A 508,252-nucleotide genomic window follows, 5' to 3' on the forward strand; every position below is an offset into this window, starting at 1 on the left:
ATATGGGTTTATTTCTGGACCTCAGTTCCCATTCATTGGTCTATATGTCTAGCCCTATTCCATAACCACACTGTTTTGACTACTAGAACTGTTAGTAAATTTTGGAATTGACAGATTCAAGTGGTCCAACTTTGTTCTTTTTCTTCTAATAGAGACATCAGTTCTACGGGATCGGTGTTCCAACCATAGGACTTATCTCTAGCACTATCACAAGGGGAATTAGGACTTCCATACATGAATTTCACAAGGACAGAATTCAGTCCATACTAGTGATTATGAGAATAACACATACTTTCCATCCCCCAAAATATTATTAGTTAATAAAATACAGGAAATAGCAGAGGATTGTGTGGATGATTTCAGCACACCAGAAGATGACATTTCCTTGAACTAACCATAAATGCTGATTAAAGACCTCATTAAACCATTCCCATAAAAATAACCTAAGCCAAACTTGTCCCCTCTTAGGACAAAACCTAAACTGTGACTCAAAAGTTAAATGCTAATAAGACAAAGTACACAATAATTTAATGGAATATTCTCCCAAGCCTTCTGGGATAAATAGAAGCAGCCTTTTAAAATATCACAGATCATAATTATTTAGAAAGGATTGTACTCGGTTCCATATTGATCAACAAAATTACAATAAATCCTCTAGAAGAGAAAGGTTCTGCATTTGGGAACCACTGATCCATGCATTTGTCAGTGGGATTTATATAAAATACTTTTATTGGTTGGAGGAATTTTGTATTACTTGGGTATAGAGAAAATATGTTTCTTTTGATTATTTTTATAAAATAAGATCTTAGAGCACAAAATGTTATTCAATATACATATAAATACATTTTCATTCAATTTTGGTCCAGAGAAGGGAAGAGGACAGGTAGGAAAGAAAAGGAATAAAAATAGGAGAGCTAAAGATAATCAAGAGAAGAAATGGGGGCAAAGGAGAAAGAGGAAGAGGGTGGAAGACAGAATACTTGCAGAGAAATACATCCCATGAGGAGGAACTGAACACACAGGAAGTAGGAAATCATAAAGCAAAAGTTCAGAGAAAGTAAACACAAGGTTGTGAAAATTCATAAAATTAGCAGTATTATGTACAAATAAGTATGAATGAGTTCTCTAAGTCATTTTAGTGGATCTATTTTCCTTCTATAACAGAGTTATTGAATTGGGAAAGAGAATGATTCTATAGACTTAGGATATATCTGTCAAAATGCCTGTTAATAGCTTTTTGAATAAAAAACAGGAAAGTGGATTTTGGTCAAGTGAGAGCAGCACATGTCTGGTGGATAACCACACTCAGCCTCTTCATTCTTAGGTCTATACCAATTCATTCATTCTTCAAGCACCAAATATTTGTCAGGAACTTTGTTATATCTTAGCAATGCTAAGACCAAACTACAGCCTCACGATCTATCAGGGAGGAGTTTTATCACAAATAACTGTGAAATGGTTCAGTAATTATGAGAGTAATAAGCTAGATTCAAGGAGCATCTTTAGTGAGAAAAGAAGACACAAGGTTCTTCCCTAACCTTATCATATTCAACATTTTTACTATAATGTGGGCTAATGCCAGAAAGAGTTTTCTTACTTCTTTTTCAGATGTCATAAAACTTGTAGAAGTAGGTATACATTGGCAGATAAAAATAAAAGCCAAAAGAAAACTCTCAAAAGATTGGAATGATAGTATAAAGCCAACAAGATGTATTGAATATAATAAATTCAGTGATCTGCACAACTCCATGAACATAGGATGAAGACATGGCTTAACAGCAACTAATGTGAAAAGGACCTGACTTAGTCAAACACAAACTTGACATAGCTTCACAGAGAAATGTAATGAATAGAAACACTCATGTAGCAAGGTTGATTAGAGCAGCATATGGGGGGCCAAATACACTGACACAACTGTGTTCTGTGCTGGTCAGAACATCCTACAGTATAGGGTCCAGCTGTGGACACATCACAGGGCAGTGTTTGACATACTGGAAACCATCCATAGGCAGCAACCAGGAGAATTTTATATGAAACCTTACCTAAAAAACTGAAAGGAAAGGAAATATTTAGCCTAAAGATAAGATGATGTAATGAAGTATGTCATTATTTTCTTTAACAATGAGTAGAATTATTCTATGAAGTCCAAAGAGTGAAATCAGAAGAGCTAGTTTTTTTATTAAGACTTGTCCTAGCTGGGTGTGGTGGGGCACACCTATAATCCCAGCAGTTTGGGAGGCTGAGAAAGGAGGATCACAGGTTCTAAGCCAGGCTCAGCAACTTAGAGAGACCCTAAACAACTTAATGAGACCCAGTCTCAAAATAAAAAAGAAAAAGGCTAGAGATGTGACTCAGGAGTGGGAAAGTTGGGGTCTAAATTCCAATTTTCTGAGCCTGGATCTATGGTTTTCCTACAACACCATGCCATCCTTCTACTTAGAAGCATATTTTTTTCCTCCACTGTAAGAAAAAGCTTTTTAAATTTTTTGAGACAGGGTCTTATTATGTTGCCCAGGCTGAACTTGGACTCATGATTCTCCTGCCTCAGACCCCCAAAATGGCTGGGATTACAGATATGTGCCATGGTGCCTGGCTGAGGAAAACCTTTCTAGTAATAAGTAACACTCAGGAAAGAAGCAGACTGCCTCATAAGTAAGTTAATGACCTTCCTTTCCTGGGAAAAGGAAAACAAGGGCTAGGGGGCTTTGTATCAGTGACACTTTATAGGTGACTCCTACTTAAGGAGGCGATTGGATCAGGTGACCCTTAAATCTATTGAAAAAAAATATTTACCGTGGGGGAAAGACAGACACTAAAAAGAAAGAAAAGCTTGAGAGATTCAAGTTGGTATTCCTGAGTCATCTATGGAGTTCATTCATTCATTTAGCAAAATTTCACTGATCATTTACTATACATACCAGGTCCTGTAATAATGATAAGCATACCAGATCTAAAAATAGAAACCCTGGTATTAAGTACCAGTTCACTTAGTCATCATCTGTGTACTTTTTGAATCTAAATTTTCCCATATGTCAATTGAGGTTTATGAAATCTATCTCAAAAAAATAAAATAAAATCTATTTCAAGAATTTTAAGGATTGGATGAGATAATATTTTTTTAAGTACTAAGCACATAGCAGGAGCTTAATAAATGTCAGTTCCTTTCTTCCCTTTAGATATGGGAGGGGCCAGTTTGCATAAATTGAATGTGATAATAAGACAGAATCTGAATATAAAGAAAGTTGGAGATGTAGGCAGCACATCTCCTAGTGTTCACATCATTTAGCTGGTCTGAGGTGACCACTTGGGCCTAACTTCCTGAGAACAGTGTGTTAATTTACAGGGCACAGCATGTTCTGGAACTTTATTTAAGCTTGAATACTCAAGCAAAGATTGTCTTCTTTTCACTGATCTTTGTACACTGTTGAGCAAATTGTACTGGTTTCTTATTTTCAGACAGAATTGGAGAAAAGGAGATATTGTCTGTTATATTCTTTTATAGATGAAAAGGACACAAGGCTCATGTTTAATAGTGATTTGTATACCCAGAGAAATAGCCCCCTACACATGATTTTTAATAAGAGAAAATAATAACTATTTTCCTAAAAACTAGGAATTTTTTACACGGTAGATTTACCAGCTATACAGTTACAGTTAGAAAATTCAGCTTCTTAGTTATAACTAAAGTGATTTGGAATGTGATGTTTTGGAAAATTTTGCCAACTTCATGTTCTGGCTAGAAATATGAAAACATCAGGAGACAATGGCTCAGCTGGTTATGAAAGACTGTTGGTTGCTCATTAAGCTATGGAAGCCAGGTTTGTAAACAAAATCTTGCTCAGCATTGCTGAGCCATTCTTCCAGAAATAAAGTTGGGTGAAGGTCTGTTTTATTTTTTTTTCCCTGTTTTGCTATAATATATAAATTATTTGCTCAGCTTTCATCTCAAATCATTAACTGTAAATTGCTATTGAATGCAGATTGGTTTACTTATATTCATCTCCTACTGTGAACCCAAAATGATAAAAAATGGCAAAGAAACATGATATTATTCAATGCTTTTTTCCTCATTGTTGAGAATACACATTTAATACACATGAAACAGTTAAATAACAACATCAAATTCAGTGATCATAACAGCAACTGCTATATACCTATTTTTTGCAATGTGCACCTATCCTTGAGAAACACAGTCTCATGGAAGTAGAAGGTGTCAGATATAGGAAAACTTGTAAAGGCAGTATAATATGAGTTTTGTTAGTGCTTAGGACCATGTGACCCTCAGCAGGTTATGACAAGAGGATTGCTTATCTGTGTGTGTGTGTGAGAGAGAGAGAGAGATATCTAACTCTAAAAAGAATATGTGTATCAAATTACAACACTGTACACCATATATAAATACAAATACTATTTGTTAATTAAAAATAAAATTAATTTAAGATGAATTAAGAGCTTAAAATGCATAATGCAAAATTCAACAAAGAATGTGAAACAGGAATTCTCTTCCTAGCATATTAAAAACTTAGACAAAAATTCTCAACTCACAAATATTCAAGACTTATTTAGGAGCATGCTAAAATGCAAGATTTTTAGCTTTACACCAAGACATTCTGTTTCAGTAAGTCTGAAATGAAGTACTGAACTATTCAATTTAAATAAAAATCCCAGATGATCCTGATGCAGATGGCATTCAGATCTCATTTTGAATACAACTTTTTCAATCACAGACTCCGAAGACTTAAAACTCCTTGAATAAAACATATCAATCCCTTATGAAAAGAGCTCTATAAAAATCAGTTCTAAAAGCCAAAGTAATTAATCATGATCATTACCACATTTCTTCTTTCATCTCATCCAGATGGTAAGATTAACTGCAAAAGAAATGATTAAGGATCATTTGGATAATAGAGTAAATATTACTGGAGAATAGATAACTTTTTCTCCTGGTATATTTATATTGAAAACCCCATGATACCAAGCAAGCATTTGAATGAGATAGGGTGATTCAACTTATCGAGTGTTTCTTAAGGACAATCTATTTTGTGTATAACATTATGGTGGATACTCCATGGCCTGGCTCAGAGAGGGAAAGAGATTGTCATCCCAATGAGTTCTAATCCCTTGAGGAATCTAAAATATCCTTAAGAGAAAATACAAAAACATATGAAATACAATCCATTGTATACAGGAAATAATAAATGGATGATATAGGCAGTAACCATTGAACAAGTTCTACAAATAGCAGTGTGCTCAGGACTAATCCAGGAAAAGAGCCAGGATGAAGGCCTGGAGAATAAGCAGAGTTTGGATTGTTGGAAGAGGAAGACAGTCTTAGCAAAAACAGAATGCTGTTTTGTCTCCCAGACTGCTAAACAAATGGGTAGGTTGAATTGAACAAGTTGAATTGTTTGGGGTCATCAAACCATAGCCTTAGGTTTTCAATGATAAAAACTGGTAAAGAGAGACAGGAATTGTAACTCAGTGGGAGAGTACATGTTAGGAATGCACTAAGCTCTGGGTTCAATCCCCAACAGAAATACAAGCCCCACCCACCCACCCACCCCCCCAAAAAAACAAGGAAAAAAACAAAGAAAGGCAAGGAGAGCAAGGAGAATTAGATGCAGGAAAAAAGGGGGATGGGGCAGGTAGTACATCTCTTCACAGTATCCCCCAGGATTTATTTCAGCAGAAATCAGAAGAAAATAATAAACATTTATTGGACACCTCCTGATTATTGAATGATTCTAAGAATTTCTATGTATCAATAACTTTAATCTTCCAAGAAAACTGTGAGGTAGAAACTCTTTCATTATATTATCAAGATTACTAAAGCCCATGACCTACTAAAGCAAAGATTAATTAGCTTGATGTAATTTATCTACAATGTAATCTTACCTACAATGATGTAATCTTATCTACAATGTAGACACAGATCCAAACATCATGTCATACTTCCAAAATATACACAATTATTATTTATCAATTAATAGTAATTTTGAAATGAATTAATTTATTTGATCTTTTTAATATAAATTCATTCAGAGTTTATTACATAACAGTCTTGAAGAGATAGACTTCTGGCATGATGTTCTTCCCAAGTTTGCTCTTGGTTGTTCCAGGTTCATGTGATTCTTTTGAGTAACTGCTAAGTATTCATTAGGTTGCCTCCTATTATGGTTTGGATATGAAATATTCCTGTGAATGCAGGAATATTTGGAGGTCAAATAATTGGATTATAAGAATAGTAACCTAATCAATCCATCGTACTTGAATGAACTAACTGGGTAGTAAATATAGGCAGGTGGAACGTGGCTGGAGGTGAGTCACTGGGAGCATGCCCTGGAAGGGTGCATCTTCCCTGTAGCCCCTTCCCTATCTACTTTTTCACTCTACCATGGACGGAGTGGTTTTTCTCCACTGCACTCTTCCCCCACAATGTCCTGCCTCACCTTTGGCCCTCAGCAATGGAAGTGGTCGTCCATGGACTGAGGCCTCTTAAACCACAAGCCTCAAATAGACTTTTACTTCTGTAAGTAGAACATGGCAGGTACTTTGGTTACAGCAATGCAAAAGCTAACTAAATACCTCCTTTCCTTGTACCTCTGCAAGAAATAATAGCCTGGGCTTTGAACAATGCCCTGATTCTTCCTTAGACTCCAACAAATCATATTTGAATCTGCTCTTTTAATTACTCTTTGTGGCCTCCTGAGGGGTGTGGCTGGTCTGTTGCTTGCCATATAGCTTTCTATTTTCTCTGGTCACAACCTCAGGTGCAGGGAATTCAAGAGCTCTAAAGCAAAGGCTGAATCTCACCAATTTCCTATCCAGTCTGTAGGCCTGGTGCTGTTTCCTCTGTTTTTTTCTCTATAGAAACCCAGATTTTCTCACTCTTGGAATCTGAGCAGAATTTCTTAGGATTCCAAACTCTATGAAATTACCCTATATTTTAGGAGTTTCTTCTTGGCTGCCACTCTAGGGTACTTTTCTCTGGCAAAGATGCAGGTACCAGAAAAATATTGCTGTGACTGAGAAATGAGTGTGTCATTTGGTTATTTTCACTATTTCCTGTTTTTAAGTACCTGAGAAGTTTGCTTTAGGAAAATATCCTTTATTTTCCATGAATGAATATTCAATCAGTTATAATGTGAATTTTAAAAGTTATAATCAGTAAATTCTCATTGAAGTTCAATACAAACTTGACATTATATTTTCCTTATATAATCATTTTTAAATTATTAGCATTAATATCAAAGTATATAGATATACCTCAATATAAGAGAATGAGAATTCAATTAATGTGGAGCAGAGAAATGTGGAAGGCAATAACACAAGAAAGCCACTTAAGAATTTCGTGGCTATGGCTCAGTGACAGAGCACTTGCCTAGCACATGTGAGGTATTGGGTTCAACCTTAAAAGAAAGGCAAGCTGTCCATCTACAACTACAAAAAAAAAAAAAAAAAAAATTCTTAATTTAATAAGCTAAAACAGATTAAACTAATCTGGCCTAATGGGAAAATACATCCATTGTGATCTTGTAATATAGCCCAGTTCTATCAGTTACAAGTCAAGTGGATTTAAGAATCATAGATTCTGTTATCTAAATTTCCTAGAAATTCAGAAAAATCAAGACATCTTTTTTTGAAACTAGATGTTTAGGGTGACTCTGGATATTTATAATTCTAAACTCTGAACTTCCAGATATTGAGCAAAAATTAATGACCTAAATGCAAATTCCTTTATTAATTACAAGTTTCCCTGTAACATCAGCTAAAATGTCTTTTTTGGAAATTAGTCTAAGTACATCAAAAAAAGTTGTCTCTGTATTGACAAAATAGATGTTAGACTACCACGTCTTTAAATATTAAGTGGTCAGTAATATATTAATCAATCACAGAAAATTTCAAGGTAATTCACTCTGGACTATTTTCTAATCATGCCTAATAATAATTGTGTAACACTATGAATTCATAATTAGCTACATGTATTTAACATACTTAATTATTGTAGCGTAGATGTTGTTAGGGCCATTTGAAATTATTGAATATCACTTTAGATTCCATAAAGTGGTTTCCTGTGCTTCTATTATTAGAGACTTTTGACAACACTGCACGTCATCCACACAAATCATCTGGCTTCTAATCCAGAGTTCTTATGACTGCTAATAAGTGTGGGTTATGAAAATGAAAAGAGCACAGTGAACTCTCACAACAGGCAAATTTTCTAGCTTCTAGTGAGTCAGACTTCTCAGTTTGATTTTTGGAATAGTTAGACCAACCTCACAAAGTAGTGCACAAATTTCCCTATTATATTTTTTTTCTCATAAAAATAGGGCACAGGCCATTCTCTCAGCAATAAGTGGAGTTGTATATTTAAAAGTAGTAACTGATTATGTTATTAATTCTGCTGATCTCTCATTTAAAGATTTTGTTGACATTTTTCTTGACCATTTCTATTTTTTTAAGCAATCAAGTAATTTTCTAAATTTACATGGTAAGCAGTAGAAGGCCATTCTGTGGTTTCCTCTTCCTAGTTGTCATCCTTTCCACTTGGCTTGTGGAGAATACACAATTTTCTGGTAAAGTAACACAATGAGTGTTTGTTTATTCTTCTGAAGTATTTCCTGTTTTGTTGTTTTTCCAGTCTGTCTACATACAGATATAAGGAGGCTGAACTATTTGCTTATTCTCCTTTAACTCTGCTGAATTCTCTTCATGACTTTTTCCAATGAAACAAACAGGCTAGGCAACTAGTAGCTCTTAATAGAAATAGTAGGTGTCACTTCCCTTTGCTTTCTCCATCACTCCCAACACAAATCCATACTCTGCATTTCTGTTTCACCTGGATCTTGATTTATTCAATAACCATCACCTGTATCTACAAACGCTTGCTAAGAGAGATGAGATGATAGGGAAGGTATGGTCATTAAATTGGAATTGTGGGCAGTCTATGTAATTTATGCAACTGCATTTAATCTATACTGAGAACTACTTTAAAACTTAATTTTTATTTTTAAGGAAACTTGTATCACTTTAAACCATAACAGTGAGTTTCCAAATGATTACTTTTCTTCAAGTTTTAGAGATAATTAACTTTTTTTTTTTTTGGCAGTGCTGGGGATTGAACCCAGGGCCCTGTGTGAGGCAAGCACTCTACCAACTGAGCTATATCTCCAGCCCAATAACTTACTTCTTTATGTTAAGAAAATATGTTTCACAAGTTTTAGCAGGATCTTGAAATGAAGTGACCATGCTACAAGTGTGGTAACTTAAAGACAAAAGAGGGAAGCATATTTTAAGTAGACAAGTATAAAAGACAGCAGGAAGCACAAAACTAAAAGACAAAAACAAGCATTCCTCAGCAAGCTTAGTTCCAGAAAGCACAGAATTAACTCTAGAATATGGAAAAAGTTGAGGTAAGAGTGTGGAGAAGGCACAGATCCACTGCTAGGGAGTTTCACGATGAGTGCAGAAAGAAAGTAGAATTACTCAGGCCCTATTTTAGTTTCTATTTTGTCTGTTAATGTGAACGTGAATCTGAAATTAAAGAAGCTAACTTCAAGAAATTGTTAAGACTGCTATACCTGCCCAGATTATATCACATCTGTAGTTTTATGTTTGGTTCAAAATTTTTAAGAGGAAGGATTCAAAGGAGCCTGACATATCTTAAAACAGTACTTCATTCATTTTGTGCATTCATGAATTCACTTATTCTTCATTAAATCCAGCTCCATATCACAAATTAGAAAACAGACTCATTCATTTATTCATTCACTGACACATACTTTTTGTGTTCTAGACACCGTGAACAAGTCAGTTAAGGTCCTTGCTATTATGGAGCACACAGGTATGAGAAAATATTATTCAGTACAAAAACCATTAGAACAAAACGTGTGTAAATCATAGGGAAGCATTTCTGAAACAAAAGGATAAAACAATTCATTTGAATGGAAGAAGAAATGGTTCAAATTAGGCCTTGACAAATGAATGATTCAGTATGTAGATACAGACTTCAAGAGTTTTGCCAGCAGAGGAATGGCATGTGCAAAGTCCCTTAGAGGCAAAAATACACAGAGACTTCATCAGGAATAAAGGAAAACTTGATCATATGAGAAACCGTAAAAGAAACTAGAATTTTTAACCCAAAGAGTAAGAGACTTATGGCTATTGTATTATTGCTATCTTCAAATATCTTGAAATCTGTTATGCAGAAAAAAGGAATTCCATACCAAGGGCAAAACCAGAATCAATCCATGGAAGTTACACACAAATGAATATGGGGTCAGTGTCAAGAAAAACTTGGAATGAGGGTTGTTTTTGTGGCAGCATCAACCTACAAAAAATATTTTGGCAGAGCCTCGGCAAATCAGAGGGTAAGATAGGCAACTTCTACGTTGAATGCCAACAGTTAAAGAAATCCAGTTTTTTAGTTCTTTGAAAGCTAAGATCAGGTCACAGTATTCTAAGACAGCACACTAAAATTTGAGAGAATTCTGGAAAGAGACCTTGGGTATTACTGAACCTAAAGCTTTCACTTTACAGATGAGAAATTGAAACCTTGGAAAAGATAAGTGCCTGCAGGTCACCCAGAAAATCAGTGTCTCTGTCTAGACTAGAATTGTCTTTTCAGTTCCCCATGTGGTTATCATTCTACCATATCATGAAGCTGCTCTGAAATGAATCCAAATATCTAAACCCAGAACTCACAAAGCACAATCTGCAATGTTAAAAAACAAATGCCCAGCTGCTAGAGAACTGGAGATGAGGGCACATTTTCCATGACTTTTCAAAAATACAGAAGATGGCTTCTCCAAACTGTAGCCTGCTGATTTTCATATCCAAGAGAATATACAGTTCAAATTAATGAATAATAATAAACAGAAGAGGTGATCACAAGGAACCAATATATAAGAACAAATAATTCTTAACCTTTATTTTTTAACATCAGAAGGAAATTGTTATTTCATCACTCACTTCTTTATCCTATCAAGACAGAAATATTTAAGTGTCTTTTATGTGTCCCACAGTGAGCTAAGCACATTGGGAAGATGAACGATGACACTTCTGGTTTCAAGGAGTTCAGTATAATATAATACGACAATGCTATAGGAGGTTACGAGATGGGGAGTGGGTGTGTGTGAGGAGAGCCTTCCCAGAAGAGGCAATATCTAAATTGGGATTAGGAGTTTTGAAAGATTAGTGAGAGTTAGCCAGGTTAGGACTTTCAATATATAGGTGGCAGCAAAAAGGAATAGCTCATTTGATAACTGAAGGTAGTATAATGCTATGCTGTAATTATACTGTATTTCCATTTTGGTAGTTAACCAAATCTAAATAATATGCTTTATACTTACATAGTCAGATGGACTACTGACTAGCTGAATGGCTCTGCCCAAAGAGTAAAGAGCAACTGATTGATGTTAATGGGGGTAAGGACTTTAAGTGACTTTTTCAATTTTGTTCAGCTGGTTAAAAACCAGGTGAGTATGGTGGTGCATACCTATAATTCCAGCGGCTCAGGAGGCTGACACAGGAGGATCACAGGTTCTAAGCCAGCCTCAGCAATTTAGTGAGACTGTAAGCAACATAGTGAAATTCTGACTCAAAATAAAAAAAGAAAAAGGGCTGGGAATGTGGCTCAGTGGTTAAGCACCCCTGAGTTCAATCCCTGGTACCAAAAAAAAAAAAAAAAAAAAAAAAAGGCAAACCCATACTTACAAGTAGTTTAATAATAATAAATATAGAAAATTTATGGATGTAAAGCTATGGTTAACTAAATGTTCTATGAGACAAAGTGAAGGAAATTAAGGCTACTAATTAAAGATATTAACTTTGAGGACAACCTGTCTTCTAAATCTACAGTTGATGAGAATTTCACAAAATGAAGTCCAAGTAATCAAAAATAACACTAGACTAGTAACGAAATTTCTGAATTTAAGTCTAGAATATGCCACTTATCACCCATTCAGTCTTAGGCAAATCTGTTTGGGATATATTTTCCCTGTTGCCAAAGAGAGAAAGCTGGAGTAGATACTTTCTTAAATTTCCAGTTTCAAAATAAATTTCAGAATGCATTTAACCCTCTAGAATTTGACACTTAATATCCCAAGTTCCTAGACCACAAGTCTCAATAAATATTTCCTGAATAAATGAACAAATCAAAGTTACTTACTCTGTAATAGGCTTCTGCTGTATATTATGACTAGGATAAGTAATAATGGCAGAAAAGGCAAGTAAAAAGGGCAGCAATATTGAGTTCAGGTGAAAATTCCTATTTTATAATTGGTTCCAATTCTTTCACTAGAGGATATGTATAATCAGCAAAGGAGAAAGTATATATTCCTTATACAACCTTTATTTTTTATATTACAAAACTAATACATACTCATTGTATTACAGAAAATACAGATTGTGAAGCAAAATAAAAACTCCTGGTAATTCTATCACCAAGAAGTTAACCATTTATCTTTTTTTTTGGTGTATAGCCTTTCAGCCTTCTCCCAATACATACAGTTTTGAAATATAGTATTGCATTGTACATACTGCTTTAAAATGCTTCCACCTTTTATAGCATGAATGTTTAAAGATACCATAATACTCCATTATATGAGTGTGCTATTATTTAACAAATTTTCCTATGCTTAAGCATTTAGGTAATTTCTTTTTTTCTTATAAATTATATTATGGTAAAAATGACAAATTTTATTCTTTAGGATATATTTGTAGGCATAGGATGGCTGGGTAAGAAGATATGAAACTTATTAAGGCTTTTGAATATATCTTCCTACTTTCCAGGAAAGGCTATGCCAAATCATAGTCCCTCCAGTAAAGCATAAAAATTTCTGTCCCCATATGCCATCAACCATAGGTATTATCAATTTTAAAATCTATGCTAATTTGGGTGGCAAAATATAATTGTTTTAATATGCATTTGATTTGCATTAATTTACTTCAATAAATCAACATTAAAAATAAGATTATACTAGAATGTCTGCCATACAGTAAACAAAAAATACAAATATATTAGATATCTAACACAAGCAAAAACATTCATCTGTTCATTCTCATGTATTCATTTGTTCCATTTATGAATGCTTTTCCTATACTGTAGATAGTTCTGGGCATTGGAGGATAAAGCTAAAACATACAGTCCCTGCTCTCTAGGAGCTCACAGCTTAGTTAAGAAAACATATGTGAATATGCTGTTACAATACAGTGTTATGGACACTCAAAAAAGTATATACAAGATCAGTAGTGACTCAAAGAATGCAGAAAGGAAAGGATGTTTCTTTAAGGATAACCAAGCCCAGAATTGGGAGGAGAGCCCTCAATTAAACAGAGACAGTATACGCAGAATATGCAAGAGACATAGAAAGGTGCTGCAATCTGGACTAAAGGAGAAGCTCCAATAAATCAAATCTTACATCAGAGAGTTAAAGACTATACTGATTATCTTCAATTCATACATCCTAAGTGTAAGAAGGGTCAGATTTTCCCTTACTCAACTAGTGGTCTGTCAATTTTTTTCATTTATTTTGTAAGATCAGACTAGTCAATGTAACCATCTTATGACCATATTTATAACAAACTGGTTATGGGGGAAAAATGACTTACTTGTTAAGCAAAGTGGAAGACAGTAAAGCAAATGAAGCATCATTCCTTCAGGAAGCTATTTTTTAAAAAAGATTTTCTGCATGTTTTATCTTGTGGTTTGCCTCTTTCAACAAAGCAGCAACCTTAGAAAGAAATAATGTCAGTATGAAAAGCTATGACTTATTCACTTCTGACATAACTTTAGAGTCTCAAGAGTTTCCAACTGATCTAAAAAGTCTTTCTTGGGATCATGAGATTCAGTGACTTCACATACTTGTTTTTCTTCTCATAAGAACTAACCAGTTTACTGGCTGATTAAGAGCTGACATTCCACTGGCTCCATTCTTTCCATTATAGTCAAATATCACTTATCCTTTAACATTCAAAAAAAAATATTTGGAACCCACTGTCTTCAAAGTACAGTATTAGGTTTTACTGAGCATTAGACAAACAATGCAATTTTAAGTAGATTATCAATATGCACTCTAATCTTACTCTACCTCACAGAAGAGGAAGAAAACTAAGAAGTGATTCTTTTGTCAAGTTCAAGTGGTCACTATCAAGGACTTTGAATATAAATCTTCGAATTCCAAGTCCTGGGCTTCTTTCATGTTATGTCTTCCTTATCGATCTTTCCAGATGACTTTTTCTCCAGTTGTCTAAATAATGACTTTAAAATACCACCTTCACCATTTCATCTGGTCTGAGAAGCAATCTTGCCTATTTGGGTCTATAAGAATTCACTCTCCCCTGAACTCTTATAGCTTGTTGCTCATGTTGTTCAAATGGCAGACTCTAGAAAATGCCCAGTGGATCTCGATCTTCAATCATGAAATAATTTTTGAGTCTATTAGGAAGACACCATGCAAAGTTATGAAACTACTCTGGTACTTCAAACTTAAGTTCTATTTAGTTTGCTAATATTTTTGACAAGCTACTATGAGTCATACTTAACTTCACTAAGCTGAGGACATGGTTTCCATTCTTAAAAATTTTAGTCTAAGGGAAATGTAGATATAGAAACATTTTATGTATATAAATGTGCATTTGCTCATTCAATTTATTCAATAAACAAACTTAATTTGCTGGTGGATCTGTACATAAAAAGATAAATGGAAAATGGTCTACTTTGCACTTGCACTTTAAGTGGAGAGATAAGTATACAAATTTTTTCATTTATTCAATAGACACATTATGAGGGGGACCTACAAGTAAGGAACACCTATAAACATCACAGTCCCTGCTTATAGTTGTTTCCTTTTTGAGAATCACAATCCTCAAAAGAAAGGAGTAGGAATTATACTTATTTATTCTATGTAATAAGGAGATATGGTGAAGCCTTAAACCATGGACATTCATTTATTCTTAAGTCTATCCCAAATCTGTTGGTAGTTCTTATATTACTGTTTCAGAATAGCTCCAGATAATAAGTCATCATAAACGCTATCATTCTAGAATAAAATAATTCCTCTGATACTTGAAACTTTTTTTATCTTATTCTACACTAAAACAATGCCAGCTACTTTTTGGCTTTTTAGAGAATGAAATAGAAATTCCTAAATCCAGTTTTCCCACTATTACTTTGCTCACATTTGACACGTCAAAGTACAAATGTGCAAACAGTGGTTTTCAAAATATGCTGTTGGAGCCGAGTGTGGGTGGAGCCAGCTGCTGGGGAGGCTGAGACAGGAGGAAGGTGAATGCAAAGCCAGCCTCTGCAAAAGTGAGGCGCTCAGCAATTGAGACTCTGTCTCTAATTAAAATACAAAATAGGGCTGGGGATGTGGCTCAGTGGTAGAATGATCCCGAGTTCAAATCCTGGTACCACCACTACCTAAAAAATGGAGAGCCAGTAGTTCCTTTAAGTGGGGAGGATGTAGAGATTCTTACTTTAACTGTTTTAAATATTTTACTTCTAGGTAAAACTTCTTTTGGGAAAAGGTCTTGCTACTATACAATCAATCAAAGTAATAAGGGAATCAAACAAAGTAATAAGACCATATAGTATTTTTGTTTTATAAACTTATTTATTTTGTTAAAAAACAGCCCTCCAGGGGGCTGGGATTGTGGCTTGCCTACCATGTGCAAGGCACTGGGTTTGATTCTCAGCACCACATATAAATAAATAAATAAAATTAAAAATTTAATCAACAATAAAAATATTTTTTAAAAAGAGCCCTCTCTATGAAATCAAATTGATCCACTTTTTTTTTTGATCCACTTTTTAAAATAGCTATAGCAGTTCATTTTACTGAATGCTTGTTACTTGGTACCAAGCACTGTAAATTTATCATCTCATTTAGTCATATTTAATATTCTTTAGAACAATCACTTCATTACAGTGCCCAAGTTAACAAATATATAATACAGATTAGTTCACATCAATAACAGTTTTGTATTTCTAAGTGTATATTAGTGGATTAACTGTTTTCCACTTAGTTGCTCTACTATATAATATTTGAACACAAATTCAATTTACAAAGACCAATGATTTAGTTTTGTTTTTTCAAAGAACAATGTAGTTATTAATATTTACTGCAGGTATTGTTTCATTTCATCCTCAAAACAATACAATTAGGTAATGACTATTATTCTCATTTTATAGGCAAGAAAATTAAAGTAGGGAAACTAAAAAGACCAGAAAAACTTTAAGGCCCATGTGTGGGAGAATTTTCAGGGTAGAATGTAGGTAAGAGAGTACCTTCATTCTGGAAGGTTCCATCTCAATCTCTAACGTCTCAATCTGATACAAGCCAGACAGAAGGAACTGCCCACCTTCCACACCTATCATTTCTCTTCACTCTGGTGACTATAAAAAGACTGACTTTCTATTCTCTATGGCTACAAACTGTTCTTGTAGCTAAACTATCAGAAAAAGGCATGGGAGTAAAGATAGAGTGGAATCATCTACATCTTAATAAGAAAGCCTGTCTGTGAAAATGTGAAAAGGTGGTGGTAGGGGATAAGACAAACAGCTCAGTGGCAGAGTGCTTACATAGCATGTGCAATGCCCTGGGCTTGATCCTCAGCCATGAGGGGGGAAAAAAAACAAATAAAATCGGACTTTGTAAAGGCTCCCAATTCCTGAACCCACTTTTTAAAATTATTTTTTTTTATTTATTCAAACACTATGAACTAACCTAAAAACTAGGCACAGTGATGAGTACTTCAAAGTACCAATAATAACTGGGTCCAGATTTCCATTATTGAAGGGGGAAACTACCTTGAATTTCCTTGGACTTCATATGCAAATGTGTTACTATCAATCACAGTCCTAGACAGACTAAAAGTCAAGCTTACCTTTACTTTCTACTTTCCCAGCAACAGAAATAAAACACAGTAGATGGTAAATATGTCACTTGAGAAGCAAGTGCATTCACTGCATTCACTGAGAATGAATGTAGGGATTACGTTTGGACAAATTCACTCTTCACAATCTAGAAGCAATCCTGCCCTCTAGTGCTAAAACTATCAAACTGAATCACGACAGCAACTTCTGACCACCATAGAAATATATTCTTAAAATATAAGACTGTACCATTCACAACAAAAAGCCTCATTTTAAGAATTAAGGAATGAGATATTCCCCCTTCATTTTGCCATTTGTTTATACATAAATATATGTTATCAATCTTGGTTTTAAAATGTTTCTATATTATAGGAAGTAATGGTTGGTGTATGTGGTAGAAAATGTTATAACATTTCTACTTTTAAAATCACAAAAGGTGGTCCTAAAAGTTCATTAATTTTCAATTCAGTTCTATAGCTACATTTATTCTCTATGTGATTTCATCCATGTCCTGATATATATATATATATATATATATATATATATATATATATATATATAGACTGTTGACTTCCAATCTCCAGCCCAGACTTTATCTTTGAACTCCAAATTCAAATATCCAACTACCCACTATTCTATATTTCCCTCTGGACATCTTACAGGCACATCTACTATTACAAATCCCAAACTAAATCCTCAGTCTTCCTACCTCAAACATGATCCTGAATCTTTTACTCTTAAATGGCCACTTTCAATATTCCAATGTATTATTCTCCAAATTTTATTCACCCCCATATCCTTGCTTTGATCAGAACCCTAATTGTTTCCTACTTCACTCAGTAAGTCTTATTCCCTATGTCTGTAACGTCACTTTCTATTGCTAATTCTCTTTTAGCTTATTACATTTACTCTGATCTTGTAGCTTCCCAAAGACACCTAGCAAACTGTTACCTGCTCATGGCCTTAGCACGATTCCTCTGCCCAGAACACTGTGCTCCCAGATAACCAACCATATTGTTCAATTGCTCCTGTATCCCAGGTCAAATGTCTCATAAATTAGAATACAGTTTATTTAAAATAGCAACCTTATACTCACACTCTGTAATGCCTTCCTTGACTTATTTTCCCCCAAATAATTTTGTCACCATTTGATAAACAATATAAACCAATTCAAATGAAAATCACATAAATGCCAGAGACCTCTCTATTCTATGCCCTATGATATACTAGAGCTAGAATACTTCTTGGTGTAGTTAGAATTTGCTGAATTAAAGATTTGGTCTGAAACATAAATAAATGTGTTTGATTATTTTTTTTTTAAATGGTAGAATAAAATAGTAAACTCCAGCTATTTTTCCATGTAGGATGGTATAATCTGTTGGGGGCAGAGTGAACTATTTTAACTAATCACTTTTTGTTCAAACACCAAAGTGAACTCTTTTAATATTTAGGGGCTCCATTTGTACTTCCTGACAATAATAGAATTATTGCTGTTTTACAGAAAAAAAACTAAAGAAGACAAGAGTCAAGTGACTATCTAAAAGTAACAGAGATGTGGCAAAGAAGAAACCAAACTCAGGTTCTCAGATTTCACTTTTATAAACTCTCAAAATTCCAAGTAATTTCAAAGAATACAAATCCAAAATAGATAAGTAGTCAAAATTAACTGTGCCTAAACCTGCTTTAAGTCATTTCATTTGCATGATAGTACAGGTAAAATATGTAAACCTCATTTAAACTAAAAAAAATTGATTTGCTAAATTTGATAAAGTCAAAATAAAATCTCTAGTGACAAGTGTTCAAATAAAGTATTGTCTTTTTTCTTTCACAAATTCAAATAATAGTCATATAAAAGCAAAATTTTTAACCTTCATGGCTTTTAACTATGATTTATTTCTACAGGAAAAATAAACTATAACTACTAATTCTACACACACATACAACCCTATAGAGTTTTGGGGAAATCTTGCTTTATAAACATATGCATTTTATATATTTTCAAGCTTTTAAAAGTCCACAATTTTAATTTAAACCAACCATGAAGTATGAAAAATCATCAATACTGTAGACCTGAAAAGCCAAATAGCAGGACAATATCTCCTCAAATGATATAATTTTGAGGAAGGCTAAGACAATTTTAATAAAATTGTTTTGCTGTAACTTGTAAGAACTGATATAAAAACAAGGTGTATTATAAAGGATTCTAAATGAAGTATCCATCTTAAAAAGAAAAGGGTCACATTAAGTAACAACTGATCAGGGAAAGGAATTAAGGAAACACTATCTGTACTCATAGAATACAGAAGATTGTGAGGTGGATACAGTAAATGCCTAATCAGTTTTATTAAAATTGGTGTTTAAGAAAAGGCAAATAAATTAAACATCAAAAGATTTACTCCAGGGGCTGGGGTGGTGGCTCAGTGGTAGAATGCTCGCCTAGCACTGGGTTCGATCCTCAGCACCACATAAAAACAAACTAATGTATCCACCTAAAAAACTAAAGATACATAAATAAATATTTTTTTAAATTTATTCCAGTGAAGTAAAAATTCACTAGAAAAATATCTACAATATCAGTACAATTTATCCAAGGTTTGTGGCAGCAATTCAGTTCCACAATCTATAAAGTTTATCATAAAAGTTATAATGTTTTCTGGGCTTTAACAGTATAATCATAGGTATAAGTAGGTCTATTAACAAAAAAGACTGAATTGTAATATTTTTGTCTCGTTATTGCTAAATATTCATGAAAGTGATAAAATTAAAGTCATTAAAAATTATATGATCCAGAATATTTAATAATTCACATTAGTCTTTCCTACTGAGGAAATTTACAGTTTTCCTATTTTTCATTTCTCTTGAAGAGAAAATGCTTCCTTCTTTGAAATGTTTCCTTGTGATGTTTTCCAGTATCACTCAAGAAGTGATATACTTCCTTAAGGAAGAATTTCTCTCTAGGAAAAAGAAAAAAATTCTTTAGCTTTCTAACTTTTCTCTTTTTAACAAAAAAAATGTATTTAAATTACATGCATTAAATGCCCTCAAATTATTTGCTGCATTAGACATTTGGGAAGCATGTGAGAGATGTGATTAAAAACTTCAGGCTTAAAAGCCAGAACAAAGTATTATCCCTTTATGAATTGTCATAATAGTATCAAGAATACTTCATCAAGAAGGCAGTAAAACAAATGACGTCAGCATTCTTACTAACAGCTCCTCAAAAACTAAGCACATAATACATTTCAGTAAGTCCTTTCATAATTTCCCATTAGTGACTAGGCAGAAAAGACATTTTGCTTAAGATACAATTCAAAATTTGTTTTATTAGCAATGTATTTCATTTGTCTAGAATCTGACCACTCCACATAATTGTGCATGCCTTAAAAACTCTAGTTATGTCAAAATTCTACTCTCACCTTCATCCCCTTCACACTGAAAAGTGATGGCATTCAATATTGTTAAGATACACTTTTGGTTTGCTAGATAAAAAGGCATTTGTACTTAAGGGATATATAATCCTGAGGGTCAATTTAATAATCCCATGGGAGGTCTCACATTACACATAAAAATATAACCATTAAAAATGTATTGTCGAGAATTTTATCATTTTAAAAACAAGAAATCATTAGATAATAAGAGAAAAATAGGGTAACAGATCCAGATCAGCATGTAATACACATTTTTATCATACTATGTTACCCGAATCCCTGGTCAATTTTCTTCTAAATGACTATACCTTATTAAAAATTACTGACCCCATGGATTTGTGGAAGGCAACTACTCCAACCTCCCACAAAGAATCAATACCTGGCTCTACTTTCTTCCAGTAGTATTACATTTGTAAATTATTTTATAAGCAGCAAGTCAACTCCATGTTATAAAGCACCATCGAGTATTTCATTCCATACGAAGAAAATAAATTAAAAGATTTTACAACAGGATTCCTGGGAAGGCACTTTAGTTTAAAAAAAAAAAAAAGAGCCACAACACTTAGGAGACTTCTTCATACTGCAAGTTCCTTAATACTGTCCTCTTTGCTAAACATCTTGACCAGTTAATATCTTAACCACTTAGCATCTTGACTGTAAGTTTCCCAATAAACTGAAAGTTGTTCAAATATAAATTAAGAAAGGAGAGAAGGGACACAGCCCATGCCCTGATGAATAAGGCCAAGCAAATTTGCCGTCAAAGTAAGTAAACAGGGTGGGGGGTAGTGGAGATCAAACTCTGGAGCACTTAACCACCAAGCTTCTTCATTCCCAGGCCCCTGTCCACCCCCCCTCTTAAATTTTGAGACAGGGTCTAGATAAGTTGCTGAGGCTGACCTTGAACTTTTGATCCTTCTGTCTCAGTCTCCCAAGATACTGGGGTTATTCAGGCATATGCCACTGAATTAGGTGAGTGTTATATGGCTTTAGAAAGGTAAGAGAAACAGATGGAGCAAGAAAGTAAAACAGGCACATGACCAGTATCGAATTGGACCACTAACTTTAGGCAGAAAAAAAGTGAATTTAATTTTCATATTCAGAACCAACCCCTGCCAAAATATTAAAGGAACCCTTGGATAGTTAATCTAAGCAAAAATTTTTTTAAAGTCACCCTATAAGTTTTGAGTGTTACTCACTTTACTCAAATAATAAAGATTACAAAGATTTTTACAATTAGTTCAAGTTATAAAGTGACAACTTGTAAGAGTTCACTTAAATTCTTTTGAATTAAACAAAAGTGGACAATATTCTTCAATTGTTTTAACTTGTACCTTAGAAGAGTCAATTATATTAGAAATTCTACAATGTAAATCCTTTTCTTATATTATTAATTTGATGTTAAAACATCATTCATGATACTAAATCACAAATGTTCACGTGCTCCTTTCTAATAATTTGCTAATTCTAACCCTTAAGAGGAATATTCCAAGAAAATAATCTTTATCAGTGTTTTACAAAACTGTACAAAATAATCTTGTTAAGAAGGCAAGTAAAACATTGGCAATCACTTTATGTTCATTAACCAAGAAGCAAACAATAAGTTTCAAAATGCTATTTTTCCCTTAGGTAATTAATACTGAAAATCACTCATTAAACAAATTCACTATCAAAACAACCAACCTTTACTTTAAATCAACAGAAATTTCCTTATTATGGAAAAATAACCTCTTTAGTTCTCTTCATTTATACAATGAGACTATGAATATTACTGAGGTTGTGAATGAACTGTGAATGTGAACCAAGTTTTCTTATCGCTGGAATACTGGATGGTTTGAAAAGGAATGTATAAAACATGCCTGCTGCTAACCAAAAGGTGACTTTTATGTGAATAAGGCTGTCATTTCTTCAAGATACTGTATTGCCAACAGTCAGAGAATTGTGACAAACAGCAAAACTGTAATACTACCAATGTTAAATGACATCACCAAGTTTGCACTTACAGCCAGAGTTCTCTCATGATCCATTATTCTATTTTCTTTTCTTTTACATATCTTAACAAAGTCCACAAAAATCAAAGCTAAAGTTTTCTTAAGGAAAATAACAGTGCTCTCAACAAAACTCTCTATATTATAAAATAATAGTTAAAAATATCATAAATATGCCATTTGTATTAATGATAAAAATACAACTTCAATATTGATCCTAATGCTCTTAAAAGAATGTCTGATTTTGAGACCATTAATATATCAACCTTGCTACTTCAAATGTAAATGAAATTCTTTGACAGAAATACACAAAACTTAAAATTCATGTTAAATATACACATGGCAGGGCTCATTTATGCTTATTAAAAATATCTCATGGTCAAAAAACAAAATAACATAATCTTTCCAAACTTTTCAAGTAAGATACGTACATAAGACCTTGACAGCTTTTACAGATACCCACAGCTGAAAGTTGGAGCACTTCCAATATCTAGAAATGTTTTTTACTAGCTGCATCAGAAAATCATTATAAGTCAAGGCCAATAATTATTCTTCCTAATTGTGCAAAGATAAATAATATGAGCTATACCATCAGCAGACTACATTGCCGGATATTAAGATTGCTTAAAATCTTTAAAATTTCACCAATTCATGGTAATTCTGAACCTCAAAAATCAAGAATTCAAACTTACAAAAATAAATACCACTCTGACACTCAAGGGACATCTTCACTTTAAGGCCTTTGTCACAAATCTGAATCTTTATTGTTCTGAAATAAATGTTAAAAACATAACTTGAAACAAAAATGTCAATATTCAGTCTCAGAAGAGGTGTGGCTCAATGCCGCTCACATGTAACAAGGAAACTTCCTTTAAAAAAAAAGGAAAAAAAAAAAAAAAAAGTACTATGAGAAGTCTTTCATATGAATGAAAATGCACCCTTTGGATTTTTCCCCCTCGTTTCATTAGTTTGTATACATGTGGGAAACAAAAAGTTTGCATTTTCTTCACAATAGTTCTTGCTATGATGTTTGACGAACTTTTTGCCACTCAACAAATTCATCAAGAAGAACGGGCCCTAAAAATAATGAAACAAGTCTCATTAGAATTCAATAAACTCATCTCTCCAACTATATAACAAATTCTCCATATGTTTAGTAATGATAGTCTGACCTATCCTGTTTTGTTTCCAGTCTCCCTCTTCTACATATTGGTATTTTCTTAGCCTTTTCCATTTTGCCCGAGAAAAAAAAAAAAAGGTGGGACTTTCTACAATGGGTATTCATAGCAATTTTCTTTGCAAGGTGTTTCATGAACCTTCTAATAACTGAGTCACTATTAACCTCTTCCATAGCATTCTGGCATTTAATCATAATGTAAAAAGTGATTAAGGTAGTAGTTCTGTTACATTCCCAAGTATTGTAAGATTGTTAAGGGGAGATAGGCCATATAAAAGACTTTATTCTAAAAAGGGGACATGGTATAAAGATAAACACAAAGTAAATATTTAAATGCATCATTTTAATTCCTTTTCCAGGTTAACTGCTCTGAACATTAAAACAACGTGTGAAACCAAAATAATAGTAAAAACTAAAAATATATAATTCTAGAGAGTAATTTGGCCCATCTAAATAATCGTTACTCCAAATCTGTTTTATCCACTTAAGAGTTGTTTTTGCCCCTAGTCCTGACAGTTGTGACCCTGGCCACATCAGGGATGGCCCAATCCTGTGTCTGCATCTGACACACCACCTCAATGATTCCATCCCACAAAAACCTGCCAACTGAAGCCTGTCCTTGCATCCAGGATGGAACCAGCTCCCTTTCCTCTTCTCCCACCCCCACAGGTGCCTTAAAGGGCCCTCATCCACCAGAGGTAGAGGGCAGGGGGCCTCACTCTCCAGCCCTGATATAGGGGAGAGAGTTGGGGGGATTGAAAATTGGGAGGGGCACTCTGAGATTAAAAAGTTTTACCTCTTAAAAAAAAAAAAGAGTACAAATATTTTAATTGGAAGGTTGAAATTGTAGTGAGTTATTGATATTATCTGCCATATCATTAATAGGTACCATCATTAATTTTAAAGCTTTTTCTAGTATAGTTCTTGTTTTTAAAATCATGATTTTTTTTTTTCTACAGGAAAGACAAAGCAGAATTTTGGCTTCTAAATGCAGAAATTATCATTTAAGTTTAGCTATTATGTATGGTTACTAAGGAATGGAAACATTTACCAGAATTAATTTTATAATATTACTGAATCTAAGCTCTTGACCTTCCTCATAACCTGGCTAAACAGTAAAAGTTACTGTTATGATGTTTAAAACTGTTATGTTAATGCTCCACAAATGCATAATATTTTTAGGAATTTTATTTTCATAGAAATACACCATACTTACAAGCACCGTCTTCATCGTAGTTACTAAGATCGGCATGAACTGTTCTGCTGAATTCTAATACATTGTACCACTGATCTTTGTTCATAACACGATACTTTGATTGCTGTGGAAATCAAAACAAATTGCTGTGAACTTCAGAACAAACATTACTTAACAGGATTTAACTTCAGTCAATATATTATAATTTTTTGTGTGCTTTGGCATTTCCTAAAACATTTATTTCTCTATTAACTATTTGTGTTCTTAGGGAATCCTCAAGAGCATTTACATATTGACGACTACTAGTTTTTTTCCTCCAATTTTTGAATAATATTAGTAAGTACAAGTATACTAATAATTAAAAGTCACAACAACAAGATAAAGATATAGAACATTTCCCATTTCTAGAAAGTTCCCTTGTGTTCCTTCCAAGTATATTTCTTGCATGAACTACATTTTGAGGTTGGTGTCTAATGGAAATAGTGGGTTCAAATTCCACTTCTGTCGCTTAATTGAAGGACCTGAGAAAGTTACTTAAGAATAGAACTCATAGCCAGGTATGGTATAATCCCTGAGGCTTGGGAGACTGAGGCAGGAGGACTGCAAATTCAAATACAACCTCAAAAACTTAGTGAGGTCCTAAGCAACTTAGAAAGACCCTACCTCAAAAATTTTAAAAAGTGGGAGGCGGAGTAAGAATGAGGCTCAGTGGTTAAGTGCCCCTGGGTTCATCCCTGGTACCAAAAAAAAAAAAAAAAGAATACATTTCCTGGAGAGAAAACTTAAAAATGGTGTTATAATGATTTAAAAAGAAAACATATGTCAAATAGTTTGCATATTAACAAGTGTGTGAAAATATTTAGTTTTCAACTTAGCTTCTCAGAGGTGAATGTCTTTACATTCAGTTAAATTTAATTTTGCCTAAAAATAGAAACAGGAGAAAGGTAAGCACTATTCGTGAAAAATATTCACTTTATTGGGCTTAAAAATTTATTGTGCAAAAAATTCTTTCATATAAGTGCCACTGTCCTTTATTATAAGTTTTAAGTAAAACTACTCTGGACAACTTGCTGTGATATCAGCTTTATGAGAAATTATTTCCAAAGGAAAACTTATTTATTCAAAAAATAGCAAGAACTATACCAAGAAAAAATTAAAAGGCATAAGCTGGATGTGGTGGTACATCCTTGTAATCCCAGCTACTCAGAAGGCTGAAGCAGGAGGATCAAAATTTAAGGTCAACTTAGGTAATTTAGTGAGAACATTTCTCAAATAAAGAAAGAAAGAAAGAAAGGGCTAAGGATGACGATCAGTGGCAGAGCACCTGCCTAGCACATGTAAGGTTCTATATTCAATCCCAATGCAAAAAAAGAGAAAAGAAGTCAATGAAAACAGATATGAAACTAGATAAAACAATGTAAAAAATAGTATCGTTTTAGAACCACTGTGCTAGTAAGAACAATGATACCCCTCTCCAAGAATATTTGCTTCATAAATTCAGTATACTTTTTTCTTTTTTTAGTAATCAGTAAAGTCAAGCATGCTATTAAAGTCATTCTCATACTTGTGGACATAAAATATTAGTTTTATTTCTTCACAGTCAATCTAAATGCAAAAGGGAAGCTTTATTATAAGAACTGGTACTTAAATATATTTCAGTATGAGACAAGTTGCTTGAGATTTGTTTACTAGCATTGATTCTTTCTAAGACACAAGAAACTAATTTTGCACGAAAAATATCTGAACCCAGGGTCTAATGCACACTAAACAGGCATTATGCCACAAAATTATACCCCTAATTATACCATTATACCACAAAATTATACCCCTAATTCCCCAAATTCTTATGTAAAGGATATATCAAATCACATGAACTTGGGTCTAAAACTGACAATAGAAATTTACACATTTTAACAGAATCTTTTCAATACTCATGAATAATGTTTAAAAGTACAGGACTTAAAAGTGACTTGTTCCTCAATATTTTAAAATCAGATTGTTTTTTAAATATTTAATCAAAATTTTTTTAAAAATGCATACCTCCAGGTACTGGTAAAATACTGAAAACAGTGGCCATGTCCTACCAAGCAGAAGAGCTAACATAGATTTAGCAGTATCAATATCAAGGCTTCTCTGATCTTTATCCTAAAATAAGTGAAAAAATTTTCTTAAGTATGGTCTTAAGATGAAAAACAATTACAATGACTTAAGGAAGAAAAACTGCACACCTACCCTTGCAAAATCAAAGGCATATCTGTATATATTCTTAAATGATGAAATGTCATTCAGCTGTGAGCGCAAAAAATCAAATTTGTTCTGTAACTTTTCTGTGCAATCACACCTTGAGTAAAAAATATATAATGAAGAAAATTAAAACATTTTTAGGGAGTTAGAAGGAATGTATTAAGAACGAATACATTTATAAAGTTAATTTAAGTTCAAAATTCTCTCACAAATTTAGAGTAATATGCCTTCTATCTACCAATACAATAATAAAAGGAAAAATAAAAAGAAGCCCTGGCAATTACAATTAATGTCAAGAGCTACGTAATGTTTTGAACAATTAAAAAAAAAAATTAATGAAAGCTTATTCCAAAGACTTTTCTTTGGGGGGGCAGGGGATGGAACTCAACCATAAAATTCAAATAAAATCATAAGTATCTCTTTAAAAGACATGTATTAAAATATGCCTTTATTATATATAATTGCAAAAGAGAAAGTAAAAAAGAAAAAAGTATGGGATATAAATAATATAATTAATGAGGCCTCTATCACATACTTCATTGGAAAGTTCTTAGGCAACAGCTTGGTGAAAGATATCAGCCATAAGTGGTTTTAAAAATTAGGGACACAACACAGAAGAAATTAACAATTATATTAAGTGGTAATATAATATTATATATTATATAATTAACAATTATATTAAGTGGCCCAATAATAAATCCTGATTCCCACATAGCAAACAAAAAATTAAGTTATCAGTAGAAGCATTTAACTTCAAGTAAGATAAATACACAAAAGCATGCAAAAGAGTTATACATGTTATTTCTAAAGACAATACATTAAATATAAACAATTAAAAACAGGTACAATGCTCAAAAATTTTGACTGGTTTTCTAACTCTCACAGGGTTGGCAAGTTCCAACTTGAACAAGAAGCAAGGCAAAGTCTCCATAAGTGGCACAAATCTCCAGTCTCATCTTCTTGCCATTTCAGAACATCCTTACTGTACTCTATTTTTATTTCAATTAACCGCTCCCATATGCCACAGCTATGGTTTAGCATACCTTACTTTCTCTACTTAACACATTGGCTTCAACTTTCTGACAAAATATTACCCATCAAGACCTAACTCACATTTTGCCACCTCTGAGACCATCTGACACACACTGATCATATTTAGTTGTGTCATGAACTATGACCCACAGTATTCTACTCAAAATTGAATTTTAATGCTCATGATATAATACATAATACCTAGCATTTTCAAATTTGACTAAGACTTTCACTATCCTAAATGTATAGTAAGTTAAAATTCTATTAAGGTGTAAGCATTTTGTATACTTCTTTTTTTGGTCCTGGGGATTGAACCCAGGGGACACTTAACCACTGAGCCACATCCCCAGCCCTTTTTATTCAGAGACAGTGTGGCCAAGTTGCTCAGAGATTCCCTAAATTTCTGTGGGTTTTGAAACCAGGTTCCTCCTGCCTCACATGTCCAGCCATTTGGATACATTTCTAATGTTAATTAAATCTTGCATATCTAAAATAAGCCAAACTTAAGTCATGTTACCTGTTTTACATGCTGCTAGATTTTTTCCCCCCGCTGTTTCTAAGGGAAACTAAAGCCAAAAAAAATTTCATTTTTTGGTACACTCTCCTTACTAGTTTTTGTAATATTCTTTACATAAGCCTCAGAAAACAAAATAAGGATCATTTCACTTTTTTTCTGTTTCATGAAAAAATTTACGTAACCTTGGGTTTAGTGTTTGTCCAAACACAAATTAAGCATTTGGGCCTTTTTATTGAGGGAAAAGAAAGGCTTTAAAAACTACTAAATTAATAAATCAGCATTAAACTACTTAACTGTACTAGAAAAAAAATTACAAAATTAATATTTTTTTAAATTGTAGATGGACACAATACCTTCATTTTATTTATTTATTTTCATGTGGTGCTGAGGATTGAACCCAGTTCCTCATATGTATGAGACAAGTCCTCTGCCACTGAGACACAATCCCAGCCCACTGAATTAATATTTTTAATGGCTATGTGACTATTCAAATTTTCTTGACCAATCTAAACAGAATTCAATTTAATACAGCTTTCAAGCCTACAGAGTAAAACTTTAGGTGTAACCATAAATTGTGGTATTATTGCTTTTATTATTCACTTATAAATGACACACTGAAAAACTGTTTTCAGAGAAGTGATAGGGATAAAAATTCTACTGGAATAGGTTTAAGAAAGAATGAGAAGAACTAGAGAAAATAAGTATAAACAAACACTTTTGAAGAACTTGGTTCTACCTACAAAATGGGGGAAATCTTTTCTACCTACTCTTCTGATAGAAAAATATCTAGAATATATAAAGAATTAAAAAAACTCAGCACCAAAAAACCAAATAACCCAATTAATAAATGAGCAAATGAATTAAAGAGACACTTCTCAAAAAAGAAATACAAACAGCCAACAAAGCCGGGTGGCGCACACCTGTGGTCCTAGGGACTCAGCAGGTTGAGGCAGGAACATCACAAGTTCAAGGACAAACTCAGCAACTAAGACCCTCAACAATTTAGCAAGAACCTGTCTCAAAATAAAAAATAAAAAGAGCTAGGGATGTGGCTCAGTGGTTTAGCATGTCTGGGTTCAATCCCCAGTACCAAAAAGCAAACAAATGGCCAACAAATACATGAAAAAATGTTCAACTTCAACAGGGAAATGCAAACCAAAATCATACTGAGATTTCATCCCACAACAGTCAGAATGGCAGTCATTGGGAATACAAAAAATAATTATTGCTGGAAAGAATGTGCAGAGAAAGAAACATTTTTACACTGTTGGTGGGATTGTAAATTAGTACAATCACTATGGAAATCACTACCAAGGTTCTCAAAAGACTGTGCAAGGAATCACCATATGACCCAGCTATACCACTCCTCAATATTTATGGTTTAGATGTAGTATACCCCAAAGCTCACATGTGAGACAATGCAAGAAGGTTGGAGGAGGAATGATTAGGTTATAGCCTCAACATAACTGAGTGGTAACTGGAGGCAGGTACAGTATGGCTGGAGGAAGCCATTCATTGGGGCTGTCGCTATGGGTAATATATTTTGTATCTGAAGAGTGGAGTGTCTCTCTCTCTCTACTTTCTGATCACCATATGAGCTGATTCCCTCTGCCATACTCTTCTGCCATGTTGTTCCTGTCTCACCTGGATCCCTGAGGAATGGAGCCAGCTGTCTATTGAGAATGAGATCTGTGAAACTATGAGCCCTTAAATAAACTTTTCATCCTCTAAAATTGTTTGTTAGATTCTTTAGTCACAGCAACAAAAAAAGCTGATTAAAACAATACTATAGAGATACATGTATACCCATGTTTATAGCAACACAATTCACAATAGCTAAACTATGGAGCAGCCTAGGTATCCATCAATAGACGAATGGATAAAGAAAATGTAGCATATATACACAATGAGTTTTTATTCAGCCATCAAGAAAAATGATACTACGTCATTTGCAGGAAAAGGGATGGGAACCTAAGACAATATGTTAAATGAAATAAGTCAAACTCAGAAGGTCAAGGGTCATATGTTTTCTCTCACCAAAGAGGAGGGAAAAAATAAAAATGTAGGGGGAGCAGGGATCTCATGAAAGTCAAACGGACATCAGAAGAGGGAAGAAAACAAGGAGTGGGAGGTGGGGAGTGCTGGGGAATGATATCAGCCAAATTATAGTCTTATATTATGTGCACATATAAATATGTAACAACAAATACTATAATTATATGCAACTATAATGAACCAAAAAAATGTGGCAAGAAAAAACTTGGTTTTAAAATGGCATACAAGAGGCACTAGCATGAGTGGGATTAAAAAAAAAAAAAAATAGTTAAAAGGAATAACTTTCTCCCAGCTACTAGGGAGGCTAAAACAGGAGGAAAGCAAGTCTGAGGCAGCCTCAACAACTCAGCAAGACTGGCTCAAAAGGGGATAGAGGGGAGGGGCTGGGGATATAGCTCAGTGGTAAGGCATCCCTGGGATCAAAACAGAAATAACTTTCAATTTCATCAAGATGGAATAAATATATCTCTTTCACCATCCTTCCCTCTGTCCTTTATATATGATGTTCCACAGATATCATATATAAAACAAATGTAATAGAATTCCAAAAGTGAAGACTTGAATAACAAGAGTGGCAAGTTCCTTGAGTTTATTCTTGCTTTACATACTCAGCCTTGGGGCTGAAGAAGCCAGCAAACCAGAAACAATGAGAGAAGATAAGAGAGCTCCAACAAAAACCTCAACTTTTTCTAGCCAAGACTAGGAAAGGAACAGCAAAGGAGGACAAAATTTTAAAAACTAAACATTCTATTTTAGTCACACACTATCAAAAAACCTGTGATCCAACTCCCACCTATGCCAGTGAAGACTTTAGGGACCTAAAATATCCACCCTCACCAGGATATATGACCTCTCTCTCAACTCTTATAGTGTTTGGTACAAAGCACATAGAGAACATGAACTTCTACTCAGGAATAATGAGCAGCAAATTCTCCTCTGCCTTGCGGTGGTATAGAGCTGACATGGTAAAAAGTCTGGGCTTTCCCCATCACCCACTGGTAAAAGGCCACCACCCTAATGGGGTCTATGGGGAATAGCTAAGAAGGCACTCTTACCCCTTTCAGACAAGACAGTTATCAGTGAAGGCCTAAAGGGGACCCAGAACTCTCACCCTTGCCTATTAGTAACAAGAAGCATCCTTTCTTGGATGTCAATGGGTGCAGTTTCCACTCCTCAAAGAGTGGTGCTACAGGAAGCTATTAAAAATGAAATCCGAAGTTTCATATTGTATTAAAAATGTCCAGGTTTCAATAAAAAAAAATTACTTAAACAAGAACCAAGATCTCACAGAGAAGGCAAAAACATAATAAATTCAAACACCAAAATGACAGAAATGCTCATAATTATCTGACATAACTTCAAAGAACCATCATAAAAATGCTTCAACAAGCAACTAACCACACAATAAAACAAACAAAACAATAGAAAAGTCTTATGGCCTATCTTATCAATAATCACACATAATATAAAAGGTCTTTAAATACACCGATGAGAAGATAAATTTGCAAAGCAGAGTTTAAAAAATGACCCAAATATATGCTGTTTAGAAGACACTAATCTCAAAAATAACAATACAGGCAGGTTAATAGCAACAGAATGGAATGATATACATCATAAAAACAATCAAAAGAAAGCAGGAGTGGCTATACTAATATGCACTTTACAACAAAGAAAATGATTCAAACAAGTGCTTAATGATAAAAGGGTCAATCCACCAAGAAGACACTGCAGTCCTAAATAACCTTAAGCAAACCAAGATGTACCAAATAACAAAGCTACAAACATGTGAAGAAAAAATTGACAGAATTGAAGGAGAAATAAACAAATTCATAATTGTAGTTGGAGATTTAAACACCTCCTCTCCTCAACTGATAGAAATATTAGAATGTCAGTAAACAAAGAATTTAACAATACCATCAACCAATAGAATCTAGATGACAAAGGAATACTTCACTCATTTACAGTGGAATATATATTCTTTTCAAATGCCTATGGAACATAAATCAAGATAACACCATACCCTGAGCCATAAAACAAACCCCCAGATAAAAAATAAATAACTGAAGTGATGGAAACTGTGTTCTCTGGCCACAATGGACCCAAACTAGAAAATAATAGCAGGAAGATAACAGCGCAATCTCTGATGAACACTTGGAAACTACACAGGAAACTCCTAAATAATCCCTGGATCAAAGTGCCAATGTCCACTGAAAATGCATTAAGTTGAAGGAGATGAAAATATATTTGTACCTTTAGATTCTAGAATAAGAGCAGCAAAATAAATACATGAACTAAATAATTAAGAGCCAAAATCTATAAAACTGAAACGAACAGCAATAACAAACAAACAACAACAACAACAACAAAAAAAAAACAGAACAAAAAAACTTACCTCCACCAAATCAATTAAACAAAAACTGGTTCTTTGGGGAAAAAAAAAATCAATAATTTGACAAGGTTCTAGTAAGACTGCTCAAAAACAACAAAAAAGGGAAAGATATCATTGAAGACTCAAAGAAGTGGCTGGGGTTATAGCTCAATGGTAGAACACTTGCCTAGCATTTGTGAGGCACTGGGTTTGATTCTCGGCACCACATATAAATAAATGAATAAAATAAAGGTCCATCAACATCTAAAAACAACAACAAAAAAGACTCAAAGGGACTATCCTATGAATAACTATACACAAAAATTTTCAATCTACCCTAGATAAACTGATTCAATCCTTTAAAAAGCAGAAATACCAAGACTAAATAAACACCATGGAAATCAATATGTAAATTCCTCAAAAGACTAGTATGATTGAAACTACCTTATAACCAAGCTATAACACCCCTCAGTACTGATCCAAAAGAATACCCATGTTTATGGCAGTGCTATTCACAATAAAGAATGCTTTCTCTCCTAAGTGGTAGAAAGAAACAGGGGGGGGAGATTTTCATGAAAGTAGAAGGGAGACCAGTAAGATAGAAGGAAGAGGAGGCAATTGGGAATGAAACTGATCAAATTATGAGTACATAAAAATGTGCCACAATGAATTCCACTATTTATGTATAATCATTACCCAGGAATAAAAAATTTTTTAAAAAGCACAAATACCAGACCACAATATGCAGTAATGAGTAGTCCTAAATTATTTATATTTATTATTATTATTTATATTTATATAATATAAATAATGTTTATAATACATTGTTATATTTAATAATTATAATAATTATTATTAAATAAATTGAATTCAAATTTAAAAGTTCTCAGAAAAAAATCTCTAGGCTTAGATGGTTTCACTGGAGAAACAAACCTTTTAAGAACTATTCTACATAATCCATTTCAAATAATAAAAGGAAAAACTTTCCAATTTATTTTAAAAAGCCAGAGTTACCTTCTAACAAAAGCAGACAAAAATACACAAAAAAAGGAAAAACCACATAATCATTTAGTGGAGGGAACTAAACAAATTAACATCTGTTTGTAATAAAACAAGGCCACAGGAGACAAGATAAACTTACAAAAATTAACTGTATTTCTATAATAGTAATGAGCATGTAGACTTTAAAATTTAAAAAAACACAACACCATTCATAATAGGTCAAAATAAAAATGTAATACATGTAATTCTAACACCGTATGTACATGACTTGCACTTTCAAAAACTATACAAGACTGGTGGGAAAAAATCAAATATCTAAGAAAATGGGGAGGGCGGGCAGTGTGGCTCAGTGTTGAATGCTGTGTAGTATGTGCAAGGCCCTGGTTTCAATCTCCAGTGCTGCAAAAAACAATAACATTTAAAAATGAACAGATATATATGGGGCTGGGGATTTGGCTCAAGCGGTAGCGCGCTCGCCTGGCATGCGTGCGGCCTGGGTTCGATCCTCAGCACCACCTACAAAAACAAAGATGTTGTGTCCGCCGAAAATTTAAAAAAAAAAAAAAATATTAAAAAATAATAATAAAATAAAAATAAAAATGAACAGATATATATCAAAACACTGAAAATGGTAAAAATGTCAATTCATAGTTTAATCAAAATCTCAGAAAAATGTTTTTTATATATTATGTAAATTTATATGCAAAAGCAAAGGAACTAGATTAGCTAAAGCATTTTTGTGGGGGAAAAAAATGACCCAGTCCATCTAATTTCAAGACATTATATAGCCATAGTAATTTAGACTGTGGTACTGGCAGAAGATTAAGACACATCAATGGAACAGAATGAAGAACTCAGAAATAGACCCACAAAATACATCCAACTGATTTTTGACAAAAGTGCAAAAGCAATTTAATGGATGAAAGATAGCTTTTCAACAAACGGTACTGGAATATGTGGACAACCAAGGCAAAGAATTCAACTAAGACCCCTAAGTCTCACATCTTTTATAGAAATTAATTTACAATACACCAATGACTTAAATGTAAAACTTCAAAACTATTCTAGAAAAAAATATAAGAGAAAATTCTCAGGATAAAGCTAGGCAAAGAATTTTTCCATAAAAGGAAAAACAATATACTGGACTTAAACAAAGCAAAGTAGCAGCATACAAATTCAACATAGAAAAATCAACACTTTTCTACATACCAATAATGAACCCAGTAGAAAAATAATTGAGAAAAACAATTCCCATTAACCAAACTAGGAATAAATCTAACCAAGGGGGTTTTACAATGAAAACTATAGAAATCACTGAAGAAAACATTAGAAGATGGAAAGACCTTCCTTGTTCTTCTACAGGCAGAAATAATATTGTCAAAATGATCATACTACCAGAAATGTTCCACAAATTCAATGAAATCTTTATTAAAACTCCAATGAATTTTTGCACAGAACTAGAAGAAAAAAAGAGTGCTAAAATTCATAAGGAAGAATAAGAGACTGTGAATAGTCAAGCAATTCTGAGCAATAACAAGGCTAGAGGCATTACCCAACCTCAAACTACAGAACTACAGGTAACAAACAGGATGATGTTGGCATCAAAACAGACTGAAAACCAATGGACTAGAAGACACAGAGAAGACACAGAGACAAACTCACATAGACATAGTCATCTAATCCTTATCAAAGTTGCTAACAACATAAGATGGAGAAAAGACAGTCTTTAAGGTACTGGGAAAACTGGATCACCATATGTAGAAGAATGAAACTGAACCTCTATCTCCCTCCCTCAACTCAAAGTGGATCAAAGACCTAAAAATTAGACCAGAAACTCTGCAAATGCTAGAAAATTATAGGGTCAATACTCCATCATATGTGTGTAGGCACTAACTTCCTCAATTAAGATTCCTAAAGCTCAAGAAATAAAACCAAGAATAAATTAATGGGATGACATCAAATCAAATTTAAAAAGGTTCTGAACAATATAGGAAACAAGAGCTCAAAATGATTATAAAATGGGAGAAAATCTTTGCTAGCTACTCCTCTGATAAAGGGCGAATATTCATAATACACAAAGAACTCAAAGACTTATCAAAAAAACAAATAACCCAATCAATAAATGGGCAAATGAACAAAATAAAGAGTCATTTCTCAAAAGAAGGGCAAATGGCCAAAAATAAGTGAAAAAATGTTCAATTTCCTTAGCAATCAAATGCAAATCAAAACTACATTGAGGTTTCATCTCACCTCATTTAGAGTGACAATAATCAAGATTATAAATAATAGCCAGGTGGTAGCACACGCCCATAATATCAGCAACTCAGGAGGTTGAGGCAGGAAGATCACAAGTTTGATGCCAGGCTCAGCAACTCAGCAAGACCCCCAGCAAATTAGTGAGACTCTGTCTCGAAATTAAAAAAAATAAAAAGGGTTGGGGATGTACCTCAGTGGTAAAGTACCCCTGGGTCCAATCCCCAGTACAGACAAAACAAAACCAGAAAATAAATAATAATAAATGCTGGAGATGATGTGGGGAGAAAGGAATAATTATACACTGTTAGTGCGACTGCAAATTAGTAGGAACACTTTGGAAAGCAACATGGACAGTCCTTAAAAGATAAGGAATGGAACCACAATATGATCCAGTTAATTCACTCCTTGTGAAGAGCTGAAATCAGCATACTATAGTGATACCTGCATTTCAATGTTCATGGTAGTGCAGTTCACAATTACCAAATTATGAAGCCAACATAGGTGTCTTCAACAAATGGATGAATAAAGAAAATGTGGTATATATATATATATATATATATATATATATATATATATACACACATATATATACACACATATATATACACACACACACACACACACACACACAGGTATATGTATATATATACACACACACACAATGGAGTTCTACTCTGCTATAAAGAATAAAATGAAGCATTTGCTGGCAAATGGATGAACTGGAAAACAACATACTAAGTGAAATAAGCCAAACTCAAAGTTAAGGCCAACTGTTTTCTATCAAATGTAAAAACCAGGAAGAAATAAGGAATAAAAACAAAGGGAAGATCTTATGAAAATAATAGAGGAAAGGAATGGAGGGGAGAAAAGAAGGGTTGGAAGGGGAGGAAGTAATGAAGTGAAATCAATCAACTTATGCATATATGAATTCCACTTATGTATGATTATAATGCACAATTAAGATAACAAATAAATAGAAGAAAGACCAGTAGAATAGAGGAGGGGGATGAGGGAAAAGGAGGACAGGGAAAGTGGAAGTACCACAGATTGAAATGGAATATATTATATCATATTCATTTATGAATATGTTAAAATGAACCCCACTATTATGTATAACCACGGTATACTAATAAAATCATACAATTTTAAAAATTAAAACTTTTATTTCCCAAAAAGCCTTATTAAGAAAAGGATGAAAACAAATGGGAAAAAAATATTACAAGCCACATATCCAATGAAGGACTCCTGTCTGGAATACAGATATTCTGTATATGCAAATCTAGAATATGAAAACTCTCAAAACTCAATAGTAACAAAATTATCCTTATATCTTTTAGCCTCTTTATAATTTTCTTCCCTGAGTTCAATCCCTGGTACCACCACCACCCCAAAAAGTGGTCTGAGATTACCACTACATTTTAGGTATAAAGCTCTATGTAGCTCAGTGGTAGAGCGCTTGCCTAACAAGTATGACACCCTGGGTTCAATCCCTAGCACTGCCATGGGAGGAAGGGGGGAGTTACATGTATTCTTTCCCCTTCATGGATTATTTTAGGTAGAGGCCTGTTTTCTGTATCTTTACAACTTAAAGCAATGTTTTCACATTTTGTTTTAGTAATTTAAGCTCACTGTTATAGTTTGGATATGAGGTGTCCACCAAAAGCTCACATGTGAGACAATACAAGAACATTCAGAGGTGAAATAATTGGGTTAAGAGAGTTTTAACTCAATTAGTGAATTAGTCCCCTACAAGGATTAACTGAGTGGTAACTGAAGGCAAGTAGGGTGTGGTTAGAGGAGGTGGGTCATTGGGAGACATGCCTTTGGTGTATGTTTTCTATTTGGTGAGTGGAATCTCTAGGCTGTCTGATCATCTTGTGAGCCTTCCACCACACTCTTCTGCCATGATGTTCAGTCTCACCTCAAGTCCTGAGGAATGGAGTCAGCTGTCTATGGACCAAGATCTCTGAAACCATGAGCCCCCAATTAAACTCTTCCTCCTCTACAGTTGTGCTGGTTGGATCTTTTAGTCACAGCAGCAAAAAGCTTACTAAAAATATAATGCAAAACTTTAACAAACTTGAAATACAAAAGGGAGAAAAAGACAAAGTATGCCTCCTGACAATCTAAGTTATTCCTTTTTCTACCTCCATAGTTTGAAAATTATTTTAACAGTGTAACACACAAGGTCTGGTATATAGAAGCACTCCAAAAATATTTGTTAAAAAAAAAATATGAACACCAAAAATAAGCTCCAAGGTTGATGGACGAGATTTTTTAATTAAGTTTCACAATTGCTATTGGGGGAAAAATCAGTGGAAAAGTACAGATCAAAACAAAATCATAAAGCACATAGTGACTAAGTTCTAAAGAGATAAGAACCCAAGAAATTATATATAATCTTTTCCAAATATTTTACATCCCATGGGTTCACACAGCAACAATATTACTTAAGTGATCTCAATGAGCTTTAAGACAGAGATAGTGAAAAAAAGAACAAAGATTCATGTCAGTGACTTCAGTTAAAATCCTAACTTCTCTATTTTCAGCCATGGGGCCTTTAGGAAAGTTACTAATTTAATCCTTTCCAGCTTGTTTCCTCTTTTCTAAAATAACAATAATAATTTCATAGGATAGCCATAAAGATTAAATGGGAATACATGTGTTAAATGATTAAGATAGCTCTTGGCTTAATGTGTTTCTTTTGAGACAAATGGATTAAAAAAATCACCTACCCTACATTCTGTTACCCAAACTACATCCTACCACACCTAATGGTCTGCATCTTGAGCAGAGAAAGAATCTAATGGCATTGAAAATTGATGTTTTCTCCTTGGGGAAGAGTGATAAAAAAGAAAAGCCCAAATCTCCACATTACCAGCATCGGAAAGACTGTCAATGAACCAAATAAACATACCTACTCACTAATACCAACTCAATTCTTAATCTAGTCCCTAGATAAACTCCAAATAGTAAAAAAGTCAATATCACAGAAATTAGGAATTTAGGAAGAATAGGTCCTTCTTTAAAAAAAAAAAGCATTCTTAACTAGTAATGTCATGGGAAGCAAGTAGTTTATAAATAGAACCAAAAAAAAAAGAAAGAAACAAAGAGATACACCAGATTTGGGGGAATATTGGCATAATATAATACCACTCTCCAAGGCCATTATGGTTAATGGAAGAACAAAATGGTATAAATTTCAATACTGAGACTTGGAAATTAATTTCCTGGGTATTGTTAAACATCTGATCATCAAGGGAGGCCTTCAAAATTCTGCTTCACCTTTAAAATGAGAATTCTCATTTATGTATCAGATCTAAATGAGGTTCTCTTCCTGAAGGGTAAATTCCAATAAAAGAATTTCATCAAAAAATTTTAGATTAAGAACCTTTTCTAAATCAGGTTTATCACCTACAATAATTCTACCTCTAGGCGTATATGGAAATGTGAAAAGCATATTTTGAAACTCATGAGAGATTGAAGAGGAAAGATGCAAACAGCAATTAGCAGTTGGACCCAAAATGCCAAATGAATAATAGTCACAAACCACACTCACCATAGGATCCCATCTACCCACTCCTCTGCCTCCACCATAAAGTAAATATTCTTCATTCCTTTCTTTTTTAAAGAAAGTCAAGCCAGAACATTCCCTATAATTTTCAAAATAAGGACTCGAAAGACCAGAATGCGCAATCTGTACCCCACTGGCAGGTAACTTAGTTCCTACCACTGTTATCAGATGCTATCCTCTTACCACTTTATTTATAACATCATATCAAGTACAATTCTCTTCAAAGGTCTATGTTGTTTTCTCTACCAACATATTTTACCCTTGTTCCAACACGAAACTTTCATCTAGCTAATATGTGAAAAATGCTCCATTCCAGTAGAGTATGTCAGAACCAAACCTTCCAACCACCCCTAGAACTTTGTATCTGTAGATGGGGAATAAGAAAGATCCATAACCTCCTAAGAACACAAGCATGATTTTGTGTGTAGCAGTATATGTGAATCTTAACAGGGAGATGGTCCATAGTTTTGCTAAAATTCTCAAGTATCTAACCTTAAAATAACCAGCAGCTGGATATAATGGTACATACTTGTGTTATCAGCTACCTGGTAAGTTGAGGCAGGAAGATGACAAGTTTAAAACCAGCCTGAGCAACTTAGTGAGAACCAGTCTCAAAATAAAATAAGGGATGGAGATATAGCTCAATGGCATAGAGTGCATGCCTAGCACATGCAAGGCCTGCTTCAGTCCAAAGAATCTGAAAACATAAAAACAAAAACAACTGCTCATTAAAAACTGCACTGAAAAATCTTTGATGATTCCTATGCTCAAAAATCTGGTTGTTGGGGCTGGAGTTGCAGCTCAGTGGTACAGCACTTGCTTGCCTGGCATGTGTGAGGCCCTGGGTTCAATCCTCAGCACTGCATATAAATAAATAAAAGATCCACTGACAACTAAAAAATATATACATACATTATATATCTGGTTGTTTCCCAGTATCTAAAACATTGTTTAAACATGTTACCTAAGCTCTTCACAATGGAGTCATTATCCCAAATATCTAGAATTTTAAACACATTCTGGCAACTTTATCTATCCTATAAATCTAACAACCAGATTACGTCCTTTAAACATAATTTCCTTCCTCAAGGCTCTCCTCCCAATTTCTCTCTTCTGAAACATTTTCCCATATCCTCAACCAACAACATCTTGATCATTTTTCAAGTTCCAGTTCAAATGCCAAGTCTATAAAGATTTCAGAATCTACTCAGCTGAAATTAGCCTTATTAGTTTCTTTCCTTTCCCAGTATTTTGTACTTTTACTCTATCACATATCAGGTTCTGCCTGGGTTTCAGTTATAGTATTGAACTGTCTTCCCTGACCTATTATAATATAACCAAAGGGCAAGAGCTGTGCCTGATGTATCACAGTGATCACCAGTAAGAGGCACAGTACTTAATGTAAGATAGGGTTTTAATGTAAATATCTATAAAATTAAATACAATTTGGGGAAACTTGACTTACTAAAGATGAAAACTTTATGAAGCAAAATATCTAGAAAAGCTATGGCAATTTCATCCTCTGAAACTTACAAAATATCCATCTACTCCCAATTATATATAAATTCAAATGAACAAATTTCTTCACACAAAATAGAAAGCCAATTCACTTATAGAAAGCCTGTATGATAGCCTTAAAGCAAATGTGTAAAGTTTTCTAAAAACTGTAAAGCATTATACAATACAGATTAAAATTAATCATGACTATTATAGTTCACTATATTTGACTAAAGTATATATTTTAACTATCAGACTATTTCTACTCTTTAGCACAGTTCAACTAAAGTTTCTACACATTAAAATTAATTGAAACAACTGATAACTATCTTAAGATGATTTAAAGACCATCAGCTTCCTTGGCTAAATTAAATTCTAAAAGCACAAATGAAAACTATACACAGGGAATAGAGCCTATAAAGTTTTATATTTTAAGATTATATTATAGAAAGTCAAGTATATTAAACAACTATAAATTTTAATAAGACATACAGGTTATTTAGTCTATGTTGCTTAAAATTTGAACTATTTTATTCCTAGCAAGATTTTGAAAGATTCAGGGAATAATAAGAATTGGTTGACTGAGAGGGAAGAAAACTTTATACTTCACATAACAATTTATATAATGAAGAAAAAAATCATTTTCCTAGCTGAGAAAACTTATTTATATAGCTTCAAAGCTCTACAGAATATTGTTAATATTGTTCTAGGTACATGACAATGATAAACTTCTGGGACAATTTGAAATAAGTACTTGCTTTTATTTTGAATAGCTTTTGAACTTCCTACAGAAAACATATGTCAAAGGTGCACTGGCACGTGCCTGTGCCTGTAATCCCAGTAACTCAAGAGGCTGAGGTAGGAGTCCAAGTTCAAGGACAGTCTGGGCAACTTAGTGAGGCCCTGTCTCAAATGAAAACAAAAAGGGCTAGCAATATATCTCAGTGATAGAGTGCCCCTTGGATCAATCCCCAGTAACAACCCTCCCCTCAAAAAAAAGATGCTAATAAAAACCATGTTCATGGGCTACTTAATTTCTGGTTTTTGGTACTCATATCTAATGATTCAGGAGTATTAGAAATGTTTTGTTAACCACTTTATTATACAAAGGCTCTTCATATCAACTCATGCAAAAACAATTTGCATCTTCTTGGTTTATAAATACAAAACTACTTATTAGCTGGAATAATCCAAAAAACAGCTCACAAAATGTAGTAACCTAAAAAGCCCTTAAAATGTCAAATTAGCAACTAACAATTTTAATAGAACAGGCTAAGTTGCATAAAAACTGTGGTTTATGTTCCTTGTGTATCCTTTTGTATGCACTTGCCTAGCACGTGTGAGACACTGGGTTCGATTCCCAGCACCACATAAAACAAATAATAAAGGTCCATCAATAACTAATAAAAAATTTTTTAAGTTAATTAAATATTTGGTAGGATATAGCCCCCCAAAATTTCAGAACCAATGTATTTAACTGGGCATATTACAACATCTAAATGTAATACAGAACTAGTAATCGGTAAATTTAAACTCTAGATCCTAAATCTGCCACTAAGGAATTGTGTAAACATTGCCAAATATTTTCTTAACTTGTTTTCGTCTTAAATTCCTTATTTATAAATAATGGAAGTAGGAGAATTGATTTTATGTTCTATTCTAGAAATTATGATTTGGTTCCCAAGAAAAGGTTTTTACCCCTCCAAATATAAACTATCTATATGTTAATGTTGGTTTAAATTAGACACTGAAAACTCAAATACAAAAGCATAGGTGCCATAAAAACAAATATACTTCCTTTTAAAAAAACTGAAGAACAGGCAAAGGAGGACTAAAAATAGTTAGGTGTGTTAATAAAAGCATATCACAACAGGAAACCACCAGGCTAATAAAACCCTAGTTTCTGCCTTTAAAATATAAATTAATGCTTCCTCACTTGAAAATTTTAACCAGTAATATCCTGAAGAAACATTAGGAACATGATATAAAATTAACACATAATTCCTTATTAATTCTGAAATTAAATAAACTTCACTCTGGAAAGCCAAAATCAAATTATTTTTATAAAGTTAATTCTATAACTTATAATTTAGATATTCAAAGACACCATCTTAAACTGAAAGTATCCAACTATAAAATGGCTGAAGATTGCATGGGAACTGACATTTTCTTTTGTTCTGTTTGAGTTCATTTAGTAAAAAAGAAAAACAATCTAAAAATATCATGTAATTGTATCTTCAAACTGACTTAAGAAAGGAGTGAGGAGGCCCTGGAACTTAGGACTGCTCATAAACAAACTCCTTACATTGTGGAGTTCTCTATTCAGAATGTAAAGCCCTTATAATACTCAAGCAACCTGTGAATACAAACTCTTTAATCACAGATTTCTAATTCACTTAACAAGAGAATCAACGAGTTTTTGATACAATTATACTGAAGTTCTAAAACAATATGAAAAATGGGGTATTTATCTGCCAAGATCACAATATAATTTTGTCAATCCCCAAACTGATTGTGATAGATCAAACCAATTTGATTTTTTTAAAGGTGAAATCTTACTCCTGAAAATTATGAAGCACAAAGTATCAATTAAGATCTTCAAATAGGCCATCAAATTTGTTTTTTAAAAAAATTTCTTACTGTAATGAAGTCATTCCCTTTAACCATTCTTCCTTGGTAAAAAATCCCATGCTTTCAGCCTCCAATTTCCACGCTAAAACTAACATAATAATCTGGAAAGAACAGAACATAAAGGATACGGGAAAAGTCAGCATAGAGATAATCATTTCTATATTTATCATGGAGAGCATTTTTATAAAAACTATATCCATCCTTCAACCATTAAAGAGTACAACCTCTGGAATTATTAACTATAAAGAAACTAAGATGGGCCAATTTCTTAGAAGTAAAAGTTTATGAGGTAGAATCTCACTTTACCACAAAAACATTTATAACAAGAGAATACGTGCCCAACTTAAACTGATTAATAACACTCTAAATGCAAATTTACAATACTAAAGGTAAAAAAAACAAAATCTTCATAAGTATAAAATCAATTTTCAGAAATTTATCAATTTGTTATACCCATCTTATATTGCATTCTACTTAGAAATAAAACATACATTTTCAGGTTCAACACCAATGTCTTCACAAAATTTTTCCATTCCTTCTGGCCCTACAACTTCATCAGGACCTTCAAAGACAAAAATAATTTATATATTTGATTATGATTCAATATCAACATAGAACAAGGCATCTATGAATACAACATAACATTTGACAAATAACTAGAATAGCTTCAAAAGAAGTATAAATATTTGCTAGAGGATTTAGAATTTAAAACTTTTAAAAGTAGTCTTTAACAAGTCACTATGAAATTAAGGAAATTTTAAAAAGAATCGATAAAGAAATACTTCATTAGTATTAATCATTAATTTATTTAAAAAATTTACTAAGCCTACTCCTAATAAAATTTTTGGCAATGCAGGAATCAATTTTTTCTTTTTGGTACTGAGGATTGAACCTAGGATACTGCACATGCTAGGCAAGTGCTACACCACTGAGCTACATCCCCAGCCCACAAAGCAAGAATTTTAAAAAGCCTAAGAAGACTGAAGCTAGCATGTGTAAGAAACAATGCCCATTTTCATTTTTTCCTACTAAGGATTTAACCCTAAGGTAAGCAACCTACAGTACCAGTCCCTTCAAATTTTTTATTTTGAGACAGGGTCTTGTCAAGTTGCTTAGGGCCTCACAAAGTTGCAGAGGCTGGCCTTGAATTTGCAATCCTGTCTCAACCTCTGGAATTGCTAGGATTACAGGCATGCGCCACTAGGCCTAGCTCAATGCATAGTTTAATACAGTAATAAGAAGAATATTCATTTACTTACTACAGATTATCATTATCTCTTTTAAATAAATTTAATTATTCTTGAAAATTTATATTGTAAAAATGACTTATTTAAACTACTATATTATACTTTAAGAAATATTTTCCTTATCATATTGGTTCTAAATCACAAGGCATCAGTTATGTCACCTTAATGTAGAAACAAAAATTTAATCTCAATTAGCTTGTGTCTATCATGTGACCAAAAATTGTTATTTATCTTATTCCTTACTTGACTCCCTATCACTAAATTTAAATTAATATATCAATTCTCATGCTTTTTTTTTTTTTAAATCAGACTCCCAACACATAGATATTGAATCCGCTAGGTTTCTTTTGTGACTGGATAACTAAAATAAATCTTGATATATAATGTTAAATTAGTCAAGAGGAGCCTCCATTCTCCTTTCTTAAGAACTAAAAATACTCCAGCTTTATAAGTCATAAACTAGACCAACGCTGCTCAGGTGGATTTGACGGCATCATTGTTAGCTTATCTTAATTTTATTAAGAATGTAGCCATCCATTATGTAGTCAATACATTTTGCTGCTTGAGATGATATCCAGGATGTCAAGATGACTTTAATATATAATCAGAAACCAAAACCCATTTTAAATTTTATGTAAAATGATCAATGTCCTTAAGTTTAAATAAGCAGTAAAAGTGCACTGAAGTGTTGAAAGGGGAAGATGGTGGTAGTCATTTTTACTTCCTAATATGAACATCTAGAGAATTGTTTTAATTAAACATGTTATATTCATAATTCAACATAGGAAAGAATGTACATAAGAGCTGGGGGTGTAGTTCAGTGGTAGAATGTGTGCTTAGCAGGCACAAGGCCCTGAGTTAAATCTCCAACACCATTAAAAAAAAAAAAAAGCATATACAATAAAGGTATTAAAAAATACATAACTAAGGCTGTGTTTGGCAGCACATGTCTGTAATCCCAGTCTCTTAGGGAGGCTGAGGCAAGAGGATCACAAGTTTGAAGTTAGCCTGGGCAAATTAGTGAGATCTTGTCTCAAAATAAAATAAAATGGACTGAGGATATAGGTTAGCAGTAGAGTACTTGCCTAGCATATGCAAGGCCCTAGGTTCAATCCTAGTACCAAAAAAAAAAAAAAACCAAACCCATAACTGAGTATGCATCCTCATTATATGGCTGGAAGAAAAAAAAAAAACATTAAAAATTTAATGGAAGAAAACAAAAGTGCTTTTTAAAGCCATGACAGAAATACATTCTAATTTTTTCTGATGCAACAAGTACACACGCCCTCAAAATTGCCATCAATGCTTAGAAGGGAAAGCTGAAGAGTTTTGTCAAGAAATATCAGCTACTGTCACAAAATACAGGCTTCTAGAAATGGGGATTAGTGATTAAAACTGATTAGAATCAGGTTAAAATTTGTTTTATATGTATAAAGTATGCATATATACACCATATACACACACACACACACACACACACACATACATACATACACACATATATCTCATCTTATAGAGCTAAGATCTATAAATGTTAAATAACTTTCCCAAAGAAATGCAAACAGTAATATATTTAAGTCTAAAGCAAAGTCTGTACCAATGTCCTTTCCTTGAGTCATAATTTTAATTAAACTTTTTAACCATACCCTCCAATGACACTATTCCTGGGTAAAATTTCTAAAGCCGAATTTAATTTACTCTTTCATGCAAATTGGTTTGCACTCAATTTAAAAAGCCTGGGAAATGATTAGTTCACTGTACTAGTTCACTTTACCAGCTGGCTACTATATTAGTATTATACACTTCTAACATTTTTAAATTTTTGCTTACGACTTTTTAAAAATTCCCTTTCACTTTGTATGTTTTTATTTACCACAGGCCCAGTATACAACTAGCCTTCTATATCTTGGGTTCTGCACTAATAAATTTCAACCAATTGCTCATCAAAAATATTCAAGAGTGAAAAACCTCCACCTGTACTGAATGTACACACTTTTTCTCATTATTTTTAAACTATTTACATAGCATTTACATTATATTAAACAGTATAACTAATCTAGAGATGGCTAAAAGTCTACTGGTGAATATGTGAGGGTAATAGGCAAATAATAATACTCCATTTTATAAAGGAATTTGAGCATCTTTGGATTTTGTTATCTGTGGTGAAGATGAGGTTGTCCTACCAATCCCCTGTGGATAAACAGGGACAAACATATTACTAAATTCTTGTTAATTTAAATATCACTCAAGCCAGGCAAAGTGGTACACACCTACAATGCCAGGGACTTAGGAGGCTAAAGCAGAATTGCAAGTTCAAGGCCAGCCTTTGCAACTTAGGGAGACCCTGTTTCGATACAAAAAGTCTGGGGATGTGGCTCAGTGGCAAAGTGCCCCTGGGTTCAATCCCCAACACTGCAAGCAATAAATAAATAAATAAATATCATTCAAGAGTAAAAAGGTTTTGCTTACAGGCAAAACCACCAAGTTAATCACACGTGACCTATAATTCTATAGTAACACATTGTGGGATATTTTTAAAACTAGGAGAAAAACATCATTAACTCTGATTTTTTTTTTTTTTTTTTTAAATAATGAAAAAATGTTTCCAGGTGTATGTGCAGCGCTTAATACCATACCCATAATAGACTCTCGGGACAAAATAATGTGCTCAGTGACACAGCACTTTCATCATGAGCTACATAGATTAATTTTGGAACAACATTATTAAAAAGCTACAACCAATAAATCTAATGCTGTAATGCTATCACTGTTTTAACAGTAATAGCAAAAATATACTGAGTTCTGACTATATACCAGGTACTATGCTAAGGGCTTTATAAGATATTATACTAATAGGCACAACCACTGTCTCCACTTAATGAGGGACAGATGCATTTAAACACAAAACAATGACTGTTTGGCAATTGGTTCTTTCCTATCAAGCAATTTTCTGCCCAAAGTATCCACAGAGAGCCCTCCCCTAATCTGTGTCTCTGAAAGTCCATCCAATCCTTCTTTACTCTATTTATGAAGCTCCCTATATTTATTATTTGCATAATATTCCAAAATCTATAATTATCTTGCCTATATGCTTGTTTACTATCTTCTTCACTAGAAGCCAAGTCCCATGAAGACACGGATCATGTCTGACTTCTTCACTCCTATATCCCCAGCACTTTGCACAGTGCCTGACTCACCAACAAGTGCTGGATAAATACTGAATGAATGATAGAAAATAAATTAACCAAGTGTACTCATATTTTTTATAAAAGTGAAAATTAGTTACCATGTACACAGTCATGTACATATTTAAATAAAAATATTAGCCCTGTACAATGGCACACACCTAATCCTAGCAGCCCAGGAAGCTGAGACAGGAGGATAGCAAGTTCAAAGCAAGCCTCAGCAATTTATTGAGCCCCTAAGCAACTCAGTGAGACCCTGATTCTAAATAAAATACAAAAAGGGCCAAGGATGTCACTCAGTGGTTAAGCGCCCCTGGGTTCAATCTCTGGTACCCCGCCCCCGCCAAAATTTATATATATAGGAATAGTAGTTAAAACCATTGTCTCTAGTGTCACAACAACCATGGTTTGACTCCTTGCTCTTGTTACTATAGTATCTAGGGCAAATTACTTAATCTAAGTCTGTTTTCTCAATAATAAAATGAATATTACACCATCTACTTAACAGAATGGTTATATGAAAAAATAATTATAGCACAATTCCTGTAATAATGACAGCAATTATTTTGTTGGCAATTAAAAAATGCTAATACAGGGAATACATGTTTAATTAGAATTTTATGATACCCAGGAAAGTCCTAAAAAGAGGTAAACTCAAGCAAACATTAAAGAAAAAAAGTGCTAATTATTTTTATAATAAGAAGAGTGACCTTTTGATTCTATATCCTGCATACCAATAAAACTGGCATTTTGAATAATGGGTCAACATCTTAAATGGAGGTCAGTAAGAAAATGAATTCCCTTCATTTAAACTGGGTTAGTGGTTGCCTTGGGATGCCAGTAATAGCTTTTTTTCTGGTCTAGAATGATTCTGTTCTGCTACTAAACAATTTTAAATTATACTTTTGGGATCACCTCACTGATCGCAACAGTTATGTTGCTGTCCCCTTTTTAAAATAGTCTCACTTTCCATACAGTTAACCTAAACTTTATTTCAAGTTCAAAGCACATTTTAGAACTTAACATGGATTAGCACTAAATAAACTACATACACACTTTTAAACAAAGATTGTGAGAATGTCATTGATAAAACAGAGGGGAAAAAAAATAAGAAAGCAGGTAAGAAAAAGAAGGAAAAGGAAAACCAAAACCAAGTTTTTAGAGTTAATAACTCCAAAAGAGCAAAACTACTTTAAGGGGCTTACAAAAACGTTAGTAACAAATGGGAAATAATTATTCTTTTTCATTTACTTGCTTAATTCTTCAGCCTCATCTATGGCTGGTTTTGACTTTCACCTATATCCTAGGCTTAGAATTTTTCAGCTGTTAATAGGATTTAGCTGAGGTTAGTTAGCTCTTCCAAGAAAACTACCCTGACACTTCCAAAGCTGGGTTATACATTGCTCCTATGAATTCTCACAATGTGTCTTCCTAATACAATATTTATCACAATGTAATAACATGAATCTATTTACTTTCCTATTCTATCTCTAATAGAAGTATATGACCAAATAACAATCATTAAAGGGTAAATGTTTTGTGTAATCATAGTTCAAATCTTTTCCTGTCTCCCCTAAAGTCTCAGAAAATGTTAAATTCACAAAAATTTCCAAAAAAGAAAAAAATTTACTACGTATTTGTTTCCCATAATACTACTATAGCCAAAGGATGTAAATAAGTGAATCTCTGTTTACACATTAACAGTAAATGAGTTTCTCCTCTCCTGATGCATACTGAATACATATTTAAAGAAATACCAGCTGAAAGTGGCTCCATATTCTTTTTTTTTTTTTTTTATAATTTTTTAACATTTATTTTTTAGTTTTCGGTGGACACAACATCTTTGTTTGTATGTGGTGTTGAGGATCGAACCCAGGCCGCACGCATGCCAGGCGAGCGCACTACCGCTTAAGCCACATCCCCAGCCCTCCAAATTCTTAACTAATCCACAATCCTTGGTTTTGACCCTGATCCTATCACACAGCACTAAAACATGGCAGGCCTGAAAAAATAATTTGTTAAATGAATAAACCAAAAGGAAATAAATTTTTTTAATGCATATGACTGATATCTTCTTACATTAATTTCATTACCTGCATACTCATAAAACCAAGCCAGGCACTTCTTGCTTGAAAAATGTTCCTCTCCACTTATTAGTCTAGCAGGGGGTTGGGATCTGCAATAGCTTAGAAAACACACAAATGCCTAAGATTTTTATCAAGTCTCAACTCTTAATGAAAAACTAAGTTCAATAAGAACTACTTCAGTTCAAACAAAGTTTTGTTTTTTAAGTTGACATTATAGGGAAAAAATGGAGTTAAGTATTTGCAATTTGAAACAGTAGTCTATACATTAGATTTCTGTCTAACAAAACCCAATTGCTTCTTTGTTTACTATCAAATTCCAAAAATACCAACTAAAATTATTTCCCAGATTTCAAGACTAAGCAGAAGTTCAAACTGTGTCAATGTAAGACTGAGAAAGTAAAATCTTTATTGTAATTCCACTGATTTCCATTGAAACTGTGCATAACACATACATTTCAAAATCTTACAAAGTATATATTTCAAAATCTTACAAAGTATATATTTCAAAATAAATGATACATTAAAAATTTTCATGTATCACCTTTCAAACTTAAGATTTTTAAAAGATGATTTAGAACCCAAAAGTGTATTAAATTCCAGATTAAAAAAACACACACACACAACAAAACTTTTACAAATTAATAATCAAAAATAGTCCAAATAATTGGGCAAAAGCTACTTAATCATATTTTTTTCCTCACAAAATCATTAAAAGTTGGGAAGTTAAAAAATGGCCTCTAGGATTTAACCAACCAAGGAATTCAAATAATTACACTACCACAATGATATGGAAACACTGGAATTTCTGCAATTGAATAATGTAATGTAAAATAGGAATACCATATTTTAAAATTTTAATTGATAAAGTATCACTTGATTTCTATTTCTGTCTGCCTAGCTACTTTAATGTTTAAATAATTTTGATATATTACACACTTAAGATGGCCACAAGTTACAGTGATAAAAACTAATTTGCCTATGTTTCATAAAAATATGCTAGTAACCACTTCAAATCCTAATGTTAGCTACCAAAGGATATAAGAAAACTGTATCATAAATTAACAGCCAAAAGAAAAAATACAGAGTTCCTTAGGCTTCTTTGCCAAAGCACAGTAATGAAGGAAAAAAGTGAATTATAAAAAGGAAGATGTAGACTATACAAGTCACCTCCCTTACATTTTAAGCAGTAGATCTCTCATTAAAGAGCACTCTATTTTTTTCCTTACAACCCTAGCTAGTCTTGTTTTAATGGTAACATCTGAAGTTGATGTTGAAAAGCATCAATCATTGAGACAAGTATACCATATGAGATGGGGGGAGGACAAAAACCCACTTTCTCACACCTAAACTGCAATGATCTTTTGCAGCATAGAAGGTTTCTGTGATGACTGAATGGTATGAAAGGGGCCAAAAAGCTATTATTATAGTTCTGCTTTGTCTTTTTTTTTTTTCTCAAAGAAAATACTGAGTATAATCGCTCCAAAATTATTAGTATACATTCTGAGAATTAACAACGTGCTGAATGCTCTAGAAAACAAAAAGCATGCAGGGCTTTCCCAACGCTGCACACAGGGAATTGGCTTCCCAACTATAATTCCCAAAACTGGGGCTCCTTCAATTAAAAAAGGCCTCCAGCTGGGATGGTTCAGATTAGTCCACTCCAAATACTAAAAATTTGGAGGCCAATTACAGAAGTTTTTCCTTTTTTACATTTCCAAAGCAGTTCTCAAGATTCCTTATGCTCTCTCTCCTTTCTTCAGGCTCTACAAAGAAATTCTAGGTTTGACCTTTTAGGTTTGGGGGGGAAAGACGAGAGAAGAATTAAGGGAGTAGAAAGTCGAAAAGAGTGCACTTTATCTATGCAAGTGTTTCCCCACCCATTCTGCTGGGCACGTAGACTAATGAAGGGCGACTCTCTGGTCCCTCCTTAAACGCCAGAGCACACGCACACTAGCGACCACGAGGTCGGGCTCGGAGACTGGGTGTTCTAGACCTACCGCCTAATTTGATTAGAGGGGTCTCACCTCTCTCCACTTGAGGCCTGGAGGCTGGGCCCAACTCCTTCTCCTCCAGCTGTCCTGCAAAGGAGGAAGGAGGAAAGACTGAAAGGTGGGGGGAGGTGGTACCTGGAGATTTTACACTTTTTGAGGCCTCCGTCTTCCGCTACTGCCGTTGCCACCGCAGAGGATTTTCTCTTCTTCTTCACTGGCATCTTCCGCCCTCCCCGGCAGGGTGGGCTGGGGGGCCGGGGAAGGGGGTCGCTGTCCGCTGGAGGCCCCTCAGCGCTGGCACCCAGTTCCCAAAGACAGCAGCAAGCGGAGGGACACAGTCGCCAGCCCGCACCGGCGCGGCCCAGCCGCTGCCCGTTCGCACGTCTCCTCCTCGTCTTTCTTAGCTTAGGACAGAGATAGCTCCTCGCCTGTGAACACTGCGGCTCGGTCTCACCAGGAGGAGAAAACGCGAACAGCGCGGCACCTACAGTAGTCACGGACAGCAAGCAGCTCAATCTGACCCGGATGAGAATTGCCCGGGACCGGAAGTGACGCAAGTGCAGAGCCGGGCGACGCGATGGGCGTGGCTTCTGTTGGTCCAGACTTGCCTTACACCAAGCCGAGAGGGACTTGGGCTGGGCGGGTGGAGAAATGTAGTCAAAATTCCGTGTTTTGTCCAAGGTACCCTGACTGTTCTAATGAAGATTACACCCTGCGCCAGAGCTGATAGTCACCACCAATAAATGTTTCATGAAACCACTAATATTCTGCAGTCGACGTTCAAAATAACTTGGTAGACTAATCTGAGCTCTAAACGGTAACCTCAATTAAATGTTCCCACCCCTTAAATGTGCTAGTGCCCTGCATGCTTTCTTTATGGGCCTAAGATGAGCTTCCTTCTCCGCCATCCCCACTTTACCACTTCTGCTTATTACTTTCTCCTGTATTAAAACAGCTCTGCCATTTTTATTTCTACTAATAATGCACCTCTCAGGTAAGAGTCAGTAGGTACCCATTGACAATAAAAATTGGGGGAACAGTTCTAAGGGCCTCTCCCTAAACCTTGTTACCCCAAACAAACTAATCACTCGCACTCCAGTGGAAATATTTGTAATTAAAATTGTAAATGTTGTGTGTAGAAATTATCTAGTCAAAAAATCATTAGTCAATATTTTTTGTAAAATCCCCTCTAAAACAACTGTAATGACAGGAATAAAAATTTCTTTATATTCAATAACAGTCGTTATGGTTCATTAGCACCATAATCTGGCTAATCAGAATATCATATTTCTTTAGTTCTATTAATCCATTCAGGATAGATGCTTAGCTCAAGTCAGGGTAATAAGTGCTAAGGACATGACACTGAGCTATTTCTTTCCTGTGAACTGGAACCTGAGAAACTGTTGGGAATGAAACCAAAATTCAGAAAAGACCAAAATCAAGCAGAAGACAGAAAAACCAAGATACGATTATGTGATATCAGTCCCAAGTCCATGATATGCCCTGGAATTGTCAGTTATGTGAGTCAATAAATTTCACCAATTTGCATATGTAGTTACCGAAATGATGTTTAAAGCCTTTAATCCTTCAACTCAGTTGAAATGCACGAGACTAACAAATATCAATCAGATCAAGTCTCTAAATAGAACTACTTTCTTCAGAAAGTAGAGGACAGGAGCATCAGCAAAATCTAGAGTACAAGTGACCCAGATTCTTCAGCAAATTATTAGGAAGAGAGGAAAGAGAAGGAATTTAGAAGTGATTTCTAAAAAAGAGTTGTTGTTTTGACAGAGCTAGGGTTTGAACCCAGGGCGTTATACATGGTAGGCAAGTACTGGACTTCTGTATACTTCTAATCTAGATCATTTCAGTGTGGTTCTTATTTGACTTGTGATTCAAGCAATTTAAACAATACTGTAACAATTATGGGAAAATCAGAAATTTTAAAACTACCAGATATATGAGAAAATGTAGAACTTGGAAAACTTATCTATAGCATATCAGTAATTCCTGGGACCTGAAATAATGTGGAGTTGTGGGGGAGAAGACTGACTGCAAAAGAATGCAAGGGAACTTTTTAGATAATAGACACATTCTATGTGTTGACTTAATTGGTAGCAAATATACTTCTCAAAATTCGTTGACTCATACACTTAAAAACAGATGTTCTTGCTGGGCATGGTGGCACATGTGTGTAATCCCAGCTGCTCTCAGGAGGCTGAGTTAGGAGGATCACAAGTTCAAAGTCAGCCTCAGCAACTTGGCGAAGCCCTAAGCAATTTAGCAAGACTCTGTCTCAAAATAAAAAATTTTTTAAAAGAGCTGGGAATGTGGCTCAGTTAAGTGCCTCTGGGCTCAATCCCCGGTACCAAAAACAAAACAACAACAGCAAATATGTATGTATATTTTATAATTTTATATATATATTTTATATATATATACACACATACACATATATATACATATATGTCCTTAATTGTAAGAATATTATTTTTCAATAAATTTTATATCAAATGAACAAATTCAAACAACACAAAATAAAACAAATAATAATTACAAAATGCTATTAGAAAAAGCAAAGTTATTTCTTCAAGAAATTAGCTGCAAAAGCTAAAGAACCCTTTTCCCCCAATAAGGACAAAGGAAATGGAATAAAACCCCAAAGATGAAGACAAATAATTTAAGAGGACCAGAGGATAAAGTTCAAAGAATCTCATTCCAGATAATGAGTCATGGCCTAAGGAACTTCATAATGCATATGGAGCAGGATACAAGCATTGTTAGAGACCAGGACTATTATACATCTTTTATTATTTTCTAAATTGGATTTTTTACTGTTGTTACCATGTACTTTTCCATCATTATATATTGAGTAAGAGTGGAGAGAAGATCATATTCTCTTAAGTTCATCATATTCTCTTAAGTTTGTAAGTTGTTAAACCGTATAGAAACACTTTTAGACCTAAGAAGATCCTGACCTATCTGGAGATTCTGGTCATTGAGCTAAATTCAGTAACTCGATAGGAGATTACTTGCATCCATAGAATTCTTTGGAAAAAAAAGAAAAAATGCTGGATTTATATGGTATACATTCAGTAGATCTATAATTCAAATAACATTTAATGACAACTTAAACCAGAAACTTCTGGAGCAAAGAATATAAGGCTGACATGACTCCTGCATTCACAGAGTTGGACAGTCTGGAAGGGAAAATGTATACAACCTATCTAAGATATTTTATGAATAAATAATAAGATCAGCTGGGTAGGGTGGCACATGCCTGTAATCCCAGCAACTCAGGAGACTGAGGCAGGAGGATTGAAAGTTTGAGGTTAGCCTCAGCAACTTTATGAGACCCTCAGCAACTTCATGTGTCTCAAAAACAAACTCAGGATGATGATATAGTTCAGTAGTAAAGTGCCCCTGGGTTCAATCCCCAGTACCAAGAAAAAATAAATAGGATGTTTGTCAGTAATATCATGGGGATGGCAATTTCCAGGGTTCATATAGAACATTCATACCCACACACTTCTTCATTGCCTTCTCTGGTCAGTACCTACAACCACAATAATACCTCCATTTCTTTTTTGGAGGGGGCGGGGCAAGTACCAGGAATTAAATTCATGGGCACTCAGCCACATCCCCAGCCCTATTTTGTATTTTATGTAGAGATAGGATCTCACTGAATTGCTTAGCGCCTCGCTTTTGCTGAGTCTGGCTTTGAACTTCTGATCCTCCTGCCCCAGCCTCCGGAGCTGCTGCGATTACAGGCATGCTCCACCACCTCAGCTCATACCTCCATTCTTAAAAGTTTGGTCTATATCATCTCAATTACTCTTATAAAAAATGGGTATATTGATACCTCTCTACCTGTGAGGAATGTAGAAATGCCTATTTATGTGGTCTTACTTTTTTCTGATGCTTACCAACACATGGATATCCCATGATTTTTTACCAAAAGTACTACAATAGAAAAAAAACTATGAAAGAATACTTTGGTTGTTATGCAGGAAATTTTTAAGTGAAAGTACTGAGGAGAGGAAATAATGAAATATTTACCTTAAGCAGAAACATGTGTTCTGGTTTCAGATCCAAAGAAGATCAGTAACTTTAGGAAAGTTATATGACTTTATTCTTCATCTTATTCTATATAAAAAGATGTAAATAAAAAAAACAGGCTGTGGTTGTGGCTCAGTGGTGCTCTCACTTAACAGGTGAGAGGCAGTGGGTTTGATTCTCAGCACCACATTAAAAAAACAAATAAAATAAAGGTGTTGTGTCTGTCTACAACTAAATTTTTTTTTTTAAAAAAAGCCATAATACCCATCTGTAATGACAGTGGACATAATACTTAGCTGAACAGGAAAATAGGCAAAAGGGCTGATACATAGTTCCATTATCCATTTAGCATTTGGTGTTTATAGAACAAAGCCATGAAAAAGATCTTTAAAAATAGTCATATCTGTATCAAGGTAGCCAAAAATAGGACCTAAGATGTGTTAATTTATATGTTCTGTACATAGTTTATTTTTTTCTTAACACCTCTTTAGTAGGATTTTTCCACTTGCCAAAAAAGCAAGCAATGCAGACATTAAGTGATTTATGGGATGCCAAGTGTTATTGTGGTCCTGGAACTATATTAGCCTTTGCATACATTAACGATGATTTTCAAAACAACTTTGTAAGTCAAAATTTTATGAAACATTTCCATACACATAAACCCATAGGATGTTGACTCTGGGAACTATGGGGACATTCTGTAATATCATTTCAGTGTTTTAAAAAATCTAAAATTAAAAAATTATTTAAAAAATATTTTGAACATAATAAAATTGCAAAAATAGTGAAGTACAGGAAGAGTGATAACTCAGGGGATCCTCTTAGATTGGATGCCCTTGGAAAGATCAGAATTCACAAAATTTCGTACTGGGTAATACAGGCAGAAAGCAATGTCTTAGGTATCAGATGGACAAGAATGGAACAATTTGGACTTAAAACCCAGCCAGGAAGACTAAGAACAAGTGCTCAAGAGGGAAATAATATTAACCAGAACACCTGATTTGCTTTCTAGTATGTAAATATGTACCTTAAATAAAGAAAATTAGTTCACGGACTAATGTTACTGTCAGAAGTATATTGTTTTCATGGCTTACTGCATAGAACTCTCTCTCTCTTTTTGGTTGGTTCAAGTGTTAGAGAAGACCAAAGGTAAATGCAGGCAGTTTGTGTTTGGTGTGTGCTTATAGAATTTTATAACTTGGCCTTTGCTAGATGGATGTGTTTTTTTCACACCATATATTTCTCAAACTTACTGTTGGAAAGGTAGCATAATAGGATTTCTTAAGATGAGAACAACCATTACCTTTTTAACTCTGCTACATTTATAAAACATTTAACCATTTTATGACTCAATTTTGCTGTATATAAGGTAAAATAACAATATCTGCCTCATCTGGATAGCAAAGATTGTGTTATTGAAAAAAGAAAAAAAATATGACAGTATTATCAAAACGGCACTACGGTACACAATTATGTATTGGGGCTTTTAGAGTATACCCAACAAAATGAATTCTAACTTAGCAAGTTGTCTTATTTATTTAATCTACAGAATCAAAGGAAGAAGTTGTAAGGAGGCATATAAAAGAAGTGACTTATCTTAGGTTCCGTCTCCACCCAAATTCTAGTAATGAGGGAAAATTCATATCCCCACCACCCTTTTGAACGTAACCAACTCCATCATTAGTTTTGGGAATCTTAACTTTTTTTCCTAGCCGCTGAAAATAGAGCAGTTTCAATGGAACTCAACAAATTCTTGAGCCATGGTTCTACATCACTTCTTCGGAAAATTCACAGGTGACATGTGGGCCATTAACTGAGCACCATTGGTGAAACCTGTCAGCACAGAGAAGATCAGTTTATATGACTCTTCAGCAAAGGAAGAGAAGCAATGATCCGTAAATAATCTGCCACTTAGTTGGCACCTGCTTTCCTCTAATCACTGGCACTGATAGTGGGTTAGGTATCTCTTGATGCTGATTCTGTTCCTAATCACATGTTCTTCAGAGAACTCTTTCCAAGTTCCATCCTTATGCAACTCTTAAATCCTTAGCTAAGATTATCTTTAAATGTTATAGCATTCATTCTGTCCTCTGTTTCTTTCAGGGACTGGGCCTTTAATTTCCAAGAAACTTCTTGTCTCTCAAGATAACATGGCTCATAAGAATCAAAGGTTTTGAGCTGGGTGTGGTGGCATAGGCCTGTAATCCTAGTGACTCGGGGCTCTGAGGCAGAAGGATCATGAGTTCAAAGCCAGCCTAAGCAACTTAGTGAGGCACTTAGCAACTCAGCAAGATACAGTCTCTAAATAAAATGCAAAAAATGGCTGGGGACCCAGTGTCTCAGTGGTTAAAGGTCCCTGGGTTCAATCCACAGTACCAAAAAAAAAAAAAAAAGATTCTGGCTTTTAATAGCATGTTTTTATGTAACAAAGTTAAATCAACTTTATTTCTTTCCATTTTTGATCATATAATTATAATTCTTCTTGGAACAATAAGAATGACACTACTACAGTCATGAGCAAGAAATTGCAGGGAAAAAAACCACAAAAAAATTCTTTCAAGATATTATTTCCTACAGGCTGAAAAACCAGAGAATTCTTAGACAACCTGCACTGAACTCTTCCACATTCTATATGTGACTAAGACTTCCATCTGCACATTCTCCGGTTATAACCTACACTTAGAACCAATTGCATAATTTGAGAGACCCAGAGTCAAATGAAATTGTAGACCCTTTAGTAAAACCTTAATGCTCTATGAGACAGAAAAGCATTAAAACAGGTGAAGGGGGGCTTTCTATGCATGTGGCCCTATGAGACTTGTTTTAGTCAGCTTTTTCACTGCTGCGACCAAAATACCTGATAATAACAATTTTAGAGGAGGAAAAGATCATTTGGGGCTCATAATTTCAGAGGTCTCATTCACAGACTGAGTCTAAGGTAAGGCAGAACATCATGGTGGAAGGTCATGGCAGAGGAAAGCAGCTCAGGACAACACACCAGGAAGCAGAGACTCCCTCACCAGGACAAAGTATATATGCAAAGGTGTTCCCCAATGACATAACTTCTCCAGACACACTCTACCTGCCTACAGTTACCACCCAGTTCATCCCTAACAGCAGATGAATGAATTGATTAGGTTAAGAGTCTCATAATCTAATCATTTCACTCTCAGTTTTCTTGCATTGTCTCACACATCAGCTTTTGGGGAACACCTAATATCTAAACCGTAACAAGACAGCACAGGTTGCATGTGCATGAGGCCTGCTCTGCATATACTTTAAAAACAAATCAAGGCCTGATTGTTCATTTCATGGAGCACCAGTTTTGTTTTTGTTTTTAAAGGACAGCCAGGCTTTTTATTTATTTATTTATTTTTATGTGGTGCTGAGGATTGAACCTAGAACCTCAGGATCGAACTTAGGACCCCGTACATGCTAGGCAACCTCTCTACCACTGAGCCACAACCCCAGCCCCTGGAGCACCAGATTTGTAAAGTACACTCTATCAGAGAGTACTGTGTGTTGACTAATGTCATTATTTCTCATTCTAGTGTATACAATTAGATTACATTTCTTCTTTGTAGTCAGAAATTACCTCGTGAGGTTCTAACTTTCTTGCATAAGACTTCACACTTTATCTGTCAATGAACCAAATTCAAATAATTCATAGTCCAAGGAGATAATGGAGCCACAATATAGAAGAGGAAGATTCCTGAATCATCACATGGAAGACTCGTTGCCAAATACCACTTTATTGAACTCTGAAATAAAATTCTTCAGTTAAGCTGCTGAAATCTTGTAGTGGTTTATTGTAACATTTGCTATACCTTGTTTGTATCTGTCAGGGCTAGGATATGCTATAATAACAAACCACACCAAAATCTTAAATATCTCATGTTTTAGATCATTAATGCTGCTATAACAGAATACAAGAGACCTAGTAATTTATAAAGAAACTTTTTCTTTATGTTTTTGGAAGTTAGGTGGTTTAAAATTAAGAGTCTCACATCTGGCAAGACTGCACCATGCCATGGTGGATGGTGGACACACAAGAGCAAGAGAGCAAGAGGAGTGCTAAATTTGCTTTTTAAAACTCACTGTAGTGATAACATTAATCTATTCATTAGGGCAAAGCCCTAATAACCTAATCATCTCTTAGTAGGCTCAACCTCCTGATACTTGCTTTGGAGATTAAATTTCCAGCACATGAACTTTGGGAAAACATTCAAACCATAGCACCTATCATAACAAAAATTTATTCCTTACTTACAGTAGTTTATCAAGAAGACTACTCATATAGATAGCCTGGTAAAAACTTCATCTTGACTTATACTTTCATGATTATCATGGCAGTGGAAAAGAGCTGTAGTTAATCATACATTGACTTATAAGGTTCCTGTGTGAGGGGTCAAAATAGCCCACCTCTAAACTATACTTCTTTTTTTTTAATATTTATTTTTTTAGTTTTCGGCGGACACAACATCTCTGTTTGTATGTGGTGCTGAGGATCGAACCCGGGCCGCACACATGCCAGGCGAGCGTGCTACCGCTTGAGCCACATCCCTAGCCCTAAACTATACTTCTTTAGCATAATTTGAGACAGCTACTCAAAGGGGCTATAGACAAAAGAAATAGTTCTGAAAGCTGTCCTTTTATGGGGCAGATTTGTATCTGTTATTGAAGTACAAGATGACATAAACAGACTTTCTATGAGGCTTACTTTTTTCTGCCTTTTCTGGATCCACCTAGAGATTTCCACATGATGTCACATTATTCTGAAAGTCATTATCTGCAAGACTATCTGCAAAATATAACAACCATTAATTGGTGCATTTTTATCCCTTCACACCTTCCTAACTTACATTACCGCTTTCTTCCCAGCATCCTAAAGCCCCTATTTTTTCCTGTATCTCAAAATGCTATTTAGATTTCAACTATCTGGTGTTTTAAGTCTCATACTTATATATGGCTCCCAGGCTTCCATAAATTAATACATTTTTATGCTTTTTCCCTGTTAATCTGTCTGCTGTGCATTTATTTCATGGACTAAAATTATCAAAACTTCAGAGAGAAAATTCCAACTTCCTTATGTGATATATCATGTAGATGATATATCAATCACTTCTATATACATTTTGATGATCAAAGCAAGTCATATAGCCTTACCTATTTTTAAAATAGCTGAGAAGTGCAATCCTATTATGTGCCAGGAAAGAGGAAAGCCAGAAATGTTTGTTAAATGGCAGTAATAAAAAGCACATGAATACACATGTCGGTGCTTAGAAGGAAGATGCTGCTGTACAGAAATTTAAAATATGTTGTATGAAATTGGGAATCATCCAGCAGGCAGCAGGGAAACAGAATAGCAGGTTGTTTAGCTGGACATTTCATGTGTGCTTTGGTAAAATATTTATAATACTGTTCTCAGTGAAAAGTAGAAGTTAGACCATGAACCTCATGAGGTTCCAACTATGGAAAGTTGTTGAAGGCAGAGTGATAGTGTGTGTTGGTTATAGTCGTCTGCCCTTTGCAAGGTATTAGAAGTCATATATAAGCTCAGAGAAGAACTGGTTGATATTCTAGAAAGGACAGGAGGGTACTAATTCTAGAGATCAAAGGCTTTTCTGAGTTCCAGACACGGAGGCCCAAAGTAATAGGAGATAAGACTAAGAAAGAAGTTAGACATGAAAATATATCTGTTTAAAAAGTGACACAATCCTTAGACAAAGATCAGTCTATGGATTTTGATCTTTCCATCCAAATCTGTTGTTTGAGATAATCCCAAGATAACCATCAAGTTGAGAAAGAGAGACCTATATCAGAATGCAGACAAATTCCTGAGAACTATATGTAGGAAAGAACTAAAATATCAAATTTAGCATATAGAAAAAGCAAATACATATGAAAGCCTTAGTTTTTAAGAGAATTATATTGTTATTGAAACCATGAGCCTAGACTAAAAAAGACCAATTTGGGCCTTTAAAAAAATCATCCACCTTCCAGCATTTCCCCAACAAGAAATGCAGATAATTTACCTTTTTAGCTTATGGGTTGCTATACTTTGAGGAGCCACATTTGAACCTAGTGGAAAAAAACTGTACACCACTTGTAGGTCTTGGATTTCTCTCTTTCTCTAATAAAGAATTCCCCCAAATGTGTCTTCAATATCTTCACAGCTTCATTACTGACAAGAACACATGATAGGAGTAACTTCTAGTAGATTCAGCAAATTTGTTTTTTAATGATTTAAAGTCTCAAATTTCATATTTGGTTAGCTGTCATTAGGGATTAAAGGTAACAAACCGATGCTTAAAAAATTAGAACTGCAACTGGGCTTCTTTTCCTTTAAATTTATATTGAGCCTTCCTGCTGGGTAATTTGACACTGACAATTTTTTGATGTTCTATTTTCATAGAAACAGGCTGTGATGTCAGAGAGTTATTTTATCACAGAATTTATCTAAAAAAAGATGTTAGGCTGTGAAACAGAAAACTGATTTAATTGCATGTTATTCAACAATCATTTTATATAAATAAAAATGGGAATAGAAATACTCAAAATAACCATTTATGTGAATATTTTTGTTAATAGTTGCCATGGTGTTGAAAGCTTCATCATTTTACATCGATGGGTATATATTTTTAAAATGACACTAAAGGGCATTCAGTTATAAGTCAAAGCAAGACTGTTCCTGCAAATAAAGAAAGTAGCAACTGAAAGTACACATCATCACAGAAGAAAAGAAGACTTTTGATATGTTTTGAAACTTATACTAAAGGCCTTAACATGGTAGTTTTGCTAGCATACTTCATTATTCTAAAAGGCAAATTTAAAAGCAATGCCCTCTTTATCAGACAATGGAATTTGATGGAGGTGCAACAAATTTTGTTAAGACAGCATCATGTAAGGCAGCTTTGCAAACTCCCAAGTCCACAGGGTCTGGTAGGTTATGTAAATCAGTAAAATGGCCTGGGGGTAAGAAAATCAGGTGTATGAGCACAGAACTGTATGTTTTAGCAGTTTAAGTGGGATAGATTAGCCAGAGTAACAAAGCAGCCAGTAACTCAAGAAGACAAAATTTTCTTACCTGCTCACCCTACCAATCAAGGGTCAGTTGGGAGCTCTCTTTTTTGCTATGAGAATAGCTACTATCAGCAACATTACCGGTTACTCTGGCAGAGGAAAAAGAAAGAACATAGCTTTTTTTTTTTTTTTTTTTTTTTCTTGGAGTCTGCTTTGCTGCATGGTTTCTTTCCCCTCAAAACCAGTAAGATGTATTGTCAAAAAAAGTGTGACTTTTCAAGAGAACTCTTACATAAGGTTATTATAACTAAAACTCGATAAACAGAAAAACTTTTTACCAAGGAATATACAACATCATAAAACTATAGTGGGTTTTCTTTTTGTATATTTCTCCCAAGCCTGGTGTTCCTTTTATTTTAAAAAGAATATTTTTAGAATATAGTCTTTACTGTACCTCCTGCACTGCTTGCCATTAGATGTACTTAAAATAATTTTTTTCTTTAAGTAGTGCATTGCAATTATACATAATAGTTGGTTTATTTCAACAAAATCATACATGCATGGAATTAATTTACTCCATTTCAGTCCTTGGTGCCCCTCCATTTTGATATTCAATTTTAAAAATATTATGAGGCACTAGCATTCAAATAGATAATAGTTAAAGTCTGATAGAATGATCACATATTTAAATTATGTAACCATACTGTCTATATTTTCTCATAATGAATCAGAAATTATATCTGCAAGAACTCTACATGTTGATTTTGTATTTTTCTAATGTCTGTTTCTGTTTCTTTTTGCTAATAGAGACAGGGAAAGAAATCATTCCCATATTATCTCATTTATGGCCTATTCTTCCACCTCTTCAGTCTTTTCCAGGATAAGTTGGGGAAGGTGGGTAACAGGAATGCAGATGTAGGAATTATCTTCAGCTATATGTTACAAACAAATAAACACTAACTCACTTGCTTACATACCTCCTATCTCTCTTCTCCTGTATTTTCAGTGCAACTGACTAGGAAGAATTGGCTTTCCACTGGACCTAGAAGTATTGTTAACAACTAGTTATTCAGTGACTTAGGAAAAAAGTCAGAAGAAATATGACTGCTTTGATTCTTCAGGGAGACATAAAAAAGACTATAACTGTGAGTAATCAGTTTTTATTATTTATAAATTATCCAGTCTAAAGTATTTTGTTATAGCAGCCCAAACAGACTAAACAATGCTTTACAATGAAACTTAATGTTCAACTCAAATTTAAATATATTTATCTCCACAGAATTTTTTTAATGATTAAAGAGTCCTTGATAAAGATGCTAGGAGATCCCATTTCTGTAAGGGTTTAGTCCTCATAGATGATACTTTCTATGTGTTCATACATATCATAAGGGATGATCAAGCTTCATTGGGACTCTTTTATAAAGACATTAATCTTCTTAATGAGGGCAGAATCCTCATGACCTAATCACTTCTCAAAATCTCACTTCTTAACACCTTCACACTGGGTAATTAGGTTGCAACATATCAATTTGAGGGGACAATTATTCAGGCTACCAGAAGTATACATTTTATTATACTGGTGTCTGAAATCTGTAAAAACCATTTCCTTGAGTGAGTTCCTGCTTCTACAAGTCTGAAGAAAATATTCTCAAATGACATTCTTTCATGTGCAACTACCCAGCACTGTTTAAGAGAATTGTTTAAGAGTTGATTATTGCTTTGCTATGAAAATTTATATGTATAGGTCAGGATCCTCTAGAGAAATAGAACCAATAGAATGTATATAATCATAGAAGAGGCCTCCCTTAACCCCACCAATGGAATTGGCTCACAGAATTATGAAGGTCAAGAAATCCCATGATATGTACCATCTGCAGGTTGGAGAAACAGAAAAGCCAATGGTATAATTTAGCCTGAGTCTGAAGCCCTGAGAACCAGGAGAACCAATGGTGCAATTCTCAGCTCAAGGCCAAAAGCCTAAGAATGTTGAGAATGGCTAGTGTGATATGTTGGAATTTGAAGGCCCAATAGTCTGGAAGAGCAGAAAATGTTTTTTTTTCAGTTTCAGAAGAGAGAGCAAATTTGTCCTTTCTCATTTTTTTGTTCTATCTAAAATCTCAATGGATTTAATAATATTCACCCATTTCAGTGAGAACTATTTTATTATTTAGTCTACTGATTCAAATGCTGGTCTCTTCTAGAAACCACCTCACAGAAACATTAAGAAATAATATTTTACCAGCTATATGGATATATGTTAATCTAATCAAAACTTATAGTTTACTTAATATGTGAGGCAATATTTTACAATGAACTTCAATATAGTTTGCTCAATATTTATCAAATATTAGTAAAATTAAACATCAAAAATTAGTAAAATTAAAACAAATGTCCCTGTAGTCACTTGGATAGAATAGATGCAGGTGCTTTGGAGATAATCTATAACAGTTGCTCCCTGGAGGAACTAGGGACATTTTCAGGAGATCTACCAAGTCGGAATGATTTTCACAATAATAGTGAGATATTATGTCTTTTTCACTGTACTTGCCACTTGCATTGATGGTGCTAAAGCAATGGCTGGTGTGGCAGGCAGAATTTTAAGATGACCCCAAGTTCCTTTTCCCTGATATACATACCTTGAAAAAATCCTCTAACCTCGAGTGTGACAGAAACCTATGATTATGATGGGATCTCATTCTCTTACTTAGTGTACTAGTTAGTCAACTTTGAGTTAATTAAAAAGGAGATTATCAATTGAGCCTGATCTAATCAGACAAACCTTTCAAAGGAACTGGGTCCCATAAGAGATTTGAAGCACAGGGAGATTTGATGTGTGAGAAAGATCTCTACAGTTGGTTCTGAAGATAGAGGCAAAGAATGTGGCTGGCCTCTAGTTGCTCAGTGGCCCCAACTGACAGTTAGCAAGGAAATGGAGATCTCAATCTCACGAATGCAAAGAATTTATTCATGCTCTCTACAAGAGCATGGGAAAGGTCCTCAAACACCAGATGAGATTCAGGGTGGCTACCACCTTGATTTAAGCCTTGTGAGACCTTTGGCAGAGAACCCAGCCACATAGCACCTGGTCCCTCTGAACTATAAGACTGTTAGCTAACAAGGGAATGTGGTTTAAGCCAATAAGTTTGTAGTAATTTGTTATGCAGCAATGGAAAATTAATATAGCAGCTAAAATTGTTAGCACCTTAGCACAAATCAAAGATGGGGCACCAGACTGTTGTAGTTTTCTATTCTTCACTTTCATGCATTCCCTGGCTAAGAATGTCCTCCATGATAGAGTAAAATTTATTAATTTTCTTAACTATCAAACCTTGAGTAAAAGTCATTTCAATATTTTGATTGATAAAATACCATAAAGCATATCTGCTTCTTTTGAAGTAAAGTGGTTGCCTCAAGGAAAAGAACTAAAGAACTTAAGTGACTGAGATATGATCTGAACTAGCTACAGGGTTTCATAGATTTCTTTTTTTTTTTTTTTGGCATGAAAGAATGACTGTGGTTAATCGAGTTTGGGCATTTGGCAGATATTTTTCTTGAAAATGAGCAAATGAGCCTTACTTCCAGGAAAACAAATTATTTGTTGCCAATGATAAATTTCAAACTTTGTGTAAAAATCAGAATTTTAGAAAACCTAGTTGTCTATAGTAAGTGAAAGATGCCAACCACTCTATGAAAGTGAGGGGGCACACCAGGTCGTCCAGAGATCAGTTTATTCAGTGCAGGTTACAGTAGAAGTGGAAGTGTCTACAGCGGTGGTGTGGTTCTGGAGACTTATATAACCCCTAAGGGAAATATGTGTGGTTATGATTGGCCAGATGGTTGTAAGTGCCTGTTGTTAGTTCCCTATTGGACTCCTGGGCCGGTAACTGGTCTTTAGGTGGGCTCTTCCTCCAAGCAACCCAGAAGCCTAGAGCCTAGGGTGGCCGCCATTGTAGGTCAGTGGCGGCCCTGTCCTGACTTCGTGCCCCACTGCAAGCTTGATGATCTCATACATACAGACTTTGTCTTTTTTTTTTTTTTTTCTTTTAGCATTGCCAGAGATCAAACCCAGGGCCTCAGGCTGCCATCAAGCTGCATTCTCAGGCCCATAAAGAAATCAATGATAAATTAATGAATGTGATTTTTTTGATACTGTATAATAAAAGAAGATCTTAATAGTTGGTGAACCAATATCTTCAAAATGACTAGTACATGATGCTACAAAATTATGTGTGAGTAAAAGATCAACTCATAGTGTAAGATAATCAATGGATTTTAATGTAACTGAGAATAAAATATTCATTGATGTGTTTCCAGATTCAAATTCACCTATATTTTAAGAACAATCACTTGTGGCTGGGTGCATTGGGGGACACATGCAATCCCAGTGACTGAGGAGGCTGAGGCAGGAGAATTGCAAGTTCCATGCCAACCTCAGTAATTTAGTGAGGCCCTCAACAACTTAGTGAGATTCTGTCTCAAAATAAAAAAAATAAAAAAGGCTGGGGTTATATGTCAGTGGCAAAATGTCTCTGCTGCAATTCCCAGTACAATTTAAAAAAAATTTTTCTAACAGCATATCTATGTGAGGTTTGATATTCTTCCTATTCTTCAACCAAAAGCATTGTATCTAAGAAATGGAATGCAGAAGCCAAAAAAGGATCCAGCTGTCTTCTACTAAACCAGACATGAAAGAGATTTGCAGATATGCAAAACTGTATTATTCTCTTATCAAATTTATTTTCCTTTTTATAGCTATTTTCATAAAAATATTTTTGTGTTAATTAGAGATGGACTCATTATTTTAAAATAATCATTAAATTAACATTATTTAAATAATCATTATTATTAAATTAATCATTATTTCAAAATTTCTTTTTTAAATTTCTAGTAGTAAATATTGATAGACATAATTTACATAAATAAAAATTTTTGGAGTCTTCAATTTTTATTATTTATTTATTTTGAAAATTGAATCAGGGCTTTTTGCATGCTACATGGACACTTTACTACTACATCCCCAGACCATGGAGTCTTCAGTAATTTTTTAAAATACAAAGAGGTACTGACACCAGGTAGTTTGGGAAATGACAGTATGGAACAAAATTAAGAAACTTTGGCTCAGAAAGGTTCTGCATCTTGTTCTCCGGCTCATATTTCCTGTTTTTATGCCACCTGCCAGCTAATAAGCCAATGATCTACATAAAAATAAAATTTAGACTGTACCATGAATATTAATTACATTTTTTTGTTTCAAAAATTACTACAAAAATAAACTCACGTTTAATGTACACAACAAAGGTTATTTCTTCTTATTTAACAATTGCTGATATTACTGCACATTGTGACTTAGGGTCATAGGGTCTTACTAATTTATGGTTTTACCATCTCTTCTTGCTTTGTTTTTATCTGCATCCAGTTGTCAAAAGGCAAAGGTACACTCAGTTCTTTAAACTTTTTGCCTTGAAAGTGCCATACATTACTTTTGCTCACATTTCATTGGTGTGAATGGCCATGCCTGGATAGTAGCCATGTCTTCTCTATAAAAAGAACAAATGGCTTTTTGTGGATCTGCCTGCCTAGCGCTGTGATACTGTATAAAGAGATTAGTTTGAATTGGATTTTGGTATGAATCTTGCCTTTACTACTCACCATCTCTATGGCCTAATTCAAGTTATTAAATCTCTGAGATCTTTTTTTTTTTTTTTTATCTCTGAGATTTCTTCTCCTTCTTCCTTCCGCTCCTCTTCTTCCTTCTACTTGTCTTCCTTTTTTGGTATGGGTTACTCTATCACTAAGTCATAGCTATAGGCTTTTTAAAATTTTGAGATGGGCTCACTAAGCTGCTGAGACTGTCCTCAAACTTGAGATCTTCTGTCTCAGTTTTCCTTCTTTTTTTTGTTGTGAACTTCATAAGTATAGGGTCCTAATGTATCTTGTTTCATACTCTATTCATAGTTTTACATGCACAGCAGTGAACAGGATACACAAAATCTCTCTCCTCAAGGGGTTTACATGTCAAATGGAATTTTCATGTTTCTTGAGGTCTGGGTTAAACTTGGGCCATAATGTTCATTGTAGAGTGAGAAGTTCTGTATCCATATAGCCACTTATGTTTTCTAAAATCCTTTTTTAGCTACCCAGTTACCTTGGGTTCCTATTTTGATTTTTTTTCCCACCTAGTGTTCCCACTTCACTGTTTGGATTTTTCCCATCCAGTGTTAGACTCCCATCTCCCATCTTATGGGTGTTTCCTGAGAATTTAAATTACTTTTATAATTGAGAGAAGTTCAGTTTCCTTTCATTGGGACTCCCAAATCTTAGTCAAGGTATTCAGCAGATAAAAGTCCATCCTTCTACTTCTAGAATAATAGAATTGGAGGAGAAAGTTGTGATTATCGAAGGTAAATAAAAAAATCTGTATATAAATATGTACCCTAGGAAGACAGCTCAGATCCGTGCTAAGATGATGTTTAAAGACTAGACCAAAAACTATGTAAGAGCAGGGATTGTTTCCAGTGCCTGCTTCAGTGCTAGCATATAGTAGCATATACTAAGCATTTTTATAAGAAAAGTGTTTAACTGAGAACATCTTTGATGAATGTACTGACTGAAAAAACTCAACAGTTTAGTAATTTGTAGTGATGCTGTTATGCCATGGAGGCCTTCTGGGAAATACAGGCAGTGTGAAGACCCCCGCTTCAAATCCCAATTCTTGTGATCAAGTTAGAAAGATTTCAGATATGCTTCCCAGAGTAACAGGCATGAGTTTAATGAAGGGGTATGAACTGGGAAAGGACCCTGTCTAGGGAGAGAGTGGGTCCTCTCGGAGAGGGAGAGAGAAAGCCTCTCCTGCACTCCAGTTTTATTAGGGATCCCAGAAAAGTTTCCAGAGAGTCCCACTCAGGTCACCCAAGTCCACCTTTTGACTTTTGACTGTGGGTCAGCAAGGCAAACATCAGACTTTCAAGTTTCCACTGCCTTGACAACTCTGGGTCACTTTGGCTCATGCTAACGGTTCTAATTGGATTCTTAACCATAAATTTTTATAGATTTTTATGGTTGAGAGGAATTATAATTAGCTCCTTGAGTTTTGAGATCTAGTCTGTGAAAAGGCACATAGAAGGCACCTCCTTCAGAGTAAACTATAGACATTATCTCTGGTCTGCATTTCTTCTGTCAATAACAGGTAGTTTGCTGAGGAATGTGAGGTAGCCTGTCCGCTTAAGCCAGGCAGAGCTGCAGGTAAATTACTTCTTGAAAAAGAAAGCATGTGGGGGTCAGCACAGTGGGTCCAGTTTATAGAATTATTCTCTTAACCTAGAGTTCCCACCATTCTCAGGTGGCTGTCCCCTTTCAATGCCATGAGGAGGAAAATGAAGCCTGCCTTCATTTCTGAATTTTTCTTCAGTGTTTGTTTGTACTTGTTATTAAATAAAGCAACAATTATCATTGTATATTTTGGCAATTTTATAAGCAGAGTTGTTTTAGGGTTATTATTGAAATTTTCTGAAATTTAGATAAAAATAAATAAAGCAGGAAATTAACTAGCACAGACATTAACATTGTTTTGACCTTTCATTATCACCCTCTCTAAAAAGTGATTTTTAAATAATGATCTTTTAAAATCCTCACTTGGTTGAAAGATAGTATTTCTTCATTTTACATAGATGGAAATGAGGGGACAGTGGTTTGCTAATGGATGCACATGGAAAGGGAGCACTAGAATCCAGCTCTTAAATCCAGGTTACGCTGCTGCACATTCAGGCTACATGTACCTCTTCTGATTGTGCATTATAAGAAATCGGTAGGAAGAATAAAAGGTATTTTTCAGTCAATACAAACTTGCCGGAATCTTTTATAATCCATTATCACCAGGATCAGCTAAGGAGCTTGGAAATAGTCGATCACCTCTAAGAGCTTTGCGTGCGTGGGACCGACACAAAAACGTCCGCTGCGTGCCGCCGTAGCGCTCCGTCGCCATAGCGACCGCCTCGGCAACCGCGAAGCTCTGAGATCCGCGGGCCCACTCTGAGTTTTGAGCAGAGCTCTGCTCTTCCCTTCCCTTTCCCTCCGGCCTGGTTTCTTGTTCCTTCCCTTTCCCGCCAGCCCTCTTCCCTGTCCCTCTATCCAAAATCATGGCGGCCGGGATTCCGGACGTTCGGAAGCTCTTCATTTTCACTACTACCCAGAATTACTTCGGGCTGGTGTTGGAATCCTGGGACCAGCCATTGCTGTCCAACTGTCTTGAAATCAACAACTTCTTGGATGATGGAAACCAGATGCTCCTCAGGGTGCAGCGGTCCGATGCCGGATTCTCCTTTTCCAACACGGTACGGGCTCCTTGCACCCCTGCCTAACCTCCCTTTACGTACCCGGGCTCCACCAGAGGGATGGATGGTCGACTGCTCGTCAGCCCTACTCACAGATCCTCGTCTGGAGCCCAAGTCTGTCTCCGCCTGCCTAGCCTTGGAATTAGCCACTTTGGCCCGGTACTTAGTACTTCATGCAGGTAGTTTCCAATCCTGCATCCCGCCTGACAGAAGGCGGTTCCCTGTCCACACAGCTGAATAGAAATAATTAGATATATTAAAAAAAATATTTATTTTGTACCAGGGGTTGGACCCAGTGGCCCTTAACCACGGAGCCACATCCGCACCCCTTTTTATTTTCTATTTTTGAGACAGGGTCTCACCAAGTTGCTGAGACTTGCTTTGAACTCAGGATCCTCCTGCTTCAGCCTCGGAGCCTCTAGGATGATAGGCGCGTGCCACTGCGCCAGGCTAGAAAGAATTTTATATATATATATATATATATATATATATATATATATATATATATATATATATAGTGTGTGTGTGTGTGTGTGTTTCCTTCCTTTCTTTCTCTCTCTCTTTTGTTTTTGACATGCCCTTTACCCAGTTGCTGAGGTTTGTCTGGAATTTGCATTCCTCCAGTCTCATCCTTGAAAGTAGCTGGGACTGCAGCCTCTCACTGCCCTCCTGATTCTCTCTTCCTAAATTTCATTTTAAATTATTTATGTTTTGGTAAAGGGATTGAATTCAGGAGCTTTAACCGCTGAGCCACATTCTCATTATTTTTTGAGACGGGATCTGGATAAGTTTCTGAGGCTGGCTTTGAACTTTTCATCCTCCTGCCTCAGCCTTCTGAGCTGTTAGGATTAGAGGCTTCCAGCTTTTTCTATTTTTTTTAAGTATTTTTTTTTTTTTTTTTTTAGTTGTAGTTGGACACAGTACCTATCTTTCTCTCTCTCTCTCTCTCTCTTTTTCTTTCTCTATCTCTTTCTGTCTCTCTCTGGAAGAACAGCACATTATTTATTTTGATTTGTGTTTCTCCTCCCTTTTTTCCGTTTTCCCCTTTGAGGCAAATTCTGTTTTTTTTTTTCTATTTGTGCACTGACCTTAGTTAGCACTGCCTGAGGGAAAAATTAGTTAGGAATTAATCTTTGAAATATGATTTGATATATTCCAAGATAAAGTTTAAATTTGTTTTTTGATGTACACATGGTTTTGATTTACTTTTTGCCCTGCTCCCTCTGCTGGCAGGATTGCTTAAAAATGGTTACATTTGTAATCAGAACTCATAAACCTCCAATAAAAATGTAAGATAATTGCCTGACAAAATGAAAGGGGTTAAGCAAATAGATGAAAATTGACAAAACATAGACATATTTTCAACCCCTTCCTTTTGTGTTCAATCTTATCGTTAGGTCTAACAGAATATTTGACACTCAGCAAATATTGATTGAATCATTCACTATATTCACTATGAATCTTATTCTTGAGTTTAATTCTATTCAATAAACATTTGTTTTGAACTTAAAATATGCAAGGTGTTTTGCCGGGCCTGGTGGATTTACAAAATATATAAAAAGGATAGATAATTGTAACTAATGTTTATTTTCACTTTACTCTTCGTCAGGCATTGTAAGCATTTCATATGTATTATTGCATTTATTCTCCACAAGACAATAAGATTGGAACTATTCTTATATTATGACTGAGGAAAGCAAGGCACAAAGGTTGTATCCCAAGTGTTAACTGTTCTGCTTCTCTAATACTACAATTCAGAATAGGGTCACTGCTTCTGCCTCCCAGAGCCTCGCTCTATTGGTTTAGGATAACATGTATTTAGTAAATTATAAAACCATGGCAACTCTTGTAAATGCCTTTTAAGATTCAGATGGAATGCAGTGGGAAAGATGGGAAGATTTTCAGTTTGTGAAAATGTATCTTGTCTTGGGATTTGAAAGTTGAAGCTATCACTTTTTAAGTTAAAGCTTATACAGGTAGAACTTAGCAGTGTATCTTGCTATTTTTAGTCATATACCATACTACAGTTTTTAGTCATATTTGAGAATATTTTGTTATGTGTGAGAATTAGCATGATGTAATAAGTTAATGTCAACAAATATTTATTGAGTGCCTTCTCAAGGTCTGACACAGCCTTAGGTGTTAGGGATAAAGCCATGAACACAGAGTCATGACTTCAAGGAGTAACACTGGAATGAACCATGGGTTAAATACACAGATATGTGATGTAATGTTATTTTTATTATTAATACATTAATACATTCTGTTAAGATAAAAATGATATTTTAATAGTGATGGGGGAGGGGCAGGGAACTGCATTAAAATAAAGTAGAAGGAAATACCTCTCTGAATAAGTGACTTTTAAAGTGATATTTGATGAGTTGTAGACAGGTGTAAGTTCTGTGGGAAAAGTGTTCTAAGTTAAAAAAACAAAAAACCAAAAAAACCTGTAAATACCAAAGCCTTGAGTTGGGTCTCAGCTTGGTTTCAAGGGGCAGAAAAAAAAAAAAAAAAAGAAAATCCATGGTGATGGCTTAAGTCTCATGTATACATTAGACTTAGGTTGGAATTTGGAAAGTTGAAGTTATCACTTAAAGGGCAGTGTGTGAGATAGGACATGGATGGTAAACTTACTGTATTGGGTTAGATAATATTTTAGGCTTAGTAGGCTATAAGTTCTTTCTTCCAACTATGACTCGACCATTATAGTGTGAAAACAGTCATGTAATAAACTGTGTAGTAAGCAATGTAAATGAATGAGTATGACTATTTTCTAATAAAACTTTATGAACACTGATTGATATTTGAAATTCACATAATTTTCATGTGTCAAGAGAGAAGAGAGTTTGAGAACTATATTAATACAAGTAAAATGTCAGTTCCTTTCCAGTGATTAAAAATTGTAATAATTAAGGTAAAAATGGCATGAAATTAATTTATCTATAAATTAATTTTTATATACAACACTAACCTTGTTTGAAAGCTTTTTAGTGCATAGACTTCTCTTCCTAGAAAAAGAAATGAGAATAACTCTGAAAATATGTATCTAATGCCAAAACTTCTTTTGAGTTGGCAAAACTCTTCCTGGCTAATGAACTAATTACTATAAACTGTCCTATTTTAAATAAGATTGCTTTAGTGAATTTTGATTAAACTCACCTGGTTCCAATTTTAAATAACCTTAACTATATGACAGTTTAATAAAAAAGTGTGATGCTCAAACTCTTTAAGGAAAATATTTTAGTTAAAGCAAAGATGATTTTAGGAGATAAATAAGTTTATTTTGGCAATTTTGAGTACATGTTATATTATATATATTAAATCATATATTAAATATAATTTCAAAAGAAACTTTAAAATTGCTTTTTCCAGGTGACAAGATCATGAACATTTCTGTTACAGACTTTATCGTGATGGTAGAGAAGTACACTACTCATCATTGTGTACCCTGGGCATCCAACTTTGATCTTTAGTATTCTTGAGTCTGGCTGGAGTAGAATAGTTAGTAGTGTAAGTCAACAATATATAGTGTCAACCTATTATAACAGCTTTATAATATAATCACATGTAAGTGGAGATCCATTTTTAAACTCAGGTATTCTTAAGGAGCAGAAATAGATTGGTTTAGTATATTTATTTTTACAGTAACTATTTTTTCATGTGGTAGAATATTTTAGAGCAACATTTCTTTCAAATATTGAATTTTATGATGATAACATTTAACAATTGTTTATCACTTTAGATTGATTTTGGTGACACAAAAGATAAGGTGCTGGTTTTTTTCAAGCTGCGACCTGAAGTAATTACAGATGAGAATCTACATACTAACATTCTTGTTTCATCTATGTTGGAGTCTCCTATTAATTCCCTATACCAAGCAGTACGGCATGTATTTGCACCAGTGTTGTTAAAGGTGAGTAAAGTAGCTATGTAACTATTTATTTATTGTTTTTTACTTATGTATTTGGGTAAATGTGTATGTAAACACAAGCATTTATTTAATTTTCTATTAATGTAGTTAATATTTTAGTTTTAAAATTGAAGTCTTTCTTTTGCTGTGCTGGAGATCAAATTTAGGGCTAAACTATCTTTTCTTAAATTATAATTTTAAAGTAAACTTTGTTGACAAATAAAGACTCTGTTTCAGGAAGCCAATGTGATTGGGAATACTTGATCAATGGTTGCTCTTATATATTTTTCTATAGGATCAGGAATGGAGCAGAAACTTTGATCCCAAACTTCAGAATCTTTTGAGTGAACTAGAAGCTGGGTTGGGTGTAGTTCTACGAAGATCAGACTTATCAAAATTGAAACTTAAGGAAGATGATACAAGAGGTATATAACAATATATAATGTTTTATGTTCATAAATTATTTATCAAAGTAACTATGATATAATCATCTCTGTTTACTCAAAGAAAGGGCAAAATGGTTATTTTGTTAGTACATTGCTAAATGAACATATTTCTTCACAGATTGTTTTTCATGTTTTTGTAATTTCTCTTAGCATAAACTTTATTTAAATAAAAAGATTTATATGGATGTGGAGAAGACAGAAGTATATTTCTTAACAATATGCAATTTATGAAAATAGAAAATATGGTTGATTCTCATTATTTGCAGTAGTTATGTCTTATAAAGTCACAGTGAAGACTGAATTAGTGAATTCTGAGCCATTGCTTCCAGGGAAAATAGAGGATAAAGTTCCTTCAGGCCTTTTGTCACAACAGTTTGTCATCTGAACAATACCTAACCTTGTTCTTGGTTTTGTTTTGTTTTTGGTACTAGGTATTTAACCCACGGATGCTTAACCACTGAGCCACATTCCCAGCCATTTTTTAAATTTTTGTATTGAGACAGGATCTTGCTAAGTTGCTTTAGGGCCTCACTAAGTTGCTGAGGCTGGCTTTGAACTTGCGGTCTTCCTGTGTCAGTCTCCCAAGTTGCTGGGATTACAAGTGTGTGCCTCTGTGTCCAGCAATATTTAACCTTATTTTTTATGTGTTTCTATATGAAGACACTTTCATATATATATATATATATATGACCAACATTATAATAGATGCCTGAAGGAAGCTTACTAACACAAATATTTTTTCTGTAAGGAACCTCACAACTTTCTTGTGGTTGGGAATACTGGACAGAATTTTAGCACTATGCTTGGGGATCATTTTAAGCCATGAAATCAGCAAAATCTTAAAAATCTAAAAAATATGGTGTTAAATAGTCTGCAAAAAGGACATTTGTTTATAGAATGAGATGGGAAGCAAGAAGGTAGACTGTTACATTGTTTGACCTCAGCTGGGAACAGGTATGTCAGGAGGCAAATTTTTGCTTCTGTAATATATAATATGCAAATAATGAGTACCAACTAATTGTATACCTTGCATTATTAGACCTACCTTCAACTTTTATTTTAAAATGTATTTTATCTGAGGGTATCTAATTGTCATTTCATTGTGGCTATAGATAAATTACTATTCATATGAACAATTAATATTAAATTCATAATATACAAATAATTATTTTAAAATATGGGGAGCAGTTTTAAATTTTGCTTGTACAATAAACTATATGCTTTTGAAAACTCAAAGTCTCAGATAGGATAGTGCATTTACTTCCAGCTTCAGGTTAGAAAAGTAAAAATTATTCAGTTCATTGGAAAATTTAAAGTCAAAATTCAAATAACACTATTTTGTTTATATTTTGAAATTAAATTAAAAACAGTTATTAATTAAATTTTAATTATTTTCATTTGGATGGAATTTAAGAGTGTGAATGGTATTGGAATTAGATTTAGGAATATGCATTGGAGAAGCAAGCTCATTGACACAAGATGCAGAATGTTTGTATAGATAGGAATGGTTTACAAAAGTGTGCAGGAATCATTCCGAGCAACAAACTCAACAAATGTTATGTGACATGCAAATTTGGGTTCTAAATGGATTTATCTACTATTATCTGATAGAATTTGTATATTTTCAAGCGTATAGGAAATGTGCATGTATCTAGATATAACCAAAATTAGCAAATGAATCAAATAATTTTCTGGATTTTCATTTTCCATTGAAAATTTCTTTCTTTTTCCTTCTTTACTTTCATAGGTATTCTTACACCAAGTGATGAGTTCCAGTTTTGGATAGAACAAGCTCATCGTGGAAATAAACAAATTAGTAAAGAAAGAGCCAATTATTTTAAAGAATTATTTGAATCAATTGCAAGAGTACGTGATTCATACATAGTTATATATCAGGCTTCTTATAAAAGTATTTTAGGATTGAGTTCTTACTATTTTTCTGTTTTAAAATCTCCTTGATGATTGTGAATAAAATGTATACTTCACACATAACAAAGTTTACTTGAGGTGTATTTAAAATGAGGAAAACTTAGAAATACAAATCATATAAAACAAAAAAAGTTAAATTCTTATCTCTAGAAATATCTTCTCAAACACAAAATTACTTTCCTACAGGTACTTAGCATGAAACAAAAACTTAATATAGTTCAGAGGTTTATGTGCAGAGGTGATATATTCTTTTGAAATAATATTCACTTTACTCAAATTAACATTTCAAAATGACCTGAATTATGATAAATATCTTAGTTTTATGCTTATTTGATTGATTATTCCTTGATGTATCTTCATAGAGATTAAATAAATAATTTTGACTGCAAAAAGTGTATTTTGAAAACAAATTTTTATAGCGATTTTCTACTTGTTCCACTGTTATTTCAATAATATCATCTTGGTGGTCTGTTTGAAATAATTTTAAGCTTTTTTTTTGAAACAATGATAAAATATAGAATGATAAATATTATACCATTTTTGTATTGTTAACCACAATATTATGCAACATAAAAAATAACAGTAAAAATGTGAACTACAATGGGTAGTGTGCATGTGAAAGTAAGGCTATGTGAACTGGGAATATAAGTAAATGAATCTAAATTAAAAAAAAATTAGGTCAAGGGTATAAATAGTGACTAGACTTTATTATTTTATCTTTTGGCTTTCATAAAATTTATGTATATGGAGGGTATTTCCATAAATAAGTAATTATCATGGTAGAAAATGAGAAAACCCTATGGCAAATATCCGAGTTTTAGCAGTTGAAAAAAAGTCTGGGATCATTTGACTGTATTACTCAAGTTACAGATATGATTATGTTAAAAAATTCCCACATTTTTGTTTTAGGAGTTTTATAACTTGGACAATCTATCGTTACTGGAAGTTGTTGACTTGGTGGAGACAACTCGTGATGTTGTAGATGATGTGTGGAGACAAACAGAACACGATCCTTATCCTGAGTCACGAATGTTACATCTTTTAGATATCATAGGTATTAGTAAAGAAATGAACTTTTGGAAGCTTGTCTTATTTTCTTTTTTTCCTTTAAACTCCAACTTAAAAATGTTCCTAATGTAATATAATAATTGCTACTTAAAGTAATTCTTAAAGCAAATCATTTAGAATTACATAGATGTTTGTATATTGCTGGTAACTTAAATCTTTTGTCAAATTCATTGACCATTAATAGAACTAAATTATATAGATCTTCAATATTTATGCATTTATATTCTACATTTTCAACTGAACTGAAAAAATAGTAAAAATATATTGATTTATATGTCAATGTTAAATTTTTGACCTAGAAAAAAATCCTTTTTATTATTATACTAAGGAATAACAGATAAGTACATTAAAGGTGAATGTACAAAAATATTTATTGCAATACTATTTGTAATATGAGTAGGAAAATAGCAATTGGGAGTTATTTATATAATACTGTTTCCATACAGTAAGCTCTGCAGCCTTGCAAAAACTGAATATACATCTCTGCACTTGGAAGGTGTACACAATACATTGAAAGATGCAGAAATGCAAACTGATGTGTGTGTGTTTTAGACAATATGTTATTGACAGTGTTAGTATAAGGGTGTTCTTGTGGTTTTCATAAAGTCTTTGTTAATTTGTGTATTTTTAAAATTTTGTCATAAGCATGCATTTTATTTCCATTAAAATTTTGATTTATGTTTTACTAGGTGGTTCATTTGGAAGGTTTGTTCAGAAAAAGCTGGGAACTTTGAACCTATGGGAAGATCCTTATTATCTTGTGAAAGAAAATCTGAAAGCTGGTATTTCAATTTGTGAACAATGGGTGATAGTCTGTAATCATCTAACAGGTCAGGTTTGGCAGCGCTTTGTTCCTCATCCATGGAAAAATGAAAAATATTTCCCAGAAACACTTGATAAACTTGGCAAACGCCTTGAAGAGGTATCTATTTGATTATATGTTTCTTTGTCTTTAAGAACGAAGTGGGTCTTTACTTGTTTGTGAATGTATTTTATATTTAATAAGTTCTATACCTCTGATAGAAATTATTTATAGTTTTGAGAAAGGATAGGAGTTAAAGTTCATGTGGGATAATTTACGGCATAGTATTAGGTGCACAGTAGGCACTAAGTGCTAGTTTACGTCTTTCTTTTTTTGGGGTGTGTGTGACAAGTGAACATTGCTAGTCGTGAAATTCTATTTTGTTCTTTGTTGTAAAGAAAATAATCCCCTTCTCTTTCTGTGGAAGCTCTCAGACATTGTCTTTGCTATTGCAATTATTTTTATATATGGACCTTTTTAATAGGTGGTACTCTAGTTTGCAACAGCTGCCAATTACATAAGTTATGAGTTTCAGTATAGAATTTACCTATGTACCTTCAAGGGACAGGCAAAATGAAATTATCTGAATATTGTAAGGCTGACTTCACCCCCCTCTTGTTTCGGGAAATCATAGTTCTTTGTTCATTTTTTAAATGTTTTCATTTTGGAATAATTTAAACATACACAAAGGTAAAATAGTGTAATGAATGCTTAGGTGTCAGTTACTCAGAATAATTACTGACATTATTCACTCTTTATCTCATCTTTGTCTTGCTTTCTGTGTGCACCTCCCTTTTTTATGCTGGAATATTTTAAAGCTAAAATATATGTTACTATCATAAGATAAAGCACAATTACCATTATTCCACCCAACAAAGTGACAGTAATTTCTTAATATAATTTCATATTTAGTCATTGTTCATTTATCCTGATTGTTTCAGAATTTTGTTTTATTTTGGATATTGGGGATTGAATGAACTCAGGGGCACTCAACCACTGAGCCACATCCCCAGCCCTATTTTGCATTTTATTTACAGACAGGGTCTCACTAGTTGCTTAAATGGCTTGATTTTGCTGAGGCTGGCTTTGAACTTTCGATCCTCCTATCTTAGCCTCTTGAGCTGCTGGGATTATAGTAGGGTGCCACTGCACTCAGCTCAGAAATTGTTTTTTTTTTTTTAATAATTGGTTTATTTAAATCAGGTTAAAAACAAGCTCCATGTATTGCACACCTGTGCTGAGTTTCTTTTAATTTATTATAGTTTTTCCTATGTGTTTTGTTATGCAATATAGTACTCCCATCTTTAGGATTTGTGTTTTTATATTGTGCTATTTATCATGTTTCTGATTCTCCCATTTTTCTAACTAATAAGTTAGCTATAAAGGCTTGATTAGGTTCACTCCCCAGCACTCCCCCTCCCCACCAAAAAAAGAGCCTTGATTAAAGATTTTTTTTCAAGAGTATTTCAAAGGTAGTTCTGTATAGTTTTTATGAATTCCATCCAGAGGTATGTAGTGTCTGGATTTTCTATTTTTAGTGAGGTTGAGTTTACTCTGTGGGTTCAGGTATGATCTGCCTCATGGATTACAATCCTCTGCATCAACTTCTTAATGTTTTTAGCATCCTTTGGTAATTATGAAGTGTTGTAAAATGGCTGTTTTCTATATCAGTCATTCTTTTTGCCCTTCCTTCCTTCCTTTCTTCCTCTCTCTCCTCCTCCTCCTCCTCCTTTTTCGTCCTTCTTATTTCTTCTTCTTCTTCTTTTTTTTTTTTTTTTTTTGGTACTGGGGATTGAACCCAGGGGTGCTTAACTACTTAGTCACATCCCCAGAACTTTTCTATATTTTATTTAGAGACAGGGTCTCACTGAGTTACTTAGGGCCTTGCTTAGTTGCTGAGTCTGGTTTTGAACTTGTGGTTGTCCTGTCTCAGCCTCTCAAGTCACTGGGATTACAGGCATGTGCCACTTTGCCTGGCTCTTTCTGCAATTTCTAGTGATTATTATTTTTCTGTAAAGTAGAATTTTCCCCATCAACTTTTTAGTTCCCTGAAATATAGTTTGCATAGCAATGGAAGGATAGACATTTGCTTCTTTTTATTTATCATTCTTTCAAACATTGAGTAGTAGGTTAGTGTCATGGTAAGTTTCATAGGAGCAAAGAAATTGTTTTGGTAGTATCATGAACTCATGGATTTTTAATATTTTATTGTTTCAGAACACTAATTATTCCCAAATTATTCCATCTTTGGGCAGTAAGTACCCCTTAATTTGGGCAATGAGTGCCCCTTTCAGGTTGGCTTCTGTGGCTCTGCTATTTCATTCATAACTTCAAGGCCCTGAAAATGTTCCAGCCCAGCCCATTTTGTATATTTTCTGTATTACATCTGCAATTAATTAGCCATTTTTCCAAGAAGACTGGTTCTTTTTACTAGGAAATGATATTTAGCAATGATCCGATTGGGGAAGTGCTGTTACTTAGTTATTATTGCTTTTAGGCTATGTAGACAGAATTGTTGAAGATTTTTTTAAGCAAAAAAAAATACATTTGAGTCTATGCTCATTTCCAACTCAAATGGAATATTTTAGTGTTTTAATTAATCTTTTTGATTGTTAGCAGATATTTTAAACTCAAAATACAACAATATTTGTTTTTCATCTATGTGTTAACTATAAATAGTAAGGTTGGTAACACTGATTTCATAATTAGAAGTGCAGTTTGTTGCAGAATAATGAAAATTAGAAGTTGCTACTATTTTCAGAACAGATTCTTAAAAGTTCACTTAAATGAGCCTTAAACAGAGTTTATAAATATCTAGATCTTATACATTTTCTCCAAACTTGAGCACTTTGATTGATGTTTGTATGATGCTGTAATTATGTCTTTGAGCATCACTTTGATATTGATGAGTTGTAATTCTCAGGATTATGGTTTCAGATTCGTTCATTTCAGAGAACCTATTTTAAAGAAATATTGCCTGATATATTTAGATTTTACACATATTTATACAGTTTTTTTTTGATTTAAGTAAATTTTGTTGTTTTAATATTTTATGTTTTAGGTCTTGGCTGTTAGAACAATTCATGAGAAGCTTCTCTATTTTTTACCTGCCAGTGAAGAGAAAATTGTATGCCTGTCTCGAGTATTTGAACCTTTCACTGGCCTGAATCCTGTGCAATATAATCCATATACTGAGGTTGATTTTATATATATATGTATATGTTTATATGTATATAATTTTCGGTTTTTGTTCTTTTTAAAGGTTGATTTTTAAAATATTAAATTTAACAATATTGTTAATTTGTTTAGCCTTTATGGAAAGCTGCAGTGTCTCAATATGAAAAAATTATTGCACCTGCAGAACAAAAAATAGCAGGAAAATTGAAAAATTATATTTCAGAAATTCAAGATAGCCCACAGCAGGTAAAATGTTGAAATATTTTACTTTTAATGTTTTCCTTAAGCCATTTTAGTAGATATCTGCATTTACTAAGTTGATCAATGGGGATGAACATACACTTACTTTGTTTTGTTAGCTTCTTCAAGCTTTTCTGAAATATAAAGAGTTGGTGAAGCGTCCAACTATAAGCAAAGAATTGATGTTGGAAAGAGAAACTTTATTGGCAAGACTTGTGGACTCGGTTAAAGGTAAAGGTTTTCCATAGATTATAGTGTTTGCTTGAAAACATATTTTTGTAGACTACATTTTTCTTTATTGTATACCATTTAGGATTAACACTATCTATTCTGAACATTTTTATTTATGCTGAAGATTAATTTATTAATTTCTGTTATAAGTAACAGATTTTTTGAATTAACAGGTTATTTTCTTTTTCTGTTGATTACACTTGATTCATGATAGGGTCCTTGAGTGTAAGGACCAACTCTTACTGTTTTCTATACACAATGTTTGACATAGTGCTTGGTACATTGGAAATATTTAGGAAATATTTGTTAAGCTTGTGTAATCATTCATTTGATTTAATTTTTATAGATTTTCGATTAGACTTTGAGAATCGGTGTCGAGGAGTTCCTGGTGATGCATCTGGACCACTTTCAGGCAAAAATCTTTCAGAGGTTGTCAATAATATTGTTTGGGTTCGTCAGTTGGAATTGAAGGTATTTGTCTCAATAAAAGTTGAAGAATGCTAGTTAAGATGAAGTAACTTAAGGCATACATGTAGTAGGCTGTCTAAAACTGTAGCAATAACAATCCCTGTTTTCTATGGTATATCCATCTAATTTTCATGTGAAATGTTTGAAAGTGTGCAGAGATGATTCTAATGGTACTATTCTTTCTTTCTATAGAGAGAACTGTCAAATCATTTATAATTCCAATTGCATTTGCTTCAGACAAGTGTCTTTAAAACATTATTCAAGAGAAGAGCATCCCTTACATAGCATTAAAAAATATGATTGCAAAATTTTGGTAGTCTAACTGCAAATATGTATTTATTACTACATTACTTTAAGTTGAAAGTTAAAGAAAAGGTGATAAGTAATTATAGTGACATCATTTTATAAGTTTAGAGGGTATTTGAATATTATTCAAGTTGTCCTTAGATTATTGTAGACCTACTAATTAGTATGTTGTATGGTGTCTTGCATTTGACTCATATAGTAAATATTAATTGAGTAGTCTATGATTAGGGGTAAAAGGACCTAATGTAATGTTATAAAAGCTAGTATTTTTTTTTTTTTTTTAAGGTGTTTTAATCCTTGCCCCCTGGATTCTTTTTTTTTTTTTTTTTTTTAATAATTATTTATTTTTTTTAGTTTTTGGCAGACACAACATCTTTGTTTGTATGTGGTGCTGAGGATCGAACCCGGGCCGCACGCATGCCAGGCGACTGCGCTACCGCTTGAGCCACATCCCAGCCCCAAAAAAGCTAGTATTTTTTTAATAGAGTGTTTTTTTTTCATTTTTAAGATTTGTTCTAATTAGTTATACATGACAGTAGAATGCATTTTGTCATACATAAATGGAGTGTAACTTCTCATTCTTCTGATTGTATATGATGTAGAATCACACTGGTTGTGTAATCATATATGTACATAGGGTAATAATGTCTGAGTCATTCTACTATCTTTCTTACCTTGATACCCCCTCCCCTCCCTTCATTCCCCTCTACCTAATCCAAAGTTCCTCTGCCTGCCCCCTCCCACCGCGCATTGTGAGTTAGCAACCACATATCAGAGAAAACATTTGGTCTTTGGTTTTTTGGGATTGGCTTATTTCGCTTAGCATGATATTGTCCAGTTCCATCCATTTACCTGCAAATGCCATAATTTCATTTTTCTTTAAGCCTGAGTAGTATTCCATTGTGTATATATACCACATTTTCTTTATCCATTTATCTGTTGAAGGACATCTAGGTTGATTCCATACTTTGGCTATTGTGAATTGAGCTGCTATAAACATTGATGTGGCTGCATTACTATAGTATGCTGATTTTAAGTCCTTTGGGTATAAACTGAGGAGTGGGATAACTGGGTCAAATGGTGATTTCATTCCAAGTTTTCTTTTCTTTTTAAATTGCTTTTATTTTCTAAATACATGACAGTGAAATGCATCACAATTCTTATTACACATATAGAACACAATTTTTCATATCTCTGTTTGTATATAAAGTATGTTCACATCAATTCATGTCTTCATACATGTACTTTGAATAATATTGTCCATCACATTCCACCATCCTTGCTAACTCCCTCCCCGCTCCCTTCCCCTCTCATCCCTCTGCCCTATCTAGAGTTCGTCTATTCCTCCCATGCTCCCTCTCCCTACCCCACTATGATTCAGTCACCTTATGTCAGAGAAAATATTTGCCATTTGTTTTTTTTGGGATTGGCTAACTTCACTTAGCATTATCTTCTCCAACTGCATCCATTTACCTGAAAATGCCATGATTTTACTCTCTTTTATTGCTGAGTAATATTCCATTGTGTATATATGCCATATTTTTTAATCCATTCATCTACTGAAGGGCATTTAGGTTGGTTCCACAGTTTAGCTATTGTGAATTGTGCTGCTATAAACTTTGATGTAGCTGTGTCCCTGTAGTATGTATGCTGTTTTTAAGTCCTTTGGGTATAGACTGAGAAGAGGGATAGCTAGGTCAAATGGTGGTTCCATTCCCAGATTTCCAAGGAAATCTCCATACTGCTTTCCATATTGGTTGCACCAATTTGCAGTCCCACCAGCAATGTATGAGTGTGCCTTTTCCCCCATATCCTCGCTAATACTTATTGTTGTTTGTCTTCATAATAGCTGCCATACTGACTGGAGGGAGATGGTATCGTAGAATAGTTTTGAGTTGCATTTCTCTAATTTCTAGAGATGATGAGCATTTTTTCATATATTTGTTGATTGATTGAATTTCCTCTTCTGAGAAGTGTCTGTTCATGTCCTTGGCCCATTTATTGATTGAGTTATTTGTTTTTTTGGTGCTTAGCTTTTTGAGTTCTTTATATACCCTAGTGATTAGTGCTCTATCTCATGTGTGAGGGGTAAAAACTTGCTTCCAAGATGTAGGCTCTCTATTCATCTCACAGATTGTTTCTTTTGCTGAGAAGAAACTTTTTAGTTTGAGCCTATCCTATTTATTGATTCTTGGTTTTAATTCTTGCGCTATAGGAGTCTTGTTAAGGAAGTTGGGGCATAATCCCATATAATGAAGATTAGGGCCTACTTTTTTTCTATTAGACGGAGAGTCTCTGATTTAATTCCTAGGTCCTTGATCCACTTTGAGTTGAATTTTGTGTATGGTCAGAGATAGGGGCTTAATTTCATTTTGTTGCATATGGATTTCCAGTTTTCCCAGCACCATTTGTTGAAGAGGCTATCTTTTCTCCAATGCATGTTTTTGGGGCCTTTGTCTAATATGACATGATTATAATTTTGTGGGTTAGACTCTGTGTCCTCTATTCTGTACACTGGCCAGAGCAATTAGACAGACGAAAGAAATTAAAGGGATATGTATGGGAAAAGAAGAACTTGAATTAGCACTGTTTGCTGACAATATGATTCTATACCTAAAGACCCAAAAAGCTCCACCAGAAAACTTCTAGAACTAGTAAATGAATTCAGCAAAGTAGCAGGTTATAAAATTAACACCCATAAATCAAAGGCACTTCTGTATATCAGTGACAAATCCTCTGAGAGGGAAATGAGGAAAACTACCCCATTTACAATAGCCTCAAAAAAAAAAAAAAAAAAAAAAAACAAACTTGGGAATCAATGAAAGAGGTGAAAGATCTATACAATGAAAACTACAGAGCCCTAAAGAAAGAAATCAAAGAAGACCTTAGAAGATGGAAAGATCTACCTTGCTCTTGGATAGGCAGAATTAATATTATCAAAATGACCATACTACCAAAAGCACTATCCAGATTTAATGCAATTCCGATCAAAATCCCAGTGGCATTCCTCATAGAAATAGAAAAAGCAATCATGACATTCATCTGGAAAAATAAGAGACCCAGAATAACTAAAGCAATCCTTAGCAGGAAGAGTGAAGCAGGTGGCATCACTATACCAGACCTTAAACTATACTACAGATCAATAGTAACAAAAACAGCATGGTACTGGCAACAAAACAGACTCGTAGACCAATGATACAGAATAGAGGACACAGAGACTAATTATTCCAAGTTTTCTGAGGAATCTTCATACTGCTTTCCATAATGGTTGCACCAGTTTGTTTTCCCACCAGCAATGTATGGGTATACCTTTTCCCCCACATCCTCATTAACATTTATTGTAACTTGTATGCTTGATAATTGCCATTCTGATGGGAGTGAGATGAAATCTCAGTGTAGTTGTAATTTGCATTTTTCTTGTTGCAAGTGATGTTGAACATTTAAAAAAAATACTTTTTAGTTGTTGGGCCTTTATTTTATTTATTTATATGCGGTGATGAGAATTAAACCCAGTATCTCACACATGCTAGATAAGCGCTCTACCACTGAGCTACAACTTCAACCTGATGTTGAACATTTTTTCATAAGTATATTGACCGATTGTATTTCTTCTTCTGTGAAGTGTCTGTTCAGTTCCTTAGCCCATTTATTGATTAGATTATTATTATTATTTTTTTGGTGTTGAGTTTTTTGAGTTCTTTATATATCCTGGAGATTAATGCTCTATCTGAGGTGCATGTGGTAAAGATTTTCTTCCATTCTGTTGGCTGTTTCTTCATGTTATTGATTGTTTCTTTTGATGAGAAAAAGCTTTCTTTGATTTTACCCCTTTTGCATTAGGAATCTTGTTAAGGAAGTCATGGTGATGATTTGGGCCTACTTTTTCTTCTATTAGATACAGGGTCTCTATTCTAGTGCCTGTGAACCCAGGGCCTTGTGCATGGGCCTACCAAATGAGCTATATCCCCAGCCTGTGTTTAAGTCTTTGATCCACTTTGACTTGAATTTTGTGCAGGCTGAACTATAGGATTCAGTGTCAATCTGTTACATATGGATTTCCAGTTTTCCCAGCACCGTTTGTTGAAGAGGCTGTCTTCTCCAATGAATGTTTTTGGCAAGCTAGCATTTTTGATAGTACTACTTATTCAAGTTTATATGTTGATGTTTCATTTTCTGGAATATTCTGCTTGATTCTATCAGTCAGCTTTCCAGAGTGCTACAATGATCTTGTATAGTTATGGAGGAAAGGTAAATGCCATAATTTAAATCCTTTAATAAAAGCTAATAAATAATGCTCTAATAAATAAAAAATACTCTAATAGCATAAAAATATTTTGACTTTCCTTTATTTTACCCTTCAAATTCTGACTTGAATGGGCTATCCTCTTGTGTTTTGGTTATAAGGTTGTATCATTCAGAAGTATGTTAGGATTGATATTCTTATGTTCTCTGACAAATGTTTTGTTTTAGTGTTTACAGATGAAAGGGAAACTGATTTCTGAATCACAGATCAGAGAAGTGAGCTCCTTATTTTATGCTAATTTTGTTAGGATATAAATGATACATATCTCTGTAATTTGACTCTTTAAGGTAGATGATACTATCAAGATTGCAGAGGCTCTTTTGTCTGACCTGTCAGGATTTCGATCTTTCCATCGAAGTGCTGAAGATCTCTTAGACCAGTTTAAACTATATGAACAAGAACAATTTGATGATTGGTCCAGGGAAATTCAGTCAGGTTTGTCTGATTCCAGATCTGGTCTGTGGTAAGTATAAATATACTAAACTGTAAAATCTAAAACCATATATCATTGATTCAAACAGCAAGATGGAGTTAATCCATTAGCCTTTTCCCGTTCTTAATTTTGATGTTCTTTTAATTTCTTTTGTTAGAAGATTGGAAATTTTGATGATATAATTTAGTTTGACCACCTGCTTCCCATTTGCTTCTAATGTCTTTTCTCTAGAATTGCAAATTCCTGTTTGGGAATTAGCTTTCTCTCTCCTTTTTTCCCCATTGTTTCATATATACTTTTCTTCCCTTTTGGCACTAATATTGCACATGCACTGTGTGCATACACACACATTGTCTTTAAACTGTAAATAAAATTTTTATTATTATATTTTTTTGCGGTATTGGGGATTGAACACAGGGATATTTAACCAGTGAGCTACATCCCCAGCCCTTTTTTAAAAAAAAAAATTATTTTTAAGTTTTGAGACACACTGTTGCTAAACTGATGAAGCTGCCTTGGACTTGCAATTCTTTTGTCTCAGTCTCCTAGGTTAACAGGGACCACAGGAACTTGCCCCATGCCTGACCATATCTTTTTTTAAAATATTTTTTCAGTTGTTGATGGACCTTTATTTTATTTATTCTTATGTGGTGCTGAAAATTGAACCCAGTGCCACACACATGCTAGGCAAGTTTTCTACCATTGAGCCACAACCCCAGCCCTGGATCACATCTTTTTTAAAGTAACTCTGTGCTGGGAATGTAGCTCAGTTGTGGAGCACTTGTATAACATGCATGAGGGTTCAATTCCTAGTAGTCCAAAAAAGTTAAAAATAAAAATGAAATAAAAAATAAAAGTAACTTTATCCACAATATAAAATTTTGTTTATTTCATCTATACCGATACAGAGGATAATTAGTGGTGCTTCTTAAATTGAATTAATTTTTTTCTTTTCTAAAAATTCTGACTCTACAGGAATATTGTAGGAACCAAAGGGTTCTAGGGCATAATGGTTATAACTTGGTGGTAATTTAACTTTTTCCCTTCATAATTTGAGCCTAAAACATGAGAATTTCTTTAATCCTCCCCTCTCCCTGCAAAGTGTTTCAGTCAACTAATTTGGGAATATTTGCATAGTTTTATTACTGTAGTTCTAGTGGTGATCCATTCTGTATGGTAACCTACCAAGGATCTGAGATCTGCTGTAGAAAAGCTTGTTCAACTTTTTTCAAACTATTTTTTTTTCCTGTTTTTATTTATTTTTTTATTGGTTGTTCAAAACATTATAAAGCTCTTGACATATCATATTTCATACATTAGATTCAAGTTGGTTATGAACTCCCAATTTTACCCCAAATACAGATTGCAGAATCATATCGCTTACACATCCACATTTTAACATAATGCCCTATTAGTAACTGTTGTATTCTGCTACCTTTCCTATCCTCTACCATCCCCCCTCCCTCCCCTCCCATCTTCTCTCTCTACCCCCTCCACTGTAATTCATATCTCTCCTTGTTCAAACTATTTTTTATTTGGTAATGAAACTCCTCTTCTCCTGCCTTTATTTTGGTGTTAAATCTGTATTGTCCCATGGAATCATCTGCATGTTGTTGAACACATTTTTGAAATGCTGATTTGTACAAACTAATTTTGAAGATCAGTCCTGAATACAGACAGAAAGAATCACTATTATAGTTTTCTGATAGGCTTTCTGTGTGTAAAGCAAAATTTGGTTTAACTCATCATTTTAAAAATAAGTATCTACTTTGTATTATACTTTGTTGCGTCTGCTGTTAATTAGGGGGAATAGATTTCTTCTTTGCTTTTCAAAAGTATGTTACTTTTTTAAGACTTGCAAGTTTTCTTAATTATTTGTGAAAGAATATGCATTATATAAATCTACTTCTAAAAGAAAGATGATGAAAACATAATACCTTATGTTTAATTTAACTCATCATTTTCACAATTCCATGATGACTTGAGTACTCACAAGTAATATTTGCCACAGACAAAAGATAATCCTTAGTGAAATAACGGGTAGAAGAATGAAACATTTAAATGTCTGTACTCTTACTATTTAGATTTATTTTATCATTGATCCTTTAATAAAAGTATTAAAGAAGAAAGTAGACCATTAAAAAAAAATACAAGTTACCCTTAGAGAATAAATAAAAACCTTTCTTTAATTGTAGATATGTCATTTTTGAGTCTTAGTTGACTGTTAAGGGATTGATTTTTCTGACTTTAAACTTTAATATTTGAAATATTAAAGTGATGATATATTTTGGATTTTATACTTTATTTCCAAAATCTGGATTGATAGTGTGTGAAAAACAAACATACAAGCTGTAATTAAAAAGTTTTTTTTTTTAACTTTACTACTAGACTTACAGAGAAGTAAAAACTATTGTGTATTTCATTAGTCAAGAGTGAGAACATGAAACTTAAAAGATTATTCCTTTTTTTTGTAGTATTGAGGCTAATAGTCGAATTATGGAATTGGATCCTAGCGATGGATCATTGAAAGTGCATTATTCCGATCGTTTGGTGATTCTTCTGAGAGAAGTTCGTCAGCTTTCTGCCCTTGGCTTTGTTATTCCTGCCAAAATACAGCAAGTTGCGAACATTGCACAGAAATTCTGCAAGCAAGCAATTATTCTTAAACAAGTATGAAATTATATTTTTGAAAGCATGGCTATTCTCTGAGTTCATTGTATTAAACTAGAATGCAATAAAGTCTTCATTTTCTACTTTTGATTTTTTTAGGTTAATTGAATAGCATTATTAACTTGTGAAATTATGGCTTGCTAAATGATTATTTTACACAATTTGCTTTGTAACCTATATAGGAATTTATTAATTTAATTTGTTCTTCTTTTCATTCTAAAAACATTTAGAAAAATAGAATATTGTTATTTTTCCCTCTTTTTTATGTTATTTGCAAAATTTTTAAAGGACCTTCCAATTAGAGTCCTCTGATTGCCTTTTGGGGGCATATTATTGGAGAATTCTCAGGTTAATAGATTGTTCTTTGTTTCTAGCCATTTGCTTAGCACCATCATGTCATTTACATGTTTAAGATCAATATTATCACCTCATTGTCTATCTCCTCAGCATGGCAGATGAGGCCTTTCTTAATCACATCCCAACTAACTTATTAGTTTGGCACTGCCTATATTCTCCCCTATTGTGTATTCTATGTGTGTTAGTCAACTTCTGTCATTATAACAAATACCTGAGATAATTAATACATAGAGAATAGGTTTGTTTTGGCTCATAGTTTGAAAGTTCCAGTCTATGATTGGTTGGTTCCTTGCTTTTGGGCTTGTGGTGTGGCAGCATATCATGGTGGGAACATGTGGTGGAGCAAAATTACTTACCTCATGACCTTAAAGCAAAAATACAGCGGGGACATATCAAGGGCGTCACATAGTTCCCTTCAATGGCATACTCTTATTTACCTAAAGACCTCCCACTGGTCCTCACCTTTTAAAGAATCTACCATTTCCCAGTAGTACCTTTCTGGGGACCAAACCTTTAAGACATGGAGCTTTGGGGGGCATTTAAATCTAAATGTAGTACTATACTTTGATAATATGAAACTTGGCCTTTCTCTGAGCATGTTTCCATGCACTAAAATCTGTCCTCTCTGATTGAAAAACCCAGTGTCATTGTTCAGTTTCCAACTTAAGTTACTTTCTCTATTGTGTGTTCTTTTAGTTGATTGTTTAATATTCTGTGTTATATTGTTTAATATTCTGATATGAAAATCATTATTATAGTACTTATATTGTATTGGATTTTTTTTCATCTTTTCTTTCACTTGATTAGTAGCTGTTAGAGTGTAGAAAAATTATCTAGAAGGCAGGAGCAATATCTTGGGTTTTGACCTTTCATTTGTTCTTCTATTCAACAAAGATTCACTGAGCACCTGCTCTGCTAGTTATTGTGTAATGAGAAATTAATAGATAGCTATCATAGACTGACACAGGATTTCTCACCTCTGCACTTTTAATGATTTGGAACAATTTTTTTTTTTTTTTCCCTGGGAAATGTTTTCTGCATTGTGGAATGTTTAGCAGTACCCCTGGCCTGTACTCAGTATATTCCAATGTATCTGCTTAGTCCTGATAATAAAAGCTATGTCTAGACATTAGCAAATGTCCTCTAGGGTATAAATCAGCTGCAGTTGAGGTTAACTGGTCTAGAGAGAGAGAATGAATTAAACTTTGAGTGCTCATTAAATATTAGGCTTTGTGATAGATCTGTAGCCATTTCCTATAGTTTTATTTAAAATATTAAGTAGAAATTTCCAGAAATAAGCAATTTTTAAGCTTTAAATTTTATATTATTCTGTGTAGGATGATGAAATCTGCCATCGTACTTCTTCCTGTCCAAGATTGAATCATCCCTTTATCCAGTGTCCATTCTGTAAATGCTACCACCCTGTAGAATTCATCTCTGTTATCAGTTCTGATCACTCATGGTATTCCAGTGCTTGCATTCAGCTAACCTTTATTTTGGTTAGTAATGGGCCCAAAGCAAAAGGATAATGATGCTAGCAATTTGGATGTACCAAAGAGAATCTGTAAAGTGCTAACTTTAAGTGAAAGTTCTCAACCTAATAAGGAAAGAAAAAAAAATTATGTGCTAAGGTTGATAAGATATATAGTAAAGGATTAATCTTTTATGCAGAAATTTTGAAGAAGGAAAAAGAAATTTGTGCTAATTTTGTTGTCACACATCAAGTTGCAGAATTTATGGCCATGATATGTGATAAGTACTTAGTTAATATAGAAAAGTCATTAAATTATTTGAGTTCAGAAGTATCTGCAGTTTCAGATATTCACTGGGGGTCTTGGGACATATCTCTTGTATATAAAGGGGGACCTACTATATTTCAGTTAATTCTCTGATTTATTACTTACATAATTAGAGATCACATGTATAAAAATTACATGTAGCTAGTAAGTTATAAATCTAGAATTTTATACCAAGTCTTTCTGACTCCAAAGCCCATATTTATTTAATTATAGCCCAGTTATGTGAACAAGCAGACACACAATATTCAATGTATTTTAAATACTATATTATATATGTTCAAAGTTCTGTGAATGTATAGAGGGGGAAATATTCAATTCTTTTCCTGGACAGGCATAGAAGTAGTATGAGTTAAGTCTTTGCAGAGGATTGATGGTTGTTGTGAATTTTGAAGAGCATTCACATAATCTCAGTTATGCAAGGGAATGTGTGATGATTTTGTTAAGCAAAAGCAAAGAGGCTTGCTACTTTTGTTTCTTAAGTATTTGGTCTGTCACAGTATGGCTCAACAAATGAGTGAATGGTCATATAGTATTTATATTTACCTTTGGAAGAACAACTCAGGAAATGTATTTCTGTATACCTTTATTTATGAGCAGATATATTTAGCTAGAGTGAGGAGTATGAAGTAGAATGTTGGAGAGAGAGCAGTATGGTCAGATTGTTGAAATATTATATATTCTCTTGCTTCTTGTCTTCTGATTGTGCTTTTTCTGGGCTTAAATTTTTATTTTATTTTTTGGTGCTAGGTGTTGAGCCCAGGACCTTGTGTGTGCTCTGCCACTGAACTATTTTCCTTGCCTGGGCCTACGTTTGTGGTTCCAAATGAGTAGAGTGGGTATTCTTCACCAAATAAAGTGTATTTTTCATTGCATATCAGTGTGAAGAAGAGCATGTTCTAAAATTATTTATTTTTTTAAGCACATACTCTGTGCCAAGAATTTTGTGAGGTGTTGGAATACAAAAATTAAGACAATATCTCCTTAGACTCCTCATACTCACTGCAGGATATCATCTTTATCTTATTCCTTGAACCTTTTCTTTTTCTCTCAACAGTGTTGACAATGTCTTTTGTCCACCACTGTACCTTGTAGGTATCTCAATTTGTTGATTCTTTTTTTAACTCAACAAGTATTTATTGTTTGCAATCAGATTGGCACTGTTCTTAGAGCTGTCATTCCAGTAGGAGACACAGATAGCAAACACATAGCTAAGTAATACAATTCTGGGGAATGATAAGTGCTTTGAAAAAAAATAAAACCTAGTAAAGAGATAGTAACAAACACAGCTATTTTATATAGAGTGCACATGGCCAACCTCAATGAAGAGGTAACATTTGAGAAGAGACATAAAGTGAGCAAAAGAACCCTACAAATGTGTTTAGGAATACTGTTCCAGTCAGAGGGAATGATAGAGGCAAAATTCCTTAGGGAAGCCTTAGTTGGTAGGACAGAATAATAAATAATAAGACCACCTTTGTTGCAGTACAATGAGAGAGAGGTTTGTGGTGGAACTAGGGTCAGTTTATGTGGAATCTTATATGCTGGGTAAAGGTATGGGTTTTGCATTTGATCATTTTTTATTGGGAAATCATTGGAAGGTTTTTAAAAAGAGTTTTGGAATTATGGATTTTATTTTCAACTGTATTGGATGTCATTAAGTTTTGAGTAGGCAAGAAGTGTGATACATGTTTAAGAAAGATTATTCTGGATGCTTTGAGTGAACTATCAGAGGCCGTATTTGGCCAAGGAAACTAATTTGAAGACTGTTTTACCAAGAGATGAGGGTGAATGAATTAGAGGGGGATTGATAGAGGTGGTGTGAGGTGGTTGGATTCAAGATATATTTTGAATGTATAGGTAATAGGATGTTGTTGATGTGGAATGGAAGAGAATAAAAACAATATATGTATAAAAACAATACATGTATAAATAATATATGTATAAATAATTATAAATGTCTAAATAATTATATGTACTGAAAATGGAGGGAGCAGGTTTGGAGAGGTATAGGAGTTAAGAATTCGATTTTTTAGCATTTGACATGCCTCACTGGTCCTTTACTCTATGAGACTGTTAACTGTTTGATTCCTGGGAACTGGTTTTATTTTTGTTTAATCAGCCTCAGGACATAAGTTGGCACATTATAAGAACTTAGCTTATGTTCATTGATTGTGTATATTACTTCATAAATAAATCCTATATTGATATAAAAACTTATTTTTGGTTTAATCCTATGATTGAAAAGCTATAATTTCCATCTTAAAAATGGAGAAAAATTAAAACTAAAAAATTTGTCACTTATTTTCAATTATTGCTAACTAAAGTTTTACTTTGTAGGTGGCACATTTTTATAATTCTATTGATCAACAAATGATTCAGAGTCAAAGGCCAATGATGTTACAATCTGCCTTAGCATTTGAACAGATAATTAAGGTAGGTCTACTTTTTATGTTTTATAATTTAGATTTTACATGTGAAGTGATTCTTATTTCTTGGTTTTCAGTGGAGTCACTGAAATCCTTTCCCAGTGGAGTCATACAGGGAGTGTTAAATTCCCTCAGCAACAAGTTGTAATATATGTGAAATGTTTTTACTAGGGAAAGTCATTAAAGACTCACTCAGGTTTATATTGGGAGCTGGTCACATAGGCATTTTCTGCCCAGTATATACCAAACTACTAGACTCCTAGAAGACAAGCAACTATTTAGCATAAACCATGTTGTTTGGGTATCATTCAATCAGTTAAGGTGGTGGGACTGTTTTAGAAATCTAAGTTCCCAAACCCTGCTAGCTAATGGCCAATCTTTTAAGGAGTCCTTTCAAATGAGTCAAACTTACTATCTTAAGTCAGACTTATGATCTTAACTCTTTTCTGCACATAAGTCTCAGGCTAAAAATTTACTGACAACTGTATAATTCATATTGTAGATGTTTTAAATCTTTTTTAAAAATAAATTTGTTTTGAATAACACGAGTTTAATGGAAAGTTTAAGAATACAGGTAAACAACAAAAAAGCCTAATAGATGGTCATTTTTTAACAGTTTGTATATATCCTTTTAAATTTCTTTTGCTATGTATACCTTTATAAGTATATATTTTGAATAGGGGATCATTTCTTATTATTTTTAACCTTTTTCACTTAATACACAATATTTTAATGTTTCATTTATAATGTGAAATAACATTTCGCTTATTTTGTTGTTGTAACTTTTTCTTCTCTAATAAATATATTCAAAATTAACATCTGTTGATATTTCTGAAAACATATTTTCTGAACTTGCCTTCTGAGAAATGAATATATATTATGTGTATGTTAAATGAGACATAATAGTGGACAAAGCTAAGATATGAGTAGAATGGAAAGAATACTAAGGTTCTTTATAAAGCTTTGGCCACTCATTATATTGTAGAATTTCAGAAGGCAGGGACTTGATATATTTTCATACTCTGTAGCAATAGAACAGTAAGTGGTATGTAGTAATTACTCAATAAATGCTTTTTAAACTGATTCACAGAAGATTCTATTGACTTTATTATAATTATTTAGTTTCATTCATTCATCATTATATTTCAGGGACTTACTCTGCACTACCATTTATCACTTAAAGTATAGAAACCTTACTTTTCTGTAGGTCTGTTTACTCTCTTATTTGTCTTAAGTATTTGCTTTAGTTAACATTATAAGATTTAAGGAACTTACGGGAAGGATAGTGTGTGTGTGTGTGTGTGTGTGTGTGTGTGTGTGTGTGTATTTTTGAATATATGTTTATATTTATTTATTTTTTCTCATCCCAATGTTCTTTTTTCCTTTATGAAGTTCCAAGCTTCTTTGGTTATCTGTTTATTCTTCCTTTAGCCATGCTTTAAGAGTAGATAGGCTAATGACAAATTTTCTTAGTTTTTCTTTGTCTGGGAATGTTTTCGTTTCTCTTCTTTCCTAAAGGATATTTTTACCATATTTAAAATTCATGTTTGACAGTTTTTGTTTTGTTTTAGCACTTTTAAAGTGCTGTTTTTCTTTTTGCTTATCTCCATGATTTCAGAAAAATTCATTATCATTCAGATTTATATTCCTCTCAAATAATACTTTGTTTCTCTGGCTGCTTTCAAGATTTCAATGATTTTTTTTCCTTTAGTTTTCTGAAGTTTTATTATTATTGTGATCTGGCATAGGATTTTTTAAGTTTGATCTTTTAGGGATTCACTCATATTCAGGTTTTTGTCTTTTGCAAAATTTTGGATGTTTTCAGTCATTGTTTCTTTGTATACTTATTTCAGTTTCTCTTCTCCTTTTAGGATGTCAGTATTTGTGTATTAGTTATTTTATCTCAGAGTTCCCTGAGAATCCTGTCTATTTTTTCCCCTATTTTCTTTCTTGTTCCATTGGGTGAATCCTATTGCTTTGTCCTCAAATTCACTGATTCTATTTTCTAACATCTCCACTCTATTATTGGGTCTAATTATAAAGTTTTTTTAAAGAAAATTTTTGTTATTGTATTTTTTAGTTCTATACATTTCAATTTTTTTCTGAAAATTTTCTTTCTTTTTTTTTTTCTAACTAGTTCTGAGAGTTTTTAATTGCTTATTGAAGTATTTTTATTATGAGTGCCTAAAAATTCATGTCAGGTTATTCCAGCATCAAATTCATTTCAGTATTGGCATCTTTTGATTATCTTTTCTCATTCAAGTTGTGCTTTTCCTAGTTTTTGATATCATGAATGATTTCAATTATATCCTGGTCATTTAGACATGGTATTATGATACTTGATAATATTTAATCCTCACCTTTTAGAAAATAGTTCTGGGTGGGTATATGTGTGTGTGTTGTTGTTTTTTTTTCCTGTTGGACCCTGCAGGAACCATTTTAATGAAAGTGGAATACTGATTTGCACTGTTTAATTGCAGATGAGAGGAGTGAAAGTTCAGTGCCTCCTTTTCCCCTCCATCCTGTGAAAGTGAGGCATCAACTTGTGTTAACTCACTGCCTGCAAGCAGGGTGTGCAAGCCCCGTTTCCTCTTTAGCCCCATCAACAATACCTTGGCATAGGAATTAGAACACGGCCTGCTTTTACAAGGAGCGATAGAGAATCAGTTATCCATTTGGTCCCACTGAAACTGCAAAGGGGGTAGTTTTCCTTTGGCTACTGTATGTTGTGCATTCCTCACGATTTTCCTAACCTTTTGTCTCAAGAGAAAATACTTCTTAAAGTTAGTCTTCTGCAAAGACTTAGCCAGAATATATAGAAGACAGTAAGGAAACCGAGGTATGTTGTTACCTAATTCCTGAAATGTTTGGACTACCTGTTCTCTTCATTCTACCATTTAGTCTTTCTATGCTTCTTTGCTGTGTTATATGTAAGGGTTTTTAGTTATAAGAGGGAGACCCTGGAAGAAATCGAGCTACTCAATCTTGCCTGGACCATATAATTTATAGAAATTATTATATACTTAAATTTTTTGGTATTGGGGATTGAATCCAGGGGTACTTAATAACTGAGCAATATCCCCACCCCTTTTTATGTTTTATTTTGAGACAAAGTCCTATTAAATTGCTTAGGGCCTCACTACATTGCTGAGGCTGGCTTTGAACTTGTGATCTTCATACCTCAGCCTTCTGAGCCACTGGGTCTGCAAGCTTGCGCCACCACACTCAGCTATATTTTCTTTATTGCAGGTCGGCGTTGGGGATAATCGAGCTTATGATATAGAATTAAATCTTTCGGAAAAAAGAAATTATCTAAATACTAAATGAAATTTATTGTACCATAGAATTCAAAAGCAGGAAGTGGAGGAAAGTCACAAATTACTTGGGATAATCCTAAAGAATTAGAAGGCTACATTCAAAAGCTCCAAAATGCTGCTGAAAGACTTGCTACTGAAAATAGAAAACTGAGAAAATGGCACACTACATTTTGTGAAAAGGTATATATATATATTGTTTATACAATTGAATAAGCTATGAAATTAATTGGGACACAATTTTTTTTGGGGGGTATAAGGGGCGCTTGAACTCAGGGGCACTAAACCACATCCCTAGCCCTATTTTGTATTTTATTTAGAGACAGGGTCTCATTGAGTTGCTTAGCACTTTGCTTTTGCTGAACCTGGCTTTGAACTCACGATCTCCTGCCTCAGCCTCCTGAGCCACTGGGATTACAGGTGTACACCACTGCACCCAGTTTAGGACACAATTTTAAAAGTCTTATTTTTGAAATAATTTGAGACTTAAAGTTGCAAGAATAGTATATAGTTTACATTTATACTTCACTTAGCTTCCCCTGATGTGAACAACTTACATTAGTATGGTTATCAAAACCAGGAAATAGACTTTTGAATTTTACAAGTATTTCTACTAACTTTTTTTTCTAGAATAAAATTCAGTTTCTTAGTTTGCATTTAGTTATTGAGTCTCTTTACTCTTCTCCTTCTCAGTATTTCCTTGTTTCATGACCTTGATGCTTTTGATAAGTACTGGTCAGTTATTTGTGGAGTCTCTCTCAATTTAGGTTTATATGATATTTTATCATGCAATTTTGACAGGAATATTATGGAAATATTTAGCCCTTCTTGGTACACAAGGCAGGTGTTAATATTTCTTATAGGTTGAGTCATACTTGATCACTTGGTTAGGATAGTGCCTTGTCAGTTTTCTCTATAGAAAAGTTACTGTTTTTCCATCAACACTTTGAGATTATAATGCTCTAATTTAAAAAAAAGAATTAAATTATTTATTTATTTTTGTGTTTCTGGAATTGAACCCAGGGCTTTGTACGTGCTAGGTAAGTACTATACCTCTGAACTACACCTTCAGCATTATGCTTTAATTTTTAATAGGTGGTCGTTCTTATGAATATTGATCTACTCCGGCAGCAGCAACGTTGGAAAGATGGATTACAAGAACTGAGAACGGGCTTAGCAAGTGTAGAAGCACAGGTAGATTATGTTTTACTTTGTGTCAATACTTTGAAATGATCTTTTCAGAATGTGAATATATGAATTGATGAGAGTTCAGAAGGGTATCTGTTAAATCCTTGCTTATAAATTCCTATCAAATTTAGAATTATTTGACTGAATTACATATAAAGTCTATAAATTAACAATGAATTTCTATTGAAAATATAAAAATCAATATCTATTTGTCTTATGGAATGCCTAATCCCTTAATTCAAGAGTTTGTTGTTTTTCTGACTTGGTGCTTAAACATCTATCATTTATCTTTTAGGTGATTTTGACATCTGTAGAACACAGTTTAGATGGAAGCCTAATGATTGAAAGAACTCTTTGTCACAATTTTTTCTTTTTAGGAGGGAGGATAAAACTCAAGTTTTATTCAGATTTTGATATAAGATGATGTATATACAGCAAGTAGCACAGAGCCTGATACACAAGAGCTGATAGTGGGATCTTACTTGAATATGAATTAGCTCTCTTAGATGTTTTCAGTTTTTAGAACTTTAAGAAAAACCCCGGGCTGTATGTGATGGCACCCATATGTCATCCCAGCAGCTTGGGAGCCTGAGGCAGGAGGATCATGAGTTTAAAGCCTGCCTCAGCAACTTAGCTAGGCCCTTAGCAATTCAGTGAGAACCCTGTCTTTCAATAAAAAGTGTAGTGGCTAAGGACCTCTGGGTTCAATTCCTAGTACCCAATATAGAGAAACCTCAAAGTATTTGAATTGATACAATTATGATTATGTAGAAACAAAAATAATATGTAAGCTATCCCTCTAATAAAATAAATTTTTCATATTTTTAAATATCCAGTAGGTTACTTAGGGAGTAGGCAGAGAAAAGATGAGCTATACTTGATGGGAATTTGGAAAAAATTGAAACAAATTTGAAAAAATTTTGAAAAACATGAGGACTAAAGTATTCATAAAATAAGCCTTGTTTGTGTACTGCATTATAAAACAAAGTACAGATATGAAATCCGTTTAATATTAGGTTAATTTTTAATTTTTACTGACCTTTATAAGCATAAGATTAGATATTTTCATATATGATGCTGTGAAAATTCACTAAAAGTGCCAATTAAGGAGTTGCATGTTTTAAAATATTTAAAATGAGTTTTTAAAAAAAATTTTAAGTGTAATTTATGTGACATGAAAGTATTAAATAAAAAATCTATTCTGTCACATAATTTTCAAATAAAAATATGTGAATGTAACATATTAGGGATTCCAAGCAAGTGATATGCACGCATGGAAGCAGCACTGGAACCATCAACTATATAAAGCTCTGGAACATCAGTATCAGATGGGCCTAGAAGCACTTAATGAGAATCTGCCTGAAATTAATATAGACTTAATTTACAAGTAAGATATTTTAAAACTTCACTTTAATTTTCAATTTATAATTTTCTAATATTTTATATTTTAAAATATAAATTATAAATATATGTAATTAAATTTATATTTTATTTTCAGACAGGGACGGTTACAGTTCAGGCCCCCTTTTGAAGAAATTCGGGCTAAATATTACAGAGAAATGAAGAGATTCATTGGCATTCCAAATCAGTTTAAAGGAGTGGGTGATGCAGGAGATGAATCTATTTTTTCTATTATGATTGATAGAAATGCAAGTGGTTTTCTTACTATTTACAGCAAAGCAGAAGATTTGTTTAGAAGATTATCAGCTGTTTTACATCAACATAAGGTACAAAACATATAATTTTTCATCCTTCTATTGTATCTTTCAGTTGATTGAATTAACATTAAAAGTACAGGTTAATAATTTATCTTATGTGGCATTAAATTAAAATATGGCAAACCAGAGTCCCTGATTTGTCATTCTTTATGAGGAGCATGACTGCTTAAGTGAATCATACCAGCTTACTTCACTTTGAAGCCCCAATTTCATGACTCATTTGTATTGATACTGAAGACATTTTACTAAATTTGTTCAGTTCCTTAACTGCCTCTGCAGTGTTTTTAAAAAATATTTTTTAGTTGTCATGGACCTTTATTTTTTATTTATTTATATGTCGTTCTAAGAATTAAACCCAGTGCTCCATACATGCTAGGCAAGCAATCTATGACTGAGCCACAATCCCAGCCCCTCTGCAGTGGTTTTGCATTTTAAATTTCTAGAATCTACTAGGTAAGTCTTGATACTTTCAGATTTGTAACTTTTAGTGAGTTTTGGCTTTACAAAAGTGATTTTATTTTTGTATTTTATGTACATCTAATTTGAGAAGAGAATCTAAAGAAAGGTTATTAACTTCTTTAGAAAGTGTATGATTACTATATTTTCATATTGAATCTTTTTTCCCCCCCCTCTTCATTCTTTAGTCTATGTAGTGATCATTACACTTACTTATTTGAATTGACATTTATTGAATGGCCACATTTTCTTCATTTTATTTGTCTTAATGGTTGGATTTTAATCTTTTAAATATCAACTTATTAGTTCTATTTCTTTAAAATTATGTTTTTATTCTTTAAATAGGAATGGATTGTAATTGGGCAAGTCGATATGGAAGCTCTGGTGGACAAGCATCTTTTTACTGTACATGATTGGGAGAGAAACTTTAAAGCACTGAAAACAAAAGGGAAAGAAGTGGAACGACTTCCAAGGTTAATGTAATACTTATGTATCATAATAGTTTTTTTAAATTTTTTTTTTAGTTGTAGATGGACACAATATACTTATTTATTTTTATGTGGTGCTGAGGATCCAACCCAGTGCCTCACATGTTCTAGGCAAGTGCTCTACCACTGAACTACAGCCCCAGCTCCTCATAAGAGTTTTTGATATGGATAGTAAGGGTACTTTCTCTTCAGTGGGATTGAAATCAAATCAGCTTGTTCTTTCCTATAGAACTCTACTTTGACATTTGAGTATTATTTGGGTGGAGATTTATGTAGAATGAATGAAGTTTCCCTTCTAGATGCTCTGCTGGCTGGCATCTAGTTGGGTAGAAAAGACTGGGGGAAGAGGCTTGTATTCATTTCTGATATTAGGATCTGGTAATTGATATGCATCAGCCCAGAAGCTACTGGAGAGAGCATACTAGAGTATACAAAATTAATGGTATTTAACTCTACTTTTGTATTGTTCTGTTCCCTTTTAAAAGCCTTAGGAAGTATACAACATAGTGCTGCATCTAAGTATTACTTTAAATGTGGATAAAAATCTCTGAAGGGTTTCTCATAACTTAGCTACTTGAGAATGTGTCCCCCTTTCTTATCTGAAATTCCCACCACTTCTTTTGGCAATAAACATTCCATGAAAGGCCTCATGTAATAGTGTATATATTACCTACAAAAGATGACAACACCTTTATTAATTTGTTTATTATTTAATAAAGATTTGGTGAGCATTTATAACATGCAAAACCTTGTGTTCTAGGGATACAAAATAAAGAAGAGTGAATTTCAAATCAAGTTGCTTTACTCTCTGGTAATGCAGTATGACAAGTACATTTAATAAGTCAAGTACAGTGAGGAGTAATTAGATGGCTCTTAATTAGCTGCATGATTTTGACAGTCATTAAAATTGTGAGGCTAAATATCTTCAGCTTTAAAATGCAACAGTAGGGGCTGCGGTTGTGGCTCAAGCGGTAACATGCTGGCCTGGCATGCGCGGGGCGCTGGGTTCGATCCTCAGCACCACATAAAAATAAAATAAAGATGTTGTGTCCACCGAAAACTGAAAAATAAATATTAAAAAATTCTCTTCTCTCTCTCTTGAAAAAAAAAATAAAATGCAACAATAGTATTTATTTATCTTATAGTATTTTGCAAGTTAAATTAGTAATTTGAATATAAATTAGTGGTACAGGATATAAATTCAGTAAATGTTAGTTTTTAATTGTCATTAAAAACAAATTGAATAGTCCATATTCCTTATTAGAGGTTGAACTAAAACTATGAGGATTCAGAGGATGATGACACTCATTCATTTGGGGCAAAATCAGAGAAAGCTTTGTTATAATAGTAACAATTGAATTAGAATTTTGAGACCTAGAAATGATAATGGAAGGTGAGAGAAGGTATGATTTCAGTTATACTGAGAAAAATAGATTGAAGTACAGATTTGGGAGAGTATTACATTCTGAAATAGGGGATTCATTTTATAATCATTAGCTTTTTTTTTCTTTAAAAATTTTGTTTTGTAGTTGTAGATGAACAGAATGCCTTTATTTTGTTTATTTTTATTTGGTGCTGAGGCTTGAACCCAGTGCCTCATGCATGATAGGTAAGTGCTTTGCCACTGAGCTACAGCCTCAGCCCCTAATGCTTAGCTTTTGAAGATTTCTAAACAGGAATGTGTCTATATCAAAGCTGTGCTTTTGGAAGGTCAGTCTGAAAACAATGAATTGTATGGCAGAATAAAGATATTCCAGATGTATCAGTCATTCAAAGACCAGTAGTAATTAATCAAATTAAGTTTTTGGCACTCAAACCGAGAGTAACTACTCAAGAATTTTGCTGCTACCTTTTCTATTTGTTCCTTACTGTAGATAGCTTTTCTCTTTATGCTTCCTTGCCAAAGTTAAAAAAAAAGAATGTGTGTCCCACATTCCATTTTGCTATTTCTTGCTAATAAATTAACGTGTATGCATCGAAGCTAACATGCACATAAATGCACATACAAATACATACACAGGTATTTATTTCAGTGGTATTTTTTGAAGGTATAAGATTAGAAAAGCTACAACTAGTGATGTATTTAAGATGGTATACAGTAAGGATATAATTTTTGGGTAGGTATCTTTGAAATACAATGAGATATCTTCCTGTTCTCTCTTTGGTTGAATGGAATCTCAGTTACATATTATAAATATTTTCAAATGAAAGATGAATATTAGTCTTGTTGAATGTCCATAGAATTCAACAGTCAGTGATTATGACTTCTTTGCTCTAATTATGTCACTTTATGTTAATCCATTAGCAAAAAACCCAATAATACATATAATTTTTTTACTTATACCTTTTGCTGGCTAAAACTGTAGTTTAGGCTTTTCAAACTAGTTGATGATTGAGAAAAAATTAATAAAGCTTTAAAGGAAAATCATATTTAAGTTATAACTGTGAATACTTAACACATATAACTTGATTTCTGAGGTTCTCCCCTGGCTCTGTGGTTTGGAAAGGGAAAATATCTGTCTAAGTAATATTTCTGGCCAAAATTTTTATATCTTTTTTAAAACTGCATAATTTAAGATAAATAGGAGACTTTCCTCAGATGAGTGAGTCTAATTCAACTTTCTTTGTTTAGAACATTACAATCTGCATTAAGGACACTATGAAAAGAATTAGCTTAATTTTTTTTATAATAAAAAGTAGTATATTTTTAAAAATAAATTTAAAAAATATTGAAAAATACAATGGCAGTAGCTATTTGATGGTTTGGATATATTAGTATGTTGTATTAGTCTATTGTCCATTGCTATAACAAACTATCTGAGGTTGGGTAATGTACAAAGAAAAGAGATTTTATTCACCTCACAGTTTTCAAGGTTTGGAAGAATGGTGTTGGCATTGTCTTGGCTTTGGTAAGGACCCCATGGTGGTGAGAATGCATATAGGAGGGAGAGATCATATGGCAAGACATGAAGTCAGAGAGATTAGGGTCAGGCTTGCCCTTTTATAATAATCGACTCTCTGAGGCCAGCGTTACTCTTTTCTGAGGGCAGCATTTGCCAATGACCTAATCACCTCATACTAGGTCAAACCTCTTAAAGGCTCCATTACCTCTCTCATCACCACCACACTGGGGTCTAAACTTCCAGCACATGAAATTTTGGGGGGCAAATTCCATTCAAAACATTGCATACATATACTTAGGAAGTTTGAATCATATTGTAACCTGTTTTTTTTAAAAAATAATTTCTCTAATATTTTACCATATTATTTATTATCCTCAAAAATATTATTTTTAATTATATGGATATATAATAATTTAGCTATTATTGCACTTAGATTTTTTTCTAAGTTTTCACTATTACAGTTAATGCCTTGATGAAGATAATTGTATACAAGTCTTGGAGTCCTTAGGGAAACTTCTAAAGTTGGCATTTAAACAATCAGAGAAATTCCCTATTTTAAAACTATATGATATATAAATTGTTCTTCACAAAGTTTGAATTATTTAATACTTTCAGTAGCACTTCTGAGAGTTTTCGTTTTGCCTACATGTTTGAAAATGCAAATTAACCATTCTCTATTTTTATCATTTTGATAGGTATAATATGGTATCTCAATTATTATTTTAGTGCTATAATAATCTTTATTATTTATATATTTTTTCTTTTCATTATCATTGTTGTTTTTATTTTTGCTGCAGTATAGTGAATTTATTTTATAAATATTTACATATTTACATGCCGTGGCAATTAGAGCTTGAAATATTTGACATGTTCTGTTGAATTTTCTGTGGTTCATAATGTGCTGCTTTTTAAAAAACTGATACATTAGATGATTAAAAGTTAGTGTTGTAATGAAATCTTTCAATGAAAACCTTTGGAATAGTGGTAATAAGGCATTTTTGCTAAATTAAAGCTAAAATCTTAATGTGTTTAAAGATCAGAATAATACTTTTGTCTTACATTTTTAAATGTTTTTACAAAATTATTATAATATTTTAAGGAGGTTGTTTCCTTTAATTAGTCTTTTCATGTCACATATGTTCATTGGCTTTTTTCAGTTCTGTCAAGGTTGATTGTTTAAATATTAATTGCAACCCTGTGAAGACTGTGATTGATGATCTCATCCAGAAGTTATTTGATATGCTTATTCTTTCTTTGAAGAAATCCATCCAGGGTAAAAACAATTTTTAATTTTAATGTTAACTTCATTTTGGATGTAGAGACATATACTGTGATAGTTATAAAATATGAATATTAATGATTAAAAATTAAAACTGAAGTAGAAAATATGAAAAAATTCTCTAAATAATAGTTTAAAGACAGTGGAAGAATTTGACATAACTTTCCTATGTACATATATGAATACAACATACTGAGTCCCACCATTGTGTATATTGACAAGACTGGGGCCCTCATTAAAATACAATATATTCCATGCATGTATAATTTTATCAAAATGGACTCTGCTGTCATGTAAAAGTAAAAAGAACCAAATCTTCATTTTTTTCTTTACTGGTCTAAAGATTGAGGATATCTTTATTATTTAGAATTTAAACTAGAATAAGTTTGTTGCATATATTACTGAGAAAGGTAAGGAATTCTGGCATAATGAATTTTCTCCTTATCTTTTCAAATAACAAATTGAGATATTTTAGCATATTACTTAAAAGACTGAAAATATTTGTAATTGTTAGTGAAATTTATTAATAACTATTTTCAAAAATTTTAAGTGGAATGTGAAACAAAATTTTATTGGAAAAATTGTTTTTCTTATTCCATATTTTGAAATTTTATTGTATGAAAGCAAATAATAATTTAGGATTTAATGCATTTTATGTAGTGATTACTTCTAACACTTCTGGATTTAGAAATGACATAATCAAATATTTTTGTGATAATAATAATGTGACATATTTCAATGTTATCTACTCAGCTCATTTACATAAAATTGATACATTTGTTACTGAGGCTATGGAAATCTTAACAGTTATGCCACAGTCTGTGGAAGAAATAGGCGATGCAAATTTACAGTACAGTAAGCTGCAGGAACAGAAGCCAGAGGTAAGAATCCCAAATTAAAGTTATTATTGTTTATCCTACTGGAGATTTTTTAATTAGTTAGTTTTATGTGCTTATTTAGAAATATGTAATCTTAGCATTATAAAAGGTTTATATAATTTAATCAATCTTGTCTGAAGATGATCAGACTTTTGGTGCTGTTTTTATATAATAAAAAAAAAGGTAATGTTTATATTGTTTTCAGAAGCATTTGCAGTCTGTTTTATGATGGGACATAAGAATATTGTGTTTAAGGATATTATTGTGAATAAGGATATTACGTAAGAATAAATTTAAATAATTCATGCTTTTACCTTCAGAATTGTAATTTTAGGATGCTAAACTATGGAGGTAGGGCTGAATTATGAACACACACACACACACACACACACACACACACACACGATGGAAGAGCTTTTAATTAAAGACATATGAAAAAGGGATAAAGATTCATAAAACCAGTATCCATAAGGCTAGAGCCCAGAATAAGGAAGCCAAAATTTTATGAACATATTATGGCTGATTTCAATTGTTTTTAGACTAGAAGAAGAAATAATTCAAGTCAGTACACAAACTTTTATGTGTCCCTACTATGCAATAGACTTAAAGTCATATAGTGAATTTAATGGTGAATGACAGTAATACACTGCCTGATGTAGGGGCACATATGTGTAATTGCAGCTACTCAAGAGGCTGAGGCAGAAGGATTTCAAGTTTGAGGCCAGCCTTAGCAATTTAGTGAGACCCTGTCTCAAAATTAATAAAATAGAACAAAACCTGGGGATGTAGCTCAATGGTAAAGCACTCCTGGGTTCAATCACTACTTCCCACCTCATCAAATATACGTACCTCTTTGTGGAAGGAATTATAAACTTTTATGTAATAGGTTGAAAGATATAAAAGAAAATTTAAAGGTGAATAAAATAATATATCTGTCTAGTAAAAATAATTAAAGAAGAAATGATTATAAACTATGGCATTTGGAAAAAGCACAGAGTCATTCATTTATTTCTTTGACAGATACTTACAGATCATCTGATACATTCTAGGCATTGTGGTAGGAGTTGGAATGCAGCTGTGGATGTGTTCTATTCTCATGGAACATGTGTGTGTATGTGTATATAAGTGTGTTTGTAAGAGGGAGGTTGTTTAGAGGAGCTACAGAAACGGTATGCTAAACAAGGGGCTGTATATAATAATAATTAAGCATTCCAGTTTATATCTAGGAATTTAACAAATTGTTTAAAAATAAATCTTGATTTTTATCTTCTGATCCGTAGTCAGACGCGTTATCCATTGCGCCACTGGCCCGTGCTAAAATCTTGATTTTTAAAAAAGCAAATCATGAAATAAAATAAATGAAATCTTAAGAGATTTGATGAAATACTTTGTCACATGTTTTTCTTTTAACCTTTAGATTTTGCCCTTATTTCAAGAAGCTGAAGGTAAAAACAGACTTTTACGAACTGTGGCAGGTGGAGGTTTAGAAACAATTAGTAATCTGAAAGCTAAGTGGGATAAATTTGAGTTAATGATGGAAAGTCACCAACTTATGGTTAAAGATCAGGTAAGAACCTATTAATTAGGTTTTAAAAATGGAAACAATTCATTCTCACATTTTTTGCTTATATTTATTCCATTATAGCCCATATTTATAAGAATTTAATGTTGATGTTTAAATTGACCTTTGTCAGTATTTAAAAGTAAAATAATACATATTTTATGTAAATGATGTATCACATGGTTTGTCTTCATTTCTTACCATGCCAAGAAGAAAATAGTCCCTTTGAAACATAATCTTATTTCCAGTCTTGAATGAGTTTAGTGTTTGCCTGATGTATATACCTTAAATTGATTGTTTTTTTTAAATTACTGAATTTATTAAGATATCAGTTTGACTATTCTAATGAAGACTCAAAAAATTACAGCTTAAGTTTCTTTCTCAAGTTAAATTTCAAGCTGAAATGATGCCTCTGTCTATGACTTTGTCTGGGGCCCACTTAATTACCTAGTAAGGTATAAAGAAGAGGGAAAGAGAAATGCGCATCCTCTGTCTTTTTTAAGGGTATAATCTGGAGGTTGTACACATCTGTAGCATTCTTATGCTATATACTAGAATTTAGTCTGATGGCTCTTTGCTGCATGGAAAACTGGAAAAGCCTTCCTTTTAAGCCACTATATACTCAGAACCACCAGTCTTTGAACATTTTTTTTATTACATCATTTTTATTGATAGTTGTAGTCGGTGCTGTTAGTCATAAAAATGATTTAATGATGATAGTTGAATGTTATCTCTTGTTATCATAAATATATTCTAATTTTATATCATTGGAATTATTTTATTACATGTTATCATAAATATATATTCCAATTTTATGTCGTTAGAATTATTTTATTACACTTGAAGTCAATAATTGAGATTAAAACAATGCTTTGGAAAGTTAGTGTTCATATATTATCACTTCAAAACAGAAAATATTAGAAATAAAAATGTGAAAATAGAAATTTTGCTCTGCATTAAATTATTTAAACCTTGTTGGCTTACAGATTGAAGTGATGAAAGGAAATGTGAAATCACGTCTACAGCTCTATTATCAAGAACTGGAAAAATTTAAAGCTCGTTGGGACCAATTGAAACCTGGTGATGATATTATTGAAACCGGCCAACAAAATACCCTTGAAAAAAGTGCAAAGTCAATAAAAGAGAAAAAAATTGAATTTGATGATCTTGAAATCATAAGAAAAAAACTGGTGTATGTGTTTTCTTTATAACCAATTAGTTTGAAAAAGAAATTTTACATTTATATGTTAAGCTAACAGTTTTATTATATCTGCTGTCTTAATGCCTTTCCTGATAGTTCTTTTAACAACTGCAAATAATACATGTTCACATACTGCTTTCTTAGGAGTTATGTTATGTAAGGCTAGTAAAATAAAGCAAATTTCAAGAAATAGAAGATTAAATTTATTTATTAGTTAAATTAAAGCATTGTGATATTTTTCTGATCTCATCCTACTTAAAAATGTAATCATAGGGCTTGGATTATAGCTCAGTGGAAGAGCACTTGCCTAGCATGTTTGAGGCACTGGGTTCGATTCTCAGCACCACATATATCTAAATAAAATAAAGGTCCATCAACAACTAAAGAAAATTTGAAAAAATGGGATCAATGCGGAATGGAGGGAAGGAAGGGGGAATAGAAAAAGAAAGACAGTGAAATATTTTTGAAATATCTGACATTATTTTCCTTGTACATATGTAAACAACACAGTGAAATATATATATGAAATATATGAAAACAACACAGTGAATTCCACCATCATGTACATTCACGAGAATGGGATCCTAACTAGAATAAGTTATATTCCATGCTTGTGTAATTATATAAAAATGGGTTCTACTGTCATGTATATCTAAAAAAACCCAATAATAAAAAAAAATGGAATATATAAAATTGTTGGAAAAATAGTTTGAATTTGAAAAAAATGAATCTAGCAGAATAAATAATAAAAATAAGACTTCAAAGAAAAAGCTGGATTGTTGGTTTACCTTATAATAATGTACAAATAATACAAGGTATTAATTTGAACATTGTTTTATTTAGGTAAAAGTATCCATAAAATAATTGTTTTCTTAGGTGAATGGAATTTTTATACCATTCTTATTAAAAGGCATTATACCTATTAGATGAAGAGTATCTTATAGTCAATTGAAAAGACTGTTTTCGGACTAATTGATAGATTTATAAAATCATGGACATTTATATATATTATATATGATATATATTATATACTAAAAAATCTCCCTAAATATGTTACCAACTCTATGTTGACATTTTTGAAAAAAGTGACCATTATGTAAGTAAAATTCTCATGTACTGTAGGAATCTTACACTGTCTATCTCAACTAAAAGACATACATGTCCCCCCCACCGCCCCGCCACACACACACGTTTTCTTCCTCTTACACACACAGAATTTATTTGAATAATGACATTTTATAAATTTTCTTTTTTTAATTTAATATTTCAATATTTGTTTCTATAGTGATGATTGCCATCATTTTGGACTGGACGAGCCTAACTTCTCTATGGCAAATAGCATAGCTAAAGACATTGAAAGCTATGCACAGATTTGGACCCTTTATGAAGAATTTCAGCAAGGATTTAAGGAAATGGCCGATGAAGATTGGATTACTTTCCGGTTTGATTAAAAAACAATATTTAGATTTCTATAATTTAGTTTGTTTTGGGGATATGAACTCTGATATGTGTTTTTGTTATTTTGTAGGACTAAGACATATCTATTTGAGGAATTTTTGATGAATTGGCATGACAGATTAAGGAAAATTGAAGAACATTCGGTTATGACAGTCAAGTTACAATCAGAAGTTGACAAATATAAAGTAGGATTGTTTTACTTCTGATAATTAAAAATGATATTTGAAACTTTAATTTATCTTTTTACTATTTGGTGACTGAACCAAAATTTTAATTTATATATTTTTCAATTCATTTACTCTATTACATGAACAAATAAGAAATATAGAGTAAACTGTTATAAATATTTCTGCTACCAATTGGAAAGAAGTTTTAATTAGGACATTTATTGTTAAGGTTATAGAGTATTTAATCATCTTACTACAATACATGTCATATCTTCAAATAAAAATAGAAATAATCTATGCTTTAAAATATGTTAAACTACAAAGGAAATTTGCATGTATTTTCAACAATGTTTAATAAAAAGTTTTATATACTTCTGTTTAAAAACATCATTTTAAGATTGTTAAATAAGATAATAGAGTAATTAAAAATTAAAAAAAAATTTTTTCGTTGTAGATGGACACAATACCTTTATTTAATTAATTAATCAATTTTATTTTTATGTGGTGCTGAGGATTGAACTCAGTGCTTCACATGTGTTAGGCGAGCACTCTATCACTGAGCCGTATAGCCCAGTAATTAAAAATTTTGACGGCTAAAAATCATGAAAGTAAATAATTTGTATTTTGCAAATATACGCATATGTGTGTAAATATGCCTTTTTGTTCTCTTTTTTTCCACAGACTTCTATTCCTATCTTGAAATATGTGAGAGGGGAGCATCTTTCTCCAGATCACTGGCTTGACCTTTTTCGTCTACTTGGCCTTCCTAGGGGGACTAGCCTAGAGAAATTACAGTTTGGTGATTTGCTTAGAGTAACTGATACAATTGTAGCCAAAGCTTTAGAACTTAAAGTAAGAGAATTTTCTAAATATCCCATTAATTTGATCTTTTTTAATATACTATTTTGCAAATGAGATTTTTTTATTCCCTTAAAAATAGTAACAATGTACCATTATTCTATTATTCTTTCATTAGCAATACCTGTGAACCCATATATCACTATGTATAGTATTATAGAAACAATAATATAAACCCCTTCTTAGAGAAAACATATGAAATACAAAAAAAAATTTTCCTTATGAAGGAAGTCAGTTTTAATCTATGTAAATTATCTTACATAGAATGAATTTCAAATAATGTACTGTGCTACAAATTGAAAGATAGGATACAAAAATCAAAAACCAGTTTAATAATTAGATTCAGAAAAGGTCTCAGGTGAAAATAAAACTGTGACAATTCTGTCTTAAGTAGCAGAGTTTCTATGTTGTGTTCTGGCCATTCATTGTGAAAATACATAAGACTTAGATGCATTTTGTTTTATTTTCTATCCAAAATGTCAACCTTTATGTTTGTCAATAATTCTGGAGCATGTTTGATAATCACGGAAAGCTATAAAATATGATTGTTTTAGGATATAATTCTAGTTGATTGTTAATTATGTTACATGAATCAGAAATCACAATTAAGATTATAATAACATTTTTGTAGTTCCATTCTTCCAAAACTTGGCTTTTTGGTCTGCAGAACTTTAAATAAGCCAGATTAGTTTTGTTTCTGTTTTTCTTTTTTTTTTTCTTTTTTTAAAATTTTTATCTTTTTTAAATTTTTTATTGTTGGTTGTTCAAAACATTATCTGTTTTTCTTTTATAGAAATGAAAAAACAAACATAGGCTAAAGTTTGTATATACTTTGATCACATAATCATGAATGCTAAATATCTGATATGCTTTGAGGCAACAGCCAGTTATTTTCCTAGATTACTTGTAAAATGTATGCACTTATTTTTTTTGCCTTATTATGAACATGCGGATAAAATATATTTTGCTTAAGGTATGTTCTTACCCAGATTCAGTGGAGCATACCTGTAATCCCAGCTACTTGGGACACTGAGGCAGGAGGATCCTAAGTTTGAGGCCAGCCTTAGCAACTTAGACCCTGTCTTAAAACAAAATTTAATGGAGCTGAATTTAGCTGAGAGGTAGAATGCTCCTGGGTTCAATCCCAGTAGTGCCAAAAGAGTATATTTGTTATAATTTACTTATAAGGGAATTAATTTTGAAATAATAAACATGGATATTTTGTGTTAAATAGGATTTAAATAGTCGGGCACAAGGTGAAGTTACCATCAGAGAAGCTTTACGTGAACTTGATCTTTGGGGAGTTGGAGCAGTGTTTACATTGATTGATTATGAAGACAGCCAAAATCGAACTATCAAGCTAATTAAAGACTGGAAAGATATAGTCAATCAGGTTGGAGATAACAGATGCCTTCTTCAGTCCTTAAAAGATTCTCCATATTATAAAGGATTTGAAGATAAAGTGTCAATTTGGGAAAGAAAACTTGCAGAGTTAGATGAATACCTACAGAATTTAAATCATATTCAAAGAAAATGGATGTACTTGGAACCCATTTTTGGTCGTGGAGCATTGCCAAAAGAACAGACACGCTTCAACAGAGTTGATGAAGATTTTAGGTTGGTATCACTATATAAGACTTGGACATATATGGCAGTATTTTATTCATATTGTACTTAATACAGTACATTATTGGTGTCCTGTGTGTTCAATCTATTTCTCTGGTGGATCATTTTCTCTAGTGGATCATTCTGAAAAGCAGTTTTCATTCTTTCAAGCATTTACTTTTTTAACCTTTTTTGATAAGGTCTTTATTGATCTACTCAATATATGTACTTCCTAAAGTCACCAGTTTCCTTCTTCAACAACAACAGCAGCAGCAACTACCACCACAACCCAGGGCCTCATGCATACTAATCATGTACTCAACTACTGAGCTACCTTCTTGGCCCCTACATAATGGATATCTTGATATGTCCTGTTCCTTCCACTTCCAAATTCATTAAGTTATCAAATTTGATTGATTTTAACCTACTTAGTGTATCTTGAACTGAATACCTTTTATACCTCTACTGGTTCAATTCTGTTCTAAAATACTTTCTTACATAGATTCTGCATTAACCTTCTGACTTGTTCTTGTCTTTTCTACTATGTTTTTCACACAATAGCCAGTCATCATTTAAAAATGCACTTTCATCACTTCTTTTAATCCTGTATGTGAAACTTTCATTTTACTTGTAAAATACATCGACTTAATTTAAAATGACTTTCTATTGCTCTAAGGATAAAACATGATCTGTTCCTTGTCTATGTCTCTAGACATTTTTTTTTGTGCTGCTTTCCTTTTATTTTTGTGAGTCTAGGATATAGTTTCTCAGACACATATAGCTCTTTCCTTGGATCTTTGCCAGAAACTGTTGTCCTCCGACTTCTCTTCTTATTCATTGTTTGTATCACAGTTTAAATTAATTATCAAAGAAGTCATAAGTTATGGATTGTCCTATTAGTTACTTTAATAATACATTGTACCTTTTCTTTTTAGCATTTATTATAAATTTATTTAAATATTTTGAGAAATTATTTAATGTTCTTCTCTGTCCTTGGAACCTTAGATCTGTGAGATGGGACTTAATAAGTGTTTAATGAATTAATTAAATAAAAATTTATAATAGGGAAGGATAAAAATTGTGAAATATTATTAATTTTCAGCATGATTTATCAAAAGCATAATAATATATTGCTGTTAAGTTTACTTACAGTTTACTTGAAGCAGATAAAAATGTTAATCCACATGTGACAGTAATTTTTCTTTTATAGATCAATAATGACTGACATCAAGAAAGACAATAGAGTCACAACATTAACTGCTCATGCGGGAATCAGAAATACTCTACTTACAGTACTTGATCAACTTCAAAGATGTCAGAAATCATTAAATGAATTTTTAGAGGCATGTTTATTTTTTTTAAACAGTCTATATATACTAAACTGTAAAGTCCTTAATATCTTAATTATTTGAAAAGAATGAAAGCTATTTTTCTTTTCCTTTTTACTAGGAAAAACGCTCAGCATTCCCCAGATTTTATTTTATTGGTGATGATGACTTATTAGAAATACTGGGCCAGTCTACTAACCCATCAGTGATTCAGTCTCACCTTAAGAAGCTGTTTGCTGGTAGGTTTCAACATTTATTCTATAAATATTCAGGTATTTGCCAGACTGAGCTATACCCCAACCCTGTCAAATGTACTCTTATATATTTACTTGTATGTGGCTTCTTTTGCTTAGTGTGATGTTTTTGCCATACTTACAGGTATATTTCATTCTTTTTTTTTTAATTGCTGAAAAGTATTCCAATGTCTGACTATATCAGAATTTATCCATTTATCTGTTGAAGAATTTATTCATTCATCTGTTGGATGTATGGGTTATATCCAATTTTTGGCTAACATGAATAAAGTTTTTTTGAACATTCATATAAATATTTTTGTGGACATATGTCTTTCTTTTTATTGGGTACATACTTAGATATAGTGAGTATATGTTTAACTTTATAAGACACTGGCAAGTCTTTTTCCAATGGCATTACATTTCATTTTCCTACTAAGAATGTTTGAGAGTTATGATGGTTCTTATTGATTTACATGCATTAATTGATTAATTTGCTTAAAATTCTTTCTGAAAAATGGTGAGAATTAATAAACAAATATACAGATATATAAATAAATAGTAAGACTATTAGCAAATTATGTCATGTATAGTTAGATATTAATAAGAAATACTTTATGTTGTATTTTTGTAAGTTTTTGGTACCTGGAATTGAACCTAGGAGTGCTTAATCCTGAGCCACATCCCTAGCCAGTTTTTATATTTTATTTTGAGATAGGGTCTTGCTAAGTTGCTTAGGGCCTTGATAAGTGCTGAGGCTAGCTTTGAACTTGTGATCTTCCTGTGTTACTGGGATTATAGGCGTTTGCCACTGTGCTAGCTCTCAAGAAATATTTTAGATTAGTGATAAGACTATCCATCCAGAGAGAGTGATTTTTTTCTTCAATAAGACATTTAAATACTGATACTACTATATACATTATAATTCTATTAGTTATATTATTATAATTATATGAGATATATATGCAATATGCATTATATGAGATATATGTGTATATTTCATATTATATATACACATGTATATCATGTCTAATAATCATTCTTTAATCCTTTCACATTTAAATTGTTGCTTTTATATAACAGGTATTAACAGTGTATGCTTTGATGAGGAATCAAAATATATAACTGCAATGAAATCTTTAGAGGGAGAAATTGTGCCATTTAAAAATAAAGTTCTTCTATCAAATAATGTAGAGGTAAGCAATTCTTTTTTTAATATGAAAATAAAAATGATTAACCATATAAAATTGATTTTAAAAATAATTTTAGTCAATTTGTAGGATATGAGTTGGTTCATTTGTGTCTGTAGAACATTAATCTCATATCTTCAAAAATGTTAGGTTTAGAATGTTTGACATTTAAATATATGGGTCTTTAGTCTTTAAAAGGCAACATGTAATCATGAAAAGAACTTTGATATTGAAGTCAAAAAGACTTGAATATTTGTCTTAGCTCCATAATTTTTTAAATGTGTGACTTAAGAGCATTTTTCTTATCAGTAAAATGATAATCTTAATATCTGTTTGAAGATTTTCCATTGAATATTAAATGAAATAATTGGCTTTAAGTACACTGTATAGTGCTTGGAATGTCAATGAGTCCTAGTTCTCTTTATTCTTTAAAATATGAGCACTATACGGTCATTTAGATGAACAAGTAAACTTGAAACAAGTGCATTTATAGAATTATTGATTAACTAGTTCTCAAAGACTAGAAGTCAACTATCAAAGTCCTGTTTTAGGCATATAGGGGTTGTCTATCATGATGTAAATTCTGTAAGACCTAACAAAATGTCTATTCTTGGTGAGGTGTCAACATTTTATTAGACGTTGAGGATGTAAATCAGGTTTCTGAAAGCACTGAAAATTTTCTAAGTAGCTCCCATGTTTGGATAAGAACTTTCTGGTTCTTTCCTTTCTTAAGTTTTGTTGGCACAACAGAGAGAGGAAGAGCTTAAGCTTTAGTAACTGGGCTAGAACAGTCACACCAGTAAAGGAAGAGCTAAAACTCTGGAAGCCCTGTGATTAACAGAGCAGGTGTTTTCTGTTGCCTTATACTGAGGAACAGGTTCTCACTCTTTAGCTTCAGTGGCTTTTGAGATGGGCAAAGGTTCATGCTGTTTTTAATATTGGTGAATGTTTTTCAGACAATAAAAAAATCTAGAAGTTAGAGGTTAGTTAAGTAAATAATGATGAAAAGTTAAGATTGTTGTTATTGCCTTTATATTTCATCACAAATAATATACTTTTAAATAGTGACTCATAGTCATTGTTATTTTTACCAATTGTCATTATTATTTCAGTTACATTTTATTATTTTATCTATAATCAAGTGAATAGGTACATATATTATTTTGACTTTAAAACAAAATCAGTTTTGTTTAATGAGGCAGCCTAATCTCCTTTAAATATAGTTCATTCTGATGAAGCAATCTCTTCCTGTGGATGCAACTTTGGGAAGATAAGATCATCAGAATAGTGTGAGCCAGGAAACTTAGCTAGTCATTTTGACTATGATTGCTTGGCTCAGGTATCTAGCTTGATTTGTCATAATGATGAAATGAATGGGCTACTTTAAAATGTTCATACTATATTAGTTTTTATAGATATATTAATCATGATAGTCATGGCTAATCAGAAATAAGAATTTTCATACTCACCATCATCTCAAAAGGTCGAAAAATTTTCTTCAAATTACTTAAACCATTTATTAATAAAATACAGAATGTTACACATTTTGGTGGTGTAAAGAATCAAAAAGAAATGAGAATTTCCCCCTTTAAAATAAAAGAATAAGTATAGTCAGTAGACTGAATATTTGTTTTATGGCTTATATATTTTATTTTCAGGCTTGGTTGAGTGATTTAGCCTTGGAAATGAAGCAAACTTTGAAACAGTTGTTGAAGGAATGTGTTACTACTGGGCAAAGTTCACAAGGTGCAATTGATCCATCTCTGTTTCCTTCACAGGTAAGGGGGCTTATATCTGGAACATAGGTAGGCACCTATGTTTTATGGAAAGATCTCTTTAATGGTTAACATGGACAAATTCCTTAACTTCTATGTCTGTGTCTTCATCTGTAAAACATGAAGGATGAATGTTATAATAGTGAAGCTATCTTCTAACTCCCTTAGTTTTCTATAATTTGGATAAATTCAAACAGAAGTCACTCTGATATCTAGATAAGTCAGGCTAGTGGTAAATAGAATGGGGAGGGAGGGAATCAAGTATGTAATAACTTCCTGGTTCCAGATGATTATTCTATTATTGGTGGAGAGGCACAAGATTTATAATACTGCCACTTATACCCTTCTACCCCTCTCATGGGATCATCTAAGGGGTTGGAAGCTGGCAAGAACTTATCAGGGTGTTAATATAGCTTGAAATATAATCACAACACTGAACTGGAGTATTGGCATGGAATCTGAGAGCTAGATTACATGATGGGTTATGGAAATTGCTTCAGATCAGTGTTAATAGGCACCTTATTTCTGAAACTCTTACAAAACTTGTTTCAAGCTTTACCAAATTGTAGCATTAGTAAGACTTGTGTTAAACATCTTGCCTTTTTCAGGATTTGAGCCAGACTAGTGCTATAGGTGTAGGTCATTAGGAACTTCAGTTATTAGACACTATGAAAGGTAGGTAAGCACTGAAATTTCTGTGAGTTCTCACCAGAAATCTATCCAATGACTCAGTTACTAGCTTCTCAGATTAATAGATTTAATAGTCATTGGAGCAGTTTTTTATGTTGGTTCTTTTAAAACTATGAGAAGTTCAATGGGAAACATGGAACATTTTAGATTCTGAATCATTTTTTCATGTCTTTTCTATCATTTTAAGACAAGTGCTTTAAAAATCTTAAGTACCTAGAAAATACTAAAAGTAATTGTCAATGAGCAATTAGTGCCATTGCTTTATTATTTCCGGTAATGCTTTCTCATACTCTGTCAATAGGGCAGGATTTAAATTGACTTAGCATAAAATATAATATATTTTGACTTAGACAAAATATAAAAAATCCTGAAAAACAAGCATTGGGTTAGGGAAATGGTAATTATTTTAGGAGATATATTGGAAGCAGGCTAAAAAATGTTGCAGACTTTTAAGCCTGAAAATTACCTCTAGGCACTTGAGCAGTGAGGTAGAAATGAATTTTTAAAAATGTAAATCATTCATTATCTGTCACAATAAAGAGCTCTATTTTTTTCCCCAAATTTTGTTTATTGGTGCCTTATATTGTATACACTAGATATTCACACATGCACACAATATTACAATATAATTTGGCTACAGTGACTACCCTGCACTTCCCCCCCTCTCTACTTTTCCTACTCCTTGTTCCCTTTCCTCTGTTCTACTGATCTTCCTTTGATTTTTCATGAGATGCCTCTCCTCACCCCACCTTTTTCCTTTGTAGCTTCCACATATGAGAGAAAACATACAACTCTTGACCTTCTGGGTTTGACTTTTTTTGCTTAACATAATGGTCTCATGTTCCATCCATTTTCTTGCAAATGACATAATTTCATTTTTCTTTATGGCTAAATAAAACTCCATTGTGTATATATACCACATTTTCTTTATCCATTCATAATAGGCTTGGCTGCATCACACAATGCTCTGTTAATATCTGAGGTGCCAATGTGACATTCAGGTAGAGCTATATGATATACAGTTGGTAATTTGAAAAATGGTGTCATTCCTAAATTATAAAATTTTTCTAAGTAAATTCAGCTTTTAAAAATATTTTTTTCTTTTTATTCAACAGATATTATGCTTGGCAGAGCAGATTAAATTCACTGAAGATATAGAAAATGCTATCAAAGACCACACTCTTCATCAAATTGAGACACAACTGGTGAATAAATTAGAGCATTATACCAACATTGATACAAGTTCTGAGGATCTAGGGAATACTGGTATGGGAAAAATGTTTCCTTTTCTGCCTGCTTTTGGGCTATCTGGATTTTTTTTAAAAACAGATTTTTAATTTTATCTTTACTCATTGTGTTTTTGATTGTGCATCTATTCATTCATCTATCCATTTTGGTTTCTACGCTATGAAGTATATGTTTATTTAATTTTTTATATTGTACTTAATATCAATAATGTACTACTTTAAATGGAATGTAGAAACTTTACCCTACATGGATTTATCTCCTATTTTATGTTGTAGTTGTCTTAATATTACATCTACATACACTGAAAACTCCACGAGATTGCCTTTGAATTTTAGCTTTTAACACTCAAGCATATTTTAAGATTTAGGAGGAAAAGAGTAACTTACTTTATGTACCTAGATGTTCACCACTTCTGATGCCCTTCCTTCATTCCTGCTATTCAAGGTTTTCTTCAGCATCATTTTCCTTCTGTCTAAACAACTTCTCTTCCTTTAATGTTTCTTTTAGACTGGGTTTTCTGGGTGTGAATTCACATAGATTTCCTTCATCTGAGAATGTCTTTTTTTCACCTTTATTCATAAAGTTTTATTTCACTGGTTATTGTGGATGGATTGTTCTTTATTTTCAGCGTTTTAAACTGTTATTCTGCAGTGAGGTGCTGGTACAGGCCTCTAATCCTAAGGACTGGGGAGTCTGAGGCAGGAGGAGCACAAGTTCAAGGCCAGTCTCAGTAACTTAGCAAGACCTTCAGCAATTTAGTGAGACCTTGTCTCAAAATGAAAAATAAAATAAAATAAAGTAAAAAGGCTGGGAATATACCTCAGTGGTAAAATGCCCTTGGGTTCATTACCCAGCACCAAAAAAATGGAAAAAAGGAAAAAAATGTTCCATTTTCTTCTGACCTTCATGTTTTCTGATGGGGAATCCACAAATATATTTCAATTATTATTCTATAGATAAGGTGTTATTTTTTTTTCCTGGTATCATTCAAGACAATCTTTTTCTTTCTTTCTTTTTTTTTTTTTTTTTGTGGTGCTGGAGATTGAACTGTGCTAGGCAAGCGCTTTTACCACTGAGCCATATCCCCAGTCTTACAGTCTTTTTCTTTAGTTTTCAGTTATTTGATTATGATATGTCTGGACATATTTGTTTTTCGTTTATCCTATCTGGGGTTCTCTGAACTTGAATCTGTAGGTTTATGTTTTTAACAAAAAATTTGAAAAGCCTTCAGCTATTATTACATCAAAAAATATATTTTTTTATCATATACTTTCTTTTATCTTTCTGAATTTATTATGGCATTAATATTAGACCTTATGGTATTGTTCCACAGGTCTTAGAGGCTTTATTCATTTTTACAAAAATGTGATTTTGTTCTTTCTGTTCGGTGTGGGTAATTTCTACTACTCTATCTTTAAGTTCACTGATCTTTTTTCCTTTATTTCCATCAGTGTTGAGACCATCCAATAATTTTTTAAATTCTCTTTGTATTTTGCAGTTCTAAAATTTCCATTTAATTTATATTATATTTTGTAATTTTACAATTTTTGTTGACATTTGTTTTTCATTTGTTTCAAGATGTTTACTTCTTTATTTTTGAATGTTTAGTTATTTACTTCTTAGAGCAATTTTATAATAGTGGTTTAAAAGTCTTTTACAGATTATTCCAATATCTGTGTCATCTCAGTACTGGTGCCTGTTAATTATCTTTTCTTACATAGATTCAGGTTTTCTTGATTTTTTGCATGTTGAATAATTTTGAATTATATCATGGACATTTTGATATATTTTTATGAGAGAACATAAGAGACTTTTTTTGTTTTTTTAGCAACTGACCCTATTGGGTTCAGGTGGCAAGTTCTGTGGGTTATATTTCAAATGTCAGTTTCCGTTTTTATATCTTTGTAATACTATTTGAATACGTACTACATGTGTGCAATATAGTGGCCAGTTCTTTAAGTCTTTGGTTTATTATTATAATGTGTTTTATTCATGAACAATTTGGAACTGATAAACAAGTTTATGGGATAATTTTTTCAATCTTTTCCATGATCTTCCTGGTATTTTCTGATTCTCTTCTGTTTCCCTTATGGTCCTTTGGCCAGAAAGTTGGGGTTTTATGGAGCTTATTGTTTTGCATACTTTTTTTTTTAGTTCTTTTTTTTTAATATTTATTTTTTAGTTGGACACAATATCTTTATTTATTTATTTTTATGTGGTGCTGCGGATCGAACCCAGGGCCTCACACATGCTAGGTGAGCGCTCTACCACTGAGCCACAACCCCAGCCCATCTTGCATACTTTTTGTGACGGTGTTCATATACTGATTCAGTTGATGGGAGAACAGAAAGAAAAAGCAATTAGGATTTGCTTTACTATCTTGGGATCATAGTTCCTCTGATTTCTAAAACTTCTCTCAGAGTTTTAGATATTTCTGGGTTCCAGTTGTCAGGCTGTAGATACCAGGACACCTTTCCTGCTTCTCAAACCTGAGCTAGAGGCCTCCTTCTGGAGCTGTCTTTTATACCAGTCTGAATTTCTGACTACATTGGGTACAGGACTAGGAATAACAAAGGATTAAAAAAAAAAAGAGAGGCAAATTTGCCACTGGTTTGGTGGTATTTCTCATTTTGGTCTGCTTCCTCAGTTTGCCTGCTACTCTTCACCTTTTTGAGTGCTAAATAGGAGTTTAATGCATATTGTACAGGTTTCTTACCTATATTTAGATGAAAAACAAAGTAAAGTATGCTTGCTCCCTTTTGTAGGGAATCAGGACTTCTTATTGAATTTTTATGCGTAAGGCAAATTTATTATTTCTTGGTTTGCAAAAACGGTTTGATTCAAATGTCTTATAAAATTACCATTTAAATTCATTCAGAAATCATCTGTATACATAATCATAAAGTACGTAAGTCACAGGCTAAGATATTTTCCTATTATATTTATTTGTGTTCAGAATCGGGCATTCTGGAACTGAAACTTAAAGCCCTAATTCTTGATATTATTCATAATATTGATGTGGTGAAGCAATTAAACCAAGTACAAGTTCATACAACTGAAGACTGGGCTTGGAAGAAACAAGTTAGATTCTATATGAAAAGTGATCACACATGTTATGTTCAAATGGTGGATTCTGAACTTCAGTATACATATGAGTATCAGGTATGACTTCTGGCAGAAATGTTTTATTTTTCTAGTTAGAAATTAATTAAAGGAAGTTTGCTATTAGAAGAAATTAAGTTTTTTTATTCAATAGTAACTTTTCAGGTTTTTTTTTTTTTTGGTGTTGGGCATCAAACCCTGAACTTCACACATGCTTGGTAAGTGCTCTACCAATGAGCTGCATCTCCAGCCTGATAGTATTTTTGTATTATTTTCTTTCTTTTTCATCAGAATTTTAATAAGTTTTATGTAAAAACCAAATTATTCTATTTGTAATAAAACTGTAATATTGTCAGTGTTTTACTAAATTCTCTAAAATATACCTTTTATTGAGTGACATTTATATAGAATTTGAAATATATCATTAAGGAGCATTGGTAGCTGGGATTGTGGGGCTGGGATTGTGGTTCAGCAGTAGAACGCTCTCCTAGCACATGCAAGGCCCTGGGTTTGATCCTTAGCACCATATAAAAATAAGTAAATAAAATAAAGATATTATGTTCAACTACAACTAAATAAAAAGAGCATTCGATATAGTCAGCGTCAATAGAAGGTATTAGTTTGTGCCCCTTTATACAATGCCAAAATTAGTGCCATTGTAAACATGCCAGAATTTTTACTAAATGTTTTCAGTTTCTAAAGTAACACAATTTTTAAACTAAAAACCTAGTTCACATTTGTTTTAAAAAAATCCAGCTGTATTCCTTCTGCCTTTTTTCTATCGTAATGAATCACTCATCAGAATATATTCAACACATTTTTTAATAAGTATATGCCTCTTTCAAAAAGGAAATGTATGTTGAGACTCAAATGCATGTTGAACAGCTAGCATTATAATCTATTTCTCTACAGTTTAGTAGAAATTTTGGGAATTATTTGATATCTTCATATTATTAGTTTCATAAGCAATTTAAAAAAATTAATAATATACTTTGAAATCTTCCAAGTAGTAAATATTTATAAATGTTGACTAGAACACCAAAATTTCAACATTGTGTTTCTCTTGTATAGGGTAATGCTCCCAAGCTCGTTTATACTCCATTGACAGATAAGTGCTACCTAACACTCACACAAGCCATGAAGATGGGACTTGGAGGAAATCCTTATGGACCAGCTGGAACTGGAAAAACTGAATCAGTAAAGGCTTTAGGTGGACTTCTTGGAAGACAAGTTTTAGTTTTTAATTGTGATGAGGTAGAATAAATAATTATTAAACTATGTAATATGTTAAACATGTTTGGATTAGTTGTCATGTACTTACATATTTAATACTCTATTTTAAATTACATATAGACAGAATGTTTTAATTGAAAAGTAAAATAGAGAGAGGTTGCCCATAGTAGTGTCCCAAAACTTTACCATGGAAAGTTATTGTGAAGAAGTAATTTTTAACACAGAACAAATGTCACATTGTAGAAAATGAATTCTAGTAAGGAGAATACTGAATAGAAGAAAAATCTTAAATTCCTCTTTAGTTACTATGTCCAAAATATTTTTTCTTTTTTTAAATAATCTTTTATTTTTTGATATTTTTATTGAAGCATTTTAGTTGTACATATGGTGGGGTTTGTTGTTGCATGCACACAATATAACAATATCATTTGGCTAATATTCTCCAAAATATTTTATGTGAGATTTATATTTCAACTTAAATAACAAAATATTTTATTTGTTCAGTTTTGTGTATTTTTCAGATCATTTCCATGTGTATTGTTTTGTTTATTCCTTGATCCCACAGAGGAGCTACTTGACCCGTTTTTTAAAAGAACAAATAGGCATAGATATTTGAAATGATCACTTTATCAATATATGACATGAAATATTAAATTACTGTGAGAGATTTTAATTATTTTTAAATGAATATTATTTTTACTTTTTAAGGGCATAGATGTGAAATCAATGGGGCGGATATTTGTTGGTTTGGTGAAATGTGGGGCCTGGGGATGTTTTGATGAATTCAACAGACTGGAAGAATCTGTGCTATCAGCTGTATCTATGCAAATCCAGACAATTCAAGATGCTTTGAAGAATCATAGAACTGTATGTGAACTACTTGGGAAAGAGGTAAAAAACATGAAAGAATTAAAATTTTTTATAAGATTGTCTTTCCTCATACTTAGGCTTTATTCTATCTTTATTTTTAATCCCCTGATACCCTGAGTCTAATCTGTGACCAATGTGATAAGCCTTTTTATCTATGAAATGTCTCTGAGGTTTCTGACCCTTTTTTGGTTCCACTTTTACCATTCATCTTTAAACTTTCAATATGGAATAAGTCAGTTATAATAGTGTTTATATTATTACATTCTATATTATATACTATTATTGGTGTTAGCACTGTGCATAGTTCTTTAATGAATTATCTTATTTAATACTACAACCCTTTGAGGTAATACTAGTATTATTATTATTTTTCCACTCCATGGATGAAGACTTGACAGTAAAAGTAGTGGAACTGGGACTTAAATCTAGGTCTGTCTAATTTGGAGGCACACATTTCAAATCACTATTTCATATAAGTATTAAACTAATAAGCACATAGCTATCCTGCTCCTTATTACTTCCCTTAGGACTTATACATTCATATCATTAGAATGTAGAAAATGTAAACATCTTCTGTATATTATGTAATGCTGAACATACCAAAAGTTATAAGAAATGTGAAATTATGTTATTATCCATAATAACATTTTCATAATACAAATTTGTCTGTAAGACCTGTTTTTCCTATTCCCATTTCCCCTCCCTTCCCTGCATTCTCCTTTGTCTAATCTAATGAACTTCTATTCTTCCCTCCTTCCCGCTTATTGTGTGTTAGCATACACATGTCGGAGACAACATTAGACCTTTGGTTTTTAGGGACTGACATTTCACTTAGCATTCTAGTCTCCAGTTCCATCCATTTATCAGCAAAAGTCATAAAGTTATTCTCCATTGTGAGTATATACCATATTTTCTTTATCCATTCACCTGTTGAAGGGCACCTAGGTTGGTTCCATAGCTTAGCTATTGTGAATTGAGCTGCTATAAACATTGATGTGGCTGCAGTACTCTAGAATGTTAATTTTAAATCCTTTGGGTACATACTGAGGAGTGGGAAATCTGGGTCAAATGGTTTTCTGAGGACTCTCCATACTGCATTCCATAGTGGTTGTACCAATTCAAACTGTCACCAGCAATGTATGAGTGGACCATTTTTCTCACATCCTTGCCAACGTTACTGTTATTTGTATTCTTGATAATTGCCATTCTGACTGGAATGAGATGAAATCTCAGTGTAGTTTTAATTTGTGTTTCTCTACTTGCTAGAGATGTTGAACATTTTTTAATATATGTTTTGACTATTCATACTTCTTCTGTGAAGTGCCTATTCAGTTCCTTTCTGCCTCTTTTGTTTCCTTTATGGCCATATTTCTTAGTTTCACTACTGTAGGTGTTTCTACTTAATAATTGCCCCTTTGTTGTTTATAATTAATAGTTTAGCTTCTCTTCTTAATGCCACGTTGATGATGCTTCCACAAGGTGTTTTTATACTATTTGACTTTTTCCTGTCATGACAGTTATTCCACTGTCACCTCCTTATTAGGGTATATCTATGCTTCAAGGGCATAAAATGTTATAGACTTTAGTTCTGAATTGTCTCGGTGCATTTATTAAACTGCCTAGCACAAAGAAGACATTAATTAAACATATGATGAATGAGTGAACAGACCTTCAAATTATGTACTCCTCTCTTAAACTTTTCAGTCTCAAAATACTTATTATGAAGATCCTCTGTAAAGCAGTATATTCCTATGCAGTTTATTATATGTTGAGTAAGGAGATGGATTAGCACATTGGAGGTTACTTTTTGCTAAGATGTAAGTCTATGTAGAGATTTGTCACATTAAAATTTCCCTTGGCAATATATATAATTTCAAAAGTTTGATTCTGCTATTCTGATATTTCAGGTAGAAATAAATTCTAATTCTGGGATTTTTATCACTATGAATCCTGCTGGAAAAGGTTATGGAGGAAGACAAAAACTGCCTGATAATCTTAAACAGCTTTTTAGGCCAGTGGCTATGTCTCGTCCAGACAATGATCTTATTGCAGAAGTTATTCTGTATTCAGAAGGCTTTAAAGATGCTAAAGTATTGGGCAGAAAATTGGTAGCTATTTTCAACTTATCTAGGTGAGTTTTCTTGTTTTAAATATGTTTATATTTTGCCTTCAAATGATTGGTTATAGTTACTAGTGATCATTTTCACATTTTCCAGTTTAACTTTAGTGATTTTTATATTGATAAATTTATGTATTTGAGGTGTTTATATGAAAGCTTTTATTTGAACAATAAAAACATCTGGTTCAACACTACTTATTTTTTTTAAATACTACTAATTTGATTTTTTCTTCAAAATATTTATATTGTAGTGTTCCAACTAAAAGATTCTTAATGAATTAATTAATTTACTAGCTTACGACTGAAAAATTACTATTCTTTGGAGGAAAACTTTCCCAATTTTCCTTTTATCTTATTTCTAGTAGTGCCCACATCTTGACTTTGTGGGGAGTGGTCAGCCTAAAATTTTGGTTTAAATTATTTAAGAGATTGTGGGGAACAAAGTAGTATCAGACATGGAGAGCAAGATCCATTGATCAAAGACTTTAGGAAAAAAATAAGAGGTAACTGTCAGTATCTTAATTAAGATAATTAACTAGTTCAGTAAAGGTTTATTCTGATCCTTGAGCACCATTTATCTTTATTCAGTAGCTTACTTGAGTGATCATTTTTTGTGATTGACTCCTTACATAAATTAGTGGAACATTAGTATTTATTTCTATTTGTTAGTAGTTATGCTTTGGATTTCTTTGGCTGTGATGAAAAAATAATTTCTTATAGCTATTTGATGCTTCAGGATTTCCATGTCTTTACTTCAGGGAACTTTTGACACCTCAGCAACATTATGATTGGGGGTTGAGAGCTTTGAAGACTGTTCTTCGAGGAAGTGGAAATCTTCTTAGACAATTAAAGAAAAATGGCACTAAACAGGATGGTATGATCAATCGTTCCAATTATAATAATTTATTTTTTAAAATAAGGTTAATTTAGAATAGTTTTCCAATTATAATGATTTATTTTTAAAAATAAGGTTAATTTAGAATAGTTTAATATTTGCAGAAAAGTTATAGATTACTATAGATGATTTCTGTATACCTTACCCCCTGTTTCACCTCTTGTTATAATCTATATTACTTTGTTACATTTGCCACAAGTAATGAACCTATTTTATGATATTGTTTTTTAACTAAAGTTCTGATTTTTTTTTTCTAATTTTTAATCAGATGTCCTATAATAACTTTTGGGGGAGGATGCTTGGGGATTGAACCCAGGGTCTCATGAAAGGCATGCATTCTACCACTGAGCTATATCCCCAACCCCTTATATAATAACTTTTAAAGGTACATCGAATATTAAATACTTGTAATATGTAAAGGAATAGCTTAATTCACTTGGTCTCAAACTTAAATGTTTATTAGAATCACTGGTGGCTTGTTAAAATACAGACTGTTGGACCCCACTCCCAAAGTTCAAAGATGTGGAGTACAGCCTGAGAATTTGTCTAATCTTAACAAGAATGAAAAGTTTAAAACACATGGATGTCTTTTCTTTCAAATATAGTATACCCTGGTTAAATTGGGTTATGAAATTTGGGAAAGAATATGGTGATGGTGAAGTGCTGTATTCATCACATTGTATCCGAGGGTACATGATCACCACGTGACATCACTGGTGAGGTTATCTTTCATCACTTGACTGAGGTAGTGTTTGCCAGGTTTCTCCATAGTGAAGTTATTATTTTCCTTGTTTTCTACTTTATGCTTTGTAAGCATATTTAAAAAACTAGCTCACCCTCAAAATGAAAATGCTCCACTCTATAGAGGAGCATCTATTTATATTATTCGAAATTCTTCTCTAAAGATTTGTCTCATTTTCCTCATTTACATTTTTGTTAAATTATTTATTTTAATTTGTATGGACTCATGTATGCTTATATTATTTTTGTTCATATAAAATAAATGATTTTCCACTCATAAAATAAATGATTTCATCATCCATGGATGTATGCCTTCATGGGAATATTGGACTTTCAGTTTCTTCAGATTGTTTAAAACTAAGACACTGTGAAAATAGCAGAGAGGACTACATAAAATTACTTATTTGGAATTTAAATGATCAAAATATATATCTTACCAAGGGAATTGAATTTAGCTCCTATTGGATTGACATATTCAAGGGTAGATATAGCTATCTTATGAAGTGGTTAAATAAATATTTTCCATTCATCTATCTCTGGTGAGTTTCTTAAAAAATATTTTTAGTATGAATGAACACAATATCTTTATTTTACTTATTCATTTTTTATGTGGTGCTGAGGATCAAACCCAGCGCTTCACACATGCCAGACAAGCACTCACTGCTGAGCCACAACCCCATCCCTCTCTGATGATTTTTAAGAAATATAGTAAATAACGATGTTGGAATGAGATGGACATCATTACCTAAGTACATGTATGAAGACACGCGTGGTGTGAATATACTTTGTATACAACCAGAAATATGAAAAATAGTGCTCTGTATGTGTCTAATATGAATTGTAATGCATTCTGATGTCATATATAACAAATTAGAATAAAAAATAAAGATGGCATATGAATTCTGTTCTTGCCTTTGTTATGTATATATATGTTATCAATCGTATCCTTGAAAATAGAAATATGGCAATGATACTACTTTGCATTTGGTCTAAGAATGGGTTTGTGAGCCATTTTTTAAAATCAGAAATTAGAAATTTTTATTATGTTGAGTCATTTAATTTTCGAATTGTTTGCTATAATAGATGATATTATTTCCTTGGTGGTAAATATAAGAAGAAATCTGAGATTCACATTTAGTGATTTGCTCAAGAGCTATAGCTAGTCCTTAACAAATTTCTTTCTTTCTTCTTTTTTTTTTTTTTTGGTGCTGGAGATTATATCCAGGGCCTTGTGCTGTTAGGCAAGCACTCTACCACTGACCCCCAACCATCCCTATTTTAAGATTTTTTTAAAAAATATTTTTTTAGTTATACATGGACACGATATCTTTATTTTGTTTATTTATTTCTATGTGGTGCTGAGGATTGATCCCAGGGTCTCTCATGTGTGAGGCGAGTGCTCTACCACTGAGCCACAACCCCTATTTTAAAATTCTGAGACAAGTTTTGCCAAGTTACCAGGATGGTTGGTCTTGGACTTGTGATCTTCCTGCCTTGGTCTCCCATGTGAATCAGTTTTGAGCAAGGCTTATCAAAGATTGCTTTTCAATTTGTTATTTTTTTAGTTTTAGGAATAAACTCTGGGAGTCAGTATTGGTATATTTAGAGAGATACTTGAATCTAGAATTACTTTACCTGGATTTGAATCCCACCTGTAGTACTGCTATGCCTTCTCAGGCAAAACATTTAAACTTTTACGTACTTAATGTCTCATATGTATACCTGGAATAATAATAACTTTCATACCTACTTTATAGAGTTATTATAAAGATCATAAAAGTAAAATATACAAGTATAAGTGATAATGATTTTTATTATTAAAGTCTGGAGAATCTATGAAAAGAATTTCATAACTTTGTTTAGTGACACTTATTTTTCATTAGTCAAAAAATGGAAAGTTTAGTTAAGCTTGTCAGTTCACATGATGTAATATATATTTAATGACTAGTAATGTATATCAAGAATATAGAAAAAAATTTTTGTAGTCATTAAATTGATAGCATCTTATTTTAAAATAAAACTTTTTTTTCTAGCTAATGAAAGTCATATTGTGGTACAAGCATTGAGGCTTAATACAATGTCAAAGTTTACGTTTGCTGATTGTATCCGGTTTGATGCACTGATTAAAGATGTCTTTCCTGGAATTGACTTTAAAGAAGTAGAATATGATGAACTAAGTGCTGCATTACAGCAAGTCTTTGAAGAGGCCAATTATGAAATCATACAGAATCAGGTAACTGTCAAGAATATTTTATAATATATTAATAGCTTTTCTTAGTTAGCCTTCCTTATTTACTATTCTTATCATACATCTTCCAACTTATCTTTCATCTTTCAACCTTAACATCACTTGCCTCAGGGAAACCTGATTTTGAAGTCCTGATAAGTCTTTTTACTATGTACTTTCATTATTTTTATTATATATACCTGTTTACTATTTAATTGTGTATTTGATTAATATTGATTATCCCCCATCAGATAGTAAGTAATCTTCATGGAATATAGAATCCATGTATATTTTTGCTTACCATTTTATTCCTGTTGCCCATCCTAGTATCTGGCATATAATCCATCATATGTGTTTTAGGTAATTAATTATATATGATTTAGTTTCACTTTGATAGTTTCCTAGGAGAGCTTCTTTTCAGTGGGTCTCTTTAGTACAAATGAACACTTTTCCCTCACATTTTGTTTTTGGAGAAAGGTAGGATATAAATGAATGAATGACTGAATGAATGAATGAGTGAATAAAATAATGAACATACTGTATTTGAATGAATGAATGAGTAAAGAAAATAATGGCCATATTGTTAAAAAAAAAAAAACCTCAAAGCATCCTGTTTCTTTTAAACAAATATTGAATTTAAAAGTCACATTGTAAATATATTAAGATTTATTTAGATATTGTTTTATTTAAGATTTTGTCTTGTATTAAAGAGATCAAAAGCTTAATTTACATGTTTGGAATAGAACATCTATATAGAATGAAAGCAGAACTGAATATAATTGAATATTATAAATAACATATGAATACATTTCTTTTCTACTAGATCAAGAAAGCTTTAGAATTATATGAACAGTTACGTCAGAGAATGGGAGTCGTTATTGTTGGTCCAAGTGGTGCTGGCAAATCAACCCTTTGGCGAATGTTAAGGGCGGCACTTTGTAAAATTGGCAAAACAGTAAAACAATATACGATGAATCCCAAAGCTATGCCTAGACATCAATTATTAGGCCATATTGACATGGATACAAGAGAATGGTCTGACGGTGTTTTGACAAATAGTGCTCGACAAGTAGTTCGGGAACCACAAGGTTAGTCTCTACTGTGTAATTCATTGCTTTAGTTAGTAAGTTGTAGAAAATGATAGAGTCTGTCTGTAATGCTATCCTTATAATTTAGGCCTTACACATAGCCATGAACTACCTTATAAAATGTGCATTTGATATTTTACTAAAACATTTTGACTTATACTCTGTAACAACTTTTAATAAAATCAAAATTCAGAGTAACTTATATAAATTGTAAACTAATTTACTGAATAAATATAAAAATATTTGATTGATTGATTTCTTTTTTTTTTTTTTTTTTGGTATGGGGGATTGAACTCAGGGACACTCAACCACTAAGCCACATCCCTAGCCCTATTTTGTATTTTATTTAGAGACAGGGTCTCACTGAGTTGCTAAGTACCTTGCTGTTGCTGAGAGTGGCTTTGAACTTTCCATCCTCCTGACTCAGCCTCCCGAGCTGCTGGGATTACAAACCTGTGAAACCGTGCCCAGCAAAATATTTGATTTCTGAATTGATATTATAATACCTCATAATTTAATTGGTTTTATTAACACTATTAATTGTTAGTTTGAATACATTGCTTTGAATCATTTTGAAAATGTAACAGTAGACTTTTCTTATCTGAATTTTTTTTGGGGGTGGTACCAGGGATTTAACTCAGGGGTACTCAACCCCTGAGCCACATCCCCAGCCCTGTTTTATATTTTATTAGAGACAGGATCTTACTGAGTTGCTTAGCGCCTCATTTTTACTGAGGCTGGCTTTGAACTCACAATCCTCTTGCCTCAGCCTCTCCAACTGCTAGGATTACAGGTATGTGCCTCTGCACCTGGCTTCATCTGAAGTATTTTGAGTTGGCTTTATAAAAATATTTTTTGGTAGAATCAGAGGAGACTCCTTAGTTTTTAATCAGGTCATAATTGAATTAATAGTTATTTTTCTAAGGCAGTGATTGGAATGTTCAGAACTCTATGACTTTGGGAGGGATTTTTGATGTAGTCTTTTATCTTGCACACTTTTATTAGTGACATATTTCTCTTTGAATTGTTTTAAACTTGAACTACTCCCATTTTAGGAAGGATGGATTAAAAAAAGTTTGTTCCCAGAAAGCTGTATATATAATCTGCTTTTCCCCTTTGAGGTCATTTTTAAATGTACATTAAAAATTGTACTGACACTGAAAATTGGGTTTGGAATATTTTCTAAAAGAGACATTACATAGCAAGCATACATTTATTCTTATGATATAGTAAAAGACAAAAGTCAGAAGAATATTTTGTAGGTGTCTCATGGGAATAGGACTGTCTAAGTCTTGCATACCAATTTCTTTTAGGGAGATTACCAATCTGTATGGTTATAGACAAACAAAGCATTATCACAAGGTATATAGTTGAGTTTTTTGGCCAGCTAATCAAGGTTTATTCTTGAATTCTCTAGGACATTTGTAGTAAAAATTTACATGAAAATTTTTAGCTTGTTCAACTTTTTCTTCTTTATATTCAACTTCAAAAATAAAGAAATACTTAGGGACATCACTTTTAAACAACAAGAGGTAATAGGGTTTTTCTTATTTTTAACTATTATCACTGCCCTATTATGGTTTTCAATTAGATGTGAGCTCATGGATAATCTGTGATGGTGATATTGACCCTGAATGGATAGAATCTCTGAATTCTGTTCTGGATGACAACCGACTACTCACTATGCCTAGTGGAGAAAGGATTCAGTTTGGCCCAAATGTTAATTTTGTATTTGAAACTCATGATTTAAGTTGCGCCTCACCAGCCACAATATCTAGGATGGGAATGATATTTCTTAGGTAAGCCATAAAATATATTTCAAATAGTATTTTGGCTAAGTCAATCTAGTATGAATAGCATACAGACTTTTTGTTTTGGCCAATTTATGATTAACTTCTTTTGCAGGATTGTTGGGTTTTAACTTATTCAGAGAGTTCTTGTTTTATTGTAATTGAATTATTTTAGCCCTTGAGTTGTATCATAATTACTAAGTAATGTTTTTGTTTATTTAAGTGAAACAGCCAGTTTTTAGTTTGTTTTATTTTTTTCTACTTATTTAAATATTATGATTGAGTTCAGAGCATATACTAATCATGAACTAGGGGTTAATAATTTAAAAGCTCAGCAACAATGTTTTAATTTTAGAATCTTAGATTTATAGGATTTGAGGGCTTCTCCAAGTTTAATAGGTTCTATGGTTCAACCTTTTCATTTGCAAATTGAAAACCATTTTACTTGACATTTTGTCTTCATTGTATTTGGAAGAATATTCAAGAGTAAAAATGAATAATAAACTAATTTTAGATATCATGGACAGTGGTTACATGCCAGCACATGGACATTTGAACCAATTTTATTTCCCCAAATTAACAATAGTTTGGTATACATAAGGAAGTTTTATTTTACTTTTTGAGTTCATGTTTTAGAATTTTTAATTTATCAGTCTATATAAAGTTCTTGACTATTAATAGGGCCATTTGAAGCTATTTTGGGTAGTGTACCATATATGACAGTGTAATTAATTTGGTTCAGATTGTGTTTTAAAAGTATTTAATTTTCTTTCTTCTTTGACAGTATGATAGGAAACATTTCATTAAATTTGTCATGAACTTTAATTAATATTATAAGGTGTTGATTATTAAAAGTAATACAACTTAATTATACTCCATGTATGTATGATATATCAAAATAAATTCTACTCTAAAGTACAACTAAAAATAACAAGTTAAAAATAAAAACATATTCAAAAAGTAATATAATTTCAAATTTATAGTTTCATAGTATTTCTCCTCAATTTATTGTTTCTTCAATGTATTCTTATAATATTGTGAAAAAATTAGGATAAAAAGTAAGTTTCAGTTAAATTTTTAACTTGGATATCTATTATGTATATGTATAGTTAAACACTTCAGAAAAGACAGCAGGAAAGGAGTAAAACATTTATGAGAGTAAGTCATTTTAGAACATACCTTAAAGCCAAAGAGATAAATACAACAATTATAATACAAGATAGAATAGAGATGAAATAAACAGTAGGTAGAGTGGGTGGATATATAGCAGAAAAAAAAATCATACATTGCTAAAGAGGGTTGTAAAATTGTTTGTGAAGTAGGTATTATTTATGAGAGGCATAATGAATTTGTATGATTTCATGAAAATACAAATACATATTAACTTTTTTAGGTTTCTATGTATTTCAATTCTGTCATAGCTTTGGGTTTAATTCATTCTTTAGCAGATATTTGCTGAGTGCTTGCTGTGTAATAGGCCAAATCGGTCTCTTTTTATTTCCCTACATATTTTATTGGTGTATGGTAGTTGTACATAATGGTGATTTTCGTTGTATATATTCATACTTGCATGCAATATAACAGTATAATTTGACGAGTATCATTTCCCAGTATTTCACCTTTACCTCCCCTCTTTATTCCCCCCCGTCACTTTCCTCTATTCTATTGATCTCCTGCAATTTTCATGAAACCCCTTCCCACCACCTTTCTTTTCCTTTTTCTTCTCTAGCTTCCACTTATGAGAGAAAATTTGTGATCCTTGACCTTCTGAAAATGGGGAATTTTTAATAGTGCACTGGGGTGCTATTAATTATTATACATACATATACATATCAACGTCAAATCTTGTGTGCTAGAGGATAAAATACTTGTGTGGAATAATGTTTAATGTAGCAGAAATTTATGTGAAAATAAATTGACAGTTTCTTCCTAAGTAATTTACATGTTTGTGTTAATCTGTTTCAGTGATGAAGAGACAGATGTTGATTCTCTGATAAAATCTTGGTTGAGGAATCAGCCTGCTAAATACAGGAATAATCTTGAAAATTGGATTAGAGATTATTTTGAAAAGGCTTTACAATGGGTTTTAAAGCAGGTAAATTGAACATAATATTTCATAATTAATCATTGAAGTGACACATATAATGATGAAGAGTGATGCTTGCATTTTGCTGCCTTATGGCAAAGCTCTGCTGGAACCTGGGGAGAAGGGGAGAGAAGTATTTGTTGTCTTTGCCATCCCCCTGTATCTTTTGGCATAAATTTTGATTACATTAATTTTAAAAACACTTTAATTTTTCCATTTACAATATCTTGAATGCTTTACCTAAAAATCTTTAATATTGGGATGTCTTTTTATTTTTCATTAGCAAAACCATCTTGCTGTCACATTTTACTATGTCAATCAAATCTACATATATATCATGTTAAACACAATAATAAGCTAGTATTAAAGTAGGAAAATGACGGTGAGTTATTTACAATAATTTAGGGGACATTTATTTATCCAGCAGAAGTGATTTAACTAATATATGGTCAAACATGATACTAGAGAGATTTTGAAAGGTGAAGATTAATAGGGTAGTCCCTTTCCTTGATCAAAGTCTATGTAGTGGAGGAAAATGCTGTATAAACAGATAATCACAGTGCAACAGGATGGGAATATATTACTGTTTTTTTTAGAAGAGTTTTTTTTTTGTTGTTGTTGTTGATGAACCTTTATTTATTTATTTATTTATATGCAATGCTGAGAATTGATCCCAGTGCTTCAAACATGCTAGGCAAGCACTCTACCACTGAGTTACAACCTCAGCCCTTAGAAAAGTTTTAATAAAAGAGATCATATTTGATTTTTAATTGAAGCATGAGTAGAAGTTTAGCATGCAAAGATGATCCTCGAAGGTTTCCAGATATTCTACATGTAATACCTGGAGATCATCTACTTACCTGCTATTAATATTAGAATGTGTAATATAATACTAAATGGAATATATTTATGTATGTGTATCAATTTGACTGTAGATATGAAGACAGGATAAAATTATTTGGATTTTTTTTTGCTTTCATGTCATTACTTTTATGAAAAACAACCTATCTATACAAAACAGAGGAGATAATTAGCAGTGAATATTTTGAAAGTATCTGATTTTTAATCTGAATTTTATTTAGAAGTTAGTATCTTGTGATTAAACCAAATACATACAGAAATGGAGATCTTGCTTTAGTTTTTACAACCTTTTTCTTTTGTTGGTAAGTATGAAATAGGGATTTGATCCTTACAAAGCAATATGGATTTGTGAGGAAATGCTACAAGTGAAATAGGTTTCTTTGGGGGTCTCAAAGAAGATCCACTCTGACCAGTCCCCACTCTTCCTACGTGCTTATTATAGCAACATACAATATCTGCCTACTACCTTACAATTATCTATTTATATTTAACTCTAAGCACCTTTAGGAAAAGAACCATACCTGTCATATTCCTTATCATATCCCTGGAAATTTGATATTAACAGGGTCGTGAGTGAATGATAGTGGTTGTGCTTACTTAATTAAGCTTTGATGCCTATTTGTGGCACTTTTTGGTAGATATGCCATTAATAAAACCTACAAACCTGATAAGACTCTAATGTAATACCCGGAGATCATCTACTTACCTGCTATTAATATTAGAATGTATAATATAATACTAAATGGAATATATTTATGTATGTATATCAATTTGACTGTAGATATGAAGACAGGATAAAATTATTATTATTATTATTATTATTATTATTTTTAAATTTTTTATTGTTGGCTGTTAAAAACATCACATAGTTCTTGATATATCATATTTCACACTTTGATTCAAGTGGGTTATGAGCTCCCATACCCCATATACAGATTGCAGAATCACATCAGTTACACATCCATTGATTTACATATTGCCATACTAGTGTCTGTTGTGTTCTGCTGCCTTTCCTATCCTCTACTATCCCCCCCTCCCCTCCCCTCCCCTCTTCTCTCTCTGCCCCCTCTACTGACATTCATTTGTCCCCCTTGTATTATTTTTCCCTTTCCCCTCACTTCCTCTTGTATGTACTTTTGTATAATTCTGAGGGTCTCCTTCCATTTCCATGCAATTTCCCTTCTCTCTCCCTTTCCCTCCCACCTCTCATCCCTGTTTAATGTTAATCTTCTTCTCATGCTCTTCGACCCTACTCTGTTCTTAGTTACTCTCCTTATATCAAAGAAGACATTTGGCATTTGTTTTTTAGGGATTGGCTAGCTTCACTTAGCATAATCTGCTCTAATGCCATCCATTTCCCTGTAAATTCTATGATTTTGTCATTTTTTAATGCAGAGTAATACTCCATTGTGTATAAATGCCACATTTTTTTTTTATCCATTCGTCTATTGAAGGGCATCTAGGTTGGTTCCACAGTCTTGCTATTGTGAATTGTGCTGCTATGAACATCGATGTAGCAGTGTTCCTGTAGCATGCTCTTTTTAGGTCTTTAGGGAATAGACCGAGAAGGGGAATAGCTGGGTCAAATGGTGGCTCCATTCCCAGCTTTCCAAGAAATCTCCATACTGCTTTCCAAATTGGCTGCACCAATTTGCAGTCCCACGAGCAATGTACAAGTGTACCCTTTTCCCCACATCCTCGCCAGCACTTGTTGTTGTTTGACTTCATAATGGCTGCCAATCTAACTGGAGTGAGATGGTATCTTAGGGTGGTTTTGATTTGCATTTCTCTGACTGCTAGAGATGGTGAGCATTTTTTCATGTACTTGTTGATTGACTGTATGTCCTCCTCTGAGAAGTGTCTGTTCAGGTCCTTGGCCCATTTATTGATTGGGTTGTTTGTTCTCTTATTGTCTAATTTTTTGAGTTCTTTGTATACTCTGGATATTAGGGCTCTATCTGAAGTGTGAGGAGTAAAGATTTGTTCCCAGGATGTAGGCTCTCTATTTACCTCTCTTATTGTTTCTTTTGCTGAGAAAAAACTTTTTAGTTTGAGTAAGTCCCATTTGTTGATTCTAGTTATTAACTTTTGTGCTATGGGTGTCCTATTGAGGAATTTGGAGCCCGACCCCACCGACTGTAGATCGTAGCCAACTTTTTCTTCTATCAGACGGCGTGTCTCTGATTTGATATCAAGCTCCTTGATCCATTTTGAATTAACTTTTGTGCATGGCGAGAGAAAGGGATTCAGTTTCATTTTGTTGCATATGGATTTCCAGTTTTCCCAGCACCATTTGTTGAAGATGCTATCTTTCCTCCATTGCATGCTTTTAGCCCCTTTATCAAATATAAGGTAGTTGTAGTTTTGTGGATTGGTTTCTGTGTCCTCTATTCTGTACCATTGGTCCACCCGCCTGTTTTGGTACCAGTACCATGCTGTTTTTGTTACTATTGCTTTGTAGTATAGTTTGAAGTCTGGTATCGCTATACCGCCTGATTCACACTTCCTGCTTAGCATTGTTTTTGCTATTCTGGGTCTTTTATTTTTCCATATGAATTTCATGATTGCTTTCTCTATTTCTACAAGAAATGCCGTTGGGATTTTGATTGGCATTGCATTAAACCTATAGAGAACTTTTGGTAATATCGCCATTTTGATGATGTTAGTTCTGCCTATCCATGAACAGGGTATATTTTTCCATCTTCTATGATCTTCTTCTATTTCTATCTTTAGGGTTCTGTAGTTTTCATTGTATAAGTCTTTCACCTCTTTTGTTAGGTTGATTCCCAAGTATTTTATTTTTTTTTGACGATATTGTGAATGGAGTGGTTGTCCTCATTTCCATTTCAGAGGATTTGTCGCTGATATACAGGAATGCCTTTGATTTATGCGTGTTGATTTTATATCCTGCCACTTTGCTGAATTCATTTATTAGCTCTAATAGTTTCTTTGTAGACCCTTTTGGGTCTGCTAGGTATAGAATCATGTCATCTGCAAATAGTGATAATTTAAGTTCTTCTTTTCCTATTTTGATGCCTTTAATTTCTTTCGTCTGTCTAATTGCTCTGGCCAGTGTTTCGAGAACTATGTTGAACAGAAGTGGTGAGAGAGGGCATCCCTGTCTTGTTCCAGATTTTAGAGGGAATGCCTTCAATTTTTCTGCATTCAGAATGATGCTAGCCTGAGGCTTAGCATAGATTGCTTTTACAATATTGAGGTATGTTCCTGTTATCCCTAGTTTCTCTAGAGTTTTGAACATAAAGGGATGCTGTACTTTGTCAAATGCTTTCTCTGCATCTATCGAGATGATCATATGGTTCTTATTTTTAAGTCTATTGATGTGGTGAATAACATTTATTGATTTCCGTATATTGAACCAGCCTTGCATCCCAGGGATGAATCCTACTTGATCATGGTGCACAATTTTTTTGATATGTTTTTGTATCGGATTCGCCAGAATTTTATTGAGGATTTTTGCATCTAGGTTCATTAGAGATATTGGTCTGTAGTTTTCTTTCTTTGAAGTGTCTTTGTCTGGTTTAGGTATCAGGGTGATGTTGGCCTCGTAGAATGAATTTGGAAGTTCTCCCTCTTTTTCTATTTCCTGAAGTAGCTTGAAAAGTATTGGTATTAGTTCCTCTTTAAAGGTTTTGTAAAACTCTGCTGTATACCCATCCGGTCCTGTGCTTTTCTTAGTTGGTAGTCTTTTGATGGTTTCTTCTATTTCCTCAATTGATATTGGTCTGTTTAGGTTGTCTATATCCTCCTGACTCAATCTGGGCAGATCATATGACTTCAGAAATTTATCGATGCCTTCACTATCTTCTAATTTATTGGAGTATAAGGATTCAAAATAATTTTTGATTATCTTCTGTATATCTGAAGTGTCTGTTGTGATATTGCCTTTTTCATCCCGTATGCTAGTAATTTGAGTTCTCTCTCTTCTTCTCTTCGCTAGCATGGCTAAGGGTCTGTCGATTTTGTTTATTTTTTCAAAGAACCAACTTTTAGTTTTGTCAATTTTTTCAATTGTTTCTTTTGTTTCGATTTCATTAATTTCAGCTCTGATTTTAATTATTTCTTGCCTTCTACTTCTTTTGCTGTTGTTTTGCTCTTCTTTTTCTAGGATTTTGAGATGAAGTATGAGATCATTTATTTGTTGGTTTTTTCTTTTTTTAAGGAATGAACTCCAAGCAATGAATTTTCCTCTTAGAACTGCTTTCAATGTGTCTCATAGATTCCGATATGTTGTGTCTGTGTTTTCATTTATCTCTAAGAATTTTTTAATTTCCTCCTTGATGTCTTCTATAACCCATTGATCATTCAGTAACCTATTGTTCATTCTCCAAGTGATGTATTCTTTTTCCTTCCTTCTTTTATCGTTGATTTTCAGTTCCATTCCATTATGATCAGATAGGATGCATGGTATTATCTCTACTCCTTTGTATTGTCTAAGAGTTTCCCTGTGACATAATATATGATCTATTTTTGAGAAGGATCCATGTGCTGCTGAGAAAAAGGTGTAACTGCTTGATGTTGGGTGGTATATTCTATATATGTCAATTAAGTCTAGGTTATTAATTGTGTTATTGAGTTCTATAGTTTCCTTATTCAATTTTTGTTTGGAAGATCTGTCCAGTGGCGAGAGAGGTGTGTTGAAGTCTCCCATGATTATTATATGGTGGTCTATTAGACTCTTGAACTTGAGAAGAGTTTGTTTGATGAACATAGCTGCACCATTGTTTGGGGCATATATATTTATGATTGTTATGTCTTGTTGGTGTATGGTTCCCTTAAGCAGTATGTAGTGTCCCTCTTTATCCCTTTTGATTAACTTTGGCTTGAAATCTATTTTATTTGATATGAGTATGGACATTCCTGCTTTTTTCCGAAGTCCATATGAGTGATATGATTTTTCCCAACCTTTCACCTTCAGCCTATGTATGTCTTTTCCTATCAAATGCGTCTCCTGTAGGCAGCATATTGTTGGGACTTGTTTTGTGATCCATTCTACTAGCCTGTGTCTCTTGATTGGTGAGTTTAAGCCATTAACATTTAGGGTTATTATTGAGATATGGGTTGTTGTTCCAGCCATATTTGTTTATTTATGTTACTAAACATGGTTTGTTTTCCTCTTTGATTATTTTTCCCCCCTTTAGTGTCCTACCTCCCACTGTTGGTTTTCATTGTTATTTTCCATTTCCTCTTCCTGTAATGTTTTGCCAAGGATATTTTGAAGAGATGGTTTTCTAGCTGCAAATTCTTTTAACTTTTGTTTATCGTGGAAGGTTTTAATTTCATCTTCCATCCTGAAGCTTAATTTCGCTGGAAACACAATTCTTGGTTGGAACCCATTTTCTTTCAGTGTTTGAAATATGTTATTCCAGGATCTTCTAGCTTTCAGAGTCTGTGTTGAAAGATCAGCTGTTATCCTGATTGGCTTACCCCTAAATGTGATCTGCTTCCTTTCTCTTGTAGCTTTTAAAATTCTCTCCTTATTCTGTATGTTGGGCATCTTCATTATAATGTGTCTAGGTGTGGGTCTCTTATGATTTTGCACATTCAGCATCCTGTAGGCTTCTAGGATTTGGGATTCTGTCTCATTCTTCAAGTCTGGGAAGTTTTCTCGTATTATTTCATTGAATAGATTGCTCATTCCTTTGGTTTGAAACTCTGTCCCTTCCTGTATCCCAATGACTCTTAAATTTGGTCTCTTGATGTTATCCCATATTTCTTGGATGTTCTGCTCATGGTTTCTTAACAGTCTTGCTGAGCTGTCTATGTTCTTTTCAAGTTGAAATACTTTATCTTCATTGTCTGATGTTCTATCTTCTAAGTGTTCTACTCTGCTGGAAGTATTCTCAATTGAATTTTTAAGTTGGTTTATTGCTTCCTGCATTTCTAGGATTTCTGTTTGTTTGTTTTTTATAACCTCTATCTCCCTGTATAGTTGATCTTTTGCTTCTTGGATTTGTTTATGTAATTCATTGTTGAAGTGATCTTTCATTGTCTGATTTTGCTGTCTGATGTCTTCCTTGAGACTCCAGATCATCTGAAGCATGTATATCCTGAATTCTTTATCTGACATTCCATCTGCTGCAGCTATTACCTCTTCTAACATTGAATTGACCTGCATTGCTTGTGGTCCTTTCTTTCCTTGTCGCTTCATACTGTTCGCGTTCCTTTCTACTTGGTGAAACTGTTGTGCTATTGAATTTTCCCCCTATATATTTATATTGGTCTTGTATAGTTGCAAAGTCTCCCTCGCAGGCGCGGGCGGCGGCTCTGCCCCTCTTCCAATTGGGGCAATGTGCCTACCACGCCGGCAGGCCGCTGGGCCTGCTTTGCTGGTCGGTAGCAGGTCCGCCTACCTTGCAGGCGCGGGCGGCGGCTCTGTCCCTCTGCGGGCCGCTAGGCTCATTCTGTCGGTGGTCGCAGATCTGCCTACTTTGCAGGCGCAGGCAGCGGCACTGCCCCTCTGCAGGCCTCTGGGGCTGTTCTGCCAGTGGGTCGCAGGTCCGCCTACCTTGCAGGCGCGGGGGGGTGGGGCGGCTCTACCCTTCCCCAGGCCACTGGGCCTGTTCTGTCTGTCGGTTGCAGGTCTGGCCTGTTCTGATGGTGGTCACAGTTCCGTCTACCTTGCAGGCGCGGGGGGAGGGGGCGGCTCTGCCTCTCAGCAGGCCGCTGCTCCTCTTCTGCAGGTGGGTCGCAGGACCGCCTACCTTGCAGGAGTGATTGGAAGCTCTGTCCCGCAGCGGGCCACTGGGCCTTTTTTGTTGGTGGTCACAGTTCCGCCTACCTGGCAGGCGCGGGGGGTGGGGGGCGGCTCTGCCTCTCAGCAGGCCGCTGCTCCTCTTCCTCCGGTGGGTCGCAGGCCCGCCTACCTTGCAGGAGTGATTGGAAGCTCTGTTCCGCCGCGGGCCACTGGGCCTTTTCTGTCGGTGGTCACAGTTCCTCCTACCTGGCAGGCGCTGGGGGTGGGGGGTGGCTCTGTCCCTCAGCAGGCCGCTGGGCCTGTTCTGTGGGTGGTCACAGTTCCGTCTACCTTGCCGGCGCAGGGGGAGGGGGCGGCTCTGCCTCTCAGCAGGCCGCTGCTCCTCTTCTGCTGGTGGGTCGCAGGCCCGCCTACCTTGCAGGAGTGATTGGAAGCTCTGTCCCGCCGCGGGTCACTGGTCCTTTTCTGTCGGTGGTCACAGTTCCGCCTACCTGGCAGGCGCGGGGGGTGGGTGGCGGCTCTGCCTCTCAGCAGGCCGCTGCTCCTCTTCTTCCGGTGGGTCGCAGGCCCGCCTACCTTGCAGGAGTGATTGGAAGCTCTGTCCTGCCGCGGGCCACTGGGCCTTTTCTGTCGGTGGTCACAGTTCCGCCTACCTGGCAGGCGCGGGGGGTGGGGGGCGGCTCTGCCCCTCAGCAGGCCGCTGGGCCTGCTCTGTGGGTGGTCACAGTTCTGTCTACCTTGCCGGCGCAGGGGAAGGGGGTGGCTCTGCCTCTCAGCAGGCCGCTGCTCTTCTTCTGCCGGTCAGGATAAAATTATTAACCATAGAGTAGATAACCAAAGATGCAGTTAGAAAATAAACTGCTTTTGTTTGAGGTCAAGTCATTGTTTTTGTTTGAGGCTTGTTTTTGGATATGTGTGTGTGTTGAGAGTTTTTTCTTTTGCTTTGTTCACCATTCTCATGGTATGATATATAACATAATAAATGTTCTAGTCAAATACTGAAGTTTTATTTTTGACTAGAACTTTGCTTTCCTGTATTAGTTCAGCCATTAAGATGTTATAGATGAAAGTATGAAAGTTTCCTTTATCTCACATTTAGTTGTAGACCTAACTACCTGGATTTCTACCTATCTTTTCCATTCTTCCCACTCTTCTTCCCATTTTTCTTTTCTTCAAATTATTCATTATATAGGCAGAGTGATCTTTTAAGAATGTAAATTGTTTCATTTTCATCTCTTACTAACACCACTCTAAAGACAGTGAAATTAAGATTTGTATTACTTACCATGGCCTATTTCTGCCCTCTGGCCTTCTCTGACTTAAACCATTGATTCCAGCCAGGTATGGTGGCACATACCTGTAATCCCAGCAACTCAGAAGGCTGAGGCAGGAGGATCGAAAGTTCAAGGCCAGCCTCAACAGCTGTCTAAAAGTAAAAAACAAAAAGGGCTATGTATGTCGGTTAGTGGTAAAGGACTCCTGGGTTTGATCCCTAGACTGCAAAAGAAAATGAAATGAAATACAAATAAAAATAAATAAATCACTGATTCTTTGCTTCCTCCAGGTTAAGCTTTTTTTGACGTATATAAGTTTTCCTTTCAGGTGTTGTGTTTTCTGCATGACCAGATAGAATTTATCCTTCAGATACTGGCTTAAATGACACTTTTTACAAAGAGGACTTGAACCTTTAATTTAAGTTACTGTTTCTCACAACACCCTGTACCTCTTTTTACAACATACTAACCATTTCCTCTTCTGGGCTTCAATTCTGTGAAGACAGGGACTATGTTTAATGCAATTTTTCTTTTTTCAAATCTAACACCACATGCAGATCCTAATGTATGATTGGTTTTAAGTAAGTATTTATATAAAGAATGAGAAATATTTCATCTGAACTCCTCAGCACTTACCAATGACCCAGAGGCTTACACATTAAAACAATATATACCACCTAAATCTAAAAGTTGTATTTTAAAATTCTGCTTATAGAGGAAGTTCCAAACTATTTGCATTTAAGCTGACTTTTCTTAGCCCCCCCCCCTCTTTTTTTTCCTGGAGTCATTATTATTTTTTTTTTTAAATTTTTTATTTTTGGTTGTTCAAAACATTACATATTTCTTGATATATCATATTTCACACTTTGATTCAAGTGGGTTATGAACTCCCATTTTTACCCCATATACAGATTGCAGAATTACATCAGTTACACATCCATTGATTTACATATTGCCATGCTAGTGTCTGTTGTGTTCTGCTGCCTTTCCTATCCTCTACTATCCCCCCCTCCCCTCCCCTCCCCTCCCCTCCCCTCTTCTCTCTCTACCCCCTCTACTGTCATTCATTTCTCCCCCTTGTATTATTTTCCCCTTTCCCCTCACTTCCTCTTGTATGTACTTTTGTATAACCCTGAGGGTCTCCTTCCATTTCCATGCAATTTCCCATCTCTCTCCCTTTCCCTTCCACCTCTCATCCCTGTTTAATGTTAATCTTCTTCTCATGCTCTTCGTCCCTACTCTGTTCTTAGTTACTCTCCTTATATCAAAGAAGAGATTTGGCATTTGTTTTTTAGGGATTGGCTAGCTTCACTTAGCATAATCTGCTCTAATGCCATCCATTTCCCTGCAAATTCTATGATTTTGTCATTTTTTAATGCAGAGTAATACTCCATTGTGTATAAATGCCACATTTTTTTTATCCATTCGTCTATTGAAGGGCATCTAGGTTGGTTCCACAGTCTTGCTATTGTGAATTGTGCTGCTATGAACATCGATGTAGCAGTGTCCCTGTAGCATGCTCTTTTTAGGTCTTTAGGGAATAGACCGAGAAGGGGAATAGCTGGGTCAAATGGTGGCTCCATTCCCAGCTTTCCAAGAAATCTCCATACTGCTTTCCAAATTGGCTGCACCAATTTGCAGTCCCACGAGCAATGTACAAGTGTACCCTTTTCCCCACATCCTCGCCAGCACTTGTTGTTGTTGTTTGACTTCGTAATGGCTGCCAATCTTACTGGAGTGAGATGGTATCTTAGGGTGGTTTTGATTTGCATTTCTCTGACTGCTAGAGATGGTGAGCATTTTTTCATGTACTTGTTGATTGACTGTATGTCCTCCTCTGAGAAGTGTCTGTTCAGGTCCTTGGCCCATTTATTGATTGGGTTGTTTGTTCTCTTATTGTCTAATTTTTTGAGTTCTTTGTATACTCTGGATATTAGGGCTCTATCTGAAGTGTGAGGAGTAAAGATTTGTTCCCAGGATGTAGGCTCTCTATTTACCTCTCTTATTGTTTCTTTTGCTGAGAAAAAACTTTTTAGTTTGAGTAAGTCCCATTTGTTGATTCTAGTTATTAACTTTTGTGCTATGGGTGTCCTATTGAGGAATTTGGAGCCCGACCCCACTGTATGTAGATCGTAGCCAACTTTTTCTTCTATCAGACGGCGTGTCTCTGATTTGATATCAAGCTCCTTGATCCATTTTGAATTAACTTTTGTGCATGGCGAGAGAAAGGGATTCAGTTTCATTTTGTGGCATATGGATTTCCAGTTTTCCCAGCACCATTTGTTGAACTGGAGTCATTATTATAGCTTTTGCTTCTAGTTCTTTTTATCAGCAAGAGGAGATGAACAACAATATTTTTGGACCAATACTCCCTTTATTTTACTCTTATAGATTTCAGGGTTAGAAGTAGACAAATCAAGTATTTATTTGAGGACTCTAGCATTTATAGAATAAAATATATAATTAAGTTTTTATTATTTTTATTTTTAAAATAATAAATAGAATAAAATTCAAACTTCCTACAACTTGATTGGAAGGATGAATTTAAGGGTGTTTTTGAAAAGATATGTGAATGTCAATTTGTGTGATTCTCACTTTATCAATTAATATTTGCCCTTTGTCTGTTTGTACTATGGATTTCAATCAACAGAATGACTATGTGGTAGAAACAAGTTTGGTTGGGACTGTGATGAATGGTTTGTCTCATCTACATGGATGCAAAGAACATGACCAATTTATTATTAATCTCATAAGGGGACTTGGTGGAAATCTGAATATGAAATCACGTCTGGAATTTACCAAAGAGGTAATATATTTAAAGCCTTTATTCAGTCAACATTTTTCTTTAATTTTTCATTGGCTCTTTGCCCAAATAAAATGATTTGTAAATTATAAGGTATAGAACTTTCAAGTTTAGAAATTATGCATTCAGTAGAGTAATAGTACATTTATGTATATGTGTATAGATTTACTATTTTATGATGTTAAAATTTTATAAAATGTTTTAATAGGCTAGTGTGGGACATAAAAATGTGAGACTTTAGGAACCACATGGATAAATATAATTATTTTATTGCTTTTTAATCTCAGAATAATAAAGTATTTTTATCATCTCTTTAAATAGAAAAGTTTAAGCAATTAGCAATAGAAAGATGAATTAATAATTAATAAATATTTTTTAATATGTGCAAAGGTTATATTTTTAGCCAATTTTTTTATAAAGTTAAATTCTACACCATATGGGATTTTCTTTCTGTTGGCCTCCAGCATTATGTTTCAGCTTCTTTTCTCTTTTTGATGCTTATTTAATAGCACCATTTATTGCTTTCTCTATTCTGTTTCCATTACCGTGACTATCCTGTTGATTCTGTTGTCATTGTTACCACTCAGTGCTATTCTGTGAGCTGCTTTGAAGCAGAGACTCTCTTGCCAAAGTTTAAAATAATTTTGAAGAGCAGCATCATATTTGAATTCTGCTTTACATCTGCACAGATAAGAGTTTACAGTATTAAGGAAAAGAATAACACATAGAGCGTAGTAGTGGTAGCACTGAAGTGTGTAGTACTAAGATATGTTGGAAATGAGGAATTTTAGGATGCCTATGCTGTACAATTAATGATTTAGTGTTTATAAGAACTCCATTAAAAGTTGAATATTTTATACCACTAAGTTGGTATCTTCTAGGTACTTTTATTTATTAAATGATCATTTAGAGAAAAATAGTGAAGATGAAGTATCACTTTAATTATTAATTTTGCTTGTGAGTAGGTTTAGTGTATGTAAATTTTTTTTTTTTTTTTTTTGGTACTAAGATGATTTAGTTTGGGGATGTTTACTTGGAAGAATTAGAAAATTTTATGCATTCATCCAGGCACAGTAATGCATGCCTATAATTTCAGCAACTCAAGCAAGAGACTGAGGCAGGAGGATCCCAAGTTCAAAGCTAACCTCAGTAATTTAGTAAGACACTCAGCAACTTAATGAGACTCTGTCTCAAAATAAAAAATAAAAAGGACTGAGGATGTAGTTCACTGATAAAGTACCCCTAGCTTTAATCTTTAGTACCAGGAAAAAAAAAATTATTACACATTCTGTTTGAAGTACATAAAAACTTACCACAACTCTTTCTTTTTAAGGTTTTTAATTGGGCACAAGAATCTCCTCCAGACCCTCACAAACCAATGGACACCTACTATGAATCAAGTAGAGGTCAGTTGGCATCTTATGTGCTGAAGAAGCCAGAAAACTTGACAGCTGACGATTTCAGTAATGGCCAAGCTCTACCAGTTATTCAGACCCCTGATATGCAACGAGGTCTAGATTATTTCAAACCTTGGTTAAGTTCTGGTACCAAACAGCCATTTATTCTCGTAGGACCAGAAGGATGTGGCAAAGGGTAAGAAGATTGTTGATAGAGTGGATATTGTGGATTTATGTCCCTCTTTCCCAATTATTTAATAGTTTTTATATTTTTTTTGTTTAAAATAACATTTAATTTTTTTGGAGGAGTCTTTTGTCACTATTTGTGAAAAACATCATTTTGGAGAAGAATATGTCATTTGCCTGATTATATGATTTCTAATGGAAAAAGAACAATCTGAGAAGTTACTCTTAATTATATGCATACAATCATAAGAAATAAATATCTTAGTTGTAAATTACCATGTGTTTTAATTATAAAATTTAAATGTTGAAGTTAGTTCTCTGTTTAGCTTTTTTATTGTTATTTGCTTTTTTTTTTTGTTTTTGCAGCTCTTGATTTAGCTTTTAATTTAGTAGAATACATCTATTTTTAAGGCTTATAGGGTGTAGTTTTGTAAATAATGAATCTGTGAATTATTAGTTTTATATTTCTGTTAGGAGAGTAGTCATTTAAAAATTCTATAGAATCATATATATATATTTTTTTAATCTAGGAGAACTTAAAATCTTTCCTTCAACTGTAGGGAAACAGAATTAGTATATTCTATATATACTTTATCAAACCAAATTATTGAGAACTTTGACTGTTCTGGCTGAAAAAAATCTCAGTAGTACCTTAAAATATACATTTATTTTCTAATCTAAAATTTAAAAAGTTACAGTGATAATAGTGGATACCATATCCATGTATTCCATTTTCATTTTAAACATCATCATAATAATTTAGAAATTAAAATACTTGTAAAATAAAAGTCCTATATTGAAATAGAAAATATATGTTGGTCATATTTTCAAAGTCAAATGTCATATATCTTTTGCAGGATGCTGCTCAGGTATGCCTTTTCTCAACTCCGGTCCACTCAGATTGCTACAATTCACTGTAGTGCACAAACTACTTCTCGGCATCTCCTGCAGAAATTGAGCCAGACTTGTATGGTAATCAGTACTAATACTGGTCGAGTATATAGACCAAAGGACTGTGAAAGACTTGTTTTGTACTTAAAAGATATCAACCTTCCTAAGCTTGATAAATGGGGGACCAGTACATTGGTAGCTTTCTTACAGCAGGTAAGTCTTGTTACGTGGTATAATTTGGTATAATTGGAAACAGTTTAATTCCAATAATTTTTCTTCTAGATAGAAAATCTGCTTTTATTCTTTAGGGCCAGTTTTATTTAGTGTGTGTCATGGAAATTGAATTCATAGAGTGAACTTGTTCTAGGTTGCTTTCTTTCATTTTCCTTCCTTTAGAAGTTTGTATTACATTGAAATAATATATGACAGGGAAAGTAACAACCTTTATTCCACATTTATCTCCTGTCCTTTTTATTTTTAAAAAAAACAAGGAGGAAAGCAGAAGCTGGGGATGGTATTGGAGTTGGAGAATTTTTTACTTTATTTTTGTATGTATGTATGTATCTGACAGCAGTTATACTTTCTTGATCCATACCCCTTTCTGTCAGCTTTAACCCATTAGTCTCCCTTTTTGCCTCAGAATTCAGAATCACACGTTCTTATACAGTGTGCAGGATTTTTTCGTTTATGTTATTCAAATCTCATTAGAAATGCCAAATTCGTAGAGCTCACTATGTTTATTTAGCTTTACCATGTAACTGCAGAATATGATAAAATATAGGAAAAAGCCAAAATATTTTCCCCCATTCCTGATATTTTGTTTTGGATAATTGCTAATAGATTTATAATATCATCTGGATTTTTATGTTTACTGGCAAGAAAAATGGTTTTAAAATGAAGATAATTCAGCTAACATTAAATTCAGATTGTACTGTATTATTTTTCAGTGTTATAGAATTTTAAATATATTTCAATCTTAAATTCTTGAGGTATTAGAGGATGATAATTACATTTGGAAATCATTGAAATTCAGACAAAATATTCTGATTAGAAAAATCTAAAGTATAAACATTTTAAAATGCATTTATTTTCAAATAGGTTTTGACGTATCAAGGATTTTATGATGAAAATTTGGAATGGGTTGGTTTAGAAAATATTCAAATTGTAGCTTCTATGTCAGCTGGAGGAAGACTGGGAAGACACAAGCTTACTACCAGATTTACTTCTATTGTTCGTCTTTGTGCAGTAGAGTATGTATCTTAGTGTTTTTTTTTTTTAATTTGAAGAGACATTATATATAATTGCATCTTATTTAAAGGTTTCCACTGATGATACTGTTTCAAAATGTAGAAGGTAAAATGGTCAAACTTAAACTCTGATATTTTTTTCTTAGCCTTCCCAAACTAATAATTTAGGATGATAAAGGCTTTAATCAAATCATTTTATGTTTTAGAAATATATAAGGAAATGAGGACTGTTTTGTATAGTCTGTGTTTTAAAGTATCAGTATCAGGAATTAAAGTGGTAGATTTTAATTTTTTAATTCAAAATGTTTTAACAATATGCAATATAAATATAGTATGTATTACTGGGTTACCATATAGGTTTTGATACATGTATACAATATATAATGTTTAAATTAGGTTAAACATATATACTTCCTTAGTCTTATCATTTTTTTAATGGAGAAAATATTAAAAAATCCTTTTTTCTAGCTTTCTGAAATATACAATACATTGTTGTTATCCATCGTCACCTTACTATGCAGAAGCTCACCAGAACTTTTTACACGCATCTAGCTCTAATTTAGTACTCATTGATCAATCTTTTCCCCTTCCTCCCTCTCTCCCTATTCTACTACTTCTGTACTACTATACTCAGCCTCTGAAAACCACCATTCAACTCTCAAATTCTATGAGATCAATATTTTTAGATTCCATATATGAAAGATATTACAGTATCTGTCATTTTGTGCCTTACTTAATTTGCTTAACATAACCAGTTCTACCCATGCTGTTGCAAATGAGGGATTTCATTCATTTTATAGCTGAATAGTATTTCATTGCATTTATATACCACATTTTCTTTATCTATTCATTTGTTGACGGGCACTTAGGTTGCTTCCATTTTTTGGCCCTTGTGAATAGTGATGTAATAAATGTGAGAGTACAGATGTCTCTTTGACATACGGATTTTATTTCTTTTGAATATGTAAAGATGGTAGATTTTAGATTTAAATGTTTTATGTGTTTCACAAAACAAAAAGCACTATTCAATTTTTGAAGATTTTTTGAAATAAAAAGAGATTTAAATCAGAGAATTAGGTTATGTTAATGGTTAATGTCTTCAGCACTAATACATCTATCCATTTCTGCAATCCATATCTGTAGTTGTTACAGTATATCCTGAATTTTTCCAATTATGGCACTGTCTCCTATTTTATTACAGTCTTGCTATACCAAACTCTGTCTTTATGCTTTCAAACTAATTGCACTTCATCTACTAATGTTCCTCTTTCTGAAATTTTACTCTACCAATTAAGCTGTATGGAAATTAATTTTGTTTTGGAGAAAGAGATTAATTCTTTATTTATGTGTTGTTTCTATTTTTATAGTTCTGAGATGGATTCTGCCTTATATATAGATATGACTTATTTCAAAATATTTTTTATAAGTCTGATTTTCCTTTTGCTGCTTTCTAAAGATCAGTGGTTTTTCCAACAATCTGTCTTTAAATAATTTCATTGGAATCCCCAACTAGGACTTAAATTTTTTGACAGTATATACTTAGGGATTTAATTTGATTCAGGTGAAAACAGGAACCATGAGCCTAGCTTTAGCCTTTGGCTATCTGGGACTTAAAACATTTCAAGTTGAAAACCACTATAAATTATCCAGTCAGTTAATGGGCAAATGAACTAAACAGACATTTCTCAAAATAAGAAATACAAAGGGCCAACAAATATATGAAAAATGTTCAACATCTTTAGCAATTGCAGAAATGCAAATCAAAGCTACACTGAGATTCCATCTCATTCCAGTTAAAATGATAGTCATTAAGAATATAGATAAAAATAAACGCTGGAGAGGATGTGGGGAAAAAAGGAACACTCTTATGCTGTTAGTAGGATTGTAAATTAGTAGAGCCACTGTGAAAATCCTCAAGATACTAGAAATGGAATCTCCACATGACCCAGATATACCACTCTTGATATTTAGCCTAAAGAATTAAAGTCAGTGTATAATAGTGATATATGCATACCCATGTTTATAGCAGCACAATTCACCGTAACAGAATCATAGAAATAGCCTCGGTGTCCATCAATGGTATGCATATACAATGGAATTTTACTTAGTTATAAAGAAGAACAAAATTATGTCATTTGCAGGAAAATGGATGAAACTTGAGGCATTAGTTTAAGTGAAATAAGCCAAACTCAGAAAGTCTGTGGTTGTATGTTTTCTCTTATATGTGGAAGCTGGAGAGAAAAAAGAGAAAAAGAAAGAGATGGGGAGGGTCTTATGAAAATAGAAGGAACACCATTAGAAAAGAGGATGGGACCCTGGGTGGAGTGGTAGGGAGGAACTGGGAAACAAAATTGACCAAATTATGTTGTCTAATATATGTATAATAATAGATTCCACTATCATATATAATTATAAAGTGCCAATAAAAATTTGTGGAAACCCCCTACAATTGCTACTGTAACTTAACATTAAAATAGTAATTTAGAGGGACTGTGGTTGTGGCTCAGTGGTAGAGCGTTTGCCTTGTACATGTGAGGCACTGGGTTCGATTCTCAGCACCACATAAAAGTAAATAAATAAAATAAAGATATTGTGTCCATCTACAACTAAAAAAAATTTAAAAACAATAGTAATTTAGAATATTTATTTATTTCATTTTTTTCTCATATGCTCTTTTTTTTAGTTACCCAGAAAGAGAGCAATTACAAACAATTTATGGAGCATATTTGGAAGCAGTTCTACATAAAAATTTGAAGAATCATTCTATTTGGGGTTCTTCATCAAAAATTTATCTCTTAGCAGGCTCTATGGTACAAGTTTATGAACAGGTATATATGCAATTATATTGTAATTTTCATATGTATTGCTATTGTTCCCAGAGATATACCTTTAATTTTCATCTTCATGTCCAGCTTTATCTTCCTGTTTTTTATTTATCTTTTCTATTAGAGATTGAACATTTTGAGGATAGGTGAAATGTGTACCTTATATATTCTATTGTATTTCTGGTGTAGTTTCTAAAAGGAATTCAATACATATTTGTTAGTAGAATGAATTAGTGTTAGATGGTTAAAACATATTTGTTGGTTGAATGAATTAGTATTAGATGGTTACTTTGATTTCAGCTCCAATTTAGCATGTTTAGAATGGTGTTCACTTTCTTTCCAAACTCTGGCCTTTCTCCTGACTTCTCTCAGTTTCCATCAACCATGCTTCAAACCTGACAGTAGCATTTGAGTTCATTTCTTTCCTTCTATCTGTGAGGAAATGTCTAAAGTATATTCCTTTATAAAGTGGAGAAGATTACTTAAGAATAGGCATGGAGAATGCAGAAGACATTTGAGTACTTTTTACTGCCAGTGGTAGTCTTAGGGATACAAAGATGACCAGTTCTCCTTACTATGGAAGTTAATAGTCTAATGAGGGATTGAGTTTTATTGAGTATAAAACTGTTATATATGGTGGTTGTTAAGGAGTAGGTTAATTTTGATCTGAGATTTCAAAAATGAATAGAAATTTACAAAGTGGTTGGAGATAAAAGAAGTTCTTTCTCGGTAAAGGACAGAATGTGCAAGTTAGGAAAAATGTGGAAGATGCTTTTTATAGTATTGGAGTACAAGTGGGGAAAGTAACATTGGAAAGCAAGAAGTTACTTTGTAAAAAAAAATTAATTAAGATGGTGAGTGATCAACAACCAATAAAAAAAAAAATAAAAAAAATAAACAGTACACCTTACATCATCTAAAAAAAATAAAATAAAAAAAAATAAAACTTGAAAAAAAAAAAAAGATCAGATTAAGAGTAATGGTTCTTACTAGAAGGGACAGGCTCTTTTGAGGAAGGGTGCTGGGATTGATTCAATGACTTTTTGAACATAAAATAGCTCTGTGGTTTCCCCCATTAGAAAATGGATCTTGCCTAGATCTTTGAGCCTCTTGGAACTGCAACCATCATTTTATGAAGTTTAGGTTATGAAGTCCTGAACTTCCTTAGCAGGGCTGTTTATGCTTTTTTCTTTTTCTTTTTGCCACAGACAACCATTAGCAGTATGTTGAAACCTATGAAACCCTAGTAGAATAATGTTTTAAAATGTTTATATACTGTAGACTACATATGATAACTAATAAAATCAATTCTGTTAAGTAAGTTTCTACCCACAGGTAGATATTGTCATTCTCTAAGGTCTAAGGTGACTGAAAATTATAGCATGATTATGTTCAAGAAAGTCGACAAATTGTTTACAATATATATATATATATATATTTTTTTTCAGGTGCGGGCTAAATTTACAGTTGATGATTATAGCCACTATTTCTTTACTCCTTGCATTCTTACCCAGTGGGTTCTTGGCTTATTTAGATATGATTTAGAGGGAGGTAAGTTTTGCTCATGTATGTGTATATGTGTATTTGTGTGCATGCTTTTATGATATAGTTATGGTAGAAATAGATGTAATAGTACTATGATAATTAATTGTATTTTAAATTAGAATTGTAGTAATATTCAATTTAAATATCATGGTTACTTTAAAATATTTTTATAAAAGTGATCATATTTCTTCTTTCAAGTGATTTATTGCTGTCACTATTAAAATTTGATTTTGAGCTATGTTTAATGTGCTTTTTGAAATCATGACATTTTTATTGAACAATTAGAGATAATAGTGTTTTAAATGTATATTTAAATCACAAAACATATAGTTTTACTAATAAAATAAATTTTAACTCTTTTTCTTTTTTTTAAAAAATATATCTGATGCCAAAATTATGGTATGTAGTTTCTCACTCTTTCTAATATTTTATTAAACAGACATTTTGAAATAATTTAGTTTTATTACAATTAAAGAAAATTTTGCCTTTTTTTTAGGATCCTCCAACCATCCAATAGATTATGTATTAGAAATTGTAGCATATGAAGCACGGCGCTTATTTCGTGACAAAATTGTTGGTGCAAAGGAGCTTCATTTGTTTGATAATATTTTAACATCAGTGTTTCAAGGAGATTGGGGCTCGGATATATTAGAGAATATGGCAGGTAATATAATAGAGTTTTGTATATATATAATTGCTATGAAAACTTTAAAATTATTTTTCTACCTGTAGCATGATTTCACATGCCTAAACAAATAAAGCTTTGGATAATTCTAATTTTTCCATAAGGAGAACTGCTTTGTTATTTTTTGCTAGATGTCTATAATATGATCTAGATAAAATATAATGACAGTAATTGTTCTTAGGGAGAAGGGGTTCATGCAATACTATCTTACATTTGTGATATAAAAATGTTTTTTTCTGAAACATTTTCACTATTAGAGTTTTTTCAATATAGCTATATGTGTATGAAACTTACAAATCATTGAAAAAAGCCACATTTTATTATGATGACTTTTAATTTTTGTTTTTTAAAGATAGCTTCTTTAATAATGATGGAAATTCAGGTGGTATTGATATAAATTATAATATGTTAAAATCAGAATCTATTTTCAGTATTATGTGCAGAATAAAAAAACATTTCTTTTCTCAGTCAATAGAAACGGCATATAATATTTAAATATTCACAGAATCCCAGGTATACAGTGACTTTTTGATTAATAGTAATGGCCATTATTTTTCTTGCCACTACCCATAATGCATTAGCACAGTACTACCTATATATTCTTGTTACCAGCTTTTTCCATTGTCATGATAAACAAAGTATAACATCATTTGTTCAAAGCAGCTATTTGGAATTATTACCACTTAGTAACCAATTTGCATTTTGAAATCTGCTATGAGACTAATAGAAAATTATCATGGTGAGAAGGCCTTTGAGAAAAGACCACAGTAAGGAAATATTTCCTAGTAAAATTGATTTCAGACAACAAAATGGATTCACTTTTTCAGAATATAAAGCTAGGCTTCAAAAACATTTCATATAATACATTGTATATTCCTAGATGTGATATTGTTCCCAGGGTAATAATTAGAAATCTAGAAATATTGTTTTTTAAAGGTAGGCAGAAAATTAAGGTTGATATAAGGAATTTTCTAGGGTATTGCCCAAGATTTGGAATTAGGAAATAAGTTCAAGAGAACCTAAGGCAAGATGAAGTGTTGAGAGAAGCCTGTATCTTATCCTCAAGAAACTTATAATCTAGTAGCAGAAACAGATATGAAAATCTGCGTATGGTGGTAACTATTGCTAGTTTGTTTAGATGTTATGAAGATCTGTGGAAATAGGTAAAATGGTCATTGCTCTAGAGCATGGCTTATGTAATATTATGTTTGTGAATATGTTTGGGATGGAGCCAACATTTCAGATTTGTAGAAGAGCCAAGTGAATTCTTTCTTGAGAAATTTGCATTGGAATGTTTTAAGTTAAAAGAGAATTGAGGTAATTGTCGATTCACACTCAGTTGTAAGAATTAATACAGGAATAGCACATGTAAGTTTTACTTGAGTTTCCCCAGTGGTAATTTCTGGATAAATTAAAACATCACAATTAGGATATTGACATCAATGCAGTTAAGACAGAAAATTTTGGAGGAGTATCACAAGTTCAAGCCTGGACAACAGTAAAACCCTATTTAAAAAAAAAAAAATAGGACTGGTGTTGTAGTTCAATGGTAGAGTGCTTGCCTACCATGTATGAGCCCCTGGGTTCATCCCCAGATTTAAAAGAGAAACACAAACAAACAAACAACAACAACAATAATAAAAAAACAACCCTCCCCAAATCCAGATACATTTACATTATAACCACAAGCGTTTACTGTGGTTCCCTTTTATAGCTTATTTCTCTTTTATTCCTTGGAAACCATTAATCTGTTTTTCAGTTTTGTCAGTTCAAAAATGTTATTTTCTCTCCACAAAATTCTCTGGAGATATATGCAAGTTGTATATTTCAACAGGTTATTTCCTTTTTATGGATGGATTGATATTCCATTCTATGGATGTTCCACTATTTCTTTACTCTTCATCTATTGAAGGACATCTGGGTGTTTTCAGTTTTTGTGTATTACAAGTAAAATTTCTGTAAGGATGTATGTACAGGTTTTTATGTAAACATATATTTTGGTTTTTCTGTGATAAAAGCTCAGGAAAGCAATTCCCAGGTTGTATATGGTAAATACTTCATTTTTTAGGAAACTACCAAGCTGTTTTCTAGAGCAGCAGTATCATTTTATGTTCCTATCAGCAATGTATGAATGGTCTAGTTGCTCTATATTCTTACTAGCATTTGATGTTGTCACTATTTTTTATTTCAGCCATTCTGGTAACTGTGTGCTTAATTTATATTTGTGAGTGGCTAGTAAAGTTTAACATCTTCTCATGTGCTTATTTACCCTCTGTCTTTCCTGTTTGATGAACTATTCATTTTTTCCTATTGTCTAATTGGATTATTATTATTACTATTTTACTGTTGAGTTTTGAGAATACTTATATATAGATACTAGTCTTTTATTTGTAAATATATTCCCCTACTCTGTAACTTGTCCCTGCATCCTCTCAAAAGGATCTTTCACAGATAAAAAGTTTTTAATTTTGTTAAGTCTAACCTATCAATTTTTCTTTTTAATGATCTTTTGATATCAAGTTTAAGATTTCTTTGTCTAGTCCTAGATCTTAAAGACTGTCTTCTGTGTTTTTTCATAAAAGATTTTATATTTTAAATTGGAATCAGTGATCCATTTTGAGTTAATTTATATATTTAAGGAATGAGACTTAGGTTAATTTTTTTTTTTTTGGTATAGATGTCCATTTGCTCTAGCATCATTTACTGAAAAGGCTTTCTACTTGAATTGCTTTAGCAACTTTGTCAAGAATTAGCAATTTGAGCTGGGCATGGTGTTGTACACCTGTAATCCCAGTGGCTCAGGATGCTGAGGCTGGAGGATCAAACCAGCCTCAGCAAAAGCCCAGTGAGACTGGGGATGTAGCTCAGTGATCAAGTGTCCTAAGTTCAATCCCTAGTACTCCCTCCCCGCAAAATCACCAAATAACCTAACTTTATACCTCAAAACCCTAGAAAAAGAAGAACAAATCAACACTAAAACCAGAAGACAGGACATAACTAAAATGAGAGACAATATATAACTTATACTAAGTAGGATCCTTTTGTGGCTGTACATGATGTAGAATTTCTTTGATTATGTATTCAAATATAAGGATAGGAAAGTTATGCCTGATTATTTTACTACCCTTTCTATTCCCCTTACTTCTCATTTCCCTTCATTCCCTTTTGTCTAATCCAGTGGACTTCTTTTCTTCCCCTTACCCCCTTGTTGTGTGTTAGCATCCACATATCAGAGAGAATTTTCTACCTTTGTTTTTTTTTTTTTCTTTTTTCTTTTTTTGGGGGAATGGATTATTTGGCTTAGCATAACAGTCCCAGATCCATTCATTTTTTTGGGCCAAATGTCATAAAGTTGTTCTTCTTAATGACTGGGTAATATTCCATTTTTTATATGTACTACAATTTCTTTATCCATTTATCTCTTTAAGGACACCTAGGTTTGTTCTGTAGCTTAGCTATTGTGAATTGAACTGCTGTAAACATTGATGTGGCTACATCACTATAGGATGCTGATTTTAAATCCTTTGGGTATAGAACTAGGAGTTGAATAACTGGATCAAATGGTGGTTCCATTCCAAGTTTTATAAGGAATCTCCTTACTGCTTTCCATAGTGGTAGCACCAATTTGCAGTCTCACCAGCAATGTATGAGTGTATCTTTTCCCTCACATCCTTGCCAACATTTATTGTTACTTGTATTCTTGATAATTGCCATTCTGACTGGAGTGAGATGGAATATAACTGTTAGTTTTAATTTACATTTCTCTAATTGCTAGAGATGTTAAACATTTTTTCATATATTTCTTAACCATTTTATTTCTTCCTCTGTGGAGTGCTTGTTCAGTTCCTTTGCTCATTTGTTGATTGGGATATTTGGGGATTTTTTTGGTGTTAAGTTTTTTGAGTTCTTTGTATATCCTGAAGATTAATGCTCTATCTAAATTGCAGGTGGTAAATATTTTCTCCTATTCTGTAGGCTCTCTATTCATGTTCTTGACTGTTTCCTTTGCTGTGAAGAAGCTTTTTAGTTTGAATTCATCCCATTTATTATTCTTGATTTTACTTCTTGTGCGTCAGGAGTCTTATTGAGAAAGTTGGTTCTGAAGTCAACATGATGAGAAGGTGGGCTAACATTTTCTTCTAGTAGGTACAGGGTCCAATGCCCACATCCTTGATCCATTTTGAGTTCAGTTTTATGCAAGGTGAAAGATAAAAGTTAAATTTCATTATGCTACATGTGGACTTCCAGTTTTCCCAGCACCATTTGTTGAAAAGGTTATCTTTTCTCCAGTGTATATTTATGGTGCCTTTGTCTAGTATGAGATAACTGGATTTTTGTGGGTATGTCTCTGTGTCTTCTATTCTGTTCCATTGATCTTCATGTCTGTTTTGGTGCCAATACCATTGTTGTTTTTGTTACTGTTGCTCTATATTATAATTGTGGTTTCATCTGTGATGCCACCTGCTTTCCTTTTCTTGCTAAATATTGGTTTGGCTATTCTGTGTCTCTTATTTTTCCAAATGAATTTCATGACTGTTTTATATTTCTATGAGGAATGACATGATATTGTTAATGCTGCCTATCTAAGAACATGGGATATCTTTCCGCTTTTTGAGTTCTTTTCAATTTCTTTCTTTTGTGTTCTTTAGCTTTCATTGTAGAGGTCTTTTGCCTCTTTTGTTTTGTTAGATTGATTCCCAGGTATTTTATTTTATTTTTTTGAGGCTTTTGTGAATGGAATAGTTTTCCCAATTTCTCTTTCAGCTGATACATCTTGATGTATAGGAATGCAATTGATTTACGGGTGTTGATTTTATATCCTGCTGCTTTGCTGAATATGTTTATGAGTTCTAGAGTTCTGAATTCACTTAGGAGTTGTGGTGAGTTTTTTGGGGTCTTGTAAATATAGAATTATGTTATTAGCTAATACGAATAGTTTGAGCTCTTCTTTTCCTAGTCATATTTCTTGTGTCTGTCTAATTGCTCTGGGTAGAGTTTCAAGGACTGTGTTGAATAGGAGTGGTTAAAGAGGGAATCCTTGTCTTGTTATAGTTTTTCGAGGGGATGCTTTCAGTTTTTCTACTGATGTGGTGAATTACGTTTATTGATTTCCATATGTTTAACCAACCTTGTGTTCCTGGAATGAACCTTCCTTGATAATGGTGAATTATCTTTTAAATATTTTTTTGTATGCAATTTGCCAGTGTTTTATTGAGAATTTTTGCATTAGTGTTCATCAGGGATATTGTTCTGAAGTTTTCTTTCCTTGCTGTGTGTTTGTCTGGTTTTGGTATCAGGATGATACTAGTTTCATAGAATGAGTATGGAAGGGCTCCCTCCTTTTCTGTTTCATGGAATAATTTGAGTATTGGTGTAAATTCTTCTTCAAAGGTCTGGTAGAACCTGGCTGAGAATCCGTCTGGTCCTGGACTTTTCTTTTTTGGTAGGCTTCTGATGGTATCTTCAATTTGATTACTTGAAATTGATATGTTTAAATTTTCTATGTCCACTTGATTTAATTTGCTTAAGTCATATGTCTGTGGAAATTTGTCGATGTCTTCATGATTTTCTATTTTATGTATAGATTTTCAAAGTAGCTTCTGATTATTGTCTGTATGTCAGTGGTATCTGTTTTGTGATATTTCCTTTTTCATCATGAATTTTAGTAATTTGAATATTCTCTTTTTCTTCCTTAACTTGGCTAAGTATTTATTAATTTTGTTTTATTTTTTCAAAAACCCAACTTCTTGTTTCATCAATTTTTTTGAAATTTTTTGTTTCAATTTCATTAATATTGTCTCTCATTTTAGTTATGTCCTGTCTTCTGGTTTTAGTGTTGATTTGTTCTTCTTTTTTCTAGGGCTTTGAGGTATAAAGTTAGGTTATTTGGTGATTTTTCTATTCTTTTAATGAATGAGTTCAATACAATGAACTTTCCTTTTAGAACTGCCTTCTAGTATCCCAGAGATTTTTATACATTGTGTCACTGTTCTTATTTACCTCTAAGTATTTTTTATTTCATCCCTGATTTCGTCACTATCCTTTGATCATTCAATACTGTATTTTGTAGTCTCCAGGTGTTAGAGTAGCTTCTGTTTTTAATTGTATTATTAATATCTAATTTTATTCTATTATCTAATAAAATGCAAGATATCTCTGGTTTTTTTTTTGTATTTGCTAAGAATTGCTTTTTGTGGCCTAAGATATGGTCTATTTAGAAAATGATCCATGTGCTGCTGAGAAGAAAGTGTATTCAGTCATTGATGCATAAAAAGATCTATATGTATTTGTTAAGTCTAAATTATTAATTATTTTTTAGTTTATAGTTTCTTTATTTAGTTTTTGGTTTGAAGATCTATTTGTTGGTGAGAGTGGCGTGTTGAAGTGACCCAGTATTATTTTGTTGTGTCTCTTTGATTCTTGAGAAACTGTTTTGTGAAACTGGATTTTAGAGGATGAATATGATGAGTGAGGAAGAGGAGAAGGACAATCCAGGAGAGGAGAAAAAATGCAAAGAAACCAAGGCTTCAGAGGACTATTGTAGAATGTGGAGGGAGATAGCAGATTTAAGCAGTCAGTGGGAGCTAAATTGCAGAGGGCCTTTATGAAGAGTTTGGAGTTTTTTTCTTCCTTCCTTTCTCCTCATCCTTCTTTTTTTTTTTTTTTAAAGGAGTGGGAAATTGATATTACAGTGGCATGTTACAATCAGTTTTTATTATGTATGTGTTACTCTTGTAGCTGTGAGAATATCCTTGAGGGGCAGAGACTTTCAGCAGGGATGAAGGTTAGGAGGCTATTATAGTAGCTCCTGTGAGCAAAAATGAGATGTGAAGGTAATGTAGTTATATAAATAATTTTGTTGCTGAAAAACATTCATTGTACATTTTAAATATTTATAAGTTTTAATTGAATCTTTTGCAAATAGACAAAGAGTTTATCAAATATGATGATAGAAATCATGTCTGTCTTATTCACTAGTTGTGTCAAGCAGGGAGTACAATGTTTCAACTGGTGCTCAGTAGTTAAATGTTAAGTGAATGAATTTGTGAATTTTAGGTCTACTAATAATTGCAAACATGAGTCTAAACTAGAGCTTTGTAAGTTTGCCTCGAAATAAGTAATGAGTGACTTTTTGGGTATGTAAATAGTTGACAGCTCGATCCACTGAAAAAGGTAAATAATTATACAGAACTCTTTAGAATTGAAAGAATAGAAGGCTGAATTTGGATCTTGGGGCAATATAAATATTAGGGATAAGCAAAAGCCTGAAAAGCAGTAGTGGTTTGTGGCTTGATGCATAGGGTCATGTAGTTGCAAGGAGGAAAGGCCTCAAGGATATTGGGGAAGTTCATGTTGGAATAATGACTGCCAAGTTTTGGATTTGGAGATTAGAGCTTTGTTGTTGTTCCCAAATAAACTAGTTAGTATGATGATCTTTTCAGATAGAAAAATATGTGAGAAATATGATGGTGAAGGCAAGGAGAAGAACATGAAGTAGCTTGGGTGTAGAGAAGGTATGATGGTTATTACTTTAGGATATGGTAGAGTTGGGCATGTGGCAAGGAGGGTACATGATGGAATCATCCCCCAAAGCAGTTGGGGAGGAAAGGTTTCAATAGAATGGTGAGTAGCTTTTCTTTATATGGTAATATGCATAATGTTCTAGATAAATTTAAGGGAAGTTTGGGGATTTTTGTTTTCTAATTAAAATTTGCTTATTTTAAAAAATTTTATCAGTAGGGACCCTTGAAAATAGTAATGAATCTATGTTCTTTCTCAAAGGGATTTTTGAGATTATTTAAAAAAATATTTATTTATTTTTTTAGTTGTAGTTGGACACAATTCCTTTATTTTATTATTTATTTTTATGTGTGCTGAGGATTGAACTCAGGGCCTCACATGTGCTAGGCAAGCACTCTACCACTGAACCACAACCCCAGCCCATATTATTTTATATTATGATGTTTTTAAACCAGGGATTGAACCCAGGGGTGCTTATCCACCAGGCCATATCCACAGACATTTTTTATTTTTTTATTTTTGAGACAGGGTATTGGTAAGCCAGACAGGGTCTGGCTAAGTTATAGCCGTGATAAATTCCTGAGGCTAGCTTTGAACTTGAGATCCCTTTACTTTAGCCTCCCAAGCCACAGGGATTGCAGGTGTGCCCTACCACTCTCTGCCTAATTTACAATTTTTATGTGGTGATTCTGAAGAAGGAGGAAAATGGGATAAACTGAGAATAGACAAGGGATAAGTTAGAAGAAAGCCAGTTCATTTGCGGGGAAGAAGGAGGGGAAGAATATAGAACAAAGGTACAGTCAGCCAGTTCTCAGCGTTTGATGTTAAATTTGAAGTATCTTAACTGATTTTATTGATATTCCAAGTAATTATCTTTGTATATTTAATATAATTTGAATTTATTTCTGGGGATAATCTTATTTGAACTAAACGAAAAATAATTTAATAACCAACATATTTACTGATTCTTCCATTACTAATAATGCATATAAAGCAACATATCTTTTATTTCTACAGATAGTTTCTATGTTACATGGGGAGCCCAACATAATTTAGGATCAACGGCAGCCCTAAGGCAACCATTACCTCCACATGGAAAACCACTTGGAAAACTAAACTCTTCAGATCTCAAGGATGTTATTAAAAAGGTATAATATGAATCATTAATTCGAATTAAGATTTGTTATGATTACTGTTATTTATGGGAAACGTTTGGAGATCATGGGAATATTAAATCATAGACAAAACTATTCTGCTCTTTTTGAATTTAACATAACTAGAAGCAGATGTGCTTTATACAGATCCTTGTAAAATTGCTAAGATATATTTGCAAGAAGGTATTTATTAGAAATATTAATGAAGCTTAACATTAATTGAGAAATCATCATATATCAGTGATTGTTAAACTTTGGTGTGTATCAGAATCACCTGAAGGTGTAAAAAAATTGCAGATTCCTGGGTTCCATCTCGAGAGAGTCAAACATAGTAGGTGAGACCCAGAGAATCGAATTTTTATCAGGCTTACAGATGATAGTTATGCTCATGGTCCATTGAAACTTGGAGTAACACTGTGTACAGGTTTTTTTTTTTTCTTTCTCTCTCTATATCTCTTGCTTGCTATGTTTCTGTTTAGTTATAATAAAGAAGAAACAGTGTTGCATGTTGAGAGTTAGTATGGATTTGATGTCAGGAAAAGTTTTTTGTCATGGTGTGTTTGGTGGACTGATTGATATGCCTGGAATTGATATTGCAATATTTGGGAATATTAAAAGTTGTTAAGTATATTGTGAACATACTCTAATTGTCTTTTCTTTCTTTTTACATTCTTTTGCTTAATCTGTAGCAGGACATGGTACTTACACGGGCTTTTGAGTCATTCCCAAGTAGTACAAAAGAACAAGAGTTCATAAAAGCATTTCTAAGCACGAGGTTTCTAGAGTTCTGAGACTGTTTCATAGTCCATGTTCATTGATTTATTACAACTGATAAATTTTGAGAGTTTTAATTAACCAACTATCTCACATACTTTTTACTAATGTATTAATGCCTAAGGGTGATTCTTGTGAACCCTTGAACTTCTTTGACATCTTACGAGTTTTTTTTTAGTGCCTGTAAAGATGTATTACTAGATAGGTAAAATATTAGTGTGTAACTACTTTATTCTTCTTGAATGTATCAAAATAATATTTTAATCTAGATAAGTAATATTTTTGTTGTGTAGTTAGTATTTTATTAATTAGAAAATATTCTTTTTGTTTTTTTGAAAGGGTCTTATTCATTATGGACGAGATAACCAGAATTTAGATATTTTACTTTTCCAAGAAGTCCTGGAGTACATGTCTAGAATAGATAGAGTACTGAGTTTTCCTGGAGGTTCACTTCTACTAGCAGGACGCAGTGGTGTGGGGCGTAGGACCATCACTTCTTTAGTCAGTCATATGCATGGAGCAGTGCTATTTTCTCCAAAGATTTCCAGAGGATATGAATTGAAGCAGTTCACAAATGATCTCAAACATGTAAGTTGCTCATGATCCTTTGCTTTATTAGATTTTTATTCATATTATTTTTCTAAATGATTTCTAACATCTTTATGACTCTAATATATAACAGTATTTATTTTTAATTTTGATGATTTTTTTCCATAAATATTAGAAAAATAACATTCTTATTTATACAGATTTTAAGAGACTTTTTTTTGAGATTTATAGGTTCTAGGTACTTCAGATTATGGGATATTAGATGGATATGAATAACAACCAAAATGATGAGATTTATAGAGGAAATATGTGGGTACATATAAAATAATCTTAGTTTTTGGTTTAATATTCCAGTTCTAAAATAATTAAGTTTTCTTTCAGCTCACATTTATTTGTGGGTACATTTTACTATTCAAGCTATATGGCTAAAGTTTGATTTAATTTTGAGTATGCAAATATAAATGCATAATAGTGACAACTTTACATAGAATGATAATTTTTAACTGTGTCAAAATACATAAAGAGTACTAATTTTTTTTTTTTTTTTTTTTTTTGGGCAGGTGCTGAATCTTGCAGGAATTGAAGCACAACAGGTAGTTTTACTTCTTGAGGATTATCAGTTTGTACATCCTACATTTTTGGAGATGATCAATAGCCTTTTGTCTTCAGGTAAGTGAATAGTTTCTATTCAAAGAAAATAAATAGTAATGTAAAAATTATTCAAGTACAATTGTCTTATATAAAATTTACTTGTGTTTCAGAGAACTTTATGTAGGATTAAATGTGTTTGTGGCAACAGAATGGAGAAATGCCACTTTTGTAAAACCAATAACTTAGGAATTATATAAAAGTTTTTATTAATATTGAATATTAATGAATTACAGAAAAATTGCCCCCCCCCTTGTTCTTTCAATGGGGCATTATTTGTCTTAACCTTTAGGAAAATTATCTACTAGTCCTTATTTAAAAATGGCTATACCTTTGATACAGCATTCTGTTATCAGTAGGGATTTAACCCATAGAAATAGAACGACTAGTATGTAAAGAAATATGTATTATAATTTGTAATCACAAAAAATTTGATAGAACTTTCATCGGTAGTGGAATGGTTGAATAATTATGGTGTGACCTTAGTATATACATATAAATATAGACTTATTCCAGATATATGAAATACCACAGAATTCTGTGTTAGTATGTACATTTCATATGTGTATGGACTATATCAGTATTCACTAATCTGAAACAATGCACGTTGTTTCTTTAGTTGATTAAAATATATCAGCTACTACTTATTACTTGTAAGTAATCTCACATTTTTAAAGAAGAGATTAAAATTATTTTTAAGAAAAAAGGGAGTATGAATTTACACTATGCATTTATATAATAGAGAAATATTATTTAAGGGTACTCTATTAAGTAAATACTTCCGAGAAATGTAGAACTAAATAGGATTTCTATATTTACAGAATTTTATAAGTTGTAGGAATATTTACTGTATTTTTTAAGATTTTTGTTTGAAAATCATATTTTCTATTTTGTATTTTTGACTTAAAATAATTTTCTCTTGATATAATACAAAGCTGTAGATCCATTTTATTCCCCAATATTTTGTATCCTTAATTGTATAGTAGAATCACCTAGGAAAAAAAAAAGAAGAAAATAAATAAATAAAGAAAACCTAATTCTTTGCTACCATCCTAAAACTATAAAAAAAAAAAGACCCTCTGGGGAGGGATAGCATTTGTTCATTAAGGCCTCCTAGTTGATGCTCTACAACCTGATTTTTGAGTAGCCCTTCTGCCATGGTTTCATGCCTCCAGAGTCACTGAGATTATAAGAATGGGCCTCCGTACCAGGCTTGTCTTTGGATTTTTAAGGAACACATTCCAACAGTATGGTATTGGTACCAAAACAGACATGAAGATAATGGAATAGAAGACAGAGAGAAAACCCTACAGAAATCCAGTTATCTCATACTAGACAAAGGCACCATAAATATACACTGGAGAAAAGATAACCTTTTCAACAAATGGTGCTGGGAAAACTGGAAGTCCACATGTAGCATAATGAAATTTAACTTTTATCTTTCACCTTGCATAAAACTGAACTCAAAATGGATCAAGGATGTGGGCATTGGACCCTGTACCTACTAGAAGAAAATGTTAGCCTACCTTCTCATCATGTTGACTTCAGAACCAACTTTCTCAATAAGACTCCTGAAGCACAAGAAGTAAAATCAAGAATAATAAATGGGATGAATTCAAACTAAAAAGCTTCTTCACAGCAAAGGAAATAGTTAAGAACAACTCCTTGGTCTATACCCAAAGGATTTAAAATCAGCATATTACAGTGAGGCAGCCACATCAAAACAACAAAAAACCCCACATTCCTGCCTATTGTTTAACATCACTAGGTGGAGACCTTGTTCAGTTCATTTTGCTGATATAAATTGATAGCCCAGATACACAGTTTGTGAATGTGTATGTGTGTGTATGTGATAGAGAGAGGGAGAGTAAAGAGGAGAAGGAATAAACATTCAGATAAGCATTATTCCAATTATTACTGTTTTAAGATAAATTGTTCTAATTATTATTTTTTTGTTTGTGGGGGATTGAACCCAGGGACACTTAACTATTGAGTCACATCCCAAGCCCTGTTTATTATTTTTTTTTAATTTAATTTTTTTAACAGAGAGAGAGAGAGAGAGAGAGAGAGAGAGAGAGAGAGAGAGAGAGAATTTTTTTTTAATATTTATTTTTTAGTTTTCGGTGGACACAACATCTTTGTTTGTATGTGGTGCTGAGGATGGAACCCAGGTCGCACACATGCCAGGCGAGCGTGCTACCGCTTGAGCCACATCCCCAGCCCCAAGCCCTGTTTATTTTTTAATTTGAGACAGGACACTCCTGCGTTGCTCAGGCCCTTGCTAAGTTTCTCAGGCAGACTTTAAATTTGTGATCCTCTTGCCTCAGCCTCCCGAGCTGCTGGTATCATTACAGGTATGCACCATCTCACCTGGCTGATAAGTTGATCTTTATTATCAAGATATAACTGCAAGGGTCTGGGGTTGTGGCTCAGTGGTAGAGCACTTGCTTTGCATATGTGAGGCACTGGTTTCAATTCTCAGCACTGTGTATCAATAAATGAAATAAAATAAAAGTCTGTCAATAACTAAAAAAATTAAAAACAAAAAAGATGTAACTGCAAAAACAACAATTAAATTTTGGTAGTTTCTTTTCAGAGAAAGTATTCAATAAATCCATCTCTCTTTTCTTCTATTTCAATTTTTTGTTCCCTAAAGTGTATAGTATGCTAAATTTAACACATCAAAGTATTCTGTCACCAGGCAGTGTGGTTTTTTTTTTTGTTTTTGATGTGGCTGCCTCACTGTAGTGGTGCACGCCTGTAATCCCAGTGGCTCTGGAGGCAGTGGAGGAGGATCGAGAGTTAAAAGCCAGCCTCATCATGTGAGGTGCTATGCAACTCAGTGAGACCCTGTATCTAAATAAAATATAGCTGGGGATGTGGGTGAATGGTCGAGTGCCTCTGAGTTCAATCCCTGGTATCCCCCCCCCCCCCAAAAAAAAATATTCTGCCATAACTGAAGTTTAAAGAATGTCATATAAAACAGACTTATGTGTGCATGTGTGTGAGTATATATGTTTTGTGGGTAGGGGTAGGTCTGGTACCTTTTAGTTGAATTCAAAGAAATGTAGGAATTGGATTGTTATGGGCCCTACATGAATGTAAGGTTTTGGATGTATAGAAAGGAATTTTCACTTAATCTTAGTTTCTTTTGAGTTATTGGCTTAACAGATATTTATTAAGAATGGTCTGGGCCTGCCTATAGTGTTAGCCAACTTTGATTTGCCTTTCATCATTCTATTGCCTAGTAGAAGGCCATGGAATGGGTCCCTTGATGTTTAGTCTAAGTTCATTAATTCATTTAGTAACAAATATTTAAGTTCCTGATATACATTAAGAATTCCCTAGGATTTAATATGGAATGTTTTAAAATATTTGTCCTTTGAGAATTAGAGTAATTAAGGTGGTGAGGAAAGTAATTCATTTTCAAATGATGTGATAAATGCTAAACAGTGGTGTGTTTGGATAGCACATGAGAGAGATAAGAGGGTTTTACTTAGTATTTGGGTAAATAGAAAAGGCTTATGGACATAGCAGTTGATGAAGTGGAGTCTTGAAGCATAAACAATCATTTAGGGATGGATAAAGGGCACAGGACTAGTTATACATTCTAGAAAGGGAAATATTTTGTTGTATTTACAAGCACATTAGAAAACAAGTTCTTATGAGTGAGAAGGAGAAAAAAACCTGAAAAGGCAAATAGATGGGTATATTATGAGATCTATCCCTTGCTTGCCTTCTCTCTCTCTCTCTGTTTGTGGTGCTGGGGGCCAATCCAGGGCCTGGCACATGCTTGGCAAGTTCTCTCCCACTGAACTCAATCCTCAGCCCAGGAACTCTCTTGAATGTCTTTATTAGGAGTTAGAATTCGATCAAATGAAGGTTATAGATGTGGGTATGGAGTCATGTAGATGTGATAGGTTTTATATATTTTTGAAGGGAAGGATCCAATAAAGACTGATTATTTAATACAAAAATTGAAAAGCACTGTATATGTAAAATGTGTTTTGAATTAGTGTGTTGCAACCAAAGTGAAAAAAGACATTTAATATTTTTCTGTAGGTGAAGTTCCTGGACTCTATACTCTTGAAGAATTAGAGCCCTTGCTATTGCCTCTTAAGGATCAAGCTTCACAGGATGGTTTTTTTGGACCAATCTTCAATTACTTCACATATAGTAAGTGACATAGAATTCAGTAATCAACTTAAATTCTGTTTCATATGAAATAAATACCATTTAATTTACACCTTTTTCTTTTTTTCTGGAACTTTTAGAAAGTAGCATATAAATAGTATATAAGCTAGCCCATGATGAAATCACCTTAGATTAATTTTAGCAAAGGGGAATGATGAAAATTTTAGCAAAGAAAAAAATATTTCTTTGGAATATTTTCCTACTTTGTTTTCATGTGGTGAAATTATTATTACTTTAGTATTCCTAATCTTAGAAAGCAGTTGAATATTTAGATTGTGCCAGACTTTATAATTTGTTAAATTTTAATTTTTTCTTTGTTCTTTTTAGATATACATGATAACAGAGTGTATTTTGACATATTGTGTATACATGGAGTATAACTTATTCTAATTAGGATCATATTCTGTGGTTGTACATGATATTGAGTTAGCCTGGTCATATATTCATATACAAGGATAGGAAAGTTATGTTTGGTTAATTCTACTGTCTTTCCTATTCCTTTCATCTCTCCCCCTTTCATTCCTCTTTCTATAATCCAATGGACTTCTATTCTTCCTCTTCCCACCTTCCCTTGTTATGGGTTAGTATCTTTTTATTAATATAGAAGCAGTTTTATGTGTACTACAGAAATCTAAAATTGAAATAAATAAAAAATGAGGGAATAATCACACCATCCAGACATTACTATACCTCTATCCTTTAAGGATATCTTCCTGAATCAATCAATATTTATTCCTTCCTTTCTTTCCTTCCTTCCCTCCCTCCCTTCCTTCCTTTCCTTCCCTCCCTCCCTCCCTCCCTTCCTTCCTTCCTTCCTTTCCTCCTTCCCTCCCTCCCTCCCTCCCTCCCTCCCTTCCTTCCTTCCTTCCTTCCTTTCTTATTTTGGCAGTGCTGGGGATTGAACCCAGGACCTCATATGTTATGTAGTCACTCTGCCACTGAACTACATCCCCAGCCCTCTGCATCTTTTGCCTTAGCATGCACACAGAAATACACACAAAGAATTTTTTAACCAAATTTTGTATCATGGTATTATTTCATAACTATTTGTTTTTTAAGAAAAACAGCTCCTAGCCAGGTGAGGTGGTGCATGCCTATAATCCCAGTGGCTCAGGAGGCTGAGGCAGGAGGATCATGAGTTTAAAACCAGCCTGAGCAAAGGAAGTGCTAAGCAACTCAGTGGGACCCTATCTCTAAATAAAATACAAAAATATTTTGTATTTTTTGTCAAGTTCCCCTGAATTCAATCCCGGACCCTCCCCACCTCAAAAAAAAAAAAATAAATAAAATAAAAAAGAAAAAAGAAAAAGAAAGAAAAACAGCTCCAAAAATAGTATGTTAGAAAATTTGAATATCATGAAACTAGATCACATGTAGAATTCCTGATTCTATTATTATTCTTGTAATTGACAATAATTATAATTTTTTAATATATCTTTCAGGAATTCAACAAAATTTGCATATTGTATTGATAATGGATTCTGCAAATTTAAACTTTATAATAAATTGTGAAAGTAATCCAGCTTTGCATAAGAAATGCCAGGTGTTGTGGATGGAGGGCTGGTCAGATAGCAGTATGAAGAAAGTAAGTTTAACATTTAAACATGAAAATGAAAAAAACTCATATTATGTTTCGAAGTTATTGATTTTACTACTTGTCTTTGGTTTTTGTTTTAACATTATCTTAATTATGGCACTGAACATTTTTCTTATGTTTGAAGATATCTCTGTTTTCTTTTTCTTTTTATATTATAGTTTAGCTGAGAATATAATTTTAGGCTGAGAATTGTATATTCAATTAAGAACCATAAGGATAATTATACTTTAATTTTTTAGCCTATTGTAGGCTAGCCTAGAATTTTAAAAAAATCAAGAATTTTACCAATTAAAAATATAATCCTTTTTTTTAAAAAAAAAAAAAAAAGAAAGAAACGTGTCATGCTGTGCTATACATTTGGAGGGGGAAGAATTTAAAGTGTGAACTCATAGCACTTTCTTTGCTAGAAGACTCTTAATTTGCTTCATTTAAATAAATAATAATTTTTAGCATTGTTCTTTGACTATTTCCAATTATTCATTTCTTTATTTATTATAGTAGATATATAGATTCTAATAGAAATTATATAGACTATAATAGAATACAGACAGAAATACCAGTTGTGATTCAGCAAAGATTGTAATATGAAAAAATAGACAAAGTTTTATAGGTGAGATGGTATTTTTGCTATATTTCCATAAGTACATAAGGAGAGGAAAGGTATTTTAATCTGAGGATACCACATGAGTAGAGGCATTCATTCATTAAGAAGAAGTAATGTAGGGCTGGGATTGTGGCTCAGGGGTAGAGCACTCGCCTAGCACAAGTAGGACCTGGGTTTGATTCTCAGCACCATATACAAATAAAGTCATTGTGTTGTGTCCATCTACACCTAAAAAATAAATGTTTAAAAAAAACAATAAAAATTTATTTACAAAAAAAAGAAGAAATGTTCTGTACACTGAAGATACAGCAGAGGGGAGGATACAAAGATCCCTGCCCTTATGGATTTTTTACCTTCTTGCCACAGAAAACTGTGGAAAGCTTTCTGTGATGAGAGTATTCCTGATGATTTTTAGGATCAGCAAGAAGTCTTTACCTAGAGAGTAGTGATGGAGGGGGAAGGTAATGGGAGATGATGACAGAGAAGTAAGAGGAGACCAGTTAGGTTAAGGTTTTGTAAGTCATAAGGATTTTTAGGATTTCCTGAAAATTTACTATTAGAAGTTTCTGAGAAAAAAATGTTTTGAGTCATGTTTTAATAGAATTACTCTGATTTCTGGGTTGAAAGTAGATTGTAGGAAGGAAAGGAAGCAATTACACACAATTATTATAGTAATCTAGATGAAAGAAAATGGTGGCTTGAGCTATGGGTCTAGTGGGGAGGTATAAGAAGTAGTTGGGATTTTGGATATGTTTTGTGGTAGAAACAATAGGATTTTCTCATAGATTCTAATAAGGTATAAGAAAAATTGAGGAGTCAGGAGTAAAATATTCTCATAGAGGCTTAACTGGTCAGAAATCAGTGAAGATGGTTGAAAAAAACACATAACTCTAGCTTAAGAAAAATAGCACCTTTTAATCTCTGTGTTAAATAGAGGATCTTTTGATTATGTTTTATTCAGTTTAAAAAAATTTAAAAAATGACATTTTTTTTTTTGCTTAATTACCTGGGTTACTTATGTTTCTTTTGCTATCAATGTCCGCCATACCTGTGAAAGAAATTCAAGCTATTTTTCCTGGTATTTCAGAGCCTTTATATTTTTCGCCAGAAAACTATTTTCGTTTATATAGTATAGTCTAAAGTGATATTCTTACTAGGTTATCATATTTTCTTTAATAATAGGGTATTTGTTTATAAAACTTCATTTGCTTAATTGTGATGTTGGCAAAAAACTCAGCCATAGCTAGAAAAAATTTTTAGAATTGTCATTTATGAAATTATTAGTTATTAAACATGAAATTATTTTCATTCACTTTGAGTTATTTCTTATTTATGAATGCTAAGAATCTTCTGTACCCTGTTGTGCTATGACAGCATTTTATTTCTTTGATGCCAAATAAAGTATTTTTATTACTTTTATAATTATAAATGGTATTTTTAAATTCTATCCAAATTTTAATACCTTTTATTTTATACTGCCTAATAATTTTTAAGTGATATGTTGGAGCTTTTCCCTGTGTGCCATTAGTTTGCAACCATTTAATGGTTGATACGTGTTATAATGTCTAGAAAATAATGACTTCTCTTTGTCTATAAGAAAAAAAAAATGCAGTTGATGCTGTCTTTTTGTGTTAAGGTTATTTAACCTTTGATTTTGGACCTACTTAAACTTTTTCATACTGATTTGAGTGCTGGGGATTGCACCCAGGGCCTCTCACATCTAGGCATGCACTCTATCATGAGCCACATCCTGAGCCCTGACTTTTGAGTTTTGAAAAATTGTTGTATGTGTTTTAGATACCTGAAATGTTATTCAGTGAAACAGATGGTGAAGAGAAATATAGTGACAAAAAAGGAAAAGAAGAAAAGAAAAAAAATTCAGGTAGTATTTTTATGAAACCAATTTTATCTGATTTTTATTTATGAAATGCTATTTTTTCTGTTCCATACCCATTCTTTTTTGACTGAGTAGTCTGAAGGTCCCAATTATATTTTTAGAGTTCCTGACTAGTAATCTAAACTTTTGATACTAGCTTATCATTTAGAAATGTCATAGAACTCAATTTAAACTCAGAAAATTTTTTTTTCTTTTGAGTATGGATACAATATTTTATTAACTATAATATTGAAAAGGTTTAGAGAAGTAATATAGGCATTTTTGTGGAACTATGAATAGCCTAAAGGATTGAAACATAGGATGTGTAAATAGTAGAGCACTAGATGAAGAGTAAAATATTGGCAGGATCAGGTAATGAAGAGCCTTCCATATTATGCCAATTTTGTATTATAATTTATGGGTGATATTGAGAGATTTTAATAGGGATATAACCAGAGTCTTGTTTTAGAAACAGGAATCTCTGGGTCCATCCCTTTCTTCAGTTATTAGAAAATAGATTGGTATAGGAGAAAACTGAAGGCAATGAGACAACTTTAGAAGTCCATTGCAATAATCTAAGAGAGACATAATAAAAATTCCGAACAAAGGCAGAGGTAAGAATGGAGGGAAAGAATGGATTTGGGGATATTAGGTGGTTATCTATATTGGACTTGATTGTTAATGATTGTGACATACAAGGAAGAATTAAAGAAGTCAGGGATGTCTGACAAGATTCTGGCTTGGAGAATTCATTGAAAGTTGATTTTTATTAACTCCAGTAGAGAATACAGAGGGAAATTAAGTCAGTGAAAGAGAAGTAATGTGTTTGATCCTGAATGTATTGAATCTAATGTAAACTTATTCTCAACTTTTTGGCTTTTGAAATCTTGTTTCCCTCTGTATCAAATGGGAGTGAATAGATATTTGGTTTGGTGTCTTGATTCTACTCAAGAAATTGTATTTAGCTCCTTTTTCAGTTACATGTGTTATATAGTTCCAATTCTTTTATGTTAAAAGACCATGCAGATTTCTTTTTCTTGCAGCACTAAAAATGTTGAGGGAAAATTTATAACAGCAGAAGATAAAGACCACTTAAAGTAGATAATTCTTAAGGAAGATTGGCACTGGGAATAGATATCTTGGAATGCCTGTGCAAAGATTATATTGCATAATTATAATTTTAAAGTGGAATTATCTAATACAAAATAAATATTATTTTTGTAATTTTTAATGAATCAAACATATAAGTAATTATATTTTCTATCTTTTTTTAGTTGATCCTGACTTTCTAAAGTCATTTTTACTAATCCATGAGTCCTGTAAAGCATATGGAGCTACACCAAGTCGATATATGACCTTTTTACGTGTATATTCTGCCATTAGTAGCAGCAAGAAAAAGGAATTATTAAAAAGACAAAGTCATTTGCAGGTACAAAATTGGTTATATCCAATGCTTTTATCTTTATCGTTATTTGATTTTGATTTTAAATTATTTTATCATTTTTAGGAAGTCAAGTATTACACAAGTTACAATACCATGTTCCCTGTGGCAAATATTTAGTATAAATAAATAATGTACTGTTTTAAAAGCTTTGAAAAAAGAATTCCATCTCCCTGCCTATATTGCCCAGTAGATTATAATATAATTGTTTGAATTTTTTATTATTATGTATTTTTATTATTTCTTACTTTACTGGATAGTATTTATGTACTTTTGACGGTTTTGATATTGTTGTCGTTAAGTCTTTTTCTATGAAATATTTTTAGACATTGAGTAATTCCTTTTCAAAGGTTATTATATATAGCATAATCTTGGAAATTATGAAATTAAAATTATATTTTTGAAGAAAATTGAAAATTACATTTGAGATTGAAATTACATTTTATAAAGGAATGTTTTTATCCATGTCATTTCTCTTATTACATTCTGAACAGTTTCTTTCTATATTTCTTTAAGTTTTAAATTAAATGAATGCCAGCCTCTGCAACTGTCAGAGAGCATCTTCTCTCCCAAGTTTTAGCTTCTCTCTATTAGTATAATAAACTAGGATCCATATAAATTAAAATAATTATCTTTGTCCTTTTTTTTAATGATTCACTTTCATTTATGGTAGGCCACTAAAGTATACATGATTTTGGGAGGGTTAATGTCTCGATTTAGTTCTTGACATTGTTTTTGGTAAATTATTTAAACTTGTTGAATTGCTGTTTAATTAGGTCATAGACAGTTGTATGTGTGCATATTAGTTAAATTAATATGAGAATAACCTAGCAGGATACCTGTCTTTTTTGTTAAGTCATCAGTAAATATTGGTTAAATTTTTTTTCCATGACTTTCTCTCCAAATCTTTTGATTTATTAGATGATAAAAACCTAACTCATATTATAGGAGAAAAGGATATTTTTCCTGTCCTTCCTTGGATTAATGGGCAATGGAGAGATACTATAATGGCTAGGTCTGGGTCAAATGACTACCCAAAGTACAGGTGAATTATAGTCTCCTAGAGCCATATGTGAGGCAAACAGAAACAAGTCAGTTCCACTACAAAAAAGAGTAACCTTTGAGTTCTTTTGCCCAGTGAGACTAAAAATTGGAAAAGGTTTTCTGAATTTTCCCTTGCTTTCTAGTTTTTTTCCCATCTAATACATTGAATGACCAGTGTTTAATCAGTTGTTTAAGCTGTCTAATATATGTTGATATGTTTAACTGTTTTTCCTTAAAACTTGGTGGAGTTTTTTTTTTTTTTTTTTTTACTACAAGTTAATAAGTATGATGTTTAATAAATCATTAAAATTAGCAAAAAGAAAAAATCTAAGGCCATTTGTACTGTTTCTCATGTATCACTTACATGCTTGCTTGATTCTTTCTTTATAAGGATTTATTTGCTGTGTGTGTATAAACTTTTGTTTTTAATATTGCCATCAATATTTTATTAATGTAGGCGGGTGTATCTAAACTAAATGAGGCCAAAGCTCTTGTGGATGAACTGAACAGAAGAGCTGGTGAACAAAGCATATTACTTAAAACTAAGCAAGATGAAGCAGATGCTGCCCTTCAAGAGATCACAGTGTCAATGCAGGTAATGTTTGAGTGCAGAAGTGCAAAATATGGAGTCAGACTGATTGTATTGTATACTTGATCTTCTACAGAAGAGCATACTATTTTTCTTTATTGTTTAGAATCATACCCTTGTCTTCTCATTTATGTTTATTTATCTAAACTCTTTTTTATTTTAAATTGGTATGGAGTTGTCTGTAATTGATTTTTCTTTTTTTTAATGTTCTGACAGCTAAGTTGATCTCTTTTTATTTTCTTAAAATTCTCTCCTTTAGAATTTGAAAGTTTTCCATACTCTCAAAATTTATAAAATGTCTTTATTGTGTGATATTTTATATTTTAATCATATCTTTCTTTTAGCCATCATTTTCTTTTGTCAAATACTTTCAAAGGAGATTTTTCAGTTTTTTCCCCAGGTATTCTTGTTTTTCCATATTTTTTTATTATTTGGTTTCTTTTCAATCATTTTTTATTTGTTCTAATTAGTTATATATGACATTAGAATGCACTATGATACATCACACATAAATGAAATATAATTTCTCATTCTTCTGGTTGTACATGATGTAGAATCCTATCAGTTGTATAGTCATTTATGTACATAGGGTAATAATGTCTAATTCATTCTATTATTCCTCCTACTCCTATATCCCCTTCCCTCCCTTTACTCTTCTCTGTCTAATCCAAAGTACCTCTATTCTTCCCTAGCACCCCCCCACCTATTGTGAGTTAGCATCTGCATATCAGAAAAAACATTTGGCCTTTAGTTTATTGGGATTGGCTTATTTTGCTTAGCATGATATTTTCCAACTCCATTAATTTACCAGCAAATGCCATAATTTCATTCTTCTTTAAGGCTGAGTAATATTCCATTATGTGTATACACTACAATTTTTTTTATCCATTCATCTGTTGAAGGATACCTAGGTTGGTTCCAAAGTTTAACTGTTGTGAGTTGAGCTGCTATAAATATTAATGTGGCTGTGTCACTGTAATATGCTGATTTTAAATTCTTTGGGTATATCTGAGGAGTGGAATAGCTGGGTCAAATGGTGATTCCATTCCAAGTTTTCTGAGGAATCTTCATTACTACTTTCCATAATGGTTGTACCAATTTGCCATCCCATCAGCAATGTATGAGTGCACATTTTTCCACACATCCTTGCCAATATTTATTGTTGTTTGTATTTTTGATAATTGCATTCTGACTGGAGTGAGTTGAAATCTTAGTGTAATTTTGATTTGCATTTCTCTAATTGCTTGAGATATTGAACATTTTTTCATGTATTTGTTGATGGATTGTATTTTTTCTTATGTAAAGTGTCTGTTCAGTTCCTTAGCCCATTTATTGATTGGGTTATTTGTGTTTTTGGTGTTGCGTTTTTTGAATTCTTTGTATATCCAGGAGATTAATACTCTACCTGAGGTGATGTGGTAAAGATTTTCTCCACTCTGTAGGCTCACTCTTTTTGTTCTAGATTTTTTACTTTGCTGAGAAAAAAGCTTTTTAGTTTGATTCTCTCCCATTTATTGATTCTATATTTTACTTCCTTTGCTTTAGGAGCCTTTTTAAGTAAGTCAGATCCTAGGCTGATATAGTGAAGATTTGGGCCTACTTTTTCTTCTATTAGGTGCAGGATCTCTGTTCTAGTGCCTAAGTCTTTGATCCACTTTGAGTTGAGTATTCTTTTTTTTAAATTAATTTTTTAAAATTTATATGTAATAGCAAAATGCATTACAATTCTTATTACACATATAGAGCACATTTTTTCATATCTCTGGTTGTATACAAAGTATATTCACACCAATTCATGTCTTCATACATGTACTTTGGATAATAATGACCATCACATTTCACCATCATTTCTAACCCCATACCCTCTCCCTTCCGCTCCCACCCCTCTGCCCTATCTAGAGTTTATCTATTTCTCCCATGCTCCCTCTCCCTACCCCACTATGAATTAGCCTCCTTATATCAGAGAAAACATTTGGCATTTGGCTTTTTGGGATTGGCTAAATTCACTTAGCATTATCTTCTCTAATCCCGTATTTACCTGCAAATGCCATGATTTTATTCTCTTTTATTGCTGAGTAATATTCCATTGTGTATATACCACATTTTGTTTTTTCATCTATTCACCTATTGAAGGGTATTATGTTGGTTCCACAGTTTATCTATTGTGAATTGTGCTGCCATAAACATTGATGTGGCTGTGTCCCTGTAATATGCTGTTTTTAAGTCCTTTGGGTATAGACCGAGGAGAGGGACAGCTGGGTCAAATGGTGGTTCCATTCCCAATTTTTCCAAGAAATCTCCATACTGTTTTCCATATTGGCTGTACCAATTTGAAGTCCCACCAGCAGTGTATGAGTATAACTTTTCCCACATATCCTCACCAATACTTATTGTTATTTGTCTTCATAATAGCTGCCATTCTGACTGGAGTGAGATGGTATCTTAGAGTAGTTTTGATTTGCATTTCTCATGAAATTATCTGGAAAAATAAGAAACCAAGAATAACTAAAGCAATTTTTAGCAGGAAGACTAAATCAGGTGGCATCACTATACCACACCTTAAAGTATACTACAGAGCAATAGTAACAAAAACAGCATGATATTGGCACCAAAACAGATGGGTAGACAAATGGTACAGAATAGAGGACACAGAGACTAACCCACAAAACTACAATTATATTAGACAAAGATGCCAGAAACATGCATTGGAGAAAAGACAGCCTCTTCAACAAACGGTACTGGAAAAACTGAAAATCCATATGCAGTAAAATGAGATTAAACCCCTATCTCTCACCATGCACAAAACTCAGCCAAAATGGATCAAGGACTTAGGAATACAACCAGAGACCCTGTGTCTATTAGAAGAAAAAGTAGGCCCTAATCTCCATCATGTGGGATTAGGTCCCAACTTCCTTAATAAAACTCCTTTGGCGCAAGAATTAAAATCAAGAATCAATAAATAGGATGAAGTCAAACTAAAAGTTTTTTCTCAGCAAAAGAAATAATCTGTGAGGTGAACAGAGAGCCTACATCTTGGGAGCAAATCTTTACCCCTCACACATCAGATAGATCACTAATCACTATGGTATATAAAGAACTCAAAAAACTAGACACCAAAACAAAAACAAAAACAAAAAAAAAACCCCAAAAAACAAAAAACCCCCAAATAACCCAATCAATAAATGGGCCAAAGACCTGAACAGACACTTCTCAGAAGATGATATAATCAATCAACAAGTATATGAGTTAAGTGTTCTTTTATGTGTACATATTCTCTCAGGATGGTTTTTCCCTTATATTGGTTTGTACTACCAACCACATATGACTATTACCAAATTCATCTTTTCATTCTTTTGGGCAAATATTTCTTAGACCAAATATTTCAGTAATATATTCAAGTATCTGTTAAACATGTCTTTTTGGAAGGCCTATGAACATTGCAAGTTGAAACAGGTTGGAAAAGTTAATTCGCAATTTTCCTTTTTTTTATTTATTTCTTTAGATTATGGCAATATAATATAGCTAATTATTTAAGACAAAACTTATACATCATATTAGACTTTTGTCATTAGTTATATGTAATGTATATCATTAATTTCTGTCTGTTTTATTTCCTTGACTTTTTCCCAAATATGCTTACTCATGTCCATTAGCCACTAGTCTAATGCCTCATATTAAAATGTAATATTTTTCACATTAATGTATGTATCTTAATGAAAAAGGATATGGCACAAAATCTTAAAAATAGCAAAGTTGGAGGACTTAAGATTTCAAAACTCAGTATAGATTTAAAGTATTATTTAAGAAAGTGTAATATTGGTTTAATGTTAGGCATAGAGGTTGATGGAATGGTATGGAAACCGGAAGTAGAGTTATTTGTACAGATTCAATTAATTTTATTCAGAAATGACAAATAAAAAGGGAATGGATAGTCTTTCTTGAAATTAGTGCGATATTTGGATATTCATATATAGAGAAAAAACTTCATATATAGAGAAAAAACTTCATATTTTTATCTTGTAACTTATACAAAAATCACTTGAAATGGATCATAGACCTCAGTCTATAGCACTAAATTATAAAAACTTAGAAGAAAACTTAGGCAAAACTCTTTATGCTTGGGTGAGGCAAGGACTTATTTGTGATGCTAAAATAGAAAAAGAGAAATTGATTTTAGATTTCCTCAAAATTAAAAAAATTCTCTTTTTAAGTAAATTCTGAAATAAAAAGGCAAACCACAGACTTGGAGAAAATATTTCCAAAACACACATATGATAAAGGATTTGTATCCAGAATACATGAAAAGTGTTACAACTTTATAATTCTAAAACAAAAATTTCATTTTAACAAAGAGCAAAAGATTTGAATGGACACTTCCACAAAAGAGGACACAAGATGGAGTAATAACATGAAAACATGCTCAACATCATTAGTCATGAAGGAATTGTAAAATAAAATACCTAGTGAGATGCCACTACACATCCACTAGAACAGATAATATTGAAAGATTGATAAAATGAAGTGATGATAAGGATGTGGAGTGTCTAGAACTCTGATAATTGCAGGAGGAAGTTCAAAACGGTGCAGCCTCTTAAAAAATTTGGCAGTTTTGTGTAATGTTTAATATAAACTTCCCATATAACCCAATAATCCCACTTTTAAGTTGGTAACCAAGAGAAATAGAAATAACATGAGGATGACTCAGAAGCATTATTCTAAGTGAATAAAGCTAGATGCAAATATTGCATACTGTGTGAGTTCTTTTGCATGGAATTATAGAAACAGGAAAATTTGTATGATAGAAAACATGTTAGTGGTTGCTATGTGGTAAATAAGTATATAAGACATATAAATGTAATTTGGATACTATAAAACTTTACCATAATTTTTTATCAAGGCATTTCAGAACCAAATTAACATTTATTAAATGCAGACAGCCATTTTTATTGTTAAAAATCTATTATTTCTTAGAAGAGTTCTTTGAAATATACAAAAATAAAAACTACAAAAAATACAACACTGTTGACAATGGTATGTTTATAAGAGAAAATTAATCACCACTTACGTTCCTTATATTATCTAGTTTATATTAATAATATATATTTGGTGCTATGCCACTCTTTGAATTGTCCTAAGAAGGAATTTTTCTAAATCTGTAGCTGATTATATCTGATTGTTTTACCTTGTAGAGACCCAGAAAAATAACTGCATCTCATGAATTAATAAATTTGCTTAATTAATTATAATTAATTATGATAACAGTTAGCTTTTTTTTGATAAAGTACTGTTCAGAGATATAGGATAAACACCAAACTGCAACTTTTAAAGGTTGCAATTCTAAGTTTGTTTTAAAAGAAGAGTACAGATTAAATGCTATAAAAACTCACAATAGGGATAACTTTCAGATGTGAAGGGTGGCCTTTTAGAAATATTCTGATGCCCAAGAGAATAACTTCCCTTTTTGAGGAATGTACAAAGGTAGAAATGTTTATGGATTTTAGAAAAGTTCCAAAATGGGCTGATGTGTAACATACACGATGGTTAGAATGGGGCAGAGGAATACTGATAGACTCAGGATTCTTAATTTGGTGGTAGATTAATAAATTTCTGTGTCCTGGTTACACTCAGATCAAGTACATCAATATATTTTTCAGTAAGACATCATGTATTAGTAGGTTTTAAGCCAGTGTTGTAAGGATTCTTGGAAGAGTTTTTGAAAAATTTTTCCTTTGGTTTTCAATTAATATAAATAAGCCCAAACATACATTTATAAAATTTAAACATTTTCATTATTGTGGGATCTAACAGCATTGATTTTTTTTTAAATTTAGGAACAAAGAGGTGATATGATATTAATGCATAATTTATTGTTCTTTAAGTTTTCTACGTCTTCCCCCAGATATTTGCCATTATTATTAATATCTTGATTTCAATTAATTTATATCTAAGATAAAAGTACAGAAATAGTCTTTTGTTATACAAGTTACTCGGAAAGAATTATTCATCTCATATTAGAATTAAAGAAGACTTTTATTTAGTTTCCTCATTTATAAAATGAGCATAATACTGACCTTCCTTGATTATTTCAATGCTTATATGTATCTTACTATAATCATTTTTAACATTATGCATTTCTGACTTGTTTGAATTTTGTATTACAAGGATTTATTGCTTTGTTAACTCAAAAAATTAAAACAAAGTGTAAAAATCTTTCTGATAGTAAATACAGAATGTTCTGGAAATTCTCATGACATAGATTTCAAATGAATATTAGAAGAAATTTTAATAGAAAATATATATTTTTAATTAAGTGATATATTGGTATCCTGTTTTTAAATATTTTTTTGGATTAAAATTGATTAGAATGTCACATAAATATTCCTATAGGATGCTAGTGAGCAAAAGACAGAACTTGAAAGGTTGAAGCACAGAATAGCAGAAGAAGTTGTTAAAATTGAAGAAAGAAAAAATAAAATTGATGATGAATTAAAAGAAGTACAGGTAAGTGAAAAACATTTGAAGATCCATTTACATATTTTTTTTAAAAACAAATTTCTTAGTTGTAGATGAATACAATTCCTTTATGTTATTTTTTTTAATTTTTATGTGGTGCTAAGAGTCAATCCCAGCGCCTCATGTGTGCTAGGCAAGCGCCCTACCACTGAGCCACAACCCCAGCCCCTCCATTTACATATTTGACTACTATTTGTAAAGTAGGAATTTAAACATTTTTTATGGCTCAAGTTATTTACTAATAGTATTATCAAATGTAGCCTTCAACCAGAGTGTAAAAGAAAAAGAAAATAAGAAAGCCTGCCAGGGAAAGCAAGTGAATTAACTGGTGGTAATTAAAAATATTTGTTTTCTGTAAATCTTGTTGTTTGATTGTATAGGGAAAAATGTGTTGTAGATAAATAAAACAAATCTTTGAGCCTGTTTTCTCCAGACTTGACTAAATTACCCAACTAGTTCTAAAATTATTTGTAAAGTTATTGTTTTCTTAAAATACTTATTTTGAAAGTAAGGTGACCTTTTTTTTTCTTTTTCTTTTAGCCTTTAGTGAATGAAGCTAAACTAGCAGTTGGAAACATTAAGCCAGAATCTCTTTCAGAAATTCGTTCACTACGCATGCCACCTGATGTAATTCGAGACATTCTTGAAGGAGTTTTAAGGCTAATGGGTATCTTTGATACGTCTTGGGTGAGCATGAAAAGGTAAGTTTTTGAATTTGTGAAAAATGCTATTTCAGCAATGAACTGCACCATCTTTCATAGTTTTTAATATATATATTTTTTAATTTGTCACACTTACCTGTATGTGAATATATGGTTATATCCTTGCCCTGAAATTTTGAGGTGTTCTCTGCAATGCTTCCCATAAGTGATTGTTAAAAATTAATATCTAAGGAGGAGGAAAGAAATGCCTTAGAATCTCTCAGAATATCTCATTAAATTTAATAATTTACTTCATCCCTACATAGTACAGAGCACTGTGATTTTTGTATGATTTAAAGAAAATAGAATCACTATTTTCACAGTCTTGGAGTTTTGGGGCTGAGATGGGGGCAGAAGGGCAGGAGATTGAGAGAGTGAGGGAAAGAGAGAGGAGTGAGCAAACTATAAATAATATGAGAGATATAAACTAGAAAAGGGTGAGTGGTAACTAAACATTGAGTTGTGCACATTCAGTTTTCTTATTATCATACTGGTATTTGATGCCAGTATTATAAGCCTCATTGTTTGATCAGAGAGGGAAAAATGGGTTGTAAATAAGCTTGTTTTCTTTAGAATTGACTAAATTACCCAGCTAGTCCTAATGTGTAAAGAGTCTCTTAAAAAAGGCTAGCTATGGCTTGTGCTGATATTAAGTCTTTTGTTCAATTTAGGTTGATAGTGAAGAGTTCTTTTTATATTTGGTGATAGGAGAAAAGAGTAAGGATGGGAGAATACTTTTAAAATACCTTAGAAAGGAGTCTGAATATTTCTTTGTATATCCTAGAGCATCTGCTCCCCTAGTAGTTCACAAGTAAGGATGTGGGTGGAATAAGATTGTGATTCTGGGTCAAATGGTGGCTCCATTTCCAGTTTTCCAAGAAATCTCCATACTGCTTTCTGTATTGGTTGCACCAATTTGCAGTCCCACAGCAATGTATGAGTGTACCTTTTCCCCCACATCCTTGCCATCACTTATTGTTGTTTGTCTTCATAGTAGCTGCCATTCTGACTGGAAGGAGAAGATATCTTAGAGTAGTTTTGATTTGCATTTCTCTAAATTGCTAGAGATGATGAACATTTTTTTCATGTATTTGTTGATTGATTGTATATTCTCTTCTGAGAAGTGTGTGTGTTCAGGTCCTTGGCCCATTTATTGGGTTATTTGTTTTTTTTTGGTGCTTAACTTTTTGAGTTCTTTATGTACCTAGAGATTAGTGCTATATCTGATGTGTGAGGGGTAAAGATTTGCTCCCAAGATGTAGGCTATCTATTCACTTCACAGATTGTTTCTTTTGCTGAGAAGAAACTTTTTAGTTTGAGTCCCTCTCATTTATTGATTCTTGATTTTAATTCTTATGCCACAGGAGTTTTAAATTAAAAAAAAAAAAGAAAGTTGGGGCCTAATCCCACATGATGGATATTAGGGCCTACTTTTTCTTCTATTAGATGCAGGGTCTGTTGTATTCCTAAGTCCTTGATCCACTTTGAGTTTTGTGCATGGTGAGAGATAGGGGTTTAATTTCATTTTGTTGCATATGGATTTCCAGTTTTCCCAGCACCATTTGTTGAAGAGGCTGTCTTTTCTCCAATGCATCATTTTGGCACCTTTGTCTAATATAAGATAATTGTAGTTTTGTGGGTTAGTCTCTGTGTCCTCTACTCTGTACCATTGGTCTACCCATCTGTTTTGGTGCCAATATCATGCTGTTTTTGTTACTATTGCTCTGTAGTATAATTTAAGGTGTGGTATAGTGATGCCACCTGATTTACTCTTCCTGCTAAGGATTGCTTTAGCTATTCTGGGTCTCTTATTTTTCCAGATGCATTTCATGATTGTTTTTTCTATTTATAAGGTGACTGACTCATAGTAAGGTAGGGAGGGGAAGCATGGGAGGAATAGAGGAACTCTAAATAGGGCAGAGGGGTGGGAGGGGAAGAGAGGGGGCAGGGAGTTAGCAATGATGGTGGAATGTGATGGACATCATTATCCAAAGTACATGTATGAAGTCATGAATTGGTGTGAACATACTTTATATACAGAGATATGAAAAATTGTGCTCTATATGTGTAATAAGAATTGTAATTCATTCCACTATCATGTATTTAAAAATAAAATTAATTAAAAAAATAAGATTGTGATTCTGACATTTCTCTTGTTGCTTTAGTTTATTCACAGGACATTAAACAGTTTTTCATTTTTCTAGAGTTTGTTTTTGCTGTCTATAAAAAATAACAGATAGCCATTAGAATCTTAAATTTTTTAATATTCTGTTTTTGTTAATCAATGGATTAAAAGTATTACATATATCATTTTGTCATATTGATGTTTTTCTGAAATTTCAATTTTCACTTAGCCTCATTTGAATTATTATGTTTTCATTTTAGTTTTCTTGCCAAAAGAGGTGTAAGAGAAGACATAGCAACCTTTGATGCACGAAATATTCCAAAGGAAATAAGAGAGAGTGTTGAAGAACTTCTTTTTAAAAACAAAGGCTCTTTTGATCCAAAGGTAATTTTTAACAGTTATAACATAAATTCTGTTTTCTATTGCATGTGATATTAGACTTTTAAAGATGTCATTACCAGTTGTTAGATCACCTGAAAACTAAAACTAAAAAACATACAAACAAAAAAATCACCAACCTATAGGTGTTATAGTTGGGAAGCATTCACTAGAAGAATTGGTAAGCTAGAATCCAGGTTGCAGGAGAAAATATAAGTGGTGTTTGACTCTTAGTATCTGCTCTCAATGTTAAATTCCCATGAGAACATTTAATAATTTTTTACTTGCAACTTTTCTATTATGCTTTTTCCTCCTGTGTACTTAACAGATAATAACAGATAACTGTGTTAGGATAGTTGTATCAAATTTCAGTGCACAGTTTAAATTCCACGATTTTGGTGTTTTTAAGATTCTTATTCAAATTGTTATATACATATTCTTTGACATCAATGATAATGATTTCAAAATTGTTCTTATCTAATAAAAGTATATCATCTGTATAGAAGGAAAATAATGCTTGAATATTGTGGTTGTCATATTTATTATAATTGGGACCAATGGAGTAATTATGTTGCTAAATCATCTTTATGCTAAAGATTCTGTGTGGTTCAAGATTTATTTTTAACCTAAAAGTTTAGTTCATGTATATTCCTCTTAATCAGAATAGCAGTTCACTATATTTTTATTTTAGCTGTAAGTCAAACATTTCATTATTTAGGTTAATTTTTAAATAAATATGTTATTTATTTACTAGATAAAAATGTGTTAAAGTGAACTTTGCATTTGTTTGGAATTGTGTCAGGATATTTGGTAACTTCTAGTAAACTTTTTTAGAATGCTAAACGTGCCAGTACTGCAGCTGCGCCTTTGGCTGCCTGGGTTAAAGCCAATGTACAGTATTCTCATGTCTTGGAACGAATTCAGCCTTTGGAAACTGAACAGGCAGGATTAGTATCGTAAGTGAAATATAATATAATACATATTCTACCATTTGTTGTTACCAATTTTATGAATTTGTTATATCATTTGTATTCATTTTTTTCTCCATTTTAAAAAGGCACCTAGTATTAAAGGTTAAAATGAGTTAATTAAATATAAATTGTAAATTAAATGAATCAAAAAATAAAGCAATTAGAAAGATACAGATAGCAGAACAAACTCAGTTTATCTCTGTCATTATTTTGTTAGAAGAATGTTATTCCTTTAGAAAGAGTCAAGTTTTATAAAGTAATAATATTAAATGTAAAAAAGAAGTTTTGGAATTGAGGGCTTTTATGTTGGTTTTCATCATCTAAGTTCTAGGAAATATTTAGAATATGTTTTTTGAAAAAATTTCTGAGCATGTAGGAGGAAGATTTAGTGATTTATTATTTGATCTTAAAGGTCCAATTGGCTAGTAAGTCAGTATTATTTTTTACTCCTTTGTTCTAAATGCAGACTGAGAGGTTTGTTATGTTCTTGATTGTTCAATGTCTCACATGACCTATTAACTTTTTTTTTTTTTACCTTTGTTTTTATTTATTTATATTTTATTGGTTGTTCAAAACATTACAAAGCTCTTGACATATCATATTTCATACATTTGATTCAGGTGGGTTTTGAACTCCCAATTTTACCCCAAATACAGATTGCAGAATCACGTCGGTTACACATCTACATTTTTACATAATGCCCTATTAGTAACTGTTGTATTCTGCTACCTTTCCTATCCTCTACTATCTCCCCTCCCCTCCCCTCCCATCTTCTTTCTCTACCCCATCTACTGTAATTCATTTCTCTCCTTGTTTATTTTCCCATTCCCCTCACAACCTCTTATATGTAATTTTGTATAACAATGAGGATCTCCCTCCATTACCATGCAATTTCCCTTTTCTCTCCCTTTCCCTCCCACCTCATGTATCTGTTTAATGTTAATCTTTTCTTCCTGCTCTTCCTCCCTGCTTTGTTCTTAGTTGCTCTCATTATATCAAAGAAGACATTTGGTATTTGTTTTTTAGGGATTGGCTAGCTTCACTAAGCATAATCTGCTCTAGTGCCATCCATTTCCCTGCAAATTCCATGATTTTGTCATTTTTTAGTGCTGTATAATACTCCATTGTGTATAAATGCCACATTTTTTTTTATCCATTCATCTATTGAAGGGCATCTGGGTTGGTTCCATAGTCTAGCGATTGTGAATTGTGCTGCTATGAACATCGATGTAGCAGTATCCCTGTAGTACGCTCTTTTAAGGTCTTCGGGGAATAGTCCGAGAAGGGCAATAGCTGGGTCAAATGGTGGTTCCATTCCCAGCTTTCCCAGGAATCTCCATACTGCTTTCCAAATTGGCCGCACCAGTTTGCAGTCCCACCAGCAATGTACAAGAGTACCCTTTTCCCCACATCCTCGCCAGCACTTGTTGTTGTTTGACTTCATAATGGCTGCCAATCTTACTGGAGTGAGATGGTATCTTAGGGTGGTTTTGATTTGCATTTCTCTGACTTCTAGTGATGGTGAGCATTTTTTCATGTACTTGTTGATTGATTTTATGTCCTCCTCTGAGAAGTGTCTGTTCAGGTCTTTGGCCCATTTGTTGCATGGGTTATTTGTTTTCTTATTGTTTAATTTTTTGAGTTCTTTGTATACTCTGGATATTAGGGCTCTATCTGAAGTGTGAGGAGTAAAGATTTGTTCCCATGATGTAGGCTCCCTATTTACCTCTCTTATTGTTTCTCTTGCTGAGAAAAAACTTTTCAGTTTAAGTAAGTCCCATTTGTTGATTCTTGTTATTAACTTTTGTGCCATGGGTGTCCTATTGAGGAATTTGGAGCCCGACCCCTCAATATGTAGATCGGAGCCAACTTTTTCTTCTATCAGACGTAGAGTCTCTGATTTGATATCTAGCTCCTTGATCCACTTTGAGTTAACTTTTGTGCATGGCGAGAGGAGGGGATTCAGTTTCATTTTGTTGCATATGGATTTCCAGTTTTCCCAACACCATTTGTTGAAGATGCTATCCTTCCTCCATTGCATGCTTTTAGCTCCTTTATCAAATATAAGATAGTTGTAGCTTTGTGGATCAGTCTCTGTGTCCTCTATTCTGTACCATTGGTCCACCCGCCTGTTTTGGTACCAGTACCATGCTGTTTTTGTTACTATTGCTCTGTAATATAGTTTTAAATCTGGTATTGCTATACCACCTGATTCACACTTCCTGCTTAGAATTGCTTTTGCTATTCTGAGTCTTTTATTTTTCCATATGAATTTCATGATTGCTTTATCTATTTCTACAAGAAATGCCATTGGGATTTTGATTGGCATTGCATTAATCCTATAGAGAACTTTTGGTAATATCGCCATTTTGATGATGTTAGTTCTGCCTATCCATGAACAGGGTATATTTTTCCATCTTCTAAGATCTTCTTCTACTTCTCTTTTTAGGGTTTTGTAGTTTTCATTGTATAAATCCTTCACCTCTTTTGTTAGGTTGATTCCCAAGTATTTTATGTTTTTTGAGGTATTGTGAATGGAGTGTTTTTCCTCATTTCCGTTTCAGAAATTTTGTCGCTGATATACAGAAATGCCTTTGATTTATGCGTGTTGATTTTATATTCTGCCACTTTGCTGAATTCATCTATTAGTTCTAGTAGTTTTTTTGTAGACCCTTTTGGGTCTTCTATGTATAGAATCATGTCATCTGCAAATAGTGATAATTTAAGTTCTTGGTTTCCTATTTTTATGCCTTTAATTTCTTTCGTCTGTCTAATTCCTCTGGCCAGTGTTTCGAGAACTATATTGAATAGAAGTGGTGATAGAGGGCATCCCTGTCTTGTTCCAGATTTTAGGGGGAATGCCTTCAATTTTTCTCCATTGAGAATGATGCTAGCCTGAGGCTTAGCATAGATAGCTTTTACTATGTCGAGGTAAGTTCTGTTATTCCTAGTTTTTCTAATGTTTTGAACATAAAGGGATGCTGCACTTTGTCGAATGCTTTTTCTGCGTCTATTGAGATGATCATATGGTTCTTATCTTTAAGTCTATTGATGTGGTGAATAACATTTATTGATTTCCGTATATTGAACCATCCTTGCATCCCAGGGATGAATCCTACTTGATCATGGTGCACAATTTTTTTGATGTGCCTTTGTATCCGATTCGCCAGAATTTTATTGAGGATTTTTGCATCTAGGTTCATCAGAGATATTGGTCTGTAGTTTTCTTTCTTTGAGGTGTCTTTGTCTGGTTTCGGAATCAGGGTGATGTTGGCCTCATAGAATGAATTTGGCAGAGCTCCCTCTTTTTCTATTTCCTGAAATAGCTTGAAAAGTAATGGTATTAATTCTTCCTTAAAGGTTTTGTAAAACTCCGCTGTATACCCATCCGGTCCTGGGCTTTTCTTGGTTGGAAGTCTTTTGATTGCTTCTTCTATTTCATCTATTGATATTGGTCTGTTTAAGTTGTGAGTATCCTCCTGACTCAGTCTGGGCAAATCATATGACTTAAGGAATTTATCGATGTCTTCACTATCTTCTATTTTATTGGAATATAGGTTTTCAAAATAATTTCTAATTGTCTTCTGTATTTCTGTAGCGTCTGTTGTGATATTGCCTTTTTCATCCCTTATGGTAGTAATTTGAGTTCTCTCTCTTCTTCTCTTCGTTAGCATGGCTAAGGGTTTGTCGATCTTATTTATTTTTTCAAAGAACCAACTTTTAGTTTTGTTAATTTTTTCAATAGTTTCTTTTGTTTCAATTTCATTGATTTCCGCTCTGATTTTAATTATTTCTTGCCTTCTGCTACATTTGCTCTTGTTTTCCTCTTCCTTTTCTAGGGCTTTGAGATGAAGTGTGAGCTCATTTATTTGTTGGTTTTTCCTTTTTTTGAGGAATGACCTCCAGGTGATGAATTTCCCTCTTAAAACTGCTTTCATTGTGTCCCATAGATTCCGATATGTTGTGTCTGTATTTTCATTTATCTCTAAGAATTTTTTGATTTCCTCCTTTATGTCTTCTGTAACCCATTGATCATTCAGTAACATATTGTTCATTTTCCATGTGATGTAGGATTTTTCCTTCCTTTTTTTTATCATTGATTTCCAGTTTCTTTCCATTATGATCAGATAAAATGCATGGGATTATCTCCCCCCCTGTATATTTACTGAGGGTTGCCCTATGGCATAATATATGGTCTATTTTTGAGAAGGATCCATGTGCTGCTGAGAAAAAAGTATATCCACTTGATGATGGTTGATATATTCTATATATGTCAGTTAAGTCTAGGTTGTTAATTGTGATATTGAGTTCTATAGTTTCTTTATTCAACTTTTGTTTGGAGGATCTGTCAAACGGTGAGAGAGGTGTGTTGAAGTCACCCATAATTATTGTGTTGTGGTCTATTTGATTCTTGAACTTGAGGAGAATTTGTTTTATGAACGTCGCAGCACCATTATTTGGTGCATACATATTGATAATTGTTATGTCTTGTTGGTGAATGGTTCCTTTTAACAGTATATAATGTCCTTCCTTATCCCTTTTGATTAACTTAGTCTTGAAGTCAATTTTATTCGATATGAGGATGGTCACCCCTGCTTGCTTACGAGGACCGTGTGCGTGGTATATTTTTTCCCAACCTTTCACCTTCAGCCTGTGTATGTCTTTTGCAATCAGATGTGTCTCCTGGAGGCAGCATATTGTTGGATTTGTTTTTTTAATCCATGTTACCAGCCTATGTCGCTTTATTGGAGAGTTTAAGCCATTAACGTTTAGAGTTACTATTGATATATGGTTTGTACTTCCAGCCATGTTTGATTATTTGTCTTCTTTTTTTTTTTTTTTTTAATTTAGTTTGTTTCTCCATGGTTAGCTTTCCCCCCGCCCTCTGTTTTTATAGAGGCACTTCCCACTGATGGTTTTGGTTATTGTTTTTCATTTCTTCCTCGTGTAGTGTTTTGCTCAAGATGCTTTGCAATGCTGGTTTTCTGGCTGCAAATTCTTTTAGCTTTTGTTTATCATGAAAGATTTTTATTTTGTTGTCGTACGTGAAGCTTAATTTTGCTGGATACAGAATTCTTGGTTGGCATCCATTGTCTTTCAGTGTTTGAAATACGTTGTTCCAGGATCTTCTCGCTTTCAGCGTCTGTGATGAAAAATCCGTTGTTAACCATATTGGTTTACCCCTGAATGTAATCTGCCTCCTTTCTCTTGTATCTTTTAATATTTTCTCTTTGTTCTGTATATTGGATATCTTCATAACAATGTGTCTTGGCGTTGGTCTACTGTGATTTTGTGTGCTCGGTGTCCTTTATGCATCTAAAATTTGTATATCCGTTTCCTTTTTTATTTCTGGAAAGTTTTCTGTAATTATTTCATTCAGCAGGCTACTCATTCCCTTGGTTTGAATCTCTGTACCTTCTTCTATCCCGATGACTCGTAGGTTTGGTTTTTTTATGTTATCCCATATCTCTTGGATGTTTCTCTCGTGGTTTTTAACCAGCCTTTCTGAGTTGGCTAGGCTCTTTTCAAGATGATATATTTTGTCTTCATTATCTGACGTTCTGGCTTCTACTTGCTCCATTCTGTTAGTGATACTCTCAATTGAGTTTTTAATTTGGTTTATCGTTTCCTTCATTTCTAGTATTATTGTTTGATTTTTTTTTATAATCTCTATCTCCTGATAAAGATGCTTAACTTCTTCTTTTATCTGTTTATGTAATTGATTTTCAAAGTGTTCTTTCACTGTTTGGATTTCCTGTCTCATATCCTCTTTAAGGTTCCATTCCATCTGTCTAAGGTGTTCCTTGAGTTCTTTATATGACCATTTTTCTGCTGACTCTAGGTCCTCCTGAATATTTAGGCTGTCCTTAATTGTTTGTATCTCTTTTCTTCCTTGCTTTTTTATGCTGCTCATGTTACTTCTTGTTCTGTTTGACTGCTGAGTTACTGTTTACTCTTATAAATTTATTTGATGCTTGGGAGGAAAGATATTAGAAGGGAAGGGAGGAAGTCACTAAAGAGAATGAGAGTAGGCAGGTAGAATTCAAGGAAGGGGGAATAAGAAAATTGAAAAGAAATGAAAAGACAAAGGAAACAAAAACAAAACACACACAAAAACGTTAGAAAATAAAGAAAGAAAGAAAAGAAAAAAAAATTTTTTTACAAAAATAATAATGATAATAAAAATAATGAAAATTAAAATTAAAATTAAAAAAATTATAATAATAATAAAAAAAATTTAAAAAAAAATTAGAAACATTAAAAAAAGTTAAAGAACAACAACAATAAAAAATTGAAAATGAAAGAAAAAAAAAGAAAAAGAAAAAAATGATAATAATAATAATAATAAATGCAGTCATAGAGTTCGATTAATTTCTCTTCCAGTAGGTGGAGCTGTGCCCTCTGGGTCAAGCTTCTCCTCTCACTAAGTGGGAACCAATCACTGTGTAGCAGCTCTTCCTCACAGACTGGGCGGGTCTCCAATCCTGAGTGCCTAGGGCCTTTTCTTGTGTTTCCTCAAACCAGGCCGCGCTCACCTGTGACGCTCACCACAATACTGGCTACACGCCATGTCTGCTGCTCCTGGGAGCCCTGTTGCGCTGGTTTCAATGCAGTTATCTCCTCCACCCGTGACATCAGTTCTAATCAACTGCTGATTACACATTCACCTTTTCTGCCCAGAGCGAAGCAAAAGAGGAAGCAGATGGGAGCAAAGCGCCCGCAGCTCTGGGCGGCAAAGCGTCCGGGAGCCAAGCGTCTCTTTTTCGATCTCTTTTTTCTTCCTGCTGCTTGGCAAAGTGGTCTGCTACAGATTAACGGTGAAAGGAGTTCTTACACGCTGTGCGAAATCTCGATTAAGCCGCTGCTCTGAGCACCACGCTCAGCACTTCAGCAACCCCCGTGCGCAGCGGCCATCTTCACCACCACTCCATGACCTATTAACTTTTTACTCTGAACAAAAATTTTAGCTCTTAATTTTAACTTGTTGATTTTATCAATATAATTATATGAATTTTTATGTTGAATCAAAAGCATTTTTATTATTTTGACTATAGAAATATTTTTGTACCTGAGACATGTTTTGAGTTCATTTCCTTTCTTGTGCATATACTGGTTATTCTTTCCTTCCTTCCTTCCTTCTTTATTTAAACTTTTTAAAAATTTCTTACATATATGACAATAGTCAAATGCATTACAAGCATAATTATCATTCTCATTTTTTTCAATTGATTATCTTTTTTTCCTGTTTATGTATCACAAATTTATCTACTCTCTTTGTCAGAACCCTAAAACACTTTGATAGTCTAGAGTTCTATTTACTTTTTCTTAGCATTATTCCTCCTAGAGCCTTTTATCCTGTTCCAATCTAGATTAGTTTCTCCCTAGGGCTGCTGCTTACAGATGTTATCTGGAAACTGCTATTTATCATTATTTGGGGGAATACCTTTATCTTTTTTCTGTATTGAATCCTTTTATTATGAATTTATCTTAGGTTTGTCCCTCATTTTTCTAGTATATGCTCTACTGTATCTTCCTAAGAAAAAGCATACAGGATGTAAACTATTTTGAGATCATTTTAGAATACTAGGCTCCATTCAGACTTTCTGAATCAGATCTCATGTGTGGTTGAGGAGTGAGACCTTGCGATCTGTTTTTAATACTTCCTCTAGGTGATTTGTTTGCACAGTAAATATTGCGAACCCCTGCTCTGCTCTCTTCTAGAGTCCAACCTTTTTCTTGAAAAGTCTTAATACCATTTTGATCCCCAGAGTTTTGCATGTTACCCTATATTTTTTTCTCTTCGAAAGTTTTTAGGATCTTAGTTTCTAACATTGTGAATTTTACAATTCTTGGTGGTGGATAGTTACTGTCCACTTTAAATTTAGAAATTCATTTATTGGTTCTTGGAAAGTTTATTGCATTATTCCATTGGTATTATTTTTGTACTTCTGTGTCGTTTGGAGTGCTTTTGGCTTTAAATTAGTGAAATTACCACTTTAGGTAGCTTAAAGATAGCTTTAAGAAATTAAGAAAAATATGGCATTGCAAACAAGTCCCCAGATTAGGTTGGTTTCAAGGTAGCTTATTATGTATCCAGTTTACTGCTGAAGTTCTATTTGTAAGATGATTTATAGTTGGGAAAAAGAGATTCTTTTTCCATGAATTTTTTTTTTCCCCCAAGGTACCTCCCCTGCCCTGGGTAGTTTTTAGAAGGAGGTTGTTATTCCTTTTTTGTCTCCAAAGAATCTACATAGGGTATGGGTAGGGGTAGAATGAGTTATTTGGGGGTATAACTGGTACTGGTGTTGCTGTATTCTGGGATGGTTTTAGAGAAAAAGTCTATTTTTAATGGGTTAGAAAATTTGAGGCCAAATTCTTTGTACTATCAACCAAACTGCTGTATTTATTTTTAGTGTTAGATTCAGAGATACCTGTTGTCTATATTTTTTGAGAATTTTGGAATTCCATTTTTTTTTTTGGAAATTTTTCTGCTGCATTTAGTTTTTGTGTTCTGGTGTGTCAATTGTTACTTTTCAGAATTTTTTGGAAGTTTCTCCATTGTCTTATTTCTCCCTTTTATTCTTTTATCTTTGTCATTTATAACTTTTTTTTTTATCATTTTGCTTTTATTTTAATAGAGCTTCAGAAAGAAGAGAGTATAAATGAATATGTGTAGTCTACCCTTTTGATCAGAAGTCTATTTGCACAAGTGTTTTTTTGATATAGATTCCTAAAAGTATGGTTGGATCAAAGGATCAAATTTTAACATTGTTTCTCAAATTTAATTTGAAGCAAAAGTGTTATATTATGTAATTATTGATAGTTTTTATTGTGTTTTAACTGCAAGATTACATTTCAAAGTATTGTTGCTGCTTTAAAACTGATATCTAAAATAGAGTGACTTTTATAATACTGAGTTATATTTTAGGAATTTGAAGAAAACTGAAGACAGAAAAAAGAAATTAGAAGAGCTTCTTAACTCTGTTGGTCAAAAGGTCTCAGAACTTAAAGAGAAGTAAGTTAAATTTTGAAATGTATTTTGTGTATTTGAAATATAAAGCTCAAGTGACTTTTTAAATTTTGATAATTTTAATTGCAACCACTATTTTTACTTCTTTTTGTAATGTATCACTCTAATGATGGTAAGGGTGTAGAATAATACAGAAGGTACTTTTTTCCTACATTTTTTAAATTGGTATATTACATTTGTATGTAATGATGGAATTTGTTGTTACATATTTATACATGCACAGAATATAACAAGACAGTTTGGCCAATGTAACTCCCCAACACTTCTCCTCTCCTTCTCTACCTCCTTCCCCTTGGTTTCTTTCTTCTACTGATCTCCCTTTAATTTTCATGAGATTCACCTGTACCTTTCTTTTCCCTTTTTCCTCTCTAGCTTCCACATATGAGAGAAAACATATGACCCTTGACTTATTTTGCTTAACATGATAGTCTCAAGTTTCATTCATTTTCCTGCAAATGATGCAATTTCATTTTTTTTGTGTGTGGGGGCTACAGGGGATTGAACTTAGGGGCATTCAACCACTTAGCCAAATCCTCAGCCCTATTTTGTATTTTATTTAGATACAGAGTCTCACTGAATTGCTTAGCGCCACACTTTTTCTGAACTTGCAATTCTCCTTTGTCAGCCTCCTGAGCCACTGGAATTACAGGCATGTTCCACTATACCCAGAAATTTCATTTATCTTTATAGCTAAATAAGTCACCATTGTGTATATATACCACATTTTCTTTATACATTCATCTGTTAATGGACACTTAGGCTGTTTTTATTGTTTGGCTATTGTGAATTGTGCTTCTATAAACATGTATCATTGTAGTAAGATAACTTTAATTCTTTAGGATAAACACCAAGAAGTGGAGTAGATGAGTCGTGTGGTGGTTCCATTCCTAGTCTTTTGAGGAGCCTCCATACTTGATTTCCATTAGTGGTTGTGATAATTGACAATCCCACAGTGTAAAAGTGTTCATTTCTCTGCACATCCTTTTTAGCATTTATTATTATTTGTATTCCTGATTACTGCCATTCTGACCCGTGTGAGATGAAATTTCAGTGCAGTTTTGATTTGCATTTCCCTAGTTGCTAATGATGTTGAATAGTTGTTCGTATATTTGTTGACCATTTTTCTTCTTTTGTGAAATGTCTGTTTAATTCATTTGCCCATTTATTAATTGGGTTATTTGATTTTTTTTTTTTGTTTTAAATTTTTTGAGTTCTTTACGTATTCTCAGTATTAATCCTACGTCAGAAGAGTTGCTAACAAAATATTTTCTCCCATTCTGTGTGTTCTTTCTTTACATTTCTAATTGTTTCCTTTGCTGTGCAGAAGCTTTTTAAGTTGATGCTGTTCCATTTATTAACTCTTGGCATTGTTTCTGAGCTTTAGGGGTACTTTTGGGAAAGTAATTGCATATGCCTATATGCTGGAGTGTTGAGCCTGTGTTTTCTTCTAGGAGTTGGATAGTTTCAGGTCTAATTTCTACATCTTTGATTCATTTTGAGTTGATTTTTGTGCAGGGTGAGAGATAAGAGTCTAGTCTCATTCTACATGTGGATAACCAGTTATTTTAGCATCATTTCTTGTAAAGGATGTCTTTACTCCTATATGTTTTTGGCACTTTTGTGAAGGATCAGATAACTGTAGATGTCGGGGTTTGCCTCTGTGTCTTCTATTTTGTAAAGAAGGTACTTCTTTTTAAAGAAATTCTTTGGTGAGAATAAATATCTTCTGTCTCTGTTTAAGTAGCTACTGCTACATATATTTCCAATTACTAGTGAAAAGTTGAGCAAGAAAAATTTAATGTCATGAATTAAGGCTGGGAGTGTTTGTATTCGACATTCAATTTTCATTTTATTTTGACTTTAAAATTTTAGTTCTTAATATCTGATGATAGTATCACCACATTTTCTATAAGTATGTTGTCATGTTAAAAAAATTTTATCCTTTTAAATTTTTTCTGTTTTACATTGAAAAAAGATTTCTTCATGCAAATATTATACTTATGTTTAAGGATAATTTGGGAATAGGATTAATTTTAAAAGCTTTTGTGTATCTCTCAGTCCCTGTGATTGCTATTGAGTATGAGAATTTTTATAAACATTGGAACATTTTTTTTTATAATTGTGAAAACTTGGAAAGCTGAGGAATATATAATTTAATATAGCATTTGTTATGGTTGCTTTCAGTTTTATGACACAGCTACTTATATATATGCTACAAATTTTTTTGAAGTGATATGTTTCCTTTTTTTTTTTAATTTATGGAAGAAGAATTTCTGTACCAGGAAAGAAATTTATCACATAAAAACTGAAACCATTCTCTCTCTCTCTCTCTCTGTATGTGTGTGTGTGTGTCTGTGTGTGTATATATCATGTGTCCTTTTTCTCTATAAGTTAAATAAATATACATATATATGTTTATGTGTGTATATATATATATATATATATATATATATATATATATATATATATATATATATTTAGAAAAAAGCAAGTGAAAAAGCAAACCTTACGTCTATAAACCCAGTGTTTTCAATTTTCCTAAACAATGTTTATTTAGAAATTTAGAAATCACATTATTATCTTCCAGGTATTTTTATTTTTATTTTATTTTTTTATTATTTTTTTTTATTGTTGGTTGTTCAAAACATTACATAGTTCTTGATATATCATCTTTCACACTTTGCTTCAAGTGGGTTATGAACTCCCATTTTTAGCCCATATACAGATTGCAGAATCACATCAATTACACATCCATTGATTTACATATTGCCATACTAGTGACTGTCATGTTCTGCTACCTTTCCTATCCTCTACTATCCCCCCTCCCCTCCCCTCCCCACCCCTCTTCTCTCTCTACCCCCTCTACTGACCTTCATTTCTCCCCCTTGTATTATTTTTCCCTTTCCCCTCATTTCCTCTTGTATGTTCTTTTGTATAACCCTGAGGGTCTCCTTCCATTTCCATGCAATTTCCCTTTTCTCTCCCTTTCCCTCCCACCTCTCATCTCTGTTTAATGTTAATCTTCTCATGCTCTTCGTCCCTACTCTGTTCTTAGTTACTCTCCTTATATCAAAGAAGACATTTGGCATTTGTTTTTTAGGGATTGGCTAGCTTCACTTAGCATAATCTGCTCTAGTGCCATCCATTTCCCTGCAAATTCTATGGTTTTGTCATTTTTTAATGCAGAGTAATACTCCATTGTGTATAAATGCCACATTTTTTTTAATCCATTCATCTATTGAAGGGCATCTGGGTTGGTTCCACAGTGTTGCTATTGTGAATTGAGCTGCTATGAACATCGATGTAGCAGTGTCCCTGTAGCATGCTCTTTTTAGGTCTTTAGGGAATAGACCAAGAAGGGGAATAGCTGGGTCAAATGGTGGCTCCATTCCCAGCTTTCCAAGAAATCTCCATACTGCTTTCCAAATTGGCTGCACCAATTTGCAGTCCCACGAGCAATGTACAAGTGTACCCTTTTCCCCACATCCTCGCCAGCACTTGTTGTTGTTTGACTTCATAATGGCTGCCAATCTTACTGGAGTGAGATGGTATCTTAGGGTGGTTTTGATTTGCATTTCTCTGACTGCTAGAGATGGTGAGCATTTTTTCATGTACTTGTTGATTGATTGTATGTCCTCCTCTGAGAAGTGTCTGTTCAGGTCCTTGGCCCATTTGTTGATTGGGTTGTTTGTTATCTTATTGTCTAATTTTTGGAGTTCTTTGTATACTCTGGATATTAGGGCTCTATCTGAAGTGTGAGGAGTAAAGATTTGTTCCCAGGATGTAGGCTCTCTATTTACCTCTCTTATTGTTTCTTTAGCTGAGAAAAAACTTTTTAGTTTGAGTAAGTCCCATTTGTTGATTCTAGTTATTAAATTTGTGCTATGGGTGTCCTATTGAGGAATTTGGAACCCGACCCCACAGAATGTAGATCGTAGCCAACTTTTTCTTCTATCAGACGGCGTGTCTCTGATTTGATATCAAGCTCCTTGATCCATTTTGAATTAACTTTAGTGCATGGCGAGAGAAAGGGATTCAGTTTCATTTTGTTGCATATGGATTTCCAGTTTTCCCAGCACCATTTGTTGAAGATGCTATCCTTCCTCCATTGCATGCTTTTAGCCCCTTTATCAAATATAAGATAGTTGTAGTTTTGTGGATTGGTTTCTGTGTCCTCTATTCTGTACCATTGGTCCACCCGCCTGTTTTGGTACCAGTACCATGCTGTTTTTGTTACTATTGCTCTGTAGTATAGTTTGAAGTCTGGTATCGCTATACCGCCTGATTCACACTTCCTGCTTAGCATTGTTTTTGCTATTCTAGGTCTTTTATTTTTCCATATGAATTTCATGATTGCTTTCTCTATTTCTACAAGAAATGCCGTTGGGATTTTGATTGGCATTGCATTAAACCTATAGAGAACTTGGTAATATCGCCATTTTGATGATGTTAGTTCTGCCTATCCATGAACAGGGTATATTTTTCCATCTTCTAAGATCTTCTTCTATTTCTCTCTTTAGGGTTCTGTAGTTTTCATTGCATAAGTCTTTCACCTCTTTTGTTAGGTTGATTCCCAAGTATTTTATTTTTTTTGAAGTAATTGTGAATGGAGTGGTTGTCCTCATTTCCATTTCAGAGGATTTGTCGCTGATATACAGGAATGCCTTTGATTTATGCGTGTTGATTTTATATCCTGCCACTTTGCTGAATTCATTTATTAGCTCTAATAGTTTCTTTGTAGACCCTTTTGGGTCTGCTAGGTATAGAATCATGTCACCTGCAAATAGTGATAATTTAAGTTCTTCTTTTCCTATTTTTATGCCTTTAATTTCTTTCGTCTGTCTAATTGCTCTGGCCAGTGTTTTGAGAACTATGTTGAACAGAAGTGGTGAAAGAGGGCATCCCTGTCTTGTTCCAGATTTTAGAGGGAATGCCTTCAATTTTTCTGCATTCAGAATGATGCTAGCCTGAGGCTTAGCATAGATTGCTTTTACAATATTGAGGTATGTTCCTGTTATCCCTAGTTTCTCTAGAGTTTTGAACATAAAGGGATGCTGTACTTTGTCGAATGCTTTTTCCGCATCTATCGAGATGATCATATGGTTCTTATTTTTAAGTCTATTGATGTGGTGAATAACATTTATTGATTTCCGTATATTGAACCAACCTTGCATCCCAGGGATGAATCCTACTTGATCATGGTGCACAATTTTTTTGATATGTTTTTGTATCCGATTCGCCAGAATTTTATTGAGGATTTTTGCATCTAGGTTCATTAGAGGTATTGGTCTGTAGTTTTCTTTCTTTGAAGTGTCTTTGTCTGGTTTAGGTATCAGGGTGATGTTGGCCTCGTAGAATGAATTTGGAAGTTCTCCCTCTTTTTCTATTTCCTGAAGTAGCTTGAAAATTATTGGTATTAGTTCCTCTTTAAAGGTTTTGTAAAATTCTGCTGTATACCCATCCGGTCCTGGGCTTTTCTTAGTTGGTAGTCTTTTGATGGTTTCTTCTATTTCCTCAATTGATATTGGTCTGTTTAGGTTGTCTATATCCTCCTGACTCAATCTGGGCAGATCATATGACTTCAGAAATTTATCGATGCCTTCACTATCTTCTAATTTATTGGAGTATAAGGATTCAAAATAATTTTTGATTATCTTCTGTATTTCTGAAGTGTCTGTTGTGATATTGCCTTTTTCATCCCGTATGCTAGTAATTTGAGTTCTCTCTCTTCTTCTCTTCGCTAGCATGGCTAAGGGTCTGTCGATTTTGTTTATTTTTTCAAAGAACCAACTTTTAGTTTTGTCAATTTTTTCAATTGTTTCTTTTGTTTCGATTTCATTAATTTCAGCTCTGATTTTAATTATTTCTTGCCTTCTCCTTCTTTTGCTGTTGTTTTGCTCTTCTTTTTGTAGGATTTTGAGATGAATATGAGATCATTTATTTGTTGGTTTTTTCTTTTTTTAAGGAATGAACTCCAAGCAATGAATTTTCCTCTTAGAACTGCTTTCAGTGTGTCCCATAGATTCCGATTTGTTGTGTCTGTGTTTTCATTAATCTCTAAGAATTTTTTAATTTCCTCCTTGATGTGTTCTATAACCCATTGATCATTCAGTAACCTATTGTTCATTCTCCAAGTGATGTATGCTTTTTCCTTCCTTCTTTTATCGTTGATTTTCAGTTTCATTCCATTATGATCAGATAGGATGCATGGTATTATCTCTACTCCTTTATATTGTCTAAGAGTTACCCTGTGACATAATATATGATCTATTTTTGAGAAGGATCCATGTGCTGCTGAGAAAAAAGTGTAACTGCTTGATGTTGGGTGGTATATTCTATATATGTCAATTAAGTCTAGGTTATTAATTGTGTTATTGAGTTCTATAGTTTCCTTATTCAACTTTTGTTTGGAAGATCTGTCCAGTGGCGAGAGAGGTGTGTTGAAGTCTCCCATGATTATTGTATGGTGGTCTATTAGACTCTTGAACTTGAGAAGAGTTTGTTTGATGAACATAGCTGCACCATTGTTTGGGGCATATATATTTATGATTGTTATGTCTTGTTGGTGTATGGTTCCCTTAAGCAGTATGTAGTGTCCCTCTTTATCCCTTTTGATTAACTTTGGCTTGAAATCTATTTTATTTGATATGAGTATGGACACTCCTGCTTGTTTCCGAAGTCCATATGAGTGATATGATTTTTCCCAACCTTTCACCTTCAGCCTATGTATGTCTTTTCCTATCAAATGCATCTCCTGTAGGCAGCATATTGTTGGGTCTTGTTTTGAGATCCATTCTACTAGCCTGTGTCTCTTAATTGGTGAGTTTAAGCCATTAACATTTAGGGTTATTATTGAGATATGGGTTGTTGTTCCAGCCATATTTGTTTATTCATGTTACTAAACATGGTTTGTTTTCCTCTTTGATTATTTCCCCCCCCCTTTACTGTCCTACCTCCCACTGTTGATTTTCATTGTTATTTTCCATTTCCTCTTCCTGTAATGTTTTGCCGAGGATGTTTTGAAGAGATGGTTTTCTAGCTGCATATTCTTTTAACTTTTGTTTGTCGTGGAAGGTTTTAATTTCATCTTCCATCCTGAAGCTTAATTTTGCTGGATACACAATTCTTGGTTGTAACCCATTTTCTTTCAGTGTTTGAAATATGTTATTCCAGGATCTTCTAGCTTTCAGAGTCTGTGTTGAAATATCAGCTGTTATCCTGATTGGCTTGCCCCTAAATGTAATCTGCTTCCTTTCTCTTGTAGCTTTTAAAATTCTCTCCTTATTCTGTATGTTGGGCATCTTCATTATAATGTGTCTAGGTGTGGATCTCTTATAATTTTGCACATTCGGCGTCCTGTAGGCTTGTAGAATTTGGGATTCTGTCACATTCTTCAAGTCTGGGAAGTTTTCTCCTATTATTTCATTGAATAAATTGCTCATTCTTTTGGTATGGGTTTCTATACCTTCCTGTATCCCAATGACTCTTAAGTTTGGTCTCTTAATGTTATCCCATATTTCTTGGATGTTCTGCTCATGGTTTCTTAAGAGTCTTGCTGAGCTGTCTATGTTCTTTTCCACTTGAAATACTTTGTCTTCATTGTGTGATGTTCTATCTTCTAAGTGTTCTACTCTGCTGGTAGTATTCTCAATTGAGTTTTTAAGTTGGTTTATTGCTTCCTGCATTTCTAGGATTTCTGTTTGTTTGTTTTTTATAACCTCTATCTCCCTGTATAGTTGATCCTTTGCTTCCTGGATTTGTTTGTGTAATTCCTTGTCGAAGTGATCTTTCATTGTCTGATTTTGCTGTCTAATTTCTTCCTTGATACTCCAGATCATCTGAAGCATATATATCCTGAATTCTTTATCTGACATTGCATCTGCTGCAGCTGTTACCTCTTCTAAAGTTGAGCTGACCTGCATTGCTTGTAGTCCTTTCTTTCCTTGTCTTTTCATACTGCTTGCGTTTCTTTCTTCTTGGTGAAGCTGTTGTGTTTTTGAAATTTTTCCCCCCCTATATATTTATATTTCTCTTGTATAGTTGAAAAGTCTCCCTTGCAGGTGCGGGCGGGGGCTCTGCTCTGCCCCTCCTCCAATTGGTGTGAGGTGTCTACCACGCCCGCGGACCCCTGGGCCTGATCCGCCGTACTGTCGCAGGTCTGCCTACCTTGCAGGTGGGGGCGAAGGCTCTGCCCTGCCCCTCCTACCACGCCCGGGGACCGCTAGGCCTGATCTGCAGGTTGGTCGCAGGTCTGCCCACCTTGCGGGCACGGGTGTTAGTTCCGCTCCGCCCCCACTCCAATTGGGGTCACTTGACCACCACACAGGCGGGCCGTTGGGCCTGATCTGGGCGCGGGCGAAGGCTCTGCTCTGCGCCGCCCCTACTCCAGTTGGGGTGAAGTGTGTACCACGCTGGCAGGCCGCTGGGCCTGATCCGCCGGTCTGTCGCCGGTCTGCTTACCTTGCCGGCGCGGGCGGTGGCTCTGCCCTGCCCCTCCTACCATGCCTGCAGACCGCTGGGCCTGATCTGCAGGTTGGTCGCAGGTCTGCCTACCTTGCGGGCGCGGGCGGCGGCCCCGCTCCTCCCCTCTGGCTCGACGACAAAGCGAGTGAGACTCGGTTATCTGTGACTCACCCTCCCTACCAGGGGACCAACTGTTTCCGTTGCCGCTGGCACCGATGAAGTTTTCTCCTCGGCCGCTCTCCGATGACATCAGATCTCTGCCATGCTGGCATCCCCTGTTCAATGGCTGAATCCCATTTTCTTCTCTTCCAATAGGCGGAGCTGTGCCCTCTGAGCCGAGCTTCTGCCCTCTATGTGCTGACAGAAATCCCTGTACGGTAGCTCCTGGGAGTCTCTCAGTCCTGTTAGTCCAGAGCCCTTTCACTTATCCGGCTCCTCCCCCTGTTCCTCCTCCCAGCCAGCCAGCCAGCCAGGTCCTGTTCACCAGAGGCGGTTCCCCAAGGATCTGATTACACTTGCAGCCCCACCGCGTGTCCTATATCCCGAACGATGAACACCCTCTCTGTCATTCATCTAAGCCCCAGTGCTGTGGTGGGGTGATCCAATTTTCTGGACCCCTTTGGTGGGCACGCCCCCAGAAACTAGCGGCTAAGATCTTGGGTGTCGCCGCTGGTGTTAAGGGGAGGTGGGGATCTGGAATCCTCTCTGCTTCCCTACAGACACGCCCCCGGTGGTTTCCTGGCTGCTTGTATCTGGAGGGGGTGGGAGTCACACACCTGCTAATGTGGATTCCGCTGGGAAGGAATTCTGTCGGCGGAACTCTGGTGATGTCACCACTCTGCTATGGCGGGCCCCAGGCTTCTTGCCGGAGTGTCCGAAGGGAGGGGTGGGACTGGTCTGTTTCTGGTTGGTTTCAGCTCCCGGTTTGCTATTTCATGAAGGCTTGGCGAGAGACCTCTTCCTAGAGTCCCTGCACCGCTCCTGCTGCGCTGCGCCTCGGAGGCTATCCGCCCTGACGCGGGGGCCGGTGCAGGCAGCCGACAGTCGCCGAGTCGCGCGGGCAGCGGCTGGCGGGTCTGGACCTCTGCGCTGCGTGGCGGAGATTCACTCGTCTAGCGCAGACTGTCACCTCCAAAAATCCTACCGATTCCCGGCCGATCTCTCTTTAGTGGAATTTTGCTAGGAGTTTCTCAGCAGGTCGTATCTAAGCGTATCCATGCGTCTCTCTGATCCCGTTGTTGAGGAGGTACTGAAAGCGCTGCCTCCCCTCTTGCCACCATGTTCTCTCTCCTCTTCCAGGTATTTTTAGATAAATATAACGAAAATCAACACACCATTTTCAATGTTGTATGCTCATAGTCAATACTTAATATCCAGCTAATTCTCTAATATTTATTAAGTAATTGGTATGTTGTAGCAATGTTTCTTTTTTTTTAAAATTTTTATTGTTGGTTGTTCAAAACATTACATAGTTCTTGATATATCATATTTCACACTTTGATTCAAGTGGGTTATGAACTCCCATTTTTACCCCGTATACAGATTGCAGAATCACATCGGTTACACATCCAGTGATTTACATATTGCCATACTAGTGTCTGTTGTATTCTGCTGCCTTTCCTATCCTCTGCTATCCCCCCTCCCCTCCCCTCTTCTCTCTCTACCCCATCTACTGTAATTCATTTCTCCCCCCCCTTTTTTTTTTCCCTTACCCCTCACTTCCTCTTGTATGTAATTTTGTATAACCCTGAGGGTCTCCTTCCATTTCCATGCAATTTTCCTTCTCTCTCCCTTTCCCTCCCACCTCTCATCCCTGTTTAATATTAATTTTCTTCTCATGCTCTTCCTCCCTACTCTGTTCTTAGTCACTCTCCTTATATCAAAGAAGACATTTGGCATTTGTTTTTTAGGGATTGGCTAGCTTATGATTGTTATGTCTTGTTGTTGTATGGTTCCCTTGAGCAGTATGTAGTGTCCCTCTTTATTCCTTTTGATTAACTTTGGCTTGAAATCTATTGTATTTGATATGAGTATTGATACTCCTGCTTATTTCCGAAGTCCATATGAGTGATATTTTTCCCAATCTTTCACCTTCAGTCTGTGTATGTCTTTTCCTATCAAATGCGTCTCCTGTAGGCAGCATATTGTTGGATTTTTTTTTTTTTTGATCCATTCTACTAGCCTGTGTCTCTTAATTGGTGAGTTTAAGCCGTTAACATTTAGGGTTATTGTTGAGATATGGATTGTTCTTCCAGCCATATTTGTTTATTTATGTTACTTAACATGGTTTGTTTTTCCTCTTTGATTATTTTTTTCCTTTACTGTACTACCTCCCACTTTTGGTTTTCATTGTAATTTTCCATTTCCTCTTCCTGTAATGTTTTGCCGAGGATGTTTTGAAGAGATGGTTTTCTAGCTGCAAATTCTTTTACCTTTTGTTTATCGTGGAAGGTTTTAATTTCATCTTCCATCCTGAAGCTTAATTTTGCTGGATACACAATTCTTGGTTGGAACCCATTTTCTTTCAGTGTTTGAAATATGTTGTACCAGGATCTTCTAGCTTTCAGAGTCTGTGTTGAAATATCAGCTGTTATCCTGATTGGTTTACCCCTAAATGTAATCTGCTTCCTTTCTCTTGTAGCTTTTAAAATTCTCTCCTTATTCTGTATGTTGGGCGTCTTCATTATAATGTGTCTAGGTGTGGATCTCTTATGATTTTGCACATTCGGTGTCCTGTAGGCTTCTAGGATTTGGTATTCTGTCTCATTCTTCAAGTCTGGGAAGTTTTCTCATATTATTTCGTTGAACAGATTGCTCATTCCTTTGGTTTGGACCTCTATACCTTCCTGTATCCCAATGACTCTTACGTTTGGTCTCTTGATGTTATCCCATATTTCTTGGATGTTCTGCTCATGGCTTCTTAACAGTCTTGCTGAGCTGTCTATGCTCTTTTCAAGTTGAAATACTTTGTCTTCATTGTCTGATGTTCTATCTTCTAAGTGTTCTACTCTGCTGGTAGTATTCTCATTTGAGTTTTTAAGTTTGTTTATTGCTTCCTGTATTTCTAGGATTTCTGTTTGTTTGTTTTTTATAACCTCTATCTCTCTGTATAGTTGATCTTTTGCTTCTTGGATTTGTTTATGTAATTCATTGTCGAAGTGATCTTTCATTGTCTGATTTTGCTGTCTAATGTCTTCCTTGAGACTCCAGATCATCTGAAGCATGTAAATCCTGAATTCTTTTTCTGACATTTCATCTGCTGCAGCTATTATCTCTTCTAAGGTTGAGTTGACCTGCATTGCTTGTGGTCTTTTCTTTCCTTGTCTTTTCATATTGCTCGTGTTTCTTTCTGCTTGGTGAAACTGTTGTGTTATTGATTTTTCCCCCTATATATTTATATTGCTCTTGTATAGTTGCAAAGTCTCCCTTGCAGGGCCGGACGGCGGCTGTGCTCCTCCTCCAATTGGGGCGATCTGTCTATCACGCCGGCGGGCCGCTGGGCCCCTTCTCCAGGTCGTGTGGTCTGCCTAACTTGCGGGCAACGGCTGGGCCCCTCCTTCAATAGGGGTGATCTGTCTACCACGCTGGTGGGCCGCTGGGCCTGTTCTCTAGGTTGCAGGTCTGTCTACCTTGCAGGCGCAGGCGGCAGCTCTGTCCCTCCTCCAATTGGGGTGATGTGTCTACCACGCCGGCGGGCCGCTGGGCCTGTTCTGCTGGTCAGTCGCAGGTCTGCCTACCTTGCAGGCGCGGGCGGCGGCTCTGCTCTTCCCCTCCTCCAATTGGGGTGACGTGTCTACCACACCGGCGGGCTGCTGGGCCTGTCCTGCCGGTCGGTCGCCGGTCTGCCTACCTTGCAGGCGTGGGCGGCAGGTCTTCTCTGCCCCTCCTCCAATTGGGGTGACGTGTCTACCACGCCAGCAGGCCGCTGGGCCTGTTCTTCCGGTCGGTCGCAGGTCTGCCTTGTAGCAATGTTTCAAATCCATTTATTAGTCACTTACTGGTTCAGGTCTTATACTAAACACTTTATATTTATCTCTTTATTCTTTAAAATAATGCTGAGAATTTTAAGTGAAGCAGAATGGCATTTTCCATTATATAATCATTAATTAAGAATGGATTACAATGGTAATCACCATTATGTTACTTATCACCATGCTGTTGTTACTCTAGGCTGTGACACCTATTTTATTATATACTAACAAAGAATAAGATGTATAATAACATGCAGTGAATAAAGACATGGTTTTCTGTTGCCAACTTCTGAAAAGCAGCACCATCCAATGGAACTTTATGAGATGATGGAAGTATTCTGTAATATACTCTGTCCAGTATGGTAGCAAATAGCCATATGTGGCTATAGAGTATTTGTGATGTGTTTTAGTGGTAACTTATTGAACAGCTCATTTCTAGAGTCTTATGTCTAGGTGAAGAACATAGAGGATAGGAAGGCAGTGGAATGTACCATAAAATTCATGGAACTTAATATCCGGCACATTTGTATATAAATTTTAGATCCTCTACTGATGATTGGTGAATCTTTGTGCAGTAATCTCTTATGGTCTAAATTTATATATGTGTAACATGAAAAATTTTGAACTGTTGTTGTAAGAATGAAATGTTTTTAAAAAATGTTTGATACAGGGCTGGGGATGTGGCACAAGTGGTAGCATGCTCGCCTGGCATACGCAGGACACTGGGTTTGATTCTCAGCACCACATAAAAATAAAATAAAGATGTTGTGTCCACCAAAAACTAAAAAATAAATATTAAAAAATTCTCTCCCCCCCCCTCTTTTAAAAAAAAATGTTTGATACAATCCTGGGCATATTGTAGGCACATGTTTGTACAACCATTTTCAAGGAAAACAATTTAAAAAGAGAGTTATAAACTTTGGCAAATGGGCACTGAGGGTGAGATTATATATAATGTATTAGATATTTGAGGTGAATTTTGAAATTGTACTTTTATTTTTGATAGGTATATGTTAAAGAGTATTTGACTGAGGGGATAAAGGGAGTGGTTGGAAGATATTCTAGACAAATGAAACATCCTGAGAGGAACACATGAGATAAAGAATAGGGCATTTTCTGATATTGTTGATTTTTTTCAGATATTGCTGTATACTTTGGGGGAACTGAAATAGCAAGTAATAAACCCAGAAAGATAGATTGGATCAGTCTTTGTACAGGGTCTTGAATGCCATACTAAGAAACATGTACATAAATACAGAAGGTTATGGAGTACCTGTCCAGCTTTTTGAAGTAGAGAATGATAGATTTTAAATATATGTGTTGGTATATATGTTTTATTAATGATAATTTTATACAATTATGGCCATATTATCATTAAATTCTGGCATAAATATGTACTTAATTATCCATGGATAATTTCATTAAGTATCTCTTAAATTCTTTTTGTTTTTAATTAAATGTTTTCTTAGATTTCAGAGCAGGACTTCCGAAGCTGCCAAACTTGAAGCTGAAGTTAGCAAAGCACAGGAAACAATCAAAGCTGCAGAAGTCTTAATTAATCAGCTTGATAGAGAACACAAGAGATGGAATGCCCAGGTTTGTTTACAGAGAAGAATCATAGAGTCTAAAGACTCAGGAAACTTATGATGTTATTTTATGTATTTGTTAAAAAAGTGAAAGACAAATATCCATTAACTTGCATCTGGCTTTGGACAAATGATCTACATACACATGGTAACTAAGTGAATTAATCTTATTGCAAAATATCTTTATGAGAATGGATTTTTAGGAAAGAAAGCAAATCCTCTTTTTATTACCTGGTGCTGAGGGGAAGGACAGGAATGAAAATGATCTAAAACTTAGTTCTCTTTAGAGACTTTTTTGAATTTACCTTTACCAGGACAATAATTTTAGGGTTCAATATTGTTGGCCATTTATTTCTTCCTGAAATATTCTATTATTTTTGCTTTATTAGTCTTGTCTCACATTTTCTTTTTAACTTTATAACCAGATTTCTTCTCTCACCTGATACTTCTCATTTTCTCATTCAATAATATTGATTATCTTCAGTATTCTCCTTGTTAACTCTTTTTTCTGAAATGGAACTGGGATTCTCTCATTCAGGGTTAATGTCATCTATACCACAGTGATGTCCAAAGCTATACTTCTAGGATATACAGAGCTTAAAATTAATATTTCCAACTATACTTTAAATAATTGCATTACTTTTGTCTCTTAGGAACCCACCCAACATGTCTAAAGTAACTTATTTTTTTCTAATTCCATATCTCTTTCAGTTCATAATTTATTGAAGTTGTGTTTCTTCTATGCATCAAAACTATAAATGTGGGCTGTCTTAAATGTTTCCTTGTTTAATTGTCATATCAATTTGCAATATTCTTCGTATTTGCCTTCCATCTTTAATGCCAATCTTTTTGTTTTCTCATCTGGATTTTCCTAACTTGTCTCTCTCTTATCTAACCTTTTAATTAGTCCATCCTTTATTTGTTGGCTGAAATATATTTTTAAAACTCATCTCATTACATTATTTGCTGCCTCTTAAATCCCTTTTTATTAAAAGTGTTAATAGAAAGGGGATTTGTTTAAAAATGTTAAAAGAGAAAATCCTTTGCATTGCATGGAAAAACCTTTCATAATTGGCCTCCAACCAACTCTGCCCCTCTCTTTCATTCCTTCTGTATCACTGTCCTTTCTGCTCTGTCTTGTGCTTCATCTGTACTAAAGATTACAATAATGAGTCTTGATTCATTAAATTTGTTACGTACCTTTGTTCATCAGTGTATTTTAATGTTATTTTATAAAGTGATACAAATTCATGCTATTCAGCTATGGTAAGGATGAAAGCTCATTATTCATTATGATAATTAGTAACTTTCAATGACAAAATATGTGTTTATTTCTACAAATACATTAGGATTTCATACAAAACCACAGCAAGGTCTGTGGTCTTATTGTTATTTTAAAAATTTGACTGGTGTATTCAAATAGATAAGGGATTATTACTTAAAGAAATATGTGATTTTTTTCCATGAATGATTTTCAAATTAAAGGTTGTCATAGAACTTTTGCTTCAGTATATTTTAGTTTATTTTTGGATACCTGGGATCGAACTCAGGGGCACTCAACTACAGGGCCAAATAAACAAAATTCCATGAAGCTGTAATTTTCTTCTGTGATAGGACATATCCATTTATATCTCTTTATCTCTTTTTCCAGGTTGCAGAGATAACAGAGCAATTAGCTACTCTTCCAAAACGAGCTCAACTATCTGCTGCTTTTATTACATATCTTTCTGCTGCTCCTGAGAGTCTCAGAAAAACCTGTTTGGAAGAATGGACCAAGTCAGCTGGTCTTGAAAGTTTGTTTTTAGTTATTTGTGATTTTGAAATTTCAATATTCTAAAAATGCACATTTGACCTTTATTTCACTCTTTTGTTTTGTTATTTATTTATCTGTACTGGAGATTGAACCCAGAGGCTTAACCACTGAGCTAAATTCCCAGTCCTTTTTATTTTTCATCTTGAGACAGTGTCTCCCTAAATTGCTGAGGCTGGCCTCTTATTTATTATCCTACTTCAGCCTCCCAAGTTGCTGGAATTACAGGTATTTGCCGCTGTGCCTAGCTAATTTGCTTTACTTCAGTGTTTAAACTCTTCTGTAAGTTGTAAGGATACCAGACTATAGATTTGCCAAATTTCACAAAAGTTTTGGGAATCATTTTGTTATTGCATCTTCTATTCCTAAATCACTATAAATAACAGACCACTAAAGGATTTTTGATATTGCATGAATTCAACTAAACATTTTATCTTTACAATAATTTTATGTAATAAGGTGAAATATAGGAACTCTAACGTTTCTTGTGCATTTTGTGGTTTGCACAAAATTACTTATGATTGTAAAACATTCACTCTGAAGAAATATGAGTTAACTAAAGTTCTATTCCTTTGAACCTTTTTTTAACTTCTTTATTCTTATATTTGAGTGCTAAAAGTAGATGAATGGTTTTCAAATTAAAGGTTGTCATGGAACTTTTGCTTCAGTATATTTTAGTTTATTTTTGGATACCTGGGATCCAGCTCAGGGGCACTCAACTACAAGGCCAAATCACCAGCCCTATTTTGTATTTTATTTTAGAGACAGGGTCTCACTGAGTTGCTTAGTGCCTTGCTTTTGCTGAGGCTGGCTTTGAACTCGTGATCCTCCTGCCTCAGCCTCCCAAGCCTCTGGAATTACAGGTGTCTGCCACTGCACCCTGCCTTGTTTCAGTATATTTTAAATAGTTTTATTTTCTTTCCTTTATCAAGTGCAAGATTATTGTAATGAAGTATTCTTGGTATCTTTAACTTTTCAGAATTTGATCTGAGGAGATTTCTTTGTACTGAAAGTGAACAGTTAATTTGGAAAAGTGAAGGCCTACCATCTGATGACCTTTCCATAGAAAATGCTCTTGTTATATTACAGGTAATTAATTTGCTTTAATTTTCTCAGAAATGTTTTTTTTTGGAGGCTTGCTAGAGGAATTCTTTACATTCTTAGGTTTTTGCTGTTATTGTTTTCTTAGTCATGTAAAAGTGAAAATATTTTGTTAATGAAAATTTACTTATTTTGTTAGTGAATGTATACTTCTCAATATAATTTATTTTTTACCTTAATATAAGAGTATAAACTAAATATAAGAGTATAAACTAAAGTGGCATTTTTATTCCAAAATATTCTAAATAGAAGTTTCTACTAGTAATAGAAATGCTATAGAGATAACTGGTTCATTTGGTTGTTTACTTACTTCATTTAGAGTATATGACTTTATAAATTTTACATTTTAATTTTATTTTATGTTGCAAAGTGAATTTAAGCTTTGGATTTTAAGTTGGAGATGACCATATGTATATTTTGAAAATTGTTCTTTGTCAATGTTTTCTTAAAGTTGAAAATATTACAACCTTTTTGGCAGTGAATGTGAAAACTAAATTCAAAGGCTTGTACACAGATAAAAATCATTACTTTGAATAGTTTGATTTTAACAATTAACTTGATTTTCCTTTCTGACATGCAATTTGCAAGGTAATTTTTCTTCCTTGATAATGTGAATTTTTTCCTATTCTCTCTCTCTCTCTCTCTCTCTCTCTCCATATATATATATCTCCATTGAAAAAGAAAAACCTTTTGTGTCCAGAAAAATAAATAAATAAATAAATAGATAGATAAATAAATATATTTTTTGGTGCTGGGGATTGAAGCCAGGGACTTGTGCATGCAAGGCAAGCACTCCACTAACTGAGCTATATCCCCAGCCCTCAATAGCCTATATTTTACATTACTAGCGTTGTATTTCCTCTCTGTAACCCTTCTCCCTGCCCAGACACCATTTCCTTATTCTGTAATTTCATTGTCTCAGAGAAAGCATGAGAATTGAATAATGATCCTCTTTAGGTAGCATAAACTGTTTATAAGATTCATATTTTGGGCCTTATTTATTCTGGGATAATGTGTTTGGTTTTATTAGGCCTGTTAATCATCTGATTGTAGTTTGGTTCATTGCATCGGTGTCCTAACAGAAGAGAAGTTGCTACCACAAATTAAATACTTTCCCCTTATTTTAATTTGATTTTGGTAATTCTTTGATTTATTTTTTTAAACAACTTTTATCATTGCTTTTCCATTGGAACCACAAATCTGAAACTCTAAATGTGTTTGTAAATAAGTTCATTGCATCATTGCAAACTGTATGCTTTTTTCAGATTTGTTATTGCTTCTCCCCAAGGTTTGGCAATCACCTCTTCTTGTTTCAGTAAATGTTTCAAGAATGTAATTGCAGATTTTCAAAAAAGTTCTAGTTTGGGGCTGGCGTTTTGTCTTTGCAGTAGAGCGCTTGCCTAGCATGTGTGAGGCATTGGGTTCGATCCTCAGCACCACATTAAAGAAAAAAAAAAGTTAAAAAAATATAATTCTAGTTTAAGAATTCTCTTTTTATTCCACAAGTAACCAGGAGAAGTAAGTCTTCAGAAAACATGTATTTATTATAGTAATTTTTATTTTTTCCTGATACCAATGGAAAATACTTAATTTTGTTTTCTGAGTTGTCTTTCATAATGAATATGTGCAAATTGATTTTAAAGTTAGTTTTAATAAGAAGCTTATATTTACTTTATATTTAATATTGATGAGTTCCTTTTAGTTATTTATTTGCAATTATTTAACAAAATAAAAATTATTTGTAAAAGTGTTGGGGGGTATGGTAATTAGTGATTTTGTTGAATGAATTTTCCATTATTGTCAACATTCTATTTCAATTCTTAGGTAGACTAAATTCAAAATAAGTCATTATAGTTAAGGGTGTGATTGGATAGTACATGTTTATAACATCTAATCATTAAAATACTATGAATGTATATGAAATTAAATCTCTAAATATATACTACATGTGCATCTGTGAAGACTCCTGAGGAAAGATGGCTAATCATGATAAATAACATGTATTTTTGATTCTGAGGTTTATAAAATTTCTTCAAGTGTACAACAACTTTTCTGAGATTTTCTCTCTCATTGGAGACTATTCAGATTCAAGTCTTGTAGTTACTCAAAAAAATTTTAGATGTTAGGAAAAAGAAAAACCTTTTGTGTCCAGAATTATTTCTTTACTGGTCTTAACATAAATGCTTGAAGTTCTCATATTTGGCTTGTCTTAACTGTTGAAGTGCATGTATTCTCTGAGAGAGGAAATAGTCAAATTTTATTTATCCTTGACCTTGTAACAAGAGTTAGGTTTATGTTAGGAAAAAGCTTACATAACATGTCTTTGAGGAGCAGAGAAACATTTGGCTAATGTGATCATCCCTTGTGGATTGCTTGGGCTATGGTTTATATTAATAAACCTGGTACGGGTGATAAATAATCTTTTTAACGTTGGGAACTCCATGAATAATGGATAATATAAAGATGTTAGAAACAATAGAGAAGGTGTGAGTGAAAAGCATTCTAAAAGGAGATGGAAAATAGGATAAGTATAAATTTCAGATTTTATATAATTTTTTCTTGTGAAGACATCTATTGGATATTTATGTTTATTGTTTATGAAAAGTTTGGTATCTAATTGGTTTTCTTTCAACAACTCAAAGTTTCTGAGATTTTTTTCCTTTCTGCTACTTGGTATATGTCTAGGAAATGCTAACTAATTTGATATTGTATGTCTAAAAACAAAGAATTATAAAGTTAAATCATAAAGGGGAAATTCTTTACTTCCCCAATAAATCATCATCATCATCATCATCACTTATCTAGTAATTACTATGTGTGCATATATTATTGTTTAAGAATTAACATAGGTAAAGCAAATACTCAAAATTCTGACATCAACTCAATCTAGTAGGTGCATATGTAGCCCTTTTTATAGATAAGGAAATTGTGGCACAGAAGAGTTGATCTTTTGTCCATTGCTGTCAAGTAGTTGAGCCAGGATTCAAACACAAGCTAACTAGCACCAGTTAGTACTCTAAAACTGCCTCCTATAGGAGTGTGTGTATGCACGCGCATGTACATGAATGACCTTAACTTAATTATTTTGTGTTATTCTTGTTAATGTAACTCTCCTTAGGTAATAAAGAGATAATAGGCTTTAATTTTATTTGTAAAGTTTTTTTTGCTTTTATTCCATTTAATGTATTAAAAATAAAAGTAAAATTATAAAATGTCCTAAATGTTTTAAGAGTCATCACTTTCAAAAATGTCCCTTGCCCAATATTCCCTCCTAACCAAGGAAGGAAGAATTTAAATAGATATGTATTTCTAGTCTTGAATCTTTCTTCTGAGTTCCTGACCTCTATAGTTCCAACTACTGTAGAATATTTTTATCTAGGAAGCTCAAGCTTTATCTGCCTTTAATTGAATTTGCTGTTTTTTTTTTTTTTAATTGAGAATCTTTCTGTGACCCATTACAGCCCATATAAAAAACTATTTATGCTTTTAAATAATTGAGATGTGCAGAAATTTGGGGCTAGCTTCAGAATTCAGAAGGTATTAATAGGACATTTCTTTCTTCATCTTGACAGATGGATTTATTCTCAGATAGGTTCTCTTTACCCTTCATTAGCAATAGTTTTTGGTGTCTCCATGTTTTCCATTATCAGAGTTTTTGTTTCTAGATTAAGGATGTGCCACATCCTCCTTCCGCCTTTACTCCAAGCATGTATGTCAAGCTTATGAAAGGATTCTGATTAGTATGGGATACCTACTCATTCCGTGGATACAGGGTTAGGTGATTGATAACCTCATCAGAAATATGTTAAGTGGGGCATGCAGGACAGCATAGGTAGCTCTTCACTATAAAAATCTTTTTGTTTTTAATTTTTTATCATTGGTTTTCCTTATTTCCCATCATTGACAATATTGTAATCTTGGCCCAGTAGTGCAAACTATAAGCTGGGAGTCATTCCCACTGTCTCTTTTTCTTTCAGTTTATTATTCATCTTGTCTTGTCAAATATATTTTTCAAATATCTCAAGAATGCATCCTGTTTTAACCATATCCACTACCAGTGGCTTCATTTATACTTTCATCAATTTGTATCTGGATAAATACATTATTATACTATCTGATTCCTTGCCCTGAGTCACTTCTTTATAGTTGTTGAAGGGATCCTTCAAAAACAAATCAAGTAATATTATTTCAATTAATATATTTCATTGACTTCCCATTGCCTGCAGTATGAAATTTTCACCATCTTTAGACATGGTATAAAAAGGTCTTCATGATCACACAGATGCCAGATTACTTATGCCATTTTCTTAAAAAATATTTTTTTAGTTGTAGTTGACACAATGACACAATAAAATACCCTTATTTAATTAATTAATTTATTTTTATGTGGTGCTGAGGATCAAACCCAGGGCTTTGCACGTGCTCAGCAAGTGCTCTACCGCTGAGCCACAACCCAAGTCCCTACTTCTGCCATTTTAATATATCATCTTTGCCCACATTTTTCTTAATCAAGCTGTGTCAGACTACTGGAATTTTTCCAGGAACTCCGAACTTTGTTATTATTCTTTTCATCATGGTATTTTTTTTATCCAAAATGATTTTTTTTCTTCTTTGCCTTCCTAATTTTTCTTGGCTTTGATTGATTTGAATTGTTTCCTAGTCTCTGCCCTATCTCCATATATCATTCTTCTGTAGCATTTTGTATACTTCTGAATGATGGGTTTTTTATTTTTGCTTCTTTATTGGATGTCAAGTCACTGAAGTCAAGGGAATATATCTTATTAATTTCTGTATCCTTTGAACTTTGTGTTACTGTAGATTCTAAGGTAGATGAATAAATGAATGAAAGCTCAACATTTTTGATCTATTATAAGTTGTTAATTATATAATTTAACTACATTTCATCATGCAACACAGATAAAATGTACCTTAGAAATTTTCTCTAAATCTCTGTGTAAAAGTATAAATGCGATGAACAAAAACTTGTAAGTACCCTTTAAATTTGTTAAACATATTTCCTTTGCTAAAAATAGATTTTGAAACATTACCATTTTCTTTTTTTTTTTTTCAACTGCATCAGATCATTGGTTTGAAATCATGGGTAAGAAAACTCCTTCAAATTTTAAAATCATACTGTCAGGGTTAAGCAAAATCTCATAGAATTGTGAAATGTTTATTATTGAATGCCACCATAAAAGTAGACCCCAAACCCATAGTAATACTAAGAACCTAATTACTAACCACATCATTTTTCTAGGAATAGTTCATTTATTTGATGGAACAGTTAAGAGAAATCTATAGAAATAGATTCTGGGTAATGATCATACAGTGATGTAACATGGCAAGGGGGGAATATTCTACTCTGGTTGCAAATAAAAACAAGTTCTTTGTGGAGAATTTAATTACTGTAATAAAGGTGTTTTAAAGCCAGGTATGTTTTCATTATGACCATGTGCTAGGAATTCTAAATGGTGTTGGTGATAAAAAGCTATTAGTCTACAAGGCAAATTATTCCTACTGTTGCCTTCCTTCTTGATATGCCACTGAAATAACAAGTGTTTTTATGAGATTGCTACACCTCAGTCCTAAGTTTTTATTCTACTCTTTCACATGTGTTTTCTTATCCCTATAATGTACAATTACATTTTTTTCAAATAAGTGAAAATTTAACAAAAAATAGTTCATTCATTTAAATCTGATTTAGTAGGTAGTGGTAATTATTAGATGACTTCTAGAGTTATTGCATATTTATTTGGTGCTAGGAGGTATACATTTTTTTATACATATAATTGGCTTCCTATCATCTCTAAGAGCCATTGTGTGTAAGATGTCTTCACTGGGTTCTAAACTCCTGTTTGTTTTAGAGATTAACTAGTGCAGGACATTCTGTAATGACTTTAGTTTCTAGTTCATTAGATTTAAGCATATAAAGTCTAATTTTCATTTCTAAGATAAGGTTTTATGGTAGATATTTACTGCTTTAGAAGAATCAGTGTCTTAAAATGTAAATAACTATGTTAAAATTATTTCAGCAGTATTTTTATGATTAGCTCATGGGTCTTTTATAAGGCCTTTGTGGTTTATTCACCCAGAAGATGTATAAAGTTAGGGAATACCTTGATTATGCATTTTAAAAACCAGAACAAATAGTGCAAATAGCATCAGCATGGGAATAAAACTCTTGCTTAGCATATTGTTAACATACACTTTGAGTTATTGTGTAACAATTGGGACTATGCACAGTTTAATTACTTAATATTATTTCATTGAAAATTTATTAATTTGGTTTTCCAGTACTGATATGTACTGTACCTGTATTTATTCCTTCTGGTTGTACAGTTGCATCCTCCAAAGTCAGCTCATTTAGAAATTGTTTCATAATTTTTAGGCATTTATTTTCATTAAATCAAACCATACTCATTTAATTAACATTCTTCTTCTTTTCAATCTAGAGTCGAGTATGTCCATTTCTTATAGATCCTTCATCCCAAGCTACAGAATGGTTAAAAACACATTTGAAGGACTCACATTTGGAGGTTATTAATCAACAGGTATGTATTACTTATTATTCAGATGCTAACTAAGAATAACATCTTATAGTGAAAATAATTCTGGGTGTATAATTAGAAAACAGATCCAAGACTGTGGCCTATAATTTACCTGGAGTTGGATTTGGGGAAAGAAATATAACTCACTTAGCTTCAGTTTTGTAATTTGTAAAAAGTGATGAGAATATTTATTTGGTGCTTATTATTTGGGAATTTCATAGTGAGTAAAGTAGTCACACTTTCTGTTCTTATGAAGAGGATGCTGTAGTAGGTTAGAGAAACAAATATTTTCTCTAAGTTATGATTAATGGCACACATATAACTAATTTAGCTTAGAGAATCAGAAAATTCTCCTGGTCTTCAGCACATTTGTAGTTTTCTTGAATGTCTCTCACAATTTCCTATTCCTATAACATACCAAGAAGAATATTTAATATGTCCCAATATTTGACATTTTGGTCAGTAAAATGTAATCATAGTCTTTTTTAATTGTGATTTCTTACTGTCATATTTATCTTGCTAAGAAAATTATATTTGGTTATTTTTAAATTTCATTTTTGGAAGCCCTAGTTGTATGACTTACTTTAAAAAAAATTATTCTTAAGTTTTAGGTGGACACAATATCTTTATTTTACATTTATGTGGTGCTGAGGATTGAACCCAGTGCCTCATGCATGCTAGGCAAGCACTCTACCACTGAGCCAAAACCCCACCCCTGTATGACTTGCTTTTATAGATATTCTCTTGTATTTGAAAAGTTATTTTTAAAACTTACCTTACTTTTATAAATGGGGTTTCTATCTCATTTGTTTGTAGTAAAAATAATTGAAAATTAGATAATATATAAAATATAATCATGTATTACATAATCAGGGTGATATATTCTAAGAAATGTGTTGGGCAATTTTGCCATTGTATGAATATCATAGAGTGTGCTTTCACAAGCCCAGGTCATATGGCCTACTACCCACATGGGCTATGTAATGTAGCCTATTGCTGCTGTGCTACAAACATGTACAGCATATTACTGTACTAAATATTGTAGGTAACTGGTAACACAATGGTAAACACAACTAAATATAGAAAAGGTACATAGAATGTGGTATAAAATATAAAAATAAATTGTATCTCTGTGTAGGTAGGCACTTACTATGAATGGAGTCAGCAGGACTAAAAGTTGCTCTAGCTGAGTCAGTGAGTGAGTGTTGTGAATGTGAAAGCTTAGTTCATTATTGTATACATCTGGAGAATTGATTAACACTGTATATTTAAATTATACCAAATTCACAAAAATTTTCTTTTATCAATAATGTTAACCTTAGTTTGCCCTTTTTACCTTATAAACTTTAGCTTAAAACACATATAACTATACATATTTTATTTTTATATATCTTTATTTTATAAGAATTTACCTATTTTTAAATTAATTTTTTTAACTTTTTGAACTTTAAAAAATACTGGTTCTTTTTAGTTATACAGAACACTAGTTCCCTTTTGACATAATTATATAAGTATGGGATATGTTTTATTCTATTTTAGACCCTGTATCTCTCCTCTTTTCTTTTCTCTTCCTCCTGCTCCCTTCCATCTAATGATCTTTCTGCCATTTACCTGTCATTATTATTTGTTTAAATTAATTTCTTGTGGATGTACATGATATCAGATTCACCATTGTGTATTCATATATGCGCATTGGTAAGTTATGTCAGATTCATTTCACTGACTTTCCCTTTCTTATCCTTTCTACCTTCCCTTCATCTCCCTTTTTCTAACCCACTAATCTTCTGTTGCCCCCTCCCTACACTTATTGTGGGTTAGCTTCTACATATTAGAGAAAACATTCAACCTTTGGCTTTTTGACTTTTGGGGACTGGCTTATATCACCTAGCATGATAGTCTCCAGATTCATCCATTTACTGGCAAATGTTATAAAGTCATTCTTTATTGCATCGTAATAATACTCCATGTGTGTATATATAGCACAATTTCTTTATTCATTTATCTGTTGAAGGGTACCTAGATTGGCTCCCTGGCTTAGCTATTATGAATTGTGTTGTTATAAACATTGATGTGGCTGTGTCACTTTAGTGTGCTGATTTTAAATCCTCTGGATATATACCGAGACATGGGATTACTGAGTCAAATAGTGGTTCTATTCCTACTTTTCTGAGGACTGTCTGTACTGCTTTCCAGAGTGGTTGTACCAGTTTGCAGTCCCATCAACAGTGTATGAGTATATACTTTTCTTCACATCTTCACCAACATTTATTGTTCCTTGTGTTCTTGATAATTGCCATTCTGACTATAGTAAGATGAAATCTCAGTATAATTTTAGTTTGTATTTCTCTAATTGCTAGAAACATTGAACATTTTTTCATATATTTGTTGACTATTTGTGAACTTTTTTTGTTAAAAGTAAAGACAAACAAATATACTAGTCTAGGCTTTCACAAGGTCAGAATCATCAATACCATTATCTTTTTCTAGAATAACTCCAGAAGCACCTGCCTGTGACTGTTTTATAAGTTAATTTTAAAAAACATAAGTAAGGGGCTGGGATGTGGCTCAAGCTGTATTGCGCTCGCCTGGCGTGCGTGCGGCCCGGGTTCGATCCTCAGCACCACATACAAACAAAGATGTTGTGTCCGCCGAAAACTAATAAATAAGTATTAAAAAAAAAAATTAAAAATAAATAAATAAATAAATAAATAAAAAACATAAGTAAAAGGAATATACTCTAAAGTATATTTCATGTACTCTAAAATATACTCTAAAGCATAAAGTATATATATATAATATATGTATATATATATACATAAAGTTGTTTATTATTATTATTTGATATAATATACTAATATATAATTGTATGTGTTGTACTTTTATAATATGCCTGACAGCTCAGCATTGTGCTATGACAGCTGTGATGTACTAGTCAATAGGAAGTTTTTCACTCCGTTATAATCTTATGGGACTACTATTGTATATGTGGTCCATTGTTGACTGAAATGTTATGTGGTGCATGATTGTACTTTAGTCTCATTTGGGGTTTGCAGTATAAGGTCTTAATAATTATCCCAAATATTATACTTTATTTTCCATCTTTGTTGGAGGCATGGAGTAATATTTTAAACTCCTTTTTTTTTTTTTTTGCTAGCTAAAAAGCCTAAAAATTCTTCATTGGTTGTAGAGTCTTGTTGAAAAGTCTTAATTAATAATTTATTAATTAAAAATTAAACTTAATTATTAAACCTGTCACACTAAGAAATATCTATGGGAATTCATCATTTTTCTTTTTTAAACTCCCCATTCAATAGTTGATTTGGAATATAGGCAAAGTAGTTCTTATTAATACCTGATAATTTATTACAGATAGAATTTGAAATTTATTTCTATAAAAAATTTATAATTATAGTAGAAAATTAAAGAAAGACATTTGTATTGTGGGGTAAAGAGATGATATTCAATGGGTATAGTGTTCCAGATGTGGATGACCAAAAAGTTCTAGAGATCTGCTACCTATATTGTTGTTATAATTAACAACACTGTAATATATACTTAAAAATTGTTGAGCTTTTAGATGTTTTTTCAACAATAAAAAAATGGTCAAAATTCTTATTTTTTAGAAATATTTCTATTTAAGTGATGAAAATTTTAAGATAACTTATTCAATTAAAATAATTCAAGTACTTGTAACTAGAAACATAATTGAGTAATTTGAATTATTAACATTAAAATTACAATTAAAATGTTCTTATTTTTCTAGTACTATATTCATTTATCATCTATAAGGATCTTTGTATATACTGATATAATAAAAAAATTAATATGTATTCCTTTTTATTTTCACAGGATAGTAACTTTATCACAGCTCTTGAGTTGGCTGTGCGTTTTGGGAAAACCCTTATTATACAAGAAATGGATGGTGTAGAACCTGTTCTTTATCCATTATTGAGACGAGATCTGATTGCTCAAGGTAAATATTCGAGTTTCCAGGGAATGCATATTTTTATGATTTCTCAAAGTAATTAAACCTGTTAGAAGCTTGCAAGAGCCCTCATCCTGTGGAGTCACATGGACATGCTTAACTCTTTCCATAATAAAATATTGGGGCTAACAGGGCAAAGCCGAAAAAGAGCAAAGCATGCATTGTTTTTTGATCATCTGTTATGCCAGCAACAAGTTGTGATAACATATGTGAAATGTCTAGAAAGGAAGCTCATTACAAACTCAGTAGTGTTTATTGGGGATTGATTATGAGAGCAAATTCTCTCACTCATAGCAATTCCCCAAAGGAAAGCAGATGTTTGGCATAAGCCCCATTGTTTCTATAAACAGTTAAGACACAGTTAGCCACTTTTATTAGTTCTGAAAATGAAGGGAATTCTTTTTAAATCCAAGTTCTCAAACACTGGCCACGAATCAATTTTTAAAGCAGATCATTCTAAGGCTAGCAGTCTCAGGATTGATACATTACTTCTTTTCTTCATAGGAATCCACTCCAGATTTTAGAAGGTGATGCCCTGAAACTTTTAAGAGTGTATTCATGCAAAGGGGATACACATGCATAATGTACCGTGTACATATACATATATACATGCACATTACCACATAACTTGCTAACAAGATTAAAATAGAAAATGGGGTTATTGGGACAAAGCAGAGAAATAGCAAAATATGCACTTTTGATCTTCTGTTATCCCACAAAAAGGTATGCTTGAACTGGCAGGGGTTAATATGTTCTGTAAAAAAAATCTAGGGGACATTTTACCTTTTGAAGTTTTTAAAAATATATTTGTGGGGCTACTTGGTCTACTATATAACAAAAGAAGCTTTCTAATCAGAACAGGATCTTGCTAGAAAGGAGTTGCCTATAAGAGCTATCTCTAGTCTCAATCTGTTCTTTTGTTGGAGCAAACTCAGCTCTTTTGATCCTGCTTCTCATTGTGGCATTATGACTGCAGTGGAAATAAACTATTAAGGCTATCTGGATTTAATACTCTTTTTTTCTATATCCTGATCCTGAAGGGCTTATGAACTATAAATCTTTAAGAGTCTTGGTTCATGGTAGTTTTTATCAGTCTATGTTGCATGATCTCAGAGTGCAATATTGACAAGATTCCCTTATATTGGATTCAGTAAGGGGTGATGTATTCCACATCATGATTAATTCACATTAGGAATCACTTTCTAGACAGTTGTGCAAGGATATTTGTTCATGTCAGAATTTTTAAAAAAGAGAGTTTGTCATTGCCCCATCATACTTTTTCCCATCTTGTTCTCATGGTTGAGTAAATTCATATCACATTATTCTATTAATCCCATTTTGGTATACTCTAGAGCATCCTTTTTCAGAGGGATGAGTTCCTCAGGAATTCCCATTTTGTCACCGTACATTATCAATGGGGACAGAGGATGATGATCTTAGAATCACATAAAACAATCTATTACCAAATTTATTTATATCTTAGTGTCCTTAACCTTAGCAGTATAAACTGCTTTTCTACCTGTTAAGGTCAAAGAAGATAGAAATAGGAATAGAATATGCTCCTCTTCCATAAATTTATGTTATTCAAAAATCCTTCAAGGACTTAGGTACTAGAACAGAGACCTTTGCCAAATAAAATAAAAAGTAGGCCCAATCTTTAGCATATTGGTTTAGGAACTGATTTCCTTAACAAAACTCCTAAAGTGCAAGAAGTAAAATAAAAGATCAATAAATAGGATGGAATCAAATTAAAAAGCTTCTTCACAGAAAAAAAATATCAATCATGTTGAAGAGAGAGCCTGCAGATTGGGAGAAAATCTTTACCACATGCATTTCAGATAGAGCATTAATCTCTAGGATATATAAGGAACTCAAAAAAATCAATAAAAAAAAATACCCAAATAACCTCATCAATAAACAGACTAAGGAATTGAATAGACACTTCACAGAAGAAGAAATATAATTGATCAACAAATATATGAAAAAATGTTCAACATTTGCAGTTAGAGAAATGCAAATCAAAGCTACACTGAGATTTTATCTCAATCCAGTCAGAATGACAGTTATCAAGAATACAAGAAACAATAAATATTGGCAAGGATGTGGGGAAAATGTACACTCATACATTGCTGATGGGAATTCAAATTGGTGCAATCACTCTGGAAAGCAGTATGGAGATTCCTCAGAAAACTTGGAATGGAACCACCATTTGACCCAATTATCCCATTCCTTGGCATATACCCAAAGGACTTAAAATCAGTACACTAAAGTGACACAGCCATATCAGTGTAGCTCAACTCACAATAGCTAAATTGTGGAACCAACTTAGGTGCCCGTCAGCAGATGAATGTATAAAGAAATTGTGGTGTATACATACAATGGAATATTATTCAGCCATAAAGAAGAATGAAATTATGGCATTTGCTGGTAAATGGATGGAGCTGGAAAATATTATGTTAAACAAAATAAGCCAATCTCAAAGAAGCAAAAGCTGAATGTTTTCTCTGATATGCAGATGCTAATTCACAATAAACTGGCATAGGGGCTAGGGAAGAATAGAGGTACTTTGGATTAGACAGAGGAGAATGCAGGCAGGGGAGGGGTTACAGGGGTAGTAGAATGAACCGGACATTATTACTCTATATGCATGTATGATTGATTGCACAACCAGAGTGATTCTATATCATGTACAACCAGAAGAATGAGAAGTTATCCTCCATTTATGAATGACATGTCAAAACACATTCTACTCTCATTTATAACTAATTAGAACAAATTTAAAAAAATCTTTTCCACATATTTTGATGAAAAGAAGAGCAAGGTATTAATTAAATTCTTTTTTTTTTAACTTCCTCATTCCTTTGTGATTAGAAGCTCAGCTAAAGGAGAAGGTAGATTTAACCGTTTTAGTTTGTAAGTAGTTAAAGAACATTAGATCAGCTAGCTATGTAGAAGTTATTGAGGGAGATACTGGTGTGAGTGGCAAATAATTTAAGTTTCACTAATGATAAATATCAAGAGTTTTTTTTATTACTATTAATCATTCCGTTTCTTTATGGCTATTTCAGTTCCATGCTGGGTTAGAGAATGGAACCAGGAGTTATAGTAAATATGATAACTGACCATTCTTGGTTGGCTCTTGTGTTCCAGACACTTTTTTAAAGGGATGGTTGATTAGATAGCCATGTGTATGGGCAACATAATGTTGATGTGCGTGATTAGATATTGTATGTGTTTCCAGTGGCTGGTTCTCCCATATGGGTATGACTTTGGTAGTCCAATTGGTTCTGGACTTAAAGGACTTTGTTCAGGGTGGTCCAATGGACTAAAAATTTCTCGATTATTGCTTTTCTATCAGGAGCAATTTATCCTCTTAAGGATGTCTGGGTATATCTAGAGACATTTTTCATTGTCACAATTGGGGTAGCGGTGAATCTATGCCAGAGACATCTGAAAATGCAAGGAAAGCTTCCTAAAACAAATAATGTATCCAATACAAATTGTTAATAGTGCTGATGCTGAGAAACCTCTAAGGTAGTTTAGTAGTTCTGACCCATAAGTCTGTGTACAGGTATATTTCAGTTGGTCTTATTGTGCCATATTTAATAGATGTCTGTAGCATTGCATTGAATTTGCTAATCTATGTTTTTATTTATAGACATCTGTAATTCTATGTATCTGAAGGAGATAGGAACCAAAGGCAAGAATTGATTTATAACTTTTGAATTACCTCCAAAGCTTCCTTTTGCAGGAGCTGCCATTTAAACCTAGCCAAGTTTTTCCAAAGAGTCTATTTCTAGGAATGGAATATGCTGATATTCATAGGCCCAGAGGAGATTCAGATGTTGGATCTCCGTCTTTAGTGACTATAAAGCCTTAATTTAGCCTTAATGAGCTTTGGGATATTTCCTTCACCATCTCCTTTTGGTTAGTTGGATGGCAGTGTTTTAAATTTGTCTTCATTTAAAACTCATTCATCTTGAGTTAATTATGTCTGAATGGGAGACAATCCAGTATGAATAGTTTTTTTCACAGGAAACCTTTGCCAAAATGTTAATCATATAATGTAATGAAATTTGGCAATTTGAATGGCATTTAGGTTTATCTAACCCAGATGATGATATACTTTTGGATAGTTTGGACTAGTAATGCTGTTCTACATATAATAAATGAACTAAGTTTGATCTTCCTAAAGGAAAATAAAAAAGAAATCATTAGTGATTAGCAACATTCCAGTCTGCATATCAGTTATGGCAGCATTTTTTTTTTTTTATGTTAAGCATGGTAGAATCAATGGTGCCACTTTTTGGTTTAAATTTCAGTGGTCACAGTAAACCTTCAAAGCAATATTGGTTTCCAGAATCCAGACAAATAAAATTGTGTTGCATCCCTGCATTTTCCTCTTTAAGCTAAGAATTGACTTCATTTCTCTCACCTGCTGTATAAAAATTAAGATACCAAATCATAGTATTGTCTGTTCTTTTTTATCTCACCCAGGAAAAATACATTTCCCTTGTTCTATTCCCGTAATACATAACAGAAGCTCAAATCATAAAACAGCTAGCTACTTTTATTATCTTTGTACTTACATAATGCAGTTTCCTATTATGTTATGTTCTTTTGTGTTTTTTATTGAAAAGAGCTGGTAAATCTGACCTCTTAAAACACTGGGCTTATTTATTTTGTATACTGTTTGTTTGGTGTGTGTGTATGAGCTCTAGGCTGTGTACTTTTTTTTTTCATAGCTTATTGAGGTAAAATTGAAGTACAATAAAATGTACATTTTTGATTTATGCAATTTGATCAGTTTTGACATGATGTAATCATTATAATCAATATAAAAATCATTACCAATACTTATTTTTTTAAAAAAATTTGAAATCATGCAGACTGTTTTCTGCATGATTTATTATAAATCAATCACCATAAGATATGTAGAACCCTATCCCCACATCATTACTACTTCAAAATTAAATAGCACGATTATAAATATCTCACAGGTCAAAGAAGAAAGCACAAGAAAAGTAAGCAAAAAGTGTTTTGAACTAAGTGATAATAAAAGCTTAAAATATCAGAATCTCTAGGATTAAACAGTACTCAGATGAACATTTATAACTTAAAGTACTTGTATCAGAAAGAACGTAGATTAACAATCAAATTATTTTCAAATTAGGTAGCACAAAGTAAAAAATAAAGAGTAGGGACAGAAATATATGAAATAGAAAAGAAATAATACAGCTAAAATTTGATAAAAATCAAACAAGTGTGATCAAGAATAAAGTCAAGAACAAAAATTAATATCAATGGAAAGGGAGCTATCAAAACAATCCTACATATGCTAAAAATATATTAAGGTAGTACTACAATTGTATACCAATTGTGATAGCTTACATAATGTGGTCTACATTAGAGAAGAATTTGTGTGCTACTGAGAAGAAGGTGTATTTAGTCATTGATGGATGATTTATTCTATATATGTCTGTTAAGTCTAAATTATCGATTGTGTTTTTTACTTCTTTAGCTTCCTTACTTAGTTTTTATTTGGAGGATCTATCCAGTAGTGACAGAGTCAAGTTAAAGTTACCCAGTATTATTGTGCTTTGGTCTATTTGATTCTTGGAATTGAGAAGGATTTGTTTGATGTACATGGATGCTCCATTGTTTGGGGCATAACTATTTAAGATTGTTAGGTCTTGTTGATAGTTCTCTTAAGCAATATGAAATGGCCTTTTTTGTCCCTTCTGATTAACTTCAGCTTTAAGTCCACTTTATCTGATATAAGGGTTGAAAATTTTGCTTGTTTATGAGATCCTTGTGAATGATATTTTTTTCCCCACTCTTTTAACTTCATTCTGTGGATGTCTTTACCTATGAGGCAAGTATCTTGAAGCTAGCATTTTGTTGGGTCTTCGTTTCAATCCAAATCTGCCAGACTATGTCTTTTGATTGATGAGTTTAGGCCATTACATACATTCTATGTTATTATTGAAAAATGATTTACTCCCTGTCATTTTGATTTATTTCTGGTTTTTACTTTGAATTAGTTTCTCTTTTGATTGACTATTCTAGTGTAGTTCTTCCCTTTGCTGGCTTTTACTTTCATTTGTTCTTCATGAAATATTTTATTGAATGTGTTTTGTAGTGCCGGCTTTCTAGTTGTGAATTCTCTTAACCTTTGTTTATCTTGGAAGGTTTTTTTTCATCGTCAGTTCTGAAGTTGAATTTTGCTGGATACAGTATTCTTGGTTGGCATCCATTTTCAAGCTTGCTATACACTATTCCAAGATCTCCTAGCTTTGAGGGTCTGGGCTGAGAAATCAACTGAGATCCATACTGGTTTCCCCCTAAATATCATCAGCTGTTTTTCTATCCTTATTCTGTGTTGGATATTTTCATAATAATGTGCCTTGGTATAGTTCCATTGTAATTTTGTATATTTGAGGTCATGTAAGCCTCCTGTATTTGATTTTCCATTTCATTCTTTAGGTTCGTGAAATTTTCTGGTATTTCATTGAAAAGATTGTACATTCCTTTTCTTTGTATCTTCAAGCCTTTATCTATCCTGATAAATCTTAAATTGCCCTTATCAGGTCATCCCATATTTCTTGGAAGTTCTGTTCATGGTCTCTTAACATCTTTTCTCTATGGTCAACTTTGCTTTTGAGATTATATATTTTGTCTTCATTGCCTGAAGTACTGTCTTCCAAGTAATCTAGTCTGTTGGTGATGCTTTCCATTTGAATTCTTAATTTGGTTTGTTGATTTATTTATTTCAAGGACTTCTGTTTTTCCCTCAGATCTCTCTTTATTGAAGTAATCTTTCACTTTCTCTATTTTCTTTCTGATTTCACTCCCTATATTGTTCTGTTCTTTGTAGATCTCGTTTGACTATGCACATTCTAAATTCCTTCTCTGACATTTCTTCCACCATGGTGTCATCAGATTCTGTTATTTAAGTATCTTGTTTTGTTTGGGGTGATTTGTTCCCTTGCTTTTTCATATTATTTGTGTGTTTACCTATCTAGAAGTATGTATCTGAGGTAGTAGAGTTTTTACTCTGTTGACTTGGTAGTGTTCCCTGAAGGTTTCCAGTACCTCACTGTTTAGGGGGAGACAATTAATAACAACAATCAATGCAAACAATGTACAGCTTAAATCAAATAGTTTCTACATACATCTAAAATGCTAATTGTCACAAAAAACAGAAATGATAAGATCAGTTATTGCCCACAGTAAAAACAGTTAAGTTTGCAAAAGATTTTATAATTTTGAATGGTCAACTGGAAGAGAACAGAAGTGATGCAGGATGGAGGAAAGAAAATAAAAGTAAAAAACTAAAGAAGGATTGAAAGAGAATTAGAGATTGGCTATTAGGAGAAGAAAAGAGAGAAAGAGAATCAAGGGAAACAGATATGTGAGAAAAAATATATCTCTATAAAGTAAACATTAAAAAAATAAAGACTACAAAACAAAATTAAAATATACTATTCAAATATACTAGTCTGCAAAATATTGAATAATGAAAAATAATTGGCTTCAAAAATTCTAGAAATGAGAAATAAAACCAATATGAATATGTATAAATGTCTAAGGTCACAATTACAGAAAAGAAAAAAAAATCTCCATGAAAAGTTAAAGAATTGTGTCTCGATTCTCAGTTTTCCCTCTCAGCAGTGTTGGTTGGGAGTCAATGGGGTGAGAGAGGTAATTCTGTAGTTGGAATTCCTAGAGGCAGCATTTAGACTTAGGTGGTCTCCTGGCTCTTTGCTGGATGCGAATTGGTCTAGATAACTTTAAATCAGTGCACCACCAAGGCCCAGCCACTGCCAGTGGGCACTGAAAGTCTGCACCCCAGGTGTCTCCCCTGGCTTTCAATCTTATGTTTGAGAAGCCAATTCTTAGTCAATTATGTCTCTTGCTGCCCCGCTGCTACCCAGTTTGGGGTTCAGTCTCCTAACTTAATCTCTCCCACCCTCGTCCTTTCAAATTCCCAGCCAGGTGTGTCTTTTCCAGCCAGTCCTGCAAACAGCTGGGTTGGAGGGCGAGGGGTAGTGCTTGGTGGGTTTCCATGACGAGTAGTCTCCTGTATAATCCTCTGTCTATGATTGAAATTGTTCTGGTCACTTAGGTATACTCTTTGTCTTGCAGTGTGTGTTTATTGGGCCTGTATTTTGGGACAGACTTGGGTTTACCAGGAATTGGCTCCCTCAGCTGCCAGCCCCATGCCATAGCTAAAGAATGGTTTCTTCCTCTGTCCTCCTCAGGCAGCCTGGAAATATGGGAGCTTCTTTCCTGTACAAAGATATTGTGCAGCATGCTGTTCAGTTTAGTTGGGCAGTGTCTTTGATCTCTAAGTTCTCTGTACGCAGACACACCTTAGCCTCTTAAAAATGAGGGTTTCTTTTAGTCCCTTGTCCCTCCCTCCACTTTGCTTGTGGAGGGACTCATCTGGCTGGGTACTCCAGCTAGAAGCAGTGCTATGACACTGGGTATTTTTTCTTACAATATCCAACCTCCTGAGTCCCTGATGTGCTTTGAATGTTCAGTATTAAATTCTAATAAAGTCTCTCCTCCCTTTATTGGTTACCTACTTTGCTGAGAAACTGTCTATCTGCTTTTTTGGTTTAATGTCACAGAGCAGCCAGAAAAACGACCTTCTCTATTCCGTCATCTTAAAACTCTAGGCTGTGTACTTTTTTAAAGGTATTTTTTCATTTACTCCAAATTGCCAAATGTATTGGTGCATATTTTTAGATAATATTATCATATCTTTTAAATTTGTAATGTATTTGTAATGAGGCTTCCTTTTGTTCTTAGGTTGATCTTTCTAAGTTTTTCTTGATCAGTCTTCATAAGGGTTTATCAGTTTTAATAATCTTTAGAATACCAAATATTAATTTTGATTTTTTCATTATATTTTAAAATGGACTTTTGTCCATTATTATTCATTTCTATTATTTTCCTTGGATTTATTTATTTATTTTGGTTCCTGAGATGGAAAAGCAAAATAGTGATAGTCTTTTCCTTTTCCTAATTTATATCTATAAATTTTCCACCAAGTCCTTATTTAGCTTCATGTCTTATGTTTTGATTTCTTCTTTGATTTATAAATCATTTAACATTTTGTTGTTTAATTTCCCAGTAGTTGGATATTTTTGTTGTTGTTGTTGTTTTGTCTTTATATCCAACTTATCTCCATTGTGGTCAGGGAACTTATTCTAAAGCATTTTAATTTGGAGGGATTCTTTTGATGCCTTCTTTTTGATTTGTCATTTGGTTACCTTTAATAAATATTCCAGGTATGCTTAAAAATTGTGAAAATTTGACTCCTATTTGATTTAACTTTTATTTCAGGCCAGTTAAATCAAGTTTTATGTGGTATTCAGATCTTCCATATACTTGCTGTTTTTATTTTTTTTCTGTTTGTTTTATCGTGTCTTGAGGTAAATGCCTTAAAGTCTGTATTATTTTTAATATGTCTATTTTTCTTTTAGTTCTGAAAGCTTAAAAAGCTTTACTTTAAATATTTTGGAACTCTATTGTATATTTTGCATATACATGCTTTGAAATGTAATATCTTTTTATTCAATTATGTTTTTTATCATTAAGATATTCCCTTCTTTATATCTAGAAGCATCTGTTTTAGCGTCTGTTACTGGAATGTTACACTAAGTTTCAAGCTAGTGCTTACATGGTATATACTTTTCCATTCTTTTATTTTCAAGTTATGTTCATCTTTTATAAAAAGAAACTTTATTGTGTTTATCTAAGGTATAAACATTATGTAAGATACATATAGGTAGTAAAATGGCTATGATATGAAGCATGTTAACATATCCATCCTCTTTAGTTATCCTTTTTTTGTGTGTTGTGAGAGCAACTAAAATTTACTCAACAAAAATGCTGAATACTATATAATTTTATTTACTCTAGTTCTCATATTGGTGTATTTAGATGTAATTATTGCACATATGTGCTACTTTGCATCCTTTGAGTTACATCTTCCCATTTCCTCCCACCACTTCTTCCTTTGGTACCCACTGTTTTATTTTCTATCTCTGTGTATATGGAATTTTTCTTTATTTTTTTTAGCTGTCACGTGTTAAGAGAGATTGTGCAATAATTTTTTTTTCCTCTTTGTTTGGCTTATTTCACTGAAGATAATACTCTCCAGGCTCATCCATATTGTGGCAAATTGCAGGATCACCTTTTTTTTTTGTGGATGAATAATATTCCATTGTATATTTCTGTATCATATTTTCTTTATCCATTTTTCCAATGATGGGCACTTTGGTGTTTCTGTATCATGGCTATGTGAATAATGCTGCAGTGAACACAGCAGTGCAGATACCTTTGTGAGGTGGTAGTTTCATTTCATTTGGGTATCTATTCAGAAGAGGGAACCTTGTCATATAATAGTTATATTTTCCAGAATACCAATCTACAGTCCTACCAAATGTTTTCTTTTTTCCATAACCTTAGCAACATTTGTTATCTCTTGTCTTTCTGATAACACACATATCACGAGTGTATGATATTTTACAGTTTCAATTTGCATTTCCCTAATGAGTAGTGATGTTGAGTATTGAATATCTTTTCATTTATCTGCTGAACATTCTTATTTCTTTGTACAAATGTCTATTCGGGTTCTTTGCCCATTTTTAATTGGATTATTCATTTTTTCTGCTATTGAATTATAAGAATTTTTATAAGTTTTGATATCTTGATTTTTCTGATAAATTGTTTGCAAATATTTTTCAATCTGTAGGTTGCCTTTTTATTTAGTTGATAGTAGATATATTTGCATTTACTTATATCTTGATATTTTCCTAGATTTTATCATTCCATTTTCATGTATTACAAAATAAATACTAGTATAATAAACTTTTTAATAAATGAATTAGAAATAGAGAATAACATATAATTGAGTTTTTATTTTTGTAATCTATAATCCACTATTTCAGAAAAATTTGAAATACAAAAGATGTAGTTAATATTGAAACCATACTAAATATAAGCAGATATTCCTTTAATACTTCAGTGTTCCAGGATCATCAGAATGAATTATTCACTCTTGCTTATTAACAGGTCTTTCATTCTAATAGTTCCTTGGATAGCCTAAGCTTTGCTGTCCTTTAGACTATGTTTAAAAGCCTATAATAACATTGTAAGTATTTGAAAATTATATTTTTAAGTATCATATGGTGATATACAAAATATTCAGGGCAGTTAACTGCATTTGTGTTTTTTTTTAAACAGGACCACGTTATGTGGTACAAATAGGTGACAAGATTATTGACTACAATGAAGAATTCCGCCTTTTTCTATCAACGAGAAACCCAAATCCCTTTATTCCACCAGATGCAGCTTCTATTGTTACTGAGGTTAATTTTACTACAACAAGAAGTGGATTAAGAGGGCAGGTATGTAAAGACAATAGTCATAATATATTTACGTTAGAGTTTTTTGTATCTGTATATTTATTAGACATTGTGAATAGAAAGATATTGTATTAATCTGATTAGTATTAAAACTTATGATTTTGAAAACAGTTTTGCAAGTAAAGTTGTCAGGCTTATTTATCATCTCTGTTGTATATTGTATATTTGAAGCTGATGCAACATAACTCTAATTTTATAGTCTTATTTCTGTCAGATATGATAGATTTTGAGAGATGAATGGTTTGTAGAGATTAAGAAAACTTGCTTAATTTTTTTAAATTGGAAAATTGAAATACATGAAAGATGCAGTTAATTGACACATTCAGGTAATTGAGGGTTGTTGATTCCTGAGCCAATATTTTTAAAATCACAATCTTTGCGTTTTTAAAATTTAGTTTATCTGTATATGTGTCATTAAATTTTATGGTTTTTGTGTGAATTTCAAAATGATTTTTTATGCCCAGGCTTTTATTTATATATTTACTCATTTTTTTTTTTTTTGCTCTTGAAAGATAAGATGTTGATTTCTTGAGTATTTTTCTTTTATTCATCTAACAATAGTGATTTTTTTCTCTTGTTTGATTCATGTGAATGTGTATTTGCTATAAATTTTTCTTTATTGCAGTTTTTAAAACTTTTTTCAAAATATTATTTTCTTACTATACCATAGGACTCACTGAATACATTTATATGAATGTATCTTTTGAATGAGTTGATAATAATTCTGACAGATAAAACATTATAACAATCACTCTAAACTTGGCAGAATTAATTGACACAATTACTCCCTTCCATCTAAAAGCTCTCAAGGTAATTGCTAAAAGGTGCTATGTAGATTTAAGAACTAAGGAAAGGTGTCATTGGCTGTATTAATATTCAAAATTAGCAATTTAGGCTTCTTTTTTTTTTTTTGGTACTGGGACTTGAACCCCATGGGTACTTAACTCCTGAGCCATATATCTACCTCTTTTTAAAAATTTTTATTTTGAGACAGGGTCTGGCTAAATTGCTAAGGGCCTCACTAAATTGCTAAGGCTGGTTGTGAATTTACCATCCTCCTGTCTTAGCCTCCTGAGGTGCTGGGATTATAGGAATGTATCATCACGCCCACATATTTTTTACCAGCTTAACAGATAACAGTTTTAGCAAATATAATTCACATACCATACAATTACCAGTTCAAAGTGTATTATCCAATGGATTGTTAGTGGAAGTGCAAGTAGCTGTGCTTAAGAGTTTGAGGAACAAACTCATCATTTTACTTTCTACCAACAATGTAGGAGCGTTCCATTTTCTCCATATTTTTGCTAATTCATATTAGTTGTCTCTTTAGTAGAAGCTGTCCTTGTAGATGTGAAGTAATATCTCAATATTTTAAGTAATATATCTTGTTATTTTTTGATGTAACTGCTTATCAATAGATGACTATTCCATAGTTTTAAAAAATCTAACTTTAGAACTAAATATTGCTTATTGATTTGTTAATTACTATAATTTCCTACAGCTCTTATACTATTAAGCATTTTATTGATCAATTTAACTATTTATCTAATATCTTTTTCATCAGATATAATTGTGAAAGTGTTTCATGTTTAATTAAAAAGAATGAAATGAGGTAACATAGTATCATAATACTTGAAGGATTTGGTCAATACAAGGCCTGTGTAGGAAGTTTTTTTTCTTGTTTTATGCTTTATTGTTAGGATTACCTTGCCCCTCTTTCCTTTTTTTTCCCCCTTAGCTTTTGGCTTTAACCATTCAACATGAGAAACCTGACTTAGAGGAACAAAAAACAAAACTATTACAACAGGAAGAAGATAAGAAAATACAGCTAGCCAAGCTTGAGGAATCTCTTTTAGAGGTAAAATTGAGCTATTTAGTATATTTTTTGTATTGCTTTTTCTCTTTAATAAATAAAAATAACAGTGCCTTTTTAAAAAAATGAGTAGCACTTTCAGAATGTTTTTGTTTTCAAAGGTCTACAAATATCTAATGCCAAAATTCAAACAGAAAACAAGGAGATAGATTTTGGAATATAAGATCTTGAGGAATTACATTTGAGACAAGCAAATTCAACTAATAATTTTTTATACTGCCTTGTTGCATTATTTATCATATGTTCAGAATTTAAAAATTATTAAAAGTTGGCATGAATTTATAATTTAATCTATAATTTTATATACTTTTATTTTTATTAGATATAATAATGACATCATATAATAATATGCTATATTATTTGATATAGGATGACCCAGAGTATTTAAATTTTTTAAAAATAACAAGTTCCTATAAATATTATCAAATTAGTGACAGTTAATATGGGCTTCCTTTAATTGGTTATTTTAACATGTCTAACAATGTTTGTATTATTTTGTTAATTTTTTCTACAGACACTGGCCACATCCCAAGGCAATATTTTGGAAAATAAGGATTTGATTGTATCTTTGAATCAGACAAAAGCAAGTAGTGCACTTATTCAGGACTCACTTAAAGAATCTTACAAACTCCAGATTTCCCTTGATAAAGTAATTATTTCCTCTTGATTTTCTATCAGGTTTTCTTAAATAATTATGTTAATATGATAGAAAATTCAGATCAGGACTTGAGGGTAATGATTATGTCTAAGAAAGAACGCCATAGATAAACATCAGAGCCTTGGGTCTGATTCTTCTTATTATAGAGAGTCGGCTAAGATGTTGGGCTCATGGAGAAAAAAGACTGCTGGTCCACATACACTGGTGGGGTCTACTGATTTTTCACATGTTATCCAAGGTAGAGCTATAATGTTGTACTAAAATTGAAAATGAATACATTAAAAATGAACGTTAGGAGGCAACATCTTTGCCAATTGTGTAAGTGAGCTTTTTTTCTGTTACAAATGCCTGAGATAAATGAACTTAAAAAGAGAAAAGGTTGATTTTGCTTACAGTTTTGGATGTTTCAGGCCATGGTCAGTTTGCTTATGGCTATGGGAAGCAGGAGAGGAAGGAAGAGTGGGAAGAAGGAACCAGGATACCATAATTCCCTTTGAAAACACTCCCTCAATTCTCTAAGAATTCCCACGAGGTCCCACATTTTAAAGGTTCCACTACTTCCCAATAGTATCATGGTCTGGGTGCCTAACCTTTAACAAATGAGCTTTAAAGGGACATTTCAGATCCCAACACTTTTAGGACTTTTCTTAAGATAAAGCCAGTTAAAGATACTAATGGAGTTATAAGCTATTATTTCCATTAAGAAACATTTTTTCCCTAGTTATTCTGTATGCCATCAATGTGATGATCTGAACCATTTTCTTACCAATGGCTTTAAATTATTTTTACTTTATTCTTTTGATGTTTCCTTTAACAAAGTTTCAGTCCTTTATCAGTACAATATCTTTTCCTTTCTTGCATTCTAGTGACTGATCTTTGTTGGAAATAAATGACCAGGGAAATAAATGTTTTTATGAATTTTCAGGCTCTAACCTGACATGAGCTCCAACTGATAGGTTTTAATTATCTTCCATTTGTCTTAATGACTTTTTCAGCTTTTCCTCAATATTTTTTATAAATTTTACACTTCTTTATTGCTGCTTTCTTCACTTGGGAAAGAGCTCTGTTGCAACCAGAAGTTGAGCAAATTTTATAGCCTGATTCCTATCTAGTCACCCTATTTTCCTTACCAAGTCTAAACTTTGCAGATTGTCAGTTGTGATTTCCAGTTTCTACCAAAAGGATTTTGAACTGTATATGCCTTTTCTTACTTAAAGAAAGTAAGAGGGCTGGGGATGTGGCTCAATCGGTAGTGCGTTCGCCTGGCATGCGCGGGGCGCTGGGTTCGATCCTCAGCACCACATAAAAATAAAATAAAGATGTTGTGTCCACCGAAAACTAAAAAATAAATATTAAAAAAGAAAGTAAGAAAGTAAAAAAATTATGTATCACATAATTTTACCAGTATCACATTTTTAATTCCAGTTAAAATTCCAGCTTTGATCATGACATGGAGGACCTCCTCAGAGTTCTAAGATCATTTAATCTTATGATCCTTCTATTTCTATAATTCTTTATTTTCTGTCAGAATGAAGGTTCTTATCATTATTTGCTCTTCCTCTGCTTACATTAAGCTGTGCTATTAGATGATGTGCAAACCTGTTACAGTCATCTTCTTTTCCTGATTTTTTTTCTTGACATGTCCCACATACTTGTCTCATAGTTTAAACTTTTCTCTGCTAACCTAGTAGTTCCATGCTCTCTTGCATACCTTACCTAAACAGATTTTTTTAAAAAAAATGTATAATTGCATTTTCTATTGTCTGATTCTGTTTACTATTCTATCTTGCCCTCTTTCCCCAAGTACGTTTGGTCCTCATTAAGACTAATATATGAACCATTTTTAGCTCTGTTATCTGAGGGGCAGAAAAGTATTTGAAATAATGTCTCTCCCAATATTCATTTGTAAAAACGTAAATTCCTAATGTGATAGGATAAGGAGGTGGGACCATGATTATGTCATGAGTGTGGTCCCTCCTAGGTGAGATTAGTGCCCTCATAAAAGACAGCTGAAGGAACTTATTTGCCCCTTCTTGTTTGACATAGCAAGAATCAACTGTTTCTATGAACCAGGAAATGGGGTCTCACTAAACACCAAATCTCCCAGTGCCTTAAGAATCTCAAATTTTCTAGCCACCCAAACTGGGAGAAATTAATTTCTATTATTGAAAAGCAAAACTAGTTTAGTGTATTTTGTTATAGCAGCCTGAATGGACTAAGATGTATATTGTCCTCAACTTCATAAAAATAGGAATAATAATGATGTTTTTTGAGTTGCAAATTTATTTGATTTGTTATCTTATTTGTTGTATGTGTGTGGAAATTTAAGAGGGTGGCTAGACATGTGCATAGTGGTCTGTAGGTGGCAGTAAAGCACTATACTAAAGTGTTTCCCCTTCTCCAATGATCCACAGGAGCGGGATGCCTATCTTCCTCTGGCTGAGAGTGCCAGTAAGATGTACTTCATTATCTCTGACTTGTCTAAAATTAATAATATGTACCGTTTTAGTTTGGCTGCTTTTCTACGACTTTTTCAACGAGCTCTGCAAAACAAACAGGTAAGCTGTTGGTTGCCCTGTGGTTGAATTTGACCAGTCACTTTACTATGTACTTAATTTATAATAATAATTTTCTGATAAAACATGTAGAATTATGCTTCAGAAGACCACATCTATTACTTTCAACATATATTTAAAATAAACCAGTTTCTTAATTTCATTTTATTTTCTTAACGGTTCTAATGTAACAGTCTTTTGATGGAAACAATTTATGTTTTTAGAATAAATTAATAAGTAAAATATGATGATTAAAAATCTAATAATTAATAAAAACATAAAATAAGAAATTATCCATATAACCCCAGTACATAGTATATATCTTTGTTTGAGACCATAATATGAAAGTATTGTTCTTAATAATGTGTACACAGTAATGTACTGCTTTAGGAAGCTTATATTCTAGTGGAGGGAAAGATATATAAAGGATAATATTGTTTTAAAGTAGCACACTGTAATTAAAAAATGTATACTGTGGGCAACTTCCATGTCAATAAATAAATACATAACTACACAATATTTTTAAGTGATAGGTTATCTCTGCGGAGTATCATATTATTAAAAACATTTTCTTATGTTCATGTCAGAAATTTTGTCAGGATAGAACAGGGATGGCTTGTCTCTGTTTTACAATGTCTGGGGCCTCAGGCTGGAATGTCTTGAGGATGTGGTGGGGAGGGGTTTCACTTGCCCAGGTGGCTGGGATGGGAGGACTTGATAAGTAGGACTGCTTACTGCAGCACCTCTGTGCTAGGTTTGACTTCTTTACAGCACAGAGTAGATGGACTTGTTGTATTATACCTTGGGGCACCAAAGGCATATTCCAGTGAATGAAGTAGAAACCTTTTATAACCTAGCCTTAAGTTAGTGTTATTTCTGCTGTCATGTATTGGCTGAAACAGTCACAAGCCTGCCCATATTCAAGGAGAATAGGAAGTAGACTTCACCATTTGATGGAAAGAATATTGAGTAATTTTGGGGTTATGTTTTAAAATAGCTGTAGACATTAATAGGTTCTTACCCCCACCCACCAAGTGTTTTCTTAAATCCTAGACTTCATCTTGGCTGGGGTAAAAATGCACATTTGTAAGCTTTTGACAAATACTAATTATCCTTCAGAAATATATGATTATTGGTGTATTAAACTGATTCAGTGATGACTTTTTCTTAACATGTTAACAACATCTTAACAACAGGTATTTTATATCTTTAAATAATTGTTCGATTAAACAATTGAAAATTATTTCATTGTTTTTGTAAATCTTTGATCATTTGTAAGGCAAATATAACTTATAAAACAAATATAACATTTGATATTTGCATTTTTCTTCAGTGAATGATGTTTTTATATCATTTGTGTATTTTCTTTATGTTAATTATATAGTAGAGTTTTAAGAGATTCTTATATATTAAGGGTCTAAAGTCTTTTTCATGTGCTACATGTGCCTTTTTTTATTTCTAAAATATTTCTGCAAAGCCAGTTACATCAAAATTATCTTCTTGGTTTTTATACTTGGAATGAGTATGATATTAATGTTTTAAAAATATTTTAAAAATAAAAATGTTTATAAAATAAAAATGTTTTACAGAAGAAAATAAACTTTTCTTTTGATTAAATTAGGAAGCACTGTTCATATGCTTTTGAAATAATATTTTTGGACGAGAATAAATTTTTCTTTTGCTTAAATAATGGAGCACAATTTCATGGTCAAGTAAATTTACTTAAATCTCTTTTTCAGGGGAAAGATTATTCATTTAATAAACATTATTGCAGACTTACTTATAACTTATAAATATATAGCAGACATTCCAGGCATTGTGCTAGGTTCTGGGAGTGTTTCGCAGAGACCAATAGGAAAAGCTACTCCTTATCTTCGTTGGTGTGGACCATTTGATATTTTTTCCATCAGTGAATTGTTTTATATATCCTTTTTTATTTGCTTATTAATCATGATTCTGTTATTAATTTTTTCTCACTAATGTATGTCATTCAAATTTGCTCTCACATTCAAATTTGAAATAAATTTCCATTTAATACTGACCTTGTGCTTTGGTATAGATTTTGTTAGCAAAAATTTCTCTACACAGTCATAGTTCATGTCTCTAGTATATATTTTTCATTTCCTTTGGACAAACACTAGATTTTGGTCTTTAGGTTTAAAAAAATAGTTTAAAACATTACATTTAATCAAACTATTTATAATATTTTACTTTTGGAAACATTTTTACAAAATATATAGAATCCAATAAGGTCTATAAGAATTAATTCATAACATATGATTGATTTTATTCTGATTCACTGTGTCAGCAGATAAAAATAAGGATAATTATGCTTGTCTTTTACTGGGGAATGAATTAGAGCAAATTATATTCCATGTTTTTATGATTTGTCAAAATGTATCCTAATGTTACATATAACTAAAAAAGTAAAAAAATAATTCTAAAAAACTTTAAAATTATATGATAAATTTATTTATAATTCCTCTTTATTCTTTGGTCACAAAATATATATGTTAAAAAATCAGTAACTATATACTGTGGTATGAGAACTGATAAATAGTGTAGAAGTTCAATCAAACTTAGTAAGTGTATTAGTGTTCTTTATGTTTTAGAAAAGCTAATCCACTTTCCTCAGTTATAATAGTACTGTAATAATATGTACATTGATCAAATTTCACCCTTGTGTGTGCATATATGTGGGTGTATATGTGTACATTTCAATTTATTTTTAAAAAGTAACATAATTTTAAATATGTAGAGTAAAAACCATGCTTTTCAGTGTTTTGTAAATCTAGATCTTATAGGTACTGTATTCTGTTTTATTTTTTCTTACACTTTTTTTTCATTTTTAATTGCTTCATTATAGTTATGCATAATGGTGGGATTTTTACATATTCATTGTTATATGAATACAACATAACACTATAATTTGACCACTATAATTTCCTAACTCTGTTTTATAATAGAGTGTATTTTAGTGAATCTAAGTCTCAATTTCATAATTGATCTTTCTTAATAAGAGGAGCATTTGCTATATAAACTAGGAACAGACAATTCTTCTGGTTAGAACATGCTACCAACACCACCAGAAGTGTACACTTGAAGTATCTGGGTACAACTAATCTTTATTGGTGTGGACCATTTAATATTTTTTCCATCTCTAAATGATTAAAATTATTTTAGTAGGTTTATTTTGGTTGTTGTTGTTGCTGTTAGTTATAATCACAAGGAACCAAACAAATTTAATTATTATATCAGAATTGAACTTTATAAGACATATTCTTCAAATGCCTCCTGAAGTGAGAAGTAAAATTTACATTATAATGAGAGAAAATTTCAGCTTATTCAACCCTCATTTCTATGCCAAGCAATATTTTTTTTATTAAAAGAAATAGCCATTAGTGATATCCTTTCAAATGGTGGCAGTCATGTACATTGGAAATACCAAATGAGATAAAAAACTAAAGGTGTATGTGAGTTTTTGCTGTATCGGTCTCAAAATTATTGTTATCCTTATTCAACCTGTAGTGCATAGTTCAGTATTGTTTAGGTTCTCATATTGAGGATGAGAAATATAAGATGATTTTGGTCATCTTATTTTGGGACTGAATGGATAATTATATAATACAAGTAATTTAAATGGCCTTAACCCAAATTGAAATAGTGTTTTTAAATTACTTATTTTTAAATGTTTGTATTAGTATATTATAGTTATATATAATATTGAATTCATTTTGATGTAATCTTACATGAATGGAATATGAATAGCTCCACTTCAGTCCCCATTACTTTGTGTTTTCCTCCCCTCCTTCCTTATCCTACTCCCCTACCTGTACTGTACTAGTCTTCCTTCTATTTATTTACAGTTTTTTGAATTGGTGCACTATATATATATGTATATATGGTGAAATTTACTGTGGTACATTCATATATATTCATTGCATATTTTTGTTCATTTCGTTCTACAGTTTTTTTTCCCCTTTTATTCTGCTTCCTCCCCTTCTATTCCTTTCCTCTACTCTACTGATTGCCCTTCCATTTTCATGGGTTTCCCCCACTTTTTTCCTCTTATTTTGCTCTAGTTTCTGCATATAAGAGAAAATAATTGATACTTGACTTTCTTGATCTGGCTTATTTAATTTAGCTAGATGTTCTCTAGTTCTATCCATTTATCAGCAAATACCATAATTTCATTCTTTTTTTTATGACTGAATAAAACTCTATTGTGTAGATATACCAAATTTTCTTTATCCATTTGTCTGTTGTTAGGCACTTGGACTTGTTCCATAATTTGGCTATTGTGAATTGCACTGCTATAAATATTGATGGGCCTGTATCATTCTAGTATGCTGACTTTAGCTTTTTAGGATAATGGTGGTTCTATATTTAGTCTTTTGAGTAATTACCATACTGCTTTCCAAAGTGGTAATGCTAATTTGCAGTCCTACCAAAAATGTATAAATTTATACAAAAATGTAACTTTATCCTACATTCTTGCCAGCATTTATTATTGTTTGTATTCTTGATGATTGCTATTCTGAGTGAGATGAAATCTCAAAGTAGTTTTGATTTGCATTTTCCTGATTTCTAGGGATGTTGAACATTTTTTTAAATATATTTGTTGGCCATATGTATTTCTTCTTTTGAGAAGTGTCTCTTCAGATCTGTTTTCCATCTATTGGTTGCAATATTTAAGGGGAGAGTTTTTTGTTTTAATTCTTTATATATTCTGGGTATTAATCCCCTCTCAGAGGAGCAGTTGGCAAAGATCTCCTTCCATTCTGTAGTGTCTCTTATCACACTCTTGTTTCCTTTGCTGTGCAGAAACTTTTAAATTTGATGCCATACCACTTATTGATTCTTGTTTTTATTTCTAGAACTTTAGGGGTTTCATAAGGAAATCAGTGCCTGTGTCAATATGTTGGAATGTTGAGCTTATGTTTTCTTCTTATAGTTGCAAAGTTTCTGGTCTGATTTCTAGGTCTTTGAGCCACTTTGAGTTGACTTTTGTACACGTTGAAAGATAGAGATCTAGTTTCATTCTTGTACATGTAGATATCCTATTTTCTCAGGACTATTTGGTAAAAAGGTTGTCTTTTCGGCAACATATGTTTTTGGCACCTTTGTCAAGTATCAGATGACTGTGTCTATTAGAATTTGTTTTGTGTCTTCTATTTTCTTTCATTGGTTTTCACGTCTGTTTTGATAACAATAGCATGTTGTTTTTGTTATTATAGCTCTGTAGTATAATTTGAGATCAGTTATTGTGGTGCCTCCAACATTGTTTTTGTTGCTCAGGATTGCTTTGACTATTATGGGTCTTTTATTGTTCCAAATAAATTTTAGGACTTTTTTTTTATAGTTCTGTGGAGAATGTCATTGATATTTTGATGGGGATTATAATGAATTTGAATAGCACTTTTGGTGGTGTGACTATTTTAGCAATATTAATTCTACCTTAGATAGTGTTTTTGATGCTATGAGAATCAAAATGTTATGGGTGAAATTCAATTAATTTTGTTTTTGGGGGAATTGGAGTACATAAGAGTTCAATATCATTTATTAAAAGTTTTATGCATTTTAGAAAAACACATAAAATTTTATATTAGTGTATAAATTTAATTCATTTATTTGTTTAGTCCTTTGGGGTTGATGGGCAAAGGTGCTATTTCAGAATCAGTTTTGTGTCTGGAGAAATAATTTATAAGAATGATTAAACTCTGCAGTACCTTTTAAATGTAATAACTTTCCTAATGCTCTTTCAATTATTAAATTGTAATCTACAGGTGTTTGAAAATACAGAACAGAGAATCCAGTCTCTTATAAACTCATTAAAACATATGGTATATGAGTATATATGTCGTTGCCTATTTAAGGTAAGAAGCATTATATTTTTTCACATATAATATACTATATGAAGCCAGTGTGGTGGCATTGTTCCAGCTACTTGGGAGGCTAAGTGAAGAGGATCACTTGTACATAGGAGTTCATGATCTGCCTAGGCAACACAGTGTGACCCCAATTTTAAAGTATATGTGTATATTTGTGTGTGTGTGTGTGTATACACACACACAAATTACTTCATTCTTGATTTTTTTATAGAGTTTACAGTTATATAACCATTTAACCACTAGAATTGGCCTTTTTGCCATTTTCTCATTATATTCATTGCTTATTGGAATATCTTACAACATTCCAGGATTTTGTGAGGTGAAAAGGGAAGTGTGGAAGAGAGAGTAAACACTTGGGTTAGCTGCCTTGGCTCTGAACATTTCAGTAAAAACAGATTGCATATTATCTAAAGGGTTTCTTATCCTCAACCTCTGATATTTTGGGCACATAATTATTTGTTATGTGAGGAGTGTCATGTGCATTTTAGAACATTTAGCAGTATTCCCGATCTCTGTGAATGAATGCCAGTAGGACTTGCTCCCCTTGACTCCCCATTTGTAAGAGTCAAAACATGTCTCTAGACATTGCCCAATGTCCCTAGGGTCTTGGGAATAAAATTGTTTCTCATTGCTAACGTTATTAGGTAAACTAATACCTGCTTCTGAGTTAGGAGGAGTTGGAGTAGGTTGTTGTGGAAGCCTTCATATTATGAAGGTTCCAGAGAAACATGCAATAAATAAAATTATAAAAAAAAAAAAAAAGAAACTTTTGACCTTTAGAGAAAACATGGAGACTTTTCATTTAGGATTAAAAAAAAAAAAGTCTTTGAGTGTAGCTTAAGATATAATATTAAAGAAGATAAAGGCAGTTAACTGAGTTTGAGAAATAGTTATCATGGTTCATTTATAAAAAGACTTAGCAAATCTTGAAAATTATCAATATTTTTTTTAGAAAGGGACATTAATTTTTATTTTTTAAGAACTTTATTTGAGACAATAATTTTTTAAATATCTTTCAGTATTTTGACAAAGATTATTATTGGGAGTTCAAGAAATTATGCTTGAGCATTTCTGCAGAATTCCTTCTTTAATGGGAACTTGGATTTGTATTTTTCTTTTAATGGTCTTATAATTAGTTCACTATGATTCTAAAATTCACCCTTTGGGTCTCAATTTTTAACTTGTATAAAATGTTGAATTATAAGCAAGTAATGTCAATCTAGTTTATCAGTAAAATGGATGATCTTAGAGGATAACCTTTATAGTGATAGTTTCATTAGTTATAATTCTCATGATGTCTGTAACATTTGTATAACATATTATCATGTAATAATTAATTATTTTTTATCACACAAACTTAAAAATATTTTCAAAAGGAGCTTTAAACTTTATGGAACTGTAATAGAAAAAAAAACCCTAAAGATTAATTTATTTGTTATAGTCCATTTCCTTTCTCTTTTGTATTCATATTTATAAAAATGTAGTTTTAAAAAACTGATTATATACTTTGTTCTATAGCTTCTCCTTCGTTACAATAGGTCCTAAAGATTTTACCATAAATATAAATATGTTAACCTCATTATTTTTAGTGATTGTATGCCATTCAAAAATGTGGCTATACAGGTTGAATACTCTTTATTCACAATGCTTAGGATCAGTGTTTCACATTTTGGAAACAGTGAGAAGTTTTTTTTTTTTTTTTTTTTTTTACCAGTTAACTCCCACCCATTGAGTGATTAAAGATACCTCTTTCCTTGTATAATTATTAATCTTGGATGTTATCAGTCTTTTTAATTTTTACCATGCTCTGGTTTATAAATGTTGTCTTACTTTTTTTTTTTAATGTCTTCTCTTTAAAGTTTTTTTTTTTTTTAACTCTCCTCCCTTATCCTTCTGTATTTCTCTATTTTTCTTAATATTTTAAAGAAAAAGCTTTTGCTTTATATAGAGCAAGTCCACTTTGTGGTAATTATGGTCTTTAAGTTTTATTTTTTAATCATTGAACTTACTTATTTTTATTTCTATTTATTTATATGAGAAAATTTTTAATGATATGTTAATCATTTTTATTTTCTAGTTAATATATTAAATTACAGTTTCATTTTGGTCATTCTCAGTAGTAATGTATTTAATGCTTTCCTATTTTCCTTCCTAAGACCTCTACATTAAAATAGACTGTGATTTATAAAAATGTCAAGGAGCTATAGTTATATTAATCTGTTCCAAATTCTTTTGGAAAGTGGATATGTTATAAATAAATCTTATTCTTAAATAGTGCTTTAGGTTTAATGATATCATCCTTCATATTTTTTTCCAAATATTAGTAGCTTTTTTTGTTAGTTTCTTATTTCTAAGCTATATATCTGTATTTCAGTTTATATAGTTTCATTTTATTTTTAGCAATACATTATCTTTGCTAATAAGGTTTAAGTCCTATGTTATATTTTGCAAAGTAATTAGGGAAGGATAAGTATTTAGTATGAACATGTTTTGACATGTCAGTGGAATATAGTTAGGGTTACTTCTTTGAAATCACTTTGCTTTTTAAAAAATACATTTAAGTTAGACTAAGGCAATGTTTTGTTATACTGGGAGAGAGGTTGAGAAGCTTTACTTCCTTAATATTTTAGTGCTCAATTGGAGTTTTTCATTGCCTATATTGAGTTTCTATTGTGAACAGTTAAAATCATAAAAAGACAACTATGCAAACTGTGGTTTGCAGTTCTTAGGTCATGTTTGTAATTGATGATGTAATATTTGTTGTGTAAAATTCATTTCTGTTTGAGTAACGTTCAACCTATACAGCATGAATTAAATATTCCATAAAGTTTCAAAAGGAATAAAAATTCAGAAAGCATATTAATCCAAAAGCAATGAGGTATTTCTCAAGTTTTGGAATTATAACTACTGAGAATGGAACCATTTTCAAATTTTTGTGAAAGCTTTTGGGATTTAGCAATCAGTGTAATATTAAACTGCCTGCCAGAATTTCTCTTGTGCTGATTTAGCTGTTGTGTTGGTGACAGCAATATGGCAACAATAGATTTTTGAAATAGAGACAGACTAGGATTATTAGCATTCTCATCACAGTGAGCTGAAAGAAAGTTGACCTGGAATAGAAGAATGATTGACTTGTTTTATGGCAGAAAATTTAGACTACCCAAGTAGAGAAAACTATCTAGTAATTTCAGCTTAGATTAACCATGTCATTATTTTTTTCTTCAAAATCAAAAGTTTTTATTTCAGCTGATTAAGTATTTTAGAAAATTGAAATATTTGGTCATTGAAATATTTGGTTCCCTGAAACTTATGATTATTATAAAACTATGTACAAGTTAATCTTTTGCATGTCATTTCTTCCATTTCAGTTTGACCCAGAGTAATGGAAGCTATTGTGAAGTGTTGGTTTCAAGCTAGTGAATCAACAGAAGAGGGTTGGAAGGGAGGATTGGGAGGATATAGTTTTACTGTTTCTTCCTCTTTATGGAAGTATTAAAGAGATTTGAAAAGATATAAAAAGAATGTCTCATGGGTTATGAAGAGAATTTTTTTTCATGCAAACTCCTTGACTATTTTCTGTATAGCTCACTTTACCTTTCTTTTCAAACGAATTTGCTTATTGACTGAGTAAAATTCAAGTGGACACTATTTTAAAATAAAATATGAATAACATCTCATTGTTTTAATTTTACAATTTATTTAATTTTTATATTTTTTCCTATCAAAATGTGTTTTGTTATGTTAAAAATTGGAAATTTTCTCCCTGGATGTTTAGACATGAAATAACCGGTGGTGATTACAATAGTTCTTGATAATTGAGATAATATTTTTATACTTCAATAGCTTTTAAACTTTCAATATCAAATCTAACCATTTGAGTTTTTTGAACATATATTTAATGTGCATAGAATTGCCCATTGAAATGTATGATTTAGCTGTAAACCCAAGTGCAAGTGCTCAAGTTCTGTGCTATATCATCTCCTTTCATTAAAGTGAGACTTTTCTTTCTAAAGTAATATATACTTTTCATTAAATGTTTGATGAAATTTATGCAATAGAAATAAAATAAATGAATTGCTTATATTTTCAACCGTTTCTTAGTCTCTAAGAATCATGGAATTTATGAAATATTTTTAGAGTAATTTTTTTCTAGCATCATATATAGCATATCAGTTCACTACATATGAGGTAGTTATTATTCATCACTTTTTGATAAATGCCTTAAATATTTTGCCATTTATGGCTTACAATAGTCCTGTTATACAAAGGAGGACACTACTAGATTTAGAACTAATAACCTTTTGCTGCTCAGATCTAGAAAATGTTGGAGTTGGAATTCAAATTCATTCTATATTATGTTTAAGATATCTTGGTAACAGGATGCAGATGAAACAAACCACTATATCTAGAAATGTGATCTTGATCTCAGGTATAAAGTGGACTTTGAAGATTTCTTCACATCATATTAATTGTGATCTAATACTTTACTTTATGTGTGATATAATGGTTTGGGAGAAATGATTTATACCACTCAGTGGCCTTTTTTTCTTCATTCAGCCAGTTATTCAAGTAGATGACCAGTTGAGATGTTACTTTTATCTATTCCCTTTTCTATTAAAGTGTTTTCTAATAGAACCATTATTTCAATGGAACGAATAATGAGAGATTTTGGGATCCAGGATGGCCAGCGTCTCATTGGGGGGTTCTTCTGCCCAGAGGAGACCAAGCCACCCTAAATCTTAATATCTCAAATAATTAACAAATAATAAAACACAAACACTGAGAAATATATTTATAAACATTGAAGCCCCTGATAGATCGAGTCCACATGGGTTCTTGAACTAGACAACGAGAAAATGGCTCTGGTGGTTTATTTAAGAAGATACATCAAAGGCAGGAATAAAGTTTCAAGGGCCTAGTCTTGCTTCATGATGTCTTGTAGTCAGCAAGTTGGTTGACATCTCAGCAAGTCCCACCCATCTCAGGTGCTGTGTGAGATTTTAGGCAGAGCTTGATGGGGAAGTTCACCTGCATCAGGCAGTCAGTCCTTGTGGGGGGTGCCCCAGAGAATTCCCAGTCCCAGACTTATTCCCTCAGGAGGCTACTATGCGCAACAGAGTCCACACACAAGCCCACAGATGGCTCATGACAGAAGTATAGTAACACAGAATTAAAATGTATAAATCTTTTGTTCTGAGAAGCAAAGTAAGTCAAGAATTTTTAAAGACACCAAAAATATGCTCGATTTTGGATGTTGATAGGATTAAAAAACATTCAAAAAATCCTTAAGCTTGATTTATTATTCATTTGTAATTTTACTTCAATTTAATTGGAAATAATGCTTCTATGTGCTCATACTCATGTTTTTTTCTCCCTTCTCTGTTTCTCTGTAAACTGGGGTTTTAATTTTATTCTTGAAGCATTATTTTTACTAATAGCATTGTTGTTAAATATTTTGGTTAAATATATTCATTTGTACAACCAGGCAACTAGACAGGTGGTACAAGACTTTTTGCTGGTATTTCTGGCTTTGAAAATCATGGAAGAAAATCTTGGTTGGCCTGGCTTAGGCCATGTAGCACTCTTGTATCACTATCTGTGAAGTGATATAATGTGATTGACAGCACTATAATTGTCTTTATCCCTAAGGCCAGGATGTCTTCTGTGACCAGAAAGCAGGAAGAAGGGTAATCACCCTTACTCACTTATTGACCAAATACTTTGTGTGCCAATTTTTGACAGTACTTTGCAGTTTGGGTGCAGTAATAATTAGCAATGAGTTTACAGACTCCAGTGGGTAATCTGAGGATTATAGAGTGGTAGAGACTTCCTTCATTCCATTAACATTGGGAGACTACTTTGTTCTAAAGTTCAAAGGGAAAAAAATAGCTCAATAAATGTAATAATTCTGTAAGTTTGTGTGTATAGATTTATAAAGAATTAAGTGCATAATTAAAAGATAAAGACTTTAAAATAATACACTAATTGTCTTATCTTACTCATTGTATATTTGTATACCTTAAACTATGAATGTTATAATCATAAAATATCCATTAACTTGTAAAATAAGCATCTCAGTGACTTTTCTAGCTTATCACTATTGAACCCAAACCTGAATTCTGACCTTTTAATACCAAAGAATACTACACATCTCTCAGAAGATGTGCCTTGCATTGCTTTTTAATAGTATTTTAATTCACTTAGTAGCTATTTCATGTACATTAGTTGGTTGTAACTTTCTTTTGACTACATCTTGCATTTTTGCTTAGTGCTTCTGATTTTTATATTTTTAGGGTTTATTTATTCATTTTGTGCTTATTTTCATGTTATAGTTGTGAATTCCTTTTAAACTATTTTTTTAGAGTGGTTTTAGAATCACAGCAAAATTAAACAGAAAGTAGAGTCTTCCTCTATACTCCATGCCCACATGTACCACCCACCCTCCCTCCCACTATCAAAATACTGCACTAGGCTGGTACATTTATTATCAGTGAACCTACATTGACATATAATTTTTAACTAAAGTCTATTAGTTTAAATTAAGGTCCTTTTGTGATGTACCTTCTGTGGGTTTTGATAAATGTAAATGCTATACATTCACCATTTAAGCATCAGACAGAGTAGTTTTAATTGCATGAGCCACCTTTTCATCTTTCCCCTCTCTCCTTAACTCCTGGCAAACAGTGATCCTTTTATTATAATTTTGCCTTTTTTGAAATGTCATCTATTTAGAATCTTATGTAGCCTTTGCAGATTGACTTCTATCATTTAGTAATGCACATTTAAGTTTACTTTTTCTTAGTGCTAAATAATATCCCATTGTCTAGTAGTGATCAAAATTTGTTTATTCATTCACCTGCTGAGGGACATTTGTTTGCTTCTGAGTTTTAGTTTCTGAACAATGCTACTGTTTTTGTATATGGGTTTTCAGCTCTTTTAGGTGAATACTAAGGAGAGCAGTTGCTGGATTATCTGGTAAGAATAAAGTTTAGTTTTATAAGGAATGGCCAAATTGTCTTCCAAAGTGGCTGTACCATTTTGCATTCCTACCAGCAATGAATGAGTGTTCCTGTTTCTACACACCCTTACCAGCATTTACTATTGTCAGTGTTTTGAATTCTGGCCATTCTAACAGATGCATGGGAGTATTTCCTTTTCATTTGCATTTCCCTCTGATATAATGTGGAGCATCTTTTTTTATGCTCAATTGTTTATTTATATTTATTCACTTAATCAAGGCACATCTGTTGAGTACTTGTATGTATACACATAAATACCTAACATGTTTTTATAAAATAAATCATACTTTATTTTTCAAAATACTGGATCTGGAGAACAGGGGTGACAAATACAACTTAGAGGAGAAGTTTTTAACATGTGTTTTCAGAGGTTCAGTCCATGGTCAACTGATTCCATTCCTTTGGGCCTAGATAAGCATGGCCAATGGGTGCAACAGAGGAATGCTGTCAGCTCATGACAGCGAGTTAGCAGAGAGAGATTGAGGAGCAAAAGACAAGGCACACCCTCAGTGACCTGTCTACAGTTACCACATAGTAATTCATTCAAGTTATGAATCCATCAAATGGATTACTTCACTGATTAAGTTACAGTTCTCATAATCTAATGGTTTCACCTCTGATCATTCATGCATTGCTATGTGAGCATTTTGGGGGATACCTCTGATCCAAATCATAACAGACTTACTAGTAGTATTTCCAGGAGGATCTTTAAAAAAAAATGTATCTTTTTCATATGTTATATCTAATATTATTATATTTACCTTTTGTACGTTTATAATCACATACACATACAATACTGGATATGATGTGTTATTTGCGATATAGGAAAAGCCAAATATGGTATACATTAGAACTTGGTTGAAAGGACTGTACTTGAATAGATGATTTCTCTTTGTAAATAAGCATTTACTAAGTTTATTTTTTTTTCTTTTGGCAATACTAGTGATTAAACTCAGGGGTATTCTACCAGTGAAAAACATCCCCTTTTTAATTTTTTACTTTTGAGATGGGGTCTCACTAATTTGGCCTTGAACTTGTGATCCTCCTACCTCAGTATCCTGAGTTCACTGGGATTGCAACCACATATCACTATGCCTGACTTTTACCGAATTTCTTTAAAAAACAGATAACATAAGCTTATATTAGAAAATTTGCAAAATATATGTGAGTAAAAAGAAAACAAAAATGACCTATAATCTCAAAACTGAAGCACCAATAAAAATTTTATTATCCTTCCAATTTATTTTTTGAAGGTATGTAATATAGCCATATATGTTTATATAAGCATACTCCTTCTCTTTTGTCAAAATAGGCCATGCTGTATATTCTGTTTTGAATATTATTCATGATAAATTTTTATTTTGAAGGACAATTTGGAATTGCGAATTACAGAGTTTGGACCCAGAATGTTGACTTCTGAGTGACAGCCCATTTCATATCTGTCATTTAATTGGTCTTGATAGCTTCCACCATCTTAGAGTTCTTGTCTTCCAAGTTAAATTGTATGAAGGCAATGGTGGTACATGTCTTTTTGTGTCCTAGGTGGGTCTTTCCCTTGACAATACTATAGGGCACCTCCATCTCATGACACAGGGCAGGTAAAAAAACAACCACCTAGAGGAAAGTAACACGATAGATTTTGAACACTCAGGTGACTTCAGTTATTACTCTTGTTATGAATGATATTTTAATAAATATCCTTATTTCTTATCTAGGAACACATAACATGATCCTTTTGCATAAATTTCTAGAAGTGAAGTTTCTTGATGTAGGGGCATGTAGAATGTTAAAAGGGAATAAAATTATCTTCAGAATGTACCAATTTTATTCTTCCCTGCAATATAGACTGTCATTAATACTATGTGTTTTATAAAGGGCTTGGACTTAATATTTTTATTTAAAATTATATCTTTTAATATTTAATGTAAAATTTCATGTGCTCTTAATAACAATCAGATAATATGTATATATGTATGAAGAAAGAGGTCTCCTTTATAGTTCCCCCTGCAACTTAAGTTATCCCCTTTGAATGGTTATATAACCAGTATTAAAAATTCATTTTATCATTTGAAAATTTACCTGTACTCGTAATTATACAAAGTTTATGTTGCAATTTTCCTGTGTATGGATTTTTGTATTCAGTAATTTTTTTAATAGTTTAGTTTTATTTTAATGTGAGCAATTTCTTTAGTTTTTTTTTCATTTTCTTATATTTCACTAATCTTTTCATCATCTGAATCATCAGCTGAATCTAATTTCAACTAATATACTTTTTTTCCAGAAATTGTCCCTTCCCTGCTCTGCCTTTTTTAGAAGTATCTGCTTCTGGGGAGTGTTAATCTCTTCTATGTGCTTAACTGTTATTTAATCATACTTATTATATAGAATGTCTTTCAAATTCTTCTGTTATCTGAAGTTCTTGGGGTTTTATTCTTGTCTGTTGTGTTTGGCGATGCTTGCTTATAGTGGATTATTTTCTTATGTTGGCAGTTTTGGGCTTTTAAGTTTTATCTTTCGGTGTGCTTGAGATATTGGGTAGGTGAGTAACTGTCTAAACCAGGTTTGCCTAAAAACTCTTGCCAGGTACCGGAGAAATCACTATTAGTTTCTTATTAGTCCCATAGTTAAATTTATCTGTGAAGTTTGTGCTAAGCTCAAGTGTGGTAAATTTTTCAGAGGGCACTTTCTTTCACCCAGATTTCAGGTGAATTTGTCTCCTGTCTTCTGTGAATATGGCCATACGGCCATAGTGTTTCTTTATAATGTAACTTTTAAGGACTCTAGTTTTAGACCCAGATCTCATTTTTAGAATACCTCTCATATTGTCTCTGGTAGGGCATAACTTTAGGTTACTGTGGTTGATATTTTTCTTCAACTCAGCCACAGCTGTTTTAATGCCACTCTGGTTTTTCAGTTCACTATTTCTGAGTTTGGGGGAATGTTGTCTCATTCTTTTCATTTTTTTTCAGTGCAACCATGTGTTATATTATCTTTTATCTAAATTTATGTGTTTGTAACTAGAAAGTTTTTATAGTTTTCTGTCTTCCGTCTTGCTGGCACTGAGAAGCCAGTTGCTAATTTTCTATACTAGTTCTCTAAAAGTTGTTGTTCCACAGGTGGAAACATTCATACTGATCAAATAATAAAATATGTTTGACGTACCGCTTTCTTGACATGAAATTATTTTTTGTTTGGGCTTAGTTGGTAAGACTTCTTTTTTTATTTAGTGGAAAGTGAAGACTTCACTAGTTTCCTATTAAATTTAGGAAGTTAGTCAATATCTAGAAAAGAGAAAATGTTGTAGTTGTGATAGTTACTTGTAATCACCCATATGTTTAAACCTACAAAATGACAAATTGAAAATTGGTAATGTACAAAGTTGATCTGGTTAGTAATATCTGGTTCAAACTTAATAACTGGATTTCAGTTAACTAAATAAGTCATATATATATATATATATATATATATATATATATATATATATATATTATTGAGATGTATACTCAAATTAATTTTAATACTTTCTTTAAAAATTTTATTACTTATTACTTTTGCTTCCCCCCCCAACTTAGAAGTGTTTGTTCTGTGTAGAAGATATAGTCTTTATAGTCATTTCTTATATTGATTAAAGTAGGTGATTTGATGACAAAATATACATTTTTATGAGCCAAAATTTAAAGGCTGTGTTTTTCCAAAAATACATATTTAGAGAAGGCATGATACCATCTGTTGTTCTTTGCAGGCTGACCAGTTGATGTTTGCTTTGCATTTTGTTCGGGGCATGCATCCTGAACTTTTTCAAGAAAATGTAAGTGGAATTGAAGGAAGAAAATTTTAGAGTTACATGAAAATTTTGTGATGGGTATATGTTTAGTTAGATTAGAAGCTACTTTAGGTCACAAATTATGTGTTAATTTATTAATCTTTTACTAAGTTAGAAATTTAGTGTAAAATGCTGTTTTTCAGTTCTGTTTCCCTATTGGTAAACCCAACATTCCAGAGTGATAGCAAGGAAAGGAATCTTGCAACTTATCAAGCTGCCTAAATTTTTCTGAACCTAGGTTCATTTACTTAGTATACCAGAGGAAGCAGCCTTCTTATTTTCCTGGCCTACACAATAGAACCAATAAATAGAAAAAGTGAGAGAATATGGGCATTCAACTACATTCTGTAATTTTTCAAGAGTCAGCAGGTGCTGGGCATTGTGGTGCACGCCTGTAATTTCAGCTTGGGAGTCTGAAGCTGGAGGACAGTAAGTTCAAAGCCAGCCTCAGGAACTTTGCAAGGCCCTAAGCAATTCAGTGAGAACCTGCATCTAAATAAAATATGAAAAAGGGCTAGGGATGTGGCTCGGTGGGTAAATGCCTCTGGGTTCAATCCCTGGCACATACCCGCAAAAAATTGTCAGCAGGTGAAGCAAGAGGGTGGGCAATTCTCAGAAGCTTCCTAGAGCCCATAGATTTATGTTAATATGATTATGTATAATTTATCATTTTTGTCTGTAGTCTTTATTTTTGTTTGCCATACAATGTCCTCTGAAACTTTAAAAGAATCTCCCTTGAGCTAGAGCTTAACTAATCCATCTCTGGTCTACCTATAATTTTTAAAAACATTTATTCACAAATAGTTTTTCTCATAAAGTGAGACTTTCATAGCCAGGTGCCAGTGCCGTACATCTTTGATTTAGTAACCTTTAATTCTACCTGGTCAGACTTTAGCTGTTTTCTGGTATCCCTTCATTCAAATTGTTTAACAAAGGCAGATCATTCATAATTCTGCCCGTGTTCTTTCTTTGTTTTCCTCTAACTCAATATGGTCTGGTTCATTTGTTTATTTAAAATGACCCTCTTTATTCCTATTGTTAACTTCTATGTCTTTCTCTCCTCCTGCATATTTTTTTTTGACTATGATCATTATGTTTCATGTAATATAAGACCTTGTATTCCCTGTTTTTTCCTACTAAAATATGAGCAAATCATCACTGAGAGAATAGAATATTTTTCTTATATATTGTAGAAGTAATCACCCCTATTTTAATGACAGGTGGTTGTGTAATTGCAATAGGGAGAGTGGATGGCCAGGATGGGTGGAGACAGGAATTATGTTGCTTTGGTAATTTTTCCAGATTGCTATCCAATATGTATTATATTTGCTAGACTGTGTGTGACAAACAGTAAGATAGTGCTATTTATTATCTAACTTGGGGGAATTCTATGGTGAAGACATAGATTTTCTTGGAGCACTATATTCCAGAACACTTGATTAATCTTGATTCTGTGGCTAAAAAAAAGTGGATTAATGACAGTTTAATTAATGACAGATTAATGACAGTTATTCCAATCTGTAGAAAAAGATAAGTCAATGGAAGTAATTTTCTGAACTTTACCAATCATAAAATTTTTAAATTTTTGGCATACTTTACCGCTAATCTAATGGTGAGAAATAGCATATTAAAGAACAAATTAACAGGTAGTAAGAAATGTTAATTGAATTACTAATTTAAGTTTTTAGACATTGAGACTAACCTATATGTTTTTGTTTTAACAAAGTGATGCCTAGTACCTTTTATTATTATTTTATATTGGAAAATGAACTCTAATGTTAATATATTAGAAGAAGGGAGTAGATATGAAAGAAGTTTTGTTTTTCAGTGTTCTTAGCTGCATTGTAAGTCATTTTATAGGAAAATTAAGGTAATTTTGTTGACTTTTAAATTTTTTTTTTGTTTTCTTCACTTTTATTCAAAAGGAGTGGGATACTTTTACAGGTGTGGTTGTTGGAGATATGTTGCGGAAAGCTGTAAGTTAAAATAGAATTTATTCATTTACTCCTAGAGAAAATAGTTCTGGCTTTGGCTTCATAAACTATAATTAGCTTCAGAGGAGTTTAAAATTATTGTTGAAATTATATTTTGATTAGAGGAGTGTGTTTTGGCCTCTGCTGCTACAATATGGACAATATATTTTTTGACTTTGAAGACATATTGTTTTGGGAATAATATTAAATACTAAGAAATTAGTTTATTTTTCTCAGTATAGTACTTTATTCTAAGAAAAATTTTATACTCTTTAGGAAAATCAAACCTGGTATTATAACTAGGAATTTTTCTTATATAAATGAAATTTAAAATTATTTCTGAAAATTTTTAATAACATTAATCAAATTCAGGTTTTTCTTTAGCTTTTCTGTTTGAATAAATAATAGATAATAGTCTTCAAATTAGGACATTGAAAATGTTGTACAGAATGTAGATCATGATAGAAGAGCAAGATATAATTTAAAATAATGTACTTTTAAATCATAGTTTCTTATGACATTTAAGTTTTTCTTAAGTTTCGTGAAAAACTAAGTACAATGAAAATAAATGCAATAGTTGTCTAGATAGTTCTCTGTGTACCTTTTGTTACATAGAATTTTGTCATGATGACTTGTAAAATATAAAAAATAGCATATAGAATGAGTATTTTTTCAATTTGTGTCATAAAAATAACTAGTCAATTGCTATTTTTAAACTCTGAATTTATTTTACCTAACATACCAAAGAAAATAATTGTTTCTGTTAAAGGATTCTCAGCAAAGAATACGTGATCAACTTCCATCTTGGATAGATCAGGAAAGAAGTTGGGCAGTAGCAACATTAAAGGTATTCCTTTTCTGCTTTGGGGGGTAGCTGATTTTTTTTTTTTTTTTTCATATTTTAGTTATTTCTGTTGAGATTTTTTAATGTTTTATTTATTTATTCTCAGTGTTTATTTCTGTGAATAGAACAACAAGTCTCAGTTGAAACACATCAAAGAATTATTATGATTACTCCATTAATCAATATTTAATTTATTAAATCTGTCATTTATGAAATAACATGCCTTCAATGTTTAGATATTCTAAATATAGTATATCTTTCGCTTCCTTTTTTTCAGTTTTATCTATGTTTTAAATTATTTAGGTCAAAGTCATTTTTATGGAAATAAAAGACAAACATACTTCTCCCCAAATCAATCTATGTGTCTTTCTGTCTATCAATCTATCTATCTTTCCTTTCCTCCATCTCTTCTCATGCTTTTCCTTCTTACTCTTACAATATTACAATACCCCATAGTAAAAACAGTTTGAATAGCTAGCAGTTGTTGATACTTATTATTTACAAGGCATTATGCAGAATTTAAAAATAGATTATCTGATTAAATATGTCCAATTACATTATATGTAGCTACTGCTATTATCTTCATGTAACAGATGAAGAAACTAAGGCACAGAGAGATAGTCACTTGCTATGGTTACTTAGAAAGTAGAAGCAGAATTCAAAATTGGGCCTCCTGTTGCATAGTCTGGTTTCTTTTACCACTACTCTTTATGCTTATTTTTCCATAAATAAAATAAATTACATGCTTTATTTATATAATTTATTATTTTATTCATTAATGATTTATTTATTGCTTACTACCAATCAGCATAGTGCCAGTGACCAAACTTTAGACAACCTTCTGAACCTTCTCCTAGGCCTATCAGTGTACTTCCTTGTGAAATCTAGTTTTAGCAGGAACTCTGCAACGTTGGTTTAACCAGAATTTTCCTATTCTCTATGTCTTATCATCCATGATATTTAGTTGGCTTTGTCATCTTCCACTATCTCTCAGGTGATTCTGATCACCTTGACCTGTGTTCAGCAAGAATTTTGTTTAATTGGTTTAGCAAGAATCTTCCTTACCCCTGATGTTTTCTCTTGGCAATTTTCTATTTGTAGACTCCTACTGTGCTGTAAATTCCTGTAAATTCATACTGTATTCAGAATTAAATCCAGTTCTATATTGATATCTCTTTTCCTCTATTGCTGTATCCCTGAATAAAATCTGTTTTTATTGCTCCAACTGCTGTTCAGATCTGTTTTTTCCCTCAACATCAGTGGGATGACAAATGTATATTTTTATATTAAGAGACCCTACCATGAATAAACTTACACTGTAGAGATTACTTTCTGATGTGGTGGCACAGTATAAGAGGGATAGCTGTGTGATTTGACCCAGTGTCTAACCTGTAGCTAGAGAGCCTTCTAGCTGTGCTATATAGCCTATCTCAAATACATGATGATTATATAATGTGTAACACACCTAAATTAGTGGTGAGGGGAACTTACATACTGATATTAAAGTCAAAAGACTAATATCATGTGTGTTATCCTAACATGCTTACATCATTTATTGAAAATAATTAAATTGAAATATAATTTGTCAATATTGTTTAGTTTTAGATAGGAAAAATGATGAAATTTGGGCATTATAATGGATTGTTTAGATATGAATATACACATTTGTATAAAGAATTTTTACAAACTAGATTCAGTTTTATGTTACATGAAGTTTAACAGTACAGGTACAGATCTTCTAATTTATCATTATTTTCAGTGAAAATTCTCCAGCTGAATAGCTTTTCATTTATCATCTTATAATTCACCCTTGAAATAAATTTAGGAAGGGGGAACACTGAAGTAGTGGTATGGATATGTTCAGGAAAACCTCTGAATGATGATATTGTTTAAGACGAATATTGAATGCTGAGTAGTAATTTATGAGGCATAAAGTAGGTTAGAACATTTAGTTGTTGATAGACTTTCATTTATATGGGGTGCTGAGAATCACACATGCCTGGCAAGTATGCTACTGCTCAGCCCCAGCCCCAGCCCAGCCCTAAGGTTAGGACATTTAGAGACAAAAGAAGCAGTATGTTCACAAAGAGGGGCATAAATGAAAGAGGCTTAGAAAAATATACATTGTTAAGGATTTGCTATTGTTTCTGAAAAAACAGAGGTAGCTAGAAGCTAAATCTGCAAAGATAAATCTACACACACACACACACACACACACATACACACTATTGTAGTGCAGGAAAAGAGACCTCAGTGTAGAAGTGGGTTTAATTCTGAACATAGCATGGACTAGTGGAAGTTGATAGTCAAGGAACAGGATTGTGGGGTCAGTAGAAGGAAGATTACCAAGAGAAAATATTGAAGGTATGGTGGGGAGAATTCTGGCTAAACTGATTTAGCAGCATTCTTGCTGAAGGCTGATGAGGATGATTACACACCAAGGATATAGGATGAGGAATTTGATCAAATACTGAGCATAGAGATATTTGCTAAACTGACTTAGCAAATTTCTTGCTAAAACTGGTTTCTGCAAGGAAGGACATGAAGCCTAAGGTTGAAGCCTAATCAAAAAAAGGTCTACAGACCTGACCAAAGGGTTTTTTTTTTTTTTTTTTTTTTGTGTGTGTGTGTGTATGAGAGAGAGAGAGAGGGAGGGAGGGAGGGAGGGAGGAGGAGGAGGAGGAGGAGGAGGAGTAGGAGGAGGAGGAGGAGGGAGACACCTTGTTGATATTGATATGAAATTTGACATATTTTTGCAGTATAACATGGAATTCAATTGCAGCAATTTCTAAAATTTGTACTTGATTTTAGTGACAGCATTTCTTTTCTCCACAAGGTGGAGATAGCTAGGAATAAATATTTTTATGCAGAGAAGAGATTTCTTTTGTGAATATTGATTTAGTACTAGTTTGGAAATGTTTTATTTAATGCTGACATTAACACTGGATGAGCCTACCATACTGTTTCTGACCTAGAAATGATCAAAACATCTTGGATAAGCCAAGACAAATCAGAAAACCAGCAATAAATTATTTATTAATAGTTGGTTTTATTTGCACTTAAAAATTTTTTTTAAAAATATGTACATGTTCATCTATTTACGTGTAGCTCATTATATGTTGTTTTTATTTTTTAGATTGCTCTTCCCAGTCTTTATCAGACTCTCTGTTTTGAAGATGTAGCTCTGTGGCGAACTTATTATCATAATTCAGTGTGTGAACAGGAGTTTCCATCTATTCTTGCAAAGAAAGTTTCCTTATTTCAGCAGGTAATATTTGATGTTATCAAAATACAAAGAAACTAATGTTTCATCATTCAGAAATCATTTAAAAAACTTGGTTTTTAGAGTATTATCTAACCTTTAATGGCATGTGGGAGGAAGGATTTTTGTTTACTTTTACCAACTTATCTGGGAAACTTACTAGCAAAATTTCTAAATCGGGTATCTCCCATTGTAGATTTTCTTATTCTTTTTGTCCATGATCCAAATGAGATCTTGCAATAGGAAAAATGATGTAAAAATAAACTAAGATACAAATTACTTTAGTTTTAATTCATTTTCTAGAGTCCTATCAAAGAAAAAGACCCAATGATGAGGAAAGTATTTTTCTAATTTCACTTCAAAATATAATGATGAAATCTACTGGTAGTTTCTGTTCAGTTTGTGGCTAGGCAAAGAGTAGAGTGGAAGAGCTCTCTGGGAATTGATGTTACAGGAAATGACCCTTGCGTTTAACTGTTATCTGAGGCTGTTGGCTATAAGATCTGTTTTCCTTTTGTTTTTGTATACACTGAATTTTTTTTCAAGCGTGTTTAAAAATTTAAAAATCAAAAAACCAAAAAGGAATAAAACATCTAGGAATGAAATATACATCAAAGGATAATACATGATTTTAACATAAAAGTAGTGATTTGTAGATTTTAGTCAGGATTTCTGTTACCAGAAATGCTTTACCTGTATTCTCCTATTTTCAACTGCTATTCAGCTCTTAGATCATAGTTAACCCCATGTTTATTTTAGATCATAGGTTTGAGGAAGCAAATGAATTTCAGTAATATTCTGGATATTAATAGATATCTTAGCATATGTCTATTGTGACAGTTGGAAGCACAGTAAACACTATGGAACAATAAGTGTATACATATTTTACTAAACATTTGTTGAATTAGTGAACATTAACTATTGTTAAATTGAAGCTATTATGGGAATTTTACTATTTTAAAATATTCTGTACTTTATTTTAAGGTTCTTGTAGTACAGGCTCTAAGACCTGACAGATTGCAAAGTGCCATGGCTCTATTTGCATGTAAAGCTCTGGGTAAGTGCAGTACTTTTCAGACCAAGACCAATATTCTGAATCATTTGTTTTAATTTACATTTTATTTTATGCTGACCTTAGTTTAGAAATGTTTTTAAAGTCTCTGTTTTTTATTCTTCTTATCTTATAATCTTTACCTGGTTTAAAAAATTCTTCTTTGTTTTGGATATAAGCATGTGTAATGTTGAATTAAACTTGATATTTAATTGATACCCTATATTTAGTAAAGGTGTTTGAGGTTTTGCAAATCACTTTCTTATGAAAATGCTTTGGGGTATTTCTCAAGTGTGAAGATTACAAAGAAGATAATCAAACGCTGGTACCAAATTTCTTCTGTGTAAGTACTATTTGTAGTCACACTTCAGTGGAAAATTTAGACAATTAAATTAAAACAAATGCACAGATACTATAATCTTAAGAAGTAAAGTCCTCAAAACAAGTAATTTTTGCCATGTCTAAAATAAGAAAAATGAAAAAATTTAAATTATAAATTTCACAGTATAGTTTTGTTAATCGTTTTAAAACTGAAGAATTAAGTTATCATCCATTTGGAAATAATTCTACTTTCTCAAGAAAAATTTGGAAAAACTGTGTTAATGAAAGAGAATGAAAGGATTTTACTTGAAGTACAGAGTCATTCTAGAATAATGGATGTTTACTATTACTAAATGAGGTCTTAGAATTATGTTGCAAATGAAAAGCTTGTCATAGTTAAAATAGTTTTCTGGCAACTTTCCCCAGAAATCATTATTTCTATTAATTTATATATATATATATGTATACATATTTCGCTGTATCTTGCACAGTGAATGAAGTTTACTGAATGCAGGCTGTCAGTCGGAATGAGAAAATTAAAAGTTATGATAAAAATAAAAGAAAGACAAAGGGCTTGAAAACAGGTTAAAAGCAGGATATGGTGGTTTGGTCAGCAGGATATGTCAGACCTCTAATTAAGAGCAAGACTCCACATGCTTTATTTTTATTTATTTATTTTTAAAAAACTTTATTTTATTTATTTATATTTTATATGGTGCTGAAGCTTGAACCAGTGCCTCATACATGCCAGACAAGCGCTCTACCACTGAGCCACAAACCCAGCACATACTTTATTTTATAGGCAAAAAAACAACAAAAGGATTTATCATGAGAAAAACTTCTTCAAGGTAAACAAAAGTGAAGTTGAGGAGGAATAGGCTAATTGGAGCTTATCTACTTGCATGATATCTTACCTAGCTTTGGACAGCTGGCGCCTCAAAGCTTTTGAGCATGCCCATATTTCTTCCACCCCAGGGCAGTAGGCATTTGAATTTAAAGCTGTACAACATCTAAATTTCATGGGCAGGCCTGGAATATGCCCCATCAACAGCAATTACCTGTCAATGAGTGTATGTTTCAGACTTTTAGACCAAAAGAGTCCCAGAAGTGGTGTCTTACTGTTCAAGGCTACAGAGTTCAAAGCAATGATTTATTTGCCATTCTTGACATATATATGCATAAGTTTATTAAATTTTATGTAGAACATTTCTTAATTATTATAATTTACATGTATTATACTCAAGTAAGATTCATATCATATGCATATTTTCTTTAAATTAGTATTTCTCATATAAATAAGACTTTCATGAAATTGAAAAAAATAGGCCCTTTTGTGTAAAACCTTTGAGATATTGAATAATCATTGTCTTGTTAATACATAAAGATACTATACTCTGTATTCTATCCATGCTTGTAAAGGAAACCAATCATATTGGCTTGGGACCCACTCTACTCAAATGTAGTTAATAAACTTTGTTGGTAATGTCTTTATATCTCAATAAGGTCATCTTCTGTAGTACTGGGGTTAGAATTTATTAAAATGTCTTTTTTGGGGGACTCAACCCATAACATTGACCAACCCAGTTTTTCATGTGATCCCTGTCTTCTGCCTCACCAAAATTAAAATGCATGTACACACAGATATTTTGTGTTTCCTTTCAAATTGGTCTACTGATTAGTTGGTGATGGGTATATTGAAGTAAGTCTGGAAATATTTTGTTTTCCTTTATGTATGTTATGGAGAAGAAATGTCTGTGTTTATTTATCTTTGGTAAAATGCTTATCTAGCAGATAATTTTTACTTATGTGTGGCGGAATTTTTATCCACCAAACTTTTGATTTTGAGTGATGATATACCCATATCAAACTCACTTACGTGAAGAAGGGGAATTTATTGGATTATGTAACCAGTATTCAGAAAGGATGAAATAGGAGGCTGGCCTCTGGGCCAGTTGACTTCATGGACTCAAATAAAATCAGTAGACTATTCTGTTTGAGACTTGTAGTTTAAGTGCAAGAAAAAAAAAATAAAACATTTTCTCTCTCAATTTCACCATCAAAAATACTAGGTCTGATTTGTTCAGTTGGAAAACATGTCCACATTATAGTTGTTTGTTTGTTTGTTTATTTTTGTGTACCAGGGATTGAACTCTAGTGCACTACACCACTGAGCCACATCCCCAGCCCTATTTTATGTTTTATTTAGAGACAGGGTCTCACTGAGTTGCTTAGCGCCTTGCTTTTGCTGGGGCAGGCTTTGAACTTAGGATCCCCCTGCTTCAGCCTCCCATGCTGATGGTATTACAGGTGTGCAGCACCTCACCTGGCTCCACACTACAGTTATACCACCAGAAATATGTGGAACTATAGTTTCTTCAAAAGAAACCATGGGTAGGAAAGGAGGTCCAGAAGTAGGAGAAAGAGGTGCTGGTACAAAACAATAGATGTACATTATAATCAGGTTATATCAAGCCTATTTTAACAAATTTTTATTTTAAACAGTTTGCTACATTTGAGTCATTAATTTGTAAAGTTCATTTTAAACTACTTTAAGAGTTAGAGATATGTAATTTTTGATTGGTAGAATGAAGTAGTTGAAAAAAGATACTGGTTAAGAATATTGTTGTACCAAAGGTCAACCCATTTATTCTATTCCTGCCATTATCCCTGTCTGTTACATCATGAATCACCTTCTTTAATGGATCATTCATTGGCATGCAAACATTTTAGTATCATCTCTCTTAAAATATTCCTCTTGTGATCCTGTATCTTCCCTAGCCACTAGGGAAACATCTTAAAAATGTGTCAGTAGTCAGAGACCACAGTAATCTATTTCCTCAACTCTATCTTCAACTTATTCTTTGGGACTTCTAACCCCCTAAATTCTACGAGAGTCCTCTTATTAAGGTGTGCGGTTTTTATTTTGGTATATCCAGTGGTGACTTCGGTGCTTTTGTTTTGCTTTCTCAAGTAAGTTCCATTTCTCTCTTCCCTAAATACTTTTTCTTCCCTTGATTACTATGTTTCTTATTCTATTCCTCAATCCTTTTAGGCTGTTCCTCTCTCTTTCTTCACTGTGTGCCCTCTATGTGTCTTCTAAGTGTTGGTTTGCTTATTCTCTTATTGCATTTTTGCCCTAGGTTTCCATCTTTCATTATTTATACATTTTTTTTCTCAAGATGAAATAACTCATCCCCTGGCTTTTAATATCATCTCTGAAGTACTGACCCTGGAATCTCATGTCTAACCCTGGAATTCTAGTCTTGTGTATCCAAATGCTTATTCTGTTTTTATATGAATGCCTAATAAACTTCATAAATTTAGTGTGACCAGTACTCATTAGCATCCACTCATTTGCTCAAATTAAAACTCCAAATAATTCTTTATTTGCTTTTCCTTACTTTCTATACCCAATCTATTTGCAATGTTTTTGTTTCAACTCTACAACCATTTCTGTTCATTTACTTCACTTCATTACTGCCAACCTAAATAAGCTATCATCACCTCTCACCTTAGTTACTTTACAATATTTTAATTTGTTGTCTCTGTCTTCAGAATATATACAGAATCCACTAACTTCTTACATCTCCACTACAATATACCAGATTGTTCTTATGAACAAATCACTGCCATTCAGGCTTTTGACCTTCCTTACTTCTCTTTGTTCTTAACAGTTCCTAGAGTATCTTTGGAAATATAAATTAGATGATATCACTCCTCTGCTCAAACTTTACTGATGGCATTTCTCTTACTTACTTTTCTTACAATATCTTAAGAGATCTTATCTCTTTTGTTCCTCTCTTTCCCTTCCAATCTCTTTTCCCTGTCACCTCATAACTTATTTCCTGTTATTCTAGTACTCCAAGTGTGTTTCAGGAATATCAGGTCCTTTATTTATCATCTAAGGGATCTTTAAACCCCAGTGTCATCATCCCTTCCCTCTATGCCCAAACATTATTTTTTCAGTGATGATTTCTCTCAATAGTTTCTATAAAATAGTATACTGACCTCCTCAATTCTATATAGCTTCCTTTACCCTTTTTATTTACCTCTGTAACTATATTATCATCTGGAATTTTATTATTTATTTGTTTATTAATTGCCTGTTCCCCAACTAGAACATATGCCCCTTAACAACACAAACTTTGTTTTATGGTTGTGTCCCCAGTGCCTTAAACAGCTTCTGAAGCATATAGGCCCCATAAATGTTTGTTAAATCAAGGACTACCTTCCTAATTGGTTCTTCCTACGTCAATTTTTGCTTCATGTTTAATTCCTTTTGTCCAGAAGGATGTGTCATCCTTTTGAAACTAAAGCCAAATCTTCCTTGCATAAAATCATCAAAGTCTTCTCAAACACAATAATATCCAGACTCCTCATCCAAGATTATAAATCCCACACAGTCTGGGCCCTATCTGTTTCCCTGGCCTCATCTTATACCCCTCATGTTCACTGTGCTTTAGTGGGCAAACTGCCTAGAACCTTTGTTCTACCAATTTGCTCTCTATATGTATCCTCTTTTACTTTTGTGGAAGTCTCCTCTGTATTATTTAGGTGTTCACTTAAAATATTACATTTTTAGATAAGTCTAATGGGCCATCTAATCAGTTCTAATACATCACCCTGTTTTAAATTCTCTACATAGCACTTATCACTATCTGGCATATTTTTGCTTATCTATATATTGTTCATCTGTTCCTATAACTGGAATGCAATTTTAAATAAAATGAGACAATTTTTCAGAGAGGTTCTTAAGAGTTTATCTTTTTTCCACCTGCTTAATCTTTAAAAATGTGGTCTTTGTGCCACATTGCACATGGCCTTTCTTACTGTTTTGTTATTTGACCTTCTACCCACTCTTTGGAATACTTCCATTAATGGTACTATTTCATTTCCAGGTCAAATGACATTTAAGGCTTAACATCCTTAATTGAAAACCCCACAATATTCAATTATTCACATGCTTTGAAAGTTTAATATTCTCCTAAAAGCACACTATTTCATAGCAAAATTATATATGCTGTTGTATGGTTGACTGATTTTGTATTTGGGTAAGTAATTTTATTAATAAAGTTTTTATGTAAAATTGTAGTTTTTATTATATGCTTAATTTGTAAAAAATTCACATTGCTAGAGAATGATAAGCCCTGATCTTTTAAATCAGAGTTTAGGGATTTAATTTCAAATATAATTTCTTAAGCATAATTCATATAGAAAGATTCTTAAGTTTCAATAATCTTTTTATAATGTATAAACTTTAAAAGAGTAACTTATAAAGATGTGATTATGAAAGTAGTTTTGCTTTGAAGATTTAAGTTAGGGGAATTCTCAAAACCTAAACCTATCGTATAATATAATCCTACAAAGAGTATGTATTGGGAAAATCTACCACATTTTACTGCGACTAATTTTTAAAAATAGTGTTATCAGATCCAGATATTCTAACTTCTATAATTCTGGTTTAATCTTGACTTTTTAAACACTATATGAGCAGGATATTATGTTCTATGGATTGAGGAATCAGAAGTATAAAGAAATATGCTCATGTAATTTGCTGCATAGCTATAGGAAGAAGAAACCTTTAATGGTCTTCATCAAAAAGTTCTTTTTGGCTATGTAGTTTTCCTAGTTTTATGATCCTCTTCCTCTCTTATCCATGGTATCATCTCATCTGATGCACCTTGCTTCCATTACTTAGTCTATTTTGTGAAGTCTGGTCTAAGGAAGAATGGACATAAAGATTTCACATTTTCATTTTATACTGCTGGCACAAAGTTAACTTAAAACAACACCCATTTATTATTTTTCTTTATTTGCAACATTTACATTTCTTTAATCTGAGTTGGCCATTGGAACTCTTACTGGGAGACACTGGGAAGAACCCACTCCCAAACTCATTCAGGTTCATCCCAGTAGAGTTGTAGGGCTGAGGTCCTCATTTCCTTTCTGCTATTTGGTGCTTTTCTCCTTTTTTAAGAGAACATTTTTGTTCTTTGGCATATAGCCTCCTTCCTCCATCTTTAAAGCTAGCAATAACAAATTGATTCCTTCTTATGCTTCACATCTCTCTGACTTCCCCATCTTCCTTGTCTTACCTGCTTCTCTATTCTGTTGCATCTTTCTGACTCCAGTTGAAGAAACCTCCCCGCTTTTAAGAACTTCAAGTATTTAGATTGGTCCACTTAGATAACACAGGATAGTCTTGTACTGACTTTGATGTCCATAGCCTGAGTACAGCCTCAGTGTTCTTTCACAGCAGTACCTAGTTTAATGTTCTTGAGATATATTTAGGATTCTGCCTACCAAAACATGTTTGACTTTTTTAATTTCTAAGATTGAATATTATTCTATTTTAAAATAGTGTTTAAATATTTTAATGGGTTCTTATATATAGGTTAGCTAATGGTTGTTATTTTCCTTCTTTTTTTGGTTCACATTCTGGTTTATTATTTCTTTTATTTATCTTTTCTCTCAAATATGAAAAGTAATTTTGTTTACCTGAATTTTATTGTCAGCCTTTTGTAAGAGAGGATGAGATGAATGAGGAAGAACCATCTGTAATAGATTGATTTTAATTTGGTAGTGTCTTTTTCTTTTCTTTTTAATTTATAGATGACAGCAGAATGGATTACAATTCTTATTACACATATAGAGCACAATTTTTCATATCTCTGGTTGTATACATAGTATAGTCATACCAATTTGTGTCTTCAAACCTATACTTTGGATAATAATGATTATCATATTCCACCATCATTAATAACACCATGCCACCTCCCTATTCCTCCAACCTCTCTGCCCTATCTAGAGTTCATCTATTCCTCCTACATCTCCCCCCACCTCACTATGAATCAGTCTACTTATATCAAGGAAAACATTCGGCATTTGTTTTTTTGGGATTGGCTAACTTCACTAAGCATTATCTTCTCCAACGCCATCCATTTACCTGCAAATGCCATGATTTTATTCTCTTTTATTACTGAGTAATATTCCATTGTGTATATATGCCATATATTTTTTAATCCATTCATCTATTGAAGGGCATCTAGGTTGGTTCCACAGTTTAACTATTATGAATTGTGTTGCTGTAAACATTGATGTGTCTGTGTCCCTGTAGTATACAGTTTTTAAGTACTTTGGGTATAGAATGAGGAGAGGGACAGCTGGGTCAAATGGTGGTTCCATTCCCAATTTTCCAAGAAATCTCCATACTAGTTTCCATATTCGCTGCACCAATTTGCAGTCCCACCAGCAGTGTATGAATGTACCTTTTTCCCCACATCCTCGCCAACACTTATTGTTGTTTGTCTTCATAATAGTTGCCATTCTGACTGGAGTGAGATGGTATCTTTGAGTAGTTTTGATTTGCATTTCTCTAATTGCTAGTGATGATGAACATTTTTTCATGTATTTGTTGATTGATTGTACATCATCTTCTGAGAAGTGTCTCTTTAGGTCCTTGGCCCATTTATTGATTGGGTTATTTGTTTTTTTTTTTTGGTGCTTACCTTTTTGAGTTCTTTATATACCCTAGTGATTAGTGCTTTATCTGATGTATGAGGGGTGAAGATTTGCTCCCTAGATGTAGGCTCTCTATTCATCTCGCAGATTGTTTCTTTTGCTGAGAAGAAAATTTTTAGTTTAAGTCCATCCCATTTACTGATTCTTGATTTTAATTCTTGTGCCATAGGAGTCTTATTAAGGAAGTTGGGGCCTAATCCCACATGATGGAGGTTAGGGCTTACTTTTTCTTCTATTAGACGCAGGGTCTGCTATTGTATTCCTAGGTTCTTGATCCATTTTTTAAAAAATTTTTATTGTTGGTTGTTCAAAACATTACATAGTTCTTGACATATTGAGTTGAGTTTTGTGCATTGTGAGAGATAGGGGTTTAATTTCATTTTGTTGCATATGGATTTCCAGTTTTCCCAGCACCATTTGTTGAAGATGCTATCTTTTCTCCAGTGCATGTTTTTGGCATCTTTGTCTAATATAAGATAATTGTAATTTTGTGGGTTAGAGTCTGTCTATGTCCTCAATTCTGTACTATTGGTCTACCAGTCTATTTTGGCGCCAGTATAATTTGGTACTGTCTTTACTCAGATACCTGAAAAGTATAGGAGTGATGTTCTTTCATTTTTTAACTGCCAAGCATTTTTTTATTATCTCGGTTTTTTGTCTAAGTAAGATGAAATATAATGAAGGTTTAAGTTATTCTTTTGTCATATTTTTAGCTCTTATTTTTTCCTTTGAAAGAAATACTATATTTATTTGAAAGGACCAGGTTGAAAATATAAGATCTTAGTGATGTACAAACGGTTTTACTCTATGATAAATGCAATTAACATGTTTTACTTTCTTACTTTATTAAATAGTTTAGAATGATTCACATTGGCAGTTTTGAGGTTATCATGGTCCATTCAACGGCATTAAGTTTGTATTTTAAAGTATTTGCTACAGAAGGCTTTAGGAATGCTTGTTTTCTGAGGTACAGTTTTGTCTATTCATTTCTACTTTTGAAGACATATGGAAACCCTTCCTGCCTGTGCATTCTGATAGACAGACAGCATGTTCTTCTAGGCCTCCCTTTATTTTTAAATTTTTTTGTCATATTATTTTTAGCTCAATTGAAGTAAGTATATTTTAATCCTTAATTGAAATGGTTTTTTTCAGCTTTTTGCTAAACACATTAATAGTGGAAACACTCAAGTTTTAGAAGAAGAGACTTTATGTAATAGAAAAATTATGATTTTGTAATTGAATACAATTCTGTAGCTGGTTAAGGGCTGCAGAGTGGAAAAAGACAGATGAATTGTGTTTGAAAAAAGTTAACAGCAGCTGGGTGCCCTTTGGCAAGACATTTAACTTCTTTGAGTAGTTATTTTCTTACACGTAAAATGAACATAATGATATTTGTTTTTTTATGGTCATTATTTGGTTTACAAAGCAGGTAAATAAACTACTTTGTAAAAGGCTTAGCACAGGGTAGGTGATGAATAAATGGAATTTGTTGTAATTATTATATCTTATTTGCCCCTAAAGATTGGTGGTTTTATACCTGTTTTACAATTTAAGAAACCAAGGCATTCTGCCTTTTAGTGATTTGTCTAGAGTCACTCACCTAATAAATTTAAACTGACAGCTGCATATATCTGTTTCCAAAATGAGCATTTAAAATTTTTTTATTCCATTTATTATTATGATGGATGTAAGAAATAACTCTTTATCCAATATCATGTCAGTGAAATTGTTTGCCCAGGTGATTTGGAATCTGATTTCCCCATATAGATGGCACAGGGTAGACATTCAGCTATCATATAAATTAATGAATTGTATTGAACTAATGAGATGTATACATGGGTGGATGGGTTTAGTCTTGTAGGAAGACAATTGTACATTAAAACCACATTGCTGGCTGTGTATTTCTTAAAATATAACAACAACAACAATAACAGAACAGTTAAATGTGATAATCAGGGTATTCATCTGCTATCACTGTAATGACCAGAAGATATTATACATTCATTTAGAAAAAGTGCTGGCATATTAGCATTCAATAAATTATTATTAGTAGTATGTTATTTGTAGTATGTAAATGATTTTATTTTCTTTATTTTTTGGTACTGGAGATTGAACCCAGAGGCACTTTACCACTGAGCTACATCCCCAGCCCTTTTTTTATTTTGTATTTTGAGACAAGGTCTCACTAAGTTTCTCAAGGCCTTGCTAAGTTTCTGAGGCTGGCTTTGAACTTGAGATCTTCCTGCCTCAGTCTCCCGAGTCACTTGGATATAGGTGTACACCACCATGTATGTAAATGACTTTAGAGTGAAAAACTTGAATGAAATTATAATTTACCCAGGTATTCTCTGTTATATATTATGTAATTTTTTAATAGACTTTCATTTTTAATTTCTATTTTTTCATTAAAATTTTTTATCCATATTTTTATTGGTACATTATAGTTGTACATTATAGTGGGATTTGTTGTTACATATTTGTGCATGCACAAAATATAACAATATAATTTGGCCAATAAGGTATTTCCCTCCTCTCTTTTTTCCCCCTGGTCTATTTCTTTTACTCCACTGATCTCCCTTTGATTTTCAATAGACTTTTTATTTCCTGTACTCCACTGATCGCCCTTTGATTTTTAATAGAGTTTTTATGATGCACATTACTTAGAAAAAATTTTTTTAATATATCTTTTAGGACTGAAAGAGTTGTCACCACTTCCTCTAAATCTCAAACGTTTGTACAAAGAGACACTAGAAATTGAACCCATTTTGATAATTATTTCCCCGGGTGCTGATCCTTCTCAGGAACTTCAGGAACTTGCTAATGCTGAAAGAAGTGGAGAGTGTTATCATCAGGTGAGTGTAAATTGCCCAGCTGTTTTTGCCCATGCCTTTGCTATTCCTGCCACATTATATCCTATTAGTGGGCATTTTGTTGTTGTAGTAGGAGAAATAATGCCCTGAAAGGTGTCCATGTCCTAATCCCTAGAATTTATTAATATGTTATCTTACATAGTAAAAAGAACTTTGCAGATATAATTATGTTAAGGATTTTGAGATGGGAAAATTATCCAAATTGGCCCAATATAATCACAAGCCTGTGTATAAGAGGGCGGCTGGAGGATCCTGAAATTATAAGATATGAAGATGGAAGTAGAGGTCAGAAAAGAGAGAAGCCATTATACTTCTGGCTTTGAAATGGAGAGATGTGCTATAAAGTAGCTGTAAGTAGCTCCCAGAAGCTGGTAAAGGCAAGGGAAGGATCTTCTCTTAGAACTTCCAGAAAGAAAATAATATTGAGACATTTTGATTTGAGATCAGTGAGACTTCTGACTTTCAGAAACCTAAGACATTAATTTGCATTAAGGCACAAAGTTTGTGGTTAAGTTTTGAGAATATATTTTAAAAGTTTACATGGATGCTTTTACAAAAAACATCACAGTAATATTTATTTGCAGTTTCTTGATCTAGAATTAAAGAAATACATAAATATTTTGAGTAAAATTTATCAAATATAATACTATTTTTTCTGATATTGGAGCTTCTTTTTTTCCAACTCAATTTGCGTGCAAGTTAGAAAATTAAATTTATTAGTTTACTCTCAGTTTTTGGAAAGTGGATCCACCTTTTTATTAGGAAATAATAATTTAAAAACCCCAATACTTGATAGCAAACAAAAATTGGAAAGGATTTCATAAGGAACAAGGAGAAGATACCAAAATAGCAGAGCAGGTAGGCTCAATTGTACTGATTTTTCACTAGGATTTTCTGTTCAATCCACTGGTATAGTAGATCAGTATATTCATTAAGACAGTATTGTGTTTTCAGTGAGGTTTATTCAAACAGGAAGTCCTTTTCTACAGGATGTTCCTGTTAGCAGTAACTTTGACTAAACTATGCATATAAATTTCTACTTATTTAATGTTTTTAGAGAAGATGATTAATCCTGAGTATTAGTTTGGATTTTCTTTAAAACTTAGTATTAAATCCAGTTAGGTTTAGAGATTATACTATTATTGAATCCTTTACAATGTTAAGTTACAACATGTTAGCAGTTCTGTGTGTTTATTTATTTATTTTCCATAGGTTGCCATGGGTCAAGGTCAAGCTGATTTAGCTATTCAAATGCTAAAAGAATGTGCACACAATGGAGACTGGCTCTGTTTGAAGAATTTACATCTGGTGGTATCTTGGCTTCCAGTTTTGGAAAAGGTAGATTCAGCTCAGTAGGGTACAAATAGTATCTACTATATTAATTCAGTAATCTCCAAGGAATGACATTATTCAAATATCAGGCATTATTTGTGATTTTTTAAAAAAGTATTTGATAATAAATAATTTTAAACAAATATTTTCTTTTTAAATAAGTACGTTTGTGCAAGACAAAATAGATCTAACTAGGAAGGCTATAAAAAAAACTGTCATTTTTAGGGGTATATCAGGAAAGTCAAGATATTGGTAATCAAGATTAATAGGGAAGCTTAGAAATTTTTTCCAGAAGGAAAATAAGAGACACTTTAAAGGATTATGGATGACCTATTTATACTATTACTTATTTTTATACTCATGTTCTGTTATCAGTATGGAAAGCAGTGTCAGAGAAACCACAGATTTTCCTAGATGCTAAGGAAGCTAGATTGTAAATTGAAGCAGTCAGCTCATTCAACCCAAATGGTTCAGGAGGAAAATAATTCTTAAGACACAACAAAACCCTGGATATGTTTTAAATGCAATTGTGGATTTTGATGCTCATATAAGAAACACTATGTGATCTTTGGTAGAGATGACTCTACAAATGTGTTACTTGAAGACAGAATGAAATTTAGCTACATGTAGATAAAGGATATTATATATTATAATTCTAGCAGCTCAACTACAGGTGTAGTGTGGGCCATATGCATTTGTTATTCAAGGAATGAAGAACCGTTTTGACCCTACTAGACGGGTCAAGTAGGGCAGCCTGGGGGAATGGAGTTACATGACTTGGAAGGGGATAGGTTATGGAAATATCCTGAGAACCATTGCAGAGTTTGGAGTTTTTAATCCTGGGACTTTGAGCCAGTGGAAGCTCTTAGAAGAAGGTTTAGTAATTAGTTAATTGAATTAATCTGGAAGAATTAGTTTCAAAACAGAACTAGAGAGAATAGAGTAAACTGAGGGCAGCCCTAACCCAGTTGTAAGATGTGGAAAATTTGTGTTTTCCTAATAAATGGGCAACAATAGCACCTTGCACAAAATAATCAGTAAATCTTTGACTGTGGTAATGACTGAGTATGTGAATTGATGGACCATGATGTTTCATTAATTGTGATCAAAAGAACTAAATTTTGGAACTGAGTTACATGTGAATATTCATATAATTCTATTAGTTTTTTGTAAAAATCACTAATGTGTAAAAATATGAATAATGTTTTCAAACATTAAAATACCAGCAAATACTTATTCTGCTTTATGTTTTAAATAGTTGATCAATAGTTTTTTAATAAAATATAATTAATGCCTTGGAAGCAAATCTTAATTAGAACTTTTAGAATCATAGGGTAGATGAATTTTTGGATATAAATTTATATATTTACTATGAACCCACACAAATGTATTGTTTCTCTTACAATTTCAATTTTTTTAAATGACCCAAGACAAATTTTTTTATAAATTAAGTTTTAAAATTATGAGGTTTAAATACATTTTACTATTTACAATTTTAAGCAAGCATGATGTTTTAAAGGCTACTCTTTTAACATTTTTTAGTTATCCTAACTACATTTTACATGATATTAATAATGAAATGTGAGTCACTGATTTATATTAAAACTTTTTTTTTAACAGTTCACTTTCTTTTAGAGCTGTTAGCTATTTTTTCATTTATTTAATCTACAGACACTGAGTACAGAAAAAAAGCCAGGAATTGTGCTATGTGCTGGTCAGAATTTTACCTGCCCTGTAGGATCATAGTTTAGAAGAAAGAGACCACATTTATCAGTAACTCTATTTAGTATGATGGATACTACAGAAGAGAATTTACAAAATGGCATGGGTGATTAGTTTTGCTTTAAATTGTGGCAGTGAAGAACCGAAGAAGATATTCCCCTAAAACATGCTATTTAAATTTTATTTTTACAGATGGTTAAGAGTTTGTGGGCTGGGGTTGTGGCTCAGTGGTTGAGTGCTTGCCTAGCATACATGAGGCACTAGGTTTCATTCTCAGCACCACATATAAATAAGTATAATAAAGGTCCATTGATAACTAAGAAAATATTTAAAAAATAATTTGTTAGGTTACAAAGAGAAAAATGGGCGCAGGGAATATGATGAGTAAAGACTTCTGAAAGGCATAAAAATCTAAGTAAATGACTAAAGCATACAATATGAGGGGCAGGGTGGATGAATTTGTATGCTAATTTTGTATTTGTTATAAGCCATAAGATACTAGTAAAAATTGTCAAAAAGGGAATTTATATATTGGTATCAATTGATAAAATTCTGTGGAAGCAAGAATTGAAATAATGAGAACCTAAAGGCCTGAAAATGGCTGTTGATTTAAGCATAGCAATTATAAAACTTATTTTGTATTTTGTATATATTAGACATTGCTTTCAGTGTTTTATGCAATCCTGTGTGGTAGGTACTTTTATTATCATTGCTCAGAAATGGTGTAAGTCACAGAGCCCAAGATCAGATAGCAAATAAGTGGTAAAGTTTGGATTGCAGTCCAGTGAAACTGGCTTCAGGTTCAAGTTCTTATTCATTACACTAAGGTAATAATAGAGAAGATAAAATTTTTAGGAAATATCAGAATGTTAAGAAATATGTCAGAATGTCACAGAAGAGTTTTAGTGAGAAAAACCAATTATTAATAATAGATTGATAAAAGGGATATGTATGTGTGCATATTTAAGTAGACTTTTTTATTGTTTTTATGTATAAGGAATTGAATACTCTTCAACCTAAAGATACCTTTCGTCTTTGGCTCACTGCAGAAGTTCATCCCAACTTTACTCCTATTTTACTACAGTCAAGTTTGAAGATAACATATGAGGTAAGAAGATTTAAAACTTCTTCTTATGATAACAGTAATCTATTTCTGCCTTCTAAAACTTTGGAAACAACCATCTATTAGATAAAAACACTTTTTTTTAACTTAGATGAGTTATAATACACATAGATGGTAGTATAGGATATAAAACTTTTCAAAATATTTTTCAAGTTTTATTTCACATTACTTGTGCTTTAGTTTAGATAAAAAACACAATGCAAAATTTACCATCTTAATGATTTTTAAGTGTATACTACAGTAGAGTTAACTACATGTATCTGTTGACAACAGACCTCTATAATTTTGATTCTGTAAAATTGATATCCTGCATCCATTTTTTAAAAATTTTCATTGGTATATTATAGTTATATATAATAGTTGGGTTCATCTTGACATTTTCATAAATGCTTATAACATAGTTTTCTCCATTCCAATCCCCAGTGCTCCTTCTTTCCCTCCTCTCTTCCCTTCCCTGATTTCCTTCTTCTACTCTATTGGAGACTCTGTATCTACTGAACAGAAATTCCCATTTCTTCCTGCCCCTGTCAACTACCATTCTTTCAATATGAGTTTGATTTCTTTAGATACCTCATTTAGTAGAAGTATGTTCACTTAGCATAAGATTCATTAAGATTCATCCTTAAGATTCATCCATGTCTTGGCATATGACAGTATTGATTTTTTAAAGACCAAATAATATTCCATTATATGTATATATCACACTTTATCCATTCATTCACCAATGAGCTTTTAGGTCTTCTGCTTCTTGGCTATTACGTATAATACAGTGGATAAGTTCAAAATTCTGTTTTCAATTATTTTGGATATATACCTAGAATTGGACTTTCTAGATCATATGCTATTTCCATTTTTAGCTTTTTGAGGAACCTCTATATTGTTCTTCATAGTGATTGAATCATTTTGTATTCCCAGTAACAGTTCACTATTTCTCTACATTGTTGCCAACACTGATTTTCTGGGGTTTTTTTGTAAATTATTATTTATTTTTTTTCTTTTTTCTCTTTTCTAAATTGTGATTATCCTTACTAGAGTTAAATGATACCTTGTGGTTTCGACTTGCATTTTCCTAGTGATTAGTGATGTTTTGCATCTTTTCATGTGCTCATTGGACATTTGTGTATTTTCCTTGGAGAAATGTTTGTTAATGGTGTTTTCTCTTTTCTAATTGGAGTATTTCTGTTTTTGTAAGGGTTCTCATATACATAGGAGAACACACACATGTATATAAAATATATATAATTTTTGTTGTTGGTTGGTATTGTTTTTTTTTTTGTAGTATAGATTGAACCCAGGGGTGCTTTACCTCTGAGCTATATCCCTAGCTCTTTTTATTTTGAGGTAAGATCTCACTAAGTTGCTTAGGACCTTGCTAATTTGTTGAGGCTGGCCTTGAACTTGGTTTCCTCCTGCCTTAGATTGCTGAGTCACAGGTATTACAGGTGTGTGCCAAAGCACCTCTATACTCTCTACACATTCTTATCAAATAGATGGTTGGCAGATATTTTCTCCTATTCCCATATTGCCTTATTTTTTTGTTGGTTATTTTTGTTGGTGGTGGTTTTTGCTTCACATAAATTTTTAAATTTAATGCAGTTTCATTATCTGCTCTGCCTTTTTTTGTCCATGTTTTTTGGTGTCATAGCTAAGAAATCCTTGCCAAATCCAATGTCATGAAGCTTTTCTCCTATATTTTCTTCTAGGAATTATAATTTTGGGTCTTATGTTTAGGTATTCAATCCATTTGGACTTAATTTTTGCATGTGATATAAAAGTAAGGACTAAACTTCACTATTTCCTAAGGTATAGCTCACTGAGAGTTTCAAAATTATTATGTGTATGTATGTCTATAATATCCTCAAGACACACTTATAATCTTATTTTTTTTTTTGGTACTGGGGATTGAACTCAGGGGCACTCAACCACTGAGCCACATCCCTATACCTATTTTGTATGTTATTTAGAGACAGGGTCTCACTGAGTTGCTTAGTGCTTCACTTTTTAAAAATTTTTAATTTATTTATTATTCTAATTTGTTATATATGATAGCAGAATGCATTACACTTCTTATTACATATATAGAGCACAATTTTTCATATCTCTGGTTGTATACAAAGTATAGTCAAACCATTCGTGTTTTCATATGCGTACTTAGGTATCACTCCACTGTGTTTTCTACCTCCATGCCCCCTCCCTTCTCTCTCACCCCTTTGCCCTGTGTAGAGTTTGTCTGATCCTCCCATGCTCCCCCTGACAACCCCATTATGAATCAGCATCCTTATATCAGAGAAAACATTTGGCATTTGGTGTTTTGGGATTGGCTAACTTCTCTTAGCATTAATTTCTCTAACTCCATCAATTTATCTGCAAATGCCATGATTTTATTTTCTTTTATTGCCGAATAATATTCCATTGTGTATATATACCACATTTTCTGTATCCATTCATCTACTGAGGGCATCTAGGTTGGTTCCACAGTTTAGCTATTGTGAATTGTGCTGCTGTAAACATTGATATGGCTGTGTCCTTGTAGTATACTGTATTTAAGTCCTTTGGGTATGGACTGAGGAGAGGGACAGCTGGGTCAAATGGTTGTTCCATTCCCAGATTTCCAAGGAATCTCCATACTGCTTTCCATATTGGCTGCACCAATTTGCAGTCCCACCAGCAATGTATAAGTGTGCCTTTTCCCCACATCCTCGACAACACTTATTGTTGTTTATCTTCATAATGGCTGCCATTCTGACTGGAGTGAAATGAAATCTTAAGAGTAGTTTTTTTTTTTTTTTTTTGCATTTCTCTAATTACTAGAGATGTTGAACATTTTTTCATGTGTTTGTTGATTGATTGTTTATCATCTTCTGAGAAGTGTAGTGCCTCACTTTTACTGAGGCTGGCTTTGAACTTGCAATGCTCCTGTCTCAGTCTCCTGAGCTGCTGGAATTACAGGCATGCGCCACTGCACCCGGCCAATCTTTAAAACATATTAAATGTCCATTTTTTTCTTCTGTTTCAATTAGTTGCCAGAGTTGTTCAAAGTTTTTTTCCAAATTACTAATGTCATGCTTATATTCATATTATTTCTAATTTTTTCTATTCACTGAATTTCCATCTTTAATTCTGTATTTCATCCTCTTTATGTTTTCTTTACTTTTCTTTTTTTTCTGATTTTTTAAGTTGAATGCTTAATAGGTCAAAATGCTTAATGCTTCATATTTACTTGTACTAATATTGAAATTAAATTAAGTCTGTGAATTTGTAGGTGAGTATAACTTTTTTCCTTATCTTGTATTTTGGCATCCTAGTGGTTTTGTTATTTTTGCAATATTCTATTATGATTTTCTAATCTGTTGTACATGGTTTATTAATTTGTATAATGTATATTATAGCACCTTTTGAAGAAAACTCTAAGTTGTTTAGTTTCCTATTAATATCATACATTATTTTATTTATCTACCTATTTATTTATTTATTTATTTTTTAGTTGTAGATGGACACAGTATCTTTATTTTATTTTATTTTTTAATGTGGTGCTGAGGATCAAACCCAGGGTCTCGAATGTGCTAGGCGAATGCTCTACTGCTAAGCCCCAGCCCCAGCCCAATATCATGCATTATTAAATAGTACTCTTTTTTCTAAGGATTTGAATACTTTATTTTTATCATTTTGATATAATGTATACAGATATATAACATACAGTCCTAATGCTTGTAGATGAGCATTTTTTGACTGAGTACTAGTCCAATATACAATGTCAATTCCTTTTTTTGTATTTGTACTCAGTTGCTTAGCAATGTCTGGTAATACCCACTTTACCTTTGGTGGACTAATGCTCAAAACAAATTAGTTTACATTATGTGTAAATGGTACATTGTAGTCCTCATGGAAATTCAAATAACAATTAGTGAGGGATAACTGGCATATTAATCCCAAATATCTGCCCTAAACCAATGAGTATCCCAGTATTATAAATAATGATTTTATTTCAATAACAACAAAACAACTTAATGATCATGTAAAAATTGGCTGTTTTGAAAACTATTGATTGTATTCTGGATTTATAATTAAAATGAACTGTTAGATATATAAGGTGTTCAAAACTCATTTTATATTTGTACATTTTGAAGTAACAAATCAAACTTGGTAAGTGGTGAAAATCTATTCACTAAAATGTGTTCTTAAATATGATAAATATAGAGTTATTTGTAATATTTTAAATAATAGGATGTATGTTAATTTCTTTAGTCACCTCCAGGTTTGAAGAAGAATTTAATGCGTACTTATGATTCTTGGACTCCTGAACAAATTAGTAAAAAAGATAATATATATCGAGCTCATACTCTCTTTAGTTTTGCATGGTTTCATGCTGCATGTCAAGAAAGAAGAAATTATATTCCACAGGTAATTAAGAATGTCTTAAATAGTCAAAACTTTGCATTTTATTAGAATATTCTTATAGTTTAATATAAATAGCTAGGATCATATCATGATTTGGCTTGTGATTCATACATTTATATCTCCAATTCAATCTTTTCAAGTTTCAGACTATATTCAGTTATCTACTTCACATCTTATATTTACTCAGTAAGTATTAGATATCATTTTTATGATTAAGTACTCACAAACATCTCAAACTTCAAAAACTGGTTTTCCTATGTCTGTTTTTCCTTTAGTATATTCTTCTTGATAAAAGGCATTGATCCCCATCTTCCTCAAGATAGAATTATAGGACTTGTTTTTGGTGTTTTTATCTCTTAATTTCCCTACCAGTATATGATCAAGTACTATTATGATTTCAAAGTACAACTCTACTCCGTGTACAAGTCGTCACTATTTTTTCTAAGCTTCATCTCACTTACCTGTATTTCTGCTCTTGCCTTACTTATAAGTATTGTTCCTTTTGTTGTTGTTGTCATTTGTTTGGGTTTTTTAATTTTGTTTTTACATTCACCAACTAGAATATTTTCCTCATATGTGAGTTTGATTATTCTTTTACTATGCTTAAAACTCATCTGATGGCTTTCTGTTGTACTTGTGGAAACATCTTGCAGATTTATTATTATAGTCCAGAAGGAAAAATCCACTGTTCTCTTCAACCTCCTCTCTTGCCCCACATCTTACTTGTACTCTACTCTTCTGTCACACTGAACTTCTTTAAGGTTTTGAATTTATCAAGCTCTTTCTCATTAAATAAATTGCGCTTAAATAAATCAACCAATAAATTACACTTTTCCATTGCCATGGCACTCATAGCTGGTACTAATGCTCCATTCTTGCTAACTGACTATCTGTGCCATGAACTCTTCTATATTTAATTTTTTTCCATTCTGTTTATTTAATTTTGCCCAATTCTGCTGGGAAGCTATCTCCCACCTGCTCCCTCATCTTTCCACCCTTTTAGCCTCTCGATTTCAGTTACATGTCAAAACAAGAGCATAGAATCTGTAGTTAGACAGATTTGGGTTTGAGTCTTGACTCAAGAACCTTGCTTTGTGATCATGAATAAACTAATTTAACCCCAATAAACACCACTACCCCATTCACTTTGTGTAATTATAGAATGAGAACGATGATTATGTATGTCTTTGTTGTAGGGATTAAATAAAATAATGTATATTTGGAGGTGCTTAACATGGTGATTTGCATATAGCCTGGGAAATATTTTGTCAAACAGATGGAATAGTAAATAATTATAGTATTGCATTGCATCATATAATTTACATATTATGATTATGGAAAGCACATACTTATTATTTTAAGTTTACAAAGAGGAAATGCATGTCAATAATAATTAACTTCTCAAGGCATCATACCTAAAAAGCTGTAGAGTTCTGAAAAGGGTTGGAATATCTTCCTGTAAATCCTTTGCTATTAACTTCTCTGACTTCAGTCCTTGGCCTTCTGTGGCAAATAATCTTGACTGAGAGATGAAGAATAGTGATAGTATCTTAATTTTATTGATAAGTTATATTTAAAGTGAAGTTAAATTTTATTGTGTGTTATCATACATGTACACAGTGTAAATTTGAAAGCTAAACAAAGTTTTTTTAATGGGAGTTAGTCTCTTCCCTTCATATACTCCTGCCCCTGAGTTTCCATTCCATGGGTATCACTGTAAACTGTTTTTTGGGTGTTCTTTAGTGATATTCGATATAAAAAATTTTATGGATTTATATATATATATATATATACACTAATGTTCTTTGTAACTCAAATGGTAGCATATTACAAATATGTCTGTGTCTTACTTTTTTAAATACTATATTTTAGAAATTATCCATGTATATAGTTATGCCAAATTTTACATTTATATTGCATTAGACTGATGTGCATTTTTTTAACTCATATTGAAAGGACATTTTTTTAAATCTGTGCTAATGTGAAAAAATGTTACAATTTTTATCCCTATATTTCATTTAACATTTAATAGTGGCTTGTTCCTAAATGTGGAATGTTTGAGTTAATAGATATCTTTTTCCCCCCAAATTTATAAGTTTTACCAAGTTGTTTTTCATAGAGGACATAGTAGTTCACTTTTCCATAAAAAAGCTTGAAAATATATATTTTTTCACATTGGAAGTCTTGTCTCATAAAAATCATAGTTGGAGGTGAAAGCGGACAAGATGTAAATTACTACTTAGTTGCTAGGTACCACATCATAAGAATATGTTTTAAGTAATATTGATGGCTGCAGTCTTTTGAGTTTGGGTTTCTTAAAAATATTAATGTTTAATATATTTTAACACTTTCAAAGGTTGTTTCTTTTTACAAATAAGGTCTAATAGAATGACATAAATAATCTTACTAAGAATTTGTTTTGAGTTGGTAGAAAAGTTTAGTTAAAATATTATAGGACATAAAGAATGAAATAATGTCATTTCCAGGAAAATGGATAGAACTGGAGATGGAGAGCATCATGTTAAGTGAAATAAGTCAGATACAGAAAGTCAAGCGTCATAGTTTTTTTTTTTTTTAATATGTAGAAGCTAGAGGGAAAGAAGGAACAAAAGGGATCTCATGAAAATAGAAAGGAGACCAGATGGGTGGAAGAAAGGGAAGGAGCAGGGATGAGGAAAGGTCAAGGAGAGGTACTAGGGAATGAAATTTTCTAAAGTATGTTATGTGTATATACAAATATGCCAGTTGGATGTCTCAAATGATTGAAAATCCATATATTTTGGTAAATACACCTTTTCTAGATCTTGTAGCAGGAACCCAGATTTTTTTTTTCAGATTTTATTTCTTTTGTTCATTGCTTTATTGTCATGACTTAAATGGTGCCTGGTATGGAGCGTGCACTCCAAAAGTTTTTTTTTTTTTTAAATGAGTTTTGTTTAAAAGATTTGTTAAAATTTTCTTTATTTATCTCAGGATAATTTCTTCCCCAACATCATATTCTTTCAGTGTTCCACATATTAGTGAATATCCACCTTCCATTTGAAAACATAAGCATAGAAATCATTCTTAATTGCTTAATTCTTTTTGGTATCCTCACTCTCCATTAATATCTAATACAAAAATTCAGTTAATTTTTTTCCTAACAACTTTTAAAATCTGTCTACTTTTGTTTTTTACCTATTCTATCCCCTTCATTGTCAGTAGAACTTTTCTCACCTCTTAGATTGGATCAGATCTCTTTCTTATATATACGAAGTAGGTTTCTTTACATCAAATTTATTATACTTTGTAATCATACATGCATTTGAATGATTGTCTCTATCTCACTCCTCCCTACATTTGCCTGAAAGCTACATGAGAGTAGAGATTACCTATTTTCGGGTTTACTTAATATTCCCAGAGTCTCACCTATAATACACATTTAAGAAATGTTTGTTGAATGATGAATATATGTAATTTGTATTAATATTCCTAAGTACTATTCAAGTATTAAGCATTTTAGTTTGAAACTACCTGATTGCATAATTAGTTATTTCCCATTAGAAATCGGAAATCGTGTTTTATATTATTTTATATACAATGTTGAGCTCTATGAACATTCTTCTATGCTGCTTTGTTGATGAAGTACCAATGAATGTAGAGAAATAATATATGTTTTGGGGACTCTTGAATATTTGTTTTCATGTTTGTGGGGAAAATCTGTACTCCTGAACCTGATTATAGAAAATATGTCACTGTATACATAGTATATAGCATAAAAATTTATGCCAGTTTGTTCTATGACTGTATATACTTAAATGATAAAAACAAATTATATTAATATAATATGATAAATATATACAATAAATTATTGTATTATTATAGTACTTTTTATGCTTTAGAGGTCTGTAGATTTTTTAATTCATGTTATTTTAGATATATTGTATATTGGTTTTATTATAAATTCTCAGAATTTGTATTTTTTTAGTATATACTGAACACATTTTAAATTATAAGAGCACATATGTGTCCATACATTGCCTTTGAACACTGCTTAATTCTTTACTATTTTTTAAATTTGTTTTGGTAGGGTTGGACCAAGTTTTATGAGTTTTCTTTATCAGATCTTCGGGCTGGGTACAACATTATTGACAGACTCTTTAATGGTAAGTTCTAAAAAAACTTTTATGTTTCTGTATATGTTATGATAAATTTAATTTGTAATGTTATTAATATTTTCCAGAACTCGCTTAACGTCATGTCACAAAATTTGATTGTCTTTTTTTTTTTTTTTTGAGTATTTTGTATCCTGACTGCCATGTCTGTGTTATCTGGATTCTGATATATTCTGTTCTTGTCATTGGTTTTGATATAAACCATTTGATTTCTGATTTATCTGTATTTCTCAGGAAGTAGAAAACTAGAAAGATCTTGTCTTCACTTTTTCGCATATAAAAACTTTAGGCTTCAACTGAGTTATTCAGATCTCTTTCCAGGGAACTTTTAAAATTCGAATGTATTAATCTAAGGCTACTAGTACCAAGGATTTGTAGAGCCTTGGTTAAATTATTAAGTGGGATTGAGGATACAAATAACATACTGAAATAGTGCAGCAAAAAAGATTATATCACTCAATTCCGTAAGGTCATTTAGCTCTTTACCTCCTAAGATAGGAACAGTGAAATCCCTAAATTTTTTTTGTGTAGGGCTAAGGCAAGTGGACACTAGAGGTTAGACCATCGATGATTTAGAAAACAGAGTAGGTCAATACAATCTTAAACATAGGAATGTCATAAGTAGAATTCTTAATTTCGGTCTCCCTTCACTTTTCCAAACCCTGCCACCTAGACAAGCTACTCTTCCTAGTTTGCCTTATTTTAGTAGATGGCATCCTTCATGTACTTTTTCAAGGTTAAGGCCTATGAATCACCCCAGATTCTTTTTTTTCCCCTCACCCTCAAGCATCCAGTGCTTTGGCAATTTCTGTCTCTTCCATTTCCAGATCATATTATGATTCTGTTGAATTCTTCTTAATTTCATTAAAGCTTTAATTTTCTAAGTTGTAATTTCTTCTTACTTCTACTTTAGCATGCTTTCAAACATTCTCTATAAACTAACTCTAGTTTTAAAAAAGTAAGTAAAACCATGTATTTTCTCTTTAAAGCATATAGCCACACTTGTTGACCTTGTGTACTTCAAATAATCAGTCTTATTTCTATTTATAGGTGTTAGTAGATACTCTTTCTATTACAGCATCTCAAGTTTTTTTTAATGTTTTGCCTCTTCCTGTTGTCTATATCTTAGAAGTTTCCATTTCAGAAAACTTTTTGTTTTTCTTCCCCACATTTTTTTCTTATTAGTGCATTATAGTTGTACATACTAAAGGGATTTGTTGTTACAAGTTCATACATGCACACAATATAACAATATAATTTGACCAATATCACTCCTCAGCACTCCCCCCTCCATCTCCCACCCCTTTCCTCTATTGATCTCTCTTTAATTTTCATGAGATTCACTCTAATATTCCCATCAGAAAATTTTCTTAGCACTGAATCCAAAGTAATTTTTTAAATAATTCTGTCTTTGTTTTGTTTTAATACATTAGTTCTATTTAATATTTTTTTTTGTTTCTTTACTCATTTGTTTTTTGTTTCTGCCTTTCCACTAGAACATAATCTACAGTAAATTAAGGTCTTTGTCTTGTTTACATCTGTAACAGTACCTAGTCCATCAAAAACATAAGAAATTTTTCTGTTATACATATTTGGCAAAAGGATAGTGATAGATATCTAGGATGTGGCCAAGTCCCATTTTAAATGTTACATTTTAGGTTTAAAAAAAACTTATTAATGAAGCACAATATGCCAAAAATTACTTATAACATTTAGCTCAGTGAAATTTTCAAAAATGGAACATACCACTGTAGCCAGCATCTTAATCAAGAAACAGAACATTACCAATAATTACCCCAGTTTACATTCCATGCAATGCTGCTTTCCAGTCACTACCCTTCCCTATATTCCCCATCCCAGCTCTTGAGTTGATGTCAGATACCTAATTCTATATATTAGTTTTGCTTATTTTTGTAAAACTGGGATTATATAGCATGTGTCCTTTAGTGATTAGGTTCTTTCATTTAAAATTATATGTGATAGATTGTGGTTGCATGTATTTGTAGTCCATGTATTGTCAAGGCTATTTAGCACGCTGTTCGATTATAGGTACTTCTGTTGAGGGACATTTGGGTAGTTTTCAGTTTGAGAAGATTAATACTATGCTAGCATTAGATGAATATATGGATATATTTTGTGGGGTATTTATGTATTAAATAAATAAAGTCAGTATACTGTAGAGATACCTGCCATGTTGATTATGGCACAGTTCTTAATTAGCCAAGTTATGGAATCAGCCTAAGTGCCCATCAATGGATAACTGGATATATACATATATGTAATATATACAAATGGATATATACACATATGTATATACACATAAATATATACCAGAGTATTATTGGATCATAAAGAAGAATGAAATCCTGTCATTTTCAGGAGAATGAATGGAACTGGAGATCATAATGTTAAGTAAAATAAGCCAGACACAGAAAGACAGTATTGTGTAATTTCTCTCATGTGGAATCTAGCAGAGGGGAAAAGACTTGAAAGTAGAAGGGCAATTATTAGAAGACAAGAAGGGCATCAAGGGGAGGGGAAGGGCAAAGAAGGTAATGGGGGAGCAATATGATGAGTATGTTATTTACATGTATGAAAATGCCACAGTGAAACCCATTATTCCATGCATTTAGAATGCATTAATAAAAAATATTTAATTTCATGTTAAAAATAGAACCATAAAATTTATGGTTCCAAAATTTCTTAGTATCAAGAGATTCTATGTAAAATTCAATTCAGTAGAAAAAATTTAGTAGGCCAATTGATTAGAGATTGATATAGAGAATAATAGCCATGTGACCTAGAGCACCTTTCTTAACCTTTTAAACCTCAATTTCCAGATTTATAAATAGGAATATAGGCTATCTCTTGTTTTGCTTAATTGTTGAGAGGTTTAAATGAGAAAAGTCACCTGAATCATTTAATATTTAGTATATTTAATATATTGTAAACAGTTGTTAGCCTTTTTTGTTCTTAAGATTTTCTTATAAAACTATGAGAAAATATATCACACAATGGTCACTTCAGTTTTTTAAATTGAAAAGAACATTAATCAGTTACTGATGTATCATTTAGTGAATATCAAGGTAGAATGAGAAAACTGATAAGTCTTAGGAAAGTCCCTTGTTATTTAGCCATTGTTCATAGTAAGATATATGTTGAAAACAAATTTAATTATTCATCTATCATATAGATGTCCTTATCCTCTAGGAGGCCATAACTCACTTGGGTTCCAAGGTGTTTAGTAATACTACTTAACTAACAAGTTTTATGCTTCTCTGAATTTTATGGTGATGAGAACCAAGCTAGTAATACTAACAAAAAATTTAGCTAGTTTCAATTATAGCTGTGTGTTTCCTGTATTTACTAGAGATTGGAAACTTAATTCTTGTACTTTAATATTACCACTGAATTGTGGTTATGAAGATACTTATTGAAATAATACAGAGAAAATTTCCATGGTGTTTTTATACATTTTTCTTTTAGTAAAATAGGAAATGGATAGTTAACTTTGGAAATCATGACATATAGAAGATTGTTATATGAAGATGTTTTGTAGTGTTTTTGTATTAATCGGATTATTTTGTGAACTGAATGTTTCATTAAGTGCTATGTAAAATTGTTTTGGACAGGGTCTTTTAAGGAGTTTCCAATTTAAGTTGCCAGTATTGTATGACAGAAAAAAAAGGATGGCTCAGGATTCAGAATGTCTCACTTCCAATCTAGATCTGCATGGCTGTGTGATTTTTCTCCCTTTGGTGACTCAAATTTCCCTCAATTTGTCCATCTGTATAATTGAATGATATTAATACTTCCATGTTTTTTATTAACAATGAGTTAATAAGTGTAAAATATTTGAAAAATTTTATTTGATTAAGTAATCTGAATAAATTTTAAATACTATTAATATTGACCATTTAAATAAATGACTTAGTAGTTATTGTTAAACATATATATCCATATTCTATAAATATAACCAGGGCCAGTAATTTAGTTAACATGTTAAAATGTAATTTTGTTTTAATTTATAGGTACCAAAGATGTACAATGGGAATATGTACATGGTTTATTTGAAAATGCTATTTACGGAGGGCGTATAGATAACTATTTTGACCTCAGAGTTCTTCAATCATACCTGAAACAATTTTTTAATTCTTCAGTAATTGATGTATTAAACCAAAGAAATAAGAAAAACATTTTTCCATATTCCATATCTCTACCCAAATCCTGCAGTATTTTGGTAAGTAAAATGAATCATTTTCAGTCTTTTACTTGTACCAGATAGATCCTTGAATCATTTTTAAAAAAAATTTATTGGTTCTTCTTAGTTGTACATGACAATAGAATTCATCCTGACATAAAAGCATGAAATAGAATTTGTTGTAATTCAGTCCCCATACTTCCCCTTTCCCTCCCCTCCTCCCACTCCTGTTTCCTTCTCTCTACTCTAGCGATCTTTCTGCTGTTCGCTTAGTATTTTTTTTTAAAATTAGTATCTTGTTAGCGATCTTTCTGCTGTTCGCTTAGTATTTTTTTTTTTTTTAAATTAGTGCCTTGTGAATGTACATAATGGTGAGATTCACTGTGGTATATACACAGTAATGTTAGCTCAGATTCATTCCACTGTCTTTCCCCATCCCATCCCTCCTTCTTTCCCTTCATTTCCCTTTGTCTCCTTCAGTGATCTTTCTTCTATTCTTTTTTAAAATAATTTCTTACATTGTTAAACATGTCATTTCTTTTCAAAAGCACAAATAATTACTCATAATACAGATTATTTAATTTGTCACATGGCCTGATTCTCTAAACTCTAGTGAAGTGTCTTATAAACTTTTGAGTATTTACTGAAGATAATTTTAACATAGTGACAGTAGGGCATTGTATAGGCAAATCATAAAGAGACTAGGCAGCCCAGGAAAACTAAAACAATGTAGGATTGCTGTGAAGAGCTGGAAAATGGGGTATGCTACTTCCTAGTAGATGTGAATGTACTCTGATGTAGTGAAGAATGGAAAGCGAAATAGTGTATAGCAGATATCTGCCTTTAGTTTCTGCCATGTAAACTTAATGCAAGTCTCAGTATATAAAAGCCATTCACTTTATCTTTTACAGCAACATTTTTGTTTGTGTGTATTTATTTTAGCAACCTATATCTTTTGCCTTGAGTCATCACATGAAAGCCTCTTAGAATGCACTCATCTTTTACAGAAAATTATATTTAACATAGCCCAAAGATTTTAATTCTAGATTATTTTGCCACAAACCTATATTGGTATACATGCCCTAATATTTTTATAAGCATTATTGTAACATTTCTTCATATATTTTAAAGAGATATATTTGATTATGTAGTTATGCTTCATGTTATTTCTCATCCAAATATATATATATATATTGTGGGGTTGGGAGGGTTCCATTTATTGAATTCAGGTTCACTCAACCACTGAGCCTTTAAGAAAATTCTTTCAATAACATAATTATCAAAAAACATATCTAAAAACTGAAATTAAATATAATATGCTTATTAAATATTTTAACTATTATTATGTTATTGACTACCCCAGGTGTTTGGTTTTTAAGTTATTTTTAATTTGTTTATTCATTCAATAATATGCATTGAAGTTCTGTTCAATGATAGCCTTGTTCCATATATTGTGCATACAGCATTGAATATATGATGTTTACTTTATGGTAGAGAACATTAGAGTGAATGACCAGTTTATTGCATAGGTATTTAGTCTATATTTTTTTCAGATAGTGTACTTTAACATCTTCCACCTGTATTTCAAGCCTGTGTGGAAAAGTAAAATTTATGCAAAATATGCACATCACCTACACATATTGCAGATGCAATGCAATGAATTTTTATACATCAAATATAAGTATAACTACCACAGAATCAAGAAATAGAACATTAACAGTTCTCCAGAGCCCTCCTCATCTTTTCTTATAGTTACTACCTTTCCTACAAAGGATACATTGTATTAACTTTTGTCAGCCTAAGTTAGTTTTTGCTTATTTTATGCTGTTTATATAAATATTATAGTGAATATTATTTTGTGTCCAAGTGAGGATACATTAGTCTGGTCTTGTGACTGCTAGTTATTTAGTCAACTTGTCAATATATACTTGTATATAGACAGAAGACAGTCTAGATGAGAAATATTTACAGCTATTTGGAAATAAACCAACTCTACAAAGAGCAATAGTTTTTAAATTTATAGGATGATTTATGAGAATTACAATTTAGTTTTTTTATCTGAATTAGATAGGAGGATACCAAAAGTCTGCTGGGATGATGAACACACATACACATAAATAAATATTCATGTACTTTGTGATTGAACACCATGAAGAAGTTTACAAATGCTGAGTTAAATTAGAGGAATTTCCAAGTACAGCATGTATGTCCAAAATATGACATATTTATAGGTTGTAAGCTCCTTGGAATCCAGGGATGCCAAGGATGAAAAAGTATGATGAGAAGTCAGAGGATGTGTCTCCCTCCTTCTACTCAGCAAATACAGTTTAGATGCATATACAGTACCTACCTTGAAACAGCTTGCCTATTTATGAAAACAAAACAATCCCTATCTTTCAACCAAAATGAATTATTCCTCTTGGTCTGTATTTGATCTTTATGTAAAGTCATAAGTGGATACACATTCAGATGAATATTTGATAAAAAAGCTTATGAAATACTTAAAGTAAATCCTAGGATGAAATAGTAGGGTTTAAATGCATTTCATCATACTTCATCAGCAAACTGAAGACTAACTATGGAATTGCTGTATGATAAAGTGATTTACAAAGCAGGACTAGTGTAACAGTGTGTCTCATAGGTTTATAGCTCTTTAAAAAATTTTTTTTAATATTCTAACTTAAGAAGACCTGAACTCTTCAGATTGGTCTTTGATAGGTTATGGGAAAAATATTACACTGATTTTCTAAAAACATTTAACATAATTGGGTGTTATGGCACATGCTTGTAATCCTAGCTACTCAGGAGGGCCACAAGTTTGAAGCCAGCTTGGACAACCTGGTGAGACCCTGCCTCAAAATAAACTTTAAAAAAGGATTAGGGGTGTAGCTTTGTGATAGAGTGCTTGCCTAGCATGAATGAGGTCTTGGGTTAAATGCCTAGTGCCATTAAAAACAACAGTTCATCTATTCCTCCCATGCTCCCTCTCCCCATCCCTCTATGAATTAGCCTCCTTATATCAAAGAAATCATTTGGCATTTGGTTTTTTGGGATTGGCTAACTTCACTTAGCATTATTTTCTCTAACTCCATCTATTTACCTGCAATTGCCGTGATTTTATTCTCCTTTATTGCTGAGTAATATTCCATTGTGTATATATACCACATTTTTTAATCCATTCATCTACTGAAGGGCTTCTAGGTTGATTCCAAAGTTTAACTATTGTGAATTGTGCTGCTATAAACATTGATGTGGCTGTGTCCCTGTAGTACGCTGTTTTTAAATACTTTGGGTATAGACCGAGGAGAGGGACAGCCAGGTCAAATGGTGGTTCCATTCCCAATTTTCCAAGAAATCTCCATACTGCTTTCCATATTGGCTGCTCCAATTTGCAGTCCCACCAGCAATGTATGAATGTACCTTTTTCCCCATGTCCTCGCCAACACTTATTGTTATTTGTTTTTATAATAGCTGCCATTCTGACTGGAGTAAGATGAAATCTTAGAGTGGTTTTGATTTGCATTTCTCTAATTGCTAGCGATGATGAACATTTTTTCATATATTTGTTGATTGATTGTACATCATCTTCTGAGAAGTGTCTGTTCAGTTCCTTGGCCCATTAATTGATTGGGTTATTTGGTGTTTTTTTTGGTGTTTAGCTTTTTGAGTTCTTTATATACCCTAGAGTTTAGTGCTTGATCTGATATGTGAGGGGTACAGATTTACTCCCAAGTTGTAGGCTGTATGTTCACCTCACAGATTGTTTCTTTTGCTGAGAAGAAACTTTTTAGTTTGAATCCATCCCATTTATTGATTCTTGATTTTATTTCTTGCGCAAACTCTAGATAGGGCAGAGGGGTTAGAGGGGAAGGGAGGGGGCATGGGTTATAAATGATGGTGGAATGTGATGATCATTATTATCCAAAGTACATGTAGGAAGACACGAATTGGTGTGAATATACTTTGTATACAACCAAAGATATGAAAAATTGTGTTCTATATGTGTAATAAGAATTGTAATGCGTTCTGCTGTCATATGTAAATAAAAAAATTTAAAAAACAAAAAAAGTATATGGTAAAACTGGAAACAACAACAACCATAAAAACCCCCAAATTAATATAATATCTTACACATAGTAGGCATGGCCACTAAATGTCTTAATCAATTCAAAGTTTTCTTGAATTGGGAGTTTGTGTAGGAAAATATAGTATGCACAAAAAAGTATTGAAAGAACATTTCCTATAAATGAGTTAAAATAAAGACAAAGTGAGATTCTTCATAATGTTCATTCTTTTTGACTTCAATGGTTATAAATTCAATCTCTAGTTAAATATTTTCTTCTTCTTCTTTATGTTTAGGACTATCGTGCTGTCATTGAAAAACTTCCAGAGGATGACAAACCTAGTTTCTTTGGTCTTCCTGCCAATATTGCTCGTTCATCTCAGCGCATGATCAGTTCTCAGGTAACTTAAGAAAGTATCTACCTTTTAGAAAAATATGACTTTGGAGACTGAATGAAACTAGTTTAAGTTTCATTACTACAAAGCTCATAAGCTTTTATTTAAAACTTTTATATCATTGAATATAACAGATTCCAATTTTACTTTAAATAAATTTTAAAGGAACCAAATTTTTTTTCTTAATGTTTACAAAAATTAATAATACAACATCAAATACTGTCATTTTTATTAAAAATATTTTTTGTATTCTTTTGATGTATTTTATGATTACTTTAAATGTAGCATGATTGAATTAATTAATATTGACAATGATTGAATTTAACTAAATTTGATATTTTCATAATAGGTATCAGATACAGATATATAATTTGCAATTGTGTTAGCTTATAAATGATACATTTATTTCTTATTAATTTACTCATGATCGAACATTATGCATATTTGGAATTTGAATTTTTAAATCACTGAAGCAGAAAAATATTTGCTCTGAAAGATGTATATTCCTGGTCCATCTTAATTAAGAAGATCTAACACTTATTAACCTCCCACTATGTGCCCGAAACTGTTCTAAATGCTTTATACATATGAACTTTAATATTAATACTTTCCCCTTTTAACAGATGAGGAAACTGATACAGATACACACAGAATTATATATTGCAACTTGTCCAAATCATTAAAAACAGAGGTAGTACCAGAATTTAAACTCAGACTGTCTGAGTGATGAGGTGGTTCTCATCACTCTTTACATACAGCTACTTTTCAGGCATAAATGTATTGCTAAGTAATGTGCACCATTTCAGGGGCATGAAATTTTAAACCATTACATAAGGTTCAATGTGTAATTAGTGCATAGAAAACTCATTTGGCCCTTACCTATTTCTTTGATTATTTATGGGCATTTTAGTTAGCTTTTATTTTCCTATTTAAATCTACAGTTTTGTATTTTATTGCTATTTTAGCCAACATTTATAAAACTCATTATGTTTCTTCTCTTGTTTTATTGTTAACTATCTTGCCTGTATTGAAAATTTAAAATGGTCATATCATTATAAAAAAATTATTAGCACATTATTTATAAAAGCAAGTATAAATGTTCCCAGGAACAAATAACCTCTTCATCTGTACCAATTGACAATATTCTCCAGTTCCTTTTCCCTTTCTTTTAACAGTGTCCAATCAAATAGTCTATAAGATAATGTAAAGTTCTGTATGGACTTTACATTTTTATGTATTTTATTTATTTTTATGCAGTGCTGAGGATTAAATTGAGTGCCTCACATGTGCTAGGCAAGCAAGTGCTCTACCACTAAGCTAAAACCCCAGTCCAGACCTTACATACTTACCATAGATGGTTAAATTTGTCATTTCTCTCCATGCTTTTTAGCTTACCTGAAATAATCATTTTTCAGTATTTATACTGATAATATATATGGATTTTTAAAAATATGTGTGAGTGTACATACACATACTGGCTGTTCACAAATATTCTCTTGATATAAAGTAAACTTGAAAGCACTTCATTTAAAAATACATAGTGCAGCTTCCAGCAGCTCTGGAGGCTAAGGCAGGAGGATTGCAAGTTCAAAGCTGGCCTCAGCAAAAGTGAGGCGCTCAGCAAAAGTGAGGCGCTAAGCAACTCAGTGAGATCCTGTCTCTAAATAAAATACAGAATAGGGCTGGGATGTGGCTCAGTGGTTGAATGCCCCTGAGTTCAATGCTTGCTACCCGCCAACCAACAAACAACAAACAAAAACATAGCTAAACCAAATTTATTTTTCTCTGGTTTATTTTAGTGTTTAAAATGAAGTTATTTCTATTGTTTCCCAATGTGTGTATATGCACATATATTTTATGTATACATAAAATTTTACATAGTACTTAAACAGAAAAGATTAAAATAATTAAAAGATCATTAAAAGAATAAGAAGTATTTTACAGAACCCCCCAAATGGTTTACTTATGGAACCTTATTAACAGATCCAAAAACCTTTTTTAAGCTGGCTTCTACAGTTCTAATCTAAGGATAATTCAGTTTCTGGGGGAACTGGACTTAGCATGGCTTGAATTGGATATCTAATGAAAGAGATATGGTAACAATAGATACAGCTTTAGAGACTTCAGGGAAGTATACAGGAATAAAAATGTAGAATTCCCAGCATTTTCACTTAATGGGAGGTCAAACACTCACTTACATACACAGCTTCTTTTGCTCTTGGGCCATGTGTGGCTACAAAAGCCAAGGGTATGAGGCTCTTGGTATTATGAGAAACCGTATTCTTTGTTTCCTGCTAATCTTTTCTTTCATTTTAGTAATATAGGTCCCATGTTGGCATACAAATGTCAATATATCCCTAGTCTAAATTGAGTCCCAAACATCAGAGGTTTCATAGCAAATTAGGCAGATAAAAGCTTCTTTACTTTTGTATTTCTCTAATTGCTAGAAATGATGAACATTTTTTATATATTTGTTGATTGATTGTATATCATCTTCTGAGAAGTGTCTGTTCAGATCCTTGGCCAATTTATTGACTGGGTTATTTGGTTTTTTTTGGTGCTCAGCTTTTTGAGTTCTTCATATACCCTAGAGATTAGTACTCTATCTGATGTGTGAGAGGTAAAGATTTGCTCCCAAGATGTAGGCTCTCTATTTACCTTGCAGATTGTTTCTTTTGCTGAGAAGAAACTTTTTGAGTCCATCCTATTTATTTATTTATTTTAATTTTTTTTACTTTTGTCAAATTTTATTAACTTTGAAGGTAGTGTTTTAATTTTTTAAATAAATTATTAATTTTTAAGCAAATCTTTATGTATGAATAAGATGTTGGGGATGGCTTAAAATAAGACAATACTTAATGACCTAATAAATGTGTTTGGGGGTTTTATTTTTTTAAATGTATGCATTTCTTTTTTTATTAAAATTTTAAGTTGCTATTTATAACAACAGAATGTCTTACAATTCATACTACACTTATACAGCACAATTTTTTTTTATTGGTTGTTCAAAACATTACAAAGCTCTCTTGTTTTATTTCTTGAGCCAAAGGAGTCTTATTGAGGAAGTTGGGGCCTAATCCCACATGATGGAGATTAGGGCCTACTTTTTCCTTCTATTAGACACAGGGTCTATTATTGTATTCCTGAGTCCTTGATCCATTTTGAGCTGAGTTTTGTGCATGGTGAGAGATAGGGGTTTAATTTCATTTTGTTGCATAAGGATTTCCAGTTCTGATGACACGAATTGGTGTGAATATACTTTGTATACAACCAGAGATATGAAAAATTGAGCTCTATATGAATAATAAAAATTGTAATGCATTCTGCTGTCATATATAAATCAAAAAAATTCATTTAAAAAAGTGTTCTGATAAAAGGAGCCCCAGATAGTAAGTAGCCTTGCCCATCAGGTGAGGATACAGCCAGAAGGAGTCATCTATGAACCAGGAAAAAAGCCATTACCAGACATAAATCTACTCATATTATCTTAGACTTCCCAGACTCTTCAACCATGAGAAATAAACAAATATTGTTTACAAGCAAAAAAAAAAAAAAAACTTTCTTTACTTAACTGAACACTTTAGTATCTAAGCACATAATATTATGAGAAGATAAACTCTAATGTTATTTTCCCCAACAATCCAGTATATATTTTTACTTTTTGCTCACTCTAGTTTACCAGATAATTCTCTAAAATTTATTTTACTGTGCTTTAATCTCAACTATTTTGTCTTGCCTTGATATTGAAATTTTTATTAATATTTGTTAGATGAGAAGAAGATAATGTAGTCTTAAAACTTTTCTGGTAATACATACTTTAATACATGTTTTAACTATAGGTCTGTTTCACTACTTTTTAAAGGTTCTTAATTATTATTTTCATACATAGGATGGTTTTCACAGTACAATTATTAAAACCTCTTATTTTTGTAATTACCAATATGTATACATATTTGAACTAAAAAATGTCTATGTTTAGAGCATATAATTAGAAGTTTTTTTTTATTAGAAGCCACATTTATTATGTTTGCCTTTATTTGAAAGTGAATATTCAGATATTAAGAAGTCTGACTTGACATCAAATCTGTCATCTGCTTTACACCGAATAAATGTTAAAATACACACTATTGATCATGTACAAGTTCAGAATTGTGACAACTGTTATTGAAGAAGGTACTCAAAATTTGGACTTTTAAAGATAAACACCGATGCAAAAGCTATGTAACCAATTTTGTACAAATATGAAGGCTCAAAATGAATCTAGTAAACCCATACAAGGCAGTAACCATAAGTGGCATTTATTACAAAGTATTTGTAATACTTAATGTATTTATGCTGTATGTCAACAGTTATCAGATACTTTTGTGTAACCTGTATCAATATATATATTCTCATTCATATCAAACAATGTAATATCCCTTTCCTTCTGCTTTTCCACTGAGTTATTAATGCTGTATAGATAGTGTTGCATTAATCAAAATGTAAGTGTCAAAAGAAAGAGATTTTGCACTTTCATTTTTGATGGTGGGGAGAAGAAGAGATCAGTTTAATATATTAAATTGACGTAACTATGGGATAGTATTTTTTGAGATGCCCATGGATTAACTGCTTGGATATTATGGTAAGAATTTTTACTAAATAAACAGAGAATTCAGATATAGATTTGATAATGGATTTGGCAAACAGAAAATCCTATCTGGAGAGGAAGCCATGGGAGTCAGAGATTGTTAGAAAACATTGATAAAGCAGAAAAAGATGCTCCCAAAGCAGAATCCCAGTAAATACCTATATTTAACATATATTTGGAGATGGGGTGATACTTCAAAGAATTGTAGCAAGACTGATGTGTGATCAGAAAATAAGACAACTAGAAGATCTTTAAAGGCAGTGGGAATGTGTGGTGCCATTTGGAGTATGGGGGAGGAGGGCTAAGTGATAATGTGATTAGTACAGTTAATTGTCATTTGGTGGAGTCTTTACATTTTTCTATTTATAGAACCATATCATCTGCAAATGGATAATTTAACATCCTTGTTTTCTATTCATATTTTTATAAGAAATTATATTTTTTTCTTGCTAGAATGCTCTCATTAAAAATTCTAGTACTACATTGAAAGAACATAGACACTCTTGTATTATTCCTAATTTGGAGAAAATGCTTTTAGAGTTTTCCTATTCAGTATAATGTTGTTCGTTTGTTTGTCATACACAGACTTCATGCTGTTGAAGTATGATTCTTCTAGCCCTAATTTGTTCAGGGATTTATTTTTATTTTTATTTATTTTTAAAAAATTTGTTCTTTTTTAGTTATACATGACAATATATTTTGGAATATTTATACAAAACATGGAGTGTATCTTATTCTAATTAGGATCCCAGTCTTGTGGATGTACGTAATGATGAGATTCACTCTGGTGTATTTATGTATGTACACAGGAAAGTTAAGTCAGATTCATTCCATTGGCTTTCCTAATTCCTGTTCCCCCTCCTTCCCCTTTATTCCCCTTTGTCTGATCTGTTGAACTTTGATTCTTCCCCTCCCATACCTTGTTGTGTGTTAGCATTCATATATTAGAGAGAATATTTGACCTTTGGTTTTTTGGGATTGGCTTATTTTGCTTAGCATGGTAGTCTCCAGATCTATCCATTTTTTGGGCAAATGTCAGTCATAAAGTAATTCTTTTTTAATTTTTTTTTGTTCTTTCTAGTTATACATGACAGTAAAATGTGTTTTGACCTATCATACATACATGGAGTGTAACTTCCCATTTTTGTGGTTGTACACGATATGGAGTTATATTGGTCATGTATTCATATATGAACATGGTACGTTATATCTGATTCATTCTACTGTCTTTCCTATTCCCATCCCCCCTCGCTTCCACCTAGTCCCCTTGCCCAATTTGATGAACCTCCACTCCCCTCATCCCCTTCAATTATTGTGAGTCAGCATCCACTTTTCAGAGAGAGCATTCGTCCTTTAGTTTTTTGGGATTGGCTTATTTCACTTAGCTGGTTAGTCTCCAGTTCTATCCATTTACCTGCAAAAGCCATAATTTTATTCCCTTTTATGTTTATGGCTCCTTTGTCTAGTATGAGATAACTGTATTTATAGGGGTTTGTCTTTGTTTCTTCTATTCTGTTTCATTGGTAGTCTTACCTATTTTGATACCAATAACATGCAGTTTTTATTCCTATAGCAATGTAGGATAATTTAGCATCTGGTATTGTGATGCCTCCTGCTTCACTTTGCTTGCTAAAGATTGCTTTGGCTATTCTGGGACTCTTGTTTTTCCAAATGAATTTCATGACTGCTTTTTCTATTTGCATGAAGAATGTCATTGGAATTTTAGTAGGAATTGCATTAAATCTGTATAGTGCTTTTGGTAGTATGGTCATTTTGACAATATTAATTCTGCCTATCCAAGTACGTGGGAGATCTTTCCATCTTCTAAGGTCTGTTTCAATATCTTTCTTTAGTGTTCTGCAGTTATCATTGTAGAAGTTTTTCACCTCTTTTGTTAGATTGATTCTCAAGAATTTCATTTTTTTGAGGCTACTGTCAATGGGATAGTTTCCTTAATTTCACTATCAGTTGATTCATCAGTGATGTATAGGAATGCAGTTGATTAAGGGGGTTATTTTTATATCCTTTTGAGTTCTAAAAGTTTTCCGGTAGTCTTTTGGGTCTTTTGTCGTTGGCAAATAGGGACAGTGTGAGCTCTTCTTTTTCCATTTGTTTCCCTTTAATTTCTTTTTCCTGATTGCCTAGAATTTCAAGGATGATGTTGAATAGAAATGGTGAAAGAGGCATCCTTGTCTTGTTCCAGTTTTTAGAGGGAATGCTTTCAGTTTTTCTCCATTTAGAATGATGTTGGACTTGGGTTTAACATACATAGTTTTTACAATGTTGAGGTATATTCCTCCTATCTCTAGTTTTTCTAGTGCTTTGAACATGAATGGATGCTGAATTTTGTCAAATGCTTTTTCTGCATCTATTGAGATAATCACGTGAATTCTTGTCGATTGATGCAGAATAGCAAGGATGGTGGAAGGTGATGGTCATCATTATACAAAATACATGTATAAAGATTTGAATTTGGTGTTAATATACCTTATATACAAACAAAGATATGATAAATTGTGGTATATATGTGTATTAAGAATTGTAATGCAAAAAAAGAGAGTACACGTATAATGGCATAATTTGGCATGAACATACTTTTATATACAGAGTTACGAAAAATTGTGTTGTAAATGGGTAATAATGAGTGTAATGCATTCCACTATTGTCATGTGTGTAAAAAAAAGTCTATTGATGCAGTGAATTATATTTATTTATTTCCTTATGTTTAACCAAACTCACTTTATTATGGTGCTCTCTTTTAAAAGTGTTTTTTATGTGTTTTGCCAGTATTTTATTTAAAATATTTGATCTAAGTTCATCAGGGATATTGGCCTGAAGTTTTCTTTCCTTGCTGTGTCCTTGTGTGGTTTTGGAATGGTAACACTAAGCTTCATAGAATGAATTTGGAAGAGTTCCCTACTTTTCTACTTCATAGAATAATTTGAGGAGGTTTGGTGTTAGTTTTTCTTTGAACGTCTGGTAGAAATTGATTGAGAATTCATCTTGTCCTGTGCTTTTCTTTCTTGGTAGATTTTGATGATATCTTCAATTTCATTGCTTGAAATTGATCTGTTTAAATTTGTATGTCTTCCTGACTCAATTTGGGTATGTTATATGCCTCTAGAAATTTATTGATGTCTTCAAGATGTTCTATTTTATTGGAGTATAAGTTTTCAAAATAGTTTGATTATCCTCTGTATTTTAGTGGTGTCTGTGGTGATATTTCCTTTTTTATCATGACTTTTAGAAATTTGATGTTTCTCTCTCTTTGTCTTTATTAGCTTGGCTAAGGGTTTATAAATTTTATTTACTTTTTCAAAGAACCATCTTCATTTCATTGATTTTTTTAAAAGTTATTTTTGTTCTTGTTTCAATTTCCTTGATTTTTGGCCCTGATTTTAATTATTTTCTGTCTTCTACTGCTTTTAGTGCTTACTTGTTCTTTTTTTCCTAGGGAGCACTGAGGTATAATGTTAGTTTATTTATTTGGTGACTTTCTATTTTTTTAATCAGTGAGCTCAGTGCTGTGAACTTTCCTCTTAGAACTGCCTTTATCACTATTCTCATTTACCTCTAAGAATTTTTTTAGTTTCTTGATTTCTTCAGCTATCCATTTGTCATTCAATAGCATATTATTTAGTCTCCAGGTGTTAAGAATAGCTTCTGTTTTTTATTATATTGTTGCTTTCTAATTTCATTCCATTATGATCTGATAGGATGCAATGTACTATCTCTGTTTTTTTTAATTTGCTAAGCCTTTCTTTGTAGCCTAAGATGTGATCTAAAATGATGTGTGTTCTGCTAAGAAGAAAGTGTATTCAGTCATTTATGGGTGAAATATTCTGTGTATGTCTTTTAAGTCTAAATTATTAATTGTATTTTTTAGTTCTGTAGCTTCTTCTTTTTTTTTTTAGTTTTTATTTGGAGGATGTATCCAGTGATGAAAGAGGAATGTTCAGCTCCTTAGCCCATTTACTGATTGGGTTTTTTGGTTTTTTTTGGTGTTAAGTTTTTTGAGTTCTTTATATATCTTGGAGATTAGTGCTCTATCTGACATTTGTGTGGCAAAAATTTGCTCACAAATATAGGCTCTCTCTTTACCTCATTGATTGTTTCTTTTGCTGAAAAGAAGCTTTTTAGTTTGAGCTCATCTCATTTATTAATTCTTGATTTTATTTAGGAATCTTGTTAAGGAAGTTGGGGCCTAATCTGACGTGTGAAGATTTGGGCCTACTTTTTCTTCTATTAGGCGCAGAGTCTCTTTTTAAGTCCTTGATCTACTTTGAGTTGAGTTTTGTGCATGGTGAGAGATAGGGGTTTAGTTTCATTTTGCTGCATATGGATTTCCAATTTTGCCAGCACCATTTATCGAAGAGGCTATCTTCTCTCCAATGTACGTTTTTGGCACCTTTGTCCAGTATGAGATAACTGTATTTATGTGGGTTGGTCTCTGTGTCTTCTTTTCTGTACCATTTGTCTAAATGTCTGTTTTGGTGCCAATACCATGCCGTTATTGTTACTATAGCTTGAAGAAGATACTATCGATCAACAAATATATGAAAAAATGTTCAACATCTCTAGTAATTAGAGAAATGCAAATCAAAACTACTCTAATATTTCATCTCACACCAGTCAGAATGGCAGTTATACAAACAACAATATAAGAATACAAACAATGCAAAACAAGAATATAAACAACAATAAATGCTAGGGAGGATGTCGGGGAAACAGCACACTCATACATTGCTGGTGGGATTTGCAAATTGGTGCAACCACTCTGGAAAGCAATACAGAGATTCCTTAGAAAACCTGGAAAGGAACACCATTTGTCCCAGCTATCCCACTCCTTGGTCTATACCTAAAGGACTTAAAAACAGCATGCTACAGTGATGCAGTCACATCAGTGTTTATAGCAGCACAATTCAGGATAGCCAAACTGTGGAACCAACCTAGATGCTCTTCAATAGATGAATGGATAAAGAAACTGTGGTGGGCTGGGACTGTGGTTCCATGGCAGAGCACTCGCCTTGCACATGCGAGACCCTGGGTTCGATCCTCAGCGCCACATAAAAATAAATAAATAAAATAAAGGTATTGTGTCCAACTACAACTAAAAAAATAAATAAATATTTCAGAAAAGAAACTGTGGTATATATACACAATGAAATATTACTCAGGAATAAAAGAGAATATAATTGTGGCATTTTCAGATAAATGGATGGAGTTGGAAAATATCATGCTAAGCAAAGTAAGCCAATCCCAAAAAACCTGGAGCGAATGTTCTCTCTGATAAGTTGATACTGATCCATTGGTGAGGAAAGGGGGCGGTTGGGAAATGGAGGAACTTTGGGCAAATGAGAGGGAGGCATGGGGAGGGGACATAGGGGCAGGAAAGATGGTGGAGAGATGGACATTATTACTCTAGGTACATGTATGACTACACATATAGTGAGATGCTACATTGTGTACAACCAGTGAAATGAAAATTTGTGCTGCTATTGTGTACAATGAATCAAAATGAATTCTGCTGTCATATATACCTAATTAAAATTAATTTAAAAAATTTAAAAATAATAAAACGTTAAAGTCACCCAGTGTTAAGTGTAATTCCCTGAAGCAGCATGAAATGACTTTCTTTGTCTCTTTTGATCAATTTGAAGTTCACTCTGTCTGATATGAGGATAGAAACCCCTGTCAATACCTTTTTCTTTTTGTGGAGCTAGACATGTTTCCAATTCTTAGCTTCCCTTCTTAGCAGAGTGAGGGGGAGTGAGTTGGAGGCTGTTGTCTAATCCACTCACAGCAAGGGGTCACTGTAGAGTTCCCTGAAAGGGTTTCTAGAGGCAGAGTTCCTAGGGGCTGGGTTTGGGTCTAGCTAGACCCCTGGTGCTTTGTGGAATGATGTTTTGTGAGGCTTTTAAATCAGCATACCTCCAAAGCCTGGCTACTTCCTTTCCTGTTGGGCACGTGTATCTCTGAATCTCCTCTGGTTTCTGCGCCAGTGGTGGAGAAGCCAGTCTTTTGCCCCACTCTGCCGCCTGGGTTCAGTGCCATAGCTCACATTCTGCCCCCCGCCACCCCCAACCCTGTGGAATTCCCAGTTGCTCCCACCTGGTCCTGCAGACCACCAGACTCATAGATTGAGAGGCATCAGGATCTCTCCTATCTTAGTCTTGAATTCCCCTGGGTGCAACACTTTTCCACACCTGAATTTCATCTGGTTTTCTAGTCACACTTTGGGTTGTATTGCAGGACTATTGCAGGACTATGCCAGGTCAGGTTTTCAGACCCAACTGGAATTACACAGTTCTGGGCACCTGGGTTTGGACCCACACCCACCCGGCAGTTGTAACACAGCAGGAAAATATGAAGGTTGTCTCTGTTTTCCCAGGCCACCAGTTGACAAGCGGCGTCCACCTCACATGAAAATAAAATACAGCTCACCCCCTTGATCTGCTGGTCAATGTCTCTGATCAATGTCTTCTCCACTTCAAGACATACCTCAGTGCCATGCGAAATGTGGGCTCTCTTAGTAAGGAGACTAAGGTGGATCTGCCCTGGCTGATGGCAGTAGGTTTTTTTCTTTTCTTTCTTTTTTTTTTTTCCTAGTTTTTATTTTATTCTATTCACACTTCCAAGTCCCTAGGCTGTTCTGAGAGCCTAGTATTAAATCCCAGTAGGATTTTTTTTTTTTTTTTTACTAAACTAAAAGAGAAGTTGTTTATCTGGTTTTCTGGGCTCGCCCCACAGAGCAGTTTGGAAAATAACTTTCTGTACTGTGCCATCCTGATCCCTTGTTGAGAGATTTTTTTTTATCATGAAGAATATTGAACTTTATGAAATGCTTTTTCTGAATCTATTGAGATGATATGATTCTTTATTTTGTTGGTATGATGTAGTATCATTTATTGATTTATATATATTGAACCATCATTACATACCTGGGATAAAACCAATTTGATCATGACAAAATGATCTTTTTGCTATGTATTTAAATTAAATTTGCTAGTATTTTGGGGGGGATATTTCATCTATGTCACTAGGGATATTGGTCTATAGTTTTCTTTACTTATTCCTTTATTTGGTTTTCATAACAGGGTAATGCTGTTCTCATAGAATGAGTTTGGAAGAGTTGGAGTTTATGGAATAGTTTGAGAAGAAATGGCATGAGTTCTTTTTTAAATGTTTGGTAGAAATTAGTAAGTCAGCTAGTTCCGGGCTTATCTTTATTGGGAGACTTATTAATGATTCAATTTCATTACTTGCTATTGGCCTATTTAGAGTTTATTTTAAGCTTGAATGTTTCAATTTTGTTTGGTCATATGTGTCCCAAAATTTGTCCCTTCTAGGGTTTCTAGCTTATGGTTTTTCAAAATAATCTCTAATGATCTTTTGCATTTCCATTTTACTGGTTGCAGTGTCTCCTTTTTTCATCCTTAATTTTATTTGAGTTTTCTCTTTTTTTCTGAGTCTAGTTAAAGATTTTTTAATTTTGTTGATATCTTCAAAGAACTAAATTCTTTGTATCATTGGTCTTTTGTATATTTCTTTGTTTTTCTTTAGTCCCTCTGTCATTTATTTCTGTTCTGAACTTTGTTATTTCTTTCCTTCTACTAATTTTCAGATTTGGTTCTTGCTTTAAGTCTTTGAGATGCATCCTTAGATTGTTTATTTGAAATATTTCTCTTTTGATGTAGACACTCGTTACTATAAACTTCCTCAGTACTGCTTTTGTTACATCCCACAAGTTTGGGTACATTGTGTTTCTATTTTCATTTGGTTTGAGAAATATTTCAACTTCGCTTCTGGATTCATCAGTGATCCACTGTTCAAAAGTATCATTCAGTCTCCGTGCATTTGTATAATTTATAAAAATTTTTTGTTGAATTCTGATTTATCTCATTGTGATCAGAAAAGACAAAGGATTTTAATTCTTTCCTTTTTTTAAATTTAAGACTTGTTTTGTGGTCTAATATATGGTCTATTATAGAGAAAATTTCATGTGCTAATTAAAAGAATGTGTACTATAAATGTTGGTTGAACTGTTTTGCAAAGGTCAGCTAATTCATTGTGATTTTTTTTTTTTTTTTTTGGTCTTAATAATTATGTTTCTCTTGTTTCTGTTTTGTGTATCTATTCTTCTAGCAGGTTTTGTACCTTCATGTGGTTTCATAATAGTAGTCATCTTTTTACCTCTGGATGTAGGACTCTCTGAAGCTTGTTCTGTAAGTCTTTACTGGTGTTCATGAATTCTTTCAGTTTTAGCTTATCTTCTAAGGTCTTTATTTTTCCATTTCTGAACAATAACCTTTCTGGGTATAGCAATCTTCACTGACAGTTATTTTCTTTCAGGGCTTTCAGTATGTCATTCCATTCCCTCCTGGTTTATAGGGCTCCTTTTGAAAAATCTGTTAGTCTAATGGGAATACCCTTAAATACAACTTGGTACTCTCTTATAGATTTTAAAATTTGTTGTCCTGTACTTTTGACAGTTGGACTTATAATAAGCCATAATGAAGATCTTTTCTACTTATGTCTATTTGGGGTCCTATATACTTTCTGTACATAAAATTTATAACTTTCTCAAGATTAGGGAATTTTTCTGGTATTATTTCTTTTACTGGGTTTTCTGTGCCCATAACTTTATTCTCCTTACCTTCTGATATTCTGAAAATGAGAATATTTATTTGTTTAAGTGACCCACAAATCTTTAATGCTGTCTACTTTCTTTTCTTTTCCCTTTTTCTTTTAGCATCTTGGTACAGACATTTTAAAATGTCTTTGTTTATCTCATTTTTGTAATTGCTCTTGCCACTACTCTTTGCTTATTTAAATGTTTATTCCATTGGATAAAAAAAATGTGGCATTTATACACAATGGAGTATTACTCTGCATTAAAAAATGACAAAATCATAGAATTTACAGGGAAATGGATGGCATTAGAGCAGATTATGCTAAGTGAAGCTAGCCAATCCCTAAAAAACAAATGCCAAATGTCTTCTTTGATATAAGGAGAGTAACTAAGAACAGTGTAGGGACGAAGAACAGGAGAAGAAGATTAACATTTAACAGGGATGAGAGGTGGGAGGGAAAGGGAGAGAGAAGGGAAATTGCATGGTAATGGAAGGAGACCCTCAGGGTTATACAGTGGAGGAGGTAGAGAGAGAGGAGGGGAGGGGAGGGGAGAGGTGGGGAGGGGGGAGGGTGGAGGATGGGAAAGGCAGTGGAGCACAACAGACACTAGTATGGCAATTTGTAAATCAATGGATGTGTAACTGATGTGATTCTGCAATCTGTGTATGGGGTGAAGGTGGGAGTTCATAACCCACTTGAATCAAAGTGTGGAATATGATATGTCAAGAAATTTGTAATGTTTTGAACAACCCACAATAAATGTTTATTCCAGTTTAAATCCATCTTCATGAAATATTTGTATTGATCCTTTGCAATTTTTTCATTTTTACGTATGTTCTTCTATCCTATATTATTTACTGCTAGTATATCACCATTGGGCTAGTAATTGGAAAGTATAGAAAAATGAAAATACTCCCTGTTTTGAAGCAAGTCAGTTTAGTAGGGAGCGATGTAAAAAATGTCCTACTTGTAATATACATGATAAAGTAGAAACATATATTCTTATATTTAAACATGTATCTTGTGAATGCATCTCTGAGTAAATGTATGCACTTTTCACTTACAATTGCTAAAGAGAATTTCTGCATGAATTAGATTGTTTTCAATGTTTTCATGGAGCTTGTGCAATTAAGACAGTTTGAGTGTATGAGAAACACTTCAAAATTAAGCATAATTAAGTTCTACTAAGGAAATCTTTAAAGCAGAAATTAAATCCTACTTCTACAGTTTCAGGTTTTGAGATTTTACTTTTTTGATAGTAAAAGTAAGTTTTAATTCCTGTAGCTTATTTTGTTAAGTAAAACTTAAGAAAATGAAAACTGAACAATCAAGTTTAACATTTATAATTGTGTTCTTTTATCATTTAAGTCCTAAGCTGTTATCATAAATGCATCTTTATTTACCAAGATGGGACAATATATTCTTTAGTGAATATATGTTAATTTTTATCATCACAGGTATATAAAACACTTAAGATAGTACTCAATAAATAGTAGATCCTATTTTGTGAGATTCTGCTAGGTTATTAATAACAATGCCATTCTTCTGCATCTCCTTCACATCCCTTTATACCATAATTGGCCATTGTAGTATTATCTCTCTGATAAAGGTAACATGTGACACCAGCAGTCAGTAACTGAGACAAAATGGGGCACTTTTCATTAGATTAGATAAATGGGACTATTTGTTTAATAAAATCTATTTGATGATCGTTATAATAAAGTCTATTTCATGATGGTTATAATTGGAGTGAAAGAAGAAAGACCATTTTAATTCAATAGAAAGTGAACTTCAGGGATGTTGAGTGCTTGAAAGAGCATTGTTTCTACTCTTGCAATAGAGTCCAAACTACAAATTTGTGACAGTTTTTTTTTTAACAATCAGTGAGGAGACTACAGGGCAACAACTTAACTGAAATCTAAGGAGATACAGCTACCTACAGAGAATTAATAAAACATTTCTATACTTAGTCACATGTACCCAGGCACTTATGTGAGTTCAACTAGAACAGTTAACAGGTTGGTCATGGCTAAGTGCAGGCTGCTAGGGTGAATTCTTGCCCTCTCACAAGCTTTTTCTATATAAACATTTGTCTGATGAGAGAACTATGAAACTGCTTTATTGGTGGAGGCCAAGGGAAGAAGAACACCTCACTTGGGGAGGTGGAAGTGCATGAAACTCTGCCTCTACCTTAAGTAAAGGACCTTTGAAGCTCCCACTTTAATTGAAAGGCATCTGGAGAGAATTATTTTATTAGAGAATTATAATTTCTCATTATATTTGGGTTCATTTTGATAAAATACATGTAAGGAATTTAATTTCAACCTTATTTCCCCCTTTTCCTCCCTCTTCCTACCCTCTATTTTCCTTTCTCTACTAAACTTCCTTTTTTTCACATATACATAAAGATGAAATTCCCTTTGATTCTTTATATAAGAATATAACAGTTTTGTTAGATTAATTTTATTTATCTTCCCCTTTCCCTTTCTTCTTTTCTCACTCTTGTTCTCCTTCTACTCCAGTGATCTTCCCTGTATTTTTATGATATCTGATCCCCTCCCCAACTGCTTTCTTTCCCTTATTTTGTTCAGGCTTCCCATATAAGAGAAAACATTCAACTATTCATTTTCTGAGTCTGGGTTATTTCACTTAGCATGATTTTCTTCATTTCTGTCCATTTACTGGTAAATGCCATTATTTAATTCTTCCTTATGTCTGAGTAAAACTGTGTGTGTGTGTGTGTGTTTCATATATATATATATATATATATATATATATATATATATCACATTTTCTTAATTCATTCATCTATTTTTTTGGGGGGGGGCTGTACCAAGGATTGAACTACTCAGGCAACTTGACCACTAAGCCACATCCCCAGCCCTATTTTGTATTTTATTTAGAGACAGGGTCTCACTGAGTTGTTTAGTGCCTCACTTTTGCTGAGGCTGGCTTTGAACTTGAGAACCTCCTGCCTCAGCCTCCTGAGGTGTTGGGATTACAGGCATGTGCCCCAACGCCCTGCTTTTATCCATTTATCTATTGATGGATATATGGGTTGATTCCAAAACTTCGCTCTTGTGAATTTTGTGGCTACAAACACTGAGGTGGCTGTATTGCTATAATATACTGATTTTTAAATCTTTTTGATAGATACTGGATCATATAATGGTTCCTTTATTAGTTTGTTGAAGAATCTCCACACTGCTTTCCAGAGTGGTAGTACTAATTTGCTGTCCCACCACCACCAACAATGTAAGAGAGTACCTTTCCCCCCCCACCCCCAACATCCTTGCCAGCATTTATTATTGTTTGCATTCTTGATTATTGCCATTCTGACTGGAGTGAGATGAAATCTTGGCATTTTGATTTTCATTTCCTTGATTGCTAGAGATGCTTAACATTTTTTTCATATATTTATTGACCATTTGTGTTTCTTCTTTTAAGAAGTTTCTGTTAAGTTCTTTTGCCCTTTTGTGTACTGGTTTATTTGGTTTTTTTTTTTTTTTGGTATTGTTTTTGAATTCTTTATATATCCTGGATAATAATCCTCTGTCATAGGACTAGCTGGCAAAGATTTTCTCCCATTTCATTGGCTCTTTTTCACCCTCTTAATCATTTCCTTTGCTGAACAGAAACTTTTTAATTTGATGGCATCACACATATTAATTCTTGATTTTAATTCTTGAGCTTTAGGGGTTTTGTTGAAGAAGTCAGTTTCTGCACCTATATGATGAAGTATTGACCTCGTTTTATTCTAGCGATTACAAGGTGTCTGGTTTAATTCCTAAGTCTTTGATCCATTTCAATTTTAGTTTTGTGCAAAATGAAAGATAGAGGTCATTTCATTTTTCTACATATAGCTAACCAGTTTTCCTAGCATCATTTGTTAAAAATCCTATCTTTTCTCCAAAATATTTTTTGGCACCTTTTTCAAGTATCAAGTATGTGGAATTCTCTGTGTCTTCTATTATGTTCCAATGGTCTCCGTGTCCTGCTTTTCTTTTCTTTCTTAGTATTGCTTATTCTTCCAAATGAATCAAAAAATTGTTTTTATTTTTTTATTAGTTGTTGAAAACATTACATAGCTCTTGACATATCATATTTCATACATTTACTTCAAGTGGGTTATGAACTCCCATTTTTACCCCGTATACAGATTGCAGAATCACATCGGTTACACATCCACGTGTTTTTCTAATGGTGTGAAGAATGTTATTGGTATTTTGGTGGGATTGCACTTAGTAGCATGGCCATTTTGACAAGAAAGTAGGAGGACTTTCCATCTTCTGAGGTCTTCTTGAATTTATTTTTTTTAGTGTTCTATAGTTTTCATAGTAGACTTCATTGACCTTCTTGGTTAGATTAATTTCAAGATATTTTATTTTTTTAGGTAATTGTGAATGGGGTGGTTTTCCTGACTTCTTTCTCAGTTAAATCATTGTTGGAGTATAGACAAACAATTGATTTGAGTGTTCATCATATATCATGCTCTTTTGCTAAATTAATTTTTCAGCTCTAGAAGTCTTCTTATAGAATCTTCTGTGTCTTCTAGATATAGAATCATATCATTGGCAATTGGTGATAATTTTACTTTTTTTCCCCTCATTTCTGTCTTTTTAATTTCCTTCTCTTGTCAGATTGTCCTGGCTAGAGTTGAGAACTATATCGAATATAACTGATGTGAGTGAACATCCTTATCTTGTTCTTGATTTTAGAGGAAATGCTTTCAGTATTTTTCCATTCACTATGATGTTAGCTTTGGGTTTTTAGGTATATCTGAAAATCTTTATATATCTTTATAATGTTAAGGTAACCTTCTTATATATCTTTGTATATCTTTATAATATTAAAGCAAGTTTCTTCTATCCCTAGTTTCTCCAGGATTTTTAACATGAACAGTTGCTGTATTTTATCTAAGCCCTTTTCTGCATCTATTGAGCCAATCATATAATTCCTGTTCTTCTATATAAGTGGTGAATTAAATTTATTTATTTGAATGTGTTGAGCTAGATTTGCATTCCTGGGATGAAGCCCACTGATCATGGTATATTATTTTCTAAATATGTTTTTGAATACAGTTGGCTAATATTTCTTTAAGGATTGTGTCTCTTTGTTCATCAGAGATATTGTGTTCTATTGTTGGAGATAATCAAGGAATTTCAAATGCAAGAGTTAAGTCAGTATTAGTTACTTAAAATTACTTTCATTTTTATTTTATTTTTTTTGAGATGGGGGGCGTCTCGCTGTGTTGTCCAGGATGGTCCTAAACTCAGCTCAAGCAATTCTTCTGCCTTGGACTCCCCACTATCTGGGATTCTAAACTTGTGCCATTATGCCTGGTTCACACTGACATAATGTATTTGATGTTGATATTTAATTTGAATTAATGAAAGAAAAAATTACAAAAGAGCAACTGAGATAACCATCTTGATAATAAAAAGAGAAGATTTAATTTATGTGGAGTTACTAGAAAAACCACATCTTATGTTTCAAAATAACAACCAATTCTCTTTATAGTCAAGCTCTGTCCTAAGATTATACTTTTTAAACAGAAAAGACTTATTATAAAAACCATTTGATCCTACCTTATTCACCTTGAAGAATTTGGAATTATGTCTTCAGTTCAATTTAGCAATATGTATTGGCTATATAATATATATAAGCTGGGGCTGGGGAAGTGGCTCAAGCGGTAGCGAGCTCGCCTGGCATGCCTGCGGGCCCTGGTTCGATCCTCAGCACCACATACAAACAAAGATGTTTGCCCGCCGAAAAACTAAAAGTAAATATTAAAATTCTAAAATAAATAAATATATATATATATGGTGCATAGCTTCTTTGGAATATAGCACCTTTGTCATTTCATGATTTATTTCCTTAGATCAATGTTAACATTTCCCTTTTAGGAAGGAAGGAAGCAAAAGGAATAGATAACTTACAAGTTGATAGGAGGTTGATCTCTTAAATGATTGTAGAACATTGTCCGTGGGCTTTTTTTTTTTTTTTTTTTTTGCAGGGGGTGCATTATAGCTAAACATAATGGTGGAATTTGTTGTAATGAATTTGTACATACATATCATATAATGATATAATTGGACCAATATTATTCCCTGGTACTTTCCTTCTTCTCCCTGGGTCCCACAGAATAGAGACTAACAGTCTTCTTTTGATTTTCATGAATCCCTGTCACCTTTCTTTTCATTTTTCCTCTGTAGCCTCCACATGAGAGACAACATATGACCCTTGACACTCTGAGTTTGCCTTATTTCGCTTAACATAATGTTCTCAATTTTCTTATAAATGACATAATTTCATTTTTCTTTAGGGTTGAATAAAACTCCATTGCATATACATACTATATTTTCTTTACCTGTTCATCCATTAATGGACTCCTAGGTTGGTTCCATAGTTTGGCTTAATGCTACAAACATGGACAAAATAAAATATTCTGATTTTACTTCTTTAGGATAGGTAGTGATATAGCCAGGTCATATGATGATTCCATTACTAGTCTTTTGAGGAACATCCATACTTATTTCCGTAGTGGTTGTACTAATTTACAATCTTACCAATAATGTAAAATCATTCCTTTTTCTTCATATCATCTCCAGCATTTGTTATTGTTTGTATTCTTGGTGGCTGCCATTCAAAGTGGAGTGAGATGAAATCGAAGTTTAGTTTTGATTTGCATTTCTCTAATTGCTAAAGATGTTGAACATTTTTTGTATTTTTGTTGGCCATCTGTATTTTTTTTTTCAGAAGTGTATGTTTAGTTCATTATTAATTGGATTGTTTGGTTGTTTTTGGTGTTGTTTTTTGAGTTCTTTATATATCCTTGATAGTAATCCTCTGGCAGAAGAGTAACTAGAAATATAATCTCCATTTTTGGTTTGTATTTTCACGTTCTTAATTGTATCCTTTGCTGTGGAGAAGCTTTTTATTTTGATACCATCCTATTTATTAATTCTTGGTATTATTTCTTGAGCTTTAGGAGTCCAATTAAGAAAATTGTTGCCTGTGCCTATATCGTTGGAGTGTTGACCCTATGTTTTCTTCTAGGAGTTGCATAGTTTCTTGTCTAATTCCTAGGTCTTTGATCCATTTTGAGTTGAATTTCACACAAGGTGAAACGTAAGGATCTAGTCTCATTCTTCTACATATAGTCAGTCTTCCTAGTACCATTTGTTTAAAAGCCTGTCTTTTCTCCAGTGTATTTTTTTGGCATGTTTTTGACTATATAATTCTTTGGTCCCTAATGTTTTTGCATCACAGATCCACCGACCCTGGTTTATGTTATGTTTCAATTAAAGGCTTCTGCTAAATTCAAAAGTGGATGTATGAAGCCAGTTCTGGGGCTGGGATGTGGCTCAAGCGGTAGCGTGCTTGCCTGGCATGCGTGCGGCCAGAGTTCGATCCTCAGCACCACATACAAAGATGTTGTGTCCGCCAATAACTAAAAAATAAATATTAAAATTCTTAAAAAAAAAAAAAGCCAGTGCTGTGACACAAACCTGTAATCCCAGTCATTTGGGAGGTTGGGTCAGGAGGATTGCAAGTTCAAACACAGCCTCAACAACTTCATGATGTCCTAAGCAACTTAGCAACACCCTGACTCCAAGAGAAAAATAAAAAGGTCCAAGGATGTGGCTCTGTGGTTCAATCTACAGTTCAAAAAAGAAAAAGTACATCTATGAAAAATCTAGAAGCTGTAGGGGAATTGTGACCTAAGAAAAAGGAAAAAATAGGGTGTTTGGTGGGGAGAATATTCTTAGTCAGGGGGTTAATAGAGAGGACAAAATCTATCTCACTTTCTTTTCTTTTTTTTTAAATTTTTTATTGTTGGTTGTTCAAAACATTACATAGTTCTTGACATATCATATTTCAAACTTTGATTCAAGTGGGTTATGAACTCCCATTTTTACCCCGTATACAGATTGCAGAATCATATCAGTTACACATCCATTGATTTACATGTTGCCATACTAGTGTGTGTTGTATTCTGCTGCCTTTCCTATCCTCTACTATCCCCACTCCCCTCCCCTCCCCTCCCCTCTTCTCTCTCTACCCCCTCTGCTGTCATTCATTTCTCCCCCTTGTATTATTTTTCCCTTTCCCCTCACTTCCTCTTGTATGTAATTTTGTATAACCCTGAAGGTCTCCTTCCATTTCCATGCAATTTCCCTTCTCTCTCCCTTTCCCTCCCACCTCTCATCCCTGTTTAATGTTAATCTTCTTCTCATGCTCTTCGTCCCTACTCTGTTCCCAGTTACTCTCCTTATATCAAAGAAGACATTTGGCATTTGTGTTTTAGGGATTAGCTAGCTTCACTTAGCATGATCTGCTCTAATGCCATCCATGTCCCTGCAAATTCTATGATTTTGTCATTTTTTAATGCAGAGTAATACTCCATTGTGTATAAATGCCACATTTTTTTTTTATCCATTCATCTATTGAAGGGCATCTAGGTTGGTTCCACAGTCTTGCTATTGTGAATTGTGCTGCTATGAACATCGATGTAGCAGTGTCCCTGTAGCATGCTCTTTTTAGGTCTTTAGGGAATAGACCGAGAAGGGGAATAGCTGGGTCAAATGGTGGTTCCATTCCCAGCTTTCCAAGAAATCTCCATACTGCTTTCCAAATTGGCTGCACCAATTTGCAGTCCCACCAGCAATGTACAAGTGTACCCTTTTCCCCACATCCTCGCCAGCACTTGTTGTTGTTTGACTTCATAATGGCTGCCAATCTTACTGGAGTGAGATGGTATCTTAGGGTGGTTTTTATTTGCATTTCTCTGACTGCTAGAGATGGTGAGCATTTTTTCATGTACTTGTTGATTGATTGTATGTCCTAAATTAGAAGATAGTGAAGGCATAGATAAATTTCTTAAGTCATATGATCTGCCCAGATTGAGTCAGGAGGATATAGACAACCTAAACAGACCAATATCAATTGAGGAAATAGAAGAAACCATCAAAAGACTACCAACTAAGTAAAGCCCAGGACCGGATGGGTATACAGCAGAGTTTTACAAGACCTTTAAAGAGGAACTAATACCAATACTTTTCAAGCTACTTCAGGAAATAGAAAAAGAGGGAGAACTTCCAAATTCATTCTATGAGGCCAACATCACCCTGATACCTAAACCAGACAAAGATACTTCAAAGAAAGAAAACTACAGACCAATATCTCTAATGAACCTAGATGCAAAAATCCTCAATAAAATTCTGGCGAATCGGATACAAAAACATATCAAAAAAATTGTGCACCATGATCAAGTAGGATTCATCCCTGAGATGCAAGGCTGGTTCAATATACGGAAATCAATAAATGTTATTCACCACATCAATAGACTTAAAAATAAGAACCAAATGATCATCTCGATAGATGCGGAAAAAACATTTGACAAAATACAGCACCCTTTATGTTCAAAACACTAGAACAACTGGGGATAACAGAAACTTACCTCAACATTGTAATAGCTATCTACGCTAAACCTCAGGCCAGCATCATTCTAAACAGAGAAAAACTGAAGGCATTCCCTCTAAAATCTGGAACAAGACAGGGATGCCCTCTCTCACCACTTCTGTTCAACATAGTTCTCGAAACACTGGCCAGAGCAATTAGACAGACGAAAGAAATTAAAGGCATAAAAATAGGAAAAGAAGAACTTAAATTATCACTATTTGCAGATGACATGATTATATACCTAGCAGACCCAAAAGGGTCTACAAAGAAACTATTAGAGCTAATAAATGAATTCAGCAAAGTGGCAGGCTATAAAATCAACACGCACAAATCAAAGGCATTCCTGTATATCAGTGACAAATCCTCTGAAATGGAAATGAGGACAACCACTCCATTCACAATATCCTCAAAAAAAAATAAAAATACTTGGGAATCAACCTATCTCACTTTCATTTATGACAAACTGAGCTTTTATCAGATAGCTATAGGTAGTTATTTTGGTTTTAGAGTATATCTAGTGTCATCTTCTTAATCTCTGTTTATCATGGCAGTAATTTTGATGTGTTTTATGCTCCTTGTAATACACTTTATTTCATTTAAATTTCAGAATAATCCTGTGATACAGGTATTATTATTGAACTCATTTTATACTTTAAAAAACTGCCCAAGAAGGTTATTTTTCCTGAGATCATATTTTTAGTGATTTACTGGACTAGACCTTAAGTGTGTAACTGCTAGTTCATGCGTTAATGACATGCTGATAGAGCAAGTACAAATCACTAATTTGGGGCTTTCTTGTGTTTATGTTCAATAGTTTATTCCATAGAGGCTTCACTTTCACATCGTCTCTGTTATAGCAGGAAAGAAACAAATCTCTTGCTGGGCAAAAGTAATTGTTAAAATAGTTTATTTATTTATTTTTTGGTATTATCATTTGTTGATCATTATCACTTTTTATCTAGGAACTAAAGTCAAGCTTTATTGCAAATATGTATTTTGATGTATTATAGACAGGGTAACTCAGAAGAAAAATAAACAAATTAACAAAATATTTATAAAATTTGGAAAATATAAAGAATCTTGATATTGAATATTTTATAGTCAATTTAACTACCTATAAAGCCTTATCCTTGACTTTATAATATCTGATCCTTCAAAATATAGAAAATATAGAATTTCCTTTAGTATACTTAAAATGGTTGTAGAGAAGTAAAATTTTGGATAAAAATGGATATTTTGGCATTTATTGAAATTTTTCACTACTTTGGTATTAGTGAAAGTATCATCATATAGTATGGCAAATTTTCATTAAAAAACTAAACAGAATTTGTATTCATTGCTGATCTGAATAGTTTGGTATCTGGATATATTTAGTTCCTGTGATGTCTTAATCTTTTAGAGTTTAAGCTCTATTAAAGAGCAGCCATCATAACTATTATCTGGCCAAAATATTCAAAATCCATCAGCTGCACTAGCCATTAGTGCTAATGAAGATTAGGTAGTAATTAGAACTGTTTAATTCACTCTGCTACATTAACCGCTGAGCCACACCCCCAACCCTTTTTTATATTTTATTGGGGCTGGGGTTGCGGCATAAAAAAAAATAGCTTAAAAAACAAATAATAGTTGTAAAGCAAGTAAATATGACATTATGAAGAATGGAGAAAGCCTATAATATTTATAAGGTTTTGGGAGTTAAAATTCAATCAGAATTTGGACACTAGGTAAATCAACTCAATAAGGAACGTTTCGGTTGATTTTGTATTTACATGTCTTGGTTTGTTTGGGGCTATTTGTTCCCTTGCTTTTTAATGTTGTGTGTCTACCCATCTAACACTATGGGTCTAAGGCAGTAGAGTTTCTCCCCTGTAGATTTAATGTTCCTGAAGGTTTCTAGTACCGCACTATTTAGGAGCAGACAAATAATACAAATAACCAATGCAAACAATATATAGCATTAAACCAAATATTTCCTGCTATAAAGTCTACAACATTAATTGTCACAATAAACAAATACTATGATCAGTTATTGCCTACAACAAAAACAGTAAGTTTGGAAAATAGTTTACAATTTCAAATTATGGACAAAGAGAATAGAAGTGTTAGGATGTGATGATTATGAGGGTGGGTGAGAGAAGATACAAATAAAAAGTGAAAGGATGAGTGAAAGAAAAAAACAGAGATTGTTAGCAGAAATAAAGAGAGAAAGAGAATCAAGGAAAAGAGGTTAGTGAGAGAAAATAATACACCAAGTAAAAAATTTAAAAGTTAAAAATAAAAATGAAAATAATATAAAACAAAACTGAAAGATAATAATCAGATATCCTAGCCCTCAAAATACTGGTCCATGAAAAATAAATGACTTCAAAAATGCTAGAAAAGAGAAAATAATGAATATGAATACATATAAATGTAAATGGAGGTCACAATTAAATGGAGGAAAAAGAGAAAGAAAAAAGATCTGGATGAAAGGTAAAGAATTATTTCTGTTGGAGTTCAACAGAAACTTCCCGTTTCTGCAGTGCTAGGTTGAGTGATCCAGAGTAGGTTGCTTTTTCCACCCTGAGGGTGGGATTGTTGGAGTGAGAGAAGTAATTGTGTAGACAGAATTCCTAGAGGCCAGATTTAGGTCTAGGTAGGCTCTAGGTTCTTTGCTGAATGCCAGTTGGCCTGTAGATTTTAAATCAGTGCACCTTCAGGGCACAGCAGTTGCTGGAAGGCTGCACCCCAGGATTCTTCCCAGGGTTCCACTTGTGTGGTAGAGGAGACAATTTTTAGTCCATTATATAACCTGTGAACCCCAAGTTTCCTGGTTTCAGTTTGTGTCTCTAAATTCAATCTCTCCTGCCCCGACCCTTTTGAATTCCTGTTCAAGTCCCATCTGGTCCTGCCAGCAGATTGGAGGGGAGGGGTGAGTTTTCACAAGCAGTAGTCAGTATTTAAATCTCTGTCCAGGTTTATTTTCTCCTTTTCAGTTAGGCACACTGTATGTCAGGATAATTGGGTTTGCCAGGCCCCGTATTTTGGGTGAAACTCAGGTTTGCCAGAAATTTGGGTGAAACTCAGGTTTGCCAGCCCCTGCACAAAATGGTTCTTTCCTCTGTCCTCCACAGGCCGACAGGAGGCATGGAGTTTCTTTCCCACACAGGGATATTGTGCAGTGTGCCTTTCAGTTTAGTAGGGCAGTGTCTTTGATCTCTAAACTCTTTGTACCCAGACAAGCTTCAGGCCTCCTAAAAATGTGGGATTCTTTAATTCCATATCCCTCTACTTTGCTTGCGGAAGAACCACTCTGGCTAGTGCATCAGGCTGAGGTAGCAGCTATGGTGCTGGCGATTCCTTCCTTATTATATCCAATTTCTTGAGTCCCCAATCTGCTTTGAATGTCCAGTATTAAATTCCAGATTTCAGTAAAGTCCCCCTTCTCCCCAGTTTTTGTTCATCCACCTTGTGAGAAAGTGCCTGTTTTCTTGGTTTCATGCCACAGAGAAGCCAAGAAAGGGACCTTCTCTATTCTGCCATCTTGAAACCCCACATGTGTAGTTAATTTAAGGTCATCTTTAAGTTTTTATAACCTTGGGCGATATATTGGTGGGTGATGTTGGCCATCTACAATCTGTTACAGTTAGAAGAAATTGAAGATAACACTTTATTTTAGTGTTCTAAATGATGTTAAATATGAACATCAGATTCTTTTCTACAATCCTGTCAGAATAAAGTTGCATTTTCCTCAGACTGTAGGCTCAGAATTAAAATATAGTTTAGCAATATATTGTACTGGTGAAACAGATTTTAGAAATAATTTATTCAAAACTTATTTAGGGATATTGTGTTCCTAAGGTCATACATGCCTAACAGTAAGTGTAGCATATAGGCCAGTTTTCTTGAATTACGAAATTCATACTATTGCAACCCATGGATTCAGATCTATAAAATATTTTTTTCTCTCTCAAATGAGTGCTCTACATTTAGGAATTTTCTGGAACTTGATAACTCTTTGTTTTGTTCTTCCATTTAAAACAAAGTATTTTCCTCGTACTTAGTTTGTATTTTAGTTTATGATTATTTAAGAAAGAAATGTTATATTATTGAATTATCTTATTTAAGACTTCAACAGTTTCAAACTGATTTATAGACTTAATAAATTTAAGGAAATGGTAAAGTGCAGAAGATAGCAAGATTATTCCATCACTTTCCTTTTTTTTTTTTTTTTAAGAAATCAGTGAATCTTTTTAAATTTTTGTGCACCTTAGCAGGATCCAGTGTAATTTAGGAAAGTGTTTTAACAGTCCTTTGAATTTACACTTAGAAGCACTTAAATCTTTTTTAGATATAGTCAATGAAGGTCAGACCTCTGAGCACAGACCTCTATATGATCTTAGGCCAGTCCAACGCTATACAGAAAATAAGATAGCATTTTTGAATTCCATAGCTAGTATTAGAAATGTTTCCTCCAGTCACTTCAAGCAAATCAAAATAAAATCATTCATTACAAAGGTCTACAAGTGCTCAGGCCTTCCGCTTCCTCATTGCCTTTGTCTTCAAATCATCTTCCCCTTACATGTTGTTGGAGCTACAATGGCCACATACTCCTTGAGCTTCTGCCTAAGATTCTTTACACTTCCTATAACCTTCACCTAGACTTTCATCCCTGGATATCTGTATCTGTGACACTCTTCAGGTCTCTGAATATTACTGTATTCGATGGTCCTTTAAGACCATGGAACCTTTAAAGAGGAACTAATACCAATACTTTTCAAGCTACTTCAGGAAATAGAAAAAGAGGGAGAACTTCCAAATTCATTCTATGAGGCCAACATCACCCTGATACCTAAACCAGACAAAGACACCTCAAAGAAAGAAAACTACAGACCAATATCTCTAATGAACCTAGATGCAAAAATCCTTAATAAAATTCTGGCGAATCGGATACAAAAACATATCAAAAAAATTGTGCACCATGATCAAGTAGGATTCATCCCTGGGATGCAAGGCTGGTTCAATATACGGAAATCAATAAATGTTATTCACCACATCAATAGACTTAAAAATAAGAACCATATGATCGTCTCGATAGATGCGGAAAAAGCATTCGACAAAGTACAGCATCCCTTTATGTTCAAAACTCTAGAAAAACTAGGGATAACAGGAACATACCTCAATATTGTAAAAGCAATCTATACTAAGCCTCAGGCTAGCATCATTCTGAATGGAGAAAAATTGAAGGCATTCCCTCTAAAATCTGGAACAAGACAGGGATGCCCTCTCTCACCACTTCTATTCAACATAGTTCTCGAAACACTGGCCAGAGCAATTAGACAGACGAAAGAAATTAAAGGCATAAAAATAGGAAAAGAAAAACTTAAATTTTCACTATTTGCAGATGATATGATTCTATACCTAGCAGACCCAAAAGGCTCTACAAAGAAACTATTAGAGCTAATAAATGAATTCAGCAAAGTGGCAGGATATAAAATCAACACGCATAAATCAAAGGCATTCCTGTATATCAGCGACAAATCCTCTGAAATGGAAATGAGGACAACCACTCCATTCACGATGTCTTCAAAAAAAATAAAATACTTGGGAATCAACCTAACAAAAGAGGTGAAAGACTTATACAATGAAAACTACAGAACCCTAAAGAGAGAAATAGAAGAAGATCTTAGAAGATGGAAAAATATACCCTGTTCATGGATAGGCAGAACTAACATCATCAAAATGGCGATATTACCAAAAGTTCTCTATAGGTTTAATGCAATGCCAATCAAAATCCCAACGGCATTTCTTGTAGAAATAGAGAAAGCAATCATGAAATTCATATGGAAAAATAAAAGACCCAGAATAGCAAAAACAATGCTAAGCAGGAAGTGTGAATCAGGCGGTATAGCGATACCAGACTTCAAACTATATTACAGAGCAATAGTAACAAAAACAGCATGGTACTGGTACCAAAACAGGCGGGTGGACCAATGGTACAGAATAGAGGACACAGAAACCAATCCACAAAACTACAACTATCTTATATTTGATAAAGGGTCTAAAAGCATGCAATGGAGGAAGGATAGCATCTTCAACAAATGGTGCTGGGAAAACTGGAAATCCATATGCAACAAAATGAAACTGAATCCCTTTCTCTCGCCATGCACAAAAGTTAATTCAAAATGGATCAAGGAGCTTGATATCAAATCAGAGACACGCCGTCTGATAGAAGAAAAAGTTGGCTATGATCTACATACTGTGGGGTCGGGCTCCAAATTCCTCAATAGGACACCCATAGCACAAAAGTTAATAACTAGAATCAACAAATGGGACTTACTCAAACTAAAAAGTTTTTTCTCAGCAAAAGAAACAATAAGAGAGGTAAATAGAGAGCCTACATCCTGGGAACAAATCTTTACTCCTGACACTTCAGATAGAGCCCTAATATCCAGAGTATACAAAGAACTCAAAAAATTAGACAATAAGAGAACAAACAACCCAATCAACAAATGGGCCAAGGACCTGAACAGACACTTCTCAGAGGAGGACATACAATCAATCAACAAGTACATGAAAAAATGCTCACCATCTCTAGCAGTCAGAGAAATGCAAATCAAAACCACCCTAAGATACCATCTCACTCCAGTAAGATTGGCAGCCATTATGAAGTCAAACAACAACAAGTGCTGGCGAGGATGTGGGGAAAAGGGTACACTTGTACATTGCTGGTGGGACTGCAAATTGGTGCAGCCAATTTGGAAAGCAGTATGGAGATTTCTTGGAAAGCTGGGAATGGAGCCACCATTTGACCCAGCTATTCCCCTTCTCGGTCTATTCCCTAAAGACCTAAATAGAGCATGCTACAGGGACACTGCTACATCGATGTTCATAGCAGCACAATTCACAATAGCAAGACTGTGGAACCAACCTAGATGCCCTTCAATGGATGAATGGATAAAAAAAATGTGGCATTTATACACAATGGAGTAGTACTCTGCATTAAAAAATGACAAAATCATAGAATTTACAGGGAAATGGATGGCATTAGAGCAGATTATGCTAAGTGAAGCTAGCCAATCCCTAAAAAACAAATGCCAAATGTCTTCTTTGATATAAGGAGAGTAACTAAGAACAGAGTAGGGTCGAAGAGCATGAGAAGAAGATTAACATTAAACAGGGATGAGAGGTGGGAGGGAAAGGGAGAGAGAAGGGAAAATGCATGGAAATGGAAGGAGACCCTCAGAGTTATACAAAAGTACATACAAGAGGAAGTGAGGGGAAGGGGAAAAATAATACAAGGGGGACAAAGGAATGTCAGAAGAGGGGGCAGAGAGAGAAGAGGGGAGGGGAGGGGAGGGGAGGGGGGATAGTAGAGGATAGGAAAGGCAGCAGAATACAACAGACACTAGTATGGCAATATGTAAATCAATGGATGTGTAACTGATGTGATTCTGCAATCTGTATATGGGGTAAAAATGGGAGCTCATAACCCACTTGAATCAAATTGTGAAATATGATATATCAAGTACTATGTAATGTTTTGAACAGCCAACAATAAAAAAAAAAAAAGAATGTATATAAACTACATTCTTAAACATTTAGTGCTATTTATTCCTCTTAACTGTCTCTTTTTTCATGTGACTGATGAAAGTCTTTATGTATTCTTTTGATTTTGACTTTTTACTGTACTTTGAAAATATATATGATATATAAAAAATATTTATGTTGTATTAATATATAATTAAATCCTTATAGGCATGATATAATTAAACCCATGAGCCAATAACTTAACCCAAGACAGAGGTGTCATAGTAACTGGTATCTACAACTTGCTGATTCTTGCATACATTTGTGCCTAAATATATTTTTTTGTTTTGCTTCTTCTTTGAACTCTATAAAACAGTATATAGCATGTGATATTCTAGGACTTGCTGTTTTTCTCCAACTTTGTTTTTCTAAGATTTATTTATGCTGTTTTTTTTTTAACTGTAGTTTTATTCTCCACTATTACTGTGTGACATTTCATTATGGATATATTATATCTTTTTTTTTTTTATCCAGTTCCCTATTGATGGGTGTTTGAGTTACTGTAGTTTTTATTTTTTCAGGGGAGGGGGTTATTAAAACAGTGATCCCTTGAACATTTGTGGTTGTATTTCCTGATACATATATTTAGGGATTTCTCTAGAGTATATGTTTAGGAATACAGCTATTGTGTCAAATTGTTTTTTAGTGTTTATATTAACTTTTGTATCAGCAGTCTATAGTATCAACATTCTCTTAATTCTATTCTTAGGATTTTTTGATGCCTTCAGTTTTGCAAGTTAGTCTGATGGGTTATATCTCTTTGTGGCCTTAATTAGCATTTTGATTATTAAAAGGACTGAATATTCATATGTATATGAACCATTTCTGCTTTTTTAATTGGAAAGAAAGCAGTGAGGCAGATTTGCCATAACACAGTGAGGAAGAGGAAGAGTAGTGGAATATGAGGCTGTGAGTCACCTATGATGGAGAGTGCTAGAGGTACTAGATAAATTGAGCCTGTGAGCCATGGAAATAACCAAATCTCTTTGCAGTGTATAGCTTGTAGAGAACAGACAACAGAGACAGTAAGACTTAAGCAAAGAGACAGAAGTTGTTTACAGTAGGCCAATGCTGTTGCTAAAAAATGGTGGCAGGTTCTGGGAGGCAAGTATTATTGATCAAATATATGACTAACTTCCGTTCTCGGAAATTTTTATGTCTTTTTCTAGAAGAGCTACATATTTTTCTTTTATTCCTAGCTACCTATTTTTTCCTGAGCATGAAGTTACAGAACTTTATTATTTTATCTTAGACTCAATACCAGTTTCATAGCAAAATTCTTAAAATGTATTATATTTATTCTTAAAAATGATTTTTTTCTGTTGCCAAGATTTGAGGATTAATTGTTAGTATAATAATTTTAGCAACATTGCATTGAACGACTTTTATGAAGCCAGCAGCTGTGATTACTCATATTCGGCAGCTGCAGTTATATTGACTCAAATGGTTTTTCATCAGTTATTAGAAAAGTTACAAATTTTTGGTAAATTCACTAAATCAGAAAGTTTAAGTTACACTTTTCTTTCAGGTATTCTTCTATTTCAACATGTTAACTTATATTTTGGGAACATAGTTATTAATGACTTTGCCAATAACACAATCAGTAGTAGGAGATAATATAGATGTACTGTTATGCCTGGTGTAATAACTTCTATCCTCTAGGCAAATGTGGATTTAAATACTTCTCATATTTTAAGACAATTTAAGACAAAAGCGCGTAGATTAGAGGACATTATTGGTTTACTTTTGTAATGTATGCAATTATTTACATTCCTTTTTAACACTTATACAGCAATAATAACATTAATTTATTCTAAACTTGGTTTTTTTTTTAAAGAGAGAAAGAGAGAGAGAGAGAGAGAGAGAGAGAGAGAGAGAGAGAATTTTAATATTTATTTTTTAGTTTTCGGTGGACACAAAATCTTTGTTTGTGGTGCTGAGGATCGAACCCGGGCCGCACGCATGCCAGGCGAGCGCGCTACCACTTGAGCCACATCCCCAGCCCCTCTAAACTTGGTTTTTAAACTGTAATATGTTATCATTTAGTCAGATATTTAAAAGTCCCTTACTTTAAAAATAGCAATTAAAGGGAACAATTAAGTACTTATCTTTATTTTGTGAATATACTTCATGGTAATGAAAGAAATGTTGATGGACGAAAAAAGGCTCTTTATTGAGTGTTTCTAGATAATATTTATGGAAGGAATGATAGAATTTGAAAAATCATTTTATAAACTCTTATAAAATAAGACAGGTTTCAAAGATTGAACCTATTACATGGAAGATTGATGAGAAAATTTGCAAAAGAGGGATAAGTTTTCACCACTTTTACCTAGTGATCAGCATCACAAAGAAGAAGCATTCAGATTCTGTGCCTCCTGATATGATGCAATGTAAAGTATTCTTTCCAAAAGTATTTTTTTAAAGGTGAAGCTGAATCCAATCCAGGTTTACAATTAACTTCGCATTAATAAGAAACACAGGAGTAAGGGAATAAATTAAATGACACCACAGGATCTAGGAGGTGGGAAATTTTGTTCGATAATTGATTCAGTTTAATCAGTAGGTTGACGGCATACAAAAAAAAAAAAAAAAAAGGGAGGGCAGAGGGACTGCTCTATATTAAAAATGTACCAAATGTAATAGCAACTATATGACCTTTTATGAATTCTGATTTCATTAATCCAATGACAATTAATTTTGAGACAATCAGGGAATTTACATAGGTACTGGATATTATATGAGATTTTTTTGTTGTTGTTGGGAGAAAATGCCATTGCAATTATGACCTTTATGAGGGGAGAGGAGTCTGGGATTTGTTTTAAAACATCCAATGAAAAAATAACATTCAAGGAATAATAATAGAGACAATAGAAATGAATGAGGCAGGTGCAGGAAAATGTTGAAAACTCTTGGATTCATATGATGGATATCTTCATATGTTTGAAAATGTTTATATCAAAATTAATTTTTAAAAGTTCAAAAATGTTATGAATATGTACATGTGTCTTCTTGACCTTGTCATCCAATTAAATGTAGACAGCTTTCAGTGTCCTCCTTCTTAAAAGTGTTAGTGGAGGCAGCATGCCCCTACTAACATAGGTGTTGAAAGTGACAAGTACTCACTTTCTTAACCCACCCCCCAGTTAGAGAATAGGCATGGCTGACTTCATCCCCAGCTTGTGACCATGGAACTAGTGAATCAAGGAGCAGTTTCCATTTCTGTCTTGAAAGGTAGTTACAAACTAATTTACACTGCTAAAAGGCAGCAGAATTGGGGAGGGGCGATTAGAGATAGGATTACTAAGTGATAAGAGAAAACTGCCTCTGTGTTCACTGGCAGCATCAGGTGTTTCTTTTTTTATTTTCCCCCACCAGAAGAACCAGTATTTTAATTGGCCCTAAGCCTACGTGTAACTTTCCTGGTAATTCTATGTACTGTCTAATATGTTTTAATAATTATTTATTGAGGTTAACTGATATTCAGTAAACAGCACATGTTTAGGCTGTATAATTTGAGTAGGTTGAACATATGTATATGCTTGTGAGACCTTTACCACACAAAGATAGTGAACATTCCTATCACCCCTAAAGTTTTCTCTTAGCATTTATAATTCCTTTCTCTTATTTCTTCTCCCAAAGTAACCACTGATTTCCTTTTTCCTCCTTACAATTGCTTTAGCTATTCTGGGTCTCTTATTTTTCCAGATGAATTTCATAATTGCTTTTTCTATTTCTGTGAGGAATGTCATTGGGATTTTGATCGGAATTGCATTGAATCTGTATAATGCTTTTGGCAATATGGTCATTTTAATAATATTAATTCTGCTTATCCATGAGCAAGGTAGATCTTTCCATCTTCTAAGGTCTTCTTCTATTTCTCTTTAGGGTTCTATAGTTTTCATTGTATAGATCTTTCACCTCTTTTGTTGAGTTGATTCCCAAGTTTTTTTTGAGGATATTGTGAATGGGGTAGTTTTCCTCATTTCCTTTTCAGAGGATTTGTCACTGATATACAGGAATGCCTTTGATTTATGGGTGTTGATTTTATTTCCTGCCACTTTGCTGAATTCATTTACTAGTTCCAGAAGTTTCTTGGTAAGTTTTTTGGGTCTTCTAGGTATAGAATAACATAATCAGCAAATAGTGCTAGTTTAAGTTCTTCTTTTCCTATTGTTATTCCTTTAATTTCTTTCATCTGTCTAATTGCTCTGGCCAGTGCTTCAAGAACTCTGTTGAATAGAAGTGGTGAGAAAGGGCATCCCTGTCTTGTTCCAGATTTTAGAGGGAATGCCTTCAGTTTTTCTCTGTTTAGAATGATGCTGGCCTGAGGTTTAGCGTAGATAGCTATTACAATGTTGAGGTAAGTTTCTGTTATCCCTAGTTGTTCTAGTGTTTTGAACATAAAGGGTGCTGTATTTTGTCAAATGCTTTTTCTGCATCTATCGAGATAATCATATGGTTCTTATCTTTAAGTCTATTGATGTGATGAATTACATTTATTGATTTCCGTATGTTGAACCAACTTTGCATCCCTGGGATGAATCCCACTGGATCATGGTGCATGATCTATTTGATATGTTTTTGTATCAGATTTGCCAGAGTTTCATTGAAGATTTTTGCATCTATATTCATTAGAGATATTGATCTGAAGTTTTTTTTCTTTGAAGTGTCTTTGGTTTTGGAATCAAGGTGATATTGGCCTTGTAGAATGAATTTGGAAGTACTCCCTCTTTTTCTATTTCCTGAAATAGATTGAAGAGTATTGGTACTAGTTCTTCTTTAAAAGTCTTGTAAAACTCGGCTGTATATCCGTCCAGTCCTGGGCTTTTCTTGGTTGGTAAGCTTCTGATGGTGTCTTCTATTTCCTCACTTGATATTTGTCTGTTTAAGTTGTGTGTATCTTCCTCACTCAATCTGGGCACATCATATGACTTAAGGAATTTATCGATGCTTTTCACTATATTCTATTTAATTGGAGTATCAGGTTTCAAAATAATTTCTAATTATCTTCTGTATTTCTGTATTTCTGTAGTGTCTGTTGTGATGTTGCCTTTTTCATCCTGTATGCTAGTAATTTGGGTTCTCTCTCTTCTTCTCATTGTTAGCATGTCAATCTTATTTATTTTTTTCAAAGAACCAACTTTTAGTTTTGTCAATTTTTTCAGTAGTTTCAGTTTCATTGTTTTCAGCTCTGATTTTAATTTTTCTTGCCTTTGACTGCATTTGCTGTTTATTTGTTCTTTTTTTTTTCTAGGGCTTTGAGATGTAGTGTGAGGTCTTTTACTTGTTGTCTTTTTCTTCTTTTAAGGAATAAACTTCATGCAATGAATTTACCTCTTAGTACTGCTTTCATAGTGTCCCAGAGATTTCGATATGTTGTGTCTGTGCCAGAGCAATTAGACAGACGAAAGAAATTAAAGGCATAAAAATAGGAAAAGAAGAACTTAAATTTTCACTATTTGCAGATGACATGATTCTATACCTAGCAGACCCAAAAGGGTCTACAAAGAAACTATTAGAGCTAATAAATGAATTCAGCAAAGTGGCAGGATATAAAATCAACACACATAAATCAAAGGCATTCCTGTATATCAGCAGCAAATCCTCTGAAATGGAAATGAGGACAACCACTCCATTCACAATATCCTCAAAAAAAATAAATACTTGGGAATCAAACTAACAAAAGAGGTGAAAGACTTATACAATGAAAACTACAGAACCCTAAAGAGAGAAATAGAAGAAGATCTTAGAAGATGGAAAAATATACCCTGTTCATGGATAGGCAGAACTAACATCATCAAAATGGCGATATTACCAAAAGTTCTCTATAGGTTTAATGCAATGGCAATCAAAATCCCAACGGCATTTCTTGTAGAAATAGAGAAAGCAATCATGAAATTCATATGGAAAAATAAAAGACCTAGAATAGCAAAAACAATGCTAAGCAGGAAGTGTGAATCAGGCGGTATAGCGATACCAGACTTCAAACTATACTACAGAGCAATAGTAACAAAAACAGCATGGTACTGGTACCAAAACAGGCGGGTGGACCAATGGTACAAAATAGAGGACACAGAAACCAATCCACAAAACTACAACTATCTTATATTTGATAAAGGGTCTAAAAGCATGCAATGGAGGAAGGATAGCATCTTCAACAAATGGTGCTGGGAAAACTGGAAATCCATATGCAACAAAATGAAACTGAATCCCTTTCTCTCGCCATGCACAAAAGTTAATTCAAAATGGATCAAGGAGCTTGATATCAAATCAGAGACACGCCGTCTGATAGAAGAAAAAGTTGGCTACGATCTACATACAGTGGGGTCGGGCTCCAAATTCCTCAATAGGACACCCATAGCACAAAAGTTAATAACTAGAATCAACAAATGGGACTTACTCAAACTAAAAAGTTTTTTCTCAGCAAAGGAAACAATAAGAGATAGGGAGCCTACACCCTGGGAACAAATCTTTACTCCTGACACTTCAGATAGAGCCCTAATATCCAGAGTATACAAATAACTCAAAAAATTAGACAATAAGAAAACAAACAACCCAATCAACAAATGGGTCAAGGACCTGAACAGACACTTCTCAGAGGAGGACATACAGTCAATCAACAAGTACATGAAAAAATGCTCACCATCTCTAGCTGTCAGAGAAATGCAAATCAAAACCACCCTAAGATACCATCTCACTCCAGTAAGATTGGCAGCCATTATGAAGTCAAACAACAACAAGTGCTGGCGAGGATGTGGGGAAAAGGGTACACTTGTACATTGCTGGTGGGACTGCAAATTGGTGCAGCCAATTTGGAAAGCAGTATGGAGATTTCTTGGAAAGCTGGGAATGGAGCCATCATTTGACCCAGCTATTCCCCTTCTCGGTCTATTCTCTAAAGACCTAAATAGAGCATGCTACAGGGACACTGCTACATCGATGTTCATAGCAGCACAATTCACAATAGCAAGACTGTGGAACCAACCTAGATGCCCTTCAATAGACGAATGGATTAAAAAAAATGTGGCATTTATACACAATGGAGTATTACTCTGCATTAAAAAATGACAAAATCATAGAATTTGCAGGGAAATGGATGGCATTAGAGCAGATTATGGTAAGTGAAGCTAGCCAATCCCTAAAAAACAAATGCCAAATGTCTTCTTTGATATAAGGAGAGTAACTAAGAACAGAGTAGGGTCGAAGAGCATGAGAAGAAGATTAACATTAAACAGGGATGAGAGGTGGGAGGGAAAGGGAGAGAGAAGGGAAATTGCATGAAAATGGAAGGAGACCCTCAGGGTTATACAAAATTACATACAAGAGGAAGTGAGGGGAAAGGGAAAAATAATACAAGGGGGAGAAATGAATGACAGTAGAGGGGGTAGAGAGAGAAGAGGGGAGGCGAGGGGTGGGGAGGGGAGGGGGGATAGTAGAGGATAGGAAAGACAGCAGAACACAACAGACACTAGTATGGCAATATGTAAATCAATGGATGTGTAACTGATGTAATTCTGCAATCTGTATATGGGGTAAAAATGGGAGTTCATAACCCGCTTGAATCAAAGTGTGAAATATGATATATCAAGAAATTTATAATGTTTTGAACAACCAACAATAAAAAATTAAAAAAAATAAAAATAAAAACACCTTCACAGCAAGACCTGAAAAAAAAAAAAAAGAAATATGTTGTTCCAGGATCTTCTAGCTTTCAGAGTCTGTGTTGAAAAATTAGCCATTAACCTAATTGGTTTACCCCTAAATGTAATCTGCTTCCTTTCTCTTGTGGCTTTAAAAATTCTATCCTTGTTCTGTATGTTGGACATTTTCATTATAATGTGTCTTGTTGTGGATCTCTTGTGGTTTCGTACATTTGGCATCCTATAGGCTTCTAGGATTTGATTTCCATTTCATTCTTCATGTCTGGAAAGTTTTCTAAAATTATTTCATTTAGGAGGTTGCTCATTCCTTTGGTTTGGACATCTATACCTTCCTCTATCCCAGTTACTCTTAAATTTGGTCTCTTTATGTTACCCAAATTTCTTTGATGATCTGCTCGTGGTTTCTTATCAGCCTTTCTGAGCTGTCTACAGTCTTTTTGAGATGATATACTTTGTCTTCATTGTCTGATGTTCTGACTTCTAAGTGGTCTACCCTGCTGGTGATATTCTCATTTGAGTTTTTAATTTGGTTTATAATTTCCTTTATTTCCAGGATTTCTGTTTGGTTTTTTTGTATAACCTCTATCTCCCTGTAGAGTTGATCTTTTGCTTCTTGGATTTGTTTATGTAATTCATTGTCAAAGTCATCTTTCATTGTCTGCATTTACTGTCTGAGGTCTTCCTTGAGACTCCAGATCATCTGAAGCATGTATATCTTGAAATCTTTATCTGACATTTTTTCTGCTGTAGCTATTAACTCCTCTATTGTTGTTGTCCTGCATTGTTTGTGGTCCTTTCTTTCCTTTTTTTTCATGTTTCTCACATTTCTTTCCAGTTCTGTGTGATTGTTATGTTATTATTTTTCTCCTATAAATTTGTATTGCTCTTGTATAGTTCTGAGAGATCTCGCCTTTGTGATGGGAGACAATATCTAGAGATGTTGGATTCAATTATAATTTAAAATATATTCATTAGCTTCATAAAAGGCATACAGATTCTGGTGGCATATACAGAACTGAGGGTTGGGCATAGGACTTTATGTTTAGGGGGAAAGATGTGAGGCAATGGGGGTTGATATATCTTAGCTACTTTGGAGGAAAACTCTAATGAAGGGGGTTATTAACAGGAGAATAGACAGGAGGTATTTTAGGATAGCTAAGTACGTGGGAGGACAATAAGAAGCAAAGAAACAATCACCTATTTGCATTTAGTAAATTACACATAGTAGAAATAGTAACACTTGGGAAGTTGGGAGAGGAAGAGAAGGAGGAAGAAGAGTAAAAAGAAAAGAAGAAAAAAGTGGGGAAGAGATAGAGAAAAGGAATGAAAAAGAGAGAGGAAAAGAGAAGAAAAAGATAAAAAGAAAAAGTAAAGAAGGAAAAAGAAAAAAAATGCACTCTTAGAATTCTGTTTTCTTCTCTTCCAGTAGGTGGCATTGTGCATTCCAGTTTCAGTTACTGCCCTCAGGTTGGGGGAAGCAATCTGTGTGAGGCGGCTCTCCCTCCCCTGTTGGGTGCCTCTCCAATCCTGGTCTCTTTGGGTTGCTCCTGGTCTCTATCCCCCACACCTCTCCTGCCCAGCAAGCCCAAATTGATGGGACTCTTGTCTACAGCCCTGGGTTCACTCTGGGCATACAGCACCCCGGCTGCCCTGCGCTCCTGATCAACTGAGTGCTATCTCTTTGTTGGGTAGTCACTAAGTCATCACAGCTGTGAAAAGGAGGGAGTTGGAAACAGGCAACCTGTTCTGTCTTATTCCCTCTGATAGCCATGCCCACCGAGAGCTGTTGAGAAAGGTTTATTTTATTATAGCTGGGGGGGAGTGGGAGTTGGAGATCAGGCACCTTTTCAGTTTCACTCGGCTCTGATAATCATGCCCACCGAGGCTGGTGAAAAAGTTTTTGAGTTATCACAGCTGGGTAGAGGGGGGAGCTGGGACTCACACACCTGTTCAGATGCCAATCGTGCTGTTATATCCGCCAAAAGCTGATGTGGTAGATTTTCCAAGACGGCGGCCGCCCGTTTCCACGCTGGGGTGTCCGGTGAATTGGAGGGAACTGGGCTGTTCGTCCACTATGTCCAGAATTCGGTCCTCAGTCTGGTGCCCTGGAGTGATGTGGGTCGCAGTCTGGCGCGCTCTAGCCTTAATGGGTATGTAACCCTGGGTCTCTATGCTGCCAGAACTCCACAGTGCTCAATTCCACCCGTCTGCTGCGGGTTCCCGGGCTGCCCACTGATTTCCTTTTTGTCAGCAAAAGTAAGTTCTTATTGTAGAGTTTTATCTTAAAAGCAATAATGTCAAGTACTCTTTACTATATGACTTTCTTCTCAGAATAATTATATAAGATTTATCAGTGTTCTTACATGTATCAGGACATTTTTTAATTGGTTCTTTTTTTATTACTAAGTGACATTGCATTGTATGGATATACCACAATTTGTGTATTCATTTAATCATTGAGGGACGTTTAGATTATTTCCAGTTTCAAGCTCCAAAAATTAAGCTGCTATGAACATTTGAATGTTTTATGTTTTTATGAACATTTGCTTTTATTTTCCTTGAGCAAATACCTAATAGTGGATTGGCTAGATCATATGACATATTGTTGTTTAATTTTTTAATTGCCAAAATGTTTTCATATATGGTATATTTAAAAATAAAGTATTAAGAGAGATGTGTATTATGTATGTGATTTGTATATACATATTTATATGTATACACATACATATATACACACAATTTATTATATATTAATATGATTTGTGTCTGTCTTATCTGTATTTCCATAAATAGCAACAGTATGATTTTACTCATCATGTAGGACTATTAGAACTATTAATTATCCATAGCTTAACAAAACATCATAATCACGTCTACTCAAGTCAGATATAACATTTTAAATAATTTAGTAATAAATATTAGTTACTTAATATTAACCAGTGTTACATAGAAAACATTAATATATATGTTCATCCTATTACTTAAAATAATTTGATATTTGAAAACTGGTATATTTATTATGTTTAGTATGAATTTAAGCATCTTTTTGAATAGAGGTTCATTTTTCACTTACTTGTGTTAAAATTCCACAAGCTAGAAGATTTCCTGAGATTTATTGTCCGGCTTAATATCATTTTGACTTGAAATAATGATATGAGTTCTTAACATGTTAGAGTACCTGTACATTTCACTCTTGATTTTGAGTGAAGTTTCATCTCACAAATTGCTAACAAAAATTATAATTTGATCTCGTTTGTGACTGGCATAAATATTTTTATTAAGTGGCATGAGATCAATAGAAAAAGCCCCTCTCTTTCTTTATCTTAAACATATCAACATTAGAAAGATAAACCTCTGGATATTCTCATGTCTAATTTTAACATGTTAGGTTACAATTTCATTTTTTGGTGTGTTGGAGCTTTAATATGGTTTATTATATCCTGGTGTGATTGGTAACACAGTTAAACATATACCTAGCTAGGCACTACAGGGAGCTTGGAAATGTTAGAGGGCAAAGAAAATATTGACTAAGTAAGTTGAAAATAATCATTGAAAAAGAATACTTGGGTTGAAGTTAATCACATAATATTGTTTAATGAATTTCTCATTTCAACATAATATGAATATAATATGCAGTATATTATATAAAAAGTCATAAATTTTGTTCTCACTTTTATACTCTGAAAATTGTGATTTCACTTTTTTTTTCTTTATAATCCTTATATATTTAATTATCTTTACTTGTCAAGGATGGATAGATCCTTGTGTGCAGTGTTGAATAAAATAGTGGTAGTTGGCATCCCTATCTTGCCCTGAGTTTAAAGAATTTGACTTTTTCCCTCTGGTCCTCACATAGCCCTTCCTCAGCATATGTACAAAGAGAATAAGAGTAATTAAGTTCTCTAGTATCTCTACCTATAAGAACTCTCTATTCCTATCAGATCAGGGCCCTCCTCTTATGACCTCATTTAACCTTAATTACTGCTTTAGATGCCCCATCTTCAAATACCATCACATTATGAATCAGGGTTTTAATGTAATGAATTTGGGGAAGACAGAAACATTCAATCTGTCACACAGATTTAAGGAAAATTTCTAATATTTCTTGTGCTTCACTTTGTCTTTTCTGCATAGCAAATCATCCAAAAACTTAATGGCTTGAAATAACAATGTTTTTAACTGTTTTAAATGATTTTGTTTATTGGATGGATTATTTCTCTTTAGTTTCACTTGAGCTCACACTTGAATTTGCTGTCATTTGGAGAATTGACTGGGATGGAAAGTTCAAGATGTTTTTACTCATGATTCCAGACAGTGCTGACTATTGACTGGGATCAATTGGTTCCTAACTATATGGCTTTCATCTGTCAAAGGTCAAAGGTTTCAAGGCAAGAAATGAAACTGCAAGTCCTTCTTGAAGTCTCATATTTGGAAACTGCATATCACTCTTGCCACATTTGATTGCTCAAAACAAGTCACAAGACCAGTATAGTTTCAAGGTGTTAGACAAATAGGTATCTCTTGATAGTAAAGAGAGAAACATTACATTGCAAAGAATATAATTACAGGAAAGCATCATTTGTCAAGACTATTATTATGATAACTTCCTGCATCTTTGCTAAGTTTGCAAACAATTTATTGTTTAATTTCATTGACAATGAAATTGTCACCAAGCATTAAGATGATATATAGGCTGGGCACTGTGGTACATATCTATAATTCTAAGCAACTCAGATAGTCTAGGCAGGAGAATCACAAGTTTGAGGCTGGCCTGAGCAACTTTACAAGACCCTATCTCAAAATTAAAAATAAGGGTTGGGGAATATAGCTCATTGGTACATGTGAACTCAGTACCCCTGAGTTCAACACCCAGTACTGCAAAAATATATGCATACCGTAACTTCATGCAATTTTTTTCCTTATGTGATGAATTATAGTTTCTGTGGTTGACCATACACTGAATGCCACTATGTGTATCTTTTGAACCCACTTAATTTTTCTATTCTTGAGACTATTTTATGAATTTATACTTTCCTGTGAATTTTTCTACTACTGAATTTGCTACTTTTTATGGTATAAAGTTCAAAATAATTCCATCTTATCTCTTGGTCTTTTCTTTATTCCTTTAACCTATCATATCCTAAGTTTTAATTCTAAACATTTCCACAAAATTCGCCTATTTGTATTACAATAACTTGGAAATCACAATCTAGATCTTCTATATTATCTTAATGTCAGGATTAAAAAGTGCCAAAAATATGCATTGGAGAAAAGATAGCCTCTTCAAGAATGGTGCTGAGAAAACTGGAAATCCATATGCAACAAAATGAAATTAAACCCTTATCTCCCACCATGCACAAAATTCAACTCAAATGGATCAAGGACCTAGGAATAAAACCAGAGACTCTACATCTAATAGAAGAAAAAGTAGGCCCTAATCTCCATCATGTGGGATTAGGCCCCAACTTCTTTAACAATATTTTTAAATTTTATTAAAATTACTTAATGAATCCTCAGTTATTTAGAAATGTGTTTTCAAAGTTCTAGATGTTTAGGGTTAATTGTGGTAAAATTTTACTAATTTCTAACAATTATATTGGAATTAGATGTTTATTTGAAATTTGCTAAGATTAGCTTCATGGTGTAATATATAGTTGATATTCTCAGATGTTCTGAGGACTTGAATATCTGTTCTCTAGTCATTTGGTACATTATATATCCAGTAGATCATGCTTATTGATGGTGTTGTTCAAATCTATATGTTTTCTGAATTATTCAGCTTGCATGACTGAAAAATATATATTAAAGTGTCTTACCTGATGCTAGCTTTCCTGTTTCTCTGTATCATTCTGGTAATTTTATTATATGACATCTGTGTTTTTAGTCATATAGATATTTAGAATTATGCCAATATATAGTAACTCTTTTATGCCATTAATACTTTTGTCTTTTTAAAGATTTCTGTTTTTTAAAGTTTACTATAAAAGGTTTATCTTTTCTAATTCTATTACCTATTATTTTTTCATTAATCAAATTGGAATTTTATTTTTGTGGCTTCAAACTTTAAGGACATTACTTTATCAGCAAGCTGAGGAAGTTTTAAAATATTGACCATCTATTACTAGATATTTTAGAAATATTGGATGCCACAGGTAAAAGCTAATGTCTGCAGAATTCACAATTATTTTTTTCAATCATTTAGTCAAGTCCATTGAATACATTGAAGAAAAACTTCTAAAAATCCATAAATTGCTGATATTTGCTACAAATGGTATCTGAAGCAAGTCAAGCTATCTATTACATATTATTTTCACATGTCTTTGTTTTTGGTATCTCTCTTTAAATATATGCATGCATTTAACTGTTAATATAAAAACATTGTTTGTTAGCCATTGTTTTTAAAGTAGTGTTTAGACCACTCACAATTACTTCAATTATTGATTTGAGATTTATTTATTCTGTTTAAAAAATTAATTTGTAGGATGTTTTATAGGATTTTTGCAGTCCTCTGAATTTAACCAAGGCCTCACTAACCCCCCTGCTGCCCCATTTTTCATATATTCTTTTTGCTGCATTTCTGTGTTGGTGAAGTTCCTGTATACTCTACTTTGCATTCATTCAGAATCATTTCTTTTTAAATAATTTTATTTTTTTCTGTTTTGAAAAATATATACTATACTTATAAGTACCACAAAGGTTTTTCTAAATTTTCATATACTTTCCTTCCAAAAATATGATTCTTTAGAATGTCTTTACCCTGTTCCTTTCATTCCAATGTATAAGTGGTTATTTTTCAGTGTTTTATTTTTGTTGTATATTGGGGTAAAGCTTTGTTTAGATTTATAAATTTCCTGATCATTTCCTTTGCAGAATAATCCACTATACATATTAGGTCTTATTTTTCTGATGATTTTTCTTTCCTTAATATATTTATGCTTTAAATGGTGAAACTTTTTTAATAGTATATTTTTCATTTTGCCTCAAAATATCCTTATTTCATTTTTTTCTCAAAAAAATAGTTTTATTAAACTTATGACAATTTTAAGTTGACAGTGTTTCTCAACATGTTTTGTTTTAAAAATGGCCTCTGCCTCATTTTATCAATTCTTCTTATGGAATTGTGATTTAGATATATATTAAACCTTTCTATATTTTTCCAAGTTTTTAAAAATCTAACTATGTCTTTGAATTTTTTTCTTTAATGATTTCCCTTAGTGTCTTTGAGACTCTATTATAATTTTTAAAAGTATTTTTGTTAATGATGATGTTGTTTATATATAGTTTTGACATGTTATTTGTCATAAAAATAATCTGTAGACATTTAGTCTACCATGTTCCTGGTTAAAATAAAAGGAAAAAAGGTAAATTACATAATTTGTTTGACAATCTATTTTATCATATACAAAATGGGAATGGATGTTTATATTCCTTTTCATTCCAAAAATGATTTTCCAGAGGTTACTAACAAAAATATAAGTAGTCTGGTTAAAAATCAGTTGAAAAGTTTATGCCCAAAGAAATTAAAAAAAAAAAAAACAACACAAATTTTATGCTTCTGAGGTTCTATGAAGTTGGTGTTATATCAAAATTATATACTTCATAATATCCAAAGGAAAATATAATTGTATACAAGAGTTAGTGCCTGTATTAATCAACTTGTGTTACTAAAACAAAATACCTGAGTTGGTTAACTTTATAAGGAGAAATGGCTTATTCAGCTCATGGTTTTGGTGTTTCAAATTTAAGATCAGTTGGGAATATGATCCACATTGCTTTTGTCTGTGGTTAGGGTAGCAGACAAGGCAGGAGCATGTGTAAAAGCAAATGGTCACTACTCAAAGAGGAAGAGAAAGTGGATGGAGCTTCTTTTATAACAGTTCTCTTGAAAACATTCAAGAGGTTGCATAAGAACTACCAAGCAATCTCAGGAGAACTATCTCCACCCCACTGACCTAAGGATTTCCCACTAGGTACTTATAAAGATTATACCACCTTTCCCATACCACCACTCTCAGGACCAATCCTTTAATCTCAGTGGACCTTGAGAAAAATACTCAAATCACACCCAAGACTTAACAGTGTCAGAATAAGGAGATATTAGTTGCTCATGAGAATCATACGTATCACTAAAATGTTTCTCATTGGTCTTTGAAGTGAGGACAGGTGAGATAGTGAAAGAATCTTCTGTAGCTTCCCTATAATTCTTAGAGATCCCCCATGTGTGAAAGTAATGTAATATAAACTGATAAGCATGGGTAGAACATGGAAGAATTGAATGTAACTATGTTGTTAATGGAATGGCATTTCATCCTCTATGTCCCATCTTAAGGCAATAATATTTTTTTAAAAAACTATTTTAACTGCTTTAAATCATTATATACATTTTATTTATCCTTTATAAGAAACAAGTATCAGATTTTGTAGGAACAAAAAGTAAGGTCCGTTGTTATATTATTTCATCATTAATAAGAATATTTTTTACTACATATTTGAACTCTTTTAAATTTCCATCTATTCATTAAACAATCTAATAGTGTTTTTAAAAACTACAAGCCTCACAGATTGTTTTTCTAGGACAGAAAACATGACTCTCTTTTTGGCTGGTATACATTTTACTCCTATAATTTTTTTAATATCATGTATAAAATTTTTGCATTCTTCTTTCTTTGCACTTTTCTTTGCATTCTTGTTTTCTATCATGTTTGACAGATTTAAAGCACAAATAAGTGATAGTAAATGCTAACATAGTTAAACTAGCACTTCTTCTGACTACCAACAAGTGATGCTTTGTATTGTAGCAAACATGATAAATTAGGTGCAGTTGTGTAGTTCAGAGAGAGAAAATGAAAATAATTTATCAGAAAAACAAAGTAATTCAAATGCTGAATTACTGTAATTTAAGGCTGGAAAATCAATCAAACACTTGAAGAGGAACCCAAGTTTAACAACATGATTGTGGATATTTAACAACTAAATAGTATATTTATTTTGAAAGATTCATAGTCTTTATTTTATTACAAAGTTTAGTAATATAAGAGCTTAACAAAATATGACCCAATATGTAAAAACAAAAACAAAAACAAAAATTCTAACATCTCTCAGTGGAAAAGTGGTCAACATTCTACAGATGTTGAAGTTTAAAACTGCCTGAGGGAAACATATACCTAATCTTTTTAAAATTCATTTTGTTTGCATTGAGCAATGAGATAGCACAATTTTAATATTTTTATTGGTACTTTTTAGTTATACAAGACAGTATATTTTGATAAAATCATACAAGCATGAAATATATCTTATTCTAATTAGGATCCCATTCTTTTGGATGTACACAATGATGGGATTCACTTAGATACATAGGAAAATTGTGTTACATTAATTCTTAATAGGTCTTTCCTATTCCTATCCCTTGCCTGTCCCTTCATTCCCCTTTGTTTAATTTACTGAACTTTTCTTTTTCCCCTCTCCTCCCTTTATTGTGGTTTAGCTTCCACATATTATAGAAAATATTCAACCCTAGGTTTTTGGATTGGCTTATTTTACTTAGCATGATAGTCTACAGATTCATCCATTATTGGCAAATGTTGTAAAGTCATTCTTATTTATGGCTGAGTAATACTCCATTGTGTGTATGTACCACAATTTCTTTATCCATTCATCTGTTGAAAGGCATCTAGGTTGTCTCCATAGCTTAGCTATTGTGAATTGTGCTGCTATAAACATTGATGTAGCTGCATCACTGTAGTTTGCTAGGTTTAAATCCTTTGGATGTGCTGAAGAGTGGGATAACTGTGTCAAATGCTAGTTCCATTCCTAGTTTTTGAGGAATCTCCATACTGCTTTCCAGACTGGTTGCACAAATTTGCAGTCCCACCAATAATGTATTAGCATACCATTTTCCCAACATCCTCACTAACATTTACTATTACTTGTATTCTTGATAGTTACCGTCTCATTAGATAAGATGAAATCTGTGTAGTTTTAACTTGCATTTCTCTAATTGCTAGAGATATTCAATATTTTTTCATATATTTGTTGACCATTCCTATTTTTTTCTTTTGAAAAGTAATACTGCGTAATCTTAGAGATGTAAAAAATATAGAGAAATTAATATAGAGAAATTAATTATTAACTTAATTCTCATAAATAATTTGCAGGCTGACAGGCAGAGGATAAATAAATAAATAAATAAATTGTAATACATCCTTGTTATCATATATAATAAATATAAAATTTAAAAAAAGAAATAGTGAAAGGGGGAATAGGAAAGAAAATGTATTCATATACATGTAAATATAAATGTATATTTTACCATGAAAGATTAAAACCAAGATAATAACAAAATTGCATGTAGAGAACAATTTAACTTAATTTGGGTAGCAATACCTGATGTGTCTTTAGGTATAATTTAATTAAAAATAGAAAACATGTAAAAAGAAATCTTTCTCATAATTTCCCCTAGTTCTGACCTCTTCCAAGGCGTTGACAATTGTTACAGGAAAGAAAGAAAAAGTCCTACTGATTTAACAATGGAAGTCCTTTTTTTAAGGGGAGGGGGTTCACTTAAACAAAGGCAAAAAAAAAAAATCACACTTTATCCTCTGTTCAATTAATTTCTGTTCAATTCCTTTGCCCATTTAATGATTGGTTTATTTGATTTTTTGGTACTAAGATTTTTGAGTTCTTTGTATATCCTGAATACTAAATGTCCTGAAGTTCAGATGGCAAAGATTTTCTCCCATTCTGTAGGCTCTCTCTCACACTCCTGATTGTTTCCTTTGCTGTGATTTTTGGTTTTATTTCTTGTACTTTAGGAGTTTTGTTAAGAAAGTCAGATCCTGTGCCAATATGCTGAATTTTTGGCCCTACATTTTCTTCTACTATGTGCAGGGTTTCTGGTCTAACACCTAGGTCTCTGATCTACTTGGAGTTGATTGTTGTACAGGGTGAGAGATAGGTGTTAACTTTCATTGTATTACATTTGGATTTCCAGTTTTCCCAGCACCATTTGTTGAAGAGGCTATCTTATACAATTTATGTTTTTGGTGTCTTTGTCTAGTATGAGGTAATTGCATTTATGTGGGTTTGTCTCTGGTGTGCTATTCTGTTTCATTGGTCTTGTTACCTGTTTTGGTGCCAATACCATGCTGTTTTTGTTGCTGTAGCTCTATAGTATAAAGTCTGATATTGTGATGCCTTCTGCTTTCTTTTCCCCCCACCCACCCTTGGGCTAAGAAGGATTGCTTTGGCTACTCTGGGTCTCTTATTTTTCCAAATGAATTTCATGATTGCTTTTTCTGTTTCTATGAAGAATGTCATTGGAATTTTGATGGGAATTGCATTGAATCTGTATAGCAATTTTGGTAGTATGGTCATTTTGACAATATTAATTCTATCTATCCAAGAACATGGGAGATCTTTTCATCTTCTAAGGTCTTCTTCAGTTTCTTTCTTTAGTATTCTGTAGTTTTCCTCTGTTGTTAGATTGATTCCTAATAGTTGTTTTTTGGTTTTTTTGTTTTTGTTTTTATAAGGCTAATGTTTATGGTTTTCCTGATTTCTCTTTTAGCTAATTCCTCTTTTGCATATAGGAATGCAATTGATTTATTGGTGTTGATTTTGTATCCTTGTACTTTACAGAATTCATTGATGAGTTCTAGAAGTCTTCTGGTGGAGTTTTTGAGCCTTTTAAATCTACAAATATACTTTGAGCTCTTCTTTTCCTATTTGTATCCCTTCACTTATTTTCTTTGGCCTAATTTCTCTGGCTAGAGTTTCAAGGACTATGTTGAATAGAAGTTGTGAAAGAGAGCATCCCTGTCCTGTTCTAGTTAATGAGGGAATGCTTTCAGTTTTTCTTCACTTGTAATGATGTCAACCTTGGGTTTGTCATATTTAGCGTTTGTAATGCTGAGGTATTTTTCCATTGTTCTAAATATGAATGGATGTTGTATTTTTGTCAAATGCTTTTTCTGCATCTATTGGGATAGTTATGTGGGTCTTGTCTTTAAGCATGTGATGTGTTATATTATTGATTTCCTTAAGTTTAACCAAGCTTGCATCCGTGGGATGAAACCCACTTGATCATGGTGCACTGTCTTTGAGTGTGTGTGTGTGTGTGTGTGTATAATTAATTTTTTTTAATATTTGACTTACATCAAATAGACCAAATAAATTATGTACTTTAACAATGTCATTTTGCTGTTGATTTAATAATTCATAGGATTTCTAAATAGCATTTCAGGGAACAAATGGCTATTAATTTTTTAAAATTAATTGACACATAAACATCACATATTTATGGGATACCATGTGATGTTTGCCATACAAACATATTTTAATGATCAGATCAGAATAAACGTATCCTTTCAAACACATCATTTTTTTGTGTGGTACTGAAAATCTTTTATTCCAGCTTTCTTGAAATACATAGTGCATTATCACAATCTATCATCACTTTACTATGCAATAGAGCACTACAACCTATATTTTTATAACTATAACTTAGTATATACATTAACAAACTTTCCCTATTCCTTTTCTTTCCTTCTCTGCCTAGCCTCTGTAACCACCATTCTATTCTCAATTTATATTAAGAACAACACTTCTACATTCCACATATTACTGGATTATGTGGTCTTTTGGTGTGGGGCTTATTTCACTTAACATAATGACCTTTAAATTTCCTTCTGTGTAATCACCAATGACTAGATTTTAACTTTTTATGGATAAATAATGTTTCATTGTTGAGTGTGGCCATGTGCCACATTTTCTTTATCCATTCATGAACATGAAGGTTGTTGCCATTTCTTGGCTAAGGTGAATAGTACTACAGTAAACCTGCCAGTGTAGAAGTTTCTTCAACCATATTGATTACATTTATTTTGGGAGTATATACCAGTAATGGGATTGATATATCATGTGATGATTTTGTTTTTATGTTTTTGAGGAACCTTCTCATTCTGTTTGCTATAATGGCTGACATAAATGAATTTTCAGTAAAATAAAGTATACTTTCGCATTCTGTTTAGTATAATGGTTATACACAAGTGAATTTTCAATATAATAGAGTGTGCTATCTTATCAAGTATATATTTCATTTTATTAAGGAAATTATCCAGCAATAGGGTAAGTTAAAACTAGAAAATGGATCTCATGGTGCATTCATTTGACTTTAGCACATTTCTTGCCCTCTGACTCTGAACAAGACCAGTATACCTCATTTTGTTCATTGGTAACTTGAACATGATATAATATTGCTCAATTAAAATTTCTCTGTATTTTTTACATCTCTAAGATTACACAGTATTACTTAATTCTCATAAATAATTTGCAGGCTGACAGGCAGAGGATAAAGTGTGATTTTTTTTTTTTTTTTGCCTTTGTTTAAGTGAACCCCCTCCCCTTAAAAAAAGGACTTCCATTGTTAAATCAGTAGGACTTTTTCTTTCTTTCCTGTAACAATTGTCAACGCCTTGGAAGAGGTCAGAACTAGGGGAAATTATGAGAAAGATTTCTTTTTACATGTTTTCTATTTTTAATTAAATTATACCTAAAGACACATCAGGTATTGCTACCCAAATTAAGTTAAATTGTTCTCTACATGCAATTTTGTTATTATCTTGGTTTTAATCTTTCATGGTAAAATATACATTTATATTTACATGTATATGAATACATTTTCTTTCCTATTCCCCCTTTCACTATTTCTTTTTTTAAATTTTATATTTATTATATATGATAACAAGGATGTATTACAATTTATATTACACATATAGAGCACAATTTTTCATATCTCTGGTTGTACACAAAGTAGAGTCACATTCTTCATGTCTTCATACATGTACTTAGGATAATAATGACCATCACATTCCACTGTCTTTCCTACCCCTGTTCCCCTTCCCTTTCCCCTCCCTTCCCTTTTCCCCTTTGCCCTATCTAGAGTTCATTTAATCCTCCCCCCTCCCCCTGCCTGCAGCATATTATGGATCAGCATCCTTAAATCAGAGAATTCATTTGGCATTTGGTTTGGTGGGATTGGCTAATTTCACTTAGCATTATATTCTCCAACTCCATTAATTTACCTGCAAATGCCATGATTTTATTTTCTTTTAATGCTGAATAATATTTCATTGTGCATATATACCACATTTTCCTTATCCATTCATCTACTGAAGGTTGATTCCACAGTTTAGCTATTGTGAATTGAGTTGCTATAAACATTGATGTGGCTGTGTCCTTGTAGTATGCTGTTTTTAAGTCCTTTGGATATAGACTAAGGAGTGGGATAGCTGGCTCAAATGGTGGTTCCATTCCCAGTTTTCCAAGGATTCTCCATACTGCTTTCCATATTGGCTTCACCAATTTGCAGTCCCACTATCAGTGTATGAGTGTACCTTTTCCCCCACATCCTTGCCTACACTTATTGAGTTTATATTCTTAATAGCTGACATTCTGACTAAAATGAGATGAAATCTTACAGTATTTTGATTTACATTTCTCTAATTTCTGGAGATGTTGAACATTTTTTCATATATTTGTTGATTGATTGTACATCATCTTCTGAGAAATGTCTGTTCAGTTCCTTGGCTTATTTATTGATTAGGTTATTTGGGGGAGGGGGCGTGTTAAGATTTTTGAGTTCTTTATACATTCTAGAGATTAGTGCTCTATCTGACGTGAGTGTGGTAAGAATTTGTTCCCAATTAGTAGGCTCTCTATTCACCTCTCTGATTGTTTCTTTTGCTGGGAAGAAGCTTTTTAATTTGAATCCATCCCATTTATTGATTCTGGATATTAATTCTTGTGCTAATCCAACATGATGGAGATTTGGGCCTACTTTTTCTTCTAATAGACGCAGTGTCTTTGGTTTAATTCCTAGGTCCTTGATTCACTTTGAGTTTTGTGCAAGGTGAGAGATAGGAGTTTAATTTCATTTTGTTGCATATAGATTTCCAATTTTCCCATCACTATTTGTTGAAGAGGCTATATTTTCTCCAATGTATGTATGGCACCTTTGTCTAATGTAAGATAACTGTAATTATGTAGGTTTTTCTTTGTGTCCTCTATTCTGTACCATTGGTCTACCAGTCTATTTTTTTTTTTTTTTTGGTGCCAATAACATGCTGTTTTTGTTACTATTGCTTTGTAGTATAGTTTAAGGTCTGATATAATGATGCCACCTGCTTCACTCTTCTTGCTAACGATTGCTTTGGCTATTCTGAGTCTATTATTTTTTCAGATGAATTTCATGACTGCTTTTTCTATTTCTCTGAGAAATGTCATTCAGATTTTGACTGGAATTGCATTAAATCTGTATAGTGCTTTTGGTAGGATGATCATTTTGACAATATTAATTCTGTCTATCTAAGAACAAGGTAGATCTTTCCATCTTCTAAGGTCTTCTTTAATTTCTTTCTTTAGCGTTCTTTAGTTTTCATTGTAGAGGCCCTTCCCTCTTTCGTTAAGTTGATTCCCAAGTATTTTTTTTTTTTTGGAGGGTAGTTTTTCTTGTTTCCCTTTCAGTGGATTTGTCAGTGATATACAAAAATTCCTTTAATTTTTTTGGTGTAGGTTTTATATCCTGCTACCTTGCTGAATTTATTTATTAGTTCTAGAAGTTTTCTGGTGGAATTATTTCAGTCTTTTAGGTATAGAATAATATCGTTGGCAAATAGAGCTAATTTGAATTGTTCTTTTCCTACCCGTATTCCTTTGGTTTCTTTCATTTAATTTCTCTGGTTAGTGTTTAAAAAACTATGTTAAATAGAAATTGTGAAAGAGGGCATCCCTGTCTTTTAATATTTCTCCATTTAAAATGTTGTTGGCCTGGGGCTTAGCATAGATAGCTTTTACAATGTTGAGATATCTTTCTGTTATCCCCAGTTTTTCTAGTGTTTTGAACATGAAGGGGTACTGTATTTTGTTGAATGCTTTTTCTGCGTCTATTGAAGTGATCATATGATTCTTATCTTTAAGTCTATTGATGTGATGAATTATATTTATTGATTTTCATATGTTGGACCAATCTTTCATCCCTGGGATGAACCCTACTTGATTGTGGTGCACTATCTTTTTGATATATTTTTGAATTTGATTTGCAAGAATTTTATTGAGAATGTTTGCATCTATATTCATTAGAGATATTGGTCTGAAGTTTTTTTTGATGTGTCTTTGCCTGGTTTTGGAATCAGGGTGGTATTGACCTCAAAGAATCAGTTTTCAAGTGCTCCCTCTTTTTCTATTCCATGAAATAATTTGAAGAGTATTGGTGTTCTTCTTTAAAGGTCTTGTAGAACTCAGCTGTGTATCCATGCTGTCCTCAGCTTTTCTTGATTCGTAGGCTTCTGATGGTGTTTTCCATTTCATTGCTTGAAATTGGTCTGTTTCAATTGTGTATTTCATCTTGATTCAATTTGGGAAAATCATATGACTCTAGAAATTTGTTGATGCCATTGATATTTTCTATTTTATTTGTGTACAAATTTTAAAAATCTTTTCTAATTATTTCTGTAGTTCTGTAGTGTCTATTGTGATATTTTCTTTTTCCTCACATATGTTAGTAATTTGAGTTATCTGTCTCCACTTTTTTTTTGGCATGGATAAGGATTTATCTATTTTATTTATTTACCAACTTTTTGTTTTGTCAATTTTTAAAATTGTTTCTTTTGTTTCAGATTCATTGATTTTAGCTCTGATTTTTATTATTTCCTGTCTTCTACTGCTTTTGCTGTTGATTTTTTTTCTTCTTTTTCTAGTGCTTTGTGATGTAATGTTAGGTCATTTATTCATTGTCTTTTTCTTCTTTTACGGAATGAACATCTTATCAACTTTCCTCTTAGTAGTACCTTCATAGTGTCCCAGGGATTTCAGTAGGTTGTGTCAGTGTTCTCATTTACCTCTAAGAATTTTTTAATCTCCTCCTTGATGTCTTTTTTTCAACCCATTGTTCATTCAGTTGCATATTATTTAGTCTCCAGGTGTTAGAATAGATTTTGTTTTTAATTTTATCATTGGTTTCTAATTTCATAACATTATGAACTGATAGAATGCAGGGTAAAAATACAAAAAAAATACTTTTTGTATTTGCTAAGAATTGCTTTTTGGCATAATATATGGTCTATTTTGGAGAAAGATCCATGTGCTGCTGAGAAAAAGTTTATTTGCTCATTGAAGGATGAAATATTCAGTATATGCCAGCTAAGGCTAAGATATTGATTGTATTTTTGAGTTCTATAGTTTCTTTGTTTAACTTTTGTTTGGAAGATCTATCCAGTGGTGAAAGAGGTGTGTTAAAGTCACCTAGAATTATTGTGTTGTGGTCTATTTGACTCTTGAACTTGAAAAGAGTTTGTTTGATGAATATAGATGCTTCATTGTTTGGGGCATATATATTTATAATGTTATGTCTTGTTGGTGTATGGTTCCCTTGAGCAGTACGAAATGTCCTTCTTTATCCCTTTTGATTAACTTTAGCTTGAAGTCTAGTTTATTTGATATGAGGATGGAAACCCCTGCTTGTTTCCTCAGTCCAGATGAGTGGTATGATTTTTCCCAACCTTTCACCTTCAGTCTGTGGATATCTTTTTCTATGAGATGAGTCTCTTGGAGGCAGCATAATATCTGTGTTTTTTTAATCCAAGCTGCTAGTCTATGTCTTTTGATTGGTGAGTTTAGGCCATTAACATTCAGGGTTATTAGTAAGGCATGATTTGTATTTCCAGCCATTTTTGTTATTCAACGTGACTTGGTTTCTTGTTTGATTAGTTTTTCCTTTAGTGTAATACTTCCCTCTGCTGATTTTCATTGTTGTTTTTTATTTCCTCTTCATGGAATATTTTGCTGAAGATGTAGTGCAGGCTTTCTAGTTGTAAATTCTTTTAACTTTTGTTTATCATGGAAGGTTTGTATTTAATCATCAAAACTAAAGCTTAATTTTGCTGGATATAAGTTTCTTGGTTGGAATCCATTTTCTTTCAGAGCTTGATATATGTTGTTCCAGGATCTTCTAGCTTTCAGGGTCTGGGTTAAAAAATCTGCAGATATCCTTATTGGTTTTCCCCTATATGTAATCTGATTCCTTTCTCTTATAGCTTTTTATATTCTCTCTTTATTCTGTTTGTTAGGGATTTTCATTATACTGTGCCTTGTTGTGGATCTGTTGTGATTTTGTACATTTGGCATCTTGTAAGCCTCTTGTATTTGGTTTTCCAATTCATTCTTCATGTTTGGAAAATTTTCTGATATTATTTCATTGAGCATATTGTTCATTCCTTTATGTTTGGAACTTTATGCCTTCCTTTAGCCCAATAACTCTTAAATTTGGTCTTTTTATGCTTTCCTATATTTCTTGAATAGTCTAATCATGGTTTCTTACTGTCTTCACTGTGTGGTCTACATTCTTTTCAAGATTATATATTTTGTCTTTTTTGTCTAAGGTCCTATCTTCCAAGTGGTGTTATCTGTTGGTTATGCTTTCAATTGAACTTCTATTTTTTTATTGTTTCTTTCATTTCAAGGATTTCTGTTATTTTAAAATTTTTTAGAACCTTTATCTTCTCTATTGAAGGAATCTTTTGCTACCTGTATTTGCTTATCTAGCTCTTTATCAAAATGATCTTTTGTATTTGCTCTCATATCATCCTTTAATTCACAGACATTTTAATTATGTACATCCTAAATTTCTTCGTTGTCATTTCTTCTGCTGTGCTGGCCATGGATTCTAATAATGTAGTATCTTGATTTTTTTTTGGGGGGGGGCACTTTCTTCCCTTGTCTTTTCATGTTGTTCATGTATCTTCTCTGCTAACACTGTGGATCCGAGGCATTACTGTTTTACTCTATAGGCTTATAGTGCCCCTGCAGGATTCCAATACCTCTTCTTGAAGGGGAAGGACAACGGTTAACAGATCCCAATACAAACAATAAACAATCAAACCAAACAGTTGCTATTAAGACGTTTACAGTTTGGTCAGAAGATACAGAAATGGTGAGTTCAATTTTTATCTACAATATAAACACCAGGTTTGCAAAAGGGTTTACAGTTTCTGATGATAGACAAAGAATCAGGGGTGAGGTGTAGGGGATGAGATGTTGAGGGGGTAGGAGGTGAGAATATAGTTATTACTAAAGAAAATGTGAAAGAGGAATCTAAAGAAGAAGGTTAGTGGCAGGAGAAGAGAGTGGAAGTATTCTTGGGTAGACAAGTAAGTGGGAAGACAGTAGAGTACATAAGACACATAACTGTAAAGAAAAAAATTAAAAAATGTAAAAAATAGGAGAAAAAAAATATACAACACCACTGTAATATACTACTCAGACATCCCAGTCCTAAGTATCCTAATTCATGCAAAGTACTTGGTTTCACATATGTTGGGGATGTGAGGGCGAGAGAATAGAGCAGGAGAAGAAAAAAAAATCTTGAAGGAAGACATAAGGATTGTTTTGGCTGGAGATCAGTATCTTTCCTGCTTCCCTTTTTATCCAGTAGTAGAGTTGTCTGTTGTTAGCTCGTATCTCCACCCTCAGGATAATGAATATTATCAGGGTGGGAATGTTGGTTGGTCTTGGGTGCAGGGCACCTGAAAGTGGGGTATGATACCCACCGGTCCCCAATGGGAGACTGCACCCCAAGGATCTTCTTTGGGGCCCACTCTTGTCATGTGTGCACCCGATCTTATCTCCTATCTCACCTGTGCATCTCACAGTTCCTGGTCTCTAAATTCGTCTCTGAACTGTACTTTCCTTTTCTACTTCTTCTCCGGGACCTTTCTCTCCGGAGGTCTTGTGGGTTGATTGCACACTTGTCTTGGATAGCTGTTTTCTATTGGGCTGTCACTGTGCCAGGTTAGCAGCTGCCAGAGAGAGGGAGGAGTTGGGAACTATGGTATCTATCTGCCCAGCAGATGTTCCAAACTCAAGTTGCCCCAAACAAAAATTGTGACTAAAGTGACCCACAATGGAGGTGGCTGCTTTCATTGATGGGGTGTCGGCTTGGGTGGGGGAGCCATTCCATGGCATTGGGTTCTGTGTTCAGATATAAGCTCTGTGGCATGCAGGGTTGTGGCTGTTGGCTGTCTTCAGAGCCTGTGCAATGTTGCCAGGTACAGGTAGGCTACTGCATGTAGGGGACTATGTCAGTGGCTGCAGAGTACCAAGATGGAGGCAACCAGTAGAGCCCCATGTTGGTAAATGTGGGTCACACAAGAGTGTTGGCTGGAGTTCCTACACGTGGGTAGTGGCTGGGTGTTCTGCATAGGAGCAGCATCAATGATTTCTGCTCCAGTGGGTGGCCAGGAGCACTCTGTGTGTGCTGGTGCCACTGGTCCTACCGGGCACCCCGGAGCCCTGCATGGGCGAGTAGACAGGAGTCCTGCTCTGACCTTGAAGCTTGGAGCCCTGTGTGTGCACTGCAGTTGTGGGAGGGTCCTGTATCACTCACAGAAAAGCAGAATTACCACTACGTGTGTCCCAGTTATGGATGGACACAGAATGCTGCCTCCTTCTGGCCCACCTTCTTGGATGCCCCTCTTTCTGTTCTTTTAATGAATCAGCTCAATGCTGTGAACTTTCCTGTTAGAACTGTCTTCATAGCATTCCAGAGATTTTGAGATGTTCTTCCACTATTCTCATTTACTTCTAAGTATTTTTTTATTTCATCCCTGATTTCTGCTATCCATGGATCATTCAGAATACTATTTAGTTTCCAGGTATTAGCGTACCTTGTATTTTTTACTGTACTGTTGCTTTCTAATTCCATTCCATTATGATCTGATAGCATGCAGGGTCTCTCTCTCTCTCTCTCTCTCTCTCTCTCTCTCTCTCTCTCTCTCTCTCTCTCTCTCTCATATTTGCTAAGCCTTGCTTTGTGGCCTAGAATGTGGTCTACCATAGAAAAGGTTCCATGTGCTGCTGAGAATAAGTTATATTCAATCATTGATTGGTATATATATACATATATTCTATATATGTCTCTTAAACCAAATTAATATATTTTTTAGTTCTGTAATTTCTTTATTTAGTTTTTGTTTATATGATCTATCTACTGTTGAGAGAGGTATGTTAAAGTCAACCAGTTTTATTGTGTTGTGTCTCTTTGATTCCTGATATTGTGTAGGGTTTGTTTGATGTCCAAAGATGATCCATTATTTGGGGCATAAATATTTATGACTGCTATTTCTTATTGTTGTTTGATTCCTTTAAACAGTATGAAATGGCCTTCTTTGTCCCTTCTGATTAATTTTTATTTGAAGTCCACTTTATCTGATAGGAGAATAGAAACTCCTTATTGTTTATTAGATCCATGTTAATGATATGTTTTTCCCATCTTTTTACCTTCTGTCTGTGGATGTCTTTGCCTATGAGGTGAGTCTCTGGAGATAGCATGTTATTGGGTCTTTTTTTAAAATCCAGTCTGCAAGCCCAGATGTTTTTTGGTTGGTGATTTTAAACCATTTACACTTAATGTTGTTATTGAGAGATGCTTTTTATAGCCTCTCACTTTTATTTATTTCTAGTTTTAAAAATTTGAAATAGATTCTCCTTTGATTGACTATTCTTTCAGTGTAGCTTATTTCCCTTCTAGTTTTACTTTTTATTCTCCATTTCTTATCCATGTAATATTTTATTAAGTATGTTTTATTGTGCTTGTTTTCTACTTGTGATTTTTTAAACTTGTTTATTGTGGAATGTTTTTACTTTATTTTCAAATCTATAGCTTAATTTCGCTTAGTATAGTATTCTTGGTTAGCATTCTTTTTCTTTCATAGGTTGGTACATATTATTCCAAAACCTACTAACTTTTAGTGTCTGGGTTGAAAAATCAGCTGAGATCTGTATTGGTTTCTCTCTAAATGTACCAGTTGTTCTTCTCTAGCAGCCCTTAAAACTCTATCCTTAATCTGTATGTTAGGTCTCTTGTAATTTTGTATGTTTGGAGTGCTGTATGCTTCCTGTATTTGTTTTTTAATTTCATTCTTTAGGTTTGGGAAAATTTCTGCCATTCTTTCATTGAGAAAATTGTGCCTTTCTTTAGTTTGTTTTTTAGAGCCTTCATCAATCCTGAGGAATCTTAAATTTGGCCTTTTCATGTTATCCCATACTTCTTGAAAGTTCTGTTCATGTTATTCTATTAATATCTTTTTTCCATGGTCAACATATTTTCCAGGTCATATATTTTGTTTTTGTTGCCTGAAACTCAATCTTCCAAGTGGTCTAGTCTATTGATGCTTTCCATTGGATTTTTTATTTCATTTATTGATTGCTTCATTTTGAGCATTTTTGATTGATTCTTCTTCAAAATCTCTATTTTCTTATTGAAGTGATCTTTCACTACTTGTATTTTCTCTGATTTTACTCCTTACATTGTCATTTTTTTTAACTCATAGATCTGTTTAACCATAACCTTTCCACATTTCTTCTCTGACATTTCCTCCACTGTGGTGTCAGTGAAGTCTTTGTTCATGTATTCTGTGTTGTTTGGGATGGTTTGTTCCCTTGCTTTTTAATATTTTTTATCTACCCATCTATCTGTATGGATTTTTAATTGTGGAGTTTTTACCCTACCCTACCCTACCCTACCCTACCCTATAGTGTCCCTGCATGTTCTACCACCTCATAGATTATGGGGAAAACAAATAATAGCATCAACCTATGCAAGTTTATATATATATATATATATATATATATATATATATATATATATATATATATAATTAGTTTGCACAATAAGCAGCAATAGTATTAGCAGTTTTCATTGGTAAAAGGGTAAATAATAAAAAATTATGTCTGGCATAAAATTTGACAATAGGTTTTGTTAATTATTAATATTAATTAGTAATGCTATCGCATTGGTGGTTGGGAGTCAGCATTATATGAACCTATATTGTTAAGACATGTGAAGGATAGCTTTAAGAGACAACAAGATATAAATTGCAAACACTTTTCAACCCTCCTATAACTATGAAAAATGCTGTGGTGATGTAGGATGTGTTGGTTTTGAGCTGGGAGGAGAAGAAACAGAAGCAAAAATTTAAAGGAAAAGTGAAAGTGGGAATAGTAGAATTTGACTGTTATCAAAAGAAAATAAGAGCAGGAAACAAGGGAAATAGAGTAGTCAGGTAGATAATAAAAAAGAAAATTAAAATATACTAACCAAAATCTTTAATCCTCAAAAAACAGAACAAGGCATCATTCTAAATGGAGAAAAATTGAAGGCATTCCCTTTAAAATCTGGAACAAGATAGGGATGCCCTCTCTCACCACTTCTATTCAACATAGTTCTTGAAACACTAGCCAGAGCAATTAGACGAAAAAAATTAAAGGCATAAATATAGGAAAAGAAGAACTTAAATTAGCACTATTTGTGGATGACATGATCCTATACCTAGCAGACCCAAAAAATTCAACCAAGAAACTTCTAGAACTAGTAAATGAATTCAGCAAAGTGGCAGGATATAAAATCAATACCAATAAATCAAAGTCATTCCTGTATATCAGTGACAAATTCTCTGAAATGGAAATGAGGACAACTACTCCATTCACAATATCCTCAAAAAAAAAAAAAAAAAAAAAAAAAAAACCTGGGAATCAACTTAACAAAAGAGGTGAAAGAGCTATACAATGAAAACTACAGAACCCTGAAGAAAGAAATAGAAGAAGACCTTAGAAGATGGAAAGATTTACCTTGCTCATGGATTAGTAGAATTAATATTATTAAGATGGCCATATTACCAAAAGCACTTTACAGATTCAATGCAATTCCCATCAAAATCCTAATCACATTCCTTGCAGAAATAGAAAAAGCAATCATGAAATTCATCTGGAAAAATAAGAGACCCAGAATAGCTAAGGTAATTCTAAGCAGGAAGAGTGAAATTGGTGGTATCGTGATTCCAGATTTTAAACTATACTATAGAGCAATAGTAACAAAAACAACATGGTACTGGCACCAAAACAGGCTGGAAGACCAATGGTACAAAATAGAGGACAGAGAGACAAATCCAAAAAATTACAACCACCTTATATTAGACAAAGGTCCTAAAACCATGCAATGGAGAAAGGATAGCATCTTCAACAAATGGTGCTGGGAGAACTGGAAATCCATACGCAACAAAATGAAATTGAATCCCTTTCTCTCACTATGCACAAAAGTCAACTCAAAATGGATCAAGGAGCTAGGAATCAGACCAGAGACTCTGCATCTAATAGAAGATAAAGTTGGCCCTAATCTTCATCACGTGGGGGCAGGCCCCAAATTTCTTAATAAGACACCTATAGCACAAGAGTTAAAACCAAGAATCAACAAATGGGATGAATTCAAACTAAAAAGTTTTTTCTCAGCAAGAGAAATAATATGTGAGGTGTATAGGGAGCCTACATCCTGGGAACAAATTTTTACCCCTCAAACATCAGATAGAGCTCTAATCTCTAGAGTATACAAAGAACTCAAAAAGTTAAACAACAAAAAAGCAAATAACCCAATCAACAGATGGGCCAAGGACTTGAACAGAAACTTCTTAGAAGAGGATATACAATCAATCAACAAATACATGAAAAAATGCTCACCATCTCTAGCAATCAGAGAAATGCAAATTAAAACTACTGTAAGATACCATCTCACTCCAATAAGAATGGCAGCCATTATGAAGTCAAACAACAATAAGTGCTGGGGGGGGGGGGGGTACACTCATACATTGCTGGTGGGACTGCGAATTGGTGCAGCCAATTTGGAAAGCAGTATAGAGATTCCTTGGAAAGCTGGGAATGGAACCACCATTTGACCCAGCTCTTCCCCTTCTCAGACTGTACCCAAAAGACCTAAAAAGAGTATACTATAGGGACACAGCCACATCAATGTTTATAGCAGCACAATTCACAATACCTAGAATGTGGAACTAACCTAGATGCCCTTCAATAGATGAATGGATTAAAAAAATGTGGCATTTATACACAATGGAATATTAGCACTAAAATATAACAAGATCATGGCATTTGCAGGCAAATGGATGGCATTAGAGCAGATTATGCTAAGTAAAGTTAGCCAATCCCTAAAAAACAAATGCCGAATGTCTTCTCTGATATAAGGGGGGTAACTCAAAATGGGATAGGGAGGAAGAGCATGAGAAGACTACCACTAAATAGGGAAGAGAGGTGGGAGGGAAAAAGAGGGAGAAAGGGAGTTGCACGGAAGATAGAAGGAGAACCTCATTGTTATACAAAATACATATATGATGTTGTGACGAGAAAAAGAAAAAAATATGTGTCACACTAGATTGGATAGAGAGAAAGGATGGGAGAGGAGGGGTGGAGTAGGGAGGATAGGTAGAGTAGCAGAATAGAATAGACAATATGATTGATGTATGTACATTCCATGTATGTATTGTATGTCAAAATACATTCTGCTGTCATGTATGACTAAAAAAAAATAAAAATAAATCGTATGGTAAAAAAAAAAGAACAAGGAAAAATAACTAACTTTTTTTTTTTTAAAAAAAAAAGAGGCTAGAAATGAGAAGACAAACATAACATATGCATATGTATAATTGTTCTTGAATAAGTTGGTACACATTCAAAAGAAAAGAAAAATCATGATGAAAGTTAAGAAGTCGTTTTCATTATGGTGGACAAAATAGTGAGAAACATGTTTCTTATCTGTGCTCTAGTGATTTTCTTTTCATTTCTTTTTAAGGTATGAATGAGTGTAGGAGTGTGAGCCATGGGCTGTTGAGTTCTTCCTTCTTTTTTATTGTGTTACTTACTGAGTTGCAATTTGGAGTTTAAGACTTTTTAACTTCCCTTCTTGGTAGAGTGGTGTGGGATGGAATGGGATAATCTGTTAGCTCCACTTCCAGGGTGTTTGCTGGGTTCTGTTAAAGGAGTTCCCAAGGTGGAATTTCTGGGAATGGGGCTTAGGTTTAGTGAGGTTCCATGTGCTTTATGCATGGTGAATTGCCTGGTGGTGTTGAATTAACAATGCATCTCTAGAGCCCATTAGATGCCAATCTATGTTGGGAGACTGTACCCCAGGAATCTCCCCAGAGTTCCACTTGTGGGATGGGGAGCTTATCCTTGGCCACTTCTTTTGCTCTTGGATACTGGCCTCCTGGGGTCAATCTCTTGCCAAGCTCTGAGTGCTAAGTGCCAAGCTGGGTGTCAAAGTGGTGGACCGGGTAGTGGGAATTTTAATATTTAATTAAAATATTATAAAAAAGCAATCAGCAATTCTTTCTTTTCTTTCTTCCTTTCTTTTCTCTTCTCTTCTCTTCTTTCTTTCTTTCTTTCTTTCTTTCATACACTACACTATCTGTGATCTAGGATTCAGCATACTTGATAATATTTCAGATAATTTTTAACAAATGAATAAGGAGGTTAATAAATGCCCTTAAAATGGGAGCTATTTAATTCTATCTTAGAAAAAGCCTCTGTGTTAATTGCTTTTAATGAGAATGATAGAGAAGCTGATAATAGTATATATGGAACCAAAAATCCAAAATAAGGAATAATTATTTACCTTTCTTCATTTTCATTAACTGAACTATACGTCTTTCATTGAAGCCCTGTGTGTAGATGAAACATTGAAATGACAACCTAAAATTAGTAGGGCATTAGAACTTAGATTTATGAATAATTTTTACCAACCAGAAGTTACTTAAAATTGGTTTACCATTTTATATAATGTTTACTATGCTATTTACTATCTTTCCTATCATTTTATATTTTTTAAAAAACCATGTTGGCATTTTGGAAATCATGAAACTTAACAAAAAAGACAGATTTTAAAAATTAGCAAATAAAGCTCAGGTTATTAATAATGGATAATGAGATCTTTCTGCATAAAGCAGCAGCTTTGCAAATAAGAGACATTGCAATTATAATTTTATACTGGTTTCCCTTCACTTTACATTTTTTTAACTACTAAAAATAAAATCAGTAAAATATGAAGCCAATTGTACAGAGACAATAATATTAAAACCTGCTTACAACATAATCAATCATTTTTATAAAATAAATATGCTTGGTTTTGTGCTGGTATTGTTTCTTTCTGTTGCAATTATTTCTATTTATTGCTACTAATTTTTTTCATTCAGGTTATTTCACAGCTGAGGATCCTGGGCAGATCAGTAACAGCTGGTTGCAAATTTGATAGAGAAATCTGGTCTAATGAACTTTCTCCTGTCCTCAATCTGTGGAAGAAACTAAACCAGGTTAGTAATGGAATATTCTGATTATTTTTTCTTTTATTTTTCTGCACATCCTTTTTTCCCAGCTTCCTAAACCTGTGCTCTCCTCTTCTGCCCAAATACTGTAAGGATAACATTTCATATATTCCTCTTAAGTGATGCCTTTGATCTTTCTTCATATCAATTCATATTATAGTTAATAGTATTTATTCCATCTTTTTGTAACCAAATTCATACAGGTTTTCAGTCTTCTCCTTTAACATTTCATTTCTTGTGTTAATAGATGGTAATATTTATTTTACCGGGACTCAGCTTCTTTTTACAGTTTCTAAGCCCAGTTCCAAATCATTAAAAAAAAAAAAGTAACTGATTTTTTTTCTAATATTCAAGGTTTATGCAATACTTGAAATGCATAAACATATACATCCACATATATAAATTATGTATATACTTATTATATAAATGGCTATTTTTTCTGAGAATAATATATTATTTTCTGTCTCTAGGTAAAAAAATAAGATGGTAATTGAATGATTTAAATAATTATGTACTTCTTTTTAAATAGCAAACTAATGGTAAAAGTTATCCTGATTATTTCAAAGAACTAATGTTACATGTTACAGATCTAATATACAATAAATAGATATCTATGGAAAATTTTCTTCTTCCTGAAATATAAGTAAATTGTTTGTTCCAATTTTCAGAGTTTGGGTGAGATTGAAGACTCCTGCATAGCTTTGTTGCCTTACTTCCTTTAAGTTTTTTCTATTTCCATACCTGAATTTGCCGTGGCCTTGTTGTTGGCCTTGTTGTTTTTAATGACATATTAGATCTGACTTCAAAAACAACTTTTATATCTATTTTTCACAAGAATACAGTAATGAGATTTTGCAAGGAGCAGCCCAAATTAGTGTGTGATTTTTTTTTTTTTAACTAAGTCACTTCCCTTTGGACTATATTCTTTGAAGTTGTGGCACTTCTGTGGTTAGTGAGTTATGTCATTAACATAGACCAAACATCTTTGTGTCTTTCCATCATGTTAGAATTTATTGGATAATAATAAATTCACAGGCTACATAAATTTTAGTGGTGGCAGTTCATAGAATACTCACAGGTTATCTGATAGTCATAAGCTGGGCAATCACAAGTTCACTCAACACATCAAACTTCAGAGGGGCAGGAGGGAGAGACAGTGAGTCAAAAAGGTAAAGGGTTAAGACAGCTGTAGGGTACTGGGCTATGAGCATTGATGGAGAGATGAATGCAAAATCAGAGTTACTGTAGATAGTTAGATAAGGATTTTAAGGGACTACTTCTGCAGTTGTCAAAGCAGAGGGTCTGGACAGACAGATGGCAGTTTCAGTTTGTGTCTAAGTACTCCTTGATTGAGCTTGATAAGTTAGCATGTGTAAGTTATTTGTCAATCTGTGCCTTATGGTTGTGCTGGGCAGATAGTGGTTGTTTACTTGTGCACAGGAGTTATAGAGTCATTCTACCTTTACACTTTTACTCAAATTGGAGTAGCTTACGGCAAACTACTGCTTTACAAAATGGAGTAACTTGGATTTAGGCACAGAAACTTGCCATTCTATACATCATGGAGTAACTGGGAGCAAGGCACAGCCTGCTTTCTATAACTTCCTAAATCGTCCATTGTGTGAAGTTTTGTGGGATGATGAGTTTAGTCTTCCTTGCTCTACCTGCTTCTTTTATCTGATTTTATTGCTGTCCCATCCTAGCCCACTGTTAACACACATATATACCACCTTTGTAATTCTGAGAATTTTTTTTAACACAAAGAAGACCGTGAATAGGATTTCAAATGTAAATTATTTGCCTTCTAAAACCCAGCCCAAGAATAATGACTCAAATTCTCTGCCTTTGCACAAACCCTCATTTTGAATATAGATAATAACCTATTATTCATCTTCTGTTGTTTGATTTATGTCAGGACATACTCCCTCACTACTCTAGTCCTACATACAGAGGAAAAGGGTGGAGTACAATATCAAAAAAACATTGTGGTAAACACGTGTGCAGAAGCACAGATTATAGTGTATGTTGCTGAAAGATTTTATTTTGGGGGAAACACCATGGAAGAGGTCAGTAGACTTTCCACATGAGTAGTCAGTCATTCTCAAGTGGTAGGAATTGCAAGCTAAAACAAAATATTGAAAGGCAGGATAAAAGTAGATTTTGGAGTAATTTTCTAGACCCATTGATGTTTGACTACTTTGGCTTCTATTGTTTCTACTAAACTAGACATGTGTCCTTTGATAAATCTGGGAGCCACCGCTTTTCAGTTTATCCTCCACATTCTTCTTAATTTTCTTTCTGGATCATCTAATGCATCTTTTTGAAAGGTCTTTTGATTACTTAGGAATAAAACAAAGGGTCACATATTTAGCATGAACATTGATGGTCTCATCCCAGTCAGGTTGACTGTCTTCTTTTGGTCCTCTGTGTACCATATGTCCAGTGTTTTTGTTGCTATTTTGTTCCTTTATTTTTAAAAGACCAGGCTCTTTTTCAGATTTTTATTCTTATATTTCCCTCTACATAGACTTACCTTCCTCTCTGTTGAAGTGGTTTTTTTAATAATAATAGTATTATTTTTAAATAATAATAATATATTATTATTAATTATAATATTATTTTAATATATATTTTTAAATAATGATGATGATAATCCTCCCTAGTTTATCAGAAATATCACTTTGTATCCATAGCTTTTCATATTTTCAAATTTTGTGGTAACAAAAATGAGGAAACTATTACCTTGTTCAGAAGCAGCTCATGAAATATTTAATATGTGAGTTCACAAAAATGGTGTACGTAAAAAAGATCAATTTTGCTCTATTTGCATTTTTTCTTATTACAAGAAGGCTCTTTTTAGACACCACTTGAATAGTTACCATTCCAATTTAATAGTTTTTTCTTCATATGAAGCTACACAGAAGTTAAAGAATTACAAAATGAAAAAGATTATAAATTCATTCCCAAGATAAACTTCTTTTTTTCCCATACCTTTATTGAGATAAAATTGAACTACAATAAAATGCACATATTTGAAGTTTGCAGTTTGATCAGTTTTGACATGAATGTAACCAATGCAATCAATATAAAAAGCATTTCCATTACTTTTTAAATTTTGAAATCATGTAGATTGTGTTCTATGTATGACTTATTACATTAGAAACCAATCACCTTAAGATATATAGGACCTCACCCCCATGTCAACTATTTCAAAATTAAATGACATACCTATAATTATCTCAGAAGTCAAGGAAGAAAGCATAAGAAAAATAAATAAAAAGTGCTTTGAACTAAGTGATTTTAAAAAAAGCTTAAAATATCAGGATTTCTGGGTTAAAAACAGTACTCAGGTGAACTTTCATAACTTAAAGTACTTGTATCAAAGTGAAGCTAGAATAATAAATTATTTTCAAATTATGTAGTAGGAAGGAAAAATAAGAGTAGGAGCAGAAATATATTAGTAGAGGAGAACTAATACAGCTAAAATTTGATTAAAAAAATAAACAAATCTAATCCAGAAAAAAGAAAGAACACAAAAGTTAATATCAATGGAAAGGGAGCTATCAAAATAAACCTACAGATGCTAAAATATATTAAGGTAATATTACAATTGTATGTCAACATTTGTGATAGCTTACATAACATGGTCTATATTAGGGAAGGATTCATGTGCTGCTGAGAAGAAAGTGTATTTAGTTATTGATGGACGAAATATTCTATGTATGTCTGTTAAATCTAAATTATCAATTGTATTTTTTACTTCTATAGCTTTTTAGTTTTTGATTGGAGGAACTATCCATTGGTGACAGAGGCATAGTATTGTGTGTGGTTTATTTGATTCTTGAAATTGAGAAAGGTTGGTTTGATGTATGTAGATGCTCCATTGTTTGGGGTATAGATAGTTAGGATTGTTATATCTTGTTGATGTATAATTCCTTTAGGCAGTATGAAATGTCCTTCTTTGTCCCTTCTCATTAACATTGGCTTAGAGTCCACTCTGATATGAGGATAGAAATCCCTGCTTATTTACACTATCCTCGTGAGTGATGTTTTTTCCCATCATTTCACCTTTAGTCTGTGAATGTCTTTGTGAGATAAGTCTCTTGGAGACAGCATATTGTTGGGTTTTTTTTTTTTTTTAAATCCAATCTGCCTCTCTGTATATTTTGATTGGTGAGTTTAGGCCATTAATGTTCAAGGTTATTATTGAGATGTGATTTGTATTCCCAGTCATTTGGGTTTATTTCTAGTTTTTAATTTATTTTATTTCTCCTTTGATTGACTTTTCTTTAGTAATTCCTTTAATTGTAATTTAATTTCTTTAATTTTAATTCCTTCCTTTGCTGGTTTTCACTATTTTTTTTTTCATTTCCTCCTCATGGAATATTTTGCTGAGAATGTTCTATAGTCCAGGATTTCTAGTTGCAAATTCTTTTAACTTTTGTTTATCATGAAAGGTTTTTATTTCATCTTCAAATCTGAAGCTTAATTTTGCTGGATATAAAATATAAGGAGTGAAATCAAAGATAAATTTCAGGTGGTGAAAGTAAACTTCAATAAAGAGTTAGAGATTATTTGGGCTGGGGATGTCGCTTGCCTGGTGTGCGCAGGGTGCTGGGTTTAATCCTCAGCACCACATAAAAATAAAATAAAGATGTTGTGTCCACCAAAAACTAAAAAAAAAATAAATATTAAAAAATTCTCTCTCTCTCTCCCTCTCTCTTCTCTCTTTCTCTCTCTCTCTTTTTTTAAAAAAAGAGTTAGAGATTATGAAAATAAATCAAGCAGAAATCCTCAAAATGAAAAGATAAAAAAAATTAAAAGTTCAATGGAAAGTACAACCAACAGAATAAACTACTTGGAAGTCAGACCCATAGGCAACAAAGTCAAATGTATAATCTTGAAAATCAAGTTGACAACACAGAGAAGATAGTAAGAAACCATAAACAGAACTTCCAAGAATTATGTGATAACATGAAAGGACCACATTTAATACTTATCAGGATAGAGGAAGGTGTGAAGATACAAACCAAAGGAATGAAAATCTTTTCAATGAAATAATATCAGAAATTTCCCAAACCTGAAAAATGAAATGAAAAATCAAATATAAGAGGCTTACAGGCCTGCTCCTACCAGAGCATACAACAAGCACTAAGCAGCCGAATTCCGGCTCCCGGAACTGAGCCCGCGGGGACTGCTTCTTGGAGCTTACATTTATAGGAGCTTACACCGAGCACGGAGCGGCCGAGTTCCGGCTCCCGGAACTTCCCTGGCCCGGGGCTAGGAGCCCACGGAAACTGCTTCTCGGTCCGGGTCCTGCTGAGGGCCGGTCAGGACTCACCCGGTGCTTTGGTTGCCCGGCAAGGGGAACGAAATGCTGCCATTCGCATAGGATACCAACATGGCAGAGATCTGATGTCTGCAGAAAGCGGCGGAGGAGGGAACTTCATCAATACCAGTGGTGACATAAGCAGTTGGTCTCCTGGTAGGGGGGGTGAGGCACAGTCACCCGAGTCTCCTCAATTTGTCGTCGAGCCAGAGGGAAGGAGCCGGGCCGCCGCCAGCGCCCGGAGCAGGCCCAGCGGCTCGCCAGCGTGGTGACCGTGTGACCCCAATTGGAGAGGGGGCGGAGCGGAGCCGCCACCCGCAACCGCAAGGTGGGCAGACCCGCGACCCAGTGGTACATGGGCGTGGTAGGAGGGGCAGGGCAGAGCTGCGGTTCGCGCTGTGACGAATGAGCGTGCAAGGTAAACAGACCTGTGACAGCCTGGCGGGTCAGGCCCAGTGGCCTGCCAGTGTGGTACACACGTCACCCCAACTGGAGTAGGGGCAGAGCACGCCCGGATCAGGCCCTGCCAGTGTGGTGGTCACGTGACCCCAATTGGAGTGGGGGCGGAGAGGTACCGCCACCCGTGCCCGCAGGGTGAGCAGACCAGTGATCAACCTGCAGATCAGGCCCAGGGGTCCGCAGGCGTGGTAGGAGGGGCAGGGCAGATCCGCCGCCCGCACCTCCAAGGTAGGCAGACCTACAACAGACCGGCGGATCAGGCCCAGGAGCCTGCCGGCGTGGTACAAACACCACCCTAATTGTAGTAGTGGCAGAGCAGAGTCGCCGCCCGTGCCAGGAACAGGCCCAGCGTCCTGCAGGCGGGGTAGTCACGACACCCCAATTGGAGTAGGGGCAGAGCAGAGCCTCCACCCGTGCCCGAAAGGTGGGCAGATCTGCGACCGACCAGCGGGACAGGCCCAGTGGCCTGCCGGTACGACAGACACGTCACCCCATTTGGAGTAGGGGCAGAGTAGAGCCGCCGCCCGCGCCTGCAGGGTAGGCAAACCTGCAACCGACCGGCGGATCAGGCCCGGTGGCCTGCCGGCGTGGTACACTCGTCACCCCAATTGGAGTAGGGGCAGAACAGAGCCGCCGCCAGCTCCCAGAACAGGCCCAGTGACCTGCCGGCGTGGTAGCCACTACACCCCAATTGGAATAAGGAGAGAGCAGAGCCGCCGCCCGCACCTGCAGGAAAGATACGCAAGCAGTATGAAAAGACAAGGAAAGAAAGGACCACAAGCAATGCAGGTCAACGCAACTTTAGAAGAGGTAACAGCTGCAGCAGATGGAATGTCAGATAAAGAGTTCAGGATATACATGCTTCAGATGATCTGGAGTATCAAGGAAGACATTAAACAGCAAAATCAGACAATGAAAGATCACTTCGACAACGAATTACGCAAACAAATCCAGGAAGCAAAGGATCAACTATACAGGGAGATAGAGGTTATAAAAAACAAACAAACAGAAATCCTAGAAATGCAGGAAGCAATAAACCAACTTAAAAACTCAATGGAGAATACTACCAGCAGAGTAGAACACTTAGAAGATAGAACATCAGACAATGAAGACAAAGTATTTCAAGTGGAAAAGAACATAGACAGCTCAGCAAGACTGTTAAGAAACCATGAGCAGAACATCCAAGAAATATGGGATAACATTAAGAGACCAAACTTAAGAGTCATTGGGATACAGGAAGGTACAGAGCTCCAAACCAAAGGAATGAGAAGTCTATTCAATGAAATAATACAAGAAAACTTCCCAGACTTGAAGAATGAGACAGAATCCCAAATCCTAGAAGCCTACAGGACGCCGAATGTGCAAAATCATAAGAGATCCACACCTAGATACATTATAATGAAGATGCCCAACATACAGAATAAGGAGAGAATTTTAAAAGCTACAAGAGAAAGGAAGCAGATTACATTTAGGGGTAAGCCAATCAGGATAACAGCTGATCTTTCAACACAGACTCTGAAAGCTAGAAGATCCTGGAATAACATATTTCAAACACTGAAAGAAAATGGGTTCCAACCAAGAATTGTGTATCCAGCGAAATTAAGCTTCAGGATGGAGGATGAAATTAAAACCTTCCACGATAAACAAAAGTTAAAAGAATTTGCAGCTAGAAAACCATCTCTTCAAAACATCCTCGCCAAAGCATTACAGGAAGAGGAAATGGAAAATAACAATGAAAACCAACAGTGGGAGGTAGGACAGTAAAGGGGGGGGGGGAATAATCAAAGAGGAAAACAAACCATGTTTAGTAACAGAAATAAACAAATATGGCTGGAAGAACAACCCATATCTCAATAATAACCCTAAATGTTAATGGCTTAAACTCACCAATTAAGAGACACAGGCTAGTAGAATGGATCACAAAACAAGACCCAACAATATGCTGCCTACAGGAGACGCATTTGATAGGAAAAGACTTACATAGGCTGAAGGTGAAAGGTTGGGAAAAATCATATCACTCATATGGACTTCGGAAACAAGCAGGAGTGTCCATACTCATATCAAATAAAATAGATTTCAAGCCAAAGTTAATCAAAAGAGATAAAGAGGGACACTACATACTGCTTAAGGGAACCATACACCAACAAGACATAACAATCATAAATATTTATGCCCCAAACAATGGTGCAGCTATGTTCGTCAAACAAACTCTTCTCAAGTTCAAGAGTCTAATAGACCACCATACCATAATCATGGGAGACTTCAACACACCTCTCTCGCCACTGGACAGATCTTCCAAACAAAAGTTGAATAAGGAAACTATAGAACTCAATAACACTATTAATAACCTAGACCTAATGGACATATATAGAATATACCACCCAACATCAAGCAGTTACGCTTTTTTCTCAGCAGCACATGGATCCTTCTCAAAAATAGATCATATATTATGTCACAGGGCAACTCTTAGACAATATAAAGGAGTAGAGATAATACCATGCATCTTATCTGATCATAATGGAATGAAACTGAAAATCAACGATAAAAGAAGGAAGGAAAAAGCATACATCACTTGGAGAATGAACAATAGGTTACTGAATGATCAATGGGTTATAGAAGACATCAAGAAGGAAATTAAAAAATTCTTAGAGATAAATGAAAACACAGACACAACATATCGGAATCTATGGGACACATTGAAAGCAGTTCTAAGAGGAAAATTCATTGCTTGGAGTTCATTCCTTAAAAAAAGAAAAAACCAACAAATAAATGATCTCATACTTCATCTCAAAATCCTTGAAAAAGAAGAGCAAAACAACAGCAAAAGAAGTAGAAGGCAAGAAATAATTAAAATCAGAGCTGAAATTAATGAAATTGAAACAAAAGAAACAATTGAAAAAATTGACAAAACTAAAAGTTGGTTCTTTGAAAAAATAAACAAAATCGACAGACCCTTAGCGATGCTAGCGAAGAGAAGAAGAGAGAGAACTCAAATTACTAGCATACGGGATGAAAAAGGCAATATCACAACAGACACTTCAGAAATACAGAAGATAATCAAAAACTATTTTGAATCCTTATACTCCAACAAATTAGAAGATAGTGAAGGCATAGATAAATTTCTTAAGTCATATGATCTGCCCAGATTGAGTCAGGAGGATATAGAAAACCTAAACAGACCAATATCAATTGAGGAAATAGAAGAAACCATCAAAAGACTACCAACTAAGAAAAGCCCAGGTCCAGATGGGTATACAGCAGAATTTTACAAAACCTTTAAAGAAGAACTAATACCAATACTTTTCAAGCTACTTCAGGAAATAGAAAAGGAGGGAGAACTTCCAAATTCATTCTATGAGGCCAACATCACCCTGATACCTAAACCAGACAAAGACACTTCAAAGAAAGAAAACTACAGACCAATATCTCTAATGAACCTAGATGCAAAAATCCTCAATAAAATTCTGGCGAATCGGATACAAAAACATATCAAAAAAATTGTACACGATGATCAAGTAGGATTCATCCCTGGGATGCAAGGTTGGTTCAATATACGGAAATCAATAAATGTTATTCACCACATCAATAGACTTAAAAATAAGAACCATATGATCGTCTCGATAGATGCGGAAAAAGCATTTGACAAAGTACAGCATCCCTTTATGTTCAAAACTCTAGAAAAACTAGGGATAACAGGAACATACCTCAATATTGTAAAAGCAATCTATGCTAAGCCTCAGGCTGGCATCATTCTGAATGGAGAAAAACTGAAGGCATTCCCTCTAAAATCTGGAACTAGACAGGGATGCCCTCTCTCTCCACTTCTATTCAACATAGTTCTCGAAACACTGGCCAGAGCAATTAGACAGACGAAAGAAATTAAAGGCATAAAAATAGGAAAAGAAAAACTTAAATTATCACTATTTGCAGATGATATGATTCTATACCTAGCAGACCCAAAAGGCTCTACAAAGAAACTATTAGAGCTAATAAATGAATTCAGCAAAGTGGCAGGATATAAAATCAACACGCATAAATCAAAGGCATTCCTGTATATCAGCGACAAATCCTCTGAAGTGGAAATGAGGACAACCACTCCATTCAAAATATCTTCAAAAAAAATAAAATACTTGGGAATCAACCTAACAAAAGAGGTGAAAGACTTATACAATGAAAACTACAGAACCCTAAAGAGAGAAATAGAAGAAGATCTTAGAAGATGGAAAAATATACCCTGTTCATGGATAGGCAGAACTAACATCATCAAAATGGCGATATTACCAAAAGTTCTCTATAGGTTTAATGCAATGCCAATCAAAATCCCAACGGCATTTCTTGTAGAAATAGAGAAAGCAATCATGAAATTCATATGGAAAAATAAAAGACCCAGAATAGCAAAAACAATGCTAAGCAGGAAGTGTGAATCAGGCGGTATAGCGATACCAGACTTCAAACTATACTACAGAGCAATAGTAACAAAAACAGCATGGTACTGGTACCAAAACAGGCGGGTGGACCAATGGTACAGAATAGAGGACACAGAAACCAATCCACAAAACTACAACTATCTTATATTTGATAAAGGGTCTAAAAGCATGCAATGGAGGAAGGATAGCATCTTCAACAAATGGTGCTGGGAAAACTGGAAATCCATATGCAACAAAATGAAACTGAATCCCTTTCTCTCGCCATGCACAAAAGTGAATTCAAAATGGATCAAGGAGCTTGATATCAAATCAGAGACGCGCCGTCTGATAGAAGAAAAAGTTGGCTACGATCTACAGTCGGTGGGGTCGGGCTCCAAATTCCTTAATAGGACACCCATAGCACAAAAGTTAATAACTAGAATCAACAAATGGGACTTACTCAAACTAAAAAGTTTTTTCTCAGCAAAAGAAACAATAAGAGAGGTAAATAGGGAGCCTACACCCTGGGAACAAATCTTTACTCCTCACACTTCAGATAGAGCCCTAATATCCAGAGTATACAAAGAACTCAAAAAATTAGACAATAAGAAAACAAACAACCCAATCAACAAATGGGCCAAGGACCTGAACAGACACTTCTCAGAGGAGGACATACAGTCAATCAACAAGTACATGAAAAAATGCTCAACATCTCTAGCTGTCAGAGAAATGCAAATCAAAACCACCCTAAGATACCATCTCACTCCAGTAAGATTGGCAGCCATTAGGAAGTCAAACAACAACAAGTGCTGGCGAGGATGTGGGGAAAAGGGTACACTTGTACATTGCTGGTGGGACTGCAGATTGGTGCAGCCAATTTGGAAAGCAGTATGGAGATTTCTTGGAAAGTTGGGAATGGAGCCACCATTTGACCCAGCTATTCCCCTTCTTGGTCTATTCCCTAAAGACCTAAAAAGAGCATGCTACAGGGACACTGGTACATCGATGTTCATAGCAGCACAGTTCACAATAGCAAGACTGTGGAACCAACCTAGATGCCCTTCAATAGACGAATGGATAAAAAAAATGTGGCATTTATACACAATGGAGTATTACTCTACATTAAAAAATGACAAAATCATAGAATTTACAGGGAAATGGATGGCATTAGAGCAGATTATGCTAAGTGAAGCTAGCCAATCCCTAAAAAACAAATGCCAAATGTCTTCTTTGATATAAGGAGAGTAACTAAGAACAGTGTAGGGACGAAGAACAGGAGAAGATGATTAACATTTAACAGGGATGAGAGATGGGAGGGAAAGGGAGAGAGAAGGAAAATTGCATGGTAATGGAAGGAGACCCTCAGGGTTATATAGTGGAGGAGGTAGAGAGAGAGGAGGGGAGGGGAGGGGAGAGGTGGGGAGGGGGGAGGGTGGAGGATGGGAAAGGCAGTGGAGCACAACAGACACTAGCATGGCAATTTGTAAATCAATGGATGTGTAACTGATGTGATTCTGCAATCTGTGTATGGGGTGAAGGTGGGAGTTCATAACCCACTTGAATCAAAGTGTGGAATATGATATGTCAAGAAATTTGTAATGTTTTGAACAACCCACAATAAAAAATTTAAAAAAAAAAAAAAGAAAGAAATGAGAAAAAAAAAAAAAGAGGCTTACAGGACACCAAAATGTACAAAATTACAACAGACCCACACAAAAAATGCCTAATATACAGAATAAGGTTAAGATTTTTAAAGACTGTGAGAGAGAAGTATCAGATAACATATAGGGGGAAACCCATTCAGATCTTAGCTGATTTCTCAGCCCAGACCCTCAAAGCAAGGAGGTCCTGGAAGAACTCTATTTTAAAATGAAACAGTAGAAAATAAATGAGACAAGAAGTATAGAAATTGAAATCAAAGTCCATTTATAAAATAAACTTTGAAGGATCATAAGTTCAAGTCCAGCCTCAACAACTTTGCAAGACCCTATCACAAAGTAAAAAAGATCTAGGGGTATAACTCAGAGATAGAGTGACCCTGGGTTCAATCCTCAGTATCTCCCCCACACACATACTTATAATATAATTTTTAGTTTAGTATAATTTATCATTATTCATTTAAAAAACATACTGGTCAGATAAAATACAAAAGTTAGTAAAATAGAACAGAAATAAATTATTTTTACCATTAAGTCTAAATTTGTAAAGCATGGACTAATGAACTGTACTACCTAGTCTAAAAATTCCACTTTGCACATGATAATTAGCTCTTTGCCTAGTTACTGGCTCTGTGAAATAGAGAAAATAGATTGTTATAACAACTAGAGTTAATACTTGTAAAGAAAGCACTTAGAACTGTGCCTACCATATGTTAAATACCCTACAAATATTAACTATTGTTATTTCTCATCTAAAAGATAATATTGAGGCAGAATTGTTATGGGGTCTTTCTATATTCTGGAAATTTAATATCTCTTTGTTAACTAAATAATGAATCTAGAGGAGTAGCATAATTTTTTCTAGTGTTTATCTTAAAGATGTAATTAACAAAGATGCTTATCCTAATTAGGTAAAAGAACACATTTCTATACAGATCCAAGCCTAGATTAATATGTTGGGTCACTTCAAAAATCTAATTAAATTATACAATAAGGGAGTTTTCAACTGCAGAGGAACAGAGAGTTTTAAATTAATTCTCTAGGAAGAATAATGATCATTACTTTTAATGAATAATTAACATGAGTTCTAGATAAGCATTATTTTAGTGTTTTTCTATTGTGTTTAAATGCACAATATTTTATAATACACTTGTGCTGTGGTTCTGGTCAATTAGTTGCTCGGCTACCTTGTCACGGGATGGTAGAGACGCGGAATCAACACACAGACTTGGGAGCTGGTGAGAGAACTGGGTGGAGACCTACCTCAGGTCGTCGTCCAGTAGCTCAGTTTATTTTTGGAATGCATACAATTGTTATAGGGTTCGAGTGGGGCGTGCCCATCCATCATACACAAGGAAGATAGTATCCATAAGCCAATCATCTGATGCGTAATATAACCACACTGAGGATGCTCTAAATATTGCTATCATCAGGAAGGGTCTTTGTCCCTAGGGGAGGGGGTTTCTATGTTAGGAGTTCTTTGTTGAAGCTCCTGGCTATCAGTTTCCTGGCTTGGCAGCTTGGCAACACTAACCACAAGTGCTAAGGATATGGTTTCACTAACCGCTCGCTGGAGCAGAGCATCCCATTGTGCAGGCATTTCTATCAGGCCTGACGGAGTGTAGATTCTTCAAGCACTCTGAGCTGCTCATAGCTGCTAGCTGTAAACTGAAAGTTATTCCAACACACTTATATGTGTCACGAGTGGGGTTGTGTCTAGACTGATCAGACTTGAGTTTTCTTTGAATGTAATTGCAGCGACTATAATTGTTAGAAAAATTTTTAGTCTTGTCATTTTTTCACTAACTCAATAGATTTGGAGAGGAATTTTTAAATAATTTTTAATATATAATTTTGATAAGTTTTAAAAATCATTTTTGTGAGTCAGAATAATAGGACACTTACATTTTCATATTAAGGAAATAGAAATCCAGGTTTTTTCCTTGATATTTTCTTGATTAGAGCTTTATAATTATACATAATTGTTGGATTCATCCTGACAAACTCAGACAGGTATAGAATGTGGTTTCAATTTGTGATACCCCTTTTCCTTCTCCCTTTTCTCCCCTGTCCTTCCTCCTCTCCCCTGTTCTCTTTCCTCTACTAGACTTCCTTAGGCTTGTCTACTTATTTATATTTGATTGGTTCTTTTTATTTATGCATAAAGGTTAAACTCCCTGTGGTATATTTATATATGCACATACGATTTTTTAAAGAATTAATTCTGCATTGCTTGACCATACATACCATCCCTCCACTCTACCTCTTAATCTTCTTTATATTGCTGATCTTCCTTTACCTTTATTATATCCTATCCTTCTAATCTTTTTTCTTTTATTTTGCTCTAGCTTCTGCATATGAGAAAACATTCAACTTTTGAGTTCTTGAGTTTGGCTTAATTTCACTTAGGATGATATTCTCCATTTCTATAAATTTCCCAGCAAATGCCATAATTCGATTCTTTATGGCTGAGCACTTAATGATCTCCATTACCATCTATGTTATTGCAAATGACAGGATTTCATCCTGTTTTTTTCATGGTTGAATAGTTTTCTACTGTATATGTGTGTACCACATTTTCTTTATTTATTCATCCATTGATGGACACTTAAATTAGTTCCATTTCTTGGATACTGTGAGTACAATTGTAATGAACATGGGAGCATAGATGTCTCTTTGACACACTAATTTCAGTTACTTGGATATATTACTAATTAGTGGGATAAATAAATCATATCAAAGTTTTAGTTTTAATATTTGGGAAACCTTCATATGTTTTTCATAATGGTTTTACTAACTACATTCCTATCAACAGTGTACATGAGTTTACTTTTCTCCACATCCTCACCAGCACTTGTTATTTTTAGTCTTTTTGATAATAGTCAGTCTTGCTGGGATGAGGTGATAACCTCATTGTAGTTTTGTTTTTCATTTTCCCATGTATTGATGGTGTTGAGCATATATCTGCTGGTTATTTTTGTATGTCGTCTTTTGGAAAATACCTACTTAAGACTCTTGCACATTTTCAATCAGGTTGTGTTGCTACTTAGATTCAGGAGTTACTTATATGTTCTAGAAATTATCTCCTTGTAAAATGGTTCAAATATTTTTTCTCATTCTCTAGGTTATCTCTTGGTTCTGTTTGTTTCTTTGCCATTGGAAGCTTTTTAGTTTATAAGTAATTCCATTTATACCTTTTTGCTTTTGCTTTTTCCTTGTGCTTTTGGGGTCTTGTTCAAAAAATCCTTGCCCATTCCATTGTCCTGAATTATTTCCTTCTAAATGTTTTATAGTTTCACATCTTATATTTGAGTCTTTAATTAGTTTTGATTTGATATTTGTAACTGGTGAATGATAAAATCTAGTTTCATTCTTCTGCATGTGGATTTCCAGTTTCCAGGTACTTTTCTCCAAATTATGCTTTTAGCACCTTTGTCAAAAATCAGTTGGCTGTAAATACCAATTTAGACACTCTATTTTGTTCCATTGGTCTGTGTGTGTTTTTATTGCCAGTACCATGCTTTGTGAACTACCCTGGTGTAGCTTTGTAGTATGTTTTGAAGTCAGGTATTATAATGTCTCCTGTTTGTTTACTCAAGATAATTTTGACAATTTGGTTCCATATAAATTTTAGGATTATTTTTTTCTAATTCTGGGAAGAATGTCTTAGTGTTTTCACAGGGATTGCATTGTATTAATTGATTACTTTGGGTAGTATGGACATTTTAACAATATTGATTCTTTCAATCTATGAATACAGGCAGTTTTTCCTCTTTTTTGGTGTCCTCTTCAGTTTTCTTTATAATGAAATGTTTTATAATTTTCTTTATAAAGATCTTTCAAGTCTTTAGTTACATTTATTCTTAGGTATATGTGTTTTGCATGTTTGTATAAACACCCACATATTTTGTAGTTTTAGTAAAGGGAATAGCTTTCTACAATTTTTATTTTGGATAATTCACATATTGGCATATAGCAGCATCACTAATTTTTGTATCTTAATTTTGTGTCCTGCATCTTTAATGAATTTATTCATTAGTTTTAATAGTTTTGGTGAAAATAGTGACAGTTTGGCTTCCAATTTGGATGCCCTTTCTTTCTTTCTTTCTCTTGCCTGATTGTTCTGGCTAGTATGTTCAGCAGCATAGCATGTTGGTTGAAAGTAGACATTTGGACATTTTTATCTTGCTCCAGATCTTAGAAATCTTTCAACTTTTCCCCATTTTGTATAACATTAGCTATTGTGACTTATTATGTTGAGATGTATTCCTTGTGTGCCTAATTTGTCAATATTTTTATAATGAAGGAATGTTGAATTTTATCAAATTCTTTTTCTGAATCTATCAAGATGATAATATAGTTTTTGTCCTTTGTTCTGTTAATGTGGTGTAACAGACTTATTGATTTGCATATGGTGAACCATCCTGTATTCCTGGAGAAAATCCCACTTGATCCTAGTGCATAATCTTTTTAATGTACTATTGGATTCAGTTTGCTAGTATTTTGTTGAGAACTTTTTGCATCTGTGTCCATTAAGGATATTAGGCTATAGTTTTCTCTTTTTGTCTTGCCCTTATCTGGTTTGTTACCAGGTTATTTGCTGATCTTGTAGGATGTGTTTGGAAGAATTCCTTCCATTTCTGTTTCTTTGGAATAACTTAAGGAGAATTGGCATCGGTCTTCTTTAAATGTTTAGTAGAATTCAGCAGGGTAGTAGTCCTTTGTTTTGGGGCTTTTCTTCGATGGGAGACTATTACTGATTCATCCTCTTGCTCGTTATTGGTCTGGTTAGGTTTTCTATTGTTTCATGATTCAGTCTCACTTAGTTGTAAGAATGTAGGAATGTGTCAATTTCTTCTAGGTTATCAAATTTGTAGACATATAGTTGTTCATGTTAATCTCTAATGATACTTTTTAATTTTGAGGTATTAGTTGTAATGTCTTCTTTTCATCTGGGTCTTGTCTCTCTTAGACTAGTTAAAGATTTGTCTATTTTGTTTTATCTTTTTGAAAGACTGACTCTTTGTTTTGTTGATCTTTTGCACTGTTTTTGATCTTCATATAATTTATTTCTGCTCTGATTTTTAGTTATGTTCTAATAATTTTGCATTTAGTTCCTTCATGTTTGTCCAGTTTCATAGATATAGGGATAGGTTATTTGAGATATACTTTTTTGATGTAACCTTACTGCTTAGTTCTGCTTTTGCTGCATTCCATATGTTTGGCTATGTTAGTCTCCATTTTCATTTGTTTTAAGAAATTTAACTTCCTTCTTATTTTCTTCTTTGATCCAAAAATAATGTTTAATTTTCTTATATTTGAATAATTTCCACTTTTTATTGTTATTGAATTCTAGTTTTATTGCATTGTGGTCAGGAAAGATACTTGATAAAATTTTACTTATTTAAATTTGTTTAGACTTGTTTTGTAGACTTATGAACCATGCTGGAGAATATTTCATGTGCTGATTAGAAAATGTATATTTGACAGCTATTGGGTGGGTATTCTGTAGATATCTCTTTGGTCCATTGGGTCTAGGATGCAATATAATTCTGTTTCTTTATTGATTTCCCATGCGAATGACCTATCTATTGCTGAAAGTGGGTTTTTAAAATCCCCCACTACTACTGTATTAGATTCTCTCTCTCATTTTAGGTCTATTAATATTTACTTTATGTATTTGGATACATACTTTGAATTATTTCCTCTTGCTGAATTGATATCTTTTTAATTTTACAGTGACCTTCTTTTTACTGGTTTTCATTCAAAGTCTGTTTTATCTGATGTAAGTATGGCTTCTCCTATTTTCTTTTAGATTCCATTTGGATGGAATATCTTATTTCAATCTTTCAATCCTTCTATGTCCTGAGAAGTGAAGTGAGTTTCTTGAAAATTATATATAATTAGGTGGGTCTTTATTCATCCATTCAGTCTCTCTGTGTCTTTTACTTGAAGATCCATTTGAATTCAAGGTCTTACTATAAATAAGTAAGGCCTTACTATAGCCATTTATAGTTAATTTAGTTCTTTGTTTCTTAATGGTTTTATTTGTTGGTTATTTACTTTAGTAGCTGGTTTTTTGTTCCTTGCTTTTTTGTGTGTGCTTATCACAGATATTTGCATTGTGGTTACCTTGAGGCTTAGGAAAGGCATCCTTTGGTTACACAAAGCTAGTGAGAGAGGATAGAAATATAGCATGATCATAAAGAGAAAAAAACAAAGAACAAGAGAAAATATACTAAAATTATACTTGTACTCCGTTATATTTTAAATATTTGATATTTCAATTGATCTATTTTCCTTCTTAACATATTAATGTAGTTATTATTGTTTTAACTTAAATTATTTTAGTCTTAGTACTGAAAATTAATGAATGGTTTATGTAACATACTTACAATACTTACAATATTAGAGCATCCTTATCTTCTTTACCGGTGAGTTTTTTTATGTTCCCGTGTTTTCTTCTTACTCATTAATGTCTTTATTTGAAGAAATTCCTTTAGCATTTCTTCTAGAAGAGATCTAGTAGAGATATATTCTCTTAGCTGTTCTTTTTCTGGAAATATTATAATCTCCATTTCTAAAAGATAACCTTTCCAGTTACAGTATTCTCAGTTGACTGATATATTGTTGTTGTTGTTCTGTACTGTAAAAATCTGACCATCCTCTACTGACCAGTAAGATTTCTGCTAAGAAGTCTGTGATTAGGTGAATTGGGACACCCTTCTGTGTTATTTCTCTTCCCTTGTAGGCTCAAAAATCTTTCACTTTTGGATGTTTGATTATAAGATGTCTTACAGTGGCTTTGGTTGAATTAAATTTGACTGGTGACCATTGACCTTCCTATATCTGGATATTTATATCCTTCTCTAGGAATTTTTTTGTTATTATTTCTTTGAATAAGCTTTCTAACCCTTTGGCATTCTCAAATCATTCTTGGACCCCAAGAACCTGAATATTTGCTCTCAATACTGTCCCACAATCCTCATAAGAGTAATTTTTCTTTTTTCAGCTCTGTGTATTTTCAGATAGCCTGTCTTATAGCTCACTTATTCTTTTTCCTGTTTGATCTACCACACTGATGCCTTCTATTGTGTTTTAAATATTCCACTTTATTTTTCAGCTCAAGGATTTGTTTGATATTTTTTAATTCTTGCATCTCCTTGTTAAATTTCTGTTAAGAGTATTGAAATGTTTTTCTTTCTTTCTTTTTTCAAGCTCACTTTTCTTAAAACAGCTATTTTAAAGTCTCTGAGAGTTCTCCCATAGTAATTACTCTCTGGTCAATTTCTGGCACCTTATTTTGATTATTAGGTGAGGTCATGATTTCTTAAATTCTTGATGTTTTTTGGCATTTGACATCCTCTGGGCATTGAAGGATTAGATATTTATTCTAGTCTTTTGAATCTGGCTTTGTGCTTGTCTTTCTAGAAATGCTAGGCATGCTATTCATTTTCTCTCTGCCTATAGTCATTTCCTCTGTTTCAGCACTATATGGCATCTGGGTTGTCAATTTTATGCTAGTTTCAGATATTCCTTAAATGATGAACAAGGGCTGCATGCTCAGGGAGGAATAGTCCTTTTTTAGTAAAGGATCACAGGTGTTATCTACAAAGCTGAAAAACTAGTAGGAAGCTAACATATTGCATCGCTGTGTGACCTCCAAAATTAGTGATTTTTACACTTATCTAAAAGCAAACAACTAAATTATACTGATGCTAGAGGGTATTTAATTTTTTTCTGTATTTTGCCTGCAGGGAGACCAGAGGATCTTACACAGCTACCATATTGATTTGCCCATTTTACTGTTATAATAGTTAGAACTATAAAAGTAAAATTTTGGTGTGGGAATAATTCTTGTTAATATTTTCATTAACATTGAAATAGTCATGGCAGTGCCTTGGCACATATGAGTCATTCAATGTCAGCTTTATTGCTGTTACACTATTATTTTTGGAAAAATAATATGTCATTTACCTTTGGATGGGTAACAACATCAAGGTATGGGGAAGGTCTACTTGAGCTCAGCATTCTATTTTATTATCAGTGACATCCCTTTCCCTCTGCCCCCATATGCTCATGTTTATGGTGGCACTGGGCACAGATACTAAGATATGTAAGTCTCTGACACTCTCAAGTGCAGAAATTTACCCTTCTGTTTTTAGTAAATTAACCCTATATAGCAGATATTACTGACAGTAAATAGTTAAAGGCAAGTGACTCACCGGGATGGAAATTCAACCAAGAGATTTTATTGGGCAGGTGGGGCTGCCCAAGGGGAAGACACAACCCAGAAAGTTCTAACTTCATTAGTAATTAACACAAACTTTAAAAATATATGATCCAATTTTTTTATAATGGTCGATTTCAGTAATCCTAAGCATTCTTTCTAAATCTCCAATCTGATCTTACCCTGCTGCCTCCCAAATAAATTTTACATAGGCAGTAGCCCATACTATATTTATGAGCTTTATGAACATTAATCTTTAATAAAGTAGGCTGAAATCACTTTGATTTTTTAAAAATTTTCCTTGTGAGACTGAATAATAAATATGTAAAGTTCTTTCATTGTAGGATTGGCTGCCTTTTCTATAATTAAGAATTGGGCTTTACTATTTCTTTAGGGAGAGATTAACTCACTCAAAATGAGCTAATGGGGTTTAGCCCTTAGGAGTGGAATAGATTCTTAGGCCATTGTGATGGCTAGGACTGCTTTGTTAATTCAGGTTTTGACTTTCTGCAGAAGGCTAAAACCAAATAAATATAGCCAGGCCTTCCTTGTAGTGGGGGAAATAAATAGTATGTGAATTTATTAATTACTCTCTTAGTGTTGTGAAATTTGCATCTCATTGAAATGAAAGAATACATGGTGCCTGGCTTAGCAGTAGTAACCTCTAATTTAATGGCATTTCTAAAGCATTATTTTTAAATGTTGTTCTTTGTGTAAGATTTTTATTTCAATTTCACATGTAGCTAAATTGACGATAGTATAAATAAATGTAGATCCATTTTTAGCTTTGAATTCTTTTCCTTCAACTCTTAGAAAATATTACTTATTAGTCTTCTTATTGAAGAAGTCTATAATCCGATTTTTATTTCTTTGTAACTGACTTTGATTTTTTTTCCTTTAGAATATTCTGTCTACTATCATAAATTTCTTTGTAATACATATAGGTATAGATTTTGGGGGTATTTTTTATTGTTGTTGTTGTTTTTCTTTTTATTTGGAGTATTAAACAGAACAGAAACAGTCTTTGTTCCTGTTACCTAGCTGAATTACATGCTATGAGATATCAGGTACCTATGTCCAGTGCTTGATATTGATTTTTTTTTAAGCCCAGAAGTAGTGGCATGATTGATGATGATCTATTCAAGGTAAAGTAAAAAGAAGAGTTTGCAACCTAAATATCTCTGTAGCCTAACTGGCTCTATCCCTGACAGTTACCATATCCATCCATCCTCCTACTAACCAAATACCTGTCTCCCAGATGTTTTCTGTTCTTGTTGTACCCCGTCTTCTGGGTTTAGTTTGTCTTTGTCAAATATGGAATTCAGAACTATGGCAGATAATTTTGTTCAAAAGTCAGACGACTTTTTGAGATTTTATTTATTTGTAATATAAATATTATATCATTATCTTAAGTTCTTAATAGCCAAATCTTTCAAATATCTTGCAGTTCATCCTGCTATAATGTTTTGGGTTTTATTCTCTTTCCCATTTCCTTCCCAGTACCATTACCATGATTTAGGTTTCTGCTTTTTCTCATATGAATTATTGCAGAAAACTCCAAATTTCATTCTGCTTATGGTAAATACCTTCTCTGCATCATCCTTTATATCATTAGCAAAGTAATTTTCCAGAAGAAAACCTTTTTCCCCTCTCACAACTTGACTTCATAGCATCTTCCATAGAAAAGCAGATTTCAGTGCTATGGAACAAACCATAGTAGACCTGTCTGTGGGGACTTTCTAATAATCCTTCTTTCTCCCAGAATCTCCCTGCTCTGCAATAGCAATAAAGGCCAGGTAAAGTCTTCCTTCAACAGCCTTCTCAACTATTACTCATTTTCCTGTAGTGCCAAGTTTTAACATAATCTTCATAAAAGTTGTGTTTGAAACTAGGGAAGGTAAAGTATGGCACTCAATTATGAATTCTCTAATTTGGGGAGAATTTCAAATTTTATGCATATAGATAATTGAAAGAACTGTTATTCTAGTTTTAGAGTTTTCATTTTTTCAGGTTATGGTTAATTGCTAGCTCAAATTAAAAGAAAAGTTATACTTACACAAAGAAAATAAATGAATGTTTGATGAAAAGAACAGGCAGTGCTCCAGATTCTAATCTTTTCCTATTAAGTGGTTCTGGACTTTCATTCTTAACTTTATCATGAAGGAAAAAAAAAGTAATAACCTCATTCCCTTCACTCATTTTTTCCTTCATTCATTATCAAATATGGGTTGAAGGATTGCTATGTGATAGTCACTATACCAGGTGTTAGTGATTTACATTAGAAATTATGTTGAAGATTATAATAACAAACAAAAGTACAGGTATTACAGTTCTTTGGGAGCCCTGGTGAGTGACTAATCTGAGAGGAAAGTCAACAAAGACTCCTTTTTGAAGGTTACATATTAAAGAATTCTCTAGAAGGAAAATAAAATCAATAGAATGTTATTCCAGGGAGAAGGAGAAGTCTGCCCTGATTATTATTCTAATCTAACTGTAGAAAAAAAATCTTAGGATCTTATTAGAGAGGGCTTAATGTCATACTGGAGTAGTTACACTATCTTTTAGGCAGTAGTGTTATAATAAAACCAATGAGGTGGAGAGGTGATATGAAAAGGTTCATGTTTCATATAGGTAAATTGATGATACAGATTAGGTTAAGAAGCTGTTAGAAGCCTAAAGGTGGAGGGGATTTTAAATATTGTGGCACTGTGAACATGGAGTAAAAAGAGTCAATAATATTTCAAAAGCAAAATCAATGTTCACAGAGGTGCTGGGTATATCTAATAAATAGAAGTGAACATATTTTGTAAAACATACAGACTCTTCATGGATTAAATGTTATCTTTATTTCTTTAAAGCTTTGGTATAGCAAGCTCTAGTAGTGTTTATGACATTAATCATATTCAAGATATTTTATTAGATATGATAGACGAGATATAATTTAGACTTTCATACTTGAAGGTTAAAACTGCATCTTTAATTTTTAGTGTCTGCTAGTGATCATATCTTTTTTAGGAAAGTAATATGTTATAATACATAATTTTTTATTGTTACATTGTTAAAAATTCATATATTGTGATATTTTAAATTATCAGCACCATTTAACATCTCATTTCATGTAGCCTTCCCTGGTATTTGTTTCACATGCTTTATGTCAATAGAATTATATCTCTCAATAGAATTTATTGAGAGAAAAAAAGAGATGACAATTTTTTTTTCCTGAAAAAGAGTTGAACCAGTAACTAGATTTCTTTGTCCACATTGGTAAGTAAATTTGTGTATCTGTCAGATTTAACTCGTAGACTCATAAGAGCTTAATTTAAAAAAAAAAAAATGCACTGAAGAGAAATGAAAACCTAGAGTACTAAAATAAAGTTAACAGGAGTGGTAATTTCTTATTTTCTTAAACTAAGAATATCTTTAAAATTGATCATTTCTTCCTCTTCATCTTGTTCAATTTTCTTTTTCTTTTTTTTCCCCCGAAGTTGAGGCAAATCATGATATATAATACTATATTTTTGTATACCTTCTTTGGATAAAAGCATTATTCAGTTGTGCTTAGAGGTTTCTTTATGCATTCCCAAAACATCTGAAACTCCATAAATTAAATAATTGTTTCAGTAAGTCCTAGGTGAAAAATTTCCCTGGTGATTTAGTACTTAGGAAAGCTTTTTATGCTCCCCATCCCCAAAGAAGTAATTTTAAATGACTCACTTTTTACCTGTGGAGTTTGTTAGCAAAGCAGAAAGAATACCAATTATTTTAACAGATAATTTAATATAGGGAATTGTTCACAAAAGTGTTGGAGAGCTGAAAACCAGAAACTAAACAGGAGTAGCTGATGTTTTCATGAAGCAACTACCTGCCCTAGAACTAGAAGAACAAAATGAACTGTCTGAGGTAATCAGAGAGAAAGACCTCAAAATAGGATATGCCTTTTTATTTGTACATATTGTTCATATTTTGTTCTTTTTGTTCTAATATTCTGCCTCTTGGTATGGGGGTTTAATTTTGTAATTCTTCCTTATTTTTTTCCCTTAAATACTGATGACTCTGTTACTGAGTTCCATTTTAAATGTATCCCACAAGTTTTGATATGTATATGTTCATAGCTATTCAGTTTTAAATATTTTATCAATTCCACTATGATATTTTATATGACATATTTTTAAATCATTCTCTCTTTCCTGACTACCTTATAGATTTTAACTTTAATCCATAGTAATTGGAAGAAAGGGTCTTAAGACATTGATATTTCAAGATTTGAAACTTGCTTTATGTCATCATTTTTCAAACTGTTTTATACTGTGTTTGAAAAGAATGTGTATTTTACTCTTCTTGACTGTTACACTCAAATTGTTCCTAAAATGAAGTTTTTAAAATATTATTTTCAAAACTTTACACTTATTTGATGGTTTTTTGACCATCAAAGTTTTATACAAATTCCTAATAAAACAAACTGTCTTCCTCAGAAATTGAGGGCAACTTCCTGATAACTTTTTTTTTTATGCAGGATTTAAAACAGATATAAACTTCCTTATACTGTGAATAAAAACTTCCTTCTGCTGAAGACAGACACCAAAGGAGTTGATCTTGACAGGTTCTCTGGATATTTAAATCTGCAGATGCCATTTTCCTGCCTTTTGTCCCACTTTGCTCCCTCTTATAAAAGTTCTCCTCACCCTTAAGTTCTCTGAAAATGGTGTTTGCAGACCAAAAAAGAAAAAAAAAAGTTTTCTCTATCTTTCTTCAAGCTGGCTTTGAATATTCATTATAAAGTGATTCTATTTAGCTCTTATGATTTTTGTATTTTCTGATCTTAATAAATCTGTCAGCTTTTAAGTTATTATTTTCTAGATATATCTTTACTTATATTTTATCCTCAACTTTCTTGGATTTTGCTCAATTTTTAACTAGAACATTAAGTCAATTTATATAAATTTGGATTAGTTTATATTAACACACATTTTGTGTTTATTCTTTTTTTCCTTTCTTTGGACTGATTACTAATTAGGACTGTTGGTATTGCAAGTGATTGGGAAACCCAGGTCAAAGTGGCTGAGGCAAAATAGGGGGTTTTATTGCTTACACAGATGAAGAGGTATGAGAATATCCTTGCTTGCTACAAGACACTTGCACAGGTGTCACAAACTGTGGTGCTCATTTGGTAATTGTAGCTATATTTGAATTGTAAATATTACTTGATTTGAATTTATTTTTAAGACTATGTAATAATCCAACATGTCATGAATATTCTTCATCCTTTGAGAATGTATGGATTATCTATATTTTTAGAATTTGAATTATTTTACATTAATTTTTTTAAAGTTTTGTGAAGTCTTGTGGGAAATGGATTATGTTATAGTGCATATCACAATATACTTTGCTGTTTTCTGCTATACTTTTCCCACTCTCTAATTTATTGCAGTTTTCTTTACCATTTATTTTTCTCTAGTTTTTTAATCTTTCACTAATGAATAATTATTTAGACTCTACTATATGTTCTTTTTCTTATTATTATTGCTAGACTTACAGCATTTTATTTGATAACCTCTAGATGGATACTGTTCAGTAGAAGCATAATATGTAGCACAAATGAGAGCTATATATGCAATTTTTAATTAAAGCATTATATTTATATATATTTGGGTTTCTTTTGACAACATTTATACCTACAAGGAATTTGATTCAATCCCCATTCCTGCCTTTTCCTCTCCTCCTCCCTCTCAATTTCTCCTTCCTCCACTGATCTTCCTTTCACTTCTTCATTTACTTTTGATTGATACTGTCTACATATATATAAAGGTGAAATTCCCTTTGGTACATTTATTCATGTATATATCATGATTTTGTTAGATTGCTTCCGTATTTCTTTCCCTTCTTTCCTCCCTCTTGTTCACCTTCTCCATTGATCTTCCCTTGATCCTTATGATGTTTTTTTCCATTTCTCCACCTTCTTCTTTCCCTTATTTTGCTCTAGCTTCCACACATGAAAGAAAACACTTAACCCTTTATTTTTCTGAGTCTGGCTTTTTTTGTTAGCATGATTTTTATCCATTCCCATCAGCTTGCCAGCAAATGCCATTATTTAATTCTTCTTTATGACTGAGGAAATCTCCATTATGTATATATACCATTTTCTGGATTCATTCATCTATTGATGGGCATATGGGTTGATTCCATAATTTAGCTATTGTGAATTGAACTGCTATAAACAGTGTAGCAGCTGTATTACTATAATATATTGATTTTAGATTTTCTCTCATTTTGTAGGCTTCATGCTTTAATCATTTCCTTTGTTATCCTTTGTTGTACAGAAACTTTTTAATTTTATGGCATTTCACTTATTGATTCTTGTCGAGAAAGTTGGTACTTGCACCTTTATGATGGAATATTGACACTGTTTTCTTCTACCAGTTGCAAAGTTTCTGGTCTAATTTCTGATTCTTTAACCCATTCGATTTGATTTTTGTATAGTGTGAAAGATAGGAATCGAACTTCATTCTACTACATATAGCCTTTTTAACTAATAGGGGTAGGAAAACTGGATATCTTTTCTCTAACATATATTTTTGGCATCCTTGTCAAGTATTAGATGGTTATATGTATGTGGGTTTGTCTGTGTCTTATTCTATTCCTTTGTTCTTCATGTCTATTTTGTTGGAAATACCATACTGTTTTTGCAACTATAGCTCTGTAGTGTAATTTGAGATCAGGTATTGTGATGTCTCCTGCATCACTTTTCTTGTTAAGAATTGCCTTGGCTATTAAAAAAAAAAGTTTAAATGTACCAAAATAAATAGATTAAATAATAGGGTATGAAGAGGTGGTCAAAACTATTGGCAAAGATGGATTTTCATTCTTTGTATTTGTTTTTGGCTTTGTAACCCAGAGGTCCAATGCCTTTGTTGTTCTTGCTTAGCTGCCAGGTTTTGTGGCTAGCAGACATACCTGGTCGCAGTATCTCAGCTTCCAGTCCCCTCATGCACGGTAGGCTAGCACAGTTTAGGTACTGCTAAATTGTGTATTACTGAGGTGCAGGTGTTGCAGAGTTCTAAAATGGAAATTCCAGTAATTGGGGTTTAATCTAGACCAAACTTTGGAACTCTGGGTGACTGTTAAAGAGTCCATCCACACGCACTATTGCAGGGGAGATGCCAGCCTCTGCAGGATGTCTGATCTCTAGGGTCTCTGGTAAAATCCAATGTTAGGCATAGGAACAAAACTTTTACAAGTTTCAGCTTCTCTGCTATGAATATGAAATACCAAGTATTGGCCTTGGATCACAGATGTTCCTGTATAGCTGCTCTAGCACCAGCAACAATGGTAGCTTTCTCACCAACAATGGGACCTTTTTCTCTTGGGATTCAGAGCCTGAATGGTTCATGCAAAATTTTCTTTGTGCCTATTTTAATCTCTCTGGTTCACATGCCTTCCTAGAAGTTTTTTTGGTTAGTTGCTGGGGTTCCTGATCTCCTGTCTCCCATTGGTAGGAGGGGGGAGGACAGTTTTATAGGGAGTGCACTGGGGGCTCCTTTCTCTGGTATTGCAAGTGCAGCTAGTGGATACTTTTTCCCATAGGGCAAGCAGAAACTTTCCCCAGTGATGGGGAGCACCCAACCCAGCCTTCCCAAGTAAGCACTGGCCATTTTTCAAGCCTAGAAGGCTTTCCCTCCCAGGGAGTTATTCTTGGATTTGCTTTCACTGATTTGCTTCCTCTACTGACTATTAAAATCAGCCTTCCTCACTAATCCACAGGTTACCCCAAGTCAATTCTTTATTTTTTCATTTCTTTGTCACATCATCTCCTTTATGTGCACTGCTCAACTCCCCCTCCCCCCTTTCCACTCTGCTGGTGCTTCTCTGATGTATTATTTCTTATATTCAAGTTTCTGACTTATCTCTATAATTTTGGGGGTTTTGTTTTAATACAGTTCGCTATTAATTTTCAGTGAGTTCCCCTAGTTACCCACCTGACTGAGAAGCCATCTTCCCGTTTTATAAGTCTGGTGCTGAGGAGCTACTGGGATTTGCACCCTTTCTCTAATTGCCATCTTCTTTCCTTAGTATGCAATTTTAAATTTTCTAGGACCCACACTTAAAATGTAGAAACAGATGATATTGATTTGATTAATATATTTTATTTCACATGATATATCCAAAATATTAGTATTTCAACATTCATATAAAAAGTATGCAATATTTTACATATTTTTTTTGTTTTTGATATCCCATGTACATTTTACATTTACTTGGCAAGTTGAATTTTAGTAATTATTGATAGTTACTCTTTTAAATCAAAATTTTAAAAAGTTTAGTACATCATGCTTTCTATTTGCTTGGATGATAGATAAATGGAATCTAACTTGAATGTTGTAAGTTTGGGTATTCTTGATTTAAATGATGCATGTTTGTCATTATCAAACCTAATAGAATAGCAATAAAATCCAAACTCTAAATAATTTGCTCATTTGCTTGCTAATATTGATGAATGTTTAAAGACCAAATATCATACATTTCTAGGAAGTCTCTTAATGTTAAGAATTCCAGAAGGTCTATAGCCCAAATTTTGTTCTAGTTGATTAAGGTTGGAAATGTGTAAGTATTATTTATTTAATGCTGTCATCCAAAGTTAATTCTATTCAATTTTTGATAATATGATACTTTTTTCCCTTTGAACTCAGTCGACTTTGTAGTTATTTATATACATGTATGTACACTATGTGTGTGAAATCAAAATTTCAATAATATTAATATTTTTATAGAGTAATTGAAATAAAAATAGCACATTTAAGCCCATATCCTAAATTTGATTTCAGGTCTGATTTTATGCTAATACAATTTATTTAATGACAATAATCACTATTACATTAGTAAATTATTTATTATGCTAAATGGATAAAATAGGGACAGTGCTATTGCAGACCATGTGGATATGGCAACCAGTTAAACAAAGAGAAAGGATTTTGACTAGGATTGTAAGACTATATAGAGAAAACTAGGATAACATCAGGTTAGAGAACAGGACTTCACAGTTATCTCTTACACTTTAAGAAAACTATGAAAGGGGGCTGGGATTGTGGCTCAGTGGCAGACCACTTGCATAGCACGTGTGAGGCTCTGGGTTTGATTCTCAGCACCACATATCAATAAATAAAATAGATCTTCATTGACAATTTAAAAAATATTTTAAAAAGAAAGCTACTGAAAGGTTTTTTTTAATTTTAAAAATAATCATAGAATCATTTAAGCTATTTTAAAATAGCCTTGAGTTTTTCTTAAAAATCTGAGAAACTTACCACAAGAATGGGATGCTAATTAGAATAAGTTATACTCCATTATGATTAACATGTCAAAATATACTGTCGTATATATCTAAAAGTACAAATTTTAAAAATGTCAAAAAATTTTTTGAGAAACTCCCAAATTTCAATATACCACATCACACATTTCCCTCTGTTAAAGTACAGATATAAAAAAGAAACATGAAGATACTATACTGACTGGTCTTGACCACAAGATGTTTAGTGTAGTTTTCTGCTGCATGTATAAGTAGCATTCAGATTAAAACATCTGTTTGCATTTTGTATTTAAACCATGATTCTTTTTCTGTTCTCTTTTGGGTGATGGAGTGTAACTTTCCTGCTCTGCATGTTGGCTTATAGGGTCCTGTTTCTTCTACTATCTTCCTATTGTTACTGACTCCTGCTTCTCATTGTGGTTTCCCTTTTACCATTCTCACCCCATATGCCACTTTAAATGTTGGTAAACTCCAAAATTCCTTTTTGTAGTCTTAATAAATTTGCCCATTCATAAAGCAACAGTATTTTAAAACAGTTTTACAACAGAACAATAAAAGGTTATAATAACTTTTTAAATGTTTTACTATATCAGTGGTTTGTGCTACTTTTCAGTAAATGACATTTTTCTTTTAGAATTCAAATCTGATTCATCAGAAAGTGTCTCCTCCTAATGATCGGCAAGGATCTCCAATATTATCATTCATCCTTCTAGAACAATATAATGCCATTCGTTTAGTACAAAGTGTGCATCAGTCTCTTGCTGCCCTCAGCAAAGTCATCAGAGGAACTACCTTATTAAGTTCAGAAGTCCAAAAATTGGCAAGTGCTTTATTAAACCAAAAGGTAAGCCAATACTGTATGTTTTTATTTCATTATTTAAGTAGGTCTTTATTTGTTGGATTCTTGTGGTTAATAACAGACAACTGAAGTCAAAATGGTTGAAGTCATGTGGAAGTTTATTGGCTCAGATAGAGTCTTAGTGGTAGTTAGCATTAAATCAGCTTGATGGAGCTTAAAATTGTCATTAAGGATCTCAGTTTATGCTATCTATCTCTTCTGTATATGTAATGAAATCTATGTTAATTTCACTTTGGAGCAAGTCCTCTCTATATATTGTGATACACTACCAACAGAGAGAACATCTTTTTCTTGGTAACTCGAGCAAAAATCTTGGGATATACTTTGATCCAAACCAGTTTGAATGTTGTTCCTTTTTCCATACTAATTCTGTGGGCAGGACATGCAAAACTTTCATTTGTGTAGGGGTTCAACCAACAAATACCTATTCCTGGAGGTGGGGATGGTTTCATCTGTAACACATATACTGAGATTAAGTGAGATATAGCTATCCAGTAAAAAATCAGGATATGTTCAGCAGCAGCAGAAGAAATAAACACTTCTACTAAATAATTAGTTCCCTTTAAATGATAGTAAAAATCACGCAGTTCAGATTAATTGAAGAGACAAAAAATTTGGAAGGGTGTTTGTAGACTGATTTTTAGCCATTTGGAGAATATGAATTTTACAGCACTTGGAGTCTAGAAAAGATTTCAGTAGGGCAATCAAAAGTTTTTCTTTTCTGCTGTGTATACTCAATATAAGGAAACTTGTAGTAGTCTGTCTAAATGTCCTATCTATTTTAATATAAAAATGTAGCCTATCTATAATTTCCTACATCTCTCTACCATTAAGAAGACATTCAACACTCTTCTATTCTCTCTCATGGATATTTTATGTAGAAATAATACAGTATAGCAAAATAGCTAAGTATGTGGCCTCCAGAATGTGTCTACAAATTAGTAGGTATGTAACCTTAGGGCGGTTCTGTGAACATCTCCAAACTGTTTTTCTCGCTTGTAAAATAAGGATAATAATGGTACCTACTTCATGTGATTCTTTTGATAGTTAAATATGGGTAAAGTACTTGGCTCATAGCAAACACACTTTTAAAATAGTTGTTTTTATTAATTTGGAGAATTTCATTATAAACAGAACAACTCATGAAGTATTTCAGTTTATGGAAGTTGGGATACTTTGTACATCACTTTCAGTAAGAAATAGTTACAGCCTGGAACCATGGTATTTCAAGAGATTTTATGTGATATAAATAATAAAATAATATAAAATGTAATTGCCAACTTTGGTTTCTTATTTTACTTCTACTGTTAACATCTGGGTAAACTTTGGCATAAATACCTGAAAGAAAATAATAACTTTAAATCATTTTCTATGAATCAAATATAATATGGCTTAGATTAGATCCTTCTGAAAGACAAAGAACTAAAGGGGCTTAATTATATGAAAATCCTTTCTTAAGACCAAAATATTTTACAAAGGGGTCATAAAATTTTATTTATTTTTTCCCTTTTCCCTGAACCATTAAGATCTTCTAAATATTTTCTAATTTGGCTTAGCAATAGGCAATAACAATAGAATCAGATGGCTTATTTCCTAATTAAAATGTGTTTATATAAGATGTGGATAATTTTAATATGTCATTTATCACCTTCTATATTACACAGGAATAAATACAGCCTTCAAACATAATACTCCCTTTGATATAATTTTATCATTTTTGTGAGAATGAATTTGTTAAAAGCCTTTCAAATGATGAAAAGTTCATTTTGCAAAGATATTTAAACTGTATCATAATAGTATTTATAGAAATAGTTTAAGATGTTTACTAAAACTCAAATGAGAGTAGACTGACTTTCACAAAGACAAGGTGAGTAAAATACTTTGTTTACTTTCTAATGAGTTTTAATGAAATTGAGAATTCAGTACTAACCTATTTCAGAATAAAAATTTAATTTTTTGTTACATTTGAATGTGACAGCTTCTGTATTATGTGATATGATTTCAAGTTATTTAGGAAATAGATCATTAATTGACATTTTCTTTAATGTACCTGGCATGATTGACAAAGGAATTTTTCTAGAAAGAATTATGATTCTTTTATTCCTTTGATAATTTCTGGGGTTATGCCTAATCTATTTTTTAAATGAAGAAACAATAACTTATAATTAATGAAGACATTGTAAAATACTGTTTTCTTTTATATGGTAGAACATGGGTTTTAAGGTAAGTGCAATGGTAACTTACCATTTGTAGATATTAAAAGGTTGTATTGCAGTTCTTACAACATTAATTGAATTCTTTTTAAAGGCAATATGTGCAACTCCAGAGGCTGAGGCTGGAGGGTCACAAGTTTAGGTCAGCCTCAGCAACTAAGTGAGGCCCTAAGCAACTTCATGAGACTCTGACTCAAAATTTAAAATTTTTAAAAAGCCTGAGGATGTGGCTCAGTGGTAAAGTGCCTCTGGGTTCATTCTTCAGTATCCCTCTTCTCACCAAAAAGGCAAGTAAAGTCAACATATATATTGGCTACACATTTCAACTTTCCTAATCATACTTGTTGGTAATACTACATGGCTTTTTATCTTTTTAAACCAGGGGATCCTTCAATAGTAGAGCAAAATTCTAGTGTCTCCTAAATTTAAAAAAAAACAAAAAACGACTGGATTTTAACTTTTTGGATCACTTTAAAAATTGAAATGGATGCAGTTTTAAAATATGCATATACATAGTTTTATTATATAATTTCAGGAGGAGTAAGAGCTAACATCTTTCTGTGCTAGGGTCTGCTTTATAGCAGAGGTTTCAGAGTGTGTGTGCAGGTGGATTAAAAAGGAAATCAGGAGACTTTTGAGGTGAACATATTGTCAGTTTGGGATTTTAAGTTTACACAAGTCTAAATACTAGAGATTCAAATGAATGTATAATTGGGAATTGTTTGTCAACTTTTTATGTAGCTTGGATGCACATAGCAAGATGTTTAAACATGAGTGCACATGCTTGGTATCTAGTTTGTGTTTCGATGAATAGCCGGCTAATACTATCAAAGATAAAGCAAACTAATGGATTTGACCTCAAGTTTTTTTTTTTTCACCTGAGACAGTTTATTGATTTGTTGTGTTAATGCCAGAAATTACTGAGACTAGCTCAGTAATTGTTCAAGTTCTGATTTATATTAGTATTCACATATGCTGTGATGAACAATTACTGTTGAAGCAAAATGCCTTGCATTAATAATCACAATTACCTAAATTCTATTAAATTCATAGTGTGTTGAATTTGTTTTATTGTTATGACTCATTTAACAGTGTGGTAAATTATGGAAATTATTGTTAGTTTTATAATGTTTATAGATCAAATTTTAATGTAAACCTTCAGCCCATTTACTACTGCTCTTGATGCACATTCATTAAGATTGATAAATTTATATAAATTATTGTGACCACAATGTGTCTACGTATGTTCATATCTACATTAAAGAATGGCAAATGATATTGGCCTAAATGAATGTAATATAGAAATAATCCACAAAATTTTAAACTCTCCAGGAAAGTAAAAGCTTAGAGATTCATTATTGACATTGATATATTACACATATAGACATTCAATATATTTTTATTAGATTTCATTACATGAAATACAATTTACAGATTATCATCTTACTTTCTGAATGTTTGATGATAAAACTTATCTTTCTCTCCAAAGCTAATCTTCATTATAAGCATTTTTAATGTGTTCAGGTTTATACATATACTAAGCTAAAGATGCTATGAATTGTCTGTATTTTAAAGACAAATACTGTCTTAATTTGTACTTATGTACCAAAGAATCATGAAACAGGAGGCTCAAACAACAAAAATTTATTTTTCAGTCTCGAGGCTGGAAAGGCCTAGATCAAGGTGACAGTTATGGAACAGCACCTTTAAGATTCATTGAAGTCTTATTGTTTAACAGAGGCTCTGCAAAGTGTATCCTAGTAGTCTTTATGATACTCTTATCTTAGATTCTTCCTCCTTTTAAGTCTACAAAGTCCCTTGGGTTTCCACAAACATTCTCTGTTTTCACTTATACTCTTCTAAATGTCCTTCCAGTTCAACCCACCACCCAGTTGTAAAGCCATAGGTTTTTGTTAAGGTAGCATTCTACTTTTAGGTATCAAAATTTATCAGGTAAGTCTTACTGCAGAACAAATTTACCAAATCTTATTTTAAAACCATTTCATTTTAAATGTTTATTTTTAGCTTAAAAATCTGAAATCTGGGTAGGGTTTTAGAGAGAAAACTTGTCTCGTTCACACAGTCACTGATATGGCTGGTAAGTCTTCACTGGTTCAGAGCTGGGAGCCTTTATTGCTATACATGTGAGCCTGTCCAAGAACATTTAGATGAAAAATGACTGAGTTTCAAAAGACAAGAAATATAAGCAACAGTTTCTTATAGCTTAGACCTGGAAATTAGCACAGCATCACTTCCAACTAGTTACTGGGCCAGTATTCGAGGAGAGGAACTTAAATCTCAAGTCTCAATACAGGCATTAAGGGATTTAGGTTCTTGATTTATAATCACAACTATTTTAAATTCAAAGCATAATTGTGACCTTAATCTACCATATATTTTAGAAGGTTTATTTCACTCCTCCAATGAGACTAGATGTTTTCTAAGGCCCCTTTCTACTCTAAGTCTGGTTATTATATAATTTTCATTGTTGATATATTCTAGATAGGAGTAGTTTCTCAACTATATAATCACAGTATTTTGGGGTGATGCTTTCTCTGTTATTATCACACTTCAGGAAAATGATTTTAAGAATTTTATTTTTTGAAGAAATTTTCCTTAAGAATTCTCCTTTTAAGGAAATGTATTAACTTATTCTATGTCATTCTATTTTAATGAAATCAAGGAAAACAGAAATATTAATAAGAAGGAATCATGATATGTATAATGTGAATTATGTCAGATTTTATCCCCATCACAGTAATGTTGAAGGTCTTTTATATGTAATATACATAAAGTTAATTTTGGCCCCTTTTAAATTCCAGTGTCCCCTCATATGGCAGAACAAGTGGGAAGGCCCAGAAGATCCCTTACAGTACCTTAGAGGTCTTGTAGCTCGTGCCCTTGCAATACAGGTAAGACTAAATTATTTAGTAATTAATAATTGCATGAGTGTATGGCCATTGTATTATACAATCTTTTTGCTAATAACTATGAGACTGACATGATTTTGTATATAAACTATCATATATTTTCATATTCTGCCATTTTTATTACTTTCTATTGAGCCTGGTTTGAATCCTCTGATATAAACATATCATTCTTTGGTAACAAGCATATTTCACTCTTGCACTAGGCTTTTCAGTCACTTCATGGATAGTATTCTACTTCATCACGCTCTTTCCTGATCCTGGAATGCACGGTATATAACTTTAACCATTCTCTTCCCACCTTTCCAGTGTCCTAACTCACTTTTCTTCCCTCTTCATCCTTTCTGGAAATCTTTGAACTTGGGGCAGTCTCTGTTCATATACAGACTGCTAATCTCTGCTAGTGGCATGGGAGATGAGAAATGTTTAGATGTGAAATGTATTAGATGGGCCCTGAGCATTGCTTCCATATTCCATTATAATGTTTTAAACTTTACTACTTTCCTTAAGATTCCATTTTGTCACAGACTTGATTTTAGAGAAAATTCAAGCTGTGGGGTATGAGTGCTTAAAAATTCCTACCCTTCTCTCCCATCTACAAATTTGTTCAGTGTTACACTCCTCATCTTTGTTCATGTTTATATTAGAAGTTGACCTGCTATTGAAGACTCAATGTAGGTGATTCCTTATCTCTTTAGAAAACTTCCAGAGGGTCTTTCCTTGTTCTTCTCTTTTTTCATCTTTCCAAGTCTTTTCATTCAGTTTGCCAGCCTACAAGTAGGACTCATTTGAAGACATGAGGATGCATTCAAAATGTTTGTTTGCTTTCTGTTCTCTAGGCTGTAGGATTATTGGAGAAAAAGTAATAGAGTAGAAAATGAAAATTATCAGGTAGAGAAGAATCATGCAGTGCCTTTCCCTCTTTCTGTCTGCTGAGTATGTACCTGGAAATACTCTATCAATGCTGGAAGAATGGAAGGAATAAAGGATGGAGAAGGGGAAGAGGGAAGGACAAATACTGTCATTTTAGAAAAATATCGGAATGCTCTGAAGTTCTTTGTATGTTATAATGGCATGGTTGTGATAAATTCATATATTTCTCAGTGTTATTTGCTTTAGATTATTTTCATAAAGAACTTGTGTTTCTTTTATTTGCTAAAAATAGTGGCTCATATTATACTATGTATGTAAGTACACTCAATTTTGTTGTCTTATATTGTTAATACTGAAGTTAATATCCTTTAAAGCAGTTTTACATGAATTATTGTAATTGGCACAACTATTTAAAGTAAGTATATTGAAGACTGGCCACAAAATCTGAACACTTTTCCTCTTTATTTTTATTGAAAGCTTTATAGGCATTTAATCTTGTAATAATAAATTTTCAAGAAGTTTCAGGCTTTATCATAGTTTACCCATCTTTCCAATCAGGGAATAGGTAATATTTCTCACTTTCATCATCTCTTTGGGATATTTTGTTTTTCTGGGCTAAACTTGTTTTCATTTGTAAATGTAGAAAAATGTCCATCTCCCCAAAGTGACCTTTATTGTTTGGGATTTTCATTCCATCTTTCAATGACCTGTTGATTCTATTGTTTTCACTTATGCCTTCTCTATTTCACAGAAAAATATCCAGAGCAGCTTGTGATGGTTAGAGAACAATGTAGCTCCCTAGTTGAAAAGGGTGGGTACATGTTATGGTGGTATGGCAGGGAGAATAAGAGATACTATTTGCAAGGTTCTTTGAAATTGGCAGCTGTGGCTTCTTATAAAAGTGTATGAACACATTGAATATAAATAAATACATAGCAGCTTGAGCCCAGGTCCATGCAAAATTTAAGACCTCAAAACCTTGCAATTTGGCATAGAACACCAGTATGAAGAGAACAAGCAACTGAAAATATTATATGTAGTGCTAGTTTATTATAGAGATTTTATGTAAATAAGCTAAGGCCAACAAGGGTCAAGAATGGCATTCCTTCACTCAGGCAAAAAAAAAAAAAAATAAACTGGCACTATATGCTAGGCCATGTGAAATGTTAGATATAATGATTACTGAAAATATATTTTTCTGCCTCAAATTTTTTATATTTCTCACATTCATCCACTTTGGCATCTAAAAAATTTATAAATGTGATTAATGCTTTTCTGATGCCAAACACTATGAAACTGATGATGTCAAGGGGTAAACATGATAGACATATATATCTTGTCCCAAAGAAGCTATCCTTATAGCTTATCAGAAAAGGTAGCATTGAATAAACAACAGAGTAGGGAAGTCAGTACTCTGGGAACAAAGAGCCATAGTGCTTAACCTAAAGAGATTCAAGGAAGTGATGCTTCAGGTGAGAACTTTGTAGGAACAACTCAGGTGAACAGAAGGAAGAATGTGGCAGATAGAAGGAAAGTCATAGTCAAGAGTAAGCCTTGTGGTTTCAAGAAACCAAAAAAGCAGAGTAAAGAAGGAGGGGGGGTGTTCAGTGATTAGGCTAGAGAATAGTAAAGGATAAGTCATGCTGCTATATTAAATTATATTTGATCCTATAGGAAAAAGATACCCATTGTAGTATTTTAAAGAAGGAAGTCACATTAGGATTTTTTTATATTATTTCTAATTAGTTATACCTGACAGTAGAATGCATTTTGACACATCATGCATAAATGGAGTGTAACTTCTCATTTGACTGGTTTTACATGATGTAGAGTTACACAGGTCATGTAATCATGTATGCATATAGGGTAATAATGTCTGATGCATTTTACTATCATTCCTACCCCTATGCCCACTCCCCTCTGTCTAGTCCACTCAATTGCATTCCTATATATCAGCAATGAATCTACTGAAAGAGAAATTAGGAAAACTGTCCTACTCACAATAGCCTCAAAAAAAAATAAAATAAAATATTTGGGAGTCAATCTAACAAAAGAGGTGAAAGACCTCTACAAGGAAAATTACAGAACTCTGAAAAAGAAATTGAAAAAGCCCTTAAAACATGAAAAGATCTCTCATGCTCTTGGACAAAATTAACATTGTCAAAATGGCCATACTACCAAAAGTTCTATACAGATTTAATGCAATCCCTATTAAAATCCCAATGACATTCTTCATAGAAATAGAAAAATCAATCATGAAATTCATTTGGAAAAATAAGAGATCCAGAATAGCCAAAGCAATCCTTAGCAAGAAAAGTGAAGCAAGAGACATCACAATTACCAGACCTTAAACTATTCTACAGAGCTATACTAACAAAAATGGCATAGTATTGGCACCAAAACAGACATGTAGACCAATGGTACAGAATAGAAAACAGAGACAAACCCACATAAATAGTTATCTCATACTAGACAAAGCCACCAAAAGCATACATTGGAGATAAGATAGCCTCTTCAACAAATGGTGCTGGGAAAACTGGAAATCCATATGTTGCAAAATGAAATTGAACCCATGTTTCTCACCTTGCACAAAATTCAACTGATTGGTTCTTACGTCAGTAGTCTCAAATGTTCTGGTTGAATTATAAGCCATATTATACCATTCCTTTCCTGAAACTATCCCCATAATTAGTCATCTCATTCAGAGTATCAAAATCCTTATTTAAAATAAGGCCCATCCCCTCTAATTTCCTCTCCTAGTTTTTTTTATCTCATTTGCAGTTCCTTTTTACTGGTCCCCTTGCTATTCAGTGAGCAAATCTGTAACACTCCCTTACTGGGCCTTTATTCTTGAAGTTTCCTACTTGGAATGATATCCCCCATGATACCTACAAGAAAGCTTCCTTATCTCCTTCAAGTCTATGCTCAGATGTCAACTTTGCATTTACCTTCCCTCACCATCTTGTTTTAAGTTATAGTCTCTGACAGTTCTTCTCCTCGTTGCCTTCTTTGTTTTCTCCATGGCCTATATCTCCATTGAGTATTCTGTGTATTTTACTTATTTATGTTTTAAATTTTCTAATATTCCTCCACTAAAATGTGAGATCCAAGTATGTAATTCACATTAGGAGACTTTTCAATAAGTAACTGTTGAGTAAAAATGTTTCAATCAACTATAGGGTTAATCTCAAGTAAACTGACATGTCTATGTTTCCCAATCATCACAATTTATCTCCCTAAGATATATTCTTTACTATCCAGGATATGTTTTAGATTTTTTACTTCTATCAAAATTTACTCAATAAACATTTTGGTTTAACATTTGAGGACTTATTTGCTCTTACAATCTAAAATGTTCAAAGTGTTTTTTATTCATTTTTGAGGTGTCTTCTATATTTTGGAAGATTTTGTCATACCTTACATTCCTGGAAAAGAATATTCTTAATTTTCCTAACTTATCTCAGTAACTCATAGTCCTTGATATAGTGTTTTACACACATTAAGTATTCATTATAATTATTCATAGGAAGGCTTGTAAAAATGAAACTGAAAAAGACTGTGTGGCTCTAAAATCTTTAGCATCCCTCTTTTTAGATATTATACTCAGCTAGAATTGTGAGTGTGTGTGTGTGTGTGTGTGTATTGCATATATATTCATTCATTCATTCACTCAGTGAATATTTACTGACATTGTTCTAAGTGCTGGAAATAATAGTGGGGAAACAGGAATCATATAGTGAAAGACATAGATAATAAACTTATCAATATTAGAATGGCATCAAAATATTTTGGCCCAAATCCTGAAATCTAAGGTTAATATACAGCCAGGTTTTAAGCTGAATTATCACCATTATAGAATGAATTTGAAGTATAGATATGAAATTTTATCCATTGAAATGTAGCTATTACTATAGCAGTCATATTGTAAAATTTCAAGAGTCAAGTTTTATACTGGGATAATAATTCCATAGCATTATCAACTAATAAATCCTTTTAATGGTCAACTATCTTGCATATTTGGAATACTAAACAGTAGTCTGTAGTGATCTACAGTTTTATAGAAGCAATCCTACAAAACATGCTATTTGTACTCTTTGCAAAAGATAAGTCTTGGTTCTAGAAATGTGACAATTTACAGCATAATTAGCTTTCAAGATGTCAGAATTTCTCCTGAGTTTCTATTTGCACCACAACCTTCATCACATCATACAAATGTTAGCAGCTACTGTAGTAAAAAAAAAAAAAAAAGTAACCAATGATCCTTCCTTAGTACTGTTTGCTATGTTGGTACTCTAACTTGCAAAGTCATGTTTCAAGGCTTTTCTTGGTTAAAGTAGCCATTTTTTACTAGTTAGATGCTTTCATTACATCTTGTTTTAACATTGTTTATTAACAAATGTTGTGAAAAATCTTGTATGTCATGTAGTTCTGTCTTTTGTAAGGAACAATGATAAAAATGGTTGACATTTTCTCTGTCATGGTCAAGTATGTTATATCAGATACTGTAAGATTTCTGAACACATAATGGAAGATGTTTTTTGAATAAAACTTCCTATGTTTGTGATTCCTAAATCAAATATAGCTTCCACATTTATTGTATGGTCCATGATAATTACATAATGCTTTATTTATTTTTCATTCTGTAATATATCTTCTATCAGATCTATTTTTGTCAACTATTTGCAACTAAAAATCTCTTCATATGCAAAGAAACTAATTATTGGTTTAATTAAGTTACCTGTGGTTGCACTTTAAAAGGGCTTTAATTGTATTTGTGTGTTGTGGACAATATTGAGGTAGACTTTTGACTTAGACTATTGAGTAATTGATTTAATAATACTAGCAATAATAATTTTGAAAAACATTTTCAGTAATATATTTACTAGAGTCTTAAACTTAAGGTCTTTAGGCAATCTCAGAACTTTTTAATCCATCTCCTAAAAATTATTGGCCATCTGCATCAATGATTTTGTCAAGTTTTTTTTGTGACCTTCATAGTATCAAAACCATAAAAGGAATTTTTGAAGTGAGAAAATAAAAAAAATTAGGTATTTCAAATATTTATTCTCCATTTTTTAATTTTATGCTCATATTGAAGTGATTTACTTTGAATTCTTTTATAAATGATATTCTTTTTTTTTCTCCTTGAGAAATTTTGAAGTGGTAAAGTTGATAATCCATTTTTTTTCCTCATAATATGGGAAGTATTCTGAAATAGTACTTCCTCTTGAAGGACTCATGGTTTAATAGAACTGAATAGCTTACAATTTAATGTTATTTTTTATAAATGTCATTTAATGTTTCAAATGCTGGGATGTCAAATAATTCTATGAAAATCTGGATTTCACTATAATTTAACATTATGTATAATATTTGACATTTATAAAAATATGTATGTCATTGATATATATAAAATAAGTTGTTATAAATTTATCATAATTATAAAAAATATAATTTTCTACAATAGTTTAATATATTTATAATATAAAATATATACTTTTATTAGATTTTTTCTTTTTTTATTCATTCTAATTAGTTATACATGACTGCAGAATGCGTTTCAATTCATTGTACACCAATGGAGCACAACTTTTCATTTCTCTTGTTGTACACAATATAGTCTCTTACCATATGTGCAGTCATACATGTACTTAATGTAATGATGTCCAGATGTCCATCTCATTTCACTATCTTTCCTGCCCCCATTTCTCCTCCCCTCATCTCTCTCCCCTTTGTCCAATCAGAATTCCTTCATTTTTCCCATGCACCCTCCCCAATTATGGATCAGCATCTACTTATCAGAGAGAATTAAGTGCTTCCAATGTTATTCCTTACCTTTACCAAGCTAATATATTCTCCTAATATTTGTATTGTCAGTCTATTTCTCTATTTATTGGACTCTAAATTCTTCATTTACATAACATTAATTTTTCAATTTTTAAAATTTTATTCTTGTAATATATGTTTATGTTTCAGACTAAGTAAACTTCAACTTGTAGAGTACATGAAGGGATTATTTTCCCTTTAGGTGGTATATACTTATATTATTATAACTAATATATTTTTATATTATAATTACAATAATGTAATATTTCAAATAAATCTAAATGACATGGCTTGCTGGCCTTACTAACATGGTTACCTTTATGCTTAGATAAATATTGATATTGTTTATTTCTAGGATGTCAGAACAATATGTTTGTTAAGCCTACAAGAAGGTAAAAAAGCAAATAATAGATCAAGTTAAATACTGAAATTGAACCTTAATAAATATTAGAATACTAAAAAATTTTTATATGGACTAAGGGTATGAGTAGTCACAGAAGACCTTTGTTAGGAAGTAATATTTAACAGAGACGTGAATGAAGAGAGCAAACTGAAGGTATCTGAGGCGGGTGATAAAAACAAAACAAAAAAACAAATGCAACAACTCAGATCCAGTGAGTGTGATCTGAGACAGGAATGTCCTTTGCCTGTTTAACGGACAACAAGGAAGCCAGCCAGAGTGAATAGAAGTATGTAAAGAAAATGCTACTAGAAATGAAGTTGGATGGGTTGCCAGGGACTATGACATGGATCCTTGGAAGCTTGGTAAGGACTTTAGATGCTGAGTGCATGAGAAGCCAGCAGTAATTGAGAGTAAAGGATAAAAATTATTCTGGGGTTTTGTGAATAGACTATAGGGAGAGAACTGCCGCAGACTGACCAGTTAAGAGGTTACTACATAATCCAAAGAGGTTGTGATGGTTTTCTGCACTAGGATGGTGGCTATGGAGGTAGAAAAATACTAGGATTTTTATATTAGACCTGTATATTTAGTTCTGGGGCATGAAAGAGAGGTACCGAACAATTTCAAGGTTTTGACTGAGCAATTGGTTGAATGGTTTGCTGAGTTGAAGGATACGAATAATGGAGTATATTTCTTAGGATGGAAATGGTCTTGCAAATTAAGATTTCTAATTTGAATATAGTAAGTTCAAAAACATCTTAGTGGAAATAATGAATAATTGGTAAGAGGTTGGAATATGAAATAAATTGGCAGTCATGAGCATATTGAGATGGTCTTTAAAACTATAGGAGTGGTCAATATTTGGCTCTGCTTCACTCCAATATTGATATTCCAAAAAAAAGAGAAGGAGTGAATTGTTGAGATCAAGAAGTAGTAGTCAAAAATACAGAAGAAAGCCTGGGAGACTGTAGTGATCAGGAAGTCAAGAAAGAAAGGGTTTTAAAAAGGTCAAAACCATCAACTATGTCAAATTCTGTAGGTGAGATTAGAGAAATATTATTATATTTGGCAATGTGAATGACACTGTAATGTTGAGTTGTTTTGTGAAGTACAGAAAAATGAAGGTCTGGTGTATGAGTTAGAGAAAAAAAGGGCAAAGTTGAGATAACAAGTATAGACCTTTTTCCCCCCTTTTTTTTTCCTTTTTTCTTCTGTGAGTTGTGATACTTCATAGCACAGATAAATATCATGGTAGATGTGGTGGGATTTTGGGGCTGGGAGTTTGTTTGTTTTAGTGTTCAATAAAAGTGAAAAAAAGGAAATAATTTTAGGAGTAAAGTTTTTTGAAAATTTGAAAGGATTGTCCTTTCACTGTAGAGTGAGCTATTCATAAAATAAATTATAATTGACCATTAAGTAAGGATCTGTAAATATGTAGACAATATAAATCCCTGGCTTATCAAACCAAAAATTAAGTACCATGCCCAGAGGCCATGTCTAATGATCTTATTACAAAGATTCAGGTTCTGTATGAATCCTGTATGGGTTTAGCCCATATAACTTTAACTTATTCCTTTCTTTGGAAAGGTCAGGAGAGACCATCAGTGTTAAAAAAAAAATCTAAATCATGAAATATTATTCTTCCACATTTTTCTCTACAATGTGGTAGAAAAACATCGCAAAGGTCTATTGAAGAAAGTACTTGTAGTGGAGTGGAGTAGAACAGCCCTATAATCCCAGCTACTCCAGAGACTGAAGCAGGAGGATCTCAAGTTCAAAGCTAGCTTTGGCAAGTTAGAAACCCCCTCTCAAAATAAAAAAGAACTGGGGATGTAGCTTAGTGGTAGAGCACTACTGGGTTCAATCTCTAGTACCTTTCCCCCATAGTACTACTTTGTGCTGAACATTGAGCCTTATAGTTTGTTTTTTCTAAAAAATCATGTTTGAATGAACTTAGTATTCTAGTAGGTGAGTATATTAAGAGTAGGGTAAGAGTTAGGCTTTTTTTTTCAGTTAAGGTATATTCTGTTCTCATATAGACAAGAGCATGTCTGTTAAGTTAATAAAGTTAAACAAGCTAGCAGATATTAGTCCATCAGAGACAGCTCTGAAGGCTAGTCTCCTTCAGATCCTTTGTATAGTTTGTTTTTTTCAGTCAGCTATGTAGCATGGGGGTTCATCACAGAACCCCCATCAAAAAAATGATTAAGTTTTTTAAAATTAGGATAGTTGACTGCAATTTATGCAGTTAGAAGTTTTCCAGTTATATGTCTTGCTGTTAACCAAATTCATAAGGGAATTTACTTTTTCCCAGAATCTGTTTTTTTACTGGACTATATGGCCAAACCTAAAATTAAAGAATTATAATAGTTAAGTGTTTATTTGTTTGTTTGTTTTAAGCAGTAAGAAATGCTTTTCATTTCATGAGCACCTAGGTTAATTACTGATGTTTTGTTTCTGGTACATATCAATTTGGGTAAGGTTTTCTGGTTTTGTTTTTATTTTTGTGTGTTTGTATTTTACTTTTTTTTTTATACTGCCGATTGAACCACCCAGGGGTTCTCTTAACCACAGAGCCACATCCCTAGCCCCCCACTTTTTTTGGTACCTGGGATTGAACTTGGGAGCACTCAACCACTGAGCTACATCCCAGCCCTATTTTGTATTTTATTTAGAGACAGGGTCTCACTGAGTTGCTTAGTGCCTTACTTTTGCTGAGGCTGGCTTTGAACTGTTGATCCTCCTGCCTCAGTCTCCCATGCTCCTGGGATTACAGTCATGCATCACCACACCCAGTGTTTTTTTACATTTTTATCAAATATTTTTATTTTTGATATCCCAATAAAAACTGAGGTGGAACTCAAAATAATAGAATGTTTTTTTTTTTTTTGCGTAGTATGCAATTCCCTAATTTAACAGAGTAGAAATCTTGTTTTTTTTAAGATATAAGAAACATGTAAATTTTAAAGGATGATTAACACATAGAAGGTCATTTTTTGAATTTCAAAATACTTCAGAAGTGTTTTTCTTTTCCATTTGCACGGAAGCAAGTTGTATGCTTACTATCACAAGTGGTTAAATCAGAAAAAAACAACATTCTATAGAAAAATTAGGATATTAATTTTAAGGATAATAGTAAGTGAAAAGGAAGCTTACTATATTGTAATTATAGTGCTTTCCTCTGGAGTGAATGACTGTTGGTATATTTTCCCATAATATCATTTACCAAAATCATTTTCCATTCATAAATTAGTCTATGGGAAAATTTCCTATTTAATTTAAAACTCTCACTAAAAAAATATCCCACAGGAAAACAGTATTCCATTTTTCTGTGGCCCCCAATCTACTGCCAATACATATATTCACATTCAACAGAATGATTAGAAGTAAAAGTTAAAATACCATTAAAACAAGGTCACTTGTCAAAATATGATTTCTGTACCTTAGAAGAGAAATGTAAATGGTTACAAAATCTTATTCAATCTTCAAAAGAACCATCCACAGTGGGAGAGGTCATGGTAGAGCAGTGAGAGATTTCAGCATTCTCCTTTAATCTGATGAAGATGAGAAATGCCTGAAACATCAAAATTCCTTTATAAGTCCATAATATTAAAGCCCCTCCCAAGAACCAATTTGGTTAAAATTAATTTCCTAAAAGTATGAAAATTGTTAAAAGGACCCTTTGATTTCTTTGAAGTTTTACTTTGAAAACTCCTCATAAAATCAACATAGTGAAGTCCTGAGAAATTTTTTTTCCTTTCTTTCTTAATTCCTAGTGCATGTGGTACTCTAGATATAAAGGTAAAGTATAAAAAATTAGTTACATTAAACTGGTAACATTAGGGAAGACATTTCCAACGTAATGATATTTGAATAGAGACCTGAAGGAGGTAAGGTCATAGCCATGCAGATAGGTATGTGGTAGTGAAGTTTCAGGTAGAGGGAATAGCAAGTGAAGCACGCTGAGGCAGAAGAGTTTTTGAGAAAAGGAGATCATGGTGACTGAAGAAAAGGTGGTCAGAGAAGTCAGGGGTTAAGGTAGATATTGTGGCATGGAGAAGGGTTTGGAATTAGTGCAGGGGCAGACAGTGTAGGCTTTGTGTGCTGTTGTAAGGCCTTGGCTTCTGTGAGATGGAGTCACTCTGGGTAATTTGAAACTATATACAGAGCTTGGCATGGAAGGGTAATTATTAAGATTTATATATGTAGTTGCCTTTGGTCTTCAAAATGTCTGCTTCAAATTTCATTATTTTAAATGCATGTATCATGCTACCTAACTATACTTGGAGGCTCAAAAATGAAGTACTGGTTTGTCTACCAGACCCTGTCTGCCATCAATCCATTGTTTAAAGAATCAAAATTGCCTTACATTCAGCCATATAGTGAATAAGCCAAAGCTTTATTCATACCATGTCATACACTGAATTTTATATTCAAATATTTCCCATAGATGTGGTAATTATTATATATAGAAATTATTCCTGGTGATTTTTATTATACAGGTCTATAACATTGTTTAATTTAAAAGTATAATCTTACCAATAATATAAATGATATGTTTTGGGTAAGAAATCAATTCAATTCTCTGATCTTTGTTCTTTCATTCAAAAAAATATTTTAAGTTCCATCAAAAACCAAATTGAAGCTGTAATTTTGCTCATTGAATTCTATTTTGCTCAGTGTAAAACCCTGAAATGTTTTCCTGTAAAAAAAAAATAGCAGTTTCTAAGTTTATCTTTCCACTCAATAAAAATAACCAATAACTCATTAAAGTAGCATTTTTACAAGTTTAACTGTATATTTAAATCACAAATTAGAGCCAAAGATTGTCATTGTAGTCAAAAACAAGACCAACTATGATGGCATCAGCGTGTTTCATTTTAAGTATAAAGACTAATAGGTTAAAAGTAAAAGGATGAATAAAGATACATTCTATTAATACTAACCAAAAGAAAGCTGGCTTGCTATATTATCAGTCAAAATAGGTTTTGCAGCAAAGAATATAACCAGAGATGATAAAGGTTATTTTACAATACTACACTTTTACACATCTAATAACATTTTCAAAATACATGATGCAAACAACTGATAGAACTGCAAGGAGACACAATCTGGACTTAAACTTAGATATTTTAATACACCCTTCTCAATAATTAAGATAGAAAATCAGAAAGGATTTAAAAGACTTGAACAAACTGTTTACCTAATTGATATATATAGAATATTATACAATACCATTAGCATATACATTATTTTCAAATGCACACAGAACATTTATAAAGGTAGGTCATATACTAAGCCACAGAATGAGTTTCAATGAATCTAATAAGATTTAAACCTCACAAAGTAAGTTCTGTCCATAATAGAAATGAAATTTGAAATCAATAACAAAACCAGGCATGATGGTGCATGCCTGTAATCGCAGTAACTTGGAAGACTGAGACAGGAGGATTTTGAGTTCAAAGCCAGCCTTAGCAAAAGCAAGGCGCTAAGCAACTTAGTGAGGTCCCATCTCTAAATAAAATACAAAATAGGGCTGGGATATGGCTCAGTGGTTGAGTGCCCCTGAGTTCAATCTCTGATACCCCCGCCAAAAAAATAAAATAAAGGAAATCAATAACAAAAATCTATGAAAATTCAAGAATTTGGAAATTAAATATACCCATGAATCAAACAAGACACCAAAATAGAAAATTACTGAATGAATAACACAACACATTAAAATTCAAGAGATGCAATAAATAATTAAAGTCAGTGTGATTACCGAACATCAATGAATGTTTACAGTCATGTGTTCACACGTTAGTGAAGTAGTTCTCTAGAAATTAGTAGGCAAAGTAACCTTAATATTGAGTACATGGAGCCAGAAATTATGTTTTAAGTATTACATAGTTAAAAATGACTAGACCCCCAGGAAGCCAGCCCAACTTATGTTTATCTTGAATTCCAGATATTACATCTTATTCTCAAAACCCACTGAAATAAACTCCTGTTTTATCCTGTGGTTAACTAGCAATTTAATGTACAGGATTTAAATGAATACATATGTGTGTGTGTGTGTGTGTGTGTGTGTGTGTGTGTATATATATATATATATATATATATATATATATATATATATATAGATCAAGGTTTGGGTTTAGGATAAATTTTGACTAAAAAATCTGGCAATATCTAGCCCTTGAAGTTGGTACAACAAACTTTAGCAAGAAATGTCTTAGTTATCTTCTGAGGTTTTAATTCCAGAATAATTCTTGGTTATATGCTTTGCTGCTGAACTACAGTGTTTTACATCTATTCATCCAAAGATTTGAGAACAGTGTTATATTCAGGCTATTAACATGCTAATAACTTTAAATGTTTTGTTTCCTCCAATCAAAACAATGACTAATGATACTTAATTTTATTCTGGATAGCTTATAGCTTAGTGTCTACATGAATTTGTTCTCAGATTCTTAAGTCTCCAAACTTACACTAAATAATTTGAAAGAAAAGATTAGTATAAAAGATGGCACATTGAGAAGAAATATTATTCAAATTACTTGTTTGCATTAAACACTTTTTCCAAGGAACATAGTACCTTAAACAAAATAAAATCACCTGTTTATTTTAATGCATTGCATTTTAAACTATATCATTGCTATTTGCGTGTGAATTAAAGATAATCATTAATAGGGTATAAGTCAGACTTGCTGAAAAAATATCTTCCAATATTTTTTAAAGGTATTCAAATAATGCTTTTACATAGGAGGTTCTTACTATGTATACATTTAGCATTCTGATAAACATATTAGATTAGGAACAAGTATTCAAATAATGCTTTTACATAGGAGGTTCTTACTATGTATACATTTAGCATTCTGATAAACATATTAGGTTAGGAACAGTTTTCTATGTCATTAAATATTCTCTAAATACCAGTTTTTATTGGCTGTGGAATTTTTTGTTGTATTAATATACCATCATTTAATCCACTTAGTTTCTATTGCATTTATTCTTCTGATATCTTGATATTAAAATACTTGTAAATAAACATGTCATGTACAATAATTTCTTATTTAAATTACATTCTAAGAAAAGGATCACTGAATAAAAGGAGAAAAGAGAAATCATTTACTATATAAATTTTCCAGCTAATATGCCTACACTTTGTTGCAAGCCCAGTTTGTGCATGCATATTTCTTATTAAAAAACAATGCTGCTACTTTATTTTCAATCTTATAAGTATGAATTTAGAGGTTTTGTTGTTGTTTGGTATTGGGGATCGAACCCAGGGCGCTTTACCACTGAATGCTGTTATTTTGCCATAGGGTCTCCCTCCATTGCAGGGCCACCAAAGTGATCTGGAACTTGCATTATTCCCATCTCAGCTTCCTGAGTTCACAGCATTATAAGAACACATGCAGCGCCTGGCTATAAGTGTAGTTTTAAATATAAAATATTTCTTCACCATCAAGTTTGCTATTCAAAGCTATGACATACACTAAAAGAATCTTTGTTAAATCTATCTTATCAAATAATACCTTTTTGTTAATCTACCTTTAAGCTTAATGGACTAACCAGTTATTTTTACAGATTAATATTTTTACGAAAGAAAGACACTTGCCCTCTTTGATTAATGTTATTAATCCAAACTTCAATGAAGTGAAAATCTGATTATCATCCACACTCTTATTTTTAATTAGTTTGAAAATATGTACATACATTTCTGGCAACAACTCTTTTAAGGTTATTTGGATTCAAAATAAATTTTAAGGCATTAATTTAATGAAGGGATAATTGGAAATATTTTGGTTTTAAAATAATATAATAGGGTTACGTAAGCATAATTTGTTGGCTATGTTTAACTAATGAAAATTATGTGACAGGGAATAAAAATGTATATAATTTAAAATTTTATAATTAAAAATATTTTGTGAAATGTAAAGGATAACATCTGAGAGAAAGAATGACACTTTGTTAAGGAGATCTCAATTTAAGATCTTTTCTACATGAAGAAATCAATAATGTTATCCATTGGCAAGAAGGACATAGGAACATGTTTGCTACAGGATTTGAGTATTTGTCAAGTGCTTTAAGATATTAATGCAAACACAACAATATTACAGATTTTAATTTCTTCTGTTTTGATCCTAGCTGAGAGATGTAAATTCTTAGGTTGAGAATAAGCTACAGACACATCCTTTCTAAAACAGGAATAAAGAGTTTTTTCTAGATGGCTTATAAATCATGCAAAATGAATTATTTGGTAAATGAGATATTTTGAATTTTTTTAATAGCTGAAATTATTATAGTACTATCTCTGTAGACCAGCCAAAATAATAGACTGATTCAGAAGGCAGTATGCTTTCTATTAAGGCACCTTAGGACCTGCAGGAAATAATGTCAAGACACAAATCACTTAATCACTAATTTATTTCCTGGCTCCAACACCTACTAACAAACCTTGGACAAGACCTTTAACCTCACTATGCCTCTTAATTCTTCCTTTGTAAAGAGGGTTTACTAACTTACAGGTTTGTGGTAAGCATAAAATTGGTTAATACATGAAAAGCATGTAAATATTGTAGAATACTATAATGTTTTTGTCGTTTGTTCCAAGTCATAATTTAAAATATATTTGTCAAACATACTTTATGCTGATGTGTACCATTGCAGATACAGTGTAGAATGTTTTATAAAATGGCAGGTAAGTAGAAGAGACTACTTTAAAATACCTGTTGAAAAAGAATTACATTACCCTCCACTTTAATGCTTGATTCAAAAGGTTACAAATTTATTATCAAATCTAGATCTGGAACTGCAACCCTAATTCAGTTTGTAATGTCAAGACATGAAGATCCTGAGGACTCTTACTAGACCTGAATGCTCAGTATCTCCTAAGCCTACTCAGAAATGAGTCATCAGTATAAGTCATGGTCCAAACTGAAATACATATAATTTCACATATGTAAATATAAAACTGCTACATATAAAATTAATTTTCACATTTAGAAACATTTTGAGATTTTTACTAGCAAAAGGCTTTACAAGGACAGATATTATATCAAATTACTATGTTAGGCTTACAATATTAAAATCCTAGTTTTTTTCTGCACACTATTTCAGAGCATTTGGAAACTACATGGCTGTCTCATTGAAAATGATTTATGCATAATTCTTTAACTGATTTTTAAGAGCATATGTGTATATTTATATATTTATTTCCACCCTTCTCCTCTAGAACTGGGTGGATAAAGCTGAAAAACAGATTCTTCTTTCTGAAACACTCGATCTATCAGAACTCTTCCATCCAGACACGTTTCTTAATGCTCTTCGCCAAGAAACTGCAAGGTAATTAAAACTAAAATGCTTTACCTATTTGTTTCTGAGGGTAATTAGATTTTGCTTTAGTCACTTCTAATCACATTGCCTTGATTATTGAGAAATGAATTTATTGTTGAAACCCAGATATTTGTTATTCCCTAATACTTTATTTTTTAAAAAACAGTTAACTTGTTAAGTTTTAAAAAACTAATGCTTTTAATTATGTATTTATTAGAATTGAAAAGATGAAATTTAAAAATTTAGTCATTTATCTAGACTTGTTTTGTCCAATATGAAGCTATTTAAATTTTACATTTCACATGTCACATGGAAATTTTAAAAAGTTAAAGATAAGACTAAAAATTCATTTTCTCTCACATTAGCTATGTTCAAAGTGCTTGATAACTAACTTGCTACCATTTTGGACTGCATGAAAACATTTTATCTTTATAGAAAATTCTACTGAACAGCACTGACTAGGCTTAATGGTGGAAAAAAGGACATTATAGTGAAGATCAAGTTCATTTCTATACCAGATGAAATAGTACCAAAAATAGACAGTACCAAAAATATATTTAATAAATTTATTTGCTTAATTACTCAGATTTCAGTTTATACCATCTCAAGATCTATAAATATCAATATTTTAATTTTGCTAATAAATGTTTATTGAACACGTATTTTAGGCCATAGTTCAAATGGAGGGTGTAAAATGAAATGCCATGTACTTAAGGAATTCATAACCCTAAAGAAAGACCGATATATAAACAGTTAAATTTTAAAACATGGTGTAAAATCTAAGATATTGTGCATAATAGATCTTAATTTGAATGTTATAAATATATCAGTTTAAAATAATAAGACTATCTTACTTATTAATTCCTGAGGATTTGGGAACAGGAGTTGGTTCTAGTGATTGAACCTAAGGGTTCACACATGCTAAATACAGGAGTTGGTTCTAGTGATTGAACCTAGGGAATCATGCATGCTAAACACTGTACTACACCCCAATTCCCCTAATAATTGTGACTTCGTGTGTGTGTGTGTGTGTGCGGTTCTGGGGATTGGACCCAGGGCCTTGTGCATGAGAGTCAAGCACTCTACCAACTAAGCTATATCCTCAGCCCTAATTGTGACTTTTGATGCTTTACTTTTATAGGGCAATGGGTCATTCTGTGGATAGCCTTAAATTTGTAGCTTCATGGAAAGGTCGACTTCAAGAAGCAAAGCTGCAAATTAAGGTATTAATTTTAGCTCTTTTGTTTGAGATGAGATTATGAAATTTCTATCTCAAAGCCATCTATTTTTATAGTTGTAATATCAGTAAAGTTAGATTGTGTTACCTATGTAAAATAATCAAAATTACAATTTAACAAAAAATAGCTTATAATACAAAATACAAAAAAAATCTACTTGTATGTGATTGAAAATATACATCTAAATCATAACCACATAATTTGAGAAAAGGAAAATTGCATTAAAGAACTGACTTGTGAAAAGGTTAATTGTGTTCATATCTAGAGACTACTTTAAAAATTCCTAACTTTACTCTGTAGCGGCCCCACCATGGGAAGGTTTCCATCTGGTCTTTGCAAACAATACTCCAGCTGACAGTACTTCCCATCTCATCCTACCTCATACTTGGGAGAAGAGAAACTGAGAATTGAATTATTTGAACTAGCTTTAAAATCTTGGGCCACTATAACTGGCAGCTTGGTGAGCAACACACAAAGAGGAACCCTCAGCTCTTGCTCTTGTGTTCAGTACATAGCTCAAGAAGAAATGGAAAAAAAGACAATTGGACATAGGCAGTGACCATATATTCTCATTGACTATTTTGACCAACTTAGTAGAAACAATTCTGTAATTTTGTGTGTGTATATTTTTATATATTTATATATATTTCTTTTTTTCTTTGTTTGTGTATATATTTTTTCTTTTTGTCTCATTAAAAAAAATTAATTATAGTTATTTTTTTCCTTGCCTTGTCTTTTAAGGGTTAGGGCTTCTTATTAGTATATTACGATTTTGTTTTATATTGTTTTTCATTTGTTGGTTTCTCTTTTCTTCTGCTAAATCCAAATTCTGTTCTATCTTCCACTCTCTCTTTGTTATTTCTATTTTTTCTCCTCTTCCCTTGTAACCTTTACTTCCTACATCTCTTCTTCAGTCTGTTCACTTTTTGAAATTGTAGACTCTTTTCTACCTTTCTATCACATTTTCTTTTCTATTAACTGTATTCTTACCATCATTTAGCACTAATTGGTTTATATAATGCCTGCCCCCACCGTTAATGCTGTTGCAATTATTACTGCTATGCATTCCATAGTTTACACCTGTTGTGTGATTTAATGCCAGATATAAATACATGTTTACTTATTGTTTTTGCTCTTGGCAATTGCTAACCCTACCATTTCTATTTTCTGTGGCAATTAACATTGTAGATGTTATAATAGTAATCAAGTATCTAGCTTAATACTGTATTTTGTTTGCATTGGTTTTTGCTCATTTGTTTTCCCCTATTTTGTGAGGTGCTGGGAACCCTACAAGGGCACTACAAATCCACAGGGTAGAAACTCTGGTGCTGAACTGAACTCAACCAAAAGATGGCATGCCTTGCCCCACACACAAATTAATGACAGTCAGTCTTCAGCTATACTTTAATACAAAGGAAGGTCAAAAACCCTAACTAATGATCAGGCCCCAGGTAGAAACAGCTAGGGATGGGTCCCCAGGTGCAACCTATGGACTTCAATTGCTATAGAAGAAAAACAGAAAAATAATACAAAAGCTATCAACACTATACCTATGAGGGGGGATCTCAATCCAGATCTCTCTAGGACACTTTGGCAAGTGAAGACTGGGCCCCAAAAAGATCCACACATAAAGAGTGGAAGAGAAATCCCAACAGATGCATAAAAGCCAACACATGAATACAAGAAATATGAAAAAGCAAGCTAACACACCACCTCCTAAAGGCAATAATTCACCAGCAATATGACCTTCAAAATATTGATGAAATATCAGATAAGGATTTCAGAAGAATCATTATAAAAATGATCAATGAATTCCCAAAGAACATGGGAAAACAACTGAATGAATTAAGGAAGTCACCACAGACTATGAATGAGAAATTCAGTAATGAGATAGAAATTTTGAAATGTTGGAAATTAAAGACGCCATAAATCAAATACAATGTTCAGTTGAACATCTCTTTAATAGAACAGATCATGAAGACAGAATATTAGAGCCAGAAGACAAAGTGGCCAGCTTTGAACATTTAGAGAGTATTAAAGAAAATAAATAACAATGATCAGAATATACAAGAACTCTAGGACAATGTGAAGAGACAAATTTATGAAGCATTGGAATTGAGGAGGACTGTGAGATGTGGGCTAATGGAACGGATAAACTCTTAAGCCTTCAGAATGAGATGGACATCCAGATATAAGAAGCATGCAGAACCCAAAAAGACAAGATCCAAACAGAACCTCTCCATGACACATTATAATTTAAAATGCCCAACATACAAAACAAGGATGAAATTTTTAAAGCCTTAAGAGAAAAACATCAGATTACATTTAGAGGTGAGCCAATCATAATCACTTCTGATTTCTCAGCACAAACTCTGCAAGCCAGGAGTGTTTGGAACAATGTGTTCCAAGTCCTGAAAGAAAATAACTGTAAACCAAAACTGCAATATCTAACCAAAACTTCTCTCATACCTGGCAAAGCAGATTTCACATCAAAAGTGATGAGACAAAACAAAGGTAACAATCTAAGAAGATAAAGCAATAAATACTTATGCCCCAAACATGGGTATAACTAATAACATTCAAAATTGAAGATGAAATTAAAAAACCAAGACAAGCAGAAACTAAAAGAATTCATAAGTACTAAACTGGCACTAGAGAAGTTTCTTAAAGAAATACTGCACATAAAAAATAAATAAATAAACCTCAGAGTTCACAAAAGGACAAATCTCATTTGAAGAGTAGTTAAAGCTGAATGAGAAATAGGATCAAATTAAACACAATAAATAAATCAAAATGGCAGGAATTAATATACATCTCTATAATAAAACAGTGTAAATGGTTTCAACTCTCTAATTAAAAGAAGTAGGCTGGCAGAATTAATAAAAAGAAAAAAAATAAGACCCAACTAACTATGTTGTTTGTAAGAGATGTACCTTACAGGAAAAGACAACCACAGGCTGAAAGTGAAAGGATAGAAGTTGATAAACCATGGGAATAGAGCCTGAAAACAAGCAGGAGGAGCTGCTCTCATATCTGGTACAGCAGATTTCACACCAAAATGATCAGACAAAGAAAAGGGAACAATCCAACAAGAAGATAAACCAATATATACTTATGCCCCAAACGTGGGTGCCGCTAATTACATAAAAGAGACACTACTCAAGTTGAAGCCTTAGATAAACCCCAGTACAATAATACTGGATGATTTCATCACACCATCACGTCACATCATTAGATACGTCATCTATACATAAACTCATTAAAGACTCTTTGGACTTGAAAAATATTATAAATCAAGTGGACCTAATGGATATCTATAGAACATTTCATCTCTCAACAACTGAATATGCTTTCTTCTCAGCAGCTCATGGAACTTTCTCCTAAATAGGCCAAATTGTAGGCCACAAAGAAACTCTTAGCAAATACAAAAACATATGTGTATGTGTATAAAATTCCTTGCATCTTATCAAATCATAATGACATGAAATTATAAATCAACATGACAAAATCCTATAGACACTATAGGAAAACATGGAGATTGAACAGTATTCTTTTGAATGATAAATGAGTAATAGAAGAAATCAGGGTGCAATTTAAAAGTTCTTAGACTCAAATAAGAATAGTGATACAACATTCCAGAACCTGTGGAACATAATGAAGGCAGTTCTAAGAGAAATTTATAGCTATGAAGTGCCTACATAAGAAAGATCTCAGGGTTGGGATTGTGGCTCAGTGGTAGAGTGCTCGCCTAGCACAAGTGGGATCTAGGTTTGATCCTCATCACCACATTAAAAAATAATAATAATAATTTGTTATTATGTGGTGTCCATCTACACCAAAAAATAAGTATTAAAAAAAACCAGAAAGATCTCAAACAACCAAATGTTGCATCTCAAGGCCCTTGAAAAACAACAAACCAATTCCAAAACTGTAAAAGGAAGGAAATAATTAGAGCTGAAAGCAATCAACTTGAGAATAAAAAAAAAAAAAATACAAAGGATTGATGAAACAAAGAGTTGGTTCTTTAAAAAGATAAACAAGAAAAATAAGCCCTTAGCCAAACTATTACCAGACTTCTCAGAAATCCAGCTCATTGGGGACTAATTTTGAAAACTGCCAAAACTGAATCAAAGAACTTAGAAACTTAAACAAACCAATAATGTGGAAGGCTTTTTAATACTGCTTGAATATCATTACAACAAAGAAAAGCCCAGGACCATATGGATTCTAGCTGAATTCTACCAAATCTTTAAAGAAGAACTAATGCCAATACTCCTCAGATTATTTCATGAAATAGAAAGGAATAATGGGACACTTCCAAATTATTTCTACAAAGCCAGTATCATACTCATACCAAAACCAGATAAGGATTCAACAAGTAAAGAAAACTATAGACCAATATCCCTAATGAACCTACTTGCAAAAATGCATAATGAAATATTAGCAAATCATGCTCAACAACATATTAAGATTATACACCATGACCAAGTTGGTTTCATTCCAGGGATGAATGAATCGTTTAATATATGCAAATCAATAAATGTAATTCATCACATAAACAAGGACACTTAGTAATCTTGATAGATGCAGAAAAGGCCTTCAACAAAATTCAGCACCCATTCATGATAAAAACACTGAAGAAACTAAGGATAGAGGGAACTTGCCTCAACATCTTAAAGTCTCTTTATGAACAACCCAAAGCCCACCTCATAGTATATGAAGAAAAACTGAAGGCATTTCCTTTAAAATCTTGGACAAGACAAGGATGTCTATTCTTAACACTTCTATTTAATATAGTGCTAAAAATTCTAGCCAGAGTGATTAGGCAAGAGAAGAAAATAATAGGGGTAAGATAGGAAAGGAAGAAGTCAAATTATCACTGTTTACAGATACTATCCTATACCTAGAAGATAAAAAAATACTCCATCAAAAGACTGCTAGAGTTAACAAACAAATTTGGAAAAGTAGCAGGTTACAAAATCAATATACAAAAATCATAGTAAGACCACCTGGTATATGATTTCATTTACATAAAATGCTCAGAATAGAGAAATCTATATGGACAGAAAGTAGGCTAGTGGTTGCCAAGGGTAGGAGGAAAGAAGTTAGTGGGGTGAGAACTTTAGGGTATGAAGTTTCTTTTGGGGAAATGAAAGTGTTCTAAAACTGAGAACAATGATGTATACTAGAACCCATTTAATATTTTTAAAAGTTTTGTATCATAAGAATTATATGGCAATAAAGATGTCATAAAATGTTTACTTTGAAAAAAATGACAGTTCCTTATGACCCAAAGGAGAAGCTTCAATAGTTATATGGGAAAAGCTGGATAGGTTGCTTAAAATATGTGATACATTGACATTTTAAAGATATAAACTAGCTAAATTATTGCAGTCATTTTTATTTTTCCTGATTGAATTGTATTAGAAATCACATTATCTTTTTTTCTCATTTAAAAATCATGACCTTTTACTGTTTGTCACTGGTTTCAAATCTGCAAGTATCAGTGAAGTCATATTTTCTCACTTTTATCATTTATTGAAGTATGAATAAGTCTTGGTGTGTGCTAGCATTAAAATATCACCTACTTTTTTTAACTGGTTAACAATTTTGTTTAATTGTTGATACTTATAATAAATGTAGAAATTTAACTCAGTCACAAGACTTAGGTTTTCTATGTGAGTATGTTTATCTAAATACTATATTTAGAACAATCTATTTAAAATTGTATATTACTTAATAAATATTTTTTGTTTTAATTTTACCTTACTTCAAGTTATATATAATTTACTTCTCCAAGTTATATAATGAAGTATTGTCTTTTGACATTCTTATGCTTTCATTTTTAAAAACATAAATATATTTAAATTTCACAAATGTCTAAAAATTTGGTAGATTTATGGTTTTTAAGTAAAATAAAGCTTAAATTTTAGGTTTATTTTTAAAGTATATAAAAGTCAATATTGGAATACAGAAGTGTTCTTAAAAAATGGAGCAATTTTTATAATGTTTTTATTCAATGGATATATATTGAGACACAGTAAACTCAAAATGTAATATTAAACTATAACTTACACTGTGAAGATAGTTTCAATTTGTCTTTAATCAATTGGTAAAGTTAGAATAGACCATTCTGTTATGAGAATTATAGTAATATTTTTTTGTACCTCATTCATTCCTTCAGTTATTCATTCAACAAATATACATATTTTTTTTAATTTTTTTATTGTTGGTTGTTCAAAACATTACATAGTTCTTGATATATCATATTTCACACTTTGATTCAAGTGGGTTATGAACTCCCATTTTTACCCCGTATACAGATTGCAGAATCACATCAGTTACACATCCATTGATTTACATATTGCCATACTAGTGTCTGTTGTATTCTGCTGCCTTTCCTATGGCATTAGAGCAGATTATGCTAAGTGAAGCTAGCCAATCCCTAAAACACAAATGCCAAATGTTTTCTTTGATATAAGGAGAGTAACTAAGAACAGAGTTGGGAGGAAGAGCATGAGAAGAAGATTAACATTAAACTGGGATGAGAGGTGGTAGGGAAAGGGAGAGAGAAGGGAAATTGCATGGAAATGGAAGGAGACCCTCAGGGTTATACAAAATTACATACAAGAGGAAGTGAGGGGAAAGGGGAAAATAATACAAGGGGGAGAAATGAATGACAGTAGAGGGGGTAGAGAGAGAAGAGGGGAGGGGAGGGGAGGGGGGATAGTAGAGGAAATATACATATTTTAGAATACACTGTGAGCTATGCATCAGAAATAGATGGTGATAAAAAGACATTCCTTAAGCTTATTTTCTATTGGGGAAGCCTATTGGAAAAGACTGATATTAAAAATTATTATACTAAATAGGTAATTATAATTAGCTATCATAACTATAATAATGGAGAAATAACATCAACATGGGAACATATCTCAGTGTATAGGAATCAAAAATACATATTCTCTAAGGAAGTAATGTTTGAAATGATATCTGTAGAAGAAGCCAGGAAATGTTGATAAGAAAGAAGTGTTCACATATTCCTCAACAACACTCCTAAAGGGCAAGAAGTAAAATCAAGAATTGATAAATGGGATGATATCAAACTAAAAAGCTTCTTCACAGCAAAGGAAACAATCAAGAATATTAACAGATAGCCTACAGAATGTGAAGAAATCTTTGCTACTTGCACCTCAGGTAAAGCATTAATCTCCAAGTATATAAAGAACTCAGAAAACTTAACACCAAAAAAAATTAATAATAATAACCCAATCAATAAATGGGCAAAGGAACTGAACAGACATTTCACAGAAGAAGAAATAGGTCAACAAATACATGAAAAATGTTCAGCATCTCTTGCAATTAGAGAAATGCAAATTAAAGTTACACTGAAATTTCATCCTACTCCAGTCAGAATGGCAATTATCAAGAATAACAATGAATGTTGGCAAGGATGTGCAGAAAAATGTACACTCATATAGTGCTGGTAGAACTGCAATTTGATGCAGCCACTCTGGAAAGCAGTATGGATAGTCTTCAGAAAACTTGGAATGGAAACTAGCATTTGACCCAGTTTTCCCACTCCTTGGCATATACCCAAAGGACTTAAAAATAGCATACTATAGTGACACAGCCATATCAATGTTTATAGCAGTTCAATTCCCAATAGTTAAGCTATGGAACCAACCTAGGTGCCCTTCAATAGAAGAATGGATAAAGAAAATGTAGCATTTATACACAATGAAATACTAACTGAGCCATAAAGAAGAGTGAAATTATGGCATTTGCTGCTAAACTGGATGGAACTGGAGAATATTATGCTAACTGAAATAAGCCAGTCCCCCCCAAAAAAAAACAAAGACCAAATATTCTCTGATATGTGGATGCTAACTCACAATAAAGGGGGAGGGGGAATAATAGAAATTCATTATATTAGACAAAGGAAAGTGAAGGAAAAAGAGGGAGGATTGGAATAGGAAAGACAGTAGAATGAATTGGACATAACTTTCCTATGCTCATATTTGAATACACGACTAGTGTGACTCCATGTATATATGGTACATTTTACTGTCATGTATAACTAAAAGGAACAAAAAAAATAAAGAAGTATTCAGAGCAGAAGGAATATATGTGGAAGTGTAGAGGTGACAGATCATGTGCATTCAAGACCCCAGTTGAAACCAAGAAGGATTAGAGAACACTGTAGAGAAGAGGAAGACTGACACTAGAAAGTTAGGTGGTGTCAAGGTTTAAGTTATTTTTCAAAATTACCCTAAGGACAGGAGAAAGAGGTACCAAAGGATTTTAAAATGCAAAGAATGCATGATCAGATTTTTTTTTAAGATTGATTTACCACACAGAATACATCAAGATTGAATCATGAAGAAATAAGAAGCCTGAACAGAGCAATAACAGGTAATAAAAACTTAAATTAGTAATAAAAAACTTCCCATGTAAAAGCCCAGGACCAAAAGGCTTTGCCGCTGAATATTTTAAAAACTAGTACCAATTCTCAAGTTACTCCAAACAATGGAAAAAGAAAACATTCTTCTAAACACATTCTATGAGACCAATATTACCCTGATACTAAAAGCAGAGAACACACTAAAAGGGGAAGGGGGCAATATTTTTGGATGAACTGATGCAAAAGAATTCCTCACAAAAATACTAGTAAATTGAGTTTTATAACACATGAAATGATTTTAAAGATTATACAGAGCAATCAGGAAGACAAAGAAATCCAAACAGCTTCCAAATTGGAAGAGGGATCCAAATTGTCTCTTTATAGATGACATGATCTTCTAGAGAGAATGCCCAAAACTTTATCAAAAAAATAAAAATAAATGAATCCAGCAGATTTTCAGGATACAAATCAGCATGTGAAAAATCATAGCTTTGCTCTATGAAACAGAAGAAAATAATCCCATTTGTGATATCTATAAAAAAATAACTAAGAATAAATTTAGCCAAAGAGGTGAAAGATCTCTTTAATGAAAATTATAAAACATTGAATTAAAAAATGGGAAAACATCTCATATTCATGGATTAGAAGAATATTGTTGAAATGTCCATACTACCCAAAATGACTTAGGCATAGAATTTTTATAGGCATTACATTGAATCCTATATTTACCAGATTTTTTATATAAATGGAATCTCACACACACGCGTGCGCGCGCGTGCACACACACACACACATATCTGATCAAAAAGAACAAAGCACAAGGCATTATACTACCTGACTTAAAAATATACTACAAAATAGCATGGTATTATCATAAAACCATAGGAACAGAATGAAGAAAGCATAAGTAAACTCAAGTGTAACCAACTAGTTTTCAACAAAGATACTAAGAAAATACGTTGAGAAAAGGATAGTCATTTCAATAAGTGGTGCTGAGAAAATTAGGTATTCAAAAGTGAAAGAATGAAACTAGATTCCAGTCTATCACCAGTTACAAAATGGATTAAAGAATTAAATGTAAGACCTGAAACAATGAAAGAACTAGAAGAAAACGTAATGGAAAATAGATTTTGGATAAAGCACAGGAAATTAAGGCAAAAATAGATAAATGGGATTACATTAAATGGAAAAGCTTCTGCACAGCCAAGGAAACAATTAACAGAATGAAAAGACAACCTAAAGAATGGCAGAAAACATTTGCAAATTACACACCAGACAAGTCCTTGATATCTAGAATACATAAGGAACTCCAAAAACTCTATAGCAAAATAAATAAATAAAGATAAAATTTTCTCCACAAAAGACGTACAAACAGCCAATTGATTTATTTAAAAATGCTCAACATCACTAATCATCAGAGAAATGAGAATCAAAATCACAATGAGGTATTACCTTACCTAGTAAGAATGTCCATTATGCAAAATATTAAAGATAATAAGTGCTGGCAAGGATATGGAGAAAGGAGTGCTTGAACATTTATTGGTGGAAATATAAATTAGTACAGTCATGGTTCTACAAAATATTAGAAATAGCAATCCCACTACCAGGTATATAGCCAAAGGAAATGAAATTTATATGTCAAAACAAAACACACCCATGTTTAATTTACAACACTATTTCCAATAGACAAAAAATGAAATCAACCTAAGTATCCATCAATCAATGGATAAAGAAAATATGGTACATATAGACAATGGAACACTAATCCTGTCATTTATGACAACATGGATGGAAATGGAGATCATTATGTTAAGTGAAGGAAACCAGTCACAGAAAGACAGTTTTTGCATCATCTCTCTCAATATGGAGTCTAAACAAATTGATCTCAAAGAAGTGGTAGTTACCAGAGTCTGGGGAGAATAAGTGGGAGGGAGGAATGGGGGAAGGTTGATCAGTGAATGTTATATTACAACTAAATAGGCATTCTGTTGTATTATCACACAGTAGGGTAACTATAGACAAACAATAACCTACTATAGTTCAAAAAGCTAGATTTTGAAATGTTTTTACCATAAAGAAATGATAAATGTTTGAGATAAATATGTTTAACCTGATTTAAACACTACACAATGTATATATGTAGTGAAATATCACCTGCTACTCCATTAATATGTACAATTTGTTTTATATACTAATTCAAATTTTAATTTAAAAATAATTTTTTAAAGATTTATTTAACTGTAATGAAAGGTAGACTGAAATTAAGAGTAAAGTCAAAGAAATTAGTAAACCATTTAGTAATTAGGGCCAAAACAGATAGCTTCCAGAGTGGGGCAGTTATAGAGGGTGTGGAAAGAAAAGGACAGATTCAGAAAGTAATTCTTGGAAGTGGCAGGACTTGATAATTGGTGGCATGTGGAAAGTTACTGAGAATGAGCCAAACATATCTCCCCAGTGTTTAATTAGGCAACTACGATCCTCAGTACTACCAATTATGATATGAAATCCTAGGGAATAGTGTTTCTCCTCAAATCAGAAGAGGAAATTATGAGTTTATCTCAGTATATGTATATGACATAATCAAGTTGTAGCTTAGCAAATTTTTATACTGACTATTGAAATTTAAAACTTGGTGAAATTTCTAGAAGAGGTCTTAGAAGAATTACCTTACCAGGAGATTAGAAGAACTCTTTAAACTTTAACTTGCATTTTTTAAGGCCAAAATATTTCATAAACTTTTATATTGTCTGTGTATTACATCAGTGGTATAATAGAATATTGAACTTAAATATTACATAATTCTGGTTTTTAACTCCAGCTCTTTAAGAAAGTTGCTTTTTCAATGCAACCTTACCATAAAACTAATGAAATGGTTATTTAAAACTATTAAGACACAGTCTCCTAGAACATCCTAGTACCCAAACCATTTCCTAAGTTCAATATGGCCAAAAATGATCCTAACTCTTCCAACTATGTTCCTTTGACCTTGAACTACAGAGTTCTTTCATTTACAGATGCTTCTCAATTTGTGATGGGGTTATGTTCCAATAAAACCCCATTACAAGTTGAAAATATTGTTAAAGACATTTAAGATGCCTAATCTACTGAACTAAATAGTGCAGCAACACAGTACTGTAGCATATCAGTTATTTATTATTGTGATCCTGTGGGCTGACTGGGAGTTTCAGTTTCCAAGAGGGTCTCTTAATACACATATTGCCACACTTAAGAAAAATCAAAATTCAAGATATGGTTTCTTCTGAATGTAAGGTCAAAAGGTTATGATTTAATTCATCATAAGTTGAAGATCGGCTAGCATATGTTAAAACTTGAAGGTACTATATAATATTTATAAGATTGCTTATATTTTGTACCAAGTATAAACTATGGGGATATAGATTGGCATGAAAGCAAAATGTTGGAAGAGCTATGAAAGCAAAAATACATTGCCATTAGTGTAAGTTAACAGTAGAGAAATTAAAATAATGAGCACTAAGAAATATGAAATTAATATTACCTAGGGAACTATATTTTCATTTTCAGAATTTCTTCAGTTGTTACCAAAGTTACTTTAGAGTGAGATATTAATTTTTTTTTGTTCCTTCAACTCCATAAAACATGTTAAAGTTTTTTTTCATTTAAATTGTTGAACTTTGTTCTACTCTGTAAAAGATGATGCTATAATTCCAAGCAGGAAACACATGTTTGCTCTCTAGTTAATGCATTTCTTTCCGCTTCTTAGAGAAATAATGACTTTTTTTACTTTTTCCATTATATTTCTATTAAATCTAATGCCAGGGCACCTGGGTTACATAACTGATGGCATTTGTGTGTTTTCCTAAATTATTTGCTAAAAATGAGAATTCAGTCTAAAGTTCACAGTGAACACTTCTCCAGATCTTATATTTTTTATTCTCCAATAAAATGCCATGATCTGTTTTCATAGTATTTAGAATACATAGCCACAATGGAAAGTGTTATCTTTGTTCTTATGGTATAATATCTTAACTCCTGACATTTCAGGATTTAATATATATTTTAATGACTTGTACATTTCCATGGCAGATCAATGGCTTATTACTGGAAGGATGCAGTTTTGATGGAAATCGGCTTTCTGAAAACCAGCATGATTCTCCCAGTGTATCATCAGTTCTCCCTTGTTTTATGGGCTGGATTCCACAGGTAATAATTTTTAAAGGAATAATTTTTTATTTCATCAATTAATTCTTAGATTTTTATCTTTTCAATAAGATTATCGGCTGTGTACTTCTATTTTATTTCTAATCTTACTTGCATTTGAACAAATTTGTAGTCAAAACATTTTATCCTTTATAAAAGATGCACAGAATGTGCACCAGTTAGGTTTGGAAAGAATATATTCCTTTTATGTTCATCAAGAAATGATCATAAAAGGAACATATCATATGTGTTAAGTGTTTCATGTACTTTATTTATTTTTTTTTAATTTTTTATTGTTGGCTGTTCAAAACATTACATAGTTCTTGATATATCATATTTCACAATTTGATTCAAGTGGGTTATGAGCTCCCATTTTTACCCCATATACAGATTGCAGAATCACATCAGTTACACATCCATTGATTTACATATTGCCATACTAGTGTCTGTTGTATTCTGCTGTCTTTCCTATCCTCTACTATCCCCCCTCCCCTCCCCTCTTCTCTCTCTGCCCCCTCTACTGACATTCGTTTGTCCCCCTTGTATTATTTTTCCCCTTCCCCTCACTTCCTCTTGTATGTACTTTTGTATAACTCTGAGGGTCTCCTTCCATTTCCATGCATTTTCCCTTCTCTCTCCCTTTCCCTCCCACCTCTCATCCCTGTTTAATGTTAATCTTCTTCTCATGCTCTTCGACCCTACTCTGTTCTTAGTTACTCTCCTTATATCAAAGAAGACATTTGGCATTTGTTTTTTAGGGATTGGCTAGCTTCACTTAGCATAATCTGCTCTAATGCCATCCATTTCCCTGTAAATTCTATGATTTTGTCATTTTTTAATGCAGAGTAATACTCCATTGTGTATAAATGCCACATTTTTTTTATCCATTCATCCATTGAAGGGCATCTAGGTTGGTTCCACAGTCTAGCTATTGTGAATTGTGCTGCTATGAACATCGATGTAGCAGTGTCCCTGTAGCATGCTCTTTTTAGGTCTTTAGGGAATAGACCGAGAAGGGGAATAGCTGGGTCAAATGGTGGCTCCATTCCCAGCTTTCCAAGAAATCTCCATACTGCTTTCCAAATTGGCTGCACCAATTTGATCAATTGTGCAAGGCAGATACTGTGCCCATTTTCCAATGAATAAATGTGTGCCCATGAAGGTTAGAGAACTTACTGCAGTTGGGCACACCAAAAGTGACCAAATCAATGTGTTAATACACACCTGGTACTATCACACCATGACCTTATATTGCTGATAGGTAGATGGAAAATAAAACCTTCAGTTATTGGAAGAATTTTCAACAATGGTATCAGGATGCAAGCATGCCTTTAAAATAGAATATAGTTGTAGATGAAGAATCCAAGTATGAACATATGTGAACAAACTATAATCCTGTACCTAAATAGTAATAAAACTATTTCATGTATTGCTCACTATATGAAATATTAGTTTTCTCATTGGGGAATAATGCATCAACTTTTCTATTATAGGTCTCAAGAATCAAAAATATCTGAATATTTTTTGGAAAAAAAAAAAACTATACCTGTAGTAATAATTTAGTCATCATACTCAAGAGCCAGAATAGAATCCTCTGACCTAAAAGAGCATACATTATTGTATGACCTCCTATTTTTTCCCATCTCATATTCATTTTATGTAATATGAAATTAACTATCAGATGAAAAGAGGTTGAAAGAATTTTTTTCAATCTTTCTATTAATTCCTAATGAGAAATTCCTACCAAAAAGTTGATAAATTAAAGATTATGCATTTTTAAAAAATCTTAGATGTGTTTACCAAAAGGAAAGTTATATGCAAAAGTTAAGGTTAGAATTTGTCAAGGGTTTAAACTACATCATGTAAAGTTGTGTATGACCTAGGTGAATTCTAATGAATACAATTATGTGAAATACTTACTCTTTGCCAAATAAAATCCACATAATGACTTTGATGAGGTCATAAACAAATTAGACAAGTGTTAACTGATTCACTGAAGAGAAACCCCAGCAATAAAAATAGAGCATGAAGAGTGACTAGAATAAACATAGTATAAAATGACCTGGAGCAATACCCACATAATTGACCATAAAGTAAAGGCAAAGCAGGAAGCCAAAGCCAGCCTATTACTGGGTTGTATAAAAAGCCCTGTGACTCTACAAGACTAGGAGTTGATACCTTTGTAACATTTTACTTCAGGTTTCATATCTACGCAGTTATATTTTTCATCCTTTAAAAGAATCAGTGTTATAATGAAAAACTAAAAATATGAAAAATAGCTATTTCATGTAAAAAAAGGTAAAATGAATTGAGTAATCTATGAAGAGCAGGTAATATGAAATTTTTTTAAAGAGAGAGAGAGGGAGAGAGAGGGGGAGAGAGAGAGAATTTTTTTAATATTTATTTTTTAGTATTTGGCGGACACAACATCTTTGTATGTGGTGCTGAGGATCGAACCCGGGCCGCACGCATGCCAGGCGAGCGCGCTACCGCTTGAGCCACATCCCTAGCCCGGTAGTATGAATTTTTTCATGGCATTTCGTGAAAGGATTTATTGATTCTTCCCCACTTTCCTCTCCACTCCCTTCCTTTACCACTGTAGAGACCCCCTCTTTGCACACAGCCTATGGCTTTCAGACTCTCAACTAAGGAGGATATGGGACATATTTATTGCTAATTGTTCCTGAGCAAAATATTTTGGTGTCAAGCAGAACTTAATTCCTGTGCCAGTTCCCAAAATTATGAACTAGGTGGGTTAGGCAAAATAACCCCACTGAATCAATTTTTTCATTTGAAAATGTGGATACTGATAATTCAAGAGGACCATGTTGAGGATTAAATAAGTTCCTATGTATATAAAGTACAAAACACAGTGTCTCACACATGGTAAGTCTTAATTTATTCTATTGCAAATATTTTAAACATTTTAAAAGTATGACAATACTTATTTTATATAGTGCCTTATGGTTTACTGATCATTTTACTTATATAAAAACAGCAAGTATTTAATGATATCAGATATATGCTGAACACTGGGCTTACAATGATAATTTCTACCAAATTCTTCTATTGAATGGGGCAGCAAATAAGAAATTATTTCAGTTCAGAAATATAAATGTAGTTATAGACATTTATATACAAGTGCTTAGAGAAACCTCACCTCTACTATCTGTGAGCAAATGAGGGAAAGTCAAATGACCTTGTGACTTGAAGTATGGTTAATGAAAGTTCAAGGACAAATTCAAAAAGTGGGTAAGGTTGTTTAGATAGAACAGGCAACAGATGTAAAGGTGTAGAGGTAGAAAATAAATTAGGTTATTCTTGGAAACACAGGTATAGTACATTTGGAGTATATGTTCATTTGGAAGGCTGGTAGGGGTTGTGGTCAGATAGGAAGGCCAAGACCAAGTGTGATAAGCTGAGTAGCTGTGCCTAGGAGTTTAGACTACCTTATGGTCAGTACAAAATTTTTAAGAATTAGAATAAGAGCATGATAAGATTAAACTTCTAGTTTTGGAAAATCAGTCTACAATTGAGTGAGTGGATACAGATTGGCACAGGGTGAAATACAAATATATTTGTCTCTTCATATCAATCCTATAAGTTTTGTAGAGCAGGTTCTGTTTTGTTTTGATGAAGAAACTGAAAAATTAGGTAAATGACTTTTTATGTCATAATTTGAGTAATAATCAGCATTTCTTTGTACTGATTATGTACCAAGCATTGTGTGAAGTGTTTACAAGATATTTAAACCTTGCAAAAATTTTTGAAATAAAGATTATCATATCCTTTGGGGGAAAAAAAAACAGGTTTATAAGATTATATAAACGGCCCAAAGATCAAATGATTAGTAGATAAGCAACTGAAATTCAAATCCAGGTCTGTCTTTCATAAACTTTTGGCCTAATACAGAACCATAATAAGAGTTTAAACCAGGGCTTGGAAAACTATAGCCCAAGGAACCAAATCTGGTTTTTGCTGCCTGGTTTTGAATAACCCATGAGTATTGAATGTTTTTTACATTTTTAAAAAGTTAGAAAACTCAGAAGAATAGCATTTAATGACATGTTAAATTTCCATGAAATTTAAATTTCAGTGCCCATAAATAGTTTTATTTGGAAAGTAACCACGCCCATTTGTGGACATATTGTCTAAGGCTTCTTTGAGGCCATAACAGCAAATTTGTGTTGCTGCATCAAAGACAAGGCAGCCCATAAATCCTGAAATGTTTCCTCTCTGGCCCCTTATAAAAATGTTTTCCAACCCTGTATAAACTATTAACCTCTCCAACTTCTGCTTCAGTTAAGCAGTGCTTTGTTTCTAAAAGTGTCTTTTTAGGATAACTATGGCTATTTTTAATAAATTCTACAGAATTTGGAGTAGACAGGGAATGTCAACTTTTTAATGAATTTTTACTATTAGGGAAGAAACCAGTGTAAAACCAAAAGACCATCAACATCAATTTATATAAGCCAGTAAAACAAGTTACTTTTGACTTCCTTCTACTTTCTTCCTTCCTTTGTTGTAGAAAGTCCAGAATTTTTTAATAAGCTTGGGGAAATAATACAATTCAGAACTTTGGTGACTAAATGTTTTTAGATCAGATAGAGGTTTCTTCTCAATGAATTATTTTCACAATATTATCTGTCATCCAGTAGCCCCAAGTAGCTACATTCCAGCAGAAATTTGCCTCCTAATCCAGTCCTTTGCACAACATTATTTCATGGTTGAACCTCCATTTTTCATAGAACATTTTAGGCTGCAAAAAATTGTAAAACTGCTTCAATTATTTTAATATATGGTGATATTTTAATACGGATATCAACAACAAATTCTAAGACTTTTATTGGGGAAGAGAAAACTCCTATATTGCTTGTGTTTAAATGCATTATACTTGGTAAATTAACAAAATTGAAATTATAAACAAGGAAACTTTAAAGTAACCAAGTTGATCATGAACTTTTTCTGAGTGCTTCCTTCTGTTTACTAGATTATTTGTGTGTATTAAAATAATTTAACCTGTACTCAGATTTATTTACTTATACCTTCATCCATTCATGTTGCAGATTCTAAAAGTTGCTTCTATTTCAGTTTAGTGCTTGGTTACACTAATATAAATCCAACTTAAGATATCCCTAAGGGATTTTACCCTAAAAGCTTTCTCTTTTTTCAAAGCATGTTTTTCTGCAACAATTATTCTATTCTAGTTCTGTGAAAAATTATTTGGTAAACAAATTTAATTCCCACAAATCTCCTACCACACAGCTTTCTCATGTACCTACACTCCACCCTCCATTGGGATGTAATGTTCCATGTAATATGATTTGAGAAACACTGCTTTATGGTGTAGACCAGTCTTAGGTAATGCCCCATTTTGGCATTCCATAGGAAGTCCACAGGAAATAAGTTTGCCTTTATTCTGTTTTTCCAGTAAAATAAAAATAAAGGAGTTTATCAGTCCCACAGTAACTAAGCAATCTTAAACCAGCCTGTACCCCAAGGGCCTAGACCTTCCAACAGGCACCACATTTGATAGTTCAACTTGAGAAACAATTTCCAAGGAAAATATGACTGCACTGGGAAAAAGCCATTATATTACTTTTTATAGATAATTAAAATATTAGATATCAGAAAATATGTACTGAAATCTTATAAAAGTAATGCTCTTAGCATTATAATAGTGAAAAATATGAACCAGAGTACCTTTTTTAAATTAGCTAAATATTCTTGACAAGCAAAGTCTTTCAAAATGTTCATGAGTGGCAAGTTAATTTGTTTCCTGTTTTGAGCTATTTTGTTTTTCCAGAGTTGAGCTGCACTACTAAATTATAGCACTTATATATTAAGTCTCCAGTTTCCTAAGATCTTTCCTAACAAAATAAAATAAAAAATCTATCTACTTGATCCATAAACACTCAAAGCATGTGTTAAAATAAGCTAGGTGGACTATGCACATCCAGTAAGAAATAGTTTGTTTTGCCTTTGTATATATTTTATTATAATGAAGCTGAGTTGAAATTGACCACATAGATAATATAATGGACCTAGTAATTTTTTTTTTTTTATTTTGTTGTTTCCTTTAGTATGTTGGCTAAATTACATCCTACATTAATATTTTTCCTTTATATAATGTATTGCCCTCTTTTGAATAGTTAACATATTGCTTACTATTCATAGAACTCATGTGCTTTTAAACAACTTTGCCTGGGACATGGAGTTAATTTTATTGTGAGGCAGTCAGACTTTTTTTTAAGACACTTTAGGGAAGCAAAAACAATGCATGGCTGCTTGCTCACAATTATTGCCTATGAAAAGCTGCTTGGCCCAAATGAATGCAAAACTTCAAATTTTACCTTCATTATTGAACTGAATCAACTGGACCTAGTTACTATTTAAATAAGAATATGGTTTATGAACACATTAACTACTTTAGAGTAATTACAATAAATTTTTAATTATTAAATTTTAATTACATTGAACTGTTATTATATGTACTATTAATGTGAATTATTTTAAGTTAATATATGTTTCATACTAATTGAATAGAAATTTTATTCAAATATTTTAGCCCAGCAGGGTTGTACACTTTCCCTGTCAAGATAAACATATTAAAGAGAGAACAGGGATAAGAATTTAATTCAGTTAGCTCTACTTCTGCTTTGACCATTTATTTATTGGTGACTTTTCAGGAAGTTTACTCAACTTTTTTATAGAATAACATTTACCACCTAAGAGATCTTGGGAATTAACAAGCAAAATGTCAAACTGCTGTGGTGCTTTGCTTTTAAATACTATAGGTTTGGGGAGAAAGATTTGTTGTCTCACTTTAAAACAAAGCCTGCAACTACAAGCAGATTTGGAAGAATTTAGAAATAGATACAAAACCTAGTAGACTGATAGTGAACATGCAAAGAATCCACTTTGCATGATTGCTAATTTCCTCATTTAAAAGGAAAATTTTAAATTAAATAAGGACAGTCTTCTCACTAGCGTAGCATTGTAAAACATTTCATTGTGATATTGTTATTTCATTTTTGGTCACTGAAGTAATGAGGAGCAAAGCAAATATCAGGTAGCAGGGAAAAATAATTTCAGACCTTTCCTGGGATTTAGACATTCACAGATTCAGATCATTTTAGTTCAACAAATATGTAATATGTGTCTGCCCTCTGCTAAAGAATCTAGAGGCAACACAAGAAGAAAGCCCACATTAGGATATTAACCTTAGCCTTGGCCAATGAATTGTGACAATTACAGTAATTTCTGAATCCTGAAGGTTTGCCATTTAAGCAATTGGAGAGGAAGGAAGAGATTAGCCAGTGACAGATAACAGTTGAAAATTCTCTTTACTCCAACTACTACAATTTTTCCTGTGTCCCAACTCAAGATTCAGATTGTCCTTGAATCCTTATTAGTTAACATACATCCAGAGTAGTATTTTTTATTATTTTGATTTTTAAATAAAATAAATTTTAAAAAACAAAAAAGAAAAGTACACATTTTTCCAAAAATTATATTCTAATTATTTGATGTGTGTACATTTTGTTTCCTAAACTGAATTTTAAGAAACAAATATTTTTTTTCTATTTGTATATATACACACACACAATTATATAAACACACACACACACAAATGCTTAGCCTTTACATTTTAGTCACATTAGCATATAAAATGCTCTTAAATAGATGATTAACTGACAAAATAATCAATGCAAACATACAGTTTGAAAGATTCAGGATAAATAATGTTTTTATTTGGTGAATGATTCTACATAAAAAACAAATTTTTATATGTACATCAGATTAAGATTTAGAAATTAATTTGTCAAAGGGAGTTAACTGATTTATCAACTACCTAAAGAGGCAGACAGCGTTTGGGTGTGAGAGATATGGTGGAGGATGATTGAAAGAAATTTTATATAGTGTTCACCTAGATGTAAAAATACAGTGTTTTAATTTTTTTCCATGAAGGAAAATTATCTTATTTCTATCATAGCACAATTCTGTAGATAGATAGATAGATAGATAGATAGATAGATAGATAGATAGATAGATAGAAGGTACTAAAAAGGTAGGATGTTATTTTGAGATGATTTTGAATTAGTAGAAAGGAAAAGGTATTACAAAGAATTGGAGATATATGGATAAATAATACTTACACTTGAGTTCCTTACTACATCATATGATTATTTCTGAAAGAATTCCCCACGCAAAGACACTTCGCCGGGAGAATTCCAATTTTATTGCAAAAAGCAGTGTGCTTATATAGAACTAAGGGGGAGATGGTAGGGCTTAGATAAATGGCAGGCAACCCGTTTATTGGCAAGTTCTTTCAGATATCAGCTCCGGAGCCCAGGAATTAGTTCTCATTGGGGCTAAGGTTCCCCGCCAGCGAGATTTGAAATTGGCGCCGGCGGGAGAGTTCACACGGGCGGGAACTTTTCGCGCCACTGCAGAAAAGAAGAAGGTAGGAAGAAGAGGTGCTTAGGCGCCATGTTGGGGTTTTTTTCTCTGGGGTATGGCTGCCGTTTATACTTTTCCCAACAATTTCAACTTCCTGTGAGGTGTGCAAGTAATACTTGTCCTTTTATAATAGGAAAACTGATGTTCAGAGAATAATTTGAGAGTCCACAGCTCCTAGACAGGTACTCCAGAGCCTATAAATGATCTATTTCCATAAACACTGTTGTCTTCTATTTTGGAAAATAACAGACCTGGATACAGTGTCACACACCTGTAATGCCAGTGACTGGGGAGATTGAGGCAAGATCGCAAATTTGAGCCTGGCCTGGGCAGGTTAGTGAGACCTTGTCTCAAAATAAAAGAGCTGAAGATATACACAGTGGTAGAGTGCCTCTGGGTTCACTTTCCAATATTCTAGTCACACACACACACACACACACACACACACACACACACGGGGAGGGGGGGAAGAGAGAGAGAGAGACAGAGACAGAGAGAGAGAGAGAAGAATAACAGTGCTAAGATTACATGTGCCAAAATGCATTTTCAACTGTACTATCTATGGCAACTTTGCCACTTCCTAACTAGGTTAGCATGGGTAAATTCTCTGATTTATCACTTCTCATATTCTAGAATGGGTCCCTGTTGACTCTTAAATTCTAAAAAATTAAAATTAGTCTAATAAAATTACAACTTAAGTAAAAACACTAATCTGAAATGGGAATTCGATTCATTAGTAACTCATTTTAAATTTTTTTTCTTTGAAAAATATGAACTTCTATGTTGAGTCACTGAAAACTTATAGAATGAGAACGTATGATTATTCTTAGCACTCAAATTATGGTCTCTAATACTGTTTCTCTTGAAAGAAACCAGGGATCAGAGTAATGACTAATTTTATTTCTGGAACAGGATGTACATAAGATGAGTTCAAAACATATAAGAAATACAAAAAAGCTATTGAAGACAACTAGGGACATATCAAAATTTAGGAGCCCACTTAGTTACTGCTGAGCAACAACTGACAATTTGAACATCAGGACAATAACTGCATTACATTGGACCCCACATCAAATGTTCATATCCACCAGCTTATAATGCTATTTAGAGAGAGAGAGAGAGATGGGCTGGGGATGTGGCTCAAGTGGTAGCGCACTCACCTAGCATGCATGAGGCACTGGGTTCGATTCTCAGCACCACATAAAAATAAAATAAAGATATTGCATCTGTCTAAAACTAAAAAATAATTTTTTTTTTTTAATTTTTTATTGTTGGCTGTTCAAAACATTACATAGTTCTTGATATATCATATTTCACAATTTGATTCAAGTGGGTTATGAGCTCCCATTTTTACCCCATATACAGATTGCAGAATCACATCAGTTACACATCCATTGATTTACATATTGCCATACTAGTGTCTGTTGTATTCTGCTGTCTTTCCTATCCTCTACTATCCCCCCTCCCCTCCCCTCCCCTCCCCTCCCCTCTTCTCTCTCTGCCCCCTTTACTGACATTCGTTTGTCCCCCTTGTATTATTTTTCCCCTTCCCCTCACTTCCTCTTGTATGTACTTTTGTATACCTCTGAGGGTCTCCTTCCATTTCCATGCATTTTCCCTTCTCTCTCCCTTTCCCTCCCACCTCTCATCCCTGTTTAATGTTAATCTTCTTCTCATGCTCTTCGACCCTACTCTGTTCTTAGCTACTCTCCTTATATCAAAGAAGACATTTGACATTTGTTTTTTAGGGATTGGCTAGCTTCACTTAGCATAATCTGCTCTAATGCCATCCATTTCCCTGTAAATTCTATGATTTTGTCATTTTTTAATGCAGAGTAATACTCCATTGTGTATAAATGCCACATTTTTTTTATCCATTCATCCATTGAAGGGCATCTAGGTTGGTTCCACAGTCTAGCTATTGTGAATTGTGCTGCTATGAACATCGATGTAGCAGTGTCCCTGTAGCATGCTCTTTTTAGGTCTTTAGGGAATAGACCGAGAAGGGGAATAGCTGGGTCAAATGGTGGCTCCATTCCCAGCTTTCCAAGAAATCTCCATACTGCTTTCCAAATTGGCTGCACCAATTTGCAGTCCCACCAGCAATGTACAAGTGTACCCTTTTCCCCACATCCTCGCCAGCACTTGTTGTTGTTTGACTTCATAATGGCTGCCAATCTAACTGGAGTGAGATGGTATCTTAGGGTGGTTTTGATTTGCATTTCTCTGACTGCTAGAGATGGTGAGCATTTTTTCATGTACTTGTTGATTGACTGTATGTCCTCCTCTGAGAAGTGTCTGTTCAGGTCCTTGACCCATTTGTTGATTGGGTTGTTTGTTCTCTTATTGTCTAATTTTTTGAGCTCTTTGTATACTCTGGATATTAGGGCTCTATCTGAAGTGTGAGGAGTAAAGATTTGTTCCCAGGATGTAGGCTCTCTATTTACCTCTCTTATTGTATCTTTTGCTGAGAAAAAACTTTTTAGTTTGAGTAAGTCCCATTTGTTGATTCTAGTTATTAACTTTTGTGCTATGGGTGTCCTATTGAGGAATTTGGAGCCCGACCCCACCGACTGTAGATCGTAGCCAACTTTTTCTTCTATCAGACGGCACGTCTCTGATTTGATATCAAGCTCCTTGATCCATTTGGAATTAACTTTTGTGCATGGCGAGAGAAAGGGATTCAGTTTCATTTTGTTGCATATGGATTTCCAGTTTTCCCAGCACCATTTGTTGAAGATGCTATCCTTCCTCCATTGCATGCTTTTAGACCCTTTATCAAATATAAGATAGTTGTAGTTTTGTGGATTGGTTTCTGTGTCCTCTATTCTGTACCATTGGTCCACCCGCCTGTTTTGGTACCAGTACCATGCTGTTTTTGTTACTATTGCTCTGTAATATAGTTTGAAGTCTGGTATCGCTATACCGCCTGATTCACACTTCCTGCTTAGCATTGTTTTTGCTATTCTGGGTCTTTTATTTTTCCATATGAATTTCATGATTGCTTTCTCTATTTCTACAAGAAATGCCGTTGGGATTTTGATTGGCATTGCATTAAACCTATAGAGAACTTTTGGTAATATCGCCATTTTGATGATGTTAGTTCTGCCTATCCATGAACAGGGTATATTTTTCCATCTTCTAAGATCTTCTTCTATTTCTCTCTTTAGGGTTCTGTAGTTTTCATTGTATAAGTCTTTCACCTCTTTTGTTAGGTTGATTCCCAAGTATTTATTTTTTTTGACGATATTGTGAATGGAGTGGTTGTCCTCATTTCCATTTCAGAGGATTTGTCGCTGATATACAGGAATGCCTTTGATTTATGCGTGTTGATTTTATATCCTGCCACTTTGCTGAATTCATTTATTAGCTCTAATAGTTTCTTTGTAGACCCTTTTGGGTCTGCTAGGTATAGAATCATGTCATCTGCAAATAGTGATAATTTAAGTTCTTCTTTTCCTATTTTGATGCCTTTAATTTCTTTCGTCTGTCTAATTGCTCTGGCCAGTGTTTCGAGAACTATGTTGAACAGAAGTGGTGAGAGAGGGCATCCCTGTCTTGTTCCAGATTTTAGAGGGAATGCCTTCAATTTTTCTCCATTCAGAATGATGCTAGCCTGAGGCTTAGCATAGATTGCTTTTACAATATTGAGGTATGTTCCTGTTATCCCTAGTTTTTCTAGAGTTTTGAACATAAAGGGATGCTGTACTTTGTCGAATGCTTTTTCCGCATCTATCGAGATGATCATATGGTTCTTATTTTTAAGTCTATTGATGTGGTGAATAACATTTATTGATTTCCTTATATTGAACCAGCCTTGCATCCCAGGGATGAATCCTACTTGATCATGGTGCACAATTTTTTTGATGTGCCTTTGTATCCGAGTGGCCAGAATTTTATTGAGGATTTTTGCATCTAGGTTCATTAGAGATATTGGTCTGTAGTTTTCTTTCTTTGAAGTGTCTTTGTCTGGTTTAGGTATCAGGGTGATGTTGGCCTCGTAGAATGAATTTGGAAGTTCTCCCTCTTTTTCTATTTCCCGAAGTAGCTTGAAAAGTATTGGTATTAGTTCCTCTTTAAAGGTTTTGTAAAACTCTGCTGTATACCCATCCGGTCCTGGGCTTTTCTTAGTTGGTAGTCTTTTGATGGTTTCTTCTATTTCCTCAATTGATATTGGTCTGTTTAGGTTGTCTATATCCTCCTGACTCAATCTGGGCAGATCATATGACTTAAGAAATTTATCTATGCCTTCACTATCTTCTAATTTATTGGAGTATAAGGATTCAAAATAATTTTTGATTATCTTCTGTATTTCTGAAGTGTCTGTTGTGATATTGCCTCTTTCATCCCGTATGTTAGTGATTTGAGTTCTCTCTCTTCTTCTCTTCGCTAGCATCGCTAAGGGTCTGTCGATTTTGTTTATTTTTTCAAAGAACCAACTTTTAGTTTTGTCAATTTTTTCAATTGTTTCTTTTGTTTCGATTTCATTGATTTCAGCTCTGATTTTAATTATTTCTTGCCTTCTACTTCTTTTGCTGTTGTTTTGCTCTTCTTTTTCTAGGATTTTGAGATGAAGTATGAGATCATTTATTTGTTGATTTTTTCTTTTTTTAAGGAATGAACTCCAAGCAATGAATTTTCCTCTTAGAACTGCTTTCAATGTGTCCCATAGATTCCGATATGTTGTGTCTGTGTTTTCATTAATCTCTAAGAATTTTTTAATTTCCTCCTTGATGTCTTCTATAACCCATTGATCATTCAGTAACCTATTGTTCATTCTCCAAGTGATATATTCTTTTTCCTTCCTTCTTTTATCGTTGATTTTCAGTTCCATTCCATTATGATCAGATAGGATGCATGGTATTATCTCTACTCCTTTGTATTGTCTAAGAGTTTCCCTGTGACATAATATATGATCTATTTTTGAGAAGGATCCATGTGCTGCTGAGAAAAAAGTGTAACTGTTTGATGTTGGGTGGTATATTCTATATATGTCAATTAAGTCTAGGTTATTAATTGTGTTATTGAGTTCTATAGTTTCCTTATTCAACTTTTGTTTGGAAGATCTGTCCAGTGGTGAGAGAGGTGTGTTGAAGTCTCCCATGATTATTGTATGGTGGTCTATTAGACTCTTGAACTTGAGAAGAGTTTGTTTGATGAACATAGCTGCACCATTGTTTGGGGCATATATATTTATGATTGTTATGTCTTGTTGGTGTATGGTTCCCTTGAGCAGTATGTAGTGTCCCTCTTTATCCCTTTTGATTAACTTTGGCTTAAAATCTATTTTATTTGATATGAGTATGGATACTCCTGCTTGTTTCCGAAGTCCATATGAGTGATATGATTTTTCCCAACCTTTCACCTTCAGCCTATGTATGTCTTTTCCTATCAAATGCGTCTCCTGTAGGCAGCATATTGTTGGGTCTTGTTTTGTGATCCATTCTACTAGCCTGTGTCTCTTGATTGGTGAGTTTAAGCCATTAACATTTAGGGTTATTATTGAGATATGGGTTGTTCTTCCAGCCATATTTGTTTATTTATGTTACTAAACATGGTTTGTTTTCCACTTTGATTATTTTCCCCCCTTTAGTGTCTTACCTCCCACTGTTGGTTTTCATTGTTATTTTCCATTTCCTCTTCCTGTAATGTTTTGCCAAGGATGTTTTGAAGAGATGGTTTTCTAGCTGCAAATTCTTTTAACTTTTGTTTATCGTGGAAGGTTTTAATTTCATCTTCCATCCTGAAGCTTAATTTCGCTGGAAACACAATTCTTGGTTGGAACCCATTTTCTTTCAGTGTTTGAAATATGTTATTCCAGGATCTTCTAGCTTTCAGAGTCTGTGTTGAAAGATCAGCTGTTATCCTGATTGGCTTACCCCTAAATGTGATCTGCTTCCTTTCTCTTGTAGCTTTTAAAATTCTCTCCTTATTCTGTATGTTGGGCATCTTCATTATAATGTGTCTAGGTGTGGGTCTCTTATGATTTTGCACATTCGGCGTCCTGTAGGCTTCTAGGATTTGGGGTTCTGTCTCATTCTTCAAATCTGGGAAGTTTTCTCGAATTATTTCATTGAATAGATTGCTCATTCCTTTGGTTTGAAACTCTGTTCCTTCCTGTATCCCAATGACTCTTAAATTTGGTCTCTTGATGTTATCCCATATTTCTTGGATGTTCTGCTCATGGTTTCTTAACAGTCTTGCTGAGCTGTCTATGTTCTTTTCAAGTTGAAATACTTTATCTTCATTGTCTGATGTTCTGTCTTCTAAGTGTTCTACTCTGCTGGTAGTATTCTCAATTGAGTTTTTAAGTTGGCTTATTGCTTCCTGCATTTCTAGGATTTCTGTTTGTTTGTTTTTTATAACCTCTATTTCCCTGTATAGTTGATATTTTGCTTCTTGGATTTGTTTATGTAATTCATTGTTGAAGTGATCTTTCATTGTCTGATTTTGCTGTCTGATGTCTTCCTTGAGACTCCAGATCATCTGAAGCATGTATATCCTGAATTCTTTATCTGACATTCCATCAGCTGCAGCTATTACCTCTTCTGAAGTTGAGTTGACCTCCAATGCTTGTGGTCCTTTCTTTCCTTGTCTCTTCATAGTGTTCGCGTTCCTTTCTTCTTGGTGAAACTGTTGTGCTATTGAATTTTCCCCCTATATATTTATATTGGTCTTGTATAGTTGCAAAGTCTCCCTCGCAGGCGCGGGCGGCGGCTCTGCCCCTCCGCCAATTGGGGCAATGTGCCTACCACGCCGGCAGGCCGCTGGGCCTGCTCTGCCAGTCGGTAGCAGGTCCGCCGTCCTTGCAGGCGCGGGCGGCGGCTCTGTCCCTCTGCGGGCCGCTAGGCTTGTTCTGTCGGTGGTCGCAGTTCTGCCTACTTTGCAGGCGCAGGCAGCGGCACTGCCCCTCTGCAGGCCTCTGGGGCTGTACTGCCAGTGGGTCGCAGGTCCGCCTACTTTGCAGGCGTGGGGGGGGGGGCGGCTCTACCCTTCCTCAGGCCACTGGGCCTGTTCTGTCTCTCGGTTGCAGGTCTGACCTGTTCTGATGGTGGTCTCAGTTCCGACTACCTTGCAGGCGCGGGGGGGAGGGCGCGGCTCTGCCTCTCAGCAGGCCGCTGCTCCTCTTCTGCCGGTGGGTCGCAGGCCCGCCTACCTTGCAGGAGTGATTGGAAGCTCTGTCCCGCCGCGGGCCACTGGGCCTTTTCTGTCGGTGGTCACCCTTCCCCTACCTGGCAGGCGAGGGGGGTGGGGGGCGGCTCTGCCCCTCAGCAGGCCGCTGGGCCTGCTCTGTGATTGGTCCCAGTTCCCTCTACTAAGCCGGCGCAGGGGGAGGGGGCGGCTCAGCCTCTCAGCAGGCGACTGCTCCTCTTCTGCCGGTGGGTCGCAGGCCCACCTACCTTGCAGGAGTGATTGGAAGCTCTGTCCCGCCCTGGGCCACTGGGCCTTTTCTGTCGGTGGTCACCCTTCCCCTACCTGGCAGGCGAGGGGGGTGGGGGGCGGCTCTGCCCCTCAGCAGGCCGCTGGGCCTGCTCTGTGTTTGGTCCCAGTTCCCTCTACTATGCCGGCGCAGGGGGAGGGGGCGGCTCAGCCTCTCAGCAGGCGGCTGCTCCTCTTCTGCCGGTGGGTCGCAGGCCCGCCTACCTTGCAGGAGTGATTGGAAGCTCTGTCCCGCCGCGGGCCACTGGGCCTTTTCTGTCGGTGGTCACCCTTCCCCTACCTGGCAGGCGAGGGGGGTGGGGGGCGGCTCTGCCCCTCAGCAGGCCGCTGGGCCTGCTCTGTGTTTGGTCCCAGTTCCCTCTACTATGCCGGCGCAGGGGGAGGGGGCGGCTCAGCCTCTCAGCAGGCGACTGCTCCTCTTCTGCCGGTGGGTCGGTGGGTCCAAAAATAAATATTTAAGAGAGAGAGAGGCGGGGGTGGAGAAGGTAGTCATTGGTTACTTTTGGAGTATACTAGAAAGAATTATTTTTTAAAACAGATTAAGGGAAATTATATGCATTTACTTCATCTTTCCCATATGGACTATACCTCTTGCTAATTAAAAATAAGTAAATAAATAAATAAATAAATAAATGGAAGTTGTTCTTTATGTATTCCTCCTTAGAAATGAAGAAATAATAGAATTGGGTTACCATTTTATGATGAGTAAAATAATGATCATTGATAGTCTCTAATATTCAGAAAAGAACCAGATATTATATACCTCTTGATGAAAATTTATAGTTCCACCTATGCAATATTTTTGTCAAGAAAGCGAATTTTATATTACCTCTAGATCCAGTTCATAGGAATACAAGGTACAACAGAGGAACATGAAAGCATGGAAATGTAACCAAAAGTCAAATGTAACCAAATGATGAAAGCATGGAAATGTAACCAAAAGTCAAATGTAACCAAATGATACTCTGTATCATTTCTCAGGAGAAGAATTACTAAGAAAAGAGATTAACAACTGGGAACTTTAACAACTGTGGACTTTACTTGAATAATGATTCTAATAAAAAAATCATGGAAAAATGAATGTATTATGGAATTACTAATTTTCATGTGTGATAATGCCATTCTCGTATTATTTTTATTTATAGATGAAGCTTGAAAATTGTAGAATTTGATTCAAAATACTCTAGTATTGGGGGCTAGGGAGACAATGACCGTTATTAGTTTTTGCAGTGGGATGATAAAGCTGTAACATTATTAATCTTTACTTAAAACATTTTATAATAAAATGGTAAATAAAACTTATCAATTGGAAGGTATTTAGTTATCTAACAATCTTCTTCAAAGTAGTATATTGCTGTATTTTAAAACAATTTCTTTTTGAACAGGGTGCATATGGTCCATATTCTCCTGATGAGTGCATCTCTTTACCTGTTTACACAAGTGCTGAAAGGGATCGTGTGGTAACCAATATCGATGTTCCATGTGGAGGTAACCAAGACCAGTGGATTCAGTGTGGAGCAGCTCTATTTCTAAAAAATCAATAGAGGCTAGTTACAACAAAGTGTCTTAGCAAAATGAAGAAACTGTCATTTAAGCTTTAAATAAAATATATAATCAGCCTACAGTTGAATTATTAGTTCAAAATGTTAGTATATAGTTATTCTATATTATTGGTCTCCTTGGATTTTTATCTTAATGTGTAATAACAGCATTGGCTAACTTTTAAAGTAAAGAATTAATATTAAAATGGAGGATCCTTTTGATAACAAATATTTCTAAGGAAGTATACTTTTCTAGTAGCTCAAAAACTTATTTTTAGTATAATATTTTGGCTATCATTTTTTGAATCATAATTATTTAATAAAAGTTCATTAGTTTTTCAGTGTCCCATAGTTTTAAATATACACATATACAAGAATGTATATTTTGAAGTTATAACGAATATCTAATATCAGTACATTAGTCATATGATCAATATCTTGTGAATTTTACTATATAATTATAACCAATATTTTAAATAAAAAAGAATAATTCATATAAGACAATAAAGGGAGCATAAATTCTGTTTATTTTTGTAAATATGTACCTTTTTTGTTTTCTATTTTTAAATTCTTTATGGATGATAGTATTTCAGCTTTGCAAGACTCCCTGAAACCAAAGTAACCAAAAATACTGTTCAACTGAATGATAGACATTTTAGTAGCCTACAAATTCATTTCTAGTTATTTGTTTGGAGTCTAGGTGTGTATTTTTAATAGGTGTTTATAACAAGTCATAGCACCAAAAAGAATTTAAATACTTAGAGAATCAAAGGATGAAACAATAATTTCTTTAAAAACTGTTTATAGCTTCTCAAAGTAATCCTAAAGATGTAGGAATCTGAGGATCACTTTTGGTATTATAGACAAAATATATCCATATTACCAAAAGTGATCTATAGATTTTCTGCAATCCCCATCAGAACACCAGTGAAATTCTTCATAAAACTAGAAAAAAATTATATAGAAGAATAAAAAATCCCGAAGGAACAAAGCAATGCAAATCTAAAAGAGGATTCCTAAAGGCATCTAAATATCTAACTTTAAGTTGTACTACAGAGCTGTAGTAACAAACTGCATGGTACAGCATAAAAAAAAAAAAAAAAAAAAAACACATAGTACAGAATGAAAGCCACAGAGACAAATCTCCACATGTATAGTCATCTGATCCTTGACAAAGAAACCAAAAACATGCATTAGAGATAAGACAGCCTTTTTAACAAGTGATCCTGGGAATACTGATTATCTATATGTAGAAAAATGAGACGAGACCCTCATCTCTCAACCTGCACAAAATTAATTTAAAATGATTCAAAGACCTAGGAGTTAAACCAGAAACTTTGCAACTCCTAAAGCATAGGGTCAACACTTAAACATATGGGCATAGTCAATGACTTCCTCAATAGGACTCCTAAAGCTTGGGGGATACCACCAAGAATTAATAAATATGATGGCATCAAATTAAAAAGCTTCTGCACAGAAAAGGAAACAGGAATGTGAAAAGAGAACCTACAGAATGGAAGAAAATGTTTGGTAGCTACTCTTTGACAGAGGATTAATATCTAGAATATATAAAGAAACTTAACACAAAAATAAATAAATAAAAGAGAAAATGAACTAAACAGACACTTCTCCGAAGAAGAAATGCAAATGGGGCTGGGGATGTGGCTCAAGAGGTAGCACGCTCACCTGGCATGCGCAGGGGCTGGGTTCAATCCTCAGCACCACCGAAAACTAAAAAATAAATATTAAAAAATTCTCTCTCACTCTGTCTCTTTAAAAATGAAAAAGAAAAAGAAATACAAATGGCCAGCAAATATAAAAAAAAATGTTCAACATCATTATTGTTTAGGGAAATGCCATTCAAACATTGAGATTTCATCCTACTCAGAATAGCAGCCATAAAGAATACAATAATAAATGCTGGAGAGGATGTGGGGGAAAAGGGATACTTTCATACTGTTGGTGCTATTGTAAATTAATACAACCACTATGGAAGTAAATATGGAGTTTCCTATGAAGACTAGGAATGGAATCACCATATGACTCAGCTATACCACTCCTTGGATTTATGCTAAAGAATTAAAGTAAGCACACTATAGCAATACATGCATGCCCATGTTTAAAGCAGCACAGTTCACAATAGCCAAATTTTAAAAAACCAGCCTAGGGATTCATCAACAGATAAGAAAGTGTGGTGTTTATACACAATGAATTTTATTCCACTACCAAGAAGAATGAAATTATGTCATTTTGAAGAAAATGGTGAAACTTGAGAGCATTATGTTAAGTGAAATAAAGTCAAAGATATTTTTTTCTCATATATGGAAGCTAGAGAGAAAAAAGAGGAGACCTCATGAAAATAGAATGGGGATCAGTAGGGTAGAAGAGAACCAGGAGAAAGGAGAGGGGAGGGAATAGGGAGGCACTAGGGAACAAAATTGACCAAATCCTATTCTTCTGTTGTGTATATATACAGATATGTAACAAGAAATCCCACTATTAAGTATAATTAAAATGCACCAATAAAATTCTAATAAAAATGAAATAGGAAATAATGGCATAAAAAACAGGATATTGCTGAATATTCTACAAGATGATTATTAGCCTGGTCTGGCCTGGCAGGAACCATATTCTAGGTGCATGGCTAGGATGAAGCTATCTTCTCATCCTCCTACCCTATTCAATTGACCAATGCAAGGTCACTATAACCAATAGAAACCCCTTTGTCCTGAATTCTCTCTTTAACTAGTTCAACTGAGTATTATAACAGGAAATGCTTAAAGGAATTCTGTGTATTACTGCAGAACAGAGGAATACACATGGAAGGTTTTTAATGGGCCATGTGTGGAAATATTATACATCATTTATGTTTATATTCCATTAGAACTTAAGTGGTTATACCTAATTTCTAGAGTATTTGGAAATATAGTCAACTGGATGCTCTGTATCTCTCTGCCACATCCCCAAACAATGAAGAATTCCTTCAAGTGATATGAATCCATTACAGAAATACATTCAGTACAATGGCATAACATTCAAGAGTTAAGAAACATACCTTTAATCATCTTATTCCAACCCTCATTCTTTTGGGGGGGTAAGGGGGTCCCAAGAATTGAACTCAGGGGCACTCGACCACTGAGCCACATCCCCAGCCCTATTTTGTATATTACTTAGAGACAGTAGCTCACTGAGTTGCTTAGTGCCTTGCTTTTGCTGAGGCTGGCTTTGAACTGCAATCCTTCTGCCTCAGCCTCCCAAGCTGCTGGGATTACAGGTGTGCACCACTGCGCCTGGGCAACCCTCATTCTTATGGATTATATAGTACCCCCTTATCAATACTAGGATATTTCAGTGCTATAAAAAATAACATTTTCTTCACTGTATCACCTTTTCTTTTTGGTTACCATATTATTTTTATTTTTTATTTTTTCGCAGTACTGGGGTTTGAACCCAGAGCCTCATGCATGTGTGTATTAGGCAAATAAACACTGAGCTAGAATCCCAGCCCCACCAATTTTTTTTTATTTGAGAAGTGACACAAAATATGTAGAAAATTCATAGTACAATGAAATATGATTTATATGGCATAGTAGCAAAGAACTGTGGAATTCCAGTAATAACATGACTAATTTTATTTGATACATGTATAACTTAATCAAAGGTTATCAACAACAGACATTTTTTTTCTTTTTTGAATGGCCACCCAAAATGAACAAATATTAACATGATGCTTGCTTTGGATTTTTTAAAGAAACTTGAAATTTTTAAATCATTTCAAAATCGTTGAAGTCCTTCACATTTTAATTCTTTCCTCCTCAGAGGCACTAACTAATATGCATATGTTTTATACATACTCCACATTTTAATTATAAAATATATCCAAAACCAATAAGGAGTTTTTTGGGGGTTCTGTTTTTACTTTGAATAGGCACTACAAGAAGCCTCTCTCCAAGGCTTCAAAAGGACACACTTTTTGAGACTCTTGGTCAGAAGCAACAACCAACCATTTTAGATCCCTGGAACCATAAATTTGATTACCCCAAGCGAAATATAGAACATCTGTGTACTTGGTAAATGTGGCAGTTTTTGAAGTAAAAAAATCTTAGCAAATCAGGACTTGAAGGGACTTCTTTTCAGAAATAACATGTATTTATAAAAAACCGATGGCCATTCAAAGGGAATAGAGCATCCACATTAAAATGAGGTACAAAGATTATAATTTTTATTCAACATTGTTTCGTGGTCCTAGCCATCACAGAAGGGTGGTGGGGAAAGCAGAAGAACTAAAAATGGAAAAGACAAAAAAAATATGTTCGGTGAGAAGAAATGTTAGTGGTTCACACAGCACTTGCTGCCATTGACACTCCATTTTCAATTTTTATAATCTTTTTACACATAGAAAAATAAAAGTTTTAATCTTGAAGTTATGATGGGACCCCAGCCACCAGTTATCTCTTAGCATACAAAAAGATACCTCATCATTCTAGAGATTCTAAGAGTCTTAGAAGCTCTTATGTTGGCACTTGGGACTAAGAATACCAAATATTATAACAAAGGATGTTTCTGTCACCCCTATTGAGACCTGGGCAAAGGACAGATAATCAGCTATTTAATGAATGATTGGGTCAGGAAGATGGGGCTAATTCAAAAGGAAATACAATGCTAATACCTCCAGAACACTTTCCCTTCCTCCCAACCTGTTGCCAAGGTTACCTTGCCTCCACAGAATTGTTCCTCCCAGCAAGGAATTGTTAATGAGTACCAGCTTGACCACTCCTTTCCTGCCTTTTTGGGCAGGTGTGGAAAGTAGGGAGAGGTACCCCTCTGTAGTTCTTTTCCCATCTTTATCATGAAGGCAGAATGGGAGGAGGGGGAGGGGGACATGATAAGAAAGGAAACCTGAAATCTCGGGCACCAGCTCTGGACCTCTTCCTCTCTGGAGGATTCATCACTCTTCTCTTTCTTAAATAAAATTTACTTTTTGTTCTTGCCTTGGCATTTCCAAGATGCTTAATCTTCAACACTGCAGGAATGAGGAGACCTAATCCTGATTTTAAAGACCAGTTTCACTATCACTGGGGAAGCTACAAAGATTTTAGGGGCTTTGTGTCAAGAATCAGGAATAGAGAGGAGATTCAAGATGCCAAGGTAGAGGGAAGCTACAGTCCTTATTACTTTGAGGCTCGAGATTCAAACAGCAGAAATACTGCTTCTCTGTGAGGTAGGTGAAAGAGGGATTTCACTAAAACCCAGTATTGGACAGTCAAAGTGTCTTAGAGACTAAGAAATTTGGGTACATTAAATAAATAAGAAAGACTACATTAGAGCCAAGCCAGTTGTAGCAGAACGGTAGCAGTGCTGGTTTAGCCCTGGAGGGAGAATGCAGAGAAGCACAAATGGGCAGATTTAGTAATGGAAAATACTGCAGTTGGACAAGAAGACTGCCCTTAGCTGATCCAGAGGCTACACCAACACTGGTGCATGAAAAGTACCCTGTATTATTTCCAACTGACTGGAGAGCTGAGGCAGGAGCCATCTTCGTGGCCACACTGCAGCTGGGAGATCTGAGCAAAGACTGCTATATAGTTCTGGCAAGCATCTGCCACATGACCTAGGCCTTACCTAGCAGAACAAGAGTGAAATGGGTACAGAGAATACTTTGTCCAGGGGGATTCAAGTCAGAAAAGCCAAGGGGAGCCCAACTCGCTTCATGCTTTGAGTCCAGTGGCTCACAAGACCAGCTGAAGAGGGTCAGAATCTGAACAGGAAGGTGAGAATAAACTCAGGGACTAAGCCTGGGAAGCCTAGAAAGTCTGTGTTCACTGGCAGCAGAGAAGGTGAAGGATTGGCTCCCCTGCCCCACAGTAGAATCCTAAGGAGACTCCTGAGATCCATACTCCCAGGAGAGATGGGCAATTGCCAGACTCCAAGGCTGTGTTGATCTAATCTCTCCAGAGCAGTCACCACCTAACAAAGTCCCTGAGGCCTCACTAGGCCCAAGCGCCATGTGTAGAAACTTCACTCTTAGAACCCTGCAGTGGCCCCTCCCTGGGAGTGCACAAACCTGGCCTGTGCAGACAAAACTCCAACTGACGGTACTTCCCATCCATCCTACCTCTTATTGGTGAGAAGGAAAGCTGAGAATTTTTGAACTCTAACTGGCAACTCGGTGAGCAACACAAAAAGAGGAATAACCCTCAGTTCTTACTCTTGCACTCAGTACACAGCTCAAGAAGAAACAGAGACAGTTGGGCATACATAGTGAGCAAATATTCTCATTGACTATTTTCACTACCTCAGTGGAAATGATTCCTTAACCTTTCGTAGAATCTCTTCTTTCTTTCTTTCTTTCTCTGTGTGTGTGTGTGTGTGTGCGTGTTTTGTGCTCGCTGGTTCATGGACATACATACATATACATTTGTTTCTGTTTTTCTCATCTGTAGCATTTTTAAAAATTTTATTTTTCCTTACCTTGTCTTTTATGGATTAGGGTTATTGGTTAATATATTTTGGTTTTGTTTTATATTTTTTCATTTGTCTGTTTCTCTTTTTCTCTTTGCTTCTGCTAATAGCCAAATTCTATTGTTCTCTTTTACTCTTCCTTTAATTTTTTTACGCTATTTTATCTTTTCCTTACAACTACATCATCCTACATCTCTTCTATATTCTGTTCACTTTTTGAAACTCTTAAATATGTTCTTACCATCATATAACACTAACTGGTTTATATACTGTTGCAGTTATTACTGCTGTGCATACCATAGTTGACACCTGTTGTTTGATTTAATGCCAGATATAATACATTGTTATTGTTTTTGCTGATGGAAACTGCTGAACCTATTAATTCTTTTCTCTTTTTTATTTTGTGTGTGTGTGGCAATTAACATTGTAGATGTCATAGTAGGTACCAAGTATTTAGTTTAATGCTGTATTTCGCTTTAATTTGTTGTTGCTATCACTTCCCCCTAATCAGTGAGAAGCTGGAAACCTACCAGGATACTACAAGTTCACAGAGCAGAAACTCTGCTGCTGAACTAAACTGAATCAAAAGAAAGCACAGCTTCCTCCACTCACAAGTTAATGGCAGTTGATATTCAGCTATAGTTTAATACAAAAATGAGAAAAAAACTATGACCAGGCCCCAACTCCTGACTATGAACATCCATTGCTATAGCAAAAACAGGAAAGTAACACAAAGGCTTTGGACACCATGCCTACTAGATTACTCCAGGACACTTTAGCAACTGATCCCTTCCTCCTCTCCCCCACTCAAAAAAAAAAAAAAAAACAGGTAGTAGAATCCACTTCAACTGATGCACAAGACCAAGACCTCTGAAAACATAAGAAAATAAGTGAACAAGTCTTCCCACAAAATCCACAATTCCATCCACAAAGGAACCCACTGATAATGAGGGAGAAAACCCAGAGATAGAGTATTTAAAAAATTACCAAAATATTCAGTGAACTAAAAGGAGATCTAAATAAAGAATTAAGAGAACAATTATAGGAGATAATTGGACTGGAACCCTTAGCTGGAGGTACTTTCAATATGTTACCTCTGACTGAGTCAGGTCCCACTAGGACGGAGAAGCAACAATTGCAAACAAAACTTCCAGCAACACTATATGTGCCTTTGGCATTGCATTTCTTATGTAGACACTAAGCATTGTTAACATGCTTCCCTCCATCCCCTAAACACTTGCACCTTGTATATGTTCATGGGAGAGCTGCAGATGCTTGATGAAATATCACCAGTAGATCATTTATTCCTCAGACAACTTCAGAGATCTCTCCAAAATGATTCTAGTTTTGGTTGCTTGGTGGAGGTTCCCAGAATAACTACTGCATTGCTTGATGAGATGGGCATATTTCTGTACAATAGGGATCATCCAACTTAAAAGGTGATACAAAGATTTATTTCTGACTTGAGCTGAAGTGATCAATGACAACACCTTAGCCCTGGAAGGCATTTAGGGTTGACCACAGTTCACTGTCCATGGATTATTATGCTATCTTATATTTCTGGAAAAGCATCTCTAAAATATATTTGGTCTTAATTTTAAAAGACAATGCTTACAATGTTATTGAAAAAATATTTTATACAATTTAATTTGTATAAATATATGCACATAACATCTCAAATTAGAAAAACCCTTAAAATATTGAATGATATTTATGGATAGAAAGATGATATGTAACTTTTGCTTTGCTTTGGGTACATTTTTATATTTTTAAAATGCTGTAGTGATAATATATGAATGTATACAATGGGCATTTGGTAAGATTATTTTCAGCCAAAAACAAACATGGTATTTCTATCTTGGTATATAACCACAATCAGAAATATATGCAAATTTGAAATCTACAATAAAGATAGAAGTGGTGAATAAACTCTTGCATAGTGTCAAGATCACTGGAGTTGGAGTTAGGCTACCAGGTGGCCAGTCTTCCTAGAGTTATGAACTTGAGATTTATCCTTAAGATCAGTTATCTGATTCCTCTTAATTTTTTCTTTATCTAAAATACATAATTGTAATTTCCATTTCAAAGTGTGATGTGAAGATAAAATGAAATGCCACAGGACAACATTATATGAACTACATAAATCTATGGCATTGTTATATTTATCATCTTGGGACTAGATGTAAATTTAAATGCTAAGAATTTAAAGTTCATAAATTATGGTTTATATAAAGTATTAATTCACTATGAAGAAATTAAAATTCAAGCTAATAATTATTTAATTATATTATTCTCAAGCTTTCTTTACCTTGTTTATTTATAATAATATATCCAGTGTTAATGGTCTAGTTTATTTTCACAAGATTAACTACAGCTCCAAAATTTTATTCAAGATCAATATACTATAAATGACCAATAACAATAAAGCTTACATTGCACATACTACATGCTAGGCATTACTCCAAGTTGATTAATGATTAGATAACATTTATCATCACAGATTTCATTATTATTTCCATTTAATTGATGAGGAAACTGAGAACAGGTTGTGACTTGCTCAATAAATTGATAAAGTGTCAAGAAGAAAACATTCAGCCCCAATCCCCAGGAAACAACAAAGCTAGGAAAAGCTGAATTCTCTAGCATATATCATCTTGGAACTGAGTATACTAAAAGAAATGAGCAGAGATATTTCAGAACTACATGTTGCTCAATTCTTCATCTTGACAAATATTTGCTACAGCAGAGCTTTTGGCAAGAAGATAGAGTGAATCGACAGTGCTGGTCAAAACGCTTGTTACATTACATATTTTCATTGAAGTGTCAACTATGTAAAACTCAGCAAGAGAATATAAGGGAAAATGCTTTGAATTGTGAACTTAGTTCTCAGAAATGTCAAGTAATGCTTCCTTTACTACAAACTCCAAGTGTTCCCTGTGTGCATGGCACTGGTCTGGGGGCATTAAGAACTTTCAGACATTCTTGTTTTCACTGGATAAAAAAAATAATAAAATAAAAATTTTTTTTTACACTTCTTATAAAGAACACTGTGACATATTTGAAAAAGAATGTATGGATTTTAGCCAGCTTTTTGATTGCTGTGACCATAAGACCATACAAGGACAGTGTAGAAGAGAAAATATTTATTGGGGGCTCACAGTTTCAGGGTCTCAGTCTATAGAGGTGATTCCATTGCTTTGGGCTGGAGGTGAGACAGAACACCATGGTGAAAGGATGTGGTGGAGTAAAGCAGCTAAGGATATGATAATCAGAAAGCAGAGAGTGTGTTTGGTTCACCAGGGATAAAATAAATACCTCAAAGGCACATGCTCAGGAACCTACCTCCTTCAGCCATACCCTACCTGACTATAGTTACAACCCAGTTAGTTCCTATCAGTGGATTAATTCACTGATTAGGTTAAGGCTTTTATAACTCAATAGTTTCACCTCTTAATGCTCTTGTATTGTCTTACCATGAGTTTTTGTGGGACACCTATAGCTAAACCATAAAAGGGTATGTATACATAGCATAAAGGATAATAGAATGAATCCTTATCTCTAACATAACATCAAGTGAGCTTTTCTATCACCATTTAAACTGCCAACCATATTTCCCTTTCCCAACCTCTACCCAGAAGCAGCAATTAACCTGATTTAGGTTTGTGTAGTTCCCTTAATGTGGAAAGCAGTCAATTCCCTGCTTTGATTCACTCCATGAGAAGAAAAATACCTGAGAATTAATCTAACCAAGGAGGTGAAAGATCTCTACTGTGAAAACTATAGAACACCAAAGAAAGAAATTGAAGAAGACCTGAGAAGTTGGAAAGACCTCCCATGCTCTTAGATATGCAGAATTAATATTGGCTATACAACCAAAAGTAGTATAGATTCAATGTAATCCCTATCAAAATACTAATGACATTCTTCACTGAAGTAGAAAAAAAGTCCCAAAATTCATTTGGGATAACAAGAGACCCAGAATAGTCAAAGCAATTGTGAACAAGAAAGGTGATCACAATTCCTGATCTCAAATTATACTACAGAGCTATAGTAACAAAAACAGCATGATAGGGCTGGGGATGTGGCTCAAGTGGTAGCGCACTTGCCTGGCATGTGTGCGGCCCGGGTTCCATCCTCAGCACCACATACAAACAAAGACGTTGTGTCCGCCAAAAACTGAATAAATAAATATTTTAAAAAATTCTCTCTGTCTCTCTTTTAAAAAAACAGCATGATATTGACATCAAATAGACATAAAGATTAATTGAATAGAATGGAAGACACAAACAAACCCACATGCTTATAGCCATCTGATATTTTACAAAGGTTCAAAAAATGTTAGAGAAAAGACAACTTTCTAAATAAATGGTGCTGAGAAAAATGGAAACCCATGTGTAGAAGAATAAAATCATATTGATTTCTCCATAGAAATGGAGAAAATCATGCTATGTGAAATAAGCCAGACTCAGAAAATCAAAAGTTGAAATTTTTCTCTCCTATGTGTGTAAAAGTCATATCAAAATGATCAAAGACTTAGGAATCATATCAGAAGTCTTGCAACTGATAGAGTATTGATCCTATGCTTTCTTCTATCATATAGGTACAGGCACTGACTGCCTCAACAAGATCTCTAAAGCTCAAGAAATAAAACCAAGAATCATAAGTATTATGCTATCAAATTACAAATCTTCTGCACAAAGGAAACAATTTAGAGTGAAGTGAGAGCCTATGTAATGGGAGAAAATATTTACCAGCCACTTCCCACTCCAAAAAAACAAAAAAAAACTTATTTAAATAAACAAAAGTAGTAAACAGAATTTTTCAAAAGAAGAAACACAATCTCCAATGAATACTTGAAAAACTATTGAACATCACTAGCAATCAGGAAAATGCACATTAAAACTACACTAAGATTTTTATCTTATTCCTGTCAGAATGTCAATGATAAAGAACAATAAATAGTAAGAAATACTGGTGAGTTCATTTGGGAGATGGTATACTCATACATTGTTGGTGGAACTGCAAATTAGTACAACCACATGGAAAGCAGTGTGGAGATTCCTCAAAAAACTAGGAATGGAACCACCATATGACCCAGGTATCTCACTCTTTGGTATTCATCCAGAAGATCAGTATACTATAGCAATACAGCCACTTCAGTGTTTATAAAAGCCTAAGTCACAATAGCTAAATTATGGAATCAACCCAACCCAGATGGCCCATGAATAGATAAATGGACCAAGAAAATGTGGCATATTTGCAGAATGGAGTTTTATTCAATAAAGAAAAATAAAATAATAACATTTGTCAGCAAATGAATGGAAATAGAGATAAGCCAGACTCAGAAAATCAAATGTAGAAATGTTTTATCTTATATGGGGAAGCTAGAGAGAAAAAAAAAAAAGCGGGGGGCAGGGGGAAGGCAGTTGGAGAGGGGATTGGATATCTTAAAGATATAGGTAAAACCAGTGGAAAAAAAGGATAACAAGGGGCAGAGATGAAGAAAAAGGGAAAGAAAAATGAGAAATAAATTAAACAAAATTATGTTATATATAATTTTATATATAATATATATATTCCAAGAGGAATATGACCTTTAAGTATATGAAGAAAGGACCAATTGAAAATGAAAAAAAAGAAAGAAGTGAAAGGAAAATTAGTAGAGTACAGGAGGGAGAATAGGGGGAGGGAGAAAAGGAAATGAGAGTGATGGGAATTGAAATAAAATTCCTTGCATATAAGATTTTGTCAAAATGAATCCAAATACTATGCATAATTATAATGTTTTAATATAAATGATTTGTTAATAAATGGGCAAAACATATTTCTCAAAAGAAAAAATACAAATTGTCAATAAACTCATGAAAAAATATTCAACATCCCTAGCAATTAGGGAAATGCAAACAAAAACTACAATGGCAATTCATCTCACCACAGTTAGAATGGCAATCAAGAATGCAAATAATAAATCCTGGCAAGGATGTGGGGAGAAAGGTATACATTTGTAGTGGGACTGCAAATTCATACAACCAATTTGGAAAGCAGTATAGAAGCTCCTCAAAGGCTAGGTATGGAACCATCATATAACCCAGCTATCCTACTCCTTGGTATTCATCCTAAAAATACTAAAATCAGCATACTATATTGATACAGGCATACTAATGTGTAGAGCAGTGCAATTCACAATAGCCAAGTTATGGAACTAGCACAAGTGTCTGTCAATAGATGACTGAATAAAAAACATGGTAAATATACACCAAAAAAGAGCCTTATTCAGCCATTAAGAAGAAAGAAATTATGGTATTTGCTGGTAAACGAATGGAACTATAGACCAGCATGCTAAGAAAAATAAGCCAAACAAAAATCAAGGGTCAAATATTTTCTTCCATATGTGGAGGCTAGAGTGAAATCAGAAAAAAAAAAGTAGTTAATGTAAACAAGAGGGAGATCAGTGTAAAGGAGCAAGGAAATAGAAGAGGAGGGAGGAGGGACAGGAAAAGGGAGCACTTTGGAATAAAATTGATCAAATTATGCTATGTATTCATTTGAATGTACCAGTGAATTTCATCTTTATATGTTTATAAAGCACTAACTTAAAAAATAATAGAGAAAGACCAATAGAACAGATGAAGGGAAACAGAGGGAGGAAGAGGGACAGTGGAGGTACTGGAGATTGAAATGGAGCAAATAATATTCCGTGTATTTATGAATATGTCAAAATGAATTCCACTACCATTCATCATTATAATGCATTAGTTAAAATATTTTTAAAGTCTAGGAATAAATTCAACCAAGAAGGTAAAAAGAACTCTATGATGAAAACTATAGAACACTGAAGAAAGAAATTGAAGATGACACTAAAAGATGAAAAGACCTCCCATGTTCTTAAGTAGGCAGAATTAATATTGCTAAAATAGCCATATTACCAAAAGCTATATATAGAGATTCTAAGAGAACTTCATCAAAATACCAATGGCATTCCTCACAGAACTAAATAATCAGCATTCTTCACAGAACTAGATAAAATAATCCTAAAATTCATATAGAACAACAACAGACTCAGAATATCCAGAGTAATGGAGGCAACACAAATTAAAGAAAACTATAGTAACAAAAACTGCTTGTTACTGGCATAAAAAAACATACAAACCAATGGAACAGAATAGAAACCATAGAGGAAAACCCACATAGATAATAATTTGATCCTTGACAAAGGCACCAAAATGAATACATTAGAGACAAGACAGCCTTTTAAAGAAATAGTTTTGGGAAAATTAGTTATCCATATATAGGAAAATGAGACTAGATCACTCTCATCTACACAAAAGTCAATTTAAAATGGACTAAATACCTAGGATTTAGACCAGAAACTAAGCAACTTCTAGAAGAAAATGTAAAATCAATTTTCAAGCATATAGGCAGAGGCAATAACTTTTTCAATTGGACTCCTAAAGCTCAGAAAATAATACCAAAAATAAATGGGATGGCATTGAATTAAAAATCTTCTCTACAGCAAAGGTAACAATTAAGAATGTGATGAGAAAACCTACAGAACAGGAGAAAATCTTTGCTAGCTACCCTTCTGACAGAGGATTAGGATCCAGAATATGTAAAGAATTCAACCCCCCCCCAAATAATCCAACTAATAAATGTGAAAATTAACTAAACAGACACTTCCCAAAAGAAATACAAATGGCCAAAAAGTATATGAAAACAATATTCAACATTTTTAGCAATCAGGGAAATGCAAATCAAAATTGCACTGAGAGTTCATCCTCACTCCAGTCAGAATGGCAGCCATCAAGAATACAAATAATAATAAATGCTGGAGAAGATGTGGGGAAAAGAAACAATTACCCATCATTGGTGGGCTTATAAGTCAAATTTATTGTTAGATTTTGTGCAACAACAAATTCCATCATTATGTATAATTATAATGCACCAATAAAAATATTAAAAATGTTTTAAAAGATTATACTCTAAAATTTCTTACAAAATGAATCATCCAAGTTGGTGAATGTATCAATAATCCATCACATTTTGAGGAGCAGTATTACATTGTATGAATATACCACAATTTATTTTCTATAGATTGAAATATAGGTTGTTTCTAGTTTTCAGCTATTAAAAATAAAGCTCTTTGGATGTTTAGGAACTTCATGTGGATAGATATTTTCATTAATTACATAAATAAATAAGAGTGGAATTCCAGTTGAAGTATATGTGTACATTTACAGGGTTTTGCAAAAATTTTTCTAACTTGTATATTTCTCATTTCTCTAGAAGTACTCCATATCCTCATCAATGTTTGTAATTGTCAATCTTTACACTATTAAAAATCAGTAGTATCTATTTGAGTTATTTAATTTGTATTTTTCCAATAATTAGTTGAATTCCACTTACTGGTCATTATAATTTTTCTTGCAAAATGTGTTTTTAGTTTTGATAATATCCATATTATTCACCCTTTCCTTCACGCTTTGCAAATATTTTGTTCGAAAGACATTAAAATAATAAATAGACAAGGTACAAAGAACAGAAACTTCTAATTTTGATGATATACAAATAACAAAAATTGTATCTTTAAGACATGCTTTTGGTATCATATCTAAGATGTTCTTGTGTAAACAAAGATCAGGATTTTCTCCTATAGCTATGCTCATTTGATTTTTTCTGTAGATTCTACTGATTTATGTAATTTAGGAATGACAATTTTGTTTCTTCTTATGTTTATATTTTGAACTGTTTTTCTTATTTTGCTGCCTAGGAACTCCATTATAACATTGACTAAAAATTATGATAAAGATTAGTATCTCATTCCAGACTTTAAAGGAAATATATGTAATGTTTCATAGTTAGCTTGGAGAATTTTGTAATTTTTGGATATTTTTAACTATATAAAATAAATCTGCTAAGACATATTTTTCCCCTAAGGGATTCTTCTTGAATAAATATGAATTATAAATTGTATTAAAAGACTTTTTTGTTACCTATTGAGGGATTTGTGGGCTTCCCACCACCACCTTCTCAATTCTGCCTTTGCTTATGATTCTAAAATCTCTAACCTAGTATATGTCTACTTCTAAGTGGTATGGAATAACAGGAGCTATTTATCCTCTTGCTAGTAATATATTTCTGTCATAACAAATCACTCCAAATGATTTAATTATTGAAAACAAACATTATTAATCTTACAAGTTGAGTCAGAAATTCAGGAGGAGTTTAGCTGGGTGATTTTGGCCAAGCCTAAATCATGGTATTGGATGGGGGTACAGTCATCTCAAGGCATAACTGGTGGGAGAATTCACTTTCAAACTCGGGTAGGTTCCTGAAGATCTACTTTCATGCTTACTTGTATGACCTCCACAGGATTGTTTCACAATATGGCATTTGGGCTTCTCTGAGAGCAACTGATCCAAGAGGAGGTGAGAGCGAGTGAGAACCCTGAAGTGGTTTTTTATCCTAATTTCCGAAGTGACATCCCACACTTTGTCATCTCCTATTCATTAGATGTGAATCATTAAGTCCAGCCCCCCTTACGGAGAGATGATATGAGGGTGTGATGATCCTAGTGGGAACCATTGGGGACCATCTTACAAGTTGTCTACTTCACCTACCTGGAGGTACACATCAGGGACAGGAGATTATGGCAGATAGAGTGGTGGTCATGTACCCCCATAACCGTCTTCATATTATTCCTTTTATTTCTCAACCCAAGACTTCCTTTCATATTCCCTTTCTTATGAATCTCATCTCCATGTAAGCTCAGGTTGCCTTTAGAGCCCTGGAATTTCATGGCTCAAGCCAGAAATCAGCCAGACTTCCCTTCAAAAGGAGATTCATGCAAGACCAGACTCTGGCAGCCTCAGAATTAATCTTCAAGATGAAATGGCTCGGAGACTCAACATGGCAGCGGGGGGGAGGCAGAGCTTTTAGTACCTCCTCAGCCACGCAGACAGACATCAGAATGTTCGGATTCTACCTGCTGAGAAACTCCCAGCAAAATTCCGCTGAAGTGAGACCTAGCTGGGGAATTTGCGATTATTGGAGGTGACAGCTTACCCCAGACAGGTGAATCTCGGCCACCCTGCGTGGAGGTCCAGGCCGCCGCTACCTGGTGACCAGTGCAGAAGGAGGCATTTCAGCACTGCTGGATACCCAGTGCAGTGTAGAGACCCTTTGAAGAGGTTGCTAACCAAGACTTCATGAAACAGTGGACCAGATCTGAAACCGAGTCTGGGACAGACCAGAGGCAGGCTAGACCCACCCCTCCCATCGGACACTCCAGCAAGGAGTCTGGGGCTTGCCATAGCAGAGAGCTGACGTCACCAGAGCTCGGCGGACGGGATCCCTTCCCAGCGAAATCAGCTTTAGCAGGTGTGTGACTCCCACCCCCACCAGATACATACAGCCGGGAAACCTCAAAAATCTTGCCCCAGAGCTCCGTGGGCGTGACTGTAGGGGCCAAGGGAAGCAGAGGGGACTCCCGACCCCCCAAACCCCCCTACTACCAGCGCAAACACCCAAGGCCTTAGCCGCCAGTTCCCAGGGGCGTGGCCACCGAAGGGGTCCAGACAAATTAAACTGACGGTTCTCAGATCACCCGCTCCACAACCTTGGGGTCTGGATGAATGACAAACAGAGAGAGTGCTCAGTCGTTCAGGAAATAGGGCACTCAGGGGGGCTGCAAGTGTTAACTAGATCTGTGGAGATCACCTCTGGTGAGCGGGGCCTGGCTGGCTGGCAGGAGGAAGGAGGGGAGGGGCCAGAGAAGAGAAACAGCTCTGGACTAACAGGATTAGAGAGACGCCCAGTAGGGGAAGAAGAGCCGCCTCACAGGGATTGCTGCTGGCACACAGAGGGTAGAAGCTCGGCTCGGAGGGCACAGCTCTGCCTACTGGAAGAGAAGAAAATAGAACTCTAAGACTTCATTTATCATTTTTTTTCCTTTTCCCTTTTCAATTTTTATTGTTCTTTCCATTCTCCTTTATTCTACCTATTTTTCTCTCCCTCTTTCTCTTTAAGGACTCCTTCCTTCCTCTTCCCCCTAACTTTCATCCCAAGCATTACAATTTTCATTACGTGTAATTTTCTAAATGCAAATTGGTGAATGTTCCAAGGCTGTCTATAGGGCTCCTAAGTACCTAGCTATTACCAAATACCCTGATCCATTCGCCTGTTAATAGCCCCCTTCAGTAGAGCAATCTTCCAAAGTAGCCAAGACATACTAACCTTCATACCATCATAGCACCTAACCTAAACATAAAGTCCTAAGATCAAATAACAGATCACTATATGCCTACAGAATCCGTAAGCCTTTTATGAATCGAATGAATCAGCTTTAAATTGCAATAAAGCCCAACATCTCTAGACATAGTCTCCCACCACAAAGGAGAGACCACAAAGATATACAAAACCAAAACAAATTTATAGGAAAAAACAGAAACACAGCAGTTAAACAGAGTTGGAAAGTAATGTGAACACCATGAAAAAACAAGGGAAAAAAGGATTACAAACAATGCAGGACAACTTAAATTTGCAGGAGAACCTAGAGGCATCAGAAAAATGGACAGAGAAAGAACTCAAGGCATACCTGACTCAGATGGAATGGAATCTTAGAGAAGTCATTAGACAGCAAGTCCAAACAATGAAAGAATATTTTGAAAACGAATTACATAAGCAGATTCAAGAAGCAAAAAATGAACTCTACCAGGAGATAGAGATTTTAAAAAAATCAAACAGTAATCCTAGAAATGCAGGAAGCCATAAACCAAATCAAAAACTCAAATGAGAATATTACAAATAGACTAGATCAAATAGAAGTCAGAACATCAGATAATGAAGACAAAGTTTATCAACTTGAAAAGAGTATAGTCAATGAAGAAAGGCTGGTAAGAAACCATGAGCAAAACATCCAAGAGATATGGGATGTCATAAAAAAACCAAACTTAGAGTCATTGTGATAGAGGAAGGTATAGCGGTCCAAACCAAAGGAATGAGCAATCTGATGAATGAAATAATTTTAGAAAACTTTCCAGACATGAAAGATGGAATGGATCGCCAAATCCTGGAAGCTCACAGGACCCCAAACATACAAAATCATAATAGACCAACTCCAAGACACATTATTATGAAGATATACAAATACAGAACAAGGAGAGAATATTAAAAGGTACAAGAGAAAGGAGGCAGATTACATTCAGGGGTAAACCAATTAGGTTAATGGCTGATTTTTCATCACAGATGTTGAAAGCGAGAAGATCCTGGAACAACATATTTCAAACGCTGAAAAATAATGGATTCCAACCAAGAATATTGTATCCAGCAAAATTAAGCTTCAGGTTTGACAATGAAATTAAAATATTTCACGATAAACAAAAGTTAAAAGAATTCGCAGCCAGAAAATCAGCACTGCAAAGCATTTTGAGCAAAACACTACAAGAAGAGGAAATGAAAAACAGCACCCAAAACCAACAGTGGGAGGTAACTCAGTAAAGGGGGGGAAAATAACCAAAGAGGAAAAATAAGCCAAATTAAAATAAATACATAAATAAACTTGACTGGAAGTACAAACCATATATCAATAGTAACCCTAAACGTTAATGGCTTAAACTCACCAATCAAGCGACATAGGCTAGTAACTTGGATTAAAAAATCAGATCCAACAATATGCTGCCTTCAGGAGACTCATATGATAGGAAAAGACATACACAGGCTGAAGGTGAAAGGTTGGGAAAAATTATACCACTCACATGGTCCTTGGAAGCAAGCAGGAGTGGCCATACTCATATCGAATAAAATCAACTTCAAACCTAAGTTAATCAAAAGGGATAAAGAAGGACACTATATACTGTGAAAAGGAACCATTCACCAACAAGACATAACAATTATCAATATGTATGCACCAAATAATGGTGCTGTGACATTCATAAAACAAACTCTCCTCAAGTTCAAGAATCAAATAGACCACAACACAATAATTATGGGTGACTTAAACACACCGCTCTCACCATTGGACAGATCCTCCAAACAAAAGTTTAATAAAGAAACTATAGAACAAAATAACACAATCAATAACCTAGACTTAACTGACATATATAGAATATATCAACCATCATCAAATGGATATACATTCTTCTCAGCAGCACATGGATCCTTCTCAAAGATAGACCATATATTATGCCATAGGGCAACCCTTAGTAAATATAAAGGTGTGGAGATAATACCATGCATCTTATCTGATCATAATGGAATGAAACTGGAAATCAATGATAAAAGAAGGAAGGAAAAATCCTGCATCTCCTGGAAAATGAACAATATGTTACTGAATGATCAATGGGTTACAGAAGACATAAAGGAGGAAATCAAAAAACTCTTAGAGATAAATGAAAATATAGACACAACATATCAGAATCTATGGGACACAATGAAAGCAGTTTTAAGAGGGAAATTCATTGCCTGGAGTTCATTCCTCAAAAAAAGAAAAAACCAACAAATAAATGAGCTCACACTTCATCTCAAAACCCTAGAAAAGGAAGAGCAAAACAATAGCAAATGTAGCAGAAGGCAAGAAATAATTAAAATCAGAGCAGAAATCAACGAAATTGAAACAAAAGAAACCATTGAAAAAATTGACAAAACTAAAAGTTGGTTCTTCGAAAAAATAATTAAAAGATCGACAGACCCTTAGCCATGCTAACAAAGAGAAGAAGAGAGAGAACTCAAATTACTAACATACGGGATGAAAAAGGCAATATCACAACAGACACTTCAGAAATACAGAAGATAATTAGAAATTATTTTGAAACCCTATATTCCAATAAAATAGAAGATAGTGAAGATATTGATAAATTTCTTAAGTCATATGATTTGCCCAGATTGATTCAGGAGGATACACACAATTTAAACAAACCAATAACAAAGGAGGAAATAGAAGAAGCCATCAAAAGACTACCAACCAAGAAAAGCCCTGGACCAGATGGGTATACAGTGGAGTTTTACAAAACCTTTAAAGAAGAATTAATACCAATACTTTTAAAGTTATTTCAGGAAATAGAAAAAGAAGGAGCTCTTCCAAATTCATTCTATGAGGTCAACATCACCCTGATCCCGAAACTAGACAAAGACACTTCAAAAAAGAAAACTATAGACCAATATCTCTAATGAACCTAGATGCAAAAATCCTCAATAAAATTCTGGCGAATTGGATACAAAAACATATCAAAAAAATTGTGCACCATGATCAAGTAGGATTCATCCCTGGGATGCAAGGCTGGTTCAATATACGGAAATCAATAAATGTTATTCACCACATCAATAGACTTAAAGATAAGAACCATATGATCATCTCGATAGACACAGAAAAAGCATTTGACAAAGTACAGCATCCCTTTATGTTCAAAACACTAGAAAAACTAGGGATAACAGGAACTTACCTCAACATTGTAAAAGCTATCTATGCTAAGCCTCAGGCTAGCATCATTCTAAATGAAGAAAAACTGAAGGCATTCCCTCTAAAATCTGGAACAAGACAGGGATGCCCTCTCTCACCACTTCTATTCAATATAGTTCTCAAAATATTGGCCAGAACAATTAGACAGACAAAAGAAATTAAAGGCATAAAAATAGGAAAAGAAGAAATTAAATTATCACTATTTGCAAATGACATGATTCTATACCTAGCAGACCCAAAAGGGTCTACAAAGAAACTACTAGAGCTAATAAATGAATTCAGCAAAGTGGCAGGATATAAAATCAACACGCATAAATCAAAGGCATTCCTGTATATCAGCGACAAATCTTCTGAAATGGAAATGAGGAAAACTACCCCATTCACAATATCCTCAAAAAAAATAAAATACTTGGGAATCAACCTAACAAAAGAGGTGAAAGATTTATACAATGAAAACTACAGAACCCTAAAGAGAGAAATAGAAGAAGATCTTAGAAAATCGAAAAATGTACCCTGTTCATGGATAGGCAGAACTAACGTCATCAAAATGGCGATTTTATCAAAAGTTCTCTGTAGGTTTAATGCAATGCCAATCAAAATCCCAATGGCGTTTCTTGTAGAAATAGATAAAGAAATCATGAAATTCATATGGAAAAATAAAAGACCTAGAATAGCAAAAGCAATTCTAAGCAGGAAGAGTGAATCAGACGGTATAGTGATAGCAGATTTCAAACTATATTGCAGAGCAATAGTAACAAAAACAGCATGGTACTGGTACCAAAACAGGCAGGTGGACCAATGGTACAGAATAGAGGACACAGAGACCAATCCACAAAATTACAACTATCTTATTTTTGACAAAGGGGCTAAAAGCATGCAATCGAGGAAGGATAGCATCTTCAACAAATGGTGCTGGGAAAACTGGAAATCCATATGCAACAAAATGAAACTGAATCCCCTTCTCTCGCCATGCACAAAAGTTAACTCAAAATGGATCAAGGAGGACGAGCATTTGAAGAAGATTAATATTAAACAGGGACGAGAGGTGGGAGGGAAAGGGAGAGAGAAGGGAAATTGCATGGAAATGGAAGGAGACCCTCATCGTTATACAAAATTACATATAAGAGGAAGTGAGGGGAAAGGGGAAAAAAACAAGGGAGAGAAATGAATTACAGTAGATGGGGTAGAGAGAGAAGATGGGAGAGGAGGGGAGAGGAGGGGGGATAGTAGAGTACAGGAAGGGCAGCAGAATACAACAGACACTAGTATGGCACTATGTAAAAACGTGGATGTGTAACCGATGTGATTCTGCAATCTGTATATGGGGTAAAAATGGAAGTTCATAACCCAGTTGAATCAAATGTATGAAATATGATATGTCAAGAGCTATGTAATGTTTTGAACAACTAATAATAAAAAAAATTTAAAAAAAAAGTTGAAATGGCTCCATGATGATATGAGAGACAATTGAGTACAATGTGTCATCATTTGTACAGTGCTTTCTCATACATCATCATAATAACCCTGAGAAGAATGCAAGCCAGGTATGATAGGAGAGGAATAATCTGAGACCTAAAGATACTGAACCACTTGTCCAAACTCAGGACCCAAACTTCGATTTCAACCGACTGTTCTTACATATCATACCATCACCTGGTTCCCTTGCCCAGTCCCACTGCTCTTGAATTCCCATAGGTGGAGATTAGAACCTCTTCTGCTCTCACTAGAAATCTCCCTTCTGAGGATTGAACTAAAAAGGGATATTTTCCTGAGACTCCGGATTTGGGATCTCAGAGAAAGAAGAGATTAATGTCAATTATTGGAGAACTCGGGGTTTAATGGGCAGAAATTTGCAATATCTATAGGTATCTTTTAACTTCTGAGTGGATGCTGACCCAACTCTCATTTTTTACCAAACTCTCAATTGATCCGTCAATGCGTTTTTAAAGCAGGAGCTTATTCTCATTGTAATCTGTCTTCCTGCCATCCACTCTCCCTTATCTTTCAAACATTTTTCTATTCAGGAAAGTTTCTCCACACATTTTGGTATCTCTGGTGTTGATATTTATAGATTGATTCGAGCCCCAACTGGGTAGAAGTAAAAGCATTCAAAGTTTGAACAAACATACACTCTAAAAAGAGAATGTCTGGATAGTAGAGGGAACTGGGACCGAAGACAGAGCAGGCCCAGCGGCCTGCTGAGGGGCAGAGCCGCCCCCCACCCCCCTCGCCTGCCAGGTAGGGGAAGGGTGACCACCGACAGAAAAGGCCCAGTGGCCCAGGGCGGGACAGAGCTTCCAATCACTCCTGCAAGGTAGGCGGGCCTGCGACCCACCGGCAGAAGAGGAGCAGTCGCCTGCTGAGAGGCTGAGCCGCCCCTCCCCCTGCGCCGGCATAGTAGAGGGAACTGGGACCAAAGACAGAGCAGGCCCAGCGGCCTGCTGAGGGGCAGAGCCGCCCCCCACCCCCCTCGCCTGCCAGGTAGGGGAAGGGTGACCACCGACAGAAAAGGCCCAGTGGCCCAGGGCGGGACAGAGCTTCCAATCACTCCTGCAAGGTAGGCGGGCCTGCGGCCCACCGGCAGAAGAGGAGCAGTCGCCTGCTGAGAGGTTGAGCCGCCCCCTCCCCCTGCGCCGGCATAGTAGAGGGAACTGGGACCAAAGACAGAGCAGGCCCAGCGGCCTGCTGAGGGGCAGAGCCGCCCCCCACCCCCCTCGCCTGCCAGGTAGGGGAAGGGTGACCACCGACAGAAAAGGCCCAGTGGCCCAGGGCGGGACAGAGCTTCCAATCACTCCTGCAAGGTAGGCGGGCCTGCGACCCACTGGCAGAAGAGGAGCAGCCGCCTGCTGAGAGGCTGAGCCGCCCCCTCCCCCTGCGCAGGCATAGTAGAGGGAACTGGGACCAAACACAGAGCAGGCCCAGCGGCCTGCTGAGGGGCAGAGCCGCCCCCCACCCCCCTCGCCTGCCAGGTAGGGGAAGGGTGACCACCGACAGAAAAGGCCCAGTGGCCCGCGGCGGGACAGAGCTTCCAATCACTCCTGCAAGGTAGGCGGGCCTGCGACCCACCGGCAGAAGAGGAGCAGCGGCCTGCTGGGAGGCAGAGCCGCCCCCTCCCCCCCGCGCCTGCAAGGTAGTCGGAACTGAGACCACCATCAGAACAGGTCAGACCTGCAACCGAGAGACAGAACAGGCCCAGTGGCCTGAGGAAGGGTAGAGCCGCCCCCCCCCCACACGCCTGCAAAGTAGGCGGACCTGCGACCCACTGGCAGTACAGCCCCAGAGGCCTGCAGAGGGGCAGTGCCGCTGCCTGCGCCTGCAAAGTAGGCAGAACTGCGACCACCGACAGAACAAGCCTAGCGGCCCGCAGAGGGACAGAGCCGCCGCCCGCGCCTGCAAGGACGGCGGACCTGCTACCGACTGGCAGAGCAGGCCCAGCGGCCTGCCGGCGTGGTAGGCACATTGCCCCAATTGGCGGAGGGGCAGAGCCGCCGCCCGTGCCTGCGAGGGAGACTTTGCAACTATACAAGACCAATATAAATATATAGGGGGAAAATTCAATAGCACAACAGTTTCACCAAGAAGAAAGGAACGCGAACAGTATGAAGAGACAAGGAAAGAAAGGACCACAAGCATTGCAGGTCAACTCAACTTTAGAAGAGGTAATAGCTGCAGCTGATGGAATGTCAGATAAAGAATTCAGGATATACATGCTTCAGATGATCTGGAGTCTCAAGGAAGACATCAGACAACAAAATCAGACAATGAAAGATCACTTCAACAATGAATTACATAAACAAATCCAAGAAGCAAAAGATCAACTATACAGGGAAATAGAGATTATAAAAAACAAACAAACAGAAATCCTAGAAATGCAGGAAGCAATAAGCCAACTTAAAAACTCAATTGAGAATACTACCAGCAGAGTAGAACACTTAGAAGACAGAACATCAGACAATGAAGATAAAGTATATCAACTTGAAAAGAACATAGACAGCTCAGCAAGACTGTTAAGAAACCATGAGCAGAACATCCAAGAAATATGGGATAACATCAAGAGACCAAATTTAAGAGTCATTGGGATACAGGAAGGAACAGAGTTTCAAACCAAAGGAATGAGCAATCTATTCAATGAAATAATTCGAGAAAACTTCCCAGATTTGAAGAATGAGACAGAACCCCAAATCCTAGAAGCCTACAGGACGCCGAATGTGCAAAATCATAAGAGACCCACACCTAGACACATTATAATGAAGATGCCCAACATACAGAACAAGGAGAGAATTTTAAAAGCTACAAGAGAAAGGAAGCAGATCACATTTAGGGGTAAGCCAATCAGGATAACAGCTGATCTTTCAACACAGACTCTGAAAGCTAGAAGATCCTGGAATAACATATTTCAAACACTGAAAGAAAATGGGTTCCAACCAAGAATTGTGTTTCCAGCGAAATTAAGCTTCAGGATGGAAGATGAAATTAAAACCTTCCACGATAAACAAAAGTTAAAAGAATTTGCAGCTAGAAAACCATCTCTTCAAAACATCCTTGGCAAAACATTACAGGAAGAGGAAATGGAAAATAACAATGAAAACCAACAGTGGGAGGTAGGACACTAAAGGGGGGAAAATAATCAAAGTGGAAAACAAACCATGTTTAGTAACATAAATAAACAAATATGGCTGGAAGAACAACCCATATCTCAATAATAACCCTAAATGTTAATGGCTTAAACTCACCAATTAAGAGACACAGGCTAGTAGAATGGATCACAAAACAAGACCCAACAATATGCTGCCTACAGGAGACGCATTTGATAGGAAAAGACATACATAGGCTGAAGGTGAAAGGTTGGGAAAAATCATATCACTCATATGGACTTCGGAAACAAGCAGGAGTATCCATACTCATATCAAATAAAATAGATTTTAAGCCAAAGTTAATCAAAAGGGATAAAGAGGGACACTACATACTGCTCAAGGGAACCATACACCAACAAGACATAACAATCATAAATATATATGCCCCAAACAATGGTGCAGCTATGTTCATCAAACAAACTCTTCTCAAGTTCAAGAGTCTAATAGACCACCATACAATAATCATGGGAGACTTCAACACACCTCTCTCACCACTGGACAGATCTTCCAAACAAAAGTTGAATAAGGAAACTATAGAACTCAATAACACAATTAATAACCTAGATTTAATTGACATATATAGAATATACCACCCAACATCAAACAGTTACACTTTTTTCTCAGCAGCACATGGATCCTTCTCAAAAATAGATCATATATTATGTCACAGGGAAACTCTTAGACAATACAAAGGAGTAGAGATAATACCATGCATCCTATCTGATCATAATGGAATGGAACTGAAAATCAACGATAAAAGAAGGAAGGAAAAAGAATATATCACTTGGAGAATGAACAATAGGTTACTGAATGATCAATGGGTTATAGAAGACATCAAGGAGGAAATTAAAAAATTCTTAGAGATTAATGAAAACACAGACACAACATATCGGAATCTATGGGACACATTGAAAGCAGTTCTAAGAGGAAAATTCATTGCTTGGAGTTCATTCCTTAAAAAAAGAAAAAACCAACAAATAAATGATCTCATACTTCATCTCAAAATCCTAGAAAAAGAAGAGCAAAACAACAGCAAAAGAAGTAGAAGGCAAGAAATAATTAAAATCAGAGCTGAAATCAATGAAATCGAAACAAAAGAAACAATTGAAAAAATTGACAAAACTAAAAGTTGGTTCTTTGAAAAAATAAACAAAATCGACAGACCCTTAGCCATGCTAGCGAAGAGAAGAAGAGAGAGATCTCAAATCACTAACATACGGGATGAAAGAGGCAATATCACAACAGACACTTCAGAAATACAGAAGATAATCAAAAATTATTTTGAATCCTTATACTCCAATAAATTAGAAGATAGTGAAGGCATAGATAAATTTCTTAAGTCATATGATCTGCCCAGATTGAGTCAGGAGGATATAGACAACCTAAACAGACCAATATCAATTGAGGAAATAGAAGAAACCATCAAAAGACTACCAACTAAGAAAAGCCCAGGACCGGATGGGTATACAGCAGAGTTTTACAAAACCTTTAAAGAGGAACTAATACCAATACTTTTCAAGCTACTTCGGGAAATAGAAAAAGAGGGAGAACTTCCAAATTCATTCTACGAGGCCAACATCACCCTGATACCTAAACCAGACAAAGACACTTCAAAGAAAGAAAACTACAGACCAATATCTCTAATGAACCTAGATGCAAAAATCCTCAATAAAATTCTGGCCACTCGGATACAAAGGCACATCAAAAAAATTGTGCACCATGATCAAGTAGGATTCATCCCTGGGATGCAAGGCTGGTTCAATATAAGGAAATCAATAAATGTTATTCACCACATCAATAGACTTAAAAATAAGAACCATATGATCATCTCGATAGATGCGGAAAAAGCATTTGACAAAGTACAGCATCCCTTTATGTTCAAAACTCTAGAAAAACTAGGGATAACAGGAACATACCTCAATATTGTAAAAGCAATCTATGCTAAGCCTCAGGCTAGCATCATTCTGAATGGAGAAAAATTGAAGGCATTCCCTCTAAAATCTGGAACAAGACAGGGATGCCCTCTCTCACCACTTCTGTTCAACATAGTTCTCGAAACACTGGCCGGAGCAATTAGACAGACGAAAGAAATTAAAGGCATCAAAATAGGAAAAGAAGAACTTAAATTATCACTATTTGCAGATGACATGATTCTATACCTAGCAGACCCAAAAGGGTCTACAAAGAAACTATTAGAGCTAATAAATGAATTCAGCAAAGTGGCAGGATATAAAATCAACACGCATAAATCAAAGGCATTCCTGTATATCAGCGACAAATCCTCTGAAATGGAAATGAGGACAACCACTCCATTCACAATATCGTCAAAAAAAATAAAATACTTGGGAATCAACCTAACAAAAGAGGTGAAAGACTTATACAATGAAAACTACAGAACCCTAAAGAGAGAAATAGAAGAAGATCTTAGAAGATGGAAAAATATACCCTGTTCATGGATAGGCAGAACTAACATCATCAAAATGGCGATATTACCAAAAGTTCTCTATAGGTTTAATGCAATGCCAATCAAAATCCCAACGGCATTTCTTGTAGAAATAGAGAAAGCAATCATGAAATTCATATGGAAAAATAAAAGACCCAGAATAGCAAAAACAATGCTAAGCAGGAAGTGTGAATCAGGCGGTATAGCGATACCAGACTTCAAACTATATTACAGAGCAATAGTAACAAAAACAGCATGGTACTGGTACCAAAACAGGCGGGTGGACCAATGGTACAGAATAGAGGACACAGAAACCAATCCACAAAACTACAACTATCTTATATTTGATAAAGGGGCTAAAAGCATGCAATGGAGGAAGGATAGCATCTTCAACAAATGGTGCTGGGAAAACTGGAAATCCATATGCAACAAAATGAAACTGAATCCCTTTCTCTCGCCATGCACAAAAGTTAATTCAAAATGGATCAAGGAGCTTGATATCAAATCAGAGACGCGCCGTCTGATAGAAGAGAAAGTTGGCTACGATCTACAGTCGGTGGGGTCGGGCTCCAAATTCCTCAATAGGACACCCATAGCACAAAAGTTAATAACTAGAATCAACAAATGGGACTTACTCAAACTAAAAAGTTTTTTCTCAGCAAAAGATACAATAAGAGAGGTAAATAGAGAGCCTACATCCTGGGAACAAATCTTTACTCCTCACACCTCAGATAGAGCCCTAATATCCAGAGTATACAAAGAGCTCAAAAAATTAGACAATAAGAGAACAAACAAACCAATCAACAAATGGGCCAAGGACCTGAACAGACACTTCTCAGAGGAGGACATACAGTCAATCAACAAGTACATGAAAAAATGCTCACCATCTCTAGCAGTCAGAGAAATGCAAATCAAAACCACCCTAAGATACCATCTCACTCCAGTTAGATTGGCAGCCATTATGAAGTCAAACAACAACAAGTGCTGGCGAGGATGTGGGGAAAAGGGTACACTTGTACATTGCTGGTGGGACTGCAAATTGGTGCAGCCAATTTGGAAAGCAGTATGGAGATTTCTTGGAAAGCTGGGAATGGAGCCACCATTTGACCCAGCTATTCCCCTTCTCGGTCTATTCCCTAAAGACCTAAAAAGAGCATGCTACAGGGACACTGCTACATCGATGTTCATAGCAGCACAATTCACAATAGCTAGACTGTGGAACCAACCTAGATGCCCTTCAATGGATGAATGGATAAAAAAAATGTGGCATTTATACACAATGGAGTATTACTCTGCATTAAAAAATGACAAAATCATAGAATTTACAGGGAAATGGATGGCATTAGAGCAGATTATGCTAAGTGAAGCTAGCCAATCCCTAAAAAACAAATGTCTAATGTCTTCTTTGATATAAGGAGAGTAGCTAAGAACAGAGTAGGGTCGAAGAGCATGAGAAGAAGATTAACATTAAACAGGGATGAGAGGTGGGAGGGAAAGGGAGAGAGAAGGGAAAATGCATGGAAATGGAAGGAGACCCTCAGAGGTATACAAAAGTACATACAAGAGGAAGTGAGGGGAAGGGGAAAAATAATACAAGGGGGACAAACGAATGTCAGTAAAGGGGGCAGAGAGAGAAGAGGGGAGGGGAGGGGAGGGGGGATAGTAGAGGATAGGAAAGACAGCAGAATACAACAGACACTAGTATGGCAATATGTAAATCAATGGATGTGTAACTGACGTGATTCTGCAATCTGTATATGGGGTAAAAATGGGAGCTTATAACCCACTTGAATCAAATTGTGAAATATGATATATCAAGAACTATGTAATGTTTTGAACAGCCAACAATAAAAAATTAAAAAAAAAAAAAAAAAAAAAAAAAAAAGAGAATGTCTGACATAAAAAGAAGGATTTGTTTTAAACATGGCCCGTTGACAATATTCTTCCAAAAATATGTCATATAAGACAAAGGAAAATTAAAGGAGACTAAAGGGAGCTTAATAAGTATATGCAATATGTATCGCTGACTGAAATATGTATTCCTTTCCTGTAAAGGAAATTGACGCTGCAAAGGACACTCATGGACATTTACATTAATAAAATTGAAATAGAGAGAGATTAAGCAAAAGTTGTTTTAACGATAAATATACTCAAGAATTTTGAGTTTGTAAGAGAATATTCTTAAGAAATAAACACTAAGATATTTTAAAGTGAATGCCATTATGTATAGAATGTTATTTTGAAACGCCCCACAAGAAGAATAATTTATGGAGGGGCAAGATGGCCAATTAGTATGAGTCAGCATTTCTCTTAGCTCCGCTACTCAGGACTCAAAGAGTGGGAGGTATTACCAAAGCTTACAGTGAAAAATCTTGAGACTAGAGAGACAGTCTGTCCTAGCCAAGCCAGAGACTGTTTGACTCATTAATTGGATATTTTCAAAAATTATTTACCAGAGTTTTATCAATCATCCATAAACAGACAATCCAGGAGCTCATCTTGGGACTACAGTGTGATGCAGCCTACAGAAATTGAAAATCCAGTTCTGAGTCTGCAGCTAGGTTTGCATGGGCCTGTCTGAGCCTAGCAAACCTGTGGTAAGTCAGAAACTGGGCAATCTACTATTACTATTGACAATCTTTTGTTAATTTTTTGTGGTACTTGTTTAAGAGAAGGAGTTAAATAAAGGGTGGAGTTTGGGTCCTGTTGTGTTTTTTAACAACTGGAAAAAAGGAGAGAGCATACTGGTAGTTAATGGAATATAAGGATGTGCCCAATTTAAATGTCCTAGAAATTGCTGTAAGTGGACCAAGGCTAACTTAGAAGGAAAGGTTAAATTTGGGATGTGAGGAATTGAATTGGGACATATATTTGAAGTAATACATATATTTGAAGTAATATATGTCCCAAGTAGCTAATAGGGAGTTGACGTTGAATTTTTTCTGTAGAAACATGGAGTCCAGATTGTAATAATATTTCCTATGTTTATGGAATTTTATCTGTGATGTTTTCTCCTGCAAACAATATATCATCCATATAATGATAAAGAAGTGAGAAAATTTTTTATGAAAAGAAGCAAGGCTTTATTAACAAAATAAGCTTGTCTGATTATGTAAAAAAATAATTTAAAAAAGCTTGTCTGATTATTGTAAAAAATTTAATGTTGGGCTATTTAATATTCTTTGTGGGAGAACTTTTCAATGGAATCTATTAGTAGGCTTATGATGGTTAAAAATGAGGATAATAAAGGCAAATTTTTCCCAATCATCAGGAAAGAGATACCTAAGACAGGAGTAGGAAAAAAAGCAATCTTTTGAGTTAATTACATATAAAGAAAAATCTTGAGAAATGAAATTTGGGTTTGGTAATCCACATTGAAGCAGACCCATGGATTGTATACATTTATTAATTTCTCTTACATGTTATAATAATCTCCATTTTCCCTATTTCTTTTTTATAATGAAAATGGGTGTGTTCCAGGGGCTAGTAGAAAGTTCAATGTGTCCTAATTCTAGCTGTTCTTGAATAAGGGCCTCTGAAGCTGCCACCTTTTCCTTTGACAATGGTCACTGTTCAACTCAGAAAAGGGTGTGACTTTTCATTTTAGTGGCAAGGCAGTCAGATCTGCAGAGGCTTCTACAAAATAGGCACTTCCACAGACTTCAGGAATTTATATAAAATGTCTCTGCCCCCTATAGGAAAAGGTATTGCCATAACATGTGGCTGAATACAAGTGATGATTTGTTGTGAATTGGAATGGGAAGAGTATTGTAACCACAGCAAGCTCTTGGATACCTAATTTATTATTGCTTCATTTTCCCCAAACCAGGATAGTCCTTTGAAGGGGCCATTCATGAGGTCATACCAAAAGGGGTATAACTGTGACATCTGCACTGGTGTCCAACAACCCTTTAATGCTTGTTCATTTAAGCAAAGAGTCGATTTAGGTCTACTTTCAGTGATCGGTTAACATGCTTCAATGACAGTAGAGCCAAACCCTGTATTTCCCCTTTCGTTTAAAGGTTGTTGAGCTGTAACATAGGGAACCACAATCAATTGAGCAATAGAGGATCCTTTGGAGAGACTTAAGGGCATATGGGACCACATTTGGACATATACTTTACTAATATAATCAGAACTAATTACCCCCAGAGTAACAAATTTTCCTTCTTTAGAACTATAAGGCAAAATTAATTCCAAAGTATTTTTGGGTAAAAGTCCCTGGATTTGAGCGGCAATTTTACATACCTCCCTAGAAAGCTGCACTTGGGCATCTTCAGTAGTAATTAAATGTATGCTAGTGCTCCCTCTAGTGGTATGAAAGGATTTCTGGAAAGATGTTCTGTTTGAACTGGAACAGAGTCTGGAAGACTCTGTCTGGATTGGGAACACTTGTATCATGGGATCTTGAAGAGACTGGAAAACCAGATTCCCCCTCCTTTTGCCCTGGGGTGAGAGGCAACCTGAAATGGAGTTTTCCAACATCTCAGTCTTAGATCAACACTTATTTTTCCAATAAAATCCTTTTTGACATATACGGCACTTCTGATTGGGGCGATTTTGAGGTCCCTTTTTAACCTTACTGTCCTTTTGAAGATGTCCAGATCTTTTACAATTATAACATAATTTATCAGGGAGTTTTAAAGCAGCAGCAAGCAAAGCAGCTTTATGAGTTTCAGTCCCTACATTCTGACATGGCTTTATCATATCTGACAAAGTAGTATCCACTTTATGATAAGTAGACTTCATTACTACTTTGCAATCTTGATTTGCATTTTTGTATGCCTGTTTTTTGGTTAGAATATTATCAGCTTGCAAGTTATCAACTTACCACTCTATTGTTTTAGTTAAGCAATTAACAAAATTTATGAAAGTCTCTCCATAAGCTTGTCTGATTATTGTAAAAAGTTTAAAAGGATCTTTGGTGTTAGGAATCCAACACCATACTTTACATACAAGTGTTCTAATATGAGCAATGGCAGTAGCAGGTAATTGAGCTTGTTGTTGCAGAGTAGCCTGTTGCCCAACTCTGAAAAGTTCATCATAATCAATGTTTACATTTCCTTGTACATTATCTTCAGCTTGGACCAGGGCCAAGTCAGAGTACTCTTGTAAAAACACAAAATTTTGAGAAGTAACAATCTTAACTAAAGCTTTCCAGTATCTAGGAACCAAGGCATATCCTATTCTCAGTCCCTTGATCATATTGAGGGTAAAATTAGTATTCAACTCAATTTCCAAAACAGTACATCACAATTCTTTAGATACAGCAAAGGAAATTGCTCATGCTCTGATTTAGCCTAATAGGACAAACAGCTAAGGTGTGAGTTGCTCCATGCTCTGGTGCTTGCTGTAAACAGTCAGCCAAAGGAGATTAACCAGCGATTGGGTTGGTATATATGGCGGTGGCTGAGAAAACACCTCCGTAGAGGACACTACTGGAGGAGACACTTGCTGAGAAACAGCATTGTTTCTTAGAAACAAGACCTTAGAAACAGACCTTAGAAACAGCATTGCGACAAAGATACCAAGCATGCAATACAAGTATGGGATTTTGTAGCTCCTCATAAAGCTTCTTACCTATTATCTTCCCAATCCTTTGAACCAACATAAAGAACCACTTTCTGGGTACCTGGGGCAACAAGAGTCTACGTCTGCCAACAAAGCAGTGAGGTCAGCATTACTTATAGTATGTCCAGCCTTGCAAAGTAAATAGGAGAGCTCAGCCTGATGACAACATTGAGTGTCAGATAGGGAATTTCCCATAGCTTACAAGTAGGGGCTGGTACCAGCTGATGACAGACACATGTCACAGCCTGCTCCAGGTGGTAAGCCGTCAACACTTACGGAAGGGGCCCTGTTTCAGGCACCAGCTATAATGAAATAAAAGCAAACAGAAGCAAGATGCAGAGGCAAAAATGGCTGCTTGTTTAAGTTGCTGTCTTTATTTATACCGTTAGGTTACATTAAGTCACTGGCACCGGTAGTACATTATTGTTCATTATATCATCAAGTAGGGTGCATTAGGTTATAGTGTAAGAAGTTCTTGCTTATGATTAGATGTGTGTTCCAGCCAAGCATGTGTTAGTTATCTTAATAGTTTCTTGGAAAAACTACAGAATATTCCAGCTGCAGAAAACAAGATGCCTATTATTCTCCAGGAGTTTGCTTGCTGTCTTGTACTTTTCCACAGTCAGAACCCTTACAAATCCCTATCTCCCACCCTGCACAAAACTCAAAAGTGAAATCAAGGACCTCGGCATTAGACTAGAGACCCTGTGCATACCTGAAGAAAATGTAGGCCCATCATGTCAGCTTAGGAACCAACTTCCTCAACAAGACTCTCAAAGCACAAGAAGTAAAATCTAGAATCAATAAATGAGATCAAACTAAAAAGCTTCTTCATAGCAAAGGAAACAATCAAGAATATGATCAGAGAGGCTACAGAATGGGAGAAAATCTTTACCACCTGCACCTCAGATACAGCAATAATCTCCATGATATACAAAGAAGTCAAAAAAAATTTAACACCAAGAAAACAAATAATCCAAACAACAAATGGCAAAGGAAATGAACAGCACTTCACAGAAGAAAACACATGAAAAAATGTTAAACATCACTAGCAGTTAGAGAAATGGAAATTAAACTTCATTGAGATTCCATCTTAATACAGTCAGAATGGTAATTATTAAGAATACAAGTAACAATAAATGTTGGCGAGGATGTAGGAGAAATGGTTCTCTTATACATTGTTGGTGGGACTGCAAAGTGTTGTAACACTGTGGAAAGCAGTATGGAGATTCCTTAGAAATCTTGGAACAGAACCATCATTTGACCCAGTTATCCCACTCCTTGGCATATGACCAAAGGACTTAAAATCAACATACTATAGTGACACAACCACAACAATGTTTATAGTAGCTCAATACACAATAGCCAAGCTATGGAATCAACCTAGGTGCCCTTCAACAGACGAATGGATAAAGAAAATGTGGTATATGTACACAATGGAATATTACTCAGCTACAAAGAAGTGAAATTCTGGCATTTGCAGGTAAATGGATGGAACTGCAGAATGTTGTGCTAAGTGAAATAAGCTAATCCCCAAAACCAAAGGTCAAATGTTTTCTCTGATATATGAATGCTGACCCATAACAAGGGAGGGTAGGGAGGGAAAGCACAGAAGTTCATTGGATTAGACAAAGGGGAATGAAGAGAAGGGAGTCGAGAAAGACAGTAGAATGAATTGGACATGACTTTCCTGTGTTCATATATGATTACATGACCAGTGTAACTCCACATAATGTTCAACCACAAGAATTGGATCAAAATTGTAGTGGGTTGCACCCATGTATGTAAATATGTCAAAATACACTGTACTGTCATGTGTATCTAAAAACAAAAAATAAAAGAATAATTTATGTATGTATACACATAAAACAAATAGAATATTAAAGAAGTGCAGGTAGAGAATATTGCACAGTCTTTAAAATTTTTATAGATTTTCTGCAAGTTTAAAATTATGTCTAAATGCAAATACACACATATATAATCTTTGACTTCACTACTCTGAATGTAACCTCCCCTTTGGGAGTATCTGACCTTTATTCTTAGTGACATCACTATCATACCCAACTCCCATAAGTATGCTACTCTGTCTTTAATAGAAATAGGTTAGGTTTTCTTCCAGTTAGAACTGTAGGATCCTCTTAATAAAACAGAAGTGCATACAACTTCAGTAGTGTTTTACAAATACTGAAAAAAAGCCAAAAGGAAAATGAAAATAGAATCTTTAAAAACAAAACTATCATGTTTACAACATGTCGGTTTAAGGCCTAAAGCATCAACATGTATGTTTTTTGATTCAGAATCAGCAAAGTTAAAATTCTTGCATTGCCAGAGGCCAGTGCGTGAGCCAGAGCAAGTCATTTTACCTTCAGTTTCATTCTCCAGATATGAAGATAAATATCTCTACTTCTCAGAATTGTAATTAGTATAATAAACAATATTTGTCATAAATCTCAGGACATTCAATGAATGGCAGCTATGATTAAGAATATGAGTAGAATCAAAGAATTTTATTAGACCTGAACTTTTTTTTTCCCATTCAGAAATAGCTAAACTGTACTGCTATTTGATCAACTGATCCAAAATTTCCCTGCATCTTTCTTCGTGAGCCACAGAATGGTTTGTGGAATGAACTGGAAACTTCAATTTTTTCGGGGGACATCCAGCATAATTCCTAGCACAAGAACCCAAGGGCCATGGCCCTTATGAAATGGAATGCTTCATTCTTCTCATTTTGTCTGTTAATGACATTGCAGTGTCACAAAGGTGACGCCAGAGTCCTACAGAAAATAAGTCACTGAGATGGCTCACCTCTTATTGCTGTTCAAGGCCATCTTTTCTATTTCTGTTCTTCTACCTTATAGCAGAAACAGTACCGCCTCCCTCTACAGCTGAAAGGCTCAGGACCAACCCCAAGAGTGATCTGACCCCATCCCATTGTTCAGGAGAGTTCTTCACCTCCTCCCTGTGGAGTGACTCTTCACCTCAGGTTTTCCTCTTGCTTTTAGCCTTGCTCCCAGTGTTCAGGCAGAAGATAGCCCTTAAGTTCTGGTTCTCTCAAAGCTTTTTCTGTATCAAGATAAACCTATTCCCGTGTGTATTTTACATTATGCCAAATTGGCTTTTGGAGCTCCTCCCTGAAAAATCAAGTTGACAGCTATCATTTTCTATAAATAAAACAGTTGTTTCCAGACTCCATTAAAATAGGAAAAGAAACTTCTGTATGAATCTTGTATCACCCTGTTTCCTCTGCAGCATCTTAAACATATGAAAGGAAATCTGTGGCTATACTCAAAGTTTGAATTTTATTTGTTTAAGCCTGCAGTTTGTGGCCATACTGTACAAGACTCAGGATGGAAGCAATGAAATTCTCAATGAAAGCTTATGAAAACGAAATATAAGCTTCTATAACATGGCCTAAATCTTAATAAGTATCTGTAATGATAGAAATCATAAAAAGATTTTAACACTTGATATAACTAATTTCAAATGCAGACCAAAATACAGAAGTGGTTTTAGACAAGTCTTTGGTAAACTGAAGATACCTCAAGTCCTAATTTTTTCCATATGATCCTCCTAATAACAAATACAGAATTTTAGAGCTTGATGTAAGAAATGACAATTGAGCAAAACAGAAAATCTTTAAAAAACTTTGCAAAAAATATTCTGCATTTTAATATTAACTTCTTTACCAAAATAAGATCAAACTACCTTTATTTATAGCAGGTCAGAAACATAGAGAACATGAGATCTGATGGTGCTAATAACTGATTTATCCACTGCACTTGTGGCTTCTCCACAGCCAACACCAGGGTTTCCCTTTAGAGCTCTGTGTACTAGTTGAGTGTCCTAAAACTACACATAGTGTAGAAACCAGATTCTTAAAACTTCATAGGAAACAAGAATATAACCTAAAGGCAAAAGAGATATCATTAACTAAGGACATATTTGAATGGCACAGACTGATTAGAACTGCATTAAATAAGCTAAAACTATGTAGAGGCTTAGTACAAAATATTGAAATGAAAATGAGCTTTTAATATTCTATTCAATATTCTATTCATGAGAGGCCAAATAAACAAAACAAAACCCAACTACTTGGGTTACATGATTGTAAATTCCAAGTTTCTCTTCCCTCTCATACCTTGCTCTCAACAGAATTTAGTCTCTTTTTCATTGATTGGGGCTGTTGGAATGTAATGTGACTTGGTCTCATTTCTCGACATTTCTTGTGCTTAGAGTACATTGGGCTTCTAAGATCTGTCAGTTTGCAGTCTTTAAATCAAATTTAGAAAAATTTTGATCATTATTTCTTCAAATATTTTTTTTCTGCTTTGCCCTAATCTCTCCTTTGTTTGTCTTCAACATTAAGCCACTTGAAGTTGTCTCACAGTTCACTGATAATATCTTCATATTGTTTTTGTATTTATATATTGAGGAGTTTGTTTTGAGCCTTTAAAAATATCTTTAATGGCTGTATTTTTTATTTTTATTTATTTTTTTTGGTACCAGGGATTGAACTCAGGGGCATTCAACCACTGAACCACATCCCCAGCCCTAATTTGTATTTTATTTAGAGACAGGATCTCACCGAGTTGTGGAGCACCTTGCCATTATTGAGGTTGGCTTTGTACTCACAATTCTACTGTCTCAGCCTCTGAGCCTCTGGGATTACAGACATGTACCACTGCACTCAGCTTGTACTTAAATTTTTGAACATATGAGGCTAGGGGTATAGCTCAGTGGTAGAGTACTTACTTAACAGGAGAGAGGGCCCTGGGTTTTAATCCCCAGAATTGCAAAAACAAAACCCTCAAATTTTTGAACATATAGAATATAGCCATAATACCAAATTTCATTTGCCTGTCTGCAAATTCCAAACACCTGTGTTATTTTCAATTATTATCACTTTTGAGCATAGGTCATATTTTTTTTTGAAACTAATTTTGCAATTAATTTTGATTAAATGCCAAAAAAAAATTTATCTGTATTCTTGATTCTGTTTTGTGAATAAACAAAGTTAAAAAAAAATACAAATGACTTGTGCAATCTCACTGACAAATCTTTGAATGGGGATAGACACAGTCGTCACAATGTAGCTACCCTGACACAGGGTTGAAGAGCAGACTTAAATAACAGAAAATAAGAATCAAGACTAAGGAATGAGGGAATGAGGAAGGAGAGGACATGAAGGGAGGAAGAATACGATGAAGGAGGAGGAGGACTTGAGCTCCCCAGCAGAGCACCTGGCAGGACTGATGGGACAGATGGCAAAGCCATGCAGACAGCACCCTTCCCTCTGCTGCTCAGCTCTGTTTCTTTACTGCTGCCCTTGTGATATTTTCAGTTTCCAGAGTTTTCCAAGATCCACCTCAGGAGAAGTCAATTTGTCCACAGGAGGTATAGTTTCCAAAGCTGTCTACTGTGACCCTCTGAGAGATGTGAATGGAATTGAGATTTAGGGAACCAGAGCAGAAGTTCTCAAAAACTTCAACATGTTCCTGCCATCAGATGACTCTCTTTCCTTGAAAATATATTTGCCATCTACCATGTAGAGATTGTACCTGCCTCTAGCACTGGGGTCTTTCTTGAATAGTGTATTCCTGACTGCAGAAGGCAGTTTCACACTATTTACTCTTTCACTAGAAGGACAGTAGAAAACATTAACAAAATTAAGGGGTGGAGTTTTTAAAAAATTAAATATTTAGCTAAACAAGAAAAAAAGGAGCATTCAACAGGATAACGGAGACATTACAACTGATATCACAGAAATCGAAAGATCATATGAAACTATGAAAAATTATACACCCCAAATTTGACAACATAGAAGAATAAATTCTACAAACACAGAACCTACTAAGACTGAGTCATGGATAGAAAAATCTGAACATTGAAGATTTAATGATAATCAAAAATTTCCCAACAAAGAAAGGCCAGAATCAGATGAGTTCACAGGTGAATTTTACTAAATATTTTAAATATTTGCAAGAAATTCATGTCAATTCTTCTCAAACTCCCCTGACACACACACAAAAAAGCCACTCTTCCAAACTCATTTTGCATGTTCAGCGTTACCTGATATCAATGAAGATTACCTGATATCAATTATACACCAATATCCCTGATAAACATAGATGCAAAAATCCTCAAATAAATCAAATAAACTACTACTAAACTGAATTCAACAGCACATGAAAAGAATCATACCCTGGAATAAAGTGGAATCTATTCCTGCAATACAAGGATGGTTCAATATGCAAGTCAATAAATGCAATATGCTACATTAACAGAATGAGAAAAAACATAAGAGATGCAGAAAAAGCGTTGACAAGTTATTCTTTCATGATTAAAAACTCTAAACACATTTGGTATTGAAGGAATTATCTCAAAGGGCCAACAAATACATGAAAAGTGTTCAACATCTCTAGCAATTAGGGAAATGCAAATTAAAACTACAGTGAGAGTTCATCTCACTCGGGTCAGAATGGTAATTATCAAGAATACAAGTAAAAATAAATATTGGTGAGGATGTAGGGGAAAAGGTAACATTCATACATTGTTGGTGGGACTGCAAATTAGTGCAACCATTCTGGAAAGTAGTATGGGGATTTCTCAAAATAAAACAAAACAAAACTAGGAATGCAAACATCATATGATCCAACTATTCCACTCCTTGGTATATATCCAAAGATTTAAAAAGCTGGAGATATCACACTTCCTGATTTCCAACTATATTGCAAAGCTGTGGTAATAAAAATCAAAGTATGATACTGCCATCAAAACAATACACATGAACAAAATACAAAAACCAGAAGAAAATCCATGCACATTCAGTCAATTAATCTTTGACAAGGACACTGAGAATACACAATGAGAAAAGGAGAGTCTCTTCAATAAATAAGTTGGGGAAAGTTGATATCCACAGGCAAAAGGTTAGTTTGTATTCTTATTTTACACTGCATACAAAATTTAATTTGAAATTAATTAAAGACTTAAATGTAAAACTCCTAAAAACATAGGAAAAACTCTTTGCCTTAGTTTTGGCAGTTTGTTTTGTATATGACAGAGAAGCAGAGGCAATGAAATAAAATAAACTAGTAGGACTATATCAAACTAAAATGTTTGTGTGCAACACAGGAAACACACCAAAAATAAAAAGAAACTTACAGTAGGAAAGAAAATATTAGTAAGTCATGTATCTGATATCTAAAACATAAGCAACTCATACAACTTGATAGCCCAAATCCAAACAATCCAATTAAAAAAATGGACAAAGTACCTGATGAAACATCTTTCCAAAGAACACAGACCAGTGGCCAACGGGTATATACTAAGGTCCTCAACATTATCCATCAGGGAAATGCAAATCAAAACCATGGTGATATATTACCTCACATCTGTTACTATGGCTATTATCAAAATCCCAGAGATATAAAGTGTTGGTGAATGTGAAGAAAATAAACCCTGGTACAATGTTGACAAGAATGTAAATTGGTATAGATGTTATGGAAAACAGTATGAGGATTTCTCAAAAATTAAAAATAGAACTACCATATGATCCAGCAATTCCACTTTAAAAAAAAAATTTTTTTGTTGCAGATGGATGGAATACTTTTATTTATTTTGTTTAATACTGAGATCTCTTTTATTCTTTCTTTAAAAGTTATGTCATTTACAATAATGTATACATTAAATGTGGTTTACAAACATGCACTTTTTTTGACAGCATGCCTTTATTTTGTTTGTTTGTTTTAGGTGGTGCTAAGGATAGAACTCAGTGCTTCACACATGTTATGCAAGTGCTCTACCACTGAGCTACAGCCCCAGCCCACAAACATGTGCTTTTTAAAACAAAAGTGTTTTAGGAAGTTCAAATAAGAAATTGTATATGTAGCTAGTTTTCACTGTATTATGTTAACATTAAAAGAAATCTGGATGAACTAATTTAAATTAATAAGACAATTTCATCACTCATAGTAATCCAATGGCCAATTGGATTGCTCTACCACTGAGCCACAACCCTGGCCCCCAGCAATTCCACTTCTATGACAAACGTATAGACACACTACCATATTTATTATAGCACTAATTACAACAGCCAACAACCTAAGTGTCTGTGGATAAAGAATAAAGAAAATAATACACACAATCATGGAGTATTATTCAGCCATAAAAAATAAAATGTTGCCATTTGTGACATCATAGATTAACCTGGAGGACACTATGCCAAGTGAAATAGATACAGAAAGACAAATACTATATGTTTTTTCTTACATATGAGATCTAAAAATGTCAAATGTAAGTGAAGCAAAGAGCTGGATGCAGTGGCCCACACCTGTAATTTCAGTGACCGAAGAGGCTGAAGCAGGAAGATCAAAAGTTCAAGGCCAGTCTTGGTAACTTAGTGAGATCCTGTCTCAAAATAAAAAATAAAAAGGGCTGGCAATGTAGCTCAGTGGTGGCGCACCCTAGGGTTCAATCCCCGGGACCAGGACAGGGTAGAGAGAGGATGCACAGAACGATATGGTGGTTGCTGGGGAGGGAGTGGGGTTAAGGGAAATAGGAAGATGTTGATCAAAATGTACAGACTTACAAGATGAATAAGTTCTGAGAATCTAATATACAGCTTTATGACTATAGTTAATAATAATGTACTGTTTACTTGAAACTTGCTAAAAGAATTAAACTTGCTTCCTTTCCCCCCGCACCCTGACATACAAAGAAAATGGTAATATATGTGGTGATAGATGTGTTAATTTGTGATGATCACTTCACACTATATACACATATAAAACCCACATGCTGTACACCTTGAATATGTAGAATTTTTACCTTCCAATTATACTTTTATAAAACTGGAGAAAAAGGGATCTGATACACCAAAAGTTAATCCAGGTTTTCTCTTGGAAATACATAATAGATAAAGCATAGTATTATGTACATGTTAATAATTCATATACAATTTAAAATCAAATCCTGTTATTTTCAACCTGGGGCCTGGTGCATGCTGGGCAAGTGTTCTACCACTAAGCTCCATTCCCAGCCCTATTTTATCTTGCCTGATGTTGAGAATTTTTGCATTAGCGATTCTGTGCTCTCTTTTTAAAAAGTAGATTACCTTTCAGTACCTTAATGAGAAAGAAAACATGGTCACTGATGGTTGTGCAGTCAGCTTTCACTTGGTAATGCTGGGACAGCAAACACCTCCAAACTTGCAGTGACTTAAAATAATTAACTTGGAAAGAAAAAGAGAAAGGAGAGAGCGAGTGAGCGAGGGAGAGGCCTGAGACCTGGATCATGGAAGCAACGTTAATGATGGATGGGCAGCGAACAGATTTGGGGGACACTCATGGGGAGGAATTAAAAACTGGCAACTACTTGGTGAAGTACAGCAGGAGCTGAGATTTCTCATTTGATGAGGAGAGTCATTTCCCAAAAAGAGTATAGAGGTGGTGGAGGTTCAAGACTAAGAATAGTGAATCTGACTTTGAACTTTGATTTGGGTATCCAATGGCATATTTATGTGTAGATGTTTAAAAAGGAAAAAAGGAAGAATAGACTTGGGGCTCAAGAAAGAGTTCCAGCTTCACTGACTAATCCTTGACAGCAATGGGGAGCTGCTGTATGTGATAGGGAGCCTCAGCAGTGAAATAACCAGATCCTAAAGACGACCTGGTCTCAGGAGGCTGGGGAGGAGCAACCAGAGGAAGACAGGGTTAAACAGTGGTGCAGCAGGAAGAGAACGGATAGAGGGCATTTCCAAAGGTGTCCTTGGGCTCAGACACAACTGGGGGGCTAATAGGATTTCTGGGCTCCAACCCAGACCTTGAGAGTTAGAATCTTTGGGAGTGAGACCTGGGGATCTAATTTTTAATAAACATCGCTGGTTATTCTTGTGACTATCACTAGAGTAAAAAGAAATAGAACAGAGTCCAAGGGAGAAAATATTTTTGAGGAAGAAGTGGACAATACTTTTAATTTTCTATAGGAAAGTCAAAACCTAGAAAAGTCAAGTAAAATCTTGAGTATAGATTGATGGTAAACACTTTGTGATAAAAACATCTGTCATTTTTGTATGATTCATGATATTTATATACTGGTTGGGTCACACTTACCCTTAAGAAATTCACAATGCCAAACCTGTTTCTTGTTGCTATTTAGACATCTTCTAAAAATCAATTTTGCAAGATTTTTGTCTTTCTTTTAGTTCATAGATAAGGATGTCTTTTTTGAAGATTAAGGATGTCACTAGAATCTGTTACAATGATGGAGTCTGCTTATTGCCCAAACTATGTATCAACTTTAAGTTTTTAGGCTTTAAGTTCTACAAAGTTGTTTTTTTTTTTTTTTCAATTATTCTCTTGATAAATTTCTCCCATTTGTTCACAATTTTCCTTTAGGAAATCCAGTTAATCTTATGTTGCTTCTTCATGTAGTGTTCTTTATAATTTTGTTGTCCTTTTGAATTGTCATGTCATTTTTTTTTATAGTCTGTATGTTTAAAGGTTCTATTTTCTGTCTCATCTGTTTCTGAAATATAATTCTGCTACTCACAATACCAGAAGGAATTTATCATGAAATTTGTTCTGATCTCTTGTTTCATAACTTTGCTGTTTTCTATCTCCCTAAAAATAGATTACAGATATTTTCACTCTATGATTTGTTCCTCTTTTCATAGGAAAGCCTACTGGATGATTAGAACTGGTTGAAATATAGACCTGTTTGCCACTTTTTTTTTTTTTTTTTTTTTTTGCAGTGCCACTTCCTTAGAGGGGTCTGATCACTTTTCCTTTTATGCTCAATTTCTCCTTGGTATCCTGGTTAGAGCTATTGCCTCTGATCATCAGGCTGTATGGGCTGAGGACACCTGGAACCCAGGGTAATGCTGGGTTTGCCAGCTCCATACCTCAAGGTAGACCTGCAGCCCCTGGAAAACAGGGCACCTCCTTCTAATCATCAGAAATGCTAATTCTCACAGTGCCGCCAATGGCTTCAGTTAGCCCTATGGAAAACTGCCATAAAATGTTGTTCCAGGGCTGGGATTGTGGCTCAGCGGTAGAGCGGTCGCCTCACATGGGCCAGACCCGGGGTTCGATCCTCAGCACCACATAAAAAGAATAAATAAAGGCATTGTGTTGTGTCCATCTACACTTAAAAAATAAATATTAAAAAAAAATGAAAAAAAATGTCATTCGAGTAATCTGCTTTCAGAGGAAAGCTATCCACATGAAGCTGGGCTCCCCTGTAGGCATGGTAGCAGGTCAATGACTACAAATAATAGTAGGGAGCCCAGTTCACTTTCAGCCTCTACTCAACTAACAGTTGAGTGCTTCCTGACAGATTTTAAATTACAAGCTACTTTGAGGCACTCTTTGATTTTCACTATGGTCATCCATTTTAAGAAATTTGTGGCACTTTTTTTTTTTTTTTTTTTTGGGTACCAGGGTTAGGGATTGAACCTAGGGCACTTACCCACTGAACCACATTCCTAGCCATTTTTATTTTTTATTTTAAGGTAGGGTCTTGCTAAGTTGTTTAGGACCTCACTAAGTTGCTGAGGCTGACTCTGAACTTATGAATTGAGGCGAATTTAAAAAAAAACAATATTAGTTGCTTTGTTTTGTTAAATCTTCTTGAGGTCAACCTTGAGGATAGACAGCTGGAGCTATGTGGTTGTGACAGCTCCTGAAAAAATCTATGGATCTGACTGACCATCTGAGCAGGCGACGCTTCATCTTGTTCCTCATATCCTGCTTCCTGCTCCCTGTGTTGTTGTGGAAGCTGCAGAATCACTTGTAGGAGATGACTGTTCCCAGCAAAGAAAAGAAATTAAGAGGAAAAAGTAAAATACTGATTTTGTGAGAGGAGATTGGGTTATTTTAGTGTCTGTTAAAATCTCACACTTCCCAGTGTCTGAGCTCCCTTTGCAATGTAACTACTGCTCCTTCCATCAGGAGATGGAGTCTATTTTCTTCTCCCTGGGTTCTGGCTTTCACCAACATAGTGCAACAGGAGGAGACTGGTTCAGTTGTTCCTCTAGAACTGGTTGGATCTAGTTGAATATAACCACCTGGGCTAACTCAGGCTGGACCACCCAGTCTGCTGACAGAATCTGGAAACATAATGATCATTGCTTGAAGGCAGCAACTTTAGAGAGATTTTTCTTATGGAAACAGAAAACTGATGAAGGATATGGCTTTCACCAGAGAGCAGAGCCTGAGGCAAAAACTTACTGTCATCTACTTTCTAGGGAAGCAGGGATTGGCAGACAAGGAGGGAGGAAGACAAGGAGGGAGATAACATGATGGACCGTGTGTCACTGAGTCAGCCATCACTTGATATTAATCATAACTGTTTGCTCTATTTTGGGATGCTCATCTTCCCTTTCTTGCGGGGCAGGGGTATCAGGGATTGAACTCAGGGGCACTCAACCACTGAGCCACATCCCCAGCCCTATTTTGTATTTAATTTGGAGACAGGATCTCACTGAGTTGCTTAGTACCTTACTTTTGCTCAGGCTGGCTTTGAACTCGAGATCTCCTGCCTCAGCCTCTGGAGCCAGAGTGTTTAATCTTCTACGGGGCTCTTTGAGTTGCTGCACCTGTCCTTGGGAGGAACAAAGAGATGGATTTATCTCTTGTCTCTGCCTTTCATTCCCTGAGTGGATGATGGAGAATGATGGAGCCCTCTTATAATGCTTATAATATTTAGCTTCTACTATCAGCAGTGGTGTAATAGGGAACTGCTCTATAAGGTGGTAGGAGTGGTGTGGTCTTTGAGGAGACATCAGGAAAGTCTGCTTTTTTTCCTTCAAAAAAAAAACCTTAAATATTAATATGTGGTTAAAACAGGCTAAACATACTCCTTTGCTCTTACCTGGTTCAGAATTTAGTACTCCCTTAACATGTATTTCCTAGAGAAATTATTCTATCTAGACATAAATTTTATGTAAAATGTTATTGACATTAAATTCCAGTGTATGTATAAGACCAGCAACACTGCAAACTTCATGACCTTACTAAAAATCCAGACCCCCTCCCCCAATCTTTATACATTGAAACAGCGCAGTTATTCTAGAGGGAAATAGCACTAGCTGTGGACTGTTAGATGCCTGTGGTCTGCAGGGCCAGAATGCAATATTTGATTTGGCTTTTAGAGAGAACGCTAATTTCCAGAGCATTCAACAGGGTCTGTGTTGCTAAACAATTAGACACATGTTGGCCTGCATTTCCATACAAGCTCCACATTAATCATAGCCTGTTATAATCTAACTGCTGATTGTTTCGAAGGATGGAGAGAGTGCATCTGTGTTCCAGTTAATCCCATGCATTCAAATTGCCCTAAAACAATGGAAGTTAAGTCACAGAAGCTAAAATGAAGTAGCTCCATACCTGGAAACAAGAATATGTGTGAGCACACCCCCCATATGGATGTGCCTGGTGAATAGATGTTTTTAATCTTGTTAGGAGCACACATTAATGCAAATTTGAGAAAGAAGTTATAATCATTAAAGGCAATTCCATTTTTGAACTACTTACAGAGACAGAAAATATTACAGAGCCTTTATAAAACTGTAAATTACATCTGATTTGAACTTCATTTGAAACTCCAGAGTGTGGAGCAAACGCCGAGTTTCCAGTTAAATACAAAAGCTTAAATGAGAATTCGGCACCCAGGAGACAGCTGACTGACAATACACAATCTCACTGAAGCCTGAGTGGGTACACACTAGCACAGTTAATCAAAACTCTGCTCAGCTGCCAGCTCTTTATGCATTCATCAGAGCCCAGCGGAGAGCCTTCAAGACAGAAGATTCATGTGTCAAGAATTCAGCTCTGCTTTCCTTGACATTCCAAACAGATTAGTGGATGACAGATTTCTGCAGCCCAGTAACTGGGCCAGCAAGAATCGATGGAGGAATGACAAGCAAATCTGTGGCATCAAGTGTCATGGCCTCTTGTTCCATCAAGACTGCCACCAAGGCTATTGGAGTCATGTGGTTTGGGGGGAAATATTTTGTTTCAAACAATGTGACAGGACAGGAGGATGAGTCAACTCCTCACCAACACTTACAGCTGGGTATCTATCAAGCCTTCACCACCTGACAACACCCACTACTTTCCTGACACTTGTACATAGAAGAGGAGCTGTCTATGTGTTTTGAGAAAACAACAAAAAAATCTTTTGTTCCTAGTCTAAATCTGAAGTCTACCCTAAATAAAACTTTACGTACAAAGCTCTGGTACACAAGGATATTTCAAACAATATTATCTAACCCCTGCAAATGTATCACTTTCCTCATAAAGTAAAAGTATTTTACCTTACAAGCAGGTGCAGCTGTTAATCCCCAGTGTTTTTTCACTTGCCTGAACACAATCCTATCAAAATGTCAAGTTTTACTTGAATATAAAGGACTTCAATGAGGTATGTGTGGCTTCAACTGTACCATTTTACCAGACTCTTTTGTCCGTCTTGCTCTGTAACCCACTTACATGCAAGTCCTGTGTGTCTTGACAGACGATAAACTTGCCAAGGCTTTGTTTGTTTCAGATTATGTGTCCTACTAATGCCTTTCCGGGCTTTAAAGAATTGCCGTTTTCTCAGCCTCCCTCCGAATTGATTTTTCTGAGCCCCTATTGTAGACAGAGAGCTTGAAAACTCCTGAAGAACACATAAATAGAAGTGCTCATGCTCTTTCTGCTTGGATAACAGATATTAAACCACAGCTGTAAAGCACTGTTTCCAAGGAGGAAAACCATTTGAGAAAAAAGCCTAGGTGGCAAGTACTGAGGTGCCCGAGATTGTGTTGCCAAGGACAGCTTTATACAAGGGAAGTGCTCTCAAAACACCTCCACTTCTTTTATATGATAGGAAATGCCACCAGGCGGGTCACCTGTGAAAGTGTATGCAGCATTTTCTCAGGACCTCATCCTCCTTTGTACACCCCATGACCTTGTGATAACCCATTCTTACTCAGTCCTTTCATGTTTGTCCCTACTCCCTGCACCCCAGTTTGAATGATATTTTATGTTTTCCAGTGGTTAGACCTCACTGGATTTAAATACCAACTCTGTTCTTATTGGCTTGCCACCTTATACACATTACTAATCCTCTGGATCTCCCTTTACCTGTAAAATGGGGATAATCATACAGGTTGAGCATTCCTGATCCAAAATGCTTGGGACCAAAATTGTTTTAGATTTTTTTTTTTTTTTTTTTTTTTTTTTTTGGAATATTTGCTGATACATGAGATAATGTGAGAATGGAACCCCAGTCTGAACGCAACATTCATTTATTTCATATATGCTTTATAAAATTACCTTCAGATGGTGTGTGTATACAGTGTTTTTCTGTGTACCTGCCTTTTGACTATGACCTATCACATAAGATCAGATCTGGAATTTTCCACTTCCAGTGTCTTGTCAGTTCTCAAAGAGTTTCAGATTTTGGATTTTCAGAATAAGGATGCTCAACCTGTAGTTCCTATGTGATAGGGGTTAAGAAACAAATGATTTATATCTTAGAACAGTTCCTGGACAGAGTTAAGCTCTAGATATGTGTTAGCTACTACTATTATTTGACTCCCTTAAATCTTTGAGGCAAATTTGAATAATTGCACAATTAAAGTAAGGAAAATGAGGTTTGGAGATGTTGAATGAAATTTCCAAGCCAATTTTGGAAAGCATCAGGACAGGTCCAAGTCTAGGATCCAGGCTGACTCCCAGTCAAGTGCTTGTTATGCTTCTCAGCTAATTTGTCCTCTCTGACCTTACCAATCCTTTAGTGCATTAGAAGACAGGAAACTCCTACCAGTATCTGAATTTGACAACTTTTCCTACTTTGAGGCAATCAGAATCAGGACAATGGACTGTAATAACCATTGAAGGAAGAAATATAGGGTGTTTTTAAGATATTTAATTTCTTTTTCTTTTGTGTTGTCTTTGTTATACTCCTGTACTACACTTGAGGCAAGGCATGGCAGATTTGGTGGTGATGTGATAAACAGAAGCAAAACTTCAAAGTTATTTATCCTAGGATATAAAGTTTATGAAAAAAACTGATTAGAGCTATTAACTAAGCTTTTGTTACTTATTATTAAGCATAAGAATGGAAACCAGAAACACTTCACTTAGGATCACTTGAGTTGGTATGTGGATAGTACATAGAGCAGGACCTGGTATGTGGAAGTTATATGGGAATTTTCATTTTTTCCTGGTACTGGGGATTGGACCCAGGGGTGCTTTACCACTAAGTTACACCCCTGGCCTTATTTTTTATTTTGAGGTAGTGTCTCAATGAGTTGCTGAGGCTGTTCTTGAACTTGCAATCCTCCTGCCTCAGCCTCCCGAGTGGTTGTGCGTCACAATGCCCCACAATATTGGGGTTCTTGACTACTACCACCTGTCTCATTTACAAGGCCATCCTACTCTGTTCTTGCAATAATTCTGAAAGGGTTAGATTGCCATCTCCATCTTATAGATGAGGAAACCCAGTGATGTATTCACGCTTGCCAAACTACAAAGTCAGAGCGAAAGTTCCCAGTCTTTATAATGATCAGGCCTGGACTCTTTCCACTGTAGACACTGCAGCCTAGTGGTACCAGATGGAACTAAACTCCACCGAAAGAAAGACGTAGCTCCTTTGTTCCTGTGGGAGTGACCATGTCAGAATTTGGATGGGGCATAACATTGGTGAATGTTACAGTCCACCAAGATCATTAGCAGGCATTGGCTCTGATACTGTCTGTGAAAAGCACAATAGAGGTCAAAGTACAGTCCACAGGGGCGACTGTTCAGCTGCTGTTAGCAAGACTCTGTTACCAATCATTCTGCATTTAGCACATGCTGCATGTGCACACAAACACATATATATTTTAAGCTCTGATGCAGGGAGTTGAGTTTTTTCCCCTTCTCTAGTACATTAGATGACATTCATCTTACTTTTGAATTATCCCATTCTATGTCTCACCATACATGTTACTACTTCACATATTCATTTTTTCCATTTATTTTTCCTCATTCTCTTCCTTCCTTCCATGCCTACTATTTGCCAGCCATTGGATCCTTGCCCTCAAGCAGGCTAGAATCCACGCCCTTCCTGCAGAGTTTTCTTTCCCTTTTTGGACACATTTCTCACTGTGGTCCAGTTCTCTTCCCCAGCACCTCCACCTTGTCAAATTCTTTTTTTAATCCCTTACCTGGCCACCTGCTTCAACTTTCTATTATCACATCCTTTTCCCACTTGGAAACCTTTGATGACTTCCCATTGTCTAATTACACAGATTCCCTTTTTATCCTTCAAAGCCCTCCTTATTCTGACTTCATACTTCTTTCCAATTTGTCAACTTGACTAAATGCCCCCCTTTCATCCTCTTTGCTGGATTCCAAAGAAATACTATCCCACCAAGTACATTTTCTCCTTCCTATCTGCCTGTCAAAGGAGGTGGTTGCAGCTCAAAAGTTTCCTTTGATCTCAGTCACACATCCTCCAGCATATCTATCTTGCCCTGATTACATTATCATACAGCAAATGGCAACACTATATGTTCATTTTATTTACATTATTGCTTTAATAGTGATCACAAGGTTCTGCAGCGAGTATTTTATCATCTCCATACTACAGATGAGGAGCCTGAGGCTTATGATATATTGGAAGCATAAGATACAGAGATATATCCCCAAATAGTCTCACTTGTGAATGGGATTCCCACTTTGGCTTTTGGACCAATAACTTGCCCGGGGTCATACAGTTAATGATTAATGGAGCAAGAATTTAAACCCAGAATTATTTCAAAGCCTGATTAAAAAAAAAAATGACCCTTAACCCTGTTGTGAATGCCTGAGGGTAAGACATTGACTTACCCTTTAAATCCCTAGCACCTAGCAAAGCAAATCAAATGAATGAACGTGTGAAAAATGGAGTAAAAGAGTTTAAGTAGATTCAGAGTTCTGGAAAACTTCAGAAGGTATGGGAGGAAAGATAGAGAAAATATACAGCTCCCTCTTGACCTTGGCAGTATCTAAGTGACATGACATTTTGGCTTGTGAGCAAGAATTCTGGGGTGGATATGTGAGGTTTAACATCACAAATTTTTCTTATTCCCTTAGCATTATGTGGTTAAAACCCCCAAAAGCAAGGTCTGAATCCTCTGGAGAAGGATTATTGTGGTGCATCCCTCTGCTGACCTGCACTGTCCTTGGAGCAGCGGCAAGGCCTTCTTTTCAGGCCCTGGACCCTCAGGTAGGGTATACCTTTATGGGCTTGTTCAGCTCATCACAAGAAGGGTGTACAGGTGGACTCCTTAAGGCCCCTGTTTCTCCCCAGTATCTTTTAGGCAGTTGAAAACTGACAATGTTACCTTGAAAAAGCTGAGGGAGACATTAAGAGAGAAAATAATGACTTGGCTTTGTAGAATGGCTAAAACAGAAATTGCCTTAGTATTCACAACACCAACACTCAAGGCTTAATGAACTTCCAGGAATGAATGGGTCAACTTCTGTTTCAAAAGGAACAAAGAACTTAAAAAATAGTAGCAATAAAAATGATTTAGAATGGGAAAACATGAATTTAAGCTATACCTTTGAAATGTGCTTACAAACTATTGTTGGATTTGACCCTGGAGAAGCTACAGAGAAGAACATTTATACCACAGGAAAGAATGGAACTGCCTTTTCATGGAGTGACATCAAAAGTGTTAAATAGATTATTTTGAATGAGCCCTATTTTACTACAACAGATAGCAAGTAATTTATTTAAGTTACAGGCATGTTATTAGAAATTCATCACACAAAATCTACTATAGATCTTCTTTTAACCTTTATAGGTGTAAAGAATAAAGGCATTCCAATTTAGTCCCTTAAGGAAGAGTCATATATACAAGGTGTGGAATAGATTAGGAATTCAATTTGGAAATAATTTCTTTGAAAGGAAGAACAATTACGCAGAAAGCCTCAGAATATTAATAAAAACAACTACAATACAGTGTTTGAAGAAAAGAAGGGTGAAGGTATGAATGATGAGGGAGTTGTGAAGCAAGAAGGTGGAGAAGCCATAAAGTTATTATGTTCAAAAATAGTTTAGAGTTAATTCCTGAAGTGAAATTATTAACAAACAAACCCCGCAAGGATACATATGATTAAGTACCACTTTTTTGATTATGAGACAACAGAGAGATTAAGAGAGAAGTTTTCGAATAAAACTGGACTTACCAAGTCATTATTTAGCTAAGTAATCCTTAAATATCCAGTCTTTAAAATTGGATCAAAATTCCAATTGTCAAAACTCTGTCCTTTTTTAATGAAATAGAAAAATAAATCTAAAACTCATAAGGACCCACAAACATCCCAAATAGCTAAGTACAAAGAAAAATGCTAGAGGTCTCGTAAAACCCGATTTTAGACTATACTAAAAGTACAGTAATTGAGGTTAGGCCCAGGTCCGCCCCCACTGACCAGCAGACCCATGCCAGAGCTCTGGCCATGGCTCAGGACCTCCTCTGCTGCCCTGTGTGGGAGCTTAGGCCAAGGTAAGGCCCAGCACCACCCCCTGGGCCCACTTGGGAGCCCAGGTCTAGCCCCCCTCTATTTGGGGACACTGCAGCCATTGCCATATCCTTCCCCATGCAGTAGCCTCCACCTTGCGATGACAGGGCTTAGAAGCGGCTGCATCTCAGAACAGGCAGCCCAAAGTCATTGTAAGGACCACCCTTTCAGCCCCATCTCTGAAAGTGGTTACATCCATCTTGGGACCCCCACTGTTCTCTCTAGTTACCTCCACTATTGCTGCCACCACCTTTAGTTGTAATAGCATCCATCGCAGCACACCAACAGGGTCTGAAAGCCCAACCTCAAGGTACAGTATAGATAATCTGCATGGACACTATAAAATTATAGCATAGAAACTGTAATACCTCAGATCTGCACTGCAAGAAAGGAAGACACATAGACAACATGAAAAAACAAGGGAAGAAAGTGCCCCAAACAAACCAGGATACTACAATAATAGAATTCCTGGATGGTGCAGTTGATGAAATGTCAGAGGGAACAGAGATCCAAACCAAAGGAATATACAATCTCTTCAATGAACTCCAATCTATGGTAAATTGATTTGTACCAAGAGTGCCAAGTATATACATGGAAAAAAGGAAATGTCTTCAATAAGTGTGCTAAGAAAACTGATACCCATATGCAGAAGAATGAAATTGGACCTTTTTACCTTATGCCATATTGAAAAAAAACATCAACTCAAAATGGATTACAGACTTAAACAGAAGATCAGAAACTACTAGAAGAAAATTTAAGGAGGAATATACATGACATTGGTCTGAGAGTTTATTTTTTTAATAATTTCACCCCAAAGGCATAGGCAACAAAAACAGAAATTGACAAATGAGATTAGATAAAATTAAAAAGCTGCAGAACAAATATTTAACAAAATGAAGCAAGAACCCACAGACTAGGAAAATATATTTGTAAGCCATATGTCTGATAAGGAATGAATGTTCAAAATAAATAAGGAACTCAAATAAGTCTAAATAAATAATAATCCAATTAAAAAGTGGACAGGAGACCTAAAGAAACATTTCTCAAAAGAAGACATACAAATGGCTGACAGATATATAAAACCATGCTCAATATCACTAATCATTAGGAAAATACAAATTAATTCCACAATAAGATGTTACTTCACAATTGTCAGAATAACTATTATATTAAAAAAAGATGGGGAAAAAAGGGAACACTTGTATACTGTTGGTAGAAATATAAATTAATATAGTCATTATGGAGAACCATATGGAGGTTCCCCCAAAATCTGAAAATAGAACTACAAAATGATCCAGCAATCTTACTGCTGATCAAAATACTTGATGAGAACAACTGACAGGAGGAAAGGTATAGTCTGGGATTGTGGTTTCACAGATTCAGTCCACAGTTGGCTAACTCCATAGCTCTGGACCCAAAGTGAGGCAGAACATCATGGCAGAAGGTGTGTATGACAGCCAAGGAACAGAGAGAGAGAGGGAGGGAGGAGCCAAGGGGACAAGATATAGTCCCCATGGACATACCCCCAGTAGCCCTTTCCTCCAGTCATGCTCCACCTGCCTATAGTTACCACCAAGTTCAGTAGTTCTTCTAAATTATTTATCCAGCAAATGGATTAATCTACTGATTAGATTATCTCTCTCATAATCTAATGATTTTTATCTCCTGCATCAGCACAGAAACTTTTGGGGGATACCTCATATACAAACCATAATAGATATGTTCACTATCTTGTGTGGATGGTATTATCATGTTTACATGTCAAAACTTACCAAATTAGTCATATGAAGATTAGGAACTGGGGATGTTCCTCAGCAGGACAGCATATGCTTAGCATTCATGAGGCCCTGGATTCAAGCCGAAGCACTACAACAAAACAAAAAATTCAGTTATTGAAGTTCAGTTAGTCCTAAATAAAGCTTTAAACTTAATTATATTCTCTCTCTCTCTCTCTCTCTCTCTCTCTCTCTCTCTCTCAGGTATAATGATGGAGCGTGGTGAACATTTTGGCGTGTGCATATTTTGAGTCTTAAAAATGAATTTGTATTTATATGATTAGTATATTAATAAGTTTTCTTCCATGAAAATTTCAGCAAGACACTCTTAATACCATTGTGTATTCTATACAAACCTTCACAATGAAGGACTCATGCTGTGGTAGACTATTTGTCACTATGTCATCATTGGTATTTTGTCCATGTGACTTGCTTTGGCTAATGAAATATGACTGTATATTTCAAAATTGCTAAGAGTAGATTTTAAATGTTTTCACTACAAAAAGATGACAAGCATATGAGATGATGGATTTTTTTTTTAAATTAGCCTCATTAATCACTCCACATTGTAAACATGTATCAAAATATTTTGTAACCCCTACATAGATGTAGCTATTGTTGATTTAACAATAAAAGAAAAAAAAAGGACTGTGTTAAAAAGAAAATTCCTTAAACTAATTAAATTTAGTAGAGTTTTTCTTTTTTTGGAGCTAGGGATTGAACCCAGGGCTTTGTACATGTAAGACAAGTGCTTTACCACTGAGCTACATCCCTGCACAAAACAGAGTTTTTTGAGCAAAACAAAAATGATGTATGGGCTGTGCAGCTCCCCAAACCAGTGCAAGTTCTGAGACCTCCAACCAACATGGTGATCTGACATCATTTACAGAAAAACAGAACCAAGACATAGAAACAACTTCATAGGCTATCACCTAATTACAGCTTAATTAGTTGTTTACAGTCTAAGCAGTTAACTGACAACAGAGCCTTCTGCAACTGGCTCAGTTACTGTGATGAAATCCTGTGTTGGCTTGGTCTCTTGGGCCCTAGTACAAATCTATGGCCTGCTACAAACTCTTAACAAATGGAGGCAATGTGTTTTTCTGACAAGATTTAAAGGCCTGGTGTCTATCTACACCTTCAGCATCCTAGCACTTACCTAGGACACACTGATATAAGTATGGTTGTTTGATATGTTTAATATCTGGTAGTGCTAAAAATCTTTATTCTACTAGAATGAACTAAAGATGGGAGCTGAGGTCTAAAAATAGCACACCTTCACACCTGATGGGAAAAGGCAAAGACAGGACTTTTCAATCTTTCCCTCTTCTTTCCTTCCAATTCTATTTATCACATATCTCAGACGCTATGCTAGGTATACACGAACAAGAGGAGGAAATGGTCTTGCCTCTCATAAAACTTACAATTTACTCAGGGAAACAAAAAACTAGACTAGCAATTCTCACTACCAATTTTGAGGAAGCTATGCACAAAATAAGGTCAAGTGTTAATCTGCAGCACAGTGTGGGCAGTGAGTTGTGTAGGTGAACAAAAAAAGCTTCTGAGAAAAATCACTTTTTTCCATTTCTTTTTTCATGGGAGGGGATGAGATTCTTTCAATACATTTTCAACATTGACCATCTTTCTCATCTTCACACACATTAAAGTCACAGGTCCGGGTCTAATTCAATGAATTTGGATAGCGATGTGTTATCTATACAGACACAACCCAAACAAGATGCAGAACATTTCCAGCCCTTCAGAAAGCTCCTCACATCCCTTTGGTTACCCCGCTCTACATAAGCCATGAATATCCTTATTTCTGTAATTTTAGGTTTAGTTTTGACTGTTCAAATACTGCATAAGAATGGAAATATCCTTTTATGTTAACTTCTAGTCTAGTGTTATGTTCATTCCCTTAAGTGAGTGTCCACCATTTATGAACTGGGCACCAACATGGTGACTGACATCATCTACAGAAAAACAGACCCAGGTTGTAGAAAACAATTTCATTGGCCACAGCCAGTCAACTACTCTCTCCATACCAGATTTAACACTTTGTTTATGCCTGTTGTGATTTTTTTTTTTGTTATTTATTTTTTCTTCTAATTTGGTCTTGATGTCTTTCTGTGGACAATTGACATAAAACAAGACAGCCACTTTCTAGAATAGCCCTAACTGGGCAGAAGTTGGGTTTGGGTGTGTAGGTGAGATACAAGGAGGAGGAACCAAAATGCACGAAACTGAAGAAAGTTTTTACTCATATCTCCCAGAGAGGCAAGGAGGCAGACAGGAGGTTCCGGTCTGGAGGCAGCAGGAAACTCAGCCAACAGAATGCAGGGGAGAGGGGAGCTGAGGGCCAGGCTTTATTAAGGTGCACTTTATTAAGGTGTTTTTCCTAGGGCTTTCCCAGGGGGCTGTGGGGAACACGTGCAAAGAAGGTACGTGTTACGTGGCTCTGGTGTTCCCTGTTAAGCTCATCATGGTCCACAGTGTTGGGTTTGAGTCTGAGGAATGAGAGCCATGTGGGCTGTATCATAGACAATCGCACAGGGAGGGGAAGGTGGTGGGGAACAACTGGCTTCCAGGCAACTTATGTCAGTGCTAATAATGGATACTGAAGCATCACCTGTATTATACAAATTCATGACACCACCTCCGCTTCACTCTATCTCCTCCAAGACGCCAGCTCCACGCACCAAAAGGACAAATATCTGTGCACACTTCACAAGACTCCAGGCTAAACCCCTGCTGCCTGCCTTTCTGTCTCAGGCTGGGTGATCTGGCCCTTCTTAGGCTAGTGTTCTGTGAGCATGCTGCTAGACTCCAAATGCAAGAGGAAATGCACAGAAGGTTTTTGAATCATTACCTATACCTATAGGGAGAGAGAAGCAGATGCCATTTGAAAGGGGCCTGATTAGAGAACATGTTTGCCAACAGTGTACCTGATTGGCATCTGTGGCTTTGCAGCCAGACCATCTGTTTTTGCTAATGCCGCCTCAAGTGCAGTGCATAATGAGGTTGGGGTCAGGATTGTTTTGTTCAAGTCTGTAGCTCTGTATGCTGCCTCCAGCTAGGTGAACAGTGGGGGGCACTTCCAGGACCAGGAGGGCAGAGAGAACTGCTCTGCTGAAATGTGACAGGGGGAAAAAAAAGGAATAATGGGCTCTATTTGCATGTCTCTAGGGGAATTCTTGAGAAGGGTAAAAGGCAGAGAAAAGGGGCAAGGGGAATAAGATTTGGTAGTTAAAGTGAATGGTACCACAAATGAGCAGGACTAAAAATATAAGAGGAAAAATCCAGAGAGACTGGCAGAAAAAAAGGACAGAGGTGTAAATGTGCCTGACTCTGGGATAACATCTCAGCATGTATAACATGGAGTCTCCCCTCAATGACTCCCAATGTCCCATGGAGTACTTTGTTTAGAGTGCACTAGAATAATATACCATTAGACTAAAATGATCAAAACACCCACATGTTGATGATGATTCCATCTTATCCCAGTGCCCTCTGAAATCCTGTCCTGTCAAAGCCCAGATAAGATTCCTGGTATGTTTAAACAATCTCTCGTCTTAAGTTTTGGAAAAGATCAGTTTTAAAGTAGATCATTTGACAACCGGTTACTCTTGCCTTTATATATTATAGTGCATAAAATTTGCCTATCCCAAGTTTTAAGGAAATGAAAAGCATTCCAAAAGTTTGAGATTTACATAGGAGTACTTCAGTGTTTTTAGACAGTTCTTAATATAAACCTCTTTTGACAAACATAAAATACAACTTCCTCAATGTCATTTGAGGTTTATAAATCAGATAACGTGACTGATAATGCCATGCAAAACTTTAGAGAGGGGATTCTCAAGCCACATCCTTCTGTTTTGGATCTGTTGCTCTGAGAGCCCTAGTACCCATCCTAAGCTAGTCCAAATCTCCCGACTTGAGAATCAATTGAATAATTAATTAGGAAGGCATCCAATAACAGGTGTGCTTTTAGCAATGTATTTATTGGGATTTCTTAAGTATGTTAAGCTTTTATATTTTTCTTTGCTATTTTTCACAAATACTTTATTTTGATAACTATAGTCCATATATGTACAGCTGTGGTCTTATTCTGAGATTAAAGTGTGTGCTGAACAAACATGGCTGGAGGAGGTTTACCTTTTTAAAGTAAAAATACTCCAGGTCTTCTGAAAACCCCGCCTTCACAGAAGATATACATATATACCTTATGGATTTGTTGAAAGTGTGGTATGGTCATGGGGTGGCCTCCTGATTCCTCCCCAGTACAGACTTTTGAACACCTGTCCTTTTATTCATTGTATGATTGATACTCCACTGCCTTCCTCCAAAATTTAAACTTTGGTCCTCAGCTGATGAGCATTTTGAATGTTAATGAAAAACCAGCCTCTATCTCAGAGCAAAGCTGTCCAAGGAAGGGACATGGCCTTTGTCCTTGGAAAAACCCACAGAGCACTCCTAGGCACATTCCCATCCTGCTAAGTTGTTTATCTACAGGAGAGATCTGCTGCTCCAGGTGTCCCTGACTCAGTCAGGCTAGGTGGGAATCCATAGCAACCCCCTAGCAGCCACCAATCAGCATGAGACAGGGAAATACCTGGGATGCCAGATAACCCTCCCAGTAGTTTATGGTAGTTAATAACCTGTTGGGAAACCATGTAGTTCAGCACGTACACCCCTCTTGGCTTAAACCAATCAGTTCAAACGAATACCCCTTTTGTACTGACCAATCACCCCTACCTAACTTGTTCCCGCCAGTGAATGTGCTAATCATGTTTTAGAGTTGTTTGATTTTCCCGCGGCGTGAGGTGATTTGTTATGCTGTATGTGAAGTCCCTGCCCTTTTCAAAGAATGTATATAAGCTCTGCTCAAGCTGTTCTCGGGGCTCTTTGCTCTTTACCTCTTCAAGGTAAGCTTGGAGCCCCAGCATGCTGGACCCCCAATAAACCCTTTGCTGTTGCATGGGACAGTGTCTTGGTGGTCTTTTCCTCCAACGTTCACCTGA

The 508,252-nt window shown here is 33.8% G+C and overlaps 2 protein-coding genes across 5 annotated transcripts; one reads left to right on the forward strand and one right to left on the reverse strand.

Annotated features, from left to right (window-relative positions):
• Positions 1-23,024: 23,024 nt before the first annotated feature.
• Dcun1d5 (defective in cullin neddylation 1 domain containing 5) lies at positions 23,025-52,865 on the reverse strand. 4 transcript variants are annotated; one of them, XM_027930791.2, is made up of 8 exons: positions 52,486-52,865; positions 50,366-50,457; positions 44,332-44,402; positions 43,850-43,941; positions 26,897-27,005; positions 26,705-26,809; positions 24,686-24,788; positions 23,025-23,369 (listed from the first exon to the last, which is right to left on the reverse strand). In XM_027930791.2, exons 1-8 carry the CDS (start codon positions 52,569-52,571, stop codon positions 23,314-23,316), a joined length of 714 nt encoding a protein of 237 aa, XP_027786592.1. In that variant the 5' UTR covers positions 52,572-52,865; the 3' UTR covers positions 23,025-23,313. The 4 variants fall into 4 exon arrangements, with proteins under 4 accessions (XP_027786592.1, XP_027786591.2, XP_027786593.1 ...); XM_027930790.2 differs by lacking the exon at positions 52,486-52,865 and adding an exon at positions 52,384-52,465; XM_027930792.3 differs by lacking the exon at positions 50,366-50,457 and having other exon boundaries at positions 52,486-52,571.
• An 18,593-nt stretch (positions 52,866-71,458) lies between these two features.
• On the forward strand, positions 71,459-448,610 carry Dync2h1 (dynein cytoplasmic 2 heavy chain 1). Its single transcript, XM_071616653.1, has 89 exons — positions 71,459-71,762; positions 75,505-75,675; positions 75,968-76,097; positions 77,866-77,984; positions 78,957-79,101; positions 79,805-80,037; positions 82,979-83,113; positions 83,227-83,340; positions 83,454-83,565; positions 83,912-84,036; positions 88,930-89,105; positions 91,550-91,745; positions 96,239-96,334; positions 99,672-99,824; positions 100,737-100,835; positions 102,077-102,216; positions 102,328-102,556; positions 103,349-103,476; positions 107,552-107,667; positions 108,427-108,554; positions 109,969-110,118; positions 111,099-111,304; positions 112,599-112,754; positions 112,842-112,956; positions 113,620-113,790; positions 115,031-115,413; positions 116,612-116,744; positions 116,851-116,968; positions 118,046-118,158; positions 119,811-119,930; positions 121,733-121,883; positions 124,822-125,027; positions 126,039-126,221; positions 126,909-127,091; positions 128,978-129,201; positions 129,948-130,063; positions 132,859-133,058; positions 133,876-134,140; positions 135,732-135,939; positions 137,896-138,025; positions 149,517-149,672; positions 151,003-151,262; positions 152,110-152,356; positions 153,242-153,393; positions 156,074-156,218; positions 157,664-157,766; positions 158,257-158,424; positions 166,984-167,114; positions 168,234-168,482; positions 169,004-169,112; positions 173,154-173,267; positions 174,728-174,870; positions 177,284-177,368; positions 178,637-178,791; positions 180,305-180,442; positions 186,824-186,937; positions 187,490-187,650; positions 190,036-190,159; positions 190,988-191,109; positions 200,054-200,140; positions 214,059-214,185; positions 215,827-215,968; positions 216,965-217,074; positions 223,539-223,637; positions 227,484-227,607; positions 238,879-239,042; positions 240,802-240,921; positions 241,451-241,585; positions 244,009-244,152; positions 249,936-250,025; positions 260,802-260,867; positions 262,808-262,858; positions 263,625-263,702; positions 266,836-266,967; positions 267,946-268,018; positions 278,546-278,706; positions 279,937-280,062; positions 282,776-282,886; positions 287,147-287,302; positions 291,369-291,444; positions 295,485-295,693; positions 300,014-300,118; positions 365,155-365,271; positions 395,301-395,510; positions 400,561-400,650; positions 416,991-417,100; positions 418,233-418,314; positions 430,799-430,915; positions 448,201-448,610. Exons 1-89 carry the CDS (start codon positions 71,568-71,570, stop codon positions 448,357-448,359), a joined length of 12,918 nt encoding a protein of 4,305 aa, XP_071472754.1. The 5' UTR covers positions 71,459-71,567; the 3' UTR covers positions 448,360-448,610.
• Positions 448,611-508,252: the final 59,642 nt, after the last annotated feature.

This window comes from Marmota flaviventris, chromosome 9 (genome assembly GCF_047511675.1).
Source record: "Marmota flaviventris isolate mMarFla1 chromosome 9, mMarFla1.hap1, whole genome shotgun sequence".
NCBI classification, from domain to species: domain Eukaryota; kingdom Metazoa; phylum Chordata; class Mammalia; order Rodentia; family Sciuridae; genus Marmota; species Marmota flaviventris.

What these genes read in the sequence shown, in the direction of transcription:
- Dcun1d5 (XM_027930791.2), bottom strand. Translation starts at nt 52,571, where the DNA reads ATGCCAGTGAAGAAGAAGAGAAAATCCTCTGCGGTGGCAACGGCAGTA. An exon ending in ATGCCTTTGATTTTGCAAGG is followed by an intron (nt 26,810 to 26,896) that starts GTAGGTGTGCAG and finishes CACTTATTTTAG; the next exon opens with GATAAAGATCAGAGAAGCCT. An exon ending in TATTTTACCAGTACCTGGAG is followed by an intron (nt 24,789 to 26,704) that starts GTATGCATTTTT and finishes TGATTTCCACAG; the next exon opens with CAATCAAAGTATCGTGTTAT.
- Dync2h1 (XM_071616653.1), top strand. Translation starts at nt 71,568, where the DNA reads ATGGCGGCCGGGATTCCGGACGTTCGGAAGCTCTTCATTTTCACTACT. An exon ending in TTTGAAGAAATCCATCCAGG is followed by an intron (nt 107,668 to 108,426) that starts GTAAAAACAATT and finishes TTATCTACTCAG; the next exon opens with CTCATTTACATAAAATTGAT. An exon ending in CATTAAATGAATTTTTAGAG is followed by an intron (nt 116,745 to 116,850) that starts GCATGTTTATTT and finishes CCTTTTTACTAG; the next exon opens with GAAAAACGCTCAGCATTCCC.